Consider the following 576716-nt stretch of genomic DNA (forward strand, 5'->3'; position numbering starts at 1 on the left):
CTAAAGGATTATGACTGTGTAATTGACTACCATCCTGGGAAGGCAAATGTAGTTGCTGATGCTTTGAGCAGAAAATCCATGACAGCTTTGAGATCATTGAATGCCCGTCTATCTTTGGTTCGAGATGGAGCTATTTTGGCTGAGTTGCAAGTGAGGTCAAACCTGCTACAGCAGATACTAGATGGGCAAAAGGCAGATGAGAAGTTAATGGCTATTATGAGCAAGATCTCAGAGGGAAGAGCAACTGACTATGAGGTGAAAGCAGATGGGTGTCTGTATTACAAAGGAAGACTGTGTGTACCAAATGATGGGAAATTAAAGACCAGTATTCTAAAAGAGGCACACACCAGTGTATATGCTATGCACCCAGGAAGTACAAAGATGTATCATGATCTGAAGCTTCAGTATTGGTGGCCTGGTATGAAGAGGGATATAGCTGACTATGTGACTAAATGCTTGACATGTCAGCAAGTCAAGGCAGAACATCAAGTTCCATCAGGTTTGCTACAGCCTATACGCATACCTGAATGGAAATGGGATCGGGTCACCATGGATTTTGTAATTTGTCTACCTCTCACTCGGAAGAAACATGATGCAGCATGGGTGATAGTTGATAGATTGACAAAGTCAGCACACTTTCTGCCAGTTAGGACTGACTACTCACTAGAGAGGTTAGCAGAATTGTACATCAGTGAGATAGTTAGACTGCATGGAATTCCACTTTCCATCATATCTGATCGAGACCCAAGGTTTACATCGAGATTTTTGGAAGAAGTTGCATGAATCCTTGGGTACACAACTCTATTTCAGCACAGCTTTCCATCCTCAGACGGATGGGCAATCTGAAAGAGTAATCCAGGTAAATAATTGAAACCAATGAAATTGATACAAATATTGAATTGAAATGATAACAATAATGTGAAATACTTGTCAGGTCCTTGAGGATATGCTGAGGAGTTGTGTCATTGAGTTTGAGGGAAGCTGGGATAGATGCCTCCCACTGGCAGAATTTGCATACAATAATAGCTACCAAGCTAGTATCCAAATGGCCCCGTATGAAGCACTGTATGGGAGAAAATGTAAAACTCCAGTGTGCTGGACTGAATTGGGCGAAGACAAATTGGTAGGGCAAGACCTGGTGAAACAGGCTGAGGAGAAGGTGAAATCAATCAAAGCCAACTTAAAGGTTGCCTCAGACAGACAGAAATCTTATGCCGACCTGAAGAGAAAAGAAATAGAATATGGGGTTGGCGACAAAGTGTTCCTCAAGGTGTCACCATGGAAGAAAGTATTGAGGTTTGGAAGGAAAGGTAAGTTAAGCCCTAGGTTCATTGGCCCATATGAAGTCATTGAACGTGTGGGTCCAGTGGCCTATAGGCTAGCTTTACCACCAGAGCTGAACAAGATCCACAATGTGTTCCATGTATCCATGCTCAGAAGATACCGCTCAGATCGTTCACATGTCATCTCCAGAGAAGAAATTGAAATACAGTCGGATTCGACATACGAAGAAGAACCTCTACGGATCTTGGCTCGGGAAGTGAAAGAGTTAAGAAACAAGCAAATTCCATTGGTGAAAGTGCTATGGAGGCACCACAACACTGAGGAGGCAACTTGGGAAAGTGAAGAGACGATGAGGCAACAGTTCCCTCAACTGTTTGCATCAGGTAAATTTCGAGGACGAAATTTAAAATAGAGTGGAAGAGTTGTAACACCCTCCCGGTAACTACTCCGTACATCCTACTGTTCCGGTGATCGGTGTCGGTCCGGACAGCTAGAATGTCCGGAAAAATATTTAAATTAAAGTTAGGAACCATAATAAACTCAAATATTAGTAAGAAAAATTTAGTAAAAATTTTAGGAATAAAATACAACCAAGTTAAACGAGCCGGTGCCCAAGCGATGGGTAACCAGAGGGAAGTTGCGGTTCTCGCAACGAGGAGCCCTAGACCCGGGGGAAAAATTATAAAATAATTTTTGGGACTCCAGAGAAGGGTAATTGAGGTTCCCATGGCATTAGAATGCCAAGAAAATACCTAGAAAAATGTTTCAATCGGTACAGACGATTTTGACCCGTTAAGCCAAACGGAGGGCATTTTGGTCATTTCGCCTTCCGAGGTGATTTTTGGCCGACTTGTCCAGTTGAGTAAATAATTAAAATAACATAAAATATGAATAAACATTACTAGAAATCAAATTGAAAATGAGTAGTGGAGGAAAGGAAAGAAAATGAGGAAAAAAGCTCAATTATGACATCATGGTGATGTCATTAAGAAATTTGGACCAATTACATTTAAGCCATCCTTTGACTAACAAATAAAAAGACAAATGAAGACCAAAAGAAACAAAAATGCAGCTGCCTTCTTCCTTATCCCAAACCAGCCGAAATCCCTAACCCACCTTCCTCCATTGACGTGCCATCCAAAAGCTTAAATTCTCCTTTATTTCCACCATAAAATCATAACCTAGCTTCACTAAAATTTGTCCTAGCACCTTGCATAGTCTTTTGGCAGCCAGCAAGAGCAAAGAAATTGAAGTTTAGGGCTTTGGAAATTCAGCCCAAACAAGGTTAGTGCACATGTATACTCAAATCACCTTTATTCCATGTTAAAGCCTTAAAGTGAGCAAGAATTGGTAACTTAAGTGAATGAAATTTATACTTATGCATGCCTTCAATTTCGGCAGCCCTAAGAAGAAACAATAAGGGAGTGTTTTGAATGTTTTTAATGGACTTAGCATGAGTTGAAGATTGTATTTAAGTTATATATTTACATAGATGTTTAACTAGGGTGCTAATGGAGGTTTATGGGTAAATTGCCTTGGACACTAGGGTTTTGAGGCATGAGAAATTGACTAGGCTTACCAACCTATTAAAGAACACTCTAATGGTCAATAAGTGACCATTTGAGGTATGTTGGCCACAAATTGAACTTAAAAATGCTATGGCAAAGTGAGGTTGCAGGCTGCCCTATGACAGCAGCATAGGGACTGAAAATTCAGTCCCTTTGCACTGCCATAACTTGGGCTGTGCTAGTCCAATTGGTGTTTGGCCAATTGGACATGAAACTAGGCTTATAATGGCATATTTTTGCTGAAGAAACCATGCCCAAAAGACCAAAGCAAGAGGACCAAAACTTGGCCCCAATCCGGAACCCTGAAACTGCCTCTGCAGAATTGACCAAATGAAAAGTAACTGTTCATTTGGCCATAACTCACTGTAGATTTGGTCAATTGACATGAAATTTTTACAGAAACAAGTTAAGACATAGAGAAACAACTTTCATGAAGGAAACTACCCCAAATTATGGCCAGAACCCATCCAAACAAGTGGTTCCAGTCACTGTTCATGCACTGTAGATATGGTAATTTTCTGCAGAATGCATATCCGGACAGCTTGGGTTTTTGGGCCATATCTGGAGCTACAAAACTCCAAATGGAGTGATTCAAAAAAGGAAATTCAACTAGACAAAATAAGGAACAACTTTCATGTTTTACATTTCTTCAAATTCCAACAGTAACAGTGTCCAATGGAACAGTAAAATTGACTCACCAAAACTGAAAATTCTGCTTGTGTGGGTTCACACTTTGAAATGGTATTAACACTTAATGCCAACAAGTTTTAAACACCAAATGTGGTATGTTGGGAGTGCCAAAGTCAATGTACACATTTTTATTCTAAAAGTCAACATTTTTGTTGACCAATGATGAATAGTGACACCAAAAAAGTTGAAATTCACAAATTGAAGAATTTAAAAGTTTCAAATGCCCTAGTATACCTAACAAGATTGGTTTGGATAGTTTGGCATGCCAATAGGGTTCGATTAGCGATCGCACATGGCAAAAATGCCATTCTGTGATTTTATGGCTTTTAGCCATTCTGACTTTGTATTGAGACTTGGCCTTGTGCCTGATATTATTTACAGCTTATTAGCTATTCTGTTGCACACCGGGAGATACGTATGTGACCGATGGTGTGACGGCCCGAGGTACTAGGTACCCAGTGCCAGTTTACCCGTTATCCAGTCCAGTCATCTAGCGAAGGTTACTTGGGGCAACCAAATGAATAAAAGTGAACAACGTTAATGAAACAATGAATATATCAATACCAAACAAAGAAAGCATACACATTCTATACACATTTATTTTCTTGCTATTTTCTTTTATTATATTATTGCACCACTAAGCATTATTGCTTAGCGCGTTGCTTTTGCCACGCGTAGGTACTGGAGATCCCGATCGCGAGCCCAGTAGACCACAGACTGGGTGAGTCCATCCGGCAGTTCTGCTCAGTGTCCGTGTCACCACGTCACCTGCAGTGCATTGGTAGGACACTAGATGTCATTTTGTCATTTTGTAATTAACTTTTTATTTTCTCATATATATTTGGGATTTATGTAATGTATTTTGAGGTTCATGTAAATAATAAAGATTTATGGTCATGTATGGTATTAAATTGAGCATTTAATGGTTGTTTATATATGAGAACCCTGAAAAAGGGATGTTTTGAGAAATGAAAAAGGTTGTTGAGACCTGAAATTGACAAATTATTGAGATATTGATATTGAGTTTTATTGATGATATTGGAGTTGAGAATGAATGAAATAGTATATTGGAAGTGTTTTTAACAGGTTCCGAAGAACTGTTTTCTCCATTTTTAGCCGGTACTCCGCCGGATTTTCCTTAATATCTTCGGAACCTCAAATGAATAATACTTTTGATAAATAGTTAAAATAAATCATATTTCACAAATTAACTTCAAAAGCATGACACAAATTAAGTAAGGTATATTAGAGTGTGCCAGTACACCGTGTGGCATTACTTACTCTGCATATCTTGTACACGGGTAAGGGGTGTCACATTTAGTGGTATCAGAGCACAGTTTAGGCATTTCTGGTCCTAGATTGAGTCCATACCATGCATTGCATTTGTAAGAGTCGAGGTGACACTAACGCAGATCTGTTTATCTTTCTTATTTTGAATAGGATATGGATCCTTCATCTCAGAGAGCCGTTGAGGAGGAAGTGGAGAGTCATGCTCCACCTGCAGCAGCTGAGACTGGGGGCATGAGAGAATCTGCTCCGTCAGCTCAAGCAGAGCCTGCTCAGCCTCCACAGGCCATATTCCAACAAATGGCCGACTTCTTTAGACAGATGGCTGGGGTAATGCCAGCACCACCACCACCACCACCACCAGCTCCACAGCAGAAATCACACTTGGAGAGACTAAGAAAATTTGGGGCAGTGGATTTTTATGGCAAGAGAGAAGATGACTCTGTTGCAGCCGAGAATTGGTTGAACAGAACGGGCAGAATTCTAAAACAACTCCACTGCACTCCAGAGCAAAACCTGGAAGCTGCTATATCCTTGCTGCAAGACGATGCATATGAGTGGTGGGACACTGTGTCCAGTGAGGTGCAGCCAGAAGCTGTAACTTGGGATTTCTTTCTCTCTGAATTCAAGAAGAAGTATGTGGATACTGTATATCTGGAAGAGAGAAGAAGATAGTTTATTAACCTGAGGCAGAGACAGCTGTCAGTGGCTGAGTATGAGAAGGAATTTGTAAGATTGAGCCGTTATAGAAGGGAGATAGTCCCTAATGAAGCTGAAAGATGCAAGAGATTTGAAGAGGGACTAAATGACAACATCAAGATTCAGCTCACTGCCTTGGGAATCACAGAATTTACCAAGTTAGTGGAAGCGGCAATAAAGGTTGAGAAAGTAAGAATTAGTGAGTGGACTAGAAGAGAGAGACAGCAGAAGAGGGGAACGGGTCAGTCGAGTTCAGCTCCTACATCAGGGAAGAAGTTTAAGGGTCCTCCTACACAGAGTTCGGTCACCACAGGCCGTGGTCACCACAGGCCTGTGCCACGCTCACCCCTAAGAGAGGTCAGTCCACACCATCTATGGGCAGCTCTCCAGGGATGGGGTTCAGGGGACCAGCCCCAACATCTTCTGCATGTCCACACTGCCTTAAATGGCACAAGGGGGAGTGTTGGAGAGTAACTGGTGCCTGCTTGAGATGTGGGTCAACAGAGCATCAGTTGAAGAACTGTCCACGCAGAACTACTACAGCTGCTCCAACACAAGCGCATGCACTGCTCGCACCACCAAGGGGTAGAAGGTCCGTAAATCCGGCCGTGGGACCATCTCGAGGCTGCATCTGAGCCAGAGAGGCGGATAACAGACCACCTGCCAGAAATTATGCCCTGAGAGCTCAGGAGGAGCAAGATGCCCCGGACGTCATCAGGGGTACGTTCTCCCTCTACAATACTCTTGTGCATGCATTGGTGGATCCAGGATCCACTCATTCCTACATTTGCATCAACCTACCCGTAGAAAGGGGGATACTAGTAGGGGAGAGTGACCAAGACATTCTGGTCACTAATCCATTGGGCCACAGTGTGGTAGTGAACAAGATATACAAAGGTTGCCCGTTGAGGATTCAGGGGTATGAATTCTTGGCAGACCTAATTGAGTTGCCCTTCCATGAGTTTGACGTGATTTTGGGAATGGACTGGTTGTCACGTCATCAGGCAATAGTTGATTGCAAATTGAAGAGAATTTCTCTAAAAACTTCAGAGGGTAATGAAATCACAGTTGTGGGGGAAAGGACAGATTTCTTGTCCAATGTCATCTCAGCCACTGTTGCAAGAAGAATGATGAGAAAAGGCTGTGAAGCCTACCTAGCACATGTGGTGGATACTAGGCAGGCTAAGCCAAACTTGAGTGACATACCCACAGTGAGAGACTTCCCAGAGGTATTTCCTGAAGAGTTGCCTGGTTTGCCACCAGAAAGGGAAGTTGAATTTGCTATTGAGACACTGCCGGGTACAGCACCCATTTCCATTGCTCCTTATAGGATGGCACCTACTGAATTGAGGGAGTTGAAAACTCAGTTGCAAGAGTTGCTGGATAAGGGGTTCATACGCCCCAGTGTGTCGCCATGGGGAGCTCCAGTGCTGTTTGTAAAGAAGAAGGATGGGACTTTGAGGCTATGTATTGATTACCGGCAGTTGAATAAAGTGACTGTGAAGAACAAATATCCGTTGCCTAGAATTGATGATCTGTTTGATCAGTTGAAGGGAGCAGGAGTATTTTCTAAGATTGATCTCAGATCAGGGTATCATCAGCTGAGGGTCAAGGATGTAGATGTGCCCAAGACTGCATTCAGGACCCGATATGGGCATTATGAGTTCCTAGTGATGCCCTTTGGCTTAACAAATGCACCAGCGGCATTCGTGGACCTTATGAACTGTATCTTCCATCCATACCTAGATCGGTTCGTAGTGGTCTTTATTGATGATATTTTGGTGTATTCCAAGACCAGGGAAGAACATGATGAGCATTTGAGGATTGTTCTGCAAACCCTGAGAGAAAAGAAGCTGTATGCTAAGTTGTCCAAGTGTGACTTTTGGCTGAATGAGATTGCATTCCTTGGACACATAGTGTCAGCTGATGGGATTATGGTGGATCCCAAGAAGATAGAAGCAGTGATGGAATGGAAGCCTCCCAGAAACACAACTGAGGTCAGAAGCTTCTTGGGGCTAGCTGGGTATTACAGGAGATTTGTGAAGGGATTTTCCCTAATAGCTGCTCCAATGACCAAGTTGTTACACAAGAATGTCAGATTTGACTGGAATGACAAGTGTCAAACCAGTTTTGGGAAGTTGAAGGCTATGTTGAATGAGGCACTAGTGTTAACACAGCCAATGTCAGGAAAAGACTTTGTGGTCTACAGTGATGCCTCACATAATGGGTTAGGGTGTGTATTGATGCAAGAGGGGAAGGTGGTCGCCTATGCTTCCAGGCAGCTAAGGCCACATGAACAGAATTACCCTACCCATGATCTAGAACTTGCAGCAATTATCTTCGCACTGAAGATATGGAGGCATTACTTGTATGGTGAAAAGTGCTACATTTACACAGACCACAAGAGCCTGAAATATTTGCCAACCCAGAAGGAGCTCAACCTTAGACAGAGGCGATGGATTGAGTTCCTAAAGGATTATGACTGTGTAATTGACTACCATCCTGGGAAGGCAAATGTAGTTGCTGATGCTTTGAGCAGAAAATCCATGACAGCTTTGAGATCATTGAATGCCCGTCTATCTTTGGTTCGAGATGGAGCTATTTTGGCTGAGTTGCAAGTGAGGCCAAACCTGCTACAGCAGATACTAGATGGGCAAAAGGCAGATGAGAAGTTAATGGCTATTATGAGCAAGATCTCAGAGGGAAAAGCAACTGACTATAAGGTGAAAGCAGATGGGTGTCTGTACTACAAAGGAAGACTGTGTGTACCAGATGATGGGGAATTGAAGACCAGTATTCTAAAAGAGGCACACACCAGTGTATATGCTATGCACCCAAGAAGTACAAAGATGTATCATGATCTGAAGCTTCAGTATTGGTGGCCTGGTATGAAGAGGGATATAGCTGACTATGTGACTAAATGCTTGACATGTCAGCAAGTCAAGGCAGAACATCAAGTTCCATCAGGTTTGCTACAGCCTATACGCATACTTGAATGGAAATGGGATCGGGTCACCATGGATTTTGTAATTGGTCTACCTCTCACTCGGAAGAAACATGATGCAGCATGGGTGATAGTTGATAGATTGACAAAGTCAGCACACTTTCTGCCAGTTAGGACTGACTACTCACTAGAGAGGTTAGCAGAATTGTATATCAGTGAGATAGTTAGACTGCATGGAATTCCACTTTCCATCATATCTGATCGAGACCCAAGGTTTACATCTAGATTTTGGAAGAAGTTGCATGAATCCTTAGGTACACAACTCCATTTCAGCACAGCTTTCCATCCTCATACGGATGGGCAATCTGAAAGAGTAATCCAGGTAAATAATTGAAACCAATGAAATTGATACAAATATTGAATTGAAATGATAACAATAACGTGAAATACTTGTCAGGTCCTTGAGGATATGCTGAGGAGTTGTGTCATTGAGTTTGAGGGAAGCTGGGATAGATGCCTCCCACTGGCAGAATTTGCATACAACAATAGCTACCAAGCTAGTATCCAAATGGCCCCGTATCAAGCACTGTATGGGAGAAAATGTAGAACTCCAGTGTGCTGGACTGAATTGGGCGAAGACAAATTGGTAGGGCCAGACCTGGTGAAACAGGCTGAGGAGAAGGTGAAATCAATCAAAGCCAACTTAAAGGTTGCCTCAGACAGACAGAAATCTTATGCCGACCTAAAGAGAAAAGAAATAGAATATGGGGTTGGCGACAAAGTGTTCCTCAAGGTGTCACCATGGAAGAAAGTATTGAGGTTTGGAAGGAAAGGTAAGTTAAGCCCTAGGTTCATTGGCCCATATGAAGTCATTGAACGTGTGGGTCCAGTGGCCTATAGGCTAGCTTTACCACCAGAGCTGGACAAGATCCACAATGTGTTCCATGTATCCATGCTCAGAATATACCGCTCAGATCCTTCACATGTCATCTCCAGAGAAGAAATTGAAATACAGCCGGATTCGACATACGAAGAAGAACCTCTACGGATCTTGGCTCGGGAAGTGAAAGAGTTGAGAAACAAGCAAATTCCATTGGTGAAAGTGCTATGGAGGCACCACAACACCGAGGAGGCAACTTGGGAAAGTGAAGAGACGATGAGGCAACAATTCCCTCAACTGTTTGCATCAGGTAAATTTCGAGGACGAAATTTAAATTAGAGGGGAAGAGTTGTAACACCCTCCCGGTAACTACTCTGTACATCCTACTGTTCCGGTGACCGATTTCGGTCCGGACAGCTAGAATGTCTGAAAAAATATTTAAATTAAAGTCAGGAACCATAATCAACTCAAATATTAGTAAGAAAAATTTAGTAAAAATTTTAGGAATAAAATACAACCGAGTTAAACGAGCCGGTGCCCAAGCGATGGATAACTAGAGGGAAGTTGCGGTTCTCGCAACGAGGAGCCCTAGACCTGGGGAAAAAATTATAAAATAATTTTTGGGACTCTAGAGAAGGGTAATTGAGGTTCCAATGGCATTAGAATGCCAAGAAAATAACTAGAAAAATTTTTCAATCGGTACAGACGATTTTGACCCGTTAAGCAAAACGGAGGGCATTTTGGTCATTTCGCCTTCCGAGGTGATTTTTGGCCGACTTGTCCAGTTGAGTAAATAATTAAAATAACATAAAATATGAATAAACATTACTGGAAATCAAATTGAAAATGAGTAGTGGAGGAAAGGAAAGAAAATGAGGAAAAAAGCTCAATTATGACATCATGGTGATGTCATTAAGAAATTTGGACCAATCACATTTAAGCCATCCTTTGACTAACAAATAAAAAGACAAATGAAGACCAAAAGAAACAAAAATGCAGCTGCCTTCTTCCTTATCCCAAACCAGCCGAAATCCCTAACCCACCTTCCTCCATTGATGTGCCATCCAAAAGCTTAAATTCTCCTTTATTTCCACCATAAAATCATAACCTAGCTTCACTAAAATTTGTCCTAGCACCTTGCATAGTCTTTTGGCAGCCAACAAGAGCAAAGAAATTGAAGTTTAGGGCTTTGGAAATTCTGCCCAAACAAGGTTAGTGCACATGTATACTCAAATCACCTTTATTCCATGTTAAAGCCTTAAAGTGAGCAAGAATTGGTAACTTAAGTGAATGAAATTTATACTTATGCATGCCTTCAATTTCGGCAGCCCTAAAAAGAAACAATAAGGGAGTGTTTTGAATGTTTTTAATGGACTTAGCATGAGTTGAAGATTGTATTTAAGTTATATATTTACATAGATGTTTAACTAGGGTGCTAATGGAGGTTTATGGGTAAATTGCCTTGGACACTAGGGTTTTGAGGCATGAAAAATTGACTTGGCTTACCAACCTATTAAAGAATACTCTAATGGTCAATAAGTGACCATTTGAGGTATGTTGGCCACAAATTGAACTTAAAAATGCTATGGCAAAGTGAGGTTGCAGGCTGCCCTATGACAGCAGCATAGGGACTGAAAATTCAGTCCCTTTGCACTGCCATAACTTGGGCTGTGCTAGTCCAATTGGTGTTTGGCCAATTGGACATGAAACTAGGCTTATAATGGCATATTTTTGCTGAAGAAACCATGCCCAAAAGACCAAAGCAAGAGGACCAAAACTTGGCCCCAATCCGGAACCACAAACAGCCTGCGAGATTGACCAAATGAACGATGGCTGTTCATTTGGCCATAACTCACTGTAGATTTGGTCAATTGACCTGAAATTTATACAGAAACAATTTAAGACATAGAAAAACAACTTTCATGAAGGAACCTACCCCAAATTATGGCCAGAACCCATCCAAACAAGTGGTTCTAGTCACTGTTCATGCACTGTAGATATGGTAATTTTCTGTAGAATGCATATCCGGACAGCTTGGGTTTTTGGGCCATATCTGGAGCTACAAAACTCCAAATGGAGTGATTCAAAAAAGGAAATTCAACTAGACAAAATAAGAAACAACTTTCATGCTTTATATTTCTTCAAATTCCAACAGTAACAGTGTCCAATGGAACAGTGAAATTGACTCACCAAAACTGAAAATTCTGCTTGTGTGGGTTTACACTTTGGAATGGTATTAACACTTAATGCCAACAAGTTTTAAACACCAAATGTGGTATGTTGGGAGTGCCAAAGTCAATGTACACATTTTTATTCTAAAAGTCAACATTTTTGTTGACCAATGATGAATAGTGACACCAAAAAAGTTGAAATTCACAAATTGAAGAATTTAAAAGTTTCAAATGCCCTAGTATACCTAACAAGATTGGTTTGGATAGTTTGGCATGCTAATAGGGTTCAGTTAGCAGTACTGCACATGGCAAAAATGCCATTCTGTGATTTTATGGCTTTTAGCCATTCTGACTTTGTATTGAGACTTGGCCTTGTGCCTGATATTATTCTGACTTGTTAGCCGCTTGCACTGCCGGAGATACGTATGTGACCGATGGTGTGACGGCCTGAGGTACTAGGTACCTAGTACCAGTTTACCCGTTATCCAGTCCAGTCATCTAGCGAAGGTTACTTGGGGCAACCAAATGAATAAAAGTGAACAACGTTAATGAAACAATGAATATATCAATACCAAACAAAGAAAGCATACACATTTTATACACATTTATTTTCTTGCTATTTTCTTTTATTATATTATTGCACCACTAAGCATTATTGCTTAGCGCGTTGCTTTTGCCACACGTAGGTACTGGAGATCCCGATCGCGAGCCCAGTAGACCACAGACTGGGTGAGTCCATCCGCGATTCGCTCGATGTCGTGTCACCTCGTCACTGCGATTGCATTGGTAGGACACTAGATGTCATTTTGTCATTTTGTAATTAACTTTTTATTTTCTCATATGTATTTGGGATTTATGTAATGTATTTTGAGGTTCATGTAAATAATAAAGATTTATGGTCATGTATGGTATTAAATTGAGCATTTAATGGTTGTTTATATATGAGAACCCTGAGAAAGGGATGTTTTGAGAAATGAAAAAGGTTGTTGAGACCTGAAATTGACAAATTATTGAGATATTGATATTGAGTTTTATTGATGATATTGGAGTTGAGAATGAATGAAATAGTATATTGGAAGTGTTTTTAACAGGTTCCGAAGAACTGTTTTCTCCATTTTTAGCCGGTACTCCGCCGGATTTTCCTTAAAATCTTCTGAACCTCAAATGAATAATACTTTTGATAAATAGTTAAAATAAATCATATTTCATAAATTAACTTCAAAAGCATGACACAAATTAAGTAAGGTATATTAGAGTGTGCCAGTACACCGTGTGGCATTACTTACTCGGGTATACTGTACACGGGTAAGGGGTGTCACAATCAAGTTCCATCGGGTTTGCTATAGCCTATACGCATACCTGAATGGAAATGGGATCGGATTACCATGGATTTTGTAAGTGGCCTACCTCTCACCCAGAAAAGACATGATGCAGCATGGGTGATAGTGGATAGATTGACAAAGTCAGCACACTTTCTGCCAGTTAGGACTGACTACTCACTGGAAAAGTTAGCAGAATTGTGTATCAGTGAGATAGTTAGACTGCATGGAATTCCACTTTCCATCATATCTGATCGAGACCCAAGGTTCACATCGAGATTTTGGAAGAAGTTGCATGAGTCCTTGGGTACACAACTCCACTTCAGCACAGCTTTCCATCCTCAGACGGATGGGCAATCCGAAAGAGTAATCCAGGTAAATAATTGAAACCAATGGAACTGATACAAATATTGAATTGAAATGATAAAAATAACATGAAATATATGTCAGGTCCTTGAGGATATGCTGAGGAGTTGTGTTATTGAGTTTGAGGGAAGTTGGGATAGATACCTCCCACTGGGGGAATTTGCATACAACAATAGCTACCAAGCTAGTATCCAAATGGCCCCATATGAAGTACTGTATGGGAGAAAATGTAGAACTCCAGTGTGCTGGACTGAATTGAGCGAAGACAAATTGGTGGGGCCAGACCTGGTGAAACAGACTGAGGAGAAGGTGAAACTAATCAAAGCCAATCTGAAGGTTGCCTCAGATAGACAGAAATCTTATGCCGACCTGAAGAGAAAAGAAATAGAATATGCGGTTGGCGACAAATTGTTCCTCAAGGTGTCACCATGGAAGAAGGTATTGAGGTTTGGAAGGAAAGGTAAGTTAAGCCCTAGGTTCATTGGCCCATATGAAGTCATTGAACGTGTGGGTCCAGTGGCCTATAGGCTAGCTTTACCTTCAGAGCTGGACAAGATTCATAATGTTTTCCATGTGTCCATGCTCAGAAGATACCGCTCAGATCCTTCACATGTCATCTCCAGGGAAGAAATTTAAATACAGCTGGATTTGACATATGAAGAAGAACCTATACGGATCCTGGCTTGGGAAGTGAAAGAATTGAGGAACAAGCAGATTCCATTGGTGAAAGTGCTTTGGAGGCACCACAACACCGAGGAGGCAACTTGGGAAAGTGAAGAGACGATGAGGCAACAGTTTCCTCAACTGTTTGCATCAGGTAAATTTCGAGGACGAAATTTAAATTAGAGGGGAAGAGTTGTAACACCCTCCCGGTAGCAACTCCGTACATTCTACTATTCCGGTGACCAGTGTCGGTCCGGACAGCTAGAACGTCCGGAAAAATATTTAAACTAAAGTGAGGAACCATAATTAACTTAAATATTAATAATAAAAATTTAGGAAAAATTTTAAAAATAAAATACAACCAAGTTAAACGAGCCGGTGCCCTAGCGATGGGTAACCCAGAGGGAAGTTGCGGTTCTCGCAACTAAGAGCCCTAGACCCAGAGGAAAAATCATAAAATAATTTTTGAGACTCCGGAGAAGGGTCATTGAGGTCCCTATGGCATTAGAATGCCAAGAAAATATTTAGAAAAATTTTTCAATCAGTGCAGACAATTTTGACCCGTTAAGCCAAACGGAGGGCATTTTGATCATTTCGCCTTCAGAGGTGATTTTTGGCCGACTTGTCCAGTTGAGTAAATAATTATTGTGACATAAAATATGAATAAACATTACTAAAAATTAAATTGAAAATGAGTAGTGATGAAAAGAAAAGAAATAAGATTAATATATATATATATGATGTCATGATGACCTCAATTAAAATTTTTAAACCAATGGGGGATTAACAAGTTTTATTAAGGGATAAGAAAGATATAAAATTAAGGTCGAATAATAGAAAGAAGTTAACATCTTCTTCCTTGTTTCCCATGGCCGGCACCCTTCCCATTCCTTCTTCCTCCATTGTTGCTCAAATTGAGCTTGAAATCTCCCAAAATCCAACCTTAAAATCCCAATATCCCTTCACAAAAATTCATCCCCACATCACAAGGCAACTCTAGGCAGCCATAACAAGTAGAAATTCTAAGGAGAATACAAGTGCAAGAAGTGCTACTTAAAGGTTAGTGCATCTATATACCTAAAACTCTTTACTTTCATGATTAGGGACTTGAATTTAGTAAGAAATTGTAATTTAAATGGACAAAAACTCATGTGTATGTGTACATGAATTTCGGCAGCCCTAAGGAAGGAATGATTTTGATTGTTTTCATGGATTTAGAATGAATTAGAGATTATGTTTAAGGTGTATATACACATATATGATGAATGAAAGTGTTTAACTAGGTGTATGGGTGAATTGAAATGGGAAATTAGGGTTTTGGGAGTGAAAAATTGGACTTGGCTTATGAAATGATTAATGGACATTCTAATGGTCAATTAGTGACCATTTGAGGCATGTTAATCATAATTTGAAGTGAACTAAAGTGTTACAAACCCAATTGGTAGGCTGCCTAGTGACAGCAACAATGAGGCTGTGAGTCCAGCCTGTTTGGACTGCCATATCTTTGGCTATGTGGGTCCAATTGGTGTTTCGCCAATTGGACATGAAACGAGACTTATAATAGCACAATTTTGCTAAAGAAACCATGTCCAAAAGACAAAGCAAGTGGACCAAAAATTGGCCCCAATCCGGATACCCTGCAAATAGGTTCTGCAGAATGACCAAATGAACAGTAACTGTTCATTTGGCCATAACTCACTGTAGATATGGTCAATTGACCTGAAATTTTTACAGCAACAAGATAAGACATAGACAAACAACTTTCATGAAGAAAACCTACCCCAAATTATGGCCAGAACCCATCCAACAAGACAGTGGCAGTCACTGTTCATGGTACTATAGATTTGGTAAATTCTGCAGAATTGAAATCTGGCCAGCTGTGGTTTTTGGACCATATCTGGAGCTACAAAACTCCAAATGGAGTGATTCAAAAAAAGAAATTCAACTAGACAAAATAAGGAACAACTTTCATGTTTACCATTTTCTCAAATTTTTACTGTAACAGTCACCAATGGAATAGTAAATTTGGGTTATAAAAACTGAAAATTCTGCTTCCCTTGGTTTAAACTTAGAAATGGTATTAATGCTTAATGCCAACAAGTTTTGAATGCAAAATGTGGTATGTTGGGAGTGTCAAAACCAATGCACCTATTTTCTATTAAAAGGTCAACATTTTTGTTGACCAATGAGGTGAATAGTGACACCAAAACTTGAAATTCAAAATTTGAAGAATTCAAAAGTATCAAATGCCCTAGTATACCTAACAAGATTGGTTTGGATAGTTTGGCATGCCAATAGGGTTCAGATTAGCGATCGCACATGGCATTCTGCCATTCTGTGATTTTATGTCTGTTAGCCATTTTGATATTTTGTTGAGACTTGGCTTCGTGCCTAATATTATTTACTGACTTGTTAGCCGCTACATGCACACCGGGAGATACATATGTGACCGATGGTGTGACGGCCCGAGGTACTTGATACCCAGTGCCAGTTTACCCGTTTATCCAGTCCAGTTGTTCAGTATAGGTTACTTGGGCAACCAAATGAATGAAAGTGGACAAAGTTAACGAAATAAATGGATATACAAATACAAAACAAATATGACATATACATTCAATGCATATTTATTTCTGTTATTTCTTTCTATTTTATTATTGCACCACTAAGCATCATTGCTTAGCGCGTTGCTTTTGCCACGCGTAGGTTCTGGAGATACTGATCGTGAACCCAGTAGACCGTAGACTGGGTGAGACCATCCTGCAGCTCTGCACAGTGTCCGTGTTACCTCACCACCTACAATGCATTGGTAGGACACTAGGTGTCATTTTGGCATTTTGTAATAAATTTTTATTTTCTCATATATAGTTGAACTTGTGTAATGTATTTTGATGTTCATGTAAATAATGAAAATTGTGTTTGTGAATGTTTATCTGTGTTTTATACACGATTACCACATGAGCTGAATGATTGAGAAACGAAATTGAAAAATATTGAGATTTTGATATTGGAGTTTGAAAGTGATGAGATATGAATATTGGAAGTGTTTTTAACAGGTTCCGAAGAACTGTTTTCTCCATTTTTAGTCGGCACTCTGCCAGATTTTCTTTAAAATTTTCGGAATCTCAAATAAATAATAATTTCGATAAATGGCTTAAATAAATTATATTTCATAAACTATATTCAAAACTATGACAAAAATTGATTAAGTTAAAATAGAGGGTGCCGATACACCGTGTGACATTGCTTACTCGGATATACTGTACACGGGTAAGGGGTGTCACAGTCTGTGAGGTGCATAAAATGATTTAGAGAAATCATTTATGGTAAGAAAGAGTTCTGATGATATTAAGAGTTGATATCATGTCTCATTGCCAATTAGTGATGAGCCTAGTAAGTCACACACATACACAAGTTATCACCTATTTAAATATGATTTAATTAATTAATTAAAGAGTTTAATTGATTAATTAAATAGGTTTGGTTTGCAATTAAATTACAAAGTCCCTAGCATGACTTGAAATTAATTAATAGAGATTACTTAATTAATTTATATTTGATATAAATTAATTAGAAGAAGAAAAATAATTATTTTGGGTTAAGAACTCAAAATTAAGACACAGGGGCATTTTGGTCATTTCACAATGTGACACATGGGATTACACATAAGCTTGCCAAATGTTTTTTTTAATCATTTAAGATGATTAAAATCAATATTAAATATAGGTTTGACACTTGGCACAATGTGATTGGGTCACTTAAACCTAGAGCTAATCAAAGGGTGACATGTGGCAAGGGTTTAATGTGTTAACCTAGCTATTTAAGTGTGGTTATGAAAAGAAAAAATAACCAGCAGCCACTGCTCTCCTTTGTCACGCCACTTTGAGGCTTTTTATCTATTCTTCTTCATCTCTCATCAATTCAAAGAGATTAGCCATCAATCTCTTGAATTAAGAACACTAGAAATTGTTTCTAGTGTGCTGTTTACATCTCTAATCTCTTAAAAGGCAGAACTTGAATTTCTAATTAATAGAAAGGCTTTAGAAGCTGTTCAAGGGCTGCCATAGGTGTTCTTGGTGTGGACAAGCTAGAGGGACAACATCTGTTGTCCTGAAGACGAATCTCAAAGGCGCAGACACGCTGCAATGCATCAAGAGGTTAGTGTAATCGTTCTTGATTTAATCTAGGGTTCTAAAATTAATCTGATTAATTTTAAAATCTTAAATGGCAAATATAGATCCAAAAAACATATTAAAAGAGTTTTAATATGTTATTTATCATTGAAATCAAATAGATAAAAAATAAATCTTGCATGATGCATGTGACCCTAGGTGAAAATTTTTGAATTCAATGGTATAAACTTGTGTTTTTCACGCTTCTGTTCCTTCAATTGGTATCAGAGCCACTATATTTGCCATTTAGATTGTTGATTATATGATTTAATTGTGTGTTTGATCATGAGATCAAAAGATCATTGCTGGTTGCAAAGCAAGGTGGCGGCATATTTAAAAAAAACACAATCAATGGTGCGCATGGTTGGTCTACCATGGGTGGTTCAAGGTTTGGCTTTTAATTCTGCAATTGTTGTATGACCTAAGGCCTATTCTTTGACTAATTAAAGTGTTTAATTAGTAATTTTAATCACACAATTAAATTATGATTCAAATCAGAATTTTAAAAATTGTTTAAATGTGATTCAAATCTGAATTTTAAAAGTTGTTTGAATGTGATTCAAATCTGAATTTTTAAAGTTGTTTGAATCATATTTAAATCTGATTTTTTAAAATTGATTGAATAAAATTCAGATCTGATTTTTTAAAAAATGTTTGAATGTGATTCAAATCTGATTTTTTAAAAAATGTTTGAATGTGATTCAAATCTGAATTTTTAAAGTTGTTTGAATGTGATTCAAATCTGAATTTTTAAATTTGTTTGAATGAGATTCAAATCTGAATTTTCAAATTTATTTGAATCATATTCAAATCTGGATTTTTAAGTTGAATATGAGATATTCAATTTAATTTAAGTATGTATGTTTTATTTAATTGTTAAATAGTGATATGCATGATGGATGATCATGGACTATAAAAGACCAATGTGATTAGATTTATTTCTTTTATGTTTCTTTGGGATTGTAAATTAATTAATTTATTTTAATTTATTTTGGGTATGTATTATTAAGTTTGTAATAATTTTTGGGTTGTAATTTCATTTATTTAAGTTCTTGTAAATTCGCCTTGGTATGCCAAGGATTACCATGTAATATTGGATTGCAAGAAGTTCAAGGACGTCAAGAGCATTGGTGGGACCAGTGGGAGGAATTCAAGATCAAGTGTTGATTATGTACTCCTTCAGCAACTCTTGTAAAATGAATGAATGAATAAAATGCACCTAGGAATGCCCTGATTCAATTCTTGGTGGCTCAGAATTGAATCCCTTAGAAAGTCCATGATCATACCATATTTATTGCTTATCCATGAATGCGTGAGATGTATGGGAATGTATGCTATTATATGATATATGCATGCTAATTGGATAATGTGCAAAGTGAGACCTTAATAGTAATTAGAATGACCATAAAATCTTCCAAACAAATGATTAAGTTGGAAATGCTATAATTAAAGTAATTATAACATAGGCCCTCCATTGGGGCAATTATTTTAAGAAATTTTAAATAGTTGCATAAGATGCAATTAATTTAAGAGATTTTCTTAAGAATAATTGTTAAGCATGAGATGTTGTAAATATGTAAATGGTTTAGTAGCCAATATTGGATGTACCTGAGGACATTAAAATTATTTGCATAATTACTGGCTTAATGGGATCAACTTAACTAATGCAAGATAAGTCAATAATGGATGTACCTGAGATTTTGAGGATTAGGGGCCAGGTAAAGGATTGAACCTCACATGAGATGTGATGGGCAAGGAGTTGCTCACTTATAGTTTATTGTAATTCCAATAATGGATGTACCTGAGGATGATCAATAGAATTATAAGAATTCAATCACCCACTAGAAATCCATCCAACTAGGATTTCCATTTTCTACTTTGGAAGTGTAGGATTTTCTAAGTTAGTGGGAGGACCAATTTGATTAAAAGACCATAATCATTTTGGTTAATTACATGATACATTTACTAATTAATCTGGTTATTTTCTGCAGTTTATTTTCTGATAAAAATGAGCACAAAACAACCACCGCCATCCAATATCCTTGTAAGCATACTTGATCAAAATAGGTTGACAGGACCTAATTTGTCTGATTGGCTAAGAAATTTGAAACTTGTCCTGAACCTTGAACATATAGGATATGTTCTAGATTCAAATGTTCCTGGTCCCTTACCTCCAGAGGCCACACAAGAGGAACATGAAACTTTGGACAAGTGGAAGGAGCATGATATGAGAGCTAAGTGTTACATGCTTGCTTCCATGAGTAATGAGTTACAGAAGCAACATGAGAACATGCAGAGTGCGAGTGAGATCCTCCTTCACCTACAAGAGTTGTATGGTGAGCACAACAGGAATGCTAGGTATGAGATATCTAGACAGCTATTCCGTATGAGGATGTCTGAGGGACAGAATGTTGGGGATCATGTCCACAAGATAATTCGGCTGATTGAGCAGTTGGAACATCTTGACTTCAACATGGATTTCCAACTACAAACGAATTTGATCCTTCAGTCCCTTCCTGAGTCTTTTGGGAATTTTGTGACAAATTTCCATATGACTAAACAGGAATGCACCTTAGCTGGTTTACTCAACAGGCTGGTTATTGCCCAAATGAATATGCCAGGCAATAATGGAAAAGAGGTAGCTTTGGTTGCATCTTCTTCTGCTGGAAAGTCCAAAAAGAACAAAAAGAAGAAGGGCAATAAGAAAAAGAAAACTCAGATTCCTGGTCCTTCCAAGAAAATAGCTAAACAGAAAAGGAAGACTAAAGCTGATGGAGGCAAAGGAAAGTGTTTCCACTGCCAAAAGGATGGGCACTGGAAAAGGAACTGCCCAGAGTATCTTGCTTCTCTGAAGGATAAGAAGGATACACCTTCAGAAGGTATGTCCATATCTTGTTATTTAGATTCTGATGATACTCATAGTTCATCTATAGCTTGGGTTTTAGATACTGGTGCCAGTTTTCACATTTCTAATGATATGCAGGAACTAGCAAATAGTAGCAGCTTGCGTTCTCAAGATATTAGAGTCCAGATTGGCAATGGCTCAACCGTTGAAGCTTTAGCCATAGGATCTAAATCCTTTTACATGTTTGGACTTGTTTTGTGTTTGGATGATATTTTATATGTACCTAATGCTTTTAATAACATCATTTCTATATCTTGTTTGACTAGAAATGGCTATGAATTTCAGTTCATAGATGATGTTTGCAATATTTATTTTGAAAATAAATATGTTGGTTCGGGTTATATGAATGATGGTCTTTATTATTTGGATAATAATGACAAACACAAATTGAATTCAAGTGATCTAAAAGAATGCAATGCCATGGTGAAAACCAACTCAAGTTCAAAATATATTTGGCACTTAAGGTTATGTCATGTTGCAGAAGATAGGATTGCAAAACTGGAGAAAATGGGGATTTTATCCTCATTGGGCTCTGAGCCTACTCCAACTTGTGAATCTTGCCTTCAGAGCAAAATGACTAGATCACCCTTTGTTGGAAAAGGGCTAAGAGCTGAAAATATTTTGGAGCTAATACATAGTGATGTATGTGGTCCATTTAAAGAAATGGCTAGAGGGGGTTTTCATTATTTTCTTACCTTTACTGATGATAAATCAAGGTTTGGGTATTTGTATTTGATGAAATACAAAAATGAATCTTTTGAAAAGTTCAAAGAATTTAAATCTGAAGTAGAAAATCAAACAGGAAAGAGTATTAAAGCTCTTCGATCAGATCGTGGAGGTGAATATTTGAGTATTGAATTTGATGAATACTTGAGAGAGCATGGCATTGTTTCTTAGCTGATTCCTCCAGGAACGCCACAGCTGAATGGTGTATCTGAAAGGAGAAATCGTACCCTATTGGATACGGTACATAGTATGATGAGCTATACTGATATGCCAATCTTCTTTTGGGGATTTGCATTAGAATCAGCTTTGTATATTCTGAATAGGATTCCATCAAAATCAGTTTCTTCCACACCTTATGAGATATGGTATGGAAGAAAACCAAGTCTTAAGCATGTTAAGATTTGGGGTTGTCCAGCTTATATTAAAAAGCTGAACACTGATAAATTGTAGACCATATCAGAAAAAGGTCGATTTGTTGGATATCCAAAAGATAGTTTTGGATATTATTTTTATTTGCCTACTTCACAAAAGGTTGTGATAAGTAGAAATGCCACATTTCTTGAACAACAGTTTGTTCAAGAAGGAGGCAAAGGAAGGCAAATAGAGTTAGAATTGGAGAATTCTGACCAACCAATAGATCAGATGGATATAGATCCATCTAGTCAACCTATACCCGTTGATGAAGCATCTACAACTGTTCCTCGTAGAACAACCAGGGTATCTCACCCACCAGTGAGATATGGTTTTCTTCATGAAAAAGAACAAGAGTTGTCTACTCATGAAGAAGTAGATCATGGAGATGATCCACTTACCTATGAAGAAGCTATATCAGATATAGACTCTTCAAAATGGATTGATGCTATGAAATCCGAGATTGATTCCATGTATAAGAATCAAGTTTGGGATCTTGTTGACCCACCTGAAGGTATTGTACCTATAGGGAACAAATGGGTTTTCAAGAAGAAAATTGGTTCCGATGGAGAGGTAGAGACCTGTAAGGCAAGGCTAATAGTGAAAGGGTTTCGCCAAAGGCAAGGAATCGACTATGAGGAGACTTTCTCGCCTGTTGCCATGCTTAAATCAATTAGGATTTTATTAGCAATAGCTGCATACTATGATTATGAAATTTAGCAGATGGATGTCAAAACAGCTTTCTCAATGGATACATTGAAGAAAACATTTTCATGGAACAACCTAGGGGATTTGAATCCCAAGATGGTTCCAAGGTATGCAAGCTAAAGTGATCCATTTATGAGTTGAAACGAGCTTCGAGGAGTTGGAACATCCGTTTAGATGAAGCCATTAAATCCTTTGGTTTTATCAAAAATGAGGATGAGCCATGTGTATATAAGAAGGTTAGTGACAGTGCTATCACTTTCCTTGTCTTATATGTGGATGACATACTGTTGATGGGTAATGACACAGGTATATTTACAACTATAAGGTATGGTTGTCAAATACATTCTCCATGAAAGACTTAAGGGAGGCAACCTATATTCTTGGGATTCGCATCTATAGAGATAGAGCGAAAAGAATAATTGGTTTATCCCAGAGTCTATACTTGGAAAATGTGTTAAAGAGGTTTAACATGCTTGATTCCAAGTGAGGATTGTTACCAGTGAGACATAGTATCCATCTTTCTAAAGAGATGTCTCTAAAGACACCTGAAGAAATAGATAAGATGGCCAGGATTCCATATGCTTCAGCTATTGGAAGTTTAATGTATGCAATGTTGTGTACTAGGCCGGATATCGCATATGCTGTTAGTTTGACTAGCAGGTATCAATCCAATCCAGATTTCGAACACTGGATAGCTGTCAAGAATATCCTCAAGTACTTGGGAAGAACTAAGGATTTATTCTTGATTTATAGAGGTGGAGACTTGCAATTGGATGGTTATACTGATTCTGATTTCCAATCAGATATCAATGATAGAAAGTCTACCTCTGGATATGTGTTCATTTGTAATAGAGGTGTAGTCAGTTGGAAGAGTTCCAAACAGAGCACGACTACAGATTCCACTACAGAGGCTAAGTATGTTGCTGCATCAGATGCTGCAAAGGAAGCTGTTTGGATAAAGAAGTTCGTGACAGAACTTACAATAGTTCCTTCCATTGAGTCAGCAGTTCCATTACACTGTGACAACAATGGAGCAGTCACACAGGCTAAGGAACCAAGGTCTCACCAGAAATCCAAACACATAGAAAGGCGCTACCACATTATCAGAGAAATAGTTGGGCGAGGCGATGTAGCGATGCAGAAAATAGCATCGGTGAAAATCCGGTGATCCATTCACTAAGCCTATGTCACAGACTCAGTTAGACCGACATCTTGAGAAGATAGGTCTAAGATATTGTAATGAATGGCTCTAGTGCTAGTGGGAGATTGTTAGTAGTATGCCCTAGAGCATATCATTTAGTATGTATCTTGTACATATTTTTATTAATAAAAGGCATTTCCACTTTTCCGTTTACATAATATATTTATGTGTAATAGAAAAGGTCCATTGATATTTTGTTAGAAATATTATTCTTAAGTTGTTAAGAATATGACTGACAATATTTCTAGCACAAAGTATCATAAATAGGTTCACTATCGAGGGTACTTCATAATAAGGACATGACTTATTCAGAAAGATTGTATTCATGTTTGTTCCCAAGTTATTTATATGAGATATAAATAAGATGGAATGGTGAGTCTCATGCCATATAACAAACATGATAGGCACTTATAAATGATAAGTAGGCCGAACCAGTGACACTTATGACAAGCACTTGGAGTTTACTCTTGTCAATGTTTTGTCATAAATCATATCAGTGCATATAATCTTTGGACCTGAGATAGCACAGTTATCTTGTATATAGGTAGTTTGAGTTTGATACTGCCTTCATACTTGTACTATGTATGGGCATATGGGCATGTGTTGGCTCCTACTAGTTATATATGGAGGTAGGTGTTGATCAAGATGGAATCTGTTCCTCTAAGTAAATAGAGATAAAATCTTATGTTCATTTAATTATTCTTGATGTTTCAAGTTCCTGGCCAGGACAGATAGATTTATTTAAAAAAGAGTTTCTGATGAGAAAATCTTTTTAATCAAGAAATGGAATTAAAAGAGAACATAATATTCATAGCAAATGGAGTTTGGCATAAACCATAACTCCAGCTTGAGTTGGGATTTTATAACAGAGAGATTCTAGTGCATGGTAACATATGATTATAGGTTCATTTAAGGTAAACCTTATTACTAATTGGGTGGCCATGGCATGATATGCTAGGTGTTAACCATGGTCTATGAGGTACATAAAATGATTTAGAGAAATCATTTATGGTAAGAAAGAGTTCTGATGATATTAAGAGTTGATATCATGTCTCATTGCCAATTAGTGATGAGCCTAGTAAGTCACACACATACACAAGTTATCACCGATTTAAATATAATTTAATTAATAAATTAAAGAGTTTAATTGATTAATTAAATAGGTTTGGTTTGCAATTAAATTGCAAAGTCCCTAGCATGACTTAAAACCAAATCTAGATTATTGGATGTGTAGTATAAATTAAATTTATATTTAAAGTGTTTAAATATGAATTTAATTAATGAGAAATTAATTAATAGAGATTACTTAATTAATTTATATTTGATATAAATTAACTTGAAGAAGAAAATTAATTATTTTGGGTTAAGAACTCAAAATTAAGACACAGGGGCATTTTGGTCATTTCACAGTGTGACACATGGGACTACACATAAGCTTGCCAAATGTTTTTTTTAATCATGTAAGATGATTAAAATCAAGATTAAATATAGGTTTGACACTTGGCACAATGTGATTGGGTCACTTAAACCTAGAGCTAATCAAAGGGTGACATGTGGCAAGGGTTTAATGTGTTAACCTAGCTATTTAAGTGTGGTTATGAAAAGAAAAAATAACCAGCAGCCACTCCTCTCCTTTGTCATGCCTCTTTGAGGCTTTTCATCTATTCTTCTTCATCTCTCATCAATTCAAAGAGATTAGTCATCAATCTCTTGAATTAAGAACACTAGAAATTATTTCTAGTGTCCTGTTTACATCTCTAATATCTTAAAAGGCAGAACTTGAATTTCTAATTAATAGAAAAGGCTTTAGAAGCTGTTCAAGGGCTGCCATAGGTGTTCTTGGTGTGGACAAGCTATAGGGACAACATCTGGTGTCCTGAAGATGAATCTCAAAGGCGCAGACATGCTGCAGTGTATCAAGAGGTTAGTGTAATCGTTCTTGATTTAATCTAGGGTTTTAAAATTAATCTGATTAATTTTAAAATCTTAAATGGCAAATATAGATCCAAAAAACATATTAAAAGAGTTTTAATATGTTGTTTATAATTGAAATCAAATAGATAAAAAAATAAATCTTGCATGATGCATGTGACCCTAGGTGAAAATTTTTGAATTCAATGGTATAAACTTGTGTTTTTCACGCTTCCTTTCCTTCATAATCAATATCAATTATCAACACAAAGTAGCCGTTACTACTGGAGAGTTCAGAAAGGGACTGTCATGCTAACTGTGGTTTCAAAACTGTTTCCAAAAATTTCACACTCAATAATCACATTTATAAATCAATAAACACATTTAAATTCATCATAATATCCATATAAAGTTGCCAACACCCAAATTTCAAAAATACAAGAGAAAAACTATATTTCAGTCAAAATAAACTTGTTTAAAGGAAACCCATTCAATTTAACACATTCCAAGCAATTTACAAGTTTAAAAATGAAGAAAAGGTTAGTTGTGCACAAACCTTCAATAATTCTCCTTCCTTGTTACCTACTACTCCTTGTCCGTTTCAACTTTTTTTTCTACTAAAAATACACAACTAGAATACCTCAATACCAATCTTAATTGCTGCCAATAAATCATTACATACATGTCTAATGCATCCCAAGTTAGCTTTGCAAATTTTAGAATATTTTGGTTTTGGGACAGCTTGGTGCCGCAATCTTTGAACCTAATTTTTACCTAGTTTCAATCATAATTTAGTGAGGTGTTCTTCATGAAAATTGTTCATTTAGGTCTTAAATTTATTTTCATTTTTGAATCACCTAATTTGGAGCTGTGTAGCTTAAGTTATGACCAAAACACAGTTATTGTTCACGTCACTGTTCATCCTGCAGATTCAGTTCTAGCAGATTTATTAATCCAAATTCATTTAGCAATTTGATCAAGTTAAGTCCATAATTTGGTTTAATGTTCTTCATACAAAATGTTCTAATATGTCTTAGGTTTCCATCGATTCAAGAATCGCCTAAATCAGAGTTTTCTAGAGAGAGTTATGACCATGCAAAATTTACTATTCATATAGTAAATCTACAGATTTCCAGATTTCTGCAGATTCAGTGATTCAACTTTGCTCAGCAATTTGATTGAGTTAAGTCCATAATTTGGCCTCAAGTTCTGCATATGAAATGTTCTACTATGTCATAGGTTTCCATCAGTTCAAGAATAGCCTAAATCAGAGTTTTCTAGAGCGAGTTATGGCCATGTAAAATTTACTATTCATATGGTCAAATTCTGCAGGTTCCAGAATTTTATCTCCCATTTCAATGCTCATTTTGGGTAGCTTAAGGTCATTTTCGTGGCTGGATATCTTCACGAAAATTCTAGCCCTATGTCTTAAGTTTCGTTTCTAATTCGTTTCATGCCAATTGGAGTTGTGTAGCTCAAGTTATGGGCTTCCAAACACACTAAATTCAGTGTGCAAAATTCTGCCGTAAGTTCAATTTTTCATTTCTTCAGTTGTTCCCTCCAACCAACCTCAATTCACCTTTAATTCACCCAAAATGACTATAATTTAGCATTGACACATTAATGGCACTTCCTAACACAAAACCCACAATTTTCAAACACCAAAGTTTACAATTTTCCCTAATCCTACCATTTTGTTACTTCCATTCATTAACCCAATGTCAATTCAAACTAAATAAACATCAAATGATCATAATTTAACACTACACACACCAATTTCACTCTCTAGCACCAAAACCCAATTTTCCCATGAACCCTAATCTTCCATAATTTAATTTATGCAATCCCATGAAATCTTACTACTCCCAATCATGCATACTACCTCAATTTAACTTAGATTTATCATCAATTTAACTAAAATACATCAAAACCCTAATTTTTCCTAAGTTGGCCAAAACCCTAGTTTAGGTTCCATGCACATTTCCTTTCAATTTCTCATGAAATTTCATCTTAAGTTAACTTCATTCAAGGCTTATACAACTAATCTAACATGAAAAGAAACTTACCTCAAGTGATTTCTTTCCAACTTTAATTTTTCTTTCAATTTCTTTTGCTCTACTTGCTCCAATGCCTTAATCAAAGTTCTCTTTGATCTTTTCTTTTAGTGTGTTATGGGATTTATGAAGGGAATTTAAGGGAATTAAAACTTGGGAGGGGAAATCAATGAAGGGAAGAAGTGGAAGAAGAAGAGAAAAAGAGAGAGAGAGTAAGAGAGAGAAGTGGATGGTGGCACCTTATGAAAAAATAAAAATGAAGAAGACATTTGTCTTCTTATATATATATATATATATATATATATATATATATATATATATATATATATATATATATATATATATATATATATATAACCCCAAAATTAGTTTATTAAAATTATAAATTTTAATTGTGTCATAAGGATAATTAAACTTAAATTTTTATTCCCCTTTTTTTTTACATTTATACTTTATTTTTCCTTTTAATTAAATAATTAAATTTAATTATCAAAAGCCCATAAGTCCTTCATTTTAATTTTGTCATAATAGAAATGAAAGTTTAAGTTTTCATTTCTTAAATTTTCCCTTACATGGGACGTGGAACGTCAACCACGTATGCAGTCAATATGGCTAAAAAGCCATGATAACACATAATCGGGCATAAAAGCCATGAGTGCGGTTAAAGCCATGAATACAGGCATAAAGCCATGAGTGCGGGCATAAAGCCATGAATATAAGCCTAAAGCCTTTTGCAGTACTGCTAAAACAATATCCTATAGGCATACCAATCTATCCAATCTGACACACTTATCTAGGCAATACATGGACACATAGTACCATTAGGAGTTTATAAGTTTCATCATTTCATTTTATTTTTCATTTATATTTTTATAGCATTCTAATTTTGTTTATAGTGGAAGCATAATTTTCAAATTCACATTTCTAGGTAATTTATGCATTCATCGTAATATTCATAGTAATTACAATTCACATTCATTTGATCTCATGTACCATTCACATTCAAAACATCTTTCCTTTCTCTCTTGAAGGGAACCTAAATCCCAAATGACACTTTTATCTCATTTATACATTCAACAATCTATTCATGTAAATTACATTCCATACTTTAAGTTGTATTGCAATTATATTATGAATTCCATTGGTGTTGGGAGTATAAGTCTCAATTAACTATTCACAAAATTTTTGGTATTCATTAAGTCATTCAAATTCACTAATTACATTATATATTTATACATTACTCATAATGACTTCTTTAATTTCTTTTATTATTTCTTATGTCTTTAAGGTTACTATTCATACAATACTATTCACTCAAATTATTGACTTTTCATATATAATAGGTGTGTTAATTCCAATTGCACTAAGATCCCACATTTTGGGTTCTAAATTTGTTGGCATTGATTGCCAATTGCAATTCAAAACCTTCTAAAGTATTTCCAAATTTTCAGTTTTTATGTCCTATGTTTACTGTTTCATTGGTCTATGCTAAAGTGAGAATTTGGCTAATCTTTCTTCATGAAAGTTGTTCCTTTATGTATCTAGCTTAATTTCTTTTTTTGAATCACTCCATTTGGAGTTTTATAGCTCAAGTTATGGTCAAATAACCATAACTAGTTCATTTCCTAGTTCTGATTCCTTAGCTAGGCAGATTTTGCAGTTACATTTTACAAATTTTATTGACCAAGTTGCAATCACATTTAGGTCAAGTGCTCTTCATAGAATTTGTTTCCCTATGTCATATGGTCAGTCAAAATTTTTAATCACAATTTTTCAAGTTTTATAGAATTTATTATACCAATTTAATTCGCCTAGACTCCAGTACCCTGTGTCTTCAGGGTCCAGGTTCAAGTTAGTGACTGCAAGTGGATTTTTAGGGTTCTTACATTCATAATCTGAATAAGGTCTTTAAAACAAAGTTAGAGCCCTGTGTCTTAGGTTTCTAAAAAGGTATAGATCATCCTAAATAGAGTTTTCTAGTGAAAGATATGCTATAAAAACTAATCCGAGGTCAAATGAAATTGGGTAAATTTCCAAGTTTGGATATACCAAGTTCTTTTAAGCATTTGACCTAATTCCTTTGATTTCTGGGTTTTGGCCAAACGACTAATATTATAGGCCTATGTCTTGTAAAAATTTTTTCATTAGTTTCATTACATTTGGATTTTTATAGACCAAGTTATTGCCATTTTGCAAAAACTGGTCGGGTGAGCTTTAGTCCAAGAAATTCTGGGCAAAATGGTTTTGGTCAGCTTGGTGACCTCACTTGGGCCAGCAATTTCATTTGGTTAAAGGCATTTTTGGGCTTGGTGTTCTTAATGAAAGTTGTAGTACTACGTCTAGGCTTTCCAATGGTATAAAATGTAGGTTATTTGGACATTTCTACACTGAGTTATGACCATTTGAACCAACACTATTCATTTGGTCATTTTCCAGAGATAGCATGTTGGTCACCCAGATTGGGGCAGTTTTTAGGTTATCCTAAGTTAGTTTTCTGAGCATAGTTTCTTCACAAAAAAAGTGTCATTATGTCCTAAGTTTAATGTCCAATTGGTCTCAGACCAATTGGAGTAACCTATCTCTACTTATGGTCACATTTAGGTACTGGACTCAAAGTCCAGAAAATCCTGCATGAACACAACACTTCCAATACCCCCCATTCCACACTACTGCCAACTTCAATCACATTCAGTACACTTTAAATACTCCATAATTAATCTCAAAACATCAATTTATCAACATAACATCAAATTCCCAATTTAGCAAAACCTAAATCAATTTGGTACAACTTCAAAATCCAAAGGAATTGATAGCACTAACCTTGTTCCTTAGCTTCACTCAACTTCAATTCAACCTTCTAATCAATCAAAAACTTGAAGCTCCTTCTTGGCCCACCTTGGTTGAAATTCCTCTTGCCCCAAACTCTTAATTTCTTTTGGTTTTCTTAAGTGCTTTCTACTAATTAGGCTTTAGTTTAGGGTGGGCTATAGTTTTTCCAAGAAAAAATTTAGTTGAGACTTAAGGTTTCAAGCTTTGGATTTTGGGTTTTAATGGAGAATTTTAGAGAAAAGGGGAAGAAGGCTAGTGTACTGGAAGAAGAAGGGAAAAAGATGCAGAATTTTGTTCAATAATTAACTTATATAACAATTAAATATTTAATGGTAATATGGTAAATAAGTAGAATGAAAAATTTAAAATTATTTTGAAGTTTATAATCATTATAATTTGACTTTTCAATAATTATTTTTAATTTTCATAATTTCAATTAATTTAATTAATTTAGCTTCATTAAATTAGTAATCATCATTTTTGGTCAATATTGGACCCTCAAATTTAATTGACCAAATTTTGCTCTTACCGAGTTGTCGGTTTATCTTTTTTTCTAATTTATTTTACTCATTTTTAATTTAATTTTCATCAATATTTATGCATATTTTATGTCATAATAATTATTTACTTAACTGGACAAGTCGGTCATAAATCATCTCTGAAGACGAAATGACCAAAATGCCCTCCGTTTGGCTTAAGGAGCCAAAATCGTCTGTACCAATCTAAAAATTTTTGTAAGCATTTTCTTGGCATTCTAATGCCATCGAAACCTTAGACTCCTCTATGGAGTCCCAAAAATTACTTCATTAATTTTCTCATGGGTCTGGGGTTGGTAACTGTCTCATTTAACTTGGTTGTATTTTATTTTTAAAATTTCTCCTAAATTTTTCTTATTATTATTTGAGTTAATTATGGCTCCTCACTTTAGTCTAAATATTTTTCTAGACGTTCTAGTTGTCCGGACCAACACTGGTCATCAGAATAGTAGAATGTATGGAATTGCTACAGTGAGGGTGCTACAGGCCATCTTAGAGATTAATGATGAGGGGCAGACAGCAATTGAATGGCATGTATAGCTAGTATTGAGACTTAAGATCAGAATGCCTGCTCAGAATGATCAGAAGTATCAGAAGCTGCTAGAAGAAGTCAGACAGGGCAAGAAACCAGAATTCTGGGTGAGAGATGATGGTTTACTACTTTACCAGGGCAGAATGTGTGTTCCTAATGATGTTGACTTGAGAAAGACCATTTTGAAGGAAGCACATGAGTCTGTTTTTGCTATGCATCTTGGTGGCACAAAAATGTATAGAGGGCTAAAAGAGAACTACTGGTGGATTAATATGAAAAAAGATGTAGCATAATTTGTTTCCAAATGCCTAATTTGTCAGCAAGTGAAGGCAGAGCATCAAGTACCAGCTGGTTTGTTACATCCACTACCAGTACCGGAATGGAAATGGGAGAGATTAATAATGGATTTTGTGATGGGACTTTCGAGGACACAGAAGAGCCATGATGTAGTATGGGTCATTATTGTTAGACTGACCATGTCTGCTCATTTTCTACCTGTCCAGATGGACTATAGTTTAGAAAGATTGGCCAAGTTATACATTGATGAGATAATAAGACTGCATGGAGTGCCAATATCCATCGTATCAGACAGAGATCCTAGATTCACTTCTAGATTCTGGAGTAGTCTTTAGAGAGCCCTAGGAACTAGATTAAACATTAGCACAACATTCCACCCACAGACAGATGGCCAATCTAAGAGGGTAATTCAGATCTTTGAGGACAAGCTACGGGCTTATGTAATTGAGTTTGAGGGCAGTTGGGACACACACTTGCCTTTGATTGAGTTTGCTTACAACACCAGATACCAATCAAGCATTGGAATGTCGCCATATAAAGCTTTGTATGGCAGAAAATGTAGAACCCCATTGTGTTGGGATGACGTGGGTGAAAGAAAGATGATTGGGCCAGAAATTATTCAGCAAACTGAAGAGAAAATAAGATTGGTTAGAGATCGACTCAAAGTTGCATCAGACCGTCAGAAATCCTATATTAATCTGCAGAGAAGGGATATTGAATATGCAGTGGGTGATAAAGTATTCCTCAAGGTTTTCCCTTGGAAGAAAGTTATGAGATTCGACAGAAAGGGGAAACTAAGTCCTTGTTTCATTGGGCCATATGAGATTCTGGATGAAGGAACGGAAGCGCGAAAAACATAAGTTTATACCATTGAATTCAAAAATTTTCACCTAGGGTCACATGTATCATGCAAGATTTATTTTTATCTATTTGATTTCAATGATAAACAACATATTAAAACTTTTTTAATATGTTTTTGGATATGTATTTGCCATTTAAGATTTTAAAATTAATCAGATTAATTTTAGAACCCTATATTAAATCAAGAACAAACACACTAACCTCTTGATGCACTGCAGTGTATTTGCGCCTTTGAGATGCGTTTTCAAGATACCAGATGTCTTCTCTCTAGCTTGTCACACCAAGAACACCTATGGCAGCCCTTGAATAGCTTCTAAAGCTTTTTCTATTATTTAGAAAATCAAGTTCTGCCTTTTAAGAGATTAAAGATGTAAACAGGACAGTAGAAATGATTTCCAGTATTTTTAATTCAAGAGATTGATGGCTAATCTCTTTGAATTGATGATAGATGAAGAAGAAGAGATGGAGAGCCTAAAAATGGCATGACCAAGGAGGAGTGGCTGCTGGTTGTCTTATTTTTAATTCATAACAATACTTATATAGCTAGGTCAACACATTAAACCCTTGCCACATGTCACCCTCAGTTGGTTCTAGGTTTAATTGACCCAATCACATTGTGCCAAGTGTCAAACCTATATTTATTCTTAATTTTAATCATCTTACATGATTAAAAGACATTTGGCAAGCTTATGTGTAATACCATGTGTCACCATCTCATGCTGCCACATGTCACCTTATGAAATGACCAAAATGCCCTTGTGTCTTAATTTTGAGTTCTTAACCCAAAATAACTATTTCCCTTCTTCTAATCAATTTATATCAAATATAAATTAATTAATTAATCTCTATTAATTAATTTCTCATTAATTAAATTCATATTTAAATTCTTTAAATATAAATTTAACTTATACTATATATCCAATAATCTAGATTTGGTTTCAAGTCATGCTAGGGACTTTGCAATCTAATTGCAAACCAAACCTATTTAATTAATCAATTAAACTCTTTAATTAATTAATTAAATCATATTTAATTAGGTGATAACTTGTGTATGTGTGTGACTTACTAGGCTCATCACTAATTGGCAATGAGATATGATATCAACTCTTAATATAATCAGAACTCTTTCTTACCATAAATGATTTCTCTAAATCATTTTATGCACCTCATAGACCATGGTTAACACCTAGCATAGCATGCCATGGCCACCCAATTAGTAATAAGGTTTACCTCAAATGAACCTATAATCATATGTTACCATGCATTGGAATCTCTCTGTTACAAAATCCCAACTCAAACTGGAGTCATGGTTTATGTCAAACTCCATTTGCTATGAATATTATGTTCTCTTTTAATTCCAGTTCTTGATTAAAAAGATTTTGTAACACCCTCCCGGTAGCAACTCCGTACATTCTACTGTTCCGGTGATCGATGTCGGTCCGGACAGCTAGAACGTTCGGAAAAATATTTAAACTAAAGTCAGGAACCATAATTAACTCGAATATTAATAAGAAAAATTTAGTAAAAATTTTAGAAATAAAATACAACCAAGTTAAATGAGCCGGTGCCCAAGCGAAGGGTAATCAGAGGGAAGTTGCGGTTCTCGCAACGAGGAGCCTTAGACCCGGGGGAAAAATTATAAAATAATTTTTGGGACTCCAGAAAAGGGTTATTGAGGTTCCCATGGCATTAGAATGCCAAGGAAATACCTAGAAAAATTTTTCAATCGGTACAACCAATTTTGACCCGTTAAGCCAAACGGAGGGCATTTTGGTCATTTTGCCTTCGGTGGTGATTTTTGACTGACTTGTCCAGTTAAGTAAATAATTATTATGAACTAAAATATGAATTAAAATTGATGAAAAATGAATTGAAAGTTAGTAGTGATGAAAAAAAAAGAAAAATACAATATATGCAAATTATGACATCAATGTGATGTCATTTAAAATTGGCCACCAATCACATTTAAACTATCATTTATCTAACTAATAAAAGAGGTAAATAAAGACCAAAGGAAAAGAAAAAAATGTGGGCAGCCATCTCCTTCTCCATTTCAGCCACACCATAGCCAAGAAGCAAACCTCCATTTTTCTTCCTCACTCAAGCTTGAAGATCTCTGAAGCCTCACCCTAAAACCCTAAGTTATCTTCACAAAAATTAATCTACACACCCTAAGCAAGCTCTAGGCAGCCACGAAGAAGAGGAATTCTAGAGTTTTCACAAGCTCAATAAGTTGAGCCAAGAGGTTAGTGCTATACTTTCACTCTCACTCCTTTAATCCTTGTTAGAGCATCATTTTAAGTTAAGAAATTGTAAGAAAATGAAGTAAATTATATATGTTAGGGCATCTTCAAATTTTCGGCAGCCCTAAGGAAGGATGAGTTTGATTGTTTAAATGAATTTAGAGTGGATAGAAATGATGTTTAAGGTATGAATATGCATGGATGTTGAACTAGTGTGCTAATTGAGGTTTATGGGTAAATTGAATTAGACATTAGGGTTTTGAGAAGTAAAAATTGAATTGGCTTATCAAACTGTTAAAGAACACTCTAATGGTCAATAAGTGACCATTTGAGGTATGTTGACCATAAATTGGACTGAAAAATAGTATGGCAAAGTGAAGGTGTAATCGCCTAGGGCAGAAAGAATGGACTGAAATTTCAGTCCAATTACACAGCCATAACTTTGGCTGTGTTAGTCCAATTGGTGTTTGGCCAATTGGACATGAAACTAGGCTTATAATGGCACATTTTTGCTGAAGAAACGATGCCCAAAAGATCAAAGCAAGAGGACCAAAACTTGGCCCCAATCCGGATACCCTGCAACTGATTCTGCAGAATTGACCAAATGAACAGTAACTGTTCATTTGGCCATAACTCACTGTAGATATGGTCAATTGAACTAAAATTTTTACAGCAACAAGTTAAGACATAGACAAACAACTTTCATGAAGGAACCTCCCCCAAATTATGGCCAGAACCTAACCCAAATGGCAGTGGCAGTCACTGTTCATGTTACTGTAGATATGGTAATTTCTACAGAATGGAAATCCGGCCAGCTGTGGTTTTTGGACCATATCTGGAGCTACAAAACTCCAAATGGAGTGATTCAAAAAAGGAAATTCAACTAGAAAAAATAAGGCAAATAAAAATAATATCTAAAACTATCTTTTGGATATCCAATAAATCGACCTTTTTTCTGATCTGGTTTCTAATTTATCAGTGTTCAACTTCTTGATATAAGCTGGACAACCCCAAATCTTAACATGCTTAAGACTTGGTTTTCTTCCATGCCATATCCCATAAGGTGTGGAAGAAACTCATTTTGATGGAATCCTATTCAGAATATACAAAGCTGATTCTAATGAAAATCTCTAAAAGGAGATTGGCATATCAGTATAGCTTATCATACTACGTACCATATCCAATAGGGTACGATTTCTCCTTTCAGATACACCATTCAGCTGTGGCGTTCCTGGAGGAGTCAGCTAGGAAAACAATGCCGTGCTCTCTCAAGTATTCATCAAATTCAGTACTCAAATATTCACCTCCACGATCTGATCGAAGAGCTTTAATACTCTTTCCTGTTTGATTTTCTACTTCAGATTTAAATTCTTTAAACTTTTCAAAGGATTCATATTTGTATTTCATCAAATATAAATACCCAAACCTTGATTTATCATCAGTAAAGGTTATAAAGTAATGAAAATCGCCTTTAACCATTTCCTTAAATGGATCACATACATCACTATGTATTAGCTCCAAAATATTTTCAGCCCTTAGCCCTTGTCCAACAAAGGGTGACCTAGTCATTTTGCCCTGAAGGCAAGATTCACAATTTGGAGTAGGCTTAGAGCCCAATGAGGATAAAATCCCCGTTTTCTCCAATTTTGCAATCTTATCTTCTGCAACATGACCTGTGACACCCCTTACCCGTCTACAATATATCCGAGTAAGTTATGTCACACGGTGTACCGGAACACTCTATTTTTTCTTAATTAATTTTTATCATAGTTTTGAATATAACTTGTGAAATATAATTCATTTAAGTCATTTATTGACATTATAATTTATTTGAGGTTCCGAAAATTTTATAGAAAATTCGATCAGAGCTAAAAATGGAGAAAACAGTTCTTCGGAACCTGTGAAAAACACTTCCAAAATCATTTCCAAACAATCCCAACTCCATTTTATCAACAAAGTCTTAATATGATTTTCAACAACCTTTCCATTACTCAAACATTCATTTCTCATGATACTCATATACAAGCAATGAATAAACACTCAAATTTTACATTCATAACCACAATTTTCATTATTTACATGGACATCAAAATACATTACATAAGTTCAATTACATATGATAAAATAAAAATTAGTTACAAAATACCAAAATGAAACCTAGTGTCCTACCAATGCAATGAAGATGGTGAGGTGACACGGACACTATGCAGAGCTGCAGGATGGTCTCACCCAGTCTGCAGTCTACTGGGCTCTCGATCAGTATCTCCAAAACCTACGCGTGGTAAAAGCAACGCGCTAAGCAATAATGCTTAGTGGTGCCAATAATAAAATAAAAAGACATAACAGAAATAAATATGCATTGAATGTATCGATGTTTTACTTGTTTTGTACTTGTTATAATCATTTATTTCGTTAATTTTATCCACTTTCATTCTTTTGGTTGCCCAAGTAACCTACGCAGAACGACTGGACTAGATAAACGGGTAAACTGACACTGGGTAACAAGTACCTCGGGCCGTCACACCATCGGTCACATATGTATCTCCCGGTGTAAATGTAACTAACAAGTCAGAATAATATGAGGCACGAGGCCAAGTCTCAACACAATGTCAAAATGACTAAAAGTCATAAAATCACAGAATGGCATAATTCCATGTGTAGTACTGCTAACTGAACCCTATTGGCATGCCAAACTATCCAAACCAATCTTGTTAGGTATACTAGGGCATTTGATGCTTTAGAATTCTTTAATTTTTGGATTTCAAGTTTTGATGTTACTATTCACTTCATTAGTCAACAAAAATGTTGACTTTTGCATAGAAAATAGGTACATTGGTTTTGACACTCCCAACATACCACATTTTGCATTCAAAACTTGTTGGCATTAATCACCAATACCATTTCTAAGCTTAAACTAAGGGAGCAGAATTTTTCAGTTTTCATACCTAAACTTTACTGTTCCATTAGTTGCTGTTGCAATGAGAATTTGAGAAAATGATAAACATGAAAGTTGTTCTTTATTTTGTCTAGTTGAATTTCTTTTTTCGAATCACTCCATTTGGAGTTTTGTAGCTCCAGTTATGGTCCAAAAACCACAGCTGGCCGGATTGAAAAATTGCAGAACTGACCATATCTACAAAGGCAGTAAATGGATCGCAACTGCCTTGTTGGATAGGTTCTTGACATAATTTGGGGTAGGTTTCTTCATGAAAGTTGTTTGTCTATATCTTAACTTGTTGCTGTAAAACTTTCAGGTAAATTGGGCCATTCTACAATGAGTTATGGCCAAATGAACAATTACTGTTCATTTGGTCATTCCGCAGAATCTAGTTGCAGGACATCCGGATTGGGGCCAGTTTTTGGTCCACTTGCTTTGGTCTTTTGGGCATGGTTTCTTCACCAAAATTGTACCATTATGTGTCTAGTTTCATGTTCAATTGGCCAAACACCAATTGAACCTACACATCCAGAGTTATGGCAGTCCAAACAGGCTGGACTCACAGCCTCACCTGCGGCCCTCACTAAGCAGCATACCAATTCATTTTGTAATACCCTAATTCACTTCAAATTATGGTCAACTTATCTCAAATGGTCACTAATTGACCATTAGAATGTTCAATCACCATTTCATGAGCAAAGTCCAAGTTTCACCCCCAAAACCCTAATTCCCATTATGAATTTACGTAAGATACCTTAATTACCTCACTAATTCATTATCCACATATATATATTCTTTAATCATGATCTCTAGTCCACTCTAAGTCCATCAAAAACAATCAATCTTATCCCTTCCTTAGGGCTGCCGAAATTCATAGTGTACATACACATTAATTTTATTCATTTAATCCACAAATCCTTACTCATTTGAAGTCTCTAACATGGAATATGAGAGATTTATGCATAGATAGGCACTAACCTCTTGTAGGGCAGAATTTTCTCAAGCTTAAACTTCACTTTCTTTCCTTTTCTAGGCTGCCAAACACTTCCCCAAGAGGTATAGACAAGTTTTAATGAAAGATGTCTAGGGTTTTGTAATGAAAATTCATGGGAAAATGGAAGTGATGAAAGAAATTTTAATGGAGGGAGATGGAAGAGAGGGTCACGGCTTGAAGAGGAAGAAGAAACCATAAATTGGTTTCTTAATTTGTCATTTTTCCATTTTTAAAGAATTTTTGTTGTGTTGTTGAATGTTGATTAGTGGAGAGCATTTAAAAGACATCATAGTGATGTCATAATTAAGGATTTAAGTCATTTTCTTTTTCTTTCTTTTCTATTCATTTTTAATTTAATTTTCAGCAATATTTATTCATATTTTAGATCATAATAATTATTTACTTAACTGGACAAGTCGGCCAAAAATCGTCTCTGAAGGCGAAATGACCAAAATGCCCTCCGTTTGGCTTAACGGGTCAAAATTGTCTGTACCGATTGAAAAATTTTTCTAAATATTTTCTTGGCATTGTAATGCCATAGGAACCTCAATGACCCTTCTATGGAGTCCCAAAAATTATTTTATGAATTTTTCCCTGGGTCTAGGGCTCCTAGTTGCGAGAACCGCAACTTCCCTCTGGGTTACCCATCGCTTGGGCACCGGCTCATTTGACTTTGTTGTATTTTATTTCTAAAATTTTTACTAAATTTTTCTTATTAATATTTGAGTTAATTATGGTCCCTCACTTTAGTTTAAATATTTTTCCGATTGTTCTAGCTGTCCGGACCAACACTGGTCACTGGAACAGTAGAATGTACGGATTTGCTACAGGGAGGGTGTTACAACTCTTCCCCTCTAATTTAAATTTCGTCCTCGAAATTTACCTGATGCAAACAGTTGAGGGAACTGTTGCCTCATCATCTCTTCACTTTCCCAAGTTGCCTCCTCGGTGTTGTGGTGCCTCCAAAGCACTTTCACCAGTGGAATCTGCTTATTTCTCAACTCTTTTGCTTCCCGAGCCAAGATCCGTAGAGGTTCTTCTTCATATATCAAATCCGGTTGCATTTCAATTTCTTCCCTAGAGATGACATGTGAAGGATCTGAGCGGTATCTTCTGAGCATGGACACGTGGAACACATTGTGGATCTTGTCCAGCTCTGGTGGTAAAGCTAGCCTATAGGCCACTGGACCCACACGTTCAATGACTTCATATGGGCCAATGAACCTAGGGCTTAACTTACCTTTTCTTCCAAACCTCAATACCTTCTTCCACGGTGACACCTTGAGGAACACTTTGTCGCCAACTGCATATTCTATTTCTTTTCTCTTCAGGTCGGCATAAGATTTACATGCATGCGAGGCAACCTTGATTGGCTTTGATTAGTTTCACTTTCTCCTCGACTGTTTCACCGATCCGCCCCACCGCTTGTCTTCGCCAATTTAGTCCAAAGACACCGAGTTCTACATTTTCTCCCATAAAGTGCTTCATACGGGGCCATTTGGATACTAGCTTGGTAGCTATTGTTGTATGCAAATTCTGCCAGTGGGAGGTATGTATCCCAACTTCCCTCAAACTCAATGACACAACTCCTCAGCATATCCTCAAGGACCTGACATATATTTCATGTTATTGCTATCATTTTAGTTCAATAGTTGTATTAATTCAATTGATTTAATTGTTTACCTGGATTACTCTTTTGGATTGCCCATCCGTCTGAGGATGGAATGTCAGGTCAAGTGGAGTTGTGTACCCAAGGACTCATGCAACTTCTTCCAAAATCTTGATATAAACCTTGGGTCTCGATCAGATATGATGGAAAGTGGAATTCCATGCAGTCTAACTATCTCACTGATATACAATTCTGCTAACTTCTCCAGTGAGTAGTTAGTCCTAACTGGCAGAAAGTGTGCTGACTTAGTCAATCTATCTACTATCACCCATACTGCATCATGTTTCTTCTGGGTGAGAGGTAGACCACTTACAAAATCCATGGTAACCCGATCCCATTTCCATTCAGGTATGCGTATAGGCTGTAGGAAACCCGATGGAACTTGATGTTCTGCCTTAACTTGCTGACATGTCAAACATTTAGTCACATAGTCAGCTATGTCTTTCTTCATACCAGGCCACCAAAACTGAAGCTTCAGATCATGATACATCTTTGTACTTCCTGGGTGCATAGCATAAACACTGGTATGTGCCTCTTTCAGAATACTGGCTTTCAATTCCCCATATCTGGTACACATACTCTTCCTTTGTAGTAGAGACACCCATCTGCTTTCACCTCATAGTCAGTTGCTTTTCCCTCAGAGATTTTGCTCATAATAGCCATTAGCTTCTCATCTACTTTCTGCCCATCTAAAATCTGCTGTAATAGGTTTGGCCTCACTTGCAACTCAGCCAAAATAGCTCCATCTCGAACCAAAGATAGATGGGCATTCAATGATCTCAAAGCTGTGATGGATTTTCTGCTCAAAGCATCAGCAACTACATTTGCCTTCCCAGGATGGTAGTCAATTACACAATCATAATCCGTCAGGAACTCAATCTATCATCTCTGTCTAAGGTTGAGCTCCTTCTGGGTTGGCAAGTATTTCAGGCTTTTGTGGTCCGTGTAAATGTAGCACATTTCACCATACAAGTAATGCCTCCATATCTTCAGTGCGAAGATAATTGCTGCAAGCTCTAGATCATGGGTAGGGTAATTCATACCCCTGAATCCTTAACGGGCAACCCTTGTATACTTTGTTCACCACTACACTGTGGCCCAATGGATTAGTGACCAGAATGTCTTGGTCACTCTCCCCTACTAGTATCCCCCTTTCTACAGGTAGGTTGATGCAGATGTATGAATGAGTGGATCCTGGATCCACTAATGCATGCACAGATGTATTGTAGAGGGAAAACGTACCCCTTATGAAGTCTGGGGCATCTTGCTCCTCCTGAGCTCTCATGGCATAAGCTCTGGTAGGTGGTCTGTTATCAGGCCTCTCTGCTGGCTCAGATGCAGGCCTCTGTGATGGTCCCATCGCCGATTTGCCGATTTCCTACCCTTTGTGGTGCAGAGCAGTGTCTGCGCTTGTGTTGGAGCAGCTGTAGTAGTTCTGGGTGGACAGTTCTTCAACTGATGCTCTGTTGACCCACACCTTAAGCAGGCACCAGTCACTCTCCAACACTCTCCCTTATGCCATTTCAAACAATGTGGACATGCAGAAGATGCTGGGGTTGGTCCCCTGAACCCCATCCCTGGAGAGCTGCCCACTGATGGTGTGGACTGACCTCTCCTAGGGGTAAACTGTGGCCTGGGCCCCTAAGACTGACCCTGACCTTGTTGTTGACCTGAACTCTGTGCAGGTGGACCCTTGAACTTCTTCCCAAATGCAGGAGATGAACTAGACTGACCTGGGCCCCTCTTCTGCCGTCTCTCTCTTCTGGTCTGCTCACTTATTCTAACCTTTTCAACCTTTATTGCAGCTTCCACTAACTTGGTGAAGTCTGTGATTCCCAAGGCAGTGATCATGATCTTTATATTGTCATTTAATCCTTCTTCAAATCTCTTACACCTTTCGGCCTCATTAGGGACTATCTCCCTTCCATAGCGACTCAATCTGACGAATTCCTTCTCATAGTCGGCCACTGACAGCTGTCTCTGCCTCAGATTAATGAACTCTCTTCTTCTCTCTTCCAGGTATACACTACCCACATATTTCTTCTTGAATTCAAAGAGGAAGAAGTCCCAAGTTATAACTTCTGGCTGCACTTCACTGGATATCGCGTCCCACCATTCATATGCATCATTTTGCAACAAAGATATGGCAGCTTCTAAATTTTGCTCTGGAGTGCAGTGGAGTTGTTTTAAAACTCTGCCTGTTCTGTTCAACCAATTCTCGGCTGCAAAAGAATCATCTTCTCTCTTGCCAAAGAAATCCACTGCTCCAAACTTTCTCAATTTTTCCAGGTGTGATTTTGGTTGTGGAGGTGGTGGTGGTGGTGGCATTACCCCAACCATTTGTTTGAAAAATTCGGCCATTTGCTGGAACATGGCCTGTGGAGGCTAAGCAGGCTCTGCTTGAGCTGGCGGAGCAGGTTCTCCCATACCCCCAGTCTCAGCTGCTGCAGGTGGAGCATGACTCTCCACTTCCTCCTCAACTGCCCTCTGTGATGTAGGGTCCATATCCTATTTAAAATAAGAAAGACAAACAGATCTGCATTAGTGTCACTTCGACTCTTACAATTGCAATGCATGGTATGGACTCAATCTAGGCGCAGAAACGCCTAAACCGTGCTTTGATACCACTAAATGTGACACCCCTTACCCATCTACAGTATATCCGAGTAAGTTATGTCACACGGTGTACCGGAACACTCTATTTTTTCTTAATTAATTTTTATCATAGTTTTGAATATAACTTGTGAAATATAATTCATTTAAGTCATTTATTGACATTATAATTTATTTGAGGTTCCGAAAATTTTGTAGAAAATCCGGCAGAGTACCAGCTAAAAATGGAGAAAACAGTTCTTCGGAACCTGTGAAAAACACTTCCAAAATCATTTCCAAACAATCCCAACTCCATTTTATCAACAAAGTCTTAATATGATTTTCAACAACCTTTCCATTAATCAAACATTCATTTCTCATGATACTCATATACAAACAATAAATAAACACTCAAATTTTACATTCATAACCACAATTTTCATTATTTACATGGACATCAAAATACATTACATAAGTTCAATTACATATGATAAAATAAAAATTAGTTACAAAATACCAAAATGAAACCTAGTGTCCTACCAATGCACTGAAGATGGTGAGGTGACATGGACACTATGCAGAGTTGCAGGATGGTCTCACCCAGTCTGCGGTCTACTGGGCTCTCGATCAGTATCTCCAAAACCTACGCATGGCAAAAGCAACGCGCTAAGCAATAATGCTTAGTGGTGCCAATAATAAAATAAAAAAGACATAACAGAAATAAATATGCATTGAATGTATCGATGTTTTACTTGTTTTGTACTCGTTATAATCATTTATTTCATTAATTTTATCCACTTTCATTCTTTTGGTTGGCCAAGTAACCTATATTGAACGACTGAACTGGATAAATGAGTAAACTGGCACTGGGTATCAAGTACCTCGGGCCGTCACACCATCGGTCACATATGTATCTTTCGGTGTGCAAATGTAATGCAACAAGTCAGAATAATATGAGGCACGAGGCCAAGTCTCAACACAATGTCAAAATGGCTAAAAGCCATAAAATCATAGAATGGCATAATGCCATGTGCAGTACTGCTAACTGAACCCTATTGGCATACCAAACTATCCAAACCAATCTTTTTAGGTATACTAGGGCATTTGATGCTTTAGAATTCTTCAATTTTTGGATTTCAAGTTTTGATGTTACTATTCACTTCATTAGTCAATAAAAATGTTGACTTTTGCATAGAAAATAGGTACATTGGTTTTGACACTCCCAACATACCACATTTTGCATTCAAAACTTGTTGGCATTAATCACCAATACCATTTCTAAGCTTAAACTAAGGGAGCAGAATTTTTCAGTTTTCATACCTAAACTTTACTGTTCCATTAGTTGCTGTTGTAGTGAGAATTTGAGAAAATGATAAACATGAAAGTTTTTCCTTATTTTGTCTAGTTGAATTTCTTTTTTTGAATCACTCCATTTGGAGTTTTGTAACTCCAGTTATGGTCCAAAAACCACAGCTGGCCGGATTAAAAAATTGCAGAACTGACCATATCTACAAGCAAAGGATGAAGTGAATGCAATCGCTTGTTGAACAAAGTGAACAATTCCATCGCTCATTTGGTCATTCTGCAGAATCTAGTTGCAGGACATCCGGATTGGGGTCAGTTTTTGGTCCACTTGCTTTGGTATTTTGGGCATGGTTTCTTCACCAAAATTGTGCCATTATGTGTCTAGTTTCATGTCCAATTGGCCAGACACCAATTGAACCTACACAGCAAGAGTTATGCAGTCCAAATAGGCTGGACTCACAGCCTCACCTGCTGCCCTCACTAGGCAGCATACCAATTCGTTTTGTAATACCCTAATTCACTTCAAATTATGGTCAACTTACCTCAAATGGTCACTAATTGACCATTAGAATGTTCACTCACCATTTCATGAGCAAAGTCGAAGTTTCACCCCCAAAACCCTAATTCCCATTATGCATTTACCCAAGATACCTTAATTACCTCACTAATTCATTATCCACATATATATATTCTTTAATCATGACCTCTAGTCCACTCTAAGTCCATCAAAAACAATCAATCTTATCACTTCCTTAGGGCTGCCGAAAGTCATAGTGTACATACACATGAATTTTATTCATTTAATCCACAAATCCTTACTCATTTGAAGTCTCTAACATGGAATAAGAGAGATTTATGTATAGATAGGCACTAACCTCTTGTAGGGCAGAATTTTCTCAAGCTTAAACTTCACTTTCTTTCCTTTTCTAGGCTGCCAAACACTTCCCCAAGAGGTATAGACAAGTTTTAATGAAAGATGTCTAGGGTTTTGTAGTGAAAATTCATGAGAAAATGGAAGTGATGAAAGATATTTTAATGGAGGGAGATGGAAGAGAGGGTCACGGCTTGAAGAGGAAGAAGAAACCAGAAATTGGTTTCTTAATTTGTCATTTTTTCCTTTTTAAAGAATTTTTGTTGTGTTGTTGAATGTTGATTAGTGGAGGGCATTTAAATGACATCATAGTGATGTCATAATTAAGGATTTAAGTCATTTTCTTTTTCTTTCTTTTCTATTAATTTTTAATTTAATTTTCAGCAATATTTATTCATATTTTATATCATAATAATTATTTACTTAATTGGACAAGTCGGCCAAAAATCGTCTCTGAAGGCGAAATGACCAAAATGCCCTCCGTTTGGCTTAACGGGTCAAAATTGTCTGTACCGATTGAAAAATTTTTCTAAATATTTTCTTGGCATTGTAATGCCATAGGAACCTCAATGACCCTTCTCTGGAGTCCCAAAAATTATTTTATGAATTTTTCCCTGGGTCTAGGGCTCCTAGTTGCGAGAACCGCAACTTCCCTCTTGGTTACCCATCGCTTGGGCACCGGCTCATTTGACTTAGTTGTATTTTATTTCTAAAATTTTTACTAAATTTTTCTTATTAATATTTGAGTTAATTATGGTCGCTCACTTTAGTTTAAATATTTTTCCGATCGTTCTAGCTGTCCGGACCAACACTGGTCACCGGAACAGTAGAATGTACGGAGTTGCTACAGGGAGGGTGTTACATGACCTTATCTTAAGTGCCGAATATATTTTGAATTTTGAGTTGATTTTCACCATGGTATTACATTCTTTTACATTGCTATACTCTGGACAGTGGAAACACTTTCTTGCTCATAGTGGAAACACTTTCCTGCTGATAGTGGAAATACTTTCCTTTACCTTTGTCAACTTTGATCTTTATTTTTCTATTTGGCTATCTTCTTGGAAGGACCAGGAATCTAAAGTTTCTTTGTCTTATTGCCCTTCTTCTTGTTGGATTTTCCAGTAGAAGAAGATGCAATCAAAGCTACCTCTTTTCCTTTATTGCCTGGCATATTCTTTTGGGCAATAACCAGAATGTTGAGTAAACCAGCTAAGGTGCATTCTTGTTTAGTCATATGGAAATTTGTCACAAAATACCCAAAACTCAGGAAGGGACTGAAGGATCAAATCCATCTGTAGTTGGAAATCCATGTTGAAGTCAAGATGTTCTAACTGCTCAATCAGCCGAATCATCTTGTAGACATGATCCCCAACATTCTGTCCCTCAGACATCTTCATGCGGAATAGCTGCCTAGATATCTCATACCTAGCATTCCTACTGTGCTCACCATATAAATCTTGTAGGTGAAGGAGGATCTCACTTGCACTCTACATGTTCTCATGCTGCTTCTGTAACTCATTACTCATGGAAGCAAGCATGTAACACTTAGCTCTCATATCATGCTCCTTCCACTTGTCCAAAGTTTCATGTTCCTCTTGAGTGGCCTCTGGAGGTGAGGGACCAGGAACATTTGAATCTAAAACATATCCTATATGTTTAAGGTTCAGGACAAGTTTCAAATTTCTTAGCCAATGAGAGAGATTAGGTCCTGTCAACCTATTGCGATCAAGTATACTTGCATGGATATTGGATGGTGGTGGTTGTTCTGTGCTCATTATTATCAGAAAATTAATTGCAGAAAATAACCAGATTAATTAGTAAATGTATCAAGTAATTAACCAAACTGATTATGGTCTTTTAATCAAATTGGTCCTCCCACTAACTTAGCAAATGCTACACTTCCAAAGTAGAAAACAAAAATCCTAGTTGGATGGATTTCTAGTGGGTGATTGAATTCTTATAATTCTATTGATCATCTTCAGGTACATCCGTTATTGGAATTACAATAAACTATAAGTGAGCAAATCCTTACCCATCACATCTCATGTGAGGTTCAATCCTTTACCTAGCCCCTAATGCTCAAAATCTCAGGTACATCCATTATTGACTTATCTTGCATTAGTTAAGTTGATCCCATTGAGCCAGTAATTATGCAAATAATTTTAATGTCCTCAGGTACATCCAATATTGGCCACCAAACCATTTACATATTTACAACATCTCATGCTTAACAATTATTCTTAAGAAAATCTCTTAAATTAATTGCATCTTATGCAACTATTTAAAATTTCTTAAAATAATTGCCCTAATGGAGGGCCCATGTTATAATTACTTTAATTATAGCATTTCCAACTTAATCATTTGTTTGGAAGATTTTATAGTCATCCTAATTATTATTAAGGTCTCACTTTGCACATTATCCATTTAGCATACATATATCATATAATTGCATACATTCTCATGCATCTCATGCATTCATGGATAAGTAGTAAATATGGTATGATCATGGACTTTCTAAGGGACTCAATTCTGAGCCACCAAGAATTGAATCAGGGCATTACTAGGTTCATTTCATTCATTCATTTTACAAGAGGTGCTGAAGGAGTACATAATCAACACTTGATCTTGAATTCCTCCCACTGGTCCCACCAATGCTCTTGACCTCCTTGAACTTCTTGCAATCCAATATTACATAGTAATCCTTGGCATACCAAGTCAAATTTACAAGAAATTAAATAAATGAAATTACAACCCAAAAATTATTCCCAACTTAATAATACATACCCAAAATAAATTAAAATAAATTAATTAATTTACAATCCCAAAGAAAACATAAAAGAAATAAATCCAATCACATTGGTCTTTTATAGTCCATGATCATCTATCGTGCATACCACTATTTAACAATTAAATAAAACATACATACTTAAATTAAATTGAATATCTCATATTCAACTTAAAATCCAGATTTGAATATGATTCAAATAAATTTAAAAATTTAGATTTGATTCTCATTCAAACAAATTTAAAAATTCATATTTGAATCACATTCAAACAATTTTATAAATTCAGATTTGAATCACATTAAAACTTTTTTTTAAAAATCAAATTTGAATCACATTCAAACATTTTTTAAAAAATCAGATCTGAATATTTTTCAAACAACTTTAAAAATTCAGATTTGAATATGATTCAAACAACTTTAAAAATTCAGATTTGAATCACATTCAAACAACTTTTAAAATTCAGATTTGAATCTCATTCAAACAATTTTTAAAATTCTGCTTTGAATCATAATTTAATTGTGTGATTAAAACAACTAATGAAACACTTTAATTTGTCAAAGAATAGGCCTTAGATCATACAACAATTGCAGAATTAAAAGCAAAACCTACCACCCATGGAAGCCAAACCATGCGCACCATTGATGGTGTTTTTCAAGCATGCCGCCACACCTCCATTGCAACCAGCAATGGATAAATTATCTCATGATCAAAACACACAATTAAATCATATAATCAATAATCTAAATGGCAAATGTAGTGGCTTTGATACCAATTGAATGAACGGAAGCGCGAAAACATAAGTTTATACCATTGAATTCAAAATTTTTCACCTAGGGTCACATGCATCATGCAAGATTTATTTTTATCTATTTGATTTCAATGATAAACAACATATTAAAACTCTTTTAATATGTTTTTGGATATGTATTTTCCATTTAAGATTTTAAAATTAATCAGATTAATTTTAGAATCCCATGTTAAATCAAGAACAAATACACTAACCTCTTGATGCACTGCAGTGTATTTGCGCCTTTGAGATGCATCTTCAGGATACCAGATGTTGTCTCTCTAGCTTGTCCACACCAAGAACACCTATGGCAGCCCTTGAACAGCTTCTAAAGCTTTTTCTATTATTTAGAAAATCAAGTTCTGCCTTTTAAGAGATTAAAGATGTAAACAGGACACTAGAAACGATTTCTAGTATTTTTAATTCAAGAGATTGATGGCTAATCTCTTTGAATTGATGAGAGATGAAGAAGAAGAGATGGAGAGCCTCAAAATAGCGCGACCAAGGAGGAGTGGCTGCTGGTTGTCTTATTTTTAATTCATAACAATACTTATATAGCTAGGTCAACACATTAAACCCTTGTCACATGTCATCCTCTGATTGGTTCTAGGTTTAATTGACCCAATCACATTGTGCCAAGTGTCAAACCTATATTTAAACTTAATTTTAATCATCTTACATGATTAAAAGACATTTGGCAAGCTTATGTGTAATGCCATGTACCACCATCTCATGCTACCACATGTCACCCTGTGAAATGACCAAAATGCCCTTGTGTCTTAATTTTGAGTTCTTAATCCAAAATAATTATTTCTCTTCTTCTAATCAATTTATATCAAATATAAATTAATTAATTAATCTCTATTAATTAATTTCTCATTAATTAAATTCATATTTAAACACTTTAAATATAAATTTAACTTATACTATACATCTAATAATCTAGATTTGGTTTCAAGTCATGCTAGGGACTTTGCAATCTAATTGCAAACCAAACCTATTTAATTAATCAATTAAACTCTTTAATTAATTAATTAAATTATATTTAATTAGGTGATAACTTGTATATGTGTGTGGCTTACTAGGCTCATCACTAATTGACAATGAGATATGATATCAACTCTTAATATCATAAGAACTCTTTCTTACCATAAATGATTTCTCTAAATCATTTTATGCACCTCATAGACCATGGTTAACACCTAGCATAGCATGCTATGGCCACCCAATTAGTAATAAGGTTTACATTAAATGAATCTATAATCATATGTTACCATGCACTGGAATCTCTCTATTACAAAATCCCAACTCAAGCTGGAGTCATGGTTTATGTCAAACTCCATTTGCTATGAATATTATGCTCTCTTTTAATTCTACTTCTTGATTAAAATGATTTTCTCATCAGAAACTCTTTTCTGAATAAATCTATCTGTCGTGGCTAGGAACTTGAAACATCAAGAACAATTAAATGAACATAGGATTTTATCTCTATTTACTTAGAGGAACAGATTCCATCTTGATCAACACCTATCTCCATATATAACTAGTAGGAGCCAACACATGCCCATATACCCATACGCTGTACAAGTATGAAAGCATTATCAAACTCAAACTACCTATATACAAGATAACTGTGCTATCTCAGGTCTAAAGATTATATGCACTGATATAATTTATGACAAAACATTGACAAGAGTAAACTCCATGTGCTTGTCATAAGTGTCACTGGTTTAGCCTACTTATCATTTATCAGTGCCTATCATGTTTGCTATATGGCATGAGACTCACCATTCCGTCTTATTTATATCTTATATAAATAACTTGGTAACAAACATGAATACAATCTTTCTGGATAAGTCATGTCCTTATTATGAAGTATCCTCGATTGTGAACCTATTTATGATACTTTATACTAGAAATACTATCACTCATAGTCTTAACAACTTAAGAATAGAATTTCTAACAAAATATCAATGGACCTTTTCTATTACTCATAAATATATTATGTAAACGGAAAAGTGGAAATACCTTTTATTAATAAAAATATGTACAAGATACATACTAGATGATATGCTCTAGGGCATACTACTAACACTAGACAGAATGGGTCCTTTGGCGTATCATTTGGCACTACCTCCAGAGTAGGAGAAGATACATAATGTCTTCCATGTGTCCATGTTGAGGAGGTATCGATCAGACCCATCTCATGTACTACCAGTGGAGGAAATTGAAGTGAATCCATACCTCACATATGTGGAAGAACCCATAGAGATTCTGGCATATGAGGTGAAACAGCTACGAGACAAGCAGATACTGTGGAACCATCATTCAGGCCAGGATGCTACCTAGGAACAAGAGGAGGACATGAGGAGACAGCATCCATAGCTGTTTAGAGACTGATACTATGTAAAATTTCGAGGCAAATTTTATTTTAAGGGGAGGAGAATTGTAACACCCCTATTTGCATAGCCTGGTTGTAACACCCCTCGCCCATCTACAGTATAGCCGAGCAAGGCATTCTACACGGCGTATAGCAAGGCATGCTACACGGCGTGCCGGAGCACCTAGTCTGTGATTATCTCTTTTTCTGAACTCAATTTGATTTTAAGAAGTCTTTATGTGATATTCATAACATACTGGTTCTATTTTCATACTTTAATGTAATCAGTGTTTCAAAAATGGCAATAAAAATCTATTAAAAATAGTTCAATAAGATAATATCAAAATCTCAACTATTTCACAGTCTCGATTTCTCAGCAAAGTTAATAGACTTTCACAGTGTTACACCCTACTACTTGTAAGATGTAACATGTTCCCGTAGTACACATAATGAATTGTTGTACTTCACCTACCGGTAACCCATTAAATATACTACAAGGGATTTTAAAACAATTTTCGTTCATTTTGAAATTGATGGGTAAAAATTTTTTCAAATTTTAAAAACCTTTATTTAAAGTCCAAACATAAATTAAATTTTTGGATATTTAAAATCTCCACAATTTTTATAAAAATTTCGGCAGAGTGCCGTCTGTATTTTGAGAAAACAGTTCTTCACAACCTGAAAATAAAAACACTCCCAATATATTTCTCAATCACAACATCATTTGCACCACCAAACTTCAAATCAACAACAATGGCAACACTTCAACTCAAAATCCAAATTTCAATTCAAAAATTAATAACTCAAAACATTTCATAACTCATGCACATTGCATTTTAAATAATTACTTTACATTCATAAGTTAATTTACAGACGCAAAATTTCAAAATAATATTATTACAATTTTATCTGTACAACTACTCAAACTATAGAGATACATATGCAAACTATCATATTTACATCAAACTAAACTACCAGGGTATAGACAATACCCGTACAGAAATTCTTCAACCGTGCTCATCTCTGACCGTAGCAGCTCACTCTACTGCTATGTCCTTTTCTCTATTTGTGATAGCAAGTTAAAGCTATCGCTGAGTATAAAGATACTCAGTGGTGCACAATAAAGTATAAAACGCATAATATAAAACATTTATGGACAAATTATAATTTAAAAATCTCATAATCGCATTTCATAATTTTTCAAATCACATTTATAACAAATCATAATTTTCAAAGCTTCATACAACACAAAATTTAATCAAACAATTTAATAAACATAGTGTTGGCAAACAATAACACAACTTAGGCCATGACACAAAATTTCCGAACATGCCGTGTGTACATCAGGACATGGCAAACACCCCCACTAATCGAAGTCAATGAGGGGGGTGGCTAGCTAGCTAATGAGTACTCATCCAAACTCGCCCCTCAGACTGGGAAGCCAGAGAGGGAGGAAACTGATCAAATATCAAACTCACCCCACAAGTGGAGGAGGAACATATTAATATTGCCATGCCAAGTATGAATTAAAAACAATTTAAAAATATGATATTCAATTATAATTGATACAACAATTAAACAAGCTTCATTTCAAATCTCCATTTCCAGAGTAGGCAACACACAATTCTCAAATAAAATTTCCAAAGCCATAATTAAATTCAAAACCATATTGTTCAAATATTCCACACAAATCAATAAATAATTTTCATTTCAAATTTCCATTGTAAAATAGGCAACACAACATTCTCTAAATTCATAATCAATAAAACATATTCACAATGTATAACAAATCAATTTTCATTGTAAAAACTATAATTTATAAATTTTGTGCACAAACCTGACGTGAGTCGCCTCTAGGCCTTGACTCAGTCTCTCAAACCTTCCAAGTCTTTTCCAGCTGAAACACACAGTTTCACAGTGTTTCAGTACCATAACTTAGCATAAATCCAAAAATAAATTTAACTTCACTTTTTTCCTAGCTCTAATGTGCTAAACTCGACGTTCTTGAAATTTTTGTGTTTCGGGTTACTATTCACTATACTATTCAAGTCAAATTGTTGACTTTCTAAGGCTTAATAGGTATGGGAATTCCAACTTCACCCACATACCACATTTTGGTCATTAAATTTATTGGTTTTGATTGTTCATTCAAATTCTAAGTCTTTTAGGCAAAATTACAAATTTTCAGTTTTGGTGCCTTAGGTTGCACTGTTCCATTGGTCATTTTACTGTTGGAATTTGGCAAAACTTTCTTCACAGAAAATGTTCCCTAATGTCTTAAGTTTATTCTCCTTTTTTAATCACCCCAATTAGAGTTTTGTAGCTCAAGTTATAGCCATTTGAACCATGGCTGCCGGATTGGATTCAACCCAGAATTCTGGGCAATTTTTGGTGCTGGCAGTTTTGGGTCACCAAATTGGGGTGGCCAAATGACTTGGTTAATGGAATAATTTGGGTTTGTGTTCTTCATGAAAGTTTTAGGTCTATATCTCATCTAACCACTGGTAAAATTGCAGGTCATTTAGACCTTCCTAGCTCAAGTTATAGCCAAATTAACAAATACTGTTCATTTAGTCAGTTTGTACAGGGCAGACTGCAATTTTCTAAGTTTGGTCAATTTGTTTACTAGGTTTTGGTCACTTTTTGGGCATGCTTCCTAAATGAAAATTGTGTCATTTAGTGTCTATTTTCATTCCTAATTGGTCCCATACCAATTGGACTTGTAAAATTTCATTTTTGGTCCTTCAAAGTTGACTTGGTCATGCTGCACACTCCCTCCGAATTTGGTTTTAATTCAAACACTTCTAACACACTTAATTAGGTCACAAATGACCATTTCTCACTTCACATTAGGTCAAAGACACCATTTACAAGTTTCTCACATTTTTGTCTCTAAACCCTAGGTTCCAAAACCCTAACTCACTACTTTGTTACATTTAATTAATTCTAAACATACAAACACCGTTTCTCAACTCATTCAAGCTTCCTAACACATTTAATTCATTCAAAACACATCATATTCTCATACATCCATGGCTGCCTGAAATTCACTAAAAGTCCCCCAACAATTGCTTCCTTTGATTTTTAGATTAAAATCTAAGTTAAATTAACTTAAGACATGTGAATCAAAACTAAAATTTCAAAGTAAATTACTTACCTTCACTTGAATTCCAATTCTTCAATTTCACTCCCTTTTTCCTTTTCTTTTCTTCAAGTTTTTCTTCTCTTTTTTACTCCCAAGTGATGTATCTAGGTCTAAGAGTGTGATTTTGTGTTGGAGTTTAAGAAATTTATGGGAAGAAACTAGAGAAAAGCAAGCTTTCTAAGTTCAAAAATGGTGGAAATGAAGAGAAAATGAGAGAGAGAAATGGGAAAGAGGGAGTGCGGGTGAAGAAGAAGAAATTTGAGTTTTTACTTTTTTTTTTTTTTATCCTTTAATTTTAACTGGTCCCTTTTGTATTGTATTTATCCCATAATTTCCTAAATTTTAATTATAGCTTTATGATGTCATTAATCCTTATTTTCTTTTCTCTTTTTTTTTGTCTTATGGAAGACCAAAAAATCAAATTAATTAAATTTATTAATTATCTATTTATTGCATCATGCATTAGGTCATGCATGATGTCATCACTTTTTACTTTTCCTTTTTTTCTTTCTTTTTTTTTTTAATTTATTTTTCTATTAGTTCCTTAATTTAATTCTCAATTCTGAAATTTTCTTTTGTCTGATTTTATTTGACAGTTAGGTCAGGAGTCAGCTCTCGGGGTTAATTGACCAAATTGCCCCTCGCCGGTTCAACCCGGTTTGCAAATAATTCAATATTTCTTCCGGCTCCCTGACCTAATTATTTGACTGGCTTAACAGTTTTTTTTCGTGATTTTCTCTTTTCCACTGTGTTTGTAATGGTCCTAAGGACAGCGGCGTCACATTTTACGATTCAAAATTTGAGTTTAAATCGACTTCGTAGTCATTCCCGAGAAGGTCACCCATTGCTGTGACTCTCGACTCGTTTAACTTCTTATGTTCTATTTTTCTTATTTATACTTAACTAATTGATAATTACTAATTATTTGTGTTTATAGCTTATCTAGTTGTCTTAAGTGTGGTTCTAATCCCCTTAATTATCCGGACCGACTCCAGTCACCGGAACAGTGAAGTATACCAGACTATACAAATAGGGGTGTTACACACAGTCATTAAACAGTTCCATAATACAGTCCATAATAATTTAAATATATCCAGAAAAATCTCCATGTTATTTAATATGTACAAAATATTACAAACTTTAGAGCTTTCATAATATTACAAAATACAGGGCCGAATTTCAAAAATACAACAGACGTACAAAATACAAGATATCCTAAGTCCTACCATGTATGCAATGCAGTGCAGATGACTTTGGACTCCTGTGCAGATCTAATGTCTCACCCGGTCATAGGTCTGATACCTATGCGTTACAAAAGCAACGCGCTAAGCAATTTTACTTAGTGGTGCCAAATATAAAGAAATATACACTAAAATAAAGTAAATGAATTTATGACATCATTATTCTTTACAATTGTTGATTCTACCTTTATTTGCTAACATTTCAATATTTGCTAATTTTGGTAGTGCTGTATGTCAGAAGACTGGATTTAGCTATTTGAATTTAATAGTGCTTAAATTAACTGCCCGTGCAGCCTATAAACTGACCAGACTGGATAAACGAATAAACTAGCATTGGGTACCTAGTACCTCAGGCCATCATACCATCGATCACAGAGTGTCTCCCGATGTACAAACAGTGTGGCTAAAAAGCCATATAGTCAATCTGGCGATAAGCCAAGTATAATAACACAATACGTATAGCCGTAGGCTATTAAAGTCACAATGTGCCATTATAAGTCGTAAAAACACAGTATGGCATGTAGCCATTTACAGAACAGCTGTCAGAATACTATTGGCATGCCAACCTATCCAAACTAGTCAACTAGGAAAACTAGGACACATTATAAATTAATTGTTTAATTCTTCGATTTTTAGAGTTTTCTAGCTATTATGTAATTTCATAAGTCAATGCATACGTTGATCTTTTTAGGTACTATGGATAAGTTGTTTCTAGCATCAACATATCACAATTTAAAATTCAATATGCTGTTAATATAATGCAATTTACCTTTTTTAAAAGTTGGTATTCATTGTGAAATTACCTCAAGCATCATTGTATGTAAATGTCAAATTCTCATTTTTTGTGTGCTAGATTGTTCTAGCTTAAAGTCCTATTTCTCTTGGTTTTCAGCTTCTAGTCAAAGAAGCAAAATTGTAGCTCTATGTCATATTGCACTATGGACAAAATTTCAGGTCATTCTGAGTTGTATAAACCAAGATATGGTTAATTTACTAAAGCTGGACAGATTGCACCTTTAGTGCAAAATTTGGTCAATTTTAGGTCACTTTTAGTCCTGGCAGTTTTGGTATCCGAATTAGTGCAAGCTATTTGACTTGGTTCTGGCCATTTCTGGGCTTTAGTGTCTTCATAAGAATTGTAGCTCTATGTCTAAACTATCCATGGATAAAATTTCAGGTAAATTAGACCTGTTTTGAGTGAGTTATAGTCATCCCAATGACTATTGTTCATATGGTCAAAAATCTGGGTTTGCAAGGTTGCCATTCTGGATTTGGCCATTTTTAAGGTCAGTTTCTAGGCAAAATTTTGACAACATTTTTACATGAAAGTTGGCCTATTTGGTGTTTAGTTTCACCCTTCATTGGCCTCATACCAATTGGGTTCACAGTTTTGAACTTATAACCTAATTTAGGTGCTGCCAACATACACAACCTGCATTTGAACATCACACTTCCAATTTTTACAATCCTCCGCCTTCCAATACTTCAATATTCAATCAATGGCACTTATATATATATTGTACACAATTCCAGCAAACATTTTGGGCAGAACACTCAAGTGCTCAATGCACACAATACACCATTCAAGTTCAACATTCACTTCCAACAAAATTCAACATACCTCAATATTAATATTACACATACACTTCCATATACTCATACCTCAATATCAACTACACATGCTACCCATAATTTAAAATTATGACATCTCATCAATAAATTAAATATACTCACATACAATTTCATGATATTATGGGCTGCCAAACATGGCAGTTTACTAGACCAACAAAGTCCATTTTCAAACCTTAGTTCAAGCACTAACATGCACATACTTGAACATTAACCTACTACAACTTCTATTTGAGTTAATCAACCTTAATTCCCATCCAATAGAGGTAAGAAAAACTAAAATACAACAAACCTCATGGCTGCCAAAAATGGACAAGTTCATATTGAAGGAGCTGAAGCATGAAAAACACAAGTTTATACCATTGAATTCAAAAATTTTCACCTAGGGTCACATGCATCATGCAACATTTATTTTTATCTATTTGATTTAAATGATAAACAACATATTAAAACTCTTTTAATATGTGTCTGGATCTATATTTGCCATTTAAGATTTTAAAAATTAATCAGATTAATTTTAGAGCCCTAGATGAGATCAAAAATAAATACACTAACCTCTTGATGCACTGCAGTGTATTTGTGCCCTTCGGATGCGTCTTCAAGATACCACCAAATGTTGTCCCTCTAGATTGTCCACGCCAAGAACACCTATGGCAGCCCTTGAACAGCTTTAAAAGCTTTTCTACTAATTAGAAAATGAAGTTTTTCCTTTTAAGAGATTAAAGATGTAAACAGGATACTAGAAACTATTTCTAGTATTTTTAATTCAAGAGATTGTTTGCTAATCTCTTAAAATAGATGAGAAATGAAGAAGAAGAGAATGGGAACTTCAAGGTGGCGGCACAAAGGAGGATAGCTACTGGTTGTATTTTTTCTCTTCATAACAACACTTATATAGATAGGTTAACACGTTAAACCCTTGCCACATGTTACCCTCTGATTGGTTCTAGGTTTAATTGAACCAATCACATTGTGCCAAGTGTCAAACCTATATTTAATCTTAATTTTAATCATCTTACATGATTAAAAAATATTTGGCAAGCTTATGTGTAGTGCCACGTGTCACCATCTCATGGTGCCATATGTAACCTTGCCAAAAGACCAAAATGCCCCTGTGTCTTAATTTTGAGTTCTCAACCCAAAATATTTTTTCTGTTCTTCTAATCAATTTATATCAAATATAAATCAATTATTTAATCTTTATTAATTAATTTCTCATTAATTAAATTCATAGTTAAATACTTTAAATATAAATTTAACTTATACCATTCATCCAATAATCTAGATTTGGCTTCAAGTCATGCTAGGGATTTTGCAATCTAATTGCAAACCAAACCTATTTAATTAATCAATTAAACTCTTTAATTAATTAATTAAATCATATTTAATTAGGTGATAACTTGTGTATGTGTGTGACTTACTAGGCTCATCACTAATTGGCAATGAGACATGATATCAACTCTTAATATCATTAGAACTCTTTCTTACCATAAGTGATTTCTCTAAATCATTTTATGCATCTCGTAGACCATGGTTAACACCTAGCATAGCATGCCATTGCCATCCAATCAGTAATAAGGTTTACCTTAAATGAACCTATAATCATATGTTACCATGCACTAGAATCTCTCTGTTACAAAATCCCAACTCAAGCTGGAGTCATGGTTTATGTCAAACTCCATTTGCTATGAATATTATGTTCTCTTTTAATTTCAGTTCTTGATTAAAAAGATTTTGCCATTAGAAACTCTTTCTGAATAAATCTCTCTATCCTGGCCATGAACTTGAAACATCAAGAACAATTAAATGAACATAGGATTTTATCCCTATTTACTTAGAGGAACAGATTCCATCTTGATCAACATATACCTCCATATATAACTAGTAGGAGCCAGTACATGCCCATATACTAATACACAGTACAAGTATGAAAGTAGTATCAAACTCAAACTATCTATTTAGAAGATAACTATGCTATCTCAGGTCTAAAGATTATATGCACTGATATGATTTATGACAATGCATTAACAAGAGTAAACTCCATGTGCTTGTTATAAGTGTCACTGGTTCAGCCTACTTATCATGTATAAGTGCCTATCATGTTTGTTATATGGCATGAGACTCACCATTCCATCTTATCTAAATCTCATATAAATAACTTGGGAACAAACATGAATACAATCTTTCTGGATAAGTCATGTCCTTATTATGAAGTATCATTGATTGTGAACCTATTAATGATACTTTGTATTACAAATACTGTCACTCATATTCTTAACAACTTAAGAATAGAATTTCTAACAAAATATCAATGGACCTTTTCTATTACACATAAATATATTATGTAAATGAAAAAGTGAAAATGCCTTTTATTAATAAAAATATGTACAAGATACATACTAAATGATATACTCTAGGGCATACTACTAACAATCTCCAACTAGTACTAGAGCCATTCATTACAATATCTTAGACCCATCTTCTCATGATGTCGGTCTAGCTGAGTCTATGACATAGGCTTAGTGAATGGATCAGCTGGATTTTCAGCTGATGCTATTTTCTGCATGGCCATATTGCCTCGCCCAACTATTTCTCTGATAATGTGGCAGCGCCTTTCTATGTGTTTGGATTTTTGGTGAGACCTTGGTCCCTTAGCTCAGATGATCGCTCCATTGTTGTCACAGCAGGTAGTGGAACCATCGACTCAATGGAAGGAACTCTGTAAGTTCTGTCACAAACTTCTTTATCCAAACGACTTCCTATGCAAGATCCGATGCAGAATATACTCACCTCTATAGTGGAATCTGCAATGCACTGTTTGGAACTCTTCCAATTGACTGCACCTCCATTACAAATGAACACATATCCAGAGGTAGACTTTCTATCATCGATATCTGATTGGAAATCAGAATCAGTATAACCATCCAATTGCAAGTCTCCACCTCCATAGATCAAGAACAAATCCTTAGTTCTTCTCAAGTACTTAAGGATATTCTTGACAGCTATCCAGTATTCCAAACCTTGATTGGATGGATACCTGCTAGTCAAACTAACAGCATATGTAATATCCAGCCTAGTACACAACATTGCATACAAAAAACTTCCAATAGCCGAAGCATATAGAATCCTGGCCATTTTATCTCTTTCTTCAGGTGTCTTTGGAGACATCTCTTTAGAAAGGTGGATACCATGTCTCACTGGTAACAATCCTTTCTTGGAATCAAGCATGTTAAACCTCTTTAACACCTTTTCTAAGTATAAATTTGGGGATAAATCAATTATTCTTTTCACTCTATCTCTATAGAAGCGAATTCCAAGAATATAGGTTGCCTCCCCTAAGTCTTTCATGGAGAATGTATTTGACAACTATACCTTTACAGTTGTCAACATACCTGCGTCATTACCCATCAACAGTGTAACATCCCTATGTTCGGTAGTGCATTCTACTGTTCCAATGACCAGTGTTGTCCAGACAGCTAGAATGCCTAGAACTACACTTCGATATGAGTGAGGAGACATAAAATAATGAAATACAAGAAAAGAAAATACAAGAAAAACAAAGGAAAAATAATAGCAAAGAAGTGTAACCAAGTTAAGCGAGCTGAGAACCCTAGCGACGGGTGACCGCATCGGGAAGTCACGGCGTGGAGCGTTGACTAGCCCTAGACTGCAGGGAACCCTGGATAATATTCTTAGGACTTAAATAGACACCTATTGAAGTACAAATACCATTAGAAATATTAAATGAAAATTAAATAATTAGTACAAAGAAAAGTGAGAAATCGAAAAATGGACAAAACTCGGTGTTACCGAAAAATCGGGAATGCAACCCGAACAGGGGCATTGTGGTCATTTGACACCCCGAGTTGTCTTTTGACCTAAATGTCCATTGAAAATACATAATATTACACTTGGAAAATGTGACACCCCTTACCCGACTATAGTGTAGCCGAGCAAGCAATGCCACTCAGTGTGCCGGAGCACTCTATTTTATCTTAATTAATTTTTATCATAATTTTGAATATAACTTGTGAAATATAATTCATTTTAAGCCATTTATCAATATTTTTATTTATTTGAGGTTCCGAAAATTTTAAAGAAAATCCGGCAGAATACCGGCTGAAAATGGAGAAAACCGTTCTTCGGAACCTGTGAAAAACACTTTCTATATTCATATTCAATCATCTCAATTCCATTTATCAAAATCTCAACATTTTTCAACCATTCATTTCTCAATCATTCATCACATGTGATAATCATATATAAATTATAGATACACATTCACTTTTCCATTTACAAACAGAATTCTCATTATTTACATGAACATCAAATTACATTTCATAAGTTCATTTACACATGAGAAAATAAAATCAATTACAAAATACCAAAATGACACCTAGTGTCCTACCAATGCACTGCAGACGGTGAGGTGACACAGACACTATGCAGAACTGTGAACGGCCTTACTCAATCTGTTGTCTACTGAGCCCTCTGTCCAAATCTTCAGTACCTACGCGTTGCAAAAGCGACGCGCTAAGCATAAAGTTTAGTGGTGCCAATAATACAAGAAAATATAATATGCAAATAAAAATCATAATTTCTTAGCCATTGTGTTCATAAGAACTGAATAATTACCAACTTAATGTTTAGTCGAGGGCTAATTACGTTTTATGATATTTACTTCTTCATGCATTTTGTTAATTATTTTCTTCATGATCTTTAGTTTCTTTGTATTCTATCATAATCATTCCTGATATTTAATTTTCGTATTTTCTTTAACAATCAGTTCAATTACAGTTATACTTTTCCATTCATTTGGTTGCCCAAGAAACCTATACTGGACGACTGGACTGGATAACGGGTCGTTGGCACTGGACACCGCGGTGCCTCGGGCCGTCATACCATGGGACGCAGAACGTCAACCACGTATGCAGTCAGTATGGCTAAAAAGCCATGATATCACATGATCGGGCATAAAAGCCATGAATTCTGGCATAAAAGCCATGAATACGGGCATAAAGCCATGAATACAGGCATAAAGCCTTTCGCAGTTCTGCTAAAAAAATACCCTATTGGCATGCCAAACTATCCAATCCGACACACATGTCTAGGCAATACAAGGACACATAATATCATTAAATGTTCATAAGTTTTATTATTTCATTTTATGTTCCAATTACCGTTCATAGTATTTTAATTTTATTTATAGTAGAAGCATAAATCTTCAAATCTCATTTTTTATATAATTTATGCATTCATCATACCATTCACGTTAATTGCAATTTACATCAATCGATTTTCATGTACTATTTGTACATCGAAATATTTCCATTTCTCTCATGATGAGAGCAATTAACCCATTTACCCATCCATGTGATTCATCTAATCGTTACAATATTTATATAAATTAGTATTCACATTATTACCTCTCATGTACCAATTTTTGTACAAGGTATTATAATCCTATTTGAAAAAAAGACGTAAATCCTAATGATAACTTTATCTCATTTATACTCTAAACAATCCATTTGTGCTAATTACATTTTATATTTCAAGTTGTATTACTTATGTAATATGTGTCATTTTGTTTACTATTCACTTTACTAGTCAATCAAAATATTGACTTTTTCATACACAATAAATTTATTGAACCTAAGTTCTCAAAGATACCACATTTTGCATTTAAAACTTGTTGGAATAAGTCACAAATACCATTTCCAAACTTAAAACCAAGAGGGCAGAATTTTCAGTTTTTGTGACCCAAATTTACTGTTCCATTAAGCCATGTTGCAGTGGGAATTTGAGGAAATGGTAAACATGAAAGTTGTTCCTTATTTTGTCTAGTTGAATTTCTTTTTTTTAATCACTCCATTTGGAGTTTTGTAGCTCCAGATATGGTCCAAAAACCACAGCTGGCCGGATTGCCAAACTGCAGAATTGACCATATCTACAGTAACATGAACAGTGACTGCCACTGCCATTTGGGTTAGGTTCTGGTCATAATTTGGGGTAGGTTTCTTCATGAAAGTTGTTTATCTATGTCTTAACTTGTTGCTGTAAACATTTCAGGTCAATTGACCATATCTACAGTGAGTTATGGCCAAATGAACAGTTACTGTTCATTTAGTCATTTATGCAGGTGCTGTTGCAGGGTATCCGGATTGGGGCCAACTTTTGGTCCTCTTACTTTGGTCTTTTGGGCATGGTTCTTCAGCGAAAATGTGCCATTATAAGCCTAGTTTCATGTCCAATTGGCCAAACACCAATTGGACCTACACAGCCAAAGTTATGGGAGTCCAATTGGACTGAAATCTCAGCCACCATGCTGCTGTCTTTAGGCAGCCTACCATTCCACTTTGCCATGCCATTTTTCAGTCCAATTTATGGTCAACATACCTCAAATGGTCACTAATTGACCATTAGAATGTTCTTTAACCATTTCATAAGCCAAGTCAAATTTTCATTCCTAAACCCTAGCTAAATTTCAAAGTTTTCACAATTTCCCTAATTTACTCTTTCATTCTCTCTATATATATATGTATACACTTTAAACCTAAGCTCTAGTTCACTCTAAGTCCATCAAACACTCCATTTCTATTCCTTCAGTAGGGCTGCCAAAATGCATGGCATGCATACACATAATTTTTTTCATTTTAGTTACAATTCCTTACTTATTTTAAGTCCCTTAGCATAAAAATAAAGAGCTTTAAATAGATAGGTGCACTAACCTCTTGTAGGCAGATTTTTCCCAAGCTCAAACTTCACTTTTCTTGTACTCTCTTGGCTGCCAAACACTTCCCCTAGGTCCAAGGATTCATTTTTGTGTTGGGGTCTTGAGGAAATATGGTGAGGAAGCATGAGAATGAAAGCTTGCAAAGAATGGCTATGGTGGAAACCCTCTCTTCTCTCTCTCTACGTTTTGGCTGGTTTTGGGGAAGGAGATGGCTGCTGCATTTTTAATTCCTTTGGTCCATTTTTGGTCTCTTTTATTAGTTAATTAATTGGTTGTTCAATAGTGATTGGTGGTGGCTTTTAATGACATCACCTTATGTCATAAATAAACCCTTTTTTCTCATTTTTCTTTTCTTTTCATCACTACTCAATTTCAATTTAATTTTTAGTAATGTTTCTTCATATTTTATGTCATATTAACTATTTACTCAACTGGACAAGTCGGCCAAAAATCACCTCTGAAGGCGAAATGACCAAAATGCCCTCCGTTTGGCTTAACGGGTCGAAATTGTCTGTACAAATTGAAAAATTTTTCTAAATATTTTCTTGGCATTCTAATGCCATAGGAACCTTAATGACCCTTCTCTGGAGTCCCAAAAATTATTTTATAATTTTTCCCCCGGGTCTAGGGCTCCTCGTTGCGAGAACCGCAACTTCCCTCTGGTTACCCATCGCTTGGGCACCGGCTCATTTAACTTGGTTGTATTTTATTTCTAAAATTTTTACTAAATTTTTCTTATTAATATTTGAGTTAATTATGGTTCCTGACTTTAGTTTAAATATTTTTCCGGACGTTCTAGTGTCTGCATCGACACCGGTCACGGAATGAGAATGTACGGAGTTGCTACAGTGAGGGTGTTACAATTCTTCCCCTCTAATTTAAATTTCGTCCTCGAAATTTACCTGACATAAGTAGTCAACGAACTGCTACCTCCTTACTTCTCCACCTTTTTGTGTTATCATACTTCACTTTCTCCTTAGTCTCAATCCTATCTTCAAACAGTTATGTACTCATCCTTTTCCATCTTAAATATAGTCTCCTTCTCATCTCCATTCACTATCTCATTGTCTCTTCACTCTCTTATTCCATACCTTAACCTAAAATAAACATGAAATACAGATCTGCAATAGTGTCACCTCGACTCATATGAATGCAATGCATGATATGCAATATATCTAGGTCCAGAAACGCCTAAACCGCGCTCTGATACCACTAAATGTGACACCCCTTACCCGACTACAGTGTAGCCGAGCAATCAATGCCACTCAGTGTGCCGGAGCACTCTATTTTATCTTAATTAATTTTTATCATAATTTTGAATATAACTTGTGAAATATAATTCATTTTAAGCCATTTATCAATATTTTTATTTATTTGAGGTTCCGAAAATTTTAAAGAAAATCCGGCAGAATACCGGCTAAAAATGGAGAAAACCGTTCTTCGGAACCTGTGAAAAACACTTTCTATATTCATATTCAATCATCTCAATTCCATTTATCAAAATCTCAACATTTTTCAACCATTCATTTCTCAATCATTCATCACATGTGATAATCATATATAAATTACAGATACACATTCACTTTTCCATTTACAAATGTAATTCTCATTATTTACATGAACATCAAATTACATTTCATAAGTTCATTTACACATGAGAAAATAAAATCAATTACAAAATACCAAAATGACACCTAGTGTCCTACCAATGCACTGCAGACGGTGAGGTGACACAGACACTATGCAGAACTGTGAACGACCTTACTCAATCATTGTCTCATCGAGCCCTCTGTCCAAATCTTCAGTACCTACGCGTTGCAAAAGCGACGCGCTAAGCATAAAGTTTAGTGGTGCCAATAATACAAGAAAATATAATATGCAAATAAAAATCATAATTTCTTAGCCATTGTGTTCATAAGAACTGAATAATTACCAACTTAATGTTTAGTCGAGGGCTAATTACGTTTTATGATATTTACTTCTTCATGCATTTTGTTAATTATTTTCTTCATGATCTTTAGTTTCTTTGTATTCTATCATAATCATTCCTGATATTTAATTTTCGTATTTTCTTTAACAATCAGTTCAATTACAGTTATACTTTTCCATTCATTTGGTTGCCCAAGTAACTTATACTAGACGACTGGACTGGATAACGGGTCGTTGGCACTGGACACCGCGGTGCCTCGGGCCGTCATACCATGGGACGCAGAACGTCAACCACGTATGCAGTCAGTATGGCTAAAAAGCCATGATATCACATGATCGGGCGTAAAAGCCATGAATACTGGCATAAAAGCCATGAATACGGGCATAAAGCCATGAATATAGGCATAAAGCCTTTCGCAGTACTGCTAAAACAATACCCTATTGGCATGCCAAACTATCCAATCCGACACACATTTCTAGGCAATACAAGGGCACATAATATCATTAAATGTTCATAAATTTTATTATTTCATTTTATGTTCCAATTACCGTTCATAGTATTTTAATTTTATTTATAGAAGAAGCATAAATCTTCAAATCTCATTTTTTATATAATTTATGCATTCATCATACCATTCACGTTAATTGCAATTTACATCAATTGATTTTCATGTACTATTTGTACATCGAAATATTTCCATTTCTCTCATGATGAGAGCAATTAACCCATTTACCCATCCATGTGATTCATCTAATCGTTACAATATTTATATGAATTAGTATTCACATTATTACCTCTCATGTACCAATTTTTGTACAAGGTATTATAATCCTATTTGAAACAAAGACGTAAATCCTAATGATAACTTTATCTCATTTATACTCTAAACAATCCATTTGTGTTAATTACATTTTATATTTCAAGTTGTATTACTTATGTAATATGTGTCATTTTGTTTACTATTCACCTTACTAGTCAATCAAAATATTGACTTTTTCATACACAATAAATTTATTGAACCTAAGTTCTCAAAGATACCACATTCTGCATTTAAAACTTGTTGGAATAAGTCACAAATACCATTTCCAAACTTAAAACCAAGAGGGCAGAATTTTCAGTTTTTGTGACCCAAATTTACTGTTCCATTAAGCCCTGTTGCAGTGGGAATTTGAGGAAATGGTAAACATGAAAGTTGTTCCTTATTTTGTTTACTATTACCTCTCATGAATTTCTTTTTTTGAATCACTCCATTTGGAGTTTTGTAGCTCCAGATATGGCCCAAAAATCACAACTGGCCGGATTGCCAAACTGCAGAATTGACCATATCTACAGTAACATGAACAGTGACTGCCACTGCCATTTGGGTTAGGTTCTGGTCATAATTTGGGGTAGGTTTCTTCATGAAAGTTGTTTATCTATGTCTTAACTTGTTGCTGTAAAAATTTCAGGTCAATTGACCATATCTACAGTGAGTTATGGCCAAATGAACAGTTACTGTTCATTTAGTCATTTCTGCAGGTGCTGTTGCAGGGTATCCGGATTGGGGCCAACTTTTGGTCCTCTTGCTTTGGTCTTTTGGGCATGGTTTCTTCAGAAAAAATGTGCCATTATAAGCCTAGTTTCATTTCCAATTGGCCAAACACCAATTGGACCTACACAGCCAAAGTTATGGGAGTCCAATTGGACTGAAATCTCAGCCACCATGCTACTGTCTTTAGGCAGCCTATTATTCCACTTTGCCATGCAATTTTTCAGTCCAATTTATGGTCAACATACCTCAAATGGTCACTAATTGACCATTAGAATGTTCTTTAACCATTTCATAAGCCAAGTCAAATTTTCATTCCTAAACCCTAGCTAAATTTCAAAGTTTTCACAATTTCCCTAATTTACTCTTTCATTCTCTCTCTATATATATGTATACACTTTAAACCTAAGCTCTAGTTCACTCTAAGTCCATCAAACACTCCATTTCTATTCCTTCAGTAGGGCTGCCAAAATGCATGGCATGCATACACATAATTTTTTTCATTTTAGTTACAATTCCTTACTTATTTTAAGTCCCTTAGCATAGAAATAAAGAGCTTTAAATAGATAGGTGCACTAACCTCTTGTAGGCAGATTTTTCCCAAGCTCAAACTTCACTTTTCTTGTACTCTCTTGGCTGCCAAACACTTCCTCTAGGTCCAAAGATTCATTTTAGTGTTGGGGTCTTGAGGAAATATGGTGAGGAAGCATGAGAATGAAAGCTTGCAAAGAATGGCTATGGTGGAAACCCTCTCTTCTCTCTCTCTACGTTTTGGCTGGTTTTGGGGAAGGAGATGGCTGCTGCATTTTTAATTCCTTTGGTCCATTTTTGGTCTCTTTTATTAGTTAATTAATTGGTTGTTCAATAGTGATTGGTGGTGACTTTTAATGACATCACCTTATGTCATAAATAAACCCTTTTTTCTCATTTTTCTTTTCTTTTCATCACTACTCAATTTCAATTTAATTTTTAGTAATGTTTCTTCATATTTTATGTCATATTAATTATTTACTCAACTGGACAAGTCGGCCAAAAATCACCTCTGAAGGCGAAATGACCAAAATGCCCTCCGTTTGGCTTAACGGGTCGAAATTGTCTGTACCGATTGAAAAATTTTTCTAAATATTTTCTTGGCATTCTAATGCCATAGGAACCTTAATGACCCTTCTCTGGAGTCCCAAAAATTATTTTATAATTTTTCCCCCGGGTCTAGGGCTCCTCGTTGCGAGAACCGCAACTTCCCTCTAGTTACCCATCGCTTGGGCACCGGCTCATTTAACTTGGTTGTATTTTATTTCTAAAATTTTTACTAAATTTTTCTTATTAATATTTGAGTTAATTATGGTTCCTGACTTTAGTTTAAATATTTTTCCGGACGTTCTAGCTGTCCAGACCGACACCGGTCACGAGCGATGAGAATGTACGGAGTTGCTACAGTGAGGGTGTTACAATTCTTCCCCTCTAATTTAAATTTCGTCCTCGAAATTTACCTGACATAAGTAGTCAACGAACTGCTACCTCCTTACTTCTCCACCTTTTTGTGTTATCATACTTCACTTTCTCCTTAGTCTCAATCCTATCTTCAAACAGTTATGTACTCATCCTTTTCCATCTTAAATATAGTCTCCTTCTCATCTCCATTCACTATCTCATTGTCTCTTCACTCTCTTATTCCATACCTTAACCTAAAATAAACAGGAAATACAGATCTGCAATAGTGTCACCTCGACTCATATGAATGCAATGCATGATATGCAATATATCTAGGTCCAGAAACGCCTAAACCGCGCTCTGATACCACTAAATGTGACACCCCTTACCCGACTACAGTGTAGCCGAGCAATCAATGCCACTCAGTGTGCCGGAGCACTCTATTTTATCTTAATTAATTTTTATCATAATTTTGAATATAACTTGTGAAATATAATTCATTTTAAGCCATTTATCAATATTTTTATTTATTTGAGGTTCCGAAAATTTTAAAGAAAATCCGGCAGAATACCGGCTAAAAATGGAGAAAACCGTTCTTCGGAACCTGTGAAAAACACTTTCTATATTCATATTCAATCATCTCAATTCCATTTATCAAAATCTCAACATTTTTCAACCATTCATTTCTCAATCATTCATCACATGTGATAATCATATATAAATTACAGATACACGTTAACTTTTCCATTTACAAACAGAATTCTCATTATTTACATGAACATCAAATTACATTTCATAAGTTCATTTACACATGAGAAAATAAAATCAATTACAAAATACCAAAATGACACCTAGTGTCCTACCAATGCACTGCAGACGGTGAGGTGACACAGACACTATGAAGAACTGTGAACGGCCTTACTCAATCTGTTGTCTACTGAGCCCTCTGTCCAAATCTTCAGTACCTACGCATTGCAAAAGCGACGCGCTAAGCATAAAGCTTAGTGGTGCCAATAATACAAGAAAATATAATATGCAAATAAAAATCATAATTTCTTAGCCATTGTGTTCATAAGAACTGAATAATTACCAACTTAATGTTTAGTCGAGGGCTAATTACGTTTTATGATATTTACTTCTTCATGCATTTTGTTAATTATTTTCTTCATGATCTTTAGTTTCTTTGTATTCTATCATAATCATTCCTGATATTTAATTTTCGTATTTTCTTTAACAATCAGTTCAATTACAGTTATACTTTTCCATTCATTTGGTTGCCCAAGTAACCTATACTAGACGACTGGACTGGATAACGGGTCGTTGGCACTGGACACCGCGGTGCCTCGGGCCGTCATACCATAGGACGCAGAACGTCAACCACGTATGCAGTCAGTATGGCTAAAAAGCCATGATATCACATGATCGGGCGTAAAAGCCATGAATACTGGCATAAAAGCCATGAATACGGGCATAAAGCCATGAATATAGGCATAAAGCCTTTCGCAGTACTGCTAAAACAATACCCTATTGGCATGCCAAACTATCCAATCCGACACACATTTCTAGGCAATACAAGGGCACATAATATCATTAAATGTTCATAAATTTTATTATTTCATTTTATGTTCCAATTACCGTTCATAGTATTTTAATTTTATTTATAGTAGAAGCATAAATCTTCAAATCTCATTTTTTATATAATTTATGCATTCATCATACCATTCACGTTAATTGCAATTTACATCAATTGATTTTCATGTACTATTTGTACATCGAAATATTTCCATTTCTCTCATGATGAGAGCAATTAACCCATTTACCCATCCATGTGATTCATCTAATCGTTACAATATTTATATGAATTAGTATTCACATTATTACCTCTCATGTACCAATTTTTGTACAAGGTATTATAATCCTATTTGAAACAAAGACGTAAATCCTAATGATAACTTTATCTCATTTATACTCTAAACAATCCATTTGTGTTAATTACATTTTATATTTCAAGTTGTATTACTTATGTAATATGTGTCATTTTGTTTACTATTCACCTTACTAGTCAATCAAAATGTTGACTTTTTCATACACAATAAATTTATTGAACCTAAGTTCTCAAAGATATCACATTCTGCATTTAAAACTTGTTGGAATAAGTCACAAATACCATTTCCAAACTTAAAACCAAGAGGGCAGAATTTTCAGTTTTTGTGACCCAAATTTACTGTTCCATTAAGCCCTGTTGCAGTGGGAATTTGAGGAAATGGTAAACATGAAAGTTGTTCCTTATTTTGTTTACTATTACCTCTCATGAATTTCTTTTTTTGAATCACTCCATTTGGAGTTTTGTAGCTCCAGATATGGCCCAAAAATCACAACTGGCCGGATTGCCAAACTGCAGAATTGACCATATCTACAGTAACATGAACAGTGACTGCCACTGCCATTTGGGTTAGGTTCTGGTCATAATTTTGGGTAGGTTTCTTCATGAAAGTTGTTTATCTATGTCTTAACTTGTTTCTGTAAAAATTTCAGGTCAATTGACCATATCTACAGTGAGTTATGGCCAAATGAACAGTTACTGTTCATTTAGTCATTTCTGCAGTCTTTGTGCGAGGTATCCGGATTGGGGCCAACTTTTGGTCCTCTTGCTTTGGTCTTTTGGGCATTGTTTCTTCAGCAAAAATGTGCCATTATAAGCCTAGTTTCATTTCAATTGGCCAAACACCAATTGGACCTACACAGCCAAAGTTATGGGAGTCCAATTGGACTGAAATCTCAGCCACCATGCTACTGTCTTTAGGCAGCCTACCATTCCACTTTGCCATGCCATTTTTCAGTCCAATTTATGGTCAACATACCTCAAATGGTCACTAATTGACCATTAGAATGTTCTTTAACCATTTCATAAGCCAAGTCAAATTTTCATTCCTAAACCCTAGCTAAAATTCAAAGTTTTCACAATTTCCCTAATTTACTCTTTCATTCTCTCTATATATATATGTATACACTTTAAACCTAAGCTCTAGTTCACTCTAAGTCCATCAAACACTCCATTTCTATTCCTTCAGTAAGGCTGCCAAAATGCATGGCATGCATACACATAATTTTTTTCATTTTAGTTACAATTCCTTACTTATTTTAAGTCCCTTAGCATAGAAATAAAGAGCTTTAAATAGATAGGCGCACTAACCTCTTGTAGGCAGATTTTTCCCAAGCTCAAACTTCACTTTTCTTGTACTCTCTTGGCTGCCAAACACTTCCTCTAGGTCCAAGGATTCATTTTAGTGTTGGGGTCTTGAGGAAATATGGTGAGGAAGCATGAGAATGAAAGCTTGCAAAGAATGGCTATGGTGGAAACCCTCTCTTCTCTCTCTACGTTTTGGCTGGTTTTGGGGAAGGAGATGGCTGCTGCATTTTTAATTCCTTTGGTCCATTTTTGGTCTCTTTTATTAGTTAATTAATTGGTTGTTCAATAGTGATTGGTGGTGACTTTTAATGACATCACCTTATGTCATAAATAAACCCTTTTTTCTCATTTTTCTTTTCTTTTCATCACTACTCAATTTAAATTTAATTTTTAGTAATGTTTCTTCATATTTTATGTCATATTAATTATTTACTCAACTGGAAAAGTCGGCCAAAAATCACCTCTGAAGGCGAAATGACCAAAATGCCCTCCGTTTGGCTTAACGGGTCGAAATTGTCTGTACCGATTGAAAAATTTTTCTAAATATTTTCTTGGCATTCTAATGCCATAGGAACCTTAATGACCCTTCTCTGGAGTCCCAAAAATTATTTTATAATTTTTCCCCCTGGTCTAGGGCTCCTCGTTGCGAGAACCGCAACTTCCCTCTGGTTACCCATCGCTTGGGCACCGGCTCATTTAACTTGGTTGTATTTTATTTCTAAAATTTTTACTAAATTTTTCTTATTAATATTTGTGTTAATTATGGTTCCTGACTTTAGTTTAAGTATTTTTCCAGACGTTCTAGCTGTCCAGACTGACACCGGTCACCGGAACAGTAGAATGTACGGAGTTGCTACAGTGAGGGTGTTACAGAAAATATAATGAAGAATTAATTTAGTGGTACCTAATGTAAATAACAAAAATGGAGTGTAAATGGAGTAATTATCACTTAAAACATAATATATAATTGATTTTTGGTGAGTGGAGCACTATGGGAATTAAAATATACACTAAGTGGGCAGATTACTTCCACTAAACTTCATCTTTAACCTTTCTCCTTACCCATGCAGAAATGAACTCCCTCAAAACCTCCATGGCCGAAACTTGAAGGAACTTCATCATCTCCTCTATTCCACCTCCAAACACCAAAGTTGCTTCATTAATTTTGATCCCCACCTCACAAGGAAGAAGGAGATACCAAAATCAAGGGAGTTTAGTGAAGATTTAACAAGTCCCAACAATAGGTAAATTTGTGTTTTTTATTATTGCTTTGTTAAAGTTTGTAAGGATGTTATGGGTGTTTGATTTATGGAGAATTTTTTGAGGTTTGATGTTGAATGGAGAAGTGTACTTTTGGCAGCCATGGAAACACCTTGAAGACAGTTTATTTTTGCTTGTAAATGCTGAATTAAATGATTGATTAAATGTATATTGTGTAGGAAATTATTTGGTTGATGTATACTTAGTATATGTGGATGTGTATTGAAATTTGAATGCTTAGAAATTATGGGGATGTAATGCATGAAATGGCAGCCTAGTTTGGTGAACCATAAGGATGTTAATTCATGTTTGGATTATGGAATATTAATGTTGAATTGTGCTGGTTATTATGGCAGTTTGGGTATGTGTGTGATGGTGTGAAGTTGGACATGTAAAAGTGTTATGGTTAGGTGATTGAATTGTGGTAAATTGGGTTTGAAAAATTCTGTATTAAATGGTGCACATTGAATGTAATTGTAAGCTGCCAAAATGACCTATAATATGTTGTGAATTATGTTTAGGTTATGGTACAACCAGAATTGGCTTGAATGTTGAGTTTGGTAAGTGTTAAAAGTGATCCTTGATGTGTATGAAGGAAATACAATAAGGCAGTTTGTGTTTTGAGCCTAGAACTTTAAGTGTGTGGCTCCAATTGGTATGAGACCAATTGGAAGTGAAACTAGGCACAAAATGTGCCAATTTTCATGAAGGAAGCTTGCCAAAATTCTGCTTGCAAGGTAGCTTGAAAAATGACCAAATCCGGCTTGAAAATTGACCATTTGGGCAGCAGTAAGTGTTTAGGCCATAACTCACTCAAAACAGGTCCAATTGACCTGAAATTTTGACCATGATTAGTTAAGACCCATATCTACAAGTCTCATGAAGACACGAAAGCCCAGAAATGACCATAAGCAAGTCAAACAGCTTGCACAAGTTCGGGTCCAAAAACTGGCTGAACCAAAATTGACCTAAAGTGACCTAAACTGACCAATTTTGGTGCAATTTGACAAGCAATAGTAAAATGACCATAACTTGGTCTACATAACTCAGAATGATCTGGAATTTTGTCCCGCGTGCAATAAGACATAGATCTACAAGTTTATAGTTTTGACCAAAACCTTAAAACCGAGGGAACTAGGTCGTCCAGCTAGGTCAAACTAGTATCCCGGAATCCAGCAAATTGCAAGAAAATGCAATATACAAGGAAATGAATTTGGTAACATGTACCAACCCTAAAAGACTATTGAATGTGACAAATTAGTAACATTAAAACCTAATTTACCTAGAATGCATTTAGGGTCAACATATTAGTTTGACCAAGCAAATAATAGAATTCAGTGAATTAATTATTGAGCATTATCGTTAGAGACAGTTTAAATGAATACTGAAACACTTCAAATTGTGTTTCTCAGTTAGCAAAGACTCAGGGAAAGGGAAGGAAACACTGAGTCAAGGCCAGGAGACAGTTATTAGAGGTTTATGCACAACAGCTAATTCTTTTGAATTTTTCAATTGAAATAAATTATGACTGTTTGTACATTATTGTTTTAAATTGTGGAAATGTGTTTGAATGAATATTTATTGCTTGAAAAGCATTGTAAATGGTTTGAAACTGTGAAAAATTATTTGAATGATATTGATGGATACTTATTGATTGAAAAGCATTGGAAATGATTTGAGACCACAGCTATCATGTATATTGATTGTATTCCTCACTAGCTTGTCTAGTGGGACGAATTGAATTCCCTCTCTTGCTGAAGTGTTGAGGTGTGTGCCTGTTGAGGACGAATAGAATGAGTACTCATATTTTTGCTAGCTAGCTATGTTATTCCTCATTAGTCATCGACTTTTGGGACGAATTGAATACCTCATTAGCCATCGACTTTTGGGAAGAATTGAACTTTGGAACATGATTACGCTGTGTGTGATTTATTGATTTGCATTATGAGATTGTGAAATGGAGTTAAATTCCTATTGACATTCACTATCTTTTGAATGAAATCATTGTGATATTGATAAATGGAGTTTAAATTCTTGTTGACATTTACTATCTTGAATTTAACTATGGTTTTAAGTATCCACTATTTATTTAACTTATGATTTGTGATTTAAAGTTGTATTTGGTTAATGTTGTGCACCACTGAGACATTGTCTCAGCGATAGCTTTCATTCTTTATCGCAGTAGACAGACAGACAAAGCCAGATTAGGCTGCTAGTACATCCAGCGAGAGATTATCAGGTATAATGAGTATACCACATTTTGCATTTTGTACTGTAATGTATGACCACTGTATGTATATATTGTTTTTGGTTTTGAACAGTTGTAAATTAAAATTGTACATTAAATTTGTAAAGTAAATTATGAGTTATTTTGACTTGTAAAATTTGTATTATAGTTCTTTTATCTCATCCTTTGAAAATACTGAAAAATTGTTGTGGATTTGAGTTGAGAAAAATATTGTGTAATTTAACTGTTGGAGTTGAGATTGGGAAATATATTTGAAGTGCTTTTTACAGGTTTTCTGAAGAACTGTTTTACCCAAAATACAAATTGCACTCTGCCAAAATTTTTACAGAAATTACTAATAGTTCAAATGTGTTGTTCTATCACTTCAGTTCAAAAAGGTTTTTAACACCTGTAAAAAGTGCTCACCACTGTAAAAAAAAAAAAAAAAAAAAAAAAAAAAAAAAAAAAGTAAGAAAAGTTTTAAAATCCCTTATAGTGTATTTAATGGGTTATCAGTAAACGAAGTTGGTAATTCATTAGGTATACTACGGGATCATGTTATGCCTTACAGAGGAGTAAGGTGTGACATGTTTTAGTGGTATCAGAGCTAGTTTTTAAATTCTATTTTCACATGTTATTTGAATATTCTTTCTTTATAGTACAACTGCTCAATATCATTGTTTGATACATACAGTACATTACATTATAAATATGCACTAACGAGAGGAAATCTCCTTGTGTTAATTGTTCAGGAGGTCTAAGATCCTCGCATTGACTATGGAAGAGGGTGATCGTTCAGTCGATCAATCTATCGAGGCTGAGGTGCAAGGGGATGCCCCAGCCCTACATAATGTCAGTGGTTCAGAAGACCACCTGCGATCTGCGATTTCTGCTCAGTTCGCTCAGCAGATGGCTATAATGTTCCAACAAATGGCTGGTAATGTGCCTACTCAAGTCCCAATATAGACACCAGTGGTGCAACCACAGTCTCCTGCTAGGCAGTATGACAAATTGATGAAATATGGGGCTACAGAGTTCAAGGGGATAGTAGATCCTCCAGAGGTAGAATAGTGGTTAGAGAGTATGGATAGGGTATTCAAGAAACTACATTGCATGGAGGAACTCAGATTTGAATACTCAGTATCTTTGCTATAGGGGGATGCTTATGACTGGTGGAAAACCATTCCCCATAGTCTGGTAGAACCTGCAGTGCTAACATGGAATGACTTTCTCAGGGAATTCAGACAAAAATATGTCCCTGATGCTTATGTAGACCAAAAGTTGCAAGAGTTCCTAAGTCTGAAACAGGGGAGCAGATCAGTGGCTGAGTATGAAAGAGAATTTTCCTGCCTAAGCCATTATGCAGTAAGTCTACTTTCTACCAGCAAGGAGAGATGCAAGAGGTTTAAAACCGGCTTGAAGCCCAGTATCAGATTACAAGTGGTCGGATTCAAACACACTAACTTCTCTGAACTTGTTTCTCAAGCCCTATAGTTGGAAAGAATTGAGTCCAAGTCGCTCTGAGAAAAAGAAATCAGAGAAGGCAGGATAAAGAGGGAAAATCAGAGAACAGAGTTCGGTGGTCCCTCTTGGAAAGAGGAAGAACCATGGGGGACACAGCAGAGGTGGCAAGAAGTCTGGTAGGGGAAGATATTCAGGACAGAAGCCTCCTCTATCTGGTCAGCAGAGTACCAGAGGTTCCTACCCTCCCCGCCAATGTGAAACTTGTGGAAGAAATAATGGTGGGATATGCTATAAGGCTATTGGAGCCTGTTATGACTATGGAGGCACAGGACACTTTGCCAAGGACTGCACCAGTAGTCGCAGAGTTGGACCACCTCCTACTACTGCAGAAGGGTCAGTTCAGAGCCCTATCACCTGAAGTTCGCAACCACCTAGTAGAGGTAGAGGTAGGGGTAGAGGTAGCCCAGCAGGCAGCCAAGGCACAGTAAAACATTCAGAGCAAGATAGTGCTCCAGTCAGAATCTATGCAATGAGACAGAGGGAAGAGGCCGAGATATCTGATGTTGTGGCTGGTACCTTCTCAACTTTTAATCAAAACGTGTTTGTATTATTTGATCCGGGTTCTACCCATTCTTATGTGAGTGCTAGCATCATTGATTGCATTGTTGTTCCATGTACAAAAATGGACTTTGAGGTGCTAGTAACAAGTCCGCTATGACAGGAGGTCAGGGTTAATAGAATGTATAGAGATTGTCCTTTGGTGATCCAAGGACACACTTTTCTGTCTGATTTCATTGAAATGCCTTTCAGAGATTATGATATCATCTTGGGCATGGATTGGTTAGCCAGGCATCATGCCATGATTAATCAGAGGTGAAGACAGTCACTTTTGGCCTCCTCGATGCTGATGTGGTAATACATGGGGAGAGGCAGTTATTGCCATCAAACATCATCTCGGCTGCACTAGCCAGAAAAATGATCAGAAAGGGGTGTGAAGCATACTTGGCACATGTAGTAGACACCCAAGTGGGGAGTCCAGCATTGAAGGACATCCCTACAGTATATGACTTTCCAGATGTGTTTCCTGATGAATTGCCAGGATTATCTCCGGAAAGAGAAGTGCAGTTTGAAATTAATGTTATGCCTGGTGTGGAACCAATCTCCATAACACCATACAGAATGGCACCAGCAGAGTTGAAGGAGTTGAAGATACAGTTGCAAGAATTACTTGAAAAGGGCTTCATCCGCCCTAGTGTGTCACCTTGGGGAGCACCAGTGTTGTTTGTTAAGAAGAAGGATGGTACTCTTCACTTATGCATTGACTACCGGCAGTTGAATAAGGTGTCAATAAAGAACAGATATCCATTGTCTCACATTGATGATCTGTTCGATCAGTTGAAGGGTGCAACGGTATTCTCTAAAATTGATTTACGATCTGGTTATTATCAGTTGAAGGTGCAAGAGCAGAGTATTCCAAAAATTGCTTTCAGAACTCGGTATGGCCACTATGAGTTTCTTGTAATGCCATTCGGGTTAACAAATGCTCTAGCTACTTTTATGGATCTGATGAACACTATCTTCATACCATATCTCGATCAATTTGTGGTGGTGTTTATTGATGGCATTTTGATATACTCGAGGAATGCAGAGGAGCATGACAGGCATCTGCGGATTATACTACAGACTTTAAGGGAGAAACAGCTATACGCCAAATTGTCGAAGTGTGAATTTTGGCTGAAAGAAATCTCCTTTTTGGGACATGTTGTGTCAGCTGAAGGGATCAAGGCAGATTCCAGCAAGATAGAAGCTATCCTTAATTGGAAGCCGCCCAGGAACATCACAGAAATTCGCAGTTTTCTGGGTTTAGCTGGATATTACCGTTGGTTCATGAAAGGGTTTTCTATGTTATCTTCTCCATTGACTAAGCTGCTTCGGAAAGATGTAAAATTTCAGTGGACTGATAAATGCCAGCAGAGTTTTGATGAGTTGAAGAGGTGTTTGACTGAAGCTCCAGTCCTCACTTTACCTACACCGGTTAAAGAATACACAGTTTATAGTGATGCTTCTCACAATGGGTTAGGCTGTGTACTGATGCAAGATCGGAATGTCATTGCTTATGCATCACGCCAGCTGAAACCGCATGAGATGAACTACCCAACACATCATCTGGAGCTAGCAGCTATTGTTTTTGCTCTGAAGATCTGGAGACATTATTTGTATGGGGAGAAATGCTACATTTACACAGATCACAAGAGCTTGAAGTATTTGGGCACCCAGAAGGAATTGAATTTGAGGCAGAGGAGATGGTTAGAACTCATTAAAAATTATGATTGCTTAATAGACTATCAGCCAGGGAAAGCAAATGTGGTGGCTGACGCCTTAAGTCGCAAGACTATGGCAAGTCTCAGAGTTTCTCCTTTGTCCATGGTATATGAATTGAAAGCACAGCATGCCAGTTTAGAGATTGATGATGAGGGACAGATAGCAGTTGCATGGCATGTACAGCCAGTGTTGATTGATCAGATCAAAATGGCTGCTCAGAGTGATGATAAATATCAGAAGCTACTGAAAGAAGTCCAGCAGGGCAAGAAACCTGAATTTTCTATTAGAGATGATGGTTTATTGCTACATCAGGGCAGAATATGTGTTCCTAGTGATGTGGAATTGAGACAGATCATTATGAAGGAAGCACATGAGTCTCCATTTGCTATGCACCCTGGTGGAACTAAAATGTACAGAGGGCTGAAAGAGCATCACTGGTGGATGGGTATGAAAAGAGGTATAGCTGAATTTGTTTCCAAATGCCTAACTTGTTAGCAAGTGAAGGCAGAACATCAAGTTCCAGCTGGTTTGTTACACCCTTTGTCAGTACCAGAGTGGAAATGGGAACAAATAACTATGGATTTTGTTACAGGACTCCCAAGGACACAGAATAGTCATGATGCAGTATGAGTTATAGTTGACAGATTGACCAAGTCTGCTCACTTTTTGCCAGTTTGGATGGACTATAGCCTGGAAAGATTGGCCAAATTGTACATATATGAGATTGTAAAATTACATGGAGTGCCAGTATCAATTATGTCTGATAGAGATCCTAGGTTCACTTCTAGATTCTGGGGTAGTCTTCAGGGAGCCCTAGGAACTAGATTGAACTTCAGCACAGCATTCCACCCACACACAGATGGCCAGTCTGAGAGGGTTTTTCAGATATTGGAGGATATGCTACGGGCTTGTGTGATTGAGTTTGAAGGTAGTTGGGATACACACTTGCCTTTGATTGAGTTTGCTTATAACAACAGCTACCAATCAAGCATTGGAATGCCTCCATATGAAGCTTTGTATGGCAAAAAGTGTATAACTCCCTTATGTTAGGATGAAGTAGGTGAAAGGAAGATGATTGGGCCAGAGATTGTTCAGCAGATAGAGAAAAAGATCAGATTGATCAGAGATAGACTTAAGGCTGCATCAGACCGTCAGAAGTCCTATGTTGATCTGAAGAGAAGAGATATTGAATATGCAGTGGGTGATAAAGTATTCCTCAAAGTTTCTCCTCATAAGAGGATTATGAGATTTGGTAGAAAGGGAAAACTGAGTCCTCGTTTCATTGGACAATATGAAGTTCTGGAAAGAGTGGGTCCTTTGGCATATCGGTTGGCATTACCTCCAGAGCTAGCAAGGATACACAGTGTCTTCCATGTGTCCATGTTAAGGAGGTATAGATCTGACCCATCTCATGTACTATCAGTTGAAGAGAATGAGGTAAGTCCAGACCTCTCATATGAGGAAGAAACCATAGAAATTCTAGCTTATGAGGTGAAACAGCTGAGGAACAAACAGATACACCTAGTTAAAGTGCTGTGGAACCATCATTCAGTCCAAGAAGCTACTTGTGAACGTGAAGAGGATATGAGGAGACAGCACCCACAGGTGTTCAGAGACTAATACCAGGTAAAATTTTGAGACCAAATTTATATTAAGGGGGGGAGAATTGTAACACCCCTATGTTCAGTAGTGCATTCTACTGTTCCAATGACCAGTGTTGTCCGGACAGTTAGAATGCCTAGAACTACACTTCGATATGAGTGAGGAGACATAAAATAATGAAATACAAGAAAAGAAAATACAAGAAAAACAAAGGAAAAATAATAGCAAAGAAGTGTAACCAAGTTAAGCGAGCCGAGAACCCTAGCGATGGGTGACCGCACCGGGAAGTCACGGCGTGGACCGTTGACTAGCCCTGGACTGCGGGGAACCCTGGAAAATATTTTTAGGACTTAAATAGACACCTATTGAAATACAAATACCATTAGAAATATTAAATGAAAATTAAATAATTAGTACAAAGAAAAGTGAGAAATCGAAAAATAGACAAAACCCGGTTTTACCGAAAAATCGGGAATGCAACCCTAACAGAGGCATTGTGGTCATTTGACAACCCGAGTTGTCTTTTGACCTAAATATCCATTGAAAATACATAATATTAAACTTGGAAAATATAATGAAAAATTAATTTAGTGGTACCTAATATAAATAACAAAAATGGAGTGTAAATGGAGTAATTATCACTTAAAACATAAAATATAATTGATTTTTGGTGAGTGGAGCACTATGGGAATTAAAATATACACTAAGTGGGCAGATTACTTCCACTAAACTTCATCTTCAACCTTTCTCCTTACCCATGCCGAAATGAACTCCCTAAAAACCTCCATGGCTGAAACTTGAGGGAACTTCATCATCTCCTCCATTCCACCTCCAAACACCAAAGTTGCTTCATTAATTTTGATCCCCACCTCACAAGGAAGAAGTAGATACCAAAATCAAGGGACTTTAGTGAAGATTTAACAAGTCCCAACAAAAGGTAAGTTTGTGTTTTTGATTATTGCTTTGTTAAAGTTTGTAAGGATGTTATGGGTGTTTGATTTAAGGAGAAATTTTTGAGGTTTGATGTTGAATGGAGAAGTGTACTTTTGGCAGCCATGAAAACACCTTGAAGACAGTTCATTTTTGCTTGTAAATGGTGAATTAAAGGATTGATTAAATGTATATTGTGTAGGAAATTATTTGGGTGATGTATACTTAGTATATGTGGATGTGTATTAAAATTTGAATGCTTAGAAATCATGGGAATGTAATGCATGAAATGGCAGCCTGGTTTGGTGAACCATAAGGATGTTAATTCATGTTTGGATTATGGAGTATTAATGTTGAATTGTGTTGGTTATTATGGCAGTTTGGGTATGTGTGTGATGGTGTGAAGTTGGACATGTAAAAGTGCTATGGTTAGGTGATTGAATTGTTGTAAATTGGGTTTGAAAAATTCTGTATTAAATGGTGCACATTGAATGTAGTTATAAGCTACCAAAATGACCTATAATACGTTGTGAATTATGTTTAGGTTATGGTACAACCAGAATTAGCTTGAATGTTGAGTTTGGTAAGTGTTAAAAGTGATCCTTGATGTGTATGAAGGAAATACAATAAGGCAATTTGTGTTTTGAGCCTAGAACTTTAAGTGTGTGGCTCCAATTGGTATGAGACCAATTGGAAGTGAAACTAGGCACAAAATGTGCCAACTTTCATGAAGGAAGCTTGCCAAAATTCTGCTTGCAAGGTAGCTTGAAAAATGACCAAATCCGGAGTAAGTGCAAATAAGGCATGAAAATTGACCATATGGGCAGCAGTTAGTATTTAGGCCATAACTCACTCAAAACAGGTCCAATTGACCTGAAATTTTGACCATGATTAGTTAGTATTTATTGATTTGCATTATGAGATTGTGAAATGGAGTTAAATTCCTATTGACATTCACTATCTTTTGAATGAAATCATTGTGATATTGATAAATGGAGTTTAAATTCTTGTTGACATTTACTATCTTGAATTTAACTATGGTTTTAAGTATCCACTATTTATTTAACTTATGATTTGTGATTTAAAGTTGTATTTGGTTAATGTTGTGCACCACTGAGACATTGTCTCAGCGATAGCTTTTCATTGCTGTCGCAGGTAGACAAACGGACAGGGCAGCAGATTAGGCTGCTAGTACATCCAGCGAGAGATTATCGGGTATAATGAGTATACCACATTTTGCATTTTGTACTGTAATGTATGACCACTGTATGTATATATTGTTTTTGGTTTTGAACAGTTGTAAATTAAAATTGTACATTAAAGTTGTAAAGTAAATTATGAGTTATTTTAACTTGTAAAATTTGTATTATAGTTCTTTTATCTCATCCTTTGAAAATACTGAAAAATTGTTGTGGATTTGAGTTGAGAAAAATATTGTGTAATTTAACTGTTGGAGTTGAGATTGGGAAATATATTTGAAGTGCTTTTTATAGGTTTTCTGAAGAACTATTTTATCCAAAATACAAGTGGCACTCTGCCAAAATTTTTACAGAAATTACTAATAGTTCAAATGTGTTAGTTCTATCACTTCAGTTCAAAAAGGTTTTTAACACCTGTAAAAAGTGCTCACCACCGTAAAAAAAAAAAAAAAAAAAAAAAAAAAAAAAAAAAAAAAAAAAATCCCTTGTGGTGTATTTAATGGGTTATCAGCAGACGAAGTTGGTAATTCATTAGGTATACTACGGGATCATGTTATGCCTTACAGAGGAGTAGGGTTTGACAAACAGTATATCATCTACATATAAGATAAGGAAAGTGATAACACTTTCACTAACTTTCTTATATACACATGGCTCATCCTCATTTTTGATAAAACCAAATGATTTAATGGCTTCATCAAAACGGATGTTCCAACTTCTCGAAGCTTGCTTCAACCCATAAATGGATCGCTTTAGCTTGCATACCTTTTAACTATCCTGGGATTCAAAACTCCTAGGTTGTTCCATGAAAATGTTTTCTTCAATTTATTCATTGAGAAAAGCTATTTTGACATCCATCTACTAAATCTCATAATTATAGTATGCAGCTATTGCTAATAGAATCCTAATTGATTTAAGTATGGAAATAGGCAAGAAAGTCTCCTCATAGTTAATTCCTTGCCTTTGGTGGAACCCTTTCGCTACTAACCTTGCCTTATAGGTCTCTACCTTTCCATCAGAACCAATTTTCTTCGTGAAAACCCATTTGTTCCCTATAGGTACAATACCTTATGGTGGGTCAACAATATCCCAAACTTGATTCTTATACATGGAATCAATTTCGGATTTCATAGCATCAATCCATTTTGAAGAGTCTATATCTGATGCAGCTTCTTCATAGGTAAGTGGATCATCTCCATGATCTACTTCTTCATGATTATACAACTCTTGTTCTTCTTCATGAAGGAAACCATATCTCACCGGAGGGTGAGATACCCTAGTTGTTCTACGAGGAACAGCTGTAGATGTTTCATCAACGGGTGTAGGTTGACTAGATGGATCTGTATCCATCTGATCAGTTGATTGGTCAAAATTCTCCAATTCCAACTCTATTTGCCTTTCTTTGCCTCCTTCTTGAACAAACTATTGTTCAAGAAATGTAGCATCTCTACTCACCACAACCTTTTGTGATGTAGGCAAATAAAAATAATATCCAAAACTATTTCTTTGCCTCCTTCTTGAACAAACTATTGTTCAAGAAATGTAGCATCTCTACTCACCACAACCTTTTGTGATGTAGGCAAATAAAAATAATATCCAAAACTATCTTTTGGATATCCAACAAATCGACCTTTTTCTGATCTGGTTTCCAATTTATCAGTGTTCAGCTTTTTGATATAAGCTGGACAACCCCAAATCTTAACATTCTTAAGACTTGGTTTTCTTCCATGCCATATCTCATAAGGTGTGAAAGAAACTGATTTTTGATGGAATCCCATTCAGAATATACAAAGTTGATTCTAATGCAAATCCCCAAAAGGAGATTGGCATATCAGTATAGCTCATCATACTACGTAGCATATCCAATAGGGTACAATTTCTCCTTTCAGATACACCATTCAGCTGTGGCGTTCCTAGAGGAGTCAGCTGGGAAACAATGCCGTGCTCTCTCAAGTATTCATCAAATTCAGTACTCAAATATTCACCTCCACGATCTTATTGAAGAGCTTTAATACTCTTTCCTGTTTGATTTTCTACTTCAGATTTAAATTCTTTGAACTTTTCAAAGGATTCATGTTTGTATTTCATCAAATACAAATACCCAAACCTTGATTTATCATCAGTAAAGGTAATAAAGTAATGAAAACCGCCTCTAGCTATTTCCTTAAATGGGCTACATACATCACTATGTATTAGCTCCAAAATATTTTCAGCCCTTAGCCCTTGTCCAACAAAGGATGATCTAGTCATTTTTCCCTGAAGAAAAGATTCACAAGTTGGAGTAGGCTCAGAGCCCAATGAAGATAGAATCCCCATTTTCTCCAATTTTGCAATTCTATCTTCTGCAACATGACATACCCTTAAGTGCCAAATATATTTTGAACTTTAGTTTGTTTTCACCATGGCATTGCATTCATTTAGATCACTTGCATTCATTTTGTGTTTTTCATTATTATCCAAATAATAAAGACCATCATTAATATAGCCCGAACCAACATATTTATTTCTAAAATAAATATTGTAAACATCATCTGTAAACTGAAATTCATAGCCATTTCTAGTCAAACTAGATATAGAAATGATGTTATTAAAAGAATCAGGTACATATAAAATATTATCCAAACACAAAACATGTCCAGACATGTAAAAAGATTTAGATCCTATGACTAAAGCTTCAACAGTTGAGCCATTGCCAATCTGGAGTCTAACATCTTGAGAATGCAAGCTGCTACTTTTTGCTAGTTCCTGCATATCATTAGAAATGTGAGAACTGCCACTAGTATCTAAAACCCAAGTTGTAGATGAACTATGAGTATCATCAAAATCTAAATAACAAGATATGGACATACCTTCCAAAGGTGTATCCTTCTTGTCCTTCAGAGAAGCAAAATACTCTAGGCAGTTCCTTTTTCAGTGCCCATCCTTCTGGCAGTGGAAACACTTTTCTTTGCCTCCATCAGCTTTAGTCTTCCCTTTCTGTTTAGCTATTTTCTCAGAAGGACCAGGAATCTGAGATTTCTTTTTCTTATTGCCCTTCTTCTTGTAGGACTTTCTAGCAGAAGAAGATGCAATCAAAGCTACCTCTTTTCCTTTATTGCCTGGTATATTCTTTTGGGCAATAACCAGCATGTTGAGTAAACCAGCTAAGGTGCATTCCTGTTTAGTCATATGGAAATTTGTTACAAAATTCCCAAAAGACTCAGGAAGGGACTGAAGGATCAAATTCATCTGTAGTTGGAAATCCATGTTAAATTCAAGATGTTCCAATTGCTCAATTAGCCAAATCATCTTGTGGACATGATCCCCAACATTCTATCTATAACACCCCTATTTGCATAGCCTAGTATATTTCATTGTTCCGGTGACCGGAGTCGGTCCGGACAATTAAGGGGATTAGAACCACACTTAAGACAACTAGATAAGCCCTGAACCCAAATAACTAGTAATTGCCAATTAGTTAAGTATAAATAAGAAAAACAGAACATAAGAAGTTAAATGAGCCGAGAGTCACAGCCATGGGTGACCTTCTCGGGAATGACTGCGAAGTAAATTTAAACTCAAATTTCGAACCATAAAATGTGACGCTGCGGTCCTTAGGACTATTATGAACATAGTGGAAAAGAGAAAATCATGAAAAAAGGTTGTTAAGCCAGTCAAATAATTAGGTCAGGAGCCGGAAGAAATATTGAATTATTTACAAACCGGATTGAACCGGCGAGGGGCAATTTGGTCAATTGACTTCGAGAGCTAACTCCTGACCTAACTGTCAAATAAAATTGGAGAAAAGAAAATTTCAGAGTCAGGAATTAAATGAAAGAACTAATAGAAAAATAAATAGAAAAAAAAAGAAAATGAAAAAGTTAAAAAGGCAATGACATCATGTGGTGACATAAGCATGATGCCATAAAAATTATGATTAATATATTTAATTAATTAGATATTTTGGTCTTCCATAAGACATAAAAAAGAAAAGAAAAGAAAAGAAAAAAAAAAAAACACTTATCTTCTTCAAGTGGACGTCCACCACTCTCTCTGTCCCTCTCCATTTCTAAACTCCATTAAAGCTTGACTTCAAGCTTTTAAATCCCTACTAAACCCCAATTTCTGTAACACCCTCCCGGTAGCAACTCCGTACATTCTACTGTTTCGGTGATCGGTGTCGGTCCGGACAGCTAGAACGTCGGGAAAAATATTTAAACTAAAGTGAGGGACTATAATTAGCTCAAATATTAATAAGAAACATTTAGTAAAAATTTTAGAAATAAAATACAACTAAGTCAAATGAGCCAGTGCCCAAGCGATGGGTAACCCAGAGGGAAGTTGCGGTTCTCGCAACGAGGAGCCCTATACCCAAGAGAAAATTCATAAAATAATTTTTGGGACTCCAGAGAAGGGTTATTGAGGTTCCCATGGCATTAGAATGCCAAGAAAATACCTAGAAAAATTTTTCAATTGGTACAGACAATTTTGACCCGTTAAGCAAAACGGAGGGCATTTTGGTCATTTCGCCTTCAGAGACGATTTTTGGCCGACTTGTCCAGTTAAGTAAATAATTATTATGATCTAAAATATGAATAAATATTGCTAAAAATTAAATTGAAAATGAGTAGAGAAGAGAAGAAAAGAAAATGAAAGAAAATGCTAATTATGACATTATATGATGTCATTTAAATTTCCTCCACCAATCACAATTTGTTAAACTTATTAAAAGAGATAAAAGAGACCAAAAATATGAAAAACCAATCTGCATCTTCAACCTTGGGCAGCCTTAAAAACGTTGAGAAAGAGAGAGAGAAGAGGTTCCACCATTAAAGCTCCTTTAAGCTTCATTTCTCTCTTGTTTCCACTACTAAACCCTAAACCCCTTTCGTTAAAACTTGTCCATAGCTCTTGGGAAAGTGTTTGGCAGCCTAGAAAGTGAAAGAAAGTGAAGTCAAGCTTGGGAAAATTCTGCCCTACAAGAGGTTAGTGCCTATTATGCATACATCTTTCTCTTTCCATGATTAGAGACCTAAAATAAGCAAGAATTTGTGAATTAAATGAATGGAATTTATGTGTATGTATATAATGAATTTTGGCAGCCCTAGGGAGGAACAAGATTAAGTGTTTTTTATGGACTTAGAGTGGACTAAAGATGATGTTTAAGGTATATATATATATGTATGATGAATTGGTGTGCTAACTAAGGTAATTGGTGTAATCCTTGAAAGTGAGCTAGGGTTTGGGAGTGAAACTTGGATTTAGCTTGGGAAATTGTTAGAGACCATTATAAGGGTCAATTAGTGACCATTTTAGGTATGTTGACCATGAATTGGACTGAAAAATAGTATAGCCAAGTGAATGTGTAGGCTGCCTTGTTAGTGCAGCAGAGTGACTAAAAATTCAGTCCACTTGGACTGCCATAACTTGGGCTGTGTTAGTCCAATTGATGTTTGGCCAATTGGACATGAAACTAGGCTTATAATGGCACATTTTTTCTGCAGAAACTATGCCCAAAAGACCAAAGAAAGAGGACCAAAACTTGGCCCCAATCCGGACACCCTGCAACAGCACCTGCAGAAATGACCAAATGAACAATAACTGTTCATTTGGCCATAACTCACTGTACATTTGGTCAATTGACCTGAAATTTTTACAGAAATAAGTTAAGATATAGACAAACAACTTTTATGAAGAACATTACCCCAAATTATGCCATTAACCCATTCAAATTATTGGGCAAAGTTAAGTTATCAAACCTGCAACTCTGCAGATTTTCACTTGAGCAGTAATGTTTGGATGGCTATAACTCTTTCTAGAAAACTCGGATTTAGGCGATTCTTGAACCGATGAAAACCTAAGCCATAGTAGAACATTTCATATGAAGAAATTTAGACCAAATTATGAACTTAACTTGATCAAATTACTGACCAAAGTTGGACCAAAAATCTGCCAGACCCAAAATCTCAGCATGAACAGTGCACGTGAACAGTAAACTTATTTTGGCCATAACTTGAGCTACAAAACTCCAAATGGAGTGATTCAAAAAAAGAAATTCAACTAAACAAAATAAGGAACATTTTCTATGAAGGAAGTTTTGTCAAATTCCAACAGTAAATAGACCAATGAAACAGTGCAACTTCAGAGCACCAAAACTGAAAATTGGCAATTTTGCCAAAATGACCTAAGCTTTGAGAAAGTGACTAAAACCAACAAGTTTTAAATGAAAAATGTAGTATGTTTGAAGTGCCAAAGTCAATGTACATATTTTCTATGCAAAAGTCAACATTTTAGTTGACTAATGAAGTGAATAGTGACATGAAAACTTGAAATAAGCTTGGAAATGGATTTGGTAATTGATTCCAACAAGTTTTAAATGCAAAATGTGGTACATCGGGAGTGTTAAAACCAATGTACCTATTGTCTATGCAAAAGTCAACATTTTTGTTGACCAATGAGGTGAATAGTGACACCAAAACTTGAAATTCAAAATTTGAAATTAGAAATGCATCTAGGGGACTTTAAATTGCAATTGGCAATTAATACTAGTAAATGTAAAACTCAAAATGTGGGATCTTGGTGTAATTAGAATTAATATATCCATTAAGTATAAAAAGGTCAACATTTTGGTTGACTAGTATGGTGAATAGTAATCAAAATGATTAGTGAATTAAGATGAAGACCTAGAATCAATTCTAAGCTTAAATGCTTAGAATTGTATGACAAATATGGACTATGCATCCTAGTCAAAATTGTTAAAAAGAAATTATGCCATAAATTTGAAATCCATGAAATATTCATGGATTACTTGAAACATGAAAAATAAGTCACCTAATTGATGTGAATAGATAGTTAGGGCATATATGCCCATCACAAATGGAATTCATAAAATATTAGTAACTCAACTTGAAATATAAAATTTGTAATTACATAAGTAGACTCTTGAATGTATAAATGAGAAAGGAAATATGTTTTGAATACAATGGTGCATGTGAACCATTGTTTAGAATTGGGATCAATATGAATAACATAATGAATGGATAAATAAACCATATTAATGTATGAATGAGACATTAGTTCTCATTATTGTAAAGAGGAGAAGTATTTTGAGTACAATGGTATAAAAGGATAATTGATGTGAATTGTGATCATGTAAATGATCAAATGAATGTATGAATTATGATTGAAATTTATCATAAAATAATGAAGTCATAAAGCACAATATATTAATATTTTAAAGTATCAAATGCCCTAGTATACCTAACAAGATTGGTTTGGATAGTTTGGCATGCCAATAGGGTATTGTTTTAGCAGTACTGCGAAAGGCTTTATGCCTATGTTCATGGCTTTATGCTCGTATTCATGGCTTTTATGCCCGTATGCATGGCTTTTATGCCCGATTATGTGATATCATGGCTTTTTAGCCATACTGACTGCATACATGGTTGACGTTCTGCGTCCCATGGTATGACGGCTCGAGGCACCGCGGTGTCCAGTGCCAACGACCCGTTATCCATCGATGCCTAGTATAGGTTACTTGGGCAGTCAATTAAAGTATTATTCAATTCAGGCAGCTAAGTTAAGTTAAGTATAATGAAAATCCAGTACAATTAAATTAAGTATTGAATGAATAAGCAAAAGAGATTAGCAAAAGAAACATAACAAAAATATAAATTGCAGAACCGTACAGACTTGAAATACAATACAGATAGAATAAATTATATACCTGCTAGTATTACTGAAAAGTTATATACTAAGCACTTCCAAAGAGGAACAAACTAGTATATAAGATCGTTGATACTAGAAATACCATACCAAATTAAATTGATTCTTGAGTATCTGAATTATCATTTATTTCTTTTTTTACTTGTATATATTATTTCTGGTTATATTATTGCACCACTAAGCAGAAATGCTTAGCGCGATGGAATTGCTTCCTCGCGCAGGTACTGAAGGTAAAACCAGTAGACTGTCGACTGAGATTTTTGGAGTCCAGATCTGCAGAAGTGTTAGAAGAGTTCAAGATTGTCACCTCCTCAGCAATGCATGTAGATAGGGCTCATTTTATACATGTTATGTATATTGTTCATTCCTAGCACATTGTAAATTATTTGTATATCTTGTACAAAATAAACTCATGTAATTAACCTATGAATTATGGAAGCTATTCAAAGTAAGTATTTTAGTATGTGAATTGAATTTGAGTTATAATGAGATTATACTTGTGAATATTGAGATATTGAAAATCTAATGAGATTTCTGAGAAATCTGGATACTGTATTGAGATACATTATGTTTGAAAATTTTTGAGACTATTAAGTTTGAGAAATTGAGTATATATTGAAATTGTCTTTGGCAGGTTCAGAAGAACTGTTAGTCCAAATTACAGCAGACACTTTGTCGGATTATCGTTAAAATTTTTGAAATTTCCAACTTAGTTAGATTTTGACAAATGTAAAAATAGCCTAAATCTTCAATAAAGTTTTTGAATAAATAAATCAAGGACTGTAATGAAATCCGATAAAATAGAGTGCTCCGGCACACTGAGTGGCATAACTTGCTCGGCTACACTGTAGTCGGGTAAGGGGTGTCACAATTTCTTTCACAATTATTCCATAAAAACTTGTTTTGGTCACTTGAAAAGAAGAGTGATCACCAAAGAAAGAAGAAAAGAAGAAGGAAATTAGAGAATTCAAATCCAAGTGGAGGTAAGCACACTAATTTGAAAATTTGAGATTTATTAGTTGTGTTTGTAGCTTAAAGTAACTTAGAAACTAATGAAATGAAATTAAAACATTTGTGGAGGACTAAATTGAAATTTCAGCCAGCATGGTGGGGAGAGTGATTTGCGTGGTTTGATGGATTTGGATGGGTATATGAACCTCAATTAATTAAATGATTATGGTTAAAGACATTGAATTGGTTAAATGCAACTATTAGTGTGAATTAGGGTTTTGGACATTTAGGGTTTAGAGACAAAAATGTGAAAAATTGGTAAATGATATGTTTGACCTATTTTGAGGTGAGAAATGGTCATTTGTGACCAAATGAAATGTGCTGGAAGTGTTGGAGTTGAGACTAAATTCGGACTCAATGTGGTCATGTTGCTAAGGTCCCTTTGAGGGACCAAAACAGAAAATTTACAAGTCCAATTGGTATGAGACCAAATGGGAATTAAAATAGACACAAAATGACACAATTTTTATTTAGGAATCATGCCCAAAAAGTGACCAAAACCTAGTGAACAAATTGACCAAATCCGGATTTTTGTAGTCTGACCTGTACAAAAATTACCAAATAAACAGTGTTTGTTCATTTGGCCATAACTCGGGCTAGGCAGGTCTAAATGACCTGAAATGTTACTAGTGGACATTTGAGATATAGACCTAAAATTTTCATGAAGAACATAAACCCAAAGTTTGCCCTTAACCAAGTCATTTAGCCACCCAAAGTTGGTGATCTAAAACTGCTAGAACCAAAAATTGCCCAGAAATCTGTGTTGAGTCCAATCCGGCAGCCATGGTTCAAATGGATATAACTTGAGCTACAAAACTCCAATTAGAGTCATTAAAAAAGGAGAATTAACTTAAGACAATAGGGAACATTTGCTATGAAGAAATCATAGCTGAATTCCAACAGAAAAATGGCCAATGGAATAGTGCAACCTACGACACTAAAACTGAAAATTGGCAATTTTGCCTAAAAGACTTAGAATTTGAGTAAATGACCAAAACCAACAAGTTTGGTAACCAAAATGTGGTATGTGGGTGAAGTTGGAGTTCCCATACCTATTAAGCCTTAGAAAGTCAATAAATTGACTTGAATAGTAACCACAACTTGAAAATTTGCAAGAATGTAAGTTTAAGCATATTAGGATTAATTATTGGAATTATTGTGAGGCAAGGATACTGAGACACTATCAATTTTGTGTTTCAGCTGAAAAAGGCTCAAAAAGTCTGAGAGACTGAGTCAAGGCCTAGAGGCGACTCACGTCAGGTTTGTGCACAATAAATCCTATTTCACCATTTTCTTATTTTTGATTTGATTTTGTATGATTTATGAAAATTTGGTATTACTCATGAATTGTGTTGCTACTTTGTGAATGAAACAATGACTTTGGAAATCTATTAGATTTCTCATGAATTATTTGAATAAAATGTTTGAAATAGATTTTTTATTCACACTTAGCATGACAGTGCCTTATTATTCCTCCTCCATTCATGGGGTGAGATCGATTATTTTTTCTCCCTCTCTGGTTTACCAGTTGAGGTTTTAGATCGGATGAGTACTCATTAGCTAGCTAGCCACCTCCCTCATTGATTTCGATTGGTGGGGTTATAGATTGCTTTATCGGGTTGTACAACAAGGCATTGATCGAAAATTTTGTGTCATGGCTTAAGTTGTGTATAATTTGGCAATACTGTGTTTATTAAATTATTTGACCAAATTGTGTTATTATGAATTTTGACAATTTGTGAAATGTGATTGAGAAATATTTAAATTGTGTTTTGTCAATGAATGATTTATGTATTGTATTTTAATTTTTATTGTGCACCACTGAGTACTTTTATACTCAGCGATAGCTTATTTTGCTGTCACAGATAAGAGCAAGGAGAAAGCAGCAGAGTGAGCTGCTACTGATATTGAGGACTACACTGGTCCTTTTGTACGGGTATTATTTTATACCCTTGTAGTTATTTTGATGTAAATATTGTGATGTTTTATGTATCAATGTAAAGTTGAGCAGTTGTATAATAAATTGTAATAATATTATTTTTGGGATTTTCTTTTTGTAAATTAAGATTTGTATTTGTGAATTTCATACTATATATACTGTGAATGAAGTTATGAAATATTTTGAGTTGATAAATTTATTGTTGAATTGTGAAATGAATTGAATTATGTTGACTTGAGATTATTTGAAGGTTGGGAGTTGTGGAAAATTTATTGGAAGTGTTTTTCTCAAGTATTTGAAGAACTGTTTTCTCAAAATACAAACGGCACTCTGCCGAAATTTTTATAAAATTTGTGGAAAAATAAAATTGGATAAAAATTTTTACTTGTTTTTAAGTTTTGAATAAATGATTTTAATTCCTACCAAAATGCTCACCACTTCCAAAATGTAAGAAAATGGTTTTAAAATCCCTTGTAGTGTACTTAATGAATTATCGGTAGGTGAAGTTCGGTAGTTCATAAGGTATTCTACGGGATCATGTCATGCCTTACAGAGGGGTAAGGTGTGACACTGTCCCTCAGACATCCTCATGCGGAATAGCTGCCTAGATATCTCATACCTAACATTCCTGCTGTGCTCACCATGCAACTCTTGTAGGCGAAGGAGGATCTCACTCCACTCTGCATGTTCTCATGCTGCTTCTGTAACTCATTACTCATGGAAGCAAACATGTAACACTTAGCTCTCATATCATGCTCCTTCCACTTGTCCAAAGTTTCATGTTCCTCTTGAATGGCCTCTGGAGGTAAAGGGCCAGAAACATTTGAATCTAGAACATATCCTATATGTTCAAGGTTTAGGACAAGTTTCAAATTTTTTAGCCAATCAGAGAGATTAGGTCCTGTCAACCTATTGCGATTAAGTTGCTTGCAAGGATATTGGATGGTGGTGGTTGTTCTGTCCTCATTATTATCAAAAAATTAACTGTAGAAAATAACCAGATTAATTAGTAAATGTATCATGTAATTAACTAAAATGATTATAGTTTTTTTAATCAAATTGGTTCTCCCACTAACTTAGCAAATAAAAATCCTATTTGGGTGGATTTCTAGTGGGTGATTGAATTCTTATAATTCTATTGATCATCCTTAGGTACATCTATTATTGGAATTATAATAAACTATAAGTAAGCAACTCCTTGCCCATCACATCTTATGTGAGGTTCAATCCTTTACCTAGCCCCTAATGCTCAAAATCTCAGGTACATCCATTACTGACTTATCTTGCATTAGTTAAGTTGATCCTATTTAGCCAGTAATTATACAAATAATTTTAATGTCCTCAGGTACATCCAATATTGGCCACCAAACCATTTACATATTTACAACATCTCATGCTTAACAATTATTCCTAAGAAAATCTCTTAAATTAATTGCATCTTATGCAACTATTTAAAATTTCTCAAAATAATTGCCCCAATGGAGGGCCCATATTATAATTACTTTAATTATAGCATTTCCAACTTAATCATTTGTTTGGAAGATTTATGTTCATCCTAATTACTACTAAGGTCTCACTTTGCACATTATCCATTTAGCATGCATATATTATATAATTGCATACATTCCCATACATCTCATGCATTCATGGATAAGCAGTAAATATGGTATGATCATGGACTTCCTAAAGGATTCAATTCTGAGCCACTAAGAATTGAATCAGGGAATTTCTAGGTGCATTTCATTCATTCATTTTACAAGAGTTGCTTAAGGAGTATATAATCAACACTTGATATTGAATTCCTCCCACTGGTCCCACCAATGCTCTTGACCTCCTTGATCTTCTTGCAATCCAATATTACATAGTAATCCTTGGCATACCAAGACAAATTTACAAGAGCTAAATAAATGAAATTACAACCCAAAAATTTTACAACCTTAATAATACATGCCCAAAATAAATTAAAATAAATAAATTAATTTACAATCCCAAAGAAACATAAAAGAAATAATCCAATCACATTGGTCTTTTATAGTCCATGATCATCCATTATGCATATCACTATTTAACAATTAAATAAAACATTCATACTTAAATTAAATTGAATATCTTATATTCAACTTAAAAATTCAGATTTGAATATGATTCAAATAAATTTAAAAATTCATATTTGAATCTCATTCAAACAAATTTAAAAATTCAAATTTGAATCACATTCAAACAACCTTAAAAATTCATATTTGAATCATATTCAAACAATTTTTAAAAAATCAGATTTGAATCACATTCAAACAATTTTTAAAAATTCAGATCTGAATATTATTCAAACAACTTTAAAAAATCAGATTTAAATATGGTTCAAACAACTTTAAAAATTCATATTTGAATTACATTCAAACAATTTTTTAAATTCTGATTTGAATCAAAATTTAATTGTGTGATTAAAGTTCTAATTAAACAATTTAATTAGACATAGGATGAGCTTTTAGATCATACAACAATTGCAAATTAAAATGCCAAACCTTGAGCCACCCATGGAAGCCAAAATTGGTGCACCAAAGATGGTGTTCTTCAAGCATGCCGCCACACATCCATTCCAACCAGCAATAGATAAATCATCTCATGATCAAAACACACAATTAAATCATATAATCAACAATCTAAATGGCAAATATAGTGGCCCTGATACCAATTTAAGGAGCGAAAGCATGAAAAACACAAGTTTATACTATTGAATTCAAAAATTTTCACCTAGGGTCACATGCATCATGCAAGATTTATTTTTATCTATTTGATTTCAATGATAAACAACATATTAAAACACTTTTAATATGTTTTGGATTTATATTTGCCATTTAATATTTTAAAAATTAATCAGTTTAATTTTAGAACCCTAGATAAGATAAAGAACAAATACACTAACCTCTTGATGCACTATAGTGTATTTGTGCCTTTCGGATGCGTCTTCAAGACACCAGATGTTGTCCATCTAGCTTGTCCACACCAAGAACACCTATGGCAGCCCTTGAACAACTTCTAAAGCTTTTTTTATTAATTAAAAAATCAAGTTTTTCCTTTTAAGAGATTAAAGATGAAAACAGGACACTAGAAACAATTTCTAGTATTTTTAATTCAAGAGATTGTTTGCTAATCTCTTGGAATAGATGAGAGATGAAGAAGAAGAGAAGGGGAACTTCAAGGTGGCGGCACAAAGGAGGATAGCTGCTAATTGTATTTTTTTCTCTTCATAACAACACTTATATAGGTAGGTTAACACATTAAACCCTTGCCACATGTCACCCTTTGATTGGTTCTAGGTTTAATTGACCCAATCACATTGTGCCAAGTGTCAAACTTATATTTAATCTTAATTTTAATCATCTTACATGATTAAAAAACATTTGGCAAGCTTATGTGTAGTGCCATGTGTCACCATCTCATGGTGCCACATGTCACCTTGCGAAATGACCAAAATGCCTCTGTGTCTTAATTTTGAGTTCTCAACCCAAAATAATTATTTCTCTTCTTCTAATCAATTTATATCAAATATAAATCAATTAATTAATCTTTATTAATTAATTTCTCATTAATTAAATTCATATTTAAACACTTTAAATATAAATTTAACTTATACTATACATCCAATAATCTAGATTTGGTTTCAAGTCATGCTAGGGACTTTGCAATCTAATTGCAAACCAAACCTATTTAATTAATCAATTAAACTCTTTAATTAATTAATTAAATCATATTTAATTAGATCATAACTTGTGTATGTGTGTAACTTACTAGGCTCATCACTAATTGGTAATGAGACATGATATCAACTCTTAATATCATCAAAACTCTTTTTGACCATAAATGATTTCTCTAAATCATTTTATGCACCTCATAGACCATGGTTAACACCTAGCATAGCATGCCATGGCCACCCAATCAGTAATAAGGTTTACCTTAAATGAACCTATAATCATATGTTACCATGCACTAGAATATCTCTGTTACAAAATCCCAACTCAAGTTATAATCATGGTTTATGTCAAACTCCATTTGCTATGAATATTATGTTCTCTTTTAATTTCAGTTCTTGATTAAAAAGATTTTCTCATCAGAAACTCTTTCTGAATAAATCTATCTGTCTTGGCCAAGAACTTGAAACATCAAGAACAATTAAATGAACACAGGATTTTATCTCTATTCACTTAGAGGCACAGATTCCATCTTGATCAACACCTACCCCCATATATAACTAGTAGGAGCCAACACATGCCCATATACCCATACACAGTACAAGTATGAAAGTAGTATCAAACTCAAACCACCTAAATATACAAGATAACTGTGTTATCTCAGGTCTAAAGATTATATGCACTAATGTGATTTATGACAATGCATTGACAAGAGTAAACTCCATATGCTTGTCATAAGTGTCACTGGTTCGGCCTACTTATCATGTATAAGTGCCTATCATGTTTGTTATATGGCATGAGACTCACCATTCCATCTTATCTATATCTCATATAAATAACTTGGGAACAAACATGAATACAATCTTTCTGGATAAGTCATGTCCTTATTATGAAGTATCCTCGATTGTGAACCTATTTATGATACTTTGTACTAGAAATACTGTCACTCATATTCTTAACAACTTAAGAATAGAATTTCTAACAAAATATCAATGAACCTTTTCTATTACACATAAATATATTATGTAAATGGAAAAGTGGAAATGCCTTTTATTAATAAAAGCATGTACAAGATACATACTAAATGGTATGCTCTATGGCGTACTACTAACACATATCTCACAATTTTTTTCATTTCTCTTCACCAAACTACTCATCTCAACAGAAACACAAGGTTTACTAAAGCTAGGGAGAAGATTTGGACACGTACCACTTGAGGGCTTCCTTCAAACTTCCCCAAACCTTGTTTTTCTTGTTGCCAATATCTTCCCCAAGGTGAGTAGGCAAGCTTTAATGAAGGAATTATTGAGAATTGAAGGCTTGATCAATGGTGCATGGTGATGGAGGGAGTTCGGCCACGATGGACCTCCATGGAGGTTCAATTCGGCCAAAGCTTTAAAGGTTGAAGATGACCTTTTTTCTGTCCACTAAAGCCATATATAGGTCTCTTATGATGTAGTATGTAGAGCACTAGGATTAGTTTTATTGTTTATTTATTCAAAGTTTCATTATTTACGCATTTTTCTCCCTTTTTTCACTATTTACATAATGTATCACATTTTAATTTTTTATGACATTCGGGGGTGTTACATGAAGAAGATGACTTTCCTTTTCTTTTCTTTTTCTTTTTCTTTTCTTTTTTTTTTATGTCTTTAGGAAGACCACAAATTATCTAATATTAAATTTTTAATTATAATATTTATGGCATCATGCATGATGTCATGCATGATGTCATCTCTTTTCACCTTTTTCATTTTCCTTTTTTTTTCTATTTATTTTTCCATTAGTTCTTTAATTTAATTTTTGATTCTGAAATTTTCTTTTCTCTAATTTTATTTAATAGTTAGGTCAGGAGTCAGTTCTCGGGTCAATTGACCAAATTGCCCCCTGCCGGTTCGATCCGGTTTGCAAATAATTCAATATTTCTTTCTGATCCCTAACATAATTATCTGACTGACTTAACAATTCTTTTTTGTGATTTTCTCTTTTTCACTGTGTTCGCAATAGTCCTAAGGACTGCAGCGTCACATTTTACTGTTCTAAATTTGAGTTTAAATTGACCTCACAGTCCTTCCCGAAGAGGTCACCCATTGCTGTGACTCTCGGCTCATTTAACTTCTTGTATTCTGTTTTTCTTATTTATACTTAACTAATTGACAATTACTAATTATTTATGTTCAAGGCTTATCTAGTTATCTTAACTGTGGTTCTAATCCCGTTAGTTGTCCGGACCGACACCGATCACCGGAACAGTAAAATATACTAAGCTATGCAAATAGGGGTGTTACAATTCTCCCCCCTTAAAATAAATTTCGTGTCAAAATTTTACCTGGTATCAATATCTGAATAGCTATGGGTGCTGTCTCCTCATGTCCTCCTCTCGTTTCCAAGTAGCCTTCTGGCTCGAATGATGGTTCCACAACACTTTCACTAACGGGATCTGCTTGTTCCGTAGCTGCTTCACCTCATAAGCCAGAATCTCTATGGGTTCTTCCTCATATGTGAGGTATGGATTCACTTCAATTTCTTCTACTGGTAGTACATGAGATGGGTCTGATCCATACCTCCTCAACATAGAGACATGGAAGACATTATGTATCTTTTCCAACTCTGGAGGTAGTGCCAATCGATATACCAAATGACCCACTCTTTCCAAAACTTCATATAGCCCAATGAAACGACGACTCAGTTTCCCCTTTTTGCCGAATCTCATAATTCTCTTCCAAGGGGAAACCTTGAGGAATACTTTCTGACCCACTGCATACTCAATATCCCTTCTCTTCAGATCAATATAGGACTTCTGACGGTCTGATGCAGTCTTAAGTCGATCTCTGATCACCTTGATTTTCTCCTCAGTCTGCTAAAAAATTTCGGGCCCAATCATCTTCCTTTCACCCACGTCATCCCAACACATTGGGGTTATACATTTTCTGCCATACAAAGCTTTATATGGAGGCATCCCAATGCTTGATTGGTAGCTATTGTTGTAAGCAAACTCAATCAAAGGCAAGTGTATGTCCCAACTGCCCTCAAACTCAATCACACAAGCCCGTAGCATGTCCTCCAAGATTTAAATTACCCTTTTAGACTGGCCATCGGTCTGTGGGTGGAATGTCGTACTGAAGTTCAATCTAGTTCCTAGGGCTCTCTGAAGACTACCCCATAATCTAGAAGTGAACCTAGGATCTCTGTCAGATACGATGGATACTGGCACTCCATGCAGTCTTACTATCTCATCAATTTATAACTTAACCAATCTTTCTAGACTATAGTCCACCCGAACAGGCAGAAAATGAGTAGACTTGGTAAGTCTGTCAACAATGACCCAAATTGCAACATGACTCATTTGTGTCCTCGGAAGTCCTATCACAAAATCCATAGTTATTCTTTCCCATTTCCATTCTGGTACTGGTAGTGGATGTAACAACCCAGTTGGTACTTGATGCTCTGCTTTCACTTGCTGACAAGTTAGGCATTTGGAAACAAACTCTGCCACATCTCTCTTCATACCCATTCACTAGTAATGCTCCTTTACCTCTCTACACATTTTTGTACCACCAGAGTGCATGGCAAAAGGAGACTCATGTGCTTCTTTCAAAATGATCTGCCTTAAATCAACATCATTAGGAACACACATTCTGCCCTGGTGTAGCAATAGACCATCATCTCTTATTGAAAATTTTGGTTTCTTGCCCTGCTGGACTTCTTCTAATAATTTCTGATACTTCTGATCATTCTGAGCAGCCATTCTGATCTGATCAATCAACACTAGCTGTACATGCCATGCAACTATTGTGTGCCCCTCATCATTAATCTCTAAGCTAGCATGTAATAATCTCAACTCATGTACCATAGACAAAGGAGTAACCCGTAGACTTACCATAGTCTTGAGACTTAAGGCGCCAGCCACAACATTAGCTTTCCCTAGCTAATAGTCTATCAAAAAATCATAGTCTTTTATCAACTCTAACCATATCCTCTGTCTCAAATTCAGTTCTTTCTGGGCACCCAAATACTTCAAACTCTTATGATCTATGTAGATGTAGCATTTCTCTCCATACAAATAGTGCCTCCAGATCTTAAGAGCAAACACAATAGCTGCAAGCTCCAAGTCATGGGTCGGATAGTTCCTCTCATGCAGTTTCAGCTGATGTGATGCATAGGCAATGACATTTCGATCTTGCATCAACACAAAACCTAACCCATTATGAGAAGCATCACTATAAACTATATATTCTTTACCCGGTGTATGTAAAGTTAGGACTGGAGCCTTAGTCAAACACCTCTTCAATTCATCAAAACTCTGTTGGCATTTGTCCGTCCATTGAAATTTCACATATTTCCTAAGCAACTTGGTCAATGGAGATGCCAACATGGAGAATCCTTTCACAAAACGGCGGTATTATCTAGCTAACCCCAGTAAACTGCGAATCTCTGTAATATTTTTGGGTGGCTTCCAATTAAGGACATCTTTTATCTTACTAGGATCTACCTTAATACCATCTACCGATATTACATGCCCAAGAAAGATATTTCTTCCAGTCACAATTCACACTTTGACAATTTGGCGTATAGTTGTTTCTCCCTCAAAGTTTGTAGTACAATGCGCAAATGTCTATCATGCTCTTCTGCACTCCTCGAATAGACCAATATATCATCTATGAATACCGCAACAAACTAATCAAGGTATGGTCTGAAGATAGTGTTCATCAGATCCATAAAAGCAGCCGAAGCATTAGTTAACCCGAATGGCATGACCAAGAACTAATAATGGCCATAGCAGGTTCTGAAGGCCATTTTAGAAATACTTTGCTCTTGTACTTGTAGTTGATAATAACTTGATCTCAGGTCAATTTTGGAGAACACAGCTGCACCCCTCAACTGATCAAACAAGTCATCAATGCGGGGCAATGGGTATCTATTCTTTATTGCCACCTTATTCAACTGCCGATAGTCAATGCATAACCGAAGAGTGCCATCCTTCTTCTTTACAAACAACACTGGTGCTCCCCAAGGTGACACACTAGGGCAGATAAAGCCCTTGTCAAGCAGCTCTTGTAACTGCACTTTCAATTCTTTTAGTTCTGCTGGTGCCATTCTATATGGCGTTATGGAGATTGGGTCCACACCAAGCATAATAACAATCTCAAACTGCACTTCTCTTTCTGGAGGTAATCCTAGCAATTGATCAGGAAATACATCCGGAAAGTCACATACGGTAGGGATGTCCCTCAATGCTGGACTACCCACTTGGGTGTCTATCACATGTGCCAAGTACGCTTCACACCCTTTCCTACTCATTTTTTTGGCCAGTGCAACTGAAATGATGTTTGAAGGTAATAACTGTCTCTCCCCATGTATTACTACATCACCATACTGAGGAAGACCAAAAGTGACTATCTTCATTCTACAGTCAATCATTGCATGATGCCTGGCTAACCAATCTATGCCCAAGATAATGTCAAAATCTCTGAAGGGCCTTTCAATCAAATTAGATAGAAAAGTTTGTCCTTGGATCACCAAAGGACAATCCCTATATAGTCTATTTACCCTTACCTCCTGGCCTAATGGACTAGTTACTAGCACATCATAGTCCATTGGTATACACTGAATAGCAGTAGAATACATCACACTAGCACTGACATATGAATGTGTAGAGCCAGGATCAAACAACACATATACATCTTGGTCAAGGATGGAGAAAATACCAGCTACTACATCTGATGTTTCAGTGTCCTCCCTTTGATGCATGGTATACACTCTAACTGGTGCGCCACGGGTACTGGTTGATTAACAGTGCTTTGACTTCCAGGAGTGTTACTAGGACCCCTACCTCTGCCTCTACCTCTACCAGCTGACTGTGACCCTCTGGGTGTAGAGACTTGCGCTAATCCCTCAGATGTAGAAGAAGGTCCAGATCGACGAGGACTAGAACAATCCTTAGCAAAATGTCCGCTCCCTCCACAGTTATAACATGCACCTATGGCTTTGAAACACACCCCACCGTGTGTTCTACCACAGGTCTCACACTACCGAACTGATAAAGATCCTAGAGAAGCTTGCTGGGTCTGCTGACCAGACCAGGGTGGTCTTTGGGCAGAAAATCTACCTCTGCCAGATCTGCGAGAACTAGATCCTCTAGACTATTTCCTCTTCCCTGAACCACTTTTAGGTGCTTGACCAGTAGTTTTTTCAGTATTCTCTTTCTCTTGTGTACCCTTCTTCACTGCCCCTTCTGATTCTATCCTTTCTAGTTCCAGGGCTTCTGAAATCAGCTCAAAAAAATTCTGGTGTCTGGATCCCACAACTTGCATCCTCAGATTCGGCCTTAACCCTGACTCAAACCTCTTACATCTGTCTCTGGGGGGGAGACTAAGCTTCCAGCATAGTGGTTTAGCCATGAAAATTCTCGTTCATACTCTACTGTTGTTCTATCCTCTTGTTTCAAACTCAATAATTCCTGTAACTTCATATCCACATAAGCATCGGGAACCCACTTCTATCAAAACTCCCTCAAAAAGTCTGACCAGGTCAACACAGGTGGCTCAACCAGGTTATGGGGCATGGTCTTCCACCATTCATATGCATCCCCTTGGAGAAGAGATACTGAATATTCAAATTTTAATTCTTCAGTACACTGTAGCTTTCTGAAAACCCGTTCCATTCTTTCTAACCACTGTTCTGCCTCCAGTGGATCCACAGTGCCCTTAAACTCGGTGGCCCCAAATTTCATCAATTTTTCATATTGCCAAGTCGAGGGCTGTGGTTGTGCTATGGGTGCTTGCATCTAAACTTGAGGTGGCACATTTCCCACCATTTGTTGGAAAAATGCAGCCATCTGCTGTGCAAAGTGAGCAGGAAACTGCGATGCTGGAGTAGGAGCTGGAGTGGCTGACCAACTCATGTTCTGGAGTGCTGGGGCTTCCCCTTGAACCTCAGCCTTAACAGATTGTTCCACGGAATGATCTCCCTCTTCCATTTTGTTTCCCAAAAATTTCTACTTCCTGAGAGCAAACATAAGGAGGTTGACCTCCGTTAGTGCATATTCATGATGCAAATATGTTATGTGTATCAATTAAAGACACTTGAGTAGTTGTACTTATCAAAGAAATATTCACATACATAGTCAAAATTTATTGCAAAAGCATGCTCTGATACCACTAAAACATGTCACACCTTACCCATCTGTAAGGCATAACATGATCCCGTATAATACCTAATGAACTACCGAACTTCACCTATCAATAATTCATTAAGTACAATACAAGGGATTTTAAAACCATTTTCTTACATTTTGGAAGTGGTGAGCATTTTTATAGGAATTAAAAACATTGAATTGAAGTTTCAAAATTAGTAAAACTTTTGTCCATTTTATTTTTTAGCAAATTTTATAAAATTTTCGGCAGAGTGTCGTCTGTATTTTGGGAAAATAGTTCTTCAAATACCTAAAAAAAATACTTCTAATAAAATTTTCCACAACTCCCAACCCAAATCAACTCAGTTCAAAATAACTCAAATCAATTCCACAATTCAATCAAAAATTTGTCATCTCAAAATACTCTACAATTTCATTCACATTAACTACAGTACTTATTTTACAAAAAGAAAATCCAAAATAACATTATTAGAATTTATTGTACAACTGCTCAACTTTACATTGATACATAGAACACTATAATGTTTACATTAAATAATTACAAGGGTATAAATAAATACCCGTACAAAAGTGATCAAAGAAGTTTTTGCCAATTCAGCAGCTCACTCTGCTGCTTTTTCCTTGCCCTTATCTGCGACAGCAAAATAAGCTATCGCTGAGTATAAAAATACTCAGTGATGCACAATAAAAATTGAAATGTAGTACATAAAACATTCCTTGACAAATTCACAATTTGAATATTTCATAATCACATTTCACAATTTATCAAAACTCATTCTAGCACAACTTTGGTCAAATAATTTGATAAACACAGTGTTGCCAATTCATACACAACTTAAGCCATGACACAAAATTTCTGATCAATGCCGTGTTGTACATCACGACAAAGTAATCTACAACCCCACTAATTGAAATCAATGAGGGAGGTGGCTAGCTAGTTAATGAGTACTCATCCGATCTACAACCTCAACTGGTAAACTAGAGAGGGAGAAAAATAATCGATCTCAACCCATAAATGGAGGAGGAATAATGAGGCACTGTCACCCTAAGTGTGAATTAGAAATGCATTTCAAACATTTTATTCAAATATTGCATACAAAAATCAATTCAATTTCCAAAGTTACAATTTCATCACAAATTGGCAACACAAAAGTTCTTAAACTCATAATGCGTACTAAATAAATTTTTCAAGGATAAAATGCTAAAATAGGGTTTATTGTGCACAAACCTGACGTGAGTCGCCTCTAGGCCTTAACTTAGTCCTTTGCCCCTTGCGGGTCTTTTTCAACTGAAACACAAAATTTATAGTATCTCGGTATCTTTCTGTAACACCCTCCCGGTAGCAACTCCGTACATTCTACTGTTCCGGTGATCGGTCTGGACAGCTAGAACGTCCGGAAAAATATTTAAACTAAATTCAAGAACAAAAATTAACTCAAATATTAATAAGAAAAATTTAGAAAAAATTTTAGAAATAAAATACAACCAAGTCAAATGAGCCGGTGCCCAAGCGATGGGTAACCAAGAGGGAAGTTGCGGTTCTCGCAACGAGGAGCCCTAGACCCGGGAAAAAATTCATAAAATAATTTTTGGGACTCCAGAGAAGGGTCATTGAGGTTCCTATGGCATTAGAATGCCAAGAAAATATTTAGAAAAATTTTACAATCGGTACAGACAATTTTGACCCATTAAGCCAAACGGAGAGCATTTTGGTCATTTCGCCTTCAGAGACGATTTTTGGCCGACTTGTCCAGTTGAGTAAATAATTATTATGACATAAAATATGAATTAATATTGATGAAAAATTAATTGAAAGTTAGTAGAAAAGAAAAGAAAAGAAAATGCAATAAAATGCCAAATATGACATATTGTGATGTCATTTAAAAAGCTTCCTCCAATCACAATTAAACAACCCTTTAATTAACTAATAAAAGAGACCAAAGGAGACCAAAAATTCTGGTCATCTTCTTCTTCTTCTTCAGCCAAAACGTGACCTCCCCTTTTCCATAACCCTTCATGAAAGTTTCCTTTAATTTCTTCCATTTCCCATGAAATTTCACTACTAAACCCTAAGTCACCTTCACTAAAACTTGTCCCCACATCACAAGGAAACTCTAGGCAGCCACAAAGAGGAGAAATTCTAGAGTTTTCACAAGCTCAATAAGTTGAGCAAAGAGGTTAGTGCTTAATTATGCATGTATATCTCTTGTTCCATGTTAAGGACTTAAAAATGAGTATGAAATTGTGGATTAAATGAATGAAACTTATGGGTATGTATGCCATGGATTTCGGCTGCCCTAAGGAAGGAATAGGATTGAGTGTTTGTGATGGACTTGGAGTGAACTAGAAACCATGTTTAAAGTGTATAAATATAAGGATAATGAACTATTAGTTAATTAAGGTAAGTTGTGAAAATTCATAATGGGAATTAGGGTTTTAAGGATGAAAATTGGACTTGGCATTTGAATTGATTAATGGACATTCTAGTGGTCAATTAGTGACCATTTAAGGCAAGTTAATCATAATTTGAAGTGAGTTAATGCATGGCAAAGTGAATGTGTAGGCTGCCTAAAGACAGCAGCAGGGTGACTGAAATTTTAGTCCACTTGGACTGCCATATCTTTGGCTGTGTTGGTCCAGTTGGTGTTTGACTAATTGGACATGAAAATAGGCTTATAATGGCACATTTTTGCTGAAGAAACCATGCCCAAAAGACCAAAGCAAGTGGACCAAAAGTTGGCCCTAATCCGATACTCGCAATAAAGACTGCAGAAATGACCAAATGAACAGTAACTGTTCATTTGGCCATAACTCACTGTAGATAAGGTCAATTGACCTAAACTTTTTACAGCAACAAGTTCAGACATAGAAAAACAACTTTCATGAAGAAGCCTACCCCAAATTATGACCAGAACCTAACCCAAATGGCAGTGGCAGTCACTATTCATGTTACTGTAGATATGGTAATTTCTGTAGAATGGAAATCCGGCCAGCTGTGGTTTTTGGACCATATCTGGAGTTAAGAAAACTCCAAATGGAGTGATTCAAAAAAGGAAATTCAACTAGACAAAATAAGGAACAACTTTCATGTTTGCCATTTCTTCAAATTCCCACTGCAACAGTGCTTAATGGAACAGTAAAGTTAAGCTTCACAAACTGAAAATTCTGCTTCCCTTGGTTTAAACTTAGAAACGGTAATAGTAATCAATTCCAACAAGTTTTAAATACAAAATGTGGTATGTTTGGGGTATTAAAACCAATACACCTATTTTCTATCCAAAAGTCAACATTTTTGTTGACCAATGAGGTGAATAGTGACACCAAAACTTGAAATTCAAAATTTGAAAAATTTAAAAGTATCAAATGCCCTAGTATACCTAACTAGATTGGTTTGGATAGTTTGGCATGCCAATAGGGTATTATTTTTGCAGTACTGCGAAAGGAAAGGCTTTGTGCCTATATTCATGGCTTTATGCCCGTATCTATGGCTTTTATGCCCGTATTCATGGCTTTTATGCTCGATTATGTGATATCATAGCTTTTAGCTATATTGACTGCATACGTGGTTGACGTTTTGTGTCCCATGGTATGATGGCCCGAGGCACCGCGGTGCCCAGTGCCAACGACTCGTTATCCAGTCCAGTCATCCAGTATAGGTTACTTGGGCAACCAAATGAATGGAAAAGTATAACTGTGAACTGATTATTAAAGAAAATACGAAAATTAACTATCAGGAATGATTACAAAAATACAAGGAAGCTCAAGATTATGAAAAAAAAAAAAAATTAACGAAATGCATGAAGAAGTTAATATCATAAAACATGATTAGCCCTCGACTAAACAATAAATTAGTAATTACTCATTTCTTATGAACACAATAGCAAGGAAATTATTATTTTTATTTGCATATTATATTTTCTTGTATTATTGGCACCACTAAGCTTTATGCTTAGCGCGTCGCTTTTGCAACGCGTAGGTACTGAAGATTTGGACAGAGGGCCCAGTAGACCACAGATTCGGTAAGGCAGTTAATAATTCTGCATAGTGTCCGTGTCACCTCACCGTCTACAGTGCATTGGTAGGACACTAGGCTTCATTTTGGTATTTTGTAATTGATTTTTATTTTCCTTTGTGTAAATGAAACTTATGTAATGTATTTTGATTTTCATGTAAATAATGCAAAATTGTGTTTGTAAATGGAAAAGTGAATATTGATCTGTGACTGTTACATGACTATCAAATGTGATGAATGATTGAGAAACGAATGGTTGAAAAATATTGAGATTTTGATATTGGAGTTTGTGAATAGATGAATATGATTATTAGAAGTGTTTTTCACAGGTTCCGAAGAACTGTTTTCTCCATTTTTAGCCGGTACTCCACTGGATTTTCTTTAAAATTTTCGGAACCTCAAATAAATTACAATTTCAATAAATGAATTATATTTCATAAGTTATATTCAAAACTACGATAAAAATGAATTAAGATAAAATAGAGTGCTCCAGCACACTGAGTGGCATAACTTGCTCGGCTACATGTAGTCGGGTAAGGGGTGTCACACTTTCTTCCACAATAATTCCAATAATTAATCTCATTATGCTTAAACTTCCTTCTTGAATACTTTCATGTTGAGGTTACTATTCATAGTACTATTCAAGTCAAAATATTGACTTTCTTATGCCTAAAAGGTATGGGAAGTCCAACTATACTCACATACCACATTTTGGTCACCAATTTTGTTGGTTTTGGTTGTTTTCTCAAAACTTAAGTCTTTTAAGCAAAATTGCCAATTTTCAGTTTTGGTGTCTTAGATTGCACTGTTCCATTGGTCATTTTGCTACTAGAATTGGGCTAAGTTTTCTTCATAGAAATTGTTCCTTATTGTCTTAAATTTATTCTCCTTTTTGAATCACTCCAATTGGAGTTTTTTAGCTTAAGTTATAGCCATTTGAATCATGGCTGCCGGATTAGACTTAACCCAGATTTCTGGGCAAATTCTGGTTCTGGTAGTTTTAGGTCACCAATTTTGGGTGGCTAAATAGCTTGGTTAAGGGCATAATTTGGATTTGTGTTCTTCATGAAGTTTTAGGTATATATTTCAGCTTCACACTGGTAAAATTTCAGGTCATTTAGACCTACCTAGCCCAAGTTATGGCCAAATGAACAAACACTGTTCATTTGGTCATTTTTGTACAGGTCAAATTGCCTAATCCGGATTTGGTCAATTTGTTCACTATGTTTTGGTCACTTTTTGGGCATGATTCCTAAAAGAAAAATGTTCCATTTTGTGTCTATTTTTAGTCCCAATTGTCCTCACACCAATTGGACTTGTAAATTTTCAGTTTTGGTCCCTGAAAAGGACCTTGGTCCTGTTGCCTGCAGCATTACCCTAAGAAATCTGAATTTACATTTGGTTCCAACACTTCTAACATACTCCAATTGGTCACAAATGACCATTTCTCACCTCTAACCAAGTCCAACATACCATTTAACACATTCTCATATTTTTGTCTTCCAAACCCTAAGTGCCAAACCCTAATTCACCAATTTGTTACACTTAATTAATTCTAAGCATACCAACATCACTTCCACAGTCATACAAACTTACCTACACTTATAATTCAATTCAAACACATGTATACACCCATCAACCCCTAGCTGGCCGAAATTTAACTTTGTCCCCCAACACATGTTTTCATTTTATTTTAAGTTTATTTCCAAGTTCATTCAATCATAAACACTAGAATTAAACAAAAAATACAAAGTTTAGTTTACTCACCTATCTTTAAATTTTCACCTCTTCAAAACCTCTTCCTTTCTTCTTCTTTTTGTTGTTAAGTTCTTTATCAAAGCTTGAAATCAAGATTTAATGATGGAAGTTTAATTTTCTATGGTGGGTTTTAGGGTTTGATCAAGCTCAAAATGAGCTTTAATGGAGGAAAGTGAGGGTGAGGGAGAGAGAGATATGGACGGCTTGAAGAAGATGACTTTCCTTTTTTTTTCTTTTTCTTTTCTTTTTTTTATGTCTTTAGGAAGACCAAAAATTATCTAATATTACATTTTTATTTATAATATTTATGGCATCATGCATGATGTCATGCATGATGTCATCTCTTTTCACCTTTTTCGTTTTCCTTTTTTTTCTATTTATTTTTCCATTAGTTCTTTAATTTAATTTTCGATTCTGAAATTTTTTTTTCTCTAATTTTATTTGACAGTTAGGTGAGGAGTCAGCTCTCGGTGTAACACCCCTCACCCGACTACAGTGTAGCCGAGCAAGGCGTGCTACATTCGGTGCTGGAGCACCCTAACTTACCTTACTTTATTTCTTTAAAAATTTTATTCTCTTTATATTTAATATCGATTATTTTTCGACGGAGAAACTAACGGAGTTTTCCCTATTTTATTATCGTTTGACGTGTTTTACTATTCACCTGTTTGAAAATTTCAATAATATTTTATAATAAAATTCCCATTAGTTATTTTCATAACCATCTCATAATTCACATCTCATTCATATATCTCAATTTCATATTCAGTTCCACGCATTATCTATATATTTTAAATCAGTCTTCAAATCCATACAATCTCATTCATGCTCAAATCACACAAGTAAAATTTTCAAATTTCATTAATTTACATAATTTCATAATTTACATGATATATAAATTAATTACATAAGAAAAAGCTAATTTATTAATTTACATCACATTTCTATTAATTACCTATTCATAATCTACATTATAATACAATATCTAGCATTTTATACAAAATACAAAATATGATCTATATGGGTCCTATCTACATGTATTGCTGAGGAGGTGACAACCTTGAATACTTCAGGCACTTCTGCAGATCAGAACTCCCAAAATTCCCAGTCAAACGTCCATTGGGTTCTAGCTTCAGTATCTGCGCGAAGGAAACAATTCCATCGCGCTAAGCATTGCTGCTTAGTGGTGCAATAATATAACAAGGAAATAATATACAAATAAAGATAAAAATAAAAAATAATTTAAATAATTAAGATTTATTTATGCTTCACACGCGGTTCTAAAATTTAATATGTTTTATCCTAATTTAGTCTTTTTTGGAAGTGTTTATTTCGTCAATGTATAGTAATAATGTACAAAGAAAAAAGATCTAAAAATAATAAATTTATGCTTATATTATCATGTAAGTGACATTTGCAATAGTTATGTATGTTATAATTTTCTTTGCTAATCTTTTAGCATTTTCTCAATACTTTCTAGGTTGTCTCAGATTATTTCATAATAAGTAAATTTTGATATCGGTCCAGTTCATTTCGATTCTTTGTAACAAATAACTATTCTAATTTTTTCTTTTTTAGGTCATCTTACTCATTTATTAAATTTCTAATATTTTTAATTACTAATATTCTTAACTTACTTCAATAAATATCACTGCCCAAGTAACCTATGACAGGCTGACTAAACTGGATAACGAGTCGTTGGCACTGGACACCGCGGTGCCTCGGGCCGTCATACCATGGGACGCAAAATGTCAACCACGTACGTAGTCAGTATGGCTAAAAAGCCATGATAATACATAATCGGGCATTAAGCCATTAGCACGGGCATAAAGCCATGAATATGGGCACAAAGCCATGAATACAGGCATAAAGCCTTTCGCAGTACTGCTAAAACAATACCCTATTGGCATGCCAATCTATCCAATCTGACACACATGTTTAGGCAATACAAGGGCACATAATATCATTAAATATTAATATATTGTGTTTTATGACTTTATTATTTCATAATAAATTTCATAATTTATACATTCATCATAATATTCATACATTCCTTACATCATTCATATTGATCATAATTCACAATAATGGTGTTCATATACCATTGTACTCAAAACATTCTTCCTTTCTCTTATAAAGAGAACTAATGTTTCATTTATATTTTCATGTGATTCATTTATTCATTACAATATTTATATGAATTCCTAACTCATACAAGGTGTTATTATCTTATTTGTAATGGAAACATAAATCATAATGTAGACCTCATCCCATTTATACTCAATAATCCATCTAGGTTAATTTCATTTCATATTCAAGTGGTATCACTCATGTTTTATTAGACCTACTAGTAATGGGAATACAAATCTTAACTATATCCTTACATAACTTAAATGTTCATTAAGTCATTTAGGTGAATTACTATTTCTATTCCAAGTAATCCATGAATGTTTCATGGATTCCAAATTTCATACCTTAATTTCCTCTACCAATTTAGTTATTATACTTTGTGTCTTTTTATTACTATTCACATTACTATTCACTCAAATTGTTGACTTTTTAATACATAATAAATTTTTTGAACCTAAGTTCTCCAAGATACCACATTTTGCATCCAATACCATTTCCAAGCTTAATATTAATTGGGCAGAATTTTCAGTTTTCATGCCTTGTCTTTGCTGTTCTATTGGTCAATTTTGCAGTGGGAATTTGGCAAACTGATCACATGAAAGTTGTTCCTTATTTTGTCTAGTTGAATTTCCTTTTTTGAATCACTCCATTTGGAGTTTTGTAGCTCAAGTTATGGTCATTTTACCATAACTGGCCGGAGTGACCTATACCCAGATTTTCTGGGCAATTTGGTTCTGCCAGATTTGGTGACCTAAGTTTGGTTGGAAATTTGACTATGTTATGGTCAGAATTTGGATTTGTGTTCTTCATGAAAGTTGTTGGTCTATATCTCATCTTATTGCTGGTAAAATTTCAGCTCAATTGGACCTTTCTACAATGAGTTATGGTCAAATGACCAAATACTGTTCATTTGGTCATTTTGCCCAGGCAGACTGCAGGTCACCCAGATTAGGGCAAACTTTTGGTCAACTTGGTTTACTTTTCTGGGCATGGTTTCTTCACCAAAGTTGTGCCATTATGTATCTAGTTTCATGTACAATTGGCTTTGCACCAATTGAACCTCTACAATTCAAGTTATTGCTGCCCAAACAGGCTGGACTCACATCCAGACCTACAGGTCACCCAAGGCAGCTTAGCCAAACTCAAATCCCAACCTACAACTCACTTCAATTCTTCATCATACACAACCAAATGGTCACTAATTGATCATTTAAACTTTCATTCACCAACACATGAACAAGATCTAAGTTTTTGTGTCCAAACCCTAGCTCAAATTCAAGGTTCACACAACACATGTCAATTAGGCATACTAATCCATTTCAAATTTTTATCTACACATCAACACCATTTCTAAGCCATTTTAAATCCATCAAAACCATCAACTACCACTCCCATAAAGCTGGCCAAAATTCCATTCTCAATTTCACACATGATTTATCTTAATTTCTTAATTATTTGTTCATATTCAAACTAAGTTTTAAGAAATAAACAAGATTAAGTAATTAACATGCACTAACCTCTTTGGTCTCTTTATTGGCTTGTATAAACCTTAGAATTTCTTCACTTTATGATAATCAAAACTTTTCTCTTGATGTGGGGACTAATTTTTGTGAAGGGTGTTTAGGGTTTTGAGGTGAGATTTGGTGAGTTATAAAGCTTTGGTGGAGCTTTCATGGAGGTTTGGCTATGGGAGAAGAGGGAGACGGCTGGCCTTTAATTTGGTGAAGAAACAGATTGTTTTTTCCTTTTTTTGGTGTTATTTATCTTCTTTTATTACTTACTTAAGAGATGCTTTAATGTGATTGGTGGGAATTCCTTTAAATGACATCATATGATGTCAAAATTGACATTTATTCTCATTTCTTTTCTTTTCTTCTCTACTCATTTTCAATTTAATTTCTAGTAATGTTTATTCACATTTTGTGTCATAATAATTATTTACTTAACTAGACAAGTCGGCCAAAAATCACCTCTGAAGGCAAAATGACCAAAATGCCCTCCGTTTGGCTTAACAGACCAAAATTGTCTGTACTGATTGAAAATTTTTCCTAAACCTTTTCTTAGCATTCTAATGCCATAGAACTCTCAATAAGTCTTCTCTGGAGTCTCAAAAATTATTTTATGAATTTTCTCCCGGGTCTAGGGCTCGTAGTTACGAGAACCGCAACTTCCCAATGGGTTACCCATCGCTAGGGCACCGACTCATTTAACTTGGTTGTATTTTATTTCTAAAATTTTTCCTAAATTTTTCTTATTAATATTTGAGTTATTTATGACTCCTCACTCTAGTCTAATTATTTTTTCAGACGTTCTAGCTACTCGGACCAACACCGGTCACCGGAATAGTAGATTGTACGTAGTTGCTACAGTGTGGGTGTTACACTCAGGGTCAATTGACTAAATTGCCCCTCGCCAGTTTGATCCGATTTGTAAATAATTCAATATTTCTTTCGGATCCTTGACCTAATCATCTGACTAACTTAACAATTCTTTTTCGTGATTTTCTCTTTTCCACTGTGTTCGCAAAAGTCCTAAGGACCGCAGCGTCATATTTTACGGTTCAAAATTTAAGTTTAAATCGACCTCGCAGTCCTTCCCAAGAAGGTCACCCATCGCTGTGACTCTCGGCTCATTTAACTTCTTGTGTTTTATTTTTCTTATTTATACTTAACTAATTGACAATTACTAATTATTTATGTTCAAGGCTTATCTAATTATCTTTAGTTTGGTTCTAATCCCCTTAGTTGTCCGGACCGACACCGATCGCCGGAACAGTAAAATATACTAGGCTATGGAAATAGGGGTGTTACAGAAATTCACAGAAAAGAATTGTTAAGCAGATCAAATAATTAGGTCAGGGATCCAAAAGAAATATCGAATAACTTGCAAACCGGATTGAACCAACGAGGAGCAATTTAGTCAATTCACCCCTAGAACTAACTCTTGACCTAACTGTCCAATAAAATTGGAGAAAAGAAAATTTCGGGACCAAGAATTAAATTAAAGAACTAATGGAAAAATAAATGCAAAAGAAAAAGAAAAAAAAAGTTTATTTACATCATGCATGACATAAGCATGATGCAATAAATCTAATATTTAAAAATTAAAATTTGTGGGATAATTATGTATTAATAAAGTTAAAATTCAAAAGAAAAGAAAAAGAAATTCTATCTTCTTCTTTCATCCAAGCCGGCCGAACCCCCTCTCCCTTACATCTCCATTTGTGTCCACCATTGAAGAGTTATTCAAACTTGAATAACTTGATTTTCTCTCACAAAATCTAACCTTAAAGCCTAGTAAGCTTCTAAATTAAGCTAGACAAAAAGAGTGAAGAAGGAAAGAAAGGGAGAAATTGAAGGAAGGGAAGAATTGAAAACTCTAGTGGAGGTAAGCACTTGTACTTGGAAATTTAAGTTTAATTGTTATGTTTATGACTCAAGTAACTTAGATTTTAACTTAAAATCAAAAGAAAGTATTTGTTGGGGGGATCAAAGTGAATTTTGGCTGGCCTTAGTTAGGGTTTGATATGAATGAGTTTGAGGTGTTTGAATGGTTATTTGAAGTGAATTAGGTGTATAGATCATGAATATACACTTTAAATTGCATTAGAGTTGAAATTTATCTAATTAGGATTTTGAGCGTGTGAAAAATTAGAGAAAAAGTTGAGAATTGGTCAATTGATATAGTTGACCTTATTTGAGTTAAGAAATGGTCAATGGTGGCCATTTGTCGTGTGTATTAATTGTTGAAAACAAGTTTCAATTTGGATTGGTTAGGGTCAGTCTACGGCTAGCTTGACCTGTCACACCTTACCACTCTGTAAGGCATAATATGATCCCGTAGAATACTTAATGAACTACCGAACTTCACCTATCAATAACTCATTAAGTACCCTACAAGGGATTTTAAAATAATTTTCTTACATTTTGGAAGTGGTGAGCATTTTGGTGAGAATTAAAAACCATTTGTTCAAGCTTAAATACTAGTAAAAATTTTGTCCATTTTAAATTTTACCGCAAATTTTATAAAAATTTTGACAGAGTTCCGTTTGAAAACTGAAGAAAACAGTTCTTCAATTACCTAAAAAAAACACTTCCAAAAATATTTCACAACTCCCAACCTTCAATAACTCAATCAACTCAGTTCAACACACTTCAAAATAATTTCACAATGCAATTCAAGACTTATCATCTCAAAATATTTAATATCTCCAATCACAAAGCATAAAGTAAGAAATTCATAAGTACAAATATTAATTTACAGAAGGAGATCCAAAAAATATTATTACAATTTATTTACAACTGCTCAACTTTCATTGATACATGCAATATTATATATATTTACATCAAAATTATCTACAAGGGTATAAAATAATACCCGTACAAAAGATTGGTGTCATCTTCAACTCAATGTGACTCACTCTGCTTTTTCCTTGCTCTTATCTCATGATAAAGAAAATAAGCTATCGCTGAGTATAAAAATACTCAGTGGTGCACAATAAAAATTTAAAATGCAATAAATAAATCATTCATTGCCAAACACAATTTAAATGTTTCTCAATCACATTTCACAAATATTAAAGTTCATAATAACATCATCTTGTCAAATAATTTATTAAACACAATTTAGTCAAACAATTTCATAAACACAGTGTTGCCAAAGTAATACACAACTTAAGCCATGACACAAAATTTCCGATCAATGCCGTGTTGTACACCACGACAAAGCAATCTCAACCCCATTAATCGAAATCAATGAGGGAGGTGGCTAGCTAGCTAATGAGTACTCATCCGATCTACAACCTCAACTGGCAAGCCAGAGAGGGAGGAAAATAAACGATCTCAACCCCATAAATGGAGGAGGAATAATGTGATACTGTCATGCTAAGTGTGAACATAAAATCAATTCAAAACAATTTATACAGACAATTTATGAGAAATTTGATAAATTTTCAAAGTCACATTTACGATTATAAAATGGCAACACAGTACATAAATAATCAAAGGAGTCAAATTTTTTAGATTAAAATATTTAAACAATTCTTATTGTGCACAAACCTGACTTGAGTCGCCTTTAAGCCTTGACTCAGTCTCTTCGAATTTCCAAGTCTTTCTTAGCTAAAACACACAATTTCGCAGTGTTTCAGTACCATAACTTAGCATAAATCCAAAAATAAATTTAACTTCATTTTTACTAGTTCTATTGTGTTAAATTCGACGTTCTCGAAGTTTTTGTGTTTCGGGTTACTATTCACTATACTATTCAAGTCAAATTGTTGACTTTTTAAGGCTTAATAGGTATAGGAACTCCAACTTCACCCACATACCACATTTTGGTCATTAAATTTGTTGGTTTTAGTCATTTTCTCAAAGCTTAAATCCTTTTGGCCAAATTGTCAAATTTTCAGTTTTGGTGCTCCAAGTTGCATTATTCTATTGGTTAATCTACTGTTGGAATTTGGAAAACCTTCCTTCATAGAAAATGTTCTTTATTGTTTTAAGTTTATTCTCATTTTTGGATCACTCCAATTGGAGTTTTGTAGCTCAAGTTATGGCCCTTTGAATCAGGGCTGCCGGATGGAAAATAACCCAGATTTTCTGGGCAAAGTTTGGTGCTGGCAGATTTGAGTCACTAAATTGGGGTGGCCAAATGACTTAGTTGCTGGCAGAATTTGGACTTGTTTTCTTCATGAAAGTTTTAGTTCTATATGTGATCTAACCACTGGTAAATTTTCAGGTCAATTTGACCTCCCTAGCTCGAGTTATGACCAAATGAACAAACACTGTTCATTTGGTCAGTTTGTACAGTGGCAGACTGCTCTCAACCAACTTTGGTCAATTGGTTCACTAGGTTGTGGTCAGTTTTTGGGCATTGTTCCTTAATGAAAATTGTGTTATTTTATGTCTATTTTCATCCCCAATTGGTGGCATATCAATTGGACTTGTAAAATTTCCATTTTGATCCTTCAAAGTTGGTTTGGTCATGCTGCCAGCAGCATGACCATTCAACCTCCGAATTTGGCTTCACTTCCAACAATTCAAACACATCTCCTTTGGTCATTATTGACCATTTTTCACCTCACAACAGGTCAAACATGCCATTTACTCACTTCTCCAAATTTTGGTTCACAAACCCTAACATTCAAACCCTAACTCATTTAATTATTTCAATTAACTAAATTCAAAGCTCTCAACATAATCAATCAACTAATGGAGGTCCATAACCTCATTCAAACTCATTAAATTCATTCAATTCATACTCCCTTCAACCAGGGCAAAATTTTAGTAATGGTCCCTCCCCCCATATTTGTTTCGTTTAATCAAGTTCTAAGCTCACTTTCACAACTAATTATGCATTTAAAGAAGTAAAATAGTAAGTTAGCATACTAACCTTTCTTAAATCCTTCAAACCCTATCTTTAACTCTTCCTTCTTCTTGTAATCTTCTTCTCAAGTTGTAATAACAAGCTTTAGTGAAGTTTTTTTTGGGGATTTATGAAGATTGAGTGGAAGAATTAAAGCTTGAGTGTAAGCTTTAATGGTGGATTTTCATGGAGGGACTTGGGAGAAGATGGGGCGGCAACTTGATGGGAGAAGAAGACAACTTTAATTTTTTTTTTCTTTTGTTTTCTTTTCTCTAATTTAACTTATGCAAGACCACAAAAATTCCAATTAATTAATTAAATTAATTAGTTTAGTTATGGCATCATGCATGAGGTCATGCATGATGTCATCACCTTTTTACTTTTTGATTTTCCTCTCTTTTTTTTTTTCCTATTAGTTCTTTAATTTAATTCTCGATTCTGAAATTTTCTTTCCTCCGATTTTATTTGACAGTTAGGTCAGGAGTCAGCTCTCGGGGTCAATTGACCAAATTGCCCCTCGCCAGTTCATCCCGGTTTGCAAATAATTCTATATTTCTTTCGGCTCCCTGACCTAATTATTTGACTGGCTTAACAGTTCCTTTTCGTGATTTTCTCTTTTCCACTGTGTTCATAAGGGTCCTAAGGACTGCAGCGTCACATTTTACGGTTCGAAATTTGAGTTTAAAATGACTTCGCAGTCGTTCCCGAGGAGGTCACCCATCACTGTGACTCTCGGCTCATTTAACTTCTTATGTTCTGTTTTTCTTATTTATACTTAACTAATTGAACATTACTAATTATTTGTATTTATGGCTTCTCTAGTTGTCTTAAGTATGGTTCTAATCCCCTTAATTGTCCGGACCGACACCGATCACCGGAACAGTGAAATATACTAGCCTATACAAATAGGGGTGTTACAATTCTCCCCCCCCTTAAAATAAATTTCGTATCGAAATTTTACCTGGTATAAATCTCAGAACAGCTGAGGGTGTTGTCTCCTCATGTCCTCCTCTCGTTCCTAAGTAGCTTATTGGCCCGAATGATGGTTCCACAGCACTTTTACCAATGGTATCTGCTTGTTCCGTAGCTGATTCACCTCATAAGCCAGAATCTTTATGGGTTCTTCTTCATATGAGAGGTCTGGATTTACTTCAATTTCTTCTACTAGTAGTACATGAGATGGGTCTGATCGATACCTCCTAAACATCGACACATGGAAGACATTATGTATCTTCTCCAACTCTAGAGGTAGTGCCAAACGATATGCCAAATGACCCACTCTTTTCAATACCTCATATGGCCTGATAAACCGAGGACTTAGTTTCCCCTTCCTGCTGAATCTCATAATCCTCTTCCAAGGAGAAACCTTGAGGAAAACTTTCTCACCCACTGCATACTGAATATCCCTTCTTTTCAAATCAATATAGGACTTCTGACGGTCTGATGCAGCTTTAAGTCGATCTCTGATTGCCCTGATCTTCTCTTCGGTCTATTGAACTATTTCGGGTCTAATCATTTTTCTTTCACCCACATCATCCCAACACAACAGGGTTCTACATTTTCTGCCATACAAACCTTCATATGGAGGCATCCCAATGCTTGATTGGTAGCTGTTATTGTAAGCAAACTCAATCAGAGGCAAGTGTGTATCCCAACTACCCTCAAACTCAATTACACAAGCCCATAGCATGTCCTCCAAGATCTGAATTACCCTCTCAGACTGGCCATCTGTCTGTGGGTGGAATGCCGTACTGAAGTTCAATCTAGTTCCTAGGGCTCTCTGAAGACTACCCCAGAATCTAGAAGTGAACCTAGGATCTCTGTCTGATACAATAGATACTGGCACTCCATGAAGTCTCACAATCTCATCAATGTACAATCTGGCCAATCTGTCTAGACTGTAGTCCATTCGGACTGGCAGAAAATGAGCAGACTTAGTTAGTCTGTCAATAATGACCCATACTGCATCATGACTCTTGTGTGTCCTTGGAAGTCCCATCACAAAATCCATAGTTATTCTTTCCCATTTCTATTCTGGCACTGACAGTGGATGTAATAACCCAGTTGGTACTTGATGCTCTGCCTTTACTTGCTGACAAGTTAGGCATTTGGATACAAACTCTGCCATATCTCTTTTTAAACCCATCCACCAGTAATGCTCCTTTAGCCCTCTATATATTTTTGTACCACCAGGGTGCATAGTAAAAGGAGACTCATGTGCTTCCTTCAAAATGATCTGCCTCAAATCAACATCATTAGGAACACATATTCTGCCCTGGTGTAGCAGTAAACCATCCTCTCTGGTTGAGAACTCTAGTTTCATGCCCTGCCGGACTTCTTCCAACAGCTTCTGATACCTTTCATCATTCTGAGTAGCCATTCTGATATGATCAATCAACACTGGCTGTACATGCCATGCAACTGCTTTCTGCCCCTCATCATTAATCTCTAAACTGGCATGTAATGATCTCAACTCATGTACCAAAGACAAAGGAGTAACCTGTAGACTTGCCATAGTCTTGCGACTTAGGGAGTCAGCCACAACATTAGCTTTCCCTAGCTGATAGTCTATCAGGCAATCATAGTCTTTTATCAACTCTAACCATCTCCTCTGTGTCAAATTCAACTCTTTCTGGGTGCCCAAATACTTCAAACTCTTATGATCTGTGTAGATGTAACATTTCTCCCCATACAAATAATGTCTCTAGATCTCAAGAGCAAACACAATAGCTGCAAGCTCCAAATCATGTGTTGGATAATTCCTCTCATGCGGTTTTAGCTAGCGTGATGCATAGGCAATGATATTTCGATCTTGCATCAACACACAACCTAACCCGTTGTGAGAAGCATCGCTGTAAACTATATATTCTTTACCCGATGTAGGTAAAGTCAAGATTGGAGCCTCTGTCAAACATCTTTTCAATTCATCAAAACTTTGTTGGCATTTTTCCGTCCACTGAAATTTCACATCCTTTCTAAGTAGCTTGGTCAATGGAGATGCCAACATGGAGAATCCCTTCACAAATCGATGGTAGTATCCAGCTAACCCTAGAAAACTGCGAATCTCTGTGACATTTCTGGGTGGCTTCCAATTAAGCACAGCTTCAATCTTGCTAGGATCTACCTTAATACCCTCTGCTGATACTATGTGCCCCAAAAAGGATATCTCCTTCAGCCAAAATTCACATTTCGACAATTTGGCGTATAGCTGTTTCTCCCTCAAAGTCTGTAATACAATCCGCAGATGTCTATCATGCTCTTCTGCATTCCTCGAATAGACCAATATATCATCGATAAATACCACAACAAACTGGTCGAGGTATGGTCTGAATATAGTGTTCATCAGATCCATAAAAGCAGCCGGAGCATTAGTTAACCCGAATGGCATGACCAAGAACTTATAATGGCCATAGCGGGTTCTGAAGGCAGTTTTAGGAATACTCTGCTCTTGTACTTTCAGCTGATAATAGCCTGATCTCAGGTCAATTTTGGTGAACACAGCTGCACCCCTTAACTGATCAAATAAGTCATCGATGCGGGGCAATGGGTATCTGTTCTTTATTGTCACCTTATTCAATTGCCGATAGTCAATGCATAACCGGAGAGTGCCATCTTTCTTCTTTACAAACAACACTGGCGCTCCCCAAGGTGACACACTAGGGCAGATGAAGCCCTTGTCAAGCAACTCTTGCAACTGCACTTTCAATTCCTTTAGTTCTGCTGGTGCCATTCTGTATGGTGTTATGGAGATTGGGTCCACACCAGGCATAACATCAATTTGAAACTGCACTTCTCTTTCTGGAGGTAATCCTGGCAATTCTTCAGGAAATACATCCGGAAAGTCACATACAGTAGGAATGTCCTTCAGTGCTGGACTCCCCACTTGGGTGTCTATCACATGTGCCAAGTATGCCTCACACCCTTTTCTAATCATTTTTCTGGCCAGTGCAACTGAAATGATGTTTGAAGGCAATAACTGCCTCTCCCCATGTATTACTACATTGCCATACTAAGGAAGTCCAAAAGTGACTGTCTTCAGTCTACAGTCAATCATCGCATGATTCCTGGCTAACCAATCCATGCCCAAGATAATATCATAATCTCTGAAGGGCATTTCAATTAAATCAGACAAAAAAGTGTGTCCTTGGATCACCAAAGGACAATCCCTATGTAGCCTATTTACCCTGACCTCCTGGCCTAATGGACTAGTTACTAGCACATCATAGTGTTAGTAGTATGCCCTAGAGCATATCATTTAGTATGTATCTTGTACATATTTTTATTAATAAAAGGCATTTTCACTTTTCCGTTTACATAATAAATTTATGTGTAATAGAAAAGGTCCATTGATATTTTGTTAGAAATATTATTCTTAAGTTGTTAAGAATATGAGTGACAATATTTCTAGCACAAAGTATCATAAATAGGTTCACAATCGAGGATACTTCATAATAAGGACATGACTTATCTAGAAAGATTGTATTCATGTTTGTTCCCAAGTTATTTATATGAGATATAAATAAGATGGAATGGTGAGTCTCATGCCATATAACAAACATGATAGGCACTTATAAATGATAAGTAGGCCGAACCAGTGACACTTATGACAAGGACATGGAGTTTACTCTTGTCAATGTTTTGTCATAAATCATATCAGTGCATATAATCTTTAGACTTGAGATAGCACAGTTATCTTGTATATAGGTAGTTTGAGTTTGATACTGCTTTCATACTTGTACTGTGTATGGGTATATGGGCATCTGTTGGCTCCTACTAGTTATATATGGAGGTAGGTGTTGATTAAGATGGAATCTGCCTCTAAGTAAATAGAGATAAAATCCTATGTTCATTTAATTGTTCTTGATGTTTCAAGTTCCTGCCAGACAGATAGATTTATTCGAAAAGAGTTTCGATGAGAAAATCTTTTAATCAAGAACTGGAATTAAAAGAGAACATAATATTCATAGCAAATGGAGTTTGACATAAACCATGACTCTAGCTTGAGTTGGGATTTTGTAACAGAGAGATTCTAGTGCATGGTAACATATGATTATAGGTTCATTTAAGGTAAACCTTATTACTAATTGGGTGGCTATGGCATGCTATGCTAGGTGTTAACCATGGTCTATGAGGTTCATAAAATGATTTAGAGAAATCATTTATGGTAAGAAAGAGTTCTGATGATATTAAGAGTTGATATCATGTCTCATTGCCAATTAGTGATGAGCCTAGTAAGTCACACACATACACAAGTTATCACCTATTTAAATATGATTTAATTAATTAATTAAAGAGTTTAATTGATTAATTAAATAGGTTTGATTTGCAATTAGATTGCAAAGTCCCTAGCATGACTTGAAACCAAATCTAGATTATTGGATGTATAGAATAAGTTAAATTTATATTTAAAGTGTTTAAATATGAATTTAATTAATGAGAAATTAATTAATAGAGATTAATTAATTAATTTATATTTGATATAAATTAATTTGAAGAAGAAAAATAATTATTTTGGGTTAAGAACTCAAAATTAAGACTCAGGGGCATTTTGGTCATTTTGCAGTGTGACACGTGGCACCATGAGATGGTGACACATGGGATTACACATAAGCTTGCCAAATGATTTTTTTTTTTAATCATGTAAGATGATTAAAATCAAGATTAAATATAGGTTTGACATTTGGCACAATGTGATTGGGTCACTTAAACCTAGAGCTAATCAAAGGGTGACATGTGGCAAGGGTTTAATGTGTTAACCTAGCTATTTAAGTGTTGTTATGAGAAAATAAAAGACAACCAGCAGCCACACTCCTTTGTCACACCACTTTGAGGGTTTTTATCTCTTCTTCTTCTTCTCTTATCAATTGAAAGAGATTAGCCATCAATCTCTTGAATTAAGAACACTAGAAATTGTTTCTAGTGTCCTGTTTACATCTCTAATCTCTTAAAAGGCAGAACTTGATTTTCTAATTAATAGAAAAAGCTTTAGAAGCTATTCAAGGGCTGCCATAGGTGTTCTTGGTGTGGACAAGCTAGAGGGACAATATTTGGTGTCCTGAAGACGAATCTCAAAGGCGCAGACACGCTGCAGTGCATCAAGAGGTTAGTGTAATCGTTCTTGATTTAATCTAGGGTTCTAAAATTAATCTGATTAATTTTAAAATCTTAAATGGAAAATACAGATCCAAAAACATATTAAAAGAGTTTTAATATGTTGTTTATCATTGAAATCAAATAGATAAAAATAAATCTTGCATGATGCATGTGACCCTAGGTGAAAATTTTTGAATTCAATGGTATAAGCTTGTGTTTTTCACGCTTTTGTTCCTTCGCAATCCTTCGCAAAATGTCCGCTCCCTCCACAGTTAAAACATGCACCAGTAGCTTTGAAACAAACCCCGCCATGAGTTTTCCCACAAGTTTCACACTGTCGTACTGATAGAGATCCTCGAGAAGCTTGTTGGGTCGGCTGACCAGACCGGGGTGGTCTTTGGCCAGAAAATCTGCCTCTGCCAGATTTACGGGAGCTAGATCCCCCATATTGTTTCCTCTTGCCATAACCACTTTCAGATGCTTGTCCAGTAGTCTTTTCAGTTTTCTCTTGAGGACCCTTCTTCTCTGCCCCTTCTGATTCTATCCTTTCCAGTTGCAAGGCCTGTGAGATCAATTCAGCGAAATTCTGATGTCTGAAACCCATAACTTGCATCCTTAGACTTGGCCTTAGCCCGGACTCAAACCTCTTGCGTCTGTCTCTGGGGGTGGAGACTAAGCTTCCAGCATAGTGGCTTAGCCTTGAGAAGTCTCTCTCATACTCTGCTATGGTTCGGTCCCCTTACTTCAAACTTAAGAATTCTTGTAATTTCTTATCTACATATGCATCAGGAACCCATTTCTGCCTGAATTCCCTCAGGAAGTCTGTCCATGTCAGCACAGGTGGCTCAACTAGGCTGTGGTGGATGGTCTTCCACCATCCATATGCATCCCCTTGTAACAAGGAAATGGAATACTCGAACTTCATCTCTTCCGTACACTACAGTTTTCTGTAAACTCGTTCCATTCTTTCCAACCATTGTTCTGCCTCCAGTGGATCCACAGTGCCTTTAAACTCAGTGGCCCCAAATTTCATCAGTTTTTCATATTGCCGAGCTGAGGGCTGTGGTTGTGCTACAGGTACTGGCATTTGAGCTTGGGGTGGCACATTACCCGCCATTTGCTACAAAAACGCAGCCATCTGCTGTACAAATTGAGCAGGGAACTGCGGTGCTGGAGTAGGAGCTGGAGTGGCTGACCCACTCACGTTCTGGAGTGCTAGGGCTTCCCCTTGAACCTCAGCCTCAACAGATTGTTCTTCGAAATGATCTCCTCCTTCCATTCCGTTTTCCCAAATTTTCTATGTAACACCCCAAAGTTCTAGAGTGCGTCATTGCTCCGGTGACTGCTTTGTCCTGGACACTAGGATGCCTAGAACTACACTTTGACACGAGGGAGGAGACATAAAATAATGAAATACAAGAAAAGAAAATACAAGAAAAACAAAGGAAAAATAATAGCAAAGAAATGTGATCAAGTTAAGCGAGCCGGGAAACCTAGCGATGGGTGACCGCACCGGGAAGTCACGGCGTGGACCGTTGACTAGCTCCTCGATCATGGGAACCCTGGAAAATATTTTTAGGACTTAAATAGACCCTTGTTGAAGAATAAATATCATTAGAAAGATCAAAGAAAAATTAAATAATTAGTACAAAGAAAAGTGAGAAATCGAAAAACAGACAAAACCCGGTAATACCGAAAAATCGGGAACGTAACCCGAACGGGGGCATTATGGTCATTTGACACCCCGAATTGTCTTTTGACCTAAATGTCCATTAAAAATAAATAGTATTACACTTAGAAAATAAAATGAAAAATTAGTTTGGTGGTTTCCAAAGTAAATAGCTAAAATAATGGGTTAAATGTGGATTAAATGAAAGTTTAGCTTAAAATATGATTAAAATTGTGAGTGGACCACTAATGCATAAAATAAACATATAATAGGGCAGCTGTAACTCCACTAAATCAGCTGAACTTCATCTTCCTCAAAGTGATCTCAACATTGCCGTGAATGAAGGTGAGAGGAAAAAAACCATGGCCATTTTTCATGCAAGCTCTCTTAACTCTCCATTTTCAACTCCAATCTCTTAGGTTCCTTCATGAAACTTTGTCTACACACCACAAGGAAGATATTGATACCAATTTTGAGAAGTTTGGTGAAGGTTTAGCAAGTTACAATTAAAGGTAAGTTTGCATTTTTGAAAAATTCTTTGTTAAAGTTTATGTTCATGTTATGGGTGTTAGATTGGTGAAGGAAAATTTTGAGTTTGAAGGGTTATTGTTGTTTTCATTTTGGACAGCCATGAGTCACGTTTTTGATGAGGTATTTGTGCATATAATTGATGAGAAATAATGTTAATCATGGTGATTTGGTAACTTAGTGAATTATTTCATGTTTATATGGTGAATTATGCACTTTGATGAGAATTGGTATATGGGACGGCAATGTGATGTTGAAGAATGGTTGTGGCAGCTTGTGGACACTTGAGTAATGGTGTATATTGAAGGAAGTGTGGGCAGAATATTGACCTAGAAGGATTGATGATATGTATGTAAATTAATGTTGTAAAGTGTATGTAAAGTTTGTAATGTTTAGGTGTGTTTGTAATGGTACTTAGAAATTGTAATTGTGAATGATATTTGGTGTGTTAAGGGTGATTGGAATCTGCCCAAAATAATGCTAATGTAATGTAGAAAATGCTTTTGGTAATGTGCCAAAACAGTTTGGTAGGTAAGTAAACAAATGGCAAAGGTAAGTGTGTGTTTGAAGTTGGGGTGTGAAATGCATATTGAGGGCAGTGTATATTTTAGCATATAACCTTGAATGTGTAACCTCAATTGGTATGAGACCAATTTGAGGTGAAACTAGGCACAAAATGTGCCAACTTTCATTGAGAAACCATGCCAAAATTCTGCTTGCAAGGTGACCTAAAAAAATGACCAATTCGGATTAGGTGCAATTAGGACCTGAAAAATGACCAATTGGGCAGCAGTGAGTGTTTAGGCCATAACTCACTCAAACCAGGTCCAATTGACCTGAAATTTTGACCAAGAATATTTAAGACCCATACCTACAAGTCTTATGAAGACACCAAAGCCCAGAAATGACCATAAGCAAGTCAAACAACTTGCACAAGTTCGGGTCCAAAAACTGGCCGAACCAGAATTGACCAATTTGACCTAAAATTGACCTAAAATGGTACCATTTGACCAGCAAGAGTGTAATGACCATAACTTGGTCTAATTAACTCGGATTGACCTAAAATATTGCACCGCGCTCCATAAGACCTAAATCTACAAGTTTGTAGTTTCGACCGAGACCCAAAAACCGAGGGAACTAGATCGTCCGGTTAGGTCAAACCAGTGTTCCGGAATCCAGCAATTTGCATTAAAATGCACTAAACAAGGAAATAACTTTGGTAAAACGTACCAAACCTAAAACCCTATCGAATGTGACATATTAACGACACTAAAACCTAATTTACCTAAAACAAAATGAGGGTCGGTATATTAGGTGATTAAGTGAATAATTGAGTTCAGTGCATTATTTACCAAACACCATCGATAGAGACAGTTTAATTTAGTACTGAAACACTTCAAATTGTGTTTCTCAGTTAACAAGGACTCAAAGAAAAGGGAAGGAAACACTCGAGTCCGGATCGTGAGACAAATATCGAGGTTTGTGCACAACGGCTATTTCTTTTGAATTTTTCAATTGAAATGAATTATGACTATTGTACATTATTGTTTTAAATTGTGTTTGTGCACAACTAGTTTTTAACTGATTTTGTTTTGAATATTTCATATGATTAAATGACATATTTTTCTTATGTATTGTGTTTAACAAGCATTGGATTTAATTCAATGATTATTGAAATTGTTATAGTATGTATGAATTTAGTTTTGTGAAATGGTATTTCCACAAGTATTAAGCATTGTTATGGATTGAATAAATTATGTTTTGGAAAATTGTGATAGAACATGTTTTGAATTGTGATGGTAATTTTCATGGAAAAATGTAAATTTATGATTTGAATTGTGATGAGCATAAAAATTATTGGATATTGAAATTGACTTTGAATCGAATTATATTGTGATTTATGCTCACTAAAATGATTGTGATATTATTTTATATCTCACTATAAATGCTTGACTAGGTTATTACCCGTCTCTCTCATTTGTTGAGAAGACAACAGAGTTAGTTGTGTTTTGATTACCATGGTACGTGCACAGGCTTAGATTTTCCTCTGATGTGAGGTTAGATCTAAGTTTATTTTATCGTTATGGCCCTTGCGGAAGATTCATTATTGTGATGGTACTGTGCACGATGATTCGACCTCCCCGACCATAGGGAGTTAGAATCACATCGAATATGGCCCTTTCGGATTAGTCTTGCATATTAGTGAGATAAAGATTGATTTTTGAGATAAAGATTGATTTTTGAGATAAAGATTGATTTTTGAGATACAGTATGATTTTTGAGATACAGTATGATTTTTGAGATACAGTATGATTTTTGAGATACAATATGATTTTTGAGATACAGTATGACTTTTGAGATACATAATGATTTTTGAGATACAGAATGGCTTTTGAATGGTAAGGAATGGTGATTTCAATTATGGTTTATGTATAATTGATTTTGTTGGAATTACTTAAACGGATAGTCATGATTTGATAAATTGAATTTTGTGCTCCAAGTCATTTATACAAATGATTTACATTATTGGCAATGAATATTTTGAGTTTTGGAATTTGATCAGTATTCAGATTCTCAAATTATTTACTGTAAAATTTGTCAATGTATATTGTACTATGTTTTAAATTATAGTTGTGCACCACTGAGTTCACCACTCAGCGATAGCTTTGTATGCTGTCGCAGGTAAGCAGAGCATAGAGCAGTGATTAAGTTGCTTTGAGGATACATTCAGATCAGCTCCAGGTATATCATAGGTATACCCATGTACATAGGTTTTGATGTATGCATGTAATAATATGTATGTAAATTATTTGAGCAGTTGTACAAAAACTCTTGTAAAATATTTTGGTATGTAATTAAATGTAAATTATTGTAAATGTAAATTTGAGATTTCACATTTGAATAGTTTTATATTATATTCCTTGTATCTCAGTTTTTGAAAAATCACTGTGGATTTGAGTTGAGAAATATGTTGTGTTGAGAATTGTATTGGAGTTGAGATTTGGAAAATTATTGAAGTGCTTTTTACAGGTTTTCTGAAGAACTGTTTTGTCCAAAATACAGATGGCACTCTGCCAAAATTTTTACAGAAACTCCAATTAAGTCAAATGTGTCAGTTTTATCACTTCAGTTCAAAAAGGTTTTTAACACCTGTAAATAGTGCTCACCACTGTAAAAGAAGTAAGAAAAGTTTTGAAAATCCCTTGTAGTGTATTTAATGGGTTATCAGTAGACGGAGTTGATAATTCATTAGGTATACTACGGGATCATGTTATGCCTTACAGAGGGGTAGGGTGTGACATGTTTTAGTGGTATCAAAGCAATGGTTTTAAAGTGAATTTCGAATTGTGAATTTGAAATCTTTTTGTTGGTAACTACAACTGCTCAAATGTTTGATACATATAGTACATTTACATCATAAATGTGAACTAATGGAGAGGAATCTCCTTGTGTTGGTTGTACAGGAATAGAAAATTCTTTGAGAAAAATGGAAGAGAAGAATGAGATAATAGAACAATCTGTGATGGCAGAAGAACAAGTTGAGGCCCCAGCTCCACAAAATGTCGAAGGCCTGACTGCACTGGCTTTTACTGTACAAATTACTGCACAAATGGCCCAGCAAATGGCCACTTTCTTCCAACAAATGGCTGATAATCTGTCAGCCCAAGCCCAAGTACAGACCCAACCCCCACAAGGGCAATGTGAAATGGAAAAGAGGGAGAAACCTATGGGTCAGAGCTCGAACAGTAATTTGAGAAAGAGAAAAGAATTTGAGGAACCCCGAGCTCAAGGATATGATAGAGGTGGATCAGTAAGACAGAGACCATCAAGGTCCAGTCGTCGAACAACTAGAAGTTCCTACCCTTCCCGCCAATGTGAAACTTGTAAAAGATATCATGGTGGGATATGCTATAAGGCGTCTGGAGCCTGCTACAATTGTGGAAAACTTGGACACTTTGCTAAAGATTGTACTAAACCACCTCGACCGCTCTGGATTTCACACTGCATCGACAGAGTCAAGATAGAAATAGAGTTGGTACTCCTCACCACTATAACACAGTGAATCAACCCGAATATAGTAGCGCACCAGTCAGAGCGTCCACTATGCGCCAAGGAGAAAGAGCAGAAACTTCAGATGTAGCTGCTGGTAAGTTCTTAATTTTTGAAAGAAACAATTAGTTATTATTTGATCCCAGCACTACTTAGTTGTGTGTTAGTGTCAGAACTATATGTTCTGTTGTTATTCCTTCATATGGAAATGAATTTTGATGTCTTAGTGACTAGTCTTTTAGGATTAAAACTACAATAACAAGTATGATTGACATTAATTTTGGAAGAATTGTTAGCTAAAAGTATTTTCTAACATACCATAAATTATAAAGCTAATTGGCGAGCCTACTTAATGTAAGGCAAGAGGACCTAAAAGTAAGTTACAGTAATAGAATTGCTCTAGATGAGGGCAAAGATGTTACTGTTAGTAATTGTCAAGGGATATTGTAATCAGAATCGGTTTAGGATATTAGTGGATTCGAGAAAGATAAGATGTTAGGAACCTAGTCCATGAGGTTATAACGTAGTGACTATATAATGCTCTCAATGTTTGTATTGTAAGCTGCAGATTACAGTACCGACACGGGATTATTGTGTAGAGCTACGTGCTTCCTCGTGGTATAATAAATTAAGAATATTTGTAAGTAATCTATAAATTGATATAGTTGCACCTGAATAGAGTACTAGTACTGGAAATAAATGTGAAAATTTTAGTCAGAAATTTAAGACTTCAGAACTAGCCTATCAAACGACTACACTTGTAAGGTAGCTAGAGTCAGTGACTCGGTTACATTAATGTGAATTACCCAGCACTTCAAGAATTGCTATAAGCTTAGAGATATCAAGACAACGTATCATCCTCGCATGGATGGACAATTGAAACAAGTGATTCAGTAAATTTTAAAACTCATTGAGTTTCTATAAATAATGAAATGAAATGATAATAATAACTTCAGAATACGTGATAAGCCCTCGAGAATATACCGAGAACTTGTGTCGTTGAATCAGGGGAGATGGGACAGATAAATCCCACTAATAGAATTTGTATACATTAATAAGTGTCAAGCTAGCATACAAGTGGCACCCTATGAAAACATTATAAGGGAATAGATAACTATGGATTTTGTGATGAGACTTGAGGACACGTAATAGTCATGATGCAAGATGGGTTATAATTGATAGACTAACCAAGTCTACTCACTTTTTGCCATTCTAAATGGACTATAGTTGGAGAGATTGGCCAGATTTTTACATATATGAAATTGTAAAATTGCATGGAGTGCCAGTATTGATTATATCTTATAGAGATCCTTTGTTCACTTCTAGATTCTGGGGTAGTCTTCAGAGAGCCCTAGGAACTAGATTGAACTTCAGCACAGCATTCCACCCACAGACAGATGGCCAACCTGAAAGAGTAATTCAGATATTGGAGGATATGCTACGGGCTTGTGTGATTGAATTTGAAGGTAGTTGGGATACACACTTGCATTTGATTGAGTTTGCTTATGACAACAGCTACCAATCAAGCATTGGGATGCCTCCATATGAAACTTTGTATGGCAGAAAGTGCAGAACTCCCCTATGTTGGGATGAAATTGGTGAAAGAAAGATGATTGGGCCAGAAATTGTTCAGCAGACATAGGAAAAGATCAAATTGATCAGAGATAGACTCAAGGTCGCGCTGCATCGCCGTGAAGTCCTATGTTGATCTGAAGAGAAGAGATATTGAGTATGCAATGGGTGATAAGGTAGTCCTCAAAGTTTCTCCTTGGAAGAGGATTATGAGATTTGGCAGAAAGGGGAAACTGAGTCCTCGTTTCATCGGATCATATGAGGTTTTGGAAAGAGTGGGTCCTTTGGCATACCGGTTGGCATTACCTCCAGAGCTAGCAAGGATACACAGTGTCTTCCATGTGTCCATATTAAGGAGGTACAGATTTGACCCATCTCATGTACTATCAGTTGAAGAGATTGAGATAAATCCAGACCTCTCATATGAGGAAGAACCCATAAAAATTCTGGCTTATGAGGTGAAGCAGCTGAGGAACAAACAGATACCCCTGGTTAAAGTGCTGTGGAACCATCATTCAGGCCAGGAAGCTACTTGGGAACGTGAAGAGGATATGAGGAGACAGCACCCACAGCTGTTCAGAGACTAATGCCAGGTAAAATTTCGAGACGAAATTTATTTAAGGGGGGGAGAATTGTAACACCCCAAAGTTCGGTAGTGCGTTCTGCTGTTCCGGTGACCAGTGCTGTCCGGACAGCTAGGATGCCTAGAACTACACTTTGACACGAGGGAGGAGACATAAGATAATGAAATACAAGAAAAGAAAATACAAGAAAAACAAAGGAAAAATAATAGCAAAGAAATGTGATCAAGTTAAGCGAGCCGGGAAACCTAGCGATGGTGATCAGACCGGAAGTCACGGCGTGGACCGTTGACTAGCCTGGATCATGGGAACCCCGGAAAATATTTTTAGGACTTAAATAGACCCTTGTTGAAGAATAAATATCATTAGAAAGATCAAAGAAAAATTAAATAATTAGTACAAAGAAAAGTGAGAAATCGAAAATGCAGACAAACCCAGAATACCGAAAAATCGGGAACGTAACCCGAACGGGGGCATTATGGTCATTTGACACCCCGAATTGTCTTTTGACCTAAATGTCCATTAAAAATAAATAGTATTACACTTAGAAAATAAAATGAAAAATTAGTTTGGTGGTTTCCAAAGTAAATAGCTAAAATAATGGGTTAAATGTGGATTAAATGAAAGTTTAGCTTAAAATATGATTAAAATTGTGAGTGGACCACTAATGCATAAAATAAACATATAATAGGGCAGCTGTAACTCCACTAAATCAGCTGAACTTCATCTTCCTCAAAGTGATCTCAACATTGCCGTGAATGAAGGTGAGAGGAAAAAAACCATGGCCATTTTTCATGCAAGCTCTCTTAACTCTCCATTTTCAACTCCAATCTCTTAGGTTCCTTCATGAAACTTTGTCTACACACCACAAGGAAGATATTGATACCAATTTTGAGAAGTTTGGTGAAGGTTTAGCAAGTTACAATTAAAGGTAAGTTTGCATTTTTGAAAAATTCTTTGTTAAAGTTTATGTTCATGTTATGGGTGTTAGATTGGTGAAGGAAAATTTTGAGTTTGAAGGGTTATTGTTGTTTTCATTTTGGAAAGCCATGAGTCACGTTTTTGATGAGGTATTTGTGCATATAATTGATGAGAAATAATGTTAATCATGGTGATTTAGTAACTTAGTGAATTATTTCATGTTTATATGGTGAATTATGCACTTTGATGAGAATTGGTATATGGGACGGCAATGTGATGTTGAAGAATGGTTGTGGCAGCTTGTGGACACTTGAGTAATGGTGTATATTGAAGGAAGTGTGGGCAGAATATTGACCTAGAAGGATTGATGATATGTATGTAAATTAATGTTGTAAAGTGTATGTAAAGTTTGTAATGTTTAGGTGTGTTTGTAATGGTACTTAGAAATTGTAATTGTGAATGATATTTGGTGTGTTAAGGGTGATTGGAATCTGCCCAAAATAATGCTAATGTAATGTAGAAAATGCTTTTGGTAATGTGCCAAAACAGTTTGGTAGGTAAGTAAACAAATGGCAAAGGTAAGTGTGTGTTTGAAGTTGGGGTGTGAAATGCATATTGAGGGCAGTGTATATTTTAGCATATAACCTTGAATGTGTAACCTCAATTGGTATGAGACCAATTTGAGGTGAAACTAGGCACAAAATGTGCCAACTTTCATTGAGAAACCATGCCAAAATTCTGCTTGCAAGGTGACCTAAAAAAATGACCAATTCGGATTAGGTGCAATTAGGACCTGAAAAATGACCAATTGGGCAGCAGTGAGTGTTTAGGCCATAACTCACTCAAACCAGGTCCAATTGACCTGAAATTTTGACCAAGAATATTTAAGACCCATACCTACAAGTCTTATGAAGACACCAAAGCCCAGAAATGACCATAAGCAAGTCAAACAACTTGCACAAGTTCGGGTCCAAAAACTGGCCGAACCAGAATTGACCAATTTGACCTAAAATTGACCTAAAATGGTACCATTTGACCAGTAAGAGTGTAATGACCATAACTTGATCTAATTAACTCGGATTGACCTAAAATTTTGCACCGTGGTCCATAAGACCTAAATCTACAAGTTTGTAGTTTCGACTGAGACCCGAAAACCGAGGGAACTAGATCGTCCGGTTAGGTCAAACCAGTGTTTCGGAATCCAGCAATTTGCATTAAAATGCACTAAACAAGGAAATGACTTTGGTAAAACGTACCAAACCTAAAACCCTATCGAATGTGACATATTAACGACACTAAAACCTAATTTACCTAAAACACAATGAGGGTCGGTATATTAGGTGATTAAGTGAATAATTGAGTTCAGTGCATTATTTACCAAACACCATCGATAGAGACAGTTTAATTTAGTACTGAAACACTTCAAATTGTGTTTCTCAGTTAACAAGGACTCAGCAAAAGGGAAGGAAACACTGAGTCCAGATCAGGGAGACAGTCATCAGAGGTTTGTGCACAACGGCTATTTCTTTTGAATTTTTCAATTGAAATGAATTATGACTATTGTACATTATTGTTTTAAATTGTGTTTGTGCACAACTAGTTTTTAACTGATTTTGTTTTGAATATTTCATATGATTAAATGACATATTTTTCTTATGTATTGTGTTTAACAAGCATTGGATTTAATTCAATGATTATTGAAATTGTTATAGTATGTATGAATTTAGTTTTGTGAAATGGTATTTCCACAAGTATTAAGCATTGTTATGGATTGAATAAATTATGTTTTGGAAAATTGTGATAGAACATGTTTTGAATTGTGATGGTAATTTTCATGGAAAAATGTAAATTTATGATTTGAATTGTGATGAGCATAAAAATTATTGGATATTGAAATTGACTTTGAATCGAATTATATTGTGATTTATGCTCACTAAAATGATTGTGATATTATTTTATATCTCACTATAAATGCTTGACTAGGTTATTACCCGTCTCTCTCATTTGTTGAGAAGACAACAGAGTTAGTTGTGTTTTGATTACCATGGTACGTGCACAGGCTTAGATTTTCCTCTGATGTGAGGTTAGATCTAAGTTTATTTTATCGTTATGGCCCTTGCGGAAGATTCATTATTGTGATGGTACTGTGCACGATGATTCGACCTCCCCGACCATAGGGAGTTAGAATCTGATTCGACCTCCCCGACCATAGGGAGTTAGAATCACATCGAATATGGCCCTTTCGGATTAGTCTTGCATATTAGTGAGATAAAGATTGATTTTTGAGATAAAGATTGATTTTTGAGATAAAGATTGATTTTTGAGATACAGTATGATTTTTGAGATACAGTATGATTTTTGAGATACAGTATGATTTTTGAGATACAATATGATTTTTGAGATACAGTATGACTTTTGAGATACATAATGATTTTTGAGATACAGAATGGCTTTTGAATGGTAAGGAATGGTGATTTCAATTATGGTTTATGTATAATTGATTTTGTTGGAATTACTTAAATGGATAGTCATGATTTGATAAATTGAATTTTGTGCTCCAAGTCATTTATACAAATGATTTACATTATTGGCAATGAATATTTTGAGTTTTGGAATTTGATCAGTATTCAGATTCTCAAATTATTTATCAGAAATTTGTCAATGTATATTGTACTATGTTTTAAATTATAGTTGTGCACCACTGAGTTCACCACTCAGCGATAGCTTTGTATGCTGTCGCAGGTAAGCAGAGCATAGAGCAGTGATTAAGTTGCTTTGAGGATACATTCAGATCAGCTCCAGGTATATCGTAGGTATACCCATGTACATAGGTTTTGATGTATGCATGTAATAATATGTATGTAAATTATTTGAGCAGTTGTACAAAAACTCTTGTAAAATATTTTGGTATGTAATTAAATGTAAATTATTGTAAATGTAAATTTGAGATTTCGTTTACTTGAATAGTTTTATATTATATTCCTTGTATCTCAGTTTTTGAAAAATCACTGTGGATTTGAGTTGAGAAATATGTTGTGTTGAGAATTGTATTGGAGTTGAGATTTGGAAAATTATTGAAGTGCTTTTTACAGGTTTTCTGAAGAACTGTTTTTTCCAAAATACAGATGGCACTCTGCCAAAATTTTTACAGAAACTCCAATTAAGTCAAATGTGTCAGTTTTATCACTGATTCAAAAAGGTTTTTAACACTGTAAATAGTGCTCACCATCAGTAAAGAAGTAAGAAAAGTTTTGAAAATCCCTTGTAGTGTATTTAATGGGTTATCAGTAGACGGAGTTGGTAATTCATTAGGTATACTACGGGATCATGTTATGCCTTACAGAGGGGTAGGGTGTGACATTCTACTTCCTGAGATTAAACACAAGGAGGTTGACCTCCGTTAGTGCATATTCATGATGTAAATACGTCATATGTATCAATAAAAAACACTTGAGCAGTTGTACTTATCAATAAAATGTTTATACACATAGTCAAAATTTATTGAAAAACCATGCTCTGATACCACTAAAACATGTCACACCTTACCCCTCTGTAAGGCATAATATGATCCCGTAGAATACTTAATGAACTAACGAACTTCACCTACCGATAACTCATTAAGTACCCTACAAGGGATTTTAAAACAATTTTCTTACATTTTGGAAGTGGTGAGCATTTTGGTGAGAATTAAAAACCATTTGTTCAAGCTTAAATACTAGCAAAAATTTTGTCCATTTTAAATTTTGCCACAAATTTTATAAAAATTTTGACAGAGTTCCGTTTGAAAACTGAATAAAACTGTTCTTCAATTACATAAAAAAAAAACACTTCCAAAAATATTTCACAACTCCCAACCTTCAATAACTCAATCAACTCAGTTCAACAAACTTCAAAATAATTTCACAATGCAATTCAAGACTTATCATCTCAAAATATTTAATATCTCCAATCACAAAGCATAAAGTAAGAAATTCATAAGTACAAATATTAATTTACAGAAGGAAATCCAAAAAATATTATTACAATTTATTTACAACTGCTCAACTTTCATTGATACATACAACATTATATATATTTGAAGGAATGGAAGCGTGAAAAACACAAGTTTATACCATTGAATTCAAAAATTTTCACCTAGGGTCGGTCACATGCATCATGCAAGATTTATTTTTATCTATTTGATTTCAATGATAAACAACATATTAAAACTCTTTTAATATGTTTTTGGATCTGTATTTGCCATTTAAGATTTTAAAATTAATCAGATTAATTTTAGAACCCTAGATTAAATCAAGAACGATTACACTAACCTCTTGATGCACTGCAGCGTGTCTGTGCCTTTGAGATTCGTCTTCAGGACACCAGATGTTGTCCCTCTAGCTTGTCCACACCAAGAACACCTATGGCAGCCCTTGAACAGCTTCTAAAGCCTTTTCTATTAATTAGAAATTCAAGTTCTGCCTTTTAAGAGATTAGAGATGTAAACAGGACACTAGAAACAATTTCTAGTGTTCTTAATTCAAGAGATTGATGGCTAATCTCTTTGAATTGATGAGAGATGAAGAAGAATAGAGAGGGCTGCAAAATGGCGTGACCAAGGAGTGTGGCTGCTGGTTGTCTTTTATTTTCTCATAACAATACTTAAATAGCTAGGTTAACACATTAAACCCTTGCCACATGTCACCCTTTGATTAGCTCTAGGTTTAAGTGACCCAATCACATTGTGCCAAGTGTCAAACCTATATTTAATCTTAATTTTAATCATCTTATATGATTAAAAAACATTTGGCAAGCTTATGTGTTATGCCATGTGTCACCATCTCATGGTGCCACGTGTCACACTGCAAAATGACCAAAATGCCCCTGTGTCTTAATTTTGAGCTCTCAACCCAAAATAATTATTTTTCTTCTTCTAATTAATTTATATCAAATATAAATTAATTAATTAATCTATATTAATTAATTTCTCATTAATTAAATTCATATTTAACACTTTAAATATAAATTTAACTTATATTATACATTCAATAATCTAGATTTGGTTTCAAGTCATGCTAGGGACTTTGCAAACTAATTGCATACTAAACCTATTTAATTAATCAATTAAACTCTTTAATTAATTAACTAAATCATATTTAATTAGGTGATAACTTGTGTATGTGTGTGACCTACTAGGCTCATCACTAATTGGCAATGAGACATGATATCAACTCTTAATATTATCAGAACTCTTTCTTACCATAAATGATTTCTCTAAATCATTTTATTAACCTCATAGACCATGGTTAACACCTAGCATAACATGCCATGGCCACCCAATTAGTAACAAGGTTTACCTTAAATGAACCTATAATCATATGTTACCATGCACTAGAATCTCTCTGTTACAAAATCCCAACTCAAGCTGGAGTCATGGTTTATGTCAAACTCCATTTGCTATGAATATTATGTTCTCTTTTAATTCCAGTTCTTGATTAAAAAGATTTTCTCATCAGAAACTCTTTTTTGAATAAATCTATCTGTCCTGGCCAGGAACTTGAAACATCAAGAACAATTAATTGAACATAGGATTTTATCTCTATTTACTTAGAGGAACAGATTCCATCTTGATCAACACCTACCTCCATATATAACTAGTAGGAGCCAACACATGCCCATATACCCATACACAGTACAAGTATGAAAGCAGTATCAAACTCAAACTACCTATATACAAGATAACTGTGCTATCTCAGGTCTAAAGATTATATGCACTGATATGATTTATGACAAAACATTGATAAGAGTAAACTCTATGTGCTTGTCATAAGTGTCACTGGTTCGGCCTACTTATCATTTATAAGTGCCTATCATGTTTGTTATATGGAATGAGACTCACCATTCCATCTTATTTATATCTCATATAAATAACTTGGGAACAAACATGAATACAATCTTTATGGATAAGTCATGTCCTTATTATGAAGTATCCTCGATTGTGAATCTATTTATGATGCTTCATGCTAGAAATATTGTCACTCATATTCTTAACAACTTAAGAATAATATTTCTAACAAAATATCAATGGACCTTTTCTATTACACATAAATATATTATGTAAACGGAAAAGTGGAAATGCCTTTTTATTAATAAAAATATGTACAAGATACATACTAAATGATATGCTATAGGGCATACTACTAATAATCTCCCACTAGCACTAGAGTCATTCATTACAATATCTTAGACCTATCTTCTCAAGATGTCGGTCTAACTTAGTCTGTGACATAGGCTTAGTGAATGGATCAGCTGGATTTTCAGCTGATGTTATTTTCTGCATGGCTACATCGCCTCGCCCACCTATTTCTCTGATAATGTGGTAGCGCCTTTCTATGTGTTTGGATTTCTGGTGAGACCTTGGTTCCTTAGCTTGTATGACTGCTCCATTATTGTCACAGTGTAGTGGAACTGCTGACTCAATGGAAGGAACTACTGTAAGTTCTGTCACAAACTTCTTTATCCAAAGAACTTCCTTTGCAGCATCTGATGTAGCAATATACTCAGCCTCTGTATTGAATCTGCAGTCGTGGTCTGTTTGGAACTCTTCCAACTGACTGCACCTCCATTACAAATGAACACATATCTAGAGGTAGACTTTCTATCATCGATATCTGATTGGAAATCAGAATCAGTATAACCATCCAATTGCAAGTCTCCACCTCCATAAATCAAGAATAAATCCTTAGTTCTTCTCAAGTACTTAAGAATATTCTTGTGACTATCCGATGTTCCAAACCTGGATTGGATTGATACCTGCTAGTCAAACTAACAGCATATGCGATATCCAGCCTAGTACACAACATTGCATACATTAAACTTCCAATAGCTGAAGCATATGGAATCCTGGCCATCTTATCTCTTTCTTCAGGTGTCTTTGGAGACATCTCTTTAGAAAGATGGATACCATGTCTCACTGGTAACAATCCTCTCTTGGAATCAAGCATGTTAAACCTCTTTAACACCTTTTCCAAGTATAGACTTTGGGATAAACCAATTATTCTTTTCGCTCTATCTCTACAGATGCGAATTCCAAGAATATAGGTTGCCTTCCCTAAGTCTTTCATGGAGAATGTATTTGACAACCATACCTTTATAGTCGTCAACATACCTGTGTCATTACCCATCAACAGTATGTCATCCACATATAAGACAAGGAAAGTGATATCACTGTCACTAACCTTCTTATATGCACATGGCTCATCCTCATTTTTTATAAAACCAAAGGATTTAATGGCTTCATCAAAACGGATGTTCCAACTCCTCGAAGCTTGTTTCAACCCATAAATGGATCGCTTTAGCTTGCATACCTTGGAACCATCTTGGGATTCAAATTCGCTAGGTTGTTCCATGAAAATGTTTTCTTCAATGTATCCATTGAGAAAAGCTGTTTTGACATCCATCTGCCAAATCTCATAATCATAATATGCAGCTATTGCTAATAAAATTCTAATTGATTTAAGCATGGCAACAGGCGAGAAAGTCTCCTCATAGTCGATTCCTTGCCTTTGGCGAAACCCTTTCGCTACTAGCCTTGCCTTATAGGTCTCTACCTTTCCATCAGAACCAATTTTCTTCTTGAAAACCCATTTGAGCCCTATAGGTATAATACCTTCAGGTGGGTCAACAAGATCCCAAACTTGATTCTTATACATGGAATCAATCTCAGATTTCATAGCATCAATCCATTTTGAAGAGTCTATATCTAATATAGCTTCTTCATAGGTAAGTGGATCATCTCCATGATCTACTTCTTTATGAGTAGACAACTCTTGTTCTTCTTCATGAAGAAAACCATATCTCACTGGTGGGTGAGATACCCTGGTTGTTCTACGAGGAACAGCTGAAGATGTTTCATCAACGGGTATTGGTTGACTAGATGGATCTATATCCATCTGATCTGTTGGTTGGTCAGAATTCTCCAATTCTAACTCTATTTTCCTTCCTTTGCCTCCTTCTTGAACAAACTGTTGTTCAAGAAATGTGGCATCTCTACTTATCACAACCTTTTGTGAAGTAGGCAAATAAAAATAATATCCAAAACTATCTTTTGGATATCCAACAAATCGACCTTTTCTCGATCTGGTCTCCAATTTATCGGTGTTCGACTTTTGATATAAGTGGACAACCCCAAATCTTAACATGCTTAAGACTTGGTTTTCTTCCATGCCATATCTCATAAGGTGTGGAAGAAACTGATTTTGATGGAATCCTATTCAGAATATACAAAGCTGATTCTAATGCAAATCCCCAAAAGAAGATTGGCATATCAGTATAGCTCATCATACTACGTACCATATCCAATAGGGTATGATTTCTCCTTTCATATACACCATTCAGCTGTGGCGTTCCTGGAGGAGTCAGCTGAGAAACAATGCCATGCTCTCTCAAGTATTCATCAAATTCAGTACTCAAATATTCACCTCCACGATCTGATCGAAGAGCTTTAATATTCTTTCCTGTTTGATTTTCTACTTCAGATTTAAATTCTTTGAACTTTTCAAAAGATTCATGTTTGTATTTCATCAAATACAAATACCCAAACCTTGATTTATAAAAAAATAATGAAAACCCCCTCTAGCCATTTCTTTAAATGGACCACATACATCACTATGTATTAGCTCCAAAATATTTTCAGCTCTTAGCCCTTGTCCAACAAAGGGTGATCTAGTCATTTAACCCTGAAGGCAAGATTCACAAGTTGGAGTAGGCTCAGAGCCCAATGAGGATAGAATCCCCATTTTCTCCAATTTTGCAATCCTATCTTCTGCAATATGACATAATCTTAAGTGCCAAATATATTTTGAACTTGAGTTGGTTTTCACCATGGCATTGCATTCTTTTAGATCACTTGCATTCATTTTGTGTTTGTCATTATTATCCAAATAATAAAGACCATCATTCATATAACCCGAACCAACATATTTATTTCCAAAATAAATATTGCAAATATCATCAGTGAACTGAAATTCATAGCCATTTCTAGTCAAACTAGATATAGAAATGATGTTCTTAAAAGCATCAGGTACATATAAAATATTATCCAAACACAAAACATGTCCAAACATGTAAAAAGATTTAGATCCTATGGCTAAAGCTTCAACAGTTGAGCCATTGCCAATCCGAACTCTAATATCTTGAGAACGCAAGTCGCCATCGCTTGCTAGTTCCTGCATATCATTAGAAATGTGAGAACGGCACCGATTCTAAAACCCAAGTCTGTAGATGAACTATGAGTATCATCAAAATCTAAATAACAAGATATGGACATACCTTCCAAGGTGTATCCTTCTTGTCCTTCAGAGAAGCAAGATACTCCAGGCGCCTTTTCCAGGGCCCATCCTTTTGGCAGTGGAAACACTTTCCTTTGCCTCCATTAGCTTTAGTCTTCCTTTTCTGTTTAGCTATTTTCTTGGAAGGACCAAGAATATGAGGTTTCTTTTTCTTATTGCCCTTCTTCTTGTTGGACTTTCCAGCAGAAGAAGATGCAACCAAAGCTACCTCTTTCCCTTTATTGCCTGGCATATTCTTTTGGGCAATAACCAGCATGTTGAGTAAACCAGCTAAGGTGCATTCCTGTTTAGTCATATGGAAATTTGTCACAAATTTCCCAAAAGACTCAGGAAGGGACTGAAGGATCAAATCCGTCTGTAGTTGGAAATCCATGTTGAAGTCAAGATGTTCCAACTGCTCAATCAGCCGAATCATCTTGTGGACATGATCCCCAACATTCTGTCCCTCAGACATCCTCATACTGAATAGCTGTCTAGATTTCTAATACCTAGCATTCTCTTGTGCTCACCATACAACTCTTGTAGGTGAAAGAGGATCTCACTCGCACTGCATATTCTCATGTTGCTTCAGAACTCATTACTCATGGAAGCAAGCATGTAACACTTAGCTCTCATATCATGCTCCTTCCACTTGTCCAAAGTATCATGTTCCTCTTGTGTGGCCTCTGGAGGTAAGGGACCAGGAACATTTGAATCTAGAACATATCATATATGTTCAAGGTTCAGACAAGCTTCAAATTTCTTAGCCAATCGCATGATTTGGTCCTGTCAACCTATTGTGATCAAGTATGCTCGCAAGGATATTGGATGGTGGTGGTTGTTTTATTCTCATTTTTATCGAAAATTAATCAGAGAAAATAACCAGATTAATTAGTAAATGTATCATGTAATTAACCAAAATGATTATGGTCTTTTAATCAAATTGGTCCTCCCACTAACTTAGCGAATCCTACACTTCCAAAGTAGGAAACGAAAATCCTAGTTGGATGGATTTCTAGTGGGTGATTGAATTCTTATAATTCTATTGATCATCCTCAGGTACATCCATTATTGGAATTACAATAAACTATAAGTGAGCAACTCCTTGCCCATCACATCTCATGTGAGGTTCAATCCTTTACCTAGCCCCTAATGCTCAAAATCTCAGGTACATCCATTATTGACTTATCTTGCATTAGTTAAGTTGATCCCATTGAGCCAGTAATTATGTAAATAATTTTAATGTCCTCAGGTACATCCAATATTGGCCACCAAACCATTTACATATTTACAACATCTCATGCTTAACAATTATTCTTAAGAAAATCTCTTAAATTAATTGCATCTCATGCAACTATTTAAAATTTCTTAAAATAATTGCCCCAATGGAGGGCCTATGTTATAATTACTTTAATTATAGCATATCCAACTTAATCATTTGTTTGGAAGATTTTATGGTTATTCTAATTACTATTAAGGTCTCACTTTGCACATTATCCATTTAGCATGCATATATCATATAATTGCATACATTCCCATACATCTCATGCATTCATGGATAAGCAGTAAATATGGTATGATCATGGACTTTCTAAGGGATTCAATTCTGAGCCACCAGGAATTGAATCAGGGCATTCCTAGGTGCATTTCATTCATTCATTTTACATGAGTTGCTGAAGGAGTACATAATCAACACTTGATCTTGAATTCCTCCCACTGGTCCCACTAATGCTCTTGACCTCCTTGAACTTCTTGCAATCCAATATTACATAGTAATCCTTGGCATACCAAGGCGAATTTACAGGAACTTAAATAAATGAAATTACAACCCAAAAATTATTACAAACTTAATAATACATGCCCAAAATAAATTAAAATAAATTAATTAATTTACAATCCCAAAGAAACATAAAAGAAATAAATCCAATCACATTGGTCTTTTATAGTCTATGATCATCCATCATGCATATCACTATTTAACAATTAAATAAAACATACATACTTAAATTAAATTGAATATCTCATATTCAACTTAAAAATCCAGATTTGAATATGATTCAAATAAATTTAAAAATTCATATTTGAATCTCATTCAAACAAATTTAAAAATTCATATTTGAATCACATTCAAACAACTTCAAAAATTCAGATTTGAATCACATTCAAACATTTTTTAAAAAATCAGATTTGAATCACATTCAAACATTTTTTAAAAAATTAGATCTGAATTTTATTCAATCAATTTTAAAAAATCAGATTTAAATATGATTCAAACAACTTTAAAAATTCAGATTTGAATCACATTCAAACAACTTTTAAAATTCAGATTTGAATCACTTTCAAACAATTTTTAAAATTCTGATTTGAATCATAATTTAATTGTGTGATTAAAAATCCTAATTAAACATTTTAATTAGTCATATGATGAACCTTTCATCATGCAACAATTGCAGAATTTAATAACAACCATGCGCACCATGATCTTCCACAGCCATGCGCACCATGTTGGAGTTTATCAAGCATGCCGCCACACCTCTTGATCCAACCAGCAATGGATCAATCATATCATGATCAAATCACACAATTAAATCATATAATAAACAATCTAAATGGCAAATATAGTGGCTCTGATACCAATTGAAGGAACGGAAGCGTGAAAAACACAAGTTTATACCATTGAATTAAAAAATTTTCACCTAGGGTTACATGCATCATGCAAGATTTATTTTTATCTATTTGATTTCAATGATAAACAACATATTAAAACTCTTTTAATATGTTTTTGGATCTGTATTTGCCATTTAAGATTTTAAAATTAATCAGATTAATTTTAGAACCCTAGATTAAATCAAGAACGATTACACTAACCTCTTAATGCAATCGCAAATGTTCGCGCTTTGAGATTCGTCTTGTGACACCAGATGTTGTCCCTCTAGCTTGTCCACACCAAGAACACCTATGGCAGCCCTTGAACAGCTTCTAAAGCCTTTTCTATTAATTAGAAATTCAAGTTCTGCCTTTTAAAAGATTAGAGATGTAAACAGGACACTAGAAACAATTTCTAGTGTTCTTAATTCAAGAGATTGATGGCTAATCTCTTTGAATTGATGAGAGATGAAGAAGAATAGAGGGAGGGCTGCAAAATGGCGTGACCAAGGAGTGTGGCTGCTGGTTGTCTTTTATTTTCTCATAACAACACTTAAATAGCTAGGTTAACACATTAAACCCTTGCCACATGTCACCCTTTGATTAGCTCTAAGTTTAAGTGACCCAATCACATTGTGCCAAGTGTCAAACCTATATGTAATCTTGATTTTAATCATCTTACATGATTAAAAAACATTTGGCAAGCTTATGTGTTATGCCATGTCTCATGGTGCCACGTGTCACCATCTCATGGTGCCACGTGTCACACTGCAAAATGACCAAAATGCCCCTGTGTCTTAATTTTGAGTTCTCAACCCAAAATAATTATTTTTCTTCTTCTAATTAATTTATATCAAATATAAATTAATTAATTAATCTCTATTAATTAATTTCTCATTAATTAAATTCATATTTAAACACTTTAAATATAAATTTAACTTATATTATACATCCAATAATCTAGATTTGGTTTCAAGTCATGCTAGGGACTTTGCAAACTAATTGCAAACCAAACCTATTTAATTAATCAATTAAACTCTTTAATTAATTAATTAAATCATATTTAATTAGGTGATAACTTGTGTATGTGTGTGACTTACTAGGCTCATCACTAATTGGCAATGAGACATGATATCAACTCTTAATATCATCAGAACTCTTTCTTACCATAAATGATTTCTCTAAATCATTTTATGAACCTCATAGACCATGGTTAACACCTAGCATAGCATGCCATGGCCACCCAATTAGTAATAAGATTTACCTTAAATGAACCTATAATCATATGTTACCATGCACTAGAATCTCTCTGTTACAAAATCCCAACTCAAGCCGAGTCATGGTTTATGTCAAACTCCATTTGCTATGAATATTATGTTCTCTTTTAATTCCAGTTCTTGATTAAAAGATTTTCTCATCGTAAACTCTTTTACGAATAAATCTATCTGTCCTGGCCAGGAACTTGAAACATCAAGAACAATTAAATGAACATAGGATTTTATCTCTATTTACTTAGAGGAACAGATTCCATCTTGATCAACACCTACCTTCATGTATAACTAGTAGGAGCCAACACATGCCCATATACCCATACACAGTACAAGTATGAAAGCAGTATCAAACTCAAACTACCTATATACAAGATAACTGTGCTATCTCAAGTCTAAAGATTATATGCACTGATATGATTTATGACAAAACATTGACAAGAGTAAACTCCATGTGCTTGTCATAAGTGTCACTGGTTCGGCCTACTTATCATTTATAAGTGCCTATCATGTTTGTTATATGGCATGAGACTCACCATTCCATGTTATTTATATCTCATATAAATAACTTGGGAACAAACATGAATACAATCTTTCTGGATAAGTCATGTCCTTATTATGAAGTATCCTCGATTGTGAACCTATTTATGATACTTCGTGCTATAAATATTGTCACTCATATTCTTAACAACTTAAGAATAATATTTCTAACAAAATATCAATGGACCTTTTCTATTACACATAAATATATTATGTAAATGGAAAAGTGGAAATGCCTTTTATTAATAAAAATATGTACAAGATACATACTAAATGATATGCTATAGGGCATACTACTAACAATATTTACATCAAAATTATCTACAAGGGTATAAAATAATACCCGTACAAAAGATTGGTGTGATCTTCAACTCAGTAGCAGCTCACTCTGCTGCTTTTTCCTTGCTCTTATCTGCGACAGCAAAATAAGCTATCGCTGAGTATAAAAATACTCAGTGGTGCACAATAAAAATTTAAAATGAAATAAATAAATCATTCATTGCCAAACACAATTTAAATGTTTCTCAATCATATTTCACAAATATTAAAGTTCATAATAACATCATCTTGTCAAATAATTTATTAAACAAAATTTAGTCAAACAATTTCATAAATACAGTGTTGCCAAAGTCATACACAACTTAAGCCATGACACAAAATTTTCGATCAATGCCGCGTTGTACACCACGACAAAGCAATCTCAACCCCATTAATCGAAATCAATGAGGGAGGTGGCTAGCTAGCTAATGAGTACTCATCCGATCTACAACCTCAACTGGCAAGCCAAAGAGGGAGGAAAATAAACGATCTCAACCCCATAAATGGAGGAGGAATAATGTGATACTGTCATGCTAAGTGTGAACATAAAATCAATGCAAAACAATTTATATAGACAATTTATGAGAAATTTGATAAATTTTCAAAGTCACATTTACGATTATAAAATGGCAACACAGTACATAAATAATAAAAGGAGTCAAATTTTTGAGATTAAAATATTTAAACAATTCTTATTGTGCACAAACTTGACTTGAGTCGCCTTGAAACCTTGACTCAGTCTCTTCGAATTTCCAAGTCTTTCTTAGCTGAAACACACAGTTTCGCTGTATTTCAGTACCATAACTTAGCAAAAATCGAAAAATAAATTTAACTTCATTTTTACTAGCTCTATTGCGTTAAATTCGACGTTCTAGAAGTTTTTGTGTTTTGGGTTACTATTCACTATACTATTTAAGTCAAATTGTTGACTTTTTAAGGCTTAATAGGTATGGGAACTCCAACTTCACCCATATACCACATTTTGGTCATTAAATTTGTTGGTTTTGGTCATTTTCTCAAAGCTTAAATCCTTTTGGCCAAATTGTCAAATTTTCAGTTTTGGTGCTCCAAGTTGCACTGTTCCATTGGTTAATCTACTGTTGGAATTTGGAAAACCTTCATTCATAGAAAATGTTCCTTATTGTCTTAAGTTTATTCTCATTTTTGGATCACTCCAATTGGAGTTTTGTAGCTCAAGTTATGGCCCTTTGAATCAGGGCTGCCGGATGGAAAATAACCCAGATTTTCTGGGCAAAGTTTGGTGCTGGCATATTTGAGTCACTAAATTGGGGTGGCCAAATGACTTAGTTGCTGGCAGAATTTGGACTTGTTTTCTTAATGAAAGTTTTAGGTCTATATGTGATCTAACCACTGGTAAAGTTTCAGGTCAATTTGACCTTCCTAGCTCGAGTTATGACCAAATGAACAAACACTGTTTATTTGGTCAGTTTATCTGATGTGCATCGCTCTCAACCAACTTTGGTCAATTGGTTCACTAGGTTGTGATCAGTTTTTGGGCATGGTTCCATAATGAAAATTGTGCTATTTTATGTCTATTTTCATCCCCAATTGGTGGCATATCAATTGGACTTGTAAATTTCCGTTTTGGTCCTTCAAAGTTGGTTTGGTCATGCTACCAGCAGCATTACCAATCAACCTCCGAATTTGGCTTCACTTCCAACAATTCAAACACATCTCATTTGGTCATTATTGACCATTTTTTCACCTCACAACAGGTCAAACATGTCATTTACTCACTTCTCCAAATTTTGGTTCACAAACCCTAACTCATTTAATTATTTCAATTAACTAAATTCAAAGCTCTCAACATAATCAATCAACTAATGGAGGTCCATAACCTCATTCAAACTCATTAAATTCATGCAATTCATACTCCCTTCAACCAAGTCGAAATTTTAGTAATGGTCCCTCCCCCATATTTGTTTCATTTAATCAAGTTCTAAGCTCACTTTCACAACTAATTATGCATTTAAAGAAGTAAAATAGTAAGTTAGCATACTAACCTTTCTTAAATCCTTCAAACCCTATCTTTAACTCTTCTTTCTTCTTGTAATCTTCTTCTCAAGTTGTAATAACAAGCTTTAGTGAAGTTTTTTTTGGGGATTTATGAACATTGAGTGGAAGAATTAAAGCTTGAGTGTAAGCTTTAATGGTAGATTTTCATAGAGGGACTTGGGAGAAGATGGGGCGGCAACTTGATGGGAGAAGAAGACAACTTTAATTTTTTTTTTCTTTTGTTTTCTTTTCTCTAATTTAACTCATGGAAGACCACAAAAATTCCAATTAATTAATTAAATTAATTAGTTTAGTTATGGCATCATGCATGAGGTCATGCATGATGTCATCACCTTTTTACTTTTTGATTTTCCTCTCTTTTTTTTTTCTATTAGTTCTTTAATTTAATTCTCGATTTGGAAATTTTCTTTCCTTCGATTTTATTTGACAGTTAGGTCAGGAGTCAGCTCTCGGGGTCAATTGACCAAATTGCCCCTCGCCGGTTCATCCCGGTTTGCAAATAATTCTATATTTCTTTCGGCTCCCTGACCTAATTATTTGACTGGCTTAACAGTTCCTTTTCGCGATTTTCTCTTTTCCACTGTGTTCATAAGGGTCCTAAGGACCGCAGCGTCACATTTTACGGTTCGAAATTTGAGTTTAAAATGACTTCGCAGTCGTTCCTGAGGAGGTCACCCATCGCTGTTACTCTCGGCTCGTTTAACTTCTTATGTTTTGTTTTTCTTATTTATACTTAACTAATTGAACATTACTAATTATTTGTACTTATGGCTTCTCTAGTTGTCTTAAGTATGGTTCTAATCCCCTTAATTGTCCGGACCGACATCGGTCACCGGAACAGTGAAATATACCAGGCTTTACAAATAGGGGTGTTACATGACCTAGGTCCCTTTCAAGGACCAAAACAAAAAATGTACCATCCCAATTGGTGTGAAGCTAATTGGGAATGAAAATAAACACAAAATGGCACATTTTTCATTCAGGAATCATGCCCAGAAAGTGATGATAACTTAGTGAACAATTAGGCCAAATCTGAAATTGGCCACACTGACCTGTACAAAAATGTCCGAATGAATAGGAGTTACATAAATGACCATAACTTGGTCTAGAAAGGTCCAAATGACCTAAATTTTATAGCGATAGAAATCTGAGACATAGCCCTACAACTTTCATGAAGAAAACAAACCCAAATTGTGATCATAACCTATCCAAAAAGTAACTTGCAGTCAATGTACAAAAATTGCCAAAATCCAAGAAATGGCCAGAATTCTAGGTAACACCAAATCTAGCTAGCCATGTTCAAATGGCTATAACTAGGGCTACAAAACTCCAAATGGAGTGATTCAAAAAGGGAAATAAAGTTAATATAATAAGGAACAACTTCTATGAAGAATACTTAGACAAATTACCATAGAAACATGACCAATGGAATAGTGCAAAACAGGATACCAAATCTAAAATTTTGGAAATTTCACCTAAGAGACTTAAGATTTGAGGAAACAACCAAAACCAACAAATTAGGTAACCAAAATGTGGTATGTGGGTGAAATTGAAATTGCCATACCTATTAAGCATGAGAAAGTCAACAATTTGACTTGAATAGTATTGTAAATAGTAACCTCGAAATATAATTATAAATGTCACACCCTACCCCTCTGTAAGGCACAACATGATCCCGTAGTATACCTAATGAATTACCAACTCCGTCTACTGATAACCCATTAAATACACTACAAGGGATTTTAAAAACTTTTCTTACTTCTTTTATAGTGGTGAGCACTATTTACAGGTGTTAAAAAATATTTTTTTTGAACTGAAGTAATAGAACTGACACATTTGACTTATTTGGAATTTCTGTAAAAATTTTGGCAGAGTGTCATCTGTATTTTGGATAAAACAGTTCTTCAGAAAACCTGTAAAAGCACTTCAATATATTTCCAAGTCTCAACTTCAACATTTTTCTCAACACAACATATTTCTCAAGTCAAATTCACAGTAATTTTTCAAAGATTGAGATAAGGAAAATATAATACAATTTTTACAAGCCAAAATAACTCATAATTATTTTACAACTTCAATGTACAATTTTTATTTACAACTGCTCAAAACCAACAACAATATGTACATACAGTGAACATGCATTACATTACAAAATACAAAATATTGGTATACTCATTATACCCGATAGTCTCTCGCTGGAGGTACTAGCAGCCTAGTCTGCTGCCTGTCTCATCTGTCTACTGCGACAAGAATAAAGCTATCGCTGAGACAATGTCTCAGTGGTGCACAACATTAACCAAATACAATTTAAATCACAATTCATAAATCATATAAATAGTGGATACTTAAAACTATAGTTAAATTCAAGACAATAATGTCATAAGGAATTTAACACAATCTTACAATAAATCTCAGTAATCAAAACATAGCTAAATTCAAAAGACAGTGAATGTCAATAAGAATTTAAACTCATTTTACAATCTTACAATATGCATCAATAAATCACACACAGCTTTAATCATGTTCCCAAGTTCAATTCATCCCAAAAGCCGATGGCTAATGAAGTATTCAATTCATCCCAAAAGTCAATGACTAATGAGGAATAACACAGCTAGCTAGCAAAAATATGAGTACTCATTCTATTCGTCCTCAACAGGCACACACCTCAACATTTCAGCCAGAGAGGGAATTCAATTGATCCCACTAGACAAGCTAGCGAGGAATACAATCAATGTACATGATAGCTGTGGTTTCAAACCAATTACAGTGCTTTTCAATCAATAAGTATCCATCAAATATCATTCAAACCATTTTTCACAATTTCACAACTTAAAACAATAATATGCAAATAGTCATAATTTATTTCAATTGAAAATAATTCAAAAGAAATAGCTGTTTTGCACAAACCTCTGATAATTGTCTCCTGGTCTGGACTCTGTGTTTCCTTCCCTTTTCCTGAGTCTTTGGTAACTGAGAAACACACTTATATTACTATATGTCCACTTCCCTTGCGAATTCTGTTTTGGTTCATTACCAAAACCATATTCCACTTTACATTAACATCACTTTGGGCAGATTACAACATCCTTAATACACCAATTAAAACTCACATTCACAAGGTCTAAGTACAATCACATATACACCTAAACCTTACTAGCTCTTACATACACTTTACACAATCAATCTATAGACATATCCATCAACCTTAATGTCAATATTTCTGCCAACACCTTCATGAAAACATACATTTATCCAAGAATCCCAAGGCTGCCGAAAAGCTTCCTCAACACCAAAGTGTCCTACAATTCATCAATTTCCATCCAAGTGCAAAATCACCATATACATATGGAATAATTTACTAGGATATTAAATCACCCTAACCAACATCATTTCTCCTCAAATATATGTACAAATATTTCATCAAATACATAACTCCATGGCTGTCCAAAATGAACATATCAATAGCTTCTCAAACTTGAAATTTTTCTTCACAAAACCAACACCCATAACATGAACACAAAGTTTAACAAAGAAATCTTCAAAAATACAAACTTACCTTATGGTTGGAACTTGCTAAACCTTGGTTAAACTTCTTGATTTTGGTATCAAGCTCTTCCTTATGATGTGTAGACAATTTTTAATGAAGGAACCTAAGTGTTTAGTAGTGAAGTGAGGGGTTAGATGAAGCTTGCATGAAAACGCCAATGGAGGTTTGCTTCTTCTTCAATTCGGCTAGGTTAAAGGAGTGAAGAAGATGAAGTTTTTGCTTGGTATAGTGGACTTATATCTGCCCCACTATGTTTCTATTTTATTCCTTTAGTGGCCCACTCACTCAAATTTAATTATATAATAAGCTTACATGTGTTATTTACACATTTTTCACTCCATTTTTGGCTATTTGTATTAGGTACCCCCAATTTAATTTTTAATTTTATTTTCTAAGTGTAATATTATTTATTTTTAATGGAAATTTAGGTTAAAAGACAATTCGGGATGTCAAATGACCATAATGCCCCTGTTCGGGCTACATTCCCGATTTTTCGGTAACACCGGATTTTGTCTGTTTTTCGATTTCTCACTTTTCCTTGTACTAATAGTTTAATTTTTCTTTGATTTTTCTAATGATATTCCTACTTCAATTGATGTCTCTTTAAGTCCTAAAAATATTTTCCAGGGTTCCCCACAGTCCAGGGCTAGTCAACGGTCCACGCCGTGACTTCCCGGTGCGGTCACCCATCGTTAGGATTCCCGGCTCGCTTAACTTGATCACATTTCTTTGCTATTATTTTTCCTTTATTTTTCTTGTATTTTCTTTTCTTGTATTTCATTATTTTATGTCTTCTCACTCATATCGAAGTGTAATTCTAGGCATCCTAGCTGTCCGGACAACACTGGTCACCAGAGCAGCAGAATGCACTACCGAACTTAGGGGTGTTACAATTCTCCCCCCCTTAAATAAATTTCGTCTCGAAATTTTACCTGGTATTAGTCTCTGAACAGCTGTGGGTGCTGTCTTGTCATATCCTCTTCACGTTCCCAAGTAGCTTCCTGGCCTGAATGATGGTTCCACATCACTTTAAGCAGGTGTATCTGTTTATTCATCAGCTGCTTGACCTCATAAGCCCGAATTTCTATGGATTCTTCCTCATATGAGAGGTCTGGATTTACTTCAATCTCTTCAACTGATAGTACATGAGATGGGTCAGATCTGTAGCTCCTTAACATGGACACATGGAAGACACTGTGTATCCTTGCTAGCTCTGGAGGTAATGCCAACCGATATGCCAAAGGACCCACTCTTTCCAGAACCTCATATGGTCCAATGAAACGAGGACTCAGTTTCCCCTTTCTGCCAAATCTCATAATCCTATTCCAAGGAGAAACTTTGAGGAATACCTTATCACCCACTGCATACTCAATATCTCTTCTTTTCAGATCAACATAGGACTTCTGACGGTCTGATGCAACTTTGAGTCTATCTCTGATCAATCTAATCTTTTCCTCTGTCTGCTGGACAATTTCTGGCCCAATCATCTTCCTTTCACCTACTTCATCCCAACATAAGGGAGTTCTGCACTTTCTGCCATACAAAGCTTCATATGGAGGCATCCCAATGCTTGATTGGTAGCTGTTGTTATAAGCAAACTCAATCAAAGGCAAGTGTGTATCCCAACTACCTTCAAATTCAATCACACAAGCCCGCAACATATCCTCCAATATATGAATAACCCTTTCAGACTGGCCATCTGTCTGTGGGTGGAATGCTGTGCTGAAGTTCAATCTAGTTCCTAGGGCTCTCTGAAGACTACCCCAGAATCTAGAAGTGAACCTAGGATCTCTGTCAGACACAATTGATACTGGCACTCCATGCAATTTTACAATCTCATATATGTACAATCTGGCCAATCTTTCCAGGCTATAGTCCATCTGAACTGGCAAAAAGTGAGCAGACTTGGTCAATCTGTCAACTATAATCCATACTGCATCATGACTACTCTGTGTCCTTGGAAGTCCTATAACAAAATCCATAGTTATTCGTTCCCATTTCCACTCTGGTATTGACAAGGGATGTAACAAACCAGCTGGAACTTGATGTTCTGCCTTTACTTGCTGACAAGTTAGGCATTTGGAAACAAACTCAGCTATATCCCTTTTCATGCCCATCCACCAATAATGCTCTTTCAGCCCTCTGTACATTTTAGTTCCACCAGGGTGCATAGCAAATGGAGACTCATATGCTTCCTTCATAATGATCTGTCTCAATTCAGCATCATTAGGAACGCACATTCTGCCCTGATGTAGTAATAAACCATCATCTCTCATGGAGAATTTAGGTTTCTTGCCCTGCTGGACTTCTTTCAGTAGCTTCTGATATTTTTCATCACTCTGAGCAGCCATTCTGATTTGATCAATCAACACTGGCTGTACATGCCAAGCAACTACTGTCTGTCCCTCATCATCAATCTCTAAACTGGCATGCTGTGCTTTCAATTCATATACCATGGATAAAACAGTTCTTCAGAAAACCTGTAAAAGCACTTCAATATATTTCCAAGTCTCAACTTCAACATTTTTCTCAACACAACATATTTCTCAAGTCAAATTCACAGTAATTTTTCAAAGACTGAGATAAAGAAAATATAATACAATTTTTACAAGCCAAAATAACTCATAATTATTTTACAACTTCAATGTACAATTTTTATTTACAACTGCTCAAAACCAACAACAATATGTACATACAGTGAACATGCATTACATTACAAAATATAAAATATTGGTATACTTATTATACCCGATAGTCTCTCGCTGGAGGTACTAGCAGCCTAGTCTGCTGCCCTGTCTGTCTGTCTACCTGCGACAGCAATAAAAAGCTATCGCTGAGACAATGTCTCAGTGGTGCACAACATTAACCAAATACAATTTAAATCACAATTCCTAAATCATATAAATAGTGGATACTTAAAACTATAGTTAAATTCAAGACAATAATGTCATAAGGAATTTAACACAATCTTACAATAAATCTCAGTAATCAAAACATAGCTAAATTCAAAAGACAGTGAATGTCAATAAGAATTTAAACTCATTTTACAATCTTACAATATGCATCAATAAATCACACACAGCTTTAATCATGTTCCCAAGTTCAATTCATCCCAAAAGCCGATGGCTAATAAGGTATTCAATTCATCCCAAAAGTCAATGACTAATGAGGAATAACACAGCTAGCTAGCAAAAATATGAGTACTCATTCTATTCGTCCTCAACAGGCACACACCTCAACACTTCAGCCAGAGAGAGAATTCAATTCATCCCACTAGACAAGCTAGTGAGGAATACAATCAATGTACATGATAGCTGTGGTTTCAAACCAATTACAGTGCTTTTCAATCAATAAGTATCCATCAAATATCATTCAAACCATTTTTCACAATTTCACAACTTAAAACAATAATATGCAAATAGTCATAATTTATTTCAATTGAAAATAATTCAAAAGAAATAGCTGTTGTGCACAAACCTCTGATAATTGTCTCCTGGTCTGGACTCAGTGTTTCCTTCCCTTTTCCTGAGTCTTTGGTAACTGAGAAACACAATTTGAAGTGTTTCAGTACTAAATTAAACTGTCTCTAACGATAATGTTCGATAAGTAATTCACTGAAGGCTATTATTTGCTCAATCACCTAATATACCGACCCTCGATGCATTTTAGGTAAATTAGGTTTTAGTGTCATTAATATGTCACATTCGATAGGATTTTAGGGTTGGTACGTTTTACCAAACTCATTTCCTTGTTTAGTGCATTTTAATGCAACTTGCTGGATTCCGGGATACTAGTTTGACCTAGTCGGACGACCTATTTACCTCAGTTTTCGGGTTTCGGTCAAAACTAAAAACTTGTAGGTCTATGTCTTATGGAACGCGGGGCAAAATTTTAGGTCAATCCGAGTTAAGTAGACCAAGTTATGGTCATTATACTATTGCTGGTCAAATGGCATCAAATTAGGTCAATTTTAGGTCAATTTGGTCAACTTTAGTTCGGCCAGTTTTTGGACCCGAAATTGTGCAAGCTTTTTGACTTACTTCTAGTCATTTATGGGCTTTGGTGTCTTCATAAGACTTGTAGGTATGGGTCTTAAGTATTCATGGTTAAAAGTTCAGGTCAACTGGACCTGTTTTGAGTGAGTTATGGCCTAAACACTAACTGCTGCCCAATTGGTCAGTTTTCAGGTTTCAATTGTACTTAATCCGAATTGGTCATTTTTCATGTCACCTTGCAAGCAGAATTTTGGTATGCTTTCTCAATGAAAGTTGGCACATTTTGTGCCTAGTTTCACCTCCAATTGGTCTCATACCAATTGAGGTTACACGTGTAAAGGTATAGACTAAAATACATACTGCCCTTAACTACCTTACTTAACATACATCAATTACACACTTATATTACTATATGTCCACTTCCCTTGCAAATTCTTTTTTGGTTCATTACCAAAACCATATTCCACTTTACATTAACATCACTTTGGGCAGATTACAACATCCTTAATACACCAATTAAAACTCACATTCACAAGGTCTAAGTACAATCACATATACACCTAAACCTTACTAGCTCTTACATACACTTTACACAATCAATCTATATACATATCCATCAACCTTAATGTCAATATTTCTGCCAACACCTTCATGAACACATACATTTATCCAAGAACCCCAAGGCTGCCGAAAAGCTTCCTCAACACCAAAGTGTCCTACAATTCATCAATTTCCATCCAAGTGCAAAATTACCATATACATATGGAATAATTTACTAGGATATTAAATCACCCTAACCAACATCATTTCTCCTCAAATATATGTACAAATATTTCATCAAATACATAACTCCATGGCTGTCCAAAATGAACATATCAATAGCTTCTTAAACTTGAAATTTTTCTTCACAAAACCAACACCCATAACATGAACACAAAGTTTAACAAAGAAATCTTCAAAAATACAAACTTACCTTATGGTTAGAGCTTGCTAAACCTTGATTAAACTTCTTGATTTTGGTATCAAGCTCTTCCTTATGATCTGTAGACAATTTTTAATGAAGGAACCTAAGTGTTTAGAAGTAAAGTGAGGGGTTAGATGAAGCTTGCATGAAAACGCCAATGGGGGTTTGCTTCTTCTTCAATTCGGCTAGGTTAAAGGAGTGAAGAAGATGAAGTTTCTGCTTGGTATAGTGGACTTACATCTGCCCCATTATGTTTCCATTTTATTCCTTTAGTGGCCCACTCACTCAAATTTAATTATATAATAAGCTTACATGTGTTATTTACACATTTTTCACTCCTTTTTTGGCTATTTGTATTAGGTACCCCCAATTTAATTTTTTATTTTATTTTCTAAGTGTAATATTATTTATTTTTAATGGATATTTAGGTTAAAAGACAATTCAGAATGTCAAATGACCATAATACCCCTGTTCGGGCTGCATTCTCGATTTTTCGGTAACACCGATTTTTTGTCTGTTTTTCGATTTCTCACTTTTCCTTGTACTAATAGTTTAATTTTTCTTTGATTTTTCTAATGATATTCCTACTTCAATTGATGTCTCTTTAAGTCCTAAAAATATTTTCCAGGGTTCCCCGCAGTCCAGGGCTAGTCAACGGTCCACGCCGTGACTTCCCGGTGCGGTCACCCATCGTTAGGATTCCCGGCTTGGTTAACTTGATCACATTTCTTTGCTATTATTTTTCCTTTATTTTTCTTGTATTTTATTTTCTTGTATTTCATTATTTTATGTCTTCTCACTCATATCGAAGTGTAATTCTAGGCATCCTAGCTGTCCGGACAACACTGGTCACCGGAGCAGCAGAACGCACTACTGAACTTAGGGGTGTGGCAATAAAGAATGTTAGGTTAAGCATAATAAAGTTAGATATAAATAGATTTGAATTTATTTTTGGACTTATGATAAATTATGATAGTAAAACACTATGAAACTATGTGTTTCAGTTGAAAAGAATACCGAAAGAGAACCCGAGGCATCGAGTCAAGGCTAAGAGGCGAATTGCATAAGGTTTGTGGACAACATAAGTATCCTTTAAAATTCCTTTGCAAAGTGCATGAAATGATTTGTGGTTTACTTATATTGCAAAATGATGATTGAAATGTGCACTATACTTTTGATCTAAATTGTTGGAAATTTGATAATATGTGATTTTATTGTTAGTAAATGTTTGATAAATTATTAAGATAGTTTTGAAACCATAGTGTCATGACCATATATTTGAATACCTCACTAGCATGACTAGTGGGAGGAAATAGTTTTGAATTTTGATTCCCTCTCTGGCTAAAGTGTTGAGGTATGTGCCAGTAAAGGAAGAAATTTGAATGGGTACCCATAGATTGAGCTAGCTAGCCTTGTGATTTCTCATAAGCCTCCAGCTATTGAGATGAATATTGTTCTGAATGGCATGATATAACTGTGTGTTTTAATGAAATTCATTTTGAGATTTCCTAAATGAGATTGTGTGGACTAAAAATTTATAAATCATGTTTTGTATCTGTTTTTCATGTTCAGTACCATATTTGAATAAATGTGATTTGAATTATTCATAAAATGTTATTTTAGTATATTGTGCACCACTGAGTCATAGTACTCAGCGATGGCTGTTATTGCTATTACAAATATATAGACCAGAGGAGCAGCAGAGTGAGCTGCTGAAGATCTTGGAGCCACATCCCTGAAATTTTGTTAGGTATATTTCATACCCTGATTGTAATATTTATTTTGGTGCATGTAAATGTATGTAAATGTATAAACTAGTCATTAGCAGTTGTATAGATTTTATAATAATATTAGTTTGGATTTTCTAATGTAAATTTTGGGTTGATGAACGTAAATTATTTTCACTTTAATGAAAAATGAATGGAATTATTGAGTATTATTTTAGATGACAATTGAATTGAGATTTGTTTGGAATTTTGGAGTTTGGGAAAAATTGTGTTGATTGTGTTGTTATAGTGATGGATTTTGATGAAAAGAATTACAGAAAGTGTTTTTACAGGTTTTTGAAGAACTGTTTTATTAAAATACAGACAGCACTCTACCGAAATTGTTCTAAAATTTACGGACAAATAAAAATGGAAAAAAATTTTAACTAGCTTTTAAACTTCTATTAAATGTAAGAAAATGCTCACCACTTCCAAAAAGTAAGAAAATAGTTTTAAAATCCATTGCAGGGTACTTAATGAGTTATCAATAGGTGAAGTTCGGTAGTTCATTATGTATTCTATGAGATCATGTTATGCCTTATAGATGGGTAAGGTGTGACATGTTTTAGTGGTATCAGAGCAAATTTTTGAAGTATGTTTCAACTTGTGAATTTGTGTAACAACCCTAATTGCATGGCCTGGTATATTTCACTATTTCAGTGACTGGTGTCGGACCGGACAACTGAGGAGAATAGAACCACACTTAAGACAACTAGATAAGTCCTGAACACAAATAATTAGTAATTGTCAATTAGTTAAGTATAAATAAGAAGAACAGAACATAACAAGTTAAACGAGCCATGAGTCATAACGAAGGGTGACCTTTTAGGGAAGGACTACGAGGTCGATTTAAACTCAAATTTCGAACCGTAAAATGTGACACTACGGTCCTTAGGACTATTGCGAACCCAGTGGAAAAGAGAAAATCATGAAAAAGAGTTGTTAAGCCAGTCAAATAATTAGGTTAGGGATCCGAAAGAAATATTGAATTGTTTGCAAACCAGGTCGAATTGGCGATGGGCAATTTGGTCGATTGACCCCGAGAGCTGACTCCTGACCTAACATTCAAATAAAATCGGAGAAGGGAAAATTTCAGAATCGAGAATTAAATTAAAGAACTAATGGAAAAATAAATAGAAAAATAAAAAAAAATTGAAAAAGTGAAAAGAGATGACATCATGCATGACATCATGCATGATGCCGTAAATACTATAATTAAAAATTTATTTAATTTGATTTTTTTTGGTCTTCCATAAGACTAAAAGCATAAAGAAAAAAAAAACAAAAGTCTTCTTCCTCACCATGAGTCGTCCCTCTCTCTCTCACCTTATCCCTCACAAAATACACCATTAAAGCTCATTTTGAGCTTGAAGAAACCCTGATTCCCACCATAGAAACCCTACTCTCCATCACTAAATCTTGTAACGAGGACTTAATAAGGAGATTTACAACAAAAAGAAAAAGAAAGAAGAAGTTTAGAGAGGTGGAAAAATTCTGCATAAGGTTAGTAAACTATACTTGATTTTTTAGTTGATTTAATTGTGTTTACAGTTGAATAAACCTAGGATTATGCTTTAAATGAAAAAAAAAAAAATTGTTGCGGGACCAAAGGGAAATTCGGCCAGCATATGAAGGGCTATGAAATGCATGAATTCAATTGAATTAAAAGTGTATCTAAGCTTGATTGAGTTGAGGAAGCATGTGTACAGGTGTTGAATTGGTTAAATGTAACAATATAGTGAGTTAGGGTTTTGGGAACTTAGGGTTTGAGAGCAAAAGATGTGAGAATTGGTCAAATGGTATGTTTGACCTTGTTTGAGATGAAAAATGGTCATTTGTGACCAATTGAGATGTGTTTGAAGTGAGTTTAAATTCGGATTGAAAATGGCCATGCTGTGGGCAGCAGGTCCAAGGTTCCTTTGAGGGACTAAAACTGAAAATTTAGAAGTCAAATTGGTATGAGGCCAATTGGGAATGAACAAATTGACCAAATCTGGATTTTTGCAGTCTGACCTATACAAAAATGACCAAATGAACAGTGTTTGTTCATTTGGCCATAACTTGGGTTAGGTAGGTCTAAATGACCTAACATTTTACCAGTTGATAGCTGAGATATAGACCTAAAACTTTCATGAAGAAACAAACCCAAATTATGCCCTTAACCAAGTCATTTGGCCACCCAAAGTTGGTGACCTAAAACTGCCAGAACCAGTTTGGTGCCCAGAAATCTGGGTTAAGTGCAATTTGGCAGCCATATTCAAATGGCTATAACTTGAGCTAAAAAACTCCAAATGGAGTGATTTAAAAAGGAGAATAAAGTTAAGACAATAGGGAACAATTGCTATGAAGAAAGTTTTGCCAAATTCTAATAGAAAAATGACCAATGGAATAGTGCAACTTAAGACACCAAAACTGAAAATTTGCAAATTTGCCTAAAAGACTTAGAATTTGAGTAAACAACCAAAACCAACAAATTTAGTAACCAAAATGTGGTATGTGGGTGAACTTGGAATTCCCATACCTATTAAGCCTTAGAAAGTCAACAAATTGACTTGAATAGTGTTGTAAATAGTAATCCTAAAACACAAATTTTAAAGAACATCGAGTTTAGCACATTAGAGCTAGGTAAAAGTGAAATTAAATTTATTTTTGGATTTATGCTAAGTTATGGTACTAAAACACTGTGAAACTGTGTGTTTCAGTTGAAAAGAATACAGGGAAATAACTCGAGGAATCGAGTCAAGGCCAAGAGGCGACTTGCTTAAGGTTTGTGCACAACGTATAATTTCTATAAATTATATTCTGCATATTGTTTTGAATAATTTAAAATATTGAATTGTGACATTATTATGATGAAGTATTTATGATGCTTTTGATTTAAATTGTTAGAAGTTATTTGTGTATATTTTAGATGGCACAAATGTTTAGTAAATTGTTAAGATAAGTTTTGAAACCATAGTGTCATGACCATATATTTGAACACCTCACTAGCATGACTAGTAGGGTGTCGATTTAATTTTGATTCCTTCTCTGACTGAAGTGTTGAGGTGTGTGCCAGTAGAAGAAGAAATTAAATGGATATCCATATATTTGAGCTAGCTAGCCTTGTGATGTGACTTCTCCTTAGCTTCTGGCTATTGAGATTATATTTGTTTCGAATGGCATGATATAATTGTGGGTTTTATGAAATTGGTTTTGACACTTCAAAATGAAATTGTTTGGATTAAAATCTCATAATTCATGTTTTGTGTTTAATTCTCATGTTCACTCCAATTTTTGAATAAATATGATTTAAATTCTGCATAAAGATTATTTTAGTATGTTGTGCACCACTGAGTCCTAGTACTCGTGATGGGTATTATTCTTTGTCAGATTTAGAGACTAGAAGAAGCGTGATTGAGCTACGAGGGTGAGGAGCTACACCTTCGAAGTTATCGGGTATATTTTATACCCTGACTGTAAAAATTTATTTTAATGTATGTAATGTATGTAAAGGTATGGACATGTAAAATTGGTCTTGAGCAGTTTGTATAAAGTTTGTAATAAATTTTAGTTTGAATTTCTCTTAATGTAAATTTTTGTAATGATGTATATAAATTGTTTTGTCTTTAATGAAATATGAATGGAAGTATTTTGTTTTAAATCGAATGAAATTCATTAATGGTATTTTGATGACTGTTGGATATTGGAAATTGTGGATTTGAATTTTGGAGATTGATAATGATGTTGAAATTGATTGTAAATTTGAAGAAGTTGTTGAGACAGATTATTGCAAGTGCTTTTTACAAGAATTTGAAGAACTGTTTTCTCAAAATACAGATGGCACTCAGTCGAAATTTTTATAAAATTTGCGGAAAAATAAAATGGGCAAAAAATTTTAACTAGTTTTCAACTTTAATTAAGTGTTTTTATACCTATTAGAAAATGCTCACCACTTATGAAAGTAAGAAAATGGTTATAAAATCCCTTGTAAGGTACTTAATGTGTTATCGGTAGGTGAAGTTCGGTAGTTCATTAGGTATTCTACGGGATCATGTTATGCCTTATAGAGGGGTAAGGTGTGACATGTTTTAGTGGTATCAGAACAAAATTTTTTATGTATGTTTTAACTTATGAATTTGTTCTCTTCTTTGTTAAGTACAACTGCTCAATGCCTTTACTTGTTACATACAGTGCATTACATCATAAATATGAACTAACGGAGGGAAATCTCCTTGTGTTATTTGTTTAGGAGATACCCTAACTTCAGACTGAAATGGAAGAAGGGGATCGCTCAGTTGAGCAATCTGTTGAAGTTGAGGCACAAGGCGAAGCCCAAGCTCTACAGAATGTCAGTGGTTCAGTAGCACTAGCCCCACAAATGCCACAGTTTCCTGCACAGTTTGCACAATAGATGGCTGCAATATTTCAACAAATGGCTGGGGGTATGCCAGCTCAAGCTCCACCCCAGACACCTGTACAGTATGACAAACTCTTAAAGTATGGGGCTATAGAATTTAGGGGTACAGTAGACCCGCTAGAGGTTGAGCAATGGCTTAAAAGAATGGACAGAGTGTTCAAGAAGCTGTACTACCAAGATGAATTGAAGTTTGAATACTTTGTGTCACTACTGCAAGGGGATGCATATGATTGGTGGAAGACCATCCCTCACAGCTTGGCTGAACCACCGATACTGACCTAGGATGACTTCATCAGAGAATTCAAACAAAAATACATCCTAGACGCATATGTGGATCAAAAGTTATAAGAATTTCTGAGCCTAAAACAAGGGAACAGATCAGTGGCAGAGTATGAGAGGGAGTTCTCCCGCTTAAGCCACTATGCTGGGAGTCTCCTTTCTACTAGCAAGGAATGGTGTAAGAGATTTAAGACTAGTTTGAAGCCCAGTTTGAGGATGCAAGTAGTGGGATTCAGACACAGTAACTTCTCTAAGCTCATCTCTCAAGCATTTGAGCCGGAAAGGATTGAATCAGAAGCAACACCTATAAAAGAAAAATCAGAGAAGACTGAGGAAACAGAGAAAGATAAAGGTGAAAAGTTAGTAGAGCCAAGTCCTAATGGTACTTCTAGGAAGAGGAAAAAATTTGGTGGACCTAACAGAGGTCAAGGTGAAAGATTTGGAAAAAATTTGGTGGACCTAACAGAGACCCCCTAGGTCTGGTCAACAGTCGAGCAGGGGTTCATATCCTGCCCACCCCTGTGAGACTTGTGGCAAGATTCATGGGGGAGAATGCTATTGGGCTACGGGAGCCTGCTTTAACTGTGGAGGCAAGGGCCATTTAGCTAAAGATTGCATTAGTGCTCCTAAATATGGTCCAGCTCCTACTACTGCAGAAGTATCTATTCAGAGTCCTACTCCCAGAGGTTCACAATTAGTTGGCAGAGGAAGAGGCAGAGGTAGAGGCACTACTTTAGGCAGTCAAGGTACTGTTGTTCAGTCATCACAAAGAAGTGCTTCAGCCAGAGTTTACACGATCAGACAGCAAAAAGAGGCTGAGACTTCCGATATGGTAGCTGGTACATTCTCTATCTCTGATAAAAAAGTATTTGTGTTGTTTGATCCGGGTTCAACCCACTCATATGTTAGTGCTAGCATAGTCAGTTCACTTGCTATTCCATGTGTCCAAATGGGTTTTGAAGTGCTAGTAACTAGTACGTTAGGACAAGAGGTTCGAGTCAATAGAATTTATAGAGACTATCCTTTGGTGATCCAAGGACATGTTTTCTGTCAGATTTGATTGAAATGCCCTTCAGAGATTATGACATCATCTTGGGCATGGATTGGTTAGCCAGGCATTATGCCATGATTGAGTGTAGACTTAAGACAGTCACTTTTGGTGTCCCTCTGTATGGTTATGTGGTAATACATGGGGAGAGGCATTTACTGCCATCAAACATCATTTCGGCTGCACTTGCCAGAAGAATGATAAGAAAGGGGTGTGAAGCATACTTAGCGCATGTGATAGACACCCAAGTGGGGAGTCTAGCACTGAGGGACATCCCTACGGTATGTGACTTTATAGATGTGTTTCCTAATAAATTGCCAGGATTACCTCCAGAAAGAGAGGTGTAGTTTGAGATTCATGTTATGCCTGGTGTGGACCCAATCTCCATAACACCATATAGAATGGCACCTGCAGAATTGAAAGAATTAAAAGTGCAATTGTAAGAGTTTCTTGACAAAGGCTTTATCCGCCCCAGTGTGTCACCTTGGGGAGCGCCAGTGCTGTTTGTTAAGAAAAAGGATGGCACTCTCCGCTTATGTATTGACTATCGGTAATTGAATAAGGTGACAATAAAGAATAGATATCCATTACCCCGCATTAATGACTTTTTGATCAGTTGAGGGGTGCAGCTGTGTTCTCCAAAATTGACCTGAGATCAAGTTATTATCAGCTGAAAGTATAAGAGCAGAGTATTTCTAAACTACCTTTAGAACCCGCTATGGCCATTATGAGTTCTTGGTCATGCCATTCGGGTTAACTAATGCTCCGCCTGATTTTATGGATCTGATGAACACTATCTTCAGACCATACCTTGACCAGTTTTTTGTGGTATTTATTGATGATATATTGGTCTATTCAAGGAATGTAGAAGAGCATGATAGACATCTGCGGATTGTACTGCAGACTTTGAGGGAGAAACAGCTATACACCAAATTGTCGAAATGTGAGTTTTGGCTGAAAGAAATATCCTTCTTAGGGCATGCAGTATCAGTAGAGGGCATCAAGGTATATCCAAGTAAGATAGAAGCTGTCCTTAATTGGAGGCCACCCAGAAATATCATGACGATTCGCAGTTTTCTAGGTTTAGCTGGATACTTTCGTAGATTTGTGAAAGGATTATCCATGTTGGCATCTCCACTGATCAAGCTGCTTAGGAAAGATGTAAAATTTCAGTGGACGGATAAATGCCAGTAGAGTTTTGATAAGTTGAAGAAATGTTTGACTGAGGCTCCAGTCCTGACTTTACCTACTTTGGGTAAAGAATATACAGTTTATAGTGATGCTTCTCACAATGGGTTAGGCTGTGTACTGATGCAAGATCGAAATGTCATTGCTTATGCATCACACTAGCTGAAACCGCATGAGAGGAATTATCCAACACATGATTTGGAGCTTGCAGCTATAGTGTTTGCTCTTAAGATCTGGGGACACTATTTGTATGGGGAGAAGAGCTACATCTACACAAATCATAAGAGTTTGAACTATTTGGGAATTGAGAAGGAGTTGAATTTGAGACAGAGGAGATGGTTAGAATTGATAAAAGACTATGATTATCTGATAGACTATTAGCCAGGGAAAGCTAATGTTATGGCTGATGCCTTAAGTCGCAAGAATATGCAAGTATACGGGTTACTCCTTTGTCTATGGTTCATGAGTTGAGATCATTAAATGCCAGCTTAGAGATTAATGATGAGGGGCAGATAGCAGTTGCATGGCATGTACAGCCAGTGCTGATTGATCAGATCAGAATAGCTGCTCAGAATGATGAAAGATATCAAAAGCTGTTGAAAGAAGTCAGGCAAGGCAAGAAACCTGAGTTCTCAGTTAGAGATGATGGTCTACTGCTACACCAAGGCAGAATGTGTCTTCCTAATGATGTTGATTTGAGACAGATCATTTTGAAGGAAGCACATAAGTCTCCTTTTGCCATGCACCCTGGTGGCACAAAAAGGTATAGAGGGCTAAAGGAGCATTACTGGTGGATAGGTATGAAAAGAAATGTGGCAGAGTTTGTTTCTAAATGCCTAACTTGTCAGCAAGTGAAGACAGAGCATCAAGTACTCGCTGGGTTGTTACATCCACTACCAGTAGCAGAATGGAAATGGGAGAGAATAACTATGGATTTTGTTATGGGACTTCCAAGGACACAGAAGAGTCATGATGCAGTTTGGGTCATTGTTGATAGACTAACCAAGTTTGCTCATTTTCTGCCAGTCCGGATGGACTACAGTTTAGAAAGATTGGCCAAGTTGTACATTGATGAAATTGTGAGATTACATGGAGTGCCAGTATCCATCGTATCAGACAGAGATCCTAGGTTCACTTATAGATTCTGGGTAGTCTTCAGAGAGCCCTAGGAACTATATTGAACTTCAGTACTGCATTCCACGCACAGATAGATGGCCATTCTGAGATGGCAATTCAGATCTTGGAGGACATGCTACGAGCTTGTGTGATTGAATTTGAGGGCAGTTGGGACACACACTTGCCTTTGATTGAGTTTGCTTACAACAATAGCTACCAATCAAGCATTAGGATGCCTCCATATGAAGCTTTGTATGGTAGAAAATGTAGACCCCCGTTGTGTTGGGATGACATGGGTGAAAGAAAGATGATTGGGCCAAAAATTATTCAGCAAATTGAAGAGAAAATCAGATTGATCAGAGATCGACTTAAGGCTACATCAGACCATCAGAAGTCCTATATTGATCTGAAGAGAAGGGATATTGAGTATGCAGTGGGTGAGAAAGTATTCCTCAAGGTTTAAACTTGGAAGAGAATTATGAGATTCAGCAGAAAGGGGAAACTGAGTCCTCGTTTCATTGGGCCATATGAGATTCTAGAAAGAGTGGGTCCTTTGGCATATCGTTTGGCACTACCTCCAGAGTTGGAGAAGATACATAACGTCTTCCATATGTCTATGCTGAGGAGGTATCGATCAGACCCATCTCATGTACTACCAGTAGAGGAAATTGAAGTGAATCCAGACCTCACATATAACTAAGAACCCATAGAGATTCTGGCTTATGAAGTGAAGCAGCTACGAAACAAGCAAATACCGTTAGTAAAAGTGTTGTGGAACCATCATTCGGGCAAAGAGGCTACTTGGGAACGAGAGGAGGACATGAGAAGACAACACCCAGCTGTTCAGAGATTGATACCAGATAAAATTTCAATACGAAATTTATTTTAAGGGGGGGGAGAATTGTAACACCCCTAATTGCATGGCCTGGTATATTTCATTATTTCGGTGACATGTGTCAGTCCGGACAACAGAGGGGAATAGAACCACACTTAAGACAACTAGATAAGCCCTGAACACAAATAATTAGTAATTGTCAATTAGTTAAGTATAAACAAGAAGAACAGAACATAAGAAGTTAAACAAGCCGGGAGTCACAACGATGGGTGACCTTCTCGGGAAGGACTGCGAGGTTAATTTAAACTCAAATTTCGAACCGTAAAATGTGATGTTGCGGTCCTTAGGACTATTGCGAACATAGTGGAAAAGAGAAAATCATGAAAAAGAATTGTTAAGCAAGTCAAATAATTAGGTCAAGGATCCAAAAGAAATATTGAATTATTTGCAAACCGGGTTGAACTGGCGAGGGGCAATTTGGTCAATTGACCCCGAGAGCTGACTCCTGATCTAACTGTCAAATAAAATTGGAGAAAAAAACATTTCGGAATCGAGAATTAAATTAAAGAACTAATGAAAAAATAAATAGAAAAATAAAAAGAAAATTGAAAAAGTGAAAAGAGATGACATCATGCATGATGCCATAAATACTATAATTAAAAACTTATTTAATTTGATTTCTTTTGGCCTTCCATAAGACTAAAAGCATAAAGAAAAGAAAAGAAAAAAAAAATAAAACAAAAGTCTTCTTCCTCACCATGAGTGGTCCCTCTCTCTCTCTGCTTCTCCCTCACAAAATACTCCATTAAAGCTCATTTTGAGCTTGAAGAAACCCTAATTCCACCATAGAAACCCTACTCTCCATCACTAAATCTTGTAACTAGACCTTGATAAAGAGATTTACAACAAAAAGAAAAAGAAAGAAGAAGTTTGGAGAGGTGGAAAAATTCTGCATAAGGTTAGTAAACTAAACTTGATTTGTTAGTTGATTTAATTGTGTTTATAGTTGAATAAACTTAGGATTATGCTTCAAATGGAAAAAAAAAAATTGTTGGGCACCAAAGGGAAATTTGGCCAGCATATGAAGGGGTATGCAATGCATGAATTCAATTGAATTAAAAGTGTATCTATGCTTGATTGAGTTGAGGAAGCATGTGTATAGGTGTTGAATTGGTTAAATGTAATAATTTAGTGAGTTAGGGTTTTGGGCACTTAGGGTTTGGGAGCAAAAAATGTGAGAATTGATCAAATAGTATGTTTGACCTTATTTAAGATGACAAATGGTTATTTGTGACCAATTGAGATGTGTTGGAAGTGTTAGAAGTGAGTTTAAATTCGGATTGAAAATGGCCATGCTACAGGCAATAGGACCAAGGTCCCTTTAAGGGACCAAAACTGAAAATTTAGAAGTCCAATTGGTATGAGGCCAATTGGGAATTAAAATAGACACAAAATGACACATTTTTCATTTAGGAATCATGCCCAAAAAGTGACCAAAACCTAGTAAACATATTGACCAAATCTAGATTTTTGCAGTCTGACCTGTACGAAAATGACCAAATGAACACTGTTTATTCATTTGGCCATAACTTGGGCTATGTAGGTCTAAATGACCTGAAATTTTACCAGTGGATAGCTGAGATATAGACCTAAAATTTTTATGAAGAATTATACCCTTAACCAAGTCATTTGGCCACCCAAAATTGGTGACCTAAAACTGCCAGAACCAGTTTGGTGCCCAGAAATCTGAGTTAAGTCCAATACGGCAGCCATGATTTAAATAGCTATAACTTGAGCTACAAAACTCCAAACGGAGTGATTCAAAAAGGAGAATAAATTTAAGACAATAGGGAACAATTTCTATGAAGAAAGGTTTGCCAAATTCTAATAGAAAAATTACCAATGGAACAGTGCATCTTAAGACACCAAAACTGAAAATTTGCAAATTTGCCTAAAAGACTTAGAATTTGAGTAAACAACCAAAACCAATAAATTTAGTAACCAAAATGTGGTATGTCGGTGAATTTGGAATTCCCATACCTATTAAGCCTTAGAAAGTCAACAAATTGACTTGAATAGTATAGTGAACAGTAACCCCGAAACACAAATTTTAAAAAACGTCGAGTTTAGCACATTAGAGCTTGGTAAAAGTGAAATTAAATTTATTTTGGATTTATGCCAAGTTATGGTACTGAAACACTGTGAAACTGTGTGTTTCAGTTGAAAAGAACTCCGGGAAAGAACCCGAGGAATCGAGTCAAGGCCAAGAGGCGACTCGCTTAAGGTTTGTGCGCAACGTATAATTTCTATAAATTATCTTTTGCATATTGTTTTGAATAATTTGAAATATTGAATTGTGACATTATTATGATGAAGTATTTATGATGCTTTTGATTTAAATTGTTGGAAGTTATTTGTGTATATTTGAGATGGCATAAATGTTTAGTAAATTGTTAAGATAAGTTTTGAAACCACAGTGTCATGACCATATATTTGAACACCTCACTAGCATGACTAGTGGGGGTAATCAGTTTCGAATTTTGATTCCTTCTCTGGCTGAAGTGTTGAGGTGTGTGCCAGTAGAAGAAGAAATTGAATGGATATCCATATATTTGAGCTAGCTAGCCTTGTGATGTGACTTCTCCTTAGCTTCTGGCTATTGAGATTATATTTGTTTCGAATGGCATGATATAACTGTGGGTTTTATGAAATTGGTTTTGACACTTCAAAATGAAATTGTTTGGATTAAAATCTCATAATTTATGTTTTGTGTTTAATTCTCATGTTCAGTCCAAATTTTAAATAAATATAATTTAAATTCTGCATAAAGATTATTTTAGTATGTTGTGCACTACTGAGTCCTAGTACTCAGCGATGGCTGTTATTGCTGTCGCAGATTTAGAGACTAGAGGAGCAGCAGATTGAGCTGCTGAGGACTGAGGAGCTACCTGCTTTGATGTTATCGGGTATATTTTATACCTTGAATGTAAAAATTTATTTTGATGTATGTAATGTATGTAAAGGTATGGACATATAAAATTGGTCTTGAGCAGTTTGTATAAAGTTTGTAATAAATTTTAGTTTGAATTTCTTTTAATGTAAATTTTTGTAATGATGTATATAAATTATTTTGTCTTTAATGAAATATGAATGGAAGTGTTTTGTTTTAAATTGAATGAAATTCATTAATGATATTTTGATGACTGTTGGATATTGGAAATTGTGGATTTGAATTTTGGAGATTGATAATGATGTTGAAATTGATTGTGAATTTGAAGAAGTTGTTGAGACAGATTATTGGAAGTGCTTTTTATAGGAATTTAAAGAACCGTTTTCTCAAAATACAGACTGCACTTCGCTGAAATTTTTATAAAATTTGCGAAAAAAGAAAATGGGCAAAAAAATTTAACTAGTTTTCAACTTCAATTGAATGTTTTAATACCTATTAGAAAATGCTCACCACTTATGAAAGTAAGAAAATTGTTGTAAAATCCCTTATAGGGTACTTAATGAGTTATCGGTAGGTGAAGTTTGGTAGTTCATTAGGTATTCTACAGGATCATATTAAGCCTTACAGAGGGGTAAGGTGTGACAATTTGTGTCTTTGCTTTGATAAGTACAAATGCTCAATGTCCTTATTTGTTACATACAGTGCCTTACATCATAAATATGAACTAATGAAAGGAAATCTCCTTGTGTTATTTGTTCAGGAGATATCCTAACTATAGACTAAAATGGAATAAGGGGATCGCTCTGTTGAGTAGTTTGTAGAGGCTGACGCCCAAGGGGAAGCCCCAACTCTCCAAAATGTCAGTGGATTAGTGGCACCAACCCCATAAATGCTACAGTTTTCTACATAATTCGCCCAGCAGATAGCTACTATGTTTCAACATATGGCTGGGGGTATGCCTGCTCAAGCTCCATCCCAGACTTCTGTGGTGCAACCTCAGGTTCCAGTCAGATAGTATGATAAGCTATTGAAACACGGAGCGACAGAATTTAAGGGTACAGTAGACCCTCTAGAGGCAAAGCAATGGCTGGAAAGAATGGACAGAGTATTCAAGAAATTGCACTGCGCGGATGAACTAAAGTTTGAATATTAAGTGTCCTTGCTGCAAAGGGATGCATATGACTGGTGGAAGACCATCCCCCACAGCTTGGCAGAATTGCCAATATTGACCTAGGACGACTTGATCAAAGAGTTCAAACAGAAATATGTCCTAGATGCATATGTGGATCAGAAACTACAAGAATTTTTAAGTCTAAAGAAAGGGAATAAATCTGTGGTAGAGTATGAAAGGGAGTTCTCCCGCTTAAGCCACTTTGCTAGGAGTCTCCTGTCTACTAACAAAGAAAGGTGCAAGAGATTTGAGACCGGTTTGAAGCCCAGTTTGAGGATGCAAGTAGTGGGATTCAGACACAGTAACTTCTCTGAGCTCATCTCTCAGGCACTTGAGTTAGAAAGGATTGAATTAGAAGTGACACCAGCGAAAGAGAAATTAGAGAAGACTGAGAAATCAGAGAAAGATAAAGGGGAAAAATCAGTAGAGCAATGTCCCAGTGGTACATCTAGAAAGAAGAAAAAATTTGGGGGACCAAGCAGAGGTAGAGGTGGAAGGTTTGGAAGAGGCAGATTCTCTGGATAGAGACACCATAGGTCTAATTAGCAGTTGAACAGGGGTTCATATCCTCCCCGCCCATGTGAGAGATGTGGCAAGACTCATGGGGGAGAATGCTATTAGGCAATAGAAGCTTGCTTTAACTGTGGAGGTACGGGCCATCTTGCTTAGGACTACAACAGTGACCGTAGATTTGGGATAGCTCCTACTATTGCTGAGGGATCTATTTATAGTTTTGCTTCCAAAAGTTCACAACCAGTTAGCAGAGGAAGAGGCAAAGGTAGAGGCAATGCTTCTGGCAGTTAGGGTACCATTAGCCAGTCAGCACAAGGGAGTGCTTTAGCCAGGGTTTACACGATGAGACAGCGGGAAGAGGCTGAGACTTTCGATGTTGTAGCCAGTACATTCTCTATCTCTGATCAAGATGTATTTGTACTGTTTGATCCAAGTTCAACCCACTCATTTGTTAGTGCTAGCATAGTTAGTTCCCTTGCGGTTCCATGTGTCAAAATGGATTTTGAGGTGTTAGTAACTAGTCCATTAGGACAAGAGATCCGGGTTAACAGAATCTATAGAGATTGTCCTTTGGTGATCCAAGGACATGTTTTTTTGTCAGATTTGATTGAAATGCCCTTCAGATATTATGATATCATCTTGGGCATGAATTAGTTAGCCAGGCATCACACCATGATTAACTGTAGACTGAAGACAGTCACTTTTGGTCTCCCTCTGTACGGTGATGTGGTAATACATTGGGAGAGGCAGTTACTACCATCAAACATCATTTTGGCTGCACTAGCCAGAAGGATGGTGAGGAAGGGGTGTGAAGTATACTTGGCACATGTGATAGAGACACAAGTGGGGAGTCCAGCATTGAGGGACATCCCTACGGTATGTGACTTTCCAGATGTGTTCCCTGATGAATTTCCAGGATTACCACCAGAAAGAGAAGTGCAGTTTGAGATTGATGTCATGCCTGGTGTGGATCCAATCTCCATAACACCATATAGAATGGCACCATCAGAACTGAAAGAATTAAAAGTGCAGTTGCAAAAGCTACTTGATAAGGGCTTTATCATCCTTAGTGTGTCACCTTGGGGAGTGCCAGTGTTGTTTGTTAAGAAGAAGGATAGCACTCTCCGCTTATGTATTAACTATCGACAGTTGAATAAGGTGACAATAAAGAATAGATATCCATTGCCCCGAATTGACGACTTGTTTGATCAATTGAAGGGTGCAGCTGTGTTCTCCAAATTAACCTGAGATCGGGTAAAACTGCATTTAGAACTCGCCATGGCCATTATGAGTTCTTGGTCATGTCACACCCTACCCCTCTGTAAGGCATAACATGATCCCGTAGTATACCTAATGAATTGCCAACTTCGTCTACTGATAACCCATTAAATACACTACAAGGGATTTTAAAACTTTTCTTACTTCATTTTACAGTGGTGAGCACTATTTACAGGTGTTAAAAACTTTTTGTGAACTGACTTGAAACAGTTAACACATTTAGACTATTAGTAATTTCTGTAAAAATTTTGGCAGAGTGCCATCTGTATTTTGGATAAAACAGTTCTTCAGAAAAACCTGTAAAAAGCACTTCAATATATTTCCAAATCTCCACTTCAACAGTTAAACAACACAATTTCTTTTTCAACTCAAATCCACAATAATTTTTCAAAGTCTGAGGTAAAAGAAAGATAATACAATTTTTACAAGTCAAAATACTCATAATTTACTTTATAACTTCAATGTACAATTTTAATTTACAACTGCTCAAAACCAAGAACAATATATACATACAGTGAACATACATTACAATATAAAATGCAAAATGTGGTATACTCAATATACCCGATGATCTCTCAGTGTTGCCCTAGCAGCCTAGTCTGCTGCCCTGTCAATCTAACTACCTGCGACAGCAATGGAAAGCTATCACTGAGACAATGTCTCAGTGGTGCACAACATTAACCAAATACAACTTTAAATCACAATTCATAAATCATATAAATGATGGATACATAAAACCATAGTTAAATTCGAGACAATGAATGTCATAAGGAATTTAACACAATATCACAATAAATCTCAGTGATCAAAACATAGTTAAATTCAAAAGACAGTGAATGTCAATAAGAATTTAAACTCCATTTCACAAATTATCAAAGCTCATAATAACACAATTTAGTCGAATAATTTAAGAACACAGTGTTGCCAATTCATTCACAACTTAAGCCATGACACAAAATTTTCGATCAATGCCGCGTTGTACACCACGACAAAGCAATCACAACCCCACTAATCAAAATCAATGAGCAAGGGAGCTAGCTATATAATGAGTACTCATCCGATCACCTCAACTGGTAAACCAGAGAGGGAGAAAAATAAACGATCACGACTCCATAAATGGAGAAGGAAAATAAACGATCACAACCCCATAAATGGAGAAGGAATGATATGATACTATCATGCTAAGTGTGAACACAAAATCAATTCCAAACATTTTATTCAAATGATTCGTGAGAATCCAATAAATTTCTAAAGACATAAATTCATTCACAAAATGGCAACACAATTCATAATTAACTTCAAATTTTCACAAATCACACTAAATCAATTTTTCCACAGTTTCAAACCATTTACAATGCTTTTCAAGCAATAAGTATCCATTCAAACACATTTCCATAATTAAAAACAATAATATACAAATAGTCATAATTTATTTCAATTGAAAAATTCAAAAGAAATAACTGTTGTGCACAAACACAATTTAAAATAATAATGTATAATAGTCATAATTCATTTCAATTGAAAAATTCAAAAGAAATAGCCGTTGTGCACAAACCTCTGATAACTATCTCCTGGTCTTGACTCAGTGTTTCCTTCCTTTTTCCTGAGTCTTTACTAACTGAGAAACACAATTTGAAGTGTTTCAGTACTCATTTAAACTGTCTCTAACTATAATGCTTGGTAATTAATTCACTGAATTCTAATATTTGCTTAGTCAACCTAATATGTCAACCCTCGATGCATTCTAGGTAATTTAGATTTTAATGTTATTAATATGTCACATTCGACAGTATTTTAGAGTTGGTACATGTTACCAAGTTCATTTTCGTGTATACTGCATTTTCTTGTAATTTGCTGGATTCCGGGATACTAGTTTAACCTAGTTGGACGACCTAGTTCCCTCGGTTTTTGGGTTTTGGTCAAAACTACAAACTTGTAGATCTATGTCTTATGGAACACGGGAAAAAATTTCAGCTCATTCTGAGTTATGTAGACCAAGTTATGGTCATTTTACTATTGCTGGTCAAAATGCATCAAAATTGATCACTTTAGGTCACTTTAGGTCATTTTAGGTTCGGCCAGTTTTGGACCCGAACTTGTGCAAGATTTTTGACTTATATATTGTCATTTCTGGGCTTTGGTGTCTTCATAAGACTTGTAGATATAGGTCTTAACTATTCATGGTTAAAATTTCAGGTCAATTGGACCTGTTTTGAGTGAGTTATGGCCTAAACACTAACTGCTGCCCAAATGGTCAATTTTCAGGCCTTTTTTGCACTTAATCCGGATTTGGTCATTTTTCAAGCTACCTTGCAAGCAGAATTTTGGCAAGCTTCCTTCATGAAAGTTGGCACATTTTGTGCCTAGTTACACCTCCAACTGGTCTCATACCAATTGGAGCCACACACTTAAAGTTATAGGTCTAAAACTCAAACTGCCTTATTGCATTTCTTCCATACATATCAAGGATCACTCCTAACACTTACCAAACTCAACATTCAAGTCAATTCTGTTTGTACCATAACCTAAACATAATTTACAACATATTGTTGATCATTTTGGCAGCTTACAACCATGTAATTTCATAAACCAACCCATGAAATAACTTTTTTTTTGGTTCACAATGCAAGCTGCCAATTCATACATCACACTCCATTAATTTCCAAGCTTCCAAATTCAAATACACTTTCACAATATACTTAGTATACATCACCCAATTTATTCCTACACATATAAACACATAATCAACCCTTTAATCTACCATTTACAAGCAAGAATAAACTGCCTTCAAGTAATTTCCATGGCTGCCAAAAATAAACATCTCCCTTAGAACATTAAACTCCAAAATTCTTTCCACAATTCAAGTACCCATAACCTCCTTACTAACTTTAATGAAGCACTAACCAAAAACACAAACTTACCACTTTGAAAAATCTTCAAAATCTCTCCAAAACTTGGTCTTCTTGCTGCCAATCTACTGCCCAAGTGGTGTAGACTAACTTTGATGAAGGAACTTAGGAAGAAATTGGCTTACTTCATGCATGCAAGGAGCTTGGCCATGGAGGAACTTGAGAGAAAAAGAAGAATTCGGCTGGTTCTGGTTTGGGAGGTTGAAGATGGTAGTTTCAGTCCACTAATGCTTAATATGGGTCCCTTAAGAGGTCACTAGTGGAGCACTAACTTGGTTAAATAAGTCATAAATCTTAATTTCCTTAATTTTGCTCATTTGCCACTAATCTTTTACTATTTATATAATGTATCTCAATTTAATTTTTCATGTCATTTCTAAAGTATTATATCATTTATTTTTAATGGACATTGAGGTCAAAAGGCAACTCGGGGTGTCAAATGACCACAATACCCCTGTTTGGGTTGTATTCCCGATTTTTCGGTAACACCGGGTTTTGTCCGTTTTTCGATTTCTCACTTTTCTTTGTACTAATTAATTATTTTTTTCTTGATATCTCTAATGGCATTTATACTTCAATTGATGTCTTTATAAGTCTTAAAAATGTTTTCCAGGGTTCCCCGCAGTCCAGGGCTAGTCAACGGTCCATGCCGTGACTTCCCTGTGCGGTCACCCATCGCTACGGTTCTTAGCTCGCTTAACTTGATTACACTTCTTTGCTATTATTTTTCTTTTTTTTTTCTTGTGTTTTCTTTTCTTGTATTTCATTATTTTATGTCTCCTCAATCATAACGAAGTGTAGTTCTAGGCATCCTAGCTGTCTGGACAACACTGGTCACCGGAACAGCAGAATGCACTACCGAACTTAGGGGTGTTACAATTCTCCCCCCCTTAAAATAAATTTCATCCACGAAATTTTACCCAATAGCCATCTTACAATAGTGATATGTTTATTTTCTCCTTTCTATACGATCGTATAATCTTCTTTTCCTCAAATTTGTATAAGACGTTTAACAATCTAATACAATGTTTAATTTGTTTGTATAACACCAATCTCCTCTTACTATTGTGCTGTCTAATATTTCGGTTCATGTTCCTTCTTGAATGACCCCTTGCGGTCATGTTAGAATTCATTGGTCCTCTGACCATTCTAGTCCATAGTCTTCCTCACATTCGTAATATTTCTTTGTTATATCTGAACCAACTGTTCGAATTTTTACTTCCATAACTCTTTTTATCTGTCAATTTTCTATAACTTACTTCCTTTTGTACTGAACTATAACCTTTCGATATTCTAACTTTTGAGTTTTAGATCCCTAAGTAGGATTTCCAAACTTATTCCTAACAATTAAATTATGTCCTGGCATAACTATACCAAAACAGATGCCGTTGGCAACTATTCTCATCTAGGTGTACTATCAGGTAGTATGTAGCTTTACACAATAATCCCAAGTTAGTACTGTAATCTGCAGCTTACAGTATAAATATCAAGAACATTGCATAGTTACTACGATACATTCCAATAGATCAAACTTTCCTATCTTTTATCCTTTTCGAATTCACTGATATCCGAACTTATTCTGATTACAATATCCATTAGCAATTACTAACAGTAACATCCTTGCCCTCATCTAGGGCAATTCCATTACTGCATCTTACTTTTACGTCCTCTTGCCTTACATTAAGTAGGCTTGCCAATTAGCTTTATAATTTATGGTGTGTCAAAAAATACTTTTCGCCGATAAACTCTTCCAAAACTAATTTCGCTTATTATCACAATCCTTATCCTAAAGGACTAATCACTAATGCATCAAAATTTATTTCTCTGTAAAGGAATAACAACAGAACATATAATTCTAACACTAACATAAAAGCATTCAGACTCCAGGTTAAACAATACATAAACAAAGAGTGCCATCCTTCTTCTTAACAAACAATACTAGCGCTCCCGTGGTGACACACTAGGGCAGATGAAGCCTTTTCAAGTAGTTCTTATAACTGTACCTTCAACTCCTTCAACTCTGCTGGTGCCATTCTATATGGTGTTATGGAGATTGGATCCACACCAGGCATAACATTAATTTCAAACTGCACCTCTCTTTTCGGAGGTAATCCTGGCAATTCATCAGGAAACACATCTGGAAAGTCATATACTGTAGGGATGTCCCTTAATGCTGGACTCCCCACTTGGGTGTCTACCACATGTGGCAAGTATGCTTCACACCCCTTTCTAATCATTTTTCTGGCTAGTGCAGCCGAAATGACGTTTGATGGCAATAACTGCCTCTCCCCATGTATTACCACATCACTGTACTGAGGGAGGCCAAAAGTGACTGTCTTCAGCCTACAGTCAATCATGGCATGATGCCTGGTTAACCAATCCATGCCCAAGATGACATGATAATCTCTGAAGGGCATTTCAATAAAATCAGACAGAAAAGTGTGTCCTTGGATCACCAAAGGACAATCCCTATACATTCTATTAACCCTGACCTCCTGTCCTAACGGACTTGTTACTAGCACCTCAAAGTCCATTTTTGTACATGGAACAGCAATGCAATCAATGATGCTAGCACTCACATAAGAATGGGTAGAACCCGGATCAAATAACACAAACACATCTTGATTAAAAGTTGAGAAGGTACTAGCCACAACATCAGATGTCTCGGCCTCTTCTCTCTGTCTCATTGCATAGATTCTGACTGGAGCACTATATTGCTCTGAATGTTTCACTGTGCTTTGGCTGCCTGCTGGGCTACCTCTACCCCTGCCTCTACCTCTGCTGGGTGGTTGTGAACTGCAATGTGGCTCAATCGACCCTTCTGTAGTAGTAGGAGGCATTCCAACTCTGCGACTACTGGTGCAGTCCTTGGCAAAGTGTCCTGTGCCTCCACAGTTATAACAGGCTCCAATAGCCTTATAGCATATCCCACCATGATATCTTCCACAAGTTTCACATTGGCGGGAATGGTAGGAACTTCTAGTTGTTCGACGACTGGACCTTGGTGGTCTCTGCCTTGATGATCCACCTCTGTTATATCCCTGAGCTCGGGGCTCCTCAAATTCTTTTGTCTTTCTCAAATTACTGCTTGAGCTCTGACCCATAGGTTTCTCCCTCTTCTCTATTTCATATTGCCCTTGTGGGGGTTGGGCCTGTACTTGAGCTTGAGCTGACAGAGTATCAGCCATTTATTGAAATAAAGTAGCCATTTGCTAGGCCATTTGTGTGGTAATTTGTACCGGTAAAACTGGTACAGTCAGGCCTTCGACACTTTGTGGAGCTGGGCCTCAACTTGTACCTTAGCCTCTATCGATTGATCGACTAAACGATCACCCTCTTCCATAGTCAATTCGAGGATCTTAGACCTCCCGAATAATAAACATAAGGAGATTTCCTCCCGTTAGTGCATATTTCTAATGTAATGTACTGTATGTATCAAACAATGACAGTGAGCAGTTGTACTATGAAGAAAAAAATATTCAAGTAACAGGTGAAAACAGAATTTAAAAACTTTGCTCTGATACCACTAAAACATGTCACACCCTACCCCTCTGTAAGGCATAACATGATCCCGTAGTATACCTAATGAATTACCAACTTCGTCTACTGATAACCCATTAAATACACTACAAGGGATTTTAAAACTTTTCTTACTTCATTTTACAGTGGTGAGCACTATTTACAGGTGTTAAAAACTTTTTGTGAACTGACTTGAAACAGTTAACACATTTAGACTATTAGTAATTTCTGTAAAAATTTTGGTAGAGTGCCATCTGTATTTTGGATAAAAAAGTTCTTCATAAAACCTGTAAAAAGCACTTCAATATATTTCCAAATCTCCACTTCAACAGTTAAACAACACAATTTCTTTTTCAACTCAAATCCACAATAATTTTTCAAAGACTGATAATACAATTTTTACAAGTCAAAATACTCATAATTTACTTTACAACTTCAATGTACAATTTTAATTTACAACTGCTCAAAACCAAGAATAATATATACATACAGTGAACATACATTACAATACAAAATGCAAAATATGGTATACTCAATATACCCGATGATCTCTCAGTGTTGCCCTAGCAGCCTAGTCTGCACGCTCACAATCTGTCACTGCGACAAAGAATGGAAAGCTATCGCTGAGACAATGTCTCAGTGGTGCACAACATTAACCAAATACAACTTTAAATCACAATTCATAAATCATATAAATGATGGATACATAAAACCATAGTTAAATTCGAGACAATGAATGTCATAAGGAATTTAACACAATATCACAATAAATCTCAGTGATCAAAACATAGTTAAATTCAAAAGACAGTGAATGTCAATAAGAATTTAAACTCCATTTCACAAATTATCAAAGCTCATAATAACACAATTTAGTCGAATAATTTAATAACACAATGTCAATAAGTATCCATTCAAACACATTTCCATAATTAAAAACAATAATATACTAATAGTCATAATTCATTTCAATTGAAAAATTTAAAAGAAATAACTGTTGTGCACAAACACAACTTAAAATAATAATGTATAATAGTCATAATTCATTTCTATTGAAAAATTCAAAAGAAATAGCCGTTGTGTACAAACCTCTGATAACTGTCTCCTGGTCTTGACTCAGTGTTTCCTTCCCTTTCCCTGAGTCTTTACTAACTGAGAAACACAATTTGAAGTGTTTCAGTACTCATTTAAACTGTCTCTAACTATAATGCTTGATAATTAATTCACTGAATTCTAATATTTGCTTAGTCAACCTAATATGTCGACCCTCGATGCATTCTAGGTAATTTAGGTTTTAATGTTATTAATATGCCACATTCGATAGTATTTTAGAGTCGGTACATGTTACCAAGTTCATTTCCGTGCATATTGCATTTTCTTACAATTTGCTGGATTCCGGGATACTAGTTTGACCTAGCTGGACAACCTAGTTCCCTCGGTTTTCGGGTTTTTGTCAAAACTACAAACTTGTAGATCTATGTCTTATGGAACGCGGGGCAAAATTTCAGATCATTCCAAGTTATGGAGACCAAGTTATGGTCATTTTACTATTGCTGGTCAAAATGCATCAAAATTGATCACTTTAGGTCACTTTAGGTCATTTTAGGTTCGGCCAGTTTTGGACTCGAACTTGTGCAAGCTTTTTGACTTGCTTATTGTCATTTATGTGATTTGGTGTCTTCATAAGACTTGTAGATATAGGTCTTAACTATTCATGGTTAACATTTCAGGTCAATTGGACCTATTTTGTGTGAGTTATGGCCTAAACACTAACTGCTGCACAAATGGTCAATTTTCAGGCCTTATTTGCACTTAATCCGGATTTGGTCATTTTTCAAGCTACCTTGCAAACAGAATTTTGGCAAGCTTCCTTCATGAAAGTTGGCACATTTTGTGCCTAGTTACACCTCCAATTGGTCTCATACCAATTGGAACCACACACTTAAAGTTATAGGCCTAACACTCAAACTGCCTTATTGCATTTCTTCCATACATATCAAGGATCACTCCTAACACTTACCAAACTCAACATTCAAGTCAATTCCGTTTGTACCATAACCTAAACATAATTTACAACATAATTTTGATCATTTTGGCAGCTTACAATCACATTCAATATGCACATTATAGTCCAGAATTTACCAACTTTAATTTACACACAATTTAACTACATAACAAGCTCTTTTACATGCCTAAACTCAAACCCTTGTACACATATACAATCTGTCATAGCAAGCACCATAATTCAACCATGTAATTTCATAAACCAACCCATGAAATAACTTTTTTTTTGTTCACAATGCAAGCTGCCAATTCATACATCACACTCCATTAATTTCCAAGCTTCCAAATTCAAATATACATTCACAATATACTTAGTATACATCACCCAATTTATTCCTACACATATAAACACATAATCAACCCTTTAATCTACCACTTACAAGTAAGAATAAACTGCCCTCAAGTAATTTCCATGGCTGCCAAAAATAAACATCTCCCTTAGAACATTAAACTCCAAAATTCTTTCCACAATTCAAGTACCCATAACCTCCTTACTAACTTTAATGAAGCACTAACAAAAAACACAAACTTACCACTTTGGGAACTCTTTAAAATCTCTCCAAAACTTGGTCTTCTTGTTGCCAATCTACTGCCCAAGTGGTATAGACTAACTTTGATGAAAGAACTTAGGAAGAAATTGGCTTACTTCATGCATGCAAGGAGGTTGGCCATGGATGGCCATGGAGGAACTTGAGAGAAAAAGAAGAATTCGGCTGGTTCTGGTTTGGGAGGTTGAAGATGGTAGTTTCAGTCCACTAATGCTTAATATGGGTCCCTTAAGAGGTCACTAGTGGAGTACTAACTTGGTTAAATAAGTCATAAATCTTAATTTCCTTAATTTTGCTCATTTGCCACTAATCTCTTACTATTTATATAATGTATCTCAATTTAATTTTTCATGTTATTTCTAAAGTGTTATATCATTTATTTTTAATGTACATTGAGGTCAAATGGCAACTCGGGGTGTCAAATGACCACAATGCCCCTGTTTGGGTTATATTCCCGATTTTTCGGTAACACCGGGTTTTGTCCGTTTTTCGATTTCTCACTTTTCTTTATACTAATTAATTAATTTTTCCTTGATATTTCTAATGGCATTTATACTTCAATTGATGTCTCTATAAGTCTTAAAAATGTTTTCTAGGGTTCCCCGCAGCCCAAGACTAGTCAACGGTCCACGCCGTGACTTCCCAGTGCAGTCACCCATCGCTAGGGTTCTCAGCTCGCTTAACTTGATTACATTTCTTTGCTATTATTTTTCTTTTTTTTTCTTGTGTTTTCTTTTCTTGTATTTCATTATTTTATGTCTCCTCAATCATAACGAAGTGTAGTTCTAGGCATCCTAGCTGTCCGGACAACACTAGTCACCGGAACAGCAGAACTCACTATCGAACTTAGGGGTGTTACAGGTCATGCCATTTGGGTTAACACTATCTTCAGACCATACCTCGACCAGTTTGTTGTGGTATTCATAAATGATATATTTGTCTACTCAAGGAGTGTAGAGGAGCATGATAGACATCTCCGGATTGTACTGCAGACTTTGAGAGAGAAACAGCTATATGCCAAATTATCGAAATGTGAATTTTGATTAAAAGAAATATCCTTCTTGGTGCACATAGTATCGGTAGAGGGCATCAAGGTAGATCCAAGTAAGATAGAAGCTATCCTTAATTGGAGACCACCTAGAAATATCACGTAGATTCGCAGTTTTCTTGGTTTAGCTGGATACTATCACTGATTTGTGAAGGGGTTCTCCATGTTGGCATCTCCATTGACTAAGCTACTTCGAAAAGATGTTAAATTTCAGTGGACAGATAAATGCCAAAAGAGTTTTGATAAGTTGAAGAAATGTTTGACTGAAGCTCCAGTTCTTACTTTACCTACCCTGGGTAAAGAATACACAGTTTACAGCGCTGCTTCTCACAATTGGTTAGGCTATGTACTGATGCAAGTGCGAAATGTCATTGCCTATGCATCGCGCCAGCTAAAGCCGTATGAGAGAAATTATTTGACACATGACTTGGAGCTAGCAGATATTGTGTTTGCTTTTAAGATCTGGAGACACTATTTGTATAGGGAAAAATGCTACTTCTACACAGATCATAAGAGTTTGAAGTATCTGGGCACTCAGAAGGAGTTAAATTTGAGACAGAGGAGATGGTTAGAGTTCATAAAAGACTATGATTGTCTGATAAACTATCAGCTAGGGAAAGCTAATGTGTTGGCTGACGCCTTAAGTCGCAAGACTATGGCAAGTCTACAGGTTACTCCTTTGTCTATGGTACATGAGTTGAGAGTATTGCATGCCAGCTTAGAGATTAATAATGAGGGGCAAACAACAGTTGCATGGCATGTATAGCCAGTGTTGATTGATCAGATCAAAATGGCTGCTAAGAATGATCAAAAGTATCAAAAGCTGTTAGAAGAAGTCAGACAGGGCAAGAAACCAGAATTCTCAGTGAGAGATGACGGCCTACTGCTTCACCGAGGAAGAATGTGCGTTCCTAATAACGTTGACTTTAGACAGATCATTTTGAAGGAAGCACATGAGTCTCCTTTTACTATGCACCCTAGTGGCACAAAAATGTATAGATGGCTGAAAGAGCACTACTGGTGGATGGGTATGAAAAGAAATGTAGCATAATTTATTTCCAAATGCCTAACTTATCAATAAGTGAAGGCAGAACATCAAGTACCAGCTACTTTATTACATCCACTACCAGTACAGGAATGGAAATGGGAGAGAATAGCTATGGATTTTGTGATGGGACTTCTAAGGACACAGAAAATTCATGATGCAGCATGGGTTATAGTTGACAGACTGATCAAGTCTGCTCATTTTCTGCCTGTTTGGATGGACTATAGTTTAGAAAGATTGGCCAAATTATACATTAAAGAGATAGTAAAACTGCATGGAGCGCCAGTATCCATCGTATCAGACAGAGATCCTAGGTTCACATCTAGATTCTGGGGTAGTCTTTAGAGAGCCTTAGGAATTAGATTGAACTTCAGTACGACGTTCCACCCATAAATAGATGGCCAGTCTGAGAGGGTAATTCAGATCTTGGAGGACATGCTACGGGCTTGTGTGATTGAGTTTGAGGGCAATTGGGACACACTTGCCTTTTGATTGAGTTTGCTTACAAAAATAGCTACCAATCAAGCATTGGGATGCCTCCATATGAAGCTTTGTATGGTAGAAAATGTAGAACCTCATTGTGTTGGGATGAAATAGGTGAAAGAAAGTTGATTAGGCCAGAAATTTTTCAGCAGATTGAGGAGAAAATCAGATTGGTTAGAGATCGACTCAAAGCTGCATCAGATCGTCAGAAGTCCTATATTGATCTGAAGAGAAGGAATATTAAGTATGCAGTGGGTGACAAAGTATTCCTCAAGGTTTCCTCTTGAAAGAGAATTATGAGATTCGACAGAAAGGGAAAACTGAGTCCTCGTTTCATTGGGCCATATGAGGTTCTGGAGAGAGTGGGTCCTTTGGCATATCGTTTGGCACTACCTCTAGAGTTGGAGAAGAAACATAATGTCTTCCATGTGTCCATGTTGAGGAAATATCGATAAGACCCATCTCATGTACTACCAATGGAGGAAATTAAAGTGAATCTTGACCTCCCATATGAGGAAGAACCAATAGAGATTCTGGCTTATGAGGTGAAGCAGCTACGGAACAAGCAGATACCATTAGTGAAAGTGCTATGGAACCATCATTCAGGCTAGGAGGCTACTTGGGAACGAGAGGACACGAGGAGACAGCACCCACAACTATTCAGAAACTGATACCAGGTAAAATTTTGAGATAAAATTTATTTTAAGTGGGGGAGAATTGTAACAACCCTATTGGCATAGCCTGGTACATTTTATTGTTCCAGTGACCGGTGTCAGTCCGGACAACTAAGAGAAGTTAAACCACATCTAAGACACCTAGATAAGCCCTGAATACAAATAATTTGTAATTGCCAAAAAGTTAAGTATAAAGAAGAAAAAATCGAACACAAAAAGTTAAATAAGCCAAGAGTTACAACGATGGGTGACCTTCTCAGGAATGACTGCGAGGTCAATCTAAACTCAAATTTCGAACAAAAAAATGTGACGCCGCGGTCCTTAGGACTATTGCGAACACAGTAAAAAAGAGAAAATCACATAAAAGAATTGTTAAGAAGATCAAATAACAAGGTCAGGGATCCGAAAGAAATATCGAATAACTTGCAAACCGGATTGAGCCAACGAGGAGCAATTTGGTCAATTCACCCCTAGAGTTGACTCTTGACCTAACTATCCAATAAAATTGAAGAAAATAAAATTTTGGGACTAAGAATTAAATTAAAGAACTAATGGAAAAATAAATGCAAAAGAAAAAGAAAAAAAAAAGAAAGTTTGACATAAGCATGATGCAATAAATCTAATATTTAAAAATTGAAATTTGTGGAATAATTATGTATTAATAAAGTTAAAATTCAAAAGAAAAGAAAATAATTAAAATAATTATGTATTAATTTGTGAAATTCTATCTTCTTCTCTCATCCAAGCCAGCTGAACCCCCTCTCCCTCACATCTCCATTTGTGTCCACCATTGAAGAGTAATTCAAACTTGAATAACTTGATTTTCTCTCAAACAATCTAACCTTAAAACCCTAGTAAGCTTCTAAATTAAGCTAGACAAGAAGAGTGAAGAAGGAAATAAAGGGAGAAATTGAAGGAAGGGAAGAATTGAAAACTCTAGTGGAGGTAAGCACTTGTATTTGGAAATTTAAGTTTAATTGTTGTGTTTATAACTCAATTAACTTAGATTTTAACTTAAAATCAAAAGAAAATATTTGTTGGGGGATCAAAGAGAATTTTGGCCAGCCTTAATTAGGGTTTTATATGAATGAGTTTGACGTGTTTGAATGGTTATTTGAAGTGAATTAGGTATATAGATCATGACTATACACTTTAAATTGCATTAGAGTTGAAATTTATCTAATTAGGGTTTTGAGTGTGTGAAAAATTAGAGAAAAAGTTGAGAATTGGTCAATTGTTGTAGTTGACCTTATTTGAGTTGAGAAAAGGTTAATTGTGACCATTTGTGGTGTATATGAATTATTGAAAACAAGTTTCAATTTGGATTGGTTAGGGTCAGTCTATAGGCAGCTTGACCTAGGTCCCTTTTAGGGACCAAAACTGAAAATTTACCAACCCAATTGGTGTGTTGCTAATTGGGAATGATAATAGACACAAAATGGCACATTTTTCATTCAGGAATCATGCCTAGAATGTGACCATAACTTAGTGAACAATTAGGCCAAATTTTGAATTGGGCACACTTACCTGTACAAAAATGACCAAATGAATAGTAGTTATGTAAATGACCATAACTTGGCCTAGGAAGGTCCAAATGATTTGAATTTTATACCGATAGAATGCTAAGACATATCCTTATAACTTTCATGAAGAAAAACAAACCGAAATTATGATCATAACCTATCCAAAAAGTCACCTGTAGTCAATGTACAAAATTGCTAAAATCCAGAAAATGTCCAGAATTCTGGGTAACACCAAATCTGGCCAGCCATATTCAAATAGCCATAACTAGGGCTACAAAACTCCAAATGGAGTGATTCAAAGAGAGAAATAAAGTTAAGACAATAAGAAACAACTTCTATGAAGAAAACTTAGCCAAATGACCACAGCAACATGACCAATGGAACAATGCAAAATAAGACACCAAATCTGAAATTTTGAAAATTTTACCTAAGAGACTAAGTTTTGAGAAAACAACCAAAACCAACAAATTATGTAACCAAAATGTGGTATGTGGGTGAAATTGAAATTCCCATACCTATTAAGCATGAGAAAGTCAACAATTTGACTTGAATAGTGTCATGAATAGTAACCCCAAAATACAAATTGTAAAGAATGTCAGGTTAAGCATAATAAAGTTAGATATAAATAGATTTGAATTTATTTTTGGACTTACGATAAATTGTGTTACTGAAACATTGTGAAACTGTGTGTTTCAGTTGAAAAAAATATCAGGAAAGAACCCAAGGCATCGAGTCAAGGCCAATAGGTGACTCGCATAAGGTTTGTGCATAACATAAATATCCTTTAAAATTCCTTTACAAAGTGCATAAAATGATTTGTGGTTTACTTATATTGCAAAATGATGATTGAAATGTACACTATGCTTTTGATCTAAATTGTTGGAAATTTGGTGATATGTGATTTAATTGTCAGTAAATGTTCGATAAATTGTTAATATAGTTTTGAAACCATAGTGTCATGACCATATATTTGAATACCTCACTAGCATGACTAGTGGAAGGAAATAGTTTTGAATTTTGATTCTCTCTCTGGCTGAAGCATTGAGATGTGTGCCAGTAGAGGAAGAAATTTGAATGGGTACCCATAGATTAAGCTAGCTAGCCTTGTGATTTCTCATAAGCCTCCAGCAATTGAGATGAATATTGTTCTGAATGGCATGATATAACTGTGTGTTTTTATGAAATTCGTTTTGAGATTTCCTAAATGAGATTGTTTGACTAAAAATTTATAAATCATGTTTTGTATCTATTTTTCATGTTCAGTACCATATTTGAATATATGTGATTTGAATTATTCATAAAATGCTATTTTAGTATGTTGTGCACCACTGAGTCATAGTACTCAGTGATGGCTGTTATTGCTGTCGCAGATATAGAGAATAGAGGGGCAGCAAAGTGAGTTACTAAAGATCTTGGAGCCACATCCCTGAAATTTTTTCGAGTATATTTTATACCCTGATTGTAATATTTATTTTGGTGTATGTAAATGTATGTATATGTATAAACAGGTCATGAGAAGTTGTATAAATTTTGTAATAATATTAGTTTTGGATTTTCTATTGTAAATTTTGAGTTGATGAATGTAAATTATTTTTACTTTAATGAAATATGAATGGAATTATTGAGTATTATTTTAGATGACAATTGAATTGAGAATTGTTTGGAATTTTGAAGTTTAGGAAAAATTGTGTTGATTGTGTTGTTGTAGTGATGGATTTTTATGAAAAGAATTATAGGAAGTGTTTTTACAGGTTTTTGAAGAACTATTTTCTTAAAATACAGGCGGCACTCTGCCGAAATTTCTCTAAAATTTACGGACAAATAAAAATGGACAAAAATTTTAACTAGCTTTTAAACTTCTATTAAATGTAAGAAAATGCTCACCACTTTCAAAAAGTAAGAAAATAGTTTTAAAATCCCTTGTAGGGTACTTAATAAGTTATCGGTAGATGAAGTTCGATAGTTCATTAGGTATTCTACAGAATCATGTTATGCCTTATAGAGGGGTAAGGTATGACATACTTATCTCATAAGTGCCCACTGTATTTATCCCGATATCTCATATCAGATGGCATGAGGCTCACCATTCCCTATTAATTAGTATCTCATACTGATCAATGGAGATAAAAAGAGGTGACAGCTATTTGGATATAATGTGCCTACCAAAATATCCTTTAGTTGCGAACTTTGATTTATAACAAATGTCCCATGTATTCTGCCACTCATATTCTTATCTCATAAGAATAGAACACATAACATATTGCTAATGGACAATTTCAAATAAATATGGTATTAAACATGCATAACATTTAAATGAAATGTTCATTGCCATTATAATATTTACAATGTTATTTACAAGTTACAAGATTAGTGCATGCTCTAGGGCACACATAAATAACAATCTCCCACTTGGCCTGGAGCCATTCACTAAAATATCTAAGACCCATCTTCTCAAGATGTTTGTCTAACTGTTACTGTGTCATGGCCTTGGTCAGTGGATCAGCCAGGTTATCAGCCAAAGCTATTTTCTGCATGGCGATGTCTCCTCTTCCAACTATCTCTCTGATAATGTAAAATCGCTACTCTATGTGTTTGGATCGCTGGTGAGACCTAGGCTCCTTTGCCTAAGCAATGGCTCCATTATTGTCATAGCAGAGATGAACTGTTGACTCAATGGAAGGAACCACTTCTAGTTCTGAAACGAACTTCTTAATCTAAATAGCCTCTTTTACAGCATCACATGTAGCAACATTCTTGGCTTCAGTCGTAGAGTCTGCTGTAGTTGTCTGTTTGGAACATTTTCAATAGACAGTGCCTCCATTACACAAAAATACAAACCCTAAGACAGACTTTCTATCATCAATATCTGATTGGAAATCCTTCTAGTTGAAGTTTACCTCTTCCATATATCAAGAATAAATCCTTAGTCCTTCTCAAATACTTAATGATATTCTTGATAGCTATCCAGTGTTCCAAACCTGGATTTGATTGAAACCTGCTAGTCACACTAACAGCGTAGGCAATATCAGGCCTAGTACACAACATGGCATACATTAGACTTCTTATAGCCGAAGCATAAGGAGCCTTGGCCATCTTTTCTCTTTCTTCAGGAGTCTTGGGAGACTATTCCTTAGAATGGTGAATCCCATGCCTAACTGGTAACAATCCCCTCTTGTAATCAAGCATGTTGAACCTCTTCAACACATTTTCCAAGTAAAGCCTTTGGGATAAACCTATTACTCTTTTCGATCTATCTCTATGGATCTGAATTCCCATAATATAGGTAGCTTTTCCAAGGTCTTTCATAGAGAAAGTACTTGACAACAAGGTTTTTACAGATGTGAGCATGCCAATATCATTGCCTATCAGTAATATACCATCCACATATAACACCAGAAAGGTAGTCATACTCCCACTAGTCTTCTTATACACACACGGTTCATCAATGTTTTGAATAAAATTGAAAGTTTTAACGGCTTCATCAAAACGTTTATTATAGCTTCTAGAATCTTGCTTAAGACCATAAATGGATCTCTTAAGCTTGCACACTTTAGAACCTTCTTTGGATTCAAAACCCTTGGGTTGTTTCTGTTAGTAGTATGCCCTAGAGCATATCATTTAGTATGTATCTTGTACATGTTTTATTAATAAAAGACATCTTTACTTTTCTATTTATATAATATATTTATGTGTAATAGAAAAGGTCTATTAATATTTTGTTATAAATTCTATTCTTAAATTGTTAAGAATATGAGTGATAGTATTTCTAGCACAAAGTATCATAAATTGGTTCACAGTCGAGGGTATTTCACAATAAGGACACGACTTATCTAGAAAGATTGTAATCATGCTTGTTCCAAAGTTATTTATATGAGATGTAAATAAGATAGAATGGTGAGTCTCATGCCATATAATAAACATGATTGGCACTTATACATGATAAGTAGGTCGAACAAGTGACACTTATGACAAGCACATGGAGTTTACTCTTGTCAATGCATTGTCATAAATCATATCAGTGCATTTAATCTTTAAACTTGAGATAGCACAGTTATCTTGTATATAGGTAGTTTGAGTTTGATACTGCTTTCATCCTTGTACTATGTATGGGTATATGGACATGTATTGGCTCTTACTAGTTATATATGGAAGTAGGTGTTGATCAAGATGGAATCTGTTACCCTAAGAAATAGGGATAAAATCCTATGTTCATTTAATTGTTCTTGATGTTTCAAGTTCCCGGCCAGGACAGATAGATTTAATCAGAAAAGAGTTTCTAATGAGAAAATCTTTTTAATCAAGAACTGAAATTAAAAGAGAACATAATATTCATAGCAAATGGGGTTTGACATAAACCATGACTCCAGCTCGAATTGGGATTTTGTAACAGAGAGATTGTAGTGCATCTTAACATATGATTATAGGTTCATTTAAGGTAAACCTTATTACTAATTGGGTGGCCATGGCATGCTATGCTAGGCGTTAACCATGGTCTATGAGGTGCAAAAAATGATTTAGAGAAATCATTTATGGTAAGAAAGAGTTCTGATGATATTAAGAGTTGATATCATGTCTCATTGCCAATTAGTGATGAGCCTAGTAAGTCACACACATACACAAGTAATCATCAAATTAAATATGATTTAATTTATTAATTAAAGAGTTTAATTGATTAATTAAATAGGTTTGGTTTGCAATTAGATTACAAAGTCCCTAGCATGGCTTGAAACCAAATCTAGGTTATTGGATGTATAGTATAAGTTAAATTTATATTTAAAGTGTTTAAATATGAATTTAATTAATGAGAAATTAATTAATAGAGATTAATTAATTAATTTATATTTGATATAAATAGATTATAAGAAGAGAAATAATTATTTTGGGTTGAGAACTCAATGTGGCACTATGAGATGGTGACACATGGCACTACACATAAACTTGCCAAATGTCTTTTAATCATGTAAGATGATTAAATTCAAGATTAAATATTGGTTTGATACTTGGCACAATGTGATTGGGTCAATTAAAACCCAGAGCCAATCAGAAGGTGACATGTGGCAAGGGTTTTAAGTGGTGACCTAGCTATATAAGTATAAGGATGAAAGAACAAAAGACACAAGATGCCATTCTCTCTTTGTGCCACCACCCATGGCTGCCCTCTCCGCTCTTCTTCTTCATCTCTCATCAATTTAAAGAGATTAGCAAACAATCTGTTGAATTAAAAATACTAGAAATTGTTTCTAGTATCCTATTTATATCTGTAATCTCTCAAAAGGAAAAACTTGGTTTTCTAATTCATAGAAAAGGCTTTAGAAGCTGTTCAAGGGCTTCCATAGGTGATCTTGGTGTGAACAAGCTAGAGAGATAACATCTAGTGTCCTAAGACACATCCCAAAGGTACCAAACACACTGCAATGCATCAAAAGGTTAGTGCACTTGTTCTTGATCTAATCTAGGGCTCTAATAAATTAATCTGTTAATTCTAAAATCTTAAATGCCAAATGTAGATCCAAAAATATATTAAAAGAGTTTTAATATGATGTTTATCATTGAAATCAAATAGATTAAAATAAATCTTGCATGATGCATGTGACCCTAGATGAAAAATTTTAAATTTTAATGATTTAAACTTATGTTTTCGATGCTTCCGCTCCTTCAATTGGTATCAAAGCCACTATATTTGCCATTTAGATTGTTGTTTATATGATTTAATTATGTGGTATGATCATGAGATGATAGATCCTTTGCTGGTTTCGAAGAATGGTGGCGGCTTGATGATGAACACCATTGGTGCGCACACTTTGTGGTCATCAATGGTGTGCGCAAGGTTTGGGTTTTTAAATTTACAATTGTTGTTTGATATAAAATTAAATTGTTTAATTAGAGTTTTAATCACACAATTAAATTTTGATTCAAATCAGAATTTTAAAAATTGTTTGAATGTGATTCAAATATGAATTTTTAAAGTTGTTTGAATGTGATTCAAATCTGAATTTTTAAAGTTGTATGAATGTGATTCAAATCTAAATTTTTGAATTTGTTTAAATGTGACTCAAATCTAAATTTTTAAATTTGTTTGAATGTGATTCAAATCTAAATTTTTAAATTTGTTTGAATAATATTCAAATCTGGATTTTTAAGTTGAATATGAGATATTCAATTTAGTTTAAGTATGTATGTTTTATTTAATTGTTAAATAGTGATTTGCATGATAGATGATCATGGACTATAAAAGACCAATGTGATTGGATTTATTTCTTTTATGTTTCTTTGGGTTGTAAATTAATTAATTTATTTTAATTTATTTTTAGGCATGTATTATTAAGGTTGTAATAATTTTAGGCTGTAATTTCATTTATTTAGTTCTTGTAAATTTACCTTCGTATGCCAAGGACTACTATGTAATATTGGATTGCAAGAATATCAAGGAGGTCAAGAGCAATGGTGGGACCAGTGGGAGGAATTCAATATCAAGTGTTAATTATGTTCTCCTTCAGCAACTCTTGTAATATGAATGAATGAAATGCACCTAGGAATGCCCTGATTCAATTCTTGGTGGCTCAGAATTGAATCCCTTAGAAAGTTCATAATCATACCATATTTACTATTTATCCATGAATGCATGAGATGTATGGGAATATATGCAAGTATAAGATATATGCATGCTAAATGGATAATGTGCAAAGTGAGACCAGAATAGTAATTAGGATGACCACAAAATCTTCCAAATAAATGATTAAGTTGGATATGGTATAATTAAAATAATTATAACATGGGCCCTCCATTGGGGCAATTATTTTAAGAAATTTTAAACACTTGCATATGATGCAATTAATTTAAGAGATTTTCTTAAGAATAATTTTTAAGCATGAGATGTTGTAAATATGTAAATGGTTTGGTGCCCAATAATGGATGTGCCTGAGGACATTAAAATTATTTGCATGTTTACTGGCTTAATGGGATCAACTTAACTAATGCAAGAGAAGTCAATAATGGATGAACCTGAGATTTTGAGCATTAGGGGCTAGGTAAAGGATTGAACCTCACATGAGATGTGATGGGCAAGGAGTTGCTCACTTATAGTTTATTGTGATTCCAATAATGGATGTGCCTGAGGATGATCAATAGGATTAAAAGAATTCAATCACCCACTAGAAATCCATCCAACTAGGATTTTCGTTTTCTACTTTGGAAGTGTAGGATTCGCTAAGTTAGTGGGAGGACCAATTTGATTAAAAGATCATAATCATTTTGGTTAATTACATGATACATTTACTAATTAATCTGATTATTTTCTGTAGTTAATTTTCTGATAATAATGAGCACACCACAACCACCACCATCCAATATCCTTGCAAGCATACTTGATCGCAATAGGTTGACAGGACCTAATCTATCTGATTGGCTAAGAAATTTAAAACTTGTCCTGAACCTTAACCATATACGATACGTTCTAGAGTTAAATGTTTTTGGTCCCTTACCTCCAGAGGCCATACAATAGGAACATGAAACTTTAGACAAGTGGAAGGAGCATGATATGAGAGCCAAGTGTTACATGCTTGCTTCTATGAGTAATGAGTTACAGAATAGCATGAGAACATGCAGAGTGCGAGTCAGATCCTCCTTCACCTACAAGTGTGGTATGGTGAGCACAGCAGGAATGCTAGGTATGAGATATCTGAAGGAGCGGAAGCATGAAAAACACAAGTTTATATTATTGAATTCAAAATTTTTCACCTAGGGTCACATGCATCATGCAAGATTCATTTTTATCTATTTGATTTCAATGGTAAACAACATATTAAAACTCTTTTAATATGTCTTTGGATCTGTATTTGCCATTTAAGATTTTAGAATTAATCAGATTAATTTTAGAACCCTAGATTAAATCAAGAACAAGTGCACTAATCTCTTGATGCATTGCAGTGTGTTTAGCACCTTCGGGATGCATCTTTAGGGACACCAGATGTTGTCCCTCTAGCTTGTCCACACCAAGATCACCTATGGCAGCACTTGAACAGCTTCTAAAGCTTTTTCTGTGACACCCCTTACCCGACTACAGTGTAGCCGAGCAAGTTATGCCACTCAGTGTGCCGAGCACTCTATTTTATCTTAATTCATTTTTATTCTTCCTTTTGAATATAACTTGTGAAATATAATTTATTTAAGCCATTTATCGAAATTATAATTTATTTGAGGTTCCGAGAATTTTATAGAAAATCCGGCAAAGTACCGGCTAAAAATGGAGAAAACAGTTCTTCGGAACCTGTGAAAAACACTTCCTATGATCATATTCAATCATCTCATCACTCTCAAACTTCAATATCAAAATCTCAACATTTTTCACCATTCATTTCTCAATCATTCATCTCATGTGATATCATGTATAAATCACAGATAAACATTCACTTTTACATTCATTAATACGATTTTTCATTATTTACATGAACCTCAAAATACATTCCATAAGTTCAAATACATAAGAGAAAATAGAAATTAGTTACAAAATGTCAAAATGAAACCTAGTGTCCTACCAATGCACTGTGGATGGTGAGGTGACACGGACACTATGCAGAACTGTGAATGACCTTACCCAATCTGTGGTCTACCGGGCCCTCTGTCCAAATCTTCAGTATCTACGCGTTGCAAAAGCGACGCGCTAAGCATAAAGCTTAGTGGTGCAAATAATACAAGAAAATATAATATGCAAATAAAAATAATAATTTCCTTGCTATTGTGTTCATAAGAAATGAATAATTACTAACTTATTGTTTAGTCGAGGGCTAATCATGTTTTATGATATTAACTTCTTCATGCATTTCGTTAATTATTTTTTTTACTTCATGATCTTGAGCTTCCTTGTATTTTTGTAATCATTCCTGATACTTAATTTTCGTATTTTCTTTAATAATCAGTTCAATCACAGTTATACTTTTCCATGCCCAAGTAACCTATACTGGACGACTGGACTGGATAACGGGTCGTTGGCACTGGACATCGCGGTGCCTCGGGCCGTCATACCATGGGACGCAGAACGTCAACCACGTATGTAGTCAGTATGGCTAAAAAGCCAATATATCACATAATCGGGCATAAAAGCCATGAATACGGGCATAAAAGCCATGAATACGGGCATAAAACCATGAATACAGGCATAAAGCCTTTCGCAGTACTGCTAAAACAATACCCTATTGGCATGCCAAACTATCCAAACCAATCTTGTTAGGAATACTAGGGCATTTAATACTTTAAAATGTTAATATATTGTGCTTTATGACTTCATTATTTCATGATAAATTTCAATCATAATTCATACATTCATTTGATCTTTTATATGATCACAATTCACATCAATTATTCTTTTATACCATTGTACTCAAAATACTTCTCCTCTTTACAATAATGAGAACTAATGTCTCATTCATACATTAATATGGTTTATTTATCCATTCATTATGTTATTCATATTGATCACAATTCTAAACAATGGTTCACATGTACCATTGTATTCAAAACATTTTTCCTTTCTCATTTATACATTTAAGAATCTACTTATGTAATTACAAATTTTATATTTCAAGTTGAGTTACTAATATTTTATGAATTCCATTTGTGATGGGCATATATGCCCTAACTATCTATTCACATCAATTAGGTGACTTATTTTCATGTTTCAAGTAATCCATGAATATTTCATTGATTTCAAATTTATGGCCTAAATTTCTTTTTAACAATTTTGACTAGAATGCATAGTCCATATTTGTCATACAATTCTAAGCATTTAAGCTTAGAATTGGTTATAGGTCTTCATCTTAATTCACTAATCATTTTGATTACTATTCACCATATTAGTCAACCAAAATGTTGACCTTTTTATACTTAATGGATATATTAATTCTAATTACACCAAGATCCCACATTTTGAGTTTTACATTTACTAGTATTAATTGCCAATTGCAATTTAAAGTCCCCTAGATGCATTTCTAATTTCAAATTTTGAATTTCAAGTTTTGGTGTCACTATTCACCTCATTGGTCAACAAAAATGTTGACTTTTGCATAGACAATAGGTACATTGGTTTTAACACTCCCAATGTACCACATTTTGCATTTAAAACTTGTTGGAATCAATTACCAAATCCATTTCCAAGCTTATTTCAAATTTTCATGTCACTATTCACTTCATTAGTCAACCAAAATGTTGACTTTTGCATAGAAAATATGTACATTGACTTTGGCACTTCCAACATACTACATTTTTTATTTAAAACTTGTTGGTTTTGGTCACTTTCTCAAAGCTTAGGTCATTTTGGCAAAATTGCCAATTTTCGGTTTTGGTGCTCCGAAGTTGCACTGTTTCATTGGTCAATTTACTGTTGGAATTTGACAAAACTTCCTTCATAGAAAATGTTCCTTATTTTGTCTAGTTGAATTTCTTTTTTTGAATCACTCCATTTGGAGTTTTGTAGCTCAAGTTATGGCCAAAATAAGTTTACTGTTCACGTGTACTGTTCCTGCTGAAATTTTGGGTTTTGGCAGATTTTGGTCCAACTTTGGTCAGTAATTTGACCAAGTTAAGTTCATAATTTGGTCTAACTTTCTTCATATGAAATGTTCTACCATGCCTTAGGTTTCCATCGGTTGAAGAATCGCTTAAATCCGAGTTTTCTAGAGAGAGTTATAGCCATCCAAACATTACTGCTCAAATGAAAATTCTGGAAATCTCAGTACAGTAAACTTCACTTTGCTCAATGATTTGATTAGGTTCTGGTCATAATTTGGGGTAGGTTTCTTCATGAAAGTTGTTTGTATATGTCTTAACTTGTTTCTGTAAAAATTTCAGATCAATTGACCATATCTACAGTGAGTTATGGCCAAATGAACAGTTACTGTTCATTTGGTCATTTCTGCAGGGGCTGTTTGCAGGGTATCCGGATTGGGGCCAAGTTTTGGTCCTCTTGCTTTGGTCTTTTGGGCATGGTTTCTTCAGCAAAAATGTGCCATTATAAGCCTAGTTTCATGTCTAATTAGCCAAACACCAATTGGACCAACACAGCCCAAGCTATGGCAGTCCAAGTGGACTGAAATTTCAGTCACCCTGCTGCACTTACAAGGCAGCCTACTCATTCCCTTTGCCATGCTACATTTCAGTCCAAATTATGGTCAACTTACCTAAAATGGTCACTAATTGACCCTTATAATGTTCTTTCACAATTTCATAAGCTAAATCCAAGTTTCACACCTCAAAACCCTATTTTCCATTATAAATTTTCACAATTACCTTAATTAATCACTTTCATTCCTTACATATATATATATATATTTTTTAAACATACTCTCTAGTTCACTCTAAGTCCATCAAGACACTCAATCATGTTCCTTCTTTAGGGCTGCCAAAAATCATGGTGGACATACACATAACTTTTATTCATTGAAGTTACAAATTCATACTTGTTTCAAGTCTCTAGCATGGGATTAAAGAGTTTTAAGTATATATGTGCACTAACCTCTTGTAGGGCAGAATTTTCCCAAGTTAATCTTCACTTTCTTTCCCTTTCTAGGCTGCCAAACACTTCCCAAGAGGTAGAGACAAGTTTTTAGTGAAGGGACTTAGGGTTTTGGGGTGAGGAAAGCATGGAAATTGAAGCTTTAGAAAGTTTGTTAATGGAGGAGTGAGGGAGTAGGTGAAAAACGTTTTTGAAGGAGAAGAAGGGCTGCTGTTTGCTTTTTAATTCTTTGGTCTCTTTTGACTCTTTTTATTAGTTAATTTGATGGTTACTTAATTGTGATTGGTGGACAATTTTAAATGACCTCATAATATGTCATAATTGGCATTTTATTGTATTTTCTTTTCTCTTCTTCTCTACTCACTTTCAATTAATTTTTTATCAATATTAATTCATATTTTATGTCATAATAATTATTTATTTAACTGGACAAGTCGGCCAAAAATCACCTCTGAAGGCGAAATGACCAAAATGCCCTCCGTTTGGCTTAACGGGTCAAAATTGTCTGTACCGATTGAAAATTTTTTCTAAATATTTTCTTGGCATTCTAATGCCATAGGAACCTCAATGACCCTTCTCTGGAGTCCCAATAATTATTTTATGAATTTTTCCCCGGGTCTAGGGCTCCTCATTGTGAGAACCGCAACTTCCCTCTGGTTACCCATCGCTTGGGCACCGGTTCGTTTAACTTGGTTGTATTTTATTTCTAAAATTTTTACTAAATTTTTCTTATTAATATTTGAGTTAATTATGGTTCTTCACTTTAGTTTAAATATTTTTTTTCTAGAAGTTCTAGCTGTCCGGATCGACACTGGTCACCGGAACAGTAGACTGTGTGGAATTGCTACCGAGAGGATGTTACATTTTCTATTAATTAGAAAATCAAGTTTTTCCTTTTAAGAGATTGAAGACATAAACAGGACATTAGAAACAATTTCTAGTATTTTTAATTCAAGAGATTATTTGCTAATCTCTTGGAATTGATGAGAGATGAAGAAGAAGAGAGAATGGGAGCCTCAAGGGTGGCGGCACAAAGGGAAGCAGTAGCTGGTTATTATTTTTCTTTTCATAACAATACTTATATAGCTAGGTCACCACTTAAAACCCTTGCCACATGTCACCTTCTGATTGGCTCTCGGTTTAATTGACCCAATCACATTGTTCCAAGTGTCAAACCTATATTTAATCCTAATTTTAATCATCTTACATGATTAAAAGATATTTGGCAAGCTTATGTGTAGTGCCATGTGTCACCATCTCATGGTGCCACATGTCACCCTATGAAATGACCAAAATGCTCCTGTGTCTTAACTTTGAGTTCTCAACCCAAAATAATTATTTTTCTTCTTCTAATTAATTTACATCAAATATAAATCAATTAATTAATCTTTATTAATTAATTTCTCATTAATTAAATTCATATTTAAACACTTTAAATATAAATTTAACTTATACTATACATCCAATAATTTAGATTTAGTTTCGAGTCATGCTACGGACTTTGCAATCTAATTGCAAACCAAATCTATTTAATTAATCAATTAAACTCTTTAATTAATTAATTAAATCATATTTAATTTAGTGATTACTTGTGTATGTGTGTGACTTACTAGGCTCATCACTAATTGGCAATGAGATATGATATCAACTCTTAATATCATCAGAACTCTTTCTTACCATAAATGATTTCTCTAAACCATTTTATGCACCTCATAGACCATGGTTAACACCTAGCATAACATGTCATAGCCACCCAATCAGTAAAAAGGTTTACCTTCAATGAACCTATAATCATATGCAACCATGCACCAGAATCTCTCTGTTATAAAATTCCAACTCAAGCTGGAGTCATGGTTTATGTTAAACCCCATTTGCTATGAATATTATATATCTTTTTTAATTCTAGTTCTTGATTAAAAAGATTTTCTCATCAGAAACTCTTTTTTGATTAAATCTATTTATCCTGGCCAGGAACTTGAAATATTAAGAACAATTAAATGAACATAGGATTTTATCCCTATTTACTTAGAGGAACAGATTCCATCTTGATCAACACCTACCTCCATATATAACTAGTAGGAGCCAACACATGCCATATACCCATACACAGTACAAGTATGAAAGTAGTATCAAACTCAAACCACCTATATACAAGATAACTGTGCTATCTCAGGTCTAAAGATTATATGCACTAATATGATTTATAACAATACATCGACAAGAGTAAACTCCGTGTGCTTGTCATAAGTGTCACTGGTTCAACCTACTTATCATGTATAAGTGCCCATCATGTTTGTCATATGGCATGAGACTCACCATTCCATCTTATTTATATCTTATATAAATAACTTGGGAACAAACATGAATACAATATTTCTGGATAAGTCATGCCCTTATTGTGAAGTATCCTCAATTGTGAACCTATTTATAATACTTTGTACTAGAAATACTGTCGCTCATATTCTTAACAACTTAAGAATAGAATTTCTAACAAAATATAAATGGACCTTTTCTATTACACATAAATATATTATGTAAACGAAAAAGTGAAAATGCCTTTTATTAATAAAAACATGTATAAGATACATACTAAATGATATGCTCTAGGGTATACTACTAATAATCTCCCACTAGCACTAGAGCTATTCATTACAATATCTTAGACTCATCTTCTCAAGATGTCAGTTTAGCTGAGTCTGTGACATAGGCTTAGTGAATGGATCAGCTGGATTTTTAGTTGATGCTATTTTTGCATGGCTACATCGCCTCATCCAACTATTTCTCTGATAATATGGTAGCGCCTTTCTGGTGAGACCGGGGTTCCTTAGCCTGTATGACTACTCCATTGTTGTCACAGTGAAGTGGAACTGCTTACTCAATGAAAGGAACTACTGCAAGTTCTGTCACAAACTTCTTTATCCAAACAGCTTCCTTTGCAACATTTGATGCAGCAATATACTCAGCCTCAGTAGTGGAATCTGCAGTCGTACTCTATTTGGAACTCTTCCAACTGATTGCACCTCCATTACAAATGAACACATGCCCAGAGGTAGACTTTCTATCATCGATATCTGATTGGAAATCAGAATCAGTATAACCATCCAATTGCAAGTCTCCACCTCCATAAATCAAGAATAAATCCATAGTTCTTCTCAGGTATTTAAGGATATTCTCGATAGCTATCCAGTGTTCCAAACCTGGATTGGATTGATGCCTGCTAGTCAAACTAACAGCATATGCGATATCCGGCCTAGTACACAACATTGCATACATTAAACTTCCAATAGCCGAAGCATATGGAATCCTAGCCATTTAATCTCTTTCTTCAGGTGTCTTTAGAGACATCTCTTTAGAAATGTGGATACCATGTCTCACTAGCAACAATCCTCTCTTGGAATCAAGCATGTTAAACCTCTTTAACACCTTTTCCAAGTATAAACTTTGGGATAAACTAATTATTCTTTTCGCTCTATCTCTATAGATGCGAATCCCAAGAATATAGGTTGCCTCCCCTAAGTCTTTCATGGAGAATGTATTTGACAATCATACCTTTACAGTTGTCAACATACCTGTGTCATTACCCATCAATAGTATGTCATCTACATATAAGACAAAGAAAGTGATAGCACTGTCACTAACCTTCTTATATACACATGGCTCATCCTCATTTTTTATAAAACCAAATGATTTAATGGCTTCATCAAAACTGATGTTCCAATTCCTCGAAGCTTGTTTCAACCCATAAATGGATTGCTTAAGCTTGCATACCTTGGAACCATCTTGGGATTCAAAACCCCTAGGTTGTTCCATGAAAATGTTTTCTTCGATGTATTTATGGAGAAAAGCTGTTTTGACATCTATCTGCTAAATCTCATAATCATAGTATGCAGTTATTGCTAATAGAATTCTAATTGATTTAAGCATGGCAACAGGCAAGAAAGCCTCCTCATAGTAGATTCCTTACCTTTGGCGAAACCCTTTAGCTATTAGCCTTGCCTTATAGGTCTCTACCTTTCTATCAGAACAAATTTTCTTCTTGAAAACCCATTTGTTCCCTATAGGTATAATACCTTCATGTGGGTCAACAAGATCCCAAACTTGATTCTTGTACATGGAATCAATCTTGGATTTCATAGCATCAATCCATTTTGAAGAGTCTATATCTGATATATCTTCTTCATAGGTAAGTGGATCATCTCTATGATCTACTTCTTCATGAGTAGATATCTCTTGTTCTTCTTCATTAAGGAAACCATATATCACTAGTGGTTGAGATACCCTAGTTGTTCTATGAGGAATAGCTGTAGATGTTTCAATAACAGGTGTAGGTTGACTAGATGGATCTATATCCATCTGATTTGTTGGTTAGTTAGAATTCTCCAATTTTAACTCTTTTTGCCTTCCTTTGGCTCCTTCTTGAACAAACTGTTGTTCAAGAAATATAGTATCTCTACTTACCACAACCTTTTGTGAAGTAGGTAAATAAAAATAATATCTAAAACTATCTTTTGGATATCCAACAAATCGACCCTTTTCTGATCTGGTTTCCAATTTATCAGTGTTCAGTTTTTTGATATAAGCTAGACAACCCCAAATCTTAACATGCTTAAAACTTGGTTTTCTTCCATGCCATGTCTCATAAGGTGTGGAAGAAACTAATTTTGATGGAATCCTATTTAGAATATACAAAGATGATTCTAATGAAAATCCCCAAAAAGAGATTGGCATATCAGTATAGCTCATCATACTACGTACCGTATCCAATAGGGTATAATTTCTCCTTTCAAATACACCATTCAGCTGTGGTGTTCCTGGAGAAGTCAGCTGGGAAACAATGCCATGCTCTCTCAAGTATTCATCAAATTCAGTACTCAAATATTCACCTCCACAATTTGATCGAAGAGCTTTAATACTCTTTCCTGCTTGATTTTCTACTTCAAATTTAAATTCTTTGAACTTTTCAAAGGATTCATGTTTGTATTTCATCAAATACAAATACCCAAACCTTGATTTATCATCAGTAAAGGTAATAAAGTAATGAAAACCGCCTCTAGCCATTTCTTTAAATGGACCACATACATCACTATGTATTAGCTCCAAAATATTTTCAGCTCTTAGCCCTTGTCCAACAAAGGATGATCTAGTTATTTTACCTTGAAGGCAAAATTCACAAGTTGGAGTAGGCTCAGAGCCCAATGAGGAAAGAATCCCCATGGCATTGCAAACCAAATCTAGGGTCATGCTAGGGTCTTTACAATCTAATTGCAAACCAAATCTATTTAATTAATCAATTAAACTCTTTAATTAATTAATTAAATCATATTTAATTTGGTGATTACTTGTGTGTGTGTATGACTTACTAAGCTCATCACTAATTGGCAATGAGATATGATATCAACTCTTAATATCATCAAAACTCTTTCTTTCCACTGCCAACACAAAAGCGTTTCCACTGCCAGTAGGAAAGTGTTTTCACTACCTAGAGTATAGCAATCTAAAAGAATGCAATGCCATGATGAAAATCAACTCAAGTTCAAAATATATTTTGTCACACCTTATACCTTGTAAGGCACGACATGTTCCTGTAGCATACCTAATAAATCACTGAACTCCACTTACCGAAAACCCATTAGTTATGCTATAAAGGATTTTAAAAACAAACCATAGCTTTTTATCTTATCAATTTTTTTGTGGAAAACTGCATGAGAATAGTTAAAATTCCATGTAAACATTCATTAGAAATAATGATAGACTAAATATTGTAAAAGTTACATTTTCATAAGTCTCAAAGTAAAATACAAAATACTTACAAACTCAAAATGTGATAGCAATGTAATGCTTTTAAATACAAACTGCTCAATATCCTTCGATCCATACATATAGGTATAAAATACATCCAAAAGAATCACAAGGGTATACTTAATGTAAATACCCACAAACAATACCAAAATGTTGTTTTCAAGTCTCTCACTCGGCAGCCTTCTCCTTTCCCTAACCTGCGACAGCATAAAGAAGTTATCGCTGAGTATATCACTCAGTGGTGAACAACTAATAACTTTAAAACTTAAGGTAAAACACAATTTGTCAAAGCATAATAAATCACATTTTTCTTAAGCATGAAAACTTCACAATAGTTCTAAGTCCATAAGAGCCATTTATTGGAATAACATTTCAAATGAGAAATCACACTTCATAAATCACAATTCACAAAGCATTAGTGTTGCCAACATCAACACATAGTTTAGGCCATGACACAAAATTTCACGATCAGTGCCGTGTTGTACACCATGACAAAGCAATCTTAAACTCACTAACCGTTATTAATGAGAGAAGGGCTAGCTAGCTAATGAGTACTCATGTAGTCTTACTCCACTAACGTTATTAATAGGAGACAATCAATATCAATTATCAACCCAAAGTAGTCGTTACTACTGGGGAGTTCCAAAAGGGACTATCATGCTAACTGTGATTTCAAAACAGTTTTCAAAAATTTCTCACTCAACAATCACATTTATAAACCAATAAACACATTTAAATTCATCATAATACTCATATAAAGGTGGCAGCACCCAAATTTCTTAAATGCAAGAGAAAAACCATATTTCAATCAAAGTAAACTTGTTCAAAGCAAACTCATTCAATTTAACACATTCCAAGCAATTTACAAGTTTAAAAACAAAGAAAAGGTTAGTTGTGCAGAAACCTTCAATAATTCTCCTTCCTTCTTACCTACTTCTCCTTGTCTGTTCCAACTTCTTTTTCTACTGAAAATACACAAATAGAATACGTCAATACTAATCTCAATTGCTGCCAAGAACTCATTACATGCATGTCAAATGCATCCCAAGTTAGCTTTGAAAATTTTAGAATATTTTGGTTTTGGGACAGCTTGGTGCCCCAATCTTTGAACCCAATTTTTACATAGTTTCGATCATAATTTGGTGAGGTTTTCTTCATGAAAATTATTCATTTAGGTCTTAACTTTATTTTCCTTTTTGAATCACCTAATTCAGAGCTGTGTAGCTCAAGTTATGATCAAAATACGGTTACTGTTCAAGTCACTGTTCATCTTGCAGATTCAGTTTTGGCAGATTTATCGATCCAACTTCATTCAGCAATTTGATCAAGTTAGGTCCATAATTTTGTAACACCCTCACTATAGCAATTCCGCACATTCTACTGTTCCGGTGATCGGTGTCGGTCTGGACAGCTAGAACATCTGGAAAAATATTTAGACTAGAGTGAGGAGTCATAAATAACTCAAATAAGTGTAAGAAAATTAAGGAAAAATTTTAAAAATAAAATACAACAAAGTTAAATGAGCCGGGGCCCTAGCGGTGGGTAACCCAATGGGAAGTTGCGGTTCTCACAACTAGGAGCCCTAAACCCAGAGGAAAATTTATAAAATAATTTTTGGGACTCCAGAGAAGAGTCGTTGAGGTTTCTATGGCATTAGAATGCCAAGAAAAGGTTTAAAAATTTTTTTGAATCGGTACAGACAATTTTAGTCTGTTAAGCTAAACGGAGGGCATTTTGGTCATTTCGTCTTTGGAGATGATTTTTGACCTACTTGTCCAGTTAAGTAAATAATTATTATGATCCAAAATATGAATAAATATTGCTAAAAATTGAATTGGAAATGAGTAGAAAAGAAAATGAAAGAAAAATGAAAGAAATTATGAATTATGACATCATATAATGTCATTAAACACTCTCCACCCAATCACAAATTGACAAGCCTCAAATGAAAAACCAATCTGCACTTGTCTTCCCCAATCTGCCGTAACAAAGGAAAAAAGAGAGAAAGAGAAGAAAGAAACCACCATTAAAGCTCCACCAAGCTTGAGTTCACCCACCATTTCACCTTAAAAACCCTAGATCACTTCAATAAAAATTGATCCCACACCTTGAGGAAGATAGTGGCAGCCAAGAAGTGAAAGGAAATTGAAGTTTAGGCAAGGGCAAGTTGGACACAAGTGAGGTTAGTGCCATATCTCTCCTTTTTTTTCTTTAAATTTGAAGTTAGGTATATGGATTTAGTTAGAAATTCATGAAATTAAAAGAACATATCCATGTATGGACCAATTAAAATTTTTGATAGACTTAGTGATGGAAGTTTTAATGAGTTTTGAATGAATTTAAGTTGTATATGGGTGGTCTTGAACATGAGTATGAGACTTAAACATCATTAAGTATGTTGAATTGATGCATGTGCATGAATGGATATTTGAAAATTCGGATTTAGAGCTATATTAGGGTTTGGCCATATTGATGGTAAATGAAAGTTCTAATGGTCAATTAGTGACCATTTGATGAATTTTGACCTTAAATTGGATACCACTTTGGTATTGGAATTGAAATGGTATGCTGCCTTGAGTGGCCCTGCAGGTCTGGATATGTGTCTAGCATGTTTGGGCAGCTATAAATGGAGTTTTATAGGTTCAATTGGTACAAGACCAATTGGGAATGAAACTAGACACATAATGGCACAACTTTGGTGAAGAAACCCTGCCCAGAAAGCCAAACCAAGTTGGCCTAAAAATTGCCCTAATCCGGGTGACTTGCATTCTGCCTGGGCAAAATGACCAAATAAACAGTATTTATTTATTTGGTCATAAATCAGTGTAGAATGGTCCAATTGAGTTGAAATGTTACCATCAGAAAGCATAGATATAGACCTACAACTTTCATAAAGAACAAAAATCCAAATTCTAACCATAACCTAGTCAAATTGCCAACCAAACTTAGGTCACCAAATTGCCCAGAAATTCTGGGTACATGTCACTCCGGCCAGTTATGGTAAAATGATCATAACTTGAGCTACAAAACTCCAAATGGAGTGATTCAAAAAGAGAATTAAAGAAGACACAATAAGGAACAACTTTGATGAAGAAAAGTTAGCCCAGTTTCCATTTTAAAATTGTCCAATGCAACAGTAAACTTAAGTAATCAAAACTAAAAATTTAGAAATGCATCCAGGGGACTTTAAATTGCAATTGGCAAGTAACATTAGCAAATGTAAAACTCAAAATGTGGGATCTTGGTGTAATTAGAATTATCAAGTTCCATCTGGTTTGCTACAGCCTATACGCATACCTAAATGGAAATGGGATCGGGTCACCATGGATTTTGTAAGTGGTCTACCTCTCACCCGGAAGAAACATGATGCAGTATGGGTGATAGTTGATAGATTGACTAAGTCAGCACACTTTCTGCCAGTTAGGACTGACTACTCACTGGAAAAGTTAGCAGAATTGTATATCAGTGAGATAGTTAGACTGCATGGAATTCCACTTTCCATCATATCTGATCGAGACCCAAGGTTTACATCGAGATTTTGGAAGAAGTTGCATGAGTCCTTGGGTACACAACTCCATTTCAGCACAGCATTCCATCCTTAGACGGATGGGCAATCCGAAAGAGTAATCCAGGTAAACAATTGAATCAATTGAATTAATACAACTATTGAACTGAAATGATAATAATAACATGAAATATATGTCAGGTCCTTGAGGATATGCTGAGGAGTTGTGTCATTGAGTTTGAGGGAAGCTGGGATAGATACCTCCCACTGGCAGAATTTGCATACAATAATAGCTACCAAGCTAGTATCCTAATGGCCCCGTATGAAGCACTGTATGGGAAAAAATGTAGAACTCCAGTGTCTTTGGGTGAATTGGCGAGACAAAGCGGTGGGGCTGGACTTGGTGAAACAGATCGAGGAGAAAGTGAAACTAATCAAAGCCAATCAAGGTTGCCTCGCATGCATGTAAATCTTATACCGACCTGAAGAGAAAAGAAATAGAATATGTGGTTGGCAACAAAGTGTTCCTCAAGGTGTCACCATGGAAGAAGGTATTGAGGTTTGGAAGAAAAGGTAAGTTAAGCCCTAGGTTCATTGGCCCATATGAAGTCATTGAACGTGTGGGTCCAGTGGCCTATAGGCTAGCTTTACCACCAAAGCTGGACAAGATCCACAATGTGTTTCACGTGTCCATGCTCAGAAGATACCGCTCAGATCCTTCACATGTCATCTCCAGGGAAGAAATTGAAATACAACCGGATTTCACATATGAAGAAGAACCTCTACGGATCCTGGCTCGGGAAGTAAAAGAGTTGAGAAATAAGCAGATTCTACTGGTGAAAGTGCTTTGGAGGCACCACAACACCGAGGAGGCAACTTGGGAAAGTGAAGAGACAATGAGGCAACAGTTCCCTCAACTGTTTGCATCAGGTAAATTTCGAGGACGAAATTTAAATTAGAGGGGAAGAGTTGTAACACCCTCCCGATAGCAACTCCGTACATTCTCTTTGTTTGGTGACGATGTCGGTCCGGACAGCTAGAACGTCCGGAAAAATATTTAAACTAAAGTCAGGAACCATAATTAACTCAAATATTAATAAGGAAAATTTAGTAAAAATTTTAGAAATAAAATACAACCAAGTTAAACGAGCCGGTGCCCTAGCGATGGGTAACCCAGAGGGAAGTTGCGGTTCTCGCAACTAGGAGCCCTAGACCCGGGGGAAAAATCATAAAATAATTTTTGAGACTCCGGAGAAGGGTCATTGAGGTCCCTATGGCATTAGAATGCCAAGAAAATATTTAGAAAAATTTTTCAATCGGTACGGACAATTTTGACCCGTTAAGCCAAACGGAGGGCATTTTGGTCATTTCGCCTTCAGAGGTGATTTTTGGCCGACTTGTCCAGTTAAGTAAATAATTATTATGACATAAAATATGAATAAACATTACTAAAAATTAAATTGAAAATGAGTAGTGATGAAAGGAAAAGAAAAATCAAAATAAAGCAAATTATGACATATGATGATGTCATTTAAAAAGCTACCACCAATCACATTTAAACAAACATTTAACTAACTAATAAAAAGAGATAAATATGACCAAAACAATTAAAAAAAAACCAGCTGCCTTCTTCCTCCCAAACCAGCCGAAACCCACGCCTAGCCAAACCTCCATTGATTTTGCAACCAAAGCTTCATTTCTCCCTTTGTTTCACTACTAAACCCTAAACCCCTTTCATTAAAACTTGTCCACTCATTTGGGAAAGTGTTTGGCAGCCTAGAAGAGGAAAGAAAGTGAAGTTTGAGCTTGGAAAATTCTGCCCTACAAGAGATTAGTGCACATATATACCTTAAACTCTTTATTTCCATGATTAGAAACTTGAATTAAGTAAGAAATTGTAACTTAAATGAATAAAAATTTTGTGTATGTCCACCATGAATTTCGGCAGCCCTAAGGAAGGGATAGGGTTGATTGTTTTGATGGATTTAAAGTGGACTAGAGATCATGTTTAAAGCATGTATGTATGTGGTTAGTGAATGAGTTAGTAAATTAAGGCATCTTGTGTGAATCATAATGGGAAGCTAGGGTTTGGAGAGTAAAATGTGGACTTGGGCTATGAAATTGTTAAAGAACATTCTAATGGTCAATTAGTGACTATTTGAGGTAAGTTGACCATAATTTGGACTGAAATATAGCATGGCAAAGTGAAATGGTAGGCTGCCTAGGGACAGCAGCAAGGAGGCTGTGAATCCAGCCTGTTTGGACTGCCATATCTTTGGCTGTGTAGGTTCAATTGGTGTTTGGCCAATTGGACATGAAACTAGACTTATAATGGCATAATTTTGCTGAAGAAACCATGTCCAAAAGACCAAATCAAGTGGACCAAAAATTGGCCCCAATCTGGATACCCTGCAAACAGGTTCTGCAGAATGACCAAATGAACAGTAACTGTTCATTTGGCCATAACTCACTGTAGATATGGTCAATTGACCTGAAATTTTTACAGCAACAAGTTAAGACATAGAAAAACAACTTTCATGAAGAAACCTACCCCAAATTATGACCAGAACCTATCCAACAAGGCAGTGGCAGTCACTGTTCATGGTACTGTAGATTTGGTAAATTCTGCAGATTTGAAATCCGGCCAGCTGTGGTTTTTGGATCATATCTGGAGCTACAAAACTCCAAATGGAGTGATTCAAAAAAATAAATTCAACTAGACAAAATAAGGAACAACTTTCATGTTTACCATTTCCTCAAATTCCCACTGCAACAGTGCCCAATGGAACAGTAAAATTGGGCTACAAAAACGTAAAATTCTGCTTCCCTTGGTTTAAGCTTAGAAATGGTATTAATGCTTAATGCCAACAAGTTTTGAATGCAAAATGTGGTATGTTGGGAGTGCCAAAACCAATGTACCTATTTTCTATCAAAAAGTCAACATTTTTGTTGACCAATGAGGTGAATAGTGACACCAAAACTTGAAATTCAAAATTTGAAGAATTCAAAAGTATCAAATGCCCTATTGTACATAACAAGATTGGTTTGGATAGTTTGGCATGCCAATAGGGTTCGGTTAGCAGTACTGCACATGGCATTATGCCATTCTGTGATTTTATGGCTTTTAGCCATTATGATATTGTGTTGAGACTTGGCCTCGTGCCTAATATTATTTACAGCTTGTTAGCTGTTCTGTTGCACACCGGGAGATACATATGTGACCGATGGTGTGACGGCCCAAGGTACTTGATACCCAGTGCCAGTTTACCCGTTTATCCAGTCCAGTTGTTCAGTATAGGTTACTTGGGCAACCAAATGAATGAAAGTGGACAAAGTTAACGAAATAAATGGATATACAAATATAAAGCAAATAAGACATATACATTCAATGCATATTTATTTATGTTATTTCTTTCTATTTTATTATTGCACCACTAAGCATCATTGCTTAGCACGTTGCTTTTGCCACGCATAGGTTCTGGAGATACTGATCGTGAGCCCAGTAGACCGCAGACTGGGTGAGTCCATCCTGCAGCTCTGCACAGTGTCCGTGTCACCTCACCATCCGCAGTGCATTGGTAGGACACTAGGTTTCATTTTGGTATTTTGTAACTAACTTTTATTTTTTTCATGTGTAAATGAACTTATGGATGTATTTTGATGTTCATGTAAATAATGAGAATTGTGTTTGTGAATGTTTATCTGTGTTTTATACACGATTACCACATGAGCTGAATGATTGAGAAACGAAATTGAAAAATATTGAGATTTTGATATTGGAGTTTGAGAGTGATGAGATATGAATATTGGAAGTGTTTTTAACAGGTTCCGAAGAACTGTTTTCTCCATTTTTAGCCGGTACTCTGTCGGATTTTCTATAAAATTTTCGGAACCTCAAATAAATTGTAATTTCAATAAATGGCTTAAATGAATTATATTTCACAAGTTGTATTCAAAACTATGATAAAAATAAATTAAGGAAAAATAGTGTTCCGGTACACCGTGTGACATAGCTTACTCGGATATACTATATACGGGTAAGGGGTGTCACATAGGATGCCTAGAACTATACTTATATATTAGTGAGGAGACATAAAATAATGAAATATAAGAAAAGAAAATACAAGAAAAACAAAGGAAAAATAATAGCAATAAAATGTAACCAAGTTAAACGAGCCGAGAACCCTAGCGATGGGTGACCACATAAGGAAGTTGCGGTGTGGACCGTTGACTAGCCCTAGACCGCGGGAAACCCTGGAAATTTTTTTTAAGACATAATTAAAGATCTATTGAAGTATAAATATCATTAGAAATATCAAAGAAAAATTAATTAATTAGTACAAAAAAAATAAGAAATCGAGAAAACGACAAAAACTCAGTGTTACCGAAAAATCGGGAATACAACCCGAACAGGGGCATTGTGATCGTTTGATACCCCGAGTTGTCTTTTGACCTAAATGTCCATTAAAAATAAATGATATTACACATGGAAAATGTCATGAAAAATTAAATTGATGGTACATAAATTAAATAGCAAAAGATAGGAGTTAAATGTGGGAATATGAAAACTTTAGAATAAATAAACATTAAATCTTTACTTAGTGCTCCACTAAACCCATTAAGTGGACCATTAAACATCATAGGATAGCAGAAATAACTCATCTTCCTCACCTTGCCAAAACCAGCCGAAACCAAGAAGAAAAGAATCCTTCATGGCCAAAGCTTCCAAACTCCACTCTCCCATCTTCAAGCCATGATCCTTACATTTTCCTTCACTAAAGTTGTTCTACACAACTTGGGCAGTAGATAGGCAGCAAGAAAATCAAGTTTTGGTGAGGTTTTGAAGAGTTTCAAAAGTTGTAAGTATGTAGTTTTAATTCTTGTTTCATTAAACCTTGAATGGATGTTATGGGTAGTTGATTTGTGGTAGGATTTTTGAAGTTTGATGAGTTAAGGGAGAGGTACATTTTTGGCAGCCATGGAACTTCAATAAGAGCAATTTATCCTTGCATGTAAATGGTAGATTAAAGTGTTGATGTAAGTGTTTATGTCTGTAGGAATAAATTGTATAATGTATACTAGATGTATGTGATAGTACACTTGATTTTGGAAGCTTGGAAGTTAATTGAAGAAGATGTACAATTGGCAACTTTGAAGTGTGGACCAAAATGTGTTGTTTCATAGTTTGGTTTATGGAATTATATTGTTGAATTATGATGCTTGTTATGGCAGCATGTATATGTGTATAAAGGTTTGAGTTTGAACATATAAATGAGCTATGTCATGTGGTTAAATTGTTTGTAATTGGACTTGGAAAAATTCTATACTATAATATGCATATTGAGAATGGTTATAAGCTGCCAAAATGACCAAAAATGAGTTGCAAAATGTGTTTATGGTACAAACCAGAATTGGCATGAAGTGACTTGGTAAGTGTTGAATGTGTCCTTTGGTATGTGATGAAGAGTATGTTGCAGGGCAGTGTATGTTTTGGCTTAGAACCTTAAGTGTGTGGCTCCAATTGGTATGAGACCAATTGGAGGTGAAACTAGGCACAAAATGTGCCAACTTTCATGGAGGAAGCTTACCAAAATTCTACTTAGAAAGTGACTTGAAAAATGACCAAATCCGGATTAGTGCTTTGAAAACCTAAAAATTGACCATTTGGGCAGTACTTAGTATTTTGACAATAACTTACTCAAAACAGGTCCAATTGACTTGAAATTTTTACCATGAATAGTTTAAACATATATCTACAATTCTTATGAGGACACCAAAGCCCAGAAATGGCCAGAACCAAGCCAAATAACATGCATAATTTCAGGTCCAAAAATTGGCCGAACCAAAGGTGACCTAAAATTGACCTAAAGCTACCATTTTGGTGCATTCTGTCCAGCATTGGTAAATTGACCATATCTTGGTCTACACAACTCAAAATGACCTGAAATTTTGCCCCTCGTGCAATAAGACATAGACTTACAAGTTTGTAGTTTGGACTGAAACCCGAAAACTGAGGGAACTAGGTCATTCGGCTAGGTCAAATTAGTATACCGAAATTCGATAAATTGCAATAAAATGCAACATACTTGGAAATGAATTTGGTAACATATACCAACACTAAAAGACTATAAATGTGACATATTGGTAACATTAAAACCTAATTCACCTAGACTGCATCGAGGGTCAACATCTTAGGTTGACTAAGGAAATAATAAAATTCAATAAATTAAGTATTAAGCCTTATTCTTAGAGACGGTTTAAACGAGTACTGAAACACTTCAAATTGTGTGTTTCAGTTAGCAAAGACTTAGGGAAGGGGAAGGAAACACTGAGTCAGAGCCAAGAGACAGTTATCAGAGGTTTGTGCATAACAGTTATTTCTTTTGAATTTTCAATTGAAATAAATTATGAATATTAGTATATCTTTGTTTTAAATTGTGAAAAATTGTTTGATTGATATTTGATGGATACTTATTGATTGAAAAGCATTGTAAATGGTTTGAAACCACAGCTATCATGTATATTGATTGAATTCCTTGCTAGCTTGTCTAGTGGGATGAATTGAATTCCCTCTCTGGCTGAAGTGTTAAGGTGTGTGCCTGTTGAGGATGAATAGAATGAGTACTCATATTATTGCTAGCTAGCTATGTTATTCCTCATTAGCCATCAGCTTTTGGAATGAATTGAATTCCTCATTAGCCATCGGCTTTTGGGACGAATTGAACTTTGCAACATGATTAAGCTGTGTGTGTGATTTATTGCTATTTATTGTGATATTGTGAAATGAAGTTTAAATTCTTTATGACATTCACTGTCTTTGAATTTAACTATGGTTTTAAGTATCCACTATTTATATGACTTATGAATTGTGATTTAAAGTTGTATTTGGTTAATGTTGTGCACCACTGAGACAATGGCTCAGCAATAGCTTTTCATTACTGTCGCAGGTAAACAGACTGACAGGGCAGCAGAATAGGCTACTAGTACTTCAGTGAGAGTTCATCGGGTATATTGAGTACACCATATTTTGCATTATGTATTGTAATGTATGTTCACTGTATGTATATAGTGTTCTTGGTTTTGAGCAGTTGTAAATTAAAATTGTACATTAAAGTTGTAAAATAAATTGTAAATTATTTTGGTTTATAAATATTGTGATATATTTCTTTTATCTCAGCCTTTGAAAATACTGAAAAATTATTATGGATTTGAGTTGACAAATGTTGATAAACATATTGTGTTGATTAAATGTTGGAGTTTGAGATTGAGAAATATATTTAAAGTGCTTTTTACAGGTTTTTGAAGAACTGTTTTATTCAAAATATAGATGACACTCAGCCAAAATTTTTACAGAAATTACTAATAATTCAAATGTGTTAGCTATTTCACTTTAGTTCAAAAATTTTTTTAACACCTGTAAATAGTGCTCACCACTGTAAAAAAAGAAGCAAGAAAAGTTTTAAAATCCCTTGTAGTGTATTTGATGGGTTATCAGTAGACGAAGTTGGTAATTCATTAGGTATACTACGGGATCATGTTATGCCTTACAGAGGGGTAGGGTGTGACATTAATATGCCTAATTTGACGTTCTTTGAAATTTATATTTCGGGGTTACTATTCACGATACTATTCAAGTCAATTTATTGACTTTCTAATGCTTAATAGGTATGGGAATTCTAATTTCACCCACATGCCACATTTTGGTTACCTAATTTGTTGGTTTTGGTTATTTTCTCAAATTTCAAGTCCCTTAGGCACAAATTTTAAATTTTCAGTTTTGGTATTCAGTTTTGCACTATTCCATTGGTCATGTTGCTATGATAATTTGGCTATATTTTCTTCATAGAAGTTGTTCCTTATTGTCTTATGAACAAGCACCAGTGCCTATGCCATTATTTAGAGGACCCATCACCAGAGCCAGAGCTAGGGAGCTGCAAGCATTGGTGTTGGAGCATTGTGAGCACAAGGGGGATCAAAATTGCCATGTTGGACTTTCTTGCATATTGTTGGAATCTAGGTGGATCGTTCTCACACAAGTTGGCATAGGAGACTTGACAAGTGGCGCCACATCAGCGTGACTTCGCCACATCAGCATGACTTGGCACAAGACCATTCGGCCAAGTGGATTGGAGGAGCTTCTTATGCTTATTTGGATTTGCCATGTGCTGACACCTTTTATTGGTCCCCACTACATTAAAAAGAGGCTGCTACCACCTAAAGTATTGCTGCCACCTTATGGTCCCCACTACATAAAGGGCTGCCATAAAGCAAGTGGTCCCAAATGGTCCCCCCCCTATGGAAATGCCCCATCTGATTGAGGAGCCTTGTATTTTTGTCTTTTTAGCCATGTTGGCACACTTTTAGGGTTTTAGAGATGCTATACATAACCCAAGATATTCAGATTGTATGGGGAGCCTTCATTTTTTCTAGTTTAAGTGTGAGCATTAGGGAGAGAACTCCATTGCTGGAGCTTGAGTTAGTTCTATGTTTCTTCCATGTTTCTTGAAAGAACTTGGATTCTAGCAAAGATGAACCCTTGCTAGTCTTATTTTGATGATCAATATGCTTTAGCTTGTTACTATTTGTGTATTGACACTTGGGTTTTCAATCAAATTCGCCTTGTTTGGATGATTAAAGATCTTGGTTCCAATATTTAGATGTTGTGTTTCTTGGCATCCTAGGAGTGCTCATCATTTTGGTATCAGAGCCTTGGCATCTAACAAGGTATTTATCCATTAAAACTTCTTTTTCTTTTCTGTTTGGTTAACTATAATAGTCAGCCATTGTAGGACCTTTAGATATCTATTAGTTTCATCATCTAGTACCTTGTTCTTTGTAGCCAAATCAAATCTGCATTCTAGGGTACTGATTTTTCTTCTTTTTTTTTGTTTGAACTCTTGCTGGCTGAAACTTGGTAGTCTTAATTTTAGTGTAGGATTTTGCTTAATCTTAGATTAAATCTCTTGTTCATCTTGTTTTCTTTGAGTTTGTCTGTAGGATTAGAGTTAATCAAGCTGAAACCTATCTTTGACACTAGCTATTTGCCTCTTGAGTTATATGATATCAAGTCTGAGTATGTTAAATTGGGTAATTAATGCTTGGGATGTGCCTGTGTGCTAGTGGGTAGAGCTTGATTCTGCAATTTTTATCCTTTGCATCAGTATAAAAAAAAAAAAAAGAAAAAAAAAAAAGAAAAGGAGATTGGATTGTAAGCTGAGTTGTGTTGTGCTGAAAAAAAAAAAAATTGACAAGCTGACATAAGTGATGAAATTGTGAATTGTGGAATTAAACATTGAATTTGAGCCTGATAATCTACTAACAACTTTGGGTATTACTAGACACATCACATGCCATATTTGATGTGAAAATTCTACTGTTTGCCTATCGAACCAAAATTTGCGGCAAACTTGATCAAATTGAGTTAACACACCAAACCAACCTGTAAAGCTCCAAATTTTGCAGTGATTATACTCCATCTCAGTAGCTTTTGTGTCAATTTTCGTGGTTTTGTGACATTGTTTGCCTACCGAACCAAAATTTGCGAAACCTGATCAAATTGAGTTAACACACCAAACCAACCCGTAAAGCTCCAAATTTTGCAGGCTGATTATACTCCATCTCAGTAGCTTTTGTGTCAATTTTCGTGGTTTTGTGACATTGTTTGCCTACAGAAACAAAATTATGAGTCAGACCTAATCAAATTTCGTTAACCTATTAAACTCATCCAGAAACTCCTGAAATTTTACCAGTAGTTAGTCAGTATTGGGATGCCTATGTCTACCAAATTTCAGATCAAAATATATTCGTTTGTGTGGCGAACCAAAATTGTTGCATATTTTTGGTTAATTGTGTGAACTGCTGGTATTTGTGCAAAGTTGGCCATGAAATTGGAAGTTTGAGCTTGATATCATTCTATTGGGTTGTCTCTCATACAGTTTTCAAAAATCATACCATTTAGTTCACATTTGCTTCTACTTTGGTGTCTTCCATTTCTTTGGCTCTAGTGTCACACTCTCTGGTTATTGCAATTTCGTTTCTTCCAGTTTCGTTTGTTGATTATTTTTTATAAAATTAGCAAGTATTTGTGCTTGTTTGTGAATTTTAGTTCCCAAAGGAACAAGGGAAGCAAACTCTTGAGTGGTAAAAGGCAAGAGTGTGTGAGTGCCAAAAGAGGGTAAGAGCCTGAAATTTGTGCGAAAACACTTGAGCTAAACACTTGAGAGGGTGAGCCATTTCTACTAACTTTGTTTTCTTGCAGCCAAATCATGTCTCAGTTACAAGAGACAAGTGGTAGTAGTGGAGGTAATGAAGAAAAAGGGAGTTTCCTGATGATCGAGTTTTTAAAGAATCCGTAGCACAAAGCTTTGAAAGGATGAATTTTCAAATGAATGACTTTAGAGATGAATTGGAAGTATTGAGGGGAATGAGAAATGAAATGACCAGGTTTATGGAAGAGATGAGAAGGGACAGAGAAGATAGAAATAGGAGGAATGATGGGGGAGCAAATGTGGGAAATCAGAATAGAAATGAAGGTAGACTTCGAGCAGAACATAGGAATGAAGGGTATCAAGAAGCTGAATGGAATGATGATGAATATGATGAAGCTTATGACTATGGCAACTACCATTATGGTGGAAGAGGGTATAGACCACCTAGGGGTAGAGGGCCTAGGGGAAGAAGGGGTGGCAGAAATTTTAGGCTCGGTGATCATTGGGATAGAGATGGAAATGAGGAGAGAGTTGATGGGAATTTAGCTAGTATAAAGATGCAAATTCCACCTTTTCATGGGAAGGATAATCCAGAAGTTTATTTGGAGTGGGAGAGACAGGTGAAGTTGATTTTTGAGTGCCACCATTATTCTGAAGAAAAGAAAGTGAAGTTAGCAAAGAGAATTCAAAGAGTATGCAATTGTATGGTGGGATCAGTTGTTGAGTAGGAGGAGGAGAAATGGGCAACGAACCGTGGAGACATGGGACGAAATGAAGGGAATCTTAAGAAACAGGTTTGTGCCACCTTACTACCACAGAGAGCTGCTTCAAAGGTTACAAAACTCACTCAAGGTACTAAAAGTGTCGAAGAATACTACAAGGCCATGGAGATAGCTTTGATTAGAGTGATGTTGAGGAGGATCGGGAAGCTACAATGGTTCGCTTTTGAATGGGTTAAATCTCAAATTGCTAATATTGTGGAGCTGCAACCTTGTGTGGAGGTGGAGGATATGCTACAAATGGCACTTAAAGTGGAGAAGCAACTAAAAAGGAAAAATGTGGCTAGATATGCACCAGCCAACCATTCGGCTCCTAGGAGTAATTGGAAGTCGAATTGGTCTGCTCCTTCAAGGGTGGAGAAAGAAGTTCCCAAATTCAAGAAAGAAGAATGGAAAGGAAAGGAGAAAGTAGAGGAGAAGAACAAGGGAGTTCCTACTAGGACTAGAGAATTGAAGTGTTTTAAGTGTTTGGGAAATGGACATTATGCCTCACAATGTCCAAATAAAAGAGTGATGGTTGTTAGGGAAAATGGAGAGTTAGAAAGTGAAGAGGAAAGGGAGGAAGAATCTGATAATCTTGATGAGAATGAGGATGATTGCTACGATGAGGGAGATCAGCCACCTATGGATGGCAATATCCTTGTCACCATGCGCACACTAAGTGCACAAGTGAGTATGGAGTGTGGTGATGAAATGCAAAGGGAGAACATCTTCCATACTAGGTGCTTGGTGAATGACAAGTTGTGTAGTGTGATTGTAGATGGTGGGAGCTGTTGTAATGTGGCTAGTTCACTCTTGGTGGACAAGTTGGGTTTGCCTACTACTACACATCCAAAACCATATGGCTTGCAATGGTTGAATGATTGTGGGAAGTTGAGGGTTACAAGCAGTTGGTTGTGCCATTCACCATTGGCAAGTATAATGATGAGGTACTTTGTGATGTTGTGCCTATGGTTGCTACGCATCTTTTGTTGGGCCGTCCATGGCAGTATGATAGAAGTGTTGTGCATGATGGTAGGAAGAACAGGTACACGGTCACTAAGGAAGGTCGAACATACTCATTGCTTCCTATGACACCAGGTCAAGTGCATGAAGATCAAATGAGGATTCTTAGATCCATTGAAGAAAAGAAAGAATCTTGGAGAGAAAAACTTAGAGAGGCCGAGCTGGATGAGAGTGAAAAAAAAGAGAAGAGAGAAGAAAAAGAGAGAAAAAGAGAAACAAAAGAAAAGAAAATGAGAACAAATGAGAAAAAGGAAAGCTCGGGGCAAAAGGAGAGTGGAGAGAAAAGAATGAGTTTGTATGTGAAGGAAAGAGAAGTTAGAGAGGCTTTACATTCAGGAAGACCTCTTTGTGTACTTATGTACAAGGAGGTTAATTTATGTGTTTATGACCTTGATTCTCATTTGCCTAGTGTTGCTTTGTCTATTATACAGAATATGAAGATGTCTTCCTGATGAGTTGCCACTAGGATTGCCACCTATCAGAGGGATTGAGCACCGATTGACTTAATACCGGAGCACAAATACCGAATAGACCAAAGATACATAACAAATCCTAAAGAAACAAAGGAGTTACAAAGGCAAGTGGAGGAGCTTATGGAGAAGGGCTATGTTAGGGAGAGCATGAGCCCATGTGCTGTACCTGTGTTGCTAGTGCCTAAGAAGGATGGGAGTTATCGCATGTGCGTGGATTGCAGGGCCATCAATAAAATCACTATAAAGTATAGACACCCAATCCCTCGCCTTGATGATATGCTTGATGAGTTGCATGGTGCAAGTGTGTTTTCTAAGATAGATTTGAAAAGTGGTTACCACCAAATAAGAATGAAAATTGGTGATGAGTGGAAAACTGCTTTCAAAACTAAATATGGGTTGTATGAATGGATGGTGATGCCATTTGGGCTCACAAATGCTCCTAGCACTTTTATGCGTTTGATGAATCATGTGTTGAGGAATTTCATTGGAAAATTTGTTGTTGTGTATTTTGATGACATTTTGATTTACAAAGATAACATAGACGAGCATTTGCATCACTTGAGACTTGTTTTTGATGTGTTGAGAAATGAGAAATTGTATGCGAATGCGAAAAAGTGTTCATTTTGCTTGGATAAGGTTGTTTTTCTTGGTTTTGTTGTAAGTAGTAAAGGCGTACAGGTTGATGAAGAGAAAATCAAAGCCATTAGAGATTGGCCAATTCCTAAGAATGTGTCTGAGGCTAGGAGTTTCCATGGATTGGCTAGTTTCTATAGGCGATTTGTGCCTAATTTTAGTACAATTGCTGCTCCTTTGAATGAATTGGTGAAAAAGAATGTTGCATTTGAGTGGAAAAAGAAACATGAACATGCATTTTCTGAACTTAAGGATAGATTGTGTTCTGCACCCTTGTTGAGTTTGCCAGATTTTGATAAGACTTTTGAGATTGAATGTGACGCAAGTGGTGTAGGAATTGGTGCGGTTCTCATGCAAGAGAAACGACCAATAGCATATTTTAGTGAGAAATTGCATGGAGCTGCCTTGAATTACTCTACTTATGATAAGGAGATGTATGCATTAGTTAGGGCCTTGGAAACTTGGCAACATTATTTGTGGCCTAAAGAGTTTGTCATACATTCAGATCATGAATCATTGAAGCATATTAAGAGTCAAAATAAGTTGAGTAGAAGGCATGCTAAATGGATTGAATTTTTGGAGTCATTTCCATATGTGATTAAGTACAAGCAAGGAAAAGAGAATGTTGTAGCTGATGCACTTTCTAGGAGACATGCACTTTTGTCTACACTTGATGCTAAATTGCTTGGTTTTGAGTTCATGAAAGAATTGTATGTTGATGATGCTGATTTTTGTAATGTATATGCTGCTTGTGAGAAAAGTGCATTTCAGAAATTTTATAGGCATGATGGATACTTGTTTAAGGAGAATAAATTATGTGTGCCTAAATGCTCTATGCGAGACTTGCTTGTTTTGGAGTCACATAGTGGTGGTTTGATGGGACATTTTGGTGTTGCTAAGACTTTAAACATATTGCAAGAACACTTCTTTTGGCCACATATGAGGAAAGATGTTGATCGAATGTGTTCTAGGTGTGTTGAATGTAAGAAAGCAAAGTCTAGAGTAATGCCAAATGGTCTTTACACCCTTGCCTGTTCCTAAGGAACCTTGGACTGATATTTCTATGGATTTTATTTTGGGTTTGCCTAGGTCTAGGAGAGGTCATGATTCTATATTTGTGGTTGTTGATAGATTTTCTAAGATGGCACATTTCATACCGTGTCACAAAACAGATGATGCCACATACATAGCCAATTTGTTCTTTAAGGAGATAGTCAGGTTACATGGTATACCTAGGACTATAGTGAGTGATAGAGATGTTAAGTTCCTAAGTCACTTTTGGAGGGTGTTGTGGGGTAAGTTAGGTACTAAATTGTTGTTCTCAACTACTTGTCATCCCTGCATCGATGGACAAATGTAAGTAGTGAATAGAAGCTTAACTACTTTATTGCGTGTGATGGTTAAACAAAATTTGAAATCTTGGGAAGATTGCATTCCTTTTGTTGAGTTTGCTTATAACAGAGTAGTGCATTCTTCTACCGGATTTTCACCATTTCAGATTGTGTATGGATTTAATCCATTGACACCATTAGACTTGTTGCCTTTACCTGTTGATCATATTAATAGTCTTGATGGTAAAAAGAAAGCAGATTTGGTTAGGAAATTGCATGAGCAAGCTAGGTTACAAATTGAAAAGAAAAATGCTCTATATGCTTCTCATGCTAATATAGGCCGAAAGCCTCTTGTGTTTGAACCAGTTGACTTTGTTTGGGTACATTTAAGGAAAGAGCGGTTTCCAAACCTTAGGAAGTCGAAATTACCAAGGTGTGATGGTCCATTCAAAGTGCTAGAAAGGATCAACAACAATGCATACAAGATTGATTTACTGGTGAGTATGGTGTTAGCAATTCTTTTAACATTACCGATCTTTCCTTGCATTGAAGCAGGAACAAATTCAAGGACTAAATCTATCAAATGAGGAGGGGATGATGAAGAAGCACCAGTGCCTATGCCATTATTTAGAGGACCCATCACCAGAGCCAGAGCTAGGGAGCTGCAAGCATTGGTGTTGGAGCATTGTGAGCACAAGGGGGATCAAAATTGCCATGTTGGACTTTCTTGCATATTGTTGGAATCTAGGTGGATCGTTCTCACACAAGTTGGCATGGGAGACTTGACAAGTGGCGCCACATCAGCGTGACTTCGCCACATCAGCATGACTTGGCACAAGACCATTCGGCCAAGTGGATTGGAGGAGCTTCTTATGCTTATTTGGATTTGCCATGTGCTGACACCTTTTATTGGTCCCCACTACATTAAAAAGAGGCTGCTACCACCTAAAGTATTGCTGCCACCTTATGGTCCCCACTACATAAAGGGCTGCCATAAAGCAAGTGGTCCCAAATGGTCCCCCCCTATGGAAACGCCCCATCTGATTGAGGAGCCTTGTATTTTTGTCTTTTTAGCCATGTTGGCACACTTTTAGGGTTTTAGAGATGCTATATATAACCCAAGATATTCAGATTGTATGGGGAGCCTTCATTTTTTCTAGTTTAAGTGTGAGCATTAGGGAGAGAACTCCATTGCTGGAGCTTGAGTTAGTTCTATGTTTCTTCCATGTTTCTTGAAAGAACTTGGATTCTAGCAGCATGAACCCCTTGCTAGTCTTATTTTGATGATCAATATGCTTTAGCTTGTTACTATTTGTGTATTGACACTTGGGTTTTCAATCTGAAATTCTGCCTTGTTTGGATGATTAAAGATCTTGGTTCCAATATTTAGATGTTGTGTTTCTTGGCATCCTAGGAGTGCTCATCATTTGTCTTAACTTTATTTCCCTTTTTGAATTACCCCATTTGGAGTTTTTGTAGCCTAAGTTATAGCCATTTGAACATGGCTGGCTGGATTTTGGGTTACCTAGAATTCTGGGCAAATTCTGGATTTTGGCAATTTTTATGGTTAACTACAGGTGGATTTTCAAATAGGTTATGGTCAAAATATGGGTTTGTTTTCTTCATTAAAGTTGTAGGGCTATGTCTCAGCTTTCTACTACTAAAAATTGAGGTCATTTGGACCTTCCTAGGCCAAGTTATGGTCATTTACGTAACTACTGTTCATTTGGTCATTTTTGTACAAGTCAGTGTGCCAATTTCGGATTTGGCCTAATTGTTCACTAAGTTATGATCACTTTCTAAGCATGATTCCAAATGAAAAATGTGCCATTTTGTGTCTAGTTTCATTCCCAATTGGCTTCACACCAATTGGGTTGGTAAATTTTCAGTTTTAGTCCCTGAAAGGGACCTAGGTCAAGCTGCCTGCAGATTGACTCTCACCCATCCGAATTTAAATTTGTTTCCAATGATTCATAAACACCACAAATGGTCACAATTGACCATTTCTCAACTCAAATAAGGTCAATAACATCATTTAGCCGATTCCTAAATTTTTCTTCAAAACCCTAAGGGTATAAACCCTAATTTTTCAAAATTGCATAATACATGCAGTAAAAATGCATACTTCACCTTTCTACACTCATTCAAGCTTATTTACATACTTATTTTCATTAAAATAAATCAAATTCCCTTTCTCCCTAACATGGCTAAAATTGCTTCTTAACCTTTAGGCATATTTTCTTTAATTTTTTCTTCATAATTTCAACTAACTTCAACTATTATTCATGTATAGATTATAAATAAGGTGAGAAGATGGGCATACCTTATTTAAGCAATTTTTTCTCTTCTCAAATCTTCAATTTTCTTCTTCCTTTTTGCTCCCAATTGATGTATCTATGCCTAAAGGTAAGTTTTAATGTGGGGACCTAGTAAATTTATGGGAGGAAACCCAAGAATTTCAAGTTTCTTATCCTTTAACAATGGTGGAACTAAGGAGAAAGAGAGAGGGAAGAGAGCCAAGAGAGATTGACGGCACCAATAAAGGGAAGAAGAAGAAAAAATTTCTTTTTATTTTAATTGGTCACTTTTGTAAGTAATTATCCATAATTTTCAAATTTTAAAATTATAATTTATCATGTCATGCATTATGTCATGCATGATGTCATAATGAGTTATTTAAATTTTCTCTTTTCTTTCTCTTATTTTTCCCATACTTCTTTAATTTAATTCTTGATCTCTAAAATTTTGTTTCTCCGATTTTATTGGACAGTTAGGTCAGGAGTCAGCTCTGGGGGTGAATTGACTAAATTACCCCTCGCCAGTTCGATCGTGTTTGCAAGTAATTCAATGTTTCTTCCGAATCCCTGACCTAATTATTTAACCTGCTTAACAACTCTTTTTCGTGATTTTCTCTTTTCCACTATGTTCACAATGGTCCTAAGGACCACGACATCACATTTTACCGTTCGAAATTTGAGTTTAGACTGACCTCGCAGTCATTTCCGAGAAGGTCACCCATCGCTGTGACTCCTGACTCATTTAAATTTTTATGTTCTATTTTTCTTATTTATACTTAACTATTTGGCAATTACTAATTATTTGCATTCATGGCTTAACTAAGTGTCTTAGACATGGTTCTAATTCCCTTAATTATCCGAACCGACACCGGTCACCAGAATAGTAAAATATACCGGGCTATGCAAATAGGGGTGTTACAGTAGGAAATTTGGCTAGCATGAGGGGGTTTAGGGTTTAATGGATTTGAATGGAATTAAGCATGTAATTGAGCTTAGATGATGAATTATATTGATTTTTATATTTGGAATAACATGAATTACATGAGTTATGGAAGATGGGAGATTAGGGTTTTGAGAATTAGAGCTTTTGTGTTAGGAAGAGAAATTGACATGTTTGGAGTTAAGTTACGGTCATTTAATGTGAATTTGATGAGGATTGAAGTTGAGTTGGTGAAAGAAACCAATGGAATAGTAATGGTGTTTTGGTGTTGGATTCTGGACAGCCTGAGTCCAATCCACTTAGATGGTTATAAGTTGAATTATAAAGCTCCAATTGGTGTGGGACCAATTGGAGATAAAACTTACGACATAAAGCCACATTTTTCATGGAGAGACCCAGCCTAAAAACTGAACCTAACATGACCTAAAAATTGCTTGAATCTAGGTGGCCACATACTGGACCTGGAAAAATGACTATATGAACAGTAAATGTTCAAATAGCCATAACTCACTCTAGGAAGGTCAGCATGACCTAATTACTGAATCATTGGAAAGGTTAGACATAGTAGAACATTTCTTATGAGATCATGAGCCCAAATTTTGACTCTAACCCAACCAATTTGGTAGAACAAGTTAGGTCAACAATTCTGACCAGAACCAAAACTGACCTGAAATTCTTGACTTGGATTTACCCAACCAGTTTTGGAAATAATGTCATAACTTGGTCCACAAAACTGAAAATGTAGTGAATCCAAAGCCAAAATCTCTATAAGACTTAGAACTACATTTTTGGTGTTTTAACCAAAATCCAGAACCTAATGAAACTTGGACAAATTGCTAGGACAATTCGGCTCCAAACTATGAAATTGAACTAAATAGTCACTTGACCTCAGAACAGTCTTTAAATCATATCTCCCACTAGGAAACTCCAATTGGGATGATCCAAACTATTCTGGAAACCTAAGAAACAGGAATACAACTTTGATTCAGAAACATTACCCAAATTCAGAGGATAAGGACCTCAAATGTGAAATAAAAAATACTAACCTGAACTTGAAATCCAAATGCACAGGGTTTATGAGTCCAAGTTAGTTACATTGCTATAACTCACCATACATAACTTTAAAATTTATGATTTTGGACCTGTGTGACCAGGACACATAGGGGAATAACTCATATGAAGAACATTAGGCCAAAATATGATTGTAGCTAGTCCAATTGGCTAAACAAAGAGAGGTTCTAGAATTTGCCTGGTTCTGAAATAGCAAAGGGTTAGTGAACCAGTACTTAGTTAATTAAACATAACTAGAGCTACAAAACTCCAAATAGAGTGATTAAAATTGAAAAATAAAGCTAAGACATAGAAGTACAATTTCCATGAAGAATACTTCACCAAATTATGATCAGAACTAAGTTGAAATTGGGTTTAAAAGCCAAGGCATAAATCTGTCCAGAACCCAAACTCTTCAAAATTGCTTAAATAACTTAGGCATTCATTAGGCATTTAATTAATTGATTATTAGTGGTAATTGAATTAAGTATTAAGACATCTCCATTGTATATTTTCAGCGGAGAAAGAAATCTCAAAGGACAAGGAGAAGTTAAACTAAGTAAGAAGAAGATAAAGAGGTTTGTGCACAACAACCATTATCTTTTTGTTTTACAAATTGAATTTGTTTTGAATGAGTTGTGTGAATGGTTTATGACTTTTATTACATCGAAAATCTTAACTGAGAAATTATGTGTTGCTAACCCATTTTGGGTAATTGTTTTGAATGGAATATTATTGTGAGTTGACAAATGCATTTGATGAATAGAAAATTGTTTAAATATGATTGAAACCACAGTTAACATGACCATGTGTTTTGTATTCCTTACTAGCTTGCCTAGTAAGATGAATTGGACTTATTTTCCCTCTCTAGCTAAAGTGTTGAGGTGTGTGCCAATTAAAGATGGATTGAATGAGTACTTATATATGTGCTAGCTAGCCCTTATATTCCCCATTAGTCTTTGGTTATTGGGATGAATCGGATAAGTGTGTCATGTTCTAAACTATGTGATTTTCAGAAAATTTGTGTTTTATGGTTGGTTGGAATAAAATTTGCTTTTATTAAATAATGTTCTCATTTTAGAAGTGTGGAAATATTTTATATGTGTTTGACATTATAATTGAATAGTTTTGTTAAATTATGATTTATATTGATGCTTTAAAATTTTTGAGTCATGCACCATTGAGTGTTTGCTTAGCGATAGCTGTTTCATGCTATCGCAGGTAAGGAAAAGGAAGGAGCTGCAGAGTGAGCAGCATTGCTCAGAATAGGACAAAACCTTGGGTATACATTTTAGGTATACCTTTGTATATTTATTTTGATGTACATGTATCCTTATGTATATATGTATAAGACATGAGCAATTGTGTAAAAATTTTTATAATGTGATTTTGGTCACTTCAATTAATGTAAATTTTGTAATACTAATTTTGATATCATAATGAATGCAAATATTTAAATTTCTTTTTGGAGTTTTGCCAATTATGAAATATATTTTATGATGAAATCATTGAGACTTGAATGAGATGTTTCAATATTGAATTGAGTTAAAATGTGAATTATATATCATTATAAATTGTTTTTCATAGATTTTGAAGAACTGTTTTCTTAAATTTTAGCCGTTATTCTGCCAAAATTTCTATAAAATTTTAGAAATATCAAATTAATTAAAATTACAGTTTATGATAGAAACCCCGTTTAAAAGCTCTTTAATAATTATTTACCATTACTTTAAACTTTAAAATGAATTGAATTCGTTTAAAATCCCTTGTAATATATTTAATGTGTTATCGGTAGGCAAAGTTTGATAATTCATTAGATATATTATGGAAACATGTCATGCCTTATGTAAGAATAAGGTGAAATAGTAAGATTGTTAATTAAGGCTTAATTTAAGTGTTACTATGAATTAATAAGTCAAAGAAATAAAAATAAGTAGGTTCAAATAAGCATATTAACAATCAAAGTGAAAAACAGAGTTAGGGACTTATCGGGCATTATGGAAAAGATGAACAGAAACTCGGTAAGAGCAGGATTAGTCAATTAGATTTAAAAGTCAAATATTAACCAAAAATGAGATTAATTAAGTTAATGAAGTTGGATTAATCTAATTAATCATGATTATAAAATTTAAACATAATTAAATTAAAAGTGAAACCTAATGATTATGAATTTTACCATATTTACAAGTTTGCCATTCACCATATTTACAAGTTTGTCATTAGGGAATTAAAATAATATAAATATATATTATTAGAGACAAATCATCATCTTCATCTTCTTCTTCCAAGTTGGTTGAACGTCATTTTCCCTTTCCACCATTTTTGCTTTCTTCCAAGCTTGAGTTCCCACCAAATTCTCAACCTCCATCACTTAAGATAGCCTAATTAAGCTTCATTTTGGAGAGAGCACAGCATTTAAGCAAGGAATTTCAAGGATTTAGAAGGATGTCAAGAAATCAAATTGGGAAAAAACTCAAGGTAAGGGAGAATTAAGCCTAGCATGCATGAATTCATGTTATCGTGTTATAATTATGGCATAAGTGTAATAACCCTATTTTGGTAGTGCGTTCTACTGTTCCAGTGATCAGAGTTGTCCAGACAGCTAGGATGCCTAGAACTACACTTCGTTATGATTGAGGAGACATAAAATAATGAAATACAAGAAAAGAAAATACAAGAAAAACAAAGGAAAAATAATAGCAAAGAAATGTAACCAAGTTAAGCGAGCCGAGAACCCTAGCGATGGGTGACCGCACCGGGAAGTCACGGCGTGGACCGTTAACTAGCCCTGGACCGCGATGAACCCTGGAAAATATTTTTAAGACTTATAGAGACATCAATTGAAGTATAAATGCCATTAGAAATATCAAAGAAAAATTAATTAATTAGTACAAAGAAAAGTGAGAAATCGAAAAACGGACAAAACCCGATATTACCGAAAAATCGGGAATGCAACCCGAACAGGGGCATTGTGGGCATTTGATATCCTGAGTTGTCTTTTGACCTAAATATCCATTAAAAATACATGATATTATATTTGTAAAATTTCATGAAAAATTAAATTAGTGGTACCTAATTCAATTAGCAAAAATTAGGGACTTAATATGGGAATATGGAAAGTTTAACATTATTTATTATTAACCTATGTTAGTGGAGCACTAAGTAAATTATTATATACCATATAATACCCTAAGTGGACAGAAATGTCCACTAACATTCTGCAATTCATCTTCTCCACTTGAAAAATTCATTTGGAAGAATGAAAGCTCTCAAACCTCTCCCATGGCCGCACCATGCATGGAGCTCAAGTTCTCCATGATCAAGCCTTGATTTCTTGCAAGTGTCTTCATGAAAAATGATCCTCACACCTTGGGCAGTAGATAGGCAGCAAGAAATGAAAGTTTTTGTGGAGTTTTGAAGAATTTCCAAAGTGGTAAGTTTGAGTTTTTTATTATTGTTTTATTAAAGTTTGTAAGGATGTTATGGGTACTTGATTTATGGAGAAATTTTTGAGGTTTGATGTTTAAAGGGGATGTGTACTTTTGGCAGCCATGGAAACACTTTGAGGATAGCTTATTCTTGCTTGTAAATGGTGAATTAAATGATTGATTAAATGTATATTGTGTAGGAAATTGTTTGGGTGATGTATACTTAGTATATGTAAATGTGAAATGAAATTTAAAGCTTGGAAAGTAATGGAATGTAAGTGTACCATTGTGGCAGTTTGCTAACTCTTGAGGAATGCTGGAATTCATGCTTGGTTTATGGAATAATGATGTTAAAATGTGTTGGTTGTTATGGCAGTTTGAGTGTATGTATGGTGGTGTGAAGTGGGACATGTAAATGAGCATGAATAGGTGATTGAATTGTTGTAAATTGGATTGAAAAATTCTGCACTTGTTGGTGCACATTGAATGTAATTGTAAGCTGCCAAAATGACCTATAAAATGTTGTAAATTATGTTTAGGTCATGATACAACCAGAATTGACTTAAATATTGAGTTTGGTAAGTGTTAGGAGTGATCCTTGATGTGTATGAAAGAAATGCAATAAGGCAGTTTGAGTTTTAGGCCTATAACTTTGAGTGTGTGGCTCCAATTGGTATGAGACCGATTGGAGGTGAAACTAGACACAAAATATGCCAACTTTCATGAAGAAAACTTGCCAAAATTCTACTTGCAAGGTAGCTTGAAAAATGACCAAATCCAGATTAAGTGCAAATAAGGCCTGAAAATTGACCATTTGGGCAGCAGTTAGTGTTTTGGCCATAACTCACTCAAAACAGGTCCAATTTACCTGAAATTTTGACCATGAATAGTTAAGGCCCATATCTACAAGTCTTATGAAGACATCAAAGCCTAGAAATCACCATAAGCGAGTCAAACAGCTTGCATAAGTTCAGATCCAAAAACTGGCTGAACCTAAAATGACTCAAAGTGACCTAAAGTGACCAATTTTGATGCATTTTGACCAGCAATAGTAAAATGACCATAACTTGGTCTACATAACTCAGAATGACCTGAAATTTTGCCCCGCGTGCAATAAGACATAGATCTACAAGTTTTTTGTTTTGACCGAAACCCGAAAACCAAGGGAACTAGGTCGTCCGGCTAGGTCAAACTAGTATCCTGGAATCCAGCAAATTGCAAGAAAATGCAAGATACATGGAAATGAACTTGGTAGTATGTACCAACCCTAAAAGACTATCGAATGTGACATGTTAGTAACATTAAAACCTAATTTACCTAGAATGCATCGAGGGTCGATATATTAGGTTGATTAAGCAAATACTAGCATTCAGTGAATTACTTATCAAACATCATCGTTAGAGACAGTTTAATTAAGTACTGAAACACTTCAAATTGTGTTTCTCAGTTAGCAAAGACTCAGGGAAAGGGAAGGAAACACTGAGTCAAGGCCAGGAGACAGTTATCAGAGGTTTGTGCACAACAGTTATTTCTTTTGAATTTTTCAATTGAAATAAATTATGACTATTTGTATATTATTATTTTCAATTATGGAAATGTGTTTGAATGGATACTTATTGCTTGAAAAGCATTGTAAATGGTTTGAAACTGTGGAAAAATTGATTTAGTGTGATTTGTGAAAATTTGAAGTTAATTATGAATTGTGTTGCCATTTTGTGAATGAATTTATGACTTTAGAAATTTATTGGATTCTCACGAATCATTTGAATAAAATGTTTGGAATTGATTTTGTGTTCACATTTAGCATGACAGTATCATATCATTCCTTCTCCATTTATGGGGTTGTGATCGTTTATTTTCCTTCTCCATTTATAGAGTCGTGATCATTTATTTTTCTCCCTCTCTGGTTTACCAGTTGAGGTGATCGGATGAGTACTCATTATATAGCTAGCTCCCTTCCTCATTGATTTCGATTAGTGGGGTCGTGATTGCTTTGTCATGGTGTACAACGCGGCATTGATCGAAAATTTTGTGTCATGGCTTAAGTTGTGCATGAATTGGCAACACTGTGTTCGTAAATTATTTGACTAAATTGTGTTATTATGAGCTTTGATAATTTGTGAAATGGAGTTTAAATTCTTATTAACATTTACTGTCTTTTGAATTTAACTACGTTTTGATTACTGAGATTTATTGTGATATTGTGTTAAATTCCTTATGACATTCATTGTCTTGAATTTAACTGTGGTTTTACGTATCTATCATTTATATGATTTATGAACTGTGATTTAAAGTTGTATTTGGTTAATGTTGTGCACCACTGAGAATTGTCTCAGCGATAGCTTTTCATTGTTGTCGCAGGTAGACAGACAAACAGGGCAGCAGACTAGGCTGCTAGTGCATTCAGCGAGAGATCATCGGGTATATTGAGTATACCACATTTGCATTACTATAATGTATGTTCACTGTATGTATATATTGTTCTTGATTTTGAGCAGTTGTAAATTAAAATTGTACATTAAAGTTGTAAAGTAAATTATGAGTATTTTGACTTGTAAAAATTGTATTATCTTTCTTTTATCTCAGTCTTTGAAAAATTATTGTGGATTTGAGTTGAAAAAGAAATTGTGTTGTTTAACTGTTGAAGTGGAGATTTGGAAATATATTGAAGTGCTTTTTACAGGTTTTCTGAAGAACTTTTTTTATCCAAAATACAGATGGCACTCTGCCAAAATTTTTACAAAAATTCCAAATAATTCAAATGTGTTAGTTCTATCACTTCAGTTCAAAAAAAAGGTTTTTAACACCTGTAAATAGTGCTCACCACTGTAAAAGAAGTAAGAAAAGTTTTTAAAATCCCTTGTAGTGTATTTAATGGGTTATCAGTAGACGGAGTTGGTAATTCATTAGGTATACTACGGGATCATGTTATGCCTTACAGAGGGGTAGGGTGTGACAATAAGTGTGGTTTGTGATGAGATTGTGATGAGAACTTTTGAAATTCATGAAGAAGGAAATTTAGTCCAAGCTCACAAGGAACCAAGGAAGGACTATAAGGTTGATTAGAGGTGAAATTGAAGGGTTAAGCAAAGATTTGGAAGCAAAGATTGTTATGTGCACTCTTAATACCTTAATTTCCTCCTTAAGTTGTTACTTAGGGTTTCAATACCAATTAGGGGTTTTGGCTAAATTGAATGTAAATGTCTAATTTTTATGTATAAAAATGATCCTTAGTGTGTGTAAATGATATAGTGCTTATTGGGAATTACGTTGCTTTGTATATGTTAAAGTATGCATTGTGAATAGGCATGTAAAGCAATCTTGCTGAATTTGACAAGACTAGACCTTATGATCTATATCTTGAGTTTTATAATTCCAAATGACCTAAAATTTATGGCAAATTAAAGCTAAGACATAAGGCTAAAACTTTCATGAAGGAAGCCTGGTCAAAAATTGTGTGTAAATAACCTTAAACTTTATTAGAAAATAGGGCACCAAACCAAGAACCTAGGAGTAGTGCATTCGGAACAGCCCAGAGTAAAATGGCATAACTCACCCTAGGAAACTCCAAATGAGGTGATTCTTGATTTTTTAAAAAGCTAAAACATAAAGGAATAACTTTCCAGCTGAACAAAATGACAATTTTTGATTGCAACTAGTTTAAATCTGGACTCCAAAAACTATTCAAAACCTGTCCCATAATTAGTAAAGCAGTGCATCTAAACATATCTTGTTCTTTTGGATATAACTCACTGTATAAAATTCTAAATGAGGTGAATCTTACCTTTTTTTAAAGATAAAACATAAAGGAACAACTTTTGTGAAGACTAATTTGGCAAATTATGACTAAAACTTGACTGAAATTGAGTTTAAAATCTGTCCAGAAGTTAACCTGCATTCTGAATAAAAAAGGCATATATGACTAGATCCTGCTTATTTGGTCATATCTTGGGATCTATAAATCAAAATCAAGTGATTCAAACACCAAATGAAGTTAAGACATAAATATAAAAATCTTATGAAAAAAGCATAAGTTAATTCTTACATTTACTTGGTTCAATTTTTAATGGAAAACTGTATACACATTCACGAAATTGCAAGATTTTGCCATGTTATTCATTAATGCAAATTGCATATGTATTTAGTATGCTTGAATGCAAATACTATACAAATATGGAAATGGCATGAGGATGTTGGCACACATATCTTGACAACTATGAGAACAAATAATGTTGGATTAATGTTAATGATGAAAGTTTAGCCAAGTAAGCCTAGACAATAAGTATAATATTGGATAGGTGGGCATGCTATCGGTCAGAGCCACTGAATGGTCAGTACCAAGAATAAAAGCCAATGTTATACTGGTCAAAGCTATCAAGTAGTCAATACTAAGAATGAAAGCCTGTGTTAAATCGACTAGATGTTAGTATTATGCCCTAGAGCATATCATTTAGTATGTATCTTGTACATGTTTTTATTAATAAAAGGCATTTTCATTTTTTCATTTACATAATATATTTATGTGTAATAGAAAAGGTCCATTGATATTTTGTTAGAAATTTTATTCTTAAGTTGTTAAGAATATGAGTGACAGTATTTCTAGCACAAAGTATCATAAATAGGTTCACAATCGAGGATACTTCACAATAAGGACATGACTTATCCAGAAAGATTGTAATCATGTTTGTTCCCAAGTTATTTATATGAGATGTAAAAAAGATGGAATGGTGAGTCTCATGCCATATAACAAACATGATAGGCACTTATACATGATAAGTAGGTCGAACCAGTGACATTTATGACAAGCACATGGAGTTTACTCTTGTCAATATATTGTCATAAATCATATTAGTGCATATAATCTTTAGACCTGAGATAGCACATTTATCTTGTATATAGGTGGTTTGAGTTTGATACTGCTTTCATACTTGTACTGTGTATGGGTATATGGGTATGTGTTGGCTTCTACTAGTTATATATGGAGGTAGGTGTTGATCAAGATGGAATCTATTCCTCTAAGTAAATAGGGATAAAATCCTATGTTCATTTAATTGTGTTGATATTTCAAGTTCCTGGCCAAGACAGATGGATTTATTCAGAAAAGAGTTTCTGATGAGAAAATCTTTTTAATTGAGAACTGGAATTAAAAGAGAACATAATATTCATAGCAAATGGGGTTTGACATAAACTATGATTCCATCTTGAGTTGGGATTTTATAATAGAGAGATTCTAGTGCATGGTAACATATGATTATAGGTTCATTTAAGGTAAACCTTATTACTAATTGAGTGGTCATGGCATACTATGCTAGGTGTTAACCGACATGAGGTGCATAAAATGATTTAGAGAAATTATTTATAGTAAGAAAGAGTTCTGATGATATTAAGAGTTGATATCATGTCTCATTGCCAATTAGTGATGAGCCTAGTAAGTCATACACATCCATAAGTAATCACCAAATTAAATATGATTTAATTAATTAATTAAAGAGTTTAATTGATTAATTAAATAGGTTTGGTTTGCAATTAGATTGCAAAGTCCCTAGCATGGCTTGAAACTAAATCTAGGTTATTGGATGTATAGTATAATTTAAATTTATATTTAAAGTATTTAAATATGAATTTAATTAATAAGAAATTAATTAATAGAGATTAATTAATAATTTATATTTGATATAATTTGATTAGAAGAAGAGAAATAATTATTTTGGGTTGAGAACTCAAAATTAAGACACAGGGATATTTTGGTCATTTCACAAGGTGACATGTGGCACCATGAGATAGTGACACATGGCACTACACATAAGCCTGCCAAATATCTTTTAATTATGTAAGATGATTAAAATTAAGATTAAATATAGGTTTGACACTTGGCACAATGTGATTAGGTCAATTAAACCTAGAGGCAATCAGAATGTCACATGTGGCAAGGGTTTTAAGTGGTGACCTAGCTATATAAGGGAAAGGATGAAAAGAAAAATACCTAGCTACTATTTGTTTCATTGGTGCCACCCCAAAGCAGCTCTCCCTTTCATCTTCTTCATCTCTCATCAATTCAAAGAGATTTCCCAATAATCTCTTGAATTAAAAATACTAGAAATCATTTCTAGTGTCATGTTTACATCTATAATCTCTCAAAAGGCAAAACTTGATTTTATAATTGATTGAAAAAGCTTTAGAAGCTGTTCAAGGGGCTGCCATTGGTGATGTTGGTGTGGACAAGCTAGAGGGACAACATCTGGTGTCCTAGGCGCATCCCAAAGGTGCCAAACACACTACAGTGCATCAAACAGTTTAGTGCACTTATTCTTGATTTAATATAGGGTTCTAATGAATTAATCTGTTAATTTTAAAATCTTAAATGGCAAATGTAGATCCAAAAATATATTAAAAGAGTTTTAATATGCTGTTTATCATTGAAATCAAATAGATAAAAATAAATCTTGCATGATGCATGTGACCCTAGAAGAAAAATTTTGAATTTCAATAATCTAAACTTGTGTTTTTCATACTTTTGCTCCTTCAATTGGTATCAGAGCCACTATATTTGCCATTTAGATTCTTGATTATATGATTTAATTTTGTGGTTTGATCATGAGATGATAGATCCATTGCTGGTTGCAATGATAAAGTTGGCGACTCGATGAAAACTCCATATGTGCGCATGGTTTGAGCACTTCTTATGGTGCGCATTGTTTGGGCAATGTTTGTGAAATTGTTGTATGATCTAATGCTCATAATTATGTCTAATTAAATTGTTTAATTAGAGTTTTAAATCACACAATTAAATTTTGATTCAAATCAGAATTTTAAAAGTTGTTTGAATATGATTCAAATATGAGTTTTTAAAGTTGTTTGAATGTGATTCAAATATGATTTTTTAAAGTTGTTTGAATGTGATTCAAATGTGAATTTTTAAATTTGTTTGAATGTGATTCAAATATAAATTTTTAAATTTGTTTGAATCATATTCAAATCTGGATTTTTAAGTTGAATATGAGTTATTCAATTTAATTTAAGTATGTATGTTTTATTTAATTATTAAATAGTAATGAGCATGATGGATGATCATGGGCTATAAAAGACCAATGTGATTGGATTTATTTCTTTTATGTTTCTTTGGGTTGTAAATTAATTAAATCATTTTAATTTATTTTGGGCATGTATTATTAAGATTGTAATAATTTTTCTATTGTAATTTTATTTATTTAGTTCTTGTAAATTCACCTTGGTATACCAAGGATTACTATGTAATTGGATTGCAAGAAGAACAAGGAGGCCAAGAGCATTGGTGGGACCAGTGGGAGGAATTCAATATCAAGTATTGATTATGTACTCCTTCAGCAACTATTGTAATATGAATGAATGAAATGCACCTAGGAATGCCCTGATTCAATTCTTGGTGGCTCAGAATTGAATCCATTAGAAAGTCCATGATCATACCATATTTACTATTTATCCATGAATGCATGAGATGTATGGGAATGTATGCAAGTATATGATATATGTATGCTAAGTGGATAATGTGCAAAGTGAGACCTTAATAGTAATTAGGACGACCATAAAATCTTCTAAACAAATGATTAAGTTGGAAATGGTATAATTAAAATAATTATAACATGGGCCCTCCATTGAGGCAATTATTGTAACACCCCTAAGTTCGGTAGTGCGTTCTACTGTTCCGGTGACCAGTGTTGTCCGGACAGCTAGGATGCCTAGAACTACACTTCAATATGAGTGAGGAGACATAAAATAATGAAATACAAGAAAAGAAAATACAAGAAAAACAAAGGAAAAATAATAGCAAAGAAATGTAACCAAGTTAAGCGAGCCGAGAACCCTAGCGATGGGTGACCGCACTGGGAAGTCACGGCGTGGACCGTTGACTAGCCCTGGACCGAGGGGAACCCTGGAAAATATTTTTAGGACTTAAAGAGACATCAATTGAAGTAGGAATATCATTAGAAATATCAAAGAAAAATTAAATTATTAGTACAATGAAAAGTGAGAAATCGAAAAATAGACAAAACCCGGTGTTACCGAAAAATCGGGAATGTAATCCGAACAGGGGCATTATGGTCAATTGACATCCCGAATTGTCTTTTGACCTAAATTTCCATTAAAAATAAATAATATTACACTTAGAAAATAAAATGAAAAATTAATTTGGTAGTACCTAAAGTAAATAGCCAAAAGTGGAGTGAAAATGGTGTAAATAACACCTTTAACATATTATATGAATTAATTAGTGTAAGTGGACCACTAAAGGAATAAACTAAGAATAATGGGGCAGGTGTACATCTATTATCCAACCTGAAACTTCATCTTCTCCAAACCCTCTCAACTTTGCCGAATTGAAGAAGAGAAAGTCCTCCATTGCCGTGTAGCTTGAAGCTTCATCCTCTCCCTCATTTCACTTCTAATCACTTAGGTTTCTTCATTAAAGATTGTCTACACATCATAAGGAAGAGCTTGATACCAAAATCAAGAAGTTTAATCAAGGTTTAGCAAGTTCCAACCATAGATAAGTTTACATTTTTTGAATATTGTTTTGTTAAACTTTGTGTACATGTTATGGGTGTTGGATTTGTGAAGAAAATTTTCAAGTTTGAGGAGTTATTGATATGTTCATTTTGGACAGCCATGGAGTTATGTATTTAAGGAAATATTTATACATATATTTGATGAGAAATGATGTTGATTAGGGTGATTTAATATCCTAGTAAATTATTCCACATGTATATGGTGATTGTGCACTTGGAATGGAAATTGATGAATTGTAGGACACTTTGGCATGGTGAAGATTTTCGGCAGCCTTGGGACTCTTGGATAAATGTATGTGTTTATGAAGGTATTGGCAGAATATTGACATTGAGGATTGATGGATATGTATATAGAGTGATTGTGTAAAGTGTATGTAAGAATTAGTAATGTTTAGGTGTATATGTGATTGTACTTAGACTTTGTAAATTTGAGTTATAATTGGTGTATTGAGGATAATTGTAATCTGCCCAAAGTGACTTTAAAGTGAAGTGGTATATGGTTTTGGTAATGTACCAAAACAGAATTGGTAAGGGAAGTGAACATATAGTAAGGTGAATGTGTCATTGATGTATGTTTAAGCAAGGTAATTAAGGGCAGCATGCATTTTAACCTATAACTTTAAATGTGTAACTTCAATTGGTATGAGACCAATTGGAGGTGAAACTAGGCACAAAATGTGCCAACTTTCATTGAGAAAGCATACCAAAATTCTGCTTGCAAGGTGACATGAAAAATGACCAATTCGGATTAAGTGCAAGTGAAACCTGTAAACTGACCATTTGGGCAGTAGTTAGTGATTAGACCATAACTCACTCAAAACAGGTCCAATTGACCTGAAATTTTAACCATGAATAGTTAAGACCCATACCTACAAGTCTTATGAAGACACCAAAACCCAGAAATGACCATAAGCAAGTCAAACAGCTTGCACAAGTTCGGGTCCAAAAACTGGACGAACCAGAGTTGACCAAATTGACCTAAAATTGACCTAATTTGATGCCATTTGACCAGCAATAGTATAATGACCATAACTTGGCCTACTTAACTCGGATTGACCTAAAATTTTGCCCTGCGTTCCATAAGACATAGATCTACAAGTTTGTAGTTTTAACCGAAACCCGAAAACCGAGGGAACTAGGTCGTCCGGCTAGGTCAAACTAGTATACTGGAATCTAGCAAGTTGCATTAAAATGCACTAAACAAGGAAATGAGTTTGGTAAAATGTGCCAACCCTAAAACCCTATCGAATGTGACATATTAATGACACAAAAACCTAATTTACCTAAAACGCATCGAAGGTCAGTATATTAGGTGATTAAGCAAATAATAGCCTTCAGTGAATTACTTATCGAACATTATCGTTAGAGACAATTTAATTTAGTACTGAAACACTTCAAATTGTGTTTCTCAGTTACCAAAGACTCAGGAAAAGGGAAGGAAACACTGAGTCTAGACCAGGAGACAGTCATCAGAGGTTTGTGCACAACTAGTTTTCAACTGATTTTACTCTGAATAATATTTCATATGATTAATTGTATGTTATTGATTTAAATTGTGTTTGTGCACAACTAGTTTTCAATTGAAATGAATTATGACTATTTATACATTATTGTTTTAAATTGTGGAAATGTGTTTGAATGGATATTTATTGCTTGAAAAGCATTGTAAATGATTTGATGGATACTATTGATTGAAAAGCACTGTAAATGGTTTTTGTGGAAATTAAAGATAATTATGAATTGTGTTGCCATTTTGTGAATGAAATTATAACTTTGGAAATTTATTGGATTCTCACGAATCATTTGAATAAAATGTTTGGAATTGATTTTGTGTTCACACTTAGCATGACAGTATCATATCATTCCTTCTCCATTTATGGGGTTGTGATCATTTATTTTCCTTCTCCATTTATGGAGTCGTGATCGTTTATTTTTCTCCCTCTCTGGTTTACCAGTTGAGGTGATCGGATGAGTACTCATTATATAGCTAGCTCCCTTCCTCATTGATTTCGATTAGTGGGGTTGTGATTGCTTTGTCGTGGTGTACAACGCGGCATTGATCGGAAATTTGTGTCATGGCTTAAGTTGTGAATGAATTGGCAACACTATATTCTTAAATTATTCGACTAAATTGTGTTGTTATGCGATTTGATAATTTGTGAAATGAAGTTTAAATTCTTATTGACATTTACTGTCTTTTGAATTTAACTATATTTTGATTACTGAGATTTATTGTGATATTGTGTTAAATTCCTTATGACAGTATTGTCTTGAATTTAACTATGGTTTTTAAATATCCACTATTTATTTGAATTATGAATTGTGATTTAAATTTGTATTTGGTTAATGTTGTGCACCATCGAGACATTGTCTCAAATGATAGCTTTATTGCTTTGTCAGTAGACAGACAAACAGTGGCGTGATTAAGGCTGCTATTACCTCCAGCGAGAGATTTTCGGGTATAACGAGTATACCACATTTTGTATTTTGTGCGGTAATGTATGATCACTGTATGTACATATTGTTTTGGTTTTGAGCAGTTGTAAATTAAAATTGTACATTGACATTGTGAATTATGAGTTATTTTGGCTTGTAAAAATTGTATTATATTTCTTTTATCTCAGTCTTTGAAAAATCACTGCAGATTTGAGTTGAGAAATATGTTGTGTTGAGAAAAATGTTGGATTTGAGATTTGGAAAATATATTGAAGTGCTTTTTACAGGTTTTCTGAAGAACTGTTTTATCCAAAATACAGATGGCACTCTGCCAAAATTTTTACAGAAACTCCAAATAATTCAAATGTGTTAGTTCTATCACTTCAGTTCAAAAAGGTTTTTAACACTTGTAAATAGTGCTCACCACTGTAAAAGAAGTAAGAAAAGTTTTTAAAATCCCTTGTAGTGTATTTAATGGATTATCAGTAGACGGAGTTGGTAATTCATTAGGTATACTACGGGATCATGTTATGCCTTACAGAGGAGTAGGGTGTGATAATTATTTTAAGAAATTTTAAATACTTGCATAAGATGCAATTAATTTAAGAGATTTTCTTAAGAATAATTGTTAAGCATGAGATGTTGTAAATATGTAAATGGTTTGGTGGCCAATATTGGATGTACCTGAGGACATCAAAATTATTTGCATAATTATTGGCTCAATGGGATCAACTTAACTAATGCAAGATAAGTCAATAATGGATGTACCTGAGATTTTGAGCATTAGGGGCTAGGTAAAGGATTGAACCTCACATGAGATGTGATGGCTAAGGAGTTGCTCACTTATAGTTTATTGTAATTCCAATAGCGGATGTACCTGAGGATGATCAATAGAATTATAAGAATTCAATCACCCACTAGAAATCTATCCAACTAGGATTTTCATTTTCTACTTTGAAAGTGTAGGATTCGCTAAGTTAGTGGGAGGACCAATTTGATTAAAAGACCATAATCATTTTGGTTAATTACATAATACATTTACTAATAAATCTGATTATTTTCTGCAGTTAATTTTCTGATAATAATGAGCACAGAACAACTACCACCATCTAATATCCTTGCAAGCATACTTGATCGCAATAGGTTGACAAGACCTAATTTATCTAATTGGCTAATAAAATTGAAACTTGTCCTGAACCTTGAACATATAGGATATGTTCTAGACTCAAATGTTCCTGGTCCCTTACCTCCAGAGGCCACTCAAGAGGAACATGAAACTTTGGACACGTGGAAGGAGCATGATATGAGTGCTAAATGTTACATGCTTGCTTCCATGAATAATGAGTTACAGAAGCAGCATGAGAACATGCAGAGTGCGAGTGAGATCCTCCTTCACTTACAAGAGTTGTATGGTGAGCACAACAGGAATGCTAGGTATGAGATATCTAGACAGCTATTCCGTATGAGGATGTATGAGGGATAGAATATTGGGGATCATGTCCACAAGATGATTCGGCTGATTGAGCAGTTGGAACATCTTGACTTTAACATGGATTTCCAACTGCAGACGGATTTGATCCTTCAATCCCTTCCTGAGTCATTTGGTAATTTTGTGACAAATTTTCATACGACTAAGCAAAAATGCACCTTGGCTAGTTTACTCAACATGTTGGTTATTGCCCAAAAGAATATGCTGGGCAATAAAGGAAAAAAAGGTAGCTTTGATTGCATCTTCTTCTGTTGGAAAGTCCAACAAGAAGAAGGGCAATAAGAAAAAGAAACCTCAGATTCCTAATCCTTCCAAGAAGATAAGCTAAATAGATAGGGAAGACCAAAGCTGACAAAGGCTAAAGGAAAGTGTTTCCACTGCCATAATAATGGGCACATAAATAGGAACTGCCCAGAGTATAGCCAATAATAGAAGCTTGCACTAAGGAGACTTTCTTGCCTGTTGCCATGCTTAAATCAATTAGGATTCTATTAGCAATAGCTACATACTATGATTATGAGATTTGACAGATGGATGTTAAAATAGCTTTTCTCAATGGATACATTGAAGAAAAAATTTTCATGGAACAACCTAGGGGTAAAGTGTCACCAGTCCCACTATTAAGTCCATATACCATCTGTCATAGGTTACTATGGGTATTAGAGTAAAGTTTCCAATTGTAATCATAAAGACAATAATTTCAAATAAGATATGATAAAGTGCATTTTACCTCATTAAATGGTGTGATTAACAAGCATGGATTTATTGACCTATTTTTATGTTATGATGTTATATAATTGTTCTAAAACTTTTAAATACTCTTGTATGAATATTATGAGCATATTATGTGTTGATGTGCATAACAAAAAAATTATTTTATTTCCAATTAAGAGTGCACCACAAAGCTATTTAGCTTAGCCCGAAGATTTATTTCCTCGCGCAGGTATAGTAGATAAAGTGTAGATAGGAGCTGACAGAAGATAGATTGGATCTATAGAAAAGTCCAGAGTCACCATATCTCAGAGTTTTAGGTAGATGCATCTTCATATTCCTCATTGTACATTTTCACTTACATGAGTGTGTACCTTACATTGTAACCAAACTTTATTTTGGAGATTGTAACCATAAGGATGTAAGTTTAATTTAGCTCTGTGAGATGGTTAATGAAATTGTAAATTAAGGATATTTCTGGTGTATATGCAACTTGGGTTTAGAATGGATATTGACGAAATTTGATAATTGTATGTGATGAAAATGATATAGAAACTGATAATTTAATAGGTTATGAACATTATTTCAACAGGAGGATTGTTGAAATTTAGGGAAAACTCTTATAGTTTCTCCATTTGATAAAAGCAGATAAATTATGTCACATAGATAGGTGCTCCATGCACCGAATGTAACATCTCCTCTCGGTTTCACTGTAAACTAGGTAAGGGGGTGTTACACGTGTCATGCACAATTACACAAGGCATCCCATGTAAGTTTCTGTTTCTTTAAAATTGCCATTCTTTTTTCTTTTTTTTTTTTACACGGCTCATGTTTCTTTGCACGGTGTACCTCGTATAACTTTCTAGAGTGCTTAATTTGTGTGTGTTTTGTGCTTAGTAGGTTACACAGGGCATGCTTCAAAGCACGGGGTATCCTGTGTTATTTTCTGGGCTAAAAATTAAACACTTTAATGAGCAAATCCTGTGTTATTTTCTGGGCTAAAAATTAAACACTTTAATGAGCAAATTTTTCCTATCTCTTTAAATTTTCATGCTAACTTGTTTCTAAATGTATGAATGAAATGAATAACAGAGATTAGCAATAGATGTACTTTTTTGGTTTTGAAATTTTCCTATCTTGTGTGGTTTTGATTCTTTCTCTTTATCCCTTCCTTCCTCTTCGCTCTTTGCTTTTGCTAACAATGTCCATTGGTAGAGTTTGGGATTCCCAAAAAAACTTAAAGGAAACAAAAACAAAAATAAACTTAAGAAATAAAAAATTCTAAGGTCTTGGGTTGCATCCCAAGGAGTGCTTATTTATAGTCTTTAGCTTGATTGTCCCTCTTGGCTCAATGCTGTGTAGGTGGGTTGCTAAGATTGTGTTGCTTCTTTCTCAATTAGTTCTCTAGAGAAGTATGCCTTCAATCTTTAGCCGCTAACTTTGAAAGCTCCTGAGGTTTCACTCCACACTTCTACTACTTCATATGAGAAGACTTTCAGAACCTTGAAGGGGCCAGACCACCTAGATCTTAGCTTTCCTAGGAATAGCTTCAATCTAAAGTTGAAAAGCAAGTCAAGGTCTCCTTTTTTATTTCTCTCCTTGTAATATGCTTTTCATGCTAGCTTTTCATCCTCCCCTTGAAGATCTTTGCATTTTCATAGGCATCTTATCTAATTTTTTCTAGTTCATTAAGCTGTAGAAGCCTCTTTTCTCTAGTAGCTTTGAGGTCAAAATTGAGGGTGTGGATTGCCCAATAGGTTTTGTGTTCAAGTTTAATAAGAGAGTGGCATGACTTCTCATACACCAAGTAAAAGGAAGTGGCTCTAATAGGTGTTTTGAAGGTAGTGTTGTAGGCCCATAATGCATCATCCAGTTTTAGGGACTAGTCCTTCCTTGAGCCATTTACTATCTTCTCAAGTATCCGCTTTAATTCTCTATTTAAAATCTCCACTTTTCCACTTGTTTAAGGTTGGTATGGTATTGTCACTTTTTAAGTCACTCCATATTTTCTTAGTAAAGCTTTAAACTAGTTGTTATAGAGGTGATTTTCCCCATCACTAATGATTGCTTTTGTTGTGCTGTACCTTGTAAAGATGTATTTCATGAGGAACTTAATGACTAACCTTGCATTATTTATTGGTGAGGCTATTGCTTCGACCCACTTTGATACATAATCTACACCAGCAAGGATATACTTGTTGCTAAATGACAATGGGAATGGACCCATGAAGTCTATACTCCAAATATCGAATAGTTTAACTTCAAGTATTCCATCTCATTCCTTATTCAAATGTTTCTTGCTCTTTGACATTGGTTGCATATTAGCACAAAATTTCTCACATCTTTAAATAAGTTTGGCCAATAGAACCCTAATTATAAAATCTTTGCTGCTATTTTAAAGGTGCTAAAGTGTCCTCCATAGGGTGATGAATGGTAATGCTGTAACACACTTTTTACTTCCTCCTCTAGTATGCATTTTCTGATTAGTCCATTATTACACCTTTTGTATAGTAAAGATTCCTCCCAAGTGTAGTCCCCTATGTCATGTAAGAATTTTTTTTTTTTTTTAAAAATTGTTAAGACATGTTTGGTGATAAAACTCTGCATACAAGATAATTAACAATATCTGCATACCATAGGGATTGAGAAATGGATAAGAGGTGTTCATTTGGAATGGAGTCATCAATTGGTAAGTCCTCAGTAAAAATTTCCCTTTTCCTCTTGTTTAAGTTTAGAGAGGTAGTCTGCTACCGCATTCTCGGTCCCCTTTTTGTCTTTAATTTATAGGTTAAATTTTTATAGAAGAAAATGTTAGTAGTATGTCCTAGAGTATATCATTTAGTATGTATCTTGTACATATTTTATTAATAAAAGGCAATTTCACTTTTCCGTTTATATAATGTATTTATGTAAAATAGAAAAGGTCTATTGATATTTTGTTAGAAATTCTACTCTTAAGTTGTTAAGAATATGAGTGACAGTATTTCTAGCACAAAGTATCATAAATTGGTTCACAATCGAGGATACTTCACACAGGACATGACTTATCCAAAAAGATTGTAATCATGTTTGTCGCCAAGGTATTTATATGAGATATAAATAAGATGGAATGGTGAGTCTCATGCCAAATAACAAACATGACAAGCACTTATACATGATAAGTAGGCCGAACCAGTGACGCACATGTCAAGCACATGGAGTTTACTTGTAACATCCTCCCTGTACGTATTCTATATGATCTGTTGCTCCAGTGACCTAATGTCAGTCCGGGTAAGTCAGAATGTCTGGAACTACACTTTAGTGATAGTGAATAGACATATAATGATGAAATAAATAAAAAGAAAATACAAGAAAAATGAAAGAGAGAAAATGAAACTAGGTTAAACGAGCCGGCATCGTAGCAATGGGTGACCGCACCAGGAAGTTATGGCGAAGGCAATTACTGACCCCAAGACTGTAGGAAACCCTCGAAATTAAATTTCAAGACATAATTAAAGGTTTATTGAAATGTAATTAATACTAGAAATATCAAAGAAAAATTAATAAATTAGTATAAGGAAAAATTGAAAATCGAAAAACAGACAAAAATCGGTGTTATCGAAAAATCGAGAATACAACCCAAAGTGGGGCATTTTGGTCATTTGACACCTAGAGTTGTCTTTTGACCTCAGTGTCCATTAAAAATAAATAATATTACACTTTGGAAATGTCATGAAAAATTAAAATGAGGTACATTATATGAATAGTGAAAGAAATGGGGTATAAAATCCAAATTATGAAACTTTGAATAAATAAACAATAAAACTAACCTAAGTGCTCCACTAACTCCTAATTTGGGACCTATATAGGACTTTGGGACAGCAGATCCCACTAAATTGGTCTTCTTTTTCTTCATTCTTCTTCTTATCGAAATGGAGTTCCCAAACCAAATCCTCCATGGCCACCATGCATGAAGCTTTCTCTCTCCATCATCCAGCCATAATTTCTGCAATAGTTCTTCATTAAAATTGATCTACACATCTTGGGAAACCTATAGGCAGCAAAAAGTAGAGTAAATTCCAAGGTTTTATCAAGGTCAAGTTAAGGTAAGTGTCCTAATCCCCTCCCTTGCTTTAGTAAACTTCATGTTTAGGTTGAGGTGAGTTGAATGGTGAAGAGAATGGAAGAATTTATTGAGTTATGGTATTGTTCAATTTTGGTAGCCATGAGAACCTATGTTGCTTGAGTTTTTCTTACCTCTAATGGATGGAAAATGGTGTTGATTTAATCATTTTAAAGTTGTAGCAATTTAGTCTCCATGTATATGTACATTGAGTACTTGAATTTAAAGGTTTGGAAAATAATTTATATATCTTAGTAAACTGCCACTTTTGGTAGCCTTTAAATTCATGAATTAGTGTTGGGTTTCATGAATTTTCTTGATGAATTATGGCGAAGATGAATTGAGGGCAGTGTATGTGAAGTAATGGTTGGGAGGTATATATTATAATCAAGTGTTTTCATGTATATATATTATATTGAATTTAACTTTGTAAATTATGGTTGTATAATGTACATGGAGCACTTGTATATTCTGTCCAAATGGACATGATTGAGATATGATGAATGGTATAGAAGTGTTATGAATGTATATTTGTAGTTTGGGAGGAGGAGAAGTGTCATTTGGAAGTGTCCTTTGTGTGTAGATTTTGTGTTGGGAAGGTAGTAGGTAAATTGAACCCTAAATGACAATTGGTGACCCCAATTGGTATGAGGCTAATGGAAGGTGAAACAAGACACAAAATAGGCCAACTTTCATGTAGAAATGTTGCCAAAATTCTGCCTAGAAACTGACCTTAAAAATGACGTAATCCAGAATTGATAAATGCAGGCCAGATTTTTGACCATATGAACAGTAGTTACTAAGATGACCATTACTCACTCAAAACAGCTCCAAATGACATGAAATGTTTACCATGGAAAGCTTAGACATAGAGCTACAATTCTTATGAAGACACCAAAGCCCAGAAATGGCCAGAACCAAGACAAATTGCTTGCCCAAGTTCAGGTACCAAAACTACCAGAACTGAATTTGACCTAAAATTGACCAAATCTTGCACTAAAGATGCAATTTGTCTAGTTTTAGTAAATTGATCATATCTTGGTCTATACAACTTAGAATGACCTAAAATTTGTGCCAAAAGTTCAATAAGACATAGAGCTATAATTTTTCTTCTTTGACCAGAAGCTAAAAACCAAGAGAAATAGGACATTAGGCTAGACTAATCTAGCATACTAAAATTGAAAATTTGACATTTACATACAATGATGCTTGAAGTAATTTGGCAATGAATGCCAACTTGTGAAAAGTGTAAATTGCACCATATTGGCAGCATATTGAATTACAATTTGTGACATGTTGATACTAGAATCAACTTATCCATATTATTTAAAAAGGTCAACAAATGAAGAATTAAATAATTAATTTGTAATGTGCCATAGTTTGCCTAGTTGACTAGTTTGAATAGGTTGGCATGCCAATAGGATTCTGACAGCTATTCTGTAAATGGCTTTATGCCATACTGTGTTTTTACAGTATATTATGCCACACTGTGACTTTAATAGCCTACAACTATACATATTGTGTTATTATACTTGGCTTATCGCCGGATTGACTATATGACTTTTTAGCCACACTGTTTGCATAGTGGGAGATACTTTGTGACCGATGGTGTGATGGCCCGAGGTACCCAGTGCTAGTATATCTGTTTATCCAGTCTGGTAAATGTATAGGCTACACAGGCAGTTAATTTAAGCATTATTAAATTCAAATATTTAAATTTAGTTTATTAACATACAGCACCACCAAAAATTAGCAAAAATGAAAGTTTAGCAAATAAAAGTAGAATCAGCAACTGCAAAGAATATCAATGTCATAAATTCATAAACAATTCATTTATTTTATTTTAGTGTATATTTCTTTATATTTGGCACCACTAAGCAGAATTGCTTAGCACGTTGCTTTTGCTACGTGTAGGTATTGGAGACACAATTGGGGAGCCCAGCAGACCTATGACCGAGTGAGACATCAGATCTGCACAGGATTCCAGAGCCATCTGCATTACACTGCATACATGGTAGGACTTAGGATCTTGTGTAATGACTATCAGTTGTATTTTGACACTTTGTTATGTAATTTGTATATTCTAAAACTTTAAGGCTTATGATAAATTGTACATATTAATCTCCTATGGAGAGTGTTTGGATGAATGTAAATTATGATGGATTGTATTTTGAAACTATGAAATTTTGAGACTAAAAAATTACTTGGAAGGTTGAGATTATCATATTGAACTGTTTTTAATAGGTTTAGAAGGACAGTTTGTCAGAAATACAGACGGCACCTTGCCGGATTTTTATTACCATTTTTGAAACACTGATTTTATTAAAGTATGAAAATAGAACAATTATGATATGAAATTTTACATAAAAGACTTCTTAAAGCAAATTGAGTTCAGAAAATGAGATAATCACAGACTAGGTGCTCCGGCACGCCGTGTAGCATGCCTTGCTCGGCTACACTGTAGACGGGTGAGGGATGTTACATTTAGTGGTATCAGAGCACGATTTAGGTATTTCTGAACCTAGATAGTTTGCATATTATGCATTGCATTGTAAGTGTTAAGATGACTCTAATGCAAATCTTTTGATTTGTTATTTTGATCAGAATATGGAATCCACATCGCAGAGAGCGGTCGATGAGGAAGTGGAGAGTCATGCTCCATCTATGACTGAACCAAGAGACAAGAGGAAACCTGCTCCACCAGTACCAGATGCAACAGCCACATTTCAGCAAATAGCTTAGTTCTTTGGATAGATGGCAAGAGTTATGCCAACACCACCACTTCTACATCAAAAATCTCATATGGAGAAACTCAGGAAGTTCAGAGCAGTGGATTTTCTTGGCAAAAGGGAAGATGATTCTATCACAGCTGAAAACTGGTTGGATAGAACTAGAAGAGTTTTGAAATAACTTCACTGTACTCCATAGCAGAATTTGGAATCTGCTGTATCACTACTGCAAGATGATGCATACCAATGGTGGGATACAGTAACTAGTGAGGTGCCACCAGAACGAATAACTTGGGATTTCTTTTTCACTGTGTTCAGAAAAAAGTATGTGGGCAGTGTATACCTGGAAGAGAAGAGAAGGGAATTTATTATCCTACGCCAGAGACAACTGACAGTGGCTGAATATGATAGAGAATTTATCAGATTGAGCCGCTATGGGCGGGAAATAGTCCCTAATAAGGCCAAGAGATGCAAGAGATTTGAGGAAGGACTCAATGATAACATTAAAGTAATGATTACAGCCTTAGGGATTACAGAGTTTGCCAAGTTAGTGGAAGCTGCACTGAAGGTTGAAAAAGTTAGCATAAATGAGCAGAACATAAGGGATAGATAGTAGGAAAGAGGTCAGGGTCAGACCAGTACATCTTCTGCCCCTAGTAAGAAATTTAGAGTTTTGCTTACTCAGGGTTTCAGTAGAGCACCAAGTCAGGGTCAGTCACAGAGGCCCAAATATCAGTTTGCACTGAGGAGAGGCCAGTCCACCCCTTTAGTGGCTAGCTCTCCAGGGACAGGGTTCAGGAGACCAGCCCCAACAGTATCTGTTGCTTGCCCACATTGCCAAAAATGGCATAAGGGGGAATGTTAGAGGATGATAGGTGCTTGTTTACAGTGTGGGTCTACAGACCACCTAATCCGAGATTGTCCGCACATAACTGCTACATCTACTCCGGTATCAACTGATAGGCCTGCCCCTTCAGCTCCAAGGGGTAGAAAGCCGAGTAAGGCTGAGGCAGCCGGTACTTCACAGAAACTTGTATCAGAGTCTGTGGAGAGAGCAGAAGATAGAAAACCAGCCAGAGCCTATGCTATAAGGGCACAGGAGGAACAGGATGCTCCAGATGTCATCAATGGTACATTCCTCCTCTATAATACTTTTGTGCATGCTTTAGTGGATCCTGGATCTACTCATTCATATATTTGTATCAAGCTCGTAGAAAAGGGAATACCAGTAGAGGAAAGTAACCAAGACATCCTGGTCACAAATTCGCTAGGCCACAGTGTGGTAGTAAACAAGGTATATAAGAGCTGTCCATTGAAGATTCAAGGGAAAGAGTTCTCAGCAGACTTAATCAAACTGCCTTTCCATGAGTTTGACATGATTTTGAGAATGGACTGGTTATCCCATCATCATGCAATGGTAGATTGTAAATTGAAGAGAATCTCTCTGAAAACTGCTGAGAATGAAGAAATAACAGTTGTGGGTAAAAGGAAAGATTTCTTGTCCAATGTCATCTTAGTTACAGTTGCAAGGAGATGGATGAGAAAAGGGTGTGAAGCTTATATGGCACACGTGGTTGACACTAGGCAGGGTAAACTTAACTTGTTTGACATACCCATAGTAAGGGACTTTTCTGAAGTATTTCTTAAGGAATTGCCTAGTTTGCCACTAGAAAGGAAAGTTGAATTTGCTATTGAGATTATGCCAGGTACAACTCCTATTTCGATTGCTCCGTATAGGATGGCACCTACTGAATTGAAAGAGTTAAAAATCCAACTGCAAGAATTATTAGACAAAGGGTTCATACGCCCTAGTGTGTCACTGTGGGGAGCTTCGGTATTGTTTGTAAAAAAGAAAGATGGGACACTGAAGTTATGTGTTGATTACTTGTAGTTGAACAAAGTAACAGTGAAGAACAAGTATCCATTGCCTAGAATTGATGATCTGTTTGATAAGTTGAAGCGAGCCGGTATGTTTTCTAAGATTGATCTCTGATCAGGGTATCATCAGTTAAGGGTAAAGGATGCAGATGTGCCTAAGACTGCATTCAGAACCCGGTATGGGCATTATGAATTCCTGGTGATGCCATTTGGTTTAACAAATGCTCCAGCAGCATTCATGGACCTTATGAACTATATCATCCATCCATACTTAGATCGGTTTGTAGTGGTCTTCATTGATGACATCTTGGTGTATTCCAAGGATAAAGCAGAACATGATGAACATTTGAGAATTGTTTTGCAGACTTTAAAAGAGAAGAAACTGTATGCTAAATTATCGAAGCGAGAGTTTTGGTTGAATGAGATTGCATTCCTTGGACATGTAGTATCAACTGAAGGGATTAGAGTGGATCCCAAAAATATTGAAGCAGTGATGGAATGGAAGCCTCCTAGGAATACAACTGAGATCAAAAGTTTCTTGGGGTTAGCTGGATATTATAGAAGATTTATAAAGGGATTTTCCCTGATAGCTGCTCTAATGACCAAATTACCACGCAAGAATATGAAATTTGACTAGAATGACAAGTGTCAAGCCAGTTTTGAGAGGCTAAAGGCTATGTTGATAGAGGCACCAGTTTTAACACAGCCAGTGTCAGGAAAAGACTTTGTAGTCTATAGTGATGCCTCACATAATGGGTTAGGGTGTGTACTCATGCAAGAAGGGAAAGTGGTCACATATGCTTCCATGTAGTTAAGGCCACATGAAAAGAATTACCCTGCTCATGATTTGGAGTTAGCAGCAATTATCTTTGCATTGAAGATATGAAGGCATTACTTGTATGGAGAAAAATGCTACATATACACAGACCATAAGAGTCTAAAGTATCTGCCAACCCAAAAGGAACTTAATTTAAGACAGAAGCGATGGATTGAATTCCTGAAAGATTATGATTGTGTGATTGACTACCACCCTGGGAAGGCAAACATAGTTGCTGATGCCTTAAGCAGAAAATCTATTGTATCATTAAGATCTCTGAATGCTCAATTGTCCTTAACTCATAGCGGAGTTATTTTGGTTGAGTTGTAAGTGAAGCTGAATCTGTTACAACAGATACAGGATGGGCAGAAGACAGATGAGAAACTAATGGCTGTTATGGGTAAAATCACTGAGGGAAAGGAAACTAAATATGAAGTGAAAGAAAATGGGAGTCTGTACTATAAAGAAAGAGTGTGTCTACCAGATGATAAAGAGTTGAAAACTGGCATTCTGAAAGAAGCACATAACATTGTGTATGCTATGCACCCAGGAAGCACAAAAATGTACCATGACCTGAAACTTCGATATTGGTGGCTGGTTATGAAGTAGGACATAGCTGACTATGTAACTAGATGCTTGACATGTCAGTAAGTCAACACAGAACATCAAGTTCCATAAGGGTTGTTATAGCCCATAAACATACCTGAATGGAAATGGGACCGAGTCACTATGGACTTTTTCAGTTGTCTACCTCTCACTCAGAAGAAGCATGATGTAGTATGGGTGATTGTGGATAGGTTGACGAAATCAGCACATTTTTTGCCAGTTAGAACTAACTACTCACTGGAAAAGCTAGCAGAATTGTACATCAGTGAGATAGTTAGACTACATGGAATTCCATTTTCCATTATATCTGATAGAGACCCGAGGCTTACATCTAGATTTTGGAAGAAATTACAAGAATCCTTGGGCACACAACTCCATTTTAGTACGAATTTTCATCCTCAGACGGATGGACAGTCAGAAAGAATAATCCAAGTAAATTTTAAAACTCATTGAGTTATTGCAAATAATAAATTGAACTGATAATGATAATGATAACCGAACATATGTGATAGGTCCTCGAGGATATGCTGAGGAGTTGTGTTATTGAGTTTGAGGGAAGCTGGGACAAATACCTTCCACTGGCAGAATTTGCATACAACAATAGTTATCAAGCTAGCATACAAATGGCACTCTATGAAGCACTGTATGGGAGAAAATGTAGAACACCTATATGTTGGACTGAATTGGGTGAAGATAAGCTAGTGGGACCAGACCTGGTAAAACAGACAGAGGAAAAGGTGAAACTGATAAAGGCTAATTTGAAAGTTGCCTCAGACCGACATAAATCTTTTGCTGACTTGAAAAGAAAGGACATTCAGTATGAAGTTGGCGAGAAGGTATTTCTCAAAGTATCACCGTGGAAGAAAGTGTTAAGATTCGAGAAAAAGGGAAAATTAAGCCCTAGGTTCATTGGCCCATATGAAGTTATTGGACGTGTGGGACCAGTAGCCTATAGATTAGCCTTACCACCTGAACTGGACAAGATACAAAATGTGTTCCATGTCTTGATGCTCAAAAGATACAGATCAAATCCTTCACATGTCATCTCAGCAGAAGAAATTGTTGTACAACCTGACCTAACATATGAAGAAGAACCGATTAAAATCTTGGCACGAGAGGTAAAAGAGCTCAGAAACAAGACAATTCCACTAGTGAAAATCCTATGGAGGCATCACAACACGGAAGAGGCAACATGGGAGAGCGAGGAGACAATGAGGCAACAATTCCCTCAGCTCTTCACATCAGGTAAATTTCGAGGATTAAATTTTTATTTAGAGGGGAAGAGTTGTAACATCCTCCCTATAATGATTCTCAGACGCTCGCTGTCTTGACCTAATGTCAGTCCGGGCAAGTCAGGATGTCTAGAACTACACTTCAGTGATAGTGAACAGACATATAATGATGAAATAAATAAAAAGAAAATAAAAAAAATAAAAAAAATAAAAGAGAGAAAATGAAACTAGGTTAAATGAGCCGGCACCGTAGCGATTGGTTACCGCACCGAGAAGTTACGGCGAAGGCAATTGTCGACCCCAGAATTACAGAAAACCCTCAAAATTAAATTTTGATACATAATTAAAGGTTTATTGAAATGTAATTGACACTAGAAATATCAAAGAAAAATTAATAAATTAGTATAAGGAAAAACGAAAAATCGAGAAACAGATAAAAATCGGTGTTACCAAAAAATTAGGAATACAACCCGAAGTGGCGCATTTTGGTCATTTGATACCTAGAGTTGCCTTTTAACCTTAATTTCCATTAAAAATAAATGATATTACACTTTGAAAATGTCATGAAAAATTAAAATGAGGTACATTATATGAATAGTAAAAGAAATGGAGTATAAAATCCAAATTATAAAACTTTGAATAAATAAACAATAAAACTAACCTAAGTGCTCCACTAACTCCTAATTTGGGACACCTATATAGGACTTTGGGACAGCAGATCCCACTAACTTGGTCTTCTTCTTCTTCTTCATTCTTCTTCTTGCTGAAATGGAGTTCCCAAACCAAATCCTCCATGGCCACCATGCATGAAGATTTCTCTCTCCATCATCAAGCCATAATTTCTACAATTGTTCTTCAATAAAATTGATCTACACATCTTGGGAAACCTATAGGCAGCAAAAAGTAGAGTAAATTCCAAGGTTTTATCAAGGTCAAGTTGAGGTAAGTGTCCAAATCCCCTCCCTTGCTTTAGTAAACTTCATGTTTAAGTTGAGGTGAGTTGAATGGTGAAGGGAATGGAAGAATTTATTGAGTTATGGTACTGTTCAATTTTAGCAGCCATGAGAACCTATGTTACTTGAGTTTTTCTTATCTCTAATGGATGGAAAATAGTGTTGATTTAGTCATTTTAAAGTTGTAGCAATTTAATCTCCATGTATATGTACATTGAGTACTTGAATTTGAAGGTTTGGAACACAATTTGTATATCTTAGTAAATTGCCACTTTTGGCAGCCTTTAAATTCATGAATTAGTGTTGGGTTTCATGAATTTTCTTGATGCATTATGGTGAAGATGAATTGAGAGCAGTGTATGTGAAGTAATTGTTGAGAGGTATATGTTATAAGCAAGTGTTTTCATATATATATATATATATATATATATATATATATATATATATATATATATATATAATGTTGAATTTAACTTTACAAATTAGGGTTGTATAATGTACATGGAGCACTTGTATATTCTATCCAAATGGATATGATTGAGATATGATGAATGATATAGAAGTGTTATGAATGTATATTTGTAGTTTGGGAGGAGGAGAAGTGTCATTTGGAAGTGTCCTTTGTGTGCAAATTTTGTGTTGTGAAGGCAATAGGTAAATTGAACCCTAAGTGAAAATTGGTGACTCCAATTGGGATGAGGCCAATGGGAGGTGAAACAAGACACAAAATAGGCCAACTTTCATGCAAAAATGTTGCCAAAATTCTGCCTAGAAACTGACCTTAAAAATGACCTAATCCAGAATTGGTAAGTGCAGGCCAGATTTTTGACAATATGAATAGTAGTCACTAAGATGACCATAACTCACTCAAAACAAGTCCAAATAACCTGAAATTTTTACTATGGAAAGCTTAGCTATAGATCTACAATTCTTATGAAGACACCAAAGCCCAGAAATGGCCAGAACCAAGTCAAATTACTTGCCCAAGTTTGGGTACCAAAACTGCCAGAACTGAATTTGACTTAAAATTGACCAAATCTTATACTAAAGATGCAATCTATCCAGCTTTAGTAATGTAACACCCCTAATTTTTAAAATTTTATTATTTTTGGGTAAATATTGATATTTTATTTTATTTGAATTTTAGGAAATTATTTGAAATTTTTTGGATTTTAGAAATCGGGTTCAATTTTCCGAAAATATAAACTTTGATGATTTTTGAAAATTTATTTAAAGACCACGTGGTAAAACTAAAAATATATTTGTAGTTTACGTATTTTTTTGAGTTTTCTAAAATTTTTTCGAAATTTTTGGGCCTCGTTTTCGATCCCAAGGCAAAGTAAAAATTCAAAATTTTGTATTTCGAATCGAACCGATCGAATCGGACCGGCTCCTTCTTCTTCTTCTTTTCTTTTTCTTCCGCGCGTCCCGACCTTTCTCTCCTTCTCTCCCATTTTCTCTCTCCTCCCTCCTCCCCTTGCCGCGCCACCGACTCCCCTGCCACCCCAGCCCACCGACGCCGGTCCCCAGCAACCCCAGCTCACCTGCCTCCGCCCGGAACGCAAGAAAAAGGCGCCCGAAGCGACGCGACTCGCAAGCACGCAACTTTATCTTCCCGGCCGATCCGGCCGCCAATCGGACCAGGTCTTGTGTCTAAATCCATCTACTCGTCGAGAGCTTTCCATAGACACCAAGAACACCGAAATCCATCTAGCATTTTGTTCAATTTTTGCCCGGGAAATTTTAGCCCATTTTGACTTTTGGGCTAGATTTCTCGCAAACCGTGAACCCCACGAGAAAACCGAGAGTACCAGAGCGCTCCACTCATCGAGAGCTTCGTGGCGATATAAATTTTAAATTTTTTCGACACCGTTTTTTCGGTGAGTCCCACAGAACTTCGCAGTGTTTTTCCGAGCATTTAATGAGTTTAGAAAATTCAGTAAAATTTATATACTAACCCCCGTATTGTGGGCTTCGTGTAGGTATCTTCAATTCGCGAAAATTCGACAGTTGTCCTGGTCTGTGAATTTTTGGCTAGGCAGACCGATTACTGAAAAAGTCTCCGAATTGGATCGAGGTTTTGGCTACCCCACCATTGTCAGACGTCCTGAGCGCGTCCCCGAAGTTGGAATCGGCATAGGTAAACCCGAACCTTACTTTTTTGTAATTTTCTAGTACTTAAATAAGATTAAAAATCCGTAAAATATTCGTGGTAGCTCAAAAAATTATGATTCTTTTTGCATTAGCTAAGAAATATTGCTAAGGACCGCGGGGCAAAGTCTTAGAATTTTTAGAGCTTATTTGGGCAATTTTTGCAAAAATGATCAATTATAAGGACTAAATTAAAATTTTACATATTGTGATGGATGACTGATTTTTGTTAGTAGTATGCCCTAGAGCATATCATTTAGTATGTATCTTGTACATATTTTATTAATAAAAGGCATTTTCACTTTTCCGTTTACATAATATATTTATGTGTAATAGAAAAGGTCCATTGATATTTTGTTAGAAATATTATTCTTAAGTTGTTAAGAATATGAGTGACAATATTTCTAGCACAAAGTATCATAAATAGGTTCACAATCGAGGATACTTCATAATAAGGACATGACTTATCCAGAAAGATTGTATTCATGTTTGTTCCCAAGTTATTTATATGAGATATAAATAAGATAGAATGGTGAGTCTCATGCCATATAACAAACATGATAGGCACTTATAAATGATAAGTAGGTCGAACCAGTGACACTTATGACAAGCACATGGAGTTTACTCTTGTCAATGTTTTGTCATAAATCATATCAGTGCATATAATCTTTAGACCTGAGATAGCACAGTTATCTTGTATATAGGTAGTTTGAGTTTGATACTGCTTTCATACTTGTACTGTGTATGGGTATATGGGCATCTGTTGGCTCCTACTAGTTATATATGGAGGTAGGTGTTGATCAAGATGGAATATGTTCCTCTAAGTAAATAGAGATAAAATCCTATGTTCATTTAATTGTTCTTGATGTTTCAAGTTCCTGGCCAGGACAGATAGATTTATTCAGAAAAGAGTTTCTGATGAGAAAATCTTTTTAATCAAGAACTAGAATTAAAAGAGCACATAATATTCATAGCAAATGGAGTTTGACATAAACCATGATTCCAGCTTGAGTTGGGATTTTGTAACAGAGAGATTCTAGTGCATGGTAACATATGATTATAGGTTCATTTAAGGTAAACCTTATTACTAATTGGGTGGCCACGGCATGCTATGCTAGGTGTTAACCATGGTCTATGAGGTTCATAAAATGATTTAGAGAAATCATTTATGGTAAGAAAGAGTTCTGATGATATTAAGAGTTGATATCATGTCTCATTGCCAATTAGTGATGAGCCTAGTAAGTCACACACATACACAAGTTATCACCTATTTAAATATGATTTAATTAATTAATTAAAGAGTTTAATTGATTAATTAAATAGGTTTGGTTTGCAATTAAATTGCAAAGTTCCTAGCATGACTTGAAACCAAATCTAGATTATTGGATGTGTAGTATAAATTAAATTTATATTTAAAGTGTTTAAATATGAATTTAATTAATGAGAAATTAATTAATAGAGAGTAATTAATTAATTTATATTTGATATAAATTGATTAGAAGAAGAAAAATAATTATTTTGGGTTAAGAACTCAAAATTAAGACACAGGGGCATTTTGGTCATTTCACAGTGTGACACGTGGCATCATGAGATGGTGACACATGGGATTACACATAAGCTTGCCAAATGTTTTTTAATCATGTAAGATGATTAAAATCAAGATTAAATATAGGTTTGACACTTGGCACAATGTGATTGGGTCACTTAAACCTAGAGCTAATCAAAGGGTAACATGTGGCAAGGGTTTAATGTGTTAACCTAGCTATTTAAGTGTTGTTATGAAAAGAAAAAGCAACCAGCAGCCACTCCTCTCGTTTTTCACGCCACTTTGAGGCTTTTTATCTATTCTTCTTCATCTCTCATCAATTCAAAGAGATTAGCCATCAATCTCTTGAATTAAGAACACTAGAAATTATTTCTAGTATCCTGTTTACATCTCTAATCTCTTAAAAGGCAGAACTTGAATTTCTAATTAATAGAAAAAGCTTTAGAAGCTGTTCAAGGGCTGCCATAGGTGTTCTTGGTGTGGAAAAGCTAGAGGGATAACATTTGGTGTCCTGAAGACGAATCTTAAAGGCACAGACACGCTGTAGTGCATCAAGAGGTTAGTGTAATCGTTCTTGATTTAATCTAGGGTTCTAAAATTAATCTAATTAATTTCAAAATCTTAAATGGTAAATACAGATCCAAAAACATATTAAAAGAGTTTTAATATGTTGTTTATCATTGAAATCAAATAGATAAAAATAAATCTTGCATAATGCATGTGACCCTAGGTGAAAATTTTTTAATTCAATGGTATAAACTTGTGTTTTTCACGCTTCCGTTCCTTTAATTTGATGGGCCCAGGAGGGGCTGTGTGATGTGATTGAGTTGTGGATATATGGGTTGTGAATATAGAAGTGTGTTTTGAGCCCTTTTGCAGGTTGGGTAGGTCCTAGGTATAGGGGAGACTCTGTCGGATTTTCAGCACGACTCAGGACATATTTGGTCTTTTCTTAAGTTTGTATTGAGTCAATTTATTAAATGATTGTAATAAAATTGTCAGGTGAGCCAGGACAGCCTTCTTCCTCCGCCCAGCTGCTACAGTGATCGCTATTAAGTCAGTGAGTAAAATATTAATTTTAATTGTAATTTCACTATTATTATATGTTCAAGCATGCCCATGCATCACTTATATGTATATATCTACGTAGTTAAACTCTAGGCACATTTTATGTTGCATTCACAACTGTTAAAGTGCCATGTATGTTGTTGTGGTAATTTTGAGCAGTGTGCGTGCGTTGGCATGCGTGTGATGTGGTGTTGGCTATGGACAGGACGGGTAGACACGGCTTGAGATCTTCGCTGGGACCCGGTCCTTCGGGGGTAGTCACGGCTTGAGTTCTTCACTGGGACCTCGATTTGGTTTATTAAGCGAAAGTCCAGCTTGAGTTCTTCGCTGGCACAGGTTAGATTTAAGAGAGCTGTATAGGGGATCAACTCCCATATATTATGATTGATATTACTGGGTGTGTGAGTGCTCCAAATTACCTCTTTGCTGTTATGATGTGAAATTATTGCTGATGTTGCATCTCACTCTACACAGTGCATTAGTTTTAGATAGTTATAGAGATTATGGTTAAAATTGATATTTTACTCTCTGAGTCGAATGCTCACTCCTGTTCATTATTTTTCAGGCTACAGGAGGATTTTATTGTGGTTAACCTGCTTTTCTCCTTCGCAGGTAGTCTATTAATACTTGTGTAATTTTATTAACTCTTAGAATTTCTGCATGTGTTAGAAGTATTTATTTGATTGGATCTGTAATATTATTATCATTTTCGACCTGTAGACGCATAATTTTATGCATATTTGATGGGTTGGATGAGGGAGCTGAGCTCCCATTTATTTTATGATGATATTGGTATGTGGAGGGTGAGCTGAGCTCCCCAATTGATTATTTATTGTGTTTATAGGTCGGGTGCGTCAAAAACTCCGCGTTGAAAGGTCCATTTTATGGCCAAACTCTGTCCGGTTGTTTTCTTAAAATTGGGCCCAAATGGGCCTTAGAGTTGGATTAATGAATAGTTAGGCTTACTACGGGCCTCGGGGGCTTTAGGCTGGCCCAGGTCCTAGTGCCGGTCCGACCCATGGGTTGGGTTGTGACAAATGTGGTATTAGAGCATAGGCTCCAGATTCTTAGGGAATGTTCATCTAAAATGTTGGGAAGAGTCTACTAGGAGTCACATGTGGAAAATAGGGTCCATGTTCGTCTTGCATTGTCATCTTTGCTTCTAGTTTCTGCTTCATATAATTATGTATAAATATTAGTCTATAACCACTGCATGTGGGCTAATGCTGCTGAATTTCAGGAAAATGCATAGAAGCAGGAGAGCTACCACTGCACTAGAACCAGATGTGCCTGACGAGGTGTCAGCACAAGATGAGGCACCTGCCTCGAGGAGGCGGGGTAGGAGGCCTAGAGCTGCTTAAGTAGAAGAGCAGCTGCCAACAGTTCAAGATCAGTCTTTTATGGCACAGGGTCCCATGGACCCCATGGCAGCTACTCTAGCTGGGTTGCAGAGAACCATCAATATGATGGCGCAGTATATGGTCCACCCTCCACAGCAGCAACAGTCCATCGCACAAAGAGGAGAACCTTACAAACAGATAATCAATTTCAAGAAGTTGGTGTCTGATACTTATGATGTGTCAGACGATACATATCGGTTTTTGGATTCCTGCAGACAGGCAGGAACAAAATTGCAGTTGACTGATAGAAGACTTATTGAGTGTGTGCAGCATGTCATGGGGCCTATGCCAAGACAATGGATGAATGACTATGTAACATCCTCACTTTAGCTAGTCCGTACAGTCTACTGTTCCGGTGACCAGTGTTGGTCCGGACAGCTAGAACATTCGAAAAAATATTTAAACTAAATTCAGGAACCATAATTAACTCAAATATTAATAAGAAAAATTTAGGAAAAATTTTTGAAATAAAATACAACCAAGTTAAACGAGCCGCTGCCCAAGCGATGGGTAACCAGAGGGAAGTTGCGGTTCTCGCAACGAGGAGCCCTAGACCCGGGGAAAAATTCATGAAATAATTTTTGGGACTCCAGAGAAGGGTCATTGAGGTTCCTATGGCATTAGAATGCCAAGAAAATATTTAGAAAATTTTTTCAATCGGTACAGACAATTTTGACCCGTTAAGCCAAACGGAGGGCATTTTGGTCATTTCGCCTTCAGAGACGATTTTTGGCTGACTTGTCCAGTTAAGTAAATAATTATTATGACATAAAATGTGAATAAACATTACTAAAAATTAAATTGAAAATGAGTAGAGATGAAAAGAAAAGAAAATGAAAGAAAATACCTAATAATGACATCATATGATGTCATTAAAAACCTATCCACCAATCACAATTTGTTAAACTCATTAAAAGAGATAAAAGTGACAAAAATTTGAAAAAACAATCTGCATCTTCAACCTTTGGGCAGCCTAAAAAACGTTGAGAGAGAGAGAGAGAGAAGAGGTTCCACCATTAAAGCTCCCTTAAGCTTCATTTCCCACTTCAAACCACCTCAAAACCTTGTCCTCCCTTCACTAAAAATTTCCCTTACCACTAGAGCAAGACTTGGGCAGCAATTAGAAGAAGAGAAAGTGAAAGAAAGTGAGGTGTGAACAAGCTTAGAAAATCACCAAAGAGGTTAGTGCCATAACCTTTGCTTTTACATCTTTCTAATCATGAATTTGAGCTAAGTTAAAAATTTGACAAAAATTGAATTAATGAAGCATGGTTATATTCCATGAAGTTTTGGCAGCCTTGACATGAGTTAGGGTTAGGAGAAATCTTTGGTTTAAAGTGACATATTGCTGCCCCTCTTATAAATTATATGATTAGTATAGCAAATTAGGAGTGGGATGCATGAATTGGAGGCTTGGTGAATTAGGGTTAGGGTTTTGGAGAGAAACTTAGACTTGTTTAGGTAATGGTGAATGAACATTTTAATGGTCAATTAGTGACCATTTGAGGCAAGTTAATCATAATTTGAAGTGAGCTAATGCATGGCAAAGTGAAATGTGCAGACTGCCTAGAGACAGCAGCAATGAGGCTGTGATTCCAGCCCACTTAGACAGCCATAACTTTGGCTGTATAGGTTCAATTGGTGTTTGGCCAATTGGACATGAAACTAGACTTATAATGGCACATTTTTGCTGACGAAACCATGCCCAAAAGACCAAAGCAAGAGGACCAAAAGTTGGCCCCAATCCGGATACCCTGCAAACTGATTCTGTAGAATGACCAAATGAACAGTAACTGTTCATTTGGCCATAACTCACTGTAGATATGGTCAATTAACCTGAAATTTTTACAGCAACAAGTTAAGACATAGACAAACAACTTTAATGAAGAAACCTACCCCAAATTATGACCAGAACTTAATCAAAATGGCAGTCACATTCACTGTTCATGATACTGTAGAATTGGTAAATAGCTGTGGTTTTTGGACCATATCTGGAGCTAAAAAACTGTAGAAAAGTAAATACTGTTCATAGCTGTGGTTTTTGGACCATATCTGGAGCTAAAAAACTCCAAATGGAGTGATTCAAAAAAGGAAATTCAACTAGACAAAATAAGGAACAACTTTCATGTTTACCATTTCCTCAAATTCCTACTGCAACAGGACCCAATGGAACAGTAAAATTGGGTCACAAAAACTGAAAATTCTGCTCTCTTAGTTTTAGGTTTGGAAATGGATTTGGTGGTTAATTCCAACAAGTTTTAAATGTAAAATGTGGTACATTGGGGGTGCTAAAACCAATGTACCTATTTTCTATCCAAAAGTCAACATTTTTGTTGACCAATGAGGTGAATAGTGACACCAAAACTTGAAATTCAAAATTTGAAATTAGAAATGCATCTAGGGGACTTTAAATTGCAATTGACAATTAATACTAGCAAATGTAAAACTCAAAATGTGGGATCTTGGTGTAATTAGAATTAATATATCCACTAAGTATGAACAAGTCAACATTTTGGTTGACTAGTAAGGTGAATAGTAATCAAAATGATTAGTAAATTAAGATGAAAACCTAGAACCAATTCTAAGCTTAAATGCTTAGAATTGTATGACAAGTATAGACTATGCATCCTAGTCAAAATTGTTAAAAAGGAATTAAGTCCATAAATTTGAAATCCATGAAATGTTTATGGATCACTTGAAACATGAAAAATAAGTCACCTAATTGATGTGAATAGATAGTTAGGGCTTATATGCCCATCACAAATGGAATTCATAACATATTAATAACTCAACTTGAAATATAAAAATTGTAATTACATGAGTAGATTCTTGAATGTATAAATGAGAAAAGAAAAATGTTTTGAGTACAATGGTATAAAAGGATAATTGATGTGAATTGTGATCATATAAATGATCAAATGAATGTATGAATTATAATCGAAATTTATCATGAAATAATGAAGTCATAAAACACAACATATTAATATTTAATGATATTATGTGCCCTTGTATTGCCTAGACATGTGTGTCAGATTGGATAGTTTGGCATGCCAATAGGGTATTGTTTTAGCAGTACTGCGAAAGGCTTTATGCCTATATTCATGGCTTTATGCCCGTATTCATGGCTTTATGCCGGCATTCATGGCTTTATGCCTGTATTCATGGCTTTTATGCCCGATTATGTGTTATCATGGCTTTTTAGCCATACTGACTGCATACGTGGTTGACGTTCCGCGTCCCATGGTATGACGGCCCGAGGCACCGCGGTGTCCAAACAACGACCCGTTATCCAGTTTAGTCAGCCTGTCATAGGTTACTTGGGCAGTGAAATTTATTGAAATAAGTTAAGAATATTAGTAAATAAAAAAAATATATTAGAAATTAAGTAAATGAGTAAGATGACCTAAAATAAATGAGAATAGTTATTTATTAGAAAGAATCGAAATGAACTGGACCGATATCAAAATTTACTTATTATGAAACAATCTGAGACAACCTAGCAAGTATAGAGAAAATGCTAAAAGATTAGCAAAGAAAATTATAACATAAACAAATATTGCAAATGTGACTTATATAATAATATAAGCATAAATTTATTATTTTCAGATCATTTTTCTTTGTACATTATTACTGTACATTGGCGAAATAAACACTTTCAAAGAAGACTAAATTAGGATAAACCATATTAAATTTTAGAAACCGCATGTGAAGTATAAATAAATCTTAATTATTTGAATTATGTTTTATTTCTATCTTTATTTGTATATTATTTCCTTGTTATATTATTGCACCACTAAGCAGCAATGCTTAGCGCGATGGAATTGTTTCCTTCGCACAGGTACTGAAGCTAGAACCCAATGGATGTCTGAAATGGGAATTTTGGGAGTTCTGATATGCGGAAGTGTTTGAAGTATTCAAAGATTGTCACCTCCTCAGCAATGCATGTAGATAGGGCCCATATAGATCATATTTTGTATTTTGTATAAAATGCTAGATATTGCATTATAATGTAGATTAGGAATAGGTAATTAATATAAATGTGATGTAAATTAATAAATTAGCTCTTTCATATGTAATTAGTTTATACATCATGTAAATTATGAAATTTTGTAATTATTTTGTAAATTATGTAAAATAAGGAAATTTGAAAATTTTGCTCATTGAATTTGAGAATGTTTACATATGAATTGAGTATGAATGGAAATGTATGGAAATGATTATAAAATTGAAATGTATGGATGAGATTTGAAATATGAGAAAATTATGAAAATAATTGATGAGATTTTATTTGTAAAATATTATTGAAACTTTCAAACAGGTAAATAGTAAAATACGTCAACTGGTAATAAAATAGGGGAAACTCTGGTGGTTTCTCCGTCGAAAAATTTATTAATATTAAAATATATCGAGATCAAAATATGAAAGGAATAAAGTAAGATAAGATAGGGTGCTCCGGCACCGAATGTAGTACACTTTGCTCGGCTATACTGTAGTCGAGTGAGGGGTGTTACAGACTACATATTATCTCGAATGGAGGGTTTGTCGTGCACTCAGTTTGTGGAACTGTTCATCAACCGATTTGTACTAGAAAGTTTCAGAGATAAAAAACAGTGGGCCTTTGAGGCCTTAAGACAGAATGGTAGGTCTGTAGATGAATATGCTACAGAATTTTTGGAATTGAGCAGGTATGCCCCTACAGCAGTAGCTACAGAAACTATGAAGGTGAAGAGATTCCTAAAGGGGCTTGACAGGAGGTATGCAAACCTGGCCATGATGTCTGATCAGTCTTTTGATGTGGTGGTTGATCGAGCTAGATAGATTGAGATTAGCTATGCTGTGGATGATAGCGGAAGAGCAAAGAAAAATAGAGCAGAGGGTTCTTCAAGTGTTCCCCACATGGGTGTTCCAGATAGTGGAGGCCAGAGTAATTACAGAGGAAGAAGTAGGAACAAGAAGAGTGGTTTTAGACACAAATCTCGAGGGTTCAAACCAGGATAGGGATCTAGCAGTGGTCACAGTTCAGGGTACAGCAGTTCTGGGTCTGGTTCAGGATCCTCCTTGGCACCTTGTGCACAGTGTGGAAGAGGACATTCAGGACCTTGTATGATGGGTTCAGGAGTATGCTTCAGGTGTGTGGCCAACTGTGTCACTTTGCTAGGGAATGCCCCATGTTCGATGAGCCACGCTTGGGGTCACAGTGGTTCTCATGCAAATGTTCCTCGCTTGTATCCAGTGCTTCGGCAAAGATGGCAGTGATTCGATGGCCAACAGGGCCGAGGACAAGGGGGACGTGGATTTGGAGGTAGATCAGGAGGTAGAAGTCAGTATCAGGGTTCTACCACTCAGGGTAGGGGTCAAGCTCGGGTTTTCACCCTGACCCACCAGGATGCTTAGGCTTCCAATGCAGTTGTGGCAGGTATTCTTCTAGTCTATTCCTATGAGGCTCGTGTTTTAATAGATCCGGGTGCTACGCACTCATTTGTCTCCCCTGTGTTTGCCATGAGATTGGGTAGAAACCCTACCACTTTAGAATACCCTTTGTCTGTAGCTACCCCACTTAGTGACAACATAGATGTAGATATGGTTTTTCCGGGTAGCCCAGTAGTAGTGGATGGAAAGATCCTCCCAGCAGACTTGGTTCCTCTACCAGTAATGGATTTCGATATAATCTTGGGGATGGATTGGTTGACAACTCATTATGCCACTTTAGACTGCAGGAAAAAAAAAGGTTTATTTCCACATACTTGGTGTGGAGGAGTTTAGCTTTGACGGTGACAGGAGCGTGGCTCCATATAACTTGGTGTCAGCAATTAGTGCTAGAAAAATGTTGAGGCGTGGATGTCAAGGGTATTTGGCTTTGGTGAGAGATACTTGTCTTAATGTGATTAGGTCAATTAAAAATAAGATACAATGTGGAGATGACATGTGGCATAGGGTTTAAGTGACTTAATGACCTAATTATAAAAAGGAAAAGAAAGAAGAACAAAAACACATCATTCTCTCTTATCTATGTGTGGCAGCACCTCTTTCTCCCTCTCCTCTCTTCATCTTTTCTCATCAATTCAAAGAGAATCACTCCATTCCCTTTGAATTAAAATTGCTAGAAATTATTTCTAGTATCCTATACACACTTACAACCTCTCTAAAGGTAAGAACCCAATTTATAATTAGTTGGCAAAGGCTTGAGAAGCAAATTGGGGGCTGCCCATTGGTGATCTTAGTGTGGAAAAGCTAGAGGGACAACACTTGGGGTCCTAGGTACTTCCTAAAAGTGCCAATTACATCTATAGTGCATCAAGGAGGTTAGTGTTCTAACCCCTCTTTTAAACTAGGGTTTAAATGAATTAATTTATTAATTCACAATCTTGAATGGCAAACATAGATCCTAATACATATTAAAAGTGTTTTAATATGCAATTGAGCATTGAAATTAATTAGGCACATAAGAGATGTGGTATGATGCATGTAACCCTAGAAGAAAAATTTTGAAATTCAATGCTCTAATGAACAACTTTCATGCTTCCGCTCCTTCAATTGGTATCCACGGGATCAAACTTGGTTTAGCTTCCTTTTTATGTAGGAGGTACTAGAAAACAACATGGTCTATGTATACAATAACTTTGGATCTAACTAGTAGGATCTTAATTGCAAATACTGCTACTAGAAGTTTCTTATCTGTGGTTGCATAGTTGGCCTGTGCATCATCAAGTGTTTTGCTTGCATAGTAGATAGCATAGACTTTTCTGTCCTTCCTTTGTCTAATCATTGCTTTTGCTGTATAATCACTTGCATCATACATCACCTCAAATGGTAGCTTCTAATCTAGTGGTTGCATTATGGGTGTAGAAATTAAGGCTTTTTCTATCCTGCAAATAAGTCAAGAAAATTATCATTAAAGTCAGAGGGAATATCTTGATTTAACAAGTTTGTTAATGACTTAGCTATTTTTGAGAAATGCTTAATGAATCTTCTATAAAAGCCTGCATGTCCCAAAAAGGTTTGCACTTCTTTGATTGATGTTGGAGGTGGCATCTTCTCTATTATCTCGATTTTTGCCTTATCCACTTTGATCCCCTTTTCTAATACAATGTGACCAAGTACTATACCCTCTCTTACTGTAAAGTGGCATTTTTCCCAATTAAAGACTAGGTTTGACTTCTTACATCTTTGTAACACTTAGATAGGTTGGCTAAACACTCATCAAAAGTAATTCCATAAACAGAGAAATCATTCATAAAAAACTCTATAACGTTTTTAATAAAATAAAAAAAATAGCCATCATGCACTTTAAAAAATGGTTGAGGCATTACAAAGACCAAAAGGCATTCTCCTATAGGCAAAAGTGCCATAGGGACAAGTAAAATTGGTCTTTTCTTGTTCTTCTTGGAGAATTGAGATTCAAAAGTGCCATAGGGACAAGTAAAATTGGTCTTTTCTTGTTCTTCTTGGAGAATTGAGATTTGGAATGTTACTAAAGTTCAGAGTTTCCTTAGTTTGGCTGGTTAGGGATTCTCCATGTTAGCATTTCTACTGACCAAGTTGCTTTGAAAGGATGTAAAATTTTAGTGGACTGATCAATGCCAGAAAAGTTTTGATGAGTTAAAATGGTGTTTGACTGAAGCTCTAGTCTTGACTTTACCTATTATGGGTAAAGAATGTACCATCTATAGTGATGCTTCTCATAATGGTTTAGGCTATCTGCTGATGCAAGATAGAAATATCATTGCCTATGCTTCACACCAGCTTTAACCACATGAGAGGATTTATCCTACAAATGACTTGAAGCTAGCAGCAATTGTCTTTACTTTGAAAATTTGGAGACACTATCTATATGGGGAAAAGTGCTATATCTACACAAACCACAAAAGTTTGAAGTATTTAGGCACACAAAAGGAGTTGAATTTGAGACAAAGGAGATGATAAAAGGATATGATTGCTTAATAGATTACTAGCCTGGAAAAGCAAATGTGATAGCAAATGCTTTAAGTCACAAGACCATAGCTATTTTAAGAGTTTCACCATTATCCAAGGTGCATGACTTGAGGGCATTACATGCAAATTTGGAGATTGATGATGAGGGACAGATGGTAACTACTTGACAAGTGAAGCTAGTGTTGATTGATCCAATTAAAATGGTAGCTCAGAACGATAATAAATATGTGAAATTAGTAGAAGAGGCTCAGGATGGCAAGAAACCAAAATTTTGAGTGAATGATGAAGGCTTATTGCTTTATTAGGGTAGAATGTGCATTCCTGATGATGTTGAATTGAGGCAAATCATTTTGAAGGAAGCACATGACTCACCATTTGCTATGCACCCTGGTGGAACCAAAATGTACAAAATCAAGAAAGAACACTACTGGTGGAGGGGTATGAAGAAAGATATTATAGAATATGTAGCAAAATGCCTAACTTGTCAGCAAGTAAAGGCAGAACACCAAGTGCCAATAGGGTTGCTACAGAAATTGTTGATTCCATAGTGGAAATAGGAGAGAATCATTATGGATTTTTTTATGGGACTTCCACGGACACAGAAGAATCATGATGCAGTTTGGGTCATTGTGGACAGATTGACCAAGTATGTACATTTTCTACTAGTAAGGATGGACTATAGTCTAGAAACATTGGCTAAACTGTACATTAATGAAGTGGTGAGGTTACATGGAGGGCCATTATCTATAGTATCTGACAAAGGTTCAAGGTTCACTTCTAGATTCTGGGGTAGTCTTCAAAAAGTCCTAAGAGCTAGATTGACCTTCAGTACCATATTCCATCCATAGACAGATAGCTAGTTTAAGAGAATCATCTAGATCTTGGAGGATATGCTTTAGGCTTGTGTGATTGAATTTGAAAGAAGTTGGGATGCACACTTCCCTTTCATTGAATTTGCTTATAACAACAGTTATCAGTCAAGCATTGGGATGCCTCCATATAAAGCACTTTATGGCAGAAAATGTAGAACTCCCTTGTGTTGGATGAAGTGGGCAAGAGAAAGTTGATTAGTCCCAAAATTGTGTAACAGACGGAAGAAAAGATTAAGCTTATTAGAGACAGACTCAAGGCTACATCAGACAGACAGAAGTCCTACATAGATCTGAAAAGAAGAGATATTGAGTATAATGTGAGTGATAAAGTATTCCTAAAGCTTTCCACATGGAAGAAGATCATGAGATTTGGTAGAAAGGGAAAGCTAAGTCATCGCTTCATCAGGCCATATAAAGTTCAAGAAAGAGTGGGTCTGTTAGCATATAGACTTGCATTGCCTCCGAAGTTGGAAAAGATCCGCAATATTTTTCATGTCTCTATGTTAAGGAGGTATAGATCAAACCCATCCAACATCTTGCCAGTAGAAGAGATTGAAGTGAATCTAGACCTAACATATAATGAAGAACCCATAGAGATCTTGGCACATGAGGTGAAACAGCTAAGAAACAAACAGATACCACTGGTTAAAGTGTTGTAGAACCATCATTCGGGCCAGGAGGCTACATGGGAATGCAAGGAGGATATAAGGAGACAGCACCCACAACTATTTAGAGATTAAAACCAGGTAAAATTTTGAAACAAAATTTTCTTTTAAAGAGGGGAGAATTGTAACACCCTCATACTAAGTAGCTCCGCACATTCAACTGTTCCAGTGACTAATGTCTATCCGGACAGCTAGAATGTTTGGAACAAAACTTAAATGACATAAAGAAGTCATAAACAAAAGTAATAAAAATTAAATGAGGTTGGATAAAAATAAAAGAAATGGAGCATCAATAGGTTAAATGAGCCTAGGTTACAGCAATGAGTGACCTACATGAGAAGCGACTATAAGTTCAATTGCTACCCTAAATTCGTGTGGGACCATATGGAGACCTTAATGAAGGAATTATTTAGGAATTATTGAGAATGTGAAAATCATAGAATTGAAAAGAGAATAAGTATTAATAAGCGAATCAAAACTTAAGGACTTATCGGGTATTATGAAAAAGACGGACTATAACCCGATGAGGGGCATTTTGGTTATTTCACTTGAAGAGGTGACTTTTGATCAAAATGTCAACTAAATTAAGTGAAATTTATGTATTGAAAAATGAAGAAATTTTGAAAAAAATTCAAGTGTAAATGTGCAAAGAAAAGAAAAGAAGTGAAAGATCCAAATTTTAATTTTAATTATGATTAAATATGACTTATTTATGACCTCATTAAACTAAGGACCTATAAATTCTAGATACACACCATGTTAATCATCAAAATTAAAAAGAAAATTCATCTTCTTCGTCCTTTAGGTGACCAGTTCATCTCTTCTCCTTTCCTCCCTCCATTTTTTTCAGTTCAAACTTCGAGACCTCACTTTTTCTTCCCAATTTCCATACAAAAATCCATAGGAAACTTAAATTAGACCTTGATTTGAAGATTGGAAGAAAGAAACTCAATAGAAATTGAAAGAATTTGAAGATTGAAAATTTGCCTAAGTAAGGTAAGTGCACTTTAAGCTTTTCTACAAATTCAATTCTTGAATTTAAGTTCAATTATGAGAATTTGAAATGGGAAATCATGAAAATTATGCATGTATGGAACGACATGATTTTCGACCAGAATAGGTAGGTTAGGGTTTTGATGAGTTACTTTGTAACACCCCTATATTAAACAGTCTATGCATTCAATTGTTTCAGTGACCGGTGTCTGTCCGGACAGTTAGGATGTCTAGACATATGTCTATATCACTTAGAAAAGCCCTGAACAAAATTAATAGTAATTATTAGAAGACAAAATATAAATATGAAAAATAGAGAATAAAAGTTAAATGAGCTAAGGTCATAGCGATGGGTGACTATACCGGGAAGTGACTGCGAGGTCAATTGTAACCTTAATTTTGTACGGGACATTGTGACACCGTAGTCCTAGGAAAAATTACGAAGCTATGGCAAATGTGAAAATCACAGAAAAGGTAGAAAACTAGATCAAATTAGGTCAGGGTTCTAGAAGAAATACAGAATTATTGATAAACCGGATCAGACCGACGAGGGCCAAATTGTTCAATTTACCCCTAGAGGTGACTCATGACTTAACTGTTCAATAAAATGTGAGAAATTAAAATTTTGAAATATATAATTAAATTAAAGAGGTATGAACAAAATAAAGGAAAAGAAAAGAAAATCAAATTTTAATGGAAATATGACATCACTTACTAAGTAAGCATGATGTAATAAATTCAAATTTCTTAAAAATGAAAAAATTAGATAATTAATAATAAAAGAGACAAAAAAATTGAAAAGTCAAAAATTTAGTTTCTTCCTCAAGTTGTTGTCGTCCCTTCCTCCTCTCTCCTTTCTCATCTAAATCCTCCATTAAAGCTCATGTGGAGCTTCCCAAAACCCTAAATCCAACCATAAATTTCATGGTTCTTTTGATTAAAACTTGACTCTACACCTTTGACAAGTGATTGGTAGCAAGAAGAGTTGGAGAACATTAAAGTTGAAGAGTTTGGAAGAGTCCTCCTAAAGGTTAGTTTCCTACAAACTTAACTAAATAAATATTCATGGAAATTAATGTTGATTATGATAAATTTCACTAGGAAATAATGAAAAAAAAAAAACATGCTTGATCTTTGATGCCTAAAATTCAGCTAGCTTGTAGAGATATGGATTTGATGAAATTGACTTGCATTAAACACATTTTATGAAGTTTTAGGAAGAGTTATGCAGGATTAATGAAGTAAATTTACATAAATAAGGGAATTAAGAGAAATCAAGAATATGGAGAATTAGGGTTTTGGGGAAAATTTGGAGAAAATTGGTAATTGATGTAATAGGACCTAATTGAGGTTTGAAATGGTCATTTGGAGTCATTTGGAATGTGTTTGAATGGTTGGAATGGGATTGAAATGGTGAATGTGATGCTGCCTCAATTGAGCAGTTTGACCTTGGTCAACTCAAGAGGGCATAACTGGAAATTTGTTGCTCCAATTGGTGTGAAGCCAATTGAAGATGAAACTTAAGACCTAAATATACAATTTTGGTGAAGAAACCTTACCCTAAAACCAAACACAAATTGGTGAAAAGTTAGGTCAAACCTAGAATTAGCACACTGCCCTATGTAAAACTGACTATATGAACAGTACTCATTGAAATGGCCATAACTTAGTGTAGGAAGGTCCAAATGACCTGAATTATATACCGAAGGAAAGCTGAGATATAGAACTACAACTTTTATGAAGAACACAAACCCAAATTCTTAGCTTAACCCATCTAAAAAGTGAGCTGCAGTCGGCACGTCAAAACTGCCAGAACAAAATTGGTACCCATAATTCTAGGTTGGACCAATCTGGCCAGCCTTAGAAAAATAGGCATAACTTGAGCTACAAAACTCCAAATGGAGTGATTTAAAAAGGGAATTAACGCTAATACATTAAGGAATAACTTTGATGAAGGAAAGTTGGCCAAATTCCCACTATAGACAGACCAATGAAACAGTACAAACAAGTAACCCAAAACTGAAATTTTGAGATTTAACCCAAATAGGCTTTGAATTAAATTTGGCAATCAATGCCAACAAAAATATGACTCAAAATGTGGTATGTGGGTATAATTAGAATTAGCATATCTAATTAATATGAAAAAGTCAATATTTTGACCAAATGATCAAATGAATAGTAACCACAATTACACTAAGTACAAAGGACTCAATTTTATGGGGTAAATTAAGTGTACAAAATTTAATTATTGAATTTATTAATTAGAAATAAATTGAATAGATATTGAAAAACTCTAGTTATGTGTTTTAGTGGGAAAGGAGCCCTCCAAGGAAGGAGGAGGAATTGAACCAAGACATGCCTAGATAAGTGGTTTATGCACAATTAACTCTTTTTGTTATTTTTCTCTTCCAAATTGATTTGAATAAGTTTATTGTATAAATTAAGTATAAATTTTCTTATGCATTTAAGGATTTATAGCATGGTTTTGAGAATTGTAAATTTTGAGTTTGATGTGTTGTCAACCTTGAGCATGAATTTATAATGATTAAAAATGTTAATAGTTTGTAAACACTTTTGTGAATAGAAATTGTTTTGAATATGATTTGAAATCACAATTGATATGGCAATATGTTTTAAATTCTCATTAGCTTGTCTAGTGAGATATCTCCTCCACTAGATGGGGTGAGTTCCTTCATCTCTGGCTTGCCAGTTGGGGAAGAGTTTGGATGAGTACTCATATATACTAGCTAGTCTTTGTTCCTCCCTTTTAGCCTCGGTTATTGGGAGAGTTTGAATTGTTATGGTGTACAACACAGCATCGATTATGAAATTTTGTGTCATGGGTCCAACTGTGTGAATTGTTGACAGCGCCCTTTAAATTATGCATAATTTGATAAATTGTGATCGAAATAAATAATTTATCGATGATTCAAAAATATTGTATTGTTTCATGATTTAAAAGAAATGTAGATAAATAGTTACTATTTGATCAAAATGTTATTCAAATGAATAATTTGCATGATTGAAAATATTGATTTTTGGATGTCATGAATTTTGAAGAATTTAGAAATTTTAAATTTTTATTTGTTATGAGTTGTCAAAGCATAACTTGTATTAAGTTTTAAATTATTAGTTTGTGCACTACTGAGTTCACCCCTCAGTGATAGCTTTGTATACTATCTCAGGTGAAAAAAAATATAGAGCAGCTGAGTGAGATTACTTGAAGACACAGTGAGACTATCTTTGAGTATATCATAGGTATATCCTTGTACATCAGATTTTGATGTAATTCTGTAATTATATGTATGTAATTTCATTTGAGCAGTTGTATCAACTCTTTTGTAATATATTTTTGGAATGTAATCAAATACAAATTATTGTAATATTATCTTAAGATTTTATATACTTGTAAAGTTTTGTAATACTAAATTTGTAATACTCCCATAAATGTAAATATTAATTTTGTTACCTTAATGAGATATTTCAATGTTTGATTTAATTTAAACTGTATATTGGGTTTCTTGTGTTGATTTGTAAAATGAAATTGAATAATGGAGTTGTGGTTGAGAAAATATATTGGGAGTGTTTTTCATTTTCAGTTTTGAAGAACAGTTTTCTCAAAATACAGACAGTACTCTGTCAAAATTTTTGTAAAAATTGTGGAGATGTTAAATATCTAAAAATTTGATTTATGTTTAGACTTCAAATAAAGGTTTTTAATATCTCAAAAAAATTGCCCACTTATTTAAAAATGAACAGAAATTATTTTAAAATCCCTTGTAGTATATTTAATGGGTTACCGATAGGCAAAGTTCGGTAGTTCATTAGGTGTACTACGGGAACATGTTATACCTTATGGAGGGGTAAGGTGTGACATGTTTTATTGGTATCAGAGCAAGTTTTAATATAAATTTTGAATTGTGAATTTGAAATATTTTTCGATAAATACAACTGCTTAAATGATTGATACATACAGTACATTTACATCATAAATATGAACTAACAGGGAGAAATCTCCTTGTGTTGGTTGTACAAGAAATAGAAAATCCTATGAAAAGATATGGAAAAGAAGGATGAGATAATAGAATAGTCTGTGACAGCAAAAGTACATGGTGAGGCCCCAGCTCCTCAGAGTATCGGAGGCCCAACTGTACTAGCCCCACCTATACAAAATTACCGCACAAATGGCCCAGCAAATGGCCACTTTCTTTTAGTAAATGGCTGATAATCTATCAGCCCACGCCCAAGGACAAACCCAACCCCTTCAAGGGCAACATGAAAAAAAGAAAAGTGGAAAACCTATCGGTCAGAGTTTGAGTAGTAATTTGGGAAAAAGAAAAGATTTTGAGGGACCCCGAGCTCCTAAGTATGACAGAGGATGATCTTCAGGGCATAAGCAATCAAGAACCATTTGGCAAAGAAATAGAAGTTCCTACCCTATCCGTATCTGTGACATTTGTGGAAAATTACATGGGGGTAATTGCTATAAGGTCACTGGAGCCTGCTACAATTATGGCAAAATCGGGCATTATGCCCTAGATTGTACTAGCACACATCAATATATGCCACATATTACACTAGAGGAATCAGTCTAAGGTTCTGATTTTAAAGGCACATTAATAGTCAGTAGGGGCAGAGACGGAAGTAGAGATAGCACTTTAGGTAATCCTAGCATAATGGACCAACCCGAGCAGAGGAATAGACTAGAAAGAGTGTATGCCATGCATCGTGGGAAAGAAGCAGAGACTTTAGATATAGTTGCCAGTACGTTCTTAACTTTTAAAAGGAATAATTATATACTATTTGACTCCGGCTCTACTTATTTGTAAACTAATGCTAGAATTATACATTCTACTGCTATTCCCTTACATGGAAATAAATTTTGATGTGTTAGTGATTAGTCTATTAGGATAAGAACTACAATAATAAGCATGACTAGAATTAGTTTTGGAAAAATTTGCTAGTAAGAGACATCTCCTAGACTATGATAAATTATAAAGTTAATTAGTGAGCCTAATTAGTTAAGGCAAGAGGTCCTAAAAGTAAGTTGTAGTAATATATCTGCCCTAGATGAAAGTAAAGGTATTACTGCTGATAGATGTCAGTGGGCACCATAATTAAAATAAGTTTAAGATATCAGTAGATTTGAGAGAAATAAGATATAGGGAAGTTTGATCTATTGGGATGTATCCTAGTAACTATGCAATATTCTTGATATTTGTGCTATAAGCTATAGATTACAGTAATGACTTGGGATTTATTGTGTAAAACTACGTACTACCCAATAGTACACAAGGATAAGAATAGTTACACATGGCTTTCACTCTGGTACAAATATACCAAAATAGAGTTTTATTACTAGAACTGAGTTTGAAAATCCTAATTCGGGATTTAAAACTCTATAATTAGAATATCAAAATATCATGGTTGCAAGGTAGTGAGAGTTAACGACTCCATTACCCTAGCACGAATTGCAATACATCAGGAATTGTTATGGGATTAGAGATTTTAGTATGGTTAAAATTTAAAGATAACACCTATAGGGCTAAGTCATCCAGTCTCCGATATGGGGTTTATAGTTGTTTTGGTATTGCAATGGATCTTTTGCTCAAAGTTTAGTAAGGAACAATATTCTATTTGTGTAGCAGTAAGACACAAAATATGATTTTATTCCCCTGGAAAAGACAGGATGCTATGGATGATAATTATAACTTATAAAATAGTTAGGAAATGATGTTCTATTGATAGTAGTAATTCTATAGGAACTAGTTGGTCAGGTATTCCTTAGGAAGAGCATAATTTTATTGTGCATATCATAAGGATTAGATGAGGATTAGTGCGAAACTTTTGAATAGCATGGGAAAAAGGAGAGTTTAGTAGACTCCCATCTTAAGGTTAAAGAATTATTTATGGTTAAAAAAAAAGGTAATGATCGCAAAATAATAGAAAATAAGCTATAGGATATCTGTAGATAAAAGAAAATATAGAAGTGAAAATTTGAATAGTTGGTTAAACATGATAGAGAAATATCATGAACATTAGGAAGACAGAGTAAACAAAAATTTTAAGATGTGTAATGATATTTCGAATTGTCCTATCAGGCAAGGGAGCAAATTAGTAAATAGTAAGTTAAATAAAAGTGAACAAGATGGTGCAAAATGGCATATAAGCCTAGGTCATAAATAAAGATGAAAGATGACGGTTATAGACCTATGGCCAATTATGAGATAAGCATTTCTCATATGATCAATGGAATTTCTTTATAAGTAAATATGAATCAAAATATTAGATAGAACAATAGTAAGAGAAGAATAAAATTATATAAACAAATTAAAAGTTACAATAAATTGTTAGAAATCTTACATAGACTTAAAGGAAAGAAGATTTTAAGATTATATGGAAAGAAGATTTTAAGATTATATAGAAAGGAGAAAGACTAAGTTCTCACTTCATAGGATCACACAGGATCCTAGAAGGAGTGGATCCATTAGCACATAGATTTTCTTACCTCTAGAATTGAAATAAATTCAAATTTAACTTATGACAAGAAGTTCAGAAGGAACTTGGCACACGAGGTGAAGCAGTTGAGAAATAAATAAATATTATTTGTTAAAGTGTTATGGACCATCATTCGGACCATAAAGCCATATGGAAATGTGAGCGAGACATAAGAAAACAATACGCATGACTATTTAAGAATTAACAGAGAGTAAAATTTCAGGATGAAATTTCTTTTAAGGGGGGAGAACTGTAACACCCCCTATATCAAGCAGTCTATGCATTCTATTGTTCCGGTGATTGGTGTCTATCTGGATAGTCAGGATGTCTAGACATATGTCTATATCACCTAGAAAAGCCCTGAACAAAATTAATAGTAATTACCAAAAGGTAAAATATAAATAAAAAAAAAACAGAACATAAAAAGTTAAATGAGCCAAGGTCACAGCGATGAGTGACCGTACCGGGAAGTGACTGCGAGGTTAATTGTAACCTTAATTTCGTACGAGACATTGTGACACCACAGTCCTAGAAAAAATTGCGAAGCTAGGGGAAATGTGAAAATCATAGAAATAGGTAGAGAACCAGATCAAATAATTAGGTCTGGCTTTTGGAAGAAATATAGAATTATTGGTAAACCGGATCAGACTGGCAAGGGGAAAATTGGTCAATTCACCCCTAGAGGTGACTTATGACTTAACTGTCTAATAAAATGTAAGAAATTAAAATTTTGAAATATATAATTAAATTAAAGAGGTATGAAGAAAATAAAGGAAAAGAAAAGAAAATCAAATTTTAATGGAATTATGACATCATTTACTAAGTAAGCATGATGTAATAAATTCAAATTTCTTAAAAATGGGAAAAATGAGATAATTACTAATAAAAGAGACAAAAAAAAATTGAAAAGTCAAAAATTTAGTTTCTTCCTCAAGTTGTTGCCATCACTTCCTCCTCTCTTCTCTCTTATCCAAATCCTTCATTAAAGCTCATGTGGAGCTTCCCAAAACCCTAAATCCCACCATAAATTTCATGGTTCTTTTGACTAAAACTTGACTCTACACCTTGGGCAAGTAATTGGTAGCAAGAAGAGTTGGAGAAAATTTAAAGTTGAAGAGTTTCGAAGAGTCCTCCAAAAGGTGAGTTTCCTACAAACTTAACTAAATAAATATTCATGGAAATTAATGTTGATTATGATAAATTTCACTAGAAAATAAGAAAAAAAATGCTTGATCTTTGATGCCTAAAATTCAGCCAGCTTGTAGGGTTATGGATTAGATGAAATTGAGTTGCATTAAACACATTTTATGAAGTTTTATGAAGAGTTTATGTAGGATTAATGAAGTAAATTTACATAAATAAGGGAATTGCGAGAAATCAAGAATATGGAGAAATAGGGTTTTGGGGAAAATTTGGAAAAAATTGGTAATTGATGTAATGGGAGCTAATTGAGGTTTGAAATGGTCATTTGGAGTCATTTGGGATGTGTTTGAATGGTTAGAATGGGATTGAAATGGTGAATGTGATGCTACCTCAATTGAGCAGTTTGACCTTGGTGAACTCAAGAGGGCATAACTAAAAATTTGTTGCTCCAATTGGTATGAGACCAATTGGAGATGAAAATTAAGACCCAAAGCTACAATTTTGGTGAAGAAACCTTGCCCTAAAACTAAACACAAATTGGTGAAAATTTAGGTCAAACCCGGAATTGGCACACTATCCTGTACAAAATTGACCATATGAACAGTACTTGTTCAAATGGCCATAACTTGGTGTAGGAAGGTCCAAATGACCTGAATTTTATACCGATGGAACACTGAGACATAGCACTAGTACTTTTATGAAGAACATATACCTAATTTCTGACCATAACCCATCTGAAAAGTGAGCTACAATTGGCACACCAAAACTGCCATAATATAATTGATACCCAGAATTCTGGGTTTGGACCGATCCAGCTAGCCTTAGAAAAATAGGCATAACTTAAACTACAAAACTCCAAATGGAGTGATTTAAAAAGGAAATCAAAGCTAAGACATTAAGGAACAACTTTAATGAAGGAAAGTTGGCCAAATTCCTACTGTAGACAGACCAATGGAACAGTACAAACAAGTAACCCAAAACTAAAATTTTGAGATTTAACCCAAATAGGCTTTGAATTGAATTTGGCAATCAATGCCAACAAAAATATGACTCAAAATGTGGTATGTGGGTGTAATTAGAATTAGCATATCTAATTAGCATGAAAAAGTCAATATTTTGATCAAATGATCAAATGAATAGTAACCGCAGTTACACAAGTACAAAGGACTCAATTTTATGGGGTAAATTAAGTGTACAAAATTTAATTATTAAATTTATTAATTAGAAATAAATTAAATAGATATCGAAAAACTCTAGTTATTTATTTTAGTGGAAAAGGAGCCCTCCAAGGAAGGAGGAGAAATTGAACCAAGACAAACCTAGATAAGATGTTTGTGTACAACTAACTCTTTTTGTTTTTTTTTTCACTTCCAAATTGATTTGAATAAGTTTATTGTATAAATTAAGTATAAATTTTCTTATGCATTTAAGGATTTATTACATGGGTTTGAGAATTATAAATTTTGAGTTTGATGTGTTGCCAACCTTGAGCATGAATTTTTAATGATTAAATATGTTAATGGTTTGTAAACACTTTTATGAATAGAAATTGTTTTGAATATGATGTGAAACCCCAGTTGACATGGCAATATGTTTTAAATTCTCATTAGCTTGTCTAGTGAGATATCTCCTCCACTAGATGGGGTGAGTTCCTTCCTCTTTGGCTTGCCAGTTAAGGAAGAGTTTGGATAAGTACTCATATATACTAGCTAGTCTTTGTTCCTCCCTTTTAGCCTTGGTTATTGGGAGAGTTTGAATTGTCGTGGTGTATAACATGGCATCGATTATGAAATTTTGTGTCATGGGTCCAACTGTGTGAATTGTTAGCAATGCCCTTTAAATTATGCATAATTTGATAAATTGTGGTTGAAATAAATAATTTATCGGTGATTCAAAAATATTGTATTGTTTCATAATTTAAAAGAAATGTAGATAAATAGTTACTATTTGATCAAAATGTTATTCAAATGAATAATTTGTATGATTGAAAATATTGATTTTTGGATTTCATGAATTTTGAAGAATTTAGAAATTTTAAATTTTTATCTATTATGACTTGTCAAAGCATAACTTGTATTAAGTTTTAAATTATTAGTTTGTGCACCACTGAGTTCACCACTCAGCGATAACTTTGTATGCTGTCGCAAGTGAAAAAAAATATAGAGTAGCTAAGTGAGATTACTTAAGGACACAGTGAGACTATCTTCGGGTATATCATAGGTATACTTTTGTACATTAGATTTTGATGTAATTCTATAATTATATATGTAATTTCATTTGAGCAGTTGTATCAACTCTTTTATAATATATTTTTAGAATTTAATCAAATACAAATTATTGTAATATTATCTTGAGATTTTATATACTTATAAAGTTTTGTACTACTAATTTTGTAATACTCCCATAAATGTAAATATTAATTTTTTTTACCTTAATGAGATGTTTCAATGTTTGCTTTAATTTAAACTATGTATTGGGTTGCTTGTGTTGATTTGTAAAATAAAATTGAAAAATAGAGTTGGGTTGAGAAAATATATTGGAAGTGTTTTTCTTTTCAGGTTTTGAAGAACTGTTTTCTCAAAATACAGACGACACTCTGTCGAAATTTTTGTAAAAATTGTAGAGATTTTAAATATCTAAAAATTTGATTTATGTTTGGACTTCAAATAAAGGTTTTTAATATCTCAAAAAAATTACCCACAAATTTAAAAATGAACGAAAATTGTTTTAAAATCCCTTGTAGTATATTTAATGGGTTACCGGTAAGCGAAGTTCGATAGTTCATTAGATGTACTATGAGAACATGTTATGCCTTACGGAGGGGTAAGGTATGACATACTTTGATCAAACTTGACTTTTAGCTTAGGAAGAAAATATATACATGATTTGTGTATTGAGTTTACATGACTTGCATGAATTTGAAGATGTAAAATTAGGGTTTATGGGAAATTAGGGCTTTTATGGTATGTTATGCAGTTGATGTTTATAAGAGCAAATTATGGTCATTTGGTATGCTTTGGTTGAGAATTGATATTGAATTGATGAAAGGAATGAATGGCAAGGTTGTGTGTTGAATTGCTGGAATCTAGACATTTGAGTCTAGTATGCTTAGCAGCCTAAAAATTGAGCTACACAACTCCAATTGGTGTGAAACTAATTGGAAAAGAAACCTAAGACATAATACTAAATTTTTCATGAAGAGAGTCTGCCTAAAAAATGACCATAAGTTATGTCAAATTAGGCTTGAATCAGGGTTATCAATTCTGGACCTGGAAAAAATTGACCGTATGAACAATACTTATTCATTTAGGCATAACTCACTCTAGAAAACTCCAATTTAGGCGATTCTTGAACTTATGGAAACCTGAGACATAAGAGAATAACTCTTATGAGATTATGAAGTTAAATTAAGACCCTAACTTGATCAAATGCTAGACAAAGTTGGTCCAACAAACCCGCCCTAATTCTAGACTAACCTGGAAATCCTAAACAATTACCTATCTAACCAGTTTTGGCAAAATTTCCATAAATTGGGCTACAAAATTGAAAATGTAGTAACTCAAAAGCCAAAATGCTCACAAGACATAGAACTAAAAACTTCATATTTTGACTAGATCCCAATTCTGAGTGAAAAGTATAAGTTAGGAATCCCAAATTTGGAATTCTTGCACCTTAGCTAATTGGCCTTATGACCTCCGAATGGTTATCATGCCATAACTTCCTCTATAAAACTCCAATTAGAGTAATTCAAAATGATTTGGAAACCTAAGAAAAGACCTAAAACATTGTTACAGGGACCAGGGCCAAATTATGAGCTTAAAATGCCCGAATATAGAATGCAAATTTAAGGTACAAATCTGGAAAACCTGGAATTTCAAGATATGACACCCAGAATAGTATTTAGTAATTTAGCCATAACTTGAGATCCAGAACTCTAAATTGAGTGATTCAAAAAGGAAAATAAAACTAAGACATAGAGAAATAACTTTCATTAAGATCACCTTCTCAAATTATGATTAGAACTAGGTTGAAATGGGATTATACAGTCAAGGTTCCAAACTGTCTAGAACCAGAATTTATTAGAATTGCATAGCCAACTTAGGAAATTCATTAGGCATTTATTGAATAACTTTTAGAGATAATTGGGATGAGTATTGAGACATTTTAATTATGTGTTTCAGTAAAAAAGGTGATATTGGGAGATAAGGAAAAGTAAATCAAAAGAAAGGAAATTCATTGAGGTTTGTGCACAACTAACCTTTTTCCTTGTTTTTAACTTTGTAATTGATTTGAATAAGTTATTATAAATGAGTTATGATTTTTCTTGCATTTGAGAATTGTAATTTATGAAATGAATTTGTGAATGTGGAACGGCGGATGTTGGCCCCTTTATATCATTGTAGTACGGAGGTGGGCCGGTTTTGAATGATTTTAGAAGTTGGGTCAGCATATCTGCCCTGTACCAGAACTAGACCTGAAAATCCTTAATTTTGGGTACCCGACCAGTTTTGGTAAAAATCACATAATTGTTAGTAGTATGCCCTAGAGCATATCATTTTATATGTATCTTGTACATATTTTATTAATAAAAGGCAATTTCACTTTTCTGTTTACATAATCCATTTACGTTTAATTGAAAAGGTCCATTGATATTTTGTTAGAAATTCTATTCTTAAGTTGTTAAGAATATGAGTGACAATTTTTCTAGTACAAAGTATCATAAATTGGTTCACAATTGAGGATACTTCACAAAGGACATGAATTATCCAGAAAGATTGTAATCATGTTTGTTCCCAAAGTATTAGTATGAGATATAAATAAGTTGGAGTGGTGAGTCTCTTGCCACATAACGAACATGATAGGCACTTATGTGTTTTGATTGAATTTAATATGTTAGGCAAGCTTGTATGGATGTGGTAGTGAGATTGATATGCATTGAATTGGTTAAATGCAATTAATTGGTGAACTAGGGTTTTGGACACCTAGGGTTTAGAGGCAAAAATTTGGAGAAATAGTCAAATGATGTATTTGATCTAGTTCAAAGTGAGAAATGGTCATTTGTGACCAAATGAAGTGTGTTGGAAGTGTTGGAGTTAAGGTTAAATTCAGATTCAATGTGATCATGCTGCTAGTAGCAGGACCAAGGTCCCTTTGAGGGACCAAAACTAAAAATTTACAAGTCTAATTGGTATGAGACCAATTGGGAATGAAAATAGACACTAAATGACACAATTTTCGTTTAGGAAGCATGCCCAAAAAGTGACCAAAACCTAGTGAATAAATTGACCAAATCCGGAAAATCTCAGTCTGCCCTGTACAAAATGATCAAATGAACAGTGTTTGTTCATTTGGCCATAACTTGAGCTAGGCAGGTCTAAATGACCTGAAATTTTACCAGTGGACAGTTGAGATATAGACCTAAAACTTTCATGAAGAACACAAACCCAAATTGTGCCATTAACCAAGTCATTTGGCCACCCAAATTTGGTGACCTAAAACTACCAGAACCAAAATTTGCCCAGAAAACAGGGTTGAGTCCAATCCGGCAGCCATGGTTCAAATGGCTATAACTTGAGCTACAAACTTCAATTAGAGTGATTCAAAAAAGATAATAAACTTAAGAAAATAGGGAACATTTTCTATGAAGGAAGTTTTGCCAAATTCTAATAGTAAAATGACCAATGGAACAGTGTAACTTAAGACACCAAAATTGAAAATTTGCAAATTTGCCTAAAAGACTTATAATTTGAGTAAACAACCAAAACCAACAAATTTAGTGACCAAAATGTGGTATGTGGGTGAAGTTGGAATTCCCATATCTATTAAGCCTTAGAAAGTCAACAAATTGACTTGAATAGTGTCGTGAATAGTAACCCCAAAACACAAATTTTAAAGAATGTCAAGTTTAGCATATTAAAGCTAGGTATAAATGAATTTGAATTTATTTTTGGATTAATGATGAGTTATGATACTGAAATATTGTGAAACTGTGTGTTTCAGTGGAAAAGAATACAGGAAGGAACCTGTAACACCCTCCCTATAGCAACTCTGTACATTCTACTGTTCCGGTGACCAGTGTCGGACTGGACAGCTAGAACGTTCGAAAAAATATTTAAACTAAAGTGAGGAACCATAATTAACTCAAATATTAATAAGAAAAATTTAGGAAAAATTTTAGAAATAAAATACAACCAAGTTAAATGAGCCGGTGCCCTAGCGATGGGTAACCTAGTGAGAAGTTGCGGTTCTCGCAACTAAGAGCCCTAGACCCGGGGAAAAATTTATAAAATAATTTTAGGGACTCCAGAGAAGGGTCATTGAGGTTCCTATGGCATTAGAATGCCAAGAAAATATTTAGAAAAACTTTTCAATCGGTACAGACAATTTTGACCCGTTAAGCCAAACGGAGGGCATTTTGGTCATTTCGCCTTCAGAGGTGATTTTTGGCCGACTTGTCCAGTTAAGTAAATAATTATTATGATCTAAAATATGAATAAATATTGATAAAAATTAAATTAAAAATGAATAGAAAAGAAATAAAAAGAAAATGACTTAAATCCCTAATTATGACATCATTATGATGTCATTTAAATGCCTTCCACTAATCACCATTCAACAACACAATTAAAATTCTTTAAAAAGGGAAAAATGACAAATTAAGAAACCAATTTCTGGTTTCTTCTTCTTCATCTAGCCGTGACCCTCTCTTCCATCTCTCTCCATAAAAATTTTCTTTCATCACCTCCATTTCCCATGAATTCTCACTACTAAACCCTAAACATCTTTCATTAAAACTTGTCTATACCTCTTGGGAAAGTGTTTGGCAGCCTAGAAAAAGAAAGAAAGTGAAGTTCAAGCTTGGGAAAATTCTGCTCAAAAAGGTTAGTGCTTATTTATGTATATATCTCTCTTATTCCATGTTAGGGACTTAAAATGAGTATGAAAGTGTAAATTAAATGAAATAAAACTTATGTGTATGTACACCATGGAATTCGGCAGCCCTAAGGAAGGGATAAGGTTGATTGTTTTGATGGGCTTAGAATGGACTAGAGATGATGTTTAAAGTATATATATATATGGATAATGAATTAGTGTGTTTAACTAAGGTATGTTGTGTGAATTTGAAATGGGGAATTAGGGTTTTAGAGAGAAACTTGGACTTTGCTTATGTAATGGTGAATGAATATTCTAATGGTCAGTTAGTGACCATTTGAGGTAAGTTTACCATAATTTGGAGTGAATTATAGCATGACAAACTGATTTGGTATGCTGCCTAGTGAGAGCAGCAGGTGTGGCTGTGAGTCTAGCCTGTTTGGACAGACATAACTTTGGCTGTGTAGGTTCAATTGGTGTTTGGCCAATTGGATATGAAACTAGACACATAATGGCACAACTTTGGTGAAGAAACCATGCCCATAAGACCAAACCAAGTGTCCCAAAAACTTGCCCCAATCCGGGTGTCCTGCAACCAGTTTCTGCAAAATGACCAAATGAACAATGGCCATAACTCAGTGTAGAATGGCCCAATTGACCTGAAATTTTACCAGAAATAAGCTGAGATATAGACCAACAACTTTCATGGAGGAACCTACCCCAAATTATGACCAAAACCTATTCAACAAGAGAGTGGAAGTTACTGTTTACTGCACTGTAGATATGGTCAGTTCTGAAATTTTTCAATCCGGCCAGTTGTGGTTTTTGGATCATAACTTGAGCTACAAAACTCCAAATGGAGTGATTCAAAAAAATAAATTCAAATAGACAAAATAAGGAACAACTTTCATGTTTATCATTTTTCCAAATTCCCACTGCAACAACAACTAATGGAACAGTAAAGATAGGGTATGAAAACTGAAAATTCTACTCCATTAATTTTAAGCTTAGAAATGGTATTGTTAACCAATACCAACAAATTTTGAATGCAAAATGTGGTATGTTGGGAGTGTTAAAACCAATGTACCTATTTTCTATGCAAAAGTCAACATTTTTGTTGACTAATGAAGGGAATAGTAACACCAAAACTTGAAATTCAAAAATTGTAAAATTCAAAAGTATCAAATGCCCTAGTATACCTAACAAGATTGGTTTGGATAGTTTGGCATGCCAATAGGGTTCAGTTAGCAGTACTGCACATGGCATTATGCCATTCTATGAGTTCATGGCGTTTAGCCATTCTGACCTTGTATTGAGATTTGGCCTTGTGCCTGATGTCATTATAGCTTATTAGTTGTTCTGTTGCACACCGGGAGATACATATGTGACCGATGGTGTGATGGCCCGAGGTACTTGATACCCAGTGCCAGTTTACCCGTTTATCCAGTGCAGTGGTCCAGTATAGGTTACTTGGGCAACCAAAAATGAAAGTGGATAAATTTTACGAAATAATGAATATAACAAGTACAAAATAAGTAAGACTACAAATACTCATTGAAAATTTAATAGTAATAAGACATCAATACATTCATTGCATATCTAATTTTCTGTTATTTCTCTTTATTTTATTATTGGCACCACTAAGCATTATTGCTTAGCTCGTTGCTTTTGCCATGCGTAGGTTCTGGAGATACCGACCGAGATCCCAGTAGACCACAGACTGGGTGAGACCTCCTGCAGCTCTGCATAGTGTCTGTGTCACCTCACCATCTTTAGTGCATTGGTAGGACACGAGGTTTCATTTTGGTATTTTGTAACTAACTTCTATTTTCTTTTGTGTAAATGAAACTTATGTAATGTATTTTGATGTTCATGTAAATAATGAAAATTGTGATTATGAATGAAAAATTTGAGTATTTACTTATTGCTTATATATGAGTACCATGAGAAATGAATGATTGAGAAATGGAGATGTTGTTGACAATAAAAATTATATTGAGGTTTTGATATTGGAGTTTGAGAATGATTGAATATGATTATTGGAAGTGTTTTTCACAGGTTCCAAAGAACTGTTTTCTCCATTTTTAGCCGATACTCTGCCGGATTTTCTATAAAATTCTCGGAACCTCAAATAAATTATAATTTCAATAAATGGCTTAAATGAATTATATTTCACAAGTTATATTCAAAACTATGATAAAAATTAATTAAGGAAGAATAAAAATAATTAAGATAAAATAGAGTGTTCCGGTACACCGTGTGACATATCTTACTCGAATATATTGTAGACGGGTAAGGGGTGTCACATTTAGTGGTATCAGAGCACGGTTTAGGCGTTTCTGGGCCTAGATTGAGTCCATACCATGCATTGCATTTGTAAGAGTTGAGGTGACACTAATGCAGATCTGTTTGTCTTTGTTATTTTGAATAGGATATGGACCCTACATCTCAGAGGGAAGTTGAGGAGGAAGTGGAGAGTCATGCTCCACCTGCAGCAGCTGAGACTGGGGGTAGGGGAGAACCTACTCCGCCAGCTCAAGCAGAACCTACTTAGCCTCCACAGGCCATGTTCCAACAAATGGCCGAATTCTTCAGACAAATGGCTAGGGTAATGCCAGCACCACCACTACCACCACCTCCACAGTAGAAAATCACACCTGGTAAAATTGAGAAAATTTGGAGCAGTGGACTTCTTTGGCAAGAGAGAAGATGATTCTGTTGCAGCCGAAAATTGGTTGAACAGAATAGGCAGAGTTTTAAAACAACTCCACTGCACTTCAGAACAAAATCTAGAAGCTGCCATATCTCTGTTGCAAGATGATGCATATGAATGGTGGGATACTGTGTCCATGAAGTACAGCCAGAAGTAATAACTTGGGACTTCTTCCTCTCCGAATTTAAGAAGAAATATGTGGGTAGTGTATACCTGGAAGAGAGAAGAAGAGAGTTCATTAACTGGCGAGAGGCAGTGACAGTGGCCGAGTATGAAAAGGAATTTGTCAGATTAAGCCGCTATGGAAGGGAGATAGTCCCTAATGAGGCTGAAAGGTGTAAGAGATTTGAAGAGGGATTAAATGACAACATAAAGATCATGATCACTGCCTTGGGAATCACCGACTTCACCAAGCTAGTGGAAGTTGCAATAAAAGTTGAAAAAGTGAGAATAAGTGAGCAAACCAGAAGAGAGAGACAGCAGAAGAGGGGCCCAGGTCAGTCTAGTTCATCTCCTGCATCTGGGAAGAAGTTCAAGGGTCCACCTGCACAGAGTTCAAGTCAACCACAAGGTCAGGGTCAGTCTCAGGGGCCCAGGCCACAGTTTACCCCTAGGAGAGGTCAGTCCACACCATCAGTGGGCAGCTCTCTAGGGATGGGGTTCAGGGGACCAGCCCCAGCATCTTCTGCATGTCCACATTGCCTGAAGTGGCATAAGGGGGAGTGTTGGAGAGTGACTGGTGCCTGCTTAAGGTGTGGGTCAATAGAGCATTAGTTGAGGAACTGTCCACGCAGAACTACTACAGCTGCTCCAATACAAGCAGACAGACCTACTCCTGCACCACAAAGGGGTAGGAAATCTGGCAAATCTGAGGCAGTGGGACCATCACAGAGGCCTGTATCTGAGCCAGCAGAGAGGCCTGAGAGCAGACCACCTGCCAGAGCCTATGCCATGAGAGCTCAGGAGGAGCAAGATGCCCCGGACGTCATCAGGGGTACGTTCTCCCTCTACAGTACATCTGTGCATGCATTGGTGGATCCAGGATCCACTCATTCATACATCTGCATCAACTTACCCGTAGAAAGGGGGATACTAGTAGGGGAGAGTGACCAAGACATTCTGGTCACTAATCCATTAGGCCACAGTGTGGTAGTGAACAAAGTGTACAAGGGTTGCCCGTTAAGGATTCAGGGGTATGAATTCTTGGCAGACTTGATTGAGTTGCCTTTCCATGAGTTTGACGTGATTTTGGGAATGGACTGGTTGTCACGTTATCAGGCAATGGTTGATTGTAAATTGAAGAGAATTTCTTTGAAAACTCCTGAGGGTAATGAGATTACAGTTGTGGGGGAAAGGACAGATTTCTTGTCCAATGTTATCTCACCACGATTCTGAGAAAACCGATGAGAAAAGGTGTGAAGCCTACCTAGCACATGTGGTGGATACTAGGCGAAGCTAAGCCGGATCTGTGTGACATACCCACGGAAAAGACTTCCCGCATGTGTTCCCTGAAGAATTACAGTTTGCCACGAGAAAGGGAAGTTGAATTTGTTATTGAGACAACGCAGTACAACAACCATTTCCATTGCACCTTATAGGATGGCACCCATCGAATTGAGGAGTTGAAAACTCGGTTGCAAGAGTTGCTTGATAAAGGGGTTCATACGCCCAAGATGTCACCATGGGGAGCTCGGTCTTTGTTTGTGAAAAAGAAGGATGGGACTTTGAGGTTATGCATCAGTTACCGGCAGTTGAATAAAGAGACTGTGAAGAACAAATATCCGTTGCCTAGAATTGATGATCTGTTTGATCAGTTGAAGGGAGCAGGAGTATTTTCAAAAATTGATCTCAGATCAGGGTATCATCAGTTGAGGGTGAAGGATGTAGATGTGCCAAAAACTGCATTCAGGACCCGATATGGGCATTATGAGTTCCTAGTGATGCCCTTTGGTCTAACAAATGTACCTGCGGCATTTATGGACCTTATGAACTGTATCTTCCATCCATATCTTGATCGGTTCGTAGTGGTCTTTATTGATGATATTTTGGTGTATTCCAAGACCAGGGAAGAACATGATGAGCATTTGAGGATTGTTCTGCAAACCCTGAAAGAAAAGAAGCTGTATGCTAAGTTGTCCAAGTGTGACTTCTGGTTGAATGAGATTGCATTCCTTAGACACATAGTGTCAGCTGATGGGATTAGAGTGGATCCCAAAAAAATAGAAGCAGTGATGGAATGGAAGCCTCCCAGAAATACAACTGAGATCAGAAGCTTCTTAGGGCTAGCTGGGTATTACAGAAGATTTGTGAAGGGATTTTCCTTAATAGCTGCTCCAATGACCAAGTTGTTACACAAAAATGTCAGATTTGACTAGAACGACAAGTGTCAGACCAGTTTTGAGAAGTTGAAGGCTATGTTGACAGAGGCACCGGTGTGCTTAACGGCCGGTGTCGTGAAAGGACTTTATGGTCTCTGATGATGCCTCTCATAATGGGTTAGGGTGTGTATTGATGCAAGAGGGAAAGGTGGTCGCTTATGCTTCCAGACAGCTAAGGCCACATGAACAGAATTACCCTACCCATGATCTAGAGCTTGCAGCAATTATATTCACACTGAAGATATGGAGGCATTAATTATATGGTGAAAAGTGCTACATTTACACAGACCACAAAAGCCTGAAATACTTGCCAACCCAGAAGGAGCTCAACCTTAGACAGAGACGATGGATTGAGTTCCTGAAGGACTATGATTGTGTAATTGACTACCATCCTGGGAAGGCAAATGTAGTTGCTGATGCTTTGAGCAGAAAGTCCATCACAACCTTGAGATCATTGAATGCCCGTCTATCTTTGGTTCGAGATGGAGCTATTTTGGCTGAGTTGCAAGTGAGGCCAAACCTGCTACAGCAGATTTTAGATGGGCAAAAGGCAGATGAAAAATTAATGGCTATTATGAGCAAAATCTCAGAGGGAAAAGCAACTGACTATGAGGTGAAAGCAGATGGGTGTTTCTACTACAAAGGAAGAGTATGTGTACCAGATAATGTGGAATTGAAAGCCAGTATTCTGAAAGAGGCACATGCCAGTGTTTATGCTATGCACCCATGAAGTACAAAGATGTATCATGATCTAAAGCTTTAGTATTGGTGGCCTGGTATGAAGAAGGACATAGCTGACTATGTGACTAAATGCTTGACATGTCAGCAAGTCAAGGCAGAACATCAAGTTCCATCAGGTTTGCTCTGACCTATACGCATACCTGAATGGAAATGGGATCGGGTCACCATGGATTTTGTAAGTGGTCTACCTCTCACCCAGAAGAAACATGATGCAGTATGGGTGATAGTGGATAGATTGACGAAGTCAGCACACTTTCTGCCAGTTAGGACTGACTACTCACTAGAGAAATTAGCAGAATTGTATATCAGTGAGATAGTTAGATTACATGGAATTCCACTTTCCATCATATCTGATCAAGACCCAAGGTTTACATCGAGATTTTGGAAGAAGTTGCATGAGTCCTTGGGTACACAACTCCACTTCAGCACAGCTTTCCATCCTTAGACGGATTGGCAATCAGAAAGAGTAATCCAGGTAAACAATTGAACCAATTGAATTAATACAAATAATGAACTAAAATGATAATAATAATGTGAAATATATGTCAGGTCCTTGAGGATATGCTGAGGAGTTGTGTCATTGAGTTTGAGGGAAGTTGGGATAGATACCTCCCACTGGCAGAATTTGCATACAACAATAGCTACCAAGCTAGTATCCAAATGGCCCCGTATGAAGCACTGTATGGGAGAAAATGTAGAACTCCAGTGTGCTAGACTGAATTGGGCGAAGACAAACTGGTAGGGCCAGACTTGGTGAAACAGACTGAGGAGAAAGTAAAACTAATCAAAGCCAAACTGAAGGTTGCCTCAGACAGACAGAAATCCTATGCCGACTTGAAGAGAAAAGAAATAGAATATGCGGTTGGCGATAAAGTGTTCCTCAAGGTGTCACCATGGAAGAAGGTACTGAGGTTTGGAAGAAAAGGTAAGTTAAGCCCTAGGCTTATTGGCCCATATCAAATCATTGAACGTGTGGGTCCAGTGGCCTATAGGCTAGCTTTACCACCAGAGCTGGACAAGATCCACAATGTGTTCCACGTATCTATGCTAAGAAGATATCGCTCAGATCCTTCACATGTCATCTCCATGGAAGAAATTGAAGTACAACCGGATTTGACATATGAAGAAGAACCCATACGGATCTTGGCTCGGGAAGTGAAAGAGTTGAGGAATAAGCAGATTCCACTGGTAAAAGTGCTTTGGAGGCACCACAACATCGAAGAGGCAACTTGGGAAAGTGAAGAGATGATGAGGCAACAGTTCCCTCAACTGTTTGCATCAGGTAAATTTCAAGGACGAAATTTAAATTAGAGGGGAAGAATTGTAACACCCTCCCCGTAGCAACTCCGTACATTCTACTGTTCCGGTGACCAGTGTCGGACTGGATAGCTAGAACGTTCAGAAAAATATTTAAACTAAAGTGAGGAACCATAATTAACTCAAATATTAATAAGAAAAATTTAGAAAAAATTTTACAGATAAAATACAACCAAGTTAAATGAGCCGGTGCCCTAGCGATGGGAAACCTAGTGAGAAGTTGCAGTTCTCGCAACTAAGAGCCCTAGACCCGGGAAAAAATTTATAAAATAATTTTTGGGACTCCAAAGAAGGGTCATTGAGGTTCCTATGGCATTAGAATGCCAAGAAAATATTTAGAAAAACTTTTCAATCGGTACAGACAATTTTGACCCGTTAAGCCAAACGGAGGGCATTTTGATCATTTCGCCTTCAGAGGTGATTTTTGGCCGACTTGTCCAGTTAAGTAAATAATTATTATGATCTAAAATATGAATAAATATTGCTAAAAATTAAATTAAAAATGAATAGAAAAGAAAGAAAAAGAAAATGACTTAAATCCCTAATTATGACATCATTATAATGTCATTTAAATGCCCTCCACTAATCACCATTCAACAACACAATTAAAATTCTTTAAAAAGGGAAAAATGAAAAATTAAGAAACCAATTTCTGGTTTCTTCTTCTTCATCTAGCCGTGACCCTCTCTTCCATCTCCCTCCATAAAAATTTTCTTTCATCACTTCCATTTCCCATGAATTCTCACTACTAAACCCTAGACATCTTTCATTAAAACTTTTCTATACCTCTTGGGAAAGTTTTTGGCAGCCTAGAAAAAGAAAGAAAGTGAAGTTCAAGCTTGGGAAAATTCTGCTCAAAAAGGTTAGTACTTATTTATGCATATATCTCTCTTATTCCATGTTAGGGACTTAAAATGAGTATGAAAGTGTAAATTAAATGAAATAAAACTTATGTGTATGTACACCATGGAATTCGGCAGCCCTAAGGAAGGGATAAGGTTGATTGTTTTGATGGGCTTAGAATGGACTAGAGATTATGTTTAAAGTATATATATATATGGATAATGAATTAGTGTGTTTAACTAAGGTATGTTGTGTGAATTTGAAATGGGGAATTAGGGTTTTGGAGAGAAACTTAGACTTTGCTTATGTAATGGTGAATGAATATTCTAATGGTCAGTTAGTGACCATTTGAGGTAAGTTGACCATAATTTGGAGTGAATTATAGCATGACAAACTGATTTGGTATGCTGCCTAGTGAGAGCAGCAGGTGTGGCTGTGAGTCTAGCCTTTTTGGACAGCCATAACTTTGGCTGTGTAGGTTCAATTGGTGTTTGGCTAATTGGACATGAAACTAGACACATAATGGCACAACTTTGGTGAAGAAACCATGCCCATAAGACCAAACCAAGTGTACCAAAAACTTGCCCCAATCCGGGTGTCCTGCAACCAGTTTCTGCAAAATGACTAAATGAACAATGGCCATAACTCAGTGTAGAATGGCCCAATTGACCTGAAATTTTACCAGAAATAAGCTGAGATATAGACCAACAACTTTCATGGAGGAACCTACCCCAAATTATGACCAAAACCTATTCAACAAGAGAGTGGAAGTTACTGTTTACTGCACTGTAGATATGGTCAGTTCTGAAATTTTTCAATCCGGCCAATTGTGGTTTTTGGATCATAACTTGAGCTAAAAAACTCCAAATGGAGTGATTCAAAAAAATAAATTCAAATAGACAAAGTAAGGAACAACTTTCATGTTTATCATTTTTCCAAATTCCCACTGCAACAACAACTAATGGAACAGTAAAGATAGGGTATGAAAACTGAAAATTCTACTCCATTAATTTTAAGCTTAGAAATGGTATTGTTAACCAATACCAACAAATTTTGAATGCAAAATGTGGTATGTTGGGAGTGTTAAAACCAATGTACCTATTTTCTATGCAAAAGTCAACATTTTTGTTGACTAATGAAGAGAATAGTAACACCAAAACTTGAAATTCAAAAATTGTAAAATTCAAAAGTATCAAATGCCCTAGTATACCTAACAAGATTGGTTTGGATAGTTTGGCATGTTAATAGGGTTCAGTTAGCAGTACTGCACATGGCATTATGCCATTCAGTGAGTTCATGGCATTTAGCCATTCTAACCTTGTATTGAGATTTGGCCTTGTGCCTGATGTCATTATAGCTTATTAGTTGTTCTGTTGCACACCGGGAGATACATATGTGATCGATGGTGTGACGGCCTGAGGTACTTGATACCTAGTGCCAGTTTACCCGTTTATCCAGTCCAGTCGTCCAGTATAGGTTACTTGGGCAACCAAAAATGAAAGTGGATAAATTTTACGAAATAATGAATATAACAAGTACAAAATAAGTAAGACTACAAATACTCATTGAAAATTTAATTGCAATAAGACATCAATACATTCATTGCATATCTAATTTTCTGTTATTTCTCTTTATTTTATTATTAGCACTACTAAGCATTATTGCTTAGCGCGTTGCTTTTGCCACGCGTAGGTTCTGGAGATACCGATCGAGAGCCCAATAGACCACAGACTGGGTGAGACCTCCTGCAGCTCTGCATAGTGTCCGTGTCACCTCACCATCTTCAGTGCATTGGTAGGACACTAGGTTTCATTTTGGTATTTTATAACTAACTTCTATTTTCTTTTGTGTAAATAAAACTTATGTAATGTATTTTGATGTTCATGTAAATAATGAAAATTGTGATTATGAATGGAAAATTTGAGTATTTACTTATTGCTTATATATGAGTACCATGAGAAATGAATGATTGAGAAATGGAGATGTTGTTGACAATAATTGAGGTTTTGATATTGGAGTTTGAGAATGATTGAATATGATTATTGGAAGTGTTTTTCACAGGTTCCGAAGAACTGTTTTCTCCATTTTTAGCCGGTACTCTGTCGGATTTTCTACAAAATTCTCGGAACCTCAAACAAATTATAATTTCAATAAATGGCTTAAATGAATTATATTTCACAAGTTATATTTAAAACTATGATAAAAATTAATTAAGGAAGAATAAAAATGATTAAGATAAAATAGAGTGTTCCGGTACACCGTGTGACATATCTTACTCGGATATACTGTAGACGGGTAAGGGGTGTCACAGAACCCGTGCAATTGAGTCAAGGCCAAGAGGCGACTCGTTTAAGGTTTGTGCACAACTAACTATTTTGTTACTTTTCATTTCTAAATTGATTTGAACAAGTTATTTTATGATTTATAATTTTGTTGTATTGAGGATTTTAATTTGTTGAATGAATTTGTATAAATTAAATGTAAATTTTCTTATGCATTTAAGGATTTATTGCATGGTTTTGAGGATTGTAAATTTTAAGTTTGATGTGTTGCTAACCTTGAGCATGAATTTATGATGATTAAATATGTTGATTTGTAAACACTTTGTGATTAGAAATTTTTTTTGAATATGATTTGAAACCACAGTTGACATGGCAAAATTTGTTGTGAATTCTCATTAGCTTGTCTAGTGAGATATCTGCTCCGCTAGATGGGGCAAGTATCTTCCTCTCTGGCTTGCCAGTTGGGGAAGAATTTGAATGAGTACTCATATATACTAGCTAGTCTTTGTTTCTCCCTTTTAGCCTCGGTTATTGAGAGAATGTGAAATGTCGTGGTGTACAACACGACATTTATTTGAATTTTGGGTCATGGGATCAACTGTGTGAATTGTTGGCAACGCCCTTTAAATTATGCATAATTTGATAAATTGTGATTGAAATAAATAATTTGTTAGTGATTCAAAATATTTTTGTATTGTTTCAAAAGTTAAAAGAAATGTAAATAAATAGTTATTAACTGATCAAAATGTTATTCAAATGAATAATTTGCATGAATGAAAATAATGATTTTTGTATGTCATGGATTTTGAAGAATTTAGAAATTTTAAATTTTTATTCATTATGAATTGTTAAGAATAATTTGTATTAAGTTTAAATTATTAGTTTGTGCACCATTGAGTTCACCACTCAGTGATAGCTTTATATGTTGTTGCAGATATAGAGACTAGAGGAGCAGCAGATTAAGCTGCTGAGGACAGGGGAGCTACCTGCTTGAAGTTATCGGGTATAATTTATACCATGATTGTAAATATTCATTTTGATGTATGTATTACACGTAATTGTATGGGCATGTAAAATCGGTCTTGAGCAGCTTGTACAAAGTTTGTATAAAGTTGTAATAAATTTTAGATTGGATTTTCTTAATGTAAATTTCTAGTATGATGTATATATAAATCATTTTGTCATTAATGAAATTGATTGAGATGATTGTGACTTTTGAAGAAGTTGTTGAGAAAAATTATTGGAAGTGCTTTTTACAGGAATTTGAAGAACTGTTTTCTCAAAATACAAACGGCACTCTGCCGAAATTTTTATAAAATTTGTGGAAAAATAAAATGGGCCAAAAATTTTAACTAGTTTCAACTTCGAATAAATGATTTTAATACCTATTAGAAAATGCTCACCACTTTTCAATAGTAAGAAAATTGTTTTAAAATCCCTTGTAGTATATTTAATGGGTTATCGGTAGGTGAAGTACGGTAATTCATTAGGTGTACTACGGGAGCATATTACATCTTACGAGGAGTAGGGTGTGACAATGCACACAGGTTTTGATGTATGCATGTAATAATATATATGTAAATTATTTGAGCAGTTGTATAAAAACTCTTGTAAAATATTTTGGTATGTAATTAAATGTAAATTATTGTGATATAAATGTTGAGTCTTGTAATCAATGAAATGTTCTTTATGATGAGATTGGTTTGAAAATGAATTGATTTGATTATTGAGATTTGAATTGTGACTTGAAATGAAGTTATTGGAGTTGTATTTGAGAAAACATATTGGAAGTGTTTTCCTTTTAGGTTTGAAGAACTGTTTTCTCAAAACACAGCCTGCACTTTGCCGAAATTTTGAAAAAATTTTATAACACCAGATTTTAATCAATGATTTAAATTTCACGAAAATTATTTTAAAATCCCTTGTAGTATATCTAATGGGTTATCGGTAGGCGAAGTACGGTAATTCATTAGGTGTACTACGGGATCATGTTACATCTTACGGGGGAGTAGGGTGTGACATGTTTTGTGGTATCAAAGCAATGGTTTTAAAGTAAATTTTGAACTGTGAATTTGAAATCTTTTTGTCGGTAACTACAACCGCTCAAATGTTTGATACATATAGTACATGTGCATCATAAATATGAACTAATGGAGAGAAATCTCCTTGTGTTGGTTGTACAGGAATAGAAAATCCTGTGAAAAGATATGGAAGAGAAGAATGAGACAATAGAACAGTCTGTAATGGAAGAAGTACAAGTTGAGGCCCCAGCTCCATAAAGTATTGAAGGCCCAACTGTACCAGTTTTACCAGTACAAATTACTGTACAAATGGCCCAGCAAATGGCCACTTTCTTTCAACAAATGGCTGATACTCTGTCAGCTCAAACTCAAGCACAAACCCAACCCCCACAAGGGCAGTGTGAAATAGAGAAGAGGGAGAAACCTATGGGTCAGAGCTCGAACAGTAATTTGGGGAAGAGAAAAGAATTTAAGGAGCCCCAAGCTCAGGAATATGACAGAGGCGGATCATCAGGGTAGAGACCACTAAGATCTAGTCGTTGAACAACCAGAAGTTCCTATTCTACCCGTTTCTACCATGTTTGTGGTAAGCTATATGGAGGTATTTGTCGTAAGGCCTCTGGAGCTTGCTACAATTGTGGAAAACTTGGACACTTTGTTAAAGATTGTACTAGAGTACCTCGATCTACTCTCCAAAGTTCACAGACAGACAGTAAAGGTCGAGATAGAAATAGAGTTAGTACTCCTCACAACCATAACATAGTGAATCAACCCGAACATAGTAGTGCATCAGTTAGAGCGTCCACTATGCGCCAAGGGAAAAGAACAGAAACTTCGGATGTAGCTACTGGTAAGTTCTTATTTTTTGAAAGAAATAGTGAGTTATTATTTGATCACAACATTACTTATTTGTATGTTAGTGTTAGAACTATATGTTCTGTTGTTATTCATTTACAGGGGAATAAATTTTGATGCATTAGTGATTAGTCCTTTAAGATAAGGATTGTGATAATAGAATTGCTCTAGATGAGGGCAAAGATGTTACTGTTAGTAATTGTTAATGGATATTGTAAATAGAATAAGATTCGAATAACAGTAAATTCGAAAAGGATAAAATATAGGAAAGTTTGATCTATTGGGATGTATCGTAATAACTATGTAATGTTCTTGATGTTTATACTGTAAGCTGCAGATTGCAGTACTGACTTGAGATTATTGTGTAGAGCTACGTACTACTGATAGTGCACCAAGATGAAAATAGTTGCTAATGGCATCTGTATTGGTATAGTTATGTCAGGACAAAATTTTATTATTAAAAATGAGTTTGGAAATCCAATTTAGGGATTTAAAACTCAAAAGTTAGAATATCAAAAGGTTATAGTTTAGTACAAAAGGAAGTAAGTTATAGAATATTAATAGATAAAAAGAGTTGTGGAAGTAAAAATTTGAATAGTTGGTTCAGATATAACAAAGAAATGTTACGAATGTGAGTAAGATTATTGACTAGAATGGTCAAAGGACCCATGATTAGATAAGTAATTCTAATATGACCATAATAGTCATTCAAGATGGGAACATGAATCGAAATATTTAACAGAATGATAGTAAGAAAAGATTAGTGTTGTATAAACAAAGTAAATGTTATATTAGATTATTAAAAGTCTTACACAAATTCAGAGGAAAGAAGATTATACGATCATATAGAAAGGAGGAAATAAACGTGTGAATATTGTAAGACGGCTATTGGATAAAATTTCGTGAACGAAATTTATTTTAAGGGGGGGAGAATTGTAACACCCCTATGTTCGGTAGTACGTCCTACTGTTCCGACGGCTAATGCCTACCCCGGAAAGTCGGAATGTCTGAAACTACAATTAATTGACAGTGAGGAAATATAAAATAATGAAATATATAATGAGAAAAATTAAGAAAAAATAAAAGAGATAAAATGTGACTAAGTTAAACGAGCCAAACCCGTAGCGATGGGTGACCGCATTGGGAAGTTATGGTAAGGACCGTTGACTAGTCCTGGACCGCGGGGAACTCAGAAAAATATTTTCGGGACATAATTAAAGGTCTACTGAGGTGTAATTGACATTGAAAATGTCAAAGAAAATTTAGTAAGTCAATATAAACAAAAATGAAAATTTAAGATATCGGCGGTACAAGGAGTAGATCGGTAGCACCGAAAAAGTCCAAATTTGACCCGAAGAAGGACATTTTGGTCATTTGACACCTAGGTTGGACTTTTGACCTAAATTTCCATTAAAAATAAGTAGTATTAAATTTTGAAAATCTTATGAAAAATGAAATTAAATATGAAATGCAATTAAAGGAAAAGTGGGAGATTAATTTGTAAATATTGAAACTTTGAATTATAATAATAATAAACCTAAGTTAGTGGGTATATAAAATACATAAGATGACAAGGAACAATCCACTAACTCACTTCATCTTCTCCAATTCTCTCAAATGGCTGAAATGGAGCTCTTCCTTTCCTCCATGGATGAGTTCCATGCAAGCTCACCAAACTCATCATTTTCAACTTAAAACTCAAGACTCTCTTCATTAAAATTGGTCCTCACATCATGGGAAAGCTATAGGCAGCAAAAGAAAGGAAATTTTTGAAGTTTCACAAGCTTGGGAAGTTCTTGAATTAAGGTTAGTGCTTAATCTCCCCATTTTCTTTCATTAGATCTTGTTTTAAGCTTTGGATGAGTTGATTTGTGAAGAAATTGAATAAATTAATGTATATTTGGTGAGCCCTTCATTTCGGCAGCTAAGAAATTCATGGGATTTTGATGTGTTTAAATGATGTAGATGAGTTTAAAGATGATGCTTGATATGGATATATGTATGGAATGTGATAGGAATTGAATTGATTGAAATTGAGAAATTTAAATTATGGTTTGAAACAATTTGAAGGAGATATGTTCAATGAGGTAATTCGGCAACTTTAAAGTGTGGTTGCAAATGGGTAGTTTCATGGAATAGTTTGTTGAATTATGGTGCTTATGGTGGCAGGATGTGTATGTGTATAATTGTTTGGATTTAGACATGTAAATGAGGTATGTTCATATGGTTAAATTGTTATAATTAGACTTTGAAAATTATGAGTTATAATGTGTATATTGAGAATGGTTACAAGCTACCCAAGATGACCAAAATGTGATGTAATGTGTGCTAATGGTATGGTACCAAATCAGAATTGGCATGAAAGGTTAACTTGGTAAGTATAGAATGTGTAATTGGTAAGTGATGAACGTTGTGTAGTAGGGCAGTGTACATTTTAGCTTAGAACCTTAAGTGTGTAACTCCAATTGGTATGAGACTAATTGGAGGTGAAACTAGGAACAAAATGTGCCAACTTTCATGAAGGAAGCTTACCTAAATTCTGTCCACAAAGTGACATAAAAATTGACCAAATCCGGAATAGGTAAGTGCAGGTTAGAATTTTTAACCACATAAACAGTAGTCATTAGCATGACCATAACTCACTCAAAACAGGTCCAATTGACCAGAAATTTTTACTATGAATAGTTTAGACATAGATTTAAAATTCTTATGAAGACACCAAAGCCCAGAAATGGCCAGAACCAAGCCAAATAGCTTGCACAAGTTCGGGTACCAAAATTGGCCAAAGTGAAAATGACCTAAGCCTACCATTTTAGTGCATTCTATCTAGCATTGGTAAATTGACCATATCTTGGTCTACACCACTCAGAATGACCTAAAATTTTGCCCCGCGTGCAATAAGACATAGGCCTTGTAACATCCTCACTTTAGCTAGTCCGTATAGTCTACTGTTTCGGTGACCAGTGTCGGTCCGGACAGCTAGAACATCCGAAAAAATATTTAAACTAGAGTAAGGAACCATAATTAACTCAAATATTAATAAAAAAAATTTAGAAAAAATTTTAGGAATAAAATACAACCAAGTTAATTGAGCCAGTGTCCTAGCGATGGGTAACCTAGTGAGAAGTTGCGGTTCTCGCAACTAGGAGCCCTAGACCAGGGGGAAAAATTATAAAATAATTTTTGAGACTCTAGAGAAGGGTCATTGAGGTTCTTATGGCATTAGAATGCCAAGAAAATACTTAGAAAAATTTTTCAATCAGTACAGACAATTTTGGCCCATTAAGCCAAACAGAGGGCATTTTGATCATTTTGTCTTCAGAGATGATTTTTGGCCAACTTGTCCAGTTAAATAAATAATTTATATAACATAAAATATGACTAAAGGTTGTTAAAAATTTAATTGAAATTAATTAGACAAGAAATGGAGAGAAAATGAAAGAAAATGGCATTATGACATCATAGTGATGTCATTAAGATTCTCCCAACCAACCCAATTTTGACACATGGCATAAACATATTTAAAAGAGACTAAATGGGCTGCAAAATGAAAAAAAAAAATCAGAACACCTTCTTCTCTTCTTCTCCTTGACGTCAACACTCCCACCATGGCCACCACGAACAAGCTTTTTCAAGCTTGATTTTCCCTAGCTTTCTTCCACCAAAAACCCTAATTGTCAACACAAAAACTTGCTCTTACACCTTGGTGATTCTTTTGGGAGCAAAAAGAAGAGGAAAAAAAGAGCTTTAGCAAGTGGGAAAATCTCACTCTATAGAGGTTAGTGACCTAACCATGAATTTTACTTTAAATTCATGTTAAGGACTTTGAATGAGTGTAAATTACAAAGAAAAATTGTTGAATGCCATTTGTATGTAAACCCTAAATTTTTGGAAGCCATGGTTAGGTTTGTTTGTGATGAGTTTAATGAAGTTAAAAGGTTATTATGGCTGCCCTTAATGTGCATCTTGTAAGTGGATTGAAGAAATGCAATGAAAATGCATGAATGGTAATGTGTGAGTTAGGGTTTGGGGTGGAAAAATGAGACTTTGACCATGTGATGATGAAAATAGGTATTAATGGTCAATTAGTGACCATTTAGTTCTATTTAAATAAAAAATGAAGTGTGTTGAGTGATGGGATTTGAGTTTGGTGTGGTTGCCATTAGAGTGACCTACAGAATTGGAGTGACCTGGAGAATTGGACTTGAGTCCAGTAGGTTTGGGCAGCCATAACTTGAATTGTAGAGGTTCAATTGGTGCAAGGCTAATTGAACATGAAACTAGACACATAATGGCACAACTTTGGTGAAGAAACCATGCCCATAAAACCAAACCAAGTGGACCCAAAGCTTGCCCTAATCTGGGTGATCTGCAGTCTGCCTGGGCAAAATGACCAAATAAACAGTGTTTGTTCATTTGGCTATAACTCAGTGTAGAAAGGTCCAATTGACCTGAAATTTTACCAGCAACAAGTTTAGATATAGACCAACAACTCTCATGAAGAAATCTAACCCAAATTATGAGCAGAACATATTCAAAAGGTGAGTTACAGTCACCGTTTATTGCACTGTAGATATGGTCAATTCAGAAATTCTAGATAGAATTTCAATCCGGCCAGTTGTGGTTTTTGGACCATAACTTGAGCTATAAAACCCCAAATGGAGTGATTCAAAAAAAGAAATGCAACTAGACAAAACAAGGAACAACTTTCATGTTGATCAGTTTGCCAAATTCCCACTGTAAAATTGACCAATGGAACAATAAATACAAGGCATAAAAAGTGAAAATTCTGTCCAACTAACATTAAGCTTAGAAATGGTATTGGCAACCAATACCAACAAATTTTGAATGCAAAATATGGTATGTTGATGATATTAAAACCAATGTACCTATTGCCTATGCAAAAGTCAACATTTTAGTTGACCAATAAATGGAATAGTAACACTAAAACTTAAATTTCAAAAATTATGAAACTTAAAAGTGTGAAATGCCCTAGTATACCTAACAAGATTGGTTTGGATAGCTTGGCATGCCAATAGGGTTCTGTTAGCAGTATTGAATATGGCTTCATGCCATTCTATGACATAATAGCCTTTGGCTATGTTATTTGAATTATTACACTTGGGTTTTAACCCCGATAATTATTACAGCTTATTAGCTGTTCTGTTGCATACCAGGAGATACAATGTGAACGATGGTGTGATGGTCCGAGGTACTTAGTACCCAGTGCCAGTTTACCCGTTTATCTAGTCCAGTCAATTAGTATGGGTTACTCGGGCAATGATAATAAATCTTACCAAATTTTAATCGAATAATAATGCAAATAATATCAGAAGTTAAGTCTACCAAAAATGTAAACATACATTCTGCATATTCGTTTTATTTTATTTTATTTTATATTGTCACCATTAAGCAGAATTGCTTAGCGCGTCGCTTTTGCCACGCGCAGGTACTGGAGACCTAACTGGTGAGCCAAGCAGACATCAGATCGAGTAAGCCTTCAGATTTGCATCCGGAGTCCCGAGTCACCTCACATCTGCAGTGCATATGGTAAAACATAGGATTTTGGGAGCACTTTGTATTTTGGCATTTTGTATTAGTTTGGATTGTAACTATATACTTTTATAATTATGTATTAATGTAAATATATGAAATTTTATATTATTGAAATTTTCTACATAATGTATGTTGATAAATGAAATGTTGAGAAATATTTATGAATATGCTTCAAGTGATGAAGTGAAAAGAAAAATTTCTGAAAATAGTGTTGTGATTTGAGATTGAGATTTTGAGATTGACTTGAATGTGTATAATGGAGTTTGGAGTTAGAAATTATATTGGAAGTGTTTTTAAATAGGTTCAGAAGAATTGTTTTTCCAATTTACAGCCGGCACTCTACCGGATTTTCTATAAAATTTTCGAAAAAATTCAGATTTACCAAAAATTGAAAATAAATGAATTAAAAAGGGATAAATTGTAATAGAAACATAAATTGGTGCTCCGGCACACTGAGTGGCATAACTTGCTCGGCTACACTATAGACGGGTAAGAGGTGTCACAGACCTACAAGTTTGTAGTTTGGACCGGAACCCGAAAATCGAGGGAATTAGGTCATCCGGCTAGTTCAAAATAGTGTACCGAAATCCAATAAATTGCAATAAAATGCACTACACTTGAAAATGAATTTGGTAACATAGACCAACACTAAAGGGCTTTAAAATGTTATATATTGGTAACATTGGAATTGACTCACTTAGAGTACATCAAGTGTCAATATTATAAGTTGACTAATGAAATGAATTGAAGGAAATAGTACCAAGAAAATTTAGATATTGGATTTTATAGTTGGAAACAAATTCATTTAGTACTGAACACTTTAAATTGTGTGTTTCAGTTGATAAGGATATTGAGAAGCATAAAGAACATTGAGTCAAGGCCTAGGAGCGACTCAAATCAGGTTTGTGCACAACTAGTTTTTAACTGATTTTGTTCTGAATATTTCATATGATTAAATGATATATTTTTCTTATGTATTATGTTTAACAAACATTGGATTTAATTCAGTGATTATTGAAATTGTTATAGTATGTATGAATTTAGCTTTGTGAAATAGTATTTCCACAAGTATTAAGCATTGTTGTGGATTGAATAAATTATATTTTGGAAAATTGTGAAAGAACATGTTTTGAATTGTGATGAGCAATTTGCATGAAAAAAATGCAAATTTATGATTTGAATTGTGATGAGCATAAAAATTATTAGATATTGGAATTGACTTTGAATCAAATTGTATTGTGATTTATGCTTACTAAAAGGATTGTAATTGTCACACCCTACTCCTCGTAAGATGTAACATGCTCCCGTAGTACACCTAATGAATTACCGTACTTCGGCTACCGGTAACCCATTAAATATACTATAAGAGATTTTAAAACAATTTTTGTTCATTTTTAAATTGGTGGGTAAAATTTTCTCAGATATTAAAAACCTTTATTTAAAGTCCAAACATAAATCAAATTTTTAAATATTTAAAATCTCTGCAATTTTTACAAAAATTTCGGCAGAGTGTCGTCGGTATTTTGTGAAAATAGTTCTTCAAAACCTGAAAATAAAGATACTCCCAATATTTTTCTCAATCACAACTCCATTATTCAATCTCATTTCACAAATCAACACAAGCAACTCAATACATAGTTTAAATTAAATCAAACATTGAAACCTCTCATTAAGGTAACAAAATTAATATTTACATTCATAAAAAAATTTAGTAATGCAAAACCTTATAAAAACATAAAATCTCAAGATAACCATGTAATAATTTGTATTTCATTACAATCCAAAAATATATTACAAAAGAGTTGGTACAACTGCTAAAAGTAAATTTCATACATACAATTACAGAATTACATCAAAATCTAAAGTACAAAGGTATACCTATGATATACCTGAAGATAGTCTCACTATGCCTTTTAGTAATCTTGCTCAGCTGCTTTATATTTTCTTTCACCTGCGACAGCATACAAAGCTATCACTGAGTGGTGAACACAGTGGTGCACAAACTAATAATTTAAAACTTAATACAAGTTATGCTTGACAATTCATAACAAATAAAAATTTAAAATTTCTAAATTCTTTAAAGTTCATAACATTCAGAAATTAATATTTTCATTCATGCAAATTATTCATTTGAATAACATTTTGATCAAATAGTAACTATTTATCTACATTTCTTTTAAATCCCGAAACAATACAAAAATATTTTGAATTACTGATAAATTATTTATTTCAACCACAATTTATCAAACTATGCATAATTTAAAGGGCGTTGCCAACAATTCACACAGTTGAACCCATGACCCAAAATTCAAATAGATATCGTGTTGTACCCCACGACATTTCACACTCTCCCAATAATCGAGGCTAAAAGGGAGGAACAAAGACTAGCTAGTATATATGAGTACTCATTCAAACTCTTCCCCAACTGGCAAGCCAGAGAGGAAGGAACTCGCCCCATCTAGTAGAGGAGATATCTAACTAGACATGCCAATGAGAATTCACAACATATTTTGCCATGTCAACTGTGGTTTCAAATCATATTCAAAACAATTTCTATTTACAAAGTATTTACAAATCATCAATATATTTAATCATCATAAATTCATACTCAAGGTTGGCAACACATCAAACTTAAAATTTACAACCCTCAAAACCATGCAATAAATCCTTAAATGCATAAAAAAAATTACATTTAATTTACACAATTTCATTCAACAAATTAAAATCCTCAACACAACAAAATTATAAATCATAAAATAAACTTGTTCAAATCAATTTAGAAGTGAAAAGTAACAAAATAGTTAGTTGTGCACAAACCTTAAGCGAGTCACCTCTTGGCCTTGACTCGATTCCTCGGGTTCTTTCCCGGTGTTCTTTTCAGCTTAAACACACAGTTTCACAGTGTTTCAGTATCATAACTCATCGTAAATGCAAAAATAAATTCAAATTCACTTATACCTAGCTTTAATATGCTAAACTTGGCGTTCTTTAAATTTTATATTTCGAGGTTACTATTCATGACACTATTCAAGTCAATTTGTTGACTTTCTAAGGCTTAATAGGTATGGGAATTACAACTTCACCCACATACTATATTTTGGTTACTAAATTTGTTGGTCTTGGTTGTTTACTCAAATTCTAAGTCTTTTAGGCAAATTTGCAAATTTTCAGTTTTGGGTGTCTTATGTTGCACTGTTCCATTGATCATTTTACTGTTAGAATTTGGCTAAGCTTTTTTCATAGAAAATGTTCCCTATTATCTTAAATTTATTCTCCTTTTTGAATCACTCCAATTGGAGTTTTGTAGCTCAAGTTATAGCCATTATGGCTACCGGATTAGACTTAACTCAGATTTCTGGGCACCAAATTGGTTCTGGTAGTTTTAAGTCACCAACTTTGGGTGGCCAAATGACTTAGTTAAGGGTATAATTTGGGTTTCTGTTCTTCATGAAAGTTTTAGGTCTATATCTCAGCTCTCCACTGGTAAAATTTCAGGTCATTTAGACCTACCTAGCCCAAGTTATGGCCAAATGAACAAACACTGTTTATTTAGTCATTTTTGTACATGTCAACTACATAAGTCCAGAATTGGTCAATTTGTTCACTAGGTTTTGGTCACTTTTTGGTCCTGATTCCTAAATGAAAAATGTGTCATTTTGTGTCTAGTTTCATTCCCAGTTAGCCTAACACCAATTGGGCTTGTAAATTTTCAGTTTTGGTCCCTGAAAGGGACCTTGGTCCTACTGCCTGTACATGACCCTAAGCAATCCGAATTTGCATTTGGTTCCAACACTTCTAACATACTCCAATTGGTCACAAATGACCATTTCCCAGCTCAAACTAGGTCAAACACACCATTCAACACATTCTCACATTTTTGTCTTCCAAAACCCTAGGTGCCAAACCCTAATTTTCATGCTTAGCTCAATTCATGCAATTTAAACATACAAATCACCTATACAACATTAATTCACCAAGATTTCATGTTTAACCTAACTGAACACCATCAAACTCCAGGGTACGATGGCTACTGAAATTTTCTACTCATCATGCATGCAAGATTATTTTCATTTCTTCACAATTTCCATGCATCTCAACTAAATTTCAAGTAGTATTTAAAGATTTAAAACCAATTTATACATACCTTGATTTATGGATTCTCTAATTCTCCAAGTCTCCTTTTTTTTCTTGTTTTTGTTACTAATCACTCCACTAAGGTCTAAAATCAAACTTTAATGTTGGTGGTTAGGGGTTTTATGGTGAGGAAGGGAGGAGAAATCAAGCTTTTAAGGATTAAAAATGGTGGAATTGTGAGAGAATTAGAGAGAAAGAGAGAGTGACGAAAATAAGAAGAAGAAGACCACTTTTTCTTTTTATTCTTTTGTCTTATTTTTGTAATATTTATCCTCACTTTTTCATATTTTAAAATTATAATATTAATGAGGTCATGCTTGCATCACTATGATGATGTCATAAGTCTTTTTAATTTAATTTTATTTTCCTTTTGTTTTCCCATACTTCTTTAATTTAATTTCATATTTCAAAATTTTCATTTCTCATATTTTATTAGACAGTTAGGTCAGGAGTTAGCTATAGGGGTGAATTGACCAAATTGCCCCTCGCCGGTTTGACTCGATTTGCAAATAATTCAATATTTCTTCCGGATCCCTAACCTAATTATTTGACTTGATTAACAATTCTTTTCTGTGATTTTCTCTTTTCCACTGTGTTCGCAATAGTCCTAAGGACAAAAATGTCATATTTTCCAGTTCGAAATTTGAGTTTAGACTGACCTCGTAGTCACTTCCCGGGAAGGTCACCCATCGCTGTGACTCCCGGCTCATTTAACCTTTTATATTTTTTTTTTCTATTTTTACTTTTCTATCTGGTAATCACTATTTATTTTCGAACAGGGCTTTTCTAGGTGTCTTAAACATAGTTCTAATCCTCTTAATTGTCCGGACCGATACCGATCACCGGAACAGTAACATATACCAGGCTATGCAAATAGGGGTGTTACAATTCTCCCCCCATTAAAATAATTTCGTCCTTGAAATTTTACCTGGTATCAGTCTCTGAACAGTTGTGGGTGCTTTCTCCTTATGTCCTATTCATGCTTCTAAGTAGCTTCCTGGCCTGAATAATGGTTCCTTACCACTTTAATTAATACTATTTACTCATCGATTGCTCACCTCGTGTGCCAAGTTTCTTATGAGCTTCTGTCATAAGTTAGATTCAAATTCATTTCAATTTTAGAGGTAAGAAAATCTGTGTGCTAGTGGATCCACTCTTTCTAGGACCTTGTATGATCCTATGGGTGAGAACTTAGTTTTACTCTTTTCTTATCAAATCTCATGATCATTTGATGCAATTTTCAGTTTAGTTTAGAATATTTTAGTCTTTTCTTGCTATTGTTTTAGCAATTATTTTCCTGTGTAGTTTTTTTTTTTATTTTATTTAAATGACCTTGTTGGTCATATATGAACTGCTTATCTCTTTGTTGGCCATAGGTCCATAACCATTATCTTACCATCTCCATTTATGACCAAGGCCTATGTGTCATTTTGCACTATCTTGTTTGCTTTTGTTTAACTTATTTCCTTCTTGATAAAATAGTTCGGGATATCGTTACGCGTCATAAGTAAGTTGTTTGCCTTGGTGGCAATTCCTCATCTAGTGTTTTTCTTTTTTTTTTTTTTTATTCAACAACTTAACTTTATTTATTTTATTCCTCAATCTTATCTTCTTCCTTAACTTAACTGTCGAGTCATGATTTAGCACTTCTTATCATCCCTAATAAATCCACTATACTTCAATATTACTTTAATTTGGTCCTCTGACCATTCTAGTCAACACTTTAACTAATATTCATAATGTTTCTTTATTACATTCGCACTAACTATTCTAATTTTCACTTCCACAACTCTTTTATCTATCAATATTCTATAGCTTATTTTTCGCTGGTTTGCGATCATTACTCTTTTTTTTTTTTTCAGCCATAAACAATTCTTTAATCTTAAGAAGGGAGTCTATCGGACTCTCCTATTTCCCATGCTATTCAAAAGTTTCGCTTGAATTCTAATCTAATCCTTATGATCCGGACAATAAAATTGTGCTCTTCCTAAAGAATACTTGGCCAACTAGTTCCTATCGAATTACAGTTATCAGTAGAATATCATTTCTTAACTGTTTTATAAGTTATAATTGTCATCCATAGCATCCTGTCTCTTCTAGGGAAACAAAATTATATTTTTTGTCTTACTGCTACACAAATAGAATACTGTTCCTTACTAAACTTTGAGCAAAAAATCCATTGCAATATCAAAACAACTATAAACCCCATATCGGAGGCTAGATGACTTAGCCCTATAGGTGTTATTTTTAAATTTTTACCATGCTAAAATCTCTAGTCCCATAACAATTCTTGATGTACTGTAATTCATGCTAGGGTAACGGAGTCTTTAACTCTCACTACCTTGCAACCATGATCTTTTGATATTCTAATGATAGAATTTTAAATCCCGAATTAGGATTTTCAAACTTAGTTATAGTAATAAAACTCTATTCTGGTATATTTGTATCAGAGCAAAAGTCATTTATAACTATTCTTATCCTTATGTACTATTGGGTAGTACGTAGCTCTATACAATAAATCTCAAGTCAGTACTGCAATCTGCAGCTTACAGCACAAAATCAAGAATATTGCATAGTTACTACGATACATCCCAATAGATCAAACTTCCCTATGTCTTATTTCTTTCAAATCCACTAATATCTTAAACTTATTTTGATTATGGTACTTACTGACATCTATCAATAGTAGTACCTTTACTTCCATCTAGGGCAGATATATTGCTATAACTTACTTTTTGGTCCTCTTGCCTTACCTAATTAGGCTTACTAATTAACTTTATAATTTATCATAGTCTAGGAGATGTCTCTCACTAGAAACTTTTCCAAAATTAATTCCATTCACGCTTATTATCGTAATTCTTACCTAAAAGACTAATTACTAACACATTAAAATTTATCTCCATGCAAGGGAATAGCAGTAGACATATAATTTTAGCATTAACATATAAACAAGTAGATTCGGAATCAAATAGTACATAATTATTCCTTTCACAAGTTAAGAACATACCGGCAACTACATCTGAAGTCTTTGCTTCTTCCCCTCGATGCATGGCGTTCCCTCTTTCTAATGTATTCCTCTGCTCGGGTTGGTCCATTGTGCGAGGATTACCCGAAGTGCTGTCTCTACTTCTACCTCTGCCCCTACTAACTATTAATGAGCTTCTAAAATCATAATCTTGAACTGATTCCTCTGGTGTAATATGTGGCATAAATCGACGTATGCTAGTATAATCTCGAGTGAAATGTCCAATTCGGCCACAATTGAAGCAGGCTCCAGTGACCCTATGGCAAATACCCCCATGAAATTTTTCACAAACGTCACAAATACGGATAGGGTAGGAACTTCTGGTTCTTTGACGAATGGTTCTTGATTGCTTCCGCCCTAAAGATCCACCTCTGTCATACTTAGGAGCTCGGGGTCCCTCAAAATCTTTTCTCTTTCCCAAATTACTACTTAAATTTTGACCGATGGGTTTCCCATTTTTCTCTTTTTCATGCTGCTTTTGAGGGGGTTGGGTTTATACTTGGGCCTGGGCTGACAGATTATTAGCCATTTGCTGAAAGAACATGGCCATCTGCTGAGCTGTTCGTGCAGTAATTTGTATAGGAGGGATTGGTGCAGTTGGATCTCCAACGCTCTACGAAATTGGGGCCTCTCCTTGTACGTTAGCTGTATCAGACTACTCTACTGTTTTATCCCCCATGTCCATATCTTTTCATAAGATTTTTTTTTTCTATTTCCTGTACAACCAACACAAGGAGATTTCTTCCCGTTAGTTCATATTTATTATGTAAATGTACTATATATATGAAACATTCGAGCAGTTGTACTCATTGAAAAATATTTCAAATTCACAGTTCAAAATTTACTTTAAAACCTTTGCTCTGATGCCACTAAAACATGTCGCACCCTACTCCTCGTAAGATGTAACATGCTCCTGTAGTACACCTAATGAATTACCTTACTTCGCCTACCGGTAACCTAATAAATATACTACAAGGGATTTTAAAACAATTTTCCTTCATTTTTAAATTGGTGGGTAAAATTTTCTCAGATATTAAAAACCTTTATTAAAGTCCAAACATAAATCAAATTTTAGATATTTAAAATCTCTGTAATTTTTACAAAAATTTCGGCAGAGTGCCGTCTGTAATTTGAGAAAATAGTTCTTCAAAACCTGAAAATAGAGATACTCCCAATATTTTTCTCAATCACAACTCCATTATTCAATCTCATTTCATAAATCAACACAAGCAACTCAATACACAGTTTATATTAAATTAAACATTGAAACCTCTCATTAAGGTAACAAAATTAATATTTACATTCATGGGATCATAAAAAAATTTAGTAGTGCAAAACTTTATAAATACATAAAATCTCAAGATAACCTTATAATAATTTGTATTTCATTACAATCCAAAAATATATTACAAAAGAGTTGGTACAACTGCTCAAATTAAATTTTATACATACAATTACAGAATTACATTAAAATCTAAAGTACAAGGGTATACCTATGATATACCCGAAGATAGTCTCACTATGACTTTTAGTAATCTTGCTCAGCTGCTTTATATTTTCTTTCACCTGCGACAGTATACAAAGCTATCGTTGAGTGGTGAACTCAGTGGTACACAAACTAATAATTTAAAACTTAATACAAGTTATGCTTGACAATTCATAACAAATAAAAATTTAAAATTTCGAAATTCTTCAAAATTCATAACATTCAGAAATCAATATTTTCATTCATGCAAATTATTTATTTGAATAACATTTTGATCAAATAGTAACTATTTATCTACATTTCTTTTAAATCCCGAAACAATACAAAATATTTTGAATCACTGACAAATTATTTATTTCAACCACAATTTATCAAACTATGCATAATTTAAAGGGCGTTGCCAACAATTCACACAGTTGAACCAATGACCCAAAATTCAAATAGATGCCATGTTGTACACCATGACATTTCACACTGTCCCAATAACCGAGGCTAAAAGGGAGGAACAAAGACTAGCTAGTATATATGAGTACTCATTCAAACTCTTGCCCAACTAGTAAGCCAGAGAGGAAGGAACTCGCTCCATTTAGTGGAGGAGATATCTCACTAGACAAGCTAATGAGAATTCACAACATATTTTGCCATAGCAACTGTGATTTCAAATCATATTCAAAATAATTTATATTTACAAAGTGTTTACAAATCATCAACATATTTTGCCATGGCAACTGTGGTTTCAAATCATATTCAAAACAATTTATATTTACAAAGTGTTTACAAATCATCAACATATTTAATCATCATAAATTCATGCTTAAGGTTGGCAACACATTAAACTTAAAATTTACAATCCTCAAAACCATGCAATAAATCCTTAAATGCATAAAAAAATTTACATTTAATTTATACAATTGAATTCAACAAATTAAAATCCTCAACACAACAAAATTATAAATCATAAAACAAGCTTGTTCAAATCAATTTAGAAGTGAAAAGTAACAAAATAGTTAGTTGTGCACAAACCTTAAGCGAGTCACCTCTTGGCCTTGACTCGATTCCTCGGGTTCTTTCCTAGTGTTCTTTTTAGCTAAAACACACAGTTTCACAGTATTTTAATATCATAACTCATCGTAAATCTAAAAATAAATTCAAATTCACTTATACCTAGCTTTAATATGCTAAACTTGGCGTTCTTTAAATTTTGTATTTTGAGGTCACTATTCATGATACTATTCAAGTCAATTTGTTGACTTTCTAAGGCTTAATAGGTATGGGAATTCCAACTTCACCCACATACCACATTTTGGTTACTAAATTTATTGGTCTTGGTTGTTTACTCAAATTCTAAGTCTTTTAGGCAAATTTGCAAATTTTTAGTTTTGGGTGTCTTATGTTGCACTGTTCCATTGGTCATTTTACTATTAGAATTTGGCTAAGCTTTCTTCATAGAAAATGTTTCCTATTGTATTAAATTTATTCTCCTTTTTGAATCACTCCAATTGGAGTTTTGTAGCTCAAGTTATAGCCATTTGAATGATGGCTGCCGGATTGGACTTAACCTAGATTTCTAGGCACCGAACTGGTTCTGGCAGTTTTAAGTCACCAACTTTGGGTAGCCAAATGACTTAGCTAAGGGCATAATTTGGGTTTGTGTTCTTTATGAAAGTTTTAGGTCTATATCTCAGCTGTCCACTGGTAAACGTTCAGGTCATTTAGACCTGCCTAGCCCAAGTTATGGCCAAATGAACAAACACTATTCATTTGGTCATTTTTGTACAGGTCAGACTGCATAAGTCCAGATTTTGTCAATTTGGTCAATTTGTTCACTAGGTTTTGGTCACTTTTTGGGCATGATTCCTAAATGAAAAATGTGTCATTTTGTGTCTAGTTTCATTCCCTATTAGCCTAACACCAATTTGGCTTGCAAATTTTCAGTTTTGGTCCCTGAAAGAGACATTGGTCCTGCTGCCTGCAGCATGACCCTAAGCAATCTGAATTTGCATTTGGTTCCAACACTTCTAACATACTCCAATTGGTCACAAATGACCATTTATCAGCTCAAACTAGGTCAAACACACCATTTAACACATTCTCACATTTTTGTCTTCCAAAACCCTAGGTGCCAAAACCTAATTTTCATGCTTAGCTCAATTCACGCAATTTAAATATACAAATCACCTATACAACATTAATTCACCAAGATTTCATGTTTAACCTAACTAAACACCATCAAACTCCAGGGTACGATGGCTACTGAAATTTTCTACTCATCATGCATGCAAGATTATTTTCATTTTCTTCACAATTTCCATACATCTCAACTAAATTTCAAGTAGTATTTAAAGATTTAAAACCAATTTATACATAACTTGATTTATGGATAATTCTCCAAGTCTCCTTCTTTTCTTCTTGTTTTTGTTACTAATCACTCCACCAAGGTCTAAAATCAAAGTTTAATGTTGGTGGTTAGGGTTTTTATGGTGAGGAAGGGAGGAGAAATCAGGCTTTTAAGGGTTAAAAATGGTGGAATTGTAAGAGAATTCGAGAGAAAGAGAGAGTGACGGAAACAAGAAGAAGAAGACCACTTTTTCTTTTTATTTTTTTGTCTTATTTTTGTAATATTTATCCTCACTTTTTCATATTTTAAAATTATAATATTAATGAGGTCATGCTTGCATCACCATGATGATGTCATAAGTCTTTTTAATTTAATTTTCTTTTCCTTTTGTTTTTCCCATACTTCTTTAATTTAATTCCATATTTCAAAATTTTCATTTCTCAGATTTTATTGGACAGTTAGGTCAGGAGTCAGCTCTAGGGGTGAATTGACCAAATTACCCCTCGCTGGTTCGGCCCGGTTTGTAAATAATTCAATATTTCTTCCGGATCTCTAACCTAATTATTTGACTTGCTTAATAATTCTTTTATGTGATTTTCTCTTTTCCACTGTGTTCGCAATAGTCCTAAGGACCGCAGCGTCACATTTTCCGGTTCGAAATTTGCGTTTAGACTGACCTCGCAGTCACTTTCCGAGAAGGTCTCCCATCGCTGTGACTCCTGGTTCATTTAACCTTTTATATTCTGTTTTTCTTATTTTTACTTTTCTATCTGGTAATCACTATTTATTTTCGATAAGGGCTTTTTTAGGTGCCTTAAACATAGTTCTAATCCTCTTAATTGTCCGGACCGATACTGATCACCGGAACAGTAACATATACCAGGCTATGCAAATAGGGGTGTTACAGTGATATTATTTTATATCTCACTATAGATGCTTGACTAGGTTATTACCCGTCTCTCTCATTTTTTGAGAAGACAATGGAGTTAGTTGTGTTTTAATTACCATGGTACGTGCACAGGCTTAGATTCTCCTCTTATTAGAGGTTAGATCTAAGTTTTATGTTATGGCCCTTTCGGAAGATTCATTATTGTGATGTGTACTATGCACGATGATTCAACCTCCCCGACCATAGGGAGTTAGAATCACCTTGAAGATGGCCCTTTTGGATTAGTCTTGCATAGTTAGTGAGATAAATAATGGTTTTTGAGATAAAAAATGATTTTTTAGATAAAGGACAGTTTTTGAGATAAAGAATGGTTTCAAATGAGATTTATGTATAATTGATTTTATTGGAATTAATCTTTAATTCCAATAATTGTTGGAATTACCTTAAATGGTTAGTTATGATTTGATAAATTGAATTTCGTGATCAAAGTCATTTTATACAAATGATTTATATTATTGGCAATGAATATTTTGAGTTTTGGAATTTGATGAGTATTCAAATTTTCAAATTATTTGCTGTAAATTTTGTCAATGTATATGGTACTATGTTTTAAATTATAGTTGTGCACCACTGAGTTCACCACTCAGCAATAGCTTTGTACGCTGTCATAGGTGAAAAGAGCATAAGCCAATTGAGTAAGCTTCTTTGAAGAGACATTCAGATCAGCTTCGGGTATACCCATGTACATAGGTTTTGATGTATGCATGTAATAATATGAATGTAAATTATTTGAGCAATTGTATAAAAACTCTTGTAAAATATTTTGGCATGTAATTAAATGTAAATTATTATGATATAAATGTTGATTCTTGTAATCAATAAAATGTTCTTTATGATGATATTGGTTTGAAAATGAATTGATTTGATTATTGAGATTTGAATTATGAGTTGAAAGGAAGTTATTGGAGTTGTATTTGAGAAAACATATTGGAAGTGTTTTCCTTTTTAGGTTTGAAGAATTATTTTCTCAAAACACAGCCGGCACTTTGCCGAAATTTTGAAAAAATTTTATAACACTAGATTTTAATCGATGATTTAAATTTCACAAAACTTGTTTTAAAATCCCTTGTAGTATATCTAATGGGTTATCAGTAGGCAAAGTACGGTAATTCATTAGGTGTACTACGGGATCATGTTACATCTTACGGGGGAGTAGGGTGTGACATTATATGTAGATGACATTTTGTTGATAGGCAACGACATAGGTATGTTGACAACTGTCAAGGTATGGTTGTCAAATACATTCTCCACGAAAAATTTAGAGGAAGCAACCTATATTCTTGGAATTCACATCTATAGAGATATAGCAAAAAGAATAATTCGTTTATCCCAAAGTATATACTTAGAAAATGTGTTAAAAAGGTTTAACATGCTTGATTCCAAGAGAGGATTGTTACCAGTAAGACATGGTATCCATCTTTCTAAGGAGATGTCTCCAAAGACACCTGAAGAAAGAGACAAAATGGCCAGGATTCCATATGCTTTAGCTATTGGAAGTTTGATGTATGCAATGTTGTGTACTAGGCTAGATATCGCCTATGCTGTTAGTTTGACTAGCAGATTTCAATCCAATCTAGGTTTGGAACACTGGATAGCTGTCAAGAATATCCTTAAGTACTTGAGAAGAACTAAGGATTTATTCTTGATTTATGGAGGTGGCGACCTACAATTGGATGGTTATACTAATTCTAATTTTCGATCAGATATCGATGATAGAAAGTTTACCTCTGGTTTTGTGTTCATTTGTGATGGAGGTGCAGTTAGTTGAAAGAGTTCCAAACAGAGTACAACTGCTGATTCCACTACAGAGGCCGAGTACATTGCTGCATCAGATGCTGCAAAAGAGGTTGTTTGGATAAAGAAGTTCATAATAGAACTTGCAGTAGTTCCTTCCATTGAGTTAACAGTTCCTCTCTCTACTGTGACAATAATGGAGCGGTCATACAGGCTAAGAAACCTCAGTCTCACTAGAAATCCAAACACATAGAAAGGCGTTATCACATTATCAAAGAGATAGTTGGGTGAGGCGATGTAGCCATGCAGAAAATAGCATCAGCCGAAAATCTAGTTGATCCATTCATGAAGGATATGTCAGAAACTCAGTTAGATTGACATCTTGAGAAGATGGGTCTAAGATATTGTAATGAATGGCTCTAGTATTAGTGGGAGATTATTAGTAGTATGCCCTAGATCATATCATTTTGTATGTAGCTTATACATATTTTATTAATAAAAGACAATTTCACTTTTCTGTTTATATAATCCATTTATGTGTAATTGAAAAGGTCTATTGATATTTTGTTAGAAATTCTATTCTTAAGTTGTTAAGAATATGAGTGACTATTTTTCTAATACAAAGTATCATAAATTGGTTCACAATCGAGGATACTTCACAAAGGATATGACTTATCCAGAAAGATTGTAATCATGTTTGTTCCCAAAATATTAATATGAGATATAAATAAGTTGGAGTGGTGAGTCTCATGCCACTTATGAACATGATAGGCACTTATACATGATAAGTAGGCCGAAACAGTGACGCTTATGACAAGCACATGGAGTTTACTCTTGTCAATGCATTATCAAACATCATATCAGTGCATATAATCTTTAGACCTGAGATAACATAGTTATCTTATATATAGGTGGTTTGAGTTTAATACTGCTTTTATACTCATACTGTGTATGGGTATATGGGCATGTGTTGGCTCCTACTAGTTATATATGGAGATAGGTGTTGATCAAAATGGAATCCGTTACCCTAAGTAAATGGAGGATAAAATTTTATGTTCATTTAATTATTTTTGATGATTTAAGTTCCTGGCCAGAAAAGATAGATTTAGTCAAAAAAGAGTTTTTGACAAGAAACTCTAATTAATCAAGAATTGAAATTAAAAGAAAACATAATATTCATAGCGAATGGAGTTTGAAATTAACCATGACTCCGACTGAAATTGGGATTTTATAATGGAGAGATTCTAGTGCATGGTAACATATGATTAAATGTTCATTTAAGGTATTCCTTATTACTGATTGGGTGGCCATGGCATGCTATGCTAGGTGTCAACCATGGTCTATGAGATGCCTCAAATAATTTAGAGAAATCATTTACGGTAAGAAAGAGTTCTAATGATATTAAGAGATAATATCATTTCTCATTGCCAATAAGTAATGAGCCTAGTAAGTCACACATCTACACAAGTTAATCACCAAGTAAAATGTGATTTAATTGATTAATTAAAGATTTTAATTAGTTAATTAAATAGGTTTGGTTGCAATAAGATTGCAAAGTCCTTAGCATGACTTGAAACCAAATCTAGGTTATTGGATGTATAGCATAAATTAAATTTATATTTAAATTATTTAAATATGAATTTAATTGTGAAAAATTAATTAATAAAGATTAATTAATCAATTAATTTATATTTGATATAAATTAATTTGTGGAGAAAAAATTATAATTTTGGGTTAAGAACTCAAATTAAAAAGTAAGGGTAAATTGGTCTTTTCACATGGTGATGCATGGCACCATGATATGGTGACGCATGGCACCATACAAACTTGCCACTTGTCTTCCCATGATGGAAGACTAACTTTTTATGATTTAATTGGAGCTTGACACTTGGCTTGATGAGATTAAGTCAAACTAAAGTAAGATTGGATCTTGTGGTGACTTGTGGCAAGGGAGTAAGTGAATGTTAACTTTTGTATATAAGGGAAAAGGAAGAAAGAGAAATCAATCTTCTCCTTCTTCCCATCTTTGACGGTAACAAGCCTCTCCTCCCCTCTTCATTTTTCTTTTCATTAATTAAAAAGGAATTTGTTGGTTTCCTTTGAATTAAATTTGTTAGAAAGTGTTTCTAGCTCACCAAGCATCCATTAACCCTCACCAAAGAAATCCCCTTTAATTCCAAGTGGTTGGCAAGAGCTAAAGGGATTTCTAGGGGCTCTCATAATGGTGAGTGGAGTCATCGTCGATGTCATCGACCAGAACTAAGCTGCAGTCGGGATGCCTGATGTGGTGAGGAGCCAAATGAACTTCAAGAGGCAGTCACCGATATTAAGAGGGAAATTAGCAGTCCTCTTGCCCGAAATCGATTCACTGATTATATCGGTAGACCGACTCGAGATCGACACGATCGATATTTTCGATCTTGATCGGTAAATTAGTTCGGTTCCCTCACAGTTATCAGATGTGGTTCTCATGATTCTCCGATCACTGGGATCATAAATTTTCAGTCAAGGAGCAAAGAGAATAGTCGAAAAAAGATCAAAAGTGGTCACCATGGCCTAAATTGTTACCGGAGAAACTAGAACAGGAGAAATGGAAAATGGAAAGAGGAGAAATGAAATGTGGAAGAGATTCCCTACTGAGGCATATATATAGGGAGCCTAAGCATTTATTACACGTGGAAATCGAAGCAGATGCATCGGTAACCGAAGAATTAAATGCTTTGACTGGGGTAGCTCGGATAGAGGGGAAGGTTCTAGAATGGGAGAGATCGGGAGAGGGGCCTGATATGAGAGATTAGAAAATGGTTATAATAGAGAGATCGAAAAGCACAAAGAGGATGAGATAACTTCTAATAACTCTCTACATAATCAGAGCCGAGGTAGTTAAAGCGTTGCAGGTGTGATCAAATCTTCACCGCACGCCTCATTTGCAGAATCGCCCACATTGCTGACAGACGCAAAAAACAGTTATGACAGTTCTGTGCATCACAATCCCCACCGTTAATTATACTTGCAAGGACGAACTCGAAGCCCTTGGATAAAAAACAAACGATAGGTTCGGCGCCTTTTATTCCCAGCCCTCGGATCCATCTTGTAAGGCAGGATCCTGAGCCATTGGATTAGGAAGAGAAAGGATGGATATTCTGGATAGGATCTCAGCCATCCATTTTGATTCTCTTTAATTCTCAAACATCAAATCATGTCTTTGAAAATCCAGACCTTCCATCTCTACAGGAGAGATCCTGACCTTTCATTAGGAGCACCCGTTCCCTATAAATACCTGCATGCAATACTGTAGAAAGGACGGACAAAAAAGGTGGTGGTGATTATGGTGGAAAGGCTCTGAAATTTAATTCAATCTTGCTGCTTTGCCATTCTAAGCTTGCATAAAATTGAGAAACTTCAGAAACTAGTTTTCTCGAGTGTCTCCATTGATAGAGTTTTCAAACCTTAAAACCCTTCATTTTCAATTTGTTCATCACTCTGCCATACCATTTCCGTTCAGTCTTATTTTCATCACCCCCATCATCTACATATTCTTCTCTCAACTTGACCTTATTCTGACCAGGTAGTTGTAGCTTCGACTTAACTGCATTTCAACCTGATTCTCGCAATCTCAAAGTAAGCATTGGTCCCGGAACCATCAGCCTTCAACGTAACAATATTTATGATCTCCAAAGTCAGTTTGATAACCTCGACCTCACACAGGTAAGTATCTAGACTGTCACCTTACCGAAAGCTTGCATTTTACGTTCTCTATTTTTATTCTCAAAATTCTCATTAAGTTCAGTTATATTAAAAATCTCCATGTGGATCCTTCAGGCCGATAATTACTCTCTTGAGTTTACTTTTTCTATTCTCCAGTTCATGTTATTTATTTGTTCTTAGTTTTTATTTCCTTTGAATATGGGTGTTCGGTTACGAGTAACTTCTAGGTAATTTAGCAAAGTGTTGGTAGCAATATTTGTAACACCCCTATGTTCGGTTGTGCGTTCTACTATTCCTGTGACCAGTGTTGTTCGGACAGCTAAGATGCCTAGAACTACACTTAGTTATGAGTGAGTAGACATAAAATAACGAAATACAAGAAAAGAAAATACTAGAAAAACAAAGGAAAAATAATAGCAATGAAATGTAACCAAGTTAAACAAACCGAGAACCCTAGCGATGGGTGACCGCACTGGGAAGTTGCGGCGTGAACCATTGACTAGCCCTGGACCGGTGGGAAACCATGGAAAATATTTTTAAGACATAATTAAAGATCTATTGAAGTATAAATATCATTATAAATATCAAAGAAAAATTAATTAATTAGTACAAAGAAAAATGAGAAATTGAGAAAATGACAAAAATCGGTGTTACCGAAAAATCGGGAATGCAACCCGAACAGGGACATTGTGGTCATTTGACACCCCGAGTTGTCTTTTGACCTAAATTTCTATTAAAAATAAATGATATTACATGTGGAAAATGTCATGAAAAATTAAATTGGTGGTACATAAATTAAATAGCAAAAGATAGGAGTTAAATGTGGGAATATGGAAACTTTAGAATAAATAAACATTAAATCTTTACTTAGTGCTCCACTAACCCCATTAAGTGGACCATTAAACATCATAGGACAGCAGAAATAACTCATCTTCCTCACCTTGCCAAAACCAGTTGAAATCAAGAAGAAAAGAATCCTCCACGGCCGAAGCTTCCAAGCTCCATGCAAGCTTCATTCTTTCATGATCCAAGCCAATTTTCTTCCATTATCCTTCACTAAAGTTGTTCTACACAACTTGGGCAGTAGATAGGCAGTAAAAAAATCAAGTTTTGGTGAGGTTTTGAAGAATTTCAAAAGTGGTAAGTATGTAGTTTTAATTTTTGTTTCATTAAACTTTGAATGGGTGTTGTGGGTAGTTGATTTGTGGAAGGATTTTTGAAGTTTGATGACTTAATAGAGAGGTACATTTTGGCATCCATGGAACTTCAATAAGAACAGTTTATACTTGCATGTAAATAGTGGTTTGAATGATGATTTATAGGTTTGATTGTATGGTACTTGAATTCCATGTGTAAGGTATGATTTTGGAAGCTTGGAAACTAATTGAAAGAGATGTACAAATCGGCAACTTTGAAGTGTAGATCAAAATGTGTTGTTTCATGGTTTGGTTTATGGAATTATATTGTTGAATTATGGTGCATGTTATGGCAGCATGTATATGTGTATAAAGGTTTGAATATGGATATGTAAATGAGCTATGTCATGTGGTTAAATTGTTTGTAATTAGACTTGGAAAATTCTGTACTATAATGTGCATATTGAGAATGGTTATAAGCTGCCAAAATGACCAAAAATGAGTTGCTAAATGTGTTTATGTTATGGTACAAATCAGAAATGACACGAAAGAGTGACTTGGTAAGCATGGGATGTGTAATTGTTAATGGGTGAATAATGTGCAATAGGGCAGTGTAGGTTTTGGCTTAGAACCTTAAGTGTGTGACTCCAATTGGTATGAGACCAATTGAAGGTGAAACTAGGCATAAAAAGTGCCAACTTTCATGAAGGAAGCTTACCAAAATTCTGCTTGGAAGTTGACTTGAAAAATGACCAAATCCAGATTAGTGCTTTGAAAGCCTGAAAATTGACCGTTTGGGCAGCAGTTAGTGTTTTGGCCATAACTCAATCAAAATAGGTCCAATTGACCTGAAATTTTACCATGAATAGTTGAGACATATATCTACAATTCTTATGAAGACACCAAAGCCCAGAAATGGCCAGAACCAAGCCAAATAGCTTGCACAAATTCAGGTCCAAAAACTGGCCGAACCAAAAGTGACCTAAAAATGACCTAAAGCTACCATTTTGGTACATTCTATTCAGCATTGGTAGATTGACCATAACTTGGTCTACATAACTCAGAATGACATGAAATTTTACCCCGTAGATCTACAAGTTTGTAGTTTTGACCGAAACCCGAAAACCGAGGGAACTAGGTCATCCGGATAGGTCAAATTAATATACCGAAATCCAGCAAATTGCAATAAAATGCAATATACTTGAAAGTGAATTTGGTAACATGTACCAACACTAAAAGGCCATAAAATGTGACATATTGGTAACATTAAAACCTAATTCACCTAGAGGGCATCGAGGGTCAACATCTTAGGTTGACTAAGGAAATAATAGAATTCAATAAGTTAATTATTAAGCCATATTATTAGAAACAGTTTAAATGAGTAGTAAAACACTGCCAATTGTGTGTTTCACTTAGCAAAGACTTAGGGAAAGGGAAGGAAACACTGAGTCAGGGCCAAGAGACAGTTATCAGAGGTTTGTGCACAACAGTTATTTCTTTTGAATTTTCAATTGAAATAAATTATGGCTATTTGTATATTATTGTTTTAAATTGTGAAAAATTATTTGAATGATATTTGATGGATACTTATTGATTGAAAAGCATTGTAAATGGTTTGAAACCACAGCTATCATGTATATTGATTGAATTCCTCGCTAGCTTGTCCAGTGGGATGAATTGAATTCCCTTTCTGGCTGAAGTGTTGAGGTGTGTGCCTGTTGAGGACGAATAGAATGAGTACTCATATTTTTGCTAGCTAGCTATGTTATTCCTCATTAGCCATCGGCTTTTGGGATGAATTGAATTCCTCACTAGCCATCGGCTTTTGGGACGAATTGAACTTTAGAACATGATTAAGCTATGTGTATGATTTATTGATAATTATTGTGATATTATGAAATGGAGTTTAAATTCTTATTGACATTCACTGTCTTTTGAATTTAACTATGGTTTTAAGTATCCACTATTTATATGAGTTATGATTTGTGATTTAAAGTTGTATTTGGTTAATGTTGTACTGCTCGAGACAATGGCTCGTGATAGCTTTCATTCTTTGTCGCAGTGGAAATGATTGTGAGCGTGACTAGGCTACTAGTACTACACTGAGAGATCATCGGGTATATTGAGTATACCATATTTTACATTTTGTATTATAATGTATGTTCACTGTATGTATATATTGTTCTTGGTTTTGATCAGTTGTAAATTAAAATTGTACATTGAAGTTGTAAAATAAATTGTAAATTATTTTGGTTTGCAAATATTGTGATATATTTCTTTTATCTCAGCCTTTGAAAATACTGAAAAATTATTGTGGATTTGAGTTGAGAAACATATTGTGTTGATTAAATGTTGGAGTTTAAGATTGAGAAATATATTTGAAGTGCTTTTTACAGGTTTTTGAAGAACTGTTTTATTCAAAATACAGATGGCACTTCGCCAAAATTTTTATAGAAATTACTAATAATTCAAATGTGTTAGCTGTTTCACTTCAGTTCAAAAAATTTTTAACACCTGTAAATAGTGCTCACCACTGTAAAAAAAGTAAGAAAAGTTTTAAAATCCCTTGTAGTGTATTTAATGGATTATCAATAGACGAAGTTGGTAATTCATTAGGTATACTACGGGATCATGTTATGCCTTACAGAGAGGTAGGGTGTGACATGTTTAAGTGGTATCTGAGCTAATTTTTAAATTCTGTTTTCACCTGTAATTTGAATATTCTTTCTTCATAGTACAACTGCTCAATGTCATTGTTTGATACATACAGTACATTACATTATAAATATGTACTAACAGGAGAAAATCTCCTTGTGTTATTTGTTCAGGAGGTCTAACATCCTTGAATTGACTATGGAAGAGGGTGATCATTCAGTCGATCAATCTATAGAGGTTGAGGTACAAGGGGATGCCCCAGCCCTACACAATGTTAGTGGATCAGCTGCACCAACCCCCTCAGTACCACTGTTTCTTGCTCAGTTCACTCAGCAGATGGCTGCAATGTTCTAACAAATGGCTAGTAATGTGCCTACTCAAGTCCCACTATAGACACCAGTGGTACAACCACAGTCTTCTGCTAGGCAGTATGACAAATTGATGAAATATGGGGCTACTGAGTTCAAAGGGATAGTAGATCCTCTAGAGACAGAATAGTGGTTAGAGAGAATGGATAGGGTGTTCAAGAAGCTACATTGTACAGAGGAGCTCAAGTTTGAATATTCAGTATCTCTGCTACAGGGGGATGCATATGACTGGTGGAAAACTATTCCCCATAGTCTGGTAGAGCCTTCGATGCTAACATGGAATGATTTTCTATGGGAGTTCAGACAAAAATATGTCCCTAATGCTTATGTGGACCAGAAGCTACAAAAGTTCCTAAGTCTGAAACAGGGGAGTAGATCAGTAGCTGAATATGAAAGGGAACTTTCCTGCCTGAGCCATTATGCAGTAAGTCTACTTTCTACCAGTAGGGAGAGATGCAAGAGGTTTGAAACCGGCTTGAAGCCTAGTATCAGATTACAAGTGGTCGGATTCAAACATAACAACTTCTCTGAGCTTATTTCTCAAGCACTAGAATTAGAAAGAATTGAATCTGAAGTAGCCCCAGAGAAAAAGAAATCAGAGAAGACAGAAAAAAGAGAAAGAGGGAAAGTCAATAGAATAGAGTTCCAGTGGTCCTACTAGAAAGAGGAAGAACCATGGGGGACACAGCAGAGGTGGTAAAAAGTCTGGTAGGGGAAGATATTCAGGACAGAAACCTCCTATATCTGGTCAGAAGAGTACCAGAAGTTCCTACCCTCCCCGCCAATGTGAAACTTGTGGAAGAAATCATGGTGGATATGCTGCAAGGCTATTAGAGCCTGTTATAACTGTGGAGGCACAGGACACTTTGCCAAGGACTGCACCAGTACTCGCAGAGTTGGGCCACCTTCTACTACTGTAGAAGGGTCAATTCAGAGCTCTGTCACCAAAGGTTCACAACCACCTAGCAGAGGTAGAGGCAGGGGTAGAGGTAACCCAGTAGGCAGCCAAGGCACAGTGAATCAATCAGAGCAAGGCAGTGCTCCAGTCAGAGTCTATGTAATGAGAGAGAGAGAAGAGGCCAAGACATCTGATATTGTGGCTGGTACCTTCTCAACTTTTAATCAAGATGTGTAACACCCCTAAGTTTGGTAGTGCGTTCTACTGTTCCGGTGACCAGTGTTGTCCGGATAGCTAGGATGCCTAGAACTACACTTCGATATTAGTGAGGAGACATAAAATAATGAAATACAAGAAAAGAAAATACAATAAAAACAAAGGAAAATAATAGCAAAGAAATGAAACCAAGTTAAACGAGCCGAGAACCCTAGCGATGGGTGACCGCATCGGGAAGTCGCAGTGTGGACAGTTGACTAGCCCTGGACCGTGGGGAACCCTAGAAAATATTTTTAGGAATTAAATAGACACCTATTGAAGTATAAATACCATTAGAAATATCAAAGAAAAATTAATTAATTAGTACAAAGAAAAGTGAGAAATCAAAAAACGAACAAAACCCGGTGTTATCGAAAAATCGGGAATGCAACCCGAACAGGGGCTTGTGGTCATTTGACATTCCGAGTTGTCTTTTGACCTAAATGTCCATTAAAAATAAATGAGGAAAATTTCATAAAAAAATAAATTAGTGGTACCTAATGTAAATAGCAAAAATGAGAAGCTTAATGTGGGAAAATGAAATCTTAGATTAAACTAACAGTTAATTTTGACATAGTGCTCCACTAACTCATTTAAGTGGACCACTACCACTTCATTTGGATAGCAGATCATCTTCTTCCTCACTTCTCCAAGAACCAGCCGAATTGCTCCATTGAAGAACCTCCATGGCCATCCATGGCCAAGCTCCATGCAACCATGATTTAGCCATATTTTTCACTAGCTTCCTTAACAAAAACTGTTCTACACCACTTGGGCAGTAGATAGGTAGCAAGAAGACCAAGTTTTGGAGAGATTTTGAAGAGTTTCCAAAGTGGTAAGTTTGTGTTTTTAGTTAGTGCTTCATTAAAGTTAGTAAGAATGTTATGGGTACTTGAATTATGGAGAGATTTTTGAGGTTTGATGTTTAAAGGGAGAGGTGTATTTTTGGCAGCCATGGAAACTCCTTAAGGGCAGTTTATTCTTGCTTGTAAATGGTAGATTAAAGGGTTGATTATGTGTTTATGTGTGTAGGAATTTATTTGGGTGATGTATATTAAGTATATGTAAATGTGTACTTGAATTTGGAAGCTTGGAAACTAATAGAGTGTGATATATGAATCAGTAGCTTGATTTGGTGAACCAAAAAAATTTTATTTCATGTTTGGTTTATGGAATATTATTGTTGAATTGTGGTAGTTGTTATGGCAGCTTGGGTATATGTATGATGGTGTGAGGTTGGACATGTAAATGAGCTAGGTTAGGTGATTGAATTGTTGTAATTTGAGCTTAAAAAATTCTACACTATATGGTACATGTTGAGTGTGATTTTAAGCTGCCAAAATGACCAACAATATGTTGTGAAATGTGTTTAGGTTAGGATACAAACCAGAATTGGCATGAATGTGTGGTTTGGTAAGTGTTAAAAGTGACCTTTGATGAGTAATGAACAAAATGCAATAGGGCAGTTTATGTTTTGGGCCTAGAACCTTAAGAGTGTGGCTCCAATTGGTATGAGACCAACTGGAGGTGAAACTAAGCACAAAATGTGCCAACTTTCATGAAGGAAGCTTACCAAAATTCTGCTTGTAGGGTAACTTGAAAAATGACCAAATCTGGATTAGTGTAATTAAGGCCTGAAAATTGACTATTTGAGCAGTAGTTAGTTTTTTTGTCATAACTCACTCAAAACAGGTCCAATCGACCTGAAATTTTGACATTGAATAGTTAAGACATATATATACAAGTCTTATGAAGAAACCAAAGCCCAGAAATGACAATAAGCAAGTCAAACAGCTTGCACAAGTTTGGGTCAAAAAATTGGCCGAACCTAAAATGACCTAAAATGACCTAAAGTGACCAATTTTGATGCATTTTGACCAGCAATAGTAAAATGACCATAACTTGGTCTACATAACTCACAATGACCTGAAATTTTACCCCACGTGCAATAAGACATAGATCTACAAGTTTGTGGTTTTGACCGAAACCCGAAAACCGAGGGAACTAGGTCGTCCGGCTAGATCAAACTAGTATCTCGGGATTTCAGCAAATTGCAAGAAAATGCAATATACATGGAAATGAATTGGGTAACATGTACCAACCCTAAAAGACTATTGAATGTGACATATTGGTAACTTTAAAACCTAATTCACCTAGAATGCATCGAGGGTTGACATCTTAGGTTGACTAAGGAAATAATAGAATTCAGTGAATTAATTATCAAGCATTAACGTTAGAGACAGTTTAAATGAGTACTGAAACATTTCAAATTGTGTTTCTCAGTTAGCAAAGACTCAGGGAAAGGGAAGGAAACACTAAGTCAAGGCCAAGAGACAGTTATCAGAGGTTTGTGCGCAACAGTTATTTCTTTTGAATTTTTCAATTGAAATAAATTATGACTATTTGTATATTATTGTTTTCAATTATGGAAATGTGTTTGAATGGATACTTATTGCTTGAAAAGCATTGTAAATGGTTTGAAACTATGGAAAAATTGATTTAGTGTGATTTGTGAAAATTGAAGTTAATTATGAATTGTGTTGCCATCTTGTGAATGAAATTATGACTTTGGAAATTTATTGGATTTCTCACAAATCATTTGAATAAAATGTTTGGAATTGATTTTGTGTTCACACTTAGCATGACAGTATCACATTATTCCTCCTCCATTTATGGGGTTGAGATCGTTTATTTTTCTCCCTCTCTGGCTTGCTAGTTGAGGTTGAGATCGGATGAGTACTCATTATATAGCTAGCTTCCTCCCTCATTGATTTCGATTAGTAGGGTTGAGATTGCTTTGTCGTGGTGTACAACACGGCATTGATCGGAAATTTGTGTCATGGCTTAAGTTGTGTATGAATTGGCAACACTGTATTCTTAAATTATTTAACTAAATTGTGTTATTATGAGCTTTGATAATTTATGAAATGGAGTTTAAATTCTTATTGACATTCACTGTCTTTTGAATTTAACCATGTTTTGACTATTGAGATTTATTATGATATTGTGAAATGGAGTTCAAATTCTTTATGACATTCATTGTCTTGAATTTAACTATGGTTTAAGTATCCACTATTTATATGACTTATGATTTGTGATTTAAAGTTGTATTTGGTTAATGTTGTGCACCACTGAGACATTGTCTCAGCGATAGTTTTCATCATCGCAGTAGGCAGACAGACGAGCGTGATTAAGCCCGATGTATTCAGCGAGAGATCATCGGGTATATTGAGTATACCACATTTTGCATTTTGTACTGTAATGTATGTTCACTGTATGTATATATTGTTCTTGGTTTTGAGCAGTTGTAAATTAAAATTGTACATTGAAGTTGTAAAATAAATTATGAGTTATTTTGACTTGTAAAATTTATACTATATTTCTTTTATCTCAGCTTTGAAAATACTGAAAAATTACTGTGAATTTGAGTTGAGAAACATATTCAGTTGATCAAATTTTGGAGTTGAGATTGAGAAATATATTTGAAGTGCTTTTTTACAGGTTTTTGAAGAACTATTTTATTCAAAATACAGATGGCACTCCGCCAAAATTTTTACAGAAATTACTAATAATTCAAATGTGTTAGTTATTTCACTTCAATTCAAAAAAGTTTTTAACACCTGTAAATAGTGCTCACCACTATAAAAAGAAGTAAGAAAAGTTTTAAAATCCCTTGTAGTGTATTTGATGGGTTATCAGTAGACGAAGTTGGTAATTCATTAGGTATACTACGGGATCATGTCATGCCTTACAGAGGGGTAGGGTGTGACATGTTTTAGTGGTATCAGAGCTAGTTTTTAAAATTCTGTTTTCACCTATAATTTGAATATTCTTTCTTCATAGTACAACTGGTCAATGTCATTGTTTGATACATACAGTACATTACATTATAAATATGCACTAACGGGAGGAAATCTCCTTGTGTTAATTGTTCAGGAGGTCTAAGATCCCCGAATTGACTATGGAAGAGGGTGATCATTCAGTCGATCAATTGATAGAGGCTTAGGTACAAGTTGAGGCCCCAGCTCCACAAAATGTCGAAGGCCCAACTGTACTAGTTTTACCGGTACAAATTACTGCACAAATGGCCCAGCAAATGGCCACTTTCTTTCAACAAATGGCTGATAATCTGTCAGCCCAAGCCCAAGTACAAACCCAACCCCCACAAGGGCAACATGAAATAGAGAAGAGGGAGAAACCTATGGGTTAGAGCTCAAGCAGTAATTTGAGAAAGAGAAAAGAATTTGAGGAGCCCGAGCTCATGGATATAACAGAGGTGGATCATCAAGGCAGAGACCACCAAGGTCCAGTCGTCGAAACAACTAGAAGTTTCTACCCTCCCTGCCAATGTGAAACTTGTGGTAAAAATCATGGTGGGATATACTACAAGGCCATAGGAGCCTGTTATAACTGTGGAGGCGTAGGACACTTTTCCAAGGACTGCACCAGTGCCCGTAGAGTTGGACCACCTTCTACTACTGCTGAAGGGTTAGTTTAGAGCCCTGTCACTAGAGGTTCACAACCACCCAGCAGAGGTAGAGGCAGGGGTAGAGGTAGCCCAGCAGGCAGCCAAGGCACAGTGAAACAATCAGAACAAGACAGTGCTCCAGTCAGAGTCTACGCAATGAGACAGAGAGAAGAAGTCGAGACATCTGATGTTGTGGCTGGTACCTTCTCAACTTTTAATCAAGATGTGTTTGTGTTATTTAATCCGAGTTCTACCCATTCTTATGTGAGTGCTAGCATCATTGATTGCATTGTTGTTCCATGTACAAAAATGGACTTTGAGGTGCTAGTAACAAGTCCGCTAGGACAGGAGGTCAGGGTTAATAGGATGTATAGGGATTGTCCTTTGGTGATCCAAGGACACACTTTTCTGTCTGATTTCATTGAAAAGCCCTTCAGAGATTATGATATCATCTTGGGCATGGATTGGTTAGCCAGGCATCATGCCATGATTGACTATAAGCTGAAGACAGTCACTTTTGGTCTCCCTCAGTACAGTGATGTGGTAATTCATGGGGAGAGGCAGCTATTGCCATCAAACGTCATTTCGGCTGCACTAACCAGAAAAATGATCAGAAAGGGGTATGAAGCATACTTGGCACATGTGGTAGACACCCAAGTGGGGAGTCCAGCATTGAGGGGCATCCCTACAGTATATGACTTTCCAGATGTGTTTCCTGATGAATTGCCAGGATTACCTCTGGAAAGAGAGGTGCAATTTGAAATTAATGTTATGCCTGGTGTGGATCCAATCTCCATAAAACCATACAGAATGACACCAGCAGAGTTGAAGGAGTTGAAGGTACAGTTGCAAGAACTACTTGAAAAGGGCTTCATCCGCCCTAGTGTGTCACCATGGGGAGTGCCAGTATTGTTTGTTAAGAAGAAGGATGGCACTCTTTGTTTATGTATTATTTGATCGGGGGTCTGCATATTTTTATATTAGTGTTAGAATTATATGTTCTGTTGTTATTCCTTTATAGGGAAATAAATTTTGATGCATTAGTGATTAGTCCTTTAAGATAAGGATTGTGATAATAAGTGAAATTAGTTTTGAAAGAGTTTATCGATGACAAGTATTTTCTAACACACCATAAATTATAAAGCTAAACAGCAAGCCTACTTAATGTAAGGCAAGAGGACATAAAAGTAAGTTACAGTAATAGAATTGCTCTAGATGAGGGCAAGGATGTTATTATTAGTAATTGTAAATGGATATTGTAATCAGAATAAGTTTCGGATATCAGTAAATTCGAAAAGGATAAAATATCAGAAAATTTGATCTATTGGGATGTATCGTAGTAACTATGCAATGTTCTTGATGTTTATACTATAAGCTGCATATTACAGTACTAACTTGAGATTATTATGTAGAGCTACGTACTACCCGATAGTACACCTAGATGAGAATAGTTGCCAACGGCATCTGTTTTGGTATAGTTATACCAGGACAGAATTTAATTGTTAGAAATAAGTTTGAAAATCCTACTTAGGGATCTAAAACTCAAAAGTTAGAATATCGAAAGGTTATAATTCAGTACAAAAGGAAGTAAGTTATAGAATATTGACATATAAAAAGAGTTATGGAAGTAAAAATTTGAACAGTTGATTCAGATATAACAAAGAAATGTTACGAATGTAAGGAAGACTATGGACTAGAATGGTCAGAGGACCAATGACTAGATAAATGATTCTAACATGACCTCAAGGGTCATTCAAAAAGGAACATGAACCAAAATATTAGACAACACAATAGTAAAAGAAGATTGATGATGAGGGACAGACAGTAGTTGCATGGCATGTACAGCCAGTGTTGATTGATCAGATCAGAATGGCTGCCCAGAGTGATGATAAACATTAGAAGTTACTGAAAGAAGTCCAGCAAGGCAAGAAACCTGAATTCTCTATGAGAGATGATGGTTTATTGCTACATCAGGGCAGAATGTGCGTTCCTAATGATGTTGAATTGAGACAGATCATTATGAAGGAAGCATATGAGTCTCCTTTTGCTATGCACCCTGGTGGAACTAAAATATACAGAGGGCTGAAAGAGCATTACTGTTGGATGGGTATGAAGAGAGATATAGCTGAATTTGTTTCCAAATGCCTAACATGTCAGTAAGTAAAGACAGAACATCAAGTTCTAGCTGGTTTGTTACATCCTTTATCAGTACCAGAGTGGAAATGGGAACGGATAACTATGGATTTTGTTACAGGACTTCCGAGGACACAGAATAGTCATGATGCAGTATGGGTTATAGTCGACAGACTAACCAAGTCTGCTCACTTTTTGCTAGTTTGGATGGACTATAGCCTAGAGAGATTGGCCAAATTGTACATATATGAGATTGTAAAATTGCATGGAGTGCCAGTATCGATTGTATCAGATAGAGATCCTAGGTTCACTTCTAGATTCTGGGGTAGTCTTCAGAGAGCCTTAGGAATTAGATTGAACTTCAGCACAACATTCCACCCACAGACAGATGGCCAGTCTGAAAGGGTTATTCAGATATTGGAGGATATGCTACGGGCTTGTGTGATTGAGTTTGAAGGTAATTGGGATACTCATCTGCCTTTGATTGAGTTTGCTTACAACAACAGCTACCAATCAAGCATTGGGATGCCTCCATATGAAGCTTTGTATGGCAGAAAGTGCAAAACTCCCCTATGTTGGGATGAAGTAGGTGAAAGAAAGATGATTAGGCAAGAAATTGTTCAGCAGACAGAGGAAAAGATCAGATTGATTAGAGATAGACTCAAGGCTGCATCAGACCGTCAGAAGTCCTATGTTGATCTGAAGAGAAGAGATATTGAATATGCAGTGGGTGATAAGGTATTCCTCAAAGTTTCTCCTTGGAAGAGGATTATGAGATTTGGCAGAAAGGGGAAACTGAGTCCTCGTTTGATCGGACCATATGAGGTTCTGGAAAGAGTGGGTCCTTTGGCATATCGGTTGGCATTACCTCCAGGGTTAGCAAGGATACACAGTGTCTTCCATGTGTCCATGTTAAGGAGGTACAGATCAGACCCATCTCATGTACTATCAGTTGAAGAGATTAAGGTAAATCCAGACCTCTCCTATGAGGAAGAAATCCATAGAAATTCTGACTTATGAGGTGAAGCAGCTGAGAAACAAACAGATACACCTGGTTAAAGTGCTGTGGAACCATCATTCAGGCCAGGAAGCTACTTAGGAACGTGAAGAGCATATGAGGAGACAACACCCACAGCTGTTCAGAGACTAATGCCAGGTAAAATTTTGAGACGAAATTTATTTTAAGGGGGGGAGAATTGTAACACCCCTAAGTTCGGTAGTGCGTTCTACTGTTCTGGTGACCAGTGTTGTCCGGACAGCTAGGATGCTTAGAACTACACTTCGATATGAGTGAGGAGACATAAAATAATAAAATACAAGAAAAGAAAATACAATAAAAACAAAGGAAAATAATAGCAAAGAAATGTAACCAAGTTAAACGAGCCGAGAACCCTAGCGATGGGTGACCGCACCGGGAAGTCACGGCGTGGATCATTGACTAGCCCTGGACAGCGAGAAACCTTGGAAAATATTTTTAGGACTTAAATAGAAACCTATTGAATTATAAATACCATTAGAAATATCAAAGAAAAATTAATTAATTAGTACAAATAAAAGTGAGAAATCGAAAAACGGACAAAACCCGGTGTTACCGAAAAATCGGAAATGCAACCCGAACAGGGGCATTGTGGTCATTTGACATTTCGAGTTGTCTTTTAACCTAAATTTACATTAAAAATAAATGATATTACACTTGGAAAATGTCATAAAAAAATAAATTAGTGGTACCTAATGTAAATAGCAAAAATGGAAAGCTTAATGTGGGAAAATGAAATCTTAGATTAAACTAATAGTTAATTTTGACATAGTGCTCCACTAACTCATTTAAGTGGACCACTACCACTTTATTTGGACAGCAGATCATCTTCTTCCTCACTTCTCCAAGAACCAGCCGAATTGCTCCATTGAAGAATCTCCATGGCCATCCATGGCCAAGCTCCATGCAACCATGATTTAGCCATATTTTTCACTAGCTTCCTTCACAAAAAATGTTCTACACCACTTGGGCAGTAGATAGGCAGCAAGAAGACCAAGTTTTGGAGAGATTTTGAAGATTTTCCAAAGTGGTAAGTTTTTGTTTTTGGTTAGTGCTTCATTAAAGTTAGTAAGAATGTTATGGGTACTTGAATTATGGAGAGATTTTTGAGGTTTGATGTTTAAAGGGAGAGGTGTATTTTTGGCAGCCATGGAAACTCCTTAAGGGCAGTTTATTCTTCCTTGTAAATGGTAGATTAAAGGGTTGATTATGTGTTTATGTGTGTAGGAATTTATTTGGGTGATGTATATTAAGTATATGTAAATGTGTACTTGAATTTGGAAGCTTGGAAACTAATGGAGTGTGATGTATGAATCGGCAGCTTGATTTGGTGAACTAAAAAAATGTTATTTCATGTTTGGTTTATGGAATATTATTGTTGAATTGTGGTAGTTGTTATGGCAGCTTGGGTATATGTATGATGGTGTGAGGTTGGACATGTAAATGAGCTAGGTTAGGTGATTGAATTGTTATAATTTGAGCTTGAAAAATTCTGCACTATATGGTACATGTTGAGTGTGATTTTAAGCTGCCAAAATGACCAACAATATGTTGTGAAATGTGTTTAGGTTAGGATACAAACCAGAATTGGCATGAATGTGTGGTTTGGTAAGTGTTAAAAGTGACCTTTGATGAGTAATGAACAAAATGCAATAGGGCAGTTTATATTTTGGGCCTAAAACCTTAAGAGTGTGGCTCCAATTGGTATGAGACCAAATGGAGGTGAACTAGGCACAAAATGTGCCAACTTTCATAAAGGAAGCTTACCAAAATTCTGCTTGTAGGGTAACTTGAAAAATGACCAAATCCGGATTAGTGCAATTAAGGCCTGAAAATTGACCATTTGGGTAGCAGTTAGTTTTTTTTAGCCATAACTCACTCAAAACAGGTCCAATTGACCTGAAATTTTGACCATGAATAGTTAAGACCTATATCTACAAGTCTTATGAAGACACAAAAGCCCAGAAATGACCATAAGCAAGTCAAACAGCTTACACAAGTTCGGGTCCCGAAACTGGCCAAACCTAAAATGACCTAAAATGACTTAAAGTGACCAATTTTGATGCATTTTGACCAGCAATAGTAAAATGACCATAACTTGGTCTACATAACTCAGAATGACCTGAAATTTGGCCCCACGTGCAATAAGACATAGATCTACAAGTTTGTAGTTTTGACCGAAACCCGAAAATCGAGGGAACTAGGTCGTCCGGCTAGGTCAAACTAGTATCTCGGGATTTCAGCAAATTGCAAGAAAACGCAATATACATGGAAATGAATTGGGTAACATGAACCAACCCTAAAAGACTATTGAATGTGACATATTGGTAACATTAAAACCTAATTCACCTAGAATGCATCGAGGGTCGACATCTTAGGTTGACTAAGGAAATAATAGAATTCTGTGAATTAATTATCAAGCATTATCATTAGAGACAGTTTAAATGAGTACTGAAACAGTTCAAATTGTGTTTCTCAGTTAGTAAAGACTCACGGAAAGGGAAGGAAACACTGAGTCAAGGCCAGGAGACAGTTATCAGAGGTTTGCGCACAACAGTTATTTCTTTTGAATTTTTCAATTGAAATAAATTATGACTATTTGTATATTATTGTTTTCAATTATGGAAATGTGTTTGAATGGATACTTATTGCTTGAAAAGCATTGTAAATGGTTTGAATCTGTGGAAAAATTGATTTAGTGTGATTTGTGAAAATTGAAGTTAATTATGAATTGTGTTGCCATCTTGTGAATGAAATTATGACTTTGGAAATTTATTGGATTTCTCACAAATCATTTGAATAAAATGTTTGGAATTGATTTTGTGTTCACACTTAGCATGACAATATCACATTATTCCTCCTTCATTTATGGGGTTGAGATCGTTTATTTTCCTCCCTCTCTGGCTTGCCAGTTGAGGTTGAGATCGGATGAGTACTCATTATATAGCTAGCTTCCTCCCTCATTGATTTCGATTAGTGGGGTTGAGATTACTTTGTCGTGGTGTATAACACGGCATTGATCGGAAATTTGTGTCATGGCTTAAGTTGTGTATGAATTGGCAACACTGTATTCTTAAATTATTTGACTAAATTGTGTTATTATGAGCTTTGATAATTTATGAAATGGAGTTTAAATTCTTATTGACATTCATTGTCTTTTGAATTTAACCATGTTTTGACTATTGAGATTTATTGTGATATTGTGAAATGGAGTTCAAATTCTTTATGACATTCATTGTCTTGAATTTAACTATGGTTTAAGTATCCACTATTTATATGACTTATGATTTGTGATTTAAAGTTGTATTTGGTTAATGTTGTGCACCACTGAGACATTATCTCAGCGATAGCTTTTCACTGCTGTCGCAGGTAGATAGACGGACTGTAACATCATCACTTTAGCTAGACCATACAGTCTACTGTTCCGGTGACCAATGTCAGTCCGGGCAGCTAGAATGTTTGAAATTATAAATAGACTAGAGTGAGGAGTTATTAAGTAACTAAATAATGCTCATAAAAATCAAAGAAAAATTTTAGAAACCAAATACACTAAGGTTAAACGAAATAAACACTGTGGATGGGTAACCCGAAAGGGAAGTGACGGTGAAGGCCGTTAGCAGCCCTAGACCAGGGGGAAAAATTATAAAATAATTTTTGAGACTCCAAAGAAGGGTTATTGAGGTTCTTATGGCATTAGAATACCAAGAAAATACTTAGAAAAATTTTTCTATTGGTACACACAATTTTGGCTCGGTAAGCCAAATGGAGGGCATTTTGGTCATTTCGTCTTCAGAGATGATTTTTGACCAACTTGTCCATTTATGTAAATGAATTATATGACATAAAATATGAATAAATGTTATTAAAAATTTAATTGAAATTAAATAGACAAGAAATGGTGAGAAATTGAAAGAAAATGGAATAATGACATCATAATGATGTCATTAAAATTCTCCCAACCAATCAAAACTTGACACATGGCATAATCTTATTTAAAAGAGGCTAAATGGGCAGAAAATGAAAAAAAAAAATCAGAAGACCTTCTCCTTTCTTCTTCTTGGCGTCACCACCTCCTCCATAGCTAACCAAAACCAAGCTTTTCAAAGCTTGATTCCACTACTTTCTACCCAACAAAACCCTAACCTAGCAACACAAAAAAGTGTTCTTACACCTTGGCAAGTCTTTTGGGAGCAAAAAGGAAAGGAAAGGAGGAACCCTAGCAAGTGAGAAATCTCATTCCATAAGAGGTTAGTGACCAAAACCTTAAATTTCAATTCAATTTCATGTTTAAGCACTATATTGGTGATTAAATGACAAAGAAACTTGATGAAAGACATTGGTATGCCATCCCTTATTTTTGGCAGCCATGGTTAGGGTTGGATGGTGTTGAATTTAATGAAGTTAAAAGGGTATTAGGGCTGCCCACAATATGTATTTGCTAAGTAGATTGAGGAAATAAAGTGAAAATGCATGATTTTGAAATTGTTGAGTTAGGGTTTGGGTTGAAGAATGAGATTTGATCTTGTGATGATGGAAGTAGGTTTTAATGGTCAATTAGTGACCATTTGGTTTGGTTTGAACCAGAAATGAAGTGAATTGGGTTGTGGGATTTGAGGTTGGAATGGCTGCCTTTGTGTAACCTGCAGGTTTGGCTATGAGTCCAGCATGTTTGGACGGCCATAACTTGAATTGTAGAGGTTCAATTGGTGTTTGGCCAATTGGACATGAAACTAGACACATAATGGCACAACTTTGATGAAGAAACCATGCCCAGAAAACTAAACCAACTTGACCAAAAGTTTGCCCTAATCCGGGTGACCTGCAATCTGCCTGGGCAAAATGACCAAATGAACAGTGTTTGGTCATTTGGCCATAACTCAATGTAGAAAGGTCCAATTGACCTGAAATTTTACCAGAAACAAGGTGACATATAGACCAACAACTTTCATGAAGAAACCTGACCCAAATTATGACCATAACCTAGTCAAATTGCCAACCAAACATGAGTCACCAAATCTGGCAGAACCAGTTTTGCCCAGAAATTTGGAATCAGTCCAATCCGGCCAGTTATGGTATTTAGGCCATAACTTGAGCTACAAAACTCCAAATGGAGTGATTCAAAAAAATAAATTCATCTAGACAAAATAAGGAATAACTTTCATGTTGATCACTTTTCTAAATTTCCAATGCAAATATGACTAATGGAACAGTAAAGACAAAGCATGAAAACTGAAATTTTTGTCTAATTATCATTAAGCTTAGAGATGGTATTAGCAACCAATACCAACAAGTTTTAAATGGAAAATGTGGTTTATTGATGATAATTAAACTAATTTACCTATTATCAATGCAAAAGTCAACATTTTGGTTGACTAGTGAAATGAATAGTAGTTATAAAAATTTCAATTTCAAAGAATTACACAAATAAAAAGTGTTAAATGCCCTAGTAGGCCTAATGTGATTGGTTGGATAGTTTGGCATGCCAATAGGGTTCTCATAGCGATCGCATATGGCTTCATGCCATTCTGTATTTCATGGCTTCCCATGCCATTCTGTGACATAATAGCCTTTGGCTATGATATTGAGTTGTTATACTTGGGTTTAATCCCCGATAATTATTACAGCTTATTAGCTGTTCTGTTGCACACCGGGAGACACAATGTGACCGATGGTGTGATGGTCCGAGGTACTTAGTACTCAGGGCCAGTTTACCCGTTTATCCAGTCCAATTGACTAAGTTAGGTTACTCGAGCAATGTTAATAAATCTTACCTAACTTAAATCGAATAACACTGCAATAAGTATCAGAAACTAAGTCTACCCAGAAATGTAAACATACATTCTGCATAATTTATTTTAATTTTTTTATATTGTCACCACTAAGCAGAATTGCTTAGCGCGTCGCTTTTGCCACGCGTTGGTACTGGAGACACAGCTGGGGAGTCCAGCAGGCCGCACACTGGGTGAGCCTTCATATCTGCACTCAGAGTTCAGAGTCACCTCACATTGCAGTGCATTTGGTAGGACATTAGGCCATCTGGGATATTTTGATATTTTGATATTTTGATATTTTGTATTTTGTAAACTTTTGTTATGTACATTATAAACTCATGTAATCATATTTTTGCTGTAATTATCTATGAACTGTGTTCAGAAATACATATGAGTATTTCTCATTGAATTTGGTATGATATGAGATGAATGTAAATTTTGAGATATTGAAGTGAATTGAGAATATATTGGAGGTTGACTGAGAATAATATGATGATATTATTGGAAGTGTTTTTAAACAGGTTCAGAAGAACTGTTTTCCAATTTATAGCCGGCACTCTGTCGGATTTTCTATAAAATTTGCGAAAAAATTTAGATTTATCAAAAATTTGTAAATAAATGAATAAAAAGGGATTAATTGAAATTGAAACATGAATTGATGTTCCGACACACTGAGTGACATAACTTGCTCGGCTACACTGTAGACGGGTAAGGGGTGTCACACGAACAGGGCAGCAGACTAGGCTACCAGTGTATTCAGCGAGAGATCATCGGGTATATTGAGTATACCACATTTTGTATTTTGTACTATAATGTATGTTCACTGTATGTATATATTGTTCTTGGTTTTGAGCAGTTGTAAAATTGTACATTGAAGTTGTAAAATAAATTATCAGTTATTTTGACTTGTAAAATTTGTACTATGTTTCTTTTATCTCAGCTTTGAAAATACTGAAAAATTACTGTGGATTTGAGTTGAGAAACATATTGAGTTGATCAAATATTGGAGTTGAGATTGAGAAATATATTTGAAGTGCTTTTTTACAGGTTTTTGAAGAACTGTTTTATTCAAAATACAGATGGCACTCTGCCAAAATTTTTACAGAAATTACTAATAATTCAAATGTGTTAGCTATTTCACTTCAGTTCAAAAAAGTTTTTAACACCTGTAAATAGTGCTCACCACTATAAAAAGAAGTAAGAAAAGTTTTAAAATCTCTTGTAGTGTATTTGATGGGTTATCAGTAGATGAAGTTAGTAATTCATTAGGTATACTACGGGATCATGTCATGCCTTACAGAGGGATAGGGTGTGACAAGATGTGTTTGTGTTATTTTATCCGGGTTCTACCCATTCTTATGTGAGTGCTAGCATCATTGATTGCATTGTTGTTCCATGTACAAAAATAGACTTTGAGGTGCTAGTAACAAGTCCGCTAGGACAAGAGGTCAGGGTTAATAGAATGTAAAGGGATTGTCCCTTGGTGATCCAAGGACACACTTTTCTGTCTGATCTCATTGAAATGCCCTTCAGAGATTATGATATCATCTTGGGCATGGATTGGTTAGCCAGGCATCACGCTATGATTGACTGTAGACTGAAGACAGTCACTTTTGGCCTTCCTCAGTATAGTGATGTGGTAATACATGGGGAGAGGCAGCTATTGCCATCAAACATCATTTTGGCTGCACTAGCCAGAAAAATGATCAGAAAGGGATGTGAAGCATACTTGGCACATGTGGTAGCACCCAAGTGGGGAGTCCAGCATTGAGGGACATCCCTACAGTATATGACTTTCCAGATGTGTTTCATGATGAATTGCCAGGATTACCTCTAGAAAGAGAGGTGCAGTTTGAGATTAATGTTATGCCTGGTGTGTATCCAATCTCCATAACACCATACAGAATGGCACCAGCAGAGTTGAAGGAGTGGAAGGTACAGTTGCAAGAACTACTTGAAAAGGGCTTCATCCGCCCTAGTGTGTCACCTTGGGGAGTGCCAATATCGTTTGTTAAGAAGAAAGATGGCACTCTTTGCTTATGTATTGACTACCGGCAGTTGAATAAGGTGACAATAAATAACAGATATCCATTGCCTCGCATTGATGATCTGTTTGATCAGTTGAAGGGTGCAGCTGTATTCTCCAAAATTGATTTGCGATCTGGTTATTATCAGTTGAAAGTGCAAGAGCAAAGTATTCCAAAAACTACTTTCAGAACTCGATATGGCCACTATGAGTTTCTGGTAATGCCATTCGGGTTAACAAATGCTCCAGCTGCTTTTATGGATCTAATGAACACTATCTTTAAACCATATCTCGACCAATTTGTGGTGGTGTTTATTGATGACATTTTGATATACTCGAGGAATGCAGAGGAGCATGACATACATTTGTGTATTATACTGCAGACTTTAAGGGAGAAATAGCTATACGCCAAATTATCGAAATGTGAATTTTGGCTGAAAGAAATCTCCTTCTTGGGACATATTGTGTCCGCTGAAGTGATCAAGGTAGATTCCAGCAAGGTAAAAGCTTTCCTAAATTGGAAACCGCCCAGGAATATCCCAGAAATTTGCAGTTTTCTAGGTTTAGCTGGATATTACAGTCGATTTGTGAAAAGGGTTTTCTATGTTAGCTTCTCCACTGACCAAGCTGCTTTGGAAAGATGTAAAATTTTAGTGAAATGATAAATGCCAACAGAGATTTGATGAGTTGAAGAGATGTTTAACTGAAGCTCCAGTCCTTACTTTACCTACACCAGGTAAAGAATACACAGTTTATAGTGATACTTCTCACAATGGGTTAGGCTGTGTACTGATGCAAGATCAGAATGTCATTGCTTATGCATCACGCCAGCTGAAAATCGCATGAGAGGAACTACCCAACACATTATTTGGAGCTTGCAACTATTGTTTTTGCTCTGAAGATCTGGAGACACTATTTGTATGGGGAGAAATGCTACATTTACATAGATCACAAGAGCTTGAAGTACTTAGGCACCCAGAAGGAATTGAATTTGAGGCAGAGGAGATGGTTAGAACTGATTAAAGACTATGATTGCTTAATAGACTATCAGCCAGGGAAAGCAAATATGGTGGCTGACACCTTAAGTCACAAGACTATGGCAAGTCTCAGAGTTTCTCCTTTGCCCATGGTACATGAATTGAAAGCACAGCATGCCAGTTTGGAGATTGATGATGAAGGGCAGACAGTGGTTGCATGGCATGTACAGCCAGTGTTGATTGATCAGATCAGAATGGTTGCTCAGAGTGATGATAAATATCAGAAGCAACTGAAAGAAGTCCAGCAGGGTAAGAAACCTGAATTCTCTGTGAGAGATGATGGTTTACTACTACATCAGGGCAGAATGTGCATTCCTAATGATGTGGAATTGAGACAGATCATTATGAAGGAAGTACATGAGTCTCCTTTTGCTATGCACCCTAATGGAACTAAAATGTACAGAGGGCTAAAAGAACATTCCTGGTGGATGGGTATGAAGAGGGATATAGCTGAATTTGTTTCCAAATGTCTAACTTGTCAGCAAGTAAAGGCAGAACATCAAGTACCAGCGAGTTTGTTACATCCATTGCTAGTACCAGAGTGGAAATGGGAATGGATAACTATGGATTTTGTTATGGGACTTCCAAGGACACAAAATAGTCATGATGCAGTATGGGTTATAGTTGACAGACTGACCAAGTCTGCTCACTTTTTGCCAGTTCGAATGGATTATAGCCTGGAAAGATTGGCCAGATTGTACATATATGAAATTGTAAAATTGCATGGAGTGCCAGTATCAATTGTATCTGACAGAGATCCTAGGTTCACTTCTAGATTCTGGGGTAGTCTTCAGAGAGCCCTAGGAACTAGATTGAACTTCAGCACAGCATTCCACCCACAGACAGATGGCTAGTTTGAAAGGGTAATTCAGATATTGGAGGATATGCTACAGGCTTATGTGACTGAGTTTGAAGGTAGTTGCGATATACACTTGCCTTTGATTGAGTTTGCATATAACAATAGCTACCAATCAAGCATTGGGATGCCTCCATATGAAGCTTTGTATGGCAGGAAGTGCAGAACTCCCCTATGTTGGAATGAAGTAGGTGAAAGAAAGATGATTGGGCCAAAAATTGTTCAGCAAACAGAAGAAAAGATTAGATTGATCAGAGATCGACTCAAGGCTGCATCAGACCGTCAGAAGTCCTATGTTGATCTGAAGAGAAGAGATATTGAATATGCAGTGGGTGACAAGGTATTCCTTAAAGTTTCTCCTTGGAAGAGGATTATGAGATTTGGCAGAAAGGGGAAACTGAGTCTTCATTTCATCGGACCATATGAGGTTCTAGAAAGAGTGGGTCCTTTGGCATATCGGCTAGCATTACCTCTAGAGCTTGAAAGGATACACAGTGTCTTTCATGTGTCCATGTTGAGGAGGTACAGATTTGACCCATCTTATGTACTATCAGTTGAAGAGATTGAGGCAAATCCAGACCTCTCATATGAGGAAGAACCCATAGAAATTATGGCTTATGAGGTGAAACAGCTGAGGAATAAATAGATACACCTGGTTAAAGTGCTGTGGAACCATCATTCAGACCAGGAAGCTACTTAGGAACGTGAAGAGGATATGAGGAGACAGCACCCATAGCTGTTTAGAGATTAAAGCGAGGTAAAATTTCGAGATGAAATTTATTTTAAGGGGGGGGGGGGAGAATTGTAACACCCCTATGTTCGGTAGTGCGTTCTACTGTTCCTGTGACCAGTGTTGTTCGGACAGCTAGGATGCCTAGAACTACACTTGTGGTCATTTGACACCCCGAGTTGTCTTTTAACCTAAATTTCCATTAAAAATAAATGATATTACACGTAGAAAATGTCATGAAAAATTAAATTGGTGGTACATAAATTAAATAGCAAAAGATAGGAGTTAAATGTGGGAATATGGAAACTTTAGAACAAATAAACATTAAATCTTTACTTAGTGCTCCACTAACCCCATTAAGTGGACCATTAAACATCATAGTATAGCAGAAATAACTCATCTTCCCCACCTTGCCAAAACCAGCCGAAACCAAGAAGAAAAGAATCCTCCATGGCTGAAGCTTCCAAGCTCCATGCAAGCTTCATTCTTCCATGATCCAAGCCAATTTTCTTCCATTATCCTTCACTAAAGTTGTTCTACACAACTCGGGCAGTAGATAGGCAGCAAGAAAATCAAGTTTTGGTGAGGTTTTGAAGAATTTCAAAAGTGGTAAGTATGTAGTTTTAATTTTTGTTTCATTAAACTTTGCATGGGTGTTGTGGGTAATTGATTTGTGGAAGGATTTTTGAAGTTTGATAAGTTAATGGAGAGGTACATTTTGGCAGCCATGGAACTTCAATAAGAATAGTTTATACTTGCATGTAAATAGTGGTTTGAATGACTGTGACAACCCTTACCCGTCTACAGTGTAGCCGAGCAAGATATGCCATGCAGTGTATCGAAACACCCTATTTTAATTCAATTATTTTTTTTAATTTATTTTTTTTTCCATAGTTATGAAGTAAAATTTATGAAATATAATTCATTTAAGTCATTTATTGAAATTATAATTTATTGAGGTTCCGAAAATTTTATAGAAAATCCGGCAGAGTACCGGCTAAAAATGGAGAAAACAGTTCTTCGGAACCTGTTAAAAACACTTCCAATAATCATTTCCAATCATTCTCAAACTCCAATAATTATCAAAATCTCAATATTTTCCACAACATTTCCATTTCTCAATCATTCATTTCTCATGGTATTCATATATAAGCAATAAATAAATACTCAATTTTTCCACTCATAAACACAATTTCCACTATTTACATTAATACCAAAATACATTACATAAGTTTCAATTACATATGAGAAAATAAAAGTTAATTACAAAATATCAAAAATGAAACCTATTGTTCTACCAATGCACTGACGTCGGTGAGGTGACACGGACACTATGCAGAGCTGCAGGAGGCCTCACCCAGTCTGTGGTCTACTGGGCTCTCGGTCAGTATCTCCAGAACCTACGCGCGGCAAAAGCAATGCGCTAAGAAATAATGCTTAGTGGTGCCAATAATAAAATAAAAAAGAAATAACAGAAAATAAATATGCAGTGAATGTATTGATGTCTCATTGCAAATAAATTTTCGTTGAGTATTTGTAGTCTTACTTATTTTGTACTTGTTATATTCATTATTTCATTAAATTTATCCACTTTCATTTTTGGTTGCACAAGTAACCTATACTGGACGACTAGACTGGATAAATGGGTAAACTGGCACTGGGTATCAAGTACCTCAGGCCGTCACACCATCGGTCACATATGTATCTCCCGGTGTGCAACAGAACAGCTAATAAGCTGTAATAACATTTGGCACAAGGCCAAGTCTCAACACAATGTCAGAATAGCTAAAAGCCATGAAATCATAGAATGGCATAATGCCATGCGTAGTACTGCTAACTGAACCTTATTGGCATGCCAAGCTATCCAAACCAATCTTTTTAGGTATACTAGGGCATTTCACACTTTTAAGTTTCAAAATTTTTGGAATTTAAGTGTTAGTTTTACTATTCCATTCATTGGTCAACAAAAATGTTGACTTTTGCATAGGCAATAGGTACATTGGTTTTAATATCATCAACATACCACATTTTGCATTCAAAATTTGTTGGTATTGGTTGCCAATACCATTTCTAAGCTTAAAGTTAGTTGGGCAGAATTTTCAGTTTTTAAGCCTTGTGTTTACTGCTCCATTGGTCAGTCTAGCAGTGGGAATTTGGCAAAATGATCAACATGAAAGTTGTTCCTTATTTTGTCTAATTGAATTTCCTTTTTTGAATCACTCCATTTGGAGTTTTTTTAGCTCAAGTTATGGTCCAAAAACCACCACTGGCCGGATTGGAATTTTTCTAGACTAACCATATCTAGAGTGCAGTGAACAGTGACTGAAACTCCCTTGTTGGATAGGTTCTGGTCATAATTTGGGGTGGGTTTCTTCATGAAAATTGTTGGTCTATATCTTAGCTTGTTGCTGGTAAAATTTCAGGTCAATTGGGCCATTCTACACTGAGTTATGACCAAATGAACAATCACTGTTCATTTGATCATTCTGCAGAAACAGATTGTAGGACACCCGGATTGGGGCAACTTTTTGGTCTACTTGGTTTGGTCTTATGGGCATGGTTTCTTCACCAAAGTTGTGCCATTATGTGTCTAGTTTCATGTCCAATTGGCCAAACACCAATTGAACCTACACAGCCCAAGTTATGGCTGTCCAAATAGGCTGGACTCACATCCAAACCTGCAGGTCTCACTAGGCAGCGTACCAAATCAGTTTTTAATGCTACAATTCACTCCAAGTTATGGTCAATTTACCTCAAATGGTCACTAATTGACCATTAGAATGTTCATTCACCATTACATAAGCAAAGCCCAAATTTCTCTCCAAAACCCTAGTTCCCCATTCCAATTCACACAACATACATTAATTAAACATACTAATTCATTATCAATATATACACTTCAAACACCATCTCTAATCCACTCTAAACCCATAAAAACAATCAAAATCACCACCCCCAATAGGCTGCCGAAATTTACCATATACCCTAGCATGCATAATTCTCTTCAATTCCCACAAATTCCTAGCCTAACTTAGTGTCTTAACATGGATATCCAAAGAAAGAAAGAGAAAGATGGCACTAACCTTAGTAGGGCAGAATTTTCTCTTGTTAATTCTTCACTTTCTTTTGTTTTCTTGGCTGCCAAACACTCTAGCAAGGTTGGGTGACAAATTTTAGTGAATGATTTTATAGATTTTGGGGTGAGAAATCAAAGGATTGAAGGTATAAGAGAATAAGAGTTATGGAGGAAGAGGGTGAGAACTTTCGGCTGGCTGAAGAAGAAGGAGAAACACCAGAATTTTTTGGTCCATTTTATCTCTTTTAATTGTTTTAAGAAGGCTTGTTAAATTTTGATTGGTTGGGGCTTTTTAATTACATCATGATGACACATGTATGATGTTATATTAGGCATTTTCTTTCATTTTCTTTTCTTTTCTTTTCTACTCATTTTCAATTCAATTTTCAACAATATTTATTTACATTTTAGATCATGATAATTATTTACTTAACTGGACAAGTCGGTCAAAAATTGTCTCTGAAGGCGAAATGACCAAAATGCCCTCCGTTTGGCTTAACGGGTCAAAATTGTCTGTACCGATTGAAAATTTTTTCTAAATATGTTCTTGGCATTCTAATGCCATAGGAATCTCAATGACCCTTTTCTGGAGTCCTAAAAATTATTTTATGAATTTTTCCCCGGGTCTAGGGCTCCTAGTTGCGAGAACCGCAACTTCCCACTAGGTTACCCATCGCTAGGGCACCGGCTCATTTAACTTAGTTGTATTTTATTTCTAAAATTTTTCCTAAATTTTTCTTATTAATATTTGAGTTAATTATGGTTCTTCACTTTATTTTAAATATTTTTTTTCGAACGTTCTAGCTGTCCAGTCCGACACTGGTCACCGGAACAGTAGAATGTACGGAGTTGCTACAGGGAGGGTGTTACAACTCTTCCCCTCTAATTTAAATTTCCTCCTCGAAATTTACCTGATGCAAACAGTTGAGAGAACTGTTGCCTCATCGTCTCTTCACTTTCCCAAGTTGCCTCTTCGGTGTTTTGGTGCCTCCAAAGCACTTTCACCAGTGGAATCTGCTTATTCCTCAACTCTTTCACTTCCCGAGCCAGGATCCGTATGGGTTCTTCTTCATATGTCAAATCCGGTTGTACTTCAATTTCTTCCATGGAGATGACATGTGAAGGATTTGAGCGGCATCTTCTTAGCATAGATACGTGGAACACATTGTAGATCTTGTCCAGCTCTGGTGGTAAAGCTAGCCTATAGGCCACTGGACCCACACGTTCAATGACTTCATATGGGCTAATGAACCCAGGGCTTAACTTATCTTTTCTTCCAAACCTCAGTACCTTCTTCCACGGTGACACCTTGAGGAACACTTTGTCGCCAACCGCATATTCTATTTCTTTTCTCTTCAAATCGGCATAGGATTTCTGTCTGTCTGAGGCAACCTTCAGATTGGCCTTGATTAGTTTTACTTTCTCCTTAGTCTGTTTCACCAGGTCGGGCCCTACCAGTTTGTCTTTGCCCAATTCAGTCCAGCACACTGGAGTTCTACATTTCCTCCCATACAGTGCTTCATATGGGGCCATTTGGATGCTAGGTTGGTAGCTATTATTGTATGCAAATTCTGCCAGTGGAAGATATCTATCCCAACTTCCCTCAAACTCAATGACACAACTCCTCAGCATATCCTCAAGGACCTGACATATATTCATATTATTATTATCATTTTAGTTCAATATTTGTATTAATTCAAATGGTTTCAATTATTTACCTGGATTACTCTTTCTGATTGCCCATCCGTCTGAGGATGGAAAGCTGTGCTGAAGTGGAGTTGTGTACCCAAGGACTCATGCAACTTCTTCCAGAATCTCGATGTAAACCTTGGGTCTCGATCAGATATGATGGAAAGTGGAATTCCATGCAGTCTAACTATCTCACTGATACACAATTCTGCTAACTTCTCCAGTGAGTAGTCAGTCCTAATTGGCAGAAAGTGTGCTGACTTCGTCAATCTATCTACTATCACCCATACTGCATCATGTTTCTTCTGGGTGAGAGGTAGACCACTTACAAAATCCATGGTGACCCGATCCCATTTCTATTCAGGTATGCGTATAGGCTGTAGCAAACCCGATGGAACTTGATGTTCTGCCTTAACTTGCTGACATGTCAACCATTTAGTCACATAGTCAGCTATGTCCTTCTTCATACCAGGCCACCAATACTGAAGCTTCAAATCATGATACATTTTTGTACTTCCTGGGTGCATAGCATAAACACTGGAATGTGCCTTTTATAGAATACTGGCCTTTAATTCCCCATCATCTGGTACACACAGTCTTCCTTTGCAGTATAAACACCCATCTGTTTTCACCTCATAGTCAGTTGCTTTCCCTTCTAGGATTTTTCTCATAATAGCCTTTAGCTTCTCATCTACCTTCTGCCCATCTAAAATCTGCTGTAACAGGTTTGGCCTCACTTGCAACTCAGCCAAAATAGCTCCATCTCGAACCAAAGTTAGATGGGCATTCAATGATCTCAAAACTGTGATGGATTTTCTGCTCAAAGCATCTGCAACTACATTTGCTTTCCCAGGATGGTAGTCAATTACACAATCATAGTCCTTCAGGAACTCAATCCATCGTCTCTGTCTAAGGTTGAGCTCCTTCTGGGTTGGCAAGTATTTTTGGATTTTGTGGTCTGTGTAAATGTAGCACTTTTCACCATACAAGTAATGCCTCCATATCTTCAGTGCGAAGATAATTGCTGCAAGCTCTAGATCATGGATAAAGTAATTCTGTTCATGTGGCCTTAGCTGCCTGGAAGCATAAGCGACCACCTTCCCCTCTTGCATCAATACACACCCTAACCCATTATGAGAGGCATCACTGTAGACCATAAAGTCCTTTCCCGACACTGGCTGTGTGAATACTGGTGCCTCTGTCAACATAGCCTTCAACTTCTCAAAACTGGTCTGACACTTGTCATTCCAGTCAAATCTGACATTCTTGTGTAACAACTTGGTCATTGGAGCAGCTATTAAGGAAAATCCTTTCACAAATCTTCTGTAATACCCAGCTAGCCCCAAGAAACTTCTGACCTCAGTTGTATTCCTGGGAGGCTTCCATTCCATCACTGCTTCTATTTTCTTGGGATCCACCCTAATCCCATTAGCCGACACTATGTGTCCAAGGAATGCAATTTCATTTAACCAGAAATCACACTTTGACAACTTAGCATACAGCTTCCTTTCTCTCAAGGTTTGCAAAACAATTCTCAAATGCTCATCATGTTCTTCCCTGGTCTTGGAATACACTAAAATATCATCAATAAAGACCACTACGAACCGATCTAGGTATGGATGGAAGATATGGTTCATAAGGTCCATGAATGCCGCTGGTGCATTTGTTAGGCCAAAGGGCATCACCAGAAACTCATAATGCCCATACCGGGTCTTGAATGCAGTCTGTGGAACATCTGCATCCTTCACCCTCAACTGATGATACCCTGATCTGAGATCAATTTTTGAAAATACTCCTGCTCCCTTCAATTGATCAAACAAATCATCAATTCTAGGCAATGGATACTTATTCTTCATTGTCACTTTATTCAACTGTCGGTAATCAATGCATAACCTCAAAGTCCCATCCTTCTTTTTTACAAAGAGCACTGGAGCTCCCCATGGTGACACACTGGGGCGTATGAACCCCTTATCCAGCAACTCTTGTAACTGGATTTTTAGTTCTTTCAATTCTGTGGGTGCCATCCTATAAGGAGCAATAGAGATTGGTGCTGTACCCGGCAGTACCTCAATAGCAAATTCAACTTCTCTTTCTGGTGGCAAACCAGGCAATTCTTTAGGGAACACATCTGGGAAGTCTTTTGCTGTGGGTATGTCACACAGATTTGGCTTAGCCTGCCTAGTAACCATCACATGTGCTAGGTAGGCTTCACAACCTTTTCTCATCAGTTTTCTTACAATTTGTGGGTGAGATAACATTGACAGAAATCATCCTTTCACCTATGATGATCTCATTACCCTCAGAAGTTTTCAGAGAAATTCTCTTCAATTTACAATCAACTATTGCCTGATGACGTGACAACCAGTCCATTGCCAAAATCACGTTAAACTCGTGGAAGGGCAACTCAATTAGATCTACCGAGAATTCATACCCCTGAATCCTTAACGGGCAACCCTTGTACACTTTGTTCACCACTACACTGTGGCCCAATGGATTAGTGACCAGAATGTCTTGGTCACTCTCCCCTACTAGTATACCCCTTTCTATGAGTAGGTTGATGTAGATGTATGAATGAGTGGATCCTGGATCCACCAATGCATGCACAGATGTATTGTAGAGGGAGAACGTACCCCTGATGACGTCCAGGGCATCTTGCTCCTCCTGGGCTCTCATGGTATAGGCTCTGGCAGGTGGTATGCTCTTAGGCCTCTCTGCTGGCTCAGATGCAGGCCTCTGTGATGGTCCCACTGCCTCAGATTTGCCAGATTTCCTACCCCTTTATGGTGCAAGAGCAGGTCTATCTGCTTGTGTTGGAGCAGCTTAATAGTTCTGCGTGGACAGTTCCTCAACTGATGCTCTATTGACCCACACCTTAAGCAAGCACCAGTCACTCTCCAACACTCCCCCTTATGCCACTTCAGGCAATGTGGACATGCAGAAGTTGCTGGGGCTGGTCCCCTGAACCCCATCCCTAGAGAGCTGCCCACTGAAGGTGTGGACTGACCTCTCCTAGAGGTAAATTGTGGCCTGGGCCCCTGAGACTAACCCTGACCTTGTGGTTGACCTGAACTCTGTACAGGTGGACCTTTGAACTTTTTACCAAGTTCAGGAGATGAACTAGACTGACCCGGGCCCCTCTTCTGCTGTCTCTCTCTTCTGGTCTGCTCACTTATTCTAACCTTTTTAACTTTTATAGCAGCTTCCACTAACTTGGTGAAGTCTGTGATTCCCAAGGCAGTAATCATGATCTTTATATTGTCATTTAATCTCTCTTCAAATCTCTTACACCTTTCGGCCTCATTAGGGACTATCTCCCTTCCATAGCGGCTTAATCTGACAAATTCCTTTTCATACTCGGCCACTGTCAGCTGTCTCTGCCTCAGGTTAATGAACTCTCTTCTTCTCTCTTCTAGGTATACACTACCCACATATTTCTTCTTGAATTCGGAGAGGAAGAAGTCCCAAGTTATTACTTCTGGTTGTACTTCACTGAATACCGTATCCCACCATTCATATGCATCATCTTGCAACAGAGATACAACAACTTCTAGATTTTGGTCTGGAGTGCAGTGGAGTTGTTTTAAAACTCTGCCTGTTCTATTCAACCAATTTTTGGCTGCAACAGAATCATCTTCTCTCTTGCCAAAGAAGTCCACTGCTCCAAATTTTCTTAGTCTTTCCAGGTGTGATTTCTGCTGTGGAGGTGGTGGTGGTGGTGGTGCTGGCATTACCCCAGCCATTTGTCTGAAGAATTCGGCCATTTGCTAGAACATGGCCTGTGGAGGCTGAGCAGGCTCTGCTTGAGCTGGCGGAGCAGGTTCTCCCCTACCCCAGCCTCACTGCAGTGGAGCATGACTCTCCACTTCCTCCTGAACTGCCCTCTGAGATGCAGGGTCCATATCCTATTCAAAATAACAAAGACAAATAGATCTGCATTAGTGTCACCTCAACTCTTACAAATGCCATGCATGGTATGGACTCAATCTAGGCCCAGAAATGCCTAAACTGTGCTCTGATACCACTAAATGTGACACCCCTTACCCGTCTACAGTGTAGCCGAGCAAGATATGCCATGCAGTGTATCGGAACACCCTATTTTAATTCAATTATTTTTTTTTAATTTATTTTTTTTCCATAGTTATGAATTAAAATTTATGAACTATATAATTCATTTAAGTCATTTATTGAAATTATAATTTATTGAGGTTCCGAAAATTTTATAGAAAATTCGGCAGAGTACCGGCTAAAAATGGAGAAAACAGTTCTTCGGAACCTGTTAAAAACACTTCCAATAATCATTGCCAATCATTCTCAAACTCCAATAATTATCAAAATCTCAATATTTTCCACAACATTTCCATTTCTCAATCATTCATTTCTCATGGTATTCATATATAAGCAATAAATAAATACTCAATTTTTCCACTCATAAACACAATTTCCACTATTTACATTAATACCAAAATACATTACATAAGTTTCAATTACATATGAGAAAATAAAAGTTAATTACAAAATATCAAAAATGAAACCTAGTGTCCTACCAATGCATTGACGTCGGTGAGGTGACACGGACACTATGCAGAGCTGCAGGAGGTCTCACCCAGTCTGTGGTCTACTGGGCTCTCGGTCAGTATCTTCAGAACCTACGCGTGGCAAAAGCAATGTGCTAACCAATAATGCTTAGTGGTGCCAATAATAAAATAAAAAGAAATAACAGAAAATAAATATGCAGTGAATGTATTGATGTCTCATTGCAAATAAATTTTCGTTGAGTATTTGTAGTCTTACTTATTTTGTACTTGTTATATTCATTATTTCATTAAATTTATCCACTTTCATTTTTGGTTGCCCAAGTAACCTATACTGGACGACTAGACTGGATAAACGGGTAAACTGGCACTGGGTGTCAAGTACCTCGGGCTGTCACACTATCGGTTACATATGTATCTCCCGGTGTGCAACAGAACAGCTAATAAGCTGTAATAACATTTGGCACAAGGCTAAGTCTCAACACAATGTCAGAATGGCTAAAAGCCATGAAATCACAGAATGGCATAATGCCATATGCAGTACTGCTAACTGAACCCTATTGGCATGCCAAGTTATCCAAACCAATCTTGTTAGCTATACTAGGGCATTTCACACTTTTAAGTTTCAAAATTTTTGGAATTTAAGTGTTAGTGTTACTATTCCATTCATTGGTCAACAAAAATGTTGACTTTTGCATAGACAATACGTACATTGGTTTTAATATCATCAACATACCACATTTTGCATTCAAAATTTGTTGGTATTGGTTGCCAATACCATTTCTAAGCTTAAAGTTAGTTGGACAGAATTTTCAGTTTTTATGCCTTGTGTTTACTGCTCCATTGGTCAGTCTGGCAGTGGGAATTTGGCAAAATGATCAACATGAAAGTTGTTCCTTATTTTGTCTAGTTGAATTTCCTTTTTTGAATCACTCCATTTGGAGTTTTTTAGCTCAAGTTATGGTCCAAAAACCACCACTGGCCGGATTGGAATTTTTCTGGACTGACCATATCTAGAGTGCAGTGAACAGTGACTGAAACTCCCTTGTTGGATAGGTTCTGGTCATAATTTGGGGTGGGTTTCTTCATGAAAGTTGTTGGTCTATATCTTAGCTTGTTGCTGGTAAAATTTCAGGTCAATTGGGCCATTCTACACTGAGTTATGACCAAATGAACAATCACTGTTCATTTGATCATTCTGCAGAAACAGATTGCAGGACACCCGGATTGGGGCAACTTTTTGGTCTACTTGGTTTGGTCTTATGGGCATGGTTTCTTCACCAAAGTTGTGTCATTATGTGTCTAGTTTCATGTCCAATTGGCCAAACACCAATTGAACCTACACAGCCCAAGTTATGGCTGTCCAAATAGGCTGGACTCACATCCAAACCTGCAGGTCTCACTAGGCAGCATACCAAATCAGTTTTTAATGCTACAATTCACTCCAAGTTATGGTCAATTTACCTCAAATGGTCACTAATTGACCATTAGAATGTTCATTCACCATTACATAAGCAAAGCCCAAATTTCTCTCCAAAACCCTAGTTCCCCATTCCAATTCACACAACATACATTAATTAAACATACTAATTCATTATCAATATATACACTTCAAACACCATCTCTAATCCACTCTAAACCCATCAAAACAATCAAAATCACCACCCCCAATAGGCTGCCAAAATTTACCATATACCCTAGCACGCATAATTCTCTTCAATTCCCACAAATTCCTAGCCTAACTTAGTGTCTTAACATGGATATCCAAAGAAAGAAAGAGAAAGATGGCACTAACCTTAGTAGGGCAGAATTTTCTCTTGTTCATTCTTCACTTTCTTTTATTTTCTTGGCTGCCAAACACTCTAGCAAGGTTGGGTGACAAATTTTAGTGAATGATTTTATAGATTTTGGGGTGAGAAATCAAAGGATTGAAGGTATAAGAGAATAAGAGTTATGGAGGAAGAGGGAGAGAACTTTCGGCTGGCTGAAGAAGAAGGAGAAACACCAGAATTTTTTGGTCCATTTTATCTCTTTTAATTGTTTTAAGAAGGCTTGTTAAATTTTGATTGGTTGGGGCTTTTTAATTACATCATGATGACACATGTATGATGTTATATTAGGCATTTTCTTTCATTTTCTTTTCTTTTCTTTTCTACTCATTTTCAATTTAATTTTTAATAATATTTATTTACATTTTAGATCATGATAATTATTTACTTAACTGGACAAGTCAGTCAAAAATTGTCTCTGAAGGCGAAATGACCAAAATGCCCTCCGTTTGGCTTAACGGGTCAAAATTGTCTGTACCGATTGAAAATTTTTTCTAAATATTTTCTTGGCATTCTAATGCCATAGAAATCTCAATGACCCTTCTCTGGAGTCCTAAAAATTATTTTATGAATTTTTCCCTGGGTCTAGGGCTCCTAGTTGCGAGAACCGCAACTTCCCACTAGGTTACCCATCGCTAGGGCACCGGCTCATTTAACTTGGTTGTATTTTATTTCTAAAATTTTTCCTAAATTTTTCTTATTAATATTTGAGTTAATTATGGTTCCTCACTTTAGTTTAAATATTTTTTTTCGAACGTTCTAGCTGTCCAGTTCGACACTGGTCACCGGAACAGTAGAATGTACGGAGTTGCTACAGGGAGGGTGTTACAATGATGATTTATAGGTTTGATTGTATGGTACTTGAATTCCATGTGTAAGGTATGATTTTGGAAGTTTGGAAACTAATTGAAAGAGATGTACAAATTGGCAACTTTGAAGTGTAGATCAAAATGTATTGTTTCATTGTTTGGTTTATGGAATTATATTATTGAATTATGGTGCTTGTTATGATAGCATGTATATGTGTATAAAGGTTTGAATATGGACATGTAAATGAGCTATGTCATGTGGTTAAATTGTTTGTAATTAGACTTGGAAAATTTTATACTATAATGTGCATATTGAGAATGGTTATAAGCTGCCAAAATGACCAAAAATGAGTTGCTAAATGTGTTTATGTTACGGTACAAACCAGAAATGACATGGAAGAGTGACTTGGTAAGCATGGGATGTGTAATTGGTAAAGGGTGAATAATGTGCAATAGAGCAGTATAGGTTTTGGCTTAGAACCTTAAGTGTGTGACTCCAATTGGTATGAAACCAATTGGAGGTGAAACTAGGCACAAAAAGTGCCAACTTTCGTGAAGGAAGCTTACCAAAATTCTGCTTGGAAGGTGACTTGAAAAATGACCAAATCCGGATTAGTGTTTTGAAAGCCTGAAAATTGACCATTTGGGCAGCAGTTAGTGTTTTGGCCATAACTCATTCAAAACAGGTCCAATTGACCTGAAATTTTTACCATGAATATTTGAGACATATATCTACAATTCTTATGAAGACACCAAAGTCCAGAATTGGCTAGAACCAAGCCAAATAGTTTGCACAAGTTCAGGTCCAAAAACTGGCCGAACCAAAAGTGACCTAAAAATGACCTAAAGCTACCATTTTGGTACATTCTGTCCAGCATTGGTAGATTGACCATAACTTGGTCTACATAACTCAGAATGATATGAAATTTTGCCCCGCATGCAATAAGACATAGATCTACAAGTTTGTAGTTTTGACTGAAACTCGAAAATCGAGGGAACTAGGTCATCCAGTTAGGTCAAATTAGTATACCGAAATCCGGCAAATTGCAATAAAATGCAATATACTTGAAAGTGAATTTGGTAACATGTACCAACACTAAAAGGCCATAAAATGTGACATATTGGTAACATTAAAAACTAATTCACCTAGAGTGCATCGAAGGCCAACATCTTAGGTTGACTAAGGAAATAATAGAATTCAATAAGTTAATTATTAAGCCATATTATTAGAGACAGTTTAAATGAGTACTGAAACACTTCAAATTGTGTATTTCAGTTAGCAAAGACTCAGGGAAAGGGAAGGAAACACTGAGTCAGGGTCAAGAGACAGTTATCAGAGGTTTGTGCACAACAGTTATTTCTTTTGAATTTTTCAATAGAAATAAATTATGACTATTTGTATATCATTGTTTTAAATTGTGAACAATTGTTTGAATGATATTTGATGGATACTTATTGATTGAAAAGCATTGTAAATGTTTTGAAACCATAGCTATCATGTATATTGATTGAATTCCTCGCTAGCTTGTCTAGTGGGATTAATTGAATTCCCTCTCTGGTTGAAGTGTTGAGGTGTGTGCCTGTTCAGGATGAATAGAATGAGTACTCATATTATTGCTAGCTAGCTATGTTATTCCTCATTAGCCATCAGCTTTTGGGATGAATTGAATTCCTCATAGCCATCGGCTTTTGGGACGAATTGAACTTTGGAACATGATTAAGCTGTGAAATGGAGTTTAAATTCTTATTGACATTCACTGTCTTTTGAATTTAACTATGGTTTTAAGTATCCACTATTTATATGACTTATGATTTGTGATTTAAAGTTGTATTTGGTTAATGTTGTGCACCACTGAGACAATGGCTCAGGTATAGCTTTTCATTGTTATCGTAGGTAGACAGACTGATAGGGCAGCAGACTAGGCTGCTAGTACTACACTGAGAGATCATCGGGTATATTGAGTATACCATATTTTGCATTTTGTATTGTAATGTATGTTCACTATATGTATATATTGTTCTTGGTTTTGAGCATTTGTAAATTAAAATTATACATTGAAGTTGTAAAATAAATTGTAAATTATTTTGGTTTGTAAATATATTTATATATTTCTTTTATCTCAGCCTTTGAAAACACTGAAAAATTATTATGGATTTGAGTTGAGAAACATATTTTGTTGATTAAATGTTGGTGTTTGAGATTGAGAAATATATTTGAAGTACTTTTTATAGGTTTTTGAAGAACTGTTTTATTCAAAATACAGATGGCACTCTGCCAAAATTTTTACAAAAATTACTAATAATTCAAATGTGTTAGCTATTTCACTTCAGCTCAAAAAATTTTTAACACCTGCAAATAGTGCTCACCACTGTAAAAAGAAGTAAGAAAAGTTTTAAAATCCCTTGTAGTGTATTTAATGGGTTATCAGTAGATGAAGTTGGTAATTCATTAGGTATACTACAGGATCATGTTATGCCTTATAGGGGGGTAGGGTGTGACAATATCCTAATGTGATAGTGTCTTTTGAAACAAGTAAAATAATCAAAGAATGAATAGGGAATCAGGAGAAAAGTCATGAGGTTAGGCTACTAAGCGAGTCTAGGAAATAGCATAATAAAGCGGGAATCGAGATAAGACCCCATATTAGTAACCGAGAGAGATCGGATGTAGCCAACCAAAGAGTTCGGATAAGATAGTCACGTACAAGATCGGTGAAAAGCTCGGTCTTATGTCACGAATACTTTAAGAGGTCAGGGGAGAGTTCTTACTTGATCCTTATTCAAACAAAAACACGGAGATCAGAGGAGAGTTCTTATATGAGATCCTTTATTAAAACTTTAAGCCGAATACTTTAAGAGGTTGGGGAAAAGTTCTTACCTGGTCCTCATTCAAATAAAAAAATGCGGAGATTAGAGGAGAGTTCTTATCCGAGATCCCTCATTAAAACTTAAAGCCGAACACTCTAAGAGGTTGGGGGAGAGTTCTTACCTGATCCTCATTCGAATAAAAAATGCAGAGTTTGGAGGAGAGTTCTTATCTGAGATCCTCCATTTAAATTTTTGAACCAAAGAGGTCGGGGGACAGTTCTTACCTGATCCTCATTCAAATAAAAACGCGAAGATCGGAGGAGAGTTCTTATCCTAGATCCTTCATCAAATTTTAAACCAATCACTCTAAGGGATCAGGGGAGAGTTCTTACCTGATTCTCACCTAAATTAAAACAGGGAGATCAGAGGAGAGTTCTTGTCCGAAATCTCCCACTCAAAACTCTTAATAAAATATATCTAGAGATTGGGAGAAGTTCCTTACCCGAGCTCTCTTAACAAAATTCAAACTAAATGACATGACCCCAATACACAAGACAATTTCACTCAAACACTTATTCACTAAAGGGCCATCTCACGAACTTGTGTTTCTGGGCAACCCAAGATAAGTGAAAGATCAAATATTCCTTATTTTTGCACAAAGGATTAACATCATCACTATCCCAATCCCCTAATTACCCTTTTTAATTTATAGAAGAGTATAACATTAAATCTGTTTACCCTTATTGAGGGACGAGGCGGGGTGCTTAACACTTTCCTCGCCTGTATATGGACCCTGAATCTAGAATCTCTGTTTTCGAAGTGGTTTCTTTTAATTTAACTTCACAAATGGTTTTCTTTAATTTCCCTCAAAATTAAAGTGGCGACTCTTCACTTTTCCCACTTCAGTGAAGAGCCTTCGTCCAGGTGACCGCAAAATACCTTGCAACACCTAGCATGACTCTAAACCAAATTTAGGTTATTGAATGTATAGTATAAGTTAAATTTATATTTAAAGTGTTTAAATATGAATCTAATTATGAGAAATTAATTAATAGAGATTAATTAATTATTAATTAATTTATATTTGATATAAATTGATTAGAAGAGGAGAAATAATTATTTTGGGTTGATAACTCAAAATTATAACACAAGAGTAATTTGGTCATTTCACAAGGTGACATGTGAGATACACTTGAATTGTGTAAATGTTTTTAAGCATATTTGGATACTATCTCATAGCATTTAGGCAAGTATTTTCATGCATAGCAGTTGATTTCATTAGTTTTTATAATTTCTATTGTCAAGCCCTTAATTCCATGTTTTTTGCATCATTTTAGGTGTTTGGGTGAAGTCCCACAGTATACGAGTGCAAAAGGAAGCTTGGAGAGGTCAAGAGACTGAGTATTGTTGCTGACACAAAGTACACGGTCGTGTAAGCCAAGCCCCAGACCCATGTAACCTTCTGCCAGAAGAAAGTCAGATAGCCAATGGAGAAATAAAAGTACACAGGTTGTGTAATTGGACCCATGTAATTTATAAGGACTCGTGTAAGTCTCTGCCGGGCACATGCTTGAAGAACCTTATGGGAACAAAAGTACACGGACTGTGTAACCAGGCCTGTGTAATTGGGGCAAACCCTTGTAACTCTCTGTGCTAATGCAAGACTTCGCAGTTCCACTCTAGCAAGTAACAAGGCCCTGGGCCATGTGGTGACACACGAGCCGTGTACTATGCAGCAGCCAGTTTTATAACTCGAATTCCCACTCTTGTTTTCTTATTTAAATGAGACTCCTAAAGCCTTTTGGACTCAAAATGACCTAACCCTAAAGCAACCATTATAAATAGAAGAGAAAACATCAGAAAAGGAGGCTCTCCTTTTATCTTTTGATGACACTTTTGAGGAGTTTTGAAGGAGAGAAATCCAAACTCTACACTCTCTCTAGCCCTCTCGAGGAGAGAAACATTAGTACCAAAAGGAGTTTTCCAGCTAATGCTCCACAAGATCAAAGCTGTAAACTCTCTTCGGTTCCTTTATTTCATCTCCTTAGACAGATTTCTATTGTTTTATTTCTTCTACATGATTTTCTTTTTACTGTTTTTACCTTTTATCATGATGTTTGCTGAACTCACAATGAGCGAGTAGTTTTCTTATTCTGGATGTGGGAGAGTAATGCTTGTAATTATTATTATGGATGAACACTAAGTTTTATTTATTGGATTTGAGATTTGTTCCTTGTTTTAATTTCTTGTGATCTTAATGTGACACCCCTTACCCGATTACAGTGCCACTCAGTGTGCCGGAGCACTCTATTTTATCTTAATTCATTTTTATCATAGTTTTGAAAATAATTTGTGAAATATAATTCATTTATTGAAATTGTAATTTATTTGAGGTTCCGAAAATTTTAAAGAAAATCCGTGATCTTGGCTAAAAATGGAGAAAACCGTTCTTCGGAACCTGTGAAAAACACTTCCTATATTCTTATTCATTCATCTCAACTCCATTTATCAAAATCTCAATATTTTTCAGTTCACATTCATTTCTCAATCATTCATTTCATGTGATAATCATATATATATCACAGATAAACATTCACTTTTTCATTTACAAACACAATTCTCATTATTTACATGAGCATCAAATTACATTTCATAAGTTCATTTACACATGAGAAAATAAGATCAATTACAAAATACCAAAATGACACCTAGTGTCCTACCAATGCAATCAGCTTTGTGAGGTGACACGGACACTATGCGAATCTGCGGGATGGACTTACCCAATCGTGGTCTCACGGCTCTCGATCGGTATCTTGGTACCTCTACGCGTTGCAAAAGCGACGCGCTAAGCATAAAGCTTAGTGGTGCAAATAATAAAATAGAAAGAAATAATATGCAAATAAAAATCATAGTTTCTTAGCCATTGTGTTCATAAGAACTGAATAATTACCAACTTAATGTTTAGTCGAGGGCTAATTACGTTTTATGATATTAACTTCTTCATGCATTTTGTTTATTTATTTTCTTCAAGATCTTGAGTTTCTTTGTATTCTATCGTAATCATTTCTTATATTTAATTTTTGTATTTTCTTTAACAATCAGTTCAATTACAGTTATACTTTTCCATGCCCAAGTAACCTATACAAATTGACCGGGCTGGATAAACGGGTAAACTAGCACTGGGTACCAGGTACCTCGGGCCGTCACACCATCGGTCACAATGTGTCTCCCGGTGTGCAAACAGAATGGCTAATAAGCCATATAAGCAATAAGGCATAAAGCCAAGTAAAACATCATAATCAGTATAGCCATAGGCTATCACATCCTGAGAATGGCAATGAAGCCATACATCATATGCGATCGCTATCAGAACCCTATTGGCATGCCAACCTATCCAAACCAATCACATTAGGCCTACTAGGGCATTTGATACTTTTGAATTCTTCAATTTTTGAATTTCAAGTTTTTATGTCACTATTCACTTCAATAGTCAACAAAAAGTTGACTTTTGCATAGATCATAGGTGCATTGGTTTTAACACTCCCAATGTACCACATTTTGCATTTAAAACTTGTTGGTTTTGGTCACTTTCTCAAAGCTTAGGTCATTTTGGCAAAATTGCCAATTTTCGGTTTTGGTGCTCCGAAGTTGCACTGTTCTATTGGTCGATCTACTGTTGGAATTTGACAAAACTTCCTTCATAGAAAATGTTCCTTATTTTGTCTAGTTGAATTTCTTTTTTTGAATCACTCCATTTGGAGTTTTGTAGCTCAAGTTATGGCCAAAATAAGTTTACTGTTCACGTGCACTGTTCATGCTGCACTTTTGGGTTTTGGCAGATTTTGGTCCAACTTTGGTCAGCAATTTGACCAAGTTAAGTTCATAATTTGGTCTAACTTTCTTCATATGAAATGTTCTACTATGCCTTAGGTTTCCATCGGTTCAAGAATTGCCTAAATCCGAGTTTTCTAGAGAGAGTTATAGCCATCCAAACATTACTGCTCAAATCAAAATCTGCAGAGTTGCAGGTTTGAACAGTGATTGTGACTGCCATTTGGGTTAGGTTCTGGTCATAATTTGGGGTATATTTCTTCATGAAAGTTGTTTTTCTATGTCTTAACTTGTTGCTGTAAAAATTTCAGGTCAATTGACCAAATCTACAGTGAGTTATGGCCAAATGAACTGTTACTGTTCATTTGGTCATTCTGCAGGGGCTGTTTGCAGGGTATCCGGATTGGGGCCAAGTTTTGGTCCTCTTGCTTTGGTCTTTTGGACATGGTTTCTTCAGCAAAAATGTGCCATTATAAGCCTAGTTTCATGTCCAATTGGCCAAACACCAATTGGACCAACACAGCCCAAGTTATGGCAGTGCAAGTGGACTGAATTTTCAGTCCCTCTGCTGCTGTCCTAGGGCAGCCTACCTCTTCACTTTGCAATTCTATTTTTTAGTCCAAATTGTGCTTAACTTACCTAAAATGGTCACTAATTGACCATTATAATGTTCTTTAATCAATTCAAATGCCAAGTCCAATTTTTCACTTCTCAAAACCCTAATTCCTATCTCCATTTCACCACATGCTTGAATTTACTAACTAATCCATTTTACTTATATTTATATACTTTAAACATAATCCCTAGTGCACTCCAAGTCCATTAAAGCACTAAATCTTGTTCCTTACTTAGGGGCAGCCGAAATCCATAGACCACATACACTTAGTTTTTGTTCATTTAAGTCACAAGTTCTTACTCAATTCAAGTTGCTAATCATGTAAGTAAAAAAAATTTTTGGGTATCTAATGCACTAACCTCAACTTGAAGAATCTCCAAGCTTGCCAACTTTAATTTCTCTTCTCCCTTTTGCTCCCAAACACCTTAGCAAGCTTCTAGAATAAATTTTTGTGTTGAGAATTTGAGGAAATATGGTGGGAGTTTAGGGCTTCATGAGCTTGCCAAGCTCATCAATGGAGGAAGGGGAACATGGGTTTCGGCTGTTTTTTTGGGGAGGGATGGCTGCTCACGTTTTTCTTTTCCTTTAGTCCATTTTTAGTCTCTTTTATTGGTTAGTCAAATGATGGCTTAATTGTGATTGGTCATAATTTATAAATGACATCATCAAGATGTCATAAATGAGCTTTTCTTTGATTTTTCTTTTCTTTTCTTCACTACTCAATTTCAATTTAATTTCTAGTAATTTTTCTTCATATTTTATGTCATATTAATTATTTACTCAACTGGACAAGTCGGCCAAAAATCACCTCTGAAGGCGAAATGACCAAAATGCCCTCCGTTTGGCTTAACGGGTCAAAATTGTCTCTGCACTGATTGAAAAATTTTTCTAGGTATTTTCTTGGCATTCTAATGCCATGGGAACCTCAATAACCCTTTTCTGGAGTCCCAAAATTATTTTATAATTTTTCCCCGAGTCTAGGGCTCCTATGTAGAACCGCAACTTCCTCTGTTACCCATCGCTAGGGCACCGGCTCGTTTAACTTGGTTGTATTTTATTTCAAAAATTTTTACTAAAATTTTCTTATTAATATTTGAGTTAATTATGATTCCCGACTTTAGTTTAAATATTTTTCCGGATGTTCTAGCTGTCCGGACCGACACCGGTCACCGGAACAGTAGAATGTACGGAGTTGCTACGGGGAGGGTGTTACACTTAATGCATACTATGTGCTGGTATCCACTTAGCCATGATTATAGATATTAATTGAAGGACTGAAAGGTGAGGATTAATATTAAAAAATCAAGATCTTGAACTTAAGAATTATGACCTAGTCATAGGCTAATACCTTTGTGGAACTTCAAAATTGGTCAAAGATCTTAAAGGATTTTAATTAATTTGATCACCACAAAAGTTGGGTTTGAGTTAATTAGAATACACCCTAGGTGCCTTGAGAGAGGATTTAGGATAACTTAGGACTGATTTCCATCAAGGAAAACAATCCTCAATTCGGTAAATAAATGAGATAACATCCCTAGTAAGATTCAGGTGTGAAATCTTAACTCCAGAATTGTTTTAAATAAATTATTTCATTTTAAGTTTACCATTCTAGTGTTTAAGATTAACAAACTTCATTCTCTAAGTATTTGAAAGCCTAGACAGTCAAAATTACTGTGTAGATTGGTACTTACTAATCAAATTCCTTGTGGGAACGATACTCTACTCATCACTTTATTACTTGTGAGCGATCCGTGCACTTGCGGGGCTGTAAAACCAGTGAAACAAGTTTTTGGTGCCATTGCCGGGGAACTTTGGCTTTAGTAATATCAAGCGATAGGCAATTTAGCTGATTTAGGCAATTATATTTATTATCTAATTTTATTTTACTAATTGTATTTCTCTTCTTTTCTCTTAGGTGCCCGATCTGGTATATGACCAAAATAAGGCCAGAAGAAGAAATTTTAGACTGTGATCTGGAGATAGATAAAACTCTGAGAGCCATCAAGAGGGAAAGGAAACTTTAAGAGCACGGTCAAGGAGATCTTGAAATTCCAACCATGGCCGATAATAATGACAAACTAAGACTCTTGAGAGATTACGGAGCTCCATCTATCTAAGGATTTTAGCCCAGTGTCACTAGACCCACAGTGGAAGCCAACAAATTTGAATTAAAACCAGCATGGCTCCAAATGATTTAACAAACCCAGTTTACAGGTTCACCAACTGAAGACCCACACTATCACCTCCAGTGCTTTCGTGCCCTATGTGACACATTCAAGATGAATGGAGTGTCTGATCAAGCAATAAGACTCAGAGGATTCCCATTCTCCCTTCGAGACAGAGCAAGGAAGTGGTTACTTTCTCAACCTGCTAAAATGTTCACCACTTGGGAAAACCTCTCTCAAGCTTTTCTAGCAAGGTATTTTCCACCTGCAAAGATTGCAAAACTGAGGCTTGAGCTTAATACCTTCAGAAAAAAGGAAGGAGAATCACTCTATGACGCATGGAAAGATATAAAGACCTACAGAGGAAATGTCCACACCATGGCATAGAGGATTGGCTATTAGTGCAAAATTTCTATAATGCTTGTAATTATTATTATGGATGAACACTAAGTTTTATTTATTGGATTTGAGATTTGTTCCTTGTTTTAATTTCTTGTGATCTTAATGCATACTATGTGCTGGTATCCACTTAGCCATGATTATAGATGTTAATTGAAGGACTGAAAGGTGAGGATTAATATTAAAAAATCAAGATCCTGAACTTAAGAATTATGACCTAGTCATAGGCTAATACCTTTGTGGAACTTCAAAATTGGTCAAAGATCTTAAAGGATTTTAATTAATTTGATCACCACAAAAGTTGGGTTTTAGTTAATTAGAATACACCCTAGGTGCCTTGAGAGAGGATTTAGGATAACTTAGGACTGATTTCCATCAAGGAAAACAATCCTCAATTCGGTAAATAAACGAGATAACATCCCTAGTAAGATTCAAGTGTGAAATCTTAACTCCAGAATTGTTTTAAATAAATTATTTCATTTTAAGTTTACCATTCTAGTGTTTAAGATTAACAAACTTCATTCCCTAAGTTTTTGAAAGCCTAGACAGTCAAAATTACTGTGTAGATTGGTACTTACTAATCAAATTCCTTGTGAGAACGATACTCTACTCATCACTTTATTACTTGTGAGCGATCCGTGCACTTGCGGGGTTGTAAAACCAGTGAAACAAGTTTTTGGTGCCATTGCCGGGGAACTTTGGCTTTAGTAATATCAAGCGATAGGCAATTTAGCTGATTTAGGCAATTATATTTATTATCTAATTTTATTTTACTAATTGTATTTCTCTTCTTTTCTCTTAGGTGCCCGATCTGGTATATGACCAAAATAAGGCCAGAAGAAGAAATTTTAGACTGTGATCTGGAGATAGATAAAACTCTGAGAGCCATCAAGAGGGAAAGGAAACTTCAAGAGCATGGTCAAGGAGATCTTGAAATTCCAACCATGGCCGATAATAATGACAAACTAAGACTCTTGAGAGATTACAGAGCTCCATCTGTCTAAGGATTTTAGCCCAGTGTCACTAGACCCACAGTGGAAGCCAACAAATTTGAATTAAAACCAGCATGGCTTCAAATGATTTAACAAACCCAGTTTACAGGTTCACCAACTGAAGACCCACACTATCACCTCCAGTGCTTTCTTGCCCTATGTGACACATTCAAGATGAATGGAGTGTCTGATCAAGCAATAAGACTCAGAGCATTCCCATTCTCCCTTCGAGACAGAGCAAGGAAGTGGTTACTTTCTCAACCTGCTAAAATGTTCACCACTTGGGAAAACCTCTCTCAAGCTTTTCTAGCAAGGTATTTTCCACCTGTAAAGACTGCAAAACTGAGGCTTGAGCTTAATACCTTCAGACAAAAGGAAGGAGAATCACTCTATGACGCATGGAAAGATATAAAGACCTACAGAGGAAATGTCCACACCATGGCATAGAGGATTGGCTATTAGTGCAAAATTTCTATAATGAGTTACTATCCTCTACAAGGAGCACAGTTGATTCTGCTGCAGAAGGTGATCTAATAGAGAAAACAGTTACACAAGCACTTGAACTTCTAGAAAAGGTTGCATACCATAATTATGAGTGGTCAAAAGAAAGAGGAAATGCAAGGAGAACTGCAGGGGTCCTGGAAGTAGACGCCCTAAGAATGATAAATGCTCAATTTGATCAGCTCACAAAGAGACTCAAAAGAATACAAGCCAACGCAGTTGGTACAAACAGTCAACATAAGGACAGCTATAGAGGAGGATGTATGAGTTCAGAATATAGCAATTTCAATGAACCCTCCACAGAACAGATGAACTATGTGAATAATGGAGGAAACTTCAACCAGAGGCAGCCCAACAATCCATATTCAAATACTTACAACCATGAATGGAGGAACCACCCAAATTTCTCAAGGTCTAATCAGCAGAACCAGCCAATAAACAGGCAACAAGGGTACAAACCACCAGCACCTCCTGGATTTCAGAACAAAGATCAAGACTTTGCACAACCATCACTACCTCTCTAACCTCAATAACCTGAACTGAAGATGACCATGGAAACCATGATGGAAGCATTCCTAGTAGCTCAACAACAACAAAATGAATTGATTAAATAGATGACTTCCAAAATAGACCAACTTGCTACTCATAACAACATGCTAGAGAATCAAATTGCTCAGCAAGCAAGTTCTTCAAGTAAGGCTGCTGGCAAACTACTTAGCCAACTAGAAATGAACCCAAGGGAGCATTGTAAGGCAGTTACACTGAGGAGTGGGAGAACTCTAGTACAACCAGAGGTAGAACCAACTGAGGAAACCATAGAAAAATCTAAAGGCCAAGCAAATAAAAAGGAGGAAGAAGCTAAGAAAGATCAGGAGGAGGAAGCAGAGAAGACAAAGAAATTACCAGAGCCATACCAGCCTCCCTACCTTTTCCTCAAAGATTTCAGAAAGCCAAATTGGACAAGCAGTTTGAAAAGTTTTTGGAATTTTACAGAAACTTTATATCAACATCCTCTTCACTGAAGCACTTTCTCAGATCCCATCCTATGCCAAATTTCTTAAGGAAATTCTGTCAAAGAAAAGAAAGCTGGAAGATTATGGAACAGTAGCTCTAACAGAGGAATGTAGTGTCATACTACAAAACAAACTGCCTCCAAAGTTGAAAGATCCAGGAAGCTTCTCCATATGCGACCTCATTAGTAACAAGAAAATAGACAAGGCCCTCTACGATCTTGGGGCAAGCGTCAGTTTAATGCCTCTATCAAAATGCAAAAAGCTAGAGATCGGAGAACTGAAGCCCACGACAATCTCATTGTAATTCGCTGTTCGATCTGTTAAATATCCTGTGGGCATACTTGAGAACATCTCTATCAAAGTGGGAAAATTCTTCATTCCAATAGACTTTGTTGTCCTTGAGATGGAAGAAGATGTTCAAATTCCTATCATCTTGGGAAGACCATTCTTGGCAACCTTCGGAGCCATCATTGACGTCAAAAATGGGTGACTAACCCTCAAGGTAAGAGATGAAGAAGTGGAGTTCAATTTGTTCGACACAATGAAACACAAATTTGAACCTGATGAATGCTTTAAGGTTGACATAATTGACAAACAAGTTGAAGAGGAATTCCATAAAACACATCCTAAAGATCCTCTTGAAGCATGTATTGTGCACAGTCACACAGTGGATGATAAAAATACAGAAATAGCAGTCTGTGCACAACAGTTAGCAGCTCATCCACCCCTACCCTTAGCTAAGGCTTCCGAGATGGCGAAGTTGAAGGAGGACAAACAAAAGGTAAGCTCCAGGAAAATGCCAAATAGGTAAAGCTTAAACCTCTCCCCTCCTCACTAAGGTATGCATTTCTGGACTCAAATTCTAAATATCCTGTTATAATCAATGTTAGCCTGTCTAAGTTAGAAGAGGAAAAATTGTTAAGAGAACTTAGGATCTATAACAAAGCCATAGAGTATAAAATAAAAGACCTGAAGGGAATCAAACCTTCGATTTGCATGCATAGGATACCCATGGAAGAAAACAGTAAACCCACTATCGAACACCAAAGAAGACTTAACCTAAACATGAAAGAAGTAGTCAAGAAAGAAATTTTAAAACTATTAGATACAGGTATCATATACTCAATTTCTGATAGTAAATAGGTTAGTCCAGTACATTTACTTCCTAAGAAAGGTGGGACAACTGTTATCCAAAATGCAAACAATAAACTAATCCCTACTAGAGTAGTCACTGGTTGGCGAATGTGCACAGACTATAGGAAATTGAACAGTACTACCAGAAAAGACCATTTTCCTCTCCCCTTCATCGACCAAATGTTAGAAAGGTTAGTGAAGCTCTCTTATTTTTGTTATCTAGATGGGTATTCGGGATTATTTCAAATTCCTATTCACCCAGAAGATCAATAAAAGACAACATTCACTTGTCCCTATGGAACTTTGTAATGCCCCTGCTACCATTCAAAGATGCATGATGGCTATCTTTTCTTATTATATTGAAGATATCATGGAAGTTTTTATGGGTGATTTTTCTGTCTATGGAACTACTTTTCATGATTGCCTAGCTAATTTATCTAAGGTGTTGCAAAGATGTAAAGAATCAGACCTGGTCCTAAATTAGGAGAAATGCCACTTCATGGTAAGGGAAGGCATAGTTCTGGGACATTTTATATCAGAAAGAGGAATTGAAGTTGATAAGGCAAAAATTGAGATCATTAAAAACATGCCACCACCAACATCAGTCAAGGGAGTGCGAAGTTTTTTGGGACATGCAGGATTCTACAGAAGATTCATTAAGGACTTTTCCAAAATAGCTAAGCCACTTACCAACTTGTTAAGTCAAGATGTTCCCTTTGATTTTGATTAAAATTGCCTTGTCTCCTTTAATAGGATCAAAGAAGCCTTGATATCAGCACCAATAGTGCAGCCACCAAATTAAGAGCTACCATTCGAGGTGATGTGCAATGTGAGTGACTTTGTAGTAGGAGCAGTGCTTAGGCAAAGAAAAGATAAAAAGCTCCATGCTATTTATTATGCTAGCAAGATGCTCAATGATACACAAATGAATTATGCCACCACAAAAAAAGATTTCCTAGCAGTGGTGTTTGAAGGAGCGGAAGCATGAAAAACACAAGTTTAGATCATTGAAATTCAAAATTTTTCATCTAGGGTCACATGCATCATGCAAGATTTATTTTTATCTATTTGATTTTAATCATAAACAGCATATTAATACTCTTTTAATATATTTTTGGATCTACATTTGTGATTTAAGATTTTAGAATTAACAGATTAATCCATTAGAACCCTAGATTAGATCAAGAACAAGTGCACTAACCTTTTAATGCACTACAGTGTGTTTGGCACCTTTGGGATGCGTCTTTAGGACACCAGATGTTGTCCCTCTAGCTTGTCCACACCAAGATCACCTATGGTAGCCCTTGAACAGCTTCTAAAGCTTTTTCTATAAATTAGAAAATCAAGTTTTGCCTTTTGAGATATTACGGATGTAAACAGGACACTAGAAACAATTTCTAGTATTTTTAATTCAAGAGATTATTTGCTAATCTCTTTGAATTGATGAGAGGTGAAGAAGAAGAGAAGGGAGAGCAGCCAAGGGTGGCAGCACAAAGAGATGAATGGCAGCTTGTGTATTTTGTTCTTTAATCCTTACACTTATATAGCTAGGTCACCACTTAAAACCCTTGCCACATGTCACCTTTTGATTAGCTCTAGGTTTAATTGACCCAATCACATTGTGCCAAGTGTCAAACCTATATTTAATCTTGACTTTAATCATCTTACATGATTAAAAGACATATGGCAAGCTTATGAGTAGTGCCATGTGTCACTATCTCATGGTGCCACATGTCACCATGTGAAATGACCAAAATACCCGTGTCTTAATTTTGAGTTCTCAACCCAAAATAATTATTTCTCTTCTTCTAATCAATTTATATCAAATATAAATTAATTAATTAATGTCTATTAATTAATTTCTCATTATTTAAATTCATATTTAAACACTTTAAATATAAATTTAACTTACACTATACTTCCAATAACCTAGATTTGGTTTCAAACCATGCTAGGGACTTTGCAATCTAATTGCAAACCAAACCTATTTAATTAATCAATTAAACTTTTTAATTAATTAATTAAATCATATTTAATTTGATGATTACTTGTGTATGTGTGTGATTTACTAGGCTCATCACTAATTGACAATGAGATATGATATCAACTCTTAATATCATCAGAACTCTTTCTTACCATAAATGATTTCTCTAAATCATTTTATGCACCTTATAGACCATGGTTAACACCTAGCATAGCATGCCATGGCCACCAAATTAGTAATAAGGTTTACCTTAAATGAACCTATAATCATATGTTACCATGCACTAGAATCTCTTTGTTACAAAATCCCAATTGGAGCTGGAGTCATGGTTTATGTCAAACACCAATTGCTATGAATATTATGTTGTCTTTTAATTCCAGCTCTTGATTAAAAAGATTTTCTCATCAGAAACTCTTTTCTGATTAAATCTATCTGTCCTGGCTAGGAACTTGAAATATCAAGAACAATTAAATGAACATAGGATTTTATCCCTATTTACTTAAAGGAACAGATTCCATCTTAATCAACACCTACCTCCATATATAACTAGTAGGAGCCAACACATGCCCATATACCCATACAAAGTATAAGTATGAAAGTAGTATCAAACTCAAACCACCTATATACAAGATAATTGTGCTATCTCAGGTTTAAAGATTATATGCACTGATATGATTTATGACAATACATTAACAAGAGTAAACTCTATGTGCTTATCATAAATGTCACTGGTTCGACCTACTTATCATATATAAGTGCCTATCATGTTTGTTATATGGTATGAGACTCACCATTCCATCTTATTTACATCTCATATAAATAACTTGAGAACAAACATGATTACAATCTTTCTGGGTAAGTCATGTTCTTATTGTGAAGTATCCTCAATTGTAAACCAATTTATGATACTTTGTGCTAGAAATACTATCACTCATATTCTTAACAACTTAAGAATAGAATTTCTAACAAAATATCAATGGACCTTTTCTATTATACATAAATATATTATGTAAACAGAAAAGTGAAAATGCCTTTTATTAATAAAACATGTACAAGATACATACTAAATGATATGCTCTAGGGCATATTACTAACAGTGTTTGCAATGGACAAGTTCAAATCTTACCTCATTAGGTCAAAAGTCATTGTATTCATAGATCATGCTGCAATTCGGTACCTTTTGAACAAAAAGGAAGCAAAACCAAGGCTAATTCGATGGATTCTACTCCTGTGAGAATTTGACCTTGAAATCAAGGACAAAAAAGGGTCCGAAAATGTAGCAGCTGACCATCTTTGCACACTAAAATTGGAGTACACAGGGGACTTTGAAGATTTTCCAATTGATGATTCATTTCCTGATGAGCAATTACTTGCATTCTCCAAGGCTCCATGGTACGCTGACTTTGTTAATTTTCTTGTATGCAGGGTACTGCCTCCAAACATGACTTATCAGCAAAGGAAGAAATTCCTACATGATGTGAGATATTACATATGGGAGGAACCTCTACTGTACAAGAGATGTAATGATGGGCTGATAAGAATATGCATACCATAGGAAGATATGGAAAGTATCATTCATCACTGCCATTCATCACTATATGCAGGACACTTTGGCACCTCAAAAACTGCAGCCAAGATTTTGCAAGCAGGGTTTTACTGGCCACATTTGTTTAAGGATGTAAGATCCTTTGTGCTAGCTTGTGATCAATGCCAAAAAACAGGTAACAGTTCAAGAAGGAATGAAATGCCACTGCATGGTATACTTGAGATAGAATTGTTTGATGTATGGGGAATAGACTTCATGGGCCCATTTCCCTCTTCCCGTGGAAATGACTATATTCTGGTTGGAGTTGATTATGTGTCAAAATGGGTAGAATCAATTGCAACACCAACCAACAATGCTAGAGTGGTCACAAGGTTCCTTAAGAAGAACATCTTCACAAGATTTGGCATACCATGAGCAATAATCAGCGATGGAGGAAGTCACTTCTGCAACCAACAATTCAAAACACTACTGAAAAAGTATGGAATGACTCACAAGGTGGCCACACCTTATCATCCTCAAACCAGCGGTCAACTAGAAATCTCAAATAGGGAACTGAAGCAAATTCTGGAGAAAACTATAAACAGATCCAGGAAGGACTGGTGCATGAAGTTAGATGATGCTTTATTGGCATACCGTACTGCATATAAAACCTTAATTGGCACAACACCCTTCCAACTAGTTTATGGAAAATCATGCCATCTCCCTGTTGAACTTGAGCATAAAGCTTACTGGGCAATTCAGATCCTAAACTTTGACCTCAAAGCTACTGGTGAGAAAAGACTCCTACAACTGAATGAGTTGGAAGAAATCCTACAGGATGCATATGAAAATGCCAAAATCTTTAAGCATAAAATCAAAAGATGGCATGATAGGCGCATAGCAAGGAAAGAAATAAAAGAAGGAGATCTTGTCTTCTTATTCAACTCTAGATTAAAACTCTTTTTAGGGAAGCTAAAATCAAGATGGTCCGAACCTTTCAAGGTCACCCAAGTCTTCCCACATGGAGTAGTAGAAGTGTGGAATGAAACCTCAAGTGCATTTAAGGTCAATGGGCAGAGGCTACAACCTTACTTTCAGGGAGAACCCATAAAAATGGGAGTCAATTACACCCTCGACCATCCTACCGACAGACCATAAACAAGTAAAGTCCAGCTAAAGACTATAAACAAGCGCTTTTTGGGAGGCAACCCAAAAATTTTTTTTGAACTTTTCTTTTTTTTTCTCCTTTTTCATGTTGATTTTTGTTTCGTACTCATTAGTATTTCACTTTGTAGGAATTTTTTTTTTTTGGAAAGGGGAGTAGAGAATAAGAGAGGAAAGGAATCACCAAGTCAAAACCACAAAAGGGAAAATTAGACAAGACCAGGGTAGTAGCTTAATTGCTAAACTTTACATCCATTTCAAGTGTTGTGATGATAAAAATTTTTCATTTGATAAAATTTTGGAAAATTAGAAAATTACACGGGCCGTGTACTGCTTTCACACGCCCCGTGTAACTTTCTGGAGGTCTGTAAATTTCTTGCACTTTTTAACACTGAGAGAGAAAGAAAGTTACATGGGTTCATAGCCTAATTTACATGGACCGTGTAATATTTCTAGCAGAATAACTTAAAGCTAGAGAGTTACACAAGCCGTGTAACAATCCAGTAAAGCAACTCGGGAGACAGAAAGTTACATGGGTCACAGAGCTCATTTACATGAGCCGTGTACTATGATAGAATTTGAAATTTTTCAGGCAGAAATTTATATGGCCCTACAAGTCGGGACCCGTGTAGTGATACACGACTCGTGTATCATATCATAGACGCAACTCCTAGGGCATGAAAAGCGCGAAACGAAGAGTTCTAACGACTCTTTAAATGCACCCCTCACATTAAAATGTTTCATAAAGGCAAAACCCTTTATCTCCTCCCCTCCTAGCCTATAAAAACCCCTCAATTCTCATCTTCACCAAACCCTACTCTTCTCTTTCCCAAAAACTAATTAATTGCTCCTGCAAAGTGATCTGCAAGAATAATCGGCTCTTCCTAGAGGCAAAGAGAAGAATCCTTATTTTCTCCACCTCAGTTGCCACCCCAATGCCCAAGAATAAGGGTACCTCTCGCCAACCATCTCAACCAACCCATCCTCCACCGTAACCTCAACCACAAGTAACTCCACAACCCAAAATCTCCATTCCTTGGGGATTCCATGATGATGCCCACAAGGCATTGTGCACTCGACTTCACACCCAAAAAATAAGCTCCACCACATACATGGATTTTCTGCTGCTGGAGTAACTCGGGCAGCAGAATGAAATCAATGGGCTACTCGATAGCATCGAGTGGATAAGGTTTGCCCAACTCCAATTTCCAGCATACTGGGACACCACACTAGAGTTTTTGGGCAGTTTCAAGACCACCTTATAGCCTACCAACAGGGAGGATAGGAGCAAGATTGAATTTTGCCTCTTTGGTGTCGACAGGGTGATGAACATAGATGAGTTCAATGCCATCTTCGGCTTTGACAGCGCCAGCCACCAGGAGATCCCTAGGAATCGCATGCTCTATAACATCATCAACTTTTGGAGTTCCATTACCCCGAACACAGAGCCGTATAACTCCAGCAAGTCCAAATCCATGGGCATCACAATTCTAGCCCTGTGCTACATGCATCAGCTCACCGCCCACACCATCATGGGCCATGGCAACAACCTTGGCATTGTAAACCCCAACGAGTTATTCTTCTCATGGTGTATGGTCACCGAACAGCGTTGTAGCACCAGTTTTTTTTTGTGCAATCATCTTTGCCGCTTTTGTCATCAGTCTACTGGGCACATTGTGCTTGGTGGCCTTGTCACAACCATTGCCCTCCACTTCGGCTTCATTCCAGGACATCACAGGAACGTCACTGGAACGTCAAGAATAGATCAAACCATCTGCATTTCCATGGGGATATGTAAGAAGGTGGGCAACACCTGCTATCTACTAGATGCTGAAGGGAATGCCATCCCTCGGAGAGACGAAGCACGAGAAGGACCTGGTGAGACTTCGCAGCCTCAAGAAGAAAGCGAAGAGTGGATGTTCCAAGAATCCCTAATTCGAGTGCCTCCATACACACCACCACTAACAGATCCGATCCTCGCATACCTATAGCGCTTGGAGACCACCATATACAGCAAAATGCGAGTAATTGAGGACAGCCTCCTAGAAGCCCACAACAAATTAGACATGCTAATGGAGAAGCTAGATGAGGAAGAGGAGGAGCCAGCATCGCCATCATCACCATCAGAGACCTTTTAGAGCGAGGACTATAGGATAGGATCTTTATTGTAATATCTTACATGCCTTAGTCCTAGGTTACAATCATAGGTCTCTTTTATATGCTTAATATCCAAACTTTTCAATGCCTAATAAATAATATGCTTCCTTATAATCTTTGTACATTTTCTCTGATTTTGCATATTATTTTAACATTGAGGACAATGTCTGGTTTGAGTTTGGGGGGGATACAAGTGCATTGCATATCATTACATTTGCATATCATTACATGCACATCATTACATTGTTTAAATTCAGCTACATTATTCTTGTGTATCAAAATTTTTGAAAATTTTGGACTTTAATTTGTGAAACTTAGCACTAATTTGTGGAACTTAGCACTATAACCAATTTCTAGTAATCTAATAATGGGACTCCACGGGATAAAGAAATGAACGTATCTAGATAGGCAAAAAAAAGGATTCTAACATGTTGTTTGTGAAGAAACTAATCTCTTTAATGGAACTGGAGTAGTTAAACCTCTTTATAACTATTAATTTATCACATTGAACTTGTAAAATTAGGAGAACATTTTTTTAAATACAAACAAACCTAAAAATGCCTCACCAGTTCTAGAACATGTCTCTTGGACCTATCGAGGCAAAATCCTAGCATATGCTTGATGAAGAGATGATTAAGGCATTCTTTGATATAGCCTCACTAAACCTTAGCCACCCCTAATTAAAATGTATATCTCTTGTAGTCAACTTGAAGCCTATATTTATCCCTTAAAATTTATTACTTACCCATATTATTTACCTAGCCCCTGGCCTAAACACCTACCATACCCTTTTGATGAAGCTAAATGCATAAGTAAAAAGTATATTAAGTGTAAAAAAAGAAAATGAAGAGAGGATGTAGAACTCAAGAAAGAGTGCAAGTGTGCAATTGAAATCAAAGAAAAATTTACCTTTCCAACCCAGCAAAAGCAATGTGTTTGGCAGAGAGGACAAAAGGGACATAAAAAAAAAAGAGAAAAAAAAAAAGAGAGAATAGAAGAAGAAGAATTCCCAAGATAAGTATCATGGAAGCATGCTTGGCACTATAAAAACCAAAAGCCCCTCTTCTCCATACAAAATCAATAGAATAAACTTAGTATACTTAGTATTTTATGCATACATGCTATCCTTATATTTGCATTCCCTAAAAATATTTCATTGGCAACCAAGTCATTATCCCTTTAGCACCATTACAACCCTTTTAAAGACCTTTTAATCTTTTGAAAAGTGTACGCTACATTAGTGGAGATAGAAAATTGAGATATGCTTATGGAGTTAGAATTAAATCAAACTTACCACAATCATCCTCAATAGAGGGAAATTTGGGGGAGTTAGTGTTTCTCATATCTATCCCGATAAAACAGGTTGTTTGTGGCTTATTAATGGTCTTGTATAGAGGAATAATTAGTTGAAACACCATGAAATGAGGTGAAGTTCTAAACAGGCAGCTAATAGAACCCTTATGCCTTGAAAAAGGGAAATTGGCATGAAGGTTTTAGCAGTTCAATTATGTGCTTATTAAATTGTTGGTTATATTCCTAAGTATCCCCTGAAATGCGTTTTAAAACAAAGTTTTACTTTGCTTAAGGATAAGCAAAAGTTTGAGTTTGGGGGTATTTCATACACTTGAATTGTATAGATGTTTTTAAGCACATTTGGATACTATCTCAAAGCATTTAGGCAAGTATTTTCATGCATAGTAATTGATTTCATTAGTTTTTGTAATTTCTATTGTCAAGCCCTTAATTTCATGTTTTCTGCATCATTTCAGGTGTTTAAGTGAAGCCCCACAGTATAGGAGTGCAAAAGGAAGCTTGGAGAGGTTAAGAGACTGAGTATTGCTGCTGACACAAAGTACACGGGTCATGTAAGCCAAGCTCCAGACCCGTGTAACCTTCTGCCAGAAGAAAGCCAGATGGCCAATGGAGAAACAAAAGTACACGGGTCATGTAATTGGACCCGTGTAATTTACAGGGACCTGTGTAAGTCTCTGCCGGGCACAAGCTTGAAGAACCTTATGAAAACAAAAGTACACAACCCGTGTAACCAGGCCCGTGTAGTTGGCTTAGACCTGTGTAACTCTCTATGCCAATGCAGGACTCTGCAGTTCCACTCTAGCAAGTTACATGGCCCTGGGCCGTGTACTATGCGGCAGCCAGTTTTATAAATCGAATTCCCGCTCTTGTTTTCTTATTCAAATGAGACTCCTAAAGCCTTTTTGGACTCAAAATGACCTAACCCTAGAGCAACCATTATAAATAGAAGAGAAAACATCAGAAAAGGAGGCTCTCTTTTTATCTTTTGACAGCACTTTTGAGGAGTTTTGAAGGAGAGAAATCTAAACTCCACACTCTCTCCAGCCCTCTCGAGGAAAGAAACATCAGTACCAAAAGGAGTTTTGCAACTGAAGCTCCACAAGATCAAAGCTGCAAGCTCTCTTCAGTTCCTTCATTTCATCTCCTTAGACAGATTTCTATTATTTTATTTCTTCTACATGATTTTCTTTTTACTGTTTTTACCTTTTATCATGATGTTTGCTGAACTCACCATGAGTGAGTAGTTTTCTTATTCTAGATTTGAGAGAGTAATGCTTGTAATTATTACTATGGTTAAACACTAAGTTTTATTTATTGGATTTGAGATTCGTTCCTTGATTTAATTTCTTGTGATCTTAATGCATGCTATGTGCTGGTACCCACTTAGCCATGATTGTAGATGTTAATTGAAGGACTGAAAAGTGAAGATTAATATTAGAAAATCAAGATCTTGAACTTAGAAATTCTAACCTAGACATAGCCTGATATCTTTATGGAACTTCAAAATTGGTTAAAGATCTTAAAGGATTTTAATTAATTTGATCACCACGAAAGTCGGGTTTGAGTTAATTAGAATACACCCTAGGTTCCTTGAGAGAGGATTTAGGATAACTTTGGACTGATTTCCATCAAGGAAAACGATCCTCAATTTAGTAAACAAATGAGATAACATCCCTAGTAAGATTCAAGTGTGAAATCTTAACTCCAGAATTGTTTCAAATAAATTATTTCATTTTAAGTTTACCATTCTAGTGTTTAAGGTTAACAAACTTCATTCCCTAAGTATTCGATAGCCTAGATAGTCAAAATTATTGTGTAGATTAGTACTTACTAATTAAATTTCTCATGGGAATGATACTCTACTCATCACTTTATTACTTGTTAGCGATCCATGCACTTACAGAGTTGTAAAACCAGCGTAACAATGTGGCACCATGAGATGGTGACACATAGCACCATATATGCTTGTCATTTATCTTTCAATCATGTAAGATGATCAAAGTCAAGATTAAATCTAGCTTTAATACTTGGCTTAATGTGATCAGGTCAATTAAAATTCTTAGCCAATCAGAAGATGACATGTGGCAAGGGTTTTAAGTGATGATCTAATTATATAATGTGTTATTATGAAAGAATGAAAGAACATTCTGATTTTATCAAAAGTGTGCTGCCACTCTTGAAGCCTTCTTCCTCTCTTCTTCTTCATCTCTCATCAAGTCAAAGAGAATTCCCCACATTCTCTTGAATTAAAATTGATAGAAATCGTTTCTACTGTCCTGTATACATCTACAACCTCTCTAAAGGAAAATCCCTATTTTCTAATTGGTTGGCAAGGCTTTAGAAGCTATTCAAGGGGCTGCCATTGGTGATCTTGGTGTGGACAATCTAGAGGGACAACATTTGGGGTCCTAGGTGCTTCCCAAAGGTACCAAACACATCTACAGTGTATCAAAAAGTTAGTGCACATATTCTTGAATTAATCTAGGGTTCGAATAAATTAATATGTTAATTATAAAATCTTAAATGGTAAATGTAGATCCAAATACATATTAAAAGTGTTTTAATATGCTATTAAACATTGAAATCAATCGGTAAATAATGAATCTTGCATGATGCATGAGACCCTATAAGAAAAATTTTGAATTCAATGTTCTAATCTAATAATTTTCATGCTTCCGCTCCTTCAATTGGTATTAGAGCCATTATATTTTCCATTTAGATTGTTTAATATCTGATTTAATTGTGTGATTTAATCAAAAGTTGATTGATTCATTGCTAGTTGCAAAGAATAAGGGGCGGCATGATGATGAGCACCATTGGTGCGCATGGTTTGGTTCATTCAACCATGCACATGGATTTTGGGCTTGAATGTGGGATTGTTTTCAAGGCCCATAATAAGGCCCATTACTAATTAAAATGTTTAATTAGGAGTTTTAATTGCATAATTAAATTTTGATTCAAATTTGAATTTTTAAATTTGTTTGAATGTGATTCAACTCTGAATTTTTAAATTTGTTTGATTGTGATTCAAATCTGAATTTTTTAAATTTGCTTGAACGAGATTCAAATCTGGATTTTTAAGTTCAATATGAGATATTCAATTTAATTTTAGTATGTATGTTTTATTTAATTGTTAAATGGTGATATGCATGATGGATGATCATGGACAATAAAAGACCAATGTGATTGGATTTATTTCTTTTATGTTTTTTTGGGTTATAAATTAATTAATTTATTTTAGTGGCATGTATTATAGAGATTGTAATATTTTTGGGTTGTAATTTCATTTATTTGGTTCTTGTAAATTCGCCTTGGTATGCCAAGGATTACTATGTAATTGGATTACAAGGAGGTCAAGAGCATTGGTGGGACCAGTGGGAGGAATTCAAGATCAAGAGTTGATTATGTACTCCTTCAGTAACTCTTGTCATATGAATGAATGAAATGCACTTAGGAATGCCCTAATTCAATTCTTGGCAGCTCAGAATTGAATCTCCTAGAAAGTCCATGATCATACCATATTTATATGTTTATCCATGAATGCATGAGATGTATGGGAATGTATGCAAGTATATGATATATGCATGCTAATTGGATAATGTGAAAGTGAGACCATAATAGTAATTAGGCCGACCACAAAATCTTTCAAACAAATGATTAAGTTTGAAATGGTATAATTAAAGGTAATTATATCATGGGCCCTCCATTGAGGCAATTATTTTAAGAAATTTTAAATACTTGCATATTATGCAATTAATTTAAGAGATTTTCTTAAGAATAATTGTTAAGCATGAGATGTTGTAAATATATAAATGGTTTGGTGGCCAATAATGGATGTTCCTGAGGACATTAAAATTATTTGCATATTTACTGGCTCAATGGGATCAACTTAACTAATACAAGATAAGTCAATAATGGATGTGCCCGAGATTTTGAGCATTAGGGGCTAGGTAAAGGATTGAACCTCAAATGAAATGTGATGGGCAAGGAGTTGCTCACTTATAGTTTATTGTAATTCCAATAATGGATGTGCTTGAGGATGATCAATAAGATTATAAGAATTCAATCACCCACTATAAATTTATCCAACTAGGATTTCCATTTTCTACTATAGAAGTGTAGGATTTGCTAAGTTAGTGGGAGAGCCAATTTGAGTAAAAGACCATAATCATTTTGGTTAATTACATGATACATTTACTAAATAATCTGGTTATTTTCTACAATTAATTTTGTGATAATAATGAACAAGCCACAACCACCACCATCCAATATCCTTGCTAGTATACTTGATCACAATAGCTTGACAAGACCTAATCATTTTTATTAGCTAAGAAATTTGAAACTTGTCCTAAGCCTTGTGTTAGTAGTATGCCTTAAAGCATATCATTTAGTATGTATCTTGTACATGTTTTATTAATAAAAGGCATTTTCACTTTTCCATTTACATAATATATTTATGTGTAATAGAAAAGGCCCATTGATATTTTGTTAGAAATTCGATTCTTAAGTTGTTAAGAATATGAGTGACAGTATTTCTAGCACAAAGTATCATAAATAGGTTCACAATCGAGGATACTTCACAATAAGGACATGACTTATCCAAAAAGATTGTATTCATGTTTATTCCTAAGTTATATATATGATATATAAATAAGATGGAATGGTGAGTCTCATGCCATATAACAAACATGATAGGCACTTATACATGATAAGTAGGCCGAACCAGTGACATTTATGACAAGCACATGGAGTTTACTCTTGTCAATGCATTGTCATAAATCATATCAGTGTATATAATCTTTAAACCTGAGATAGCACAGTTATCTTGTATATAAATGGTTTGGGTTTAGTACTGCTTTCATATTTGTACTGTGTATGGGTATATGGGCCTGTGTTGGCTCCTTCTAGTTATATATGGAGGTAAGTGTTGATTAAGATGGAATCTGTTCCTCTAAGTAAATAGAGATAAAAATCCTATGTTCATTTAATTGTTTTTGATGTTTCAAGTTCTTGGTCAGGACAGATAGATTTAATCAGAGAAGAGTGTCTGATGAGAAAATCTTTTAATCAAGAACTTGAATTAAAAGAGAACATAATATTCATAGCGAATGGGGTTTGACATAAACCATGACTCCAGCTTGAGTTGGGATTTTATAGCAGAGAGATTTTAGGGCATGGTAATATATGATTATAAGTTCATTTAAGCTAAACCTTATCACTAATTGGGTGGCCATGACATGCTATGCTAGGTGTTAACCATGGTCTATGAGGTGCATAAAATGATTTAGAGAAATCATTTATGGTAAGAAAGAGTTCTGATGATATTAATAGTTGATATCATGTCTCATTGCCAACAAGTGATGAGCCTAGTAAGTCACACACATACACAAGTAATCACCAAAATAAATATGACTTAATTAATTAATTAAATAGGTTTGGTTTGCAATTAGATTGCAAAGTCCCTAGCATGGCTTGAAACCAAATCTAGGTTATTTGATGTATAGTATAAGTTAAATTTATATTTAAAGTGTTTAAATATGAATTTAATTAATGAGAAATTAATTAATAGAGATTAATTAATTAATTTATATTTGATATAAATTGATTAGAAGATGAGAAATAATTATTTTGGGTTGAGAACTCAAAATTAAGACACAAGGGCATTTTGGTTATTTCATAAGGTGACGTGTGGCACCATGAGATGGTGACACATGGAACTACACATAAGCTTGCTAAATGTCTTTTAATCATGTAAGATTATTAAAATTAAGATTAATTATAGGTTTGACAATTGGCACAATGTGATTGGCTCAATTAAACCTAGAGCCAATCAGAAGGTGACATGTGGCAAGGGTTTTAAGTGGTGACCTAGCTATATAAGGGAAAAGATGAAAAGAAAAATACATAGCGGCTATTTGTTTCATTGGTGCCGCCCCAAAACACCTCTCCCTTTCATCTTCTTCATCTCTCATCAATTCAAAGAGATTTCCCAACAATCACTTGAATTATAAATACTACAAATAGTTTCTAGTGTCCTATTTACAACTTTAATCTCTTCAAAGGAAAAACTTGATTTTCTAATTAATAGAAAAAGCTTTAGAAGCTATTCAAGGGGCTACCATTGGTGATCTTGGTGTGGACAAGCTAGAGGGACAACATCTGGTGTCTTAGGCGCATCCCAAAGGTGCCAAACACACTGCAGTGCATCAAACAGGTTAGTGCATTTATTTTTGATTTAATCTAGAATTCTAAAATTAATCTGATTAATTCTAAAATCTTAAATGGTAAATACATATCCAAAAAAATATTAAAAGAGTTTTAATATATTGTTTATCATTGAAATGAAATAGATAAAAATAAATCTTGCATGATGCATGTGACCCTAGTTGAAAATTTTTGAATTCAATGGTATAAACTTGTGTTTTTCATGCTTTCGCTCCTTCAATTGGTATCAGAGCCACTATATTTGCCATTTAGATTATCGATTATATGATTTAATTATGTGGTATGATCATGAGATTATTAGTAGTATGCCCTAGAGCATATCATTTAGTATGTATCTTGTACATATTTTTATTAATAAAAAGGCTTTTCCTCTTTTCCGTTTACATAATATATTTATGTGTAATAGAAAAGGTCCATTGATATTTTGTTAGAAATATTATTCTTAAGTTGTTAAGAATATAAGTGACATTATTTCTAGCACAAAGTATCATAAATAGGTTCACAATCGAGGATACTTCATAACAAGGACATGACTTATCCAGAAAGATTGTATTCATGTTTGTTCCCAAGTTATTTATATGAGATATAAATAAGATGTAATGGTGAGTCTCATGCCATATGACAAACATGATAGGTACTTATAAATGATAAGTAGGCCGAACCAGTGACACTTATGACAAGCACATGGAGTTTACTCTTGTCAATGTTTTGTCATAAATCATATCAGTGCATATAATCTTTAAACCTGAGATAGCATAGTTATCTTGTATATAGGTAGTTTGAGTTTGATACTGCTTTCATACTTGTACTGTGTATGGGTATATGGGCATGTGTTGGCTCCTACTAGTTATATATGGAGGTAGGTGTTAATCAAGATGGAATCTATTCCTCTAAGTAAATAGAGATAAAATCCTATATTCATTTAATTGTTCTTGATGTTTCAAGTTCCTGGCCAGGATAGATAGATTTAATCAGAAAAGAGTTTCTGATGAGAAAATCTTTTTAATCAAGAACTAGAATTAAAAGAGAACATAATATTCAGAGCAAATGGAGTTTGACATAAACCATGACTCCAGCTTAAGTTGGGATTTTGTAACAGAGAGATTCCAGTGCATGGTAACATATGATTATAGGTTCATTTAAGGTAAACCTTATTACTAATTAAGTGTCCATGGCATGCTATGCTAGGTGGTAACCATGGTCTATGAGGTGCATAAAATGATTTAGAGAAATCATTTATGGTAAGAAAGAGTTCTGATGATATTAAGAGTTGATATCATATCTCATTGCCAATTAGTGATGAGCTTAGTAAGTCACACACATACACAAGTTATCACCTAATTAAATATGATTTAATTAATTAATTAAAGAGTTTAATTGATTAATTAAATAGGTTTGGTTTGCAATTAGATTGCAAAGTTCCTAGCATGACTTGAGACCAAATCTAGATTATTGGATGTATAGTATAAGTTAAATTTATATTTAAAGTGTTTAAATATGAATTTAATTAATGAGAAATTAATTAATAGAGATTAATTAATTAATTTATATTTGATATAAATTAATTAGAAGAAGAGAAATAATTATTTTGGGTTAAGAACTCAAAATTAAGACACAGGGGCATTTTGGTCATTTCACAGTGTGACACGTGGCACCATGTGATGGTGACACATGGCATTACACATAAGCTTGCCAAATGTCTTTTAATCATGTAAGATGATTAAAATTAAGATTAAATATAGGTTTGACACTTGGCACAATGTGATTGGGTCACTTAAACCTAGAGCTAATCAAAGGGTGACATGTGGCAATGGTTTAATGTGTTAACCTAGCTATATAAGTGTTGTTATGAGAAAATAAAATACAACCAGCAGCCACACTCCTTTGTCATGCCATTTTGAGGCTCTCCATCTCTTCTTCTTCATCTCTCATCAATTCAAAGAGATTAGCCATCAATCTCTTGAATTAAAAATACTAGAAATCGTTTCTAGTGTCCTGTTTACATCTTTAATCTCTTAAAAGGTAGAACTTGATTTTCTAAATAATAGAAAAAGCTTTAGAAGCTATTCAAGGGCTGCCATAGGTGTTCTTGGTGTGGACAAACTAGAGGGACAACATTTGGTGTCCTGAAGATGAATCTCAAAGGCGTAAATACACTGCAGTGCATCAAGAGGTTAGTGTAATCGTTCTTGATTTAATCTAGGGTTCTAAAATTAATCTGATTAATTTTAAAATCTTAAATGGAAAATACAGATCCAAAAACATATTAAAAGAGTTTTAATATGTTGTTTATCATTGAAATCAAATAGATAAAAATAAATCTTGCATGGTGCATGTGACCCTAGGTGAAAATTTTAAAAATTCAATGGTATAAACTTCTGTTTTTCACGCTTCTGTTCCGTCAATTGGTATCAGAGCCACTATATTTGCCATTTAGATTGTTGATTATATGATTTAATTGTGTGTTTTGATCATGAGATGATTTATCCATTGCTGGTTGTAATGGAGGTGTGGCGGCATGCTTGAAATAACACCATCAATGGTGCGCATGGTTTGGCTTCCATGGGTGGTTCAAGATTTGGCTTTTAATTCTGCAATTGTTGTATGATCTAAGGCCTATTCTTTGACTAATTAAAGTGTTTAATTAGTAGTTTTAATCACACAATTAAATTATGATTCAAATCAGAATTTTAAAAATTATTTGAATGTGATTCAAATTTGAATTTTAAAAGTTGTTTGAATGTGATTCAAATCTGAATTTTTAAAGTTATTTGAATCATATTTAAATCTGATTTTTAAAGTTTTTTGAATAATATTCAGATCTGAATTTTTAAAAATTGTTTGAATGTGATTCAAATCGGATTTTTTAAAAATTAATTGAATGTGATTCAAGTCTGAATTTTTAAGGTTGTTTGAGTGTGATTCAAATCTGAATTTTTAAATTTGTTTGAATGAGATTCAAATATGAATTTTTAAATTTATTTGAATCACATTTAAATATGGATTTTTTTAAGTTGAATATGAGATATTCAATTTATTTTAAGTATGTATGTTTTATTTAATTGTTAAATAATGATATGCATGATGGATGATCATGGACTATAAAAGACTAATGTGATTGGATTTATTTCTTTTATATTTCTTTGGGATTGTAAATTAATTAATTTATTTTAATTTATTTTGGGCATGTATTATTAAGTTTGTAATAATTTTGGGTTGTAATTTCATTTATTTAAGTTCTTGTAAATTCGCCATGGTATGCCAATGATTACTATGTAATTGGATTGCAAGAAGTTCAAGGAGGTCAAGAGCATTGGTGGGACCAGTGGGAGGAATTCAAGATCAAGTGTTGATTATGTACTCCTTCAGCAACTCTTGTAAAATGAATGAATGAAATGCACCTAGGAATGCCCTGATTCAATTCTTGGTGGCTCAGAATTGAATCCCTTAGAAAGTCCATGATCATACCTGTCGCAAGGGGTTTTGCGGTGACCTGGACGAGCACTCACCGAAGTGGGAAAGAGTGAGGAGTCGCCACTTTAATTTTGAGGGAAATTAAAGAAAACCATTTGTGAAAATAAATTAAAATGAAACCACTTCAAAAACAGAGATTCTAGGTTCGGGGTCTGTAAACGGGTGGGGAAGGTGTTAGGCACCCCACCTCGTCCCTCAATGAGGGTGAGTAGATTTAACTTTAAGCTCTTTATAAATTAAAATCGATAGTTAGGAGGTTCGAATGGAGATGTTAATCCTTTTAGTAAAAGGGAATATTTGATTTTCCACTAAATCGGGTTGCCCAGATACATAAATAAATGAGACGACCCTTAGTGAGTTGCTGTTACGTATTGATTTTATTTAAGGGGTTATTTTGCTTATTTGTTAAAATTCGATTTGAGAATCGGATAAGAACTCTCCTCTGATCCCTTTTAGATTAAAATTTTGATTGGAGATCGGATAAGAACTCTCCTCCAATCTCTTTTAAATATTTATGAGAATTTTTTATTGAGAATCGGATAAGGACTCTTCTCCGATCTCTTTTAGATATTTATTAAAGTTTTGTTTTTGGATTGAGAATCGGATAAGAACTCTCCTCCGATCTCTTTTAAGTATTTATTAAAGTTTTTTGGATTGAGAATCGGATAAGAACTCTCCTCCGATCTCTTTTAAGTATTTATTAAAGTTTTTTGGATTGAGAATCGAATAAGAACTCTCATCCGATCTCTTTTAAGTATTTATTAAAGTTTTTTGGATTGAGAATCGGATAAGAACTCTCTTCCGATATCTTTTAAGAATTTATTAAAGTTTTTTTTTTGGATTGAGAATCGGATAAGAACTCTCCTCCGATCTCTTTTAATAATTTATTAAAGTTTTTTGGATTGAGAATCGGATAAGAACTCTCCTCCGATCTCTTTTACTTGAATGGGAGTCGGATAAGGACTTTTCCGACCTCTTGAAATCTGATTACATCTACACATCATAAGAGTCTAAGATTAAGGGTTCCGGCATTCAAAGTTGTTGGGGACCTGAATAAGGCTTCTTTTAACTCATTGGTACCTCGTAACTAGATAGGGGATACCAGACTGAATTTTACCGACCTCCTATGTGATCGCCTTACAAATACCTTTCGGCAGGCAACATTTGCTCTATTTCATTTGCTATTCCGAAACTCGATTTTACTTCGACCTCCCCCCACCTTACCCAGTCACATTCTCGAGCTAGTCTAGTGGTTCGCCTTCATAACTCTCTGATTTATTATCCGAATGTTTATTGAAAAAAACTCTTATATTAAGACACTGTTACCATTGTTTTATCAAACTACCTGTACGTTACCCGTAAACAGAACACCTACATTAGGAGATAATAATAAAAGTCCAAGAATAAATAAATAACATGAACTGATATCAAAGATAAACTCGAGAATAACCACCCACGTGGGACCTTCTAACATAAAATAAACTTTAACGAAAATTACGAGCGTAAAAAGAAAATAAAAGCAAACACTGGATGAGGCAACGGTTCAGACACTCACCTGCAGGAAGTTGAACCTATTGAACTAACTATGGAGTCACGAATGTTGCAGAGTTTCGGGCTAATAGTCTGGAGACTAATGCTTCCCTTGAAATGACGAATGCCTAGTTAGCATGTAATCAAACCGGAATGATAATGAATGAGATTGAGCTTCAAAAAATAAATGTGGATATAAAGATGGTAAAAACAGAATTGAAACTTAAGAAAGGGTATCGCAGAGCAATGAACAAACTGAAAATCAAGAGTTTCAGTGTCAAATATTTCTTCAAAGAAAATACTTTAGAAAACTGGTTTCTAAAGTCTTTCTAGCTTAAAAATACCAGAGTAGCAAGACTGAATCAATTTTCAGAGCCTTTCCACTATAATCACCACCCGTTTTCTTCCTTCCTCCCCCATAAACAGTTTTCATGCAGGTATTTATAGGGAACGTGTGCTCCCAATGAAGGGTCAGGATTCCCTTTGAGGGAATAGAAGGTTTAGATTTTAAAGGACACGATCTGATGGTTGGGAATTAAAGAGAATCAAAACGAACGACCGAGATCCTTTTTTGCATATTTGTCCTTTCTCCTTTCTAATCTGACGGCTCAAAATTTTCTTGTCAAGGGCGATCCGAAGGCTGAGAATAAAGAGCGCCGCTCTTGTCGTCTTATTCTTTGATCCAAGGGCTCTGGACTTGTCTTTACAAGCAAGATCAATGGTGGAGATTGGGATGTACAGCACTGTCATGACATACTCTGGCACCTATCAGTAATGTAGGCGATTCTGAGGCGTGCGGTGGAGATTTCGTCTGCAACGCTTTAACTACCTCGGCTCTGATTATGACGACAGTTAGCGGAAGTTGTCTTATTCCCTTTGTTTTCCGACCTCCCCTCCCTTTCGATCTTTCTAACATGATCCTTTTCCGATCTCTCATGCCGAGCTCCCCTCTTCCGACCTCTCCTACTCCGATCTTCTCCTTTATTCAGTCTGATTCAGTCAAAGCATTTATTCCTTCGATTTTCGAGGCATCCGCTTCGTTTTCTGCTCGCAATAAATGCTTAGACTTTCCCTATATATATACCTTCAATGGGAAACCCTTCCGCATTTGATTTTCTCCTCTTTCCTTCTCACATTTCCTATTCTAACCGCTCCGGCAATAATCCCGGCCATGATAGTTGCTTTTGATCTTTTTCTGATTGTCCTCTTTATTCCTTGACTGAAAATTTACGATCCCTGTGATCGGAGAATTATGATAACCTCATTTGATGACAGTGAGAGAACCGGACTAATTTGCCGACCTGGATCGAGGGCCTCGATCATGTCGATCTCGAATCGTTCGACTGATATGATCGGCGAATGGATTTCGGGCGAGAAGACTGCTAATTTCCCTTCTACCATCGGTGACTGCCCCTTGAAGTTCATTTGGCTCCTCACCCCATTAGGAGTCCTGACTACAGCTCGGTTCTGGTCGATGACAGTGGAGATGACTCTCCATCCTCATGAGAGTCATAATCACCCCATCTGAGCTGTACATCTATTCGCTGTCTATGGCTAGACAAATCTTTTGATTCAGCAACTTTGACATAGGCCTTTATTAGATAGGATGTTCCACCGATCTCTAAAGATCGCCCTTATGATGTAATCAGACCTTTAATGTAATCCGATCTCTAGAGATCGCCCAAATGATATAATCTGACTTTTAATGTAATCCGATCTCTAGAGATCGCCCAAATGATGTAATCTGACCTTTTGGAAATAAAATTTTATTTTGACAACTATCATTTTATTGCATTGATTATTTTTCGATCTCTGATGTGTTTATCCGATCCGGTTCCTAACTGAACAGCCCTTAACTGATCCGCACTTCCAAACATCCGCCTTAATTCACCGATTTCTAACTAGCCGATCTCTCCTTATTATGGAATTTTTGAAATATTCATGAGACGTGTCAGAAAAAGCTGGCGAATTCCGCTAACCGATGCGCTGCTTGGGACACCATGAGCATTAAATGCTCAGACGGGTATAAATAGGGGGACGGGTCAGCCAGTTGCTTCCTTATGTCATTTTCAGCCTTTCGCGAGCGATTCCAAAATCCTCTCATTTTTTCAAGTTCTTTCGACACCGATCACACTCCGGTAAAGGTTTTAATCTTTCTTTTAGCTTAAATTTCCTCTTTTCTTTGAAAATGAGTGGCGCCGAGGGTCAGAGAGCGGCAAGGCCCCCTTCCGTCCATGTCTCATGGTCGTGAGATAAAGTAGAAGTAGTCAGAACAAGCGGGCGATCTGAACCTCCTGGGATCTCTATTCCAGCCCACAGCCAAGCAGCACCCTCAAGGGAAACACATTCTTCAGGGAGAGAAAACCTCCCCATGGACGAGCTGCCATCCATTCTTCAAGAAACTGACCTGCAGTCGTTCAGCCAAGAGTATAACTGTGACACCCCTTACCCGTGTACAGTATACCCGAGTAAGTAATGCCACACGGTGTACCGGCACACTCTAATATACCTTAATTAATTTATATCATGTTTTTGAATATAATTTGTGAAAGATAATTTATTTAAGCCATTTATCGAAATTGTCATTTATTTGAGGTTCCGAAAATTTTAAAGAAAATCCGGAAGAGTACCGGCTAAAAATGGAGAAAACAGTTCTTCGGAACCTGTTAAAAACACTTCCAATATTTGTATTCCATCATTTCAAACTCCAATATCCAAAATCTCAACAATATTTCTCAATTTCAGTCCTCAACAACCTTTTCATTTCTCAAACATCCATCACATATGATAATCAAGTATAAATCACAAATAAACATTTACTTTTCCATTCACAAATAAAATTTTCATAATTTACATGAACATTAATATACATTACACAAGTTTAATTACATATGAGAAAATCAAAATTTATTACAGAATGCCAAAATGACACCTAGTGTCCTACCAATGCACTGCAGAAGTTGAGGTGACATGGACACTATGCAGAACTGCAGGATGGACTCACCCAGTCTGCGGTCTACTGGGCTCACGATCAGTATCTCCAGTACCAACGCGTGGCAAAAGCAACGCGCTAAGCAATAATGCTTAGTGGTGCAATAATAAAATAAAAGAAATAGCAAGAAAACAAATATGTAGTGAATGTGTATGATTCATTTATTTAGTATGGGTATATACATTAATTCATTAACTTTGTTCACTTTCATTCATTTGGTTGCCCAAGTAACCTACACTAGACGCATCGGATGGATAACGGTAACCGGCGCTGGGTACCTAGTACCTCGGGCCGTCAGACCATCGATCACATATGCATCTCCCGGCAGTAAATGTAACAGCTAACAAAGTCAGAATACATCAGGCACAAGGCCAAATCTCAATACAAGGTCAGAATGGCTAAAAGCCATAAAATCACGGAATGGCATGTTGCCATGTGCAGTACTGCTAACTGAACCCTATTGGCATGCCAAACTATCCAAACCAATCATGTTAGGTATACTAGGGCATTTGAAACTTTTAAATTCTTCAATTTGTGCATTTCAAGTTTTGATGTCACTATTCACCTCATTGGTCAACAAAAATGTTGAATTTTGGATAGAAAATAGGTGTATTGGTTTTAACACCCCAAACATACCACATTTTGTATTTAAAACTTGTTGGAATTGATTGCCATTTCCATTTCTCAACTTAATTCTAAGAGGGCAGAAATTTCAGTTTTTGAGACCCAAATTTACTGTTCCATTGGGCCCTGTTGCGGTGGGAATTTGAGGAAATGACAAACATGAAAGTTGTTCCTTATTTTGTCTAGTTGAATTTCCTTTTTTGAATCACTCCATTTGGAGTTTTGTAGCTCCAGATATGGCTCAAAAACCACAGCTGGCCGGATTGCCATTCTGCAGAATTGACCATATCTATAGTAACATGAACAGTAACTAGAGTAATTGGTTGGATGGGTTCTGGCCATAATTTGGGGTAGGTTCCTTCATGAAAGTTGTTTGTCTATGTCTTAACTTGTTGCTGTAAAAATTGCAGGTCAATTGACCAAATCTACAGTGAGTTATGGCCAAATGAACAGTTACTGTTCATTTGGTCATTCTGCAGAATCAGTTGCAGGGTATCCGGATTGGGGCCAAGTTTTGGTCCTCTTGCTTTGGTCTTTTGGGCATGGTTCCTTCAGCAAAAATGTGAAATTATAAGCCTAGTTTCATGTCCAATTGGCCAAACACCAATTGGACCAACACAGCCAAAGTTATGGCTGTGTAATTGGACTGGATTCTCAATCCCCATTCTGCTGTCTTTAGGCAGCATAGTCATTCTCTTTGCCAAGCCATTTTTTAGTCCAATTTATGGTCAACATACCTCAAATGGTCACTAATTGACCATTAGAGTGTTCTTTAATAGTTTCATAAGCCAAGTAAAAGTTTCACTTCTCAAAACCCTAATGTCCAACTCAATTTACCCATAAACCTCAATTAGCACACTAGTTCAACATTCATGCATATTCATACCTTAAACACCATTTCTAGCTCACTTTAAGTCCATTAAAACAATCAAAACCATTCCTCTATTAGGGCTGCCAAATTCTATGGTGGACATACACATGAATTTGTTTCATTTATTTCACAATTTCTCATCCATTACAAGCCTCAATCATGGAATTAATGAGTTTTAACTACATATATGCACTAACCTCTTGTAGGGAGATTTTTCCCAAGCTCAAAACTTCACTTTCCTTCTTCTTCTTGGCTGCTAAAAGCTTCCCCAAGTGATATGGTCAAGGTTTAATGAAAGGGGTTAGGGTTTAGTGGTGTACAAAGGGAGCAATTAAGCTTGATTGAAAAAAAAATCAATGGAGGGGTCTAGGGCATGTTTTGGCTGGCTTTTGGGGAGGGAGATGGCTGCTGCAATTTTTGGTTATTTGGTCTTCATTTAGTCTCTTTATTAGTTAGTCAAATGATGGCTTAATTGTGATTGGTCATAGTTTTCTTAATGACATCACCATGATGTCATAAATGAGCTTTTTCCTCACTTTCTTTTCTTTCCTCCACTACTCATTTTCAATTTAATTTCTAGTAATGTTTATTCATATTTTATGTCATATTAATTATTTACTCAACTGGACAAGTCGGCCAAAAATCACCTTTGAAGGCGAAATGACCAAAATGCCCTCCGTTTGGCTTAACGGGTCAAAATTGTCTGTACCGATTGAAAAATTTTTCTAGGTATTTTCTTGGCATTCTAATGCCATGGGAACCTCAATAACCCTTCTCTGGAGTCCCAAAAATTATTTTATAATTTTTCTCCTGCCTAGGGCTCCTCGTTCAGAACCGTAACTTCCTCTGGTTACCCATCGCTAGGGCACCTACTGCTTAACTTGTTTGTATTTTATTTCTAAAATTTTTAATAAATTTTTCTTAATAATATGTGTGTTAATTATGGTTTGTGACTTTAGAGTAAATATTTTTCATGACGTTCTAGCTATCCGACCGACACCGTCACCTAACAAAGAGAATGTACGGAGTTGGTACAGGGAGGGTGTTACAATTCTTCCCCTCTAATTTAAATTTCGTCCTCGAAATTTACCTGATGCAAACCGTTGAGGGAACTGTTACCTCATCGTCTCTTCACTTTCCTAAGTTGCCTCCTCGGTGTTGTGGTGCCTCCAAAGCACTTTCACCAATGGAATTTGCTTATTTCTCAACTCTTTCACTTCCCGAGCCAAGATCCGTAGAGGTTCTTCTTCGTATGTCAAATCCGGCTGTATTTCAATTTCTTCTCTGGAGATGACATGTGAAGGATCTGAGCGGTATCTTCTGAGCATAGACACGTGGAACACATTGTGGATCTTGTCCAGCTCTGGTGGTAAAGCTAGCCTATAGGCCACTGGACCCACACGTTCGATGATTTCATATGGGCCAATGAACCTAGGGCTCAACTTACCTTTCCTTCCAAACCTCAATACCTTCTTCCATGGTGACACCTTGAGGAACACTTTGTCGCCAACCACATATTCTATTTCTTTCCTCTTCAGGTCGGCATAAGATTTCTGTCTGTCTGAGGCAACCTTTAAGTTGGCTTTGATTGATTTTACCTTCTCCTCAGCCTGTTTCACCAGGTCTGGCCCTACCAGTTTGTCTTCGCCCAATTCAGTCCAGCACACAGGAGTTCTACATTTCTTCCCATACAGTGCTTCATATGGGGCCATTTGGATGCTAGCTTGGTAGCTATTGTTGTATGCAAATTCTGCCAGTGGGAGGTATCTATCCCAACTTCCCTCAAACTCAATGACACAACTCCTCAGCATATCCTCAAGGACCTGACATATATTTCATGTTATTGTTATCATTTCAGTTCAATAGTTGTATTAATTCAATTGGTTCAATTGTTTACCTGGATTACTCTTTCTGATTGCCCATCCGTCTGAGGATGGAAAGCTGTGCTGAAGTGGAGTTGTGTACCCAAGGATTCATGCAACTTCTTCCAGAATCTTGATGTAAACCTTGGGTCTCGATCAGATATGATGGAAAGTGGAATTCCATGAAGTCTAACTATCTCACTGATATACAATTCTGCTAACTTCTCCAGTGAGTAGTCACCCTAATCGCGTAGTGTGCTGACTTGGTCAATCTCTCCACTATTACCCATGCTGCATCATGTTTCTTCCGGGTGAGAGGTAGACCACTTACAAAATCCATGGTGACCCGATCCCATTTCCATTTAGGTATGCATATAGGCTGTAGCAAACCCGATGGAACTTGATGTTCTGCCTTGACTTGCTGACATGTCAAGCATTTAGTCACATAGTCAGCTATGTCCTTCTTCATACCAGGCCACCAATACTGGAGCTTCAGATCATGATACATCTTTGTACTTCCTGGGTGCATAGCATATACATAGGTGTGTGCCTCTTTTAGAATACTGGCTTTCAATTCCCCATTATCTGGTACACACAGTCTTCCTTTGTAGTGCAGACACCCATTTGCTTTTACCTCATAGTCAGCTGCTTTTCCCTCTGGGATTTTGCTCATAATAGCCAGTAACTTTTCATCTACTTTTTGCCCATCTAAAATCTGCTGTAGCAGGTTTGGCCTCACTAGCAACTCAGCCAAAATAGCTCCATCTCGAATCAAAGATAGACGGGCATTCAATGATCTCAAAGCTGTGATGGACTTTCTGCTCAAAGCATCAGCAACTACATTTGCTTTCCCAGGATGGTAGTCAATCACATAATCATAATCCTTCAGGAACTCAATCTATCGCCTCTGTCTAAGGTTGAGCTCCCTCTGAGTTGGCAAATATTTCAGGCTTTTGTGGTCTGTGTAAATGTAGCACTTTTCACCATACAAGTAATGCCTCCATATCTTCAGTGCGAAGATAATTGCTGCAAGCTCTAGATCATGAGTAGGGTAATTCTGTTCATGTGGCCTTAGCTGCCTGGAAGCATAAGCGACCACCTTTCCCTCTTGCATCAATACACACCCTAGCCCATTATGTGAGGCATCACTGTAGACCATAAAGTCCTTTCCTGACACTGGCTGTGTTAGCACTGGTGCCTCTGTCAACATAGCCTTCAACTTCTCAAAACTGGTCTGACACTTGTCATTCCAGTCAAATCTAACATTCTTGTGTAACAACTTGGTCATTGGAGCAGCTATTAAGGAAAATCCTTTCACAAATCTTCTGTAATACCCAGCTAGCCCCAAGAAGCTTCTGACCTCAGTTGTATTCCTGGGAGGCTTCCATTCCATTACTGCTTCTATTTTCTTGGGATCCACCCTAATCCCATCGGCTGACACTATGTGTCCAAGGAATGCAATCTCATTTAACCAGAAGTCACACTTGGACAACTTAGCATACAGCTTCTTTTCTCTCAGGGTTTGCAGAACAATCCTCAAATGCTCATCATGTTCTTCCCTGGTCTTGGAATACACCAGAATATCATCAATAAAGACCACTACGAACCGATCTACGTATGGATGGAAGATACGGTTCATAAGGTCCATAAATGCATTGGTGCATTTGTTAAGCCAAAGGGCATCACCGTAAACTCATAATGCCCATACCGGTCCTGAATGCGCCTTGGGCACATCTACATCCTTCACCCTCAATCGATGATACCCGATCCGAGATCAATCTTAGAAAATACTCCTGCCCCCTTCAACCGATCAAACAGATCATCAATTCTAGGCAACGGATATTTGTTCTTCACGATCACTTTATTCAATCACCGTAATCGATGCATAGCCTCAAAGTCCTATCCTTCTTTTTCATAAACAGACCTTGAGCTCCCCATGGTGACACATCGGGCGTATGAACCCTTATCAAGCAATTCTTGCAATCGAAGTTTTCAACTCCTCAATTCGATGGGTGCCATCCTATAAGGAGCAATGGAAATGGGTGTCAGATCTGCAGTTGTCTCAATAGCAAATTCGACTTCCCTTTCGGTGGTAAACTGTGCAACTCTTCAGAAATACCTGGGAAGTCTCTTCGTGGGTATGTCACTCGTGTTTGGCTTAGCTCGCCTAGTATCCACTACATGTGCTAGGTAGACTTCACACCTTTTCTCATCATTCTTCTTGCAATCGTGGTCGAGATGACATTGGACAAGAAATCATCCTTTCCCCACAATTGTAATCTCATTACCCTCCTGAGTTTTCAGAGAAATCCTCTTCGGTTTGCAATCTATTAGTGTCTGATGTGGTTACAACCAGTCCATTCCCAAAATCACGTCAAACTCGTGGAAGGGCAACTCAATCAGGTCTGCCAAGAATTCATACCCTTGAATCCTTAACGCAACCCTTGTACACTTTGTTCACTACCACACTGTGGCCCAATGGATTAGTGACCGTAATGTCTTGGTCACTCTCCCTACTAGTATCCCCTTTCTACGGGTAAGTTGATGCAGATGTATGAATGAGTGGATCTGGATCCACCAATGCATGCACAGTGTAGTGTAGAGGAGAACGCACTCGATGACGTCCCGGCATCTTGCTCCTCCCGAGCTCTCGTGGCATAATTTCTCGGCAGTGGTCCATTATCCGCCTCTCTGGCCGCTCATATGCAGCCTCGTGATGGTCCTCTTCGTCCGATTTGCGATTTTCTACCTCTGCGTGGTGCAGAGCAGTGTCATCGCTTGTGTTGGAGCAAACAGAGTAGTTCTGCGTGGACGGTTCCTTAATCGATGCTCTGTTGACCCACACCTCAAGCAGCACCGCTACTCCAACACTCCCCTTGTGCCATTTCGCATGTATGGACATGTAGAAGTTGCCGGGCCTGGTCCTCGAACCCCATCCTCGAGAGCGCCCACTGATGGTGTGGACTGACCTCTCCTAGGGGTGAACTGTGGCCTGGGCCCCTGAGACTGACCCTGACCCTGTGGCTGAGCTGAACTCTGTGCAGGAGGACCCTTAAACTTCTTCCCAAATGCAGGAGCTGAACTAGACTGACCTGGGCCCCTCTTCTGCTGTCTCTCTCTTCTGGTCTGCTCACTGATTCTTACTTTTTCCACCTTTATTGCAGCTTCCACTAACTTGGTAAATTCTGTGATTCCCAAGGCAGTGAGCTGGATCTTGATGTTGTCATTTAGTCCCTCTTCAAATCTCTTACATCTTTCTGCTTCATTAGGGACTATTTCCCTTCCATAACGGCTCAATCGGACAAATTCCTTCTCATATTCAGCCACTGACAACTGTCTCTGCCTCAGGTTAATAAACTCTCTTCTTCTCTCTTCCAGGTATACAGTACCCACATATTTCTTCTTGAACTCGGAGAGAAAGAAGTCCCAAGTTATAGCTTCTGGCTGCACTTCACTGGACACAGTGTCCCACCATTCGTAGGCATCGTCTTGCAACAAGGATACTGCAGCTTCTAGATTTTGCTCTGAGGTGCAGTGGAGTTGTTTTAAGACTCTGCCCGTTCTGTTCAACCAATTCTCAGCTGCAACAGAGTCATCCTCTCTCTTGCCGAAGAAATCCACCACCCCAAACTTTCTTAGCCTTTCCAGGTGTGATTTCTGCTGTGGAGCTGGTGGTGGTGGTTGTGCTGGCATTACCCCAGCCATTTGTCTAAAGAAGTCGGCCATTTGTTGGAACATGGCCTGTGGAGGCTGAGCAGGCTCTGCTTGAGCTGGTGGAGTAGGTTCTCCCCTACCTCCAGTCTCAACTGCTACAGGTGGAGCATGACTCTCCACTTCCTCCTCAACTACCCTCTGAGATGAAGGGTCCATAGCCTATTCAAATAAGAAAAACAAACAGATCTGCATTAGTGTCACCTCGACTCTTACAAATGCAATGCATGGTATGGACTCAATCTAGGACCAGAAACGCCTAAACCGTGCTCTGATACCACTAAATGTGACACCCCTTACCCGTGTACAGTGTACCCGAGTAAGTAATGCCACACGGTGTATCGGCACACTCTAATATACCTTAATTAATTTATATCATGTTTTTGAATATAATTTGTGAAAGATAATTTATTTAAGCCATTTATCGAAATTGTCATTTATTTGAGGTTCCGAAAATTTTAAAGAAAATCCGGTAGAGTACCGGCTAAAAATGGAGAAAACAGTTCTTCGGAACCTGTTAAAAACACTTCCAATATTTGTATTCCATCATTTCAAACTCCAATATCCAAAATCTCAACAATATTTCTCAATTTCAGTTCTCAACAACCTTTTCATTTCTCAAACATCCATCACATGTGATAATCAAGTATAAATCACAAATAAACATTTACTTTTCCATTCACAAATAAAATTTTCATAATTTACATGAACATTAATATACATTACACAAGTTTAATTACATATGAGAAAATCAAAATTTATTACAGAATGCCAAAATGACACCTAGTGTCCTACCAATGCACTGCAGAAGTTGAGGTGACACGGACACTATGCAGAACTGCAGGATGGACTCACCCAGTCTGTGGTCTACTGGGCTCACGATCAGTATCTCCAGTACCTACGCGTGGCAAAAGCAACGCGCTAAGCAACAATGCTTAGTGGTGCAATAATAAAATAAAAGAAATAGCAAGAAAACAAATATGTAGTGAATGTGTATGATTCATTTATTTAGTATGGGTATATACATTAATTCATTAACTTTGTTCACTTTCATTCATTTGGTTGCCCAAGTAACCTACACTAGACGACTGGACTGGATAACGGGTAAACTGGCGCTGGGTACCTAGTACCTCGGGCCGTCACACCATCGGTCACATATGTATCTCCCGGTGTGCAACAGAACAGCTAACAAGCTGTAAATACATCAGGCACAAGGCCAAATCTCAATACAAGGTTAGAATGGCTAAAAGCCATAAAATCACGGAATGGCATGTTGCCATGTGCAGTACTGCTAACTGAACCCTATTGGCATGCCAAACTATCCAAACCAATCATGTTAGGTATACTAGGGCATTTGAAACTTTTAAATTCTTCAATTTGTGCATTTCAAGTTTTGATGTCACTATTCACCTCATTGGTCAACAAAAATGTTGACTTTTGGATAGAAAATAGGTGTATTGGTTTTAACACCCCAAACATACCACATTTTGTATTAAAAACTTGTTGGAATTGATTGCCATTTCCATTTCTCAACTTAATTCTAAGAGGGCAGAAATTTCAGTTTTTGAGACCCAACTTTACTATTCCATTGGGCCCTATTGCAGTGGGAATTTGAGGAAATGACAAACATGAAAGTTGTTCCTTATTTTGTCTAGTTGAATTTCCTTTTTTGAATCACTCCATTTGGAGTTTTGTAGCTCCAGATATGGCTCAAAAACCACAGCTGGACGGATTGCCAATCTGCAGAATTGACCATATCTACAGTAACATGAACAGTAACTAGAGTCACTTGGTTGGATGTGTTCTGGCCATAATTTGGGGTAGGTTCCTTCATGAAAGTTGTTTTTCTATGTCTTAACTTGTTGCTGTAAAAATTGCAGGTCAATTGACCAAATCTACAGTGAGTTATGGCCAAATGAACAATTTATTGTTCATTTGGTCATTCTGCAGAATCAGTTGCAGGGTATCCGGATTGGGGCCAAGTTTTGGTCCTCTTGCTTTGGTCTTTTGGGCATGGTTTCTTCAGAAACAATGTGCCATTATAAGCCTAGTTTCATGTCCAATTGGCCAAACACAAATTGGACCAACACAGCCAAAGTTATGGCTGTGTAATTGGACTAGATTCTCAGTCCCCATTCTGCTGTCTTTAGGCAGCATAGTCATTCTCTTTGCCAAGCCATTTTTCAGTCCAATTTATGGTCAACATACCTCAAATGGTCACTAATTGACCATTAGAGTGTTCTTTAACAGTTTCATAAGCCAAGTAAAAGTTTCACTTCTCAAAACCCTAATGTCCAACTCAATTTACCCATAAACCTCAATTAGCACACTAGTTCAACATTCATGCATATTCATACCTTAAACACCATTTCTAGCTCACTTTAAGTCCATTACAACAATCAAAACCATTCCTCTATTAGGGCTGCCAAATTCTATGGTGGACATACACATGAATTTGTTTCATTTATTTCACAATTTCTCATCCATTACAAGCCTCAATCATGGAATTAATGAGTTTTAACTACATATATGCACTAATCTCTTGTAGGGAGATTTTTCCCAAGCTCAAAACTTCACTTTCCTTCTTCTTCTTGGCTGCCAAAAGCTTCCCCAAGTGATATGGTCAAGGTTTAATGAAAGGGGTTAGGGTTTAGTGGTGTACAAAGGGAGCAATTAAGCTTGATTGAAAAAAAATCAATGGAGGGGTCTTCTACCCCTTGGTGGTGCAGGAGCAGGTCTGTCTGCTTGTGTTGGAGCAGCTGTAGTAGTTCTGCGTGGACAGTTTCTCAACTGATGCTCTGCTGACCCACACCTCAAGCAAGCACCAGTCACTCTCCAACACTCCCCCTTATGCCATTTCTGACAGTATGGACACGCAGAAGATGCTGGGGCTGGTCCCCTGAACCCCATCCCTGGAGAGCTGCCCACTGATGGTGTGGACTGACCTCTCCTAGGGGTGAACTGTGGCCTGGGCCCCTGAGACTGACCCTGACCCTGTGGCTGACCCGAACTCTGTGCAGGAGGACCCTTAAACTTCTTCCCAAATCCAGGAGCGGAACTAGACTGACCTGGTCCCCTCTTCTGCTGTCTATCCCTTCTAGTCTGTTCACTAATTCTTACTTTTTCCACCTTTATTGCAGCTTCTACTAACTTGGTAAATTCTATGATTCCCAAGGCAGTGAGCTGGATCTTGATGTTGTCATTTAGTCCCTCTTCAAATCTCTCACATCTTTCAGCTTCATTTGGGACTATCTCCCTTCCATAGCGGCTTAATCGGACGAATTCTTTCTCATACTCAGCCACTGACAATTGTCTCTGCCTCAGGTTAATAAATTCTCTTCTTCTCTCTTCCAGGTATACAGTACCCACATATTTCTTCTTGAACTCAGAGAGAAAGAAGTCCCAAGTTACAGCTTCTGGCTGCACTTCACTGGACACGGTGTCCCACCACTCATATGCATCATCTTGCAGTAAAGAGATGGCAGCTTCCAGGTTTTGCTCTGGAGTGCAGTGGAGTTGTTTTAGTACTCTGCCTATTCTGTTCAACCAATTCTCGGCTGCAACAGAGTCATCTTCTCTCTTACCATAGAAATCCACAGCTCCAAACTTTCTTAGTCTTTCCAGGTGTGATTTCTGCTGTGGAGCTGGTGGTGGTGGTGCTGGCATTACCCCGGCCATTTGTCTAAAGAAGTCGGCCATTTGTTGAAACATGGCCTGTGGAGGCTGAGCAGGCTCTGCTTGAGCTGGTGGAGCAGATTCTCTCATGCCCCTGGGCCACCTGCCGCAGTGGAGCATGACTCTCCACTTCCTCCTCAACGGCTCTCTGAGATGAAGGGTCCATATCCTATTCAAAATAAGAAAGATAAACAGATCTGCGTTAGTGTCACCTCGACTCTTACAAATGCAATGCATGGTATGGACTCAATCTAGGCCCAGAAACGCCTAAATCGTGCTCTAATACCACTAAATGTGACACCCCTTACCCGTGTACAGTATACCCGAGTAAGTAATGCCACACTGTGTACTGGCACACTCTAATATTCCTCAATTCATTTATATCATGCTTTTGAAGTTAATTTATGAAATATGATTTATTTTAACCATTTATCAAAAGCATTATTCATTTGAGGTTCCGAAGATTTTAAAGAAAATCTGGCGGAGTACCGGCTAAAAATGGAGAAAACAGTTTTTCGGAACCTGTTAAAAACACTTCCAATATTTGTATTTCATGATCTCAAACTCCAATATCCAGAATCTCAACAATATTTCTCAATTTCAATTCTCAATAATCTTTTCATTTCTCAAACATCCATTTCTCATATACAAGCGATAAATACATGCTCAAATTTTTGCATTCATAGTCATAACTTTCATTATTTACATGAACATCAAAATATATTACATGAGTTCAAATACATATGAGAAAGTAAAAATCTGCTACAACATATCAAAATGACAAAATGACACCTAGTGCCCTACCAATGCACTGCAGGTAGTGAGGTGACACGGACACTGTGCAGATCTACAGGATGAACTCACCCAGTCTGCGGTCTACTGGGCTCACGATCGGGATCTCCAGTACCTACGCGTGACAAAAGCAACGCGCTAAGCAATAATGCTTAGTGGTGCAATAATAGAATAGAAGAAAATAGCAAGAAAATGAATGTGTATAGAATGTGTATGCTTTCTTTGTTTGGTATTGGTATATCCATTATTTCATTAACGTTGTTCACTTTTATTCATTTGGTTGCCCCAAGTAACCTACACTAGACGATCGGATCGATAACGGGTAACCGCACCGGGTACCTAGTACCTCGCCGTCACACCATCGATCACATATGCATCTCCCGGCAAATGTAACAGCTAACAAGTCAGAATAATATCGAGCACAAGGCCAAGTCTCAATATAAAGTCGGAATGGCTAAAAGCCATGAAATCACGAATGGCATATTGCCATTTGCGATCGCTAATCAACCCTATTGGCATGCCAAACTATCCAAACCAATCTTGTTAGGTATACTAGGGCATTTGAAACTTTTAAATTCTTCAATTTGTGAATTTCAAATTTTTGGTGTCACTATTCATCATTGGTCAACAAAAATGTTGACTTTTAGAATAAAAATGTGTACATTGACTTTGGCACTCCCAACATACCACATTTGGTGTTTAAAACTTATTGGCATTAAGTGTTAATACCATTTCAAAGTGTAACTCAACACAAGTAGAATTTTCAGTTTTGGTAAGTCAACTTCACTGTTCCATTGGACACTGTTACTGTAGGAATTTGAAGAAATGTAAAACATAAAAGTTGTTCCTTATTTTGTCTAGTTGAATTTCCTTTTTTGAATCACTCCATTTGGAGTTTTTTAGCTCCAGATATGACCTAAAAACCCAGGCTAGCCGGATTTGCATTCTGCAGAAAATACCATATCTACAGTAGCATGAACAGTGACTGCCATAGCCATTTGGGTTAGGTTCTGGCCATAATTTGGGGTAGGTTCCTTCATGAAAGTTGTTTGTCTATGTCTTAACTTGTTGCTGTAAAAGTTTCAGGTCAATTGACCAAATCTGCAGTGAGTTATGGTCAAATGAACAGTTATTGTTCATTTGGTCAATTCTGCAAAACCAGCTGCAGGGTATCCGGATTGGGGCCAAGTTTTGGTCCTCTTGCTTTGGTCTTTTGGGCATGGTTTCTTCAGCAAAAATGTGCCATTATAAGCCTAGTTTCATGTCCAATTGGCCAAACTTCAATTGGACTAACACAGCCCAAGTTATGGCAGTGCAAAGGGACTGAATTTTCAGTCCCTATGCTGCTGTCCTAGGGCAGTTTATACCTTGACTTTGCCATACCATTTTTCAGTCCAAATTGTGTTCAACATACCTCAAATGGTCACTTATTGACCATTAGATTGTTCTTTAACAGTTTAATAAACCAAGTCACATTTTCACCTTTCCAAACCCTAATATCCAAATCAATTTACTCATAACCTTAATTAGCATACTTAGTTTAATGTCCATGTATATTAATACCTTAACCATTATTTCTAGCCACTCTAAATTTATTAAAACAATCAACCTCATACTTTCATAGGGCTGCTGAAAATTGAAGGTACCATGACACATATAATTTACTTCAATTTCTTAAAATTTCTTAGCTCAAAATGATGTTCTAAATAAGATTTAAAAGAAGGAGAATGAAAGTGTAGCACTAACCTTGAATGGGTAGAATTTCCAAAGCCCCAACTTCACTTTCTTTCTTTTCCTTGGCTGCCAAAAGCTTTGTCTAGGTGTCGGATTAATTTTTGATGAAGGGACTTATGGGTTTTAGAGTGAAATAAAGGAGGGAATTGAGCTTTGATTAGGTTGTCAATGGTGGTTTGGGTACACTAGGGTTTCGGCTGGTAAGAGAATGAGGAGGGGCTGCTGAAATTTTTAGTTATTTAGTCTTCATTTAGTCTTTTTATTTGTTGGTCAAAGGATGGCTTAATTGTGATTGGTCCAAATTTCCTTAATGACATCACCATGATGCCATAATTAAGCTTTTTTCCTCATTTTCTTTCCTTTCCTCCACTACTCATTTTCAATTTGATTTCTAGTAATGTTTATTCATATTTTATGTCATATTAATTATTTACTCAACTAGACAAGTCGGCCAAAAATCACCTCTGAAGGCGAAATGACCAAAATGCCCTCCGTTTGGCTTAACGGGTCAAAATTGTCTGTACCGATTGAAAAATTTTTCTAGGTATTTTCTTAGCATTCTAATGCCATGGGAACCTCAATAACCCTTCTCTGGAGTCCCAAAAATTATTTTATAATTTTTCTCCCGGGTCTAGGGCTCCTCGTTGCGAGAACTGCAACTTCCCTCTGGTTACCCATCGCTTGGGCACCGGCTCGTTTAACTCGGTTGTATTTTATTCCTAAAATTTTTACTAAATTTTTCTTATTAATATTTGAGTTAATTATGGTTCCTGACTTTAGTTTAAATATTTTTCCGGACATTCTAACTGTCCGGGCCGACACCGGTCACCGGAACAGTAGGATGTACGGAGTGGTTATCGGGAGGGTGTTACACGAGAAGCTCTTCCGCGACGAAGTGTACTTAACAGGATCCCGAAGGCCAATGATTAATGGAGGACGAGTTATAAGACTTGACCTATGACCTCCTTTTCCTTACTCATTTCTTCGGATGCCCCTTTTCTGTTCTCGACTTTCTTCTTATTTTGTGAAAAGCGCCCTTGCGGGTTTTCACTTTTCTTTCGCCCATTTGACTAGAAGCGCCCTTCCAGGTTTTCACCTCTAATTTTTTTTTTTTTTGGCCATTCCCTGCAAATCTCACAGCAAAGTACATGAGGTTACCAATTTTCAAATCCTAATCTTATGGCAAAATTTTAACTGATTAATAGCGCATTAGATAAAGAGGTTGAAGAAGGACAATATTAAAGAGTGAGTATACGGGAAAGATAAAAGCAAAGAGACAAATGCGAAGAAAGTATACCAAAATGACTTTATTATGGTTTTAAGAAACAAGGGTACAGTTTCAAAGAAAAAGGGTATAAGGATAGATCTCACATATTCCTTGTAGTTAGCTTTGAAGTCTCTTAACTGCCATTATTTCAAGTACTCTGTTAACGAAGATTCATGCCTTGATGGTTTATTTCCATCCTCGGTTTCATGCCCCCTTCCTTATTTCTCCTTTTTCTGGTTCTTGGGATGCCTTTTCGGGATTTCACCCCTAGATTTTTTTTTTTTTTAGCTCGCTCTTTCAGGACGCCCTTTCGGGTTTTCATCCCTCGCTCATTTTAAAGAAAGCGCCCTTTCGGGTTTTCACCCCTACTTTCCTCTTTTTTTTTTTTTAGGCATAGTATCTTTTGACGGTGTCGGCATTCACAGGTCTTGGAAATTCTTCACCTTCCATGTGGGTCAAGATTAAGGCCCCACCAGAAAATGCTTTTTAACCACATAGGGTCCCTCATAGGTTGGTGACCATTTACCCTGGGGATCATTTTGATTCGGAAGCACCTTCTTCAGGACTAGGTCCCCTGGTTGAAATTCACGTGGGCGAACACCTTTGTTGAATGCCCTGGCCATTCTTCTTTGGTATAACTGCCCATGACATGCCGTCGCTAGCCTTTTCTCATCTAGCAAATTTAATTGGTCCAACCTTGATTGGATCCATTCCGACTCATCAATCCCTGATTCTTTCAGAATTCTTAGAGAAGGAATTTCTACCTCAATAGGTAGTACAGCCTCCATCCCGTAAACCAGTGAGTATGGGGTTGCCCCAGTTGATGTTCTTACAGAAGTCCGGTATGCGTGAAGGGCGTAGGGAAGTATATCATGCCAATCCTTATAAGTGACTGTCATTTTTCGGATTATTCTCTTGAAATTTTTGTTTGCAGCTTCCATTGCTCCATTCATCTGGGGACGGTATGGTGAGGAATTGGGATGTCGGATTTTGTATTGATCACATAATCTTTGGATCTTCGGACCATTCAAATTCTTGGCGTTATCAGTGACGATTTCATTGGGGAGGCCATGCTGGCAGATGATATTATTTCTAAGGAATTTTAGGAACGTGTTATGCATAATGTGAGCATATGATGTCGCTTCGACCCATTTAGAGAAATAATCGATAGCCACCAAGATAAATCTATGCCCATTGGATGCCTTAGGGTTGATGGGACCAATCACATCGATGCCCCACATTGCGAAAGGGCATGGTGAGACGAGGTTGAACAATTGGTGAGGCGAAACATTTATCGGATCGGCGTATATTTGACACTTGTGGCACTTTCGGAAATACTCGACGCAATCCTTTTCCATGGTAGTCCAAAAATATCCTCGTCTCATGATTTGCTTAGCCATCATATGCCCATTGGCATGGGTTGCACAGTTTCCCTCATGAGTCTCGAAAAGGATTCTCTTCGCTTCATTTGCATCCACACATCTCAATAATTCGCCGTTGGAGCTCCTTTTGTATAGAGTTTCTCCACTGGGGAAGTATCCCAATGCTAATCTCCGAATCATCCTCTTTTCGTTTTTGCTCGCCCTTGAGAGGAATTCTCTGGTTTTGATGTAAAGCAAGATGTCATGATACCAAGGTTTACCATCAGGTTCTTTCTCGATCATGAAGCAGTATGCCAGCTCACTCTTGTTTTAATCTTTAATACCTGAGTCGTCTGCCCTTCTTCCATTTGAGCCATAACTGTGACACCCCTTACCCGTGTACAGTATACCCGAGTAAGTAATGCCACACGGTGTACCGGCACACTCTAATATACCTTAATTAATTTATATCATGCTTGTGAATATAATTTATGAAATATAATTTATTTTAGCCATTTATCAAAAGTATTATTTATTTGAGGTTCCGAAAATTTTAAAGAAAATCCGGCGGAGTACCGGCTAAAAATGGAGAAAACAGTTCTTCGAAACCTGTTAAAAACACTTCCAAATAATTTCCAAACAATCCCAACTTCAATTTATCAACAGAGTCTCAATATCAAAATCTCAACATTTTTTTCAGTTTCAGTTCTCAATCATCATTTCTCAGGGTTCTCATATATAAACAACAATTAAATACTCAAATTACTTCCATACATAACCATAAATCTTTATTATTTACATGAACCTCAAAATACATTACATAAATCCAAATACATATGAGAAAATAAAAATTTAGTTACAAAATGACAAAATGACACCTAGTGCCCTACCAATGCACTGCAGGTAGTGAGGTGACACGGACACTGTGCAGAGCTGCAGGATGAACTCACCCGGTTATGGCTCATCGGGCTCACGATCTGTATCTCCAGAACCTACGCGTGGCAAAAGCAATGCGCTAAGCAATAATGCTTAGTGGTGCAATAATAAAATAAAAGAAATAGCAAGAAAATAAATATGTAGTGAATGTATATGTTTAATTTGTTTTGAATTTGTATGTCATTAACTTCGTCCACTTTCATTCATTTGATTGCCCAAGTAACCTACACTAGATGACTGAACTGGATAAACGGGTAAACTGGCACTGGGTATCAAGTACCTTGGGCCGTCACACCATCGGTCACATATGCATCTCCCGGTGCAAATGTAATGCCTAACAAGTCAGAATACATCAGGCACAAGGCCAAATCTCAATACAAGGTCAGAATGGCTAAAAGCCATAAAATCACAAAATGGCATATTGCCATGTGCAGTACTGATAACTGAACCCTATTGGCATGCCAAACTATCCAAACCAATCTTGTTAGGTATACTAGGGCATTTGAAAATTTTAAATTCTTCAATTTGTGAATTTCAAGTTTTGGTGTCACTATTCACCTCATTGGTCAACAAAAATGTTGACTTTTAGATAGAAAATATGTACATTGACTTTGGCACTCCCAACATACCACATTTGTCATTCAAAACTTGTTGGCATTAAGCATTTATACCATTTCAAAGTTTAAACCAAGGGAAGCAGAATTTTCAGTTTTTGGAACTCAAATTTACTGTTCCATTGGACACTGTTTCAGTGGGAATTTGAAGAAATGGAAAACATGAAAGTTGTTCCTTATTTTGTCTAGTTGAATTTCCTTTTTTGAATCACTCCATTTGGAGTTTTGAAGCTCCAGATATGGTCCAAAAACCACAGCTGGCCGGATTTCCATTCTGCAGAAATTATCAAATCTACAGTACCATGAACAGTGACTGTGATTGCATTTTGGAATAGGTTCTGGCCATAATTTGGGGTAGGTTTCTTCATGAAAGTTGTTTTTCTATGTCTTCACTTGTTACTGTAAAAATTTCAGGTCAATTGACCATTTCTACAGTGAGTTATGACCAAATGAACAGTTATTGTTCATTTGGTCATTTCTGCAGGTGCTGTTGCAGGGGATCCGGATTGGGGCCAACTTTTGGTCCTCTTGCTTTGGTCTTTTGGGCATGGTTTCTTCAGAAAAAATGTGCCATTATAAGCCTAGTTTCATGTCCAATTGGCCAAACACCAATTGGACAAACACAGCCAAAGTTATGGCTGTGTAATTGGACTGAAATCTCAGTCCATTGCTGCTGTCCCTAGGCAGCATAGTCATTCACTTTGCCATGCTATTTTTCAGTCCATATTATGGTCAAATCTCCTCAAATGGTCACTAATTGACCATTAGAATGTTCTTTAACAATTGCATAAGCCAAGTTCACATTTTACTCCCAAAACCCTAGTTCAAAGTCATGATTTATACAATTTACCTTAGTTAGCTACTAATTCACTATTCTTATGTTTATAAACTTCAAACATGGTTTCTAGTTCACTCCAAGCTCATAAAAAACACTCATTCCTATTCCTTCAATAGGGCAGCCGAAATTCATGTACACATACACATGAGTTTTGTTCATTTAAATTTCATTTTCTTACTATATTCAAGTTCCTATTCATGAAATTAAAGAGTTTTAGGTATATAGTGCACTAACCTTTAAGTGGCAGAATTTTCCCAAGTTAAATCTTCACTTTCCTTCACTTTCTAGGCTGCCAAAAGGTTGTTTAAGGTGTGGGGTAAAATTTTAATGAAGAGAGGTTAGGGTTTTGTGGTGAAACAAAGGAAGAATCAAGCTTTTTGATTGAAGATTAATGGAGGGAGAGGGGAAGGGATTTCGGCTGGTTTGTTCAAAGGAAGAAGATGATTTTTTTTTCCTTCTAATTTCAGCCTCTTTTAGTTGTTTTAAGTGAATTAGTTGTAAGGTGATTGGTGGACCATTTTAAATGACATCATAATGATGTCATTATTTGCATTATTTTGCATTTTCTTTTCTTTTCTTTCACTACTCATTTTCAATTTAATTTCTAGTAATGTTTATTCATATTTTATGTCATATTAATTATTTACTCAACTGGACAAGTCGGCCAAAAATCACCTCTGAAGGCGAAATGACCAAAATGCCCTCCGTTTGGCACAACGGGTCAAAATTGTCTGTACCGATTGAAAAATTTTTCTAGGTATTTTCTTGGCATTCTAATGCCATGGGAACCTCAATGACCCTTCTCTGGAGTCCCAAAAATTATTTTATGAATTTTTCCCCCGGGTCTAGGGCTCCTCGTTGCGAGAACCGCAACTTCCCTCTGGTTACCTATCGCTAGGACACCGGCTCGTTTAACTTGGTTGTATTTTATTTCTAAAATTTTTACTAAATTTTTCTTATTAATATTTGAGTTGATTTTGGTTCTTCACTTTAGTTTAAATATTTTTCCGGACATTCTAGCTGTCCGGACTGACACTGATCACCGAAATAGTAGGATGTACGGAGTAGTTATCGGGAGGGTGTTACAATAATAGCCAGGGTGGCTAAGGCATCTGCAAATTGATTCTTGTCTCGACTAAGGTGAGTGAAAGAGATTTCTTCGAATTTCTTAATCAGCTCCAGTAAGTACTTCTGATATGGGATTAACTTCGGATCCTTAGTTTGCCATTCTCCCTTGACTTGATAAATGATCAGGGCTGAGTCTCCATATACATCCAACTTCCTGACTTTCATTTTGATGGCAGCCTGTAGACCCATCACACAAGCTTCGTATTCTATGACATTGTTGGTGCAGTCAAATTTCAACTTGATAGCTATCGGGAAGTGTTTTCCATCCGGGGATACCAATACAGCTCCGCTTCCACTACCGGACAAATTGACAGCTCCATCGAAATACATTTCCCATACATCAGCTGGCTCTTTTTCTCCGTCGTCTACTTCGTTAATATGCTCATCAGGGAATTCAAAATCCAGAGCTTCATAATCCTGGATAGGGTTTTCTGCTAGGAGATCAGCGATCACACTACCTTTCACTGCTTTCCGGGTCATATAGACAATGTCATATTAGGAGAGTATGACCTGCCATTTGGCTATCCTCCCTGGCACGAATGGGCTTTCGAATACATACTTAATAGGATCCATCCTGGAGATGAGCCATGTCTTATGATTCAACATGTAGTGTTTGAGGCGATTTGCTGTCCAGGCTAACGCGCAGCAAGTTTTCTCTAGGAAAGAGTACCTCGACTCGCAATCATTGAATTTTTTGCTCAGGTAATAAATAGCCCTCTCCTTTCGGCCGGTATCATCATGCTGCCCCAAAACACATCCCATTGAGCTTTGTTGGAGTGCCATATATAGAATCAGCGGCCTTCTTGCCACTGGCGGAACCAATACTAGTGGGTTTAACAGGTACTGCTTGATTTTCTCAAAAGCCTCTTGACAAACTGAATCCCATTGAGTGGTGTTGTTCTTTCGGAGTAGTCTAAAAATAGGCTCTGCTTTAGCGGTGAGATTGGAAATAAATCTCGATATGTAGTTCAACTTCCCCAGGAAACTGCGCACCTCCCTTTCTGTTTTTGGGGATGGCATCTTTTGAATAGCTCGGACTTTGTTTGGATCAACTTCTATTCCCTTCTCACTCACTATGAATCCCAACAATTTCCCAGATCTAGCTCCGAATATGCATTTGGTAGGGTTCAGTTTCAGTTGATATTTCCTGAGTCTCTCGAATACTTTCCTCAACACCTGCACATGGCTTTCTCCTCCCCTGGACTTGATGATCATATCATCCACGTATACCTCCACTTCTTTATGCATCATATCGTGGAATTGTTAGTAGTATGCCCTAGCGCATATCATTTAGTATGTATCTTATACATATTTTTATTAATAAAAGGCATTTCCACTTTTCCGTTTATATAATATATTTATGTGTAATAGAAAAGGTCCATTGATATTTTGTTAGAAATATTATTCTTAAGTTATTAAGAATATAAGTGACAATATTTCTAGCACAAAGTATCATAAATAGGTTCACAATCGATGATACTTCATAATAAGGACGTGACTTATCCAGAAAGATTGTATTCATGTTTGTTCCCAAGTTATTTATATGAGATATAAATAAGATGAAATGGTGAGTCTCATGCCATATAACAAACATGATAGGCACTTATAAATGATAAGTAGGCCGAACCAGTGACACTTATGACAAGCACATGGAGTTTACTCTTGTAAATGTTTTGTCATAAATCATATCAGTGCATATAATCTTTAGACCTGAGATAGCACAGTTATCTTGTATATAGGTAGTTTGAGTTTGATACTGCTTTCATACTTATACTATGTATGGGTATATGGGCATGTGTTGGCTCCTACTAGTTATATATGGAGGTAGGTGTTGATCAAGATGGAATATGATCCTCTAAGTAAATAGAGATAAAATCCTATGTTCATTTAATTGTTCTTGATGTTTCAAGTTCCAGGCCAGGACATATAGATTTATTCAGAAAAGAGTTTCTGATGAGAAAATCTTTTTAATCAAGAACTGGAATTAAAAGAGAACATAATATTCATAGCAAATGGAGTTTGACATAAACCATGACTCCAGCTTGAGTTGGGATTTTGTAACAGAGAGATTCTAGTGCATGGTAATATATGATTATAGATTCATTTAAGGGAAACCTTATTACTAATTGGGTGGCCATGGCATGCTATGCTAGGTGTTAACCATGGTCTATGAGGTTCATAAAATGATTTAGAGAAATCATTTATGGTAAGAAAGAGTTCTGATGATATTAAGAGTTGATATCATGTCTCATTGCCAATTAGTGATGAGCCTAGTAAGTCACACACATACACAAGTTATCACCTATTTAAATATGATTTAATTAATTAATTAAAGAGTTTAATTGATTAATTAAATAGGTTTGGTTTGCAATTAAATTGCAAAGTCCCTAGCATGACTTAAAACCAAATCTAGATTATTGGATGTATAGTATAAGTTAAATTTATATTTAAAGTGTTTAAATATGAATTTAATTAATGAGAAATTAATTAATAGAGATTAATTAATTAATTAATTTATATTTGATATAAATTAATTAGAAGAAGAAAAATAATTATTTTGGGTTAAGAACTCAAAATTAAGACACAGGGGCATTTTGGTCATTTCACAGTGTGACACGTGGCACCATGAGATGGTGACACATGGGATTACACATAAGCTTGCCAATTGTTTTTTTTTTAATCATGTAAGATGATTAAAATCAAGATTAAATATAGGTTTGACAGTTGGCACAATGTGATTGGGTCACTTAAACCTAGAGCTAATCAAAGGGTGACATGTGGCAAGGGTTTAATGTGTTAACCTAGCTAATTAAGTGTGGTTATGAAAAAAAAAATAACTAGCAGCCACTCCTCTCCTTTGTCACGCCACTTTGAGGCTTTTCATCTATTCTTCTTCATCTCTCATCAATTCAAAGAGATTAGCCATCAATCTCTTGAATTAAGAACACTAGAAATTGTTTCTAGTGTTCTGTTTACATCTCTAATCTCTTAAAAGGCAGAACTTGAATTTCTAATTAATAGAAAAAGCTTTAGAAGCTGTTCAAGGGCTGCCATAGGTATTCTTTGTGTGGACAAGCTAGAGGGACAACATCTGGTGTCCTGAAGATGAATCTCAAAGGCACAGACACGCTGCAGTGCATCAAGAGGTTAGTGTAATCATTCTTGATTTAATCTAGGGTTCTAAAATTAATTTGATTAATTTTAAAATCTTAAATAGCAAATACATATCCAAAAACATATTAAAAGAGTTTTAATATGTTGTTTATCATTGAAATCAAATAGATAAAAATAAATCTTGCATGATGCATGTGACCCTAGGTGAAAATTTTTGAATTCAATGGTATAAACTTATGTTTTTCACGCTTCCGTTCTTTCAATTGGTATCAGAGCCACTATATTTGCCATTTAGGTTGTTGATTATATGATTTAATTTTGTGTTTGATCATGAGATCAAAAGATCATTGCTGGTTGCAAAGCAAGGTGGCGGTATATTTAAAAAAAATACCATCAATGGTGCGCATGGTTTGGCTACCATGGGTGGTTCAAGGTTTGGCTTTTAATTCTGCAATTGTTGTATGATCTAAGGCCTATTCTTTGACTAATTAAAGTGTTTAATTAGTAATTTTAATCACACAATTAAATGATGATTCAAATCAGAATTTTAAAAATTGTTTGAATGTGATTCAAATCTGAATTTTTAAATTTATTTGAATGAGATTCAAATCTGAATTTTTAAATTTATTTGAATCATTTTCAAATCTGGATTTTTAAGTTGAATATGAGATATTCAATTTAATTTAAGTATGAATGTTTTATTTAATTGTTAAACAGTGATATGCTTGATGGATGATCATGGACTATAAATGACCAATGTGATTGGATTTATTTCTTTTATGTTTCTTTGGGATTGTAAATTAATTAATTTATTTTAATTTATTTTGGGCATGTATTATTAAGTTTGTAATAATTTTTGGGTTGTAATTTCATTTATTTAAGTTCTTGTAAATTCGCCTTGGTATGCCAAGGATTACCATGTAATATTGGATTGTAAGAAGTTCAAGGAGGTCAAGAGCATTGGTGGGACCAGTGGGAGGAATTCATGATCAAGTGTTGATTATGTACTCCTTCAGCAACTCTTGTAAAATGAATGAATGAATTAAATGCACCTAGGAATGCCCTGATTCAATTCTTTGGTGGCTCAGAATTGAATCCCTTAGAAAGTCCATGATCATACCATATTTATTGCTTATCCATGAATGCATGAGATGTATGGGAATGTATGCTATTATATGATATATGCATGCTAATTGGATAATGTGCAAAGTGAGACCTTAATAGTAATTAGAATGACCATAAAATCTTCCAAACAAATGATTAAGTTGGAAATGCTATAATTAAAGTAATTATAATATAGGCCCTCCATTGGGGCAATTATTTTAAGAAATTTTAAATAGTTGCATAAGATGCAATTAATTTAAGAGATTTTCTTAAGAATAATTGTTAAGCATGAGATGTTGTAAATATGTAAATGGTTTAGTGGCCAATATTGGATGTACTTGAGGACATTAAAATTATTTGCATAATTACTGGCTCAATGGGATTAACTTAACTAATGCAAGATAAGTCAATAATGGATGTACCTGAGATTTTGGGCATTAGGGGCTAGGTAAAGGATTGAACCTCACATGAGATGTGATGGGCAAGGAGTTGCTCACTTATAGTTTATTGTAATTCCAATAAAGGATGTACCTGAGGATGATCAATAGAATTATAAGAATTCAATCACCCACTAGAAATCCATCCAACTAGGATTTCCGTTTTTTACTTTGAAAGTATAGGATTCGCTAAGTTAGTGGGAGGACCAATTTGATTAAAAGACCATAATCATTTTGGTTAATTACATGATACATTTACAAATTAATCTAGTTATTTTTTTTAGTTAATTTTCTGATAAAAATGAGCACAAAATAACCACCACCATCCAATATCCTTGCAAGCATACTTGATCACAATAGGTTGACAGGACCTAATCTGCCTGATTGGCTAAGAAATTTGAAACTTGTCCTGAACCTTGAACATATAGGATATGTTTTAGATTCAAATGTTCCTGGTCCCTTACCTCCAGAGGCCACACAAGAGGAACATGAAACTTTGGACAAGTGGAAGGAGCATGATATGAGAGCTAAGTGTTACATGCTTGCTTCCATGAGTAATGAGTTACAAAAGCAACATGAGAACATGCAGAGTGCGAGTGAGATCCTCCTTCACCTACAAGAGTTGTATGGTGAGCACAGCAGGAATGCTAGGTGTGAGATATCTAGACAGCTATTCCGTATGAGGATGTCTGAGGGACAGAATGTTGGGGATCATGTCCACAAGATGATTCGGCTGATTGAGCAGTTGGAACATCTTGACTTCAACATGGATTTCCAACTACAGACGGATTTGATCTTTCAGTCCCTTCCTGAGTCTTTTGGGAATTTTGTGACAAATTTCCATATGACTAAACAGGAATACACCTTAGCTGGTTTACTCAACATGCTGGTTATTGCCCAAAAGAATATGCCAAGCAATAAAGGAAAAGAGGTAGCTTTGGTTGCATCTTCTTTTGCTGGAAAGTCCAACAAGAAGAAGGGCAATAAGAAAAAGAAACCTCAGATTCCTGGTCCTTCCAAGAAAATAGCTAAATAGAAAAGGAAGACTAAAGCTGATGGAGGCAAAGGAAAGTGTTTCCGCTTCCAAAAGGATGGGCACTGGAAAAGGGACTGCCCAGAGTATCTTGCTTCTCTGAAGGACAAGAAGGATACACCTTCGGAAAGTATGTCCATATCTTATTATTTAGATTCTGATGATACTCATAGTTCATCTATAGCTTGGGTTTTAGATACTGGTGCCAGTTCTCACATTTCTAATGATATGCTGGAACTAGCAAATAGTAGCAGCTTGCGTTCTCAAGATATTAGAGTCCGGATTGGCAATGGCTCAACTGTTGAAGCTTTAGCCATAGGATCTAAATCTTTTTACAAGTTTGGACATGTTTTGTGTTTGGATAATATTTTATATGTACCTGATGCTTTTAAGAACATCATTTCTATATCTAGTTTGACTAGAAATGGCTATGAATTTCAGTTCACAGATGATGTTTGCAATATTTATTTTGGAAATAAATATGTTGGTTCGTGAATGATGGTCTTTATTATTTGGATAATAATGACAAACACAAATTGAATGCAAGTGATCTAAAAGAATGCAATGCCATGGTGAAAACCAACTCAAGTTCAAAATATATTTGGCACTTAAGGTTATGTCATGTTGCAGAAGATAGGATTGCAAAACTGGAGAAAATGGGGATTCTATCCTCATTGGGCTCTGAGCCTACTCCAACTTGTGAATCTTGCCTTCAGGGCAAAATGACTAGATCACCCTTTGTTGGACAAGGGCTAAGAGCTGAAAATATTTTGGAGCTAATACATAGTGATGTATGTGGTCCATTTAAAGAAATGGCTAGAGGGGGTTTTCATTATTTTATTACCTTTACTGATGATAAATCAAGGTTTGGGTATTTGTATTTGATGAAATACAAACATGAATCTTTTGAAAAGTTCAAAGAATTTAAATCTGAAGTAGAAAATCAAACAGGAAAGAGAATTAAAGCTCTTCGATCAGATCATGGAGGTGAATATTTGAGTACTGAATTTGATGAATACTTGAGAGAGCATGGCATTGTTTCTCAGCTGACTCCTCTAGGAACGCCACAACTGAATGGTGTATCTGAAAGGAGAAATCGTACCCTATTGGATATGGTACGTAGTATGATGAGCTATACTGATATGCCAATCTTCTTTTGGGGATTTGCATTAGAATTAGCTTTGTATATTCTGAATAGGATTCCATCAAAATCAGTTTCTTCCACACTTTATGAGATATGGCATGGAAGAAAACCAAGTCTTAAGCATGTTAAGATTTGGGGTTGTCAAGCTTATATCAAAAAGCTGAACACTGATAAATTGGAGACCAGATCAGAAAAAGGTCGATTTGTTGGATATCCAAAAGATAGTTTTGGATATTATTTTTATTTGCCTACTTCACAAAAGGTTGTGATAAGTAGAGATGCCACATTTCTTGAACAACAGTTTGTTCAAGAAGGAGGAAAAGGAAGGCAAATAGAGTTAGAATTGGAGAATTCTGAACAACCAACAGATCAGATGAATATAAATCCATCTAGTCAACCTATACCCATTGATGAAACATCTACAGCTGTTCCTCGTAGAACAACCAGGGTATCTCACCCACCAGTGAGACATGGTTTTCTTCATGAAGAAGAACAAGAGTTGTCTACTCATGAAGAAGTAGATCATAGAGATGATCCACTTACCTATGAAGAAGCTATATCAGATATAGACTCTTCAAAATGGATTGATGCTATGAAATCCGAAATTGATTCAATGTATAAGAATCAAGTTTGGGATCTTGTTGACCCTCCTGAAGGTATTGTACCTATAGGGAACAAATGGGTTTTCAAGAAGAAAATTGGTTCTTATGGAAAGGTAGAGACCTATAAGGCAAGGCTAGTAGTGAAAGGGTTGCGCCAAAGGCAAGGAATCGACTATGAGGAGACTTTCTCGCCTGTTGCCATGCTTAAATTAATTAGGATTTTATTAGCAATAGCTGCATACTATGATTATGAAATTTGGCAGATGGATGTCAAAACAGCTTTTCTCAATGGATACATTGAAGAAAACATTTTCATGGAACAACCTAGGGGTTTTGAATCCCAAGATGGTTCCAAGGTATGCAAGCTAAAGCGATCCATTTATGGGTTGAAACAAGCTTCGAGGAGTTGGAACATCCGTTTTGATGAAGCCATTAAATCCTTTGGTTTTATCAAAAATGAGGATGAGCCATGTGCATATAAGAAGGTTAGTGACAGTGCTATCACTTTCCTTGTCTTATATGTGGATGACATATTGTTGATGGGTAATGACACAGGCATGTTGATGACTATAAAGGTATGGTTGTCAAATACATTCTCCATGAAAGACTTAGGGGAGGCAACCTATATTCTTGGGATTCGCATCTATAGAGATAGAGCGAAAAGAATAATTGGTTTATCCCAAAGTCTATACTTGGAAAAGGTGTTAAAGAGGTTTAACATGCTTGATTCCAAGAGAGGATTGTTACCAATGAGACATGGTATCCACCTTTCTAAAGAGATGTCTCCAAAGACACCTGAAGAAAGAGATAAGATGGCCAAGATTCCATATGCTTCGGCTATTGGAAGTTTAATGTATGCAATGTTGTGTACTAGGCCGGATATCGCATATCTTTATTAGTTTGACTAGCGGTATCAATCCAATCCAGTTTGGAACATCGATAGCTTCAAGAATATCCTTAAGTACTTGAGAAAAACTAAGGATTTATTCTTGATTTATGGAGGTGGAGACTTGCAATTGGATGGTTATCCGATTACGATTTCCAATCGGATATCGATGATAGAAAGTCTACCTCTGGATATGTGTTCATTTGTAATGGAGGTGCGATCGGTTGGAAGAGTTCCAAATAGAGCACGAATGCGATTCCACTACGTAGGTGAGTATATTCTTTGCATCGAATCTTTGCAACTGGTCGCTTTGGATAAAGAAGTTCGTGACAGACCTTACAGTAGTTCCTTCCATTGAGTCAGCAGTTCCCCTACACTATGACAATAATGGAGCAGTCATACAGGCTAAGGAACCAAGGTCTCACTAGAAATCCAAACACATAGAAAGGCGCTACCACATTATCAGAGAAATAGTTGGGCGAGGCGATGTAGCCATGCAGAAAATAGCATCAGCTAAAAATCCAGCTGATCCATTCACTAAGCCTATGTCACAGGCTCTAGTGCTAGTGGGAGATTGTTAGTAGTATGCCCTAGAGCATATCATTTAGTATGTATCTTGTACATATTTTTATTAATAAAAGGCATTTTCACTTTTCCGTTTACATAATATATTTATGTGTAATAGAAAAGGTCCATTGATATTTTGTTAGAAATATTATTCTTAAGTTGTTAAGAATATGAGTGACAATATTTCTAGCACAAAGTATCATAAATAGGTTCACAATCGAGGATACTTCATAATAAGGACGTGACTTATCCAGAAAGATTGTATTCATGTTTGTTCCCAAGTTATTTATATGAGATATAAATAAGATGGAATGGTGAGTCTCATGCCATATAATAAACATGATAGGCACTTATAAATGATAAGTAGGCCGAACCAGTGACACTTATGACAAGCACATGGAGTTTACTCTTGTCAATGTTTTGTCATAAATCATATCAGTGCATATAATCTTTAGACCTGAGATAGCACAGTTATCTTGTATATAGGTAGTTTGAGTTTGATACTGCTTTCATACTTGTACTATGTATGGGTATATGGGCATGTGTTGGCTCCTACTAGTTATATATGGAGGTACGTGTTGATCAAGATGGAATCTGTTCCTTTAAGTAAATAGAGATAAAATCCTATGTTCATTTAATTGTTCTTGATGTTTCAAGTTCCTGGCCAGGACAGATAGATTTATTCAGAAAAGAGTTTCTGATGAGAAAATCTTTTTAATCAAGAACTGGAATTAAAAGAGAACATAATATTCATAGCAAATGGAGTTTGACATAAACTATGACTCCAGCTTGAGTTGGGATTTTGTAACAGAGAGATTCTAGTAAATGGTAATATATGATTATAGGTTCATTTAAGGTAAACCTTATTACTAATTTGGTGGCCATGGCATGCTATGCTAGGTGTTAACCATGGTCTATGAGGTTCATAAAATGATTTAGAGAAATCATTTATGGTAAGAAAGAGTTCTGATGATATTAAGAGTTGATATCATGTCTCATTGCCAATTAGTGATGAGCCTAGTAAGTCACACACATACACAAGTTATCACCTATTTAAATATGATTTAATTAATTAATTAAAGAGTTTAATTGATTAATTAAATAGGTTTGGTTTGCAATTAAATTGCAAAGTCCCTAGCATGACTTGAAACTAAATCTAGATTATTGAATGTATAGTATAAGTTAAATTTATATTTAAAGTGTTTAAATATGAATTTAATTAATGAGAAATTAATTAATAGAGATTAATTAATTAATTTATATTTGATATAAATTAATTAGAAGAAGAAAAATAATTATTTTGTGTTAAGAACTCAAAATTAAGACACAGGGGCATTTTGGTCATTTCACAGTGTGACACATGGTACCATGAGATGGTGACTCATGGGATTACAAATAAGCTTGCCAATTGTTTTTTTTTTAATCATGTAAGATGATTAAAATCAAGATTAAATATAGGTTTGACAGTTGGCACAATGTGATTGGGTCACTTAAACCTAGAGCTAATCAAAGGGTGACATGTGACAAGGGTTTAATGTGTTAACCAAGCTATTTAAGTGTGGTTATGAAAAAAAAAAAAAAACTAGCAGCCACTCCTCTCCTTTGTCACGCCACTTTGAGGCTTTTCATCTATTCTTCTTCATCTCTAATCAATTCAAAGATATTAGCCATCAATCTCTTGAATTAAGAACACTAGAAATTGTTTCTAGTGTTCTGTTTACATCTCTAATCTCTTAAAAGGCAGAACTTGAATTTCTAATTAATAGAAAAAGCTTTAGAAGCTGTTCAAGGGCTACCATAGGTGTTCTTGGTGTGGACAAGCTAGAGGGACAACATCTGGTGTCCTGAAGACGAATCTCAAAGGCGCAGACACTGCGATTGCATCAAGAGGTTAGTGTAATCGTTCTTGATTTAATCTAGGGTTCTAAAATTAATCTGATTAATTTTAAAATCTTAAATGGCAAATATAGATCCAAAAACATATTAAAAGAGTTTTAATATGTTGTTTATCATTAAAATCAAATAGATAAAAATAAATCTTGCATGATGCATGTGACCCTAGGTGAAAATTTTTGAATTCAATGGTATAAACTTGTGTTTTTCACGCTTCCATTCTTTCAGGAATAATGTGACCATAGCACACTGGTAGGTGGCGCCAGCATTCTTCAGCCCAAAAGGCATGACCCGGTAACAAAATACCCCCCATTGAGTGATAAAAGCTGTTTTTTCCTTGTCTTCCTCATCCATTGGGATTTGGTTGTACCCAGATGCCCCATCGATACACGAACATCTGCCCAATCCCGCAGCATTGTCTACTAACACATATATGTGTGGGCGAGGGAAATCATCTTTCAAGCTTGCTTTATTAAGATCCCTGTAATCAACACACACCCGGACTCTCCCGTCCTTCTTCATTACCGGGACAACGTTAGCTATCCATTGGGGATATTTGACCACTTCGAGAAACCCAGCCTCGTATTGCTTCTTGACCTCATCCCTGACTTTGAGCAGCGTGTCAGGGTTCATTCTTCTTAGTTTCTGCTTTACCGGGATTGTCCCCGGAATTAGTGGAATTTTATGCGTCACTATCTGGGGGTCTAAGCCGGTCATATCGTCATAGCTCCATGAAAATACGTCCAGGAATTCTTTGAGCAAACTGACCATATCTTCTAATTCTTCACTCTCCACAACCTTAAGTTCCCTTTTTACTTCTTCCGTGCCTAAGTTTACGGTGTGCATTTCGTCCCCACAAGGCACTAGGGAAGGTTCATCTCTTTCATCCCTTTCTTCCGTGAGTTCCACCTTATAATCACTTGAAGTAATGGCAGTTATGGGGATTTCAAAATTAACCAGAGGAATTTCTAAGTCTATTGAATTATTAGGTGTTAATTGATGAATGGTCCTGAAGAAACGAAAATGGAATGTATTATAAGGATGGATTTCAAAAAGGAAAGAAAAAGAGAATTAGATATAAAATGCGCTATTAATTCATTAATATTTATATCATAAGAAAGGGTCCATTTACAGTATTACACTTACCACCATGGACAAAATGATCAAGTGTAGATAACCAAAGGTACTTTACTCGAAATTGAGTACAGGGATGTCCTCTGCTGTCCAGTTGTCTAGTTCTTACCCTTCAGCCATTGGCAAGACTAGAGCTTCATACAAGGAATCGAGATGGATGACATCGATGGATGGTTCATCGGGTGATTCTTCAATTTCCGCCGGATTTTCAATGACCGGTTTAGTGAAGACCTCCGTGATTCTCGGGACTACCTTCATTTTCCCAATTTTCTGATCAAATCTTTGATCCTGAAGCATATTCCTCATCCAGAATCGCCCATCCATGAGGGCGTCTTCCTCATAACCCAAACCACAATGGCCAACCTTCTGGATAGCCGGTATAGGTTCGACAATCCCTTGCAATGCAGCGCCTAACCCCTTGCCCTTTTCATAATCGCTCTTGAGCATCACCTTGGCTACCATAGCCATAGCCCCTTCATTTCTTGAGATGGTTTCTTGTAATTCGAGAGCTTGGAAAGAGCTTTCCAACGACTCCTCAGCAGCTTCCACATAAGGAAGTGATTGCGGCTTGGTAACCAGCATGGCTTCCTCTCCTTTCACAGTGATGATTTTGCCGTCCATAATGTATTTGATTTTTTGGTGCAAAGTTAAAGGAACAGCATTCGCTGAATGGATCCAAGGCCTCCCCAGCAACATAGTGTACGCAGGTTCGATGTTCATCACTTGGAATGTGACGTTGAAGGTGCATGCACCAATTTGGAGGGGCAAGTCAATGTCTGCCAGTACTTCTCTTCTTGTACCGTCAAAGGCTCTTACCACCATAGCACTTTGACGTATATTTGAATGGTCAACCGACAGCCTAGCCAAGGTGGCATTAGGTAGTACATTGAGCGTGGATCCATTATCAATAAGGACCTTGGCCACTATGCAACCTTTACACTTAATTGTCACATGTAGGGCCTTAGTGTGCGCTAAGCCTGCAGGGTCTATCTCTTCTTCTGAGAAAGTGACAAAACTGGATGCCTGAATTTGTCCTACTATCTTCTCGAACTGCCCCGATGTGATGTCGGGGTTCACGAAGGCCTGATCCAGAATTTTCTGCAGGGCTTGACGGTGCACCTCTGAGCTCAGAATTAGGGACAATAGTGAAATTCGAGTAGACGTCTTCTTTAACTGTTCCACCACGTCGTACTCACTTTGCTTCATTATTTGAAGCAATAGCTCCTCCTCTTCTTTTGGTCCAGCAGGTTCTTCTCTCTCTACTTTCTCAGCCTCCTCTTCCGTATTTTCTTGTGGCTCTCCCATTTTTACTTTCCCTCTATTCTTTTCCTTTTCCTCATTCCCGTAACACCTCCCACTTTGGGTTATAAACTCAACTTCTTGCTCATGTGGGGAGAACTTTGTGGCAGTGACTGGCTGAGGGTTAGATTGGGGAGTAGTATTATTAGAAGGTCCCACGTAGGTCATCTTGAAGTGCTCATGAGGAGCGAAGCACGGCTTAGGAGGTACTGAAGGTGAGGCAAGGCTAGGAGCCGGTGTACTGCTTGATGCTCCTTGGGTGAAGACATGGAAATTATAGTTCCAAGGTACGGCATGGGTGTTTGTGACGGGGAGTTGAGGCGGGGTTCGGATGATTGTTACTGGTGGTGACGAAGCTGGGGCTGAAAAGGTGATTTTATGTTTAGAGGTGGAGGCATTTTGGCCGAATCGGGCTGTGTTTATTCCCCCCTCCATCTTCGACCTCGTTTGGCATCTTAAGACTTTGAGGGACAGTAATTTCTGAACCACTTACTTAAATTCTTCACAATTTTGCAGCTCGTGGTTAGCTGCCCTTCCATGATAGGGGCATTTCGCCTTATCTTCAGGTTCTGGTGCTTGAGGATAGAGGTAACCTTCCTTCATTGCCATTCTAAAAATTTCCTCAAAGTGAGGAATCAGTTCTTCTACCTCCGGTGTCGACCCCTCTCCGTCTAGCTCTATCATGTTCACACCGTTGCCTGTACCATGATTGGGCAATGGGTTTGAGGTAACATTGGGGAGGGAACCATTCCCTTCAATCTTCAACCACCCATTCCTGATTAGGGGGTGCACTCTCCCTCTGAGTGCCCCGCAATTATCGATCGAGTGTCCCTGTGCCCCTCCATGATACTCACACCGGGCAGTGGCATCATACCACCTGGGGTATGGCGGCTGAATTAGGTCAAGGGGAATCGACACTATTTGGTTTATACCGATAAGGTATCGATATATTTCGCTAAGTGGCAGCAGAAGAGGTGGATCAGGATTTCTTGGTGGTCTCGGGTTGGTAGTTTATTGGTGGTGGATACTATGGGCGTGGGTGAGGATGATTTGGAAAAGCGGGTAGAATGTTTGCAATGGTTTGCCCATGAGGGGGGAGGATATGGCCAGTAGTTATTCTGAGGAAGTGGGGAGTGATTGTTCTGCGGGGTGATTGAAAGCACATCACCCTCCTTCTTTTTGCCAAAGCTGGCATTTTTCTTAGCAGGGTTCTCAGTCAACTCCTGCAGTCGTCCCATTCTTAAGTTGGCTTCTATTCTCTCACCAGCTTAGATGATGTCCAAGAAACTATTGGAAGTATTTCCAATCATCAGATTGAAATATGGAGCCTTCAATGTCTCAATGAATAGGGAGCAAAGCTCGTTATCAGTAACCGGAGGATATACTTCTGCCGCTTTCTCTCCCCATCTCTGGGCATATTCTTTGAAGCTTTCCCTGTCCCTCTGCACCAAGTTTTGGAGGTCTCTCCTTGTGGGGGCCACGTTGCAGTTGAACTTGTATTGCTTCAGGAAAGCATCTGCCAAATCTTTCCAGGAGCACAATTTGCTCCTGTCCAACTGAATACACCATCTCAAGGCAGCCCCGGAGAGACTCTCATGAGAGAAGTGAACCAAGAGTTGATCATCCTCTGTCAGGGCGGACATTTTGGCAATATAAGTGGCCAAGTGAATACGAGGGTCTGAGTTCCCGGTGTACTTATCGAAGTTCAAGACCTTAAACTTAGGCGGCACCACCACATCAGGCACCAATCTCAGCGACGCCACATCAACTGAACCATACATGTTCAGTCCCTCTATTGCTCTTAGTCTCTCTTTTAGAGCGGATAGCTTTTCATTTTCTCTCGTCTTATTTTCTCCTCCCACTGCAAGAGATACTCCCCCAGTTGGGAAATGAGGGGTGGAATGAATTGGAGGGATCAGGACTGAAGGGTACAGTTCGGCATTCGAGATAGCCGGATAATAGGAGAAAGGTGGGTCATTATTCAGTGAGGCCGGATTGACGGTGATTGTCGGATCCGGGATCGATGGCTGGAAGGTGAAAGAGGTTGAAGCATGGTGAGAATCAACCGTTGTAGGAGGTGGGGGAGGCAGTGGTAAGTTAGGCTCTGAAGCAGGCTTATTATGGGACATTTCCCTCATTAGTCTCATGAGCTCCGAGACTTGGTCTTTCAATTCGAAAACCTGTCCTTGTAGGTTCTGGACTTGTTCCTGGTCTTCCATTAACCTTCTTGTTCGTGATCTTGTTAAGTACACTCGTCTGGGTTGAACTGCGTGTCTGGTCAGGCTTACTTTGTTTGAAGCAATATTGATTTTCTGCAGGAAGTAAAAAAAGGAAATTTTTCAATGAATTTTGAATTAAAAATTAAAAGGGTCCTGGTGTAGACAAAGGATACGGTGGCATTTGAGAAACAAGATGAAATCTGCAGAAGGATAATTGCATCACTTTTATCATGGCATCGTTCGATAGTCCGACGGTGAATGACTGGATTAAATGCGCGTTTATGGTACCTATCCATATGGCGCATCCAATTTTTCGCATAACCCTAGCGAGGGGGTTCCTACGGGAGTCATACTATATATTCACAATTTTGCTAAACAATGGCCCAAAGTTGTTCCATTAATTGAATAATTCATACATGGCATACTTTACATTGGCCTAGGCTCAAGAAGGTTCTTTATAATGTAATGACACTTCCTGAGATATTCATAGAGCCTTTCTTCTTGTCTGGCGGGGTCGAACATTTTCAGGGCATATTCGGATTCAGGTAAGAGTTCTTGTTTCCCTTGTGCTATCATTCTCTCCAGCTGGTTAACATTCTCTTTTAGCTCTTGATAGAGAGTGGCTTGTCTTTCTTTTTCCTTTCTTTCTTTAGCACATTCTTTCAGAATATCGTTGATAAGTTGTGCCTGCTCCTTCAGTTCAAGCTTCTTCTTTTTGCTTTCTTGTTTATACTCTTCCATGAGTATCTCCTGATATTTCATTTTCTCCTGAAGCTTGCTATTTTGTACTTCTGCTTCTTTCACTGTAGCTTGGAGAGAACTCTTTTCCCTTTCCCATCGTGTTTCTTGCTTTTCAAACCCTATCTTTTCGGTCTTCGCCTCTTCCCTGACCCTTCTCACTTTTCTTTTGAGGATCTGCTGTTGGTCCTCTAACTATTTTATTTGCTCTTGCAGTTGCGAGTTTTCGGTATTTGCCTTTTGTAGGGAATCGGACAAATGATCACTAGCTTCTTCTGAAAGGACATTTTGACGGGGGTTGCTGCCTTCGAATTTGGTTGGATTTGTAGTTAAGTGTCCTTGATCCCTGCCAACCCTCCATTTAAGATAATCGCCCATGGAACTCGGACCTTTAGGCGACCTTTCCATCATAGTGATGTTTTCCCAGGATCTGCGAGCTATTTTCAATCCTTCCTCCTTATTGAGCTCATGGTAGAAATGAACTCGGTGGTATTCTTCAATGTTGATTCTGAACTATGTTGAGCCAAACTGTCTCATTACTAATGTCAGAGTGTAACTTGTGTATCCAGTCACTCCGATTAGGGATACTGATTGATTACCCCCCGTGCTGACCAAAATGGATTGACCCGACGTCCACAATTTCCTCTAACAGCAGTCATGGCTGTTGAAGCTCAAAATCCGTTCTTGCCACTGTGGCTCATCCTTTGGGCTGATTACTAATCTGGTCATCTTCTCGATGAGAGGCTGGTCAAGATACCATGTTAACCCCTTCGTCTCTACAGGACACATATGACTGATGATCCAGAGGTACAACAATTGAGAACAGCACTTAATGGATCCCTTGCCTTGATGTCTACAATAAGTAAGGGTCAACAAAGTCTCTGCAAGAATTGCCGGTACCGGGTTGACTTTCTGTTTTTCTACTGCCCAGAATATTTCCACAACGTTGCAGGTTATAATTCCTGGAGGCCCAAGGAATAATATCAAGCCATAAATCCCCAAAGCAAGTGCTAATAAAGCTTGCTTCCATTGTTCATTATGGATGTATTGATCTAACCACTTCTTAAGGTAAGTCCAATACCATCCATGCATGTTTCCTTTGACCGTTTCTCTTGCCTTTGCTTCTTCTGGGGGAATTCCCAACATATGTGCGAACCGTTTCTAGGTCTGCCTATGCTCAAGGTGTAGGTAGATCCAATTCTGCGCTGCATAAGGAATTTATAGCAATGCCTGATATTCTTCGATAGTGGGAGCAGTATCGATATCATTGAAAGAGAACACCCCATACTTAGGATTCCAAACTGACAGCATGACCTTTAATGCCGAGACTTGGACTTTGACTCGTATCAAGGTTGCAATCCTCCCATATTTCTCCTCAAATCGTGCCTTGACCTGATCGGGAAAAGACCTCCAACCATTAGATAGACCCTCGAGACTGTTCATTCTGACCTCAACTTTACTCAGGTCCAATGGAGGTAATAAGCTAGTATCACTTTGTGGGGGCACTGAACTATGAGGCGGTTCAGGCCATGGTTTAGCATTCTGTTCTGGTCAAAGAACTTCTTCTGCCGACTGACTCAAGGATGCCATGTTAAAAATGATGTTTATCCTTTTACAGACCTTAATTTGGTGATGCCTGCGGGAAAAACTTGTTAGCAGGATAAATTCAGGTAGTTTTGAATTATACTGTTAGCAGGGTGACACCTACACGTTTATCAAAATAGGAAAGCGTGTAGGCCCTCCTAACAGTATGATCCAAGATTACCCTCAAAATGAGAACATTAAAAAAAAAAACAAAAAGAATAGGGTGAGAGCAATTATGTCCCTTTTGTCCTGAAATAGGGAGAGTCCTGATACTGGATAGGTGCTACCTAATCGAATAGTTCTATCTTATGAGGTAGTTTGCTACGGCTTCCAGCTATTGTGACAGTTTAGCTCAAGGTCTAATTTTCTAAAAGCCATAGGTTCCCAAATTGCCCCTACTATAAATAGTAGAGCCCCATTCTATCCCCCATGATACTGTCGGGAAAGTTCCACGGGTATCACAATAAGTTGAACGAGTTTCAATCTGAGCAGAAGCCTTCACGGATACTAACGGGGTAAAACTACGGGTACCGCTACATGACTCCCTCCTACTTCTTAAAAAGGTAAGAAAGCCCGGGTATAGGGCTGGAGTGTGTGAGGACATCGTGTAAGTGTTCAGTGTGTGAAGGGACACCTTTACCTCTTCCCAATATGGGGGAGTTTTTTTTTAGACAAAAAATGCTGTAGGATATAAACAAAAATGAACAAAGCGGTTAGTGGAAATAACAAACATCAATAGATTAAGGTTTTCAAATTTCATAAATTGAACCTATCTAACTAATTCTAGTTTATAGGAGCATAAAATTAGATATGCTTTTGGACCTCTGGGCCGGGGTTGAAGGAAAAATGACGTATCCCCAGTGGAGTCGCCAAGCTGTCGCAAGGGGTTTTGCGATCGCCTAGACGAGCACTCAACGAAGTGGGAAAGAGTGAGGAGTCGCCACTTTAATTTTGAGGGAAATTAAAGAAAACCATTTGTGAAAATAAATTAAAATGAAACCACTTCAAAAACAGAGATTCTAGGTTCGGGGTCCGTAAATGGGTGGGGAAGGTGTTAGGCACCCCACCTCGTCCCTCAATGAGGGTGAGCAGATTTAACTTTAAGCTCTTTATAAATTAAAATTGACAGTTAGGAGGTTCGAACGGAGATGTTAATCCTTTTAGTAAAAGGGAATATTTGATTTTCCATTAATTCGGGTTGCCCAGATACATAAATAAATGAGACGACCCTTAGTGAGTTGCTGTTACGTATCGGTTTTGTTTAAGGGGTTATTTTGCATATTTGTTAAAATTCGATTTGAGAATTGGATAAGAACTCTCCTCCGATCCCATTTAGATTAAAATTTTGATTGGAGATCGGATAAGAACTCTCCTCCGATCTCTTTTAGATATTTATGAGAATTTTTTATTGAGAATCGGATAAGGACTCTTCTCCGATCTCTTTTAGATATTTATTAAAGTTTTTTTTTGGGATTGAGAATCGGATAAGAACTCTCCTTCGATCTCTTTTAATTATTTATTAAAGTTTTTTGGATTGAGAATCAGATAAGAACTCTCCTCCGATCTCTTTTAAGTATTTATTAAAGTTTTTTTGGATTGAGAATTGGATAAGAACTCTCCTCCGATCTCTTTTAAATATTTATTAAAGTTTTTTGGATTGAGAATCGGATAAGAACTCTCCTCCGATCTCTTTTAAGAATTTATTAAAGTTTTTTGGATTGAGAATCGGATAAGAACTCTCCTCCGATCTCTTTTACTTGAATGGGAGTCGGATAAGGACTTTTCTGACCTCTTGAAATCTGATTACATCTACACATCATAAGAGTCTAAGACTAAGGGTTCCGACATTCAAAGATGTCGGGGACCTGAATAAGGCTTCTTTTAACTCATTGGTACCTCGTGACTAGATAGGGGATACCAGACTGAATTTTACCGACCTCCTATGTGATCGCTTTACAAATACCTTTCGGTAGGCAACATTTGCTCTATTTCATTTGCTATTCCGAAACTCGATTTTACTTCGACCTCCCCCCACCTTACCGAGTCATATTCTCAAGCTAGTCTAGTGGTTCGCCTTCATAACTCTCTGATTTATTATCCGAACTTTATTTAAAAAAACCTTATATTAAGACACTGTTACCAATGTTTTATCAAACTACCTGTACGTTACCTGTAAACAGAACACCTACATTAGGAGATAATAATAAAAGTCCAAGAACAAATAAATAACATGAACTGATATCGAAGATAAACTCGAGAATAACCACCCACGTGGGACCTTCTAACATAAAACAAACTTTAACGAAAATTACGAGCATAAAAAGAAAATAAAAGCAAACACTGGATGAGGCAACGGTTCAGACACTCACCTGCAGGAAGTTGAACCTATTGAACTAATTATGGAGTCACGAATGTTGCAGAGTTTCGGGCTAATAGTCTGGAGATTAATGCTTGCCTTGAAATGACGAATGCCTAGTTAGCATGTAATCAAACCGGAATGATAATGAATGAGATTGAGCTTCAGAAAATAAAAGTGGATATAAAGGTGGTGAAAACAGAATTGAAACTTAAGAAAGGGTATCGTAGAGCAATGAACAAACTGAAAATCAAGAGTTTCAGTGTCCAATATTTCTTCAAAGAAAATACTTTAGAAAACTGGTTTCTAAAGTATTTCTAGCTTAAAAATAGCAGAGTAGCAAGACTGAATCATTTTTCAGAGCCTTTCCACTATAATCACCACCCTTTTTCTTCCTTCCTCCCCCATCAACAGTTTTCATGCAGGTATTTATAGGGAACATGTGCTCCCAATGAAGGGTCAGGATTCCCTTTGAGGGAATGGAAGGTTTGGATTTTAAAGGACACGATCTGATGGTTGGGAATTAAAGAGAATCAAAAAAAATGACCGAGATCCTTTTCTGCATATTTGTCCTTTCTCCTTTCTAATCTGACGGCTCAGAATTTTCTTGTCAAGGGCGATCCGAAGGCTAAGAATAAAGAGCGCCGGTCTTATCGTCTTGTTCTTTCATCCAAGGGCTCTGGACTTGTCTTTACAAGCAAGATCAATGGTGGAGATTGGGATGTACAGCACTGTCATGACATACTCTGGCACCTATCAGTAATGTGGGCGATTCTGAGGCGTGCGGTGGAGATTTCATCTGCAACGCTTTAACTACCTCGGCTCTGATTATGACGACAGTTAGCAGAAGTTGTTTTATTCCCTTTGTTTTTCGACCTCCCCTCCCTTCCGATCTTTCTAACACGATCCTTTTCCGATCTCTCATGCCAGGCTCCCCTCTTCCGACCTCTCCTACTCCAATCTTCTCCTTTATTTGGTCTGATTCGGTCAAAGCATTTATTCCTTCGATTTCCGAGGCATCCGCTTCTTTTTTTGCTCGCAATAAATGCTCAGACTTTCCCTATATATATACCTTCAACGGGAAACCCCTCTGCATTTGATTTTCTCCTCTTTCCTTCTCACATTTCCTGTTCTAACCACTCCGGTAATAATCCCGGCCATGATAGTTGCTTTTGATCTTTTTCCGATTGTCCTCTTTATTCCTCGACTGAAAATTTACGATCCCGGTGATCGGAGAATTATGATAACCTCATTTGATGATAGTGAGAGAACCGGACTAATTTGTGGACCTGGATCGAGGACCTCGATCATATCATTCTCGAATTGTTCGACCGATATGATCGGCGAACGAATTTCGGGCGAGAAGACTGCTAATTTCCCTTCTAACATCGGTGACTGCCCCTTGAAGTTCATTGGCTCCTCACCCCATTGGGTGTCTTGACTACAGCTCGGTTCTGGTCGATGACAGTGGAGATGACTCTCCATCCTCATGAGAGTCATAATTACCCCATCTGAGCTGTACGTCTATCCGCTGTCTATGGCCAGACAAATCTTTTGATTCAGCCACAAGACTAGGCTTTGACATAGGCCTTTATTAAATAAGATGTTCCATCGATCTCTAAAGATCGCTTCTATGATGTAATCAGACCTTTAATGTAATCCAATCTCTAGAGATCACCCAAATGATGTAATCCGACTTTTAATGTAATCCGATCTCTAGAGATCGCCCAAATGATGTAATCTAACCTTTCGAAAATAAAATTTTATTTTGACAACTATCATTTTATTGCATTGATTATTTTCTGATCTCTGATGTGTTTATCCGATCTGGTTCCTAACTGAACAGCCCTTAACCGATCTGCACTTCCAAACATCCACCTTAATTCACCGATTTCTAACTAGCCGATCTCTCCTTATTATGGAATTTTTGAAATATTCATGAGACGTGTCAGAAAAAGCTGGCAAATTTTGCTAACCGATGTGCCGCTTGGGACACCATGAGCATTAAATGCTCAGACGGGTATAAATAGAGGACGGGTCAGCTAGTTGCTTCCTTATGTCATTTTCAGCCTTTCGCGAGCGATTCCAAAATCCTCTCATTTTTTCAAGTTCTTTCGATACCGATCAAACTCTGGTAAGGGTTTTGATCTTTCTTTTAGCTTAAATTTCCTCTTTTCTCTGAAAATGAGCGGCGCCGAGGGTCAGAGAGCGGCAAGCCCCCCTTCCGTCCATGTCTCGTGGTCATCAGATGAAGTAAAAGTAGTCGGAACAAGCGGGCGATCTGAACCTCCTAGGATCTCTATTCCAGCCCGCAGCCAAGCAGCACCCTCGAGGCAAACACATTCTTCAGGGAGAGAAAACCTCCCCATGGACGAGTTGTCATCCATTCTTCAAGAAACTGACCTGTAGTCATTCAGCCAAGAGTATAACATTCAGCCCAATTCATACGAACTCATTAAGTGTCATGGCAATCTTCGAGCCGATCACTTCTTCGAAGAGAATGATATGATCATGGTATACGAAGAGCAATTAAAAGCTGGGCTGCGGTTCCCTCTCGACGACTTCTTCAAGGAAGTTCTAAAATTTCACCAAGTGTGCATAGCCCAAGTTCACCCGAACTCATAGCGGATCCTAATAGCCTTCAGAGGCCTTTGTCGAGCCAAAGGACTCAGTCCTACAGCTAAGGTGTTCGCCGAACTACATAGGCTAACTTGTCGAAAGGACGATGAGTATTGATTCTTCTAGGCGAAGCCACATTGTGGGCTTTTTACCGATCTGCCCTCCTCCCTGAAGAATTGGAAAAATCGCTTCTTTATTCTGAGGAGCAAAATTCCGAACGGCTTTGAGGGTTTCCCACGCAGCTGGCTTTAATTCCGAAGCGCATCACCCTGAATAGAGAAGAGGGCCTAATGGTGATGGAATTGAAAGATCAGGCGGCCAGACAGAAATTCTCTTGTTTATATGCAGTGACAGCCGAACTGCATCATTGGACTATGCAGCTGGTCACCGGCCAAGAACGCGGGCTTCAGCTCTCTGACCTCGGCTTCGGTACTTTCTATATCTCTGATCTTTGGGCCTTAGCGATCTCACTGACCTTTTCTCTGTGTAGTTATGGCAAGCGGCGAGGCTTCTAAGGAGAGCCGGAAGCAGAAGAGAGAGGTCTCCCAAAAGGTGCGGGAGATGAAGCGTTAGAGCGCCTGACGCCTGCATGATCCCGGGGAGATGCAAGGAGGCTCGTCTCAACCCTCGAGACAGCCGATCCCCGACATAGAAGTGGTCCGGTCTCCTCCTCGTCAGGAAGAGCCGCCACCACCCCCTCCAGTTGCTTCGAGTGCGGAAGGGGGCCCTTCCCAACCACCTGTGAGGACCCTTTCCCACAGCGCCCAAATCCTGATCCACTCGCTGGAGAAGAACCGCACGGTTCAAGAGAACCCGGGTTTTGCAAAGGTCTTGGGGTCCTCCATCTGCCTTCGGGAGGATCGAGATAGGCTAACCTTGAATAGCCTCGACGATATCCTGACACAAACTATGAGCCTGAGCGTGGAGAGTCTGGTGAACCAACATATCATCCGGAAGAAGGCTCACCGCTTGAGGCAGGATGTTGAGAAGGTGGGTCAGGAAGCTGTTTCCCTCCGATCTCAACTTTCGTCCGCCCAAAACTACATATCTAAAATTGAGGGGCAGATGAAATTCTACGAGGATAAGCTGGCCGAGCAGGCTCATGTTCTCGAAGAGGTTCGGGCGCTCTAAGCTGCTGAAGCCGCTCGCCTCACTGAGGAGCTCAAAGCAAAAGAAGAAGAGGCAGTGACAAGGGAGGCCGGTGCTTATGTGAACGCTCATGGGGATCTCTTGGCCGAGTTCAGGAAGTGTTATCCCGAGGAGGACTTCTCCTGGATGGTGGATCTGGCTCCCCAGGACGAAGAGGATAGCGAGGAGGAGGCCGAAGGTGATAGAGGGGGTGAACAAAATGTAGAATAGGCTGGAGGTCCTCCAGCCAAATGATTTGTATATGTTTCGATTTGAAATGAAATGAAATTCCCTTTTTGTTCAATGAATGGATGGGATCAGAAAGTATCTGAATTGCATAAGCACTTGATTGTCTGAACATATTACAACAACTAAAAGTGATTATTAATCCAAGTGTAAAAGGTCAGAAAACATTGTAAGCATGAGATCGGCTGAGAACAAATGCTAAAAGGGACTTGATTAAAATTGGGAACTTGATTTGAACACTTAAGATCGGAATCATCATTAAACGGATTGGAACCATAACTTTATCCGACGATTATCCCCAAACTTTTAAAAAGGAGATCGGCAATAAGACTGGTGGCATGAAGGCCTAATGTTGGTTCAATTTCGTTTGACAAGAAAGATCGGAAATGTAATTGACTGGTCAGGAGACTTAACAATTGTTTTGAGAGATCGGTGAGGCTTTAAATGATATGGGGACTTAGTATTGATTCGATTCCTTTTGAGGAGAGATCGGAAATGTGATTAGCTGGCAAAGGGAGACTCAGTGCAGGGGATCGGTTTCAAAGTTTATTGATTTCAGGGATCGGCCAAAATATGGTTTCAACAATACCATATTTACTGCTTATCCATGAATGCATGAGATGTATGGGAATGTATGCAATTATATGATATATGCATGCTAAATGGATAATGTGCAAAGTGAGACCTAAATAGTAATTAGGATGACCATAAAATCTTCCAAACAAATGATTAAGTTGGAAATGCTATCATTAAAGTAATTTTAACATAGGCCCTCTATTGGGGCAATTATTTTAAGAAATTTTAAATAGTTGCATTAGATGCAATTAATATAACAGATTTTCTTAAGAATAATTGTTAAGCATGAGATGTTGTAAATATGTAAATGGTTTGGTGGCCAACATTGGATGTACCTGAGGACATTAAAATTATTTGCATAATTACTGGCTCAATGGGATCAACTTAACTAATGCAAGATAAGTCAATAATGGATGTACCTGAGATTTTGAGCATTAGGGGCTAGGTAAAGCATTGAACCTCACATGAGATGTGATGGGCAAGGAGTTGCTCAATTATAGTTTATTGTAATTCCAATAACGGATGTACCTGAGGATGATCAATAGAATTATAAGAATTCAATCACCCACTAGAAATCCATCCAATTAGGATTTCCGTTTTCTACTTTGGAAGTGTAGGATTCGCTAAGTTAGTAGGAGGACTAATTTGATTAAAAGACCATAATCATTTTGGTTAATTACTTGATACATTTACTAATTAATCTGATTATTTTCTGCAATTAATTTTCTGATAATAATGAGCACAGAACAACCACCACCATCCAATATCCTTGCAAGCATACTTGATCGCAATAGGTTGACAGGACCTAATCTCTCTGATTGGCTAAAAAATTTGAAACTGATCCTGAGCCTTGAACATATAGGATATGTTCTAGATTCAAATGTTCATGGTCCCTTACCTCCAGAGGCCACTCAAGAGGAACATGAAACTTTGGACAAGTGGAAGGAGCATGATATGAGAGCTAAGTGTTACATGCTTGCTTCCATGAGTAATGAGTTACAGAAGCAGCATGAGAACATGCAGAGTGTAAGTGAGATCCTCCTTCACCTACAAGAGTTGTATGGTGAGCATAGCAAGAATGCTAGGTATGAGATATCTAGACAGCTATTCCGCATGAAGATGTCTGAGGGACAGAATGTTGGGGATTATGTCCACAAGATGATTTGGCTGATTGAGCAGTTGGAACATCTTGACTTCAACATGGATTTTCAACTACAGATGGATTTGATCCTTTAGTCCTTTCCTGAGTCTTTTGGGAATTTTGTGACAAATTTCTATATGACTAAACAGGAATGAACCTTAGCTGGTTTACTCAACATGCTGGTTATTGCCCAAAAAAATATGCCTGGCAATAAAGGGAAAGAGGTAGCTTTGATTGCATCTTCTTCTACTGGAAAGTCCAATAAGAAGAAGGGCAATAAGAAAAAGAAACCTCAGATTCCTAGTCCTTCCAAGAACATAGCCAAACAGAAAAACAAAGATCAAAGTTGACAAAAGTAAAGAAAGTGTTTCCACTATCAGCAGGAAAGTGTTTCCACTGCCAGCAGGAAAGTGTTTCCACTATCCAAAGTATAGCAATCTAAAAGAATGCAATGCCATGATGAAAATCAACTCAAAATTCAAAATATATTTGGCACTTAAGATTAGGTCATGTTGCAGAAGATAGGATTGCAAAAATTGGAGAAAATGGGGATTTTATCCTCATTGGGCTCTGATCCTACTCCAACTTGTGAATCTTGCCTTCAGGGCAAAATGACCAGATCACGCTTTGTTGGACAAGGGCTAAGAGCTGAAAATATTTTGGAGCTAATACATAGTGATGTATGTGGCTCATTTTGAGAAATGGCTAGAGGTGGTTTTCATTATTTTATTACCCTTACTGATGATAAATCAAGGTTTGGGTATTTGCATTTGATGAAATACAAACATGAATCCTTTGAAAAGTTCAAAGAATTTAAATCTGAAGTAGAAAATCAAACAGGAAAGAGTATTAAAGCTCTTCGACCAAATCGTGGAGGTGAATATTTGAGTACTGAATTTGATGAATACTTGAGAGAGCATGGCATTGTTTCCCTGCTGACTCCTCCAGGAACGCCACAACTAAATGGTGTATCTGAAAGGAGAAATCATACCTTATTGGATATGGTATATAGTATGATGAGCTATACTGATATGCCAATCTCCTTTTAGGGATTTGCATTAGAATCAGCTTTGTATATTTTGAATAGGATTCCATCAAAATTAGTTTCTTCCACACCTTATGAGATATGGCATGGAAGAAAGCCAAGTCTTAAGCATGTTAAGATTTGGGGTTGTCCAGCTTATGTCAAAAAGCTGAACACTGATAAATTGGAAACCAGATCAGAAAAATGTCGATTTGTTGGATATCCAAAAGATAGTTTTGGATATTATTTTTATTTTCCTACTTCACAAAAAGTTGTAATAAATGGAGATGCCACATTTCTTGAACAACAGTTTGTTCAAGAAGGTGGCAAAGGAAGGCAAATAGAGTTGGAATTAGAGAATTCTGACCAACCAACAGATCAGATGGATATAGATCCATCTAGTCAACCTACACCCATTGATGAAACATCTACTATTGTTCCTCGTAGAACAACCAGGGTATCTCACCCACCAGTGTGATATGGTTTCCTTCATGAAAAAGAACAAGAGTTGTCTACTCATGAAGAATTAGATCATGGAGATGATCCACTTACCTATGAAGAAGCTATATCAGATATAGACTCTTTAAAATGGATTGATGCTATGAAATCTGAAATTGATTCCATATATAAGAATCAAGTTTGGGATCTTGTTGACCCACCTGAAGGTATTGTACCTATAGGGAACAAAAGGGTTTTTAAAAAGAAAATTGGTTCTGATGGAAAGGTAGAAACCTATAAAGGAAAGTGTTTCCACTATCCAAAGTATAGCAATGTAAAAGAATGCAATGTCATGATGAAAATCAACTCAAAATTCAAAATATATTTGGCACTTAAGATTAGGTCATGTTGCAGAAGATAGGATTGCAAAAATTGGAGAAAATGGGGATTTTATCCTCAATGGGCTCTGGGCCTACTCCAACTTGTGAATCTTGCCTTCAGGGCAAAATGACCAGATCACGCTTTATTGGACAAGGGCTAAGAGCTGAAAATATTTTGGAGCTAATACATAGTGATGTATGTGGCTCATATAAAGAAATAGCTAGAGGTGGTTTTCATTATTTTATTACCCTTACTAATGATAAATCAAGGTTTGGGTATTTGTATTTGATGAAATACAAAGATGAATCCTTTGAAAAGTTCAAAGAATTTAAATCTGAAGTAGAAAATCAAACAGGAAAGAGTATTAAAGCTCTTCGATCAAATCATGGAGGTGAATATTTGAGTACTGAATTTGATGAATACTTGAGAGAGCATGGCATTGTTTCCCTGCTGACTCCTCCAGGAATGCCACAACTAAATGGTGTATCTAAAAGGAGAAATCATACCTTATTGGATATGGTACATAGTATGATGAGCTATACTGATATGCCAATCTCCTTTTGGGGATTTGCATTAGAATCAGCTTTGTATATTTTGAATAGGATTCCATCAAAATCAATTTCTTCCGCACCTTATGAGATATGGCATGGAAGAAAGCCAAGTCTTAAGCATGTTAAGATTTGGGGTTGTCCAGCTTATGTCAAAAAGCTGAACACTGATAAATTAGAAACCAGATCAGAAAAAGGTCGATTTGTTGGATATCCAAAAGATAGTTTTGGATATTATTTTTATTTTCCTACTTCACAAAAGGTTGTAATAAGTGGAGATGCCACATTTCTTGAACAACAGTTTGTTCAAGAAGGTGGCAAAGGAAGGCAAATAGAGTTGGAATTAGAGAATTCTGGCCAACCAACAGATTAGATGGATATAAATCTATCTAGTCAACCTACACCCATTGATGAAACATCTACTGCTGTTCCTCGTAGAACAACCAGGGTATCTCACCCACCAGTGAGATATGGTTTCCTTCATGAAGAAGAACAAGAGTTGTCTACTCATGAAGAATTAGATCATGGAGATGATCCACTTACCTATGAAGAAGCTATATCAGATATAGACTCTTCAAAATGGATTGATGCTATGAAATCTGAAATTGATTCCATGTATAAGAATCAAGTTTGGGGTATTTTTGACCCACCTGAAGGTATTGTACCTATAGGGAACAAAAGGGTTTTTAAAAAGAAAATTGGTTCTGATGGAAAGGTAGAGACCTATAAGGCAAGGCTAGTAGCGAAAGAGTTTTGCCAAAGGCAAGGAATCGACTATGAGGAGACTTTCTAGCTTGTTGTCATGCTTAAATCAGTTAGGATTCTATTAGCAATAACTGCATACTATGATTATGAGATTTGGCCAATGGATGTCAAAACAGCTTTTCTCAATGGATACATTTTAGAAAACATTTTCATGGAATAACCTAGGTGTTTTGAATCCCATGATAGTCCAAGGTATGCAAGCTAACGCGATCCATTTATGGGTTGAAGCAAGCTTCGAGGAGTTAGAACATCCATTTTGATGAAGCCATTAAATCCTTTGGTTTTATAAAAAATAAGGATGAGCCATATGTATATAAGAAGGTTAGTGACAGTGCTATCACTTTCCTTGTCTTATATGTGGATGACATACTGTTGATGGGTAATGACATAGGTATGTTGACAACTGTAAAGGTATGGTTGTCAAATACATTCTCCATGAAAGACTTAGGGGAGACAACCTATATTCTTGGGATTCGCATCTATAGAGATAGAGCGAAAAGAATAATTGGTTTATCCCAAAGTCTATACTTGGAAAAGGTGTTAAAGAGGTTTAACATTCTTAATTCCAAAAGAGGATTATTACCAGTGAGACATGGTATCCATCTTTCTAAAGAGATGTCTCCAAAGACACCTGAAGAAAGATAAAATAGCCAGGATTCCATATGCTTCGGCTATTGGAAGTTTAATGTATGCAATGTTGTGTACTAGGCTGGATATCGCATATGTTGTTAGTTTAACTAGCAGGTATCAATCCAATCCAGGTTTGGAACACTGGATAGCTGTCAAGAATATCCTTAAGTACTTGAGAAGAACTAAGGATTTATTCTTGATTTATGGAGGTGGAGACTTGCAATAAGGATTTATTCTTGATTTATGGAGGTGGAGACTTGCAATTGGATGGTTATATTGATTCTGATTTCCAATCAGATATCGATGATAGAAAGTCTACCTCTAGATAAGTGTTCATTTGTAATGGAGGTGCAGTCAGTTGGAAGAGTTCCAAACAAAGCACGACTACAGATTCCACTACAGACTGAGTATATTGCTGCATCAGATGCTGCAAAGGAAGCTGTTTGGATAAAGAAGTTCGTGACAGAACTTGCAGTAGTTCCTTCCATTGAGTCAGCAGTTCCACTACACTGTGACAACAATGGAGCAGTCATACAGGCTAAGGAACCAAGGTCTCACCAAAAATCCAAACACATAGAAAGGTGCTACCACATTATCAGAGAAATAGTTGGGCGAGGTGATGTAGCCATGCAGAAAATATCATCAGCTGAAAATCCAGCTGATCCATTCACTAAGCCTATGTCACAGACTCAGCTAGACCGACATCTTAAGAAGATGGGTCTAATATATTGTAATGAATGGCTCTAGTGCTAGTGGGAGATTGTTAGTAGTATGCCCTAGAGCATATCATTTAGTATGTATCTTGCACATATTTTTATTAATAAAAAGGCTTTTCCACTTTTCCGTTTACATAATATATTTATGTGTAATAGAAAAGATCCATTGATATTTTATTAGAAATATTATTCTTAAGTTATTAAGAATATGAGTGACATTATTTCTAGCACAAAGTATCATAAATATGTTCACAATCGAGGATACTTCATAATAAGGACATGACTTATCCAGAAAGATTGTATACATGTTTGTTCCCAAGTTATTTATATGAGATATAAATAAGATGGAATGGTGAGTCTCATGCCATATGACAAACATGATAGGTACTTATAAATGATAAGTAGGCCGAACCAGTGACACTTATGACAAGCACATGGAGTTTACTCTTGTCAATGTTTTATCATAAATCATATCAGTGCATATAATCTTTAGACCTGAGATAGCACAGTTATCTTATATATAGGTAGTTTGAGTTTGATACTGCTTTCATACTTGTACTGTGTATGGGTATATGGGCATGTGTTGACTCCTACTAGTTATATATGGAGGTAGGTGTTGATCAAGATGGAATCTGTTCCTCTAAGTAAATAGAGATAAAATCCTATGTTCATTTAATTGTTCTTGATGTTTCAAGTTCCTGGCCAGGACAGATAGATTTAATAAAAAAAGAGTTTCTGATGAGAAAATCTTTTTAATCAAGAACTAGAATTAAAAGAGAACATAATATTCATAGCAAATAGAGTTTGACATAAACCATGACTCCAACTTGAGTTGGGATTTTGTAACAGAGAGATTCCAGTGCATGGTAACATATGATTATAGGTTCATTTAAGGTAAGCCTTATTACTAATTGGGTGTCCATGGCATGCTATGCTAGGTGTTAACCATGGTCTATGAGGTGCATAAAATGATTTAGAGAAATCATTTATGGTAAGAAAGATTTCTGATGATATTAAGAGTTGATATCATATCTCATTTCCAATTAGTGATGAGCCTAGTAAGTCACACACATACACAAGTTATCATCTAATTAAATATGATTTAATTAATTAATTAAAGAGTTTAATTAATTAATTAAATAGGTTTGGTTTGCAATTAGATTGCAAAGTCCCTAGCATGACTTGAAACCAAATATAGATTATTGGATGTATAGTATAAGTTAAATTTATATTTAAAGTGTTTAAATATGAATTTAATTAATGAGAAATTAATTAATAGAGATTAATTAATTAATTTATATTTGATATAAATAAATTAGAAGAAGAGAAATAATTATTTTGGGTTAAGAACTCAAAATTAAGACACAGGGGCATTTTGGTCATTTCACAGTGTGACACGTGGCACCATGTGATGGTGACACATGGAATTACACGTAAGCTTGCCAAATGTCTTTTAATCATGTAAGATGATTAAAATTAGGATTAAATATAGGTTTGACTATTGGAACAACGTGATTGGGTCACTTAAACCTAGAGCTAATCAAAGGGTGACATGTGGCAAGGGTTTAATGTGTTAACCTAGCTATATAAGTCTTGTTATGAGAAAATAAAATACAACCAGTAGCCACACTCCTTTGTCATGCCATTTTGAGGCTCTCCATCTCTTCTTCTTCATCTCTCATCAATTTAAAGAGATTAGCCATCAATCTCTAGAATTAAAAATACTAGAAATCGTTTCTAGTGTCCTGTTTACATCTTTAATCTCTTAAAAGGCAGAACTTGATTTTCTAAATAATAAAAAAAGCTTTAGAAGCTATTCAAGGGCTGCCATAGGTGTTCTTGGTGTTGACAAACTAGAGGGACAACATTTTGTGTCCTGAAGACGAATCTCAAAGGCGCAAATACACTGCAGTGCATCAAGAGGCTAGTGTAATCGTTCTTGATTTAATCTAGGGTTCTAAAATTAATCTGATTAATTTTAAAATTTTAAATATTAAATACAGATCCAAAAACATATTAAAAGAGTTTTAATATGTTGTTTATCATTAAAATCAAATAGATAAAAATAAATCTTGCATGGTGCATGTGACCCTAGGTGAAAATTTTAAAAATTCAATGATATAAACTTCTGTTTTTCACGCTTCCATTCCTTCAGAGATGATAGATCCATTGCTGGTTGCAATGAAAGGTGGCAGCTTGGTGACCAACACCATTAGTGCGCACACTTTGTGGCCTCCAATGATGTGCACAAGGTTTGGCTTTTTAATTTGCAATTGTTGCATGATCTAAAAGCTCATCCTATGTCTAATTAAATTGTTTAATTAGAGTCTTAATCACATAATTAAATTTTGATTCAAATCAGAATTTTAAAAATTGTTTGAATGTGATTCAAATTTGAATTTTTAATATTGTTTGAATGTGATTCACATCTGAATTTTTAAAGTTGTTTGAATCATATTCAAATCTGAATTTTTCAAAATTGTTTGAATGTGATTGAAATCTGAATTTTAAAAATTGTTTGAATGTGATTCAAATATGAATTTTTAAGGTTGTTTGAATGTGATTCAAATCTGAATTTTTAAATTTGTTTGAATCATATTCAAATATGGATTTTTAAGTTGAATATGAGATATTCAATTTAATTTAAGTATGTATGTTTTATTTAATTGTTAAATAGTGATATGCATGATGGATGATCATGGACTATAAAAAGACCAATGTTATTGGATTTATTTCATTTATGTTTCTTTGGGATTGTAAATTAATTAATTTATTTTAATTTATTTTGGGCATGTATTATTAAGGTTGTAATAATTTTTGGGTTGTAATTTCATTCATTTAGTTCTTGTAAATTCACCTTGGTATGCCAAGGATTACTATGTAATTGGATTGCAAAAAGATCAAGGAGGTCAACAGCATTGGTGGGACCAGTGGGAGGAATTCAAGATCAAGTGTTGATTATGTACTCTTTCAGCAACTCTTGTAGTATGAATGAATGAAATGCACCTAAGAATGCCCTGATTCAATTTTTGGTGGCTTAAAATTGAATCCCTTAGAAAGTCCATGATCATACCATTTTTACTATTTATCCATGAATGCATGAGATGTATGGGAATGTATACAAGTGTATGATATATGCATGCTAAATAGATAATGTGCAAAGTGAGACCTTAATAGTAATTTGGATGACCATAAAATCTTCCAAACAAATGATTAAGTTGGAAATGCTATAATTAAAGTAATTATAACATGGGCCCTCCATTGGGGCAATTATTTTAAGAAATTTTAAATAGTTACATATAATGCAATTAATTTAAGAGATTTTCTTAAGAATAATTGTTAAGCGTGAGATGTTATAAATATGTAGATGGTTTGGTGGCCAATATTGGATGTATCTAAGGACATTAAAATTATTTGCATAATTACTGGCTCAATGAGATCAACTTAACTGATGCAAGATAAGTCAATAATGGATGTACCTGAGATTTTGAGCATTAGGGGCTAGGTAAAGGATTGAACCTCACATGAGATGTGATGGGCAAGGAGTTTCTTACTTATAGTTTATTGTAATTCCAACTAGGATTTCCGTTTTCTACTTTGGAAGTGTAGGATTCGCAAAGTTAGTGGGAGGACCAATTTGATTAAAAGACCATAATTATTTTAGTTAATTACATGATGCATTTACTAATTAATCTGATTATTTTCTGCAGTTAATTTTTTGAAAATAATGAGCACAAAACAACCACCACCATCCAATATCCTTGCAAGCATACTTGATCGCAATAGGTTGACAGAACCTAATCTGTCTGATTGGCTAAGAAATTTGAAACTTGTCTTGAACCTTGAACATATAGGATATGTTCTAGACTCAAATGTTCCTGGTCCCTTACCTCCAGAGGCCACTCAAGAGGAACATGAAACTTTGGATAAGTGGAAGGAGCATGATATGAGAGCTAAGTGTTACATGCTTGCTTCCATGAGTAATGAGTTATAGAAGCAGCATGAGATAGCAGAGTGCGAATGAGATCCTCCTTCACCTATAAGAGTTGTATGGTGAGCACAGCAGGAATGCTAGGTGTGAGATATCTAGGCAGCTATTCCGCATGAGGATGTCTGAGGGACAGAATGTTGGGGATCATGTCCACAAGATGATTCGGCTAATTGAGCAACTGGAACATCTTGACTTTAACATGGATTTCCATCTGCAAACGGATTTAATCCTTCAGTCCCTTCCTGAGTCTTTTGGGAATTTTGTGACAAATTTCTATATGACTAAACAGCAATGCACCTTGGTTGGTTTACTCAACATGCTGGTTATTGCCCAAAAGAATATACTGGGCAATAAAGGAAAAAAGGTAGCTTTGAATATATCTTCTTCTGTTGGAAAGTTTAACAAGAAGAAGGGCAATGAGAAAAAGAAACCTCAAATTCCTGGTCCTTCCAAGAAAATAGCTAAATAGAAAGTAAAGACCAAAGCTGACGAAGGCAAAGGAAAGTGTTTGCACTGCCAGAATGATGGGCACTGGAATAGCAACTACCCAGAGTATAGCCAATAATAAAATCTTGCAGTAGCGAGATATTAGACTCTGGATTGACAATGGCTCAACTGTTGAAGCCTTAGCCATAAGATCTAAATCTTTATAGATGTGTGGACATACTTTGTATTTAAATAAGGTTTTGCATGTACCTAATTCCTTTTAAGAACATTATTTCTATATCTAGTTTGACTAGAGATGGTTATGAATTTCAGTTCATAAATGATGTTTGCAATATTTATTTTGGAAATAAATATATTGGTTTGGGTTATATGCATGATGGACTTTATTATTGATTAATAATGCTAAATACAAATCTAATGCAAGCAATCTAAAAGAATGCAATGCCATAGTGAAAATCAACTCAAGTTCAAAATATATTTGGCACTTAAGATTAGGTCATGTTGCAGAAGATAGGATTACAAAACTGGAGAAAATGGGGATTCTATCCTCATTGGGCTCTGAGCCTATTCCAACTTATGAATCTTGTCTTCAGGGCAAAATGACTAGATCACCCTTTGTTGGACAAGGGCAAAGAGCTGAAAATATTTTAAAGCTAATACATAGCGATGTATGTGGTCCATTTAAAGAAAAGGCTAGAGGTAGTTTTCATTACTTTATTACCTTTACTGATGATAAATCAAGGTTTGGGTATTTGTATTTGATGAAATACAAACATGAATCCTTTGAAAAGTTTAAAGAATTTAAATCTGAAGTAGAAAATCAAATAGGAAAGAGTATTAAAGCTCTTCGATCAGATCGTGGAGGTGAATATTTGAGTACTGAATTTGATGAATACTTGTGAGAGCACGGCATTGTTTCCTAGCTGACTCCTCCAGGAACACCACAGTTGAATGGTGTATCTGAAAGGAGAAATCGTACCCTATTGGATATGGTACATAGTATGATGAGCTATACTGATATGCCAATCTCCTTTTGGGGATTTGCATTAGAATCAGCTTTGTATATTCTGAATAGGATTCCATCAAAATCAGTTTCTTCCACACCTTATGAGATATGGCACGAAAGAAAACCAAATCTTAAGCATGTTAAGATTTGGGGTTGTCCAGCTTATATTAAAAAGCTGAACACTGATAAATTGGAGGCCAGATCAGAAAAGGGTCGATTTGTTGGATATTCAAAAGATAGTTTTAGATATTATTTTTATTTGCCTACATCACAAAAGGTTGTGGAGAGTAGAGATACCACATTTCTTGAACAATAGTTTGTTCAAGAAGGAGGCAAAGGAAGGCAAATAGACTTAGAATTGGAGAATTCTAACCAACCAACAGATCATATGGATATAGATCCATCTAGTCAACCTACACCCATTGATGAAACATCTACAACTATTCCTCATAGAATGACTAGAGAATCTCACCCACCAGTGAGATATGGTTTCTTTCATGAAGAAGAACAAGAGTTGTCTACTTATAAAGAAGTAGATCATGGAGATGATCCACTTACCTATGAAGAAGCTATATTAGATATAGACTCTTCAAAATGGATTGATGCTATGAAATCCGAGATTGATTCCATGTCTAAGAATCAAGTTTGGGATTTGTTGACCCACCTGAAGGTATTGTACCTATAGGGAACAAATGGGTTTTCAAGAAGAAATTTGGTTCTGATGGAAAGGTAGAGACCTATAAAGCAAGGCTAGTAGCGAAAGGGTTTCACCAAAGGCAAGGAATCGACTATGAGGAGATTTTCTCGCCTGTTGCCATGCTTACATCAATTAGGACTATATTAGCAATAGCTGCATACTATGATTTTGAGATTTGGCATATGGATGTCAAAAATAGCTTTTCTAAATGGATACATTGAAGAAAACATTTTCATGAAACAACCTAGGGGTTTTGAATCCCAAGATGGTTTCAAGGTATGCAAGCTAAAGCGATCCATTTATGGGTTAAAACAAGCTTTGAGGAGTTAGAACATCCGTTTTGATGAAGCCATTAAATCATTTGGTTTTATCAAAAATTGAAGATGAGCCATGTGTATATAAGAAGGTTAGTGACAATGCTATCACTTTCCTTGTCTTATATGTGGATGACATACTGTTGATGGGTAATGACATAGGTATGTTGACAACTGTAAAGGTATGGTTGTCAAATACATTCTCCATGAAGGACTTAGGGGAGGCAACCTATATTCTTGGGATTCGCATCTATAGAGATAGAGCGAAAAGAATAATTGGTTTATCCCAAAGTCTATACTAGGAAAAGGTGTTAAAGAGATTTAACATGCTTGATTCCAAAAGAGGATTGTTACCAGTGAGACATGGTATCCACCTTTCTAAAGAGATGTCTCCAAAGACACCAGAAGAAAGATATAAATGAAGGAACGGAAGCGTGAAAAACACAAGTTTATACCATTGAATGCAAAAATTTTCACCTAGGGTCACATGCATCATGCAAGATTTATTTTTATCTATTTGATTTTAATGATAAACAACATATTAAAACTCTTTTAATATGTTTTTGAATCTGTATTTGCCATTTAAGATTTTAAAATTAATCAGATTAATTTTAGAACCCTAGATTAAATCAAGAACGATTACACTAACCTCTTGATGCAACTGCGCAATGTCTGCGCCTTTGAGATTCGTCTTCAGGACACCAGATGTTGTCCCTCTAGCTTGTCCACACCAAGAACACCTATGGCAGCCCTTGAATAGCTTCTAAAGCTTTTTCTATTAATTAGAAAATCAAGTTCTGCCTTTTAAGAGATTAAAGATGTAAACAGGACACTAGAAACAATTTCTAGTGTTCTTAATTCAAGAGATTGATGTCTAATCTCTTTGAATTGATGAGAGATGAAGAAGAATAGAGGGAGGGCTGCAAAATGGCGTGACAAAGGAGTGTGGCTGCTGGTTGTGTTTTATTTTCTCATAACAACACTTAAATAGCTAGGTTAACACATTAAACCCTTGCCACATGTCACCCTTGGATTAGCTCTAGGTTTAAGTGACCCAATCACATTGTGCCAAGTGTCAAACCTATATTTAATCTTGATTTTAATCATCTTACATGATTAAAAAAAAAAACATCTGGCAAGCTTATGTGTAATCCCATGTGTCACCATCTCATGGTGCCACGTGTCACACTGCAAAATGACCAAAATGCCCCTGTGTCTTAATTTTGAGTTCTCAACCCAAAATAATTATTTTTCTTCTTCTAATTAATTTATATCAAATATAAATTAATTAATTAATCTCTATTAATTAATTTCTCATTAATTAAATTCATATTTAAACACTTTAAATATAAATTTAACTTATATTATACATCCAATAATCTAGATTTGGTTTCAAGTCATGCTAGGGACTTTGCAATTTAATTGCAAATCAAACCTATTTAATTAATCAATTAAACTCTTTAATTAATTAATTAAATCATATTTAATTAGGTGATAACTTGTGTATGTGTGTGACTTACTAGGCTCATCACTAATTGGCAATGAGACATGATATCAACTCTTAATATCATCAGAACTTTTTCTTACCATAAATGACTTCTCTAAATCATTTTATGAACCTCATAGACCATGGTTAACACCTAGCATAGCATGCCATGGCCACCCAATTAGTAATAAGGTTTATCTTAAATGAACCTATAATCATATGTTACCATGCACTAGAATCTCTCTGTTACAAAATCCCAACTCAAGCTGGAGTCATGGTTTATGTCAAACTCCATTTGCTATGAATATTATGTTCTCTTTTAATTCCAATTCTTGATTAAAAGATTTTCTCATCGTAAACTCTTTTACGAATAAATCTATCTGTCTGCCAGAACTTGAAACATCAAGAACAATTAAATGAACATAGGATTTTATCTCTATTTACTTAGAGGAACAGATTCCATCTTGATCAACACCTATCTCCATATATAACTAGTAGGAGCCAAGATGCCCATATACCCATACAGACAAGTATGAAAGCGATCAAACTCAAACTACCTATATACAAGATAACTGTGCTATCTCAGGTCTAAAGATTATATGCACTGATATGATTTATGACAAAACATTGACAAGAGTAAACTCCATGTGCTTGTCATAAGTGTCACTGGTTCGGCCTACTTATCATTTATAAGTGCCTATCATGTTTGTTATATGGCATGAGACTCACCATTCCATCTTATTTATATCTCATATAAATAACTTGGGAACAAACATGAATACAATCTTTCTGGATAAGTCATGTCCTTATTATGAAGTATCCTCGATTGTGAATCTATTTATGATACTTTGTGCTAGAAATATTGTCACTCATATTCTTAACAACTTAAGAATAATATTTCTAACAAAATATCAATGGACCTTTTCTATTACACATAAATATATTATGTAAACGGAAAAGTGGAAATGCCTTTTATTAATAAAAATATGTACAAGATACATACTAAATGATATGCTCTAGGGCATACTACTAACAATAAAATGTCCAGGATTTCATATGCTTCGGCTATTGGAAGTTTAATGTATGCAATGTTGTGTACTAGGCCGGATATCGCATATGCTGTTAGTTTGACTAGTAGGTATCAATCCAATCTAGGTTTGGAACACTGGTTAGCTATCAAGAATATCCTTAAATACTTGAGAAGAACTAAGGATTTATTCTTGATTTATGGAGGTGGAGACTTGCAATTGGATGGTTATACTGATTCTGATTTTTAATCAGATATCGATGATAGAAAGTCTACCTCTGGGTATGTGTTCATTTGTAATGGAGGTGCAGTCAGTTGGAAGAGTTCCAAACAGAGTACAACTATAGATTCCACTATCGAGGCTGAGTATATTGCTGCATCAGATGCTGCAAAAGAAGCTATTTGGATATAAGGAACCCCCGTCTCACTAGAAATCCAAACACATAGAAAGGTGTTATCACATTATCAGAGAAATAGTTGGACGAGGCGATGTAGCCATGTAGAAAATAGCATCAGCTGAAAATCCAGCTGATCCATTCACTAAGCCTATGTCACAGACTCAGCTAGACTGACATCTTGAGAAGATGGGTCTAAGGTATTGTAATGAATGGCTCTAGTGCTAGTGGGAGATTGTTAGCAGTATGCCCTAGAACATATCATTTAGTATGTATCTTGTACATGTTTTATTAATAAAAGGCATTTCACTTTTACGTTCACATAATATATTTATGTGTAATAGAAAAGGTCCATTGATATTTTGTTAAAAATTCTATTCTTAAGTTGTTAAGAATATGAGTGATAGTATTTCTAGCACAAAGTATCATAAATAGGTTCACAATCGAGGATACTTCACAATAAGGACATGACTTATCCAGAAAGATTATATTCATGTTTGTTCCCAAGTTATATATATGAGACATATATAAGATGGAATGGTGAGTCTCATGCCATATAACAAACATGATAGGCACTTATACATAATAAGTAAGCCGAACCAGTGACATTTATGATAAGCACATGGAGTTTACTCTTGTCAATGCATTGTCATAAATCATATCAGTGCATATAATCTTTAGACCTGAGATAGCACAATTATCTTGTATATAGGTGGTTTGAGTTTGATACTGCTTTCATACTTGAACTGTGTATGGGTATATGGGCATGTGTTGCCTCCTACTAGTTATATATGGAGGTAGGTTTTGATCAAGATGGAATCTGTTCCTCTAAGTAAATAGAGATAAAATCCTATGTTCATTTAATTATTCTTGATGTTTCAAGCTCCTGGCCAGGATAGGTAGATTTAATCAGAAAAGAGTTTCTGATGAGAAAATCTTTTAATCAAGAACTGGAATTGAAAGAGAATATAATATTCATAACAAAAGGGGTTTGACATAAACCATGACTCCAGCTTGAGTTGAGATTTTGTAACAGAGAGATTCTAGTGCATGGTAACATATGATTATAGGTTCATTTAAGGTAAACCTCATTACTAATTGGGTGGCCATGGCATGCTATGCTAGGTGTTAACCATGGTCTATGAGGTGCATAAAATGATTTAGAGAAATCATTTATGGTAAGAAAGAGTTGATATCATGTCTCATTGCCAATTAGTGATGAGCCTAGTAAGTCACACACATACACAAGTAATCACTAAATTAAATATAATTAATTAATTAATTAAAGAGTTTAATTAATTAATTAAATAGGTTTGGTTTGCAATTAGATTGCGAAGTCCCTAGCATGGCGTGAAACCAAATCTAGGTTATTGGATGTATAATATAAGTTAAATTTATATTTAAAGTGTTACCTAAAGCCAATCAGAAGGTGACATGTGGCAAAGGTTTTATGTGGTGACCTAGCTATATAAGGGAAAGGATGAAAAGAAAAATACCTAGCTTCTATTTGTTTCATTGGTGTAGCCCCAAAGCACCTCTCCCTTTCATCTTCTTTATCTCTCATCAATTCAAAGAGATTTCCCAACAATCTCTTGAATTAAAAATACTAGAAATAGTTTCTAGTGTCCTGCTTAAAAGGCATTAGAATCAGCTTTGCATATTCTAAATAGGATTCCATCAAAATCAGTATCTTCCACACCTTATGAGATATGGCATGGAAGAAAACCAAGTCTTAAGCATGTTAAGATTTGTGGTTGTCCAACTTATATAAAAAAGCTGAACATTGATAAATTGGAAACCAGATCAGAAAAGGTCGACTTGTTGGATACCCAAAAGAGAGTTTTGGATATTATTTTTATTTGCCTACATCACAAAAGGTTGTGGTAAGTAGAGATGCCACATTTCTTGAATAACAGTTTGTTCAAAAAGGAGGCAAAGGAAGGGAAATAGAGTTAGAATTGGAGAATTCTGATCAACCAATAGATTAGATGGATATAGATCCATCTAGTCAACCTACACCAATTTTTGAAACATCTACAGCTATTCCTCACATATCAACCAGGATATCTCACCCACCAGTTGACGGAGCGGAAGCATGAAAAACACAAGTTTAGATCATTGAAATTCAAAATTTTTCTTCTACGGTCACATGCATCATGCAAGATTTATTTTTATCTATTTGATTTCAATGATAAACAGCATATTAAAACTCTTTTAATATATTTTTGGATCTACATTTTCCATTTAAGATTTAAAATTAACAGATTAATTCATTAGAACCCTAGATTAGATCAAGAACAAGTGCACTAACCTATTTGATGCACTGCAATGTGTTTGGCACCTTTGGGATGTGCCTAGGACACCAGATGTTGTCCCTCTAGCTTGTCCACACTAAGTTCACCAATGCTAGCCCCTTGAACAGCTTCTAAAGCTTTTCCAATCAATTAGAAAATCAAGTTTTGCCTTTTGAGAGATTACAAATGTAAACAGGACACTAGAAACAATTTCTAGTATTTTTAATTCAAGAGATTGTTGGAAAATCTCTTTGAATTGATGAGAGATGAAGAAGATGAAAGGGAGAGGTGCTTTGGTGCGGCACCAATGAAGCAAATAGCAGCTAGGTATTTTTCTTTTCATCCTTTCCCTTATATAGCTAGGTCGCCACTTAAAACCCTTGCCACATGACTCCTTCTGATTGGCTCTAGGTTTAATTGACCTAATCACATTGTGCCAAGTGTTAAACCTATATTAAATCTTGACTTTAATCATCTTATATGATTAAAAGACATATGGCATGCTTATGTGTAGTGCCATGTGTTACCATCTCATGGTGCCACATGTCACCCTATGAAATGATAAAAATGCCCCTGTGTCTTAATTTTGAGTTCTCAATCCAAAATAATTATTTCCCTTCTTCTAATCAATTTATATCAATTATAAATTAATTAATTAATCTTTATTCATTAATTTCTCAGTAATTAAATTCATATTTAAACACTTTAAATATAAATTTAACATATACTATATATCCAATAATCTAGATTTGGTTTCAAGTCATGCTAGGGACATTGCAATCTAATTGCAAACGAAGCCTATTTAATTAATCAATTAAACTCTTTAATTAAATAATTAAATCATATTTAATTTGGTGATTACTTGTTTATGTGTGTGACTTACTAGGGTCATCACTAATTGGCAATGAGACATGATATCAACTCTTAATATCATCAGAACTCTTTCTTACTATAAATGATTTCTCTAAATCATTTTATGCACCTCATAGACCATGGTTAACACCTAGCATAGCATGCCATGGCAACCCAATTAGTAATAAGGTTTACCTTAAATGAAACTATAATCATATGTTACCTTGCACTAGAATCTCTCTGTTACAAAATCCCAACTCAAGCTAGAGTCTTGGTTTATGTCAAACCCCATTTGTTATGAATATTATGTTCTCTTTTAATTCCAGTTCTTGATTAAAAAGATTTTCTCATCAGAAACACTTTTCTGAATAAATCTATCCATCCTGGCCAGGAACTTGAAACATCAAAAGCAATTAAATGAATATAGGATTTTATCCGTATTTACTTAGAGGAACAGATTACATCTTGATCAACACCTACCTCCATATATAACTAGTAGGAGCCAACACATGCCCATATACCCATACGCAGTACAAGTATGAAAGCAGTATCAAACTCAAACCACCTATATACAAGATAATTGTGCTATCTCAGGTCTAAAGATTATATGCACCGATATGATTTATGATAATGCATTGACAAGAGTAAACTCCATGTGCTTGTCATAAATGTCACTGGTTTGGCCTACTTATCATGTATAAGTGCCTATCATGTTTGTTATATGGCATGAGACTCAACATTCCATCTTATTTATATCTCATATAAATAACTTGGAAACAGACATGAATATAATCTTTCTGGATAAGTCATGTCCTTATTGTGAAGTGTCCTCGATTGGTAACCTTTTTATGATACTTTGTGCTAGAAATATTGTCACTCATATTCTTAATAACTTAATAATAGAATTTCTAACAAAATATCAATGGAACTTTTGTATTACACATAAATATATTATGTAAACGGAAAAGTGAAAATGCCTTTTATTAATAAAACATGTATAAGATACATACTGAATGATATGCTCTCAGGCATACTACTAACAATCTCCCACTTGCACTAGAGCCATTCATTACAATACTTTAGACCCATCTACTCAAGATGTCGGTCTAACCGTGCTTGTGACAAAGGGTTAGTGAATGGATCAGCTGGATTTTCAGCTGATGCTATTTTTTTGCATGGCTACATCGCCTTGCCCAACTATATCGCCTTGCCCAACTATATCGCCTTGCCCAACTTTCTATGTGTTTGGATTTCTGGTGAGACTGGGGTTTCTTATATCCAAACAGCTTCTTTTGCAACATTTGATGCAGCAATATACTCGGCGTCTGTAGTGGAATCTACAGTCGTGCTCTGTTTGGAACTCTTCCAACTAATTACACCTCCATTACAAATGAACACATATCCAGAGGTAGACTTTCTATCATCGATATCTAATTGGAAATCAGAATCAGTATAACCATCCAATTGCAAGTCTCCACCTCCATAAATCAAGAATAAATCCTTAGTTCTTCTAAAGTATTTAAGGACATTCTTGACAGCTATCCAGTGTTCCAAACCTAGATTGGATTGATACCTGCTAGTCAAACTAACAGCATATGTGATATCCGGCCTAGTACATAACATTGCATACATTAAACTTCCAATAGCCAAAGCATATGGAATTCCGGCCATTTTATCTCTTTCTTAAGGTGTCTTTGGAGACATCTCTTTAGAAAGGTGGATACCATGTCTCACTGGCAACAATCCTCTCTTGGAATCAAGCATGTTAAACCTCTTTAACACCTTTTCCAAGTATAGACTTTGGGATAAACCAATTATTCTTTTCGCTCTATCTCTATAGATGCGAATCTCAAGAATATAGGTTGTCTCCCCTAAGTCTTTCATGGAGAATGTATTTGACAGCCATATCTTTATAGTTGTCAACATACCTGTGTCACTACCCATTGACAGTATGTCATCCACATATAAGACAAGGAAAGTGATAGCACTGTCACTAACCTTCTTATATACACATGGCTCATCCTCACTTTTTATAAAACCAAATGACTTAATGGCTTCATCAAAATGGATGTTCCAACTCCTCGAAGTTTGTTTCAACCCATAAATGGATCGCTTTAGCTTGCATTGTCACACCCTACCCCTCTGTAAGGCATAACATGATCCCGTAGTATACCTAATGAATTACCAACTTCGTCTACTGATAACCCATTAAATACAATACAAGGGATTTTAAAACTTTTCTTACTTCTTTTACAGTGGTGAGCACTATTTACAGGTGTTAAAAACTTTTTTGATTGAAGTGAAACAGCTAACACATTTGAATTATTAGTAATTTCTGTAAAAATTTTGGTGGAGTGCCATCTGTATTTTAAATAAAACAGTTCTTCAAAAACCTATAAAAAGAACTTCAAATATATTTCTGAATCTCAAACTCCAACATTTTGTTCAACACAATAAATTTCTCAACTCAAATCCACAATAATTTTTTTAATATTCTCAAAGGCTGAGATAAAAGAAATATAGTACAAATTTTTCAAGCCAAAATAATTCACAATTTATTTTACAACTTCAATGTATAATTTTAATTTACAACTGCTCAAAACCAAAACACTATATACATACAGTGAACATACATTACATTATAAAATGCAAAATATGGTATACTCAATATACCCGATGATCTCTCACTGAAGCACTAGCGACCTAGTCTCGCCTGTCGATCTGTCTACTGCGATGAATGAAAAGCTATTACTGAGTAAAATTTACTCAGTGGTGTACAATAATAATTTGAAATGCAATATATAAATCTTTTATTGACAATTCACAAATCAAATAGTTCACCATTCCATTTCACAACTTAAAAAGTTCATATAACATAAATTTGATTAAACAACCGAATAATACAGTTTTGCCAATCAATAACACAATTTGATCAAATAACTGAATAATACTGTTTTGCCAATCAATAACACAATTTGATCAAATAACTGAATAACACAGTTTTACCCATCAATAACACAATTTGATCAAATAACTGAAGAATACAGTGTTGCCAATCGATAACACAATTTAGGCCATGACACAATTTTTCCACACATGCTGTGTTGTACACCACAACAAGACACACTCACCCCAATAATTGAATCAATGAGGGAGGAAGCTAGCTAAATAATGAGTACTCATCCACACTCACCTCAGACTAACAAGTCAAAGAGGGAGGAATATAGTGTACTTATCAGAGCACTTGCAGGCGTTACGTATCGCCATCCCTGCAAGCTCCTGGGTTCACGCGTGAGAGTTCCCAGGAATCGTAGGAGTTACGTATCGCCGTCCCTACTTTGCTCCGATACCACTAAACACAATTTATCTCAAAATTTCCATTTACAAAGTAGGCAACACAATAATTTCCAAATAATATTCCCAAAACCAAAATAATAAAAAATTATTCATAACTCATTTCTCCAAATAAATTTGCTAGTAAAAGCAGTGAATATAAAAGTATTGTGAACGGGCACAATTTAAAACTATAATGTTCAATTAAAATTTTAAGTAGAAAATGAGAAGTCAAAATTATTGTGCACAAACACAATTTAAAACAATAACATGGAAATAATCATAATTTATTTCAATTGAAAAATTTAAAAGAAATAACTATTGTGCACAAACACAATTTAAAACAATAACATACAAATAATCATAATTTATTTCAATTGAAAAATTCAAAAGAAATAACTATTGTGCACAAACCTCTGATATATGCCTCTTGGCTCTGACTCAGTGTTTCCTTCCCTTTCCCTGAGTCGTTGCTAACTAAAAAACACAATTTGAAGTGTTTCAATACTCATTTAAACTGTCTCTAACGATAATGCTTAATAATTAATTTATTGAGTCTATTATTTCCTTAGTCAACCTAAGATGTCGACCCTCGATGCATTTTAGGTAAATTAGGTTTTAATGTCACCAATATGTCACATTTGTAGCCTTTTTGTATTGGTACATGTTACCCAATTCATTTCCATGTATATTGCGTTTTATTGCAATTTGTCGGATTCCGGTCTACTAATTTGACCTAGCCGGACGACCTAGTTCCCTTAGTTTTCGAGTTTCGGTCAAAACTAAAAACATGTAGATCTATGTCTTATTGCACGTGGGGCAAAATTTCAGATCATTCTGAGTTATGTAGGCCAAGTTATGGTTATGTTACTATTACTAGTCAGAATGTACCAAAATTGGTCACTTTAGGTCATTTTAGGTTCGGCTAGTTTTTGGACCCGAACTTGTGCAAGCTGTTTGACTTGCTTATGGTCATTTTTGGGCTTTGGTGTCTTCATAAGACTTGTAGATATATGTCTCAACTATTCATGATAAAAATTTCAGGTCAATTGGACCTGTTTTGAGTGAGTTATGGCCAAAACACTAACTACTACCCAAATGGTCAATTTTCAAGCCTTAATTGCACTAATCTGGATTTGGTCATTTTCCAAGTTACCTTACAAGAAGAATTTTGGTAAGCTTCCTTCATGAAAGTTGGCACATTTTGTGTCTAATTTCACTTCCAATTGGTCTCATACCAATTGGAGCCACACACTTAAGGTTCTAGGCTCAAAACATAAACTGCCCTATTGCATTTTGTTCATTACTCATCAAAGGACACTTTTAACACTTACCAAGTTACACATTCATGCCATTTCTGTTTTGTACCATAACCTAAACTCATTTCACAACATATTTTTGGTCACTTTGGCAGCTTATAACCACACTTAATATGCACCTTATAGTACAGAATTTACCAAGTCCAATTTACACACAATTTAACTACATAACCAAGCTCATTTACATGTCCAAACTCAAACCTTTATACCCACGTACAAGCTGCCATAACAAATACCATAATTCAACAATAATATTTCACAAACCAAACCATGAAATAACATTTTTTTGGTTCACCATTCAAGTTGTCGATTCATACATCTCTCTCCATTAATTTCCAAGCTTCCAAATTCAAGTATACATTCACATATACTTAGTATACATCACCCAATTTATTCTTACACACATAAACACATAATCAACCCTTTCATCTACCATTTACAAGTAAGGATAAATTGCCCTTAAGGAGTTTCCATGGCTGCCAAAAATACACATATCCCTTTAAACATCAAACTCCAAAAATCTATCCACAATTAAAGTACCCATAACATCCACATAATCTTTAATGAAACAAGCATAAAAAATACCTACTTACCACTTTGGAAACTCTTCAAAACCTCTCCAACACTTGGTCTTCTTGCTGCCTATCTACTGCCCAAGTGGTGTAGAACAATTTTAGTAAAGGAAAAGGTAAGAAAATTGGCTTGGAGATGAAAGGATGAAACTTGCATGAAGCTTGTAACAAATGGCCATGGAGGTTTTCTTCCTCCTTGATCTCGGTTGGATTTCGAGAGGTAGAAGAAAGTGACTTTCTGCTGTCCAAAAATCAGATTAATGGTCCACTTTAGGTGTTAGTGGACCACTAAGTGAGAATATAATGATTGTTTATTCATAACTTTCCTTGTTCCCACATTAAGCTCCCAATTTTTGCTATTTAAACTATGTACCACCATTTAATTTTTCATGAAATTTTCCAAGTGTAATATCATTTATTTTTAATGGACATTTAGGTCAATAGACAACTCGGGGTGTCAAACAACCACAATGCCCCTGTTCGGGTTGCATTCCCAATTTTTCGGTAACACCGGGTTTTGTCGTTTTCTCGATTTCTCACTTTTCTTTGTACTAATTAATTTTTTTTTTTTGATATTTCTAATGATATTTATACTTCAATAGACATTTATTTAAGTTCTAAAAATATTTTCTAGGGTTTCCTGCTGTCCAGGGTTAGTCAACAGTCCACGCCGCAGCTTCCCGGTGCCGTCACCCATCGCTAAGGTTCTCGGCTCGTTTAACTTGGTTACACTTCATTGATATTATTTTTCCTTTCTTTTTCTTGTATTTTATTTTCTTGTATTTCATTATTTTATGTCTCCTCACTCATATCTAAGTGTAGTTCTAGGCATCCTAGCTGTCTGGACAACACTGGTCACAAGAACAGTAGAACGCACTACCGAACATAGGGGTGTTATAATTCTCGCCCCCTTAAAATAATTTCATCCACAAAATTTTATCCAATAGCCATCTTATAATAGTCATACATTTATTTTCTCCATTTTATATGATCGTATAATCTTCTTTCCCTCGAATTTGTATAAGACTTTTAACAATCTAATACAATATTTAATTTGTTTGTATAACACCAATCTTCTCTTACTATTGTGCTGTCTAATATTTCGGTTTATATTCCTTCTTGAATGACCCTTGAGGTCATGTTAGAATGATTTATCTAGGCATTGGTCCTCTAACTATTCTAGTCAATTGTCTTCCTCACATTCGTAACATTTCTTTGTTATATTTGAACCAACTGTTCAAATTTTTTACTTCCATAACTCTTTTTATCTATCAATATTCTATAACTTACTTCCTTATGTACTAAACTATAACCTTTCAATATTCTAACTTTTGAGTTTTAAATCCCTAAGTAGGATTTTCAAACTTATTTCTAACAATTAAATTCTGTCCTGACATAACTATACCAAAACAGATGCCATTGGCAACTATTCTCATCTTGGTGTACTATTGAGTAGTACGTAGCTCTACACAATAATCTCAAGTCAGTACTGTAATCTGCAGCTTACAGTACAAACATCAAGAACATTGCATAGTTACTACGATACATCCCAATAGATCAAACTTTCCTATCTTTTATCCTTTTCGAATTCACTAATATCCCGAACATATTATGATTATAATATTCATTAACAATTACTAACAGTAACATCCTTGCCCTCATCTAGAGCAATTCTATTACTGTAACTTACTTTTACGTCCTCTTGCCTTACATTAAGTACACTTGCCGTTTAGCTTTATAATTTATGGTGTCTTAGAGCATACTTTTCACCGATAAACTCTTTTAAAACTAATTTCACTTATTATCGCAATCCTTATCTTAAAGGACTAATCACTAATGCATCAAAATTTATTCCCCTGTAAAGGAATAACAATAGAACATATAGTTCTAACACTAACATAAAAGTATGTAGATTCCAGGTCAAACAATACATAAACGAAAAGTGCCATCCTTCTTTTTAACAAACAATACTGGCGCTCCCCATGGTGACACACTAGGGCGGATGAAGCCCTTTTCTAAGTAGTTCTTGCAACTGTACCTTTAACTCCTTCAACTCTGTTGGTGCCATTCTGTATGGTGTTATGGAGATTGGATCCACACCAGGTAGAACATTAATTTCAAACTGCACTTCTCTTTCCAGAGGTAATCCTGGCAATTCACCAGGAAACACGTCTGGAAAGTCATATACTGTAGGGATGTCCCTCAATTCTGGACTCCTCACTTGGGTGTCTACCAAATGTGCCAAGTATGCTTCACACCCCTTTTTGATTATTTTTCTGGCTAGTACAGCCGAAATGATGTTTAATGGCAATAGCTGCCTCTCCCCATGTATTACCACATCACTATACTGAGGGAGACCAAAAGTGACTGTCTTCAATCTACAGTCAATCATGGCATGATGTCTGGCTAACCAATCCATGCCCAAGATGATATCATAATCTCTAAAGGGCATTTCAACGAGATCAGATAGAAAAGTGTGTCCTTGGATCACCAAAGGACAATCCCTATACATTCTATTAACCCTGACCTCTTGTCCTAAAGGACTTGTTACTAGCACCTCAAAGTTCATTTTTGTACATGGAACAACAATGCAATCAATGATGCTAGCATTCACATAAGAATGGGTAGAACCCGGATCAAATAACACAAACACATCTTGATTAAAAGTTGAGAAGGTACCAGCCACAACATCAGACGTCTCAACTTTTTCTCTCTGTCTCATTGCGTAGACTCTTACTAGAGCACTGTCTTGCTCTGATTGTTTCACTGTGCCTTGGCTGCCTGTTGGGTTACCTCTACCCCTGCCTCTAACTCTGCTGGGTGGTTGTGAACCTCTGGTGACAGGGCTCTGAACTAACCCTTCAACAGTAGCAGTACGAGCACTGGTGCAATCCTTGGCAAAGTGTCCTATGCCTCCTCAATTATAACAAGCTCCTATGGCCTTGTAGCATACCCCACCATGATTTTTACCACAAGTTTCACATTGGTAGGGAGGGTAGGAACTTCTAGATGTTCGATGACTAGACCTTGTTGGTCTCTGCCTTGATGATCCACCTCTGTTATATCCCTGAACTCGGGGCTCCTCAAATTCTTTTCTCTTCCTCAAATTACTGCTTGAGCTCTGACCCATAGGTTTCTCCCTCTTCTCTATTTCATGTTGCCCTTGTGGGGGTTGGGTCTGTACTTGGGCTTGGGTTGATAGATTATCAGCCATTTGTTGAAAGAAAGTGGCCATTTGTTAGGCCATTTGTGCAATAATTTGTACCGGTAAAACTGGTATAGTCGGGCCTTCGACACTTTGTGGAGCTGGGGCCTCAACTTGTACCTCAGCCTCTATCGATTGATCGACTGAACGATCACCCTCTTCCATAGTCAATTCGAGGATCTTAGACCTCTTGAACAGTTAACATAAGGAGATTTCCTCCTGTTAGCGCATATTTATAATGTAATGTACTGTCTGTATCAAACAATGACATTGAGCAGTTGTACTATGAAGAAAGAATATTCAAATTATAGGTGAAAACAGAATTTAAAAACTAGCTCTGATACCACTGAAACATGTCACACCCTACCCCTCTATAAGGCATAACATGATCCCGTAGTATACCTAATGAATTACTAACTTCGTCTATACTGATAACCCATTAAATACACTACAAGGGATTTTAAAACTTTTCTTACTTCTTTTACAATGGTGAGCACTATTTACAGGTGTTAAAAACTTTTTTGACTGAAGTGAAACAACTAACACATTTGAATTATTAGCAATTTCTGTAAAAATTTTAGTAGAGTGCCATCTGTATTTTGAATAAAACAGTTCTTCGAAAACCTGTAAAAAGAACTTCAAATATATTTCTGAATCTCAAACTCCAACATTTTGTTCAACACAATAAATTTCTCAACTCAAATCCACAATAATTTTTTTAATATTCTCAAAGGATGAGATAAAAGAAATATAATACAAATTTTTCAAGCCAAAATAATTCACAATTTATTTTACAACTTCAATGTACAATTTTAATTTACAACTGCTCAAAACCAAAACACTATATACATACAGTGAACATACATTACAATACAAAATGCAAAATATGATATACTAAATATACCCGATGATCTCTCATTGAAGCACTAGCAGCCTAGTCTGCTGCCCTGTCAGTCTGTCTACCTGTGACAGCAATGAAAAGCTATCGCTGAGTAAAATTTACTCAGTGGTGCACAATAACAATTTGAAATGCAATATATAAATCTTTTATTGATAATTCACAAATCAAATAGTTGACCATTCCATTTCACAAGTTATAAATTTCATATAACATAAATTTGATTAAACAACTGAATAATATAGTTTTGCCAATCAATAACACAATTTGATCAAATAACTGAATAATAATGTTTTGCCAATCAATAACACAATTTGATCAAATAACTGAATAACACAGTTTTACCCATCAATAACACAATTTGATCAAATAACTGAAGAATACAGTGTTGCCAATCAATAACACTATTTAGGCCATGACACAATTTTTCCACACATGCCGTGTTGTACACCACGACAAGACACACTCACCCCAATAATCGAAATCAATGAGAGAGGAAGCTAGCTAAATAATGAGTACTCATCCACACTCACCTCAGACTGACAAGTAAAAGAGGGAGGAATATAGTGTACTTATTAGAGCACTTGCAGGCATTACGTATCGCCATCCTTGCAAGCTCCTGGGTTCATGCGTGAGAGTTCCCAGGAATCGTAGGCATTACGTATCGCCGTCCCTACTTTACTCCGATACCACTAAACACAATTTATCTCAAAATTTCCATTTACAAAGTAGGCAACACAATAATTTCCAAATAATATTCCCAAAACCAAAACAATAAAAAATTATTCATAACTCATTTCTCCAAATAAATTTGCTAGTAAAAGCAGTGAATATAATAGTATTGTGCACGGACACAATTTAAAACTATAATGTTCAATTAAATTTTTAAGTAGAAAATGAGAAGTCAAAATTATTGTGCACAAACACAATTTAAAATAATAATATACAAATAATCATAATTTATTTCAATTGAAAAATTCAAAAGAAATAACTAATGTGCACAAACACAATTTAAAACAATAACATAAAAATAATCATAATTTATTTTAATTGAAAACTTCAAAAGAAATAACTATTGTGCACAAACCTTTGATATATGCCTCTTGGCTCTGACTCAGTGTTTCCTTCCCTTTCCCTGAGTCGTTGCTAACTGAAAAACACAATTTGAAGTGTTTCAGTACTCATTTAAACTGTCTCTAATGATAATGCTTAATAATTAATTCATTGAGTCTATTATTTCCTTAGTCAACCTAAGATGTCGACCCTCGATGCATTCTAGGTGAATTAGGTTTTAATGTCACCAATATGTCACATTTGTAGCCTTTTTGTATTGGTACATGTTACCCAATTCATTTCCATGTATATTGCGTTTTATTGCAATTTGCCAGATTCCGGTCTACTGATTTGACCTAGCTGGACGACCTAGTTCCCTCAGTTTTCGAGTTTCGGTCAAAACTACAAACTTGTAGATCTATGTCTTACTGCACGCGGGGCAAAATTTCAGGTCATTATGAGTTATGTAGACTAAATTATGGTTATTTTACTATTGCTAGTCAGAATGTATCAAAATTGGTCACTTTAGGTCATTTTAGGTTTGGACAGTTTTTGGACCCGAATTTGTGCAAGCTGTTTGACTTGCTTATGGTCATTTCTAGGCTTTGGTGTCTTCATAAGACTTGTAGATATATGTCTCAACTATTCATGATAAACGTTTCAGGTCAATTGGACCTGTTTTGAGTGAGTTATGGCCAAAACACTAACTGCTGCCCAAATGGTCAATTTTCAGGCCTTAATTGCACTAATCCGGATTTGGTCATTTTTCAAGTTACCTTACAAGCAGAATTTTGGTAAGCTTCCTTCATGAAAGTTGGCACTTTTTGTGCCTATTTTCACCTCCAATTGGTCTCATACCAATTGGAGCCACACACTTAAGGTTCTAGGCTCAAAACATAAACTGCCTTATTGCATTTTGTTCATTACTCATCAAAGGACACTTTTAACACTTACCAAGTTACACATTCATGCCATTTCTGTTTTGTACCATAACCTAAACTCATTTCACAACACATTTTTGGTCACTTTGGCAGCTTATAACCACACTCAATATGCACCTTATAGTACAAAATTTACCAAGTCCAATTTACACACAATTTAACTACATAACCAAGTTCATTCACATGTCCAAACTCAAACCTTTATACCCATGTACAAGATGCCATAACAAATACCGTAATTCAACAATAATATTTCACAAATCAAACCATGAAATAACATTTTTTTGGTTCACCATTCAAGCTGCCGATTCATACATCTCTCTCCATTAATTTCCAAGCTTCCAAATTCAAGTATACATTCACATATACTTAGTATACATTACCCAATTTATTCCTACACACATAAACACATAATCAACCCTTTAATCTACCATTTACAAGCAAGGATAAACTGCCCTTAAGGAGTTTCCATGGCTGCCAAAAATACACATCTCCCTTTAAATATTAAACTCCAAAAATCTATCCACAATTAAAGTACCCATAACATCCACACAATCTTTAATGAAGCAAGCATAAAAAATACCTACTTACCACTTTGGAAACTCTTCAAAACCTCTCCAAAACTTGGTCTTCTTGCTGCCTATCTACTGCTCAAGTGGTGTAGAACAATTTTAGTGAAGGAAAAGGTAAGAAAATTGGCTTGGAGATGAAAGGATGAAGCTTGCATGAAGCTTGTAACAAATGGCCATGGAGGTTTTCTTCCTCCTTGGTCTCGGCTGGATTTCGAGAGGTAGAAGAAATTGACTGTCTACTGTCCAAAAATCAGATTAATGGTCCACTTTAGGTATTAGTGGACCACTAAGTGAGAATATAATGATTGTTTATTCATAACTTTCCTTATTCCCACATTAAGCTCCCAATTTTTGTTATTTAAACTATGTACCACCCATTTAATTTTTCATGAAAATTTTCAAGTGTAATATCATTTATTTTTAATAGACATTTAGGTCAAAAGACAACTCGGGGTGTCAAACGACCACAATGCCCCTGTTCGGGTTGCATTCTCGATTTTTCGGTAACATTGGGTTTTATCGTTTTCTCGATTTCTCACTTTTCTTTATACTAATTAATTAATTTTTCTTTGATATTTCTAATGATATTTATACTTCAATAGACATTTATTTAAGTCCTAAAAATATTTTCTAGGGTTCCCCGCGGTCCAGGGCTAGTCAACGTTTCACGCCGCAATTTCCCGGTGCCGTCACCCATCGCTAAGGTTCTCGGCTTGTTTAACTTGGTTACACTTCATTGCTATTATTTTTCCTTTCTTTTTCTTGTATTTTCTTTTCTTGTATTTCATTATTTTATGTCTCCTCACTCATATCTAAGTGTAGTTCTAGGCATCCTAGCTGTCCGGACAACACTGGTCACAGGAACAGTAGAACGCACTACCGAACATAAGGGTGTTACATGCATACCTTGCAACCATCTTAGGATTCAAAACCCCTAGGTTGTTCCATGAAAATGTTTTCTTCAATGTATCCTTTGAGAAATGCTATTTTGACATCCATCTGACAAATCTCATAATCATAGTATGCAGCTATTGCTAATAGAATCCTAATTGATTTAAGCATGGCAACAGGTGAGAAAGTCTCCTCATAATCGATTCCTTGTGTCACACCTTACCCCTCTGTAAGCCATAACATGATCCCGTAGAATACCTAATGAACTATCGAACTTCACCTACCGATAACTCATTAAGTACCCTACAAGGGATTTAAAGCAATTTTCTCACTTTTGTTAAGTGGTGAGCATTTTCTAATAGGTGTTTAAAACATTTAATTGAAATTAAAAACTAGTTAAAACTTTTGGCCCATTTTATTTTTCTGCAAATTTTATAAAAATTTTGACAGAGTTTCGTTTATATTTTGAGAAAATAGTTCTTCAAATACATGTAAAAAGCACTTCCAAAAATTTTCTCAACCACTACTTCAATTTCACAATCAATCTCAACAATTTCTCAATTTCCAAAGTTCAACAGTCAACATTTCTCAATTTCCAAAGTTTAATCATCAGTAAAATAATATCTATCAATCTCATTCAAATTAAAATAAAACATTTCCATTCATTAAAGACAACAAACTATATATATATACATCATACCAAAATCTACAGTATAAAAATTCTACTAAATTTTATTACAACTTTATACAAACTTTGTACAAACTGCTCAAGACCGATTTACATGTCCATACATTTATGTTCAATACATACATCAAAATAAATATTTACAGGCAGGGTATAAATTATACCCGATAACTTTAAGCTGATAAATCCTCAATCCTCAACAGCTCAGTCTGCTGCTCCTCTAGTCTCTCTATCTGCAACAGGAATAAAAGCTATCGCTGAGTACTAGGACTCAGTAGTGCACAACATACTAAAATAATCTTTATGCAGAACTTAAATCACATTCATTTGAAAATTTGACTGAACATGAGAATTAAATACAAATCATACATTTTGAGATTTTAATCCCAAACAATTTCATTTTGAAGTATCAAATCATATTTCATAAAACCCACAGTTAGATCATGCCATTCGAAACAAATAAAATTTCAATAGCCAGAGGCTAAAGAGAAATCACATCACAAGGCTAGCTAGCTCAAATATATGGATATCCATTCACATCCTCTTCTACTAGCACACCTCAACACTTCTCCAGAGAAGGAATCAAAATTCGAAACTAATTACCCGCACTAGTCGTGCTAGTGAGGTGTTCAAATATATGGTCATGACACTGTGGTTTCAAAACTTATCTTAACAATTTCCTAAACATTGTCATTTCAAATATACACAGTAACTTTCACAATTTAAATCAAAACATCATAGATAATGTCACAAATAAACTTTCACAATTCAAAGCAAAGTAAAATACATATTTCATTCACTTTATCAATGAATTTTAAAGCATAGTGATGCTGTGCACAAACCTCAAGTGAGTCGCCTCTTGGCCTTGACTCGGTTCCTCGGGTTCTTTTCCGGTATTCTTTTCAACTGAAACACATAATTTTACAGTGTTTTAGTGCCATAACTTAGCATAAATCCAAAAATAAATTTAACTTCACTTTTTACCTAGCTCTAACGTGCTAAACTCAACGTTCTTGAAATTTTTGTGTTTCTGGTTACTATTCACTACACTATTCAAGTCAAATTGTTGACTTTCTAAGGCTTAATAGGTATGGGAATTCCAACTTCACCCACATACCACATTTTGGTCACTAAATTTGTTGGTTTTGGTTGTTTATTCAAATTCTAAGTCTTTAAGGCAAATTTGATAAATTTTCAGTTTTGGTGTCTAAGGTTGCACTGTTCCATTGGTCACTTTTCTGTTGGAATTTGACAAACCTTCCTTCATAGAAAATGTTCCCTATTATCTTAAGTTTATTCTCCTCTTTGAATCACTTCAATTGGAGTTTTTTAGCTCAAGTTATAGCCATTTGAACCATGGCTGCCGGATTAGACACAACCCAGATTTTCTGGGCAATTTTGGTTCTTGCAATTTTAGGTCTCCAATTTGGGGTGGCCAAATGACTTGATTACTGGCAGAATTTGGGTTTGTGTTCATCATGAAAGTTTTAGGTCTATATCTCATCTAACCACTGGTAAAATTTCAAGTCATTTAGACCTGCCTAGCTCGAGTTATGACCAAATACAAACACTGTTCATTTGGTCAGTTTGTATAGAGGCAGACTGTGATTTTTCAAATTTGGTCAATTTGTTCACTAGGTTTTGGTCACTTTTTGGGCATGCTTCATGAATGAAAATTGTGTCATTTAGTGTATATTTTCATCCCCAATTGGTCCCATACCAATTGGACTTGTAAAATTTCATTTTTGGTCCCTCAAAGGAAATTTGGTCATGCTGCATACTCCATCCGAATTTGGCCTTAACTCCCACCATTCCAACACACTTCATTTGGTCACAAATGACCATTTTTCACTTCACATTAGGTCAAAGACATCATTTACCACTTCCTCACATTTTTGGTCTCTAAACCCTAATGTTCAAAACCCTAATTCACAAACTCATGCATTTAGCTACTTTCAAAGTCTTTAATCCTAACCATTCAACTAATTAAAGTTCCTATACCCATTCAAACCCTTCAAATCATGCAAATCACCCTCCCCTTCATGCTGGCCGAATTTCAATTTAGTCCCTCACACATATTTTTATTTCATTTCTTTAGTTTCTAAGCTCATTTAAGTAACTAAACTTGCATTTAAAGTAGAAAGTAAAAAGTTAGCATACTAACTTTTCTTAGGTGTCTTTTTCCTCTTCTTATTTCTCCTCCTTTCTTCTTCTTTTTGTAGACAATAGCTAAATCAAGGGTCTAGGTTAAGATTTACTTAAGGACTTTAGGGGAATTCATGGTTAATTTAGGGTGTATGAAGCTTGACTTAAGAGCTCTAATGGAGTTTTGCAATAGTGAGGGAGAGAGAGAATGAGGGCGGCACAAGGTGAGGAAGAAGAAGACTTTTGGTAATTTTCTTTTCTTTTCTTTTCCTTCTTTTATGTCTTATGAAAGACAAAAAATCAATTTAATTAAATATATTAAGTATTATTTTTATGGCATCATGCATGATGTCATGCATGATGTCATCACCTTTTTAACTTTTTCATTTTCTTTTTTTTTTCTATTTATTTTTCTATTAGTTCTTTAATTTAATCCTCGATTTCAAAATTTTCTTTTCTCTGATTTTATTCGACAGTTAGGACAAGAGTCAGCTCTCGGGGTCAATTGACCAAATTGCCCATCGTCGGTTCATCCCAGTTTGTAAATAATTCAATATTTCTTCTGGCTCCCTAACCTAATTATTTGACTGACTTAACAGTTCTTTTTCATGATTTTCTCTTTTTCCACTGTGTTTATAATAGTCCTAAGGACCGCTGTGTCACATTTTACAGTTCGAAATTTAAGTTTAAAATGACTTTGCAGTCCTTCCGGAGAAGGTCACCCATCGCTGTGACTCTCAGCTCGTTTAACTTCTTATGTTCTGTTTTTCTTGTTTATACTCAACTAATTGGAAATTACTAATTATTTGTGTCTATAGGTTATCTAGTTGTCTTAAGTGTGGTTCTAATCCCCTTAATTGTCCGAACCAACACCGATCACCGGAACAGTGAAATATACCAGGCTATACAAATAGGGGTGTTACACCTTGCCTTTGGCGAAACCCTTTTACTACTAGCCTTGCCTTATAGGTCTCTACTTTTCCATCAGAACCAATTTTCTTCTTGAAAACCCATTTGTTCCCTATAGGTACAATACCTTCAGGTGGGTCAACAAGATCCTAAGCTTGATTCTTATACATGGAATCAATCTCGGATTTCATAGCATCAATCCATTTTGAAGAGTCTATATCTGATATAGCTTCTTCATAGGTAAGTGTATCATCTCCATTATCTACTTCTTCATGAGTAGACAACTCTTGTTCTTCTTCATGAAGGAAACCATATCTCAATAGTGGGTGAGATACCCTGGTTGTTCTACGAGGAGCAGCTGTAGATGTTTTATCAATGGATGTAGGTTGACTAGATGGATCTATATCCATCTGATCTGTTGGTTGGTCAGAATTCTCTAATTCTAACTCTATTTGCCTTCCTTTACCTCCTTCTTGAACAAACTATTGTTCAAGAAATGTGGCATCTCTACTTACCACAACCTTTTGTGAAGTAGGCAAATAAAAATAATATCCAAACCTATCTTTTGGATATCTAACAAATTGACCCTTTTCTGATTTGGTTTCCAATTTATCAGTGTTTAGCTTTTTGATATAAGCTGGACAACCCCAAATCTTAACATGATTAAGACTTGGTTTTCTTCCATGCCATATCTCATAAGGTGTGGAAGATACTGATTTTGTTGGAATCCTAGTCAGAATATACAAAGCTGATTCTAATGCAAATCCCCAAAAGGAGATTGTCATATCAGTATAGCTCATCATACTACGTACCATATCCAATAGGGTACGATTTCTCCTTTCAGATACACCATTCAGCTGTAGTGTTCCTGGAGGAATCAGCTGGGAAACAATGCCATGCTCTCTTAAGTATTCATCAAATTCAGTAGTCAAGTATTCACCTTCACGATCTGATCGAAGAGCTTTAATACTTTTTCTTATTTGATTTTCTACTTCAGATTTAAATTCTTTGAACTTTTCAAAGGATTCATGTTTGTATTTCATCAAATACAAATACCCAAACCTTGATTTATCATCAGTAAAGGTAATAAAATAATGAAAACTGCCTCTAGTCATTTCTTTAAATGGACTACATACATCACTATGTATTAGCTCCAAAATATTTTCAGCTCTTAGTCCTTGTCAACAAAGGGTGATTTAGTCATTTTTCCTTGAAGGCAGGATTCATAAGTTGGAGTAGGTCCAAAACCCAATGAGGATATAATCCTTATTTTTTCCAACTTTGCAATCCTATCTTCTGCAACATGGCCTAACCTTAGGTGCCAAATATATTTTGAACTTGAGTTGATTTTCATCATGGCATTGCATTCTTTTAGATTGCTTGCATTAGATTTGTATTTAACATTATTATCTAGATAATCAAGTCCATCATGCATATAACCCGAACCAACATATTTATTTCTAAAATAAATATTGCAAACATCATTTATGTACTGAAATTCATAACCATCTCTAGTCAAACTAGATATAGAAATGATGTTCTTAAAAGGTATCAGGTATATGCAAAACCTTGTTTAAATACAAAACATGTCTATACATGTATAAAGATTTAGATCCTATGGCTAAAGCTTCAACAGTTGAGCTTTTGCCAACCCGGAGTCTAATATCTCGTTAGTGCAAGCTTCTATTATTGGCTATACTCTTGGCAGTTCCTATTTTTGTGCCCATCATTATGGCAGTGGAAACACTTTCCTTTGCCTCCATCAGCTTTAGTCTTCCCTTTTTGTTTAGCTATTTTCTTGGAAGGACCAGCAATCTGAGATTTTTTTTTCTTATTGCCCTTCTTTTTGTTGGACTTTTTAGCAGAAGAAGATGCATTCAAAGCTACCTCTTTTCCTTTATTGCGCGACATATTCTTTTGGGCAATAACCAGCATGTTGAGTAAACCAGCCAAGGTGCATTCCTGTTTAGTCATATGAAACTTTGTCAAAAAATTTCCAAAAAACTCAGGAAGGGACTGAAGGATCAAATCCATCTGTAGTTGGAAATCCATGTTGAAGTCAAGATGTTCCAACTGCTCAATCAGTTGAATCATTTTGTGGACATGATCCCCAATATTCTGTCCCTCAGACATCCTCATGCGAAACAGCTGCCTATATATCTCATACCTAGAATTCCTACTGTGCTCACCATATAACTCTTGTAGGTGAAGGAGGATCTTGAAGGAATGGAAGCGTGAAAAACATAAGTTTATACCATTGAATTCAAAAATTTTCACCTAGGGTCACATGCATCATGCAAGATTTATTTTTATCTATTTGATTTCAATGATAAACAACATATTAAAACTCTTTTAATATATTTTTGGATCTGTATTTTCCATTTAATATTTTAAAATTAATCAAATTAATTTTAGAACCCTAGATTAAATCAAGAACAAACACACTAACCTCTTGATGCACTGCAGTGTATTTGCGCCTTTGAGATTCGTCTTAAGGACACTAAATGTTGTCCATTTAGCTTGTCCACACCAAGAACACCTATGGCAGCCCTTGAACATCTTCTAAAGCTTTTTCTATTATTTTGAAAATCAAGTTCTGCCTTTTAAGTGATAAGGATGTAAACAGGACACCATAAACAATTTATGGTGTTCTTAATTCAAGAGATTGTTTGCTAATCTCTTGGATTGATTAAAGAAGAAGAAGAAAAGAAGAATGAGAGCTTCTAGGTGGTGGCACCAAGGGAGTGGCTGCTGCTTATGTTATTTTTCTTTTCATAACAACACTTATATAGCTAGGTCAACACATTAAACCCTTGCCACATGTCACCCTTTGATTGGTTCTAGGTTTAATTGACCCAATCATATTGTGTCAAGTGTCAACCTATATTTAATCTTGATTTTAATCATCTTACATGATTAATAGACATTTGTCAAGCTTATGTGTAATGCCATGTGTCACTATCTCATGGTGCCACATGTCACCATGCGAAATGACCAAAATGCCCCTGTATCTTAATTTTGAGTTCTCAACCCAAAATAATTATTTCTTTTCTTCTAATCAATTTATATCAAATATAAATTAATTAATTAATCTCTATTTATTAATTTTTCATTAATTAAATTCATATTTAAACACTTTAAATATAAATTTAACTTATACTATACATCCAATAACCTAGATTTGGTTTCAAGTCATGCTAGGGACTTTGTAATCTAATTGCAAACCAAACCAATTTGATTAATCAATTAAACTCTTTAATTAATTAATTAAATCATATTTAATTAGGTGATTACTTGTGTATGTGTGTAACTTACTAGGTTCATCACTAATTGGCAATGAGACACGATATTAACTCTTAATATCATCAGAACTCTTTCTTACCATAAATGATTTCTCTAAATCATTTCATGCACCTCATAGACCATGGTTAACACCTAGCATAGCATGCCATGGCCACCCAATTAGTAATAAGGTTTACCTTAAATGAACCTATAATGACATGTTACCATGCGCTAGAATCTCTCTATTACAAAATCCCAACTCAAGCTGGAGTCATGGTTTATGTCAAACTCCATTTGCTATGAATATTATGTTCTCTTTTAATTCCAGTTCTTGATTAAAAAGATTTTCTCATCAGAAACTCTTTTCTGATTAAATCTATCTGTCCTGGCCAGGAACTTGAAACATTAAGAACACTTAAATGAACATAGGATTTTATTTCTATTTACTTAGAGGAACATAATCCATCCTGATTAACACCTACCTCCATATATAACTAGTAGGAGCCAACACATGCCCATATACCCATACATAGTACAAGTATGAAAGTAGTATCAAATCAAACTACCTATATACAAGATAATTGTGTTATCTCAGGTTTAAAGATTATATGCACTGATATGATTTATGAAAAAATATTAACAAGAGTAAACTCCATGTGCTTGTTATAAGTGTCACTGGTTCGGCCTACTTATCATGTATAAGTGCCTATCACGTTTGTCATATGGCATGAGACTCACCATTCCATCTTATTTATATCTCATATAAATAACTTGGGAACAAACATGAATACAATCTTTTTGGATAAGTCATGTCCTTATTATGAAGTATCCTCGATTGTGAACCTATTTATGATACTTTGTACTAGAAATACTGTCACTCATATTCTCAACAACTTAAGAATAGAATTTCTAACAAAGTATCAATGGACCTTTTCTATTACACATAAATATCTTATGTAAATGGAAAAGTGGAAATGCCTTTTATTAATAAAAACATGTACAAGATACATACTAAATGATATGCTCTAGGACATACTACTAACAATCTCCCACTAGCACTAGAGCCATTCATTACAATATCTTAGGCCCATCTTCTCAAGATGTTGGTCTAGTTGAGTCTGTGACATAGGCTTAGTGAATGGATCAGCTGGATTTTCAGCTAATGCTATTTTCTGCATGGCTACATTGCCTCGTCCAACTATTTCTCTGATAATGTGGTAGCGCCTTTCTATGTGTTTGGATTTTTGGTGAGACCTTGGTTCCTTAGCCTGTATGACTGCTCCATTGTTGCCACAGTTTAGTGGAACTGCTGACTCAATGGAAGGAACTACTGCAAGTTTTGTCACGAACTTCTTTATCCAAACAGCTTCCTTTGCAGCATCTGATGCAGCAATATACTCAGCCTCTATAGTGGAATCTGCAGTCGTGCTCTGTTTGGAACTCTTCCAACTGACTTACCTCCATTACAAATGAACACACATCCAGAGGTAGACTTTCTATCATCGATATCTGATTGGAAATCAGAATCAGTATAACAATCCAATTGCAAGTCTCCACCTCTATAGATCAAGAATAAATCCTTAGTTCTTCTCAAGTACTTAAGGATATTCTTGACAGCTATCTAGTGTTCCAAACATGGATTGGATTGATACCTGCTAGTCAAACTAACAACATATGCAATATCCGACCTAGTACACAACATTGCATACATTAAACTTCTAATAGCCGAAGCATATGGAATCCTGGCCATTTTATCTCTTTCTTCAGGTGTCTTTGGAGACATCTCTTTAGAAAGATGGATACTATGTCTCACTAGTAACAATCCTCTCTTGGAATCAAGCATGTTAAACCTCTTTAACACCTTTTCCAAGTATAGACTTTGGGATAAATCAATTATTCTTTTCGCTCTATCTCTATAGATGTGAATCCCAAGAATATAGGTTGCCCCCCCCCCCCCTAAGTCTTTCATGGAGAATGTATTTGACAAACATAGCTTGACAGTTGTCAACATACCTGTGTCATTACCCATCAATAGTATGTCATCCACATATAAGACAAGGAAAGTGATAGCACTGTCACTAAACTTCTTATATACACATGGCTCATCCTCATTTTTGATAAAACCAAAGGATTTAATGGCTTCATCAAAACGAATGTTCCAACTCCTCGAAGCTTGTTTCAACCCATAAATGGATCGCTTTAGCTTGCATACCTTGGAACCATCTTGGGATTCAAAACCCCCAGGTTGTTCCATGAAAATGTTTTCTTCAATGTATCCATTGAGAAAAGATATTTTGACATCCATCTGCCAAATCTCATAATCATAGTATGCAGCTATTGCTAATAGAATCCTAATTGATTTAAGCATGGCAACAGGAGAGAAAGTCTCCTCATAGTCAATTCCTTGCCTTTGGCTAAACCCTTTCGCTACTAGCCTTGCCTTATAGGTCTCTACCTTTCCATCAGAACCAATTTTCTTCTTGAAAACCCATTTGTTCCATATAGGTACAATACCTTCAGGTGGGTCAACAAGATCCCAAACTGGATTCTTATACATAGAATCAATCTTGGATTTCATAGCATCAATCCATTTTGAAAAGTCTATATCTGATATAGCTTCTTCATAGGTAAGTGGATCATCTCCATTATCTAATTCTTCATGAGTAGACAACTCTTGTTTTTCTTCATGAAGGAAACCATATCTCACTGGTGGGTGAGATACCCTGGTTGTTCTACGAGGAACGGTTGTAGATATTTCTTCAACGGGTGTAGGTTGACTAGATGGATCTATATCCATCTGATCTATTGGTTAGTCAAAATTCTCTAATTCCAACTCTATTTGCCTTCCTTTACCTCCTTCTTGAACAAACTATTGTTCAAGAAATGTGGCATCTCTAGTTATCACAACCTTTTGTGAAGTAGGAAAATAAAAATAATATCCAAAACTATCTTTTGGATATCCAACAAATCGACCCTTTTCTGATCTGGTCTTTAATTTATCAGTGTTCAGTTTTTTTATATAAGCTGGACAACCCCAAATCTTAATATACTTAAGACTTGGTTTTCTTCCATGCCATATCTCATAAGGTGTGGAAGAAACTGATTTTGATGGAATCCTATTCAGAATATACAAAGCTGATTCTAATGCAAATCCCCAAAAGGAGATTGGCATATCAGTATAGCTCATCATACTACGTACCATATCCAATAAGGTACGATTTCTTCTTTCAGATACACCATTCAGCTGTGGCGTTCCTGGAGGAGTCAGCTGGGAAACAATGCCATGCTCTCTCAAGTATTCATCAAATTCAGTACTCAAATATTCACCTCCACGATCTGATCGAAGAGCTTTAATACTCTTTCCTGTTTGATTTTCTACTTCAGATTTAAATTCTTTGAACTTTTCAAAGGATTCATGTTTGTATTTCATCAAATACAAATACCCAAACCTTGATTTATCATCAGTAAAGGTAATAAAATAATGAAAGCCCCCTCTAGCCATTTCATTAAATGGACCACATACATCACTATGTATTAGCTCCAAAATATTTTTAGCTCTTAGCTTTTGTCCAACAAAGGGTGATCTAGTCATTTTTCCCTGAAGGCAAGATTCACAAGTTGGAGTAGGCTCAGAGCCCAATGAGGATAGAATCCCCATTTTCTCCAGTTTTGCAATCCTATCTTATGCAACATGACATAACCTTAAGTGCCAAATATATTTTGAACTTAAGTTGATTTTCACTATGGCATTGCATTCATTTAGATCACTTGCATTCATTTTGTGTTTGTCATTATTATCCAAATAATAAAGACCATCATTCATATAATTCGAACCAACATATTTATTTCCAAAATAAATATTTCAAACATCATCTGTGAATTGAAATTCATAGCCATTTCTAGTCAAACTAGATATAGAAATGATGTTCTTAAAAGCATCAGGTACATATAAAATATTATCCAAACACAAAACATGTCCAAATATGCAAAAAGATTTAGATCCTATGGCTAAAGCTTCAACAGTTGAGCCATTGCCAATCCAGACTCTAACATCTTGAAAACGCAAGCTGCTACTATTTGCTAGTTCCTGCATATCATTGGAAATGTGAGAACTGGCACCAGTATCTAAAACCCAAGCTCTAGATGAACTATGAGTATCATCATAATCTAAATAACAAGATATGGACATACCTTCCGAAGGTCTATCCTTCTTGTCCTTCAGAGAAGCAAGATACTCTGGGCAGTTCCTTTTCCAGTGCCCATCCTTCTGGCAATGAAAACACTTTCCTTTGCCTCCATCAGCTTTAGTCTTCCCTTTTTATTTAGCTATTTTCTTGGAAGGACCAGGAATCTGAGGTTTCTTTTTCTTATTGCCCTTCTTCTTGTTGGACTTTCCAGCAAAAGAAGATGCAATCAAAGTTAACTTTTTTTCTTTATTGCCCGGCATATTCTTTTGGGCAATAACCAGCATGTTGAGTAAACCAGCTAAGGTACATTCCTGTTTAGTCATATGAAAATTTGTCACAAAATTCCCAAAAGACTCAGGAAGGGACTGAAGGATCAAATCCATCTGTAGTTGGAAATCCATGTTGAAGTCAAGATGTTCCAACTGCTCAATCAGCCGAATCATCTTGTGGACATGATCCCCAACTTTGTGTCCCTCAGACATCCTCATACGGAATAGCTGTCTAGATATCTCATACCTAACATTCCTGTTGTGCTCACCATACAACTCTTGTAGGTGAAGAAGGATCTCACACGCACTCTGCATGTTCTCATGTTGCTTCTGTAACTCATTACTCATGGAAGCAAGCATGTAACACTTAGCTATCATATCATGCTCCTTCCACTTGTCCAAAGTTTCATGTTCCTCTTGTGTGGCCTATGGAGTTAAGGGACCAGGAACATTTGAGTCTAGAACATATCCTATATGTTCAAGGTTCAGGACAAGTTTAAATTTCTTAGCCAATTAGACAGATTAGGTCCTGTCAACCTATTGCGATCAAGTATGCTTGTAAGGATATTAGATGGTGATGGTTGTTCTGTGCTCATTTTTATCCGAAAATTAATTGTAGAAAATAACCAGATTAATTAGTAAATGTATCATGTAATTAACCAAAATGATTATGGTCTTTTAATCAAATTGTTTCTCCCACTAACTTAGCAAATCCTACACTTCCATAGTAGAAAACGGAAATCCTAGTTGGATGGATTTCTAGTGGGTGATTGAATTCTTATAATTCTATTGATCATCCTCAGGTGCATCTATTATTGGAATTACAATAAACTATAAGTGAGCAACTGCTTGCCCATCACATCTCATGTGAGGTTCAATCCTTTACCTAGCCCCTAATGCTCAAAATCTCAGGTACATTCATTATTGACTTATCTTGCATTAGTTAAGTTGATCTCATTGAGCCAGTAATTATGCAAATAATTTTAATGTCCTCAGGTAATTCTAATATTAGTCACCAAACCATTTACATATTTACAACATCTCATGCTTAACAATTATTCTTAAGAAAATCTCTTAAATTAATTGCATCTTATACAAGTATTTAAAATTTCTTAAAATAATTGCCTCAATGGAGGGCCTATGTTATAATTACTTTAATTATAGCATTTCCAACTTAATCATTTGTTTGGAAGATTTTATGGTCATCCTAATTACTATTAAGGTCTCACTTTGCACATTATCCATTTAGCATGCATATATCATATAATTACATACATTCCCATACATCTTACGCATTCATGGATAAGCAGTAAATATGGTATGATCATGGACTTTCTAAGGGATTCAATTCTGAGCCACCAAGAATTGAATCAGGGCATTCCTAGGTGCATTTCATTCATTCATTTTACAAGAGTTGCTGAAGGAGTACATAATCAATACTTGATCTTGAATTCCTCCCACTGGTCCCACCAATGTTCTTGAACTCCTTGAACTTCTTGCAATCCAATATTACATAGTAATCCTTAGCATACCAAGGCGAATTTACAAGAACTTAAATAAATGAAATTACAACCCAAATTATTACAACCTTAATAATACATGCCCAAAATAAATTAAAATAAATTAATTAATTTAAAATCCCAAAGAAACATAAAAGAAATAAATCCAATCACATTGGTCTTTTATAGTCCATGATCATCCGTCATGCATATCACTATTTAACAATTAAATAAAACATACATACTTAAATTAAATTGAATATCTCATATTCAACTTAAAAATCCATATTTGAATATAATTTAAATAAATTTAAAAATTCAGATTTGAATCTCATTCAAACAAATTTAAAAATTCAGATTTGAATCACATTCAAACAACCTTAAAAATTCAGATTTGAATCACATTCAAATATTTCTTAAAAAATCAAATTTGAATCACATTCAAACATTTTTAAAAAAATCAGATCTGAATATTATTCAATCAACTTTAAAAACTCAGATTTGAATAAGATTCAAACAACTTTAAAAATTCAAATTTGAATTATATTCAAACAACTTTTAAAATTCAGATTTGAATCACATTCAAATAATTTTTAAAATTTTGATTAGAATCAAAATTTAATTGTGTAATTAAAATTCTAAATAAACAATTTAATTAGACATAGGATGATTTTTTTTAGATCATACAATAATTGCAAAATCAAGAATCAAACCATGCGCAGCGTGGGATACCCAAAGAGTGTGCACTAAAGATGGAAGATCAAGCATGCCGCCATACCTCTTGGTCCAACCAGCAATGGATCAATTATCTCATGATCAAAACACACAAATAAATCATATAATCAATAATCTAAATGGCAAATATAGTGGCTCTGATACCAATTGAAGGAACGGGAGCGTGAAAAACACAAGTTTATACCATTGAATTCAAAAATTTTCACCTAGATTAAATCAAGAACAAACACACTAACCTCTTGATGCACTGCAGTGTATTTGCGCCTTTGAGAATAGTCTTCAGGACACCAAATATTGTCCCTCTAGCTTGTCCACACCAAGAACACCTATGGCAGCCCTTGAACAGCTTCTAAAACTTTTTCTATTATTTAGAAAATCAAGTTCTACCTTTTAAGAGACTAAGGATGTAAACAGGACACTAGAAACAATTTCTGGTGTTCTTAATTCAAGAGATTGTTTGCTAATCTCTTGGATTGATTAAAGAAGAAGAAGAAAAGAACAATGAGAGCTTCTAGGTGGCGGCACCAAGGGAGTGGCTGCTACTTATGTTTTTTTTCTTTTCATAACAACACTTATATAGCTAGGTCAACACATTAAACCCTTGCCACATGTCACCCTTTGATTGGTTCTAGGTTTAATTGACCCAATAACATTGTGCCAAGTGTCAAACCTATATTTAATCTTGATTTTAATCATCTTACATGATTAAAAGACATTTGACAAGCTTATGTGTAATGTCATGTGTCACCATCTCATGGTGCCACATGTCACCCTGTGAAATGACCAAAATGCCCCTGTGTCTTAATTTTGAGTTCTCAACCCAAAATAATTATTTCTCTTCTTCTAATCAATTTATATCAAATATAAATTAATTAATTAATCTCTATTAATTAATTTTTCATTAATTAAATTCATATTTAAACACTTTAAATATAAATTTAACTTATACTATACATCCAATAACCTAGATTTGGTTCAAGTCATGCTAGGGATTTTGCCATCTAATTGCAAACCAAACCTATTTAATTAATCAATTAAACTCTTTAATTAATTAAATAAATCATATTTAATTAGGTGATTACTTGTGTATGTGTGTGACTTACTAGACTCATCACTAATTGGCAATGAGACATGATATTAACTCTTAATATCATCAGAACTCTTTCTTACCATAAATGATTTCTCTAATCATTTTATGCACCTCATAGACCATGGTTAACACCTAGCATAGCATGCCATGGCCACCCAATTAGTAATAAGGTTTACCTTAAATGAACCTATAATCATATGTTACCATGCACTAGAATCTCTCTGTTACAAAATTCCAACTCAAGCTGGAGTCATGGTTTATGTCAAACTCCATTTGCTATGAATATTATGTTCTCTTTTAATTCCAATTCTTGATTAAAAAGATTTTCTCATCAGAAACTCTTTTCTGATTAAATCTATCTGTCTTGACCAGGAACTTGAAACATCAAGAACACTTAAATGAACATAGGATTTTATCTCTATTTACTTAGAGGAATAGATTCCATCTTGATTAACACCTACCTCCATATATAACTAGTAGGAGCCAACACATGCCCATATACCCATACACAGTACAAGTATGAAAGCAGTATCAAGCATAAACTACCTATATACAAGATAACTGTGCTATCTCAGATCTAAAGATTATATGCACTGGTATGATTTATGACAAAACATTGATAAGAGTAAACTCCATGTGCTTATCATAAGTGTCACTGGTTCGGCCTACTTACAATGTATGAGTGCCTATCATGTTTGTCATGTGGCATGAAACTCACCATTCCATCTTATTTATATCTCATATAAATAACTTAGAAACAAACATGAATACAATCTTTTTGGATAAGTCATGTCCTTATTATGAAGTATCCTCGATTGTGAACCTATTTATGATACTTTGTACTAGAAATACTGTCACTCATATTCTTAACAACTTAAGAATAGAATTTCTAACAAAATATCAATGGACTTTTTCTATTGCACATAAATATCTTATGTAAACGAAAAAGTGGAAATGCCTTTTATTAATAAAAACATGTACAAGATACATACTAAATGATATGCTCTAGACCATACTAGTAACAGATCTCACTCGCACTCTGCATGTTCTCATGCTGCTTCTGTAACTCATTACTCATGGAAGCAAGCATGTAACACTTAGCTCTCATATCATGCTCCTTCCACTTGTCCAAAGTTTCATGTTCCTCTTGAGTGGCCTCTGGAGGTAAGGGACCAGGAACATTTGAGTTTAGAACATATCCTATATATTCAAAGTTTAGGACAAGTTTCAAATTTCTTAGCCAATCAGACAAATTAGGTCCTGTCAACCTATTGCGATCAAGTATGCTTGCAAGGATATTGGATGGTGGTGGTTGTTTTGTGCTTATTATTATCAGAAAATTAATTGTAGAAAATAACTAAATTAATTAGTAAATGTATTATATAATTAACTAAAATAATTATGGTCTTTTAATCAAATTGGTCCTCCCACTAACTTAGCAAATCCTACACTTCCAAAGTAGAAAATAGAAATCCTAGTTGGATGGATTTCTAGTGGGTGATTGAATTCTTATAATTCTATTGATCATCCTCAGGTACATCCATTATTGGAGTTACAATAAACTATAAGTGAGCAACTCCTTAGCCATCACATCTCATGTGAGGGTCAAGCCTTTACCTAGACCCTAATGCTCAAAATCTCAAGTACATTCATTATTGATTTATCTTGCATTAGTTAAGTTGATCCCATTGAGCCAGTAATTATGCAAATAATTTTAATGTCCTCAGGTACATCCAATATTGGCCACCAAACCATTTACATATTCACAACATTTCATGCTTAACAATTATTCTTAAGAATATCTCTTAAATTAATTGCATCATATGTAACTATTTAAAATTTCTTAAAATAATTGCCCCAATGGAGGGCCCATGTTATAATTACTTTAATTATAGCATTTCTAACTTAATTATTTGTTTGAAAGATTTTATGGTCATCCTAATTACTGTTAAGGTCTCACTTTGCACATTATCCATTCAGCATGCATATATCATATACTTGCATACATTCACATACATCTTATGCATTCATGGATAAACAGTAAATATGGTATGATCATGTACTTTCTAAGGGATTCAATTCTGAGCCACCAAGAATTAAATCAGGGCATTACTAGGTGCATTTCATTCATTCATTTTACAAGAGTTGCTGAAGGAGTACATAATCAATACTTGATCTTGAATTCCTCCCACTGGTCCCACCAATGCTCTTGACCTCCTTAATCTTCTTGCAATCCAATTACATAGTAATCCTTGGCATACCAAGGCGAATTTACAAGAACTTAAATAAATGAAATTACAACCCAAAATTATTACAACTTTAATAATACATGCCCAAAATAAATTAAAATAAATTAATTAATTTACAATTCTAAAGAAACATAAAAGAAATAAATCCAATCACATTGGTCTTTTATAGTCCATGATCATCCATCATGCATATCACTATTTAACAATTAAATAAAATGTACATACTTAAATTAAATTGAATATCTCATATTTAACCTAAAAATCCAGATTTGAATATGATTCAAACAAATTTAAAAATTCAGATTTGAATCACATTCAAACAAATTTAAAAATTCATATTTGAATCACATTCAAACAACCTTAAAAATTTAGATTTGAATCACATTCAAACAATTTTTAAAAATCAGATTTGAATCACATACAAACAAGTTTTTTAAAAATTCAAATTTGAATATTATTCAAACAACTTTAAAAATTCAGATTTGAATATGATTCAAACAACTTTAAAAATTCATATTTGAATCACATTCAAATGACTTTTAAAATTCAGATTTGAATTACATTCAAACAATTTTTAAAATTCTGATTTGAATCAAAATTTAATTGTGTGATTAAAACTCTAATTAAATAATTTAATTATACATAGAATGAGCTTTTAGATCATACAATAATTACAAATTAAAAAGTCAAACCTTGCGCACACCATGGAAGGAGCCAAATAATGCGCACCCATGGTGCACTCCACCATGCAGCTACCTTGTTCATTCCAACCAGCAATGAATTGATCAACTTTTGATCAAATCACATAATCAAATCTCATATTGAATAATCTAAATAGCAAATATAGTGGCTCTGATACCAATTGAAGGAGTGGAAGCATGAATAAAACAAGTTTAGATCATTGAAATTCAAAATTTTTTTTCTAGGGTCACATGTATCATGCAAGATTTAACTTTATCTATTTGATTTCAATGATAAATAGCATATTAAAACTCTTTTAATATATTTTTGGATCTACATTTGCCATTTAAGATTTTAGAATTAACAAATTAATTCATTAGAACCCTAGATGAGATCAAGAATAAGTGCACTAACCTGTTTGATGCACTGCAGTGTGTTTGGCACCTTTGGGATGCGCCTAGGACACCAGATGTTGTCCTTCTAGCTTGTCCACACCAAGATCACCAATGGCAGCCCCTTGAACAGCTTCTAAAGCTTTTCCAATCAATTAGAAAATCAAGTTTTGCCTTTTGAGAGATTACAGATGTAAACAGGACACTAGAAATGATTTCTAGTATTTTTAATTCAAGAGATTATTGGGAAATCGCTTTGAATTGATGAGAGATGAAGAAGATGAAATGGAGAGGTGCTTTGGGGCAGCACCAATGAAACAAATAACAGCTAGGTATTTTTCTTTTCATCCTTTCCCTTATATAGCTAGGTCACCACTTAAAACTCTTGTCACATGTCACCTTCTGATTGGCTCTAGGTTTAATTGATCCAATCACATTGTACCAAGTGTTAAACCTATATTTAATCTTGACTTTAATCATCTTACATAATTAACGGACATATGGCAAACTTATGTGTAGTGCCATGTGTCACCATTTCATTGTGCCACATGTCACTCTGTGAAATGACCAAAATGCCCCTGTGTCTTAATTTTGAGTTCTCAACCCAAAATAATTATTTCTTTTCTTCTAATCAATTTATATCAAATATAAATTAATTAATTAATCTTTATTAATTAATTTCTCATTAATTAAATTCATATTTAAACACTTTAAATATAATTTTAACTTATACTATACATCCAATAATCTAGATTTGGTTTCAAGTCATGCTAGGGACTTTGCAATCTAATTACAAACCAAACCTATTTAATTAATCAATTAAACTCTTTAATTAATTAATTAAATCATATTTAATTTGGTGATTACTTGTCTATGTGTGTGACTTATTAGGCTCATCACTAATTGGCAATGAGACAAGATATCAACTCTTAATATCATCAGAACTCTTTCTTACCATAAATGATTTCTCTAAATCGTTTTATGCACCTCATTGACCATAGTTAATACCTAGCATAGCATGCCATGGCCACCCAATTAGTAATAAAGTTTACCTTAAATGAACCTATAATTATATGTTACCATACACTAGAATCTCTCTGTTACAAAATCCCAACTCAAGCTGAAGTCATGGTTTATGTCAAACCCCATTTGCTATGAATATTATGTTCTCTTTTAATTCCAGTTCTTGATTAAAAAGATTTTCTCATCAGAAACTCTTTTCTAAATAAATCTATCTTTCCTGGCTAGGAACTTGAAACATCAAGAACAATTAAATGAACATAGGATTTTATCCCTATTTACTTAGAGGAACATATTCCATCTTGATCAACACCTACCTCCATATATAACTAGTAGGAGCCAACACATGCCCATATACCCATACATAGTACAAGTATGAGTTATGTTTAAATAAATAGGACAAGTTCAAGGGCACTACTAAACTAGTTGCAGGACAGGTTCTAGATAGTTTTTAATACCCAAATTTGAACAATTTACACTTTGAATTTGCCATTTTGTTCTTTTGGAAAGTTATTCCTTTATATCTTAGCTTTTCAACAAATCAAGAATCATATCATTTGGAGTTTTCTAGGGTAAGTTATACCCATTTAATCCGAACTACTTAGGGTGCCCTGCATCTAAGTTTTAGGTGTAGTGGCTCAAATTCTAGCAATTATTCCAAGTATCTACACACGAAATTTGGGTAACTAGTCTTCATGAAACTTGTAGTATATTGTCTTAACTTTGATTTTCAATTGGTTGCACATCAATTGGAGTTATGTAGCTCAAGTTATAAGCATCTAAGCTCACTAGACTCAAGCTGTCTAGATTTAGTAAGAATTGCATAACATCAATCTACGCCATTTTCTTTTCAAATCACTAATGTTTCTTACTAAACACACATAAAATACTCATAATATAAGCCAAATAGCATTAAATAGACTTCATAAAGTGAAAAACCCTAATTATAGAAAACCCTAACTAAAGTAGAAGATTCATTAAAATTAATGAAATTTTCTTAGCACTAACCTTGATTTCCACTCCTAATAAACCCCAATCACTCTTCAATTTACCGAAGACCTTGATACTCGTCCTTAGTCTCCCAATTGAAATTTCTTCCTTAAAATACATAAATTTCAATCAATTTTCATATAAATTTTCACAACCAAACATAAATTCCGTAAATTCACAATTATAGAAGCTTAATTCACCACTTACCTTAATTGGTCTTCACTTCTCCTTCATAAATCTTTCCAATTTCTTGTAACTTTTGCTTGTTTTCTTCAAATTAGGGCTCAATACATAATTTCCTCTCAATTTTCTATAAGATTTATGGGAGAAATCTAGGGTTTCAAAGCTTGGTTTTAAGCTTTAATGGAGGAAAAATGAGAGAAAGATGGAGAGAGAGTGGACGGCACTTTGGATGGAAGAAGATGAAGATTATTGAATGATGTTTATCTCTTTTATTTGATATTTATATTAATTAAATGCTATAATGGCAAAGTTGTAAATAAGTGAGATGGCAAAATTATAATTACTTTGAACTATATAATCATTAGGTTTGACTATTTTTATAATTATGTTTAATTTTCATAATCTTGCTTAATTAAATTAATCCTACTTTATTAACTTAATAACCCTCATTTTTTGTCAATGTTGAACCTTTAAATTTAAATGACCAAATTTTACTCTTACCAAGTTTTCGGTTCATCTTTTCCCAGTGGAGTTACTCATCATTGTGTCTTGTGCTCATTTAACTAATTATACTCCACTTCTTTTATTTGTTCTTCAATCTTACTTGATTTTTATTAATTTAATTTATGACTCCTTACTTAAATTTATGGATAGTTCTAGACATCCCAGTCTATCCGGATAGATGTTAATCGCCGGAATAGTAGAATATACGGACTACCTATAGTGGGGCATGACAAAGCGAGTGGGAGAGAGGGTTGGTAAAAGGTCCTAATCTTCGAGTTTTATACCCAAGTTTGGGGAACTTAGGTAGCCAAAATTGTAGCCTTCTGTGGCTGAAAGTTTTTGGGTATGCAATTTATAGTTGCTTAAAATGTCATATCTTTATCATTACATACTTAGCCTTTTAAATTTGTTTCTTCTTTAATTAGCTTGTTAATGCTTATTTTTATGTTATTAGGTGTTTACAAGAGCAAGGAAGAGTATATGGAGCATAAAGAGGTGAATTGAGCACAAAAAGAAGCAAAGCTCATTCATGCACACCTAGGCATATTAAGGGGCAATCTCATTGATGCCTTAGCCTAGGTTCTTTTCATTTATTTTGGTCTAAGATCTTTTTTCTTTTTTGCATTTACTCAACATTTTCTGAGTTTTAGGAAATTCAGTGACCGAACCCATTTTTTGGTGGTTGAAGTTCCCATGCACTGTATATGTTACTATATACGTGAATGTTCATGTAAACTTTGGCAGCCAAACATCACTTCAGCAGCCGAAGCTAGATTTCATATCAACCTAGGTGCCTTTTTGCCATTTTAACACCCAAACAAGTTCCTTTCACATTACTAAGCTATTACATGTCACTATAACTATAAAACAACTTAAATAAAATCTATTAACAAGTAAACTTAAGCCTAATGTTTATCCTCTTTAACCAAAACCTCCTTTTATAAGCTTTTATACTCACATAATACCTTTTAAGAAGGAAAAAGATAGTGTACAAAGCATGACTAGTTACCCAAAACTCTTTGGGTTCGCTTAGAATGAAAATCTCACTTTAGCTCCTCTTAGACCCAAAATGAGAAATGGAAGTGGAAAGTTTCTCACACTTTATGAAGCTTAAAAAAGCTTTTGGGTGTAAGGATTACTTGGGAAAGGAAGATTTGAGAGATTGGGGAAGAAATGGAGTGGGAGAGGCTATGTTTAGAGACAAATGTTGGGTGTTAGGGTGCTAGTAGGAGAAAAGTGAGATAAGGTAGGGTTTCTCCCCCCTTTTATACAGAATGAACTTCGATGACTGAAGTTGCCCATGATAGCAACCCTTCCCCTTAAGCCATTCCCTCTTTACTTCCATTACTAGACCTGATTCTCTCCCCTCTTTGACACATGTCTCAACTCTGAACACCTATCCCAGCCACCCTGAATGGCAGGTGTTACAGTAAGCACCTTCCCAATGAAGCAGAGGGATATTTTCACACTTTCCATAGAAACCTCCCCAATTGCAACAGGTGTTTCACCAACAGCCACCTCATCATTTGTCAACCTGTGACACCCCTTACCCGCCTATAGTGTAGCCGGGTAAGATATGCCACATTGTGTACCGGAACACCCTATTTTATTTCAATCATTTTTATTTTTTCTTATTTATTTCTTTTCATAGTTACGAAGTATAATTTGTGAAGTATAATTCATTTGAGTCATTTATTAAAATCATAAATTTAATTTAGGTTCCGTAAATTTTATAGAAAATCCGGCAGAGTACCGGCTAAAAATGGAGAAAACAGTTCTTCGGAACCTGTGAGAAACACTTCCAATATGTTTTCAATCATTTCCAAACTCCATTTCATCAACAAAGTCTAAATATTTTTCAACAACAATTATATTTCTCATTCATTCATTCCTCATGATATTCATATACAAGTTATAAATAAATACTCAATTTTTCATTTATAAACACAAGTTTCCACTATTTACATTAATACCAAAACACATTACATAAGTCTCAATTACACATGAGAAAATAAAAGTTAATTACAAAATACCAAAATGAAACCTATTATCCTACCAATGCACTGAAGAGGGTGAGGTGACACGGACAATATGTAGAGCTGCAGATGGTCTTACCCAGTCTGTGGTCTACTGGGCTCTCTATCGATCTCTCCAGAATCTATGCGTAGCAAAAAGCAATGCGCTAAGCAATAATGCTTAGTGGCGTCAATAATAGAATAAAAAGAAATAACAAAAAATAAATATGCAGTGAATGTTCTGATGTCTTATGCAGAAAATTTTTCGATAATTATTTGTAGTTTTATTTGTTTTGTACTTGTTATATTCATTATTTCATTAAATTTATCCACTTTCATTTTTGGTTGTCCAAGTAACCTATACTGGGTGACTGGACTGGATAAAAGGGTAAACTGGTACTGGGTATCAAGTACCTCGCACCATCAGTCACATATGTATCTCTCGGTGTGCAACAGAACAACTAATAAGCTATAATAACATAGGCACAAGGCTAAGTATCAACACAATGTCAGAATGGCTAAAAGCCATGAAATCAAAAAATGGCATAATGCCATGCGCAGTACTGCTAACTGAACCCTATTGGCATGCCAACCTATACAAACCAATCTTGCTAGGTGTACTAGGGCATGTTACACTTTTAAATTTTACAATTCTTCAAATTTAAGTTTAGGTGTTACTATTCATTTTATTAGCCAACTAAAATGTTGACATTTGCATAGACAATAGGTACATTGGTTCTAATACTCCCAACATATCACATTTTGCATTCTAAAGTTGTTGGTATTGGTTGCCAATACCATTTCTAAGCTTGGTGTTAGTTATTCAAAATTTTTAGATTTCAAGCATTATGTTTACTGTTCCATTGGTCATTTGTACAGTAGGAATTTGGCAAAGTTGTCTTCATGAAAGTTGTTCCTTATTGTGTCTAGTTAAATTTCTCTTTTTGAATCACTCCATTTGGAGTTTTGTAGCTTAAATTATGGCCTAAAGGCCATAAATAGCCAGATTGCAAATTTCCAGAATTTTCTGGACAGAACCAAATCTACAGTGTTGTGTACACTGACTTCAGGTCAGTTTTTAAACATATTATGATCAAAATTTGGGTTTGGTTTCTTCATCAAAGTTGTAGGTCTATGTCTCGGTTAGCTTTTTGCTAGTAAAATTTCAGGTCAATTGGACCTTCCTACACAGAGTTATGACCAAATGAATAAACACGGTTCATTTGGTCATTTTGCCCAGGCAGAATGCAAGTCACTCAGAGTAGGGCAATTTTTTTGGTTAACTTGGTTTGGTTTTCTGGGCAGGGTTTCTTCACCAAAGTTGTGCCATTATGTGTCTAGTTTCATGTCCAATTGGCCTTGCACTAATTGAATCTCTACAACTCCATTTATAGCTGCCCAAACCTGCTAGACTCAAACCCAGTCCTGCAGGTCACCAAGGGCAGCATACCAAATTTCAACTCCAACATCAATACTCACTTCAATTCCTTCTCACACACATTCAGATGGTCACTAATTGACTATTTTAAAGTTGACATACCATTGCTTGAGCAAACCCTAATAGTGTTTAAATGTCCAATTTTTCATATTCATACATGCCTAATCTTTGCATTTCACTCACACAACTATGTTCATTTACTCATTTACTACCAAGGGCTGCTCATCATCATTTTGCTATCAAGCAAAATCACCAAACCCTAACCAACCCTAGCTGCCAAAATTTTTAGAATGCACACACACACACTTTTATTTTGGTTTCTTACATTTCCTACTTATTTCATACCATTAAACATGAATTAACTCAAAAATAGCAAAAGTTTGGACACTAACCTTGTTGAAGCTTAATTTCAAGCTAACCAAACTTCCTTTTTCCTTCCTCTTTTGGCTGCCTAAAGGATTTTCAAGTTGCAAGATTAAATTTTTGTGAAGCTAAGTAGTGGTTTCAAGGTGAGATTTGGGGTGGAATGAAGCTTTGGTGGAGCTCCAATGGTGGTTTGGGTGGGAGGAGTGTTTCAGCTGGTTAGGGTGAAGGAGAAGGCTGATGACTTTTTTTATTTTTGTTGTATTCTTATCCCCTTTTTATTAGTTAATTTAAGTGTTAGTTAAATATGATTGGTGGGATTTGTTTAATGACATCATAATGATGTCATAAATGGGCCTTTTATCTCATTTTCTCTTCTTTTCTTCTCTACTCATTTTTAATTTTATTTTTAGCAATATTTATTCACATTTTATGTCATAATAATTATTTACTTAACTGGACAAGTCGGCCAAAAATCACCTCTAAAGGCGAAATGACCAAAATGCCCCCCGTTTGGCTTAACAAACTAAAATTGTCTGTACCGATTGAAAAATTTTTCTAAGCATTTTCTTAGCATTCTAATGCCATAGAAACTTCAATGACCCTTTTCTGGAGTCCCAAAAATTGTTTTATGAATTTTCCCCCGGGTCTAGGGCTTCTAATTACGAGTACCGCAACTTCCTACTGGGTTACCCATCGCTAGGGCATTGGCTCATTTAACTTGGTTCTATTTTATTTCTAAAATTTTTTCTAAATTTTTCTTGTTAATATTTGAGTTAATTATGATTCCTCACTTTAGTTTAAATATTTTTCCAAATGTTCTAGCTGTCCGGATCAATACCGATCACCGAAACAGTAGAATGTACAGAATTGCTACAGGGAGGGTGTTACAACTCTTCCCCTCTAATTTAAATTTCATCCTCGAAATTTACCTAATGCAAATGGTTGAGGGAACTGTTGCCTCATTGTCTCTTCATTTTCGCAAGTTGCCTCCTGGGTATTGTGGTGCCTCCAAAGCACTTTCACCAATGGAATCTACTTATTCCTCAACTCTTTCACTTCCCGAGCTAGGATCTGCATGGGTTCTTCTTCATACATCAAATCCGGTTGTACTTCAATTTCTTCCATGGAGAAGACATGTGAAGGATCTGAGCGGTATCTTCTTAGCATAGATACGTGGAACACATTGTGGATCTTATCCAGCTTTGGTGGTAAAGCTAGCCTGTAGGCCATTGGACCCACACGTTCAATAACTTCATATGGGCCAATGAACCTAGGGCTTAACTTACCTTTTCTTCCAAACCTCAGTACTTTCTTCCACGGTGACACTTTGAGGAACACTTTGTCGCCACCCGCATATTCTATTTCTTTTCTCTTTAGGTCGGCATAAGATTTTTGTCTGTCTGAGGTAACCTTCAGATTGGCTTTGATTAGTTTTACTTTCTCCTCAGTCTGTTTCACCAGGTCTGGCCCTACCAGTTTGTTTTTGCCCAATTTAGTCTAGCACACTAGAGTTCTACATTTCCTCCCATATGGTGCTTCATACGGGGCCATTTGGACACTAGCTTGGTAGCTATTGTTGTATGCAAATTCTGCCAGTGGGAGGTATCTATCCCAACTTCCCTCAAACTCAATGACACAACTCCTTAGCATATCCTCAAGAACTTGACATATATTTCATGTTATTATTATCATTTCAGTTCAATATTTGTACTAGTTCAATTGGTTTCAATTGTTTACCTGGATTACTCTTTCTGATTGCCCATCCATCTGAGGATGGAAAACTGTGCTGAAGTGGAGTTGTGTACCCAAGGTTTCATGCAATTTCTTCCAAAATCTCGATGTAAACCTTGGGTCTCGATCAGATATGATGGAAAGTGGAATTCAATGCAGTCTAACTATCTCACTGATATACAATTCTGCTAACTTCTCCAGTGAGTAGTCAGTCCTAATTGGCAGAAAGTGTGCTGACTTCGTCAATCTATCTACTGTCACCCATACTGCATCATGCTTCTTCTGGGTGAGAGGTAGACCACTTACAAAATCCATGGTGACCCGATCCCATTTCCATTCAGGTATGCGTATAGGTTGTAGCAAACTCGATGGAACTTGATGTTCTGCCCTGACTTACTGACATGTCAAGCATTTAGTCACACAGTCAGCTATGTCCTTCTTCATACTAGGCCACCAATACTGAAGCTTCAAGTCATGATATATTTTTGTACTTCCTAGGTGCATAGTATAAACACTGGTGTGTGCCTCTTTCAGAATACTGGCTTTTAATTCCCCATCATCTGGTACACATACTCTTCCTTTGTAGTACAGACACCCATCTGCTTTCACCTCATAGTCGGTTGTTTTCACTTCTGAGATTTTACTCACAGTAGTCATTAATTTCTCATCTACCTTCTGCCCATCTAAAATCTGTTGTAGCAGGTTTGGCCTCACTTGCAACTCAGCCAAAATAGCTCCATCTCGAGCCAAGGATAGATGGGCATTCAATGATCTCAAAGCTGTGATGGATTTTCTGCTCAAAGCATCAGCAACTACATTTGCCTTCTCAGGATGGTAGTCAATCACACAATAATAGTCCTTCAGGAACTCAATCCATTGCCTCTGTCTAAGGTTGAGCTCCTTCTAGGTTGGCAAGTATTTCAGACTTTTGTGGTCTGTGTAAATGTAGCACTTTTCACCATACAAGTAATGCCTCCATATCTTCAGTGCGAAGATAATTGCTGCAAGTTCTAAATCATGGGTAGGGTAATTCTGTTTATGTGGCCTTAGCTGCCTAGAAGCATAGGCGACCACCTTCCCCTCTTGCATCAATACACACCCTAACCCATTATGAGAGGCATTACTGTAGACCACGAAGTCCTTTCCCGACACTGGCTGTGTTAAGACTGGTGCCTCTGTCAACATAGCCATCAACTTCTCAAAACTGGTCTGATACTTGTCATTCCAGTCAAATCTGACATTCTTGTGTAACAAATTGGTCATTGGAGCAGCTATTAAAGAAAATCCCTTCACAAATCTTCTATAATACCCAACTAGTCCCAAGAAACTTCTGACCTCAGTTGTGTTTCTGGGAGGCTTCCATTCCATCACTGCTTCTATTTTCTTGGGATCCACTTTAATCCCATCTATTAACACTATGTGTCCAAGGAATGCAATTTCATCTAACCAGAAGTCACACTTGGACAACTTAGCATACAGCTTCTTTTCTCTCAGGGTTTGCAGAACAATCCTCAAATGCTCATCATGTTCTTCCCTGGTCTTGGAATACACCAAAATATCATCAATAAAGACCACAACAAACCGATCTAGGTATGGATGAAAAATACGGTTCATATGGTCCATAAATGTTGTTAGTGCATTTGTTAAGCCAAAGGGTATCACCAGAAACTCATAATGCCTATACCGGGTCCTGAATGCAGTCTTTGGCACATTTGCATCCTTCACCCTCAATTGATGATAGCCTGATCTGAGATCAATTTTGGAAAATACTCTTGCTCCCTTCAATTGATCAAACAGATCATCAATTCTAGACAACGAATATTTGTTCTTCACAGTCACTTTATTCAACTGCCGGTAATCGATGCATAACCTTAAAGTCCCATCTTTCTTTTTCACAAACAGCACTAGGGCTCCCCATGGTGACACACTGGGGCATATGAACCCCTTATCCAATAACTCCTATAACTGAAATTTCAGTTCTTTCAATTCTGTGGGTGCCATCCTATAAGGAGCAATAGAGATTGGTGTTGTACCTGGCAGTATCTCAATAGCAAATTCGACTTCCCTTTCTGATGGCAAGCCAGACAATTCTTCAAGGAACACATCTGGGAAGTATCTTACTGTGGGTATGTCACACATATTTGGCTTAGCCTGCCTAGTATCCACCACATGTGCTAGGTAGGCTTCGCAGCCTTTTCTTATTAGTTTTCTTGCAACTGTGGCTGAGATGACATTGGACAAGAAATCTGTCCTTTCCCCCACAACTGTGATCTCATTACTCTCAGGAGTTTTCAAGGAAATCCTCTTTAGTTTACAATCAACCATTGCTTGATGACGTGACAATCAGTCCATTCCCAAAATCACGTCAAACTCATGGAAAGGCAACTCAATCAGGTCTACCAAGAATTCATACCCCTGAATCCTTAACGGGCAACCCTTATACACTTTGTTCACCACTACACTGTAGCCCAATGGATTAGTGACCAGGATGTCTTGGTCACTCTCCCCTAATAATATCCCCCTTTCTATGGGTAGGTTGATGCAGATGTATGAATGAGTGGATCCTGGATCCACCAATGCATGTACAGATGTATTGTAGAGGGAGAATGTACCCTTGATGACATTCGGGGCATCTTGCTCCTCCTGAGCTCTTATGGCATAGGCTCTGGCAGGTGCTCTGGCCTGAGGCCTCTCTGCTGGCTCAGATGCAGGTCTCTTAGATGGTCCCACTGCCTCAGATTTGCCAGATTTCCTACTGTTAGTAGTATACCCTAGAGCATATCATTTAGTATATATCTTATACATATTTTTATTAATAAAAGACATTTCCACTTTTCCGTTTACATAATATATTTATGTGCAATAAAAAAGGTCTATTGATATTTTGTTAGAAATATTATTCTTAAGTGGTTAAGAATATGAGTGACAATATTTCTAGCACAAAGTATCATAAATAGGTTCACAATCGAGGATACTTCATAATAAGGACATGACTTATCCAGAAAGATTGTATTCATGTTTGTTACCAAGTTATTTATATGAGATATAAATAAGATGGAATGGTGAGTCTCATGCCATATGACAAACATGATAGGCACTTATAAATGATAAGTAGGCCGAACCAGTGACACTTATGACAAGCATATAGAGTTTACTCTTGTCAATGTTTTGTCATAAATCATATCAGTGCATATAATCTTTAGACCTGAGATAGCACAGTTATCTTGTATATAGGTAGTTTGAGTTTGATACTGTTTTCATACTTGTACTGTGTATGGGTATATGGACATCTGTTGGCTCCTACTAGTTATATATGGAGTAAGGTGTTGATCAAGATGGAATCTGTTCCTCTAAGTAAATAGAGATAAAATCCTATGTTCATTTAATTGTTCTTGATGTTTTAAGTTCATGGCCAGGACAGATAGATTTATTCAGAAAAGAGTTTTTGATGAGAAAATCTTTTTAATCAAGAACTGGAATTAAAAGAGAACATAATATTCATAGCAAATGGAGTTTGACATAAACCATGACTCTAGCTTGAGTTGGGATTTTGTAACAGAGAGATTCTAGTGCATGGTAACATATGATTATAGGTTCATTTAAGGTAAACCTTATTACTAATTGGGTAGCCATGGCATGCTATACTAGGTGTTAACCATGGTCTATGAGGTTCATAAAATGATTTAGAGAAATCATTTATGGTAAGAAAGAGTTCTGATGATATTAAGAGTTGATATCATGTCTCATTGCCAATTAGTGATGAGCCTAGTAAGTCACACACATACACAAGTTATCACCTATTTAAATATGATTTAATTAATTAATTAAAGAGTTTAATTGATTAATTAAATAGGTTTGGTTTGCAATTAAATTGCAAAGTCCCTACCATGACTTGAAATCAAATCTAGATTATTGGATGTATAGTATAAGTTAAATTTATATTTAAAGTGTTTAAATATGAATTTAATTAATGAGAGATTAATTAATAGAGATTAATTAATTAATTTATATTTGATATAAATTAATTAGAAGAAGAAAAATAATTATTTTGTGTTGAGAACTCAAAATTAAGACACAGGGGCATTTTAGTCATTTCACAGTGTGACACGTGGCACCATGAGATGGTGACACATGGGATTGCACATAAGCTTGCCAAATGTTTTTTAATCATGTAAGATGATTACAATCAAGATTAAAGATAGGTTTGACACTTGGCACAATGTGATTGGGTCATTTAAACCTAGAGCTAATCAAAGGGTGACATGTGGCAAGGGTTTAATGTGTTAACCTAGCTATATAAGTGTTGTTATGAAAAAGAAAAACAACCAGCAGCCACTCCTCTCCTTTGTCACGCCATTTTGAGGCTCTTCATCTATTCTTCTTCATCTCTCATCAATTCAAAGAGATTAGCCATCAATCTCTTGAATTAAGAACACTAGAAATTGTTTCTAGTGTCCTGTTTATATCTCTAATCTCTTAAAAGGTAGAACTTGAATTTTTAATTAATAGAAAAAGCTTTAGAAGCTGTTCAAGGGCTGCCATAAGTGTTCTTGGTGTGGACAAGCTAGAGGGACAATATTTGGTGTCCTAAAGACAAATCTCAAAGGCGCAGACACGCTGCAGTGCATCAAGAGGTTAGTGTAATCGTTCTTGATTTAATCTAGGGTTCTAAAATTAATCTGATTAATTTTAAAATCTTAAATGGCAAATACAGATCCAAAAACATATTAAAAGAGTTTTAATATGTTATTTATCATTGAAATCAAATAGATAAAAATAAATCTTGCATGATGCATGTCACCCTAGGTGAAAAATTTTTGAATTCAATGGTATAAACTTGTGTTTTTCACGCTTCCATTCCTTCACGTATAGCTAGGTCACCGCTTAAAACTCTTGCCACATGTCACCTTCTGATTAGCTCTATGTTTAATTGTCCCAATCACATTGTGCCAAGTGTCAAACCTATATTTAATCTTAATTTTAATCATCTTACATGATTAAAAGACATTTGGCAAGCTTATGTGTAGTGCTATGTGTCACCATCTCATGGTGTCACATGTCACCCTATGAAATGACCAAAATGCCCTTGTGTATTAATTTTGAGTTCTCAACCCAAAATAATTATTTCTCTTCTTCTAATCAATTTATATCAAATATAAATTAATTAATTAATCTCTATTAATTAATTTCTCATTAATTAAATTCTTATTTAAATATTTTAAATATAAATTTAACTTATACTATACATCCAATAACCTAGATTTGGTTTTAAGTTATGCTAGGAACTTTGCAATCTAATTGCAAACCAAACCTATTTAATTAATCAATTAAACTCTTTAATTAATTAATTAAATCATATTTAATTTAGTGATTACTTGTGTATGTGTGTGACTTACTAGGCTCATAGACCATGGTTAACACCTAGCATAGCATGTCATGGCCACCCAATTAGTAATAAGGTTTACCTTAAATGAACCTATAATTATATGTTACCATGCACTGGAATCTCTCTGTTATAAAATCCCAATTCAAGCTGGAGTCATGATTTATGTCAAACCCCATTTGCTATGAATATTATATTCTCTTTTAATTCCAGTTCTTGATTAAAAAGATTTTCTCATTAGAAACTCTTTTCTGATTAAATCTATCTATCCTGGCCAAGAACTTGAAACATAAAGAACAATTAAATGAACATAAGATTTTTATCCATATTTACTTAGAGGAACAGATTCCATCTTGATCAACACCTACCTCCATATATAACTAGTAGGAGCTAACACATGCCCATACACCCATACACAATATAAATATGAAAGCAGTATCAAACTCAAACCACCTATATATAAGATAACTGTGCTATTTCAGGTCTAAAGATTATATGCACTGATATGATTTATGACAATACATTGACAAGAGTAAACTCCATGTGCCTGTCATAAGTGTCACTGGTTCGACCTACTTATCATGTATAAGTGCCTATCATGTTTTTCATATAGTATGAGACTCACCATTCCATCTTATTTATATCTCATATAAATAACTTGGGAACAAACATGAATACAATCTTTCTGGATAAGTCATGTCCTTATTGTGAAGTATCCTCGATTGTGAACCTATTTATGATACTTTGTGCTAGAAATACTGTCACTCATATTCTTAATAACTTAAGAATAGAATTTCTAACAAAATATCAATGGACCTTTTCTATTACACATAAATATATTATGTAAACGAAAAAGTGAAAATGCCTTTTATTAATAAAAACATGTATAAGATACATACTAAATGATATGCTCTAGGGCATACTACTAACACACCGTGTACCAGAACACCCTATTTTATTTTAATCATTTTTATTTTTCCTTATTTATTTCTTTTCATAGTTATGAAGTATAATTTATTAAGTATAATTCATTTGAATCATTTATTAAAATCATAAATTTATTTGAGGTTTCGCAAATTTTATAGAAAATCCGACAGAGTACCGGCTAAAAATGGAGAAAAAAAATTCTTTGGAACCTGTGAAAAACATTTCTAATATATTTTCAATCATTCCCAAACTCCATTTCATCAACAAAGTCTCAATAATTTTCAACAACAATTCCATTTCTCATTCATTCATTCCTCATGATATTCATATACAAATCATAAATAAATACTCAATTTTTCATTTATAAACACAAATTTTCACTATTTACATTAATACCAAAATACATTACATAAGTCTCAAACATGAGAAAATAAAAGTTAATTACAAAATACCAAAATGAAACCTAGTGTCCTACAAATGCACTGAAGACAGTGATGTGACACGGACACTATGAAAGAACGGAAGCGTGAAAAACACAAGATTATACCATTGAATTCAAAAATTTTCACCTAGGGTCACAAGCACCATGCAAGATTTATTTTTATCTATTTGATTTCAATGATAAACAACATATTAAAACTCTTTTAATATGTTTTTGGATCTGTATTTGCCATTTAAGATTTTAAAATTAATCAGATTAATTTTAGAACCCTAGATTAAATCAAGAACGATTACACTAACCTCTTGATGTGCTGCAGCGTGTCTGCGCCTTTGAAATTCGTCTTCAGGACACCAGATGTTGTCCCTCTAGCTTGTCCACACCAAGAACACCTATGGCAGCCCTTGAACAGCTTCTAAAGCCTTTTCTATTAATTAGAAATTCAAGTTCTGCCTTTTAAGAGATTAGAGATGTAAACAGGACACTAGAAACAATTTCTAGTGTTCTTAATTCAAGAGATTGATGGCTAATCTCTTTGAATTGATGAGAGATGAAGAGAAATAGCTGGAGAGGCTCAAAGTGGCGTGACATATGAGAGGAGAGGCTGCTGGTTATGTTTTCTTTTCATAACCACACTTAAATAGCTAGGTTAACACATTAAACCCTAGCCACATGTCACCTTTTGATTAGCTCTAGGTTTAAGTGACCCAATCACATTGTGCCAAGTGTCAAACCTATATTTAATCTTGATTTTAATCATCTTACATGATTAAAAAAAAAACATTTGGCAAGCTTATGTGTAATCCCATGTGTCACCATCTCATGGTGCCACGTGTCACACTGCAAAATGACCAAAATGCCCCTGTGTCTTAATTTTGAGTTCTTAACCCAAAATAATTATTTTCTTCTTCTAATTAATTTATATCAAATATAAATTAATTAATTAATCTCTATTAATTAATTTCTCATCAATTAAATTCATATTTAAACACTTTAAATATAAATTTAATTTATACTACACATCCAATAATCTAGATTTGGTTTCAAGTCATGCTAGGGACTTTGCAATTTTATTGCAAACCAAATCTATTTAATTAATCAATTAAACTCTTTAATTAATTAATTAAATCATATTTAAATAGGTGATAACTTGTGTATGTGTGTGACTTACTAGGCTCATCACTAATTGGCAATGAGACATGATATCAACTCTTAATATCATCAGAACTCTTTCTTACCATAAATGATTTCTCTAAATCATTTTATGAACCTCATAGACCATGGTTAACACCTAGCATAGCATGCCATGGCCACCCAATTAGTAATAAGATTTACCTTAAATGAACCTATAATCATATGTTACCATGCACTAGAATCTCTCTGTACAAAATCCCAACTCAAGCCGAGTCATGGTTTATTTCAAACTTCATTTTCTATGAATATTATGTTCTCTTTTAATTCCAGTTCTTGATTAAAAGATTTTTCTCATCGTAAACTCTTTTACGAATAAATCTATCTGTCTCCGCCAGAACTTGAAACATCAAGAACAATTAAATGAACATAGGATTTTATCTCTATTTACTTAGAGGAACAGATTCCTTCTTGATCAACACCTACCTCCATATATAACTAGCAGGAGCCAACACATGCCCATATACCCATACATAGTACAAGTATGAAAGCAAGATCAAACTCAAACTACCTATATACAAGATAACTGTGCTATCTCAGTCTAAAGATTATATGCATCGATATGATTTATGACAAAACATTGACAAGAGTAAACTCCATGTGCTTGTCATAAGTGTCACTGGTTCGGCCTACTTATCATTTATAAGTGCCTATCATATTTGTTATATGGCATGAGACTCACCATTCCATCTTATTTATATCTCATATAAATAACTTGGGAACAAATATGAATACAATCTTTCCGATAAGTCATGTCCTTATTATGAAGTATCCTCGATTGTGAACCTATTTATGATACTTTGTACTAGAAATATTGTCACTCATATTCTTAACAACTTAAGAATAATATTTCTAACAAAATATCAATGGACCTTTTCTATTACACATAAATATATTATGTAAACGGAAAAGTGGAAATGCCTTTTATTAATAAAAATATGTACAAGATACATACTAAATGATATGCTCTAGGGCATACTACTAACAATCTCCCACTAGCACTAGAGCCATTCATTACAATACCTTAGACCCATCTTCTCAAGATGTCGGTCTAACTGAACTTGTGACAAAAGCTTAGTGAATGGATCAGCTGGATTTTTCAGCTGATGTTATTTTTCTGCATGGCTATATCGCCTTGCCAACTATATCTCTGATAATGTGGTAGTGCCTTTCTATGTGTTTGGATTTTGGTGAGACCTTAGTTCCTTAGCTCAGATGATCGCTCCATTATTGTCACAAAGGTAGTGGAACCACGACTCAATGGAAGGAACTACCGTAAGTTCTGTCACGAACTTCTTTATCCAAATGACTTCTTTGCGGATTCGATGCAAAGAATATACTCGACCTCGAGTGGAATCTGCAATGCGTGCTCGCTTGGAACTCTTCCAACTGACTGCACCTCCATTACAAATGAACACATATCCAGAGGTAGACTTTCTATCATCGATATCTGATTGGAAATCAGAATCAGTATAACCTCCATAAATCAAGAATAAATCCTTAGTTCTTCTCAAGTACTTAAGGATATTCTTGATGACTATCGATGTTCCAAACTGGATTGGATTGATACCGCTAGTCAAACTAACAAGATATGCGATATCCGCCTAGTACACAACATTGCATACATTAAACTTCCAATAGCCAAGCATATGGAATCCTCGCCATCTTATCTCTTTCTTCAGGTGTCTTTGGAGACATCTCTTTAGAAAGGTGGATACCATGTCTCACTGGTAACAATCCTCTCTTGGAATCAAGCATGTTAAACCTCTTTAACACCTTTTCCAAGTATAGACTTTGGGATAAACCTATTATTCTTTTCGCTCTATCTCTATAGATGCGAATCCCAAGAATATAGGTTGCCTCCCCTAAGTCTTTCATGGAGAATGTATTTGACAACCATACCTTTATAGTCGTCAACATACCTGTATCATTACCTATCAACAAGATGTCATCCACATATAAGACAAGGAAAGTGATAGCACTCACTAACCTTCTTATATACACATGGCTCATCCTCATTTTTGATAAAACCAAAAGATTTAATGGCTTCATCAAAACGGATGTTCCAACTCCTCGAAGCTTGTTTCAACCCATAAATGGATCGCTTTAGCTTGCATACCTTGGAACCATCTTGGGATTCAAATCCCTTAGGTTGTTCCATGAAAATGTTTTCTTCAATGTATCCATTAAGAAAAGTCGCTTTGACATCCATCCGCCAAATCTCATAATCATAGTATGCACTATTGCTAATAAAATCCTAATTGATTTAAGCATGGCAACAAAGTAGAAAGTCTCCTCATAGTCTATTCCTTGCCTTTGGCGAAACCCTTTCGCTACTAGCCTTGCCTTATAGGTCTCTACCTTTCCATTAGAACCAATTTTCTTCTTGAAAACCCATTTGTTCCCTATAGGTACAATACCTTGTGTGGGTCAACAAGATCCCAAACTTGATTCTTATACATGGAATCAATCTCGATTTCATAGCATCAATCCATTTTGAAGAGTCTATATCTGATATAGCTTCTTCATAGGTCAGTGGATCATCTCCATGATCTACTTCTTCATGAGTAGACAACTCTTGTTCTTCGTCATGAAGAAAACCATATCTCACGGGGGGGTGAGATACCGGTTGTTCTACGAGGAACAATGTAGATGTTTCATCAATGGGTGTAGGTTGACTAGATGGATCTATATCCATCTGATCTGTTGATTGGTCAGAATTCTCCAATTCTAACTCTATTTGCCTTCCTTTGCCTCCTTCTTGAACAAACTGTTGTTCAAGAAATGTGGCATCATCTACTTATCACAACCTTTTGTGAAGTAGGCAAATAAAAATAATATGCAAAACTATCTTTTGGATATCCAACAAATCGACCTTTTCTCGATCCGTCTCCAATTTATCGGTGTTCACTTTTGATATAAGTGGACAACCCCAAATCTTAACATGCTTAAGACTTGGTTTTCTTCCATGCCATATCTAATAAGGTGTGGAATAAACTGATTTTGATGGAATCCTATTCGAATATACAAAGTGATTCTAATGCAAATCCCAAAAGGAGATTGGCATATCAAGATAGCTCATCATACTGCACCATATCCAATAGGGTACGATTTCTCCTTTCAAATACACCATTCACCGTATGGCGTTCTGGAGGAGTCACCGAGAAACAATGCCATGCTCTCTCAAGTATTCATCAAATTCAAGACTCAAATATTCACCTCCACGATCCGATCAAGAGCTTTAATATTTTTTTCCTGTTTGATTTTCTACTTCAGATTTAAATTCTTTGAACTTTTCAAAGGATTCATGTTTGTATTTCATCAAATACAAATACCCAAACATTGATTTATCATCAGTAAAGGTAATAAAATAATGAAAGCACACTCTAGACATTTCTTTAAACGGACCACATACATCACTATGTATTAGTTCCAAAATATTTTCAGCTCTTAGCCCTTGTCCAACAAAGGGTGATCTAGTCATTTTGCCTTGAAGGCAAGATTCACAAGTTGGAGTAGGCTCAGAGCCCAATGAGGATCGACTCCCCATGTTCTCCGATTTTGCACTCCTCTCTTCTCGCAACATGACATAACCTTAAGTGCCAAATATATTTTGAACTTTATTTTGTTTTCACCTTGGCATTGTATTCTTTTAGATCACTTTCATTCATTTTGTGTTTGTCATTATTATCCAAATAATAAAGACCATCATTCATATAACCCGAACCAACATATTTATTTCCAAAATAAATATTGCAAACATCATCTGTGAATTGAAATTCATAGCCATTTCTAGTCAAACTAGATTTAGAAATGATGTTCTTAAAAGCATCAGGTACTTATAAAATATTATACAAACACAAAACATGTCCAAACATGTAACAAGATTTAGATCCTATGGCTAAAGCTTCAACAGTTGAGCCATTGCCAATCCGACTCTAATATCTTGAGAATGCAAGTCGCTCTTGTTTGCTAGTTCTGCATATCATTAGAAATGTGAGAAGCGCACCGATATCTAAAACCCAAGTCGTAGATGAACTATAAGTATCATCGTAATCTAAATAACAAGATATGGACATACCTTCCAAGGTGTATCCTTCTTGTCCTTGAGAGAAGCAAGATACTCAGGCGGTTCCTTTTCCGGTGCCCATCCTTTTGGCAATGGAAACACTTTCCTTTGCCTTCATCGACTTTAGTCTTCCTTTTCTGCTTAGCTATTTTCTTGGAAGGACCAGAATCTGAGGTTTCTTTTCTTATTGCCTTTCTTCTTGTTGGACTTTCCAGTGAGAAGAAGATGCAACAAAGCTACCTCTATTCCTTTATTGCCTGGCCTATTCTTTTGGGCAATACCCAGCATGTTGAGTAATTCAGCTAAGGTGCATTCCTGTTTAGTCATATGGAAATTTGTCACAAAATTCCCAAAAGACTCAGGAAGGGACTGAAGGATCAAATCCGTTTGTAGTTGGAAATCCATGTTGAAGTCAAGATATTCCAACTGCTCAATCAGCCGAATCATCTTGTGGACATGATCCCCAACACTCTGTCCCTCAGACATCCTCATACGGAATAGCTGTCTAGATATCTCATACCTAGCATTCCTTTTGTGCTCACCATACAACTCTTGTAGGTGAAGGAGGATCTCACTAGCACTCTGCATGTTCTCATGTTGCTTCTGTAACTCATTACTCATGGAAGCAAGCATGTAACACTTAGCTCTCATATCATGCTCCTTCCACTTGTCCAAAGTATCATGTTCCTCTTGTGTGGCCTCTGGAGGTAAGGGACCAGGAACATTTGAATCTAGAACATATCCTATATGTTCAAGGTTCAGGACAAGTTTCAAATTTCTTAGCCAATCAGACAGATTAGGTCCTGTCAACCTGTTGTGATCAAGTATGCTTGCAAGGATATTGGATGGTGGTGGTTGTTTTGTGCTCATTTTTATCAGAAAATTAACTGTAGAAAATAACCAGATTAATTAATAAATGTATCATGTAATTAACCAAAATGATTATGGTCTTTTAATCAAATTGGTCCTCCCACTAACTTAGCGAATCCTACACTTCCAAAGTAGAAAACGGAAATCCTAGTTGGATGGATTTCTAGTGGGTGATTGAATTCTTATAATTCTATTGATCATCCTCAGGTACATCCATTATTGGAATTACAATAAACTATAAGTGAGCAACTCCTTGCCCATCACATCTCATGTGAGGTTCAATCCTTTTACTAGCCCCTAATGCTCAAAATCTCAGGTACATCCAATATTGACTTATCTTGCATTAGTTAAGTTGATCCCATTGAGCCAGTAATTATGCAAATAATTTTAATGTCCTCAGGTACATCCAATATTGGCCACCAAACCATTTACATATTTACAACATCTCATGCTTAACAATTATTCTTAAGAAAATCTCTTAAATTAATTGCATCTCATGCAACTATTTAAAATTTCTTAAAATAATTGCCCCAATGGAGGGCTTATGTTATAATTACTTTAATTATAGCATTTCCAACTTAATCATTTGTTTGGAAGATTTTATAGCCAACCTAATTACTATTAAGGTCTCACTTTGCACATTATCCATTTAGCATGCATATATCATATAATTGCATACATTCCCATACATCTCATGCATTCATGGATAAGCGATAAATATGGTATGATCATGGACTTTCTAAGGGATTCAATTCGAGCCACCAAGAATTGAATCAGGGCATTCCTAGGTGCATTTCATTCATTCATTTTACAAGAGTTGCTGAAGGAGTACATAATCAACACTTGATATTGAATTCCTCCAACTGGTCCCACCAATGCTCTTGACCTCCTTGAACTTCTTGCAATCCAATATTACATAGTAATCCTTGGCATACCAAGGCGAATTTACAAGAACTTAAATAAATGAAATTACAACCCAAAATATTACAAACTTAATAATACATGCCCAAAATAAATTAAAATAAATTAATTAATTTACAATCCCAAAGAAACATAAAAGAAATAAATCCAATCACATTGGTCTTTTATAGTCCATGATCATCCATCATGCATATCACTATTTAACAATTAAATAAAACATACATTCTTAAATTAAATTGAATATCTCATATTCAACTTAAAATTCCAAATTTGAATATGATTCAAATAAATTTAAAAATTCAGATTTGAATCTCATTCAAACAAATTTAAAAATTCAGATTTGAATCACATTCAAACAACTTCAAAAATTCAGATTTGAATCACATTCAAACATTTTTAAATCAAATTTGAATCACATTCAAATATTTTTTAAAAAATCAGATCTGAATTTTATTGAATCAATTTTAAAAAATCAGATTTAAATATGATTCAAACAACTTTAAAAATTCAGATTTGAATCTCATTCAAACAACTTTTAAAATTCAGATTTGAATCACATTCAAACATTTTTTAAAATTCTGATTTGAATCATAATTTAATTGTGTGATTAAAACAACTAATTAAACACTTTAATTAGTCAAAGAATAGGCCTTAGATCATACAACAATTGCAGAATTAAAAGCCAAACCTTGAATCACCCATGGAACCATTGTTGCCGCCACCAATGGTGGCTTCTCCATGTGTGACGCCACATCTCATGATCCAACCAGCAATGAATCTCTTGATCTCATGATCAAACACACAATTAAATTATATAATCAACAATCTAAATGGCAAATATAGTGGCTCTGATACCAATTGAAAGAACGGAAGCGTGAAAAACACAAGATTATACCATTGAATTCAAAAATTTTCACCTAGGGTCACAAGCACCATGCAAGATTTATTTTTATCTATTTGATTTCAATGATAAACAACATATTAAAACTCTTTTAATATGTTTTTGGATCTGTATTTTCCATTTAAGATTTTAAAATTAATCAGATTAATTTTAGAACCCTAGATTAAATCAAGAACGATTACACTAACCTCTTGATGTCTTTGCAGCGTGTCTGCGCCTTTGAGATTCGTCTTCAGGACACCAGATGTTGTCCCTCTAGCTTGTCCACACCAAGAACACCTATGGCAGCCCTTGAACAGCTTCTAAAGCCTTTTCTATTAATTAGAAATTCAAGTTCTGCCTTTTAAGAGATTAGAGATGTAAACAGGACACTAGAAACAATTTCTAGTGTTCTTAATTCAAGAGATTGATGGCTAATCTCTTTGAATTGATGAGAGATGAAGAGAAATAGCTGGAGAGGCTCAAAGTGGCGTGACATATGAGAGGAGAGGCTGCTGGTTATGTTTTCTTTTCATAACCACACTTAAATAGCTAGGTTAACACATTAAACCCTAGCCACATGTCACCTTTTGATTAGCTCTAGGTTTAAGTGACCCAATCACATTGTGCCAAGTGTCAAACCTATATTTAATCTTGATTTTAATCATCTTACATGATTAAAAAAAAAAACATTTGGCAAGCTTATGTGTAATCCCATGTGTCACCATCTCATGGTGCCACGTGTCACACTGCAAAATGACCAAAATGCCCCTGTGTCTTAATTTTGAGTTCTTAACCCAAAATAATTATTTTCTTCTTCTAATTAATTTATATCAAATATAAATTAATTAATTAATCTCTATTAATTAATTTCTCATCAATTAAATTCATATTTAAACACTTTAAATATAAATTTAATTTATACTACACATCCAATAATCTAGATTTGGTTTCAAGTCATGCTAGGGACTTTGCAATTTTATTGCAAACCAAATCTATTTAATTAATCAATTAAACTCTTTAATTAATTAATTAAATCATATTTAAATAGGTGATAACTTGTGTATGTGTGTGACTTACTAGGCTCATCACTAATTGGCAATGAGACATGATATCAACTCTTAATATCATCAGAACTCTTTCTTACCATAAATGATTTCTCTAAATCATTTTATGAACCTCATAGACCATGGTTAACACCTAGCATAGCATGCCATGGCCACCCAATTAGTAATAAGATTTACCTTAAATGAACCTATAATCATATGTTACCATGCACTAGAATCTCTCTGTTACAAAATCCCAACTCAAGCTGGAGTCATGGTTTATGTCAAACTCCATTTGCTATGAATATTATGTTCTCTTTTAATTCCAGTTCTTGATTAAAAGATTTTCTCATCGAAACTCTTTTACGAATAAATCTATCTGTCTGGCCAGAACTTGAAACATCAAGAACAATTAAATGAACATAGGATTTTATCTCTATTTACTTAGAGGAACAGATTCCTTCTTGATCAACACCTACCTCCATATATAACTAGCAGGAGCCAACACATGCCCATATACCCATACATAGTACAAGTATGAAAGCAATATCAAACTCAAACTACCTATATACAAGATAACTGTGCTATCTCAGTCTAAAGATTATATGCATCGATATGATTTATGACAAAACATTGACAAGAGTAAACTCCATGTGCTTGTCATAAGTGTCACCGGTTCACCTACTTATCATTTATAAGTGCCTATCATATTTGTTATATGGCATGAGACTCACCATTCCATCTTATTTATATCTCATATAAATAACTTGGGAACAAATATGAATACAATCTTTCTGGATAAGTCATGTCCTTATTATGAAGTATCCTCGATTGTGAACCTATTTATGATACTTTGTACTAGAAATATTGTCACTCATATTCTTAACAACTTAAGAATAATATTTCTAACAAAATATCAATGGACCTTTTCTATTACACATAAATATATTATGTAAACGGAAAAGTGGAAATGCCTTTTATTAATAAAAATATGTACAAGATACATACTAAATGATATGCTCTAGGGCATACTACTAACACACTATGCAGAGCTGCAAATGGTCTCACCCAGTTTGTAGTCTACTAGGCTCTCTAGAACCTACGCATGGCAAAAAGCAACGTGCTAAGCAATAATGCTTAGTGGTGCCAATAATAGAATAAAAAGAAATAACAAAAAATAAATATGCAGTGAATGTTCTGAAGTCTTATACAGAAAATTTTTCGATAATTATTTGTAGTTTTATTTGTTTTGTACTTGTTATATTCATTATTTCATTAAATTTATCCACTTTTATTTTTGGTTGCCCAAGTAACCCATATTGAATACTGGATAAATGGGTAAACTGGCATTGGGTATCAAGTCCCTCGGGCTGTCACACCATCGATCACATATGTATCTCCCGGTGTGCAACAGAACAGCTAATAAACTGTAATAACAATAGGCACAAGGCTAAGTATCAACGCAATGTCAGAATGGCTAAAAGCCATGAAATCATAGAATGACATAATGCCATGTGCACTACTGCTAACTGAACCCTATTGGCATGCCAACCTATCCAAACCAATCTTGCTAGGTGTATTAAGGTGGTAAGTGCATAATTTATTAATTTTACTCCCATCACATTTAATGTTTTTAGTGTGTTTTTATGTTTAATTCAGTTGGTTAAAATATATTTATCATTTAGGCATATTTTTAGATAGTTGAGGAATAATTGTGTTAAATGGAGAAATTTTTAGCGTTTGACCTTTACTGTATTTTTCAGATGTTTCTAATATTGTGGGTCTCCAAATTGAGTGTTGTTTAATCCATTGAAAAGCTAAGATAGAGCACTTCAAATGATAAAGAGGGACCAAAGGCCAAATCAGTCTCCAAGGTTGACAAAATGAGCTATGGATCTATTGCAAAAACCCAGACTCGATGGGTCACGACCAGTTTCACTTTTTATTTTATATCTGGAGTTTTAGACGTCCAAATGAAGCAAGGACAAGCCCAATCGAACCTTAAGAGCCACCTCTACAACTTCTATGAAGGGCTAGATGAGAGATGAGGTCATTTTAATTGTCAAAAATGGTAATGAATTCGTCACAATGGAGATAAGGCCATTTGACTGAATCAGTCCTGATTTTTAGGCTATAACTTGGGCTGTCGACCTCGAATTTGGATCCATGAGTACCCATTAGAAAGCTAAGAAATAGGACTACAACTTTCCTGAAGAGGGCAGAGGCAGATTAAAAAAAAAAAAGTTACTGAAAATCAGCCTTGATTCAAGAAACGTGAATGCAGGCTGAAAATCTGCATCTTGAATTTCAAAACCTTTCCTAGTTTGGTTTGGTTCGTATCTTTGGGGTTAATATTTTGACTATAAATACGTCTTTGGGCAGTAGTAAAGGGCATCCCAATTCTAACCTTCATTCTCCATTTGAAGGCTTTCATTCTCCATTCTATTTTTAGATTTCTTCTTTATTTTTCTTTATTTTTCTGTAAGCCATGAACATGAGTGGCTAAGTTTTTAATTCAGTTCAAGGGATTCAAGTTCTTATGTATGATTTGTGAGATCAGGTTCTTAATTTAATTTATGTCTTTTTGAATATCTATTATTTTCTGATTTAATTGTTTTTGATCTGTTGAATGATTTTCTAAAAAGGCCTATTAGTTAATTGCTTGATTTGATCAATTGCTACTTCATCTTCATAATCGGTAATTGTTGTATAAGATTGAACATGAGTAGCAATTAGGTTTTATTGATTATGATCCAAGTTTCCGATAATAACCTAAGGAAATAATAGGGTGGATTAAATGATTTATGCTTCATAAATTGTTGTTCAGCTTAACTACTTCTTTTTCTTAAAGCAGTTATTAATTTGATGAGGATTGCTTAATACTAACTTAGTTAATAATTAGAGTCAATAAGAGTATTGAGCTTGAATTGATAAGTATAGGGAAGTCAGGGGTTTACCTCACTGTTTGGTAAATCTACGTTAAGTATTCAATAAGATATAATTGTTTTTTTTTTTTTTGTCCATGATCAAATCAATGCATTGGAATGAGAATTATCTTGGACTGAAGTTTATTTAATTCGAGAGTTTCATATTTAAAATTAGTTCTCAATTTTTGATTTTTTATTTCTTCTTTGGAATGTGAATTAACCCCCCCCCCCCCAACCTTTGTTTCTTTTCCATTACACAAGTGCACAAAATTTAATAATTCAGTCTCTAGGGTTCAATCTGGATTCACCACTTACTGCAGAAAATATTTTATACTTGGTGATTTCAGTTAATTTAATTTCTGGTGGATTCGACACCCATAAAGAATTTTGGCTCTATTGCTGGGGACTGAAGTTTATTTGATTTCGTGTTTTTGGTGTTAGATATTCTATTATTAATTTAGTTTGTGAGTTGTTGCTATTTTTAGGTTTTTGGAAAAGAAAAAGAAAATAAAATAAAATAATTACAGTGTTACTGTTCATTAAGGATTTTGGTTGAATTTAGAGGGCGGCCCATACCTATTTTGAAGGAAATGACGCTTTGATCAAGACCTATGAATCCATAGGATTGCTTGGCCCCACCATCTTGAGGCCAAATTCAATTGTTTTCTAGTATTTTAAGGCATTTTTTTGTTTTCACTTTGATTTTTTTTGTTTATGACAATAATTTCTCAATCTGGTGAGTTGTTCTTTGATCCAGAAGTAGAAAAAACAGCTAAACGGTTGAGAAAATTGGCTAAGCAAGCTAGGCAGATTTCAAGTGCATATAAAGGAGTCCAATCTCCAAAGGAGCTAAGTTTGGATTCAGATTCAGAGTTAAGTTCTAAAAACAAGACCATGGCTGCTGCTAGGACTTTGAAAGAATTGGCTACTCATGATATAAACCAACAACCTTTGTGTATCCAATACCCTACTTAAAATATTGCTTTTGAATTGAAATATGGACTAATCCATTTGTTGCCTAAGTTTCATGGTCTTGCAGGTGAGGATCCACATAGGCATCTAAAGGAATTTCATGTTGTGTGTTCCAACATGAAACCTCAAGGAGTTTCAGAGGATCAGATCAAGCTTCGAGCTTTTCCCTTCTCACTGGAGGGCACAGCTAAGGATTGGTTGTATTACCTTCCTTCTGGATCTGTCAACTCATGGAAAGGGATGAAGTAAATATTTTTGGAGAAGTATTTTCTTGCTTCCCATGCTGCCAATATAAGAAAAAAAATTTGTGGCATTTGGCAATACAATGAAGAGAGCTTGTATGAGTATTGGGAGAGATTTAAGAAGCTGTGTGCAAGCTGTCCCCATGAGCAGCTTTTGATTTAATATTTCTATGAGGAACTTCTACCAATGGACCGCAGTATGATAGATGCTGCTAGAGGAGGAGCTTTGGTTGACAAGACACCAGAAGAGGCAAGGAGGCTTATTGCTAACATGGCAGCAAATTCTCAACAATTTGGAATGAGAATGGATCACACACCTATGAAGGTTAATGAGGTAAGTACATCTAACCTTGAAAAACAAATTTCTGATTTAACTTCTTTGGTTAGGCAGTTGGCTGTAGGGAACATGCAAACTATTAAGGCATGTGGAATTTGTTCGGGTTCAGGTCATGCTACTGATATGTGTCTTACATTACAAGAGGATGAATCAATGCAACATGCTAATGCAGTAGGACATTATGGACAGCCACAATGCAAGTATGATCCCTATTCGAATACTTATAATCCAGGATGGCGAGATCATCCTAATATGAGTTATGGGAATCAATCGGTGCAAAACCGATACCATCAGCAGAGACCACAAGTGAATCAACCACCTCTACCTCCACCTCTACCTCCACCTCTGCCTCCCTCAAATCAAGGTATGTCACTTGATGAAATTGTTAAGGCTTTGGCTAACAATACCCAACAGTTTCAACAGGAGACCAGAAATAGCATTCAAAACATAGAGAGGCAGATTGGTCAGTTAGCTTCCTCTGTAAGCAAGCTTGAAGCTCAAGGTTCTGGAAAGCTTCCATCACAAACAGTCATGAACCCCAGAGAAAATGCGAGTGTGATACTATTGCGGAGTGGGAAAGAAGTTGATAATTAGACTCCACATGAGTCAATGAAAAAGAAGAAGCAAGGAGCAAAAGAGTCTAAAGTTCCTGAAATTGAGGTAAATACTGAACTTAACTTGAATAAGGTTAATAATTCTATTCTTCCTCCATTCCCATGCAGGTTGGCTAAAAATAAGAAAGAAGAACAAGAGAAAGAAATTTTGGAGACTTTCAGAAAGGTAGAGGTAAATATACCTTTACTTGATGCGATCAAACAAGTTTCCAAGTATGCTAAATTCCTTAAGGAATTATGCACTACAAAGCACAAGTTGAGGAATAATGAGAAGATCAGTGTGGGGGAAAATGTATCGGCATTAATTTAGCGAAAATTACCCCCTAAGTATAAGAATCCAGGTTCGTTTTCTATTCCCTGCAGAATAAGTGATTCTAAATTTGAACGTGCAATGGCAGATTTAGGAGCATCTATTAATGTTATGTCAAATTCAGTTTTTCAAACTTTAAATTGGGTCCTTTGAAAGAAACCAGTGCCATTATTCAGTTAGCTGATCGTTCTAATGCTTACCCATTGGGAGTAGTTGAGGATGTGTTAGTGCAGGTTGGAGAATTGATTTTTCCTGCAGATTTTTACATTCTAGATATGAAGGATAGTGTTCCCACATTAAAGTCAGCTTTGATTTTGTTTGAAAGACCTTTTCTAAAAACTACCAAGACAAAAATTGATGTGGATGATGGTGCCTTAACTATGGAGTTTGATGGAGAGACTGTCAAATTTAATATTTTTGATGCCATGAAGTATCCTACCGATGATCATTCTGTCTTTTCTATTGATGTCGTTGATACAATTGTGCCGGATGTCTTTGAGTTAGGCATGGAGGATGAGTTAGAAGTGGTGATTAGTCAAGGAATTCAAGAAATCAGTGCCAATCAACCATTACGTGTAGAGGTTCAAGAGCCAGTAATGGCATTGCAGTCATTTACCTGTATCTCACACAAAATTATTACCTTCTGTGGTGCAGGCACCAGTTCTTGAACTCAAGCCTTTACTTGAGCATTTGAAGTATGTTTACTTGGGAGATAATGAGACACTTCCAGTTATCATCTCAAGTAATTTAACAAAGATTGAAGAAGACAGATTGATCAAGGTTCTGAGAGTACAAAAGGAAGCAATTGGATGGACAATAGCTGACATCAAAGGTATAAGTCCATCAGTGTGAATGCACAGGATTTTATTGGAGGAGGAGGCTAAACCAAGTAGAGAAGCTCAAAGGAGATTGAACCCACAGATGATGGAGGATGTGAAGAAGGAGATTTTAAAGCTACTAGATGCAGGAGTTATTTACCCAATTTCAGACAGCAAATGGGTAAGTCCAGTCCAAGTAGTGCCAAAAAAATCGGGAGTCACTGTGGTAGCAAATCAAGATAATGAACTTCTTCCAACAAGGATTCAGAGTGGATGGCGAATGTGCATAAATTACCGCAAGCTGAATTCAACAACAAGGAAGGACCACTTCCCATTGCCATTCATTGATCAGATGCTTGAGCAGTTAGCAGGTAAGTCTTATTTCTGCTTTCTTGATGGCTTTTCTGGATATAATCAAATTGTGATTGCACTGGAGGATCAAGAGAAGACTACCTTCACTTGCCCTTTTGGAACATTTTCTTTTAGAAGGATGCCCTTCGGGCTTTGTAATGCACCTGCCACATTTTAGAGATGCATGATGAGCATATTTTCAGATTACATTGATACTTGCATTGAGGTATTCATGGATGATTTTACTGTGTATGGTGATTCATTTTATGCATGTTTACATCATTTAAATTCTATTATTGAGAGATGCATTGAGAAAAATCTTGTTTTAAATTTTGAGAAGTGTCATTTTATGGTGGAACAGGGGATTGTTTTAGGTCATGTTGTCTCTAATAGGGGTATTGAGGTGGATAAGTCTAAAATTGATTTAATTGTGAACTTACCCTACCCCACAACTATGAGGGAAGTACGCTCTTTTCTTGGTCATACAGGTTTCTATCGCAGGTTTATTAAGGATTTCTCTAAGATAGCATTGCCTTTGTCTAGACTCTTGCAAAAAGATGTTTCTTTTGAGTTCAGTGAAGAGTGCAAGGAAGCTTTTGACAAATTAAAATCTGCATTGACTTCTCCCCCTATTATCCAGGCTCCTAATTAGACAATACTATTTGAAATTATGTGTGACGCGAGTAATTACGCAGTGGGAACAGTTTTAGGGCAGCGTGTTGGGAAGCTCTTTCATGTGATTTATAATGCATCCATAACACTCAATTCAGCTCAGCACAATTATTCTACGACCGAAAAAGAGTTTTTTGGTATAGTTTTTGCTTTAGATAAATTTCGGTCATATTTTCTTGGTTCTAAAATAATTATCTTGTATGATCATGTAGCGTTAAAGTACCTATTAGCAAAGAAGGAAGCAAAACCAAGGTTGATTAGATGGATGCTTCTGCTGTAAGAATTTGATCTTCAAATCAAGGATAAGAAAGGAGCTAAGAACCTGGTAGCAGATCATTTGAGCAGGTTAGTGACACAAGAAGATCCACTTCCTTTGCAGAAACTTTTTCCTGATGAGCAGTTATTTAAATTGCAAGGTATGATCCCTTGGTATGCTGATTTGGTGAATTATTTGGTTACTAAGGTTGTGCCTTTTGATTTGAGTAGAGCTAAGAAAGAGAAATTGAAAAGTGAGGCTAAGCATTATGTGTGGGATGACCCATATTTATGGAAATTTTATTCAGATCAAATTATTAGGAGATGTATTCCTGATAATGAGATTCAATCTATTCTTGCTTTTTGTCATGCCTATGCATGTGGAGGTCATTTTGGACCCAAGAGAACAGGTCAAAAAAAATTAGATTGTGGTTTTTACTGGCCCACTATATTTCGTGACTCATATTTGATTTGCAAAAATTGTGAACAATGTCAAAGAACAGGAAGTTTAACCTGTAGGAATGAGATGATTCAGAATCCAATACTTGTTTGTGAGATTTTTTATGTGTGAGGTGTTGATTTTATGGGTCAATTTCCTTCTTCTTTTGGCTTTGTTGATATATTACTTGCTGTTGATTATGTTTCGAAATGGGTAGACGCCAAAGCCACCAGGACTGATGATTCTAAAGCTATTGTAGGTTTTATCAAGTCAAACATTTTTAGTAGGCTTGGAGTTCTTAGAGCTTTAATCAGTGAATGGGGCACACATTTTTGTAATAGAACTATTGAGGCATTATTGAGGAGATATGGTGTTTTCCATAGAATATCTACAGCTTATCACCCTCAAACAAGTGGACAAGCAGAGGTTTCCAATAGAAAGATCAAGTCTAATTTGGAAAAAACAGTGAAGCCAAATAGAAAAGATTGGAGCCTTAGACTTGATGATGCTTTGTGGGCTTACAGGACAACTTATAAGACACCCATAGGTATGTCCCCCTACAGATTGGTATTTGGTAAGTTGTGTCACCTTCCTGTTGAGTTAAAACATAAGGCTTATTGGGCTGTTAGACATTGTAATTTGGATTTAGATACTGCTGGTGTGGAAAGAAAATTACAATTGCAGGAATTAGAGGAAATTCGACTTGAGGCTTATGAGAACTCTAAGATCTATAAAGAAAAGACTAAGACATTCCATAACAAACTAATTCTAAGGAAGTAGTTTGTGATTGGACAAAAAGTTTTATTGTATAATTTTATATTGAAGCTGATGCCTGGTAAGTTGCATTCTCATTAGATTGGACCCTTTGTTGTTACTAATGTGTTTCCTTATGGTGCAATTGAAATTCAAAGTTTAGGAACTAATAAGGTGTTCAAGGTCAATGGTCATAGACTCAAGCCATTTTATGAAGGGTTTCAGGAGCATACAGTGGAGGAGCTCAAATTGAGTAACCCAATTTATGTGGATTAAGGAACTTTGCCATGTCGAGCTAACGACGATAAACAAAAGCGCTTCTTGGGAGGCAACCCATGGGTGGCTTGTTAGCCACAATCAGATTTGTTTTCTTTCCCTTATTTTTATTTTATTTTCTAGCATTTTTTTTCTTCTTTTCTTTTACATTTGGGCTTTACATTGGGGACAATGTAAGTTTTAAATGTGGGGGAGAAGAAATTTATTGCTGCAATTTCTTTTTAATTATTAAAAAATAAAAAAATAATAATAATAAATAAAAATAAAAATAAAAATAAAAATAAAAATAAAAATAAAAATAAATTTTTTTCTCATAAGCTTGATTCATGATTCTTTATTAACTCTCGGAGAGAAGTGCTTTGTCCTTGAAATGACTTTTCTATTTTAGATTGAATTTTTGAGATTTTAGGCAAGGTAATAGTAACTTCAATGATGTATTTTCCCTTTTTTCCATACCATAAAACAAATTTTTTGTCCTACATAAATCATTTAGGCTTGATTTAATGGTGAAATGATTAGTTATGAGTACTTTAAACTAGTGTCATGCATATTTCAAAACTTTGTTTAATCTATCAGGGCACTTTATAATATGTAGATGCATAAATTTGGAGAAATAAAAGGTTGAACTTGAAAATTGCTCCGTTATTTTAGTTAAGCAAACTAATCAGGGGTTTTCATGAACCCCATGTCAATTCTCAGGCCAAAAGCTAGCTAGGATATGAGCAAGGTACTTTTCTGAAGGTGACGGTTGAAATTAAAAAAAAAAAAGTGATAATTGTGACAAGAGAGAAATACCAATTTCAAATAAGATAAAATAAAAAAAGGGCATTTCTATCTTCCTTAAGATTTGCAAAGAGCTATAATTGTTGTGCCTTGATAAATTAACCTTGTGTTTTGGTGTGTATTGACTTAAAATTTTATGGAACTTTAATAGTGTGAGCTTAATTGATTTTAAGCCTTTTGTTTTGTGTTGAAAAATTGTTGATATATTGATATGGTGTTGATGAAATTTGTTGTGATGGTTATTACCTTACTTGCCTTTTCTTTCAAAATTTTAATCTTTTGTTAGAGAATATTGTGACAGGATGAAGTTAAGGAACTTCTAAGTGGAGTTGATTGAGAGTTTAAGTCATGCTTGAGGACAAGCATGGAATAAGTGTGGGGGAATTTGATAAGTGCATAATTTATTAATTTTACTCTCATCACATTTAGTGTTTTTAGTGTGTTTTTATGTTTAATTCAGTTAGTTAAAATATATTTATCATTTAGGCATATTTTTAGATAATTGAGGAATAATTGTGTTAAATGGAGAAATTTTCAGAGTTTGACTTTTGCTGTATTTTTCAAATGTTTCTAATGTTGTGGGTCTGCAAATTGAGTGCTGTTTAATCCATTGAAAAGCTAAGATAGAGCACTTAAAATGATAAAGAGGGACCAAAGCCCAAATCAGTCTCCAATGTTGACAAAATAAGCTATAGATTTATTGCAAAAGCCCAGACTCGATGGGTCACAACTAGTTTCAGTATTTATTTTGTATCTGGAGTTTCAGACGTCCAAATGAAGCAAGGCCAAGCCTAATTGAACCTTAAGAGCCACCTCTACAACTTCTATGAAGGGCTGGACAAGAGATGAGGCCATTTTATTATCAAAAATGGCAATGAAGTCGTCATAATGGGCTGGACTGTCTAACTAAATCAATCCCAATTTTTGGGCTATAACTTGGGCTGTCGACCTCGGATTTGGGTCCATGAGTACCCATTGGAAAGCTAAGAAATAGGGCTACAACTTTCTTAAAGAGGGCAAAGGCAGATTCGAAAAGAAAGTTGCTGAAAATCTGCCTTGTTTCCAGAAATGTGAATGCAGGCTAAAAATCTGCATCTTGAATTTCAAAACCTTTCCTACTTTGGTTTGGTTCTTATCTTTAGGGTTAAGTTTTTTTACTATAAATACGTCTTTGGGCAGCAGCAAAGGGCATCCCAATTTAGACCTTCGTTCTCCATTTAAAGGCTTTCTTATCCATTCTCTTTTTAGATTTCTTCTTTATTTTTCTTTATTTTTCTGTAAGCCATGAACATGAGTGGCTAAGTTTTTAATTCAGTTCAAGGGATTCAAGTTCTTATGTATGATTTGTGAGATCAGGTTCTTAATTTAATTTATGTCTTTTTGAATATCTATTGTGTCACACCCTACCCCTCTGTAAGGCATAACATGATCCCGTAGTATACCTAATGAATTACCAACTTCGTATACTGATTTTCTTACTTCTTTTTTACAGTAGTGAGCACTATTTACAGGTGTTAAATTTTTTTTTTTTTTTGAACTAAAGTGAAATAGCTAAAACACTTGAATTATTAGGAATTTCTATAAAAATTTTGGCGGAGTGCCATTTGTATTTTGAATAAAATAGTTCTTCAAAAACCTGTAAAAAACACTTCAAATATATTTCTCAATCTCAACTCGAACATTTAATCAACACACTATGTTTCTTAACTCAAATCCACAATAATTTTTCAATATTTCAAAAGGCTAAAGATTATTCCAGAATAAATGGGCAATAGTTAGGAGAGGTGCGCCAGCGGCGATCAGAAGCAAGGTTATTAGATACCTCAGGAAAGCCCGGCCAGAACCACACGTGCAAGTTTCCCTGCATGTGGCTCGTCCATGATAACTTCTTCGGATTTGCGTGAACTAGCGGACCAATCACTAAGCGGGGATGCTCCCTCCAGTATGAGCAAACCTTTTCGGAACTGGTTAGGAATGGGCGCCACTATCCCAGCCCCGATCCAGCTAGGTTCTATTGATCATGTCCCTTTTCTAACAGTTGTACCTTGTCTTGGGGCGTCTTTGGCTTTACGAGAGAAAGCCCGCCGAAGAAAAAAGTCTTTCTCTTCCCGTCCCGAATCATATTCCAGTGCATCCACAGAAGAGGAAATCGCAATGCATCTTGCTCAACAGGCGTAGCTTGGAGTGGGAGTGTAGCGTGGGTAAGGTAAGGAAAGTGGCCGCCAGAGAGGAAGCCAAATCGGCCTATTAAAAGAAATATAGTACAAATTTTACAAGCCAAAATAATTCACAATTTATTTTACAACTTCAATGTACAATTTTAATTTACAACTTCTCAAAACCAAGAACACTATATACATACAGTGAACATACATTACAATACAAAATGCAAAATATGGTATACTCAATATACCCGATGATCTCTCACTGAAGCACTAGCAGCCTAGTCTGCTGCCCTGTCAGTTTGTCTACCTGCGATAGCAATTAAAAGCTATCACTGAGCCATTGTCTCAGTGGTGCACAACAAACCAAATACAACTTTAAAACACAAATCATAAGTCATATAAATAGTGGATACTTAAAACCATAGTTAAATTCAAAGACAATGAATGTCATAAAGAATTTAAACTCCATTTCACAATATCACAATAAATCTCAATAAATCACAAGTCATAGTTAAATTCAAAAGACAGTGAATGTCAATAAGAATTTAAACTCCATTTCACAATCTCACAATACATATCAATATATCGCACACAGCTTAATCATGTTCCAAAGTTCAATTCGTCCCAAAAGCTGATGGCTAATGAGAAATATTATAACTAGCTAGCAAAAATATGAGTACTCATTCTATTCGTCCTCAACAGGCACACACCTCAACACTTCAGCCAGAGAGAGAATTCAATTCGTCCTACTAGATAAGCTAGTGAGGAATTCAGTCAATATACATGATAGCTGTCGTTTCAAACCATTTACAATGCTTTTCAATCAATAAGTATCCATCAAATATCATTCAAACAATTTTTCACAATTTCAAACCATTTACAGTGCTTTTCAAGCAATAAGTATCCATTCAAACAAATTTCCACAATTTAAAACAATAATATACAAATAGTCATAATTTATTTCAATTGAAAAATGCAAAAGAAATAACTGTTGTGCACAAACCTCTGATAACTGTCTCTTGGCTCTGACTTAGTGTTTCCTTCCCCTTTCCAAAGTCTTTGCTAATTGAGAAACACAATTTGAAGTGTTTCAGTACTCATTTAAACTGTCTCTAAGAATAAGGCTTAACACTTAGTTTATTGAATTTTATTATTTCCTTCGTCAACCTAAGATGTTGACCCTCGATGCAGTCTAGATGAATTAGGTTTTAATGTTATCAATATGTCACATTTGTAGCCTTTTAGGAGTGGTACATGTTAACCAATTCATTTCCATGTATATTGTGTTTTCTTGTAATTTGTTGGATTCTGGTATACTAATTTGACCTAGTCGGATGACCTAGTTCCCTTCGTTTTCGGGTTTCAGTCAAAACTACAAACTTGTAGGTCTATGTCTCATTGCACACGGGGCAAAATTTTAAGTCATTCTGAGTTCACTAGACCAAGTTATGGTCATTTTACTATTGCTGGTCATTTTAGGTCACTTTTGGTTCGGCCAGTTTTTGGACCCAAATTTGTACAAGCTATTTGACTTGCTTATGGTCATTTCTGATCTTTGTTGTCTACATAAGACTTGTAGATATATGTCTCAACTATTCATGGTAAAAATTTCAAGTCAATTGGACCTGTTTTGAGTGAGTTATGGCCAAAACACTAACTGCTATCCAAATAATCAATTTTCAGGCCTTAAATGCACTAATCCGGATTTGGTCATTTTTCAAGTTACCTTCCAAGCAAAATTTTGGTAAGCTTCCTTCACGAAAGTTGGCACATTTTGTGCCTAGTTTCACCTCCAATTGGTCTCATACCAATTGGAGCCACACATTTAAGGTTCTAAGCCAAAACACACACTGCCCTATACACACTCTTCATCACATACCAAAGGACACATCCTATGCTTACCAAGTCACTTCCTTCATGCTATTTCTGGTTTGTACCATAACCTAAACACATTTTACTTCACATTGTTGGTCATTTTGGCAGCTTATAATCACACTCAATATGCACCTTATAGTACAAAATTTACCAAGTCCAAATTACAAACAATTTAGCCACATAACCTAGCTCATTTACATGTCCAAACTCAAACTCTTATACACATATACATGCTGCCATAACAAGTACCATAATTCAAAAATAATATTCCATAAACCAAACCATAAAGCAACATATTTTTGTCCACACTTCACATTGCCGAATTGTAATCTTCTTCACTAGCTTTCCAAGCTTTCAAAGTCAAGTGTACATTCGCATATTCATTTAGTATACATCACCCAATTTATTCCTACACACATAAACACTTCATCAACACTTTAATCTACCATTTACATACAAAGATAAACTATTCTTATGGAGTTTCCATGGCTGCCAAAAATATACATCTCCCTTAATACATCAAACTCCAAAAATCTTTCCACAATCCAACTATCCATAACATCCACACAAACTTTAATGAAGCAAGCATAAAAAATGCCTAATTGCCACTTTGGAAACTCTTCAAAACCTTGACTAAACTTGATTTTCTTGCTGCCTATCTACTGCCCAAGTGGGGTAGAGCAATTTTAGTGAAGGAAGCTAGTGGAAAAATGGCTTGGATCATGCTTGCATGAAGGTTCAAGGTGGGACGGCAATGGAGGTTCTTCTCTCTTCCATTTTTGGCTGGATTTTGAGAGGTTGAAGAAAGTGAATTTCTGCTATCCAAAATGAAGATTAATGGTCCACTTTAGGTGTTAGTGGACCACTAAGTGGAGATTTAAGTATTTAATATTCTAAAGATTTCAAATTCCACATTTAACTCCCAATTTTTGTTATTTAAACTATGTACCACCAATTTAATTTTTCATGACATTTTCCAAGTGTAATATCATGTATTTTTAATGGACATTTAGGTCAAAAGATAACTCGGGGTGTCAAATGACCACAATGCCCCTGTTCGAGTTGCATTCCCAATTTTTCGGTGACACAAGGTTTTGTCCGTTTTTCAATTTCTCACTTTTCTTTGTACTAATTAATTAATTTTTCTTTGATATTTATAATGGTATTTATACTTCAATAGATATTTATTTAAGTCCAAAAAATATTTTCCAGTGTTCCCCATGGTCTAGGGCTAGTCAACGGTCCAAGCCGCGATTTCCCGGTGCGGTCACCCATCGCTAGGGTTCTCGGCTCGTTTAACTTAGTTACATTTCATTGTTATTATTTTTTCTTTGTTTTTTTCTGGTATTTTCTTTTCTTGTATTTCATTATTTTATGTCTCCTCACTCATATCTAAGTGTAGTTCTAGGCATCCTAGCTGTCCGAACAACACTAGTCACCGAAACAGTAGAACGCACTACCGAACATAGGGGTGTTACAATTCTCCCCCCCTTAAAATAAATTTCGTCTCAAAATTTTACCTAGCATTAGTCTCTGAACAGCTGTGGGTGCTGTCTCCTCATGTCCTCTTCACGTTCCCAAGTAGCTTCCTGGCCTAAATGATGGTTCCACAGCACTTTAACCAGGTGTGTCTGTTTATTCCTTAGCTGCTTCACCTCATAAGCCAGAATTTCTATGGGTTCTTCCTCATATGAGAAGTCTAGATTTACCTCAATTTCTTCAATTGATAGTACATGAGATGGGTCAGATCTGTACCTCCTTAACATGGACACATGAAAGACACTGTGTATCCTTTCTAACTCTGGAGGTAATGCCAACCGATATGCCGAAGGACCCACTCTTTCCAGAACCTCATATGGTCCAATGAAATGAGGACTCAGTTTCCCCTTTCTGCAAAATCTCATAAAACCAAGGAGAAACTTTGAGGAATACTTTATCACCCACTGCATAATCAATGTCTCTTCTCTTCAGATCAACATAGGACTTCTGACGGTATGATGCAGTCTTGAGCCGATCTCTAATCAATCTGATCTTTTTCTCTGTCTGCTGAATAATTTCTGGCCCAATCATCTTTCTTTCACCTATTTCATCCCAACATAGGGGAGTTCTTCTCTTCCTGCCAAACAAAGCTTCATATGGAGGCAACCCAATGCTTGATTGGTAGCTGTTGTTATAAGCAAACTCAATCAAAGGCAAGTGTGTATCCCAACTACCTTCAAACTCAATCACACAAGCCCGTAGCATATCCTCCAATATCTGAGTAACCCTCTTAGACTGGCTATCTATCTGTGGGTGGAATGCTGTGCTGAAGTTCAATCTAGTTTTTAGGGCTCTCTGAAGACTACCCTAGAATCTAGAAGTGAACCTAGGATCTATGTCAGATACAATCGATACTGGCACTCCATGTAGTTTTACAATCTCATATATGTACAATCTGGCCAATCTTTCCAGGCTATAGTCCATCCGGACTGGCAAAAAGTGAGCAGACTTAGTTAGTTGTCAACTATAACCCATACTGCATCATGACTATTCTGTGTCCTCGAAAGTCTCGTAACAAAATCCATAGTTATCCGTTCCCATTTCCACTCTGGTACTGGCAATGGATGTAACAAACCAGCTGGAATTTGATGTTCTGCCTTTACTTGCTGACAAGTTAGGCATTTAAAAACAAATTCAGCTATATCCCTCTTCATACCCATCCACCAGTAATGCTCTTTCAACCCTCTGTACATTTTAGTTCCACTAGGGTGCATAGCAAAAAGAGACTCATATACTTCCTTCATAATGATCTGTCTCAATTCAACATCATTAGGAATGCACATTCTGCCCTGATGTAGCAATAAACCATCATTTCTCACAGAGAATTCAGGTTTCTTGCCTTGCTGGACTTCTTTCAGTAACTTCTGATATTTTTTATCACTCTGAGCAGCCATTCTGATCTGATCAATCAACACTGGCTGTATATGCCATACAATTACTGTCTGTCCCTCATCATCAATCTCCAAACTAGCATGCTGTGCTTTCAACTCATGTACCATGGACAAAGGAGAAACTCTGAGACTTGCCATAGTCTTGCGACTTAAGGTGTCAGCCTCCACATTTGCTTTCTCTGGCTGATAGTCTATTAAACAATCATAGTCTTTAATCAGTTCTAACCATCTCCTCTGCTTCAAATTCAATCCTTTTGTGTGCCCAAATACTTCAAGCTCTTGTGATCTGTGTAGATGTAGCATTTCTCTCCATATAAATAGTGTCTCTAGATCTTCAGAGCAAAAACAATAGCAACTAGCTCTAAATCATGTGTTGGGTAGTTCCTCTCATGCGATTTCAACTGGCGTGATGCATAATCAATGACATTTCGATCTTGCATCAATACACAGCCTAACCCATTGTGAGAAGCATCACTATAAACTGTGTATTCTTTACCTGGAATAGGTAAAGTAAGGACTGGAGCTTCAGTCAAACACTTCTTTTACACATCAAAACTCTGCTGACATTTATCTGTCTACTAAAATTTTACATCTTTCCGAAGCAGCTTGGTCAATGGAGAAGATAACATAGAAAACCCTTTCACAAACCGGCGGTAATATCTAGCTAAACCTAGAAAACTGTGAATTTCTGTGATATTCCTGGGCGGCTTCCAATTAAGGATAGCTTCTACCTTGTAGGAATCTACCTTGATCCCTTCAGTTGACACAACATGTCCCAAGAAGGAGATTTCTTTCAGCCAAAATTTACATTTCGACAATTTGGCGTATAGCTGTTTCTCCCTTAAGGTCTGTAGTACAATCCGTAGATGTCTGTCATGCTCCTCTGCATTCCTCGAATATATCAAAATGTCATCAATAAACACCACCACAAATTGGTCGAGATATGGTCTGAAGATAGTGTTCATTAGATCCATAAAAGTAGCTGGAGCATTTGTTAACCCGAATGGCATTACCAAAAACTCATAGTGGCCATATCGAGTTCTGAAAGTAGTTTTTGGAATACTCTGCTCTTGCACCTTTAACTGATAATAATCAGATCGCAAATCAATTTTAGAGAATACAGCTGCACCCTTCAACTGATCAAACAGATCATCAATGCGAGGCAATGGATATATGTTCTTTATTGTCACCTTATTCAACTGCCGGTAGTCAATACATAAGCGGAGAGTACTATCTTTCTTCTTAACAAACAATACTGGCGCTCCCCAAGGTGACACACTAAGGCGGATGAAGCCCTTTTCAAGTAGTTCTTGCAACTGTATCTTCAACTCCTTCAACTCTGCTGATGCCATTCTGTATGGTGTTATGGAGATTGGATCCACACCAGGCATAACATTAATTTCAAACTGCACCTCTCTTTCTGGAGGTGATCCTGGCAATTCATCAGGAAACACATCTAGAAAGTCATATACTGTAGGGATGTCCTTCAATGCTAGACTCTTCACTTGGGTGTCTACCACATGTGCCAAGTATGCTTCACACCCCTTTCTAATCATTTTTCTGGCTAGTGCAGCCGAAATGATGTTTGATGGCAATAGCTGCCTCTCCCCATGTATTACCACATCACTGTACTGAGGAAGGCCAAAAGTGACTGTCTTCAACCTACAGTCAATCATGGCGTGATGCCTAGCTAACCAATCCATGCCCAAGATGATATCATAATCTCTAAAGGGCATTTTAATGAGATCAGATAGAAAAGTATGTCCTTGGATCACCAAAGGATAATCCCTATACATTATATTAACCCTAACCACTTGTCCTAGCAGACTTGTTACTAGCACCTCAAAGTCCATTTTTGTACATGGAACAGCAATGCAATCAATGATGCTAGCACTCACATAAGAATGGGTAGAACCCGGATCAAATAACACAAATACATCTTGATTAAAAGTTGAGAAGGTACCACCTACAACATCAGATGTCTCAGTCTCTTCTCTCTGTCTCATTGCATAGACTCTGATCGGAGCACTGTCTTGCTCTAACTGTTTCACTGTGCCTTGGCTGCCTACTGGGCTACCTCTACCCCTGCCTCTACCTCTGCTGGGTGGTTGTGAACTTCTGGTGACAGAGCTCTGAACTGACCCTTCAGCAGTAGTAGGAGGTGGTCCAACTCTACAAGTATTGGTGCAGTCCTTGGCAAAGTGTCCTGTGCCTCCACAGTTATAACAGGCTCCAATAGCCTTGTAGCATACCCCACTATGATTTCTTCCACAAGTTTCACATTGGCGGGGAGGGTGGAAACTTCTGGTACTCTGCTGACCAGATAGAGGAGGTTTCTGTCCTAAATATCTTCCCCTACCGGACTTCTTGCCACCTCTGCTATGTCCCCCATGGTTCTTCCTCTTTCTAGTAGGATCATTGGAACTCTGTTCTACTGATTTTCCCTCTTTCTCTGTCTTCTCTGATTTCTTTTTCTCTGGGGCCGCTTCAGATTCAATTCTTTCTAACTCTAGTGCTTGAGAAATAAGTTCAAAGAAGTTGTTATGTTTGAATCCAACCACTTGTAATCTGATACTGGGCTTCAAGCCGTTTCAAACCTTTTACATCTCTCCCTGCTGGTAGCAAGTAGACTTACTGCATAATGGCTCAGGCGAGAAAATTCCCTTTCATATTCAGCCACTGATCTACTCCCCTGTTTCAGACTTAGGAACTCTTGTAGCTTCTGGTCCACATAAGCATTAGGGACATATTTTTGTCTGAACTCCCGTAGAAAATCATTCCATGTTAGCATTGCAGGTTCTACCAGACTGTGGAGAATGGTTTTCCACCAGTCATATGCATCCCCTTGTAGCAGAGATACTGAATATTCAAATCTGAGCTCCTCTGTACAATGTAGCTTCTTGAATACCCTCTCCATTCTCTCTAACCACTGTTCTGCCTCTAGAGGATCTACTGTCCCCTTGAACTCTATAGCCCCATATTTCATCAATTTGTCATATTGCCTAGCAGAAGACTATGGTTGTACCACTGGTGTCTGTAGTGGGACTTGAGTAGGTACGTTACCAGCCATCTGTTGGAACATTGCAGCCATCTGCTGAGCAAACTGAGCAGGAAACTGCGGTAGTGAGGGGGCTGGTGCAGCTGATCCACTGACATTGTATAGGGCTGGGGCATCCCCTTGTACCTCAGCATCTATCGATTGATCGACAAAACGATCACCCTCTTCTATTGTTAATTCGAGGATCTTAGACCTCCTGAACAAATAACACAAGGAGATTTCCTCCCATTAGTGCATATTTGTAATGTAATGTACTGTATGTATCAAACAATGACATTGAGTAGTTGTACTATGAAGAAAAAATATTCAAATTATAGGTGAAAACAAAATTTAAAAACCTTGCTCTGATACCACTAAAATATGTTACACCTTACCCCTCTGTAAGGCATAACATGATCCCGTAGTATACCTAATGAATTACCAACTTCGTCTACTGATAACCCATTAAATACACTACAAGGGATTTTAAAACTTTTCTTACTTCTTTTTTACAATGGTGAGCACTATTTACAGGTGTTAAATTTTTTTTTTTTTAAACTGAAGTGAAACAGCTAACACATTTGAATTATTAGGAATTTCTGTAAAAATTTTGACGGAGTGCCATTTGTATTTTGAATAAAACAGTTCTTCAAAAACCTGTAAAAAACACTTCAAATATATTTCTCAATCTCAACTCCAACATTTAATCAACACAATATGTTTCTCAACTCAAATCCACAATAATTTTTCAATATTTCAAAAGGCTGAGATAAAAGAAATATAGTACAAATTTTACAAGCCAAAAAAATTCACAATTTATTTTACAACTTCAATGTACAATTTTAATTTACAACTGCTCAAAACCAAGAACACTATATACATACAGTGAACATACATTACAATACAAAATGCAAAATATGGTATACTCAATATACCCGATGATCTCTCACTAAAGCATTAGCAGCCTAGTCTGCCCTGTCAGTCTATCTACCTGCGACAGCAATGAAAAGCTATCACTGAGCCATTGTCTCAGTGGTGTACAACATTAACCAAATACAACTTTAAAACACAAATCATAAGTCATATAAATAGTGGATACTTAAAACCATAGTTAAATTCAAAGACAATGAATCTCATAAAGAATTTAAACTCCATTTCACAATATCACAATAAATCTCAATAAATCACAAGTCATAGTTAAATTTAAAAGATAGTGAATGTCAATAAGAATTTAAACTCCATTTCACAATCTCACAATACATATCAATAAATCACACACAGCTTAATCATGTTCCAAAGTTCAATTCGTCCCAAAAACCAATGGCTAATGAGGAATTCAATTCGTCCCAAAAGCCGATGGCTAATGAGGAATAATATAGCTAGCTAGCAAAAATATGAGTACTCATTCTATTCGTCCTCAACAGGCACACACCTCAACACTTCAGCTAGAGAGGGAATTCAATTCGTCCCTCTAGACAAGCTAGCGAGGAATTCAATCAATATACATGATTGCTGTGGTTTCAAACCATTTACAATGTTTTTCAATCAATAAGTATCCATCAAATATCATTCAAACAATTTTTCACAGTTTCAAACTATTTACAATGCTTTTCAAGCAATAAGTATCCATTCAAACGCATTTCCACAATTTAAAACAAAAATATATAAATAGTCATAATTTATTTCAATTGAAAAATTCAAAAGAAATAACTGTTGTGCACAAACCTCTGATAACTGTCTCTTGGCTCTGACTCAGTGTTTCCTTCCCCTTCCCTGAGTCTTTGCTGACTGAGAAACACAATTTAAAGTGTTTCAGTACTCATTTAAACTGTCTCTAAGAATAAGGCTTAACACTTAGTTTATTGAATTTTATTATTTTCTTAGTCAACCTAAGATGTTAACCCTCGATACAGTCTAGGTGAATTAGGTTTTAATGTTACCCATATGTCACATTTGTAGCCTTTTAGGGTTGGTACATGTTACCCAATTCGTTTCCATGTATATTACATTTTCTTGCAATTTGTCGGATTCCGGTATACTAATTTGACCTAGTCGGATGACATAGTTCCCTCAGTTTTCGAGTTTCGGTCAAACCTACAAACTTGTAGGTCTATGTCTTATTGCACGCGGGGCAAATTTCATATCATTCTGAGTTTACTAAACCAAGTTATGGTCATTTTACTATTGCTGGTCAGAATGTACTAAAATGGTCATTTTAGGTCATTTTTAGGTCACTTTTGGTTCGGCCAGTTTTTGGACCTAAACTTGTGCAAGCTATTTGACTTGCTTATGGTCATTTCTGGGCTTTGGTGTCTTCATAATACTTGTAGACATATGTCTCAAATATTCATGGTAAAAATTTTAGGTCAATTGGACCTGTTTTGAGTGAGTTATGGCAAAAAAACTAACTGCTGCCCAAATGGTCAATTTTCAGGCCTTAAATGCACTAATCCGGATTTTGTCATTTTTCAAGTTACCTTCCAAGCAAAATTTTGGTAAGCTTCCTTCATGAAAGTTGGCAAATTTTGTGCCTAGTTTCACCTCCAATTGGTCTCATACCAATTGGAGCCACACACTTAAGGTTCTAAGCAAAAACACACACTGCCCTATACACACTCTTCATCACATACCAAAGGACACGTCCTATGCTTACCAAGTCACTTCCTTCATGCTATTTTTGGTTTGTACCATAACCTAAACACATTTTACTTCATATTGTTGGTCATTTTGGTAGCTTATAATCACACTCAATATGCACCTTATAGTACAGAATTTACCAAGTCCAAATTATAAACAATTTAGCCACATAACCTAGCTCATTTACATGTCCAAACTCAAACTCTTATACACATATACATGCTGGAACAAGTACCATAATTCAAAAATAATATTCCATAAACCAAACCATAAAGCAACATATTTTGGTCCACACTTCACATTGCCGAATTGTAATCTTCTTCACTAGTTTTCTAAGCTTCCAAAGTCAAGTGTACATTCACATGTTCATTTAGTATACATCACCCAATTTATTCCTACACACATAAACACTTCATCAACACTTTAATTTACCATTTACATACAAAGATAAACTGTTCTTATGGAGTTTCCATGGCTACCAAAAATATACATCTCCCTTAAAACATCAAACTCCAAAAATCTTTCCACAATCCAACTACCCATAACATCCACACAAACTTTAATGAAGCAAGCATCAAAAATACCTACTTACCACTTTGGAAACTCTTCAAAACCTTAAATAAACTTGATTTTCTTGCTGCCTATCTAGTACCCAAGTGGTGTAGAGCAATTTAAGTGAAGGAAGCTAGTGGAAAAATGGCTTGGATCATGCTTGCATGAAGGTTCAAGGTGGGACGGCAATGGAGGTTCTTCTCTCTTCCATTTTCGGATGAATTTTGAGAGGTTGAAGAAAGTAAATTTCTGCTGTCCAAAATGAAGATTAATGGTCCACTTTAGGTGTTAGTGGACCACTTAGTGGAGATTTAAGTATTTAATATTCTAAAGATTTCAAATTCCACATTTAACTCCCAATTTTTGCTATTTAAACTATGTACCTCCAATTTAATTTTTCATGAAATTTTCTAAGTGTAATATCATGTATTTTTAATGGACATTTAGGTCAAAAGACAACTCGGGGTGTCAAATGACCACAATGCTCCTGTTCGGGTTGCATTCCCGATTTTTCGGTAACACCGGGTTTTGTCCGTTTTTTGATTTCTCACTTTTCTTTGTACTAATTAATTAATTTTTCTTTGATATTTCTAATGATTTTTATACTTCAATAGACATTCATTTAAGTCCTAAAAATATTTTCCAGGGTTCCCCGCGGTCTAGGGCTAGTCAACGGTCCACGTCGCGACTTCCTAGTACTGTCACCCATTGCTAGGGTTCTTGGCTTGTTTAACTTGGTTACATTTCATTGTTATTATTTTTCCTTTGTGTTTTTCTTGTATTTTCTTTTCTTGTATTTCATTATTTTATGTCTCCTCACTCATGTCTAAGTGTAGTTCTAGGCATCCTAGCTGTCCGGACAACACTGGTCACCAGAACAGTAGAACGCAATACCGAACATAGGGGTGTTACATATTGTTTTATGATTTAATTGTTTTTGATCTGTTAAATGATTTACTAAAAAGGCTTATTAGTTAATTGTTTGATTTGATTAATTGCTAGTTCATCTTCATAATCCGTAATTGTTGTTTAAAATTGAACATGAGTAACAATTAGGTTTTATTGATTATGATCCAAGTTTTCGATAATAACCTAAGGAAACAATAGGGTGGATTAAATGATTTATATTTCATAAATTATTGTTCAGCTTAACTACTTCTTTTTCTTAAAGCAGTTATTAATTTGATGAGGATTTCTTAATACCAACTCAGTTAATAATTAAAGTCAATAAGAGTGTTGTGCTCGAATTGATGAGTATAAGGAAGTCAGGGGTTTACCTCGCTGTTTGGTAAATCTACATTAAGTATTCAATAAGATATGATTGTATTTCTTTTGTCCATGATCAAATCAATGCATTGGAATGAGAATTACCTTGGACTAAAGTTTGTTTAATTCGAAACTTTCATATTTAATTTTAGTTCTTAATTTCTGATTTTTTATTTCTTCTTTGGATTGTGAATTAACCCCCCCCCCCCAACCTTTGTTTCTTTTCCATTACACAAGCGTATGAAATTTAATAATTCAGTCTCTAAGGTTCAACCTGGATTCACCACTTACTGCAGAAAATATTTCATACTTGGTGACTTCAGTTAATTTAATTTATGGTGGATTCGACACCCATCATAAGGCATGTTACACTTTTAAATTTTACAATTCTTGAAATTTAAGTTTAGGTGTTACTATTCATTTTATTAGTCAACTAAAATGTTGACTTTTGCATAGACAATAGGTAAATTGGTTCTAATACTCACAACATATCACATTTTGCATTCTAAAGTTGTTGGTATTGGTTGCCAATACCATTTCTAAGCTTCGCGTTAGTTATTCAAAATTTTCAGATTTCAAGCATTATGTTTACTGTTCCATTGATCATTTGTACAGTAGGAATTTGACAAAGTTGTCTTCATGAAAGTTGTTCTTTATTGTGTCTAGTTACATTTATTTTTTTACAATTACTCCATTTGGAGTTTTGTAACTCAAGTTATGGCCTAAACACCATAACTGGCCAGATTGCAAATTTCTAGAATTTTCTGGACAGAACCAAATCTATAGTGTTGTGTATACTGACTACAAGTCAGTTTTTGAACATGTTATGATCAAAATTTGGATTTGGTTTCTTCATAAAAGTTGTAGGTCTATGTTTTAGCTTTCTAATGGTAAAATTTCAGGTCAATTAGACTTTTCTACACTAAGTTATGACCAAATGAATAAATAATATTCATTTGGTCATTTTGCCCAGCATAATGCAAGTCACCTAGACAATTTTTTTGGTCAACTTGGTTTGGTTTTCTGGGCAGGGTTTCTTCACCAAAGTTGTGCCATTATGTGTCTAGTTTCATGTCCAATTAGCCTTGTACCAATTTAACCTCTACAACTCCATTTATAGCTGCCCAAACCTGCTGGACTCAAACCCAGTCCTGCAGGTCACCAAGGGCAGCATACCAAATTTCAACTCCAACATCCTTACTCACTTCAATTCCTTCTCACACACATTCAAATGGTCACTAATTGACCATTATAAGGTTAACATACTATTGCATGAGAAAACCCTAATCGTGTTCAAATGTCCAATTTTTCATATTCATACATGGCTAATCTTTGCATTTCACTTACACAACTATGTTCATTTACTGATTTACTACCAAGGGCTGTTCATCACTATTTTGCTATCAAGAAAAATCACCAAACCCTAACCAACCCTAGCTGCTGAAATTTTTAGAGTGCACACACACACATTTTTATTTTGTTTTCTTACATTTCCTACTTACTTCATACCATTAAACATGAATTAACTCAAAAATAGCAAATGTTTGGACACTAACCTTGTTGAAGCTGAATTTCAAGCTAACCAAACTTCCTTTTTCCTTTCTCTTTTGGCTGCCTAGAGGATGTTCAAGTTGCAAGATTAAATTTTTGTGAAGCTAAGTAGTGGTTTCAAGGTGAGATTTGGTGTGGAATGAAGCTTTGGTGGAGCTCCAATGGTGGTTTGGGTGGGAGGAGTGTTTCGGCTAGTTAGGGTGAAGGAGAAGGCTGATGAGTTTTTTTATTTTTGTTGTATTCTTATCCCCTTTTTATTAGTTAATTTAAGTGTTAGTTAAATATGATTGGTGGGATTTGTTTAATGACATCATAATAATGTCATAAATGGGCCTTTTATCTCATTTTCTCTTCTTTTCTTCTCAACTCATTTTCAATTTAATTTTAAGCAATATTTTGTCACACCTTACCCCTCCGTAAGGCATAACATGATCCCGTAGAATACCTAATGAACTACCGAACTTCACCTACCGATAACTCATTAAGTACCCTACAAGGGATTTTAAAACAATTTTCTTACTTTTGTTAAGTGGTGAGCATTTTCTAATAGGTATTAAAACATTTAATTAAAGTGGAAACTAGTTAAAATTTTTAGCCCATTTTATTTTTTCACAAATTTTATAAAAATTTTGACAGAATTCTGTCTGCATTTTGATAAAATAGTTCTTCAAATACCTGTAAAAAGCACTTCCAATAAATTTTCTCAACCACTTCTTCAATTTCACAATCAATCTTAATCAATTTCAACTCATTTCTCAACTTCCAAAAATCAAATCCACCATTTTCAATATCCAACAATTATCAAATTCCATTAATGAATTTCATTCAATTCAAAATAAAATACTACCATTCATGTTTCATTAATGACAAAATAATTTATATACATCACTGCAAAAATTTACATTGAGAGAAATTCAAACTAAAATTTATTACAAACTTAATATAAGCTTTGTACAAGCTGCTCAAGACCGAATTTACATGTCCATACAATTACATGCAATACATTCATCAAAATGAATATTTACAGTCAGGGTATAAATTATACCCGAATACTTCAAGCAGGTAGCTCCCCTGTCCTCAGCAGCTCAATCTGCTGCTCCTCTAGTCTCTATATCTGCGACAGCAATAACAGCTATCGCTGAGTACTAGGACTCAGTGGTGCACAACATACTAAAATAATCTTTATGCAGAATTTAAATCACATTTATTCAAAAATTGGACTGAACATGAGAATTAAATACAAAACATGAATTATGAGATTTTAATCCAAATAATTTCATTTCGAAGTATCAAAACACATTTCATAAAACCCACAGTTATATCATGCCATTCGAAACAAATATAATCTCAATAGCCAGAGGCTAAGGAGAAGTCACATCACAAGGCTAGCTAGCTCAAATATATGGATATGCATTCAAATTCCTCTTCTACTAGTGCACCTCAACACTTCATCCAGAGAAGGAATCAAAATTCGAAACTGATTACCCCCACTAGTCATGCTAGTGAGGTGTTCAAATATATGGTCATGACACTGTAGTTTCAAAACTTATCTTAACAATTTACTAAACATTGCCATTTCAAATATACACAATAACTTTCAACAATTTAAATCAAAGCATCATAAATAATGTCACAATTCACTATTTCAAATTATTCAAAACAATATGCAGAAAATAATTTACAGAAATAATACGTTGTGCACAAACCTCAAGCGAGTCACCTCTTGGCCTTGACTCTATTCCTCGGGTTCTTTCCTGGTGTTCTTTTCAACTGAAACACACAATTTTACAGTGTTTCAGTACCATAACTTAACATAAATCCAAAAATAAATTTAACTTCACTTTTACCTAACTCTAACGTGCTAAACTTGACGTTCTTTAAATTTTGTGTTTTGGGATTACTATTCACTATACTATTCAAGTCAAATTATTGACTTTCTAAGGCTTCATAGGTATGAGAATTCCAACTTCACCCACATACCACATTTTGGTCACTAAATTTGTTGGTTTTGGTTGTTTACTCAAATTCTAAGTCTTTTAGGTAAATTTGTAAATTTTCAGTTTTGGTGTCTTAAGTTGCACTGTTCCATTGGTCATTTTACTGTTAGAATTTGGAAAAAATTCCTCCATAGAAAATGTTCCCTATTGTCTTAAGTTTATTCTTCTTTTTGAATCACTCCAATTGGATTTTTGTAGCTCAAGTTATAGCCATTTGAACCATGGCTACCGGATTGGACTCAACCCAGATTTCTAGGCAAATTTTGGTTCTGGTAGTTTTAGGTCACCAATTTTGGGTGGCCCAATGACTTGGTTAATTGCATAATTTGGGTTTGTGTTCTTCATGAAAGTTTTAGGCCTATATCTCATCTGTCCACTGGTAAAATTTCAGGTCATTTAGACCTGCCTAGCTCAAGTTATGATCAAATAAACAAACACTGTTTATTTGGTCATTTTGTACAGAGCAGACTGAGATTTTTCGAATTGGGTCAATTTATTCACTAGGTTTTGTCACTTTTTGGGCATGGTTCCTAAATGAAAATTGTGTCATTTAGTGTCTATTTTCATTCCCAATTGGTCTCATACCAATTGGACTTGTAAATTTTCATTTTTGGTCTCTCAAAGGGATCTTGGTCATGCTGCCAGCAGCATGACCACACTAAATCCGAATTTGATCTCCACTCCAACACTTCCAACACCCTTCATTTGGTCACCATTGACCATTTCTCACTTCAAATTAGGTCAAATACATCATTTACCAATTTTTCACATTTTTGCCTCTAAACCCTAAGTGTCCAAACCCTAACCACACTAAATTGTTGTATTTAGCTAATTCAAAGTCTTTAACCATAATCACTCAACTAATTGAGGTTCATATACCCATTCAAATCAATCAAACCATGCAATAATACCCCCATACACATGCTGGCCGAAATTTAGCTTGGTCCCTCAATAATTTATTTTATTTCATTTTAAGTTTATTTCTAAGTTAATCAAGCTATAAACACAACTAATAAACTAATTTTGCAACTTAATCACTAACCTCAATCTTTGATGTCCTATTCTTCAATTCTCTTCCTTTTTCTTTTTCTTTGCTCTTTCAATCCTCTTTTTAGGTTGAGATAACAAGCTTTGATGAAGTGTTTATGGAAAAGCTTAAGGTTAAGTGAGGGAATTTGAGCTTGAGTACAAGCTTCAATGGAGGTTTAACAATGGAGAGGGAGAGAGAGAGTGAGGGCGGCACATGGATGAGGAAGAAGACCAAATGAATTTTTTTTTCTTTTCTTTTCTTTTATGTATTTTGTCTTATGGAAAACCAAAAAATAAATTTAATTAATTATAGGATTTATGACATCATGCATGATGTCATGCATGATGTCACCTCTCTTCACTTTTTCATTTTCTCATTTTCTTTTTTTTTTTATTTTCTTATTAGTTCTTTAATTTAATTCTCGATTCTGAAATTTTCTTTGCTCTGATTTTATTTGACAGTTAGGTCAGGAGTCAGCTCTCGGGGTCAATTGACCAAATTGCCCCTCACCGGTTCAACTCGGTTTGCAAATAATTCAATATTCCTTCCGGCTCTCTAACCTAATTATTTGACTGGCTTAACAACCTTTTTCCATGATTTTCTCTTTTCCACTGTGTTTGTAATGGTCCTAAGGACCGCGGCGTCACATTTTATGGTTTGAAATTTGACTTTAAATCGACTTCGTAGTCCTTCCCGAGAAGGTCACCCATCGCTGTGACTCTCGGCTCGTTTAACTTCTTATGTTCTGTTTTTCTTATTTATACTTAACTAATTGACAATTACTAATTATTTGTGTTTATGACTTATCTAGTTGTCTTAAGTGTGGTTCTAATCCCCTTAATTGTCTGGACCGACTCCGGTCATCGGAACAGTGAAACATACCAGGCTATACAAATAGGGGTGTTACATATTTATTCACATTTTATATCATAATAATTATTTACTTAATTGGATAAGTCGGCCAAAAATCACCTCTGAAGGCTAAATGATCAAAATGCCCTCCATTTGGCTTAACAGACTAAAATTGTCTGTACCGATTAAAAAATTTTTCTAAGCATTTTCTTGGCATTCTAATGCCATAGAAACTTCAATGACCTTTTTCTGGAGTCCTAAAAATTATTTTATGAATTTTCCCCCGGGTCTAGGGCTCCTAGTTGCGAGTACCATAACTTCCCACTGGGTTACCCATCGCTAAGGCAACGGCTCATTTAACTTGGTTGTATTTTATTTCTAAAATTTTTCCTAAATTTTTCTTGTTAATATTTGAGTTAATTATAGTTCCTCACTTTAGTTTAAATATTTTTCCAGACGTTCTAACTGTCCAGACCGACACCGGTCACTGAAACAGTAGAATGTACGAAATTGCTACAGGGAGGGTGTTACACAACCACATTGAAGACAAAAGATCATCTACTGAATTAGTAGCCATGAGTCAAAAGAGAGCAGTCACAACAAACGAAAAATCGAGAAAATGACAAAACCCTAGTCGGCGGGACTAAGGGGAGAGACTCTTACAAATACGTTATACTATTCCCTAAATTCTATAATCTCATGTATGTACGTAAATTATATAATTTAAAATTAATGAGTACAGTTGCATATGAATTAGAATAATTCTATTTTGAATGGCACAAGCTAGGTGATCAAATAGACTTTATTTGAATAATTAAAAAAGAGAATACACCAATATAAACAGGTTTATTAAATCAAAGGAGGAAAGGGATTTGGTGTGATAATTCAATAACAAGTTATTATGTAAATAAAAATAGGCTTTATAAAATTAAAATTATTTACTCTTATTTTTTGTTATAAAAATTTTAAAATTAATAAGTGTATTTGATTTTTTTAATAATGATAAAAATAAAATATTATAAAATTTTAGAGATATTTTATTTACAAAATATAATTTTTAAAATTATTTTTAAACAATTCTTTAAAAAATTTAAGAAATCTTTTTTAAGAAAAAATTTTCCAAAAATAAATAATAAGACATTTAACTCTCTTTTGAATAGGTATGCTAAGTGGTAAAAATTATAAATAAAACAATAAAAGTTATCTTTAGAAAAAATTTTAATTTTCAAAATAAGTTTTTTCTTCGAAATATTTTTTTTTTAGGAAAAGAAATTTCTTTGAAAAATGCTTGCTTTCAAGAAAATGACTTTTTTTGTTTGGTTAATAGAAGATACAACAATGGAATAACTCACTAATTTTACCGAATTTCAACCGCGAAATGATAATTTATGCATTATTTATTTTAGATAAAAATTTCAAATTCAAATCTTTTCTCATGATTTAATAATAAATAAACAAATGATAAAACTTACCGATAGCGCTTTAGTAGATTATGAAGAGTGGATACTCAGAGCCAATAAAGTCTAATGTATAAAATATAATAATGTGGATTTCCTTTTCCTATTGTCTTTAATAGTTAGAAGTGAGAAATTGTAGTGTGTATTTTAGATGGCTGCAAGGGCCATGTGAATGAGTAAATCTGAAGCTATTGAGTTGAAGGAAACGTGAAACCACTTCTGTTACAATTCCCATTTGTGGAATTGCCATGTTGTTGTTATTATTATTATTATTATAATTATTATTATTATTATTATTAAATTCGAAATTTAGTAACTTTCAAAGTGGACCTACTTAGTCCCTAAGCCCCAAAAGCTCCCGTAAAAATATATATGTAATGTTCATTATTTTTTAATTTATGAATATTTTAAATTATGTTATTTGAAATTTAAATAAGATTAAATTTCAATGGTGGACCTACTTGATCCTCTAAGCCCCAAAAGATCCTATATGATTCACTATTTTTTTAATTTATGAATATTTTAAATTGTGTTATTTGAAAACTTATTTTTAAGTTTTTATATATGAAATAAAATTTATTATTATTTTAAAAAATTAATAGAGCATTTTTCAATTATTTTTGTATATTTCAAATATTTCTTTATATATTATTCTATATTTGACCCTCAAAAATTACTGTCTAGTTCGGTTCCTAATAATTTTAAATGCGATTTAATACCAGAATTAAAACTTATTGATTTTTGTTCTTATTTTTTATTTATTTTTAATTACGTATATATTAGAAGCTGAAATAAGCAGTTCAATTAGTGTCGGTCAAAACAATGTATAGAAAGAGAGAGATGGAAATCGCTGCATATATAAATAAGCTGGCAAGTTCAGTGCAAGAGCGAGGCAAGTGGGATATCATCATGAATCCGTCAATTAAATGCAAGACAAAATTAACTATGGCCACCAATTAGCTAACCCTAGTTTTACCCTTTTTAGAGAGTTTTGTAACATGTGTGCTCTGACTATGGATTATCTATATCAAATGCAAGCTGACACACATAAATAATAAATAAAAAAATAACAAATTACTGTCTTTTCCTATATATATATATATATATATATATATATATATATATATATATATATATATATATATATACGCGCGCGCTTGTCAATGAGTCAAGTTATAGATGAAAATTTATTTACAGGTGTTCTTTCTGAAGTTTGATTATGTTCTTTGATCAAATATGAGCATTTACAAGTTGTAGCAATTTTGATGGGTTTTACATAGTAACTATGCGTATGATTAATTAATATTAATTATTTGCTAAATGTCAAGCACCAATGTTTATATAGATGCATAAATTTTATTTAGCAAAAACACGTGTAATTCTTTGAATACTCTGAATTGACAAATGAGAGAAATTGAAAGATAATTAAGAAGTTAAAAGTCTTTATATTTACCTATTTTTCTTACTTAAATTCGGTCTATTATAAATTCAAGATACAAAATATATAATATGATTCACAAATTTGTGTCTTATATTTATGATGCACCAGTTCAAACAAGAATTTTTCTACATTTATCAAAAAAGTAGAGGAAACTTTTATGTAAAAAAAAAAAAAAATACAAAGAACCTTTCCTACTAGAAATTGATATGTTTAACTCTCTATTTATACTAGTCATAAATAATATGACATCATATAAGCTTTTTATATATTTAATTTCGATTGAGATTCGATCTCGGACTTAAATTATTAAATTCTTTTGATGCATAATTAATTTAGATTTACAATCAAATGCACTCTACAAAAGATTTTTAAAATAAATTTATGTAATTGCGATTCTGACACCAAATACATTAGCTCTGTATTTGAATAGAGAAATTAAAATTTGATATTTGAATTTAATAAAATTATAGGTTTTCTTCAATTGTTTAGAGTCATGGATCTATATTAAGCTCATAATTTAAATGTTGAGAACATCTTGTTTAAGTGTGGAATTGAAATGTTCTATAGCAATGTTATTTGAAATCTATTCCAAGTGAGTTCTTCATTTGTAAAATATGTTATTTGAAATCAAGATTTATATGAAAATCAAAGGCAAATCCCCTTATTTCAAATTTTGATATCCAAATATAGCACTATGAAAATTGGAACGTTTTCCACTATGGATAGGGCTTTGAGAAACATTCAGAGAAAAGAAAAGAAAAAGCAGCTTTGTGATCCAATAGACTTAGCAATATTCCCAGTATTAGTGCATATATAATGAATTAGTATATCATATCTTGAATTTATAGAAAAAGATCAAGATTAGGTTGCCCACAGGAAAATGAATTTGGTGGTATAAGAAGGTAATTGTTAACCATTTCAATTTCCTTATTAAGTTACTATATATGATAATGCTTAATGACCAAGCCATGCTTAAACCATGCATTTATAAAAAAAGTCTCTCTCATTGGATGTTACACTTTGTCGTTTCCTATTAGGGTCTGGGCTACTGGCCATCCCCTTCATTTGAGTTTCCTTTTATCGTAAACCATAGTTCTCTAACCAAGGTTAAAACATTCCAAAATTGGCAAAGTTTGAGGTCACTTGGCAGACCTGTTCAGAGAGTGGTTAACAGTCACAGCAACCTTTTGTCTAACCTTCCATTACAGGACAATGGGGATTTACGTGGAATGCCACTATTATTATTGGCTTGGCAGCTACTAGTGTATGATCAACTGCTGCAATGTAACATTGCGACTGATACTGCTGCCACTGATTTCACTTGATATAGCAGAAACAATGATCAACTATAACAGTGAATTAACCAAGAAAAAAATGTGGGACCCATATGAATTCACATGATGAATTTTTCTACAACTCTATGTGATGGCGCATTATGAACCATGCTCTAGGAAAGAGTTTCTCTGATATGCAGGATAATGCCTCAGGTGCATTTTAGTAGTTTTTCGTAAGCGAGGGGGCATTTTAACAAGCAAAAGTTCATATGCGGGCAATAAATTGGCCTCTTCATGCTCTTTAATACAGAAACTCCTTAATTGTACAAGCAAAGGGATTAAAGACACATAGGTATAGAAAGTTGTCTCTCTTTTCTCTCTTCCTGGCCTGGAGTTTTATGAATTATAAAGAAGATGTTATGCTAGGTTTCAGAAACTTTAGTTTCCATTTGTCATTTCTTTGTGTCTTCTAGTCCCTTATTTGAACCCTCATCTTTATATATTAGGAATTAGCTTTTTATTTGCTTTCCATTATTTTTAGCATAAATTTTCTATGCCTTTTTATGGTTTTGGGAGTTTAATTATTTATTTATTAATTTGCATGGAACAAGAAAAAAAAAAAACTAGGAAATCAGGCCTGTGAAAAGATTATTGTCCTCTTTTATTTCGTCTTTCCCCAAAAGTAGAAGATTGGCAAGATTAAACCTGTTAGAAAATTATGGGTCGTGGCAAGATACCAATCAAGAGGATTGAAAACCAGACCACAAGGCAAGTGACTTTCTCCAAGCGCAGGGCAGGACTTCTGAAGAAGACTCATGAACTTTCAGTGCTTTGTGATGCCCAGATCGGCCTCATCATCTTCTCCAGCACTGGAAAGATGTGCCAGTACTGCACTGAGCCTTTGAGGTCGTCTATTTTTACCGTCTTTAAGTCATGATTTTTTTTTTCTCATGGATTTCTTCATTTATTTTCTAGTTAGTTGGACATTATGGATCCATCTGTTTCCCGAAGATCTGATATGATGACCAACTTGGGTGGCTTGACTTTCCTTTTTGCATATTTCTGACAAACTAGGGTTTTCCAGTCAAGGGTTCTCTTCCTCCACAGCTTTGCCATGATTTTATTAATTATTTTATTTCCAAGTTTAGCTCCAGATCTCTGCTTTACAACAGTTTTTCAATATTGATCCATATTATTCATTTTGACTAGTATTTTATGCCATTATCATGATTTGGTCTCTTATATATTAATTATAAAAGTAATTTCCTCTGGAAAAATTTTTAGCATATTTAATTTCTAGTGCTGGAATTTCTATCGACAAACGCAAATGAAGAAAGATATGCAACTATTAGGTTTCAAATTGTATATTTGAATGAATTCAAGTCTTTTAATTTCGTTTTATTCACTTATAAAGTTATTATTATTATTATTATCATTAAAAGTTGAGACTAAACTATGTGCTGATTACCGAGTTTGTCCTAGCTAGGGCTTCACCTATTAATGTTCCAATCTGACACGATGTTAGATATATATGGATGGTTATTTTTCAATAGAGAACACAGTATATTATACACCCACACCCTAAAACAAATTAATCACATATTATTGAAGGTTTCTTTTTTTTCCATTTTCTTGTAAAAGTTCCGCTTCTGGTGCTGGAAGTATTCACACAGCAAATTGGAGTTTTAATTATCAGTCAATGATTTCCCAAAAAATGAACCCTTTCATTTTTGTATATTAAGATTTTTCACATATGTTCTTCAATTGTCTAATAATATAAAGATGATGATCATATGATCTTTCCAGGATGGAGCAAGTCATAGAAAGGTACCAGAAGATTACAGGGACCTGCATTCCTGAGCATGATAGCAGGGTAATTTATAAAACTCCTAAATTGAAGTCAAGATTCAAATTTTTTGCATTAGCCATCCTTTCCTCTCTTTTTTTTTCCAGGAACAACTGTTCAGTGAGCTCGCAATGCTCAGAAAAGAAACTCGGCGCCTTCAACTAAACATGCGGCGCTACACTGGTGAAGACATGAGCTCCATTCCATTTGAGGAACTGAGTGAACTTGAACAAGAACTAGAACGATCAGTTGCCAAGGTCCGGGATCGCAAGGTACTGTTTGCTTCACTATTTTTACTGAATATTAAATATAGATTATATAGGAAATTGGCTAAAAATTAGCCTGTTTCTGCATGACATTTTTTCTTTTGATAAAATTCAGTATGACAATCAATTTAAATGTTGAACTCCTCACTAGAGCTTACTATTGGGAAGTTAATTTGATGTTTAGAGACACATTCAAACTTTCAGTATCAAACTGTTTTGCATTTTGAATGGAATTCTTTATTTATTAATTTCTTTTAAACAATGCAATTCTTTATTATACTTTTTTTTTTTTGGTGAGACCCAATTCTTGATTGCTTTTAAAATATCAAATATGCAATTCTTTATTGGTTTTGAAGAATGCAAACCATATGGTACCAAGAAGAAAAAAGAAATTATGTGATTTAGTTGTTTGCAAAGGTGATAAAGTTTGAAATTATGATAAAAAAAAGTTTCTTTGATGTTGCATGCAGAATGAGCTCTTGCAACAGCAGCTGGATAATCTTCGCAGAAAGGTGAAATCGTCTCTTCTCCCAAAGATATAAACACCATAATAATCATGCCCAATAATTCTTGTCTTGTGCAAAACCTAATTTTTCTTCTCCTGTAAATAAATGTTAATTAGGAGCGAATGTTGGAGGAGGAAAATGGCAATATGTACCGTTGGGTAAGGATCTTATTTGCACCACGTTATATATTCCTCAAGAGGACTTCTACAAATGCTAAAACCTACTGATAGAATGTCAAGCTAGAACATCTAATGTTACTACTTCTTATCAATTAATTTACTTTATAGGAAAAGTAGAGGATTATTAATAATTTATTGAATATATACACATTACTTCTAAGTTGCTATATATGGATTACTTCAATTGATTATATAGTGTGATCATATGGTTCTCTATATCATTTATTGTTTATGCTAGAGAATTATAAATTTTTTTAGATTCAGGAGCACCGCGTAGCATTAGAGTATCAGCAGGCAACATTAGAAGCAAAGCCAATGGAGCATCAACAAGTTCTTGATCAATTCCCCTTTTGTGGAGAACCTAGTAGTGTCCTTCAGCTTGCAACCATCCCTTCTCAGATTCATCAGTCTTATCATCTCCAGCTTGCTCAGCCTAGCCTTCAAGGTTCCAATGTTTAATTAGCATTTCAAGTAAGGTACGTTAACAATAAAACAAAGATTCAACTTTGATATTTCATTATCTTCTACAATTAGTACCTAAATTGGTGATTAAACTCAGCGCTAAATCAAATTAATGGACGTTTCTTTTCTTTTTTTTCCTTGTGAAAATTTCTATTTAATCACTCATTGAAGGAAATCTATGATTGATGTCTTAGTGAAACCAAAATAATTTATAATGCAAAAAAGTTGTGTCTGTGTGTTGTGTATATATGTGATACCCTTCTTTTTTTTTTTTCCTGTATATGACTGTGTTGGTTGTGGCTTTTGCAGAATTATCACGTCATCAGAGAAGGGTTTCTCGCATCTAAGATCGATTTAGTGCAATATACTGTTTTTATTGTTTTTAAGGGACTTATATATGTATATGATTTCAGACTGCATTTTAGATATGCTTTTATGTTATTGTGTTATGGTTTCAAGTTATAAACAATAGAGTTTGTCTCAGTTACAACTTTGAGTCGAAAGCGATCTAGTATAACTTAAAAATTTGAGTCTCGTTTATTATTTTGAATGTGCAAAGATAGAGGGTTCTGTTTGGAAGTCCAGGAAAAAGGAGGATAATTGAAACATTGACACCGGTTAGAAAATTGTTTCACGAACAATAGTTTTTACCAAGTAACAAATGGCAAAGAGCTCATACGCTTAGAAATTTCTAGCATCTACATCACTCCTACCAATTTGCTAGTAGAATCAGTAACAAACCAAAGATACCAATGAATTTTAGCTCAATAGTATTGGAGTAATTAAAATTATAATCAAAGCTTATCAAAAAAAGAAAAAAAAAATTGAAAGATCCACCTTATAGCTAAAGAAGAGACGACTTTGAAAACTTCAAGGTGACAAAATATAATCAATCCCCTTCCTTATCGTTGGGACAATATTCTTGACTATCATAATCAACAGTATGTTTCATTTGCTTACGACAAAACTTAACATCATCTGTATTTGTTCTGAGATAGGATGTCCATGAATATATGGAGTGATCCATAAATAGTCCACAAATCTCTACCATCATATGGTTCTAGCTCAATAAGTTTCCTTCCTGCTATTTCTGCAAGATTGAATTCATACATCCACTTAGCAGAGAGCCTAACATTGAAGTTGATGGTTTGATCAGCATTTGACATAGAAATTGGTACGCCACTGCTATTTGACCAGCACAAGCCATAACATCCACCATACAAGCATCAGGAGTAATGCCATGTTTACCAAGAGATTAAGAAATACCAAGCTTCCTTTACTAACCCACCATGAGCACAGGCACTCAACACTATAATAATAATAATAATAATAATAATAATAATAATAATAATAATAATAGAGGACCATCAAAATCATCCCCTAAAACCTAGAAAATGGACCCTTAAAGTTTAGGAGACGATAATAATGTTCTCCCATATTTGTCCCCTCAGCGAGCGTGCCCAATTTTTAAGGGACGAACTTTGGAGTCTCATCACATTTCATGCTACTACAATTTTTTAGAGAAATATCCCTTGAGACAAATAAGATATTTATTACTAATAACTATTATTTGAGATAAAATTTTATTAAAAAATGTTATATTATTTGTTTTTAATAATTAATTTTTTAGGTAAAAACTGTTTAACCTATAATATTTATTTCTAATAATTAATTTTTTGAGGTAAAATTTGTTAGTTTTTAAATGTTATATTATTTGTTTCTAATTCATAAAGATTAACTTTATTTATATAAGAAGTTTTAAGTTTTTTTTTTTTTTAATTTGTTACTAAAAAAATCCCTTTTTCTTAAGGAAAAACTCAAAAATTTGATAAAATACACTTTTACCATTAAATTACAAGTATTTTGATGATTTGAATTTATTAATTATGCATATATTAATATATTTATTTTAATTATTATTTTTAATTAAAATTGTACTTAAAAATATGAATTACTATAATAAATATAATAAAATTTGATTATATAATATAATATATTATTAATTCTTTATTATAATAAAGTATTTATATGATGAATTGAAATATTAAATTATGAATTATAAATTAAGAAAATAATAATTTATAAAGAAAAAAAAAACGATATCTACACCGTTTTTTCAAGGACTTGAGAGGTGATGATTTTTCTATAAAAGGCAATCTTCCTCCCTTGACATTTTAAGCAAACAGTGGGGTCAAAATCTATGGCTCGCTAGTTATAGTTTGCTTGCTTAAAATTATATTTATTTATTTTAAATAATATTTATTATTTTTAGCAATTTAAATAAATTTCATTTAAATTGTAGTAGTAAATAAATATTATATTATTAAAGATAAATAAATGCATTTATATTAATAATTAATGATATGAAGAAATTAATATATAATGACAAGATAATTTATTTAATTCTGAAAGTAAAATTGGAAATTTTGTATAAACAATTAAAGTAATTTAATTTGTCTTTAAAAATAGATTTAGAGGCAAATAATATAGTTTATTAAAATAGAAAGGGAGATTTTTTTTTTATCTTTATAAGTTATTAATATAAAATATATTTTTCTCGGAAGGTTAAATCAATGTCAAATATATATTTGTATCCATATTTGTCTTTAATTGTATTTAGGAACAACAATAAATGGGACAAATGATTATTTTTCTCTAAAAATACATAGAGAAAAATAAATAACTTTTTGAGTCAAAATTTTTAGTCTCAAAATAATAATTTTGGTATAGTGTCAAGAATGAGGGTTGTGTCCACCTTTGAGGATGATTATTGTCATTTAGCACGGGGATGAGAGTCATCCATAATTTAAGGATGATGTTTCCTTGTATACTTTAAAGATGCTTCCCAAGTCATCTCCTTTTTATTTTATTTTTTTTTATTTTCTTTTTAACTACTAATCATCTCCTTAGTGTCCAATCTTATTTTTATTCTCAAAACTAATTGCTATTTTTTAAAAAACAAAAAAACTAATTTCTATTCTTTATTTAAAGATGAACTAAAATTTAAATGTGTTTTGCAAAATTCCGTAAGTGCGTTAATAAGTAATAAATGTTAGTATGCCTTAAAGCATATCATTTTGTATGTATCTTGTACATATTCTATTAATAAATGGCAATTACACTTTTCTGTTTACATAATCTATTTATGTGTAATTTAATAGGTCCATTGATATTTTATTAGAAATTATATTCTTAAGTTGTTAAAAATATGAGTGACAGTATTTCTAGCACAAAGTATCATAAATTGGTTTACAATCGAGGATACTTCACAAACAACATGACTTATCCGGAAAGATTGTAATCATGTTTGTTCCAAAAGTATTAGTATGAGATGCTGATAGGTTAGAGTGGTGAGTCTCATGCCACATAAAAAATATGATAGGCACTTATATGATAAGTAGGTCGAACCAGTGAGGCTTATGACAAGCATGTAGAGTTTACTCTTGTCAATGCATTATCATATATCATATATGTGTATATAATCTTTAGACCTGAGACAACACAGTTATCTTGTATATAAGTGGTTTGAGTTTGATACTCTTTCATGCTCGTACGGTGTATGAGTATATGGGCATGTGTTGGCTTCTACTAGTTATATATAGAGATAGTTGTTGATCAAGATGGGATCCATTACCCTAAGTAAATGGGGATAAGATTCTATGTTCATTTAATTATTCTTGATGATTCAAGTTCCTGGCCAGGACAGATAGACTTAGCCAGAAAGGAGTTTCTGACAAGAAAAGTCTGATTAATCAAGAATTGGCATTAAAAGAGAACATAAGATTCATAACAAATAGAGTTTGACATTAACCATGACTCCAGTTAGAATTGAAATTTTATAATGGAGAGATCTTAGTGCATGTTAACGTATGATTAAAGGTTCATATTTAAGGTATTCCTTATTATTAATTGGGTGGCCATGGCATGCTATGTTAGGTGTCAACCATGATCTATGAAATGCCTAAAATGATTTAGGAAAATCATTCATGGTAAGAAAGAGTTCTAATGATATTAAGAGTTAATACCATTTTTCATTGCCAACTAGTAATGAGCCTAGTAAGTCACACACCTACACAAGTTATTCACCAAGTAAAGTATGATTTAATTGATTAATTAAAGAGTTTAATTAATTAATTAAATATGCTTGGTTTGCAATAAGATTGTAAAGTCCCTAACATAACTTGAAATCAAATCTAGGTTGTTGGATGTATAATATAAACAAAATAGTGAAATTAATTAATGGAGATTAATTAATTAATTTGTATATGATATAAATTAATTTGAGAGAGAAATTACAATTTTGGATTGATAACTCAAAATTGTAAACGAGGGCAAAATGGTAATTTTGCACATGGTGACACATGGCACCATAAGATGGTGACACGTAGCACTCATTAAGATGTGCCATTTATTTGTACATGACGGAAGACAACTTTTTAACGATTTAATAAAAGCTTGACTCTTATCTTGATGAGATTAAGACAAGTATAAAGCAAGATTGAATCATGCATTAACAAGTGGCACTACATTTATATACTTTGTCTTATGTATATAAATAAAGAAAGAAAAAGAAAATGTATATTCTTCTTCCTCTCTTCTTGTGGGATGGCACAATTGGCTCTCTCTCCCTCTTCTTCTTTTCTTCCATTAACAAGTGAGAGAGAACTTTGTTTCTCTTTTAATCAAAACACTAGGAATTATTTCTAGTGCACTATACATCCATATACCTTCATTGAAGCATAAACCCTAGAGTATTAGTGGTTGGCAAGCTTCAAAAAGAGGATTTGGGGCTACCATTGGTGAATCTTAGTGAGCTTATGGTGGACAAGCTAAAGGGGTAATATTTGGAGCCCTAGGAGCACCCAAAGGGATTAAGATGATTGATTCAACACCTTTGAGGTTAGAAATCAATAATCCCTCTTTTAATTAGGATTTAATAAGATTAAATGCTAAACCTCAATCTTTAATGACAAATGAAATTTTAATGCATGCTAAAATGTGTTTTGGCATGCCTATGGGTATAAGAAGTTAGCTAGGTACATAAATTATTTGGTATGTTGCATGAAACCTTAGATGAAAATTTTGAATTACAATCTTCTTATGGCCCTAAATCCATGCTTCCCTGCCTTCAATTGGTATCAGAGCCACTATATTTGCCATTAAGATTGAATTGGGATTTAATTGTGTGATTGGATAAGGTTTGGGTGCAATTTGAACTTGGTTTGAAATGAAAAACCCTAGAAAAACCAAATTCCAAAAAGAATACAGCCTTGGCATGTCCCAGGCCACCAGCCGTGTTCTAGAAGTCGGTGATCACAGCCCGGGCATGTAGCGCTACACGGCTTGTGCTTCCTCATGCCACGGCCCGTGTTTCTTTCTGTTTGACAGCGACGTGAAACATGGTCCGTGTAAAAACATGCCCAGGGGAGTATTTTCTTCTAGCAGCGACGTGCATTTTACACGACCCATGTAATTTTGCACCAGGACATTGTAATCTTCTGTCAGGGGCATGTTTTGGCTGAAATTTTGGATTTTTATGTAATTGTTGTGTAATTTGTGACCCAAAATTAAGCCTACACCTAATTAAATGGTTTAATTCGGATTTCTCATCACACAAATAAATTTAGAAAATTGTTTTCTTAAAAATTAAATTTAGGAAGGGTTCCTAAATTTAAGATTAATTTAAACATGTATATTTATGTTTAATTGTTAAATGTCAATATGCATGATGGATGATCATGGACAATAAAAGACCATTGTGATTGGATTTATTTTTTTATTTTTATTTTTCATTGGGATGTGATAACTAATTTTATTTTAATGGCATGTATCATAAATGTTGTGATAACTTAGGATGTATTTTCATTTATTTAAGGACTTTAAAGTCCAAATTCTTATAAATTCACTTTGGTATGCCAAGGGTTACAATGTAATTGCAAGAAGAACAAGGAGGTCAAGAGCATTGGTGGGACCAGTGGGAGGAGATCAAGATCAAGATGTTGGTTATGTACTCCTTCAGTAACTCTTGTAAAATGAATGAATGAAATACACCTAGGAATACCCTAATTCAATTCTTGGTGGCTCAAAATTGAATCTCTTAAAAAGTCCATGATCATGCCATATTGTTTGATTATCCATGTATGTATGAGATGTGTATGAATGTATGCAAATATGTGATATATGCATGTCAAATTGGATAATGCGCAAAGTGAGACCACAATAGTAATTAAGCCGACCACAAAATCTTCCAATTAAATGATTAAGTTGGTAATGGTATAATTATGGTAATTATATCATGGCCCTCCATTGAGACAATTACTTTAAGGAATTTTAAGCAATTATATTATTGGCTATGGAAACATGGGAATAATGCATTTGTCTTAAGAGATTTTCTTAAGAGTAATTGTAAAGCATGAGATGTTGTAAGTATGTGAATGTTTGGTGGCTAATAATGGATGTGCCTGAGGTCATTAAAGTTATTTGCATTCTTACTAGCTCAATGGGATCAACTTAACTAATGCAAGATAAACCAATAATGGATATGCCTGAGGTTTTGAGCATTAGGGGCCAAATGAATTATTGAACCTCACATGAGATGTGATGGGGCAAGAAGTTGCTCACTTATAGTTTATTGTGATTCTAATAATAGATGTGCCTGATGTAACACCCTTATATTCAGTAGTTCCGTATATTCCACTGTTCCGATGACTAGTGTCTGCCTGACAGTTGGGATGCATAAAGCCATATTTAAGTCACCTAGAAAAGCCATGAATGAAAAATAACAACAACTAAATGAAGATAAAATAGAAATAAGAAAAATAAAGCATAAAAGGTTAAATGAGCCAAGGCCACAGCGATGGGTGACTGTATCGGAAAGTGACTGCGAGGCCAGTCGCTGCCCTATTTTCGAGTGGGACCTTATGGCACCCCAGGCCTAAGAATTATTATGAAGCTAATGGTAATGTGAAAACCACATAAAAGAATAGAGAACCAGTTCGAAAAATTGAACCAAAGTTCCGGAAGCAATTCAATGTTACTAGAAAAACGGATTAGACCGACAAGGGGCATTTTGTCAATTCACCCCTAGAGGTGATTTTTTACCTAAAAGTCCATTAAAATGTGGGAAATTAAAATGTTGAAAATTATATTAGAAATGAAGAGGTGTGGAGAAAGAAAATGAAAGAAATAAAAATTTTTAAATTTAATTATTTTAATGACATCAATGATGACATCATAAAATATTATAAATTTTAAATTATGAAAATTATGGATAATTAACAATGTAAGACAAGAATTAAAAATTAAAAAGGAAAAAAAAACTCATTCCCTTCTTCAACCTTGCTGTCCCATTCTCTCTCTACTTCTCTCTCTTTCATTTCTTTCCTCCATTGAAGCTTACTTTAAAGCTTTCTAAACCTAAAATCTAACCATAAATTTTTATAGTTTTCTTGGTTAAAACTTGTTCTTGAGTCTTGATTTGAAGATTAGAGCAAGCAAAAGAAGAGGAAATTGAGAAATTGAAGCCTTGGGAAATCTCACAAAAAGGTTAGTAGTAATCTTCCTACTTTCTCTTTAAGTCTATGCTTAGGCACATAAAACAAGTTGAATTTGATTGAAAATGAAACAAAAACAACATGTTAAGGGACATAGTGGAAATTTGGCAGCCATGGGATGTTGGGGGTAATGAGGTGTTTTGATTTAATTAACCTTGTATACAAGTTTAATTAAGAAAGTGAAGGTGATTAGTAAGCTTTAATTTGAATGAATTGAGATAATTGGTGAATTAGGGTTCCTAGCTATTGAAAATTTGAGGAAAATTTGAAAATTTGGGGAATTGATGCCAATTGACCTAATTGAGAATTAAATTGGTCAATTGGTGTGATTTGGAATGTGAGTGAATGATTAAAATTGGAATTGAATTATGAATGTGTAAGGGTCAATTCTGGCAGCTTGACCTATGCCCATTCAAATGAATATAACTAAAATTATGTTACTCCAATTGATATGAAGCCAATTGGAGATGAAAGTTAAGACCCAAAGCAACAATTTTCATGTAGAAACCTTACCCTAAAACTGACCATAAGTTGGTGTAAAAGTTGGTTAAATTTGGATTAGGTACCCTGCCACTGGGCAAAATTGACCATATGAACAGTACATGTTTGAATGGTGATAACTTGGTGTAGGAAGGTCCAAATGACCTAATTTTTATACCATTAGAAAGCTATGACATAGTAGAACAACTTTCATGAAGAACTCAGAACCCAGTTTGGCTTTTAACCAAATCAAATTGCTAGCACAAGTTTAGTTACCAAATCTGCCAAAACCTAAAATTTGCCCAAAATTTTGGAATTGGCCAATCCGGCCAGTTATGGTTAAATGGCTATAACTTGAGCTATAAAACTTCAAATTGAGTGATTCAAAAAGAGAATTAAAGCTAAGATAGTAAGGAACAACTTTAATGAAGGAAAGGTGGCCAAAATTTTCACACCCTATCTCTCCGTAAGGCATAACATGATCCCGTAGTATACCTAATGAATTACCAAACTTCATCTACAGATAACCCATTAAATACACCACAAGGGATTTTAAACATTTTCTTATTTCTTTTTACGGTGGTGAGCACTATTGACAAGTGTTAAAATATTTTTAACTGAAGTGAAAACAATTAACAAATCTGAGTATCAGTGATTTCTGTAAAAATTTTGACAAAGTGCCATCCGTATTTTTAATAAAGCAGTTCTTCAAAAACCTGTAAAAAGCACTTCCAATAATTTGTTCAATCCCAACTCCAATAACAGTTCAACACAATAAATTTCTCAACATTTGTCAGTAAATTCAACAACAATTTTTCCAATGTTTCCAAAAACTAAGATAGGAGAAATATGTCATAATATTTTTACAGGCCAAAATAATTTACAATTTTAGTTTACAACTGCTCAAGACCAGTACAATATATACATACAGTGTACATACATTATAACAAAAATTACAAAAATATGATATACTCAATATACCCGGTGAAATCTTAAAATGTAGCACAAGCAGCCTGCTCTGCCGCTCTGTCCGTCTGTACACCTGCGACAGCAATGAAAAAGCTATCACTGAGTAAAATTTACTCAGTGGTGCACAATAACAATTTAAAATGTGATATATAAAACTTTTATTGACAATTTACAATTCAAACAATTTACAATTTTTCAAAGTTCACATAACACAAATTTGATCAAACAATTGAACAACACAGTGTTGCCAATCAATAACACAATTTAGGTCATGACACAATATTTTCAAACATGCCGTGTTGTACACCACGATAACACATACTCACCCCAATAATCGAAATCAATGAGGGAGGTAGCTAGCTAGATAATGAACATCTATACTCACCTCAGACTGACAAGTCAAAGAGGGAGGAATATAGTCATACTCACCCCATGAATGGAGGAAGAACATAGTAATTATCGTGCCAAGTGTGAATCAAAACAATTCTAAATCACAATATTTAAATATTTCATACAAACCACAAATCACATTTTATCTCAAAATTTCCATTTGCAAAGTAGGCAACACAATAATTTTCAAATAATATTCCTAAAGCCAAAATAATAAAAAATTATTCATAACTCATTTCTCCAAATAAATTTTTTGGTAAAAGCAGTGAATATAAAAAGTATTATGCACAGACCTCGGATGAGTCACCTCTTGGCCTTGACTCAATGTTCCTTATGCTCTTCAATATCCTTTTCAACTGAAGCACACAATTTAAAGTGTTTCAGTACTCAATTAAATTGTTTCTAATCATAAGGTTCCATAATTAAATTTTTTTAAGTCTATTGTTTTCCTTAGTCAACCTATAATGTTGACCCTTGATGCACTCTAGGTGAGTTAGGTTTAATGTTACCAATATGTCACATTTTGTATTTCAATATGCTACCAATATAGTGTAATTTACCATTTTTACAAGTTGGCATTCATTGCCAAATTATTTCAAGCATCATTGTATGTAAATGTCAAGTTCTCAATTTTTGTGTGCTAGATTGGTCTAGCTTAAAGTCCTATTTCTCTTGGTTTTTAGCTTCTGGTCAAAGAAGAAAAATTGTAGCTCCATGTCTTATTGCACTCAGGGCAAAATTTCAGATCATTCTGAGTTGTATAGACCAAGATATGGACAATTTACTAAAGCAGGACAGATTGCACCTTTTGTGTAAAAATTTGATCAATTTTAGGTCACTTTTAGTTCTGGCAGTTTGAGTACCCGAACTTGTGCAGGCTATTTGACTTGCTTATAGTCATTTTTTGGTTTTGGTGTCTTTATAAGAGTTGTATCTCTATGTCTAATCTATTCATGGTAAAAATTTTAGGTCATTTGGACCTGTTTTGAGTGAGTTATAGCCAAAACACTAACTGCTGCCTAAATGGTCAATTTTCAGGCTTTCAAGTCACTAATCCGGATTTGGTCATTTTTAAAGTCAGTTTCTAGGCAGAATTTTGGCAACATTTCTACATGAAAGTTGGCCTATTTGGTGTCTAGTTTCACTCCCAATTGGCCTCATACCAATTGGGTTCACAGTTTTGCACTTATAACCTAATTTAGGTACTACCAACAACACACAACCTACACAACACAATTACACTTCCAATTTGACATTCCTTCTCCTCCTCATGACTTCATTATCATTCATAGTACTTCTACAAATACTAAACACAATTCCAGTAAGTATATTGGGCAGAACACTCAAGTGTTCAATACACACAATTCACCATTCAAGTTCAACATTCACTTCCACCAAAATTTAACCTATCTCAATATCAATATTACACATACACTTCCATATACTCATTCCTCAATATCAATTACACATGCTGCCCACAATTTAACACTATCATATTTTATTAATAAACTTCATATTCACACACACAAATTCATGATATTATAGGCTGCCAAACATGGCAGTTTGCCAAAGCATCAAAACCCATTTTCAAACCTTTAATTCAAGCACTAACATGCACATCCTTGGATATTAACTTACTACAACTTCCATTTGAGTTTATCAACCTTAATTCCCATCCATTAAATATAAGAATAAGTCACTAACCATGCATTTTCATGGCTGCCAAAACTAAGGTTCGCCAATACTCAATCATTTCCTCAAATTTTCTTAGCAATTCAACTTACCCAAAGCTCAATACAAGGATTAGTAAAGAAAAATGGAAAGATTAAGCACTAACCTTTATTTGGAGTTTGCTAAACCTCACCAAAACTTCTTCTTTTTGCTGCCTATGTGTTGCCCATGATGTGTAGACTAACTTTAATGAAGAACTCTTGAAGAAACTAGGGCTTGATCATGGAGGATTGGAGCTTCATGCATGAATGGGCATGGAGTTTTATGGGAGAGCATTTTCGGCCATGGATGAAGAATTTAAGGAAATGAAATGAGTTAGTGGAGAAATCTGTCCACTTTAGCCCTTTTATACCCCATTATCTTTAGGTTAATTAATATATATTATGCTCCACTAACCTTAGGTTAATTAGTTTAATAATCCACTTTTAATTATTCCAAATTATACCACTCATTTTTCCTTAATTGCATTTCATGTATAATTTCATTTTTCATAAAATTTTCAAAATATAATACTACATATTTTTAATGGACATTTAGGTCAAAAGTCAACTCGAGGTGTTAAATGACCAAAATGCCCCTCTTTAGATTGTATTTCGAATTTTTCGATACTACCGATTTACTTCTTGTACTGTCAATTTTCTTAAATTTTTATTTTTATTTTTATTGACTTACTAAATTTTCTTTGACATTTTCAATGTCAATTACACCTCTGTAGACCTTTAATTTGGTCCCGAAAATATTTCTCGGGGCCCCCCGCAGTCTAGGGCTAGTTAACGGTCCTCGCCGTAACTTCCCGGTGCGGTCACCCATTGCTACGGTTCGGCTCATTTAACCTAGTTTCATTTTCTCTCTTTTATTTTTCTTTAATTTTTCTTGTATTTTTTTTATTTATTTTATCATTTTATGCATGTTTATTATCACTGAAGTGTTCCATCTAGGCATCCTAGCTGTCCGGACAGACACTGGTCACCAGAACAGTAGAACGCACTATCGAACATAGGGGTGTTACAAAAATTTCACTGTAGAAGGTCCAATAGAACAGTAGAATCAAGTGACCCAAAACTGAAATTTTGAAAATTCACTTAGGGAGTTTAGAATTTCAATTGATAATGAACGCTAACAAAATTATTCTCTAAAATGTGGTATATAGGTGTAATTAGAACTAACATACCTATTAAGGATGAAAAATTCAACATTTTGACTTGAATAGTGAAGTGAATAGTGCCCACAAATACAACAATTGCAAAGAACCCAAAAGTTTATATCTTTTAGTGGATAAATTAGGTGTACAAAATTTAATTATTGAAATTATTAGTTAGAAATAAATTGAATGAGTATTGAAACACTTTAAACTATGTGTTTCAGTAGAAAGAGACACTAGGAAAAATAAGGAAAAAGTGAGTCAAGGCCAAGAGGTGACTCAATTGAGGTTTGTGCACAAATACTAAATTTCTTTTGATTGTCGAATTGAATTTTAAATTGAAAAAGTTGTGAAATGAATTTATGGCCTTAGTTTTGTGTATTAGCCCAAATTGCGGGAAATTATTTGAATGTGAATTGATGGATCAATTGAGGTTTGGAAAATTGTTAAAATAGTTGAAACCACAGTTATCATGATTATATGATTGAATTCCTCACTAGCCTGCTTAGTGAGATGAATTGGTTTTGTATTCCCTCTCTGGCTGAAGTGTTGAGGTGTGTGCTAGTTGAGGACGAATTGAATGAGTACTCATATAATTGTGCTAGCTAGCCTTGGTATTCCTCATTAGCCTTTGGCTAGTGGGATGAATTGGATATTGGAGTCATGATTAAACTGTGTGACTTTTCAAAATTTATTTTGTGATTATGGAATGAAATTTGGTTTATTTAAGAAATTTTCAGGCTTTAGAAATAAAGCTTGATTCTATATGTGTTAATATTCAAATTGATTTACCTTGGAAAAATTGTGATTAATTGTTGTATAAATTATTATTTTCTTTAAGTTGTGCACCACTGGGTCTTTGGCTCAACGATAGCTTGTTATTACTATCGCAGGTAGAGAGATAGATAAGGCAGCAGAGTAGGCTGCTTGAGACTGAAGTGACCAGCATTTTGGATTTTTAATAGGTATATAGATTATACCCCTGTAAAATTTTATTATAATGTATATGTAACTGTTTATGTATATAAATTTGGCTTGAGTAGTTATATAGTAAATTTTTGAATTTTATCTTTGATCTGTGTAAATCTTTGGAATGTAAAACTATTATTTTTATTTAATGAAATATTTAAGTTTCTTTTTATATTTGTCAAATAATGAATTGCTGAGATTGAGATTGTTGAAAATAAAGTTGTGTTGATAATATTGGAGTTGGGATTGAGATATATATATATTGGGAGTTTTTTCACAGGTTTTGAAGAATTATTTTTCCAAATTATAGACGGCACTCTACCGAATTTTCTGTAAAAATTATGGAGATTTTGAATTAATTAAAAAAATTTAATTATGACTTAACTTCAATTGAATGTTTTTAATACCTGTTCAAAATTACCCACCACTTTAAAAAGGAATAGAAATTGGTTTTAAAATCTCTTGTAGTGTATTTAATGGATTATCGGTAGGCGAAGCTTGGTAATTCATTAGGTATACTATAGGATCATGTTATGCCTTACAGAGGGGTAAGGTGTGACATGTTTTAGTGGTATTAGAGCAAGTTTTCAAAGTATGTTTTAACCTGTGAATTTGAATATTTTTCTTGATAAGTACAACTGCTCAATGTCATTATTTGATACATAGAGTGCATTATATTGTGAATATGAACTAACGGAGAGATATCTCCTTGTGTTGTTTATTCAAGAGGTAGAATACCCTTTAACTAATGATGGAAGAAGGGGATCGCTCAGTTGAGCATTCAGTTGAAGCTGAGGCACAAGGGGAAGCCCTAGCACTCCAGAATGTGAGTGGATCAGCCACTCCAGCTCCTCAAATGCCGTAGTTTCCTGCTCAGTTAGCTTAGCAGATGGCTGCTGTAACACCCTTATGTTCAAAGTGCGTTCTACTGTTCCGGTGACCAGTGTCTGTCCGGACAGCTAGGATGCCTAGAACTACATTTAAATGTTAGTGAAAAGACATAAAATAATGAAATACAAGAAAGGAAAATACAAGAAAAACAAAGGAAAAATAATAGCAATGAAATGAAACTAAGTTAAACGAGCCAGCACCGCAGCGATGGGTGACCGCATGGGGAAGTTACGGCGCAGGGAATAGCCGACCCCAGGACTGCAGGGAACCCTCAAAATTTAGTTTTGAGACATAATTAAAGACTTATTGAAGTATAAATATCATTAAAAATATCAAAGAAAAATTAATTAATTAGTACAAGGAAAAACGAAAAATCGAGAAAACGATAAAATAAGTGTTATCGAAAAATCGAGAATACAACCCGAATAGGGGCATTGTGGTCATTTGACACCTAGAGTTGGCTTTTGACCAAAATGTCAATGAAAAATAAATGGTATTACATTTGGGAAAATCAAATGAAAAATGGAATTAAAGATAAAATGTAAATTAAGAGAAATTAAGGTTAAAATTGCCATTATTGAAACCTTAGATTATAATATCATTAATCTAGGTTTAGTGGAGCATTAAGTGGATACATTAATACTTAAAATGAAGATAGAATCCTCCACTCACTTCATCATCCTCACCAAGCTCTCTCATGGCCGAAAATGGTGTCCCAACTTTCCTCCATGGAAACCTCCCATGCAAGCTTGAGATCACCTTCATTTCAAGCTAAATTCATGAACTTCCTTCATTAATCTTTGCCTACACACCTTGGGCAGCAATAAGGAAGCAAGAAAGATAAGTTTTGGTGGAGTTTTGAAGAAGTCCAAAAGAGGTAAGTGGTTATTTTCAATTCTTGTTTCATTAAAAGTGTAACTAAGGTTGTGGGGAGTTGATTTATGGAAGAAGTTTTGAGGTTTGATGAATTATTGGTGAAAGAGCATTTCGGCAGCCATGAAACTTCACCATGTACAGCTTATTTTTGCATGTAAATGGTAGTTTGGGATGTTGATTCAAATGTTTAATTGTATTGAAGTTGAATTCCATGTGTAAAGTTTGAATGATAAGCTTGAGAAGTGAAAATGGAAGTTGATGTGTATGTGTAAATTTTTTGCAGCCTCATGATGAAGATTGAAGTGTTTAAGTTCATGAAATGTTGTTGAAATATTGTACAAAAAATGGCAGCATGTATGTGTGTGGAATAGTAGTAATAAGGTATGTAAATTGATAATGGAAGTATGTGTGATTATTAGAAGTATTTATGTGTATATATTGTTGGGTTTGAACTTTGTGAATTATGACTGCATTTGGTGTATTTTAAAGTGGTTATATTCTATCCAAGTTGGCCTATAATGTAGAGAATTGAATAGTTTTGGTTTGTGCCAAATGCAGAATGGTATGGAGAAGTAAGGAGATAGTTGGTGAATGTGTGTTGGTTTGGTGTTTGAAAGGCATATAGAGGGCAGTATGCAAATGGGCCTATAACCCTAAGTGTGTGACTCCAATTGGTATGAGGCCAATTGGAGGTGAAACTAGGCACATAATGTGCCAACTTTCATGAAGAAAGCCTACCTAAATTCTGTCCAGAAGTGACTTGAAAAATGACCAAATCTGGATTAGTAACTTGAAAGCCTGAAAATTGACCATTTGGGCAGCAGTTAGTGTTTTAGCCATAACTCACTCAAAACAGGTCCAAATGACTGAAATTTTTACCATGAATAGATTAGACCTAGAGCTACAACTCTTATGAAGACACCATAACCCAGAAATAACCATAAGCAAGTCAAATAGCTTGCACAAATTCGGGTATAAAAACTGCCAAAACCAGAAATGACCTAAAAATGAACTAAAGTTGCCATTTTAGTGCAATATGTCCAGCTTTAGTAAATTGACCATATCTTGGTCTATACAACTCAGACTGACCTGAAATTTTGCCCCGAGTGCAATAAGACATAGAGTTACAATTTTGCTTCTTTGACCAGAAGCTAAAAACCAAGAGACCAATCTAGCACATAAAAATGAGAATTTGACATTTACATACAATGATGCTTGAAATAATTTGGCAATGAATGCCAACTTGTAAAAATGGTAAGTTGCACTATATTGGTAGCATATTGAAATGCAAAATGTGACATATTGGTAACATTAAACCTAATTCACCTAGAGTGCATCAAAGGTCAACATTATAGGTTGACTAAGGAAAATAATAGAATTAAATAAATTAATTATTAAACCTTACTGTTAGAAACAGTTTAAATGAGTACTGAAACACTTCAAATTGTGTGTTTCAGTTAGCAAAGACTCAGGGAAGGGGAAGGAAACATTGAGTCAGGGCCAAGAGGTTACATTTCAGAGGTTTGTGCACAACAGTTATTTCTTTTGAATTTTCAATTGAAATGAATTATGACAATTTATCTGTTATTGTTTAAATTGTGAAAATTTGTTTGAATGATATTTGTGTTAGTAATATGCCCTAGAGCATATCATTTAGTATGTATCTTGTATATATTTTTATTAATAAAAGGCATTTCCACTTTTCCGTTTACATAATATATTTATGTGTAATAGAAAAGGTCCATTGATATTTTGTTAGAAATATTATTCTTAAGTTGTTAAGAATATGAGTGATAATATTTCTAGCACGAAGTATCATAAATAGGTTCACAATCGAGGATACTTCATAATAAGGACATGACTTATCCAGAAAGATTGTATTCATGTTTGTTCCCAAGTTATTTATATGAGATATAAATAAGATGGAATGGTGAGTCTCATGCCATATAACAAACATGATAGGCACTTATAAATGATAAGTAGGCCGAACCAGTGACACTTATGACAAGCACATGGAGTTTACTCTTATCAATGTTTTGTCATAAATCATATGAGTGCATATAATCTTTAGACCTGAGATAGCATAGTTATCTTGTATATAGGTAGTTTGAGTTTGATACTGCTTTCATACTTGTACTGTATATGGGTATATGGGCATGTGTTGGCTCCTACTAGTTATATATGGAGGTAGGTGTTGATCAAGATGGAATCTGTTCCTCTAAGTAAATAGAGATAAAATCCTATGTTCATTTAATTGTTCTTGATGTTTCAAGTTCCTGGCCAGGACAGATAGATTTATTCAGAAAAGAGTTTCTGATGAGAAAATCTTTTTAATCAAGAACTGGAATTAAAAAGAGAACATAATATTCATAGCGAATGGAGTTTGACATAAACCATGACTCCAGCTTGAGTTGGGATTTTGTAACAGAGAGATTCTAGTGCATGGTAACATATGATTATAGGTTCATTTAAGGTAAACCTTATTACTAATTGGGTGGCCATGGCATGCTATGCTAGGTGTTAACCATGGTCTATGAGGTTCATAAAATTATTTAGAGAAATCATTTATGGTAAGAAAGAGTTCTGATGATATTAAGAGTTGATATCATGTCTCATTGCCAATTAGTGATGAGCCTAGTAAGTCACACACATACACAAGTTATCACCTATTTAAATATGATTTAATTAATTAATTAAAGAGTTTAATTGATTAATTAAATAGGTTTGGCTTGCAATTAGTTTGCAAAGTCCCTAGCATGACTTGAAACCAAATCTAGATTATTGGATGTATAATATAAGTTAAATTTATATTTAAAGTGTTTAATTATGAATTTAATTAATGAGAAATTAATTAATAGAGATTAATTAATTAATTTATATTTGATATAAATTAATTAGAAGAAGAAAAATAATTATTTTGGGTTGAGAACTCAAAATTAAGACACAGGGGCATTTTGGTCATTTTGCAGTGTGACATGTGGCACCATGAGATGGTGACATGTGGCATAATACATAAGCTTGCCAAATGTTTTTTAATCATGTAAGATGATTAAAATCAATATTAAATATAGGTTTGACACTTGGCACGATGTGATTGGGTCACTTAAACCTAGAGCTAATCAAAGGGTGACATGTGGCAAGGGTTTAATGTGTTAACCTAGCTATTTAAGTGTTGTTATGAGAAAATAAAATACAACCAGCAGCCACACTCCTTTTTCACGCCACTTTGAGGGTTTTTATCTCTTCTTCTTCATCTCTTATCAATTCAAAGAGATTAGCCATCAATCTCTTGAATTAAGAACACTAGGAATTGTTTCTAGTGTCCTGTTTACATCTCTAATCTCTTAAAAGGCAGAACTTGAATTTCTAATTAATAGAAAAGGCTTTAGAAGCTATTCAAGGGCTGCCATAGGTGTTCTTGGTGTGGACAAGCTAGAGGGACAACATCCGTGTCCTCAAGACGAATCTCAAAGGCGCAGACACTGCGATTGCATCAAGAGGTTAGTGTAATCGTTCTTGATTTAATCTAGGGTTCTAAAATTAATCTGATTAATTTTAAAATCTTAAATGGCAAATACATATCCAAAAACATATTAAAAGAGTTTTAATATGTTGTTTATCATTGAAATCAAATAGATAAAAATAAATCTTGCATGATGCATGTGACCCTAGGTGAAAATTTTTGAATTCAATGGTATAAACTTGTGTTTTTCACGCTTCCGTTCCTTTAATTGGTATCAGAGCCACTATATTTGCCATTTAGATTGTTGATTTCATGATTTAATTGTGTGATTTGATCATGAGATGATTGATTCATTGCTGGTTGCAAAGCAAGTTGGCGGCATACTTGAAAAAACACCATCAATGGTGCGCATGGTTTGGCTTCCATGGGTGGTTTAAGGTTTGGCTTTTAATTCTGCAATTGTTGTATGATCTAAGGCCTATTCTTTGACTAATTAAAGTGTTTAATTAGTAGTTTTTATCACACAATTAAATTATGATTCAAATCAGAATTTTAAAAATTATTTGAATGTGATTTAAATCTGAATTTTAAAAGTTGTTTGAATGTGATTCAAATCTGAATTTTTAAAGTTGTTTGAATCATATTTAAATCTGATTTTTTAAAATGGATTGAATAAAATTCAAATCTGAATTTTTAAAGTTGTTTGAATGTGATTCAAATCTGAATTTTTAAATTTGTTTGAATGAGATTCAAATCTGAATTTTTAAATTTATTTGAATCATATTCAAATCTGAATTTTTAAGTTGAATATGAGATATTCAATTTAATTTAAGTATATATGTTTTATTTAATTGTTAAATAGTGATATGCATGATGGATGATCATGGACTATAAAAGACCAATGTGATTGGATTTATTTCTTTTATGTTTCTTTGGGATTGTAAATTAATTAATTTATTTTAATTTATTTTGGGCATGTATTATTAAGTTTGTAATAATTTTTGGGTTGTAATTTCATTTAATTAAGTTCTTGTAAATTCGCCTTGGTATACCAAGGATTACTATGTAATATTGGATTGCAAGAAGTTCAAGGAGGTCAAGAGCATTGGAGGGACCAGTGGGAGGAATTCAAGATCAAGTGTTGATTATGTACTCCTTCAGCAACTCTTGTAAAATGAATGAATGAAATGCACCTAGGAATGCCCTGATTCAATTCTTGGTGGCTCAGAATTGAATCCATTAGAAAGTCCATGATCATACCATATTTACTGCTTATCCATGAATGCATGAGATGTATGGAAATGTATGTAATTATATGATATATGCATGCTAAATGGATAATGTGCAAAGTGAGACCTTAATAGTAATTAGAATGACCATAAAATCTTCCAAACAAATGATTAAGTTGGAAATGCTATAATTAAAGTAATTATAACATAGGCCCTCCATTGGGGCAATTATTTTAAGAAATTTTAAATAGTTGCATAATATGCAATTTATTTAAGAGATTTTCTTAAGAATAATTGTTAAGCATGAGATGTTGTAAATATGTAAATGGTTTAGTGGCCAATATTGGATGTACCTGAGGACATTAAAATTATTTGCATAATTACTGGCTCAATGGGATCAACTTAACTGATGCAAGATAAGTCAATAATGGATGTACCTGAGATTTTGAGCATTAGGGGCTAGGTAAAGGATTTAACCTCACATGAGATGTGATGGGCAAGGAGTTGCTCACTTATAGTTTATTGTAATTCCAATAATGGATGTACCTGAGGATGATCAATAGAATTATAAGAATTCAATCACCCACTAGAAATCCATCCAACTAGGATTTCCGTTTCCTACTTTGGAAGTGTAGGATTCGCTAAGTTAGTGGGAGGACCAATTTGATTAAAAGACCATAATCATTTTGGTTAATTACATGATACATTTACTAATTAATCCGGTTATTTTCTGCAGTTAATTTTCTGATAAAAATGAGCACAAAACAACCACCACCATCCAATATCCTTGCGAGCATACTTGATCACAATAGGTTGACAGGACCAAATCTGTCTGATTGGCTAAGAAATTTGAAACTTGTCTTAAACCTTGAACATATAGGATATGTTCTAGATTCAAATGTTCCTGGTCCCTTACCTCCAGAGGCCACACAAGAGGAACATGAAACTTTGGATAAGTGGAAGGAGCATGATATGAGAGCTAAGTGTTACATGCTTGCTTCCATGAGTAATGAGTTACAGAAGCAACATGAGAACATGCAGAGTGCGAGTGAGATCCTCCTTCACCTACAAGAGTTGTATGGTGAGCACAAAGAGAATGCTAGGTATGAGATATCTAGGCAATTGCCGCATGAGGATGTCGAGGGCGAGAATGTTGGGGATCATGTCCACAAGATGATTCGGATGATTGATCAGTTGGAACATCTTGACTTTAACATGGATTTCCAACTACAGACGGATTTGATCCTTCAGTCCCTTCCTGAGTCTTTTGGGAAATTTTGTGACAAATTTCCATATGACTCAACAAGAATGCACCTTAGCTGGTTTACTCAACATGCTGGTTATTGCCCAAAAGAATATGCCGTGCAATAAAGGAAAAGAGGTAGCTTTGGTTGCATCTTCTTCTGTGGAAAGTCCAACAAGAAGAAGGGCAATAAGAAAAAGAAACCTCAGATTCTGGTCCTTCGAGAAAATAGCTAAACAGAAAAGAAAGACTAAAGCTGATGAAGGCAAAGGAAAGTGTTTCCATTGCCAATAAGAAAGTGTTTCCATTACCAGTAAGAAAGTGTTTCCACTGGCCAGAGTATAGCAATCTAAATGAAAGCAATGCCGTGGTGAAAAACAACTCAAGTTCAAAATATATTTGGCACTTAAGGTTATGTCATGTTGCAGAAGATAGGATTACAAAATTGGAGAAAATGGGGATTCTATCCTTATTGGACTCTGAGCCTACTCCAACTTGTGAATCTTGCCTTCAGGGCAAAATGACTAGATCACCCTTTGTTGGACAGGGGCTAAGAGCTGAAAATATTTTGGAGCTAATACATAGTGATGTATGTGGTCCATTTAAAGAAATGGCTAGAGGGGGCTTTCATTATTTTATTACCTTTACTGATGATAAATCAAGGTTTGGGTATTTGTATTTGATGAAATACAAACATGAATCTTTTGAAAAGTTCAAAGAATTTAAATCTGAAGTAGAAAATCAAACAGGAAAGAATATTAAAGCTCTTCGATCAGATCGTGGAGGTGAATATTTGAGTACTGAATTTGATGAATACTTGAGAGAGCATGGCATTGTTTCTCAGCTGACTCCTCCAAGAACGCCACAGCTGAATGGTGTATCTGAAAGGAGAAATCATACCCTATTGGGTATGGTACGTAGTATGATGAGCTATACTGATATGCCAATCTCCTTTTGGGGATTTGCATTAGAATCAGCTTTGTATATTCTGAATAGGATTCCATCAAAATCAGTTTCTTCCACACCTTATGAGATATGGTATGGAAGAAAACCAAGTCTTAAGCATGTTAAGATTTGGGGTTGTCCAGCTTATATCAAAAAGCTGATAAATTGGAGACCAGATCAGAAAAAGGTCGATTTGTTGGATATCCAAAAGATAGTTTTTGATATTATTTTTATTTGCCTACTTCACAAAAGGTTGTGATAAGTAGAGATGCTACATTTCTTGAACAACAGTTTGTTCAAGAAGGAGGCAAAGGAAGGCAAATAGAGTTAGAATTGGAGAATTCTGACCAACCAACAGATCAGATGGATATAGATCCATCTAGTCAACCAATACCCGTTGATGAAACATCTACAGCTATTCCTCGTAGAACAACCAGGATATCTCACCCACCAGTGAGATATGGTTTTCTTCATGAAGAAGAACAAGAGTTGTCTACTCATGAAGAAGTTGATCATGGAGATGATCCACTTACCTATGAAGAAGCTATATCAGATATAGACTCTTCAAAATGGATTGATGCTATGAAATCCGAGATTGATTCCATGTATAAGAATCAAGTTTGGGATCTTGTTGACCCACCTGAAGGTATTATACCTATAGGGAACAAATGGGTTTTCAAGAAGAAAATTGTTTCTGATGGAAAGGTAGAGACCTATAAGGCAAGGCTAGTAGCGAAAGGGTTTCGCCAAAGGCAAGGAATCGACTATGAGGAGACTTTCTCGCCTGTTGCTATGCTTAAATCAATTAGGATTCTATTAGCAATAGCTGCATACTATGATTATGAGATTTGGCAGATGGATGTCAAAACAGCTTTTCTCAATAGATACATTGAAGAAAACATTTTCATGGAACAACCTAAGGGATTTGAATCCCAAGATGGTTCCAAGGTATGCAAGCTAAAGCGATCCATTTATGGGTTGAAACAAGTTTCGAGGAGTTGGAACATCCGTTTTGATGAAGCCATTAAATCCTTTGGTTTTATCAAAAATGAGGATGAGCCATGTGTATATAAGAAGGTTAGTGACAGTGCTATCACTTTCCTTGTCTTATATGTGAATGACATACTATTGATGGGTAATGACACAGGTATGTTGACAACTATAAAGGTATGGTTGTCAAATACATTCTCCATGAAAGACTTAGGGGAGGCAACCTATATTCTTGGGATTCGCATCTATAGAGATAGAGCGAAAAGAATAATTGGTTTATCCCAAAGTCTATACTTGGAAAAGGTGTTAAAGAGGTTTAACATGCTTGATTCCAAGAGAGGATTGTTACCAGTGAGACATGGTATCCATCTTTCTAAAGAGATGTCTCCAAAGACACTTGAAGAAAGAGATAAGATGGCGAGATTCCATATGCTTGGCTATTGGAAGTATAATGTATGCAATGTTGTGTACTAGGCGGATATCGCATATCTTTGTTAGTTTGACTAGCGGTATCAATCCCATCCAGTTTGGAACATCGATAGTCACAAGAATATCCTTAAGTACTTGAGAAGAACTAAGGATTTATTCTTGATTTATGGAGGTGGAGACTTGCAATTGGATGGTTATCACGATTACGATTTCCAATCGGATATTGATGATAGAAAGTCTACCTCTAGATATGTGTTCATTTGTAATGGAGGTGCGATCGGTTGGAAGAGTTCCAAGCGAGCACATTGCAGATTCCACTACAGAGGTGAGTATATTCTTTGCATCGGATCTTTGCAAAGGAAGTCTGTTGGATAAAGAAGTTCGTGAGTAACTTACAGTAGTTCCTTCCATTGAGTCGGCGGTTCCACTACACTATGACAATAATGGAGCAATCATACGAGCTAAGGAACCAAGGTCTCACGTAAATCCAAACACATCGAAAGGCGCTACCACATTATCAGAGAAATAGTTGGGCGAGGCGATGTAGCCATGCAGAAAATAGCATCAGCTGAAAATCCAGCTGATCCATTCACTAAGCCTATGTCACAGACTTAGTTAGACCGACATCTTGATAAGATAGGTCTAAGATATTGTAATGAATGGCTCTAGTGCTAGTGGGAGATTGTTAGTAGTATGCCCTAGAGCATATCATTTAGTATGTATCTTGTATATATTTTTATTAATAAAAGGCATTTCCACTTTTCCGTTTACATAATATATTTATGTGTAATAGAAAAGGTCCATTGATATTTTGTTAGAAATATTATTCTTAAGTTGTTAAGAATATGAGTGACAATATTTCTAGCACAAAGTATCATAAATAAGTTCACAATCAAGGATACTTCATAATAAGGACATGACTTATCTAGAAAGATTGTATTCATGTTTGTTCCCAAGTTATTTATATGAGATATAAATAAGATGGAATGGTGAGTCTCATGCCATATAACAAACATGATAGGCACTTATAAATGATAAGTAGGCCAAACCAGTGACACTTATGACAAGCACATGGAGTTTACTCTTGTCAATGTTTTGTCATAAATCATATCAGTGCATATAATCTTTAGACCTGAGATAGCACAGTTATCTTGTATATAGGTAGTTTGAGTTTGATACTGCTTTCATACTTGTACTGTGTATGGGTATATGGGCATGTGTTGGCTCCTACTAGTTATATATGGAGGTAGGTGTTGATCAAGATGGAATCTGTTCCTCTAAGTAAATAGAGATAAAATCCTATGTTCATTTAATTATTCTTGATGTTTCAAGTTCTGGCAGACAGATAGATTTATTCGAAAGAGTTTACGATGAGAAAATCTTTTAATCAAGAACTGGAATTAAAAAGAGAACATAATATTCATAGCGAATGGAGTTTGACATAAACCATGACTCGGCTTGAGTTGGGATTTTTATGCAGAGAGATTCTAGTGCATGGTAACATATGATTATAGGTTCATTTAAGGTAAACCTTATTACTAATTGGGTGGCCATGGCATGCTATGCTAGGTGTTAACCATGGTCTATGAGGTTCATAAAATGATTTAGAGAAATCATTTATGGTACGAAAGAGTTCTGATGATATTAAGAGTTGATATCATGTCTCATTGCCAATTAGTGATGAGCTTAGTAAGTCACACACATACACAAGTTATCACCTATTTAAATATGATTTAATTAATTAATTAAAGAGTTTAATTGATTAATTAAATAGGTTTGGTTTGCAATTAGTTTGCAAAGTCCCTAGCATGACTTGAAACCAAATCTAGATTATTGGATGTATAATATAAGTTAAATTTATATTTAAAGTGTTTAAATATGAATTTAATTAATGAGAAATTAATTAATAGAGATTAATTAATTAATTTATATTTGATATAAATTAATTAGAAGAAGAAAAATAATTATTTTGGGTTGAGAACTCAAAATTAAGACACAGGAGTATTTTGTTCATTTTGCAGTGTGACACGTGGCACCATGAGATGGTGACACATGGCATAACACATAAGCTTGCCAAATGTTTTAAATCATATAAGATGATTAAAATCAAGATTAAATATAGGTTTGACACTTGGCACAATGTGATTGGGTCACTTAAACCTAGAGCTAATCAAAGGGTGACATGTGGCAAGGGTTTAATGTGTTAACCTAGCTATTTAAGTGTTGTTATGAGAAAATAAAATACAACCAACAGCCACACTCCTTTGTCACGCCACTTTGAGGGTTTTTATCTCTTCTTCTTCATCTCTTATAAATTCAAAGAGATTAGCCATCAATCTCTTGAATTAAGAACACTAGGAATTGTTTCTAGTGTCCTGTTTACATCTCTAATCTCTTAAAAGGCAGAACTTGAATTTCTAATTAATAGAAAAGGCTTTAGAAGCTATTCAAGGGCTGCCATAGGTGTTCTTGGTGTGGACAAGCTAGAGGGACAACATCTGGTGTCCTGAAGACGAATCTCAAAGGCGCAGACACGCTACAGTGCATCAAGAGGTTAGTGTAATCGTTCTTGATTTAATCTAGGGTTCTAAAATTAATCTGATTAATTTTAAAATCTTAAATGGTAAATACAGATCCAAAAACATATTAAAAGAGTTTTAATATGTTGTTTATCATTGAAATCAAATAGATAAAAATAAATCTTGCATGATGCATGTGACCCTAGGTGAAAATTTTTGAATTCAATGGTATAAACTTGTGTTTTTCACGCTTCCGTTCCTTCAATTTGATGGATACTCATTGCTTGAAAAACATTGTAAATGGTTTGAAACCACAGCTATCATGTATATTGATTGAATTC

The 576716-nt window shown here is 35.4% G+C and overlaps 1 protein-coding gene and 1 non-coding gene across 3 annotated transcripts; one reads left to right on the top strand and one right to left on the bottom strand.

Moving 5' to 3' along the window:
* Positions 1-371687: 371687 nt before the first annotated feature.
* Positions 371688-371793, bottom strand: LOC131169845 (small nucleolar RNA R71). The gene has a single exon (XR_009140774.1). It is a non-coding gene; the product is annotated as a small nucleolar RNA R71 (small nucleolar RNA).
* Positions 371794-547481: 175688 nt separating this feature from the next.
* On the top strand, positions 547482-551047 carry LOC110653757 (protein TRANSPARENT TESTA 16). 2 transcript variants are annotated; one of them, XM_058145600.1, is made up of 8 exons: positions 547489-547650; positions 547910-548204; positions 549105-549171; positions 549252-549416; positions 549881-549922; positions 550033-550074; positions 550354-550571; positions 550867-551047. In XM_058145600.1, the coding sequence occupies exons 2-7, from the start codon at positions 548017-548019 to the stop codon at positions 550552-550554; spliced, it is 705 nt and encodes a 234-aa protein (XP_058001583.1). In that variant the 5' UTR covers positions 547489-547650; positions 547910-548016; the 3' UTR covers positions 550555-550571; positions 550867-551047. The 2 variants fall into 2 exon arrangements, with proteins under 2 accessions (XP_058001591.1, XP_058001583.1); XM_058145608.1 differs by having other exon boundaries at positions 547482-548204; positions 550360-550571.
* Positions 551048-576716: the final 25669 nt, after the last annotated feature.

Source organism: Hevea brasiliensis, chromosome 1, assembly GCF_030052815.1.
Source record: "Hevea brasiliensis isolate MT/VB/25A 57/8 chromosome 1, ASM3005281v1, whole genome shotgun sequence".
NCBI lineage: Eukaryota > Viridiplantae > Streptophyta > Magnoliopsida > Malpighiales > Euphorbiaceae > Hevea > Hevea brasiliensis.

Coding starts and splice junctions, on each gene's coding strand:
- LOC110653757 (XM_058145600.1), top strand. CDS start 548,017: ATGGGTCGTGGCAAGATACCAATCAAGAGGATTGAAAACCAGACCACA. Junction 549,172..549,251: donor TTCCTGAGCATGATAGCAGG/GTAATTTATAAA, acceptor TTTTTTTTCCAG/GAACAACTGTTCAGTGAGCT. Junction 549,417..549,880: donor CCAAGGTCCGGGATCGCAAG/GTACTGTTTGCT, acceptor TGTTGCATGCAG/AATGAGCTCTTGCAACAGCA.